Source organism: Aphelocoma coerulescens, chromosome 1A, assembly GCF_041296385.1.
Source record: "Aphelocoma coerulescens isolate FSJ_1873_10779 chromosome 1A, UR_Acoe_1.0, whole genome shotgun sequence".
Classification (NCBI taxonomy): domain Eukaryota; kingdom Metazoa; phylum Chordata; class Aves; order Passeriformes; family Corvidae; genus Aphelocoma; species Aphelocoma coerulescens.
The window spans coordinates 40155780-40732495 of record NC_091014.1 but is presented as its reverse complement, the minus strand read 5'-3'; the positions used below and the strand labels follow the sequence as shown (position 1 = coordinate 40732495).

The 576716-nt window shown below is 38.0% G+C and overlaps 3 protein-coding genes across 19 annotated transcripts; 2 read left to right on the top strand and 1 right to left on the bottom strand.

Moving 5' to 3' along the window:
• The first annotated feature begins 8919 nt into the window (after positions 1-8919).
• Positions 8920-124836, top strand: PPP1R12A (protein phosphatase 1 regulatory subunit 12A). 7 transcript variants are annotated; one of them, XM_068999595.1, is made up of 26 exons: positions 8922-9256; positions 52878-53008; positions 70834-70952; positions 77127-77286; positions 79083-79227; positions 81422-81496; positions 81931-82019; positions 82146-82303; positions 85943-86064; positions 88004-88120; positions 88483-88698; positions 89435-89529; positions 92464-92586; positions 94412-94573; positions 95021-95197; positions 98803-98893; positions 100332-100529; positions 100706-100859; positions 102880-102998; positions 103664-103729; positions 109466-109482; positions 110646-110787; positions 111450-111554; positions 112452-112499; positions 115846-115896; positions 122395-124836. In XM_068999595.1, exons 1-26 carry the CDS (start codon positions 9020-9022, stop codon positions 122479-122481), a joined length of 3204 nt encoding a protein of 1067 aa, XP_068855696.1. In that variant the 5' UTR covers positions 8922-9019; the 3' UTR covers positions 122482-124836. The 7 variants fall into 7 exon arrangements, with proteins under 7 accessions (XP_068855699.1, XP_068855705.1, XP_068855719.1 ...); XM_068999592.1 differs by having other exon boundaries at positions 100706-100868; XM_068999598.1 differs by lacking the exons at positions 115846-115896; positions 122395-124836 and adding an exon at positions 114785-115816 and having other exon boundaries at positions 8920-9256; positions 100706-100868.
• Positions 124837-137625: 12789 nt separating this feature from the next.
• PAWR (pro-apoptotic WT1 regulator) lies at positions 137626-213855 on the top strand. Of its 3 annotated transcripts, XM_068999579.1 has the most exons (7): positions 137626-138010; positions 138699-139350; positions 178117-178245; positions 196756-196790; positions 205206-205353; positions 206732-206836; positions 211274-213855. In XM_068999579.1, exons 2-7 carry the CDS (start codon positions 138877-138879, stop codon positions 211358-211360), a joined length of 978 nt encoding a protein of 325 aa, XP_068855680.1. In that variant the 5' UTR covers positions 137626-138010; positions 138699-138876; the 3' UTR covers positions 211361-213855. The 3 variants fall into 3 exon arrangements, with proteins under 3 accessions (XP_068855680.1, XP_068855685.1, XP_068855672.1); XM_068999571.1 differs by lacking the exon at positions 137626-138010 and having other exon boundaries at positions 138594-139350; XM_068999584.1 differs by lacking the exons at positions 137626-138010; positions 196756-196790; positions 205206-205353; positions 206732-206836; positions 211274-213855 and adding an exon at positions 178908-179939 and having other exon boundaries at positions 138573-139350.
• A 22833-nt stretch (positions 213856-236688) lies between these two features.
• SYT1 (synaptotagmin 1) lies at positions 236689-576415 on the bottom strand. Of its 9 annotated transcripts, none has more exons than XM_068999501.1 (11): positions 576138-576415; positions 494837-494927; positions 453031-453092; positions 361596-361787; positions 326194-326378; positions 313631-313753; positions 310258-310425; positions 306833-307000; positions 288006-288123; positions 244075-244208; positions 236689-239833 (listed from the first exon to the last, which is right to left on the bottom strand). In XM_068999501.1, the coding sequence occupies exons 4-11, from the start codon at positions 361765-361767 to the stop codon at positions 239627-239629; spliced, it is 1275 nt and encodes a 424-aa protein (XP_068855602.1). In that variant the 5' UTR covers positions 361768-361787; positions 453031-453092; positions 494837-494927; positions 576138-576415; the 3' UTR covers positions 236689-239626. The 9 variants fall into 9 exon arrangements, with proteins under 9 accessions (XP_068855602.1, XP_068855647.1, XP_068855632.1 ...); XM_068999546.1 differs by having other exon boundaries at positions 313631-313744; XM_068999531.1 differs by having other exon boundaries at positions 361596-361784.
• Between the last annotated feature and the right edge of the window lie 301 nt (positions 576416-576716).

The following is a 576716-nucleotide window of genomic DNA, read 5'->3' as shown; positions in this document are numbered from 1 at the left end:
GTATAACCCCCTCATAAGTTAACACATAATTAAATTACAGATTTTGGAACTTATACTGGAAATCATTTACTTGCATAAGAAACTCCAGTGGGATTCAGTGGGATATTATTGGGAGGTAATACAAAGTCTCTAAAACAAGTAGGAGTTTCTAAACTGAGTCTTGACTGTTTTAAGTAAAAACAAATTAACACATCTAGACAATCTCTAGACAGAGCAAGCGTCTAATGTGACCTGTATGCATCACCTACACAATTCCTATACTTCTAGAGAAAGTCATAATTAAAACTACTACACATATTTGGGGCATAAAACAATACAAAATATATTTTCCTTTGTGCTTACTGCTGCTGCAGAGAAGTGTGAGTGTCATACAATGGTGACTGTACACAGGATATACTTGCAGGATATTTCTGTGTTTTGTGGGGAACTGCATGGCATCTCTTTGAAAGTAAGACTCTTTGGAAATATACAATGCAGAAAAGCAGTGACATAAATTTTGAATTTTAATTATAGATTAGCTTTTTTTACAAAAAGAAGACATAGTAATTGTACTTTAAGCACTATCTTTTTACACTGTTTCCTTTTCTACAGTAGTTAGACCTCTGTTATAATCTTATCTAAATGCAAGTGAGGAGGGAGTAGCACCAGATCCTTCTCCTTGAGAAGTAATTGTTTGCCATTTATTTTACTGGTACCACACTGATTTTATAAAGATTGTAAGATTTAATATTATGCACAAATTCAAAATTATGCAAACTCTACATTTTTAAAATACTGGACCCCACAGAACTGTAACACAGACACTTACCACAGAAATCACTTTTGTGTTATCTAACGTGCAAGAATGTGTTTTTTCAGAGCACTCTTGGCTCAATCAAAATTCCCACTGCAAAAGAAGATGCAGCATTGGGTGCTGTATCTCTAGTAGACTATTGCATCTTTATTAAGGCTTTAATTCAAATATTTTAGATCTTAAATTTTGAACAGTGGGAGTGGAAAGATTCTAATTTACATGATCAAAATTATTTATTCATCTCCTGAGGTTCAAATACAAACTGAGGTCAGAAATGTAAAGTTAAGAATTTTAAGTTATTTATCCTGTCTAAATCAAGATTCAGGTGCACAGCCAGGAATATTACAAGTTCCTATTATTTATTCTACTAATCAGCCCACAGTCCTAAATAAGTAATCAAAATGTTAATAATAAAAATAATTAAAACAATTTTATTTTAAATTTTTATCTTCCAACTATAATTGTATACACAAGTATAATTTTAATTTAATTTTACTGTTACTAATCTAGTTGAAATAAGGTAATTTCTTATCTATCTATCCACCCATCGATCTTAAAATGAGCATAATGTAGAACTTTCCTAGGACCAGCCTTTAGTTTCTTGAGCCAGTTCCAATAGAGGGAGAAAGCAACAAAATGCACATAACTAGAAATCAAGGAATGCTTAATAAAACCTGGAGCCAAGTGTCTGATCTCAGCAAAATCAGTGTTTTAGATCTCAGTTAGTGCTTGAAGTAAAAGTATACTGTAACTGTTTCAGTCATAAAGTATATAGTACATACACTATACCAGTATTTTAACAGGGAAGTGATCACAACCCAAATACACCTGGAAGGAAGAGACAGGTGGGCATGGGAGACGAAGAACAGCACTGCCTGGCTGTGTCTGGGGGGTGAGTTTCTGCTGGGGTCCTGGCTCACTTCATGCCACTGTTGCTGTACACTCAGGACTGAGTATGTGCTAAGTGTGTCCCCTCAAGATGTCAGTTTTTAAAATTAAGACTGCCAAGAATGGAAAGTTGTTTTTATAAATTAACATGAAAGTTATCTAGCCCTCCACTCACTGCCGTGTTTGCACAGAGTCCAATTTGCTGGCTGCCACGTGGAAGCAAAGAGAAAGTCACTTGAAGACAGATACCTTACCTCCACAGAGAAGACAAAGGCAATGCTCGCTTGCCTTACTCAAGTTAGCAGATTTATTTTCCATATGCCAGAATCCAGGTCCAAAGGACACCAAACCATTAAAGAAACCTTCCCAGACATGAAAAAGTAATGATTTAATGGTCACAGCTCAAACTACAGGTGAGATTTCTTGTGATGGTTGAGCCTACATAATGTATTCCTCCTTTTGAGAAGAGTGATTCTGTCCTTCCTCAGGCCTGCTCACATACTCCCAAGTCTTTGGGAAACCTCCTGTCACCCTTTGATATATTTGTTCTGTCTGCTAGACCAGCAGAAAACTAGCTGAGCCAAGAACTAAATAGTCTGCCAGTGTAGCCAACTCATTCAGATGTCAAATGAACATCAAAGCCTGGGAAAACATTGGGAAGGGCATCTGTGCATCCTGAGGTAGGAATGGGCAGTACAAAAAAAAGATGACTAGACCTTTCCATGGTAGTAACCTGCCTGTATGTTTTCATTATCTAGTGAAACCTTAGCCTAGGTCTCTGAGAAAATGCTGGAAGACATGTCTTCCTCTCAGGCAAAGAGAAGGCTGAGTCATATATCCAAATTGTTTAGGGAAATTAAAAAATATGGCTAAAATCTAGAGGTTACAGCCTTTTCCTCATCTTACACTAAGTGGGTAAATAATTCTTTGGTGAGAAGAAGATGGTTTTGAGTTACAAAAGCATCTACTAAAAGGAAAATTAATTTTACAGGTCCCTTCTCAGGTGTTTGGGCTTTCTGGGACGAATCGGGGAGTTGCAGGCCACCATGTCAATATTGGAATGGTTAGGAAATGTAATTTAATCAGATGAGGGTTGAAAGTCACAAGCCTGTCAAACCAGAAGCCATTTAAGAAGATTCTAAAGCATACATCTCTGCATTTATAATATAGATGTTAAAGTTTCCAGAGTACAAGATTTTAAAGTTTCTGAAGTACCTTAGTGTTACATTAGTGGCTGCCATAATTTTGCCTCAGATTAATTGTCTCAATTAAGTAACTCTTCTTTTGAACTGACAAGATGAAGCAACTCAATTTCTTTATGGCCTTGTGCTAGGGAAAAATAGGAGGCCACCAAAGAAGAAGTCACTTGATGGTTTAGGATGAAGTCTGATCAGTTGAACTGTAGCCTGAGAAGATATCTACAAAAGTAGCTTTCCATAGCAAACAAAGGGCTTGTAACAAATACGGGGAGAGAAAAACAGTAGAAGTGTTTATTAGGACAGTGAACTACTAGAAGAAGTGATTTCTGAGCAAGAAAACTGCTTTCAGTAGCTTGTTTCTATTGTATTCAGAGACACAGGTCTTTATAAAGATTCTTATAAATAAGTATTGCTGTACTCTAACAGACAGTTCTCTTTCTTAAAAAAACCACTCATTTTAGTGGCTGTCTGAATAGGCTAAAGGATGACATTATTTTTGCAGTGATATAGGTGTGTCACTTGTGTTACTACATTGCTAAGACTAATCATGATGTGAGTGTGCAGTTATGTCATATGCTCACAAAAATAGAGCCTGTAGGCACCATAAGCAGCTGGGCATACTCCTAGATGCCCAAAATCCAAGCCAAGCCAATTGTTCAACCACATATAGATTTTAGTATTTTTAGTTTAGAGAAATGACACATTCATATATCAAAACAAATATTTAAAAGGAAATTCATATACCTTCTGGTAGCAGAAAGGCAGAAATGTGTCACGGATGCCAACAACCCTTGAGTGCATATTTGCATTGTAAGTGAGAAGTTAGAATAGGATGTCTTTCATTTCTATTTGTCCAAAACATTCTCCTGCAGCCCTGGAAGTATGTTTCTCAGCTGTGATATGTTCAGAATACAGCTCACAGGGAACAACTTGCATGCATTTCAGAGGGACAGGTCATTCCACTCCCCCATAGTATTTAAATTGTATGTTTCAGCAGTATGCTCCTTGACTCAAGCACACACAAGCGTAGGAAGGAAACACTTTACCTTCAGAAAGCTGAACAGAGGTTTGTAAAAGCTACTATAAGGTTATGTGGCCTTTTGGACCAAGGGGACAAAATGGACAACTGTCATGGCATTGTCTAACACTGTGTCTGCATCCATACCCATGCAGTGCTCCCAGGACTGCGAAGATAGAATAGAATCAGAGCACCTGTATTTCTGTTACACAACATATGGCTCAGTCCTTTTTTTTTATTACATGACTGGACAAAATTTAAATTTAATTGAAAGTAAGAATGATTTTTTAAAGTCAAATTTATAAGTAAGTGTATTTTCCTGTTTCTAAAGGACATAGTGTTACTTTTTACAAGCCAAGACTACTATTTTTAGCTTAACCCATGTACTGTTGAAATTGTCCGTAGAACCAATGCTGCTTTAACAGATGGGTACACATAAAAATATGTGAGAGCATCTCTGTGGGAATCAAGCTTAAATGTTAGCTTGCATTGCCATTCAGGAATACAGACACCATTCTGTGTAAAGCTCATGGAAGATGCTGGGAGAATGCACCACTGCAAATCCAACTCAGAACTGCATAGTTTATAAATCTGTGCTCTGGTTGCTATGGTAGTTTTAGTTTTGGTTTTGGTGACTCAGGATTATGCAGCATCAGAAAGTAACCCACCTTGAAATGTGGGGTTTCTGCATAAGAATCTTACTCAGAAGTGACAAAATCAAAGAGCAAGAAGTCTGCTTTTTATGTAGTTTACTTGAAAATTTTGATAGCAACTTGTGCATAGTCTTCTTACCTCTTTTTGTCTGGATAAGGATTGTACCAGAGATTTCACTGTTACATGTGTGGGTGTATCACACAATCAGAGTAGGGAATACATCAGATTTAAAGATAGAAAAGACTATGATTATCAAGTAAAATAATGAAAGAAATCCCTTATTCTTATGATAAGTCTCTCTGTCCTGGCCTTTTCATGTGAAAAGATACTTTTATATTTTCTTATCCTATCTCTCATTTTACCATCCATGATTCTTCATACAAATCTGTTAAATTTATTAGAAAGTTTTGTGTCAATATATGAATGCAATATTGGTCACTATCCTTCAAATTACCCTTTTCCCCCAGAGATGGAATTGATGACATTAACTGTGATATATTAGTTTTCCTTCAGTGGGGAGAGAAAAATGTTAAGACAAAATTTTTAGAAGCCACACCATGTGTAAGGCTGTTCAAGATGAAAGACAAGACAGCAATTATCCTGATGGAGGTCAGAACAAAAATTCTACATCCCAAAAGATGATGATTTTGGGTAGTGCAAAAGCTTCATCTGTGAACTTCTGTCATCTAGAAGCCTGTGTGAAGTACTTTGAACAATGGTTGTAATGCTTTTAAGAAAAAATGGAAAACCAGAGATCACACTGATAGCAATCTCATTGCTAAATCATTTTATTGAACATTTGTCATTAAATTAACTGGAAATATGTATACACATAGAAGCTATCTCTGCAAATGTTTACATAGTTACCTCTACTGAAAAGTAGTCCTACTGAATTCAGTGCTAATATTTGTATGCGGAAAATTACGTACTTAATCATCTTTAGTGCTGGGTAAATATACATGCAAACAAATGATTTGACAGCACACCTAGTGTGTTGGTTAGTCTGGTAGTGATACATCAAAAAAGCCTGATAAAACTAGGTCTGGTTATTGTGTCCTTAAGCGGCACTCATAACGTAGCTCAAATGGTTGTGTCTCTTGTTAGCATACTATGATTATTGTAAACACACATGCACACTTATGCAGTTATCTAATTCACTGTTGTGATACTCTCTTGCAGTAATGAGTCTTTTAGAATTAATTTGATACTCACTTTTAATATGGTCTTCAAAGACAGCCTTAATATATAAGTTTGCTCCAATCCCATGCACAAATGAATTTAACACTTCATGCTTAGGCAGATAATTGGAAAAGAATTTCATATTTCTACAGAAATTATTATTGGTATTTACATATGTTTATCTCAATTAGTATGGAATTAGAAGCTGTGGACAGTCTCATCTCTCAGCTACACAGATTTTACAATGAAATGGAATGACATCAGACATGGGGTAGAATGGCATTAGGATGGGGTAAAGAATATGGCCCAATATGCCTTTGCTATTGAAATTACAAACATTTATGAGAGGTATGAGATAGGAAAAAAATATAAATTGAAAACTGTTGTTATTATTATTATTATTGTTGTTGTTGTTGTTGTTATTATTCCCTTCTTGAAGAGTAAACACTTGCAGAGATTAACTAGTTTACATGAATGGCAGCTCTACTTTTTGCTTAAGGAAGACGATATGCTTTCCTAGATTTAAAAACCACATATAATTTCTAGCAGAGCACACAGCTATCTCCAGAAGACATTTATATTCAATATAAATGGAATATCTGAGTTTCAGATGACTGTACAAATGAATTATATCTTGCCTGTAGTGTCTGTAAAAACCCTCAAACATAACATAACTCCCAACCATGAGGTGTAATCCAAAAAAAATTGAAAAGTCAAGGAAAATAATGCAAAAATGTAGAACATACAAATAGCTGCAGTGTATGGAAAAATATTTGCTGAAGTTCTCTGAAAAGCTGGAGCTGAATCAATGAAAAATCTTCCCTGGAAAGAAGAATAAAAGGAAAGTATGAGATCTGTTTTTTTAAACCAAATTAACTGTATGATACTTAAGAACAAAATTGAGCTGTAGAACCTCTGCATTTCACTAATAAGCCAAGAAGAGCAAGTTGGACTTAAAAAGAGGATCCATGACCAGAAAGAAAAAGCTGAGCTGGAAAATTGAAATCAAGGAGAGGGGACTGGGGCTCTGATGAAAACTTAGAAACATGCTCCATGACATTGAAATTCCTGAGACAGTGCATTTTGAGCACGTGCTTATCAATCTGCCTAGAATTACTTTGTTGCTAATAAAGCACTCTTTAAATACTGTTTGTTGAAATCAGTGTATTAGATTCTTCAGCTATGAGATTTCTTGAAGAGTCAAATTTTCAAACAGCCAGCTGAGAGAGAAGCAGCATGTTGGGGAGGTGGCTTATAAAATATCTGAGACATCTGGGGCAGGAGAAGGCAGCTTTTATCCTGTGTTACCTTTTTCTGAGTTATAGTTTTCAGGTCCTTAGGAAATGGCACTGGGTTGAGAGTTTCTCCCCAAGGGAGTTTGCCCACAAGGACAAGACCACAGCAGGGGGCTGGAGCCTGTGCAAATTCACTCCTTAGACATGAGTCAGGTGATGCAGCTGAGCTCCTGGCTGGTAACTGTCCATTACATGCTGGTGGTACCAGTGCTATGCCAAAGCACAACTAAATCACTCAGGTGAGTAATAAACACTGCAAAGACTGGCTTTGAAGTGTGTAATCAGCCATATTTTCAAACCCAGGAATATAAACTGTACCCCTGGATAGTCACACAGGCTGCCAATGGGAAGGTATAAATTGGGTGCCAGGTAATCTTTCATCCACCTACTTAGACTGCAAATCTTTCTCTGGCAAATCTGTCATCTTGACTGCCAGATGTTGTCTTTTGTTCTCAATCACATTACGCCTGCAAACTGTCAGTGTATGTATCTCATGTACCGCTGTATGAGTAAATCTGATGGATATTATGCAAATATCTTCAGATGAAAATCTGTTCTGAAAGACATTAAGAACAGCACGTTGCTGCAGGTACCTTGTAACTACTACTCTTGTGAAATGTCACTGATATCTTTATCAATAAAAATGGAAATAGGAGCCTGAGTTGGCTGCAAGACTGCCCACCATGAGAAGGAGACATTATAATTAGAAAACCACAAATCATGCAAAATTTGAAGTGTATGAGGTTTGGTGACCCTCTCAAACTATACTTTGTTTCCTATAATTAGTTGAAAATAAAACTTATTTTCCAGTAAATTCAAAACCACATTTTATCCCCAGAGATTATTCCATTTAAAGCAAAATACATATTCCTTCTAGCATAGAAAAAACTTTATTATCTGTAATAGCTTGGTTCCTAGAAGTTGCAACTCTGAACAAAAACGTTTAAGTCTTTGTATCTTCAAATGCTGCATGGTTTGTAGCTACTTGTTTTCTCCCAAGAGAAAGGATGGCTGTGCTATCCCAGGTTTGGACATCATGGAAGTGAACTGTAAGTGAAATGGACAATAAGCACAATCCATTGCCATGTAGAATGATAGAATCATAGAATGTTAAGGGGTTGGAATGTATCTTAAAAATCATCTAATCGCAATCCCCTCTCATGGGCAGCAACATCTCCCAGTAAAACAGGTCGGTCAAGGCCTTATATGCAAACTGGCTTTGAACACTGCCAGGGCTGGGGTTGCCTCCCTGGGCAACCTGTTCCAGTGTCTCACCACACTCATAGTAAAGAATTTCTCCTAATATCTAGTCTAATTTGTACCCATTACTCCTCGTCCTATCACTACAGTTCCTGACAAAGACGCTCCTTCCCTGACGGCCCCCTAAAGTGTAGAGGCAAATGGTGCTTTTGTCCATCAAGCTGGTCTGACGTGGTCGTTCCCAAAACAAAGGACCCTCAAGCAAGTTGCTCCATTTATTTCCTTTTTTCCCGTCAAGTGGCTGCATGTGCCCCGTTTGCCAATACAGGCAGAAACACCGATGTTGCCGCAGGTGACAGTGGTCGCACGTACGGACGGGCAGTGCCTTTAGCGAATCTGCCCGACGGAGGCGGGGCGGGGCTGGGCGGGGCTGGGCTGGGCTGGGCTGGGCTGGGCTGGGCTGGGCTGGACTGGACTGGACTGGGCTGGGAAGGACTGGGCTGGGCTGGGCTGGGCTGGGCCGGGCTGGGCCGGGCTGGGCCGGGCTGGGCTGCCCTCGCCCGCCCAGTCCCGGCCCCGCTCGCGCCGTTCCTCCCGCCCGCGGCCCCGCCCCCCGGAAATCTCGCGGGGTTATGCTAACGCCAACGCCGCCGCCCCGCCCCTTCGCTCCCTGCCCGCCCCGCGCCCTCCCTGGGCGGGTGAGCGCGCGCGGCCGCGGTGCGCTGTGGGATAGTGGCGGTATAAAGTGTACGCTCGGCGCGGCCGTGGCTGAGGGGGCCGGCGCGAGCGGGGTATGAAGATGGCGGACGCCAAGCAGAAGCGGAACGAGCAGCTGAAGCGCTGGATCGGCTCCGAGACTGATCTGGAGCCGCCTGTGGTCAAGCGCAAGAAGACCAAGGTGAAGTTCGACGACGGCGCCGTCTTCTTGGCCGCCTGCTCCAGCGGGGACACCGAGGAGGTGCTGCGACTGCTGGAGCGGGGTGCCGACATCAACTACGCCAATGTGGACGGGCTCACCGCGCTCCACCAGGTCGGTGCTGGGCCGATCGAGGGGCCCCTGGCCGGGCTGGGGGGGAGGCGAGGCCGGCCGACTGCCCCCCCTCCCCCCCTCCCCCGGAGGAGGAGGTGGAGGTGGAGGAGGAAGGGGCCGGAGGTGGCTGCGCTCCCTCCGCTGGGGGGTGTCGGGGCGGGGAGGCGGCGGTAGGGTCAGCCTGGGACCGGCCGGAGGGGCCGCGGGCCGAGCCCCCGGGCCGGCGGGGCTGCAGGGGCGGGAGGCTGCACCCCCTCCCCGCGGGCAGGGCGTCGGAAGGGGCGGATGGGCCTCTCCTCCGGCGGGAAGGAGGTGCCGTTGACCCTTCTTTCGTTTTCCCCTCTTGGCAGCGCCTCCCTTGAAGGGCCGGGGGGAGCGGGCCCTGATCTGTGTGGGCTGAGGGGGCCGGGGGCAGGTGCTCCCCGGCGTGAGAGGGTGGCCGCAGGTGAGAGAAGCGGGGCCGCCTCGCGGGGCGCTTCCGCCGCTGCCCCTTGCCCGGGATCCCGGTAGCAGTTCCCTGCTTCCCTCGTCTGCCCGGTTCCGCAGTAGTTGAGCCGATTAAAACCCGCTCGTGTGTGCGGGCGGGCGTGTTGAGAGACATCTATTTCTCTTCGGTTTCTAGGGGAAACCAGTGTTTTGTTCATTAGGTAGAAACGCGTATCAGTGAAGGGCTGCTTGTTTTCGTTACCGATGACTCCCACCGCAGCGTGAAAGCTGAATTTCAAGGGAAGCAGGGGTCTTAAATTTTTCTTCCGTTCGTTGGAAAGTAGTAAAAAATCCAATCCGTATCCCTTTGTTCTGGTGTGGGTATGTGGGAGGAGGGTCGGTGCCGAGGGAGGTAACTTTCACTTGGGGCAGGGGGGGAATGGACGGGAAACTGGCTATGAAGTTTCCTCAAAATGGATGCTTTGTGCATGTTGAACTTCATAGCAGTCTGATTGGAATCTCAAAACGTTAGCCAAATAAGGAAAGGCTGTGGCAATCCGGAGATAATGCGGGTTTGCCTGAATAGTTTTTTCCTCTAGAAGGCCAAAAGCTTCCACACAATATTAGATTCACTGAATATCTGGAAAGCAAAAAATTATGTTTGACAGACTACCTTCTCGTTCTTAAGTTTAGGAGTTGTTCAATAGTTAAAAAAAAAAAATTTAATAATTATGTGTTGTAGGTTGATCAAGTAGAAATCTTCCCAAAATGGTTAGGTGAGGTAGTTTCTTACATTAAAAAAAAAAAAGAGATGGTGAACTTGTTTTCCATATCCCGTATAAGTTTTTCAAAGGTGTGAGGCTCTAGAAATACATAAATTGCCTTGCAGAACTGGATAGAATCCCCTCTTGAACATAGGATATACAGTTCTACGACTCTTTGCTCTGTTTCCTGTGTCTGAGTTGTCACTTGCTCCCCTGTAAAGGGTGTTGGTTTACTTTCAGTTGTGAACTGAAGTGGAAGAATTAGTGTGTGTTGTGGTTAAGCCTGTCAGCATGTTACTGCAACACAGTTACCTGACTGCAGGCTAGCGTGTCACTTTATTGCGAGGCTTTCTGTATTTATCCTCCTCTAATCAAGTTATGATTGCTTCGTGCTTCCAGGGAGCTGTGTACTGGAAGTCGTACCTTAGCTGGTTAGATCCTTAGGTCTGCAAGTTGCTGTACTCCAGCCATTTGGGAGGAAAGGATGACGTTTGGTTTAACTCTATTGTGAGAACAAGAGATGGTGTTCTCTCTTTCTGATGTCCAGAAAGATCCAGACATTTTAAAAATGTCTTTGATACTACATACAAAAAAACCTTTAATCAGGATAATTCTGAGCTTATTCTCCCATTTTTTTTTTTTTTAACCTTGTAGTCTGCTTGCAGTTTGGAAGGGCAAAGTCTAAGGGAACAGAGGTAAAGATTTACATCACTGCTAAATTTCTTGGTCACTCCTTCCCCCTTCCCTCCTTTAGTGATACCAAAGGACCTTTCCTGGTTTTGATATTGAAAGCAAATAAGATCAGTTGTGAAGTTATAATCCTCTTGAGGCAGTACAGTAAGTGAATGTTGCCTGTTGTATAAAAAAAGGTGTATAACAAATCCCTGCCTATGACTGAATCTGAATGGTTTAGCTTCATTATTAACACAAAATCTTATTTTCCTCTAATATGCCATATAAAAGGTGCAAATCACACATAATGTAGTCTTTAACTTGAACGAATTAATCTAATTTGGCTGTGGCATGAACAAAGCTGTATCTGTTCTCAAAGGAAACTCTTCAAAAACTTGTCATTCTTCCTGGCAGTTTTGACTGACTGATGGTAGTTGTGTTCAAGTCCATGTTGTTGTTTTTAAGACTGCCATGGTATACTGTTGCTTTATGGTTCTTTGGCTGGTTGGATTTTTTTGGTTTGTGTCATCAGTCAGATCCCATGTAGACATTACTGCTTCAGAGGAATAAATTTATCTCAGCAAAGATAAAATGATTGTACTTTTTTGGGTTGTGTCCTTTTTGTCTTCCATCAGTTTATTTTTTTTCCAGTTAGAGAGCAAATGCATGTGTCTGAAATAATGATAGAATTAAATATTTAATATACTATTTAGCCTTTGCTTTTCCTGCTACATATGGCAGTTACAGGAAGAGACTTAAGCTTTGTTTTCTTTTTCACAGCCCAGGTAGTTCGAAGTGCTGAGGGGAAAGTACCGTTAATCCTGAAATTCTGGTGAACTTCAGGTCTGGTCTTTAATGGAGCATCAAGCTTTGTTACTGAAACCATTTAGCTAGGCTTTTCCTCTGAGTGGGGTTGAATGCTATTACCATCAGAAAGCTGCATGTAGAATTGTTTCTCTTTATGCATATGGGAAATAAAAAAATTACTTGACTTGGTAGCTGAGAGGAGGAAGTGGGGGGGAGGATATATATAGGTACTTGCTTCAGCTCTTGACACTGCCAGTGAGTGATTTTGTTTTATATCTGCATGTGCACAAAAAAATGGACTTGAGTGCATCATATCTGAGGACAGGTCAATTAAGTTCTTTGGGATATTGCAGCAGAGGAAAAGCTGTCATTAGGTGATGGTTATTATTCCTCTATGTAATCTTTGGTTCAAACCTCACTTTAAGAACTTGTTCTGCCCAAGTTTTCAGGCTAGGCCTTCAGCACAAAGGACAAAACTGTTGTGTACTGTTTTTCTATCTGTAAGATAAATATGCAGTGTAGAATATTGCAGCAGAATAGTGTGTATTCTGCTGCATAATCTGCATTATATACATATTGTATGTATGTATCTGTAAGACCAGGAAGCTTTTAAATGAGAACTTAAATTTACAATCAGATGTCAATGCCATTACTCTAGTGGAGATGGAAGTTTTGAATGTTGCACTTCCAGATAGATTTCATCCTGCATAACATCTAACTTGTGCAGCTTTTCTATCTGCCTTAACAATAGAATGTCAGGGGAACTTGAGAGAAGAAAGAAGCTCAAAGGTGGGCTGTGACCTTGCAGATTATTAGTGGGGGGTAGAAGTGGCATATTCTGAAATAATCTTAAAAGAGGCTATATAGCATTTTTAATAAAACTTCATCCCTTCTTAGGCAGACATATTTCTTCAGCATGGGATTCAGTTCTCTCATGCTGAAAGCTTAACACCTATCATTCCTCAGTCTGGACTCTCTGCTGCTTTCCTTGGCTTTCATGAAAGAGGATTTAGTTCATTAGCTCTGTCTGGAATTTATTGCTTAAATGGCTGAAAGTAGTTTGTCTAGAAGTTACATAGAGCTTTGTACAGGAAAGTGGAGCCCACCCTTTCTGGACAGCACCATGGAAAGGCTGTATATAGTGCGGAGGGATCACGATGTGGCCAGTTTCCTGGAAGGCTGGATTTCCTGTGCACACTGCTCCTCTGGGAATATGGGTATGCGGTGTGGAGTACCTGCACACACCTCAGCACTGGCTGAGATTAGGCTGTGGTTAGGTATGACAATTTATGCAGCCTGCTTTTTGAGTGCCCTTTTTCTTTGAGGCTGCTCAGATTTAGGAGATGGTAACCTTGTTTTTGGCCTCATTCTCTCTGGGTGAGGAAGGTGAGTGCTGTAGCCTAATTCCACCACACAGCATGAAAAGAACATGTCCTGCTGTCCTGATCTTGCCTGCTCCTGGGGAGGGTACTGCTTTTGATGTAAGGTAAAGCAAATTGTCTTGGCTGTTTGTGCATGGGGATCATTGCGTACCCACAGGAGGTGTTGTTGGTGAAGGCCCCTACTCCTTGGTGAGGGATTCATGTCATCTTTTTTGTTTGTGACAACTACAGTTTAATTAGGCAAAATTCCTTGAAGGCTATCTCTCTGTATCAAATAGAGTTTTTCTGCAGCTCTTTAGGTACTCAATTGAATGTGAAGATGAGACTGTTACCAACATTATAGTTACATATTAGTTTGCACATAGAGCAGTATGCAGTGTTAAGTAGAAATTTTGATTTGCTCCCTCTGTTGTAGGACTCTGCTGCATTTATCCCTGAATACTAATTAAGATTCTGTGTTTTACAGAATGCTTGCTTATCCTTTCTGAGTAAGGACAGTTATTTCTGTCTTAATATTTCCTTTGGGTTCTATGAGCTTTATTTATTAGATAAGAAGTACCTTCCTTGGCAGGAGTCTTTGCAATTGTTTATGTGAAAAGTTCGGTCAGGGCTTCTGGTGGCATATTCTTAGTACCTGATATGGTAACAAATATGGATACCTTTGGCATCAACTGTGTCCTTGTTACGACACCCTTTCAAACAGCAACCAGTGATGCAAAAGGGACATAAAATCTACCAGCACTGAGAACATAATAGGGGGCATTCTGGCTGCACTGTCTGGATCCCTTCTGATGAATGATAGCAGAGGTCATGTATTTGAGCTGAGGCTACAACATGTGCAGCATGTCAAGTTGTAAGAGCAAAGAACAGGTTGCTAGTCTTAAATCGCTAGGGTGTTTGCATCGTAGCAGCAGCACCCAACAACCAAGGGTAAGGAAGGTGTATGGAAACAGCTCAAAACTATCCTAGTAACCTCCTAGCTATGCCTTCTACCATGACTTTTTCAGAGAAAAAGTGTGTGGTGCATGTGGTAAACTTGTTAATTTTTTGAAACTGTCAAGTAGGAGGACTTCGTTTTGTACAGAAAGGTTTGTACTCAGTTACAAAACTGATGCCTAAGTCTCAGGGTTTGGAAAGGAACCAACCTTCTAATCACTAAACCTCCTAGTGCTCTCATTGTAGATGTTCTACCACTGAGAATTTTGGAGTAATTTGCTCAGCTTGTTTTATTATTCTTTTATTGTGGCTTTTTTTTTTTTTTTTAATCTGTGCAACAAAGCACAGAGAAAACGAGTCCAGAAATAAATGTAATGTTGACTTCACTCAGTGATCAGACTACAGAGGCATATTTGTTTAAATTCCCTTTTGTAATTGGTTCTTGTGTGGGCCACAGCTCTTTCTCTCTGTAGTTACAGTAGCTAGGTTCAGATGATACAATAAGTACTTGTTAACTTCCTACTGATCTTGTCATCTAAGATTGGTTGGTTGTTTTTTTTTACTCTTTGAAATGAAGACAAGAAGAGGGGAAAAAAGGTGTGATTTTTCATCATATACTGTGAGTATAATAGTGGAAATTTAAATGCTGTGTTGAAAAAATTGTGTTCTCCTTGGTGTTTTATAAAGGAAATTGGTAATAATCTCTTCACCCTTTTAGGTTTATTATTTCTGAGTGGTCTGTCAAATTTGAACCTGGGATTTCTGTGTATTTTCATTGCTATGGACATTTCTTGTGCACAAACAGAATAACCCAAGAGAATTCTAGCAAATAGAAATTAGTAAAAGTATTTAAAGCCAGTTTTCATGTTAGTGTAACTGACAGGTTTCTTAAACTTGCTAGTCATGGAGGAAGAGTTTTACATTCCAGTGTAAGGATGAGTTCAGCTGGTTGGGCTTTAGTATTTACTGAAGCTAATGTTCAGGGACAATTTCTGCTGGTCTTTAGATATGAATTTCACTGTAGCATTAATGCTGTTTTTACAATACAGCTTTGTCTGTGGTTTTCTATGTGTTCTGGTGTACTTTTGATATTGTTAGAACACTTTTTTGTGATAGGTCATCAAAAAGCCCCTTGTAAAAGAGATGGGCTTTTGTATGTATGAATAAAATTGATATGAGCACACTTGGTTTAAGACCATTTTGATTTTGACGTTGTAGTAGCAAGAATGCTGTTTTACCAAGTTACTGAATTTCAGTTGTTAGCTAAATCTGAGCCTAGGAGACAGAAGCAGTCAGTATAAATCAGTACTAGACATACCACTCTGGTGGGATCTCTATTCCAGGCATAATATATGCTACGTTTTAGTTGGAACAGATGGTTTGACAGGCTCTTGTCCAGTTCTTTACTTGTTTATCCCTTTGCTCATGCTCTCACTTGCTCCCTTTCTCAAAGTTATTACTTAGGCTAGTAAGACACTTACTGCAATCCTCTCAAAAACTGAGAGCCCAGCAAATTGGTAGTCTCTCTTGGTGTAATTGTGTTTCCTGAGGCTGGGCTCAGTCCATGTGAAATTGAGGAACATGCACGTGTTCTAGCAAATAGTGAAATTTTATCCGAAGGTATATTCAGATGGGTTAGACTTAGACAAACTAATATGCTCTGAAAGCAATGTGGTGGTAGTTCTGAACAACTGTAGCATGAGTACACCTTTCTGGGATTCTTGCAACCAAGAAATTGTAAATTATGTCTTATAACTGCTGTATTGTAGTATAATTGTAGATCACACCAAGTAAGGCATGCAGCATATGAGGACATTTGCCTAACAAATGTTTTGTCAGTGCCCAACAATATATTTTTCTTCATTGATCTTGACAGCCGTAAAATGCAAACTGGAATGCAGCTGTAAGGCAGCGGAGCCATCCATAAGCTGGTCAGCCTCTGATGCTGCTGGATGGGTGGAGGCATTCCAAGCTCCTTTACTTTCCTATATGCATTCCTGAAATGGCAGTCAATGGAAAGCGTGGCATAAGAGTAGCAGCATTCCTCAGCTGTTTCCTTTCTAGTAATTTCAAGTCTGTAAGATAGAACAAGAAGGCAAAAGATGATCATGGTACTTGGGAGGAGGGGGGAGGGCAGAGCACTGTTGATTTTTTTTTTTTTTTTTTTTTTTTTTTTTTTTTTTTTTTTTTTTTTACTGCATTGTTTTGACAAGACCTGGTACCCAGCTCTTGTGTTTCAGTTGTTGAGCACACTGAATCAGCCACTGTGCTTATCCTGGAAACACTGAATCTTTGCGGGCTCATTGACAAAACCAAAATTAGAGCAATGTGATGAAGTTTTTGAACAAGACTGTTTCCCATTTATGCCTGACTGGTGTTAGCACTTACCCATTACCAATATATTTGTTAGGCTAATGGCTTCTAAAGGTCTGCTAAACAGAGTGAAGTGTGGAGTTGGCTTTAAGAAGAGGGTGAAACCCCTGAGGATCTTGACCAGTAAATGTAGCCTCATTTTGGGCCTACAGAAGTAGGTTTATCTTCAAGATGGCAAAGAAATAGTTCCTATACTACTGTAGTTTCTGAATACTTAAATTTGATCGATAACTAGCACATAACCATCGATTTTAGTACTAAATTGCCTGGTAAGATATGGCTGTTAGAAATGGTTCTAGCCTTAAAACATTCGAAAGGGCCAAGTCTCACCGATATATTTTTTTATTCTTATTTCAGTCCGAAATACTCTGATTTTCCCATGTTATGATTGTAGTTCAGGGTCTTGAATTACAACTATGAAAGCTTGCTTTGATGTGATCAGTTAGCCAGCCAGTGGTGATTATTATATGAGTTTTAGTTCTGGGGTGATTATATAGTTTTGGAGTTTGTTTTACCACCCTGATTGTGAAGCTAGAAGAGTAACTGGAGTCTTCTAAATATATACTTCTTGAGTATTTGAGGTTTCTTGTACATCAGGGAATGACTTGCAAGTGTTGGCTTTGTGTTGTGGATTTTTTATATATATATATATATATATATATATATATATATAGATGAAAAATTTTTTTTCAATATCCTAGGGTTTTCTTTTTTTTTGTTCCTTCACAGAAGGACTGAGATGAAAGTTAACATGAAACCTGTTTGTTAGTAGTTCTAACAAATGTCCAAACTTCTAGGATGAACTTACCATACTAGTTTTCTTAAAATTTCACACTTGAAGCAAGTATTTGTCAAAGGCAAAATAACAATATCTTCATCTGGTAACCAGGGTGAGCACAGCTGACAAGCATGTACACTGTATGTGTGTGGTCAGTGCTGCCTTCTGAAACAGTTAACTTTGATGGAGCTTTCACTGAGGAGCTGCATTCCTCTGTCAAATCCGGGATCCTTGTAGGCCCCTTTTGAAACTGGAATACCATTTCAGACTTACGGCTTTGGAACTTTCAGCTTACAAATATCCTGAAATTTGCTTTAGTGTTCTTGACTGAAAACCAATGCTTCTCTTACTGTAGTGGAAAAGTTGTTATTTTAAGGCTGCAGAGGATGTTGTCCGAAGTTTTAACAAAAGTGTTGTTGCTTGCAAAGTGTTTGCAAATAGATGCAGTACTAAATACTTAAATAAGTAGGCTTAATTAAGTGAATAATATTAATGAAATAAATTGGTTTTCCAAAAGTGTGCCTCCCCATCCCAGAGATGAAACAATCTGAAACTACTTGCATTATTTCCTCAATCAGTATGAATTATGACTACTATTCCTGTATTCTATAAAATATAAGTAACCCTGCTTATTGTTTTTGCAGCATCAAGTTGTTATTTTTTTATTTAGTTATGAAAAGTCAGTGCTCTTAAACTTGTTTTGCTAATCTTTTTTTTGGCAATATTTTGAACATGGTGCTTTAGGTGCTGAACCTGCTGAAAATTTGGACAAAGTTAATTACCTTAAGTTTTATCCAAAATGAAGAGTGTAAATTAGGGTGCCAACATTGTGTCTGCAGGCCAAATGTGAACTCCTGATGAATAATCTCATTTCTATCAAATCAGGTAAAACAATGTCTTTAGAAAGCTTGCCAAACTTCACGATTTGCTACCACTTTGATTTTATTCAGCTACTGCAGCAAATTGAATTATTTTAGGTCCTGTTGTTTTTTATGAGGAGCCTGCACTTCTCCTCAGTAGAAAATAAAAGTTTAATGCTTACCTCTGAAGGAAGAATTTTTGTGTAGTGTCAGTTTCTTGGTTTCTGAGGACAGCAGAGCAAAGGGTGTTAGTTGTGCTAGCGCTTGGACTGTCAGTGGGTTTTTGTTTATGAACCTCTCTGGACATGGCTTTCTGGTCACTCATTTTCTACTTTCTTGCAGACAGCCTAGCCAAATGCTTGGCACTTGTCTCTCTATAGCTATGCTTGGATGTGTGTAATAGTGGTAGTGAATGCTAATGCTTGTATGTCAGTGCTTACAGGTATTTGTACACTTAAGAGAAACAGCTTTCCTCCATCTCTGCAGAGGAGTAACTTAACAGGTCTAGTAGCTCTTGTACTTAACACTTCTTATAGACTTATAAAATACTGAAGGTGGACTTTGGCTTGATCTATCAAACATGACTCCAAAGAAAACTCATGAAGTTACTGTAGAAACAAGTTTTACCTATAGCTCTAGGTAAATACAGCAGTGGTGATTTAAAAACTACCATTTTTAAGGAAAATAGAGAACAACTTGGTGTGAATGACAGAAGATACATTATATATTTTGTAAAGTGTTTTATCAGTTACCCATGTGGGATCTGGGGATGGGAGAGCTCTTTCTCAGTTGTTTTCTCAGCAATTGAAGAGATTGCTGTACTCTGTAACAGTAAAAAATGTGTTGATTGTAATTATAGCAAATAGCATTTGCAAGCTCAAGTAGCTGTTAAGACGTGACTGCTGCAGATTAGAATTTTTTGCTACAAGGAGCCTAATCTTGTGAGAATCACTGTACCTGTGAACAAAGTGTCATAGCTCTCTGGAGCCTAAGCATTAGTAGGTTCTGTGGCACAAGGAACATGGAAACAGAAGTTTTTCTGTATGTGTATTCAGCAGTTCCCAAGGGAAGATCAACAGCTTCAGTTTGACTTACAAAAACTTTAGAAAAGCCAGGAAAGGCTACTAAAATAAAATGTGTGATTAATAAGATGGATTTCAAAAGCTGTTCCTGTAATTAATGGTTTGGCATCCTTTTTTAGAATAAGACACCTGCCATGTCAGGTGCATATGCTGGATTAAAACATGAAACCAAGAAAGCTCTGGCATAGAAAAGCTTGCATGACAGTAGTCCTGTTAAAAATACTTTTCATTTTAAGTTTGTTTTTAGGATTTTTTGTTGATTTTCTTGTGTGTTTTTTGTTGGTTTTTTTTTTTTTTTTTCCAAAACATAGCATATAAATAAAAGTATCAGTAAAAGTTGAAGGCATGCTAACTATAGGGATTCAAATAAAAGACCAAATAGCACTTAAAAGTAACTTTCCATTAAGAAACCTTGGCATCAGAGCCATAGCTTCTTCAGTGACATCATTTATCAACTACTGAGATGTAACTAAAGTGTTTGCTTGAAGAGCTGATGTATAATTTCCCTTTTTTGGGAGATCCTCCAAGGGCTTTGCATATCAACAGTTGCTTACCTGCACATATTGTAACAAGTACTTTGTCTTTTCAAGACAAACTCTCATGATGGCATTTGAAAGGCTTTGTTCTTTAATTTCTTCCAGGATTTTGAGCCCTTATAATTTCTTCTCTGTAATTATCTAATTTTATTTATATTGCCAAGCTAAATGACTTAAATATGGGAAAATTTTCTGGGTGTTTTTTTTTCCTGTTAATTTTGCTTTGTCATGTTTCACTGCTGATAATGTATTTGATAACGTGCTTTGCATTCTGTTGATACTTGGAGGGTGCTTATGCAGAATTTAAACAATTAACAGTCTAAGTCAACTGATTTGGACTGCTTCATTGCAGCTTAAACTGTAAATATTACTTGGGTTTTAAAGTTTAGGTCAGAACCTTCAGTTTTTAAAACAAGAATGGTTTAAAATCTGGCTTTGGCTGTTTTGCAGTTGATCTCATGATAGGCTGTAAAGTTGAGGAGTGTCACTTAACTAGGAGTGATATCACTAACTTTTTGAATACACTTCTGTACTTATCTTTTGGTAGCTGTCTGTGATTCATGAGACCTGTATTACAACATACAGTTGCGTAAGTTTCTCTTTTTAAGAAGTCTGTGACCCAGATGAAGGTGGGCATAGGGAAACACAGGGCAAAAAATAATCTGATCCTAGGATAGAACAGTGACAGAGGAAGGAATTTTTTTAATCCAGGTAAATTGCCCCCATTTGTCTTTTTCTGTCCTCCTCTCTCCTTGTTCTGTTTTTGTTACAGAAACTGGATTTTTTACAATCAAATCTATCTGCCTCATAACTTTTAATAAATAAATGGCATTGGTTGGCTATTGGTGCTTTTAGAGTTATAAAAGCAGTCTCCAAATTCAAGTCTTCACCTGTAGAGAGCTTAACAATGTGCTGGTGTTTGTAGAAACCCAGCATGTGCCCTACTTTGATTTCTTTCTCCAAGAAAGGTCTGGTGAGGGTTGGTTCCTTCAGTACTATCAGCAACCATTGAGACACATGATGTTTACATCTCTGTACCTAAGATGACTCTCCATCCCCCCAAACCCATGAGTACACTATAAATTTCTCTCTGGAATGTTTTAACTTTGCTTAATGCAAGGAATTACAGAATATAAGGAATTGTTCATGTAAAGCCAAATATGCAAACCAAAGATTTCCTTATACTTTGGCTTTTGTCAGCTTCAGAGTGTAGATTTTGAAATGCTTCTAGCGCTTCCAGTTACTCTTGAATCACTGAGAATATTATGGCTCTGTTAAAGTGTATACTTTCTTAATCCCAATTGTTTTTCATAGAATGTTAAGGGTTGGAAGGGACTTTAAAGATTGTCTAAGGCTAACCAAACCCCTGCCGTGGGTAGTGACAGCTCCCGCTAGACCAGGTTGGTCAAGGCCATATCCAAACTGGCTTTGGACACTGTTAGGGCTGAGTCATCCACAACCTCCCTGGTCAACCTGTTCCAGTGTGTCTCACCAGCCTCACAGTAAAGAATTGCTTCTGCTATCTAGTCTAAATTTCCATTCTTCCTATTTGTACCCATTGCTCATGGTCCTATCATGACAGTTCCTGACAAAAAGTCCTTCTCCAGCTTCCCGGTTGGCCACCTTCAGGTACTGGAAGATTACTGTGAGGTGTCCATGCAGCCTTCTCTTCTCTGGGTCGAACAGCCCTGATTCTCTCAGCCTGGCTCTGCAGGGGACGTGCTCCAGTCCTCTTCTCAACTTCACGGCTCTCCTCTGGGCTTGCTCCAACAGTTTCATGCCCTTATTTTGGGAGCATCAGACCTGTACACAGCACTCCATGTGGGGTCTCACAAGAGAAGTGTAGAGGGGGAGAATCTCCTCCCTTGGCCTGCTGACCACACTCCTTTTGATGCAGCCCAGGGTATGGTTGGCCTTCTGGCCTGTGATTGTATGCTGACAACTCATGTTGAGTTTTTCATCGGACATCACCCTCAATTCCTTCTCCACAGAACTGCTCTCAATCATCTCTCTGCCCAACCTGTAGGTGTGTCAGGGTGAAGTCCAGTTTTAGTAATGCTCTGGCTTTAGAAGTTGCATATAAGAATCTTTCTTAAAATCTTAGGTTTAGGCACAGTGTGGTGGTGGGGGTTTCTGCAATTTTCTAGCTTTCTGAATGTAGGACTTAAAGTTCTGGACAATGCAGTGGGCTTGAATTTTATCAGTTGGTGGAACCTGACTCCATGATAACAAATGGTTGGAAAGAAGTTATTAACCACTCTAGTCAGTATTGCAAAAAGTTGTCAATTTCTTAGACGATAAGTATGATTCCCTCCTTGTCCAAAACACTGTATTCCTACAACAGCAATACTGTTGCCAGTTTAGCAGAGAATGAGGAATGGAGGGAAGTTCTTCCTAATACGTGATCACAGAATTAACTAGGTTGGAAAAGACCTTTAAGATACAGTCCAACCTATGACCTTAAACCACCTAGTCAACTACACCATGGCACTAAGTGCCACATCCAGGCTTTCCTTAACACCTGCAGGGACAGGGACTTTACCACCTCTCTGGGCAGCCCACTCCACTGCCCTGTGACCCTTTCTGTGAGGAATTTCTTCTTAATGTCCAACCTAAACCTCCCCTGGCACAGCTTAAGTCTGTGTCCTCTTGTCCTCTTGCTGGTTGCCTGGGAGAAGAGACCAACCCTCACCTGGCTACAGCCTCCTTTCAGGTGGTTGTAGAGAGGGATGGGGTCTCCCCTGAGGCTTTTCTCCAGGCTAAACATCCCCAGCTCCTTCAGCTGCTCCTCTTAGGACTTGTGTTCCAGACCCTCCACCAGCCTTGTTGCCCTTTTCTGGACATGCTCCAGCATCTCGATGCTCTTCCTAAACTGAGGAGCCCAGCACTGGGCACAGCACTCAAGGTGTGGCCTCACCAGTGCTGAGGACAGGGGAAGAATCACTTCCCTGGTCCTGCTGGCCACAGAATTTGCCTTCCTGGCCACATGGGCACAGCTGGCTGTCAGCTGCTGTCAGTCAGCACCCCCACGTCCCTTTCTGCCTGGCTGGTGTCCAGCCACTCTGTCCCCAGCCTGTAGTGCTGCATGGGGTTGTTGTGGCCCAAGTGCAGGACCCAGCACTTGGTCTTGTTGAACCTCATATCACTGGATTCAGCCCATGGATCCAGCCTGTCCAAGTCCTCCTGAAGAGCCCTCCTACCTTGCAGCAGATCGACACTCACACACAACTTGGCATCGTCTGTGAATTTCCTAATGGTAGACTCAATTCCCTCATGCAGATCATCAATAAAGACATTAAATAGGACGAGGCCCAACGCTGATCCCTGGGGGAGGCCACCAGGGACTGTCCACCAACTGGATGTGGCACCATTCACCGTTCCTTGGGCCCAGCCATCCAGCCAGTTCTTAACCCAGCAAAGGGTGCACTTGTCCTAGCCACGGGCTTCCAGCTTTTCCAGGAGTATGCTGTGGGGGACAGTATCAAAGGCTGATGAGTAGCAGAGTGATAAGGTCTTCTGGAATAACTAGGGAAAAGTAATGTGTCTGCCCCATTTTCTACAAGGGGGGTGGAGGAAATGAGTATCCTTCAATTTGAAAATTACACCAGGCACAGTGCCTAAACTGAAAAATACAGCAGGGCTATAATGTACTGGCTAGATGGACTGGTCTGTCATGATAGAGAATCCTCTCCTTAGCCAGCAAGGGGTGAGTTTCTGCAATTGAGTCAGTGGTCTGGCTACTTTGCTGTCTTGGATTTAAATGTGTACTCTGAGGCTTGTTTAACCTGAGGCTTTTGACTTGTCATCAGGTGTATCCCTTTGTCACAGGTAATGTCCAGAAAAGCAAGAATCAAAGGGAAGTGCTGCATCTCATTGAAACAGTGCAAAAGGTCAGATTGAACTGGTTATGGTAAAGGTTGTAGGACTTGGAGTATTGAGTAAACCTTACTGAAAACCTTTTTCTGAAGATGCTGTTGTTACAAGCAGCTGTGATCAAGAAAAGTTACATTTTTGCAACAGAAATAGGTATATTTATAGGCAGGTATGAGGAGGTTATAGATTAGAGCAAACTTTTAGGGATTTGATTGTTTACTTAGCTTTAGAAGTATTTGGAGATGTCAGACTTTCTGATCTATTTCACTTAAAGAACTTTTCATTTCTACCCCAAAGAGTGGGAGTGTGTTTTTGAAACAGGCTGCTGTGATGGTTATGGTCTAAGTGTATATACTTTTCTCCTCTCCCACTTCAAGTGTAAGTTATATTTTATGGTTAATAAATCTTAACATTGAGTGGCTTGTCTTTGCAGCTATTAAGAGTTGTTTTCATGTCATATAGTGATACATGTGATATCCCCTGTGTTCAGGGTTGAATAGGCAGGTGTGCTCTAGAACCTTCAGATGTGTAGTAGTCATGTAATTAATCTGTAATATCACCATGTCTTCATACTGTTTTTACTAGAGTTTACAGTTACTACAGTTCCTGTATGGATAGAAGAGGTGCCTAGCTGATTGACAGTGCTCTTCACCCATAAAGCAAAGAGCTAAAATTTTTAATTAAGTTTCTGAATCTGATGCAATAAACTTTTGCAACATTCTTCTTGAGCTTGGGAATTGAAGCCAATGTCAGTAATATTTTTTTTAGAAGAATGTTCAAATTGACAAGCTTTAACTTTCAAGTCTCTAATTTAGGGTTGGGTTTGACCTGTGATTTCAATATACGTGTCACATACAATTAAAGAATTCTGAATTTTCTGCATTGTCATAATTCTTTCCTATATTTTGCCAGTAGTCATAACAACTTGTACTTCCACTAAGCACCATAAATCACTAATTTTTTTTTTTCCCTGAGCTCTTGCAAAGGACTGTAGGGAAGGAAAAGGATGGATGTTCTGCATTTGCTAAGTAGTAAACGTACAAGCTGTACATGCCACTGAATATGGAGATAGAGAAGTCTTTGAATGCATGAAGCCAAAATCCTGGCTCTCCATCACTGTGATATGGGATTATTTACTTTGTAATTTCGTCCAACATTTGAGCTACAACTCCTAGAAGTAGATATTAAATTTTCCGGTAGTAGCTGAATCTCAGGAGTAAAGTTCAGTGCAAGTTTTGCCTCAGTTGATGAAGTCTTAGAACACTTGCTTTGATGAGTTTGGATTTTATTTTGTGCATGTACAGGCACAGGCAGCTCCTTCTGCTTGTAACCAACTATGATGTGTAATCAAGTATAGCCAGATTGCTCTGACCTCCTGCAAGCTAGTCTCCTAAAATGGAAATTATTCATTTTGCAGATGGAAATTGGAGCCAAGCAGCTGTGAATTCTAGGAGACGAATACTGAAGCAAATTAATAACTTTGTTCTTCTGTTCAAAAATCAAATGAGAGTTGAGTCTTGCATTTGCCACTTGCTTTCAATCTGTGATTTTTTCCAAAAAGTCAGCAAGTATTTGTATGAAGACACTGCTTACTATCCAGAGTTTTTTGTTTCTTTTTTCAAATAAGTCTTTTCTTCGTGATTCTTACTTTCCCTAGTTTCCTCACCTAAAACTACAAACTCTTGCTTTTCCCTAACCTTTACTTCTGTGGCTGCTGTTTTATGGAGTTAGTGTTACTTTGCATTGAATTAGCTTTTACTGATTGAATGGCAGGAAACCAGGATAGGTTGACAAATACGTACATTTTCATGCAGCAGTGATGCTGATCACCTGTGGTTGTAGAGGTTGGTATGGAATTGCTAAGAGGCCTATTAAAAGTAGAGGTGACAAATTATATGCTTAAAAGCACACTTCCATGAATCTGTGACTCACTATTAAATGTACTGGAAGATTTACTGTTTCATTCTTAGTTTAGCTTTGGAAATCAAAGACAAAAACTGGGTGAAATTGTATTAGTGCTGTTGCTAGTGTTCTGTGCTGTTCCTAGGGGACTGCTTATTTAAACTTATAAAACTGTCATTAAACTGTTGTAGAAATCTTCAGTCTTGTGTGAAAGCTTGCTGCGTATTTTAGGTTTTCATGGAGGCTTGGAACTAGCACTACTTCAGGTTTAGTTTTTGACAAAAATCTGACTTGCAGGCAGAAGCAGAGCTGGAAATACATGCAGGCAAACCACCAAACAGTTCTGTTGACACGTTCCCAAGGGTCCTATGTACACTGGAAGAAAAATTACGCAGCCTCCTTAATCTGCATTCCTGGTAGCCATACTGAAACTTTGCCTTTAAAGAAAGAAGGCTTTTGTGGTTGTACCCTAAGGCTGCAAAAAAACCCCAAAACCCTAATGCAGTGAGAGATGCAAAATGGTAAGCATCTTTCCCAATATCCCAAATCACACTAAGAATTCTTTTTGGTGGAAAGTGCTTTTTTGGATGATGATTAAGAAGGTGAAAGACAAAATAGAGAGTTGTGGTTTGCTGAAAATGATGTAAAAGAGAGAAAAATCTCAAAACTGTTGTATTTTGGTGCCTTATTTTTTTTTCTTCCCAAGGTTAACAGAAGGAATAAAGTGAGTTTTGCTTTGCACATCTTTTTCCTATGTGCATTTGGCCAGCAGTTTTAGAATATTGTTTGATATTATATTGACCTTGATAGCTTGTAGTGTGGTCTTTCCTGTTTTAGTCCGTCTGAACAAGGAGTTTCTCCCCAGTCTAAATGCAGGCATACAGGCTTCAGTCTGCTGAACAGGGATGTCTTTGCTCAATCTATTCCTGGATCTAAGAGCTTCCTTTTTTTGGCAGGTAGGTAGGCATGTGTTGTAATCTTTCCACCTACTGCAAAGTTAGTCTGGACAGAAGTTGTGTGGTCTTAATTCCTGAAAAGCATGACGTAGGAAACAGATAAATGAGTGGAGAGGAGGAATTGTTGCAGCTTATCAAGCAGAAAGGGTTTGTTACAAAAAGAGAGTAACAAGTTTTGTTATAGCAAAGCATTCTTTGTTCCACAAAGCAGAGATGTAAAATGCAGTTGTTAACTTTAGGGCTGTGTAAGTAAGCAAATATTTATTTAATATGTGGGTTATCTTACATTACTTTCCTAGAGTTCGTAGCAATCTTGCCTTACATTTTCTTTTGATTTTATTTTTTTTTTTAATGACTTGTGAACTGGTGACTAAAACATGCCAGGAGGCACGGGCTTCATAAGAAATGAGTTAGAACAGAAGGTGGGTTTTTTGGTGTGGCTTTTTTTTTTAATAGAAGTATGGTTTAGATTGTCTGCTTTGAATAATGTTTCTCTGAACTGGATACAGAAACTTAGATGCCCAGTATAGTTCTTCGGGAGTATTGTTTGGGGAGATCGGAACTTTTGCTAGTGTACTAACTAATGCTTGTCTGTGTGGTTTTCTTGTTTTGTTTTTAGTTTTTTTTTCCTTTTTGGAGACACTGCTGGGTTTTGCTACACTCCGGTAGCTTTTTTTGGCTACTGAAGCAGAAATTTCTTCCAGAAAACCTGAATTGCTCCACAGATGTGGATATAGATCTTTCTGGAGATCCTGGTCCATGTTTAGAGCTCTTAGGTGTTACAGTAATATGGGGACTTACGTGGTAACTGCTGTATTCAGTGGCTTTTCTCTCATGATGTATCTGACATACAGACACAGCAGAAATCCCTGATGAAACAGTGACTTCACTTGTGCTAGGCTTTGTACAGACCTCTGGAGACATCGTTCCTGCTCTACAGTGCATCATAGTGGAAGATGTGTATGAAGTTTGGGGAGGAAGAACACAATCAAATACATGAAATATGCTTGCTTGCTTGTTAATGTTTGATTCTTTGTGAAGAAAAATTATTGTTTTACTTATTGATACCATTTTGTCAAACATGGGTTGTACTCCATTGGTATCTGTAACTGGTGAATTGAGGGGCACTAAAGTAGTAGGGGGGGGTGGGGTGTGGATTGTCCATGGTTCCTGGGCTGTTTGGTGTTTGCTTTGTGGTGTTTTGTTTGTTTTTTAACTTACATGATTAATCTGAGTAGTTGGGTAGGCATAATTATTCAGAACTTCTTTAGGGTAACTTTACTCCAACTTGTAAATGTTCTGGCATTTTTCTGAAAACAGGAATGCTGTCATGTGAAATTATCTGATCCTGAAAAATACAATTTTTTTTTTGTAATACTGTCTTCACACATTTAATGTAATAGCTATTAAAGAAAAGAAAATCAATCTTGCTGTTCAAAGACTTTATTTCTAATGTGACAGAGAGGGTCTTTCAACAGTGTCTAATTTTATAAAGTTTTCATTTATATAAAGCCAAAATCCTAACGTAATAAATTAAAACTACACAGTTGATTACCTTCTTGCATATGAGATGGTATAAGTTAAGATCTTTGGTGGTAAAAAGTTCTAAAAGTTGGGTTTCTAAAAACCATCCAAGAGGTGATAAAACTGTTGCTTATGTGTTACTTGAGGGCAAAAAAGGAATGGGTTAAATTTTGTATATTGGTATTAAAGTATTCTAAATTTTTAATTTTAAGTAGATGGGCTGTAACTCTTGCTTCAAGCTCATTTTAATTGTTAATTTAAGAAAAAATTATCTTGCTTTAACTATAGTTCTGTAGTTGTGATGTTCTGAACATGCTTAGACTTAAAGCATCCAATAAAAACAAAGTAGCTTGCAGTACTGGAAAAAATGACTCAGTACGAGTTGAGAACAGAAATTAGCTAAAAGGCAAACAGTAATTCTTAAAACAGAAGCTAAGTTTAAGCACTTCATAAATGAGGTTGAAGATCATTCTGTTCTTCTGGTTTGCTAGTTACACAAGTGCTTCAGTGTTCATTTTTAATTTTTACTAAAATTTCCCAGTTTGCTAGGATTGGTCTACACTACCTTAGTTCCAGAACCATATGACAGACAACACAGTACAGTCATCTGAGATTAAGGTACAGTTTAACTGAGGAAACTCATACTGTGCAATTATAAATGACACTGAAGAATAAGGGTGGTGCCAGTTTGCTTGTCTTCTGCCAATACTTTGGAGTTATGAGGAGGTTGCTGGTGGCACAAGGGCCATCACCTGTTCAGTTTCTCTGGTACTAGTCTGCATGCCTGAGTTCAAAGATGTAGATCAATTCTCAAATGAAAGAAATAAGCCATTTCCTTATGAGCAAGACAAATCATATATTGCAGTTCCCCATTTAACCTTCATTTAGACCTCATATCTTGAGTTCAAGACCTTAAGTACAGGATAATTTTGAATATTAAGCATTAATAGGGAAGATTGCTGTAATTAGGGAGTCATTACTTCATAGTTGTTAGTGAGTCTAGCTCATAGGAGTCTCATGTAAAGAATGACGTTCATCAAATCAACAATAAGGTGCTTCTTTCCTTGGATTCTTGTTTAATTCAAGCTGTTCTAACTATACCTTTGCCCAAGTTAAAACTAATAAATAGAATGTTCTACCTAAATTACATGGTCATATTCTGCAGTGTTGTATTCTTGCTAGACCTGTAGTTAGACATGTAGCAGGTACCTACCAAAATAATACCTGGAACTTGTGTTGTAATGCACATTGCAATTGGGTAGACATTTATTTTGTAGATACTTCTTTTGTTACCTCAGTACTCCCTAAATATGCTTATAAATAACATGGCAGGAACTAACTCCTGATTTTATGATACCCAAATGAGCTCCAAATTACAGAGAACTGGCTTTGTCATCAGGCTCCTCAAAGAGGAAGTGAAAATTAAACAGAATCACTTTTCTTCAAGGTGATGATTCTCAGGTTTACACTTCTTTTACCTTCCCACATCCAATCTTTGATGTTGGCTCCTGCATGAATGCTGTCTCCATTATGCAAATGGCTTAAGGCACAAGCATGTATCAACTTCTTCCCTAGATAGCATTAGCTTCCCAAGTAAGAATGGGGAAGTGCTGGAGCAAGGGCTTTGGTGTACCTTTATAGGCACTGGCCACATTTGAGTCCACCAAGAGTTTTCTAATCTCATTGTTTGAGTCCACAGACAGCTGAACACAGCAATTTAAAACATGGGGAAAACGAACCCATTGTGCCCCTTTTTTTGCTGTCCTGTTTGCCATAATATCAATTCAAATTACACTTTTAACTTCTTCACAGCTATTTTTGATCACTTTTAAGAACATTATTAACCAATGCCTGATGCCTTCATCTGAAAGCCTCAATTTTCAATGCTTGTGTAAGAAAGAGTGATTAATTTATTTACAAGTTTTTATAGGGCTCTATTTACTGTAGACAGTAGTGAGCAACAGACTCTAGAACTGGAGCTTGCTTCTACTCCTAGAAACACTTAAACTCCTGTAAATACCACAAGTTCTCTAGAATTATCCACAAGCCTTGCAGACTTGCGGCTAAACTCTAGAGCCCTTGCTATACTTGGAGCATCATTTTTCAGTGCTCAAGTTTAAAATTATATCTTCTAGATTCTCCAGAACTATAGCTATAACTTTGACATGTTTCTAGGTTTTCCCTATCTCTATAACAATAAACAACTCATATCCAAGCACAGAGTTTGCATCTGTTTTAGCCAAAGGAGTTGCTTAGCAAAAGGAACTACCTATGGTAATACCTAAACCTGTTTTACAGCAGTACTTATCAAAGTACTTTTTCTGGTCTGTTAGATAATTATATACTCTGCTTTTGGAATAATGTGGTTAAATGCAAACCCTAGAGCAGCAAGATGATGTATTTTGTGTCACCATTGTTTTTGCTTGCTGTGTTCATGTGGGTCAGCTTTGGGTTTGACACAGCTCCGTTTTATTCAGCTTGGTTAAAGACCTTATGCATTCATAAATGTGTGGGTGTCCTGTTGCTTTTCATTAAGGCGGTGGGAATTGATTCTCATAACCATCTTAAACTTTTGTCTTCTGAAACTCAACATGTACATTGATTTTCATGCAAATGTATACATATTTTATTGATGAGTATATCAATGAAATGGTGTTGTATGAAGATACAAAGAACAGCTGCAAAGTTACTGGAGGTTTCTTGACCAGAAAGTGGCTTGATTTGGATTCAACTAGTCTGGATCTGAAGTTTTCCTTCTTCACTTTGAACTCAGAGAGTGAGTGTTGCATCCTGCTATGTATCTTCTTTCACAACTGTCCTCTGCAATTGAGATGCAATTTTGTGATTAAAATGAGGATGAGCACTGTCCCAACATGTGTTCAAGGTCAGCTGTTTGTAGGTTTTCAAAGAATGCTTGTTTACCTTTGTGATCTTACTAGGCTTAAAACTTTAAAATTGTCACATACTAACACTTTTAATTTTCCCTCACTTGAATTTCCATTCTTTTCCTAAACGATCATTAAAGACTGGTGGGCTGAATTTTGTTGATAATCAATTACCATCTCTTCTCACTATTCCTAGGCAGCAGGAGTGGAATGAGGAAATGTGAACTGATTCTAAAATTTTTGGCTAGTGACTGGATAAGAAGGCCCAGAGTGACTGTGCAGCATCAACTCCTGTTTGTGTAGGGCCCCACTCTGCACAAACTTGTGCACTGCAGCTTAAGATGCTTAATTGCAAAGTATGTGACTGTTTTAGCAACCTGTTCTGTCTCAGACATTAGTGATTTCCCTGGGAAGAAAATAAACTATAGGCCAGACTAACCTGGAAAGGCAAAAACTCACCATCTCATTTGCTCTTCCTTCTTGCTCACTAGCAAACTACGGAGGAATGCTTGTAATATTCATACGTCTGCAGCATGCTACAGTTGTGTCACATCTTTTGCCTAACCTAATTTAGTCTAATGAGTAAGTCTTCAGCAGAGCAGTAGTAGGTATTTTCTGTGCCATTCCTAGAGCCAGGAGTGTTAATGCCATATTGCTTCGGTTTTACTCAGTGCTTTATATTTAGTGCAGGACTGATGGTGAGTGACTTCGATTCTAGAAGTGTATCAATATAGTCCTTTCAAACCAAAGCTCAGCATCCCAGCTGAGGCATCCCACTGAGGCTATCTCTGCCCTTAAAGATTTCTTCTAAGGAAAGCCCATATATGTGGCTTTTTGAGTCTAAGACCACGTAAAATGTGCTTTTAGCAAGTTGATGCCCTGCAGAGCAAAAACACAGTTGTAGCTACTCTAAAGTTATCTGAAGTAGCTTGTTATAAATATACATTTTTCTGAACTAAGAATGCATTTACTTTAGATGAGGTATAGATACTGTGAACTACGGTGCTGTCATTATTACAGACTAAATGCCTACTTAAGCGCAAGTAAGCAGCTCCTGTACATTCCCATGCTCATTCACTCTTGTGTAGGAAAGTTTAATTTGTTCACTTGGCAAGTCATGTGGTAGATGAGCTTGCAGTTGGAGTGCAGTAACTTCTAAAATACTGGGATAAGAACTAATTGAGCAGTCCTTTAAATTGCTACTTAGGTCAACCCAGTGACACGATCTTCAGAACTAGTCTTAGCTCGCCTCTATGGATAAAATTACATAAATTTACAGCTTCTTAAGGAATCTTTGTAATTTGGGGGAATGTTAGCCAAATGAATTCCAAAGTTGAGTAGAGATGGCTCTTGATTCATAGTCTGGAATATAGGTTTCAAATGTGTTTAGCCTCGGGGTCAAATTTAAGATCAGACTAAAGTTTCATCTTTTACACAAATGTAGTTGCAATTTTTTTTTTGTATTTTCACCATGGTCACATATGTGCTCAGTTTCTATAATAAAACTGGTTCTGGGTCCTGTTTGGCTACACACTGCTTAGTTTTTCTACTTTGTTTTTTGTTAGTGTCTTTGTTAGATGGAATATATTCACTGAGGTGCAAAAAAGCAGCTAGGCCTGGCAGCAGCTGATATTTACTGGAAGAAATAGTTCTGTTCAGGCTGTGTTAATCTAGAAACAAATTTTTTGTCCTTAGGAGCCAATAGACTATGTGTTGGTTGAAGAATTATATTCTAGTCCTAGCTAAAGCAGGTGCAAAATGTCCTAGTTAATTCAACAGATCTGGTAGTCTGGTATACAGAATACTGTGAGGTTTGGATATCTGTTTGAAGAGGAAACCCAGTATTGACTAAACTATGCATAGTATTGGCAAAATTGACCTTTCATAAAGCATTGATCCATGTTGTGAAATTCTTATCTAGAAAGATTAATGCAAATATTAAGTAGAGGCAGTATATAAAAAGTATGGCAGAGTTCTCGAAATTTTGATAACTCTTTCAGAAGTGTTGCTTCCCAACATTTAAGTGCCTGATTCTTCTGAAGAATAAACTCTAGAGCTAAGAAGATACTGTTATCATGCTGGCACATACCTCTGACTGCAGCTTTTTATATTCCTGTGTTTATCTGTCTAATCCTGAAGTTCATACCTATTTCTTTCTTGCCCCTTCTTCTAGACTGATGTTTCCTTCCATTGTCCTGAAAGCTCTCTTGCCCTTCTCAAGTGGAAGCCCTGCAGTCCTCTCTATTTTACACCCCCATCTGTTCAAGAATGTTGCTTTCTTCAGTTCTCCCTGTCCTTTCTCTGTAGACTCTGTAGTACCATCTCCTTATAAGCACTTGCTTGTTAGAGTTATTCTTGTTGGAATCTAGGCTACAAATAATCTTTCCATGCAGCAAGTTGCTGCCTCTGATAAATGCAGGCTGCAGCCAGTGGCTGGCAGGGAGCTTCATTTGCTGTCAGACCCCTGAATTAGGCTTTTCTGGTACTTTTCATTTGCACCAAAATCAAGGATGTTGTGTTTATGAGCTGCCTGCAGTTTTGAAATTGATCCAGTCTTAATATTATGTAAAGAAATGCGTTCGGTTGAATGTTAAGCTGTAGATTGTTCTGGAAGGCTACTTACGTGAGCTCAGTTAAGGCAAAAATAATGCTATATGTGTAAGATTTAATTTTGAAGTGTCTTAAAAATGTACTGCAAACGTTCATCTTAACTGTGATATATAAACTAAATAGACTACATGGATAGATTTGTGTAAGCATTTTCTATGGGAATCCCAGTGCCTTATATGGTCAACTTGCTTTGTAGTGTTCCAGTGAAATGAAGGCAGCCATCCAGCAACAGGGAAAAAAAACCAGCCCAGCTGGCTTTAGCTTTGTCTATAATACCCTCTTTCTTGGCCTCCTTCAGTAGCACAGTAGCTAATTATTAAAACTGAAAATGCGGCAAGAGCCTGTGTAGCTAGTTGAAGAAATTTCTTTTGTGGGCAATGAGTTTATACTAAAGATTTAATTAATTTAATAAAGGGTATTAGCATATTGATAATACTGCTTTCTTGCATAATGCACTTTTGCTATCATGTAAGCTGTTGTGCCTCTACCCAAGCTTGTTGTAAAGTGGTCCTAATTCCAGTAGCTGTTACAGAGCAGAATAGAGGGGGAGAATCCCTTCCCTTGGCCTGCTGGCCACGCTCCTATTGCTGCAGCCTGGGACTGGCCTTCTGGGCTGTGAGCACACACTGATAGCTCATGTTGAGTTTTCATCAACCATCACCCCAAGTCCTTCTCTGCAGGACTGCTGTCAATCACTTTTTTGCCCACCCTGTGGGTGTGCCTGGGATTGCCGTGACCCTGGTGTAGGACCTATTACTCCACTTTGTTGAACTTCATGAGGTTTGCATTGGCCCATCTCTCAAACATGTCAAGGTCCCTCTGGATGGCATCGCTTCACACAGCGTGGTGTCGTCAGTGAATGTGCTGAGGGTGCGCTTGGTCCCGCTGCCAGTGTTGCTGACAAAGACATTGAGCAGTATCTGCCCCAACTCCTGAGGGACTCCACTTGTCACTGGTCTCTGTGTGGACAATGAGGCATTTACCACAACTCTTACATGCAACCATTCAGTCGTTTCTTCATCCACCAAGTGACCCATTCATCAAATCAATGTCTTTCCTGTTTATACGGAAGGATATCGTGTGGGACAGTGTCAAACGATTTGCGAAAGTCCAGGTGTCAGTTAGTCTGCCCCATCTACCAATGCTGTAGCCCCATCATATGCTAAGAGTTTAAATAAGCTCCTTTTGAGGCTTGCATATTAAGGGATTGCTTCAGAGAGATCTGGTTCAGGTTCCTCTGGAAGGAGCATCTGAGCGTAGTAGCACCAGTGAGGTAAACTACCCTGTACTTACTCTCAAGTAGTAGGATGCACAGAAACTTTACTGTAATTCTCCTTGTGGTAATTTATATACCTATACTTTAAAAAACCCTCCTGAATGAGAGGCTAGATTGTTAAACTTAGTCATATCTCTTTATTCAGATAACAGAATCCTGTTGAATGCAAGAACATCATTACCTTTACTTGTAGTCCTAATAAAAAAACACAAGATATTTTCTATTGTAGAAAAGAACAGCAAAGCAACATCACTTACCTACTGTGATGAGAGAAGTATCAGTAAAAAAGCTATAGTATTAATTTAACTTGTAGTGAAGAGGGCTTTTTCCTCTATCCAGCTGTCTGAGACCTTTAGCATTCTTTCAGTTAATCATACAGCTCCAGTGCCTGATCTGTGTGAAAAGCTACTGAGACCAGTGATAAGTCATCTTTGCTTCTGCTGATACAGAGCATTCCAATCAGTTTTCAGAAAAGCAGCTTTTGTTTCTTTGTCTTTTGGTTGCAGCTTCTACTAGCTTCATGTAATGACTTCAGCTCATTGTATTAGCAGAAATGGTGAACAGATTTCACTTATTAATAGCTTTTAGTCTTGTGTTACATGGTCATCAGTGTCATTTTGTTCTAGGCTGAAGAATTCTGCCTGTTGAGTTATTTTTCTGGGAGATAGTCCATCCCTTTGACTAAGACTCTGGATCTCTACAAAGTCTGTTCTCTTACTGTTTTCAGCTACGAAGCTATAAAGGAGGATGGAATTTCTTAAATACAGAATCAGATTGGCAGAAGCAAAATCTCCTTGGATGGATCTATGTTTTAATATTCTAGCATTTTAGAGTGTGATAGGATTTTTCAGAAGAAATCCTTTTTTCAAATATTTTCAGATTTACCAGAAGAGTGCTTCAGGGAAAAGCTGATATCCAACAGAATTTACCAAGACCTAAAAAAACTTGGGGTACCATACAGTGATGTATCTAAGTTAATTTTGAGTACGATAATTCAGAGCACAGAAGCTATACAGATGTCAAGGTGCTGTGGATTTCTAAAATTCATTTAGACTTTAGGCTGGTACTATCTGTGCTGTGACCTCTTTGCCTTCACCAGCACAGAGGAAGGAAGCTGTAAGATGCAAAAATAGAGTAGGGACGTAGGAGTGAGTCAGAAGAGTGGAGGCAAAAGCAAGCTGTCAGATGTGGGCTGGCTGTCAGGATGAAACTGAGAGTTAGGAAAATTAAGTGATAGTGTGGAAAAGAAAGACTGATATTGGGAACACTGAAATAATGGAACTTGGTTCTTGGTGTATTAGATACCAGGTAATTAGCATGAAATCTGTACTTGGACTTAACATGCATTAACCTTTTAATACTCTATTATGTCATCATACCTAGATTATAGGGCCTCAGAGGATTTGCTCTTGGGATAGCTCAGGACATCTGATAAAAGATGCTGTTGCTCATGGAACTTTTGCTTTCTCAGTGAGGGGGAAAAGAAGAGAATGGTGTATGGGGTAGGAGACTGCAGGGAAATCTGTAGGAACATTATGCGCTTGTGATTGTAAGGGTAAATGAAAGGAAGCTTTCCTTTAGGCATATGAAATAGTGTATATCCTAAAACCTCAGTTCCATGGTATTTCAAATTGTATGGTTAAGTCGGGATATGGCTTATCCCCTTTTTACCTTTTATCCCCTTATTACCTTTTTGTTTGTTTTGCTATCTGTAAAACGGTAACTTTTAGGGTGGAGGTTTTATGAATCCTGCTGATGTACCTAAATGGTTGTTAAGTGGCAAGTAAGAGCACATTTGGAACAAGATTTAAGTAGTACAGGCTGAACACTGAACTGTAAAGATAAATCCATCATATCTATATGTGAATAGCCACACATAATGGAAGTACTGATCATCTCACAGATTGAACGAAACAAGTTCCTTTAGCCACAGGGAAGTAGAGATCGTGTAAGACTGTACACTGGTCATAGGTTTGTGGGGCCAATTGCTTTGGCTTAGGCAGTGTTAATTAAAGCAGTTCCTAGGCCTGCACTATTGTTTATATATAGGTCTGTGCATAAATTAATATTTAATGTCAAACTAGAGTCCTTAGAGAACCATAAAGCTCTAGGATGTTTTGCCTAATTTAATAGTGAAAATTAAGCTGGCAGGACAGCTTTCCCCTCCAGAAGTTCTTCTGTAGAGGTGTTCACTGTAGAGGAGGAAAAGCAAGCTCAAGGCATCAAAGGTTGTTTCCTGGAATGTCAGGGAGTGGGTTTCTCTTTTCTGTACAACATGGAGTCATTTCTCACCAGGTACTCTGGGGTATTTGGAATATAGCCCCTAGCCTGATGGATAGAGCTTTCATGAAAATAAATTGAGAACCAGTTTTCCAAACATTTTGCATTGCAGGAGCTTCCAGTTTACAGCATGAACAGTGGATGATTGAATAGTAGAGAATGTCATGTGGGCCTTTGTCCATTTGTCTTAAATGAGAAAACTTGGAAGTCTTCTGTGTCAAGCCCTACCCCTGTCCTTGCCAGTGTTCCTCCCCTTCCAGGGTCACTGGGTGGTTACCCACCAAAACTCTGCTTAGTCTTTCCCCATGCTTAGGCAGTGTGTGTGCTTTCTCCATATAGTCAAATCAATTTAATTTTTTGTGGGTTTTTTTTCACTTGTTTAACATTTGTGCATAGGTATTTATGGGGGAAATGCAGTCAGTAGAGCCAGTGTGCATTTGTATGACTGACTTTGAAGCCAATATGCTTTTCAGCCAGATTTTAATTTTTGTGCTTTTTAATAATAATAGTCTTTAAATAGCAGTCTGATGTACAAAAAGCAAACTTTAGAACATTTGTCAGTGATTTCATGATGGGACGCATACTGCTGAGGTCAGGTAAACAGCAGACTTCGGGGCTTTTGTTATTTCTTTCAAGCTGACACAGTCCTGGTAAAAAGGTGTTTTCTGTCCTGATGCAATTCAAAGATGTCAGCAGCCTCTCTGAAGTTAGACGTCAACACAAATGAGTTCCTGTGTAATTAGAAGTTTAGGCTTTTGTCCCTTTCTCTAGAATCCTTTTTAGACTGAAACTCAAAAGTGGCTGCAGCTCCAGGTGCAACTAAGGCAGTACTCTGCTGCCTTGAAAGGGTGTTGCTCTTGCTTCTTCCTCCCACAATGCTGTTTTGTTTCCCTCCTCCTTTTTTGTTTATTTCAATGGGTGGGGAGGAGGAAAAGGTTGTTTCTGCCTTGCTGGTTAGTGAATTGGCTAATGGAGAGTCTGACAAATGCTTTTGGGAGTGTGCAGTTGAGAATGAGGAGGGAGACTGGGACCTCCCTGTTTGTCAACAGTGAGCTCGTGTAGAATCATGCCCTTAGTGATTATGATTAGTGTATGTTAGCTCAAAGGAATTAGGGTTTTCTGGTTTTATAACACTACCTCCTGCCGGGAACAGATTATTGCTTGAAACTCATCTTGAAACATAGAAAGGCAAATTATCCAATAGGGATGGTATTTATAAGTACTTTGAAACACTGTCGTCACCTGAATGTCATAGATTCTAAAGCAGAATATTTGGATGAGGGTCTAATTACTATCAACTAGGATATGGTTTTTGTGTGATTGCCTGAAATCAAGTGTAGCAGGGAGAGAAGATCATAAAAGCTCACATTAAATGCTTTCCTAAAGTGTGTGATTTTATCAGCATTCAACTACAAGAATTTCTACCAAAGGTATATTCTCCTAATCTGTTAAAAGTGGTATTGTGTGCTGCTAAAGACAGTGAAAGAAATACATCGGTGGCAAGTTTCTTTAGTGCATTTTCTCCTTGGAACTAATTTCTGAGCTCCCAAAATTTGGCATGCAGGACTGAGAAGATGGGGGTGAACTGCTGCAGCATGTGTATGAATGTATGAATTCCTTGTTCTCTGGCAAAAGTGCAGAGGACACCATGATTTTGCCACACCGATTTTGGCATGTATGCTGTGGGTTACCGTTGCTTGTCTAGGTACAGTATTTTTCTCTAGCTTGGTTGCTTGGATGAAAATGCTCTTAAGAAGGTTAGCAAGAAGTAGAAAATTCAGAGTTTACTAGATTACAGGTTTGCCTTTGCACACAGAGATAGCTTGATTTGTGAGGATCACAGGCTCTGTAGAGGATGGGGAAAATACAGCTGTATCCTTGCCCTGGCTGTAAGCTCTTCCCTAGAGCATGTAGAGACTTAGGGCATAGCAGGCATGACCTCTTGAGGCAGTGCAAGTTGTGCCACACAGAATAGGTGTGACCAGAGCTGTGACTTGGAGAGTCTTAAAGTTTTGCTGTGTGAAATGCTGCAGATCTGCTCTTATGTGTTTGGTGGCAGTGGTGAAGGTGGTACAGCATGAATCAGAGCATACAGACAGATCTGCCAAAATGAGGCTTGGGATGGTGTTGGTACTGAAGCATACACAGCAGTTTGAAGAAAAAGAAGCTGTTTTTGTAATTTACTGATGAAAAGTATAGCATTTTTAGTATACCAGTGCTTCTAATATAGTGATGAAAAGTCAGCATACATCATTCTTTACCTCTGTATCAGGGTAAATATGGAGTCTGGTTTGCTTTTCTCTTTAATGCCATGAGAACAACAGCAACACTCGTTGCAGATGCAGTCTAGAGAACTGCTTCTCAAAAATACTCAGCTTGTGCTGGGTTTTCATGCATTGTGTGCCAAAACAGCAGAGTTAGTCTGATACTTGATGTGGTGAGGGTATACTATGACCAAAAAAAAGAGAAATCTCTTTTAACTCAGGTTTGGGGAGACTTCAAGGTGGCCTTTCCTGAGGAAGCCTGTTCAGGTTCTGCACTGAAGGTGTCTTTGCTAGTGAGCTTTCATGAACATTTCTGAACAGTTGTTCTGAGTGGGGTAGGTTCTCGTTGGATCCATGTTGCTTCAAAACCGTTTGCTAGTGCCCCAGATCCTAGGAGTGAGTGTCGGCTGCATTCAGTGTTGGTTAGGTCTGGCTCCATGGTGCAGAAAAGCACCATGGAGCTAAGCAAAGCTTTTGGGACAGTGTAACTGTGTTGACATGGTATTGCCTTCTTGCTGATAAGCCTAATGAACCTCAGTTCTCTTAGTATCTTTCACATGAATTTTTTTTAATTTGTTTCTTTGTTAATTTTTTTATTTATTTTATCCAGTATGGCTGACAAGCTAACACTTTTCAAGCATTTCTGTTGCTGCTTTGCAGTGCTGGTACAGTGTTATCAGTCCTTTGCTGTTTTCCAGGTATTTCACAATCTGTTTAGAAAACAAACACTGGCAAACTTGAAGCTGCATTAGTTCTTGAATAATGGCTAGGGAGCTGCCTGAGCACAGTTGTGATTTGTATTACCAAGATCTACTGAGTTAAAATAGTGATCCATGGAGTTTTAATGTTCTTCCTTATTACTAGTAAACTAGAAGGTATATAAGCCTCATTATGCACGACAAAACTTTCTGCATCTTTCAAAACACAAAATAAAAGTATTTGTTGACCAGTTTTCTATACATATATATAGAGCATATCTAAAAAATGCTTTAGTATTCCTGCCCCTGACAGCCATGTTTTTTCATTGATGTGTGTAACTTTTCTTTCCAAATTTTTACTCTGCTACTTTAATTTCTACTATTTACACACATTTTTACTTCAGATTTTATCTTGATTTTCTCAGTTTTATTTGTTAAAAAATGTATTTGATTGCTGCCATTCTTTTGCTTTATTTCTTTACTACTGTAACTTCCTAATAAAATTGTTTTTTAGGATAATGGCTTCTGGTCCATATGATACCCCATTCAGAGGATTAGCAAAAAGACTTGAAAATTGTCTCTTTTAAATTGCCTTTTATTGTGTATATATAGTGATACATACTGTTGTGGATGGGTCTAAATAAACTTAGGTTATTTTACTTGTTGGCTGTTGTCTTTCTGACCATTTTTCAATGTAATTTGGATGCAAGTGGTTTCTTAGGAACTTGTGATTACTTGCAGTTTCTTTGTTAATCTGTCATAATGAGTTTCTAATGGGACAACTGTACCAAAGAATTTCCTGTTTAGATAGACCAGAGGGAATCCGATGTCAAAGATGGTACTTCTGTTGTGCTGTTTTTGGAGAGAGAGGGCTCCAAAGTGGATGTTGTTAATTTTGTGGCTCAAGAGAAATCCTAGACATCTGTCCCTGTTATGAAGTACTCAATAGCTGTTTTCTTGTGCTAGTGAAAAATTAGGATACAGTCAAAAGATAGTTGTTGGAGTTGGGACTGGGGTCACTGCTGGGGCAAAGGAAGCACCCACATGGGAGCACAGGTTTCATCTTCTCTCCAACCAGTGAGGGTTTGCTCAGCAAGTTCACAATGTGGCGAGCCTATTGAAGAGAGTGTTAAATTACACTGTGGCAAAAACGCCTTTTTTAGAAGTTGCAAACTATGTCTGTGCAGATGAACAGCTGCATAGCTGGCCTTTGAGAGAGAGGGAGTTTGGTCTTGAATACTTCTTTTTATTCTTTATAATACTTTACAGAGGCTTGTGGTGTGTTTGATTATTATCTTTTTATTTGTTTGAACAAACAATTTTGTTAACTTCTGAAGTGTGCAGTAGATTTATTTACATTTAATGTAAATTATTTTAGAAGATTATTTAGCAAAGGAACACCATGAATGCACTCTTCCTTAACTTCCAAGGTTTCCTTAAGTGACTTGGCTGACTTGAATTTTGGCTTTAGGTATATCCTGATGTCATCTTACACTTGCAGAGAATTGGAGTCTCAGTGACCTTTGTCTGTTGCAAGTACCTTACTTTTTGGAGACCACAGGACATTTCTTTGTGCAGATTAAATGAAAAAAAAGGCTTTGGATGGTTGTTCCAGATGATGCCCTGTGTGTACCTACAATGTGGAATATGAAAATGTATATGGAAATTACCTGGCACTGAATTTTTTAGCGTTGTCTATACCTTACGCGCTCCCCTGAGTAATTCCTTCAAACTTACAACAAAACGGAAAGCAAACCAGGTCCCAGTTTCTTCTGGTTTTGTTCTGAATACATTTCTGAAAGCAGAAATGAATTGAGCTATTTTAAAATGGAGTTATGGATATATGTGTGTTCCACAGCTAGTCTTTTCTAAACAGGAAAATTGGAAAGCTGCTTCTTGTTTTTTTTGTTGAAAAATGAAGTTAAAATGCATAAACATCACTGTTATGTGCAAAGCACGCTGTGCTACAAGGATTATTCTGGACATTTCTCAACACTTCTGTGTTGCCCTGCCTCAGAGCTAGGCCTGTCCTGAGGAGCATTGAGGTGTTACTGCTGGTACATCTGGCAAAAGTGTTGTCTGACACCTGCAGGGTTGCAGGGACTGGAAGCTGCAGGTTTCTCACCTTATTACCATCTGGATAGACAAAATCTATATTAAAAATACAGTTTTGAGGAAAAGCAGCTGTTTGATATTTACTGTAACCCCTTTGGCTGATTTGCTTTTGGATAATTTCACTTAAACACTATTTAATTTGGGTTAGAAAAACCTTGGTTTTCTGCTAAAATTTTAGTGTGACTCTCAGAATACCTTACTTTCATCCTGAACCTGCTGATTTGCAACCTATGTCAGCTTCAAGACTTAGTAGCATTTTTAAGAGCTGGAAATTATTTCCAATTTATGTAGTCAATTCAGTGAATTATAAGTTTGATCACAAATTGAAAAATTTACTGGGATTTACATTAGAGAAGAATAGCTTTTCTTTTCCCAGTCTAGAAACAGAAAGTAGCCAGGGGCAAGATATTCTTTCCTTAAAAATGGAAAATTGAGAAACAATTAGTTTCCTTGTTAATATGTAGTCCTACCTTTGGCTTTGTGCACAGAATGCACTTTTGGTAAACAAATGTATTTATCACATTTAAGATTATCTGATTAATGTTTAGGCAATTTGAAATGCCAATGTTACTTCTCATTTTATTCTTGGTTCCATCCATGTATGAGGTTTTTCATTCAATTGTATTCACTTCTTACATATAAAATGCATATAAATCTAACTGCTGTATTATTGATACTTCACATGTACTTTTTTATTCTACATTAAATTGAGTTATACAAATTAGTCATTTATTTGCATAGCTTCCCCTGCTTAGGGAGTAAAAGAGCCCTGACTGATACCAGCCTTATCAGCTTATTGTATCTACTTTTACTAGTAATATATTGTATAATGCTAAGGATAAAACTATACATGGCAAGTGCTAATTGAATGTTACTGTCTTTTGGTACCTGTAACCTTGGTTTCTTTTATTAAAGGTGCTTTGTATTGTCAGCAGTAATGTGTAGTAGGAAAGTGAGCACACAGAAAGTCTGTCTTAATTACCCTGGGATGCTCTATCAACATGTAAATTTTTTCTGCTTGATGGGGTGAAGGGTTATCATTGTTTCTCTTAAATTGAATTATATTACTTTTATTCTACTCGGCTCTGCCACTTCACTTAGCTAAAATTAGAAAGCAGTGAAAACTTCCCCTAGATCCTGCTAATGCAGAAGATTAAACATCAGCTGCTGACTAGAATACTAACATAGCCTATGAGTTCACAGAGGAGGGCTGATAGATACTGTCAAGTTTGCTTTCTTCCAAGGTAATGCAGTCTTCCACTCTGAAGAACTCAGAACTGTGTTGAGGTGATAGTCAGAAGCAGAGGGAAAAAAAAACAAACTTGGCACATATGGTTTAAATTTAATACAAAGAACATAGAAGTGAACAAATGTATTTGTTTATGTAAACAGGTTCCCCTACAAAGTAACCGTGATGCCTTTTTGTTTTGCTAGATTATTTTGGTTAAGAAAGTGCATTAGGGGATACCAGGAGGTTAAGTATTTTAAATTGAAAAGCTGCTTTGGCTCAAGAAGTTGATTAGTCACCCATATGCTAAAAGCACATTATGTTTACTCATGAAAAAAATTCCTATTTGAAATGCAATTTCCTACTGTTAAATTTGACTGGGACAAAAATACATTTCCTATATGTGTCTTGGGGTGACTTCATGATGTGTGTCCCATATCACTGCCTATGCCCAGAAATTAATTTCTGTGTCTTTCTATGCCTCTAAACTGAGCCTGAGAGGGGGAAGGAAAAACTGAGCAAATATGGAAACTGGAACAATATGACATTGCTTTCTCCTTCTCAAGTCTAATATCTACACATTGTGTGACCATGAAAACTAATCGCTATCTGCCAAAGTTATAGCAGTAAGTGCTTAATGAAAGCATAACAGCATAATGGCACTATATTTTTACAGTATGACAATTTTGTTTACTCCTGAACCTTGTTTCTTTTCCATATCTGCCAGGAGGTAGATGTGGAGGGTTGTGTGTCTCTGTCCCACTGAGCATGGTGCATCAGCCACAGGACCTGTTCAGCCTTGAGAAGAGATGACTGAGAGGGGACCTTGTCAGTATGTATGAGTATCTGAAGAGATAGTGTTGGAGGATGTTTCCAGGCTCTTCTCACTGGTGCCAAGCAATAGGACGAGAGGCAATGGGCAGAAACTGATCCACAGAAATTTCCACCTGAATATGAAAAAGAGCTTCTTTACTGTGTCCTGGAGCAGATTGTCCAGAGAGGCTGTGGAGTCTCCCTCACTGGAGATACTGAAGAACTGTCTGGACACAATCCTGTGCCATGTGCTCTAGGGTGACCCTGCTTGAGCAGGGAGATTGGACCAGATGACCCACTGTGGTCTGTTCCCACCTGACCCATTCTGTGATTCTCTGATCTGTTGAAATTGCCTCAGAAAGCAAGCTGCAAAGGCACAGGCCAGAACAAAGAGAAAGCCGTTTGTGAAACAAGTGAGCCTGAAATTCAGTTCAGGACATGACTCCCAAATTCAGTGATTTTTGATAGGTTTCAACAACATGTAGCTAAAATGAGAATCTATTATATATAATTTATACATACCTACCTGCCTAAGCCTTGGTGAAAGACAGCTTGTGAATTTACACATTGTACCAGCTATAATACCATGGTGCCAGTCAGATCTTCCTTTCTCAATTTTGCCCAGTAAACTCATATTCTTTCACCTGGTATGTGGTTAAAAAGCTGCCTAAGAAACCTGAAAGTAAATTTAAAGCAGTTCCACAGAAAGTACTAGTGTTCTTTTCAAACTGAAAGAAATCAGAAGGAACAGCAGAAGTTGTTTCTCAGACACTTAATAGCACAAGTGTAAAAAAAAAAGCCTAATTTGTGTGAACTTTAGACAGAGATTGCTTCATAGAATCCAGTCTCTTCACCAGCTTTTTCAGTATATTGAGCCAGGGGAAAAAAAGGCCATTCAGGCAATTAGATCTGCACCAGCATCAGTAACTTAGTCTTTCAATGCTATTTGGTTTGAGCTTTTCCAGAATATTTTTTTTCTGTGACATCTCATTTTCCAAGGATTCTTTGGGGAGTTTAGGCAGATGTTTTTAGCAGGTTGTCTTGAGATTTTTCTTTGAGTTGAAGTAGATGAATACCATTAAAGTTTAATACTACACATTTAGTACAGTGGTTTTAATTAAGAGAGAACTTCTGGTGTGGGAATTTCAAGTGTTCCTGAAAATAGATTTGCACAGAGCTAAAAATGGAAACAAATATTTATTTGAAAGCACATTTGCATGTAATACTACCTAGCTTGGAACAGCTGGGGTTATTTCAGCAAGAACAAGAAAGCAGGCATTACACTGGGTTGTTTTGTCTCTACGTCTGTCAGAATGAGTCTTGATCCATTACTGGGATTGCTAACACTAAGGGTAGCATCTCTGGTTAGAGTAAATAATGTATTGCAGCCAACTCTTGTCTTCCCCTTATTTATCTTGGCAGGGGTTAGAGGGCAAAAATAATTCTATCTCTACTTGAAATGCTATGAAACCACTCAAATATATATATATCCTGTTACAGTCCTGATTAAGAACTATGATTAAGCATTCATTAGGATTTAAATAGTGGGAAATCCCTATGAGATCAGTTCTATAACATGTAGATTATATCAATCTGAATAGCAATAGATTTTAGTATTTTTCATGAATTGTGCCCATAATTAAACTTGCAGATTTAACTGTAGGTTACAAACCAGCAAAGCTTAAGGGCATGTAATTAATGTAGTCATTCATTGTAGCAAAGAAAACAAGACATAATTGTAGGATGGAAATTACATTATGCTCTTACTGCATATTTGAGCTAAACACTACTGATTTTGTGTAGCTCCTGGTTTTATCTTGGAGCTGGAAGAAAATCTTAAGTGAACTTCTCTTGAGATATACTCACATATATCTCGGAAAAGTTAGACAAGTTTTTTACATGAAGTGGAAATAATACCTTGAGAAGTTTGAGTTCTGGAATGATTTGTCTATTTTGTCAATGTTTGACAGTTCTGCAGGATTTGAATTAAGATGGATATGGGTGCTCAGTTTCAATAGCCTCTGCATGCCTTCCCCATGAGACTTGAATGGACATGAAATGTTGCATCATCCTCAAGTAGTGTTTTCTCTTTAGGAGAAAGTGTCTTTCTCACCTGCTTTTGCAGGTGTCTTTTAAAATCATTCTAATTTTCTGCACTTAAAAGTGAAATGTTTCCAAGAAATTTCTCTGGAGAAGAGTTTTCTGAAACTTGCAGAAACCATGAGGTATTCTTGAAATACTTAGGTAGTTTGAGTTATTTGATATGGTAATTATAATTAATTTTTTTTTATGGTCCAATTCTCCAGGATTTTAAATAATAGGCCATTCTTACCAAAAAGTAACACACAAGTGTATCATATGCATAATATTTACAGGCAAGTTAAACAAAATGACACTAGTTTAGCAAAAGGCTAGTATTACTAGTTTAGCAAGGATATTTGCATTGTAAACTATACCATTTTTACTAGGAAGCATGCTTTAATAAAGTAAAACATTCAATCCTAAATCTAGATTTTGTCAGTAGGCAAGGTATCCAGTATTACCCCAGCTCACTGAAAAATAGAAGCTGTGACTTGTGGGTTGGCTAAATGAACACTTAATTTCATAATTGAGCAACACTTGTCATCTGCAATATTCAATTAACGCCTGAAGTTCTTTTACAACACCAAAACTCTCCTGATTCTTAACGTAAACGTGAACAGCAACAGCAGCCTCTCCACCCTATATGTACTGTATTAAACAGAATACTTGGCAAATGTAAAATACCTGCTTTTATAGTGATTACTTGAATAGTAAATAAGTGTAGTAATCACTAATATTTCATAAGCTAATTTGTTGGTCATTCTTCTTATACTTTGTCCTGAAAGTGTTCCAAAATATTCAATGAGTCTTAGGACATAGTCATTACTAATACTAGAACCTTAAGATGTTATACTTTGTATAAAAACATTGAATTATTGGGCTAGTAACAAATTTAGGTGCAAAAAAATTACTCCTCCTTTTTTCTAGTGACTGTAACTCCCAGATTACTTTGGCTCTGTAGCTTGAAAGTTAGGTAAGGCTTATGTTTTCATTTCTTACACCTTACTTCCACTTCACTTGTTGGTGCTGCATTGTTAATTAATGTGCAGCATAAATATTGAAAGTGGAAAGTGTTGCTCAAACTTGGTTTGGTTCTATTGACCAAATTTCATTTTAGACCTTCTCAGTTAGTGGTTTATTGACAGAAAAAAAAATTGCAATATGAAAACTTAATCTTTTTTTTCCCAGAATCAGTGAAGATAGAACAGAACATATGACTAGTGAACTGTAGTGTCCTCTCTCCTGACAAAACCTGTCCTCATGAAGGCAAAAATCATTGCAGAGTGAGACCAGCGTTCAAACTGTGGGGATTATCTTGTGGTGCTGTGCTCACTGGGAGGTCAGCACGAGGACTTGGGTAGAAGCAGTAATTGTCGTGTTCGCACTGTGAACTGCTCTCTGGCACCATTATTTCAGAGGACTCATGGTTAACCACCTTTTCATGACAACTGATGAATGTAATTCTCTTCAGCCTATGTTCCTGTCTCCGTTTCAGTTGAAATTGCTCTGCAAGGGAGGGAGGGAGGACAGTGAAGTAGACAGAGGGAGTAATGTGATTTCCATAGGAAAGCTGTACAAGGCTAGGTTGGATGGGGCTCTCATCAACCTGATGTTCCTGCCCATGGCAGGGGTTTGGATCTAGATGAGTCACTTCCAACTCAAAATATTTTACGATTCTACAAAATACTTACAAACAAGAAACTAGGCTTTAATGTGTTGTAAATTTAAAAGTACAAGTGGTAGAAGTGGTTGCTAATTTAAAAATGTGTTTTTCAAAAAGTGTCAGTTTGAAACAAGAATCTTTAACACAGGGTTTGTAATGGATGAAAATTCAGAGTGAAAGGAAGTTTTGTTTCTCTGATGGTGGAATTAGGACATGAAAATTAATTTCAGAACAATGCTGCTTCTTGGAATATAAAAACCATTTTAATATAATCAAAGAAAATAATTATTTTTTAATCAGATGAGGTATATTTCTTTTTCTTATTTTATTTCATTTTAAATTCTAATTGCCTTTCTGATCCAGTTTAGATTCAGTTTAGCACAATGTGTCAGCATAGCTGTAAGGGAGTGTGGTATGTGATGGCAGAGGGAACAAGCAACCCAAGGTGAAGAGAACAGGAACCACTTTTAACCAGCTCTGCTGCTTTAATATGATTCTCAGGTACCTTAACAAAGATGTTCCTATTCTGCTAAGTCCTGTTGGACCCACTGGAATTACTTCACTCAAATCAAGAGAAGGGATAAACTATTCTCCAGACCCACTGTGAGGTCTTCTGTTTCCGGTATTCATATGGCAATTCAGAATGGTTGTTTGACTTGTTTTATCCCTTTAATATATTTTTCTGTGTTCGTATTTTTGATTCTTTTCTGTACCAAGAGTAAATAAGGAAAAAATAAAACGTGATGGCAGAGGTGAAATACATGTTTGTTTTGCTAATAGATGCGAAATAATTTATGGAATAGATCAGAATACTAATCAAATCAGTAAAAGGGTAGGTTTTAATCTCTCTGTGGAAAATGGAGATAAATTTTACCAAACTTATTAAAAAAATGTAATGTCTAAACCTCATTAGATGGCATTACCTCATTTGATGTTGACATTAATGAAAATCAGTAAAAAGTGTAGCCCCATGTAAAGTTCATGGTGTATAGTTCTGCTTCGTGTGTGTGGGACAGTAGTCTAACAGATTGATTGCTTCTTTCCCTACAAGATTTCTGATTTTTTCAAAATAATTACAGGCTTGTTTTTCCTGTCTTCTGCGGAAGAGTGCTGTCTGCTGAATTCTTTGGGTGGTTACTCACTGAGGAACCAAGAACTTCTGGTGTTTCTTTCAAAACTGTCTATTTTTAAGGCTACTGACTAAGTTATGTCTCCCCATCGCCTATGTTCTTAACACCTGATAGTATCAAGAGCCAGCTGTATCACCTGCCACTTGCGCTGGGATACAAAGTCAGGGTGAATACAGTTAAAAGTCTAGTATGATCAGCAGGTATCTGGTTATCCCCTTTTGAATATTTATGGTAAGGGTTAAAATGTTGTTTCTAGCACAAGCTATACCTCCCTAGGACTGGTCTGTGTGACCAGGCACTGTTGATCTTTGCTAGTCTTTGCAGTGCAAGTTTCAGGTTGTTATGCAAATGGAAAGTGGTTTTCTTTTCTGGACCTCAGTGTACTTCCTTTTTCTTATCAGAAAAGGTAACCAGACTTTGTATTCTCAACTTTGCTTTGTCTTTATGACTGATTAGCCTAGTTTCTAAATTGGTTCTCAAAGGAAACAAGGTTTATATGATTGTCCTCGCAGCTGTCGTTCTGTTTGAGGCCCATTGGCTAACTTAGATCAAATTTGACAGGGTAATGAGCTCTTCATGTCAAAATGCTGCCTTTCTACCAGTTGGTGAGGCTGGGGTCGAGAGAGAGAAACCAGTGCATGGGATGATGGGTGTACTGTGTGTGAGCTCCCATGTTCTGCTTGCCCCAGGAGCTGCCTGGTGTGTGTGCTCTACAGACGTGTTTTGCAAGCACTTGGAAAGAGCTTTAGGATGACCTGTGGTTTCACTAAGTGGTAACTGGTGCTCTCGGTGGGAACTATGGGCCATGAAGGGAGAGACTGGGGATAGGGGGAGATGCAAAGAACTGAGATCAGTCTTGGAAGGGCTGTAAGAGATGCGGAAAGGGAAGACCTACAGTTGTCTGTGTCCTCTGTTCAGATTCTGGGACAGAATTAATCTTGAGAATTTATCTTTCTGAGTTATTGCAGCATCAGTGGCACTCTTGTTATTTACATCTTGCATGTACATTGCTTTTTCCTTTGTAATAACTTTCAGGCTGAGGTCTAGAAGGGCAGTCTGTTTAGAGGCTATTGCTTTAAGTTTATCATGCTGCTCTGACAAGCTTTCCTTTTGTGGTTGAGATGTCAGTCTTTAACAACAGAGGCACTTCTGACACTTGATAAATATTGCTTTTAGGAGTGAGCAGTGCAGTAGAAATGGAAAAACATTTAGATAACATTTCTTTTATAACATTTATTTCTTGGCTTTCTGTCTTAAGGTGCCTGCTGATAGTCAGAAGTGCCTTTCCTGTGGAAAGTGCTGAGAGTGATAGGGTCTATGCAACACCTGCCTGTGGTTCTGTTAAGAAGAAAAAGGGGACATAGGGACAAAGGATACAGTAGATTTGTGTTTGTCAGCAATAGAATCAATTGCAATTGGTTTTATTAAACTTAAGATAGGTATTACCTTTTTGGAGACCACAGTGAGTTTTTAATAAAATATTTTTTGTTGTTATGAATGTACAATCTCTGATAATACCTGGTAAGTGTATTTGAGCTCTCCTGATTCTTGCCATGTATGGCACAATAAACTGCCCAAATTTGGTCAAATATTTTTAGCCACTTAGTCATATGTCTTTTAATGTGCTGTATATGTAAGCTTTTCATTCACTTAGCAACAGCATTTTTATGAGTATGTCTTGCCAGGTTTTCTCATGTATACTTGAAAAATAGGCAAGGATTGTTCTGTGTTGGGTTGTGTCACAACCAGATGGGTGGGCTTTTTTTTTTTAATAGTGCTAATCAATTTTAAGATACCCTTTTTTTCACAGATGACAAATTTTAGGGGATTTTAATATAAACAAGCATGCAGCATATTAAAATTTAATATTAAAATACCTATATTTTTAAAATGCTTCTGATACAAATTTATTTTTCCTTATAATTAGCTGGTGAATATTATTATAGATATAGAACATCAGTGGTTGAAAAAATCTAATATCCAGAAAAACTGGATATATTGCTATATATAGTTGATGTTTCATTTAAGTGTAAACATCTGAGTTTCTTGTTTTCCTCCTACACTGATTAACCATGCCTTGCCTTTGATTCTTTTTTATTAAGTAACAAAATGTCCCACAAAAAGAGGTGATTCTCTTCTTTCAGAGTTTGCTATAAGTGTATAAGCATTGTACACTGATGATACGTGGAAGAAATTGAAGACAAATATGCTTGAGGAACTTGTAGTCTTTATTGTTGGAGTATGTTAAGAAATTATTTTTTTAAAAGACCTGCTGATTTTAGGGATAGATATGAGTAAAATGTTTTCAAGGTGGTTTTCAAGAATACCTGAAAAGGTAGGAGGGTTTTCATTCAAGAATGTGGTTTTGTTTTTAACCAAAAAACAAATAATGCAAGCAGTGTATCACAGTCTAGTTGCAGTCTAGCTGTACCTAACTAAAGCAAATGGAGTTAAAGAAGGATAGTCTGTGGCTGGTTTTGTTTGGCTGGTTACACTGGGCAGCAGCATTCTCCTCATGGTGTAGCTGTTGCCTCATCATTGCAGAATGGAGGAACGCTTCAGGATTCATCTTGGAATGTGCAATTGCTTAAATAGGGATATCCAAGTTGTTTTCTTCCACAGTAAAACATGTAGTTTTGGGGCTTTTCCAGAAGTATTTTGAAAAGTAAAATTTATACCTTAATCACATTTAATTAGAGGCATATTTCTCTAGTAGGATTTAGGAGCCCAAGAATAGAGGTTCACATTTCAGCCTTGTGGCTATGTAGTATTGTTGATTTATTAAGCTAAAAAATTAATACCAGTCTTGTGGGGTCTAGCTGCTTGGAGTTCTTGCTGCCCTGAAATGCAGAGGGACTTTTCTCTCAGTTGCTCTGCCCTTTTAAGGGCAGCAGGATGGAAGTTGGCAAGAAAACTTGCTGAGCACCCTGTGAGAAAAATACTCGAACACAGAGAAGAAAGGCAAAATAGGAGTCAGTCAAGATGGAGGTCTGGAGAATGGCAGTAGTTCTGCATCTGAGCAACACTCTTTGCTTGGTAATTACGAGATGTGGGCAGATGATAATATTTTTGCAATTGCCAAAGTGATACTCAAGTAAGTTTAGAAACAGGAGTGAATAATAGACTGTTAAAAGATTTATGGTGGTATAGAATATGCTGCAGTGGAAAACAGTAGGGGGATGTTGAAATACTATGTACCATCCCCTTCATACTCTGTAGTCTCCTCTACATTACAGGTAAAATCACATTATGGTATCATTTTCAAAGTGCTTTCCTAGCTCTTAGTCACAATTCTACTTCACGGTATAGCTGTTTATTCAATTTTAATATCCACTCAAGTGGCTGAGCTGGGCCTGGGACAAAGTGAGGACCTGAGGAACCACTTCTTACTGGAGAATAAGGTTGCAGTGGGGATTGTAAAGGGTTTCTCAGAAAACCAGAATGCATTTACCTGAGAAAATATTTTTTTTTTGCTTTTTTAAACTGTCTGAACTCATTTCTTTAAAATGTTTTATAAATCTGGAGCACCTGTTGTTTATCTCTCAAATTCTTCCTGTCTTGCTGTCAGACCCCAACAAAGAAACCCTACTTCCTCATTAGAGCTGAAAATACTTACCTTTTCTCCTGAAGATGTTGCTTAAAGATGCAAAGGATTGTAGAACAGCTTTAATATGAACTTACTTCTTAACTCTTTCTTTCTTTGTAGGCTTGTATAGATGATAACGTAGATATGGTGAAATTTCTGGTGGAAAATGGAGCAAATATTAATCAACCAGATAATGAAGGCTGGATACCTCTACATGCAGCTGCTTCCTGTGGATATCTTGATATAGCAGAGTAAGACTTTTTCCTCTATTTTTAAAATCTATGTATTTTGCTAATACATTGCTAGAGAGACAATAGAAGCAGATGGTATTCATAAATTATGTTTTTAGTTGCCTGTGGGATGTGTAGTGAGGAAGAATGCTTTTATGTTGTGTGTGGGTTGTTAAGTGTGCTGCGTCCGTAACATTGTGTGTTGCATTTTCTCTTTCTAGTTTCTTTACATTGCATATTAGGTAGATACAAACATAAATAAAACATAAGACTGCTTATGACTGTCAGATTATTTCTTTATATTATTTTCTTCTGTAGAAAGGTTGTTATGGGGGAAAGCACAGGGACAAAGTTCCAAATTACATTTATTAGTAGTCTGAAACATTATCCTGGGATAAGTCTATGTGTAGGAGATAAGTTTTATAGTTGCATTTGCAGTCTTGAAACATTTGTTCTTCAGCTATGGTATAGAACAGTTGAATAGTTCTTTTGGCTGTGGAGCAAAACCCTACAGTAGAAGCTAGATGCTTGTTTCGGTATTAGTTAAATCTTACTCACTACTGAATTCCAGGAGTGGTTTTGTTATTCTTGAATAATAGTGGCCACTATTGAGGCCCCTGTTGAGGGCCACTGAAGATGCACTAAAATCAATTTTTTTGAGAGGTTGTCTGTTTGAGCCTGAAATGAAAGTTCTTTTGAGAAAATGTGTGGCATATGTTTTCAGCACACTGTTGTTGCAGTTAAGCAGGTAATAAAGTCTTTTTTAAAACTCTTTGGGTAAAAACAAACTTCATTACTTTTACCAGACTCATTGTGACACCTGATTCAGTGTAAGCTTTGGATAAAATATAAGGTAGTATTTTATCATGTAATTATGTACTAATTGCAGTGGTGAAGAATTAAAATTGTGTCTTATTCTGTGAGTTTGAGGGTTTTAGTTGCCACAGTCTAAAAGGAAATGAAAAATTCTGGACACTGTAGTATACCATTTTCCCTGGAATTTTTTTTTTTTTTTGGGTTGTTCACAGAGTGAAGTGATTTGTATATCCTTGGTATAACTGGGCCACTGTATGACGACTAACTTTGTAATCTGCCTTTCTATGCTATGCAGATGTTTGATGCTATAATCCCCCTTGCCATGAGTATTGGAAGTGTTTACTTCTTGGCTATATTATGATGAAAATTTCTCTACAAACTGAGATAATATAAGCCTTTCTTCAGTTTAGTGGAGGTAAAACACCTGCCTATATTCCACAATAGGAAAAAGTTCGCTTATTGATTTGACATTGTAGATAACATAGGCACTTGTTCAGGAAAGAGAGAGCAATGTCCCTTGTCCACAGAAGTTTTTCACTATTGACTTGGATATCCAAGATGTATCTGGTTTTTATTCTCTCAGATTGGAGTAGAACACTCTGCTTATTTTCTATAGATAGCCTTTAGAGAAATGAGGTTATTGGAGTATAGTCCTTTGGGATGTGAGACATCTAAGATGTTGGAAGAGCAGTGTTTCTAAGGTGCATGGAGTTTTGAAGATAAGCTGTTAAAGCAAATTTCCATATACAGCTGAGAAGAGTAACCTGACATAAGTGGAATAATATTTATATCTGGTGAGGCCTACAGAGTTTAGGTCTTCTTCAGACTGCTTCTCCAGGATCTCAGCGTCAAATAATTTACAAAAATGAATTCTACAAACCACAATTTGCAGCTGAAGCAAAACTGGGGGAAGGTGAAAGGATGATACAATAAGCTACCAGAGATTAGAAATTTTATTTTAATTTAGTCCATTGTGTGTGCTGGATCCAGCATCTGCTTTAGTGAGGATGCATTCCTGGGAAGCATGAGAATGTGTGTTTGTGTGTGTCTGTGACTGAATCTGATATATTTTACTTTTAGCATTTCTTTTTGTGCGAGAGAGAAGACAGTCAGGGAATGAGTTCTGGTGTTTCCTAAGTTTGTTAATAAAGGGTTGGGGAGAGTCTGACCTGTGCTTCCCTTTCTCATCCTCCTGTGGAACTGCCTGCTGCTTCTCAAGCTGGAGACTTGGCAGACTTATTTCTGCTTCTTCTGCTGCCATCTTAAGTCTTCATAGGGCTTCCTTCAGATGTAAGTAGTTGGAATTTACTTACTGAAATAGCACAACTCTTCTAAATCATACAAATATGCAAAATTAGTTAATATATAGAATTTGTTTACAATTTGTAATTTTACAATTCATGTTTTTAAATTAATAAGAAATACTATGTGATATCATACTTTGATTATTTCAGGCTTGCATGTCTCAAAATCTAAAAGTATATATAAGAAAGCAACTGAGCTAGGAGATTCTAATTCTAATCTTAGAATTGCAGAGTATTTGAGTTGGCAGGGACCTTTCATAGGTCATCTAGTCCAACCCCTCTGCATTGAGCAGGGAATCTACAACTAGATCACGTTATTCAGAGTCCTATTCAACTTGGCCTTGAACAGTTCCAGGAATGGGGCATCTACAACTTCTCTGGGCAACCTGTTCTGGTGTTTCACTGTAAAATCATTTGTGTTGGAAAACACTTCCAAGATCACAGAGTCCAACCTTTGACCACCATGACAACTAAACCATAGCACTAAGTGCCGTGTCCAGTTGTTTCTTGAACGCTTCTGGTGATGGTGACTCCACAGCCTCTCTGGGCAGCCTGTTCCAATGCTTAACTACCCCTTTCAATGAGGAAATTCTTCCTGATGTCCAACCTGAACCTCCCAGGCTCAGCTTGAGGCCACTTCCTTTTGTCCTGTTGCTGGTTGCCCAGGAGAAGAGGCTGACCCCCAGCTGGCTACAGCCTCCTTTCAGGTAGTTGGAGAGAGGTCTCTCCTGAGCCTCCTTTTCTCCAGGCTGAACAACCCCAGCTCCCTCAGCCACTCCTCGTAGGACTTGTGTTCCAGACCCTTCCCCAGCCTGGTTGCCCTTCTCTGGGCATTCTTCAACACCTCAATGTCCTTCTTGCAGTGAGGGGCCCAGAACCAGACACAGGATTCGAGGTGTGGCCTCACCAGTGACCAGTAGAGGGGAACAATCATTGCCCTGGTCCTGCTGGCCACACTATTGCTGATACTGGCCAGGATACCGCTGGCCTTCTTGGCCACCTGGGCACTCGCTGGCTCGTGTTCAGCCACTGCTGACCAGCACCCTCAGCTACTTTATCCCTTGAGCACTTTACAGCCACTGTTCCCCAAGCTTGAAGTGCTGCATGGGGTTGTTGTCACCCAAGTGCAGGACCCAGAATTTGACCTTGCTGTGCTTTATCCAGTTGGCTTTGGCCCATTGATCCAGCCTCTGTAGATCCCCCTGCAGAGCCTTCCTGCCCTCCAGCAGATCAGCAGTCCTGCCTTTGTGTTACCTGCAAACTGACTGAGGGTGTTGTTGATCCCTGTCCAGATCATTCATAAAGATAATAAACAGGAATGGCCCCAATGCAGAGCCCTGGAGAACACCAGCCATCAGCTGGATGTAACTTCAATCATCACCGCTCTCTGGCTGTGTCCATCTGGGCGGTTTTTTACCCAGCAAACAGTGTACCCTGTCCAGGCTGTGAGCAGCCAGTTTCTCCAGGAGAATGCTGAGAGAGACAGTGTCAAAAGCTTTTCTCAAGTCCAGGTAGACAACATCCCCAGCTTTTCTCATCCAGTTGATGGGTCATCTGGTCATAGAAGGGAGATCAGGTTGGTCAAGCAGGACCTGCCTTTGCTAAACCCATGCTGGGTGGGCCTGATCCCTTGGTTGCCCTGTACGTGGCACTCACAGAATTTCTTCTTAATATCTAACCAAAACCTACCTTCTTTCAGTGTGAAACCATTCCCCCTTTTCCTGTTGCTACATGCCCTTGTTAAAAGTTCCTCTACAGCTCTCTTGTAGGCCCCTTTAGGTACAAGACAGCTGCTATAAGGTATGTATGTGTGCTGTAATGTACACATTACTCTTAAGTGTAGTCCCTGCTGCTACTCTGATGTTGCTGAGTGAGTGCACCCATGTGCTGGAGATCTGTAAGAAGTACAGAATATGTAGGTGGTAGGGAGCTTCTCTGAAAAAAACCTCTGGATATCTCAGGGAGCCACCAGGTCAGCCATGTTTTGGCATTGATCCCATGCTAATTGCTAATGGGCTGAGTGAATTTGTAGCATGGCCCCTGACTTGTTGGGGTTTTATTTTGCTCTGTAACAGTACTGTCTGGTGAGGGGGCTTGTCATTGCAAGTGTATTCCCTGTCCCTCTTATCCTCCACTGTGTTCACCAGTCCTGTGACAGTGTCTCCCAGTAGTATCTCCTGTGCCCATTCAGTTTTCTGCTCCTTCAGAATAGCCATCTTCTCTTGAATATACTTCCTCTTCTAAAAAAATGCATCTTCCACTTTAGGGAATGTTAGCCTTATATAAGGCCACTCCAAGTGAAATACAGTAAGACAACATAGTTGAATGTGTAGCAAAGTGTCAGCTGCTTGCAAAAGGGGAGTTGTGCTGTAAAAGTAAAATCTCTGGCATGGAGGGCAACTGCTCCTGTTGTTTCTGACATCTGTAAATGCTGGGAATGTTTCAGCTTACTGGAAATTCTTTGAATACTTTAATTTTAGAATTGCCTACTTAGATTGCAGCTCATCTAGTTTATGATTATGTAAATTACCTTACAAGTAATTGTAATATGAACGTTTTAAATTAAAATTCTTCAACGTTGCCATAACGTGTGGATTTTGTATAGTATGTTCTCTTTTCTGTTCGTCTCCATTTTTTTCATACACAGAAAGCTTTACCCAAACAAGCCTTTTTTTTTTTTTGCTAATGTGTTAGTATGAATTAAGAAGTCAGCATGAAATGCTTTGTAAAACTGTAGTTTTGTGAAGAGAAACTTTAATGCAGGAGGACTTGAACAGAAATTTTGTGTGCATTCTTTTAGATGATATTTTATGGGTAGGACCCTTAAATTTACCTTTGTAAGACTGTTTTCTTGTGTATAATGAATCATTTTTTTATCTGATAGGTCTCTTCTACGATTGAAAAATTTGTATATTATTTCAGTATCAGGGAATAAACAAATAAGTTTTTTTAATGCAGAAAAAAGTAATGGGAGAGGGGGAAATAGTGCAAAGTGGCATTTAAGAAACAATTTTAAAATGCTTGCTTTTTTATTTCTTGCTACTTTGTTTTGCACCAGATTAAAATAAATCTGAAGTAGTAGAAATTTCTCTTTTGTTTAATAATTAAAGTCTGTGTTCAAAATTATTTTCCTGTGGGCTTTGTAGGATGCCTAGCTATGAGTGTGTAGTTGATGTATTTTGAACCTTGTTTGCGACTGTTCAGAGGCTACTATGCAGTTATACTACTTAAATAGGAATGCTTTTTCATTTTACCTAGAATGGAAGATGCATCTTCCAAGTGTAAGAAAAGTATTTTTCAAAACTAACATAGAAGTCAGTGACAGTTACAGTTTTGTTGCAAAAAAATCCCAAAAACCGAAGCAGGAGAGAGATGTCTGCTGAGGGAAGAATAACATTTTCATACTTTCATGTAGTAGGTATTACAACAGTTTGACAAATGTTGGTGTAGATACTAAAATTCCTCATGGGTTCAAGGGATGAGAAATCCATGGACGGTGGATACATTAAAAAAATAAATTGCAGAATACATACATGCAAGTGGGATCTGATTGAGAAAATCCATTAAGGTAGTTGGAAAGGTATTATATGAAAAGTAGCATGTATTTGCTCTGGTTTTATTCTCCCTGAAGTCTTATGTCTGGAGATGGGCTAGATGTTAACTGGAAACTTGGACTAACTCTGTATGGTAGCTTTTATGTTTAAGAGGCATGTTTGGTACACATAGTTTGATACCCATACAAATGCTAAGACTCAACACAGTTTCAAAATACACTTTATTTAAAAGGTTTTAAAGGCTGGAGCATATGATTCAGAAACAGAAAAAAGTCTCAAGTTCAGAGTCTCCTCAGTTTATTTCGGAAGGGAATAATAGTTTGACCTAGTCTGCTGCTGTAAAACACAGCTAACCCACTTTCCTTTCTGCCCAAAGTTTCCTATGTTGTATATCCCCTCCCTCCCCTAATATTTAAAGCAGGCTTTAAAAGGCTTGTGTGTAACCACAGGCTTGCTGCTGACGCCCATCTTTCTTCCAGACTCCAGACACCTGAAAGTGAACCCAGCCAAACTCGTTTGCTGAAGCCGTAGCAAACCATTGTCCCAGGATCTCCCTATTTTAGTAACAGTCCATTAAGACTAAATGAGTGATCCTTGTCTGATAGACTCTGAGACAATCCTGCAAACCTGTAGTTGGATACCTAGATGTTCAGTGATAGGTGGTTTTCTTACAGCTCTCATTGCCTTGGGGGGACTGCTGCGGGTGCTGCCTGGTAGTGATTCCTGCCTGTGGTACAGGACCAGTACTCATCTGGCAACAGCTAGTCAAGAGAATTCAGTGGAGTTAGACAACATGATTAAAGTGATCTAACTTGAGACTATTGCAGAAACAGGCAGATACTCACTTCTGCCCTTGGTTTGCTCTCCTCCGCCTTCCCTCTTGCATTATCTAATGATCACACAGCAATGTAGGAACTGTACGTCTAAGAATAGCCTTCGAGGGGTTTGAAGGGTTTATTCTCTTTTGGGTCGCTCAGCTGACCTGGCTTGCCAGCAGCACTTGGCATAGATATGCAGGTAAAAAAAAAGTCTAAGCTGCTTTTCAGACATATCTGGTGCTTCTGATCAGAAGCCTGGCTGAGTAGGGTCTGTTCAGTGGTGGAATCCCATGCTTCATCTCCCACCTCATAAGCCTGAACCATTTGGTACTGTTCAGTGTTCTTTCATGATGTCTGAGGGTGTTGGTGCCAGAAAGTATGTTTCAAAGCAGTTGTTTTTAATCTATTTTCTCTCAAAGGTTTAGTAACTTGATCATCTGAAGCTGTTTCTTACTTATCGGAGGGTTCTTAATCAAAACTCTTTTGCTGTAACCCATTTTAATCCTAAAGAGCAAAACATTACTTGGGCAAAGCGCACTAATGAAAATGTCAGGGATGGCTCCTATCTCCTTCAGCTTGGTTCCCAGTCATGGTTTTAATTAAGTGAGTATGTTGTGATATTATTAGTGATACATTCAGAAATGGATCTTTGGAGAATAATCAGAAATTTGGATTTTTGAATGACAAGGTAAAAGCTTGTGGTCTGAGGTAAACCACATGCAAACTGATTATGCAAACTGGTATGGGCTTTGGGTCTTACAGAGATGCTACAAGGTGAAGGGATGTTTTTGTCAGGATCCAAAATATTTATTTAAATACTAGGAAATGTTATCTGGAGGTGTATAATTAAAAGGAAAAGCAATCAAAGATGAAAATTGATACAACCCACTGAGAAAATGAGGACTTCAGAAGGATAAAACAAGCCATGAGACAAAAACAGGGAAAGAAGATGTATTCCCAGCCAAAGAAAAACAGCTCTTCTAGAAGAATGACTGACTCTTACAAGTTGATACTGGTAAAGATGCAGTGTTTGTTTTGAGAGCTGTGAAAAGGTCACTGCAGGCTTTAGAAGATTGTTTCAGTTAATTTCCATTTGCAGCCTTCTTTCTGGAAGAATAGATTGGGAAAAAAAAATGTGTCCCCTAGTGTCCTCTCCCCCTCCCCCCCCCGTCAAAAGTGTGATGCTCTTGTGCAACATAACAGTTCCTCCTTCTTCAAACTTGTGTTCGTTATCTGCAGTGATAAAGCTAAATTCTATTAGATAAAAGAATGGACAGACTGGGAAATCAGTGAGGTAGTATCAGTTGGCATTTTCTTTTATGAAGATGAACTGTGGTAGTGTCCTGTTTCCAGCATGTTTTTGCTGCATATATGTATGTCCTAAGAATAATGAAATGCTAATGAAGTTATTAAGGTTGATGGTAAAGTTCCCTTTTTAAAATCATGTCATTATGTGGTAATCTTTTCTACTGTGTAGCTGTGATCTGATGTGTGGATAAAACCCAGCTGACAGAAATACACAGAAAAATACAGATGATGGGTTAGAGGAAACTGTAGGACTTAACCAATTTTCATACCTGTTCAGCTGAGGGAGTCAAGGAGAGCAGGTCACTTTAGAACGCACAAAGTGTGTGCTCTATAGCTGCCTTCTTTGAGATTGGATTACTGTGTGGATCTCTACTTGTGACCCTAAATATTTTTAGTTAGTGTATTAGTAGTTAGTAAGTGTTCCTGTTCTTCTAAGAGTAAATGTAATAGAAACTAAGTTCAGAGATACCTTCCTCAGGAACGCAATTTAATGGAAAATATCTTTTTTCATTTAATATGATTTAGCAGTTCATTCAATCTAATTAAAAGTCAAAGGGCTGATGCTGATTGTAATGCTCAGAGCACTCTTAATTTTTGGCGGAAAAAGAAATTGAAAGCAGAGCTGGTATCTGAAAAACCCATCCTGCTTTGAGAAGTGAAATAGGAGAGATCTTACTTGTTTCTCACAAAACATTGATTTTATTTGTATCCTGAGAACAATTTAGAGTAGATGCCTTACATCTGAATTCTGAAGTTAAATGTGATACAGATGGAGGAGAACACATACAAAAGAATGATAGATAGGGAAACCTGTGAGCTTGGATAGACTCAAATGAAACAACACTCAGGTCCTTCCTGACTGGTAGCTTGTAGCTGCCCATTGCCACCAGTAAGTTCCTATTTTCTAGGTAGGCCTAGAACGTGGGAGAGCAGCTCTAGATTGATACATGAGCAACCAAGTTCTGAATTGCAGAAATGCTTGGTGAGCATGGCGTACTGTCACATGCGAGGGCCTTATCAACCAGTTCAAAATTGCTGTATAAAAGATTCTTCACAGACTGTGGAATACATGGAATTGTTAGTGCTGTTGACCACTGAATATAATATTTATTCGGTTATCTGATATAAAAATAATTTAATTTGCAGTGAAGTTGGTTTTGAGGATTGTTTTCTAGGAGAAAACAAGGTTGTGGTATAGATTGTCACTTCTGTGCATCTCAGGTTTATTTCTTTAGCTTTTACTTGAGTGGTATTCTCTGTTGTGAGTTTGACCCTATTTTGGCACATACAGCAGACTTTCTAATGACACTAAAGCAGTTTATGACCTACTTACCCTTTCTTAAAGCCATGTCTTTTGTTGGCTATCCTAAACTGCGTCATTTCAGTGCAAATGATCCTAATCTGTGTGTGTTTTTCTAGTCTTATCCCTGACTGAGGCATGATAAAAGATGTTTGAATTCTTCTGAAATGCATGTAGATGTAGCCATGGTATCTCTAGACACTTAGGGCGGCTGCTGTGCATTGATGAAAGTGAGTTATTTGGATACAATTCAGATACTAAGACACAGAAATGTGGGGTTTTTCTATAAACAGCGGATATGACAGGAAAAAAGTATATAAAAGGAATTATTTTAAACCTCTTTATTACAGATGGGGTGCTGCTTATCAAAGTTGAGTAAAGAGTAGGACTTTTCTTTTGGAAGTAATTTCAAGGAAATTCAAAGTGGACTGAACATGTAAACAACTGCTATGAAGTTGCTGGTACCTAAGTAGGGGTCAGAGTAAGCTCAGTACTACTGAGTGATGCTAGAAGCTGCACTGTGATAAGTAACGTTGCTTTACAGAGAGGTCTGCTTACTATATTATTACATAATATAATTACAAACAAGATAAGTTCTGTGATGTAGTAGTTATGTATGTGCTAAGATCTGTTTAACACAGGAAAAGAATTGATCTTGGTTTAAATTTTTCTGATACAAATTCGAGCATGTGGCTGTTGGAGAAAAACAAGCCTGTTAGGTCCATGCTCATAACTTCTGCTGAAATAGAAATCAACAGGTAAAATCATTATTTTTGGTGCTACCATACCCAAATATAGCAATGCTGCTTTTGGCATAAGGCAGTAGGGATGGTAAGCTGCTTGGTGGGATCACTTCTTGTTAGCTGAGGAAAGTGGGCAGCAGCATGGTCTTCCATCTCCCTCCTCCTCTTCTGCCTCCATGCTGCTGTTACCTCTTCTTCTCAACCAGTGTAACTCAATCCCAAGTGTTCACCTTGATGACAATTCTGTAAATCACCACAAATGCTTGGAGACTTGCTACAGGAAAGCATTCCAAGCATAGTGTTGTCAGCTGGAGTTACAGTATGTCCTCTGCAGCTGCAATGAGACGTTTTTCATACTCACCTTCACTTTTGAACAATATGCTGCGAACGTCAAAATGAACACTTGTTCATGGAGTTCATCATGAAAATAACATTTGGTATGCACTTCAAAAATACTTCTTGTTTTTCTTCATTTCATTCCTGCTGAAATTTTTGCCCTGTATTCCTCCTGGCAATGCCAGGCTCCACTTCTATTTTTTTTTTGGGTGCTGGTTTGTTTGGGGATTTTCTGTGGTTTGTTGGTTTTTTGGTTTGGTTCTTTTTAAATAGGCTATATGATTCCATATATGGCTTTCTTCGTGTTTTCTACTTTACTTTCTTCACTCACTGTTTATTTTCACCTAAACTTTGCTCTGCCACCTCTCAAATGCCTTTCCCTCTATATGGATGTGGCAAAATAGGGAGGCTTAGTTGCTTTTCAGATGCTGCAAGTAGGAATTTTTCCTGTTCCATCTTTGCATGATTAAGTTTAGCTGGCCACCTACATACAAATATTTCTAGAGCTGGCTTCTTTCAAAGGTTTCTTGGAACGCATGGGGGCTAAGACTAACCAGATACTGTTATCTACGCTGTTTCTTTTATGCTCCTGCATACTGAGAAGGAAGACAGATGGGATTCTACATAGTGTGCTTCCTTGGGCATGCGAGTTGCAGTGAAGGCTGGGAACGGCCAGCTATGTGCAAACTTCAGGGGTGTGTTGGTATGTTATGGAATGTTGGCTTCATAATCACAAATGTGTTTTTTATAAAGGTACAGTACTTAGAAATGATAGAAAGTGCTGTTTACATAGGAAGATTTTTTGTTTGTTTGTTTTACTACTTTGATAGCTTTGGGAGTATTTGACACTTTTGAAGCAAAGATCTGTGTCAGTCCAAGATGCCTTTCATAAGAGCTTCACAAGGGAGAATCAAGCTGGATTTGATGCTATCTGCAAGAGCTGTTGCATATTGAAGGACGTAAAAAAGGCTTTGCAAACTGGTTAATTATTTAGAAAAAAAGATACGTGCTGAAATCTGGATTATACTGATGAAAATTGAAAATAAATGCCTCCTTCTATTAAAATCTTCTGGCCATTTGTTTCTCAACTATTTTTTGTTCTTTTTTTAAACATCTCTAGCTATCAGAAATTCTTGGGTTTTGTGTTCTGCAAGAGGAAATCATAAGTTGACCTCAGGTCTCTTGTTGATATTGGCTGTCTTAAAATCATCACTTGTGTATTTCAGGATAAATAATTGTCTCATTATGCCAAATAACCCTAACTGGTCTGATTTAACTTGGTGTTTTGCACAGCTACTAGCTGATGATAGTGCTCATAGGGGGAGGTTTCCTTTTTAGAAAGTGCTGCAGCCTTCTTTTTTCAAAAGAGCAAGATGTGAGTGAAAATCTTCTGGATTTTGCAAAGCAGCATAACCTTAAAAGTGCCTGAGTTTTGTCATGATTTCATTTAAATTTAAATGCCATCACAGCGCCTGTCTTTCTTGTGCTGGTCTCTATTCAGTTCTAAATGTTCAGAGGCAGAAGGTTGAGGCACAGCAGTGACTGACCATGTGGGATGGCATTTTGCAGAGTGCCTGAATAAGACATCCCTGTGAGTTTGACTTTATTGTGTTTCAAGTCATTTGATTTGTTGTCCTTTGGTCTTAAAATCATGCAGAAGAAAGGATACTAGGCCTGCTTGAATTTCTACAGTTTTGACTCCAATACTGAATTTGGAACCTTCATTTCCTTTTATAAATCATAGATTCAGAAGAGACAACTGCAGTAGTACCTCAGCTGTGGAGAAAGGAGGCTGAGGAAAGGTACCTGTTGGTTTTCTCTCAAGGGCATGAGCAGCGTCCTGTGTGGTGCAGAGCAGGTGCTGTGTGAGGGGCCCCTGCCCGGGCAGGCAGGGCTCCTCCATGCCTGGCAAGGCCTACCAGCTGCCTGCCTCACGTTACACACATTTTAACACTCTCCACCAAACGCTTAAAGAGATTACAATATAGATTTGCAAAACCATGAAGTTGTGGCTTTTTATTTTTACATTTATCTGGGTTTTGAATTACATGTTTAAAAGTGAGTGTAACAGTGTGAGGGTCCATGAGGGAGTGATTGAGGGGTGGCTGTATACTGGCTGTTCATACCTATTCAGCCAACTGTATGTTTTCCGTGAGACTTGCCCACTGACATAGGGCATATTTATACTGTGTTCCACAACAGAATTTAGCATAATGCTACTATAATGCTCCTGGATTTGCATCGGGTTTGTATTATTTTAAGACATTCAAGAAAAAATAAGAAGACTAGGCCTTTCTTCTGTATCTTATTTTGAGGAGTTCATCCTTGTAATTCAAGATTCATATAGAAGCTGTAATCCTGTCTCTCAATATGTTGTCCATACAGGTAGGTATACCTTTGCTTACCTGGCCTTTAAGTGTTATTTTTGCTGAAAGTTAAAAACCAAAAAAAAACCCAAACCGTTAAAACCAGACCCAAACAAAACTACATTTGGAAACTACAAGTAAGCTTGAGGTAGCATTTCTACCTCTCTCTGAGTTAATAACATAGTTAGGAATTCAGATTAGAAGTGAAACTATTCTACAGTTAGAAAATATTTTAAGAAATATTCCCAGACATTTAAAGCAGTAGAAGGTCTGAAAAGAATCAGGTTTTACAGGTTTAGTGTACTTCAACTTAAAAAAAAATTGGAAATAGCAATGTTAAAATTTTATAATTTTTATTTGTTAAATGTCTCTTCAAGGTCTAATTGTTTGGCCAGAGTTGTTATAGATGTATTTTTATCAGTAATTTGGATGATTTACAAAGATGTACTTTAAAAAGTGTGTTGATGCTTTATATTTAAAAAAAAAAACAAACAGTGAAATAATTCTGAAAGGCATTTTTTTTAAAGAAAGGTGATTAAAATACATGCTCCAAAGATGTTAGAGTTTTTAATTTGTTTTTACATCCTGTGGACTGTGGGGCAAATTTTTTTCATTAACACAGTGACACTTTTTCTGTCTCTGGCTCCCTAGTATCATTCAGTTTAGATACTCATGGAATTAATTTGGACTCCACCATCTATGTTTTGTTTTTTTTTTTTTTTTAAACATGCTGGATTTAGCTGAAATCTTAAATGTTAGCTAATTAGTTAAAAGTTCTTGGCAGACCAGTTGTGCTGTTAGTTGGTGCCCCCACTAGCAATTAGGCCATTTCCCAGGAAGGCCACACCGAGCATGTTTATTTTAAATGTATATGCAATATTTTTTAGGCAGGTCCCTCTTGTCACATTTGAGGAGTTAGGAACTGCTGTCCAGTCTTTTGAGCAGTCTGATAGGATCACTTGTTTGCACTAGTGAGCCTCCAAAGAGCTCAGTAAGCAGTTTGTAATGAACTGAATCAATCAGTGGCCACTTCTCTCCCCTTCCCTGTGCTTGCCGCCCTTCTGGTGACCTTCAGGTTCAGCCAGTACTTCAAGTTAATTATTTCTGTAATGGCTTTGCAAACTTGTTTCTAGATACTGCAAACTGGGCCAAGGTTTGAATGTAAACATATGCCCCTCTTTCTGGTCCTGAGATAAATAATGTGAAAAGGCTATCTGCAGTGTATACTGTTATCCAAGTATGACCATCTTCCAGATTCTTAAATTCTAAATTCACAGATATGACTCAACTTTTTGTATAAAGTGTATGTCTTCGGAGAGAGGTGTTTTCCTCTTTTTACTTTGTGTCTTTATATGCGTTTTGTTTACAGATGTACACACACACACAATTCAGTTGTAAGATGTTTTTATTGGTTTGGTATTTTTTCTAAAATTTAGAATCTAGGCCATGTGGCTAGTTAAAATTTTTTATTTCGAGTTCCTGGGATTGGTTTTTGTGTGGACTATTTGGGTTTTGTACAGTAATCTCAGAGGGTTGTTATTTATTGTCTCAGATATACTGAGATTCCAACCCTTTATTCATGGTATTAAAATGTATTTTTCATGAAAGGTTAGGGAGTATCTGAGTTTTATAATAATTCTAGAAAATAAATGTTTCCCTTTTTTTTTTCAAAATTGTTAATTTCAGTTTTCAGTGGCTATTGAGGAATATACAGCAATGACTCCTAAAAGAAAAAATAGAATTAGAAGTATATTTGCCTTCATAAAACAATGATATTGAAAAACAAACTTGTTCTTCCAGTCTTACCCAGACTGCATAATCCTTGTCATGGAAGTATCAGGAATTATTTTCGTTGCTTTTGCTGCGTTTGTCTCCTAGTATTCCTGGGATAGTTACAGTTCTCTGTACTTAGACCACAAGAGTCTAAAAGCGGTACCTTTAGGTTCAGTGTTAACACTTGAAAGCTTTAGCTCAAAAAAAGAGCACAGTATGAATCAAGCTACTGTTTCCTTGTCATCTATTTAGATTTAGAATGAACACCTTCCAATATATTATATAGATGATCACTGGATTTTCTGAATTATTCTTATGTAGCTGTCTGTTGAACATGACCTTTATTCAACAGGTAAATTTCAAAAGCTAAAATTAAAGTGCTATACCAAAAGGTTTAGTAAGTGATGGTGGAAATCTTACATGTTTTTACTTTTTCACTGCTTCCAAGTTTACATAAAGCACCTTTTTCTAGACATGATATCAAAAGGCATGGTTCTGGACTTTTTATTAGACAGCTCCAATTTCCTTTTCACTGAATACATGTAGCTGTATAAATTAAATACCCACCAAGGAAATGAAGTTATGTTTGCTTGCTTTAGAAAGATGAAATTTCAAGATGAAGGTAACATCTACTTTAAAAAGGTAAAATACAAGCAGTTGTTTGTATAGGTTGTTCAGGTTTTTTTTCCCAAAACATGGAAGCCTTAAAATATGCATGCATATATACCTACACACAATAATACACTGTTGCATGTGAAATTTTTAGTATATGGTACCAGGATAACTGAAATGTCAAATATATCCTATTTGAAGTCAAACATACTTCAAGTTTTAATTAACATTTAGTTTGAAATACAATTCATTAAAAAAATAATTTTCTTACGTAAACATCAAAATCTCATTTTCAGGATTATTCTGGTACTGTCTTTTGCTCAGTTATGCCCTACAAACTCAGGGCATCGTTCACTTGGTCTTGTTTACCCAATCTGTTCTCTTTTTGTATGCAATGCAGAATCAAGTTATCTGCTTATGGGAAATGATTGCTCTCCTTTCCATTGGTAGTGCTAAGTTTCTAATGAAAGCTTTGATTCTGTAGGTTGACTTCATGTACCATGTGAATCCTGTCATTGCTTTGCTGAGACTAGCTGTGCTGTAAATAAACAAATGCATACACTTTTACAGGACAGGGTAATCTGAATCATATGGAAAACAGAACAAGTGTAGATTTTGTTACCAGGTTTAAAAGATGTCTTTAAAATAGTTGGCTTTTGAGTTACTTGATTTTTAGTGAATAATGTTCTTTCACTTAATTTACCTCAGAGGATCACTGTTAATTTTTTGAGAGGGATAGCAGAGGAGAGGCCTAGTTGGAGTGGCTGAAGGCAGGCTGGGAAGAGTGTTCTCACTTCTTTGGCAAGGAATGTGCTGCCTTTCATCTTTGTTCTGTTTCTTCCATCCCTTTAAAGCCTGTGAACTCGGAGCAACTTCACCTGTCCTTCCTTTGCTGACCCAGGAAAACCAAAGCCCTGTAAGCACCTGGAAAAGGAAAATCAGTTAACTACTTCTCCAACCCTACTAATCCCCTAGCATTGCTGATCTGATTTTGATCTGTAAGCAGCTTCATTTTGAGTCTACTTTAAAGGATCAATTGGTGATGAACTTGTCCATCTATAGAAGTAATAACTTTTTAAAATGCTACACTAGCCTTTTATTCATTCCCTGCACTTTATTATGAATTCCATCTTTTATCATGTCTGTAAATTATTGACCCAGTTGATCAAATACAACTGCTTCAATGAGATATGTATTTTCCTCTACAGCAGCAGCTTAATTTTCTGCTAGAGCTATTATGTAGAAATATGTAAAAATTACTTTTTCCTGTCTATATTAGAACATAAACATTGAAAGAACATGAAAATTCACTTGGACTTTTTTAATAAAGACATTTTTGTAAGTGGTTGATTTTGACTTTGTAAAAAAGTTGGTTTCCCCACTGCTGCTTTTGCCTGTTTTAGCAGACCACCTGCATAGCAATTACTTTGATCTGTGACCTGGGGGGCTGTTTCACTGTTAATCCAACTGGTATTGTTGAGAAGCGTTATTACTCCATATTAATTTTTCTTTCCCTCAGAAGTTAAATCTTTTAACTGGAGAGAGGTCAGAGTTAGAGCACTTCTTTCAAGAAGAACAGTATAAAACCAGCATGGTATACCAGCACCAAAGTTGTTGGTGGCAGCTGATGATGCATATGTCAGGAGATAATGGTTGCATTTCTGGGAACTAATTTTCATTTTATGATCTACTAGTTCTTACCCCTTCTTGTTACAGAGATTTAGTAACAGGTACTATTTAAGTAATACATTAAAAAATACAGATATATGAGAGTATTTGATTCTGAGTTATTGATTAAAGATAACAGATTCCAGCTATTTAGGATGGTAATTAATTGGCAGAAGTTAAGCAGCATTTAAGTACTTCAAAGCATTTGTATTAGTGTTGGATTAGTTTTGTGACTGTCTCCTGCATAATTTGGCATTCTGTGATAGTAAAGGTAAAAAAACGCTTTTTATTTTGTACGCCTGTTACCAAATGGCTGACTGATTTTTCAGTATATCCTGATTTTTTTTTCCTCAAATATATGGAAATTACTAATTAAGCTCTGCAAGATGGGAGGTATGTTTGCAGCTTTTTGTTTGTGTTGACTCCTGTCATGGCTCAAAGTATTGAATTTTCTAGTTAAAGTGGAAATATTATGGTCAGAAGGTGCAAGACTGGGCTGTATTGATCAATTTTAATTGGTCCTTAACTGTAGCTTGTCAATAACTTCATAGGCTTATGGTTTAATACAATTAAACAATTTAATGTTTTTGTGACCTATTGTTGGAATTGATCCTTCGATGTAATTGGAAATTCAGAATTTTGGATTCTTGACTCCTGAGACAGTAACACATTAAATAAGAAAACACACAGGGATTGAAATGTGTAAAGTAGTGTTTTCTTTCTTCCCCTTGCCTCCTTCCCCACCAAAAGCTGACCTTATGAATACATAGAAGGACAAGTGGTTTTGTTTTTATTAACTTTAAGGAGCTGCCTAAGAGATCAGGAGTCATCATTCTGGAAGGGTGTAGAAACATTATGTGCCACTGAATTTGTGAGTTATAGGAAAAGTGGTTTAATAAGAGGAAGTCATGGGAATTGACGGTTCCATCCCTGTTTACCTTGTCATCACTTTTGTTCCTTATCTAGCCATTTTCTTCTTTCAGTTCTTCCTGATATGTATTAAACATGTCAGGAGTCTTTGTGGCAAACTGAAGGCCAGAAGGCTATTTGTATTAATGGGTATTAGGATGAAAAGACTTATGGGTGTTCATAAGTTGCAGACCGTCAAAACGGTTTTTACTTGCACCTAATATAAATTTTTCTATTAATTGTGTGCGTGCATATGATATCCTAGTGGCTGCTATTTTTTTTTTTTTTAATCAGCTTTGCTATGTTAATTACAGGCTTTTTTTCTTTGTCTATTGGCAGGTATTTAATTAGTCAAGGAGCACATGTAGGAGCTGTAAATAGTGAAGGAGACACTCCATTAGATATTGCTGAAGAAGAGGCAATGGAAGAGCTGCTTCAGAATGAAGTAAATAGACAAGGTAATTTTGAATACAGAAGGGTGGTTGTATTTATTGGACTCTAAATGTATTTTTGAAAGCTTAGGTTAAATTGGGACTTTTAAAGTCACTCTATGTTCTAGAAAGAGTTGTCAATATAGAATGTACAGTGCTTAAGTGTGTATCTCTTAAGACAGATTTACATAATTAAACAATTACTAGTTTACTGTTACAGGCTTTGCCCAGTTTTAATTTATGTGCTTAAACCCATTTAACGCCCAGAGCAAATGGTAAAAAGAAACTGGAAGACATGATCTGCAGGGAAATAAGAGATACCTACTGATACACAGACCATGCATTTGCAAAGGCTTTGATTCAATAAATTGGTAGTGTTAACAGAAATTTGATTAGCAGTTTTTACAGTTAATACACAACGAACATCAGATGAGACAGTTATGTGCATTTTTTGTCTGTATTACCATTTCTCTCCTTTAATTAGTTGTTCTCTTTTTTAACAGTACTATTAGTCTTCGCTCAAGAGTTGTTTGCGTCAGCCTAGATTTTTTAAGGTTGTTTTTGGAATGTTTGGCTTTACTGATGTGTGATACTAATTCACTGCATTAGCTCTTCGTAAAAAATTGGAATTATTTGGGGAATGAACTCTTCCAAAATCTCTCTCTTATGTTATTGCTTTTTTTAATAGAAATTATTTGTTATATGGGATTTTACATTCATTTTTACAATGCAGATATTCAGCACTACACACTAATTTTTATTTTTGCAAGTTTAATTAAATGATTTTGAACAGCCCAATTATAAAATTAGTATTACCAACCTAAACTAAATGCCACAAATCACAAAAATTTCCATGAGGTTTACATATTTCACAGTTGAAGCTCACTATAAACTGTCTGTGGTACTGTCTTGATCTGAGAAGGTACATGTTCCAACATGTTCCCACATGTATCTGTTAGCTGCTAAAGGAATAATCTAGGTTGTTTTAAAATACTAAATTTCACTTGTTCTGGACAACCTACTTTCCTTCCTCTTGCATTTTTATGTCAGTTGGTTTGCTTGCTTGTTTCACAGAAGCAAGGAAGAAGGCGTGCTTTCTCCCTCCTAAATTTGTGTCTGAAAATGTAAGAACTAAGGGCTTTTACATGCAGAGATGAAATCAAACGAAGTATTTCATGATTGTGGATGAGAATGGAATAGAAAGGATATGAATGTGGATGTGAACTTACAGTGTATATCTTACTAAATCATGAGACAGTTGTCTCAGCAGTAAGATTTTAATTAGGCACTTTTGATGGCATCCTTGGCTTGAATATAGATATTACTTTAAATTGTATGTTAATGTTACATAAAAAATTATTATTTAGTCATTATCAGGATCACCTAGAAAGTGCCTAATTGTGTGTATGTTGTGGTTAGAGAAGTTAATAGTTCTAAAATCGGAACTTAATTGTTTCTCGTGATGCAGAATTAACAGTGAGGAATTGTGAGTGTTTCATCTTTTACTATACATGTAGCTGAATACAATTATCCCTCCAGCAGTGAGATAATTCATATTCCTTCCATATGATACACTACTTCATATCAAATAAAGCAGTGCCAGTGGGGTTTGTGGAATGATCAACCCTGGCTCAGTGTTATGGGTAATGGAAAACCAGCCTGTTTATTTAGAAAATAAAATATATGGGTGACAAAATATCCTATCTCTGTGTAGGTAAAACATGCAGTGTGAAAATTAAGTAGGCGTTTTCCATAACCTTTTTGCCTTGCAACCCTTTCATGTGTTTATTCCTACATTCATTGTAGGTTCATTTTTGAATGTTGCAGTGTTAATGCTGTAAATATGGCTTCCTACATATTGGCAGCCAGAGTTGTTTGGTGGCAAAAGATTGCTTGGAAAGATCAGTCAGGTTCATTGTGATTTCAGATTTAAGTGATGACATTTGTTGTTAGTTTCTGTTAGAAGTCCAAGGAGAATCACTTGTTAGAGCTCCTTTTTTCTGCTTTTGCAAGCCTTATGTCTTTATAGGAAACATCCAAACAGACTACTCAGGTACTCAGCATTCTACTGATCACTTTGTACTTATGCCCAATTTTTTGCAGGTATCAAACTGTATTTTAAGGACATGTCTTATTACAGGACAAAATGTGGGAGCCTCTAGAGACATTAAATTCACAAAAATAAATAATAGAATATAATACAGTTCAGTTCTCTGTGATATTACAGGTTTAATAAAAGGAAGGATCTGCAATGTTTCCTCATCCTATTTTAGCATTCAGGCTCCAAGGTCTGATCTGACTAGAGAGGAGATAGTCAGTGATCCAAAATAATCTTCTTGTTATACAAGTTCTGTTGTAAGGAGTGTTGGCCATTAAAGAAGAGAGATCTTCTAGTATTGTTATCCAGTGTCTTTCTTCAGTCATTCTGATCTCCACATGCTGCACCTCTAAATTGCAGCAAGGGTCAGGTGCCTTTTCATGTGTCCTCCTGTGTCCTGCTGAGCAAATAGTATGACTTGGTATGATGGGCTGTGCAGGAATTGTGAACTAAGGGAATAGCTGTCCTGTAACTGAAGCCATACCACTCTGATAGTTAGGAAAATATTTTTCTACCCTAATCTTCAATGGGAAATTACTGGCTTAATTACTTTTTAAGCTTAAAACCTAGCTTAGTTTTATAATTTGTGAGAAGGTAAATTACATGCTCAAGTATTTTTTGACCTAGTTACAAACACTTCACAGACAGCAAGATCAGGTGTTTTGTGGAAATTATTCCAAAGTAGTGCCGAACAACTGTTTTGTTTGCACTCCGTATGGTTAAACTATTCTGTGTGTTAAAAAAACCCCTTCTTCTAGGACTTGTTTTATTGTTTGTCCTTAGGACTAATATCTTTAGCATTGGTCAATCCCATGTATAAATAGGTGCCACTACAATCCTCAAAATGATTTAGTTTCCTCAAAAATATTATTTACTCAGTGTGATCTGTCTTGTTTCTACCCTGCAGTGTTCAACACAGAGCTGTGGAAGTTGTCTTTTAACAGTAAAGTTTTCATTTGCACTAGTGAATACCAGCAGACTTGAAAGAGATGTGGGCTTTGATCCTGGCTAGCCCTGGCCAGTTTTAAATGTTCTCTTTCCTCAGGGCTCGAGTGGGGTTAAGTATAATGGTTTGAAGTGATTTTTTTTTAGCTGTTGATCATCAGATGTCCTCTTAAAATTATTTTTAACTGCTTAAGCAGTTACTTTGAATTATAGGAAGCATTCTCAGGAGGTGAGTTAGTGGGGAGAGGTGATGTGAGGTGAATCATGATACAGTGTGGTAGCTATTTATTCAGTAACTATCAGAGTGATCACTCCTCCTGTTCCAAGGAGAAACACATGTTCCTCATTCTTAATTATAGGTAATGTAACAAGACTCTCCAAATGTATTGCTTAACTCAGATTTGTTTATGTGGATAAAATGCGAACTATTACATTTGTGTATAAACATTCACTTCATGAAGTAAAAAGTGGGTTGATCTTCCGTGCAGTATCTATAAAACATGCCTTTATATGGCTGAGGCATCCTGAAACAATGATTCAGCAGTTAAATTTATGCTGAATTTTCATTAAATGCTTGCTGAATGGCACACTGTTTTCAAACCTCTTTGAGGCTGTTGAATAACACTTGTTGATCAGAAAAAAAGTGGAAGCATTTAGCAATAAATTATTAATGATTTAAGTTGTTAGGCTTCCAGAGGTTAAGCGCACGGGTGGTGTGAGCGAGTGCTGCGGCTGAGGCTGAGCTGGGAGGCAGCGCATTGCCATCTATGGGCCGTAGGGAGAAAGGGTTGGAAACAGATGATGAGCATTTTCTTTTCCCCTGGTATCTCAGCTGGAAAACAAAAGGAAGGAGAAGGGCCCCATACAAGGTATAATAAAGGTTGTTTACATTCCATTTTCTGTAGTTAATAATGGGAATTTAATTTAGTTCATCTCCGAGCACAGCTTTTTTTCTATGACACAAAGTTTAATTCCCATTTTCATGCCAGTTATTAAATGTGGAATGTTTTATTTAGATTGGCAAGATTCTGGTACTTTATTCTGTTGAAATATGATGAGAAATTTAGTGTCTTGTAAAATAATGTATTGATACAGCCATTACTCCTCTGCAACCATTGTATCTTGTTTGGGCTTCAGAAATGCAGTAATTCGTGATATTGATGGCAGTCTATATTGAGTATTAGTTACTTTTCCTGCAAAAAATGGCAGTCTATATTGAGTATTAGTTACTTTTCCTGCTATTTTGACATACTAACCTGGATCATTTGGCCTATCTGGAAAGTATGCTTAGATGTGACCCATTAGAAGCTCACAAAATCAGGGTTTGGAATGAGTTTTTTCTCTGTTCTTCCTTTATTAAAAGGTGGCTCAAAACAAACAGCCACGTACATCGACAGTTTTACATTGATAGGAATTCTTTTGAATTCTTCAGGTGGAGAAGGTTACTTATGCTGATAAGGATTCACAGTTGGACTTTGGGCATGCAAGAAGAGAATGGACATAACTATGACTAAGAGATGATGAAATAGAAACTATTTATTTGCATAGTAGTGTTTTGCAGGCAACAGTGACATGTAAATTACTGTACTCTAGAGTATTGTCCCAGGATCTGCTGATCACTACTGTGTCATTCTGAAATGTGAACAGATGCTCAGGCCCATGAAGTTACAATTTGCAGTAATTCACATATCAATATGTAGGAGCTTTCCGAGGAATGAGAATATGTGATTATCAATGTGTTACTGATTTAGATTTCCTGGTCTTCACTCTTCATATTCGTCATACTTGTAAAGTTTTTCAGCTTTTTCCTCTGCTGAGTCCTTCAACAGCCTTGTATGTCTTCCTGCGTCTTACAGACTCAACATCCTGATTATGGTTTTACATCAGTTTCTGATAAAATGTAATTCTATTCATTTTTACCTAAATTGTCAAGACTAAATTGGTTTTACTGGTCAATTAATTGGATGAGTCTAGGAGTTTGGTCAAGTCCTCAGAACACGGACTGTTCAACCTTCTTCAGTTGCTTTATGGTACTTAGAGAAGTTGTATCTTTTGATTGTCCTTAGCATAAAGTTTTACAGTATGTATCTCCCAAGTCCCTGCATACCAGTGTGTAAGATTAGAGAAATCATACACATAAAAACATTTAGTTGAAGGTTGGGCCACTGATTTTCTGTTAAGAGGTCAACCCAGATACAATTTGTGCTCTTGATGATCACAGTTTCTAAATTGCTTTTCCTAACGAGTTGTCACCATTCAGCCATCACAGATAAAATTATGTTCATGCATAGTTCTTTTCAAGACCTCTTTCCTGCTATGTTCTTAAGTTTGCTCCATATAGTAGTAATTAAAAAATGCTTGCAAATACATGCTTGCATTGCCCATTCAGGGTCTGGAATTTATTTCCATCTGTTTAACCTGATGCATATACTTGTAGATGTTATGATGGTAGGCTGTGTTTCTCCCTTTTCATCGGCGTATGGTATTTTTTTTGTGAGACATAGTGTAAAAAGTTTTCAGTGTTTTTGGGGATTTTTTAGTAGAGCTATGAAATGCAATAGCCAAAATGTTGTCCATTTGTGTATAAGGTTTGTGATTCACAGTGATAGGAGACAAACCAGAAATGCTTTAGAAATATAGAAGATACAACACCATCAGTGTTGAGAATCGAGACTTTTTCTCTTCCCATAGAGATCTGTTTGTAAAACGACTTTGGCTCTTTTCTACTGTGTACAGATACATCAACTCAGACTTACTTTTTGCTGCTTAGAAAGTAAAAATAGAATTTTTCGCTTTTTTTTTAACAGGTAACTTTAGTGGTTATTACTGTGATGTAGACTTTGTTAAAGAATGAGTTTGAAGAATTTTAGCAGATTGATTTTCATTATTGTTTGTAATTCTTTTTCCACCCAGCCTTCTCCTTTTGTTAAAAAATGCATTAAGCAAGCTGTCTTACAATATTGGATGTTTCCGTAACCTTGGAATTCACCTTGCAAAAGATATTAACATCTAATTCTGAACATTATTCAGATTGTTTAGCTTTTATTTTATTATGTCACATAAATGCATAAAACTTGTTATGTAATTGAACTGAAGTATTTGAAGTAAAAAATTTCGTGTGTTCTCTTCCCCTCTCCCCCCCTCCCTGTCTGAATTAGGGGTTGATATAGAATCAGCTCGAAAAGAAGAAGAACGAATAATGCTAAGAGATGCAAGACAGTGGCTCAACAGCGGTCATATAAATGATGTCAGGCATGCAAAATCTGGTGGTACAGCACTTCATGTAGCTGCTGCTAAGGGCTATACAGAAGTCTTAAAGTAAGTGTGATTTAACTTTTTGATATTTTATTGTTTTGATGTAATGCTAATTGGGCACTTCTAACTTTCAGAGAGTGTATCTTGCAAATCCCATTCTCTAGAATGATTGATTTTCAAAGCTTGATTTTATGTTTTCAAGCATTCATAAATCATGATGTTGTTAGCTTTCTATTTTAAATCATTCAAAATATGAGTACAGTATACATGTTTAGCCTGAATACTTAAGAGAAGAACAGTGATAAAAAATTGCCCTGTTTCTAAAGCCAGCTATGTAAACAAGCTTAAGACCTTTTTATAATGCCAGTTAGCATCCTGGTTGTTGCATATTTTCAAGACACCATATTTATTTCCATACATAAAGCAGGGTTTGTAATCCAGGCTAAAAGTTTTTACAGTTAAAACCCAGGTAATTTAATTTTGTGTTTTGATGATGTTGTTGAAAATCATGACTCTTGAAATCCTTACTGGAAAGCTTTAGGCTTCTGGTGTCCCCTAATTCACAGCTTTTCTTTAATGTAATATCAGTACACATCATAACAGATTTAATTTCTTTTTCATCAAAGCTCTTTTATTGTAGTAAAGCATAATTAGTAATACATTGCTTTAACATGACTTGTAAATTTATTTGACTGCTTTAGCAGTGCTAGAAGCACTTACATACTGTAACGTGAATGAAAATGAGCATACATCCTGACTGTGATTATTGGTTCCTTTAAGGTCTTCAGAGCAATTTATTGAATGGGAGTTCTGTTTCAAAAAACCCTTATGCTTCAACATGATGAAGACAAATCATTCCGTTGGAAAAGAGTAATTTTTGGTTTAGAGTAGCAGGTGTCTGTAAGGGCGTTGTATCTATAACTGAGTGCTTTTTAGCTCTCTCAGTTATTTGTAGTCCAGTCTGTATACTCCCCCTAGGAGAGGCAAAACATATGTGCAGGCAATTCTTGTGATTGCTTCAAATTATCAAAAATGTGTGCTCTGATATGGATGCAAGACTGCAAGACTTTGCGGCTGAGCATGCGTGGAAGTTGACTCGCAGGAGGATATTACTATAAGGATATTGGCTCTTGAGAAACTGAGAGAATTTTTTGAAAAGAATAGTGTGTTGTTATGTGATTTTTAACAATTATGGATAGTGGTTCAGAGAGCTCTTACCCCTTTACATAAAAATATTTGTTAGGATAAGTGTCCTTTGTCACTTGGATGCTCATGTGAGAACCATGCTGAATGTGAGTGCTGAATGCAGGCAGAACAGCCAGTCTTCTCTTTGAGGAGCTCTGCTCCCTCTCAGAGAACAATTGGAGCATATAAACAGTAGATTTTTGCAAAAAGTTAATGACAGGAGATGAAAGTTTCAAGCAGCTAATTTTAGAATGGAAGGCGGTTTTAATAGAACCTTCCTAGAATAGAATAGAAAAACCACCGTATCTAACAATTTTTTACATTTTACAACTCTTTTCCCTAAAAGGGGTTTTGTCTATTACTGCATGAACAGAGAAAAATATCTAACTGTATAGAAACAATGGTCTTTGAAGAGGAAGTGTATAGAGAAGAAAATGGAAAAGGCTATTTTTCTTGAATTTTCCTTAAAATATATATATACACACACCTACTAAACAATGAAAAGGCAGATGTTTCTGTGAGAAGTAAAATTAATCAATTGTCAATAGCCCAGCTAAAATATCCATGAGAAAAAAAAGGAGAAAGATATTATCGTAGAACAGTTCCACAATTTTTACAATAATTTATTTATCCCTGTCGGCAGTGTCAAGATCTGTTTCTTTTAATTTCTTCAGGCTTTTAATACAGGCTCACTACGATGTAAATATTAAAGATTATGATGGCTGGACACCACTTCATGCTGCTGCTCACTGGGGTAAAGAAGAAGCATGTCGCATTTTAGTGGAAAACCTCTGTGATATGGAGGCTGTCAACAAAGTGGTAGGATTTTTATGTAATCCTTGTCAAGATACAAAGTTCTGGTCTCTAAAGTGACTTTAGAAGCCAGGGTAAGAAAAGTGACGATAAACTGCTGTTTACTGTACTGTGGAGCTTTATCTAATGCATGTGTTGTCAAATCAGCATGGTTGTGTTCAGAACTAAATTCTCTGATTGTTTAAATTAATTTCTAGGCCGACTTTATATTAAATGATCCATTCAGTCTTTGACATGGAAATTCACAGTAGAAAGAGTTTGTTGACGTTTCAGAGGTAAAAAATTAGTGACTTGATGGATTGCATTCAGGCTTTAATATGATCTCTGAAGATGGTGATGATGCCTTTGGGTAGTGTTTTAACTCTTCAAATCAGCTTATGCTGGTATACTGGAATTGTCACTATATTATGCTGATTTGGGTGTGGTGGAAGAAACTTGTGGGCATCTCTGGCCCCCCTGGGCATAACTTGAATGCTTCCTAAGCTCTATTTCTTTGACTTTTATGCAATGGCCTGTGTAGCTTGCTGATCTTGCTCCCAATAGGCACAAATATATTAATGAGTTACATAGTCATCGAAAGGATCCAAACCTTTTCATACAACTGTGTGAGTGCTGAGCTCTCATTCTTCTCCCTGTAGTGTATTTTACAGATAGATTCTGTTCTGCTTCCAATTTATGTGTTAGATTTTTTTACTGGGTTTGTGAAAACGTGGATGTAATACACTAGAGAGCACTCTCATAAAAGTATGTTCAAATCCACTGAACAAGAATAAGAAAAAAGGAGGCCTAGAGAGGTGTCAGCTCAGGGTTTGTTGTTTTTTTTTTTATATGGACTTATCTCTGCAAGCTATGAAAGATTTGCCTGTTTTTAAGTAAGCTAGTAAGCATTTTTGCTTTTGGAGATACGAGGATTGAAAACTCTGGGTTTGGTTTCAGTTGTATGTGCGTAGCATCTCAGAGAACTCGGCCGTTATTGTTTAGGCACCTGACTTCAGGTATCAACTGTTGCAGATTGGGGTTTAAGATGTAACCTTCCAACTGCAACAGTTTTTTGCAAAGTAACTTTTTGTGGTCATAGTAGGTCTAACTACCATGTAATAGTTACCTAAAAATAGAAGATCACATTAAAAACTGCAGTCATAATGCAAAAATAGACTTGTGATAGTAGCTCAAATGGCAGAAGACCTCAGGCTGTTTTGGCTAATGCTTGTTGAAAGGTGCACATGCTTCTGCTGTATTATCAGAAGCTTTACGGATGTGAAAATTAGTGGTTTAAAGGTTCATCCTTTCTAACCAGTTAAGATAGTCTTCACAGTGTAATTAGGAATAAGTTTGCCTTTATTTAACATTTTGAAAAACTGAAATAAGCACAGACAAACAGGAACACCTTTCATTATTTTTGTAAGCTGCTGTGGCCACTTTCAAATGACAACTCTGTTTTTATTACTGGTTATTGTACAGAACTACTTACTGGTTTGATCTTGTCATAATCCTCCCAACGTTTCTGTAAGTCCACCCAGAATGTTATTGCAGCTAAATTTTATGCCAGTGAATCTAGGACTTCCCTAGATTCCAGCCTTCAAGTATATGTCCCATGGAAATCATACCCTAAGGAGAAATAAGAACAGCTTTTGTAACAGGTCTTTTATAAAATGGACTGTAAATTGTAAAATACAGTTTTGCTGTAAAATGTGAAAAGCATGACTACTTAAATTTAGTGTAACTTGCCTAAATAATTTAAACTTAAAAAATCAAGCTATTTGTGATAGTCTAAGATGGGCAAGATACTGAAGTGCTCAGGATCCATCCATTCAACTGCCATTGTGAACAGTTGTTTGGAACTAATACTGTGAGAATTATGTTCGTCAATCTACTTTCCATTCATAGTGTTCTTTTTTTCCTTCAGATGACAGTACAATTTTATTGTCATGTCTTTATCACTTAAATACGTGTTTACTCATCAGGTGTAAATGTTTTTGTTTCAATTACACCCCCCCCCCCCAAAAAAGTGATATTGCAGAATTGTTTTCAAATACTGACAGACTAACAGTTTGCAGTAGAGCTTGATTCATATTTTCCAGTTTCTTTCTCTAAATGTTCTCTTTAACCTGCATCATCATGTGATGAGAAGACCTCGTAGTCCAATAACATTTAAGTTCTGTTGTACAGCTATGGTGTTTTACTTCTTCCCCTTATCCAGGGTCAGACAGCATTTGATGTGGCAGATGAAGATATTCTGGGATATTTAGAAGAGTTGCAAAAGAAGCAGAATCTGGTAGGTCTTGTGCATATATATATATATATATAAAATTATACATATGATTATGGTATCCAACTCAGCCAACTCAGGGCAGCATATAGACTAAAACCAAAGTTTTAAATTTGTGCCTTCAATTCAGGTGATGCCACAGTCATCTCAAAAGGTCTTTTATGCCCTTACTTGGTCAGCTATAGTGACCAAAAAAGCCTTGGAAGTAAAAAGGCCATCTACTACTTGCCCTGTCCAGTGGGCATTTTATGATCTGAAGTATCAACAATGAGCATCTTACTTGGAATAACAGTTTCTAAGATTTTTAGAGCTTTGAACATTCATACTTGGAAAGTTTATACACATTCTAGTGTTTGTAGTATTTAGAGATTTCCTTCCATTTGTAATTTTGTCACACTGATACCATTCTAACAATTAAACTGTATCATTCTGTTTTGAAGCTGCATAGTGAAAAACGTGAAAAGAAATCTCCCCTAATTGAATCCACAGCCAACATGGATAATAATCAGACACAGAAAACATTCAAAAAGTAAGTAAAATAGGAAAAATTATGAGCTCTTTAAAAAGATGACTTTATAAGCTGTCACAAAGTTCTAGTTAACAGGCTTTAGTAAATTTTTCAGTACTTAGTAAATGCTTCTCTTTTCAAACTCAGTAAGGAGACACTGATTATGGAGCAAGAAAAGAATGCATCTAGTATAGAGTCTCTGGAGCAAGAGAAAGCGGATGAAGAGGAAGAAGGAAAGAAGGATGAATCCAGTTGTTCTAGTGAAGAGGAAGAGGATGATGACTCAGAATCTGAAGCAGAGACAGGTATGTTAATTGGAGCATTGCCTTTCATTAAATATTTACTTTATAAATTTACTTATTTAATATCACATGATGCAGAGTTAAATATGTTGCATTTCACTTATTCTTCTGTATTTCATTAAGTTTCCAGTCTACTTAAAGCACGTTTATATATGTCTAAAGTCAAGTCATAAAAAATGTATCAAATTGATGTCTTCATTGGTGGCTACTTAGATTAAAGCTGGTAACCAATTTACTTGATTGGCTGTTTAACAATTGATGTTTTTCATTAAATAGATAGACTAATATAAGCCTAAAGTTGCGTGTCAGAAACATTGAAAAAATTAGAAGATCGAATTAGAGAGGGAGACTTGGTACAGTATTTGCTTGTGGAACTGGTATAGAGATTGGATCAGCAGAAGTGCAAGCATTCTCATTTGTTCTTATCATCCTGAAGTAATTACCAATTAATCTGGCTCATGTATTCATAAAGTAATAGTGCATATATTTTCAGTGTGTACTGAGATAAACTTTTAAAGGCGTTATTTTAATGTTAACTGGTATTTCATATATAACTTCAGTTCAAGAGGAATCTCCTTTGAAAAGTTTTGCATTGTATACAAAGTTGTATGCACATTACTCTCTATTTCTCTCTTGAGAAATGGAATTAGTGGGTTGTGTTTTTCTTAAACAATTATCAGAGTAGCAAGTACTGATACAAGAACAGCATGGTATCTTTTCCTTTCAAACCAGAAAACAAGTTTAAGGCAGTAAGTGTTTAAAGATATATGCTCAATCCTAATAAATAATATTGGAATTACAATGCAGCAATACAATACATAGACATGGATGTTATTAGAAATAGCTTGTTAATATTTTATGCTTAAACTTCTAAAAATAAGTACCTGTTTTTGGTGAGCTGTCAGTTTTCATTTTAATACATTCTAATTTTTTCACCTGAAAAGATAAGAAGGTATTTTAGAGCCAGCCAATCTATCATAAGCATTTAATGTAGGTAGAAGTAAAAATAACTTATGAAACCAAACTTTCTATTATGATTTAATTAATTTTTGTATTTTGAATTCATCCAGCATTTCAGTATGAAGCTGAAAAAAAGTGTCTGTCAAGCTTTGTAATTACTGTTTTACCTTAGTGTACTTGCATCCGTTATTTACGAAGCTTTGCTAAACTCAAACTACTTATAATATATAACATGTAGTAATTTCTCTGTCACTGAGCTGACTGTAATGTCTGCTGAACTTTATGACTCTGGTAACTTGTTCTCTTCATTGCCAGTAGTTTGTGCCAGGAAAATTTGACTGTGACACAAGAATTAATTTATGTAAACTTCGGGGGTTTTAATATCAACAAGGCTTTATCATACTTTATTTGGCAAGATACACTTTAAGCTTTTCCCTGTAGAGCTACATCTCTTAAGTTTCAAGACTGTACTTTCCCCTTTTTTACTATTATTCGGCTTAAGGTAGTAGAAGATCTTTCTAGTGAAAAATCTTATTATTATAAGGAGCATTCTGGTTGTGGAATATTTTAACAGTGTTCAATGTTGTGAAGTACTGGAAATAATAATTTTTAATCTTTTGGGATGCTTAAAATGTTTTCCTTAAGCTTTATTTCATTTCTTTGGTTACATGAGAATATAGTTTAAAAATAATTACACTTCTATCCGTAAGTCCAAGAAGGGAAGTATGAATATGAAAGTAGCATATTGCAAAGGATAGGGAAACAAGATAAAAAATAAAATTTTCATCAATTCAGGTTTTGTAACTTACTTTTTTTGACATACTTTAATTTTTTTAAAATTAGTCAATATCAGCTCAGCCATGCATACAACTATATTCTTGCTGTTCTAGAGATAATTTCAGAATACAGTTGTGAAAAATCCATTTTTCTCCTTCCATGCTTTCACTCAGATAACTTCTGTGTATTTTAAAGATGCATTACTTACAAATTTCTATCCAATTTGCCTGTGCATCATCTCAAATCATACTGTCAGCCCACATTGCCTTGTTCAGCTTTTTATCACCTAGAATTTTATCACCTTTTTTTTCACTTGTGTTTAAAAAGAACTTTCCATTATGTGCCATTGGTCATGTAAGCTGTTTGTTTATATTTGTATTTGTTTACTGCATAACTAACATTCAAGACATCTATTCAACTATGTCTATAACTAAAGCAAGTATGTAACAGCAATACCATTGATTATACAATTTCTAATTGTAGGTAAATACTTTGTTGAATTTAAATGTTAGTTGTGAGAACACTGCATGAAAACCTTGCATACTTTCTAAATTAATTACTCCTATGCTGTATGGGTCATGTAGATGTAAAGATGTGTTTATAGTAGGGCCAAAACCAGTGGGGATTGAACCCCTGTTTCATACTGCACAGATAGGAGGCAACATCCCATCCCAAAAAGTATGCAGTTTGAATAGGTAAAACAGAAGCCAGGTGTAACGTGAAGCTCCAGCAAAGGCAGTGACAGCTGTTGTTGTATCACAATCATGACATTTTCCGTATGTTTGTGTAAGAAGGGTTAAGGTTCATAAACCACAGACAGAGGAAGAAATTTGGACAAAGCAGAAGAGAGTAGGTAGGTAGAGAGTGAAACGTAGGTAAGAAAAACAAGGGACAAAGATGGAATGAAGCAAATGGAAAATCAGTGTTCTGAAAGGCAAGTCCCTGCCTCAGCTCATTCTGGTGGCCAGAATTCCAGATGGGGTTCTCTGTGCAGTTAATTATTTCTTTGAACTCAACATGCATAGTTATCAGAGAATGAGTATTTCACTTTGAATTGGCACCTACCTTCTGTAGTTCCAATTAACTATTACAGAATCAAAGAACAGTCACAGTCGGAAGGGAGTTCTGGAAATCACTGAGTCCAACTTCCCCTGCCAAGGCAGGGTCACCTAGAGCAGGTTACACAGGAAAGCATCCAGGTGGGTTTTGAATGTCTCCAGAGAGGGAGATTCCACAGCCTCCCTGGGCAGCCTCTTCCAGTGCTCTGCCACCCTCAGTGTTCTTCCTCATGTTGAGGTGGAACTTCTTGTGGTTTCATTTATGGCTGTTGCTTCTTGTCCTGTCACTGGACACCACCAAAAAGAGTGTGGCACCATCCTCAACACCTGCCTTTGAGATATTTGTATGCATTAATGCGATCAGATTAGATGCTAACATACCTCCTACTGTTACAGCTGTTATGATCATTAGCCAGCTAGTAAAATAGAGGGTTCTGGGGAGACTGAAATCTCTGTCTGCAGAGGTTTCCAAGATGTGACTCATCAAAGCCTTGAGCAACCTGGTCCATAGGCAGTGTTGACCCCACTTTGAGCAGAAAGTTGGATTAGGGGATCTCCTGAGTCACTTTGAACCTGAATGATTCTGTGGTTCTGTCTCTGCATCTCTGAGTGGTAACACTTGATGAATACCAAAAAAAATTGTTGCATGCACAACCTTTTGGCAGAAAAGGTGGACCTAGCTAAGATACAAATTGGGAATGAGGGAGAAAATACTGAGGAGTAAATAATAAAATGCTGTTCAAAAAGTTAACTGTCAAATTTGTTGGATAAAAATTCAGCTCGGTGTTGTAAAGATGATGAAACTGTGAGTGAAAAATGAAGATTAAATCTTGTAAATATTTTGCAGATAAGACCAAAACCTTGGCAGCTAATAATGCAAATACCACAAGTACACAATCAGCGTCAGTAGCTGTGACAGCGCCTTCAGTAGCTGGTGGCCAAGGGGCACCTACATCACCTGTTAAGAAGGTAAAAGAAAATACCCTTCTCTTGATTTTCTATTTCTTTTTTCTGTGTCGGTGTATCTTTTTTGATTCTAGTGTAAGTAGTAGATTTGGTTAACCAGTGAACAGATGAAAATATGTACAGATTCTTAAAATACTTTCTGTTCTTCCCCAGAAACTGTTCATTTTTTTAAAATTTTGAATGGTTTTAATTCTGAACAGGGATTTAAAATGCAGAACTATGAAATAGCTGAATGTAAAATCCTTCTAAAAAGAAAAAACTGTTGCACAGTGAGTGGAGTTCTTGTGTTTTCTGAAGCTAAACTTCATCTTTTGAAAGTCTTTTCTATGTCAGACTCCTCCAGAATTTCTAGAAACGACTGTTCTAGTGTCTCTCTGTGCCTATATTTCTGATGCACTTAATTCAAGGGAGGCAGGCATGACTAAGTGACTTTTAGAAGTCCCTTGAAGCATTCAGTTAGTGCTTTGGCACAAAAGTTGAAAATGATAACTGAAATAATAAGAAGAAAATGCTGTAGGTCTCATCCCTGTTTCAATATGGGTAGGACCTTATGGAATAGCTAGATAATAGGGACACATAATGTATTCAATGCACAGCTCAAAACCACACCTAGCAAAGCCATATTGCATGCTGGAAAGTATTTACAGCTTCTAACTTTACAGGAAAAGTTAATTTGAATGAACTTTAGTTTTACTTGGTAAATTAGAATATCAGAGCAAACTGGATAGTAAGCTGGTAAGTCTTCATTTTTCATTCATTACAACTTTTCTACACATATCATAGTCAAAGTGTAACCCTCTGCTGATGCTTCTGAAAAGTGTGTTCAGGAGAAATGGTAGCCATGACGTACTGAAGCCACAGCAGAGAGAAAAGACATACTACTAGGACAATAGTATGTAGTGTATTTTGCTCCTGGGAGCTTACCGGGGTTATGCTTTCATATTCACAGTAGAATCTAATAGTGATTCATCTTACAAAGTATACTTTAATGTAACAGGTGCAGGTATGTGATTTAATGGTATGGGGGGATATTTTTATAAGAGAGGAAATAAGCTGATTTTAATCTAAATTATAACCTACAAATCATCAATACATTTTTAATTTTATTATACAGTAATTAATGGTTTATATTTTGGTCTTCTAGGTCAAAAGTGTAGACTAAAAGTAAGCTGTAGTTATCTTCCTATTACTATGTGAAAAGCTCAGGGCCTTTTGTAGCTACAATATAAATGCACATTATATCAAAATTATTATCTTGTAGCAGGTACATGTGATCTAAAGCAGCAGTTACAGCTCCTGTCGATGAATAAAAAGGCTTTAAACTGTTTTTATCAATGAAGGTAAAGCAGTACTGTGTGTGTGATATTGCACCTACAATTGCACCTGCCTTTTTGGGTCTGCACCATCTGTTCTGCTGTAGATGCACTTCTGCTTTTACATCATAGATGGCCAAACCAAGGGGTGCAGATGCAGTGTACTAAGCTAGAAGTCAGGTTTTCTTCTCCATGGCTTTCAGTAATGCTGCTCTCTGCAGGTACTGAAGGTAAGGCAAGTTTGGGAGGATAGCTACGCTAGTGTGGGATGTGGTTAAGGGATATGAATGATACATGGTAAGAAGATAAGGAGTATGTTACTGTGAATCTTCCAGTATTCTCAACAGTGTGAGAATTTAGATCATGGATCTCGTAAGGTCACAGGTTTTGTTGTTCTCTTCTATGCAAGCTGTAATTCTGTCTCTGAATAAGCTAAACATGCTGTGTTACATTTGGTTACAATCTGTTACTAAGGTTTTAAGTATCTTAATGCTTTTTGGTATTTTGTGTTGTACTGAAGAGCTACATAATATAAACCTAGGAACAAACTATATGGTGTTAAAAAACCCTTTTGTTTCTGTTTTCCTTTCTTTCAATCTTCATCTTTGTCTTGTCTTAATTGGCTTTAGTATGATTTCATTCCTCCTATCATGCCTGTCGTGGAGTCAGTAGATCCTGCATCATGGAGGCAGGGCTTGCGCAAAACTGGCATTGTTCTTGTGCCCAATAAGGGTGAAAAATCTATGGTGAGGTTCTTGTGTGCACAGGTTTATGTACAGGTTGCAAAATAACATATTTAATAAAAATGTTAATCCCAGATTTGCATGTTTCTAAATTTATATCTCAAGTTCACAGCGTGTATTACAAAGTGTGGCTTTTTGGAAGCTAACTTTTATAGGAGTTGTATTCCTTGGCCAGTCTTACGTTTCTTATCTCATTGACTAATTTAAGAGGAAAGTGCATAGGTTGCCTCTCACTACAACTTCCCTACAAATTCAGTACTTAACGATTATTAAAAACAGTTGTGTTCTCAAATCTTTGCAAGGAGCATGAATTACCACGGGTAATGTAAATGAATAATGTAAATTCATTTTCATGTGTTTTGTAGTTTCCAACATCTACAACCAAGATTTCTCCCAAAGATGAAGAGAGGAAAGATGAATCTCCTGCTTCATGGAGGTTGGGTCTTAGAAAAACTGGTAGTTATGGTGCACTTGCAGAGATTACTGCTTCCAAAGAAGCTCAGAAAGAAAAGGACTCTGCAGGTGTTATGCGTTCTGCATCAAGTCCTAGACTTTCCTCTTCACTGGACAACAAAGAAAAGGTAATAATTTTCACGGTAAAACAAGATTTTGATGAATTTATATACCTTTCTTAGTATAAATGTTAATGGTGTATTATAGAAGCAAGACTGTAGTACACATCTGTTCTTTACTAAAATTCCAAAAAGTTACATTACAGACCTTATCTCTCAAAGTGTAATATGCTCCTTCAGTGTTTGGTGACCTGCTACGTAGATCTGGCATTTAACCTCTTTCTAGGACTTGAAAAGCTAGTAGTAGTTTTTACAATCTGGGGACATCAGAGGTTTGATAGCTTTTGCATCACTTGAGGAATGATGCTAAAAGAATCTTGTAAATGAAAGAAGTCTCTTTTGTATTCATTTTCCTTTTGTAGTGATTTTTTATTTACAAAAATTGGTTCTGTGACTAAACATGAATACACTGAACCAAGTGAACCAAGTATTGTTCAGGTAGCTGAACAAAATAGAACCACAAGTCCTGTACTATACAAAAATACTGAACCAGTTGCTTTCAGGAATCACTGTTGAAATTGTTCTGCAGCAAAGCAGAAAAAAGAGAAATCAAGTCATTAGCATCAATAGAATGGAAACGTTAACAGTTTCCTTTTCCTTTTGTAGTCTTTTATATTTAACTAAAGCTTAAAACTCATTTGTATAATCGGATCATAATAAATACAACTGGAGTGTCATAATGATGATTTTCCAGACAAGATAATCAATAATAGTAACATTTAATAAAAAAACTAATGTCTTTTAGGAGAAAGACGGAAAAGGAACTCGACTTGCATATGTTGCACCTACAATACCAAGACGGCTGGCCAGTACCTCTGACATTGATGAAAAAGAAAACAGGTGACTGTGAAGTTTGGGGTTTTTTTTAAATATAAAATTTAAATAAGATTTTAGAGTGGCTGACAAACTTATATGTTTTAAAACAGTGCTAATTTATAGCATTATTTGGCTGTATAGATTATGCTAATCCATATGGCAATCTTAATCCTGAAGGTTTTTGATCTTGTAAATTATAATGACCTTTTCTAGAGTCCAGATTATTCTGTGAGAAGAGCAGAACTGGGCAATGTGTGTTGTCTTCTTGGGAAAGAAGATAAATAAAATCCAAAATATGAAGTCCTAATCGTTTAAGCCTTTGAAGGATGCTAAAAGTATTTTACTACTTTGTCTTGAGTCACAAAGTGCTGCTACTGGGCTACATTATTACTTTTGATTATGATAAAATAATGGGTTTTTTATGGGCTTCACTTAAAACGATATTGTGCAGCAGCAATACAGAAATCATAGGTTAGATAAGCAGTTCTTCTATTTTTCTTGTTTACATGTTGACCTTTCATTATCTTTTGGCGATTTTTACTTTCTTTGCTGCTATTGCTTCTGTAGCTTTCAGAAAAAAAGAAACTTAGGTGCATAGGCTTGCTACCTGTTAGGATTTGGGGTACTTTTATGGCATATTACACAGTCAGAACCTTCCTATTTTTCACTTCTCCTTTACTGAGGTTCTTCCCTCTCTTTATTGAGGGATATTTTCTGCTGATGTTTACTGTAGAATGCATAGAACAAAACTTGGAGGTCTCCATAATGCCTTGGTTTTGGTTGGATCATATCTAGATAGCTGAATGTTGAATGACCTGAACTGAAAATCCTTTCATTGCTCAAAATGTGCTATTATAGTCCTTGTCTGTAAGGTTGATAATTTCTTTATGCCTGAAGAGGAATGTCTTTGTTGCTGTTCTTGAGAACTATTTGTTTCAATGCAGACACAAGATAAATACTATCCTTTCTTATGCTTGCGGGAGGTTGCTTAAGTTTAGTCTCTGGGTGACAAATTCTGTTTTGAAACAGGGATATTTCAGATCTCACACTCCCCTAAAGTTCAGTGTAATTTGTGAGCATTTCTCATTTTACTTGGCCAGATGTTTTTTAATCTGTATTTCTCTAAGGGGAAAATTTGGAGCTTCTGTTTGTGCTGTCATTCTCTGGACTACTATGTTCTTTGAGGCTAAAGTTTTCAGGTTTGGTTTGTTTATAGAGAGATTATTATTGTTTCAGTTTTTGTTCTTTTGAGATCTAAAAAGCTCTTGTTCTTCAGAAGTGTCTTAGCTAGATGTTACCTTAGAATTGGAATAAATATTTAATTCTGTTTTATTTCTTAGAAGCTGTTATTGGTTGTGACAGAGGGATTAAGTTTTTCTTCAGTGTTGAGGTTTATTTGTGTCCCTGATGTGCAAGTCTTGACTTATTCAGAGACGCAGTTCCAAAAGTGGTTGTCAGCAATAGTATGCTTTTTCTCATATGCATTGGGTTAACTGCAGTCAGCAGGTTTGTGAATCCTAGTGCTCATCAGTGCAACTGATCTTTCTGAGAACTTACTGTATGCCTTGCTGTACCAGAGATGAAGCCTGCTTTTAGGCATCATTACTTGGCCTACCATATGATGTGGCAGACAGCCCAGCCTACCTAAATCCGTAAGAGATTTTTGACATCTACTCTGACCATTTACATGAGGAATTTAACCATCCGCTCTACGTGTACCTTAAATAAATTATTAGGGTCTCTGCCTTTGCCAAAGTCTTTGCCCTGGCTGCTTAGCTTAATGGCGGGTTCTTGCTCTGCGTAACACCTATTTGTCTTGTGAATTGGTGATGCAGTGTAATCCTAGCTAACATCCTAGTGTTAGTGATGGAAATGACTTCAAGATGAATCCCAGCTGGGCTTTTAGATTAACAAATCTCAGACACCCAGCCTCAGTTGAGTAGCCAGTGCTACAGGAAAAATGCTATAGTGTCTTGGCAAAGTGGAACCTTGAGTAATTATGAAAGATTTGTTATGCAGCAGGACCTTTCTGTGGTAGATAATATCTCAGAATTTGTGTTTCTCTTTGCTGGTAAAAAACAACACTAAATTGGTCTATATTTCATCATTTTCCGAAGTTGTTTCCAGCTGTAGAAGTGCGAACATAAATTTTCATGCAAAAAGAGGTACATTATGATGGCCAAAGGTATTTGAATATAAAATACATATTTTCAAAGTTTTATTTTGCTTTGTTCACCTGGTTGCCTTATATATTTTTGTAAAAGACATGTTTTACTCTTCCTTCTGTCTGAACTTCAAATCTTGAGCTGACATTTTTATTAGCAATTCAGTTTTCACGTGTTGGTTTTCAGGATAGTTTTCTGAGTAGATTTTTGCAAGGTTATTCCTTGCTGCTATAAACTGCAACAACAGTCTGGAAATTCCTTATGTCTGAAGTCATGTCAGCTAGTGATACAGGTCAGGCCCCTCAGGAATGGCTACTGCAAGCCTATTTACACTGGTCTACTATGTAATGAGTTCTAAAGGCTTGTCAGCTTTTGAACTTCTTATAACATCAAAGAATGAAAAATTCCATCAAATCAGCTATTAAAACATCCAAGTAGATTTCCCTTATTGCACTGGATAATATCAGGAGCAAACAGAAAACCATCTTGCTCCTTTTTTGAGAAAAACAAAGCCAGCAATGACCACAGATATAAGATGACAATTGATTTCATGTTGATTAAATCTTCTTTAACAGTTTTGATGCTGCTTTCTTCTTCTATTTCTAATGGTGTTAGTAGGAATGTAGTATCTTTCCAGAGAGGCTTGAAAATGATTGTCCATAAAAGAAATTTTATTCCTGTTCAGTTGTGTTTAAGTGTGTTAACCAGAATTTTAATTTGAAACTCCTGTTCAGCTTACATCAGGAACAGCCTTCTTTAATGTGAGTTTGCTAAACTAAAATCTCTTTTATAGGGATTCGTCTGCTAGTTCAATACGTGGTGGCAGTTCCTACACCAGAAGAAAATGGGAGGAAGATGTCAAGAAAAACAGTTTGAATGAAGGTCCTACATCAGTAAACACAACTTATCAAAGAAGGTGTGGGATTTTCTCTCTGTTTTTAAATCAAAATAGACTTAAAAGTTAACAAGTACTGAATTATTTTGTAAGGACAGTTTAAAATTGAACGGTGACATATTGACTTGTTCATAATAATTGCAGTGTATCTATTGCCATGGTTGTGCTGGTTTAAATGTGCAATTGTATGCTGATGCAGTGGTTGTGCTGATTTTAAACTATGTAATTAAAGTTAGATGCTTCCTTTTTCCTATTGTTTATTCCAGTTTGGGGTTCATTTGACTCTTTCCAGGTGAGTTCAGTAGTCAAAGATAGTTATTTTTAACGTTGAAATAGAAGTAATTCTGCTTGGTATCTGGAAAGGGAGAAAACACTGTCTCTGTTGAGTTCTGGTTATTGCATGACAGTCTTGGAGGTATTGGACTGCTGTCCTTAATTGTAAACTATAGTCATACCTATGTTGACCCTATGATGAGTATCAGCATCATAGAATACATAAAATTCACTTGAATGCAAAGTAAATTATGAAATATGACAGTAGTTCTCAGGTGTGCTGGTTCCTAACTTGCAGAATTTTCTCAGGAGGAATCATATGTTGCACGTATATACATGATTAACTTTGCTGCATTGTGTATTTTCAATGTAACTATTTGAGTCAAATTCTTCATTGTAATTAGTGGGGCAATAAATAGGTAAAATGAATAGATCAAAGGAAGGAGTCAAATAACTAAGCTGCATATTGGTACATGCTGCTGATGTATGTGATACATACTTAGCATTTTTTTGAGTCTTGATGTTGATATCAGTAACCAGGCTGTCTCATACAGCATAATACGTATTTATTTCGTGTTAACCTCCTGCCTTAAAAAAAACGCTTCCTCATTTTTCCTAACTTTAAGTTTAGGAAAGATGTTGCACAAATTTCTTTTTCTGGGTGGAAAATATCAACAGCTGATATATGCGAACAATCTTTGCATGTTAGCTTTTTTCAGTATTTACACTCCCGTCTTCAAATGTACTCATCGCTTAAATGTACTCACTGCTTTTAAATTGCATGTGGTGCTTTAATAGTGTATTTCCTTGTTCAGTTATTTTTTGTCATTCTAAAGTTGATAGTAATACAAAAAATTATCAGTTGCAGAATGACAAAGAAGAATCTTTCCTTAAGTCATTTGCAGTTAGTAGTATGGTGCTTTGTCTGTCCTAACTGTGGATTCTGAGGTTTAGTCATGGGCAAACAACCTGAACTGGTAATGCAAGATTTATCACACAGAACCAGTGGAAAAAAATGTGGAAACTACTGGGTCTGCTTTATAGCTTGAAGAGCAAGGGAAGAACCTGAGTGGGAGGTTATTCTTCCTGGGAATGATTAAAGATTTTTTTTTAAATGAAGCAGTAAATTTAATTGGCTTCAAATTATAAGAGGAGTGATATTGATGACATTTTCTTTCCTGACAAGCTGTGCAGTAAGGTTCTGCATTTTCTGAGGTATTCAGTGTGGGTGAAACAGCAGTTTAAAAATGGGACATTGGGGGCCCTATATGAATACTTTAGTAGATGTGATCAAGACATTCTTACATAAATGAGTGAGATTCCATTCTTTATCCTCTTTGGTGAAGAAATGGTCGGGACTAAGGGACACTTCTGCTGCCCTTGAAGTCATAAATTAAAAGCCCTAGCCAAGGAAACAATGAAGAAAATGCTTCTTTTGAACCAGAAGTTTCCAAGTCTCAACTGAGGCACAGAATACATGGGCAGAATTTTAATGGATCATTCACAGCTTGGTGATATTTTAATGAGTAAATATAAGTAATAAATGCAGCCATTGTACATGTCTCTCCTTCAGTGGCTCCTTTGGTAGAAGACAAGATGATTTGATAAGTTCTAATGTTCCAAGTACTGCATCAACAGTTACCTCTTCTGCTGGTCTTCAGAAAACGCTGCCTGCCAGCACAAACACTACTACGAAGAGTACAACGGGTTCTACTTCAGCAGGTGTACAAAGCAGGTAATGGCACCAGGACAGTTTTCTTCCCTTTTTTTTTTGTCAGGTCTACTGTGTGCTTATGTATGTGCATGCGTTCTTGTTTAGTAGATCCTGGGGCTCTGGATTTTTTCACTTTCCTGTTAAATTTATTTTGATTTTATACAATTTGGCTCAAAAATTGTGAATGGCTTTCTACTGTAATGTGACAGCCATGTTGGTATAAAAGAATAAATCAAATGTTAGAAGGGTCTGAACAATAAAAGTTCAATTATTGTGAACTGCTAATTCTTAATTTATTCAATTTAATGGCTCAAGCTGAGCTTTTGTAGTAGAGACATTTCTCAGTTTGCTTCTTAAAAAAAAAAATCCATCCCTCAATTTACGTGTTATTAGTTGTTTAGTAAAGTGCTTTCATTGTTTAGCTGTTTCCTTTTCTCTTTTTTTGTGTTGCTGCTTGTTATGCTGTAGTACCTCAAATCGTTTGTGGGCTGAGGATAGTACTGAGAAAGAAAAGGACAGTGTTCCTACAGCAGTGACCGTTCCTGTTGCACCATCTGTTGTAAATGCTACAGCCACTACCACAGCCATGACTACAGCTACTTCTGGCACTGTGTCCTCAACATCAGAGGTCAGGGAGAGACGGAGGTGTGTAAAGGTCCTAAGAGTAATGTTGCTCTTACACAAAAGTTGTATTTTTTTTCCTATCTAAAGGAATGTGTTGGTTACCACAGATTCGAACAGTACAGTGTATAAAGCAGTGTTGTTTTCTTACTGTGTATTGAAACAACTGGTACCTCAGTTTATCTAAGAGCTTAGTACTAGTAGAGACCATTCATGAAATTTAAACTTTGATATTGTGTGTTTTTTGACTGGCCTTGGGTTCTCATATGGTATATGGTATTTTCAGATTTATATTTCTCTTATTAGATTAAATGAGTCCTCTTAAAAATACCCGTAATGGAACTTTGTAAAAACACTGAATTAAAAATAATAAAGTGAGTAATTAATTACTACTACTACATTGCTGCTGAGGTATTGTGCCACTGGCAATATGCTGGGAAGTTACAGCATAGCATTTTTTCAATCATTTTGTATGCCTGGCATTATTGAGAAGAGAGTATTGAATCCAACACATTCTGTTTAATTCATTGCATGATTTAGGATCTCTTCTACTTGAAACATAGTCATACAATTTTAAATGCAATGCTTTAACAGATATTCAGTATGAAGAATGAGTAAGATGCTAATGTAAATCTTATTTTAAGAATACGGTGGTTTTTTCTGTTTACAGCTATATGAAGGATGAGTTGAGATTGATGCATATTTGCTTCCATAAAGAGTTATTTCCTGCTATTTATGGAAGCAAAAATAAGATTTAAAAAGATTGTTAATTCCTGTTAGCTTTTCCTTGTTCTTCTTTTTCTGGGTATTTATAAATGTTTAACCATTTTGCTGAAATGCAAGTTCAGTTTTCTATGTTGCTCCTGTAGCAGTTTTAAAATGTACCTTCTGTATCACTGTATGTTCACATACAGGAGGTAATGAAGTGTTCCTTATTACAGAAGAAAACTCCATTCTTTTGGTTCACTTAAGGCAGAAGCATTTAAAGATTCCTTATAGCATGAGGCCTAATTAAGGTAGTCTGTTTTCCATAGTCTTCCTTCCTACCAAAAACTGAGAGGAAATGAGTTCTATGATATGTGGATTATGCTTTTATTACTCCCCACCATGATTCAGGAAGGGTCCACATGTGCTACCAATCCATTTCAGTAACAACTGTAGCTGGAACCTGTGTTTTCCATAGTGAATTTTGAACCAGCAAATTTGAAGCGAAACCAACAAAATGGGTTTTTTTCCAAAATAATTCAAAATAGTTCAAATTTTAAAATTCAAATGCTCTTTCTGTCTTATATCAGCTAGAAAGGCAAGGAAAATTAGAATTAGGCTTTTGCTGTCTCGTTTGCTCTCACTAGTGTGTGTATACTAATGTGCATATACTCCATACGTTTTAGATACCTGCAGTTGGCCTGAAATTCCTTGGTTTTCTCTGACTGGGCTCATTGCATAATATACTGTTGCAGATGCATTCTTGATGGCATATTAGGATATCTGTGAATCTTAGAAATGGAAATTGGAATAATTGCTGCATGCATTTGAGAATGTCGTGCTCTAAGTATGAGCACAAGCATATCTATTTGTAGATATACAGATAGATACATATATGTGTGTGTATCTACATATGTGTCTATGCACATGAAAAAATAGATGTATATGAAATATTACATGCTATGTATTTTCTTAAGTAATGAAGCTGGTTAATCTATGTTTATAGACTGAAACTGTATGTTTAGAAAGTATGTTTGGAAGAGTATTTTAAAGATATTTGAAAAGTAAAGATATTACTAAGTACTTCATTGATGAAGCATGTCATGGTGCATCCTTTTGGAATAGCTGAAGAAGCTTTATTCTTTATTTGATTTTTAGGATTGATTTAGAGAAACAGGGAAGGAAATGACAAACTTGAGTCTCTAAGTCTTTGTGTCATGAATAATACACCATAGGTAGCCGTGTGTGGCGCACTCAAGGGATACTAGGGAAGAGCACTGTCTAGTCTTGGCCTGTAGCTGCAGTGTACACCTGAAAAGTTGAGAGTTTTCATTTTCTCTGTGTGATTTAAAGTATTTCAGATTTGTTGGAAGATAGGTGTAGGTACAACAGTTACTAAAAATCAAGTTATATGAAACAGTTTGTAGCAATTTTCAAGCCCTAAAGATGACACCTGCTCTGCAGTCAAACCCTCCTAGGTAGGTGGGGTTTCAGGACCAGTTAACTAAAGCACCCTAACAGGCACCCTTTTCCTCATGTGGATAGAGCCTAGAATTCTTGGGATGTGGAAAGTCAATGAAAAATGGTGTTTGCAAGAGCACCAGATAAGGAAATCAAATTAACGTAGTGTGGGTTTTTTACAATGTGCCGTAAGATGGGAGTTGTTTCAACATTTTTAAGTATAGCAGCTAATTGTAAGTATTTTAATAGGGGTAGAACATAGGCTGTAATCCATAGGTCTATGTAAATGAAGTTTTTTAATTCTTAAGATTGTTTCAGAACACTTTTTAGTATGTGCTAAGGCTAACAAATATATTATTAGGTGAGCAAACTACTCTTTCCATACATAAATTATTTAGGTGTAAATAGATGATGGCATAATCACTAGTCAATTATTGAATCGTTAGCCAGTGATTCTTAACTATTCTTAGTTAATGATATATAAAAAGAGACAATCGGAATATATTATAGAACCTGATCTAAAGAAGCTTAGAAGTTTTGTTTTAAGCAGCCTTTTAGTAACCTTTTGATTTTGCTTTTTTCGAATTTTTTTTCACATTTTTTCTAATTTTTAGCTAATCCAAGGATTTTAAAAGTGTGAACTTATAGCAGCATTCCCAGAATATTGTCATAGAAAATCAACAAATGCATTAAAAACTTTTAAGTTCTTTAATTATGGTTTTGCATGCATACAAATATATGCATTTATGCGTGTATATATTTCCTGTTGGTTTTTTTACCCATTGTCTGGATTAGAGAATTTCTTAAGAGTCCAGACCTTGTATGTCTACTCTAGTAGCCTTTTGTCTTTGATTACAATTACCTGCTTATTCTGCAGGATTCATGTGGGTTTCATGAAGATTTATTTTTAAGCATGTTTTTTTCAAAGGGACTTGGATTATTCAAAGCATGGATGATTCATGTGAAAATATGGTAACCACCTCCTCAGGGATTTTTAATTTCTGGGGAAATTGATGATATAATTAGATTTTCTGCATTAACAGTGCATTTAGCTTTTTCTAAAAGTTTAGAAGTTATGTTAAAAGTTAAGACACACACATATTTGATGTATAAATGTCTAACTGGCTGAATCTCTGAGGTCTTCTCCCCTGTGTTAGTAGACCGGTGAAATACCAAAAAAGCTGAAGTTATATTTATAGAAAATGGTAAAAAGAAATCTAAATTAAGTAAGAAAACTCAGTGTATTTTAATTGAGTTCTAAGGCTGCTGTCTTGATGAACAAGTAGATCAGTTTGATATGAAGGAAATGTGTAAAATGTAATCTCTTATATAGTTAAATATTTTCTTCTGACTGCTTTAGTTTTCAGTCTGTCATGTTTGGGGAGGAGGGGAATTTTGACTGTTTAATACATTTGTGCAAAAATATTATCACATGCCAGTTTTGTTTGTAATTAACTCTTTAGATCATACCTCACTCCAGTACGGGATGAAGAGTCAGAGTCCCAAAGAAAAGCTAGATCCAGGCAAGCAAGGCAGTCTAGGAGATCTACACAGGTATAGTATTACTAAAGCTTCTACATTTTTGAAGACATACCCATAACATCATTCTTGAGGAACAGGCATAGCGTACTGCATTTGCATCCATTTCTAATTTTTTTTTCTGTGCATGAACTATTGTAGGTAATATGATTGAGCTGATCAACATATGGATAGCTAATAAGATTCATGACATAGAAAAAAATACTTTCAGTCTAGTTTCTGTAGAGAAGGAAAAATACTAAAAGAGGTTTTTATTACATGTTAATGATCTAGTATGTAACGGCATGTCTCCTTGCAGCATTTCTCTCTCTTAGTTTACATACTGATATAGTTGGAGGTTCTTCCCAGTTTTTATCAGTATCTATAAGCAGCTAGCACAATCCTAGCACAGGGAATGATGTGGCAGTAGCAAAATAGAGTATCTCTGATGGTACTCAAACACTCTTTGGGCAGTGGAGCAACTGCCAACCAACTATGTGCAGGCAAACTGAGAATAATCAGCAGATAGTCCCTGAATTAAACAGCACAAAGCAATACTCCAGCCATTGTCCTTAGCTGTTTTTAGGCTGAGTCCATAGCTACGTTGTTTACTGATGTTACTTTCAAATCTTTGCAGTTTTAAACCCCTCAAATACTTCTGGTTAGTTTTCCTAATGAGAGATCTGTACTACTTGATATGACTTCATATACAGGAGTTATTTTTGTTTCTTAATACTAATTCAGAGCCCTGAATGATGGTCAGACTACAGAGTAACTATTGTTGAATCTTTACAGTGAAGAGGCTACCAGGAACTGCTGGATTAAACTTTATCAATACTAAAAGCAATTAAATAACTGATAAGATGCAAAATTTGCTTTGAAGAATATATTACAAAGGGTTTTAAGCAATATCTCAGTAAGATACATCAGCTGAAAACAGCATAGTAGAGAAAAGCTGTCTTCATAGAATTGTTTGCTTTCCGAGCTTATTTCAAAACTAGTTTTTAGCCTAAAAATAACAAGAGACTTTTTAGTGTTGCTGACCTAAAAATCCAGTTGCAAGGAATTAATTGTAAAGTATCAACATTTCTGAAAATATGAGTATTATATTTTTAGGGTTCTTTCAGAAATGTTTTGTATGCTTATGATCATATTAGAAGCATCTAGTGGATTCTTAAATTATTTCTATAGCATCTTCTATGCAATCTGTATCTACTAGTTCACCTAAAAATTGTCTTGCTGGAGAGTCTGTGGTAGATCGCATTACAGCAAATACTTGCCACGTATCAGAGGGCTGTTTGGTTCCAAGATCCAAGAGGAAACCTTATAGGTAGAATATATGGGTAAAATTTGTTTCGTAATAGATTTAATTTTTTTAAGTTTAATTTCTTTTCAAAATATTGATGTAATGTGATCATCTACATTAGTGTTGATGTTATATTACAATGGTGTTTGCTGACTGCTGCTTTCACAGGGCGTAACACTGACAGATCTTCAAGAAGCTGAAAAAACTATAGGAAGAAGTCGTCCCACACGAACCAGAGAACAGGAAAATGAAGAAAAAGATAAGGAGGAGAAAGAAAAGCAAGACAAAGAAAAACAAGAAGAAAAGAAAGAATCTGAAACTAAAGATGATGATTATAGACAAAGATATTCCCGAACTGTTGAAGAGGTATTTTCATGATGAGTCTCTTTAGGTAGAGAAATTATGTGAATCTTTACTCCAACTATATTATTTTAATTTTGGTACTACTATAAGGAGTATTTATACTGTTAAATGTTTTCATATCCTGTGGTTTATATTTGTTAATCCTGGTGAATTAATTGTGACATTTTTCTGTTGAATAGCCATATCATCGCTATAGACCAACTTCAACTTCTTCATCATCCACCTCTTCGCTCTCCACCTCCACTAGCTCTCTATCAACTTCAAGTCAGCTAAACAGACCAAACAGCCTTATAGGTATAACTTCTGCCTATTCTCGGAGTGGAACAAAGGAAGGTGAGAGAGGTAGGAGTACTGTTTATGATGGGGTTTTTTGTTGTTTAGTTGACAGCTTACATTTCTAGAGGTATTTCAAAATTGAGTGAGGTACGTAAGACCACTGAGGATGTACCTTGCTCCCATCTTCTGCAAGAAATTTCAAAACTTGTGTATAGAGAGGAAAATTATTTTCTGTATTTGGTGGTGTTTTGCAGTCATTTGGTTTTTTCTATTGTTGGGTCACAGAAATTTCAAATATAGTGCCATTAATACCCACATAATGCTTTAACTTCTGCTTTAACACAGCAGCTATAATAAAATACTGTATTTCAGGGTCTAAATACTTGTAGGTATTAAGAAGGAATTTTGCTTGATTAAATAATTGCTAAATAATTAGGGGTTTGTTTCAGTCCTTCCACATTGAAGGACTGGAATGGTGCTTTATTTCTTTAAGGACCTCTCAGGGTTATGTGAGCAGCTGGAACAGGAAAGGCGATGTTTCCCACTGTAGTTCAGATGTAACCATACTTCTGCATACTTTAACTGGTTTATGTAATCTTAAACTGAGGGTTAGATGCATTATTGGGATCACAAAATAGCTCTTCTCCGATGTCACAAGAGATTTTGCCCTCATTTCAAATGTGAATCACCTGCTATAATTCTTAGAGATGTTGGGCCTGATTCTTTGCCTTTCAAAGGAGGAGCTTGTTAACATACATTGTGACCTCTTGTTCTTGGACTTGCCACAGTTGATTTTAGACAAATACTTTATTCCAAATTACTGATCATAACTTCAGTAGGGGTACTGATTGAAATGGATAGTTTTATTCTACGGAGGGTCAGATAAAATGGTCCACTGATGAAATCTCCATGAACTATATAGCAGAATTGCCGTGTTCCCTAGAATGGTGTTTTCTGAGGAAGTTACTGGGGCTAGGCTTCAGAGATATGCTTTCTGATTTTTTCCCTTAGTCCTAAAAAGAACTGAAATTTGGATTAAGATTCTTTCATAATGCATGCTTACTCTAGGAAACTCACTCTGGATTGTTCTATGGAAAAGCTTTTCACTGGTACATATTAGCTAGCACAGGTTCTTTTTTTTTTCTACATTATGACTTTTGGAGGAGAAATACGCTACCATCTGAAATCCCAGAGGTAAAATCCTAGTTTATTTAATTAGGAAAGGTGTATGTTCACCACGAATGTATTTCCCTTCTTTCCTATTTAATTCTTCCTTCACTCTAAAATGTTTATTTACCTCTGAAGATTAGTGATGGTAGTTACTAATGATTATTGATTCTTCTATCTGAACTCAGTTCTGTTGGTTCTTTAATAAAAGAACATCAGGCTGAATAGACTACATGATAATAAGTAAAGAACTTTGGCTTGGGCAGGTTCGTTTAAATTTTTTTTTCCACAAATTGCTTGTAAACAAAGAGGGCACCAAACACAATCCTGAGTTGTTACATCTATTTTGAATTGCAATTGCATTTGTTTTAAAGAAAAAGGACATCTGTAATACAGTAATAATCTAATCTAGGAGGTCCCATTTTATTCTTCCTTAGAGCAAAGATGGAGAGGACTGTGATGAAAAGGAGGACTCTAAGGAGGACTTCTAAAGTTGGGGGGGTTTTAATACTGCATCCTTGATGTATGCAAAAAAAGCTTGTTTGATGAAGAATGGTGAAGAATTATCTTCTCTTTTTTTGTACTTTTACACATCTGCTGACACAGATTACGTGACAGTTTTGAAAACTGAATTGTAAGTCCAAGTTGTATTGTATTACTGTTACATTAAGACACTTTGTTTAGGTGACTGAGGTGAAATTAGTATTTACAGTATTTTAGAGTTATGCTTTAGAGCTATGTGTTCTGGGGAGTGTATATTACAGCAAACCCTGTATGTGGTAAGAAGCTCTTCAGCGAATTTATTTCAGGTAAAAAGTATTTATTGTGAGCATTTTAAAGACTGAGAAGAAGTATTTCAGAAAATTAGACTGTGTCATAATTCAGTGAATGAGAAAGTTGTTATTAACAGAAGGGGGCAAAAAAGAAGAAGAAAAGGAAGAAGATAAGTCACAGCCTAAGTCTATAAGGGAAAGACGAAGACCAAGAGAAAAACGACGATCTACAGGAGTTTCTTTTTGGACTCAGGATGTAAGTAAACTTCATTTGTAGCAAAATGGAATGTGTATAGTGTACTCTTAAAATAGAGAATTGTTTAGAGTAATACAATATATAACTAAGTGTTTTAGAAAAAAATGTGCCTTTCAAGTTAAATAGTCTTTGTTTTTGTTTTGGTGCTTTCAGGAGCAAAATCAAAATTAAGTTTTTTCAGTTGATAGTGCTATCAAGAATTCTAGAACACTGTAGTAACCATAACTTAATAGGAATTAATCATAATCTGAGGGGAAAAAATTAATTCTTGAACAAATGTTCTCTATTGCATGCATACCAAAGCTGTAAAAATGAGACTCATTATTTGGCACTTTGCAAGTAGCTATGTATTTTGCAACTTAAAGAACTGCTGTCAGATTAGAAAGGTTATAGTTGATGTTTTAGACAATTCCTTTTCCCTTTTCTTTGTCACAGGATCCTTATATAATGTAAAAGCCAGATTTTCATGTGTCAAATGCAAAGTTGTTTCATCTCCTGGTACTGAAAACATGTACCTGTTTGAGAATTTTCTTCATAGATCCTGTATATTCTCAGTGAAGTATTCTTCTGCCCTTACATTTTTGTATTAAAAGTGTAGAATGTATTAAAATCTTACTAAGCTTTCAACAGTTTAATTATTTTTCCTCTCCCACCTCTTTCACCAGAGTGATGAAAACGAACAGGATCACCAGTCCGATTCAGAAGAAGGAACAAATAGGAAAGAAACTCAGGTAATTTAAGAAAGATAATTTGTTCATTAACTTTTAAGAGATGCATTTTGATTGTAAAATTTTTGTTGCAATTGAATTTACATATCAACAGTGGCCATAACTGACTGTTTTGTCTTCCACTCTGATTATGTAGAATTAGCATCCAGAAAATGTGGATGAGATTTTTGACACACAGGTCAGGGACATGATGCAGCAGGTTACTGGAGCAAGCATTCAGTTTCTACCCAGCAAAACCTTTATTTCATTACACTGTTATTTTCAGATAAATTATGTCCAATTACTTACGCATACTAATTAAAACCTTTGAAAATTAAACCCAGTGCTGTAATTATTACAATTAACAAATAATATGGGAAGTTAATTTAAGGAAGCACTGAAAGTTGAAGAGCGCAATGTATGTCATTTCTCCGTTGAACAAAATGGTTTTCTGGACATCCTAAATGAGTTTTACTGGTCGTGATAAAAAGTCAGTGTAATAGGTTTGATTTGATGGGAAAAGTCCTTAAAAACAGAATGGTGTGTGACAGTGGGATGAAAAAAGTGTTAAAAGGGAATTTGTAACATAACCTGTGCTATAAGAAGAATGTATTTCCTTTGACCTAAACCCTGGAGTAACACACTACAGAATCAGGTTCATTACTGAGGAATAAAACTCAAGGGATATTTCCTTCTTTTTTGTAAAGCTTCCATTACACATTTGTTAAATATTTTAGTTAAGAGATTCATTCTGTGCCATTTTGATTTGCTGTATTTTTTATTTCTGTGCCACATTAACATAAATGCATAGTCCTGTTTCCTTTCCTCCCAGTAGTACATATCATTATCCTTAGATCTGTAATTACTTCATATTCTGTTCTGTAGAAATTAATTTTGGTAGAACATGCTGTGTGGTGCTTCTGATAAAGTTAATAACATTACAGTGTAATAGTGCTAAATCACTCCCAAAATTATGAATATTATTAAAAGGGTGAGTGTGGAATGGTGGAGAAGTGTAGAACTGACTGACCAAGAGTGCTTGGACAGGTGCAGTGTTTGCTATATGCCCAGGCTCAGAGGGTGGTGGCAAATGAAGTTCCATGCAGCTGGCACCTGGTCATGAGTGGAATTCTCCAGGGTTCATTGTTGGGGCCAGTCCTGTTTAATACTTTCATCCATGACCTGGCTGAGGGGGTGTAGGACACCCTCAGTCAGTTTGCAGATAACACCAAGCTGGATGAGAGTGTTGATCTGCTGGAGGGCAGGAAGGCTCTGCAGAGGGATCTGGACAGGCTGGATCAATGGGCCAAAGCCAGCTGGATGAGGTTCAACAAGGTCAAATGCTGGGTTTTACACTTGGGTCACAACAACCCCATGCAGCACTACAGGCTGGGGAAAGAGTGATTAGAAAGTGCTCAGGGGATAAAGTAGCTGAGGGTTCTGGTCAGCAGTGACTGAACATGAGCCAGCATGTGCCCAGGTGGCCGAGAAGGCCAGTGCCATCCTGGCCAGTGTCAGCAGTAGTGTGGCCAGCAGGACCAGGTGTCGTGGTTTGACACTGGCCAAAAAAGCCAGGCACTCACAAAAACCATTCACTCATTTTCCTCTGCTATAGCTGAGCAGAGGAGGGGAAAAAATGAAGGGCTCATGAGTTAAGGATTAGAAGAAAACACTCTAAGGGCAAAACAGGCTTAAAATTAAACGGCATAAAGAATATCTATTATTAACAGAATCAGAAGAGGATGATGAGAACTAACATAAACCTTTTAGAACACTTTTTTCCTTCCCAGCTCCTCCCTCTTTTCCCACCGACAGCACAGGGAGACAAAACATGGGGTTTTTTAGTCAGTTTGTCACTTCTAATTTTCTTCTGTTTGTTCAGAGAAAGAAGGGTCTTCTGTTGTACTGTGGGGTCCGATCGTTCCCCTCCCCGGGAGACAGTTCTTTGTGAACTTCTCTAACTTGGTTCTCTTTTCACAAGCAGGAGCCCCACCCAATTTGCTGCAAACATGAGTCCTTCTTATGGGCGAAACAGGCTTCCCACAGCAGCCCCCTGAGTCTCTCATCCATGTGAATGCAGGTTTTTATAGCTCCTTTTGGCATCCACTCGCTCTGTCATGTGAGTGAACCTCTGCATCTCTCATGGACCCAATGAGCTGGGGGGGGACAGCTTACATAACTATAGTCTTTTACCACAGTTTGCGGAAGAAAATTTTGGCTCTGGTGTTTGGAGCACTTCCTCTCCCTCTTTCTTTACTGACCTTGGTGCCACCATGTTGGTTTTCTTCCTGTGTCCTCACGTTTTCTTTTTTCTCTGACTCGGAAGAAGATTCTTGCCCATAGGGAGCATTGTTTTCAAGTTCTATCAATTGAAAACTTCTCATAGGGCTTCTCAGCACCAAGAGGTTTATCTTGTCTGGGCTCTGCACTGAGGAGTCGCTTGCCATGCTTCTGTCCCTGGTCACACGGCCCCACTGCATGGGCAGTGCCGACCGCCACAGCGCCGTTGCCATCTTAGGCCTTTCCCTATGCGAGGTGCTGAGAAAGGGGAGCCGCTGCCGCCGCTCCTGCCCTCTGCCTGCAGTGCGGCTGGCTAGGAGTGGCTAGGCAGGCACAGTTCCCTGCAGACCATGCCGGGCATGGCAGTGGCCATGGCGCTGTATCCCTGCAGCCACACCAAGATGGCCCCTGGCAGCTGCCTCACCACCCCTAGCAAGAAGAAATGCACGTGGTTTTTTTCTTCTTAAATACGTCATCACAGACGTGTTACCAACTCCTCTAATTGGGCCAGCAACGTGTCCATCGTCAGAGCCCTCAGGGATTGGCTCTGCCGGTCATAGTAGGAGCTTCGAGCAGCTTCTCTCTCAGAGGCTGCCTCTGTGGCTTCCCTCGCCCCCACCAAAAAACCAAGCTGTGTTAAACTAACACGCCAGGGCAGTGATTGTCCTGCTGTACTCGGTGGTGGTGAGGCCACACCTCGAATCCTGTGTCTGGTTCTGGGCCCCTCACTACAAGAAAGATATGCTGGAGAAGGTCCAGAGAAGGACAAGAAAGCTGGGGAAGGGTCTGGAACACAAGTCCTACGAGGAGTGGCTGAGGGAGCTGGGGTTGTTCAGCCTGGAGAAAAGGAGGCTCAGGAGAGACCTCTCTCCAACTACCTGAAAGGAGGCTGTAGCCAGCTGGGGGTCAGCCTCTTCTCCTGGGCAACCAGCAACAGGACAAAAGGAAGTGGCCTCAAGCTGAGCCTGGGAGGTTCAGGTTGGACATCAGGAAGAATTTCCTCATTGAAAGGGGTAGTTAAGCATTGGAACAGGCTGCCCAGAGAGGCTGTGGAGTCACCATCACCAGAAGTGTTCAAGAAACAACTGGACACGGCACTTAGTGCTATGGTTTAGTTGTCATGGTGGTCAAAGGTTGGACTCTGTGATTTTGGAAGTGTTTTCCAACACAAATGACTTTATGGTGAAACACCAGAACAGATTGCCCAGAAAAGTTGTAGATGTGGTTTGGGTGCATGCTACAGAAAAAATTAGAGGAACTTAGACAAAGAATGATTTCTAGCTGGAAAACATTAAGGAATCAGAAAAATCATTATCTGATGTTGCGGTGAACCATGGCCAATGCCAGGGACAGCTGAATCAAGTGGACCAAAAGGTCCATTGGTTTGATGCCTCCACAGCCCAAAAGCCTTGGAAGACACAGGCAGCCCCCCAAAGGCTGTGAAAAATATATAGATCCGTGCCTTACCATTGGCCGCTGCCCTCCCCTCCCCTTATTTCTCATATTTGGTTGTCTTTCCAGAGAGTTTTACGTTCCTTGGTAGTTGATTGGCCCTTGCTACTCCTCCCTGCCTACTCCTTCTCCCATTTACCACAATTCCTTCTCCCTGCCTTTGTAACACCCCCTTAACTGATGTATTATTGGTTACCATGTGTTTTCCACGCCCGTTCTGTAGGGGTATAAAACCCCATGTCAGTCCCATTTTCTTGGCTTCTCCGTGGTTTTCCTGTGTTCTTTAATAAACCCTCTCCACCATGAAGAAGTTTGTCCGCTTCTTTCCTGCCTCCTTCGTGCACCTTCGCCATTGGTGGGCAAGGTAAACCCAGCCAGGAGCTTTGACTGCCCTCCTGCGCTGTGATCAGCCCCCGTCCTCCCCTTCGGGGCAGGCAGAAGATTGCCCGGTGCTCAGGGCAGCGTTCTAGCCGGCAATGGCACTGCGGCAGCCTTATTCATATCAGAGATTTTTGAAAGAACTGTCTCGTCAGATTTCAGTTTGTGCTTTCTTTTTCTTCAGAACTGTCTTTTGACTCCTTAGATGATCATTTGTCCATAAAGGAAAGCCATTAAAGAGAAGTCAGACTTTGCTAAGCACTTTTGACAGTTTGAAGTTGTTCTCTAAATTTGTTTAGGCTTTTTAGTATTAAGATCAGAGAATTTCTTGAATTAGCAATGCTGTGTTGTTACTTAAAAGAAGTTGGTGTTCCTGCTAGAAGAATAGTCTTAGATCTAAGTTGTAGGATAGCCGCTTAAAATAAGGAAGTTGGAAGATCTCTTTGGTAGATGAAGTGTTTCTGTGAAGCCAATTTTTAAGTATGATGCATTGCAGAAAACCCCTATTAATTTGAAAAGTTTCTGCAACTGTGGTTAGCTTATAATTAATGGACTAACTGTGGAATAGTCTACAAAATCTCTTAATTCACAGCATCATTTGTGCTTTTGACAGAAAATAGCAGTGTTTTATTTGGAGTGGTTAGGCTATAGTATGTCCCTTTAACATCCTCTGTGCAGTAAGTGCACTTCAAGGTGTCAAAGGGGAAATTGAGTGTATTGTGGAGAATGTGGCTGTTTTCCTCTGTACATTGAAAAAATAGTTTCCTTCTATAAAAGGAAACCAAGCAAGCCACATCAGCCCTCCCAGAAAACCACCTATGGGGAAGGCTTCAGCCACTGATAGGTGAGTAACATTGGAGGATGTCCAGGTGATGATACAGCAGTAGAGTTTCTTGCCTGAAATGTCTTCACTCAAGATTCAAATAATAATTGGAAGAAATTATGAATCTGTATTGACCACCCAGAGGGGAAAAAGGTTTGTATGACTGATGTAATGCTTAGAGGGCACTCCCTCACTCTTAAGTCATCCTTTTAATTAAGTTTTGCTTGTCAAATAAAGAGAGTTTCATTTTTTATATTACTTTCATTCCTTCATTCATTCCAGGTGAATCCACAGGAACAAAATTTGCTATGTCATTTAAATTAAGTCTAATAAGTACTTCCTTATGTTGTTGTTGTAGTAACTTGTTTCCAGTCATGCTGTGTTGAAACAGTGATCCTGTATCTTAATTTATTGTTTTGAGCTGAAGTCATTATGTTCAAAACATTATAGCTAATGTTAAAGAAGAGGAAGAAGGAAGAGTGAATTTGAGAAATGCCGTTCTGATGCCTTTGATAACAGTGAAGCAAATCCAGAATGCACCAACTGCTGAAATTACTCCACTGTTTAGGGCACTCCAGACTTCTGGAGTGTTATGTTAACGTCCTGTGTAAATCATATTTTGGCAAGTGCATTCTAGCACATATTTCTCTTATTTTCTGGACATAAAAAAATTGAAGCTTGACAAGGTTTAGATAATGCATACTGATGGATAGCGTGTGCATTTGACATAACTGTTTAGTTGTATTTGTTCACAGATGGTTGTATAATTTAATTAAATTATTGACTGATCCATTCTCTTTCTCTCTTTTTATCTCTCCCCACCTCAGAGTGAGAGCCTTTCAAGGTATGTGCAATTTAAACAAATTATTTTAGAATTGTTGTGCTTTCTGTCTGCATGTTGTCATTTTAAGTTCTTTATGTACAAATTCAGCTTAACTCCAGCTCCTAAGTTGGGTTGAGCTTTAAAAGGCTGTGATGATATTTAGGTTTTGTATGAAGTGTGATTGTAAAGCTACAGTCCTACCATGTGTGGGTAGAATATGCCATTCTGGGGAATATGTTGAACTCTGTATTTGTAATGCACTGAAGGCAGGCTGGGCATTTCATAGAACATAGTGGACACAGTATTATGCCCTACAGATTTTTCAGCATGGACCCAGCTTTTACAAAGAAGACAAGAAGTTCTTGTTGCTCCCCTTTTAGAAAGCCTACTAAAAATTTTCTGCGTAACCTCAAGAAAAATACTACAGCCTCTGAAAGCTGTATTTCCTTGAGATTTGTTAAAAAGTAAATGCTGAAATATTGATAATTTTTTTTAAAACTGATCTAATTTCTTTTTGGACCTTTAGCTTTAATTATCAAATTTTATTATGTTCTTACTCTGGTGAAAATTTGTTAAATAAAACTGCTGTAACACATGATTAGTGAAGAGGGAACAGTGTGAAATTACTCTTAACTTTATTAATACTTGTTATTTAGTTATTAGGATAAAGACTACTGAAGATTTGTTTCAACAACTGCTTCTGTTGAAATACTAGAAGTCACATCAAATGGTTCTGAAATCTTGATTTCTGTAATGAAACTTGGGGAATTCATCTAGGCCATTCATCTAGTGCTTTTTAAAACACTTCAATTAAACTAGTAATTTTTTTAAAAAATATATGTTCTTTATAAATAAAAAAAGATTAAGCTACCTAAGCTACTATAAAGTATTTTAAGACATGTAATTTGCTTGCATTAAATAATTTAATTACATTTAAAAGAATTCTCTGTATGCATTGCTCTGCAGACTGAACAATTTGAAAACATTTTCACCCCGAATATTGAAGTACTGGAGAATGTAAAAGTGAAATTTGCATCAAATTAGAAGACAGTGGTCTAACTAAAACACGTAATTGCATTTGGTTATTTTCAGCTGGGTAGCAGCAAACTCAAAATGTTTGATACGGGTCAGTGGTCTCAGTTTGGCTGCAAAGGCGAAGAAAAATCAGAAGTTATCTTTTACAGATATGATACGGGATCGCTCAGCGTGTCTGCAGGTGATCGTTACGATTCAGCGCAGGGGCGATCGGGGTCACAGAGTTATCTTGAAGATCGAAAACCATACTGCAGTAGGCTAGAAAAAGAAGATAGCCCTGATTTTAAGAAGGTATCTGATCCAATAAGTTTGGGGCAAAAGTAGAACTTTATTACTGCTTTTCTTAAATTGTGTGAAAATAGTTTCACATTGCATCAGAAATCCTGCTTAAAGTAACTCAGCTGAATGGAGAAGCACAGCAAGTGCTACAATGGGGGAAAATGCACATTATGAAACAGCTTCTGGCTTTCGTACATTTCAAGGCAAGGGAGAAATCCAGAGGAGCCAAGATACAATCAAATAAAGAAATGATATGATAGTATTTATCATACGAAAAGTATTGTTAAAACTGGTGTACTCATATGTGAAGCCTTTTGTTACATGTTTGCCAACTTAACATACATATAAGGTAAAAGTATGTTTAGATCTTGCTTTAAAATAGAGGAGGAGTTTGTTGAAAAGTTTACTGTGGTGGTGTAATCTGTGAAGTCTGAAGAAAAAAAGGCGGCTTAATTATGTGTAAGGTAAGCTGTGTGCTCCCTATGCAAAGCTGCTTTTTTCTAGAAATATTTAGTAACAGTTCCTTACAGTGCTTGCTAATTCTAAACATCTTTATTTTACTTCTTAGACTGTTAATATATTCGTTAACTTTACATGTGGTTCAGTCATACTTTCAAAGTTTTTCAGCTGATCTCACTATTATCTGGTATTTTTTAATGAATATTTTCTCTTAGCTTTATGAACAGATTCTAGCTGAAAATGAAAAACTGAAAGCACAGTTACATGACACCAACATGGAACTTACAGATCTTAAGCTACAGTTGGAGAAGACCACTCAGGTTTGTATGAAACAAAAAGTCATGTACTTAGCCAACAATGTAGATAGTAAACCAGATGCACCCTGGGCTATGGGCCTGTCTTTACTAGGCATCAGCTTTCATTTTATCCAAAGATGGGAATGGAGGAGAGTACTTCTCTGTCTCTAAAGAGAAGAGAGTGCAGGATTCTGGTCTTCAGCTGTGAACAAAATGTGTGAGTGCTTCTTGCCTGCTTAAGTAGTAGCAGTTCTTGCCATCATGTATCTGCATGCAAACTTCTTTGCAGGGTAGGGGTAAACACTGTCTGCACTGTTAATCTTGTATTCAAACTGACAATTGGGATTGACTGATTAATTCATAAACCTGCTGGCAGATTGGCATAACCTGCCAGTTGTTCCTGGCTGGTTAGATAACTTTATCTTGGAAATGAAGAGACTAGTGCATTCCTATAAATAGGATAACTGCTGTCACGTAACAGTGCTGTATACACTAATACAAGACACACACACACTGAAGTTAGATTTGTCTAAATTTGTCTGCTCTTGCTGTAGAGTGTATCATACTCTTGGATCATATTTACCACAGTTTACCTGTACTTAATTGTCTTTCATGTGTACCCTGGAAATGTTAGTGAAGAACATTTAAAAGATGCCTGTTTTGTAATGCTTTTAGATAGAAACACTGTATTACTCCTGTTAGCCAAAGGCTGTGTAGTGATTAAATAACATGGATGGTCACAGAAGAAGTGCATGATAAATCAAATTTGTTCTTTATTTCAGTGTTACTTCTCTGAACACACTTCAAAATGTTTTTGATTACATACTTCAGACAGAATACTAAAATGTCTAATATTTTTTTTCCTCAGTTATGTGTTGTTTCAAAGCACATGTCAATGTCTTCATAAATTTTGTGTTTCAGAGACAAGAAAGATTTGCTGACAGATCACTCTTGGAAATGGAGAAAAGGGTGAGTTTCTGCCAAAGAACTTCTAAATACTCCAAGCTTTGTTTTAGTTTGTTTTGCAACCCCTGGTTTCGATATATTTTAGTAGGAACAGAAGCCTTCTTATAACTTGCATTTTTTAGAGGATTTGGGGATTTTAGGTTTCAAAGTGGCAATGAATGTGAGATGGAATTACTCTTAAGAATTGCCTTTAGTTTGCCTGTTCGTTTGTGATAAGCAGTTTCTAAACTCTGCTGCCCTCCAGGGATCTGCCACTTGTTCCATCTCATCTAAAACAATGTTGGCATTCCAGAGGGTTAAGTAGATTAATTGTGTGTCATCTTTTAACACATTTCCAAGATTCAGAGAAGTTAATTTCCTCAGAGCTTTCCAGAGACACCAATTATTATTGGTAATGAGATAGCTGTTTCTGCCTCACAGACATGAGACCTTAAACCTGCTAATGATATAAAATAATCTTTATGTGCCTCTTTCCTTCTACTGTAACTTTTTTACAGAGGGACTCTGGAACTGGGGCAGGGGGAGAAAGTGGAAGAATGAGCAAGCAGTGTGGGAAGAGGGGCATCAGAGTCAGAGACAAAATTGAATGGGAAAGAAGTCATGTAATAAATTCATATGTGAGGTGGACTGCAGGAGTTATTTCAGAAGTTGGACACATGATAAATTTAGGCTGTAGTTTCATGCTAATTTAAAATCCAACCCTGTAAAAGTTTAGTTTCACAGCAATGTAAAGCAAACTACATTGATTTTGTGGTGATCTTGGCTTTCTTCATGACTCTGAACACTACGTGTTCTTTTCTTCTCCCTTGATCCTGGAGTGACACATTAGAGACAAACAGGGAAAAAAAAATTAGACGCTGACAGTACAAAGTGATATAAACATTTATTTATCCCTGGTAAATTTCATATTCATTAGCCTTTTATATTTACTTTCCAATATTTTAGGTTTAGAAAACAAGTTTTAGTTCTACTAAACTGTCTGGTATATAAACAAACACTTGGTAGATTTTATAGGAGCAAATGAAGATGTAGAAATACTTTCAGGCACTTCCTGAAGTTTCATTATCTTTGCCTTAATAGTCTCACCAGTTAATTGCTGCTGTTTAGCACCTATTTCTCTCCTTAATTTTTTGGCATCCTAATGTGGGCAGTGATTTCATCAATAGAAGGGTTTCAGCAGCAGATTTAATTGGTTTCTTACTTGCTAGCATGACAACACAAGTGGACTTTTAATTATTTAATAGATGTAGCTGCATCCATTACTGTGTGGGTTCGTAGGTAATGCACGGAGTACTGCATAGATAGACATTATTTCGGTTTTAAATTACTGCTTTGCTTTCTCCCAGAGCAGGCCATTGCATTAAAACAATTAGCTTTATTAGAAATTCTTGCACCTTTTTTTTTAAGACATTCAGTCCAACAGCAAAATGTCTTTCAGAAATGTTATTTTCCCTAATGTATTAGTATTAGAGCTAGTGAGTAAAATAATTAACTAAATGATGTACGTATGCAACTTAGGTGCTGTATGGCTGAAACAGGATTTACACAAAATTTATATATCTGAATCTTGTTCATAATTTTACACTTCAGACAGGAATTTAAATGAGGAATATTTTTATGATTGTATTTTCTGTGTTGTTTAAATCAGAAGTTTCACTTTGAAAGTGACTGAAGCAGGATTCTCAGCTGTTAGTCATCAATAGCTGATCTCTAGAAATAAGCTTATCAAATTCAGCATTTAAAAATAATTTTAAAGACACCTTTTTAATGTGTAATGTAACAATAAAAATGCAAAAAAATAAAAGAAATTATAGAGATTTTCTAAGAATACTTTTCCAAGTATATGACTTCACTAAAATAAAATATAGAACTAAAGACGTTTATATAAATTACACAAAGGAGAGGGCAAAAATAAAGTAGTGAGCAAAAATTGTAAGAAATAAAAGGCTGACAGAGAAAAACCTGAAGGCATCTTCAGGCTGTGACATTTTCAAGCTGAAACCTACCTTTTCAGTGAAGAAAATGAGAGTATATATTAAGCTTAGATTTGCACAGTAGTAAAAGTGGGATTTTTGTTAGTTACTTACATCAGTTAGCTCACTGGTACTTATGCCGATTACTGTGACTATAAGAAAAGTTTTAACTAAAAGGAGTTAATTACATTAAGTAGTAACAACTGCCGTAATATATTACTTTGATAAAAATTAAAGTTGTTTACTGTAATGGGAAAATGTTGGGGTATAACTGCACTGTGATTAAACTAAATTCAAATGATTTATATCTGAAAGGTGTCCGGCAAGAGTCAGTATCTACTGGGCGGTATGATCTAACCAAAGTTTTACACACCTCAGTCAATGCTGCTTGCTGTTTGCATAACACCATTGTATGCAGATGCATATGTCCACTTGGCAATGATCTGTTGCTTTTGCCTCTCACACTCTGGAAAAATCTGAATGTAGAGTACTGATAACTGCAGCTGCTTTTAAATGAGAAACACTGCATTGTCTGACACAGGAAAGCAAGCAATCAAGCTATAAACCCCAAAGTCTTTTGCATTAGCTGCTCATCTTATATGTGTTGAAAAATAGGTTTAAACAAAATAATGTGGTTGTGTATCTGCACTGCAGACTGCAGTGTAGTATAGAAAATCCTAAGCTAACTTTCCATAAACTAGCTTGGTTATATAATCAGTGCAATCAAGTTCTATATAAAGGATAATTTCTCCTGCTTCTCAGGTAAAAAGGGAAATAAAAGGAAAACTAAACTATATGAGAAATGCAGAAAATATTCAGGAAACATTTTTTCAAGAAGCAGCTGATCTCACATAGCTAGATTTCTTTGGTACTCAGCTAGGTCCTGTAATGTCAGTTGTATCAACACTAGGTTGCAGTTTGGATTGTGGGCAGATCCCACTGAGCTGAGACAGATGTTTCAGCTACCTTTGTTTGTCTGTGAAAGCTTATGCTTTTATGCTTGTATCTTTTAATATTCTTGTTTGATTCTGATAATTTTCTGCATTTCTTGGATATTAAGGTCTTACAAAAGCCTAGCTCATGAAAAATAAATCCAAATAAGTGGTACTTAAAGTCTTCCTAAATTAGTGAAAAGGAAGGGGTATGTTTTGTAGGGCTTGATATGAATTTCTATATCTCTTCCTCCTTGGATATTAAAATTTCATTTTGGCCAAATTTCTGTATATCACTGCCATCACACAAGTTTCCTGTCCACACTATGCTTTTGGTTGTATGATCTATGAAACTTGAAGTTTTTCACTGTTACCACAGTATTTATAAGATGTAATTTTTAAAACATTGTATTGTTCAGCATTAACACACATCTTCTGATTTAGGAAAGAAGAGCGCTAGAAAGAAGGATATCTGAAATGGAGGAGGAACTGAAAGTAAGTAAATTAGTCCACTATTAATAACAACGTATATTATTATGTCAGTGAGACATGTAGTCTGGCAGTATTACTGGTCTCTATAATTTCACTAGAAAATAACCAAGTTACAGCTGCACATCAAAGTCACTCCTGTCACACAGCTTGTAGCGAAGCTGCTGTGCTGGCATAAGCAGTTGTATGTGTAAGATTGAGAAGAAGGAGCTGAGTTGTAGGCTTCTATAGTATGGCTAACAAGAAACATTCAGAGATGGTTGGAGTGAAACATATCTTGATCTAATCAAGATGGAATTGCAATCTACAATTTTTATATGATACTCATAAGTTTTATTAACTTACTAATTATTAAAATCCATTCTCATTAAATAATGGTAGCATATAATTCTATAGCTATTTAAGCATTAAATGTTGTTTCAATTTTTATCTCATGTTCTTTATTAATTAGGTGGCATGTTACAATATTAAAATATAAACTTCTGTTTGCATAGTGTGAATAATAATCAGGTTTTAGTTAACAAAGTGCAGTAGATAGATTTCAGTTGTTGACAAATAAGTAACACTTAACATACTGATTTCTGCTTTTTTCAACTATGTATAAAGTGAATCCCAGAAGCAAAATAATTTGAAATAAATTTCATTTCTGTTTTGTTTGGGGTTTTTTTAACCAGTCACCCTTATCAATGTTAAACCCTCCAATATGATTAAGAAGGGTGAGAATTTGGGTGGGTTTATTTTCTATTATGTCCTAAATATTGGACATGGCCAACCAAATTCATAGAATTTAAGTGGAATGTGAAAGTACCATTATTTTGACATTCGATATTTGTCATGGATTAATAAAGTTTCCTTTTAAGCTCATTTTTGAGCTCCCTCTGGTGCTTGGAAATGGCATTAACTTCCAAATACTTTTCATTAAAAGACATGCACCAAGTTCTGTTGAAGTAATTGAAGCTGACAAGCAGATATAGGCAGAAGGCAACTGTGATGCCTCTGGCTCCCTTGGATTCAGACCAAGATAGTTTGCTGTAAGGGAGGGCACAAGATCTGTGATTCCTTGAGGGGTCTTCAGAAGTGAAATACAGAAAAAACTAACTATGGTAGAGGAAAATAATTGTCTGCCTTAGAGTAGAAGACAGGATGTGAGGTTCTAGGGAAAGTTGGGCTTCTGATAAAAATAGAGAATGCAAATATATTGCTTTTTTCAAAGGTTTGCTTTTGATAAGCAATAAGCAAAAGTTTTGAATTAAAGATTAAATACTCTTCCCATAGTTTGTTGCATCATCATTAAAAAGTATATGTTAAATGTGTCGTTATGTACAGAGTTTTGAACAGGAGATTAAGTATGTGCAATTAGGATGTTAAGTGAAGAATTCCAGGAATAGCTCTCATTGTTAATGCATCCTGAACTGTTTTGGAAAGCTGTGACTAATCACTACTGGTACTTAGATTGCTTTTCAAGAATGTGCCACTTGTTTGATACTTTCCTTTCACAGCGGCTTATTTACTTTAAACAGGACTGTCTCTTCTAAGTTTTCTTTCAATTCTGCTCGTCTAATATACATGTGGGGTTTTTTTCTTGTTTTCACTCCTATTTCTTTGATTCCTGCAGAACCTGCAACAAATAAAGCAGATTCAATCTTTGAAACATATAAATGAACGACTGGTGACTGAGAATAGGGCCTTGACCCGAGTGCTTGCCAAGTTGTCAGGGTCCTGTAGGCAACTGCGCTCTGTGGACTTGTAATTTCTTCCTTCTCCTTTGTTTAGCCAGGCAGGTGTTGACATTCAGTTTGTGCTTGGGCAGAATTTTACTATTAACACTTGCGTGTCAGAAACTGACTCAGTGCTGCTCGGTTCTGGAGGTGTGGCTAAAGCTAAAGCATGGTGCCCAGTGTACAAGCTAGAGGTGTTGCAGATGTGTTGGTATGGTGTGGTATTGCCCCTGCTAGCACTGAAGCTTGTCTTTGAAGATAAATTGGCAAGGATCCAGGAGAGCTTTGACATGTTAAACCTTGGCAACAACTGAAAGGATTTGAGTTTGCATGAGGATACACTAAAGTCAGTCTCTTGTTTTGATGTTTGTGTAAATGCTCAAGTAGATTGGCCTCTAGTTTTCTAACAAACTGAAATTAAGATTTGAGCTTTCTTACTGCAGTTTGGTTTAAGTGCATAGAGTTGATAAAAATTTAGTCTTAACAAAAGAGTGTTTGAGAACTGGTTTCAGTACTGTGTATTCCTGAACAGTTGCATTAGCAACCATTTTTCTTACATTTGTGTGTTTTAGAGGGGACCAAAGTATTGTTTTTTCAGAAGTGTATTGGAGTTTCAAATTGATTACTGTTTTCATGTAATGACTTCCCATCTGGGCCTTGCCAATCCTTATTTTAACCTAGAGAATTTAAAACATCCAGTTCTAGCACAGGGTTAAGATTATTGATTTATATTGCTGTATATATATATATACAGGCATTCCAGTGTGGATGAGTCCTACAATGCATGGGCTGTAAAATCACAGACACAAAAAACCTGCTTAGTGTGTCAGATTGGTTCAGACCCCTTCTGATAAAGGTATGAACTGCTTTGAGTTCCATCTTGGAAAAAAAACCTAGTCTGTTGTTCTTAGTGTTATCGCAGGGCTGTTTCGGAAACCTGTGGAAGGTTCAAAACTTACATGAGGATCAAAATGTGGTTTCATTCTACACCAAATCTATATGCCTTTCTTCCTCTTAAATATATCAAGTGTCTAGGCTGGAGGTTACAGTGAGTTTTTGAGATATGTAGTTGAAAAAAAGAAATCAACCTTCTGCACAGTGACTCTTGCTAAACTGCTTCCTCTCATTTACCCCCCTTCCCACTTAGAAAGGAAGGCGATGAATGTACATTCTGCTCAGAATCTGATCTCAGGTTTTCCCCACTAAGAGGCCTGAAATAAAGAGGAGGTTTATCCTTTTGCTTGTTGTCTTCCTGGAATTGGACTAATATTAAGATGTGGTGTTCCTGATCCAGGCCCTGCATTCCTCAATGCTCCCTTGTGTTAACCCTTAGTGAAAAGTGAAGTCCGCTGAGTGACCTGGCTGAAAACAAGTCCCTTTATTCATTATAGTACTTGATCCATCTCACCCCAGTATTGCTGGATCACTAAATTAGCTGTGCAGAAAGCAGCAGGAGCACACTGCTGCATGAGGAGGGAGAGCTGTCCCTTTAGGGCAGTCCGTCTTACATCAGCCTCAGCTAACAATGTGGTTTTTCAACACAGCTGAGCTAATCTAATGACTGCTGTCCACAGCTGTCATCCATACTGTCTTTTTTTTGCTAGCACTGGCATTCCTTTAACCATGGTAAGCCATTTGGGGTATTAACCACAGAAAACCATTCAGTATTCCTCTCCATAGCAGGAGTTTTCAATGGCAGGTCGTTGTGGAGCTTGAGTAGCCTGACCAGCAAAAGAGAAGCAATGGAAACACAGCAGGGAGCCTTGACAGTATGATGGTAGGTTAACAACAGCAGTGTGCCTGAGTAATCTGAACAGGTACTTCAACAGTTCATGAGCTTTTTGTAATCCTTATTCATCAAGTTCTTTGTGTGTACAAACTGTTAAATCCTCCAAGAAACACAGACATGATTATTACTGTACAGATCTGAGATGGCTCCACATAGGTCAGATGATTACTGAATCTTTATTTGCTCAATGATAGCACTGCAAAGTTACTAGCTAGTCATGATACAGATAGACAAAATAGTGCATTTTTAATCTTATGCTAGAGTCTCATCTCAGGAAGCTGCTTCGCTATTTTAGTGAGAACTAAATAGGAATTCAAAGTGCAGTATGTAACCAATTTTATTGAATTTACTGCAAAGGGGTTTTTTTCCTCCCTCTTAACATTAAAGGTGTATGGTGTCACCTCACCAGAAGTTAGAGTACCCATAGAAATGCACTGCTCCAAGAGAATTGTTTAAAGTATGTGGGGAGTAGTATAGATGAGAAGTGTAAGTATTTTAGGTTACTTATGCTTATCCTTCCTGTTCAATCTCCTGGTATTCACAGAATCATAGAACCATTTAGGTTGGAAAAGACCTCCAAGATCATCAAGTCCAACCAGTACCCCAGCACAACCACCCCTAAACCGTGTCCCTGCATGCCTCATCTTCTCATCTTTTAAATACTTTCAGGGATAGTGGCTCCACCACTTCCCTGGGAAGTCTTACTTGACAACTGTCTTGGTGAAGAAATTTTTCCTACTATCCAGTATAAAACTCTCCTAGTGCAACTTGATGCCATTTTATCTTGTCATATAACCCTTTTGTCTCCTACCAGTCTTCCCCTATGCTCTAGCAGACTCGCAACAAAAGACAAAGTATTTCCTTAAGACCTATTCTACCTATTAATTGAATCAGGATTAAAATACATTTACAGAAATTTGCAGATATATAATGGTACTGGATTATGTTAAAGCTCTAATTTTGAACAGTAGATTTTATTAAGGGAGTTCACCAGAAAATACACCTCTCTGTGGGTCTGTCTCTATGTAATTAACCATTATGGGCTGCAGCTCCCTCCCTACTCAGTAAGCTGAAAGAGGACTGTGACATTCCTGGACTGACTTTGAGGTTTCATTGGAATGCACACACAACACTACTTCTTGAGGTACCTATTTAACCAGTACAAAACCAGACTCCCTTGATTCCCTGTGCATGGCTAGATGAAGGCTGTTGTGATTTCACCCAGTACCTTTGGTATGAAATCTGTAGCAGAATGGAAAGGAGGAAGGAAAGGTTTTGGTTGGTTTGCCTGAACAAATGGCTGTTCCATTGTTTGCAGACACATGCATATTATCTGGATATGACCCCTGTCTTGGACAACAGTAGTTACTTTTTACAGCTTAGAAAACTTTTAAACAATAATGCTTGAAAATTGCGAAAAGATCACTTGTGTTGCCCAGTTTCAAACATAATGACATGATTTTTGAAAGTAATCAGAATTTTACAGCTCTTTTTTTTCAGAGCACAGCTCTCACTTGACTATAATGGAAGCCTCCCTGTGACTCTCTAAGAGCTCAGCTTAGGTGGCTTCCCTAGGCTCCACCATAGAGCAGAGCTGGAATCAAGGATAGCAGAATGATTTTTTTTTCCTAACCAAATTGTAGAGACCACCTTTTTTCTTCTTATGATCTCCTGTCAACTTCCTTTCACATACTTCGGTATTTGCAAAATATTATTGGGAAATAAACTAGAAATCTACAACCTCAGTCATTTTCAGTTCACCATTGTGTTTCACTGTGAAAGGGTCTGCAGTTCAGTGAAGTATGGACAGAAGGAGGTGTATAAATGAAGTCTCTAGTGCACAGTTAATTAACCCTGCATTTTTAAACTATTCAGTTCTTTCTATTCCACTATAATGTTCTGAATATAATGGGATTGAAAGTATAATTTTCATATAAGTATAGTATAAAGTATAATTGAATAAAATGAAAACAAACTAGTGCCAAGAAAATAATGAAGACTAGAGTAACAGGTGTTACCTAGGTTGGGAGCTGAACTTAGACTTCCTGCTTACACTTGCACTTGAGGTTACTGAGTAACCACTGCAGGAATAGGCTGTTACCTCCTGTGGAAAACCCCTGCTAGAATCCATAGTGTAATTTAGCCATGAGTGTGACAGGTGGTTTGTTATCAGTATGTGAATGTAGATACGGAGAACTGCTGAGATTATTTCTGGTTTCTCTGGCAAGCTGAATTTTCCCAGTACCAACCTCTGTGCCCTGACTTGTCCTCCTTTCCTATCTGATCCTGTCCAACTCTCACCTCATTTGGCTTCTGCCTTGCAGCTTTTGTGCTTGTGTGTTACCCGTCTCCTGTGGCAGCCGTAACTTGCCATCCCCTAACCTCTCTGCCTGAGTATGCAGCCTGGTGTTGTTGTGATCTCTTTCAGTGATCTGATCTTGTGTGAACTATGGTATTCAGGGACATAATCTCAAATTACAGGATGTGTGCTTCAACATGAGTTTGGAAGTGGTTGGAGGATTAATGCTATGAGCTAACAAGCTGAATCACACTGTATCTGATCAGGATGAAATCATCCAAGAGCACAGTGGTAGAGATGCTTAGCCACAGCATGTTTTTTTTGAAATTCTGCAAGTGCAGTATAGACAAGCCTCTTTAAATTGTTGGTAATTTCCCTCTGCCCCCTTTCCTCCCCCTGGAATTTGAAGTATTTCATTACTTTCCTCATGCTACTATAAATGCTTTTGTCAGAGGCTGGTCATCTGCACCACTGAGTTTTAGTGCATCTAGTCCAACCAAGCAAATGAAAACTTCTCATCTCTAACCTTTAAATATATCATGCTAAAAGGGGAGATTTTTCTGAACTGCTGATATGAAGTGTGAGAACTGCCAAGATATTTAAGCTGAATAAAGATTTTTACTCCCAATCCTTGTCTAGTCTTGCTGCTTTTACTTGGGGTGTAACAGCAAATAACCATCATGTTTCATTTTTCATAGATGCTACCAGACTTGAAGGCAGACAACCAGAGGCTAAAAGATGAAAATGGGGCCTTGATCAGAGTTATAAGCAAACTTTCCAAATAAAGGGTTTACTACAGCAGCAAGTAACGGTATTGCACATCACTAGTAACTCCAGTGGACCATGGTATGGCAGTCACTGGAAGTGTGGGAAGATCCTTCGGAGACTGTCATTTTCAGATATCCTGCCAAACACCCTCTTACCTGTGTGTTTTTTTGTACCAAGATCATTGTTTCTGTTAAAATGCAGCTGCTGAGAAGATAAAATGACTGAAAAATCTTGTTTACAGCCACAGCATAATAAGGAAAGTATTCAAGGCCAGATACGCCTCAGATATTTAACCAGTAAGCCTTAGTTGTACATAAACACTTTTACATCAACAAAAGCTTTCAGCTCTCACAGACGACAGTTACTCAATAATGTTTTTGTTGTGCCACAATTCCCATTTTTTTCCTATACTCAGTTTTTCTTTAAGATTTAAGTTTGGATTTTTTTTCCCTTCTAATTTTTCATGTACCAGATTTTCTTGTACAGTGTTTTCACAGCTTTACCATTTGCAGAGACCACACACCCTTTTAAATTACATAATTTGTGTAGCTAACTAGAGTTGTATTGTCCAACCACCTGGAACAGAGATGTTTGGTGGAACATTTGCTTTCACTGTTTGTGCAATATGCATTTATTTCCTATACAAAATGCTTTAAAAGTCAGTTGAAACTAGAAATATTTTAAAAGTCCTGTTTTCTGCCTTTATTGGTCACTTTAAAAAAAAAAAAGGAAAAAAAAAGAAGTTTGTAGTGAAAGATGTTAGATCCTGTAATTGTCACATTCATTTGAGCAGGTACTGAGTGATGCTGTATATATAAATGTGTACTGGTTTGATTTTTCAGACCACCACGTGGCATGCTTGAATATATTTCCCTATTGCAAATGTCTGTTAATGCAAATTAGGCTATCCAGAATAGTGTGTTTAACAAAGTTCGTTAATTTTTATGGTATAAAGAATTTAGACATTGTACATTGTATGGAGCCCTATCTTTACAAAAGGTCTAAACTATATAAAAACTTTATTACCTTTTTGTCCCATTTTTTTTTCATTTGATAGTGTTCACCATAATAAAAAAATGCATAAATATAACTGCTTCACTACATTTCACATACCTGTATTTATCTGAGTGCTGTCCAAAACTGTTGTGCTAGCCAAAGTAATGTACTAAATCATTTGAAAAGCATAACCCATTACACTCACAATAATGTTTATATGCACTGTTGTTGCCATGTGAGAAGGCATCCAATTTGATAACACCATCATGTCAGACCATTTTATACATTTCAGTGGCCTTTAAAAACAAAAAAGTACTTAAGTGAAGATCGTTTTTGTTAGAAACAGCTTTTATATTTTCACTAAACCATTCAAAATATGACATCCTATTGGCACATAGTTTATTGCCTAAAACCACTGAACAGATCAGCCATTAAAACAAATTGTACATTGTAAAGCTTGTAGTAGCTATTGTATTCTTGATTATATTGTATACTATATTAAATGTGAATTTGTACCCCTTCATTTAAAAAGGTCATTGTGTTCTACTGCCTACCTGGGTGGGGGGGGAGGGTTAGCTTTACAGGGGTGGGATATGTTTTGGTAAGGAAGACATGATGTCCTCTCTCTGTTGATTGGTTTTTTGAAGATGTAAGGTTATGCTCTTACTACCAAGCTCAGGATTTTTGATTTTAAAGGTACACGGATAGTTTGAGATATCTTATTGTAATTGATCTGTATGAGAGGTGGGTCTGAACAATAGGGACTTCCATTGTCTTATGCTAACATAAAATAAAGAATTGAATGGCTGCAACGTATTGAGTTCTGTTACAAGACAGTTAGGCATATTCTGGATTATATTTGGTAAAGTTTGGGTGCCTGTGAATGATTAAATACGTGTTTCTAATATTTTAGTGTTTTATATTTAGGTTATTTATTCTTTATATCTAAAAAATGAATGGCTACTGTGCTATATTGATTTTATTGGTAGTACTGAGCAGACCTTGTATCTGCATGAAACTAGTTGCAAAACCCACTATTTTGGAAAAAAAAATGTATTTTGACATATACAAATAAAATGAATACAAAATATTTTAAATGTGTGAAAGTTTTACTGATAAGACATTGAAATTTGTTATGAATTTAAACCATGTTATAAGTTTGCTATTTAAATTCTTTGGTGGGCATTTTTCATTCATTGCGTTACTTGGATGCAAGGTTCAAGTACCTTTCAAAGATTGTAATCAGATTGTGATTATTTGCACATCATTGTACATGCACATCTGTAAATGCAACAGTAAAAATGCCATATTTATGCAATCTGTAACAACTTGGACAAATGTTTATATATTTTACATAAACCTGTCTGTGTGCAGAATCTGAGAACCATTTTTTACGTGATATTAACCTAATCTCACAAAGCAACTGCTAAACTTGTGTCACTGTCTTATTGTTCGTGATTGTGTTGAAGATCCAATACATCCCCAGAAAATTCAGCTACAACAGAGAGAAAAATGGGTCATGGAAGACTATTTTATTATTTAGGAGACTGTTTGCATGCAAGAAGTATATTACTGCTGGCTGGTGAACAAGCTTCCTTAAATGACTAATGCCTTAAGTGGTAATTCAAAACAGCATCTTAGATTTTCAGGGGACTTGTCACAGTGTGGAAAGGGATCTCTGTGTCCAGAATTAACATCAAATATGGAGGCATGGAAGTAGCTGGTGTGGAGAGTGAAGAGGCAAAGTGCCTGCCCAGAACCAGGTCCAGCCACGGAGGGAGCTATAACCTGAGGAGGAGGAGTGAGTGCGGGTGGGATAGCAGCACGAGCACCCAAGGGGGAGGAGAGAGCAGGAAGCATGGCTGCATAAGGACTGCTTGCCCTTAATGGCTCCCAACTATAGCAGTTACCTAGAAGAAAAAACTCAGGAGCTGGAATTTCATTTTTTGCCCACCTTGTCTCCCTTATAAACAATTTCCTCCGAGCCTTCCTAATTCCTACAACATACGGCTTTCAGACTTCTACTGTGTCCCCAAAAGAGAGTTACAATTCATAGTGTGCAGGTCAGTGCATTTGTTTACTCAGCACCAAATACAAAATGTGAATCTCAAGATACCCTCATTTAGAAATACTGTCCATGCTACACTTGGGTTGTGCTCGCGTGAACATTAAACTGGTGGGTGTTAATCTTACCTGTCCAGTATCCCTGGCCACCGTTCATCTGCTGCCGTAAGAGCAGATGGGTTGCCACACAAGGGTCCTGTCATTTCTATTTTAGGAATGGTTACTTACATGTTTTAGACAAGGAAAAAGGCATGCTTTTGGATTTCTGAAGATACCTGCCTTAGGAGACGTGCACTGAGGGAGAAATTTTAATTACTTCACCTCTATCATACACAAACAGACTCCATCTGAGAAGGCTCCTACCCCTGCTAGTTGGCATAACCACGAGGTTTATAGTCAAGTGTGCTGCCATAATGCCAAAATACGAAATTTACACCAAAAAAGAGCAGGGGGTGAGGAAGAAGTATGCCATGATGTCAGACTGGAAAAGGCAAGACCATGTTAGAAAATGAATGGTTTGCATGTTGGCATCAGAACAAAATTGGCCCGAAGTCAAGAGCTGAAGGGCACATCTCATCCAAACTCCTGAAGAGAGAAATGTCCAGTGCAGCCAACAGTATGAGTTATGGCTTGCTGCTGGCTCTTAACACTGCTCAGAGGAGGTACTAGTTATTAAATGACTGTGAAATAATCGTTGCATTGACTTATACTTCATCTGGTGATCCTGGAAGTGTCTTGATTCCCACAGCTAGCACTTTACCATTCTGCTATGACCATCTTGAGGTATTACTCATCTCAGTAGCACTTCAGCTCCTCAAGAAAGGACCCTTTTGTCTCTGCCCTGTTGTTTGTGGTCTTGTGGCAGAAGAATAAATGGAGGTGGCCAAATCTGCCACGCCAGAATGTGGTGCAGCTATGGGTCCTGGGAAACTCCATCTGGACCTCCCTAGAAAGAAGAATGGGCAAGGCTCTTGGCAGCTGAGGCCTCAAGCCTGTGCAGTATGGGATGTGTAAGCAGCCTCATTTTTAGTTACACTAAAAGTCACTTTTCCCCTCTTAGTAGTAGCTTCAGTTTTTCTAACTTGACATGGTACCGTGTGGCCAGTAGATAATGATGCTTTAATTGTGCAGCTGAGAGATTAATAATGTTTTATAGATGAAATTTAATGGCCAGTTACAATCCAGAGGACTGTCACAGCAAAGCATGACACAAATTCACTATATAAGATACATTTTAAAAAACCCAACGAAACAGCGAACTCCACAGCCATACAAACATTACACAGGTTTTTTTTTGGGGGGGGGGGAAGCTACTTTGAGAGACAGTTGTGAAGAAGCAATTGTCACTGCATTGTGGAGGGTTGCTTTCCCACTTGCTTTAAATCTGAGCAGTTCTGTTGCAGCTCTGCCGGTCACCTCTGTGAAATTACAGGGGGTTTTTCCCACATAGGGATAGCCAGTCTGTCTGCTGGGTAACAGAAAAAATGCTCTTAAGTTTTTCAGAAGAAGCTCTTGTTATTCATGGTTATGTACACACTGTTACATTTAGCTATGGTGATTCAGCTTCCTCAAGTTCTTAAAGCCACTAATAACATGAGTGAAAAAATGCTGGCAACTGGAGTTGCTTGCTTTACCTTTGATTGCAGGAGCAGCAGTGGAGCTGGTTAGAGAATATAGCAAATAATACTGTGCTCAGCCTCAAGTACAGATGTAAAGTAAGACTTGAACAGTCCTCAAGGTGACTGCAGGTTCCTGCACCAAAGAGAGAATTAAAAAGCAAAACAAAACCTCCCAAACTCACAATTAATTGCTCACTTTAAAGGGAGAGCTGCTGCCATACTGATGAGGTAATCGGCTATTCCTGCTTGTGTCAGCACCTCCCCGTTTTGTATCACTGATTAGATAGGAAAAGTATGTAGCCTTTAGAGAAAGGAGGAACTGTTCAGTTCTTTCATCTGAAAACATCACCTGCTGGATGTCTAATGTTTCTCATCTGGCCCAGGGACAATTACAGCAGGGACAAAAGCCCACATTCCAACTCTAATTATTTCGCCCTTCTTGCCTGGTTCTACACGTCTGTTTTGCAAACCTATCCAAGCTTAGCAGAAATAGTTAGCCAAGACAGTGCAATTCATCTTCTGGTGTGGTCTTTTCCCTTTGCTTTATTTACTGGAGAAGAAAGAAAAAAATGCAATCAAGTATGGTGGATGGTGGGAAAGAACCTATTTATTTTGGTACCATCTGCCTGTGCTCCCCCATTCCTCTACAGAGTCCTTGGAACAGAGACTCACGGGGATGAATTGCTCGTTGAGCAAACCAGGACCTGCCGCACTGCCTCGGGTGGGACACCAGCACGGCTGGCTGCTGCGCCTCCCCCTGCCCCTCATCTCTCCCCAGACAGAAAATAGCCCTGTTGCCCTTGTTTGTGGCTGCTTATATACCCGTTTTAATGACATCTCTAATTCCAGAAAAGACAGGCCTGATCTAAGGGAATTGCTACATTGCAGCTAAAATGAAGCTACTGCTCTCTGTGTGGGGTTACGTGGGCCTATACCCCAAGTCTGCCAAATAGATGAGCATGATTTTTTACATCAGCTGGTACAAAATACACATTTACACAAAATTTACACAATATACACATCTTGCCACACAGTCTACTCTCTACCCAGAAAGAAGATTTAATGAAAAACTTTGTTTAAAAATAAAAATCCACATTTCTATCAACTGCAGAAACCGTGGTTGATTCTTCGGCTGTTAGCTCACCTCTCTATTTTCAGCTGTATGAAAAGCAGCAAATTAGACTTAGTTCTTTCCTCCCACTTAACCCGTGGCTATTGGCGATGCATTATGTTAAGTAATTGCCCAGTAATGCAGCCTCAGCCACTCTTTGTGCTTTATGAAAATAAGAGAGCTTTCCCTACAGGCTTTTATGACGCTTCTTTAGTCCCGTGCGTAAAAAAGGCACAACTAGAAAGTATGAGGGGGAAGGAGCGGAAGCGATACTACTGAAGCGCTATTATTACTTTACCAGTGTCTGCCTCGAAATAATGACACCGAGATAGGTTTCCAGCCCGTGGAGGAGCCCCGGGTGCCGAAGGGGCCGCTGGCGGGCGGCGTAGCCGGGAGGTGGCACCAGACGGCTTCGCTTCTCCCGGGCTGCTCTGGGGCTCCTCCGCGGCTCCCTCTGGGCTCCCCTGGGGCTCCTCCGGGGCTCCCGCAGCTTCCCCGCAAGGCAGCGGCCGCCTTGCCGGCCAGCTCTGGCCAGGCAGCGAGGCACGGCGCCTCAGCCCGCTCCCTGTCGGTCTGAGAGGGCAGCACGGCTTCTTCACCTGTCCCCCCGCTTTGCCCTCAACACCCGTACGTAGGAACGGCTCAAGCCGCACACAGTGCCTGGAGGAAACTCTGCCTCTGATGTAAACTGAGCCAGGTCTAGTACGACCGATGAAGCGTAGCAGAGAACAGCAATCTCAAAATTCATCGACACAAGGAACGCACTGGGTTAGCCTGAAGGAGGCAAGGACTGCTTTTAAATATCTTAAACTGAAAGCCTGCGAAAGGAGCTTGACACCCTGGGAATGGCAGAGTGCGCTTGGCTCGGCTGGTGAGCTGAAATCCATCCCATCAGGAGGCAGAAACTGTAACCCAAGGAGGGCTGGCTAGTGAGTCTGGCGGGACGGATCCGTCTGGGTGCGGGCAGGGACCCACTGCACAGTGAGCACTCCCGTACTGAGTGAAGAGACAGACTGGAAGAGGCACCGCGCACCGCAGGACAACCCTGCTGCAGCTAAGAGGGACAGCAAAAAAGTAATCCTTCATATCAAAAGTTGTCAAGTCAGCGGTTCATAGCAGCACTGCACGTGGCTGAAATGCCGGAACACTGGTTAACTCCTTCTTGCTCAGCCCCCTTTCAGTATCATCCGAGTGTTGCTTCGCTGTATGACCAGAGCGTTCTGTATGCTGTGTGTATGAGGTCCTTCTAGTTCTCCCTTCAGTCTCTTCTCTGGTGCAGCACACTCTGCACACTCGGATCCTTCTCATCTCTTCAGCCTTTTCTCCTCATTTTTGCATGGATGGGGTTCTGCCCTGTTTCCAGGCCACCATATATAATTATTTTCTGTGCAAGAGAGGGCTTTGAAGTCTAATTACGTTCCCTGTTATCCCTGGTGATAGCCATAAAATACCCCAGAAGTCACTTGCCCCCCAGAAGTCACTTCCCCTGGGACCTAGAGCACTAAATTTCCCTTTGTATGGGGAGTGGCACTCAGGATTGCTACATGCAGGCACTGAGTGCAAGAACTCCTTCATATTTTACTAACAAGTCACTACAAGCTTACCGACATGCCACAGCTGCTGGAGGGAGCAGCCTCTCCTCCATCTCCTCCTCACCTCATCTGTCGGTTTTCTCAGTTGCCACCCCTACCATTGAAACTCCCCTTTGGACATTCAGATCCCAGCACTCTCATTCAGTCCTTCTCATACTTGCTGCCTGTTTCTGGCTCCTCAGACCACCTCCCATCCTTCAGTTTGCTTCTTGCACTTTCTACTAATTTGCCACTTCTCTCTCCTGTTTCACTCCCCCTGCAGACCTCATCACTGGTTACTTCTTCCAGAGCTCCTTACTCCACAGTCCTGTCTTCCATTGAATTCTCTGCTGTCCACAATTCCTTGCTCCACAAGTCCAGCAGCCTCAACGCTGCATGCTCTCCCACTCCCCTTTCCTTGCACTGCCTTATCCTGAGCTTCTTAGATCCCTTACGGTTTCAAAGACCCCATTAATCTTTTCCTAGATCTTTTTTTTTTCACTGATATTCTAATCTTTGCCCAGCAGGAATGTCTCTGCCCAGTCACTGAGTTCCCACCTACCCTTGGTAATCTCTAATGCAAGGGGGTGGTTTTACTGTAAACTAAGCCCACTCCTAAAAGTCACCTGTTCCTACTCATTCCAGTTATTCCCCTCCTCAGGAATCAGCACTAATTTTCATATGCTCCTTTCCTGTTTTATTCCTCCATATGTCAAAACAGTTTCCAGAGTGAAAGGTCTTACACTTCTTTCTTGTTTTCAACTCATCAAGGTGTTTGCAGGCAAACCATAATTCACTACTTTTTAGTTTTCTTTCATCTCTTTTTGAGCATCTTACAATAAAGCAAACCCATAAGGGGATGCTTGTTGGGTCCTAATGCTAGGGAATTAATAAATTCAGCATTGGCTATGGGTTTGCTAAAGTAGGCAGCTTGTCCTCTTTCAGGTAACTTTTTAACTTAAAACTTCTTTTTAATATGTATGTAAAGCTTGTCATTTTGAAACAGCAAATCCTGTACTGTAAGCAAATCACAACATTTGTTTTTAAGCATGTCCACATTTCTTTATATAAAGTCATTACAATGGCACATAGATTTTGTTCCAATTTTCACAGTCGCAAACTTTCACCCTAAATGTTTATAGCATGGCCATGTATCATTGAAATAAATTTTGTAATATAAAATATCAACAACATTTTAACAATAGGAACTATATTTTACTTATGTTTTTTAAACAATTTACTTCCTTTGTAGTCTATTTGGTTTCATACACACTCACTCTGAACTCTTCCAAGTGCTTCCCCCTCCTCTGCTTACACTCACTGACACATCACTGCCATTGATTGATTGTTGTTTGTGTTTGCTTTGGACACTTCCAGATGATTGCTACTAATAACCAGTACTAAATTCCTGAAATATCTGCCTGATTCCCTTTCCAAGGCAACTTCATTATGGCGTGTCATATGAAGCACAGTAGGCCCTAGAAATATTGAGCTGCAGGAGAAAAATAATCTCCAAATGAAGGGATAGCTCAAACAAAGCATTGTAAAAAGCCATCACACTCAATTCTGTATGCATCATCTACTGCATTTCAGCAAAGGCCAAGCTTCTTAGTCAGCTCTCTGAGGAGATCCCTCAGCCTTAACTATGATTCTTTTGGGGCATAGTTTTGTGCTCACTGGACTTTCCTACTCTGTGCAACTCATCATCTGAACGAGGTTAGATCAAAAGGATGAGGTATAACAGTTTAAGCAAGAAGTACACAGTGACAGTCAAGAGGCCTAACTAATTTTTACTGATTTTGTATTGGTTCATCAAAAAATCAAAATAATTCTTACGAGTTAGAGTGCTGTTAATTAAAAAAAAAAACAAACCAAAACCAAACCACAACACAACAGCCCTGAAGGATTAGGAACTGTAACCAATACCAACAAGACAAGACTGACAATGAGCCAGTAACCACTGGATTTGGTTTCTAATTATTCGTTTGCCTGCTTACATTTGGAGATACAGAAAGACAGGAACAGAATTGTCTTTGGTGTAGACCAAAAATCTGCTTAACAATGTTCTAAACTTATGAGCTAGCTGCATAGAGGTCACAGAAGTATCTTGAGTTGGAAGGGACCCATAGATCTTTGAGTCCCACTCCCTGTCTCTCGCAGGGAACTAAAGCAGGCGTATGGTCAGAGGGTGCTGTCTTTAAGAAGAATGAATAGGCTCCATAGGTGCTGGAAAGAGGAACAAAGGTGGTGTTACTCAGATAACTTAAAGTTATCTTATAAGGGTACTTTACACCTATGATATTATTTCTGTCATGGGGACAGGTATAGTCAGCTCTTTTTCACCAAGGTGATAGACAGTATCTTAGATGAAACAGCAGTTGGATAATCTGGCAGCCTCTCCACTAATGAAGTTGATGGCAGGCCAGCTCCCCAGTCAGGGTATTCCTAAGAACTCAGGACTCTAGAGGACAACATGGCACAAAGACAGGCCCTAGAAAACACCTAAGGCTGCCTTACGTTCTGTAAGACTAAAGAGCTCTCCTTGTGAAGGAATACAGAGAGAGCAGAGCATCTCTATTTGTTCCCAAAAGGGCATGTCTGGAGCTGGACTAATAAACCAGCATATGGCCAAATCCAATGCCTCTGTGTCATGCTCCCTGGTATTCCTACAGCAAGGAAGCACAGGCATTCTGAAGGAGAATTTTAGTTCAACAGACTCTGTGCTGCTCAACTATCTCTAGGTGGTATCGTATCTTAGAAAATTTGTCCCAACACAAGTGACTTTACATTTACCTACACTGAATTCCATCTGCTACTTTATCACTGCCATTCACTTTGGCAATTAGCCATTTTTCACTTTCTCAATTTGTGGTGTTTCTTTCCAATACTTTAATTTTGATGGATCTGTCATAGTGAAGAGCTCTGCTGCAAGATGCTCCCTAGGCTCCTTCACAGTAGGGAAAACAATTTTAAAAAGTGCTTATTTTGTATGGTGATCATATCCTGGCCCTGCTGATCTGCCATGAGGGGAATTGCTTCTATGCCTTTTGCAAACTGGTCCTCAAGCATACTTACAGCCTGCCTTACAGCATCCACCTTTTCCTTCCTTCTTTCCCAAGCACTGTGAGGATCGTCAGCATCAGCTTTTTTTTCTACCTCCTTATATCTCGCTGTTTAACATTTTGACTCCGTGTCTGTTTTTCCCTATTTCTCAACAAGTTGCTCTAGGGCATACCTTCCCGGTTCACTGTTCAAATCTGACCCTCCAGAGTACCTGTTTGGATGAAAAAGCGGTACCATGGTTGCTCAATAAACTTTCTCAAAACTATGCTGGCTGAACGTCACCACAAATAGCAAGGAGTAGTAAGACAAGACAAGTCATTGCTCTATACCCTCATGGTGCAGGACAGGAGCAGCAGCAACAGACCATCTGACAGACTGTGAACTGTGGCAGAAAACATTCTCATCAGACTTTTGAAGTCATCTGCACAGATACTGAATCCATTCCCATCCCCACTGTCATTCTTATCCAACAACTGCCAGCTGGAGACAGATGGCAATCTCTGCATTAATTTTTCATACTGTAAGATGAAGTACTTAAAAAAAAATCGAGCAAACTTCTGTCAGTTTGGTTTTTGCCTTTTGACACAGCATTCTTCCATCAGCCAGATGAATAAACTTTGCAAGAAACAATACTGGTTTGTCTGTAAAACCGAACTAGTTCAAAGAAACTACGTAGTTTTTTGGTCAAATGATAACAGACTTCAAGAATGGTAACACACATACAGAAACCAGATTAGAAGATGCACTTTAGGACTGATCTTGAATGCTAATGCTTCCTGATAAATCCAGCTATTTCACAAAGTTCTGTTTTATTTACACTCAAGATTTCAAACTGGACGCTAGCACTTAAAAAAAAAGGGGTTAAGCATCCAATTCAGTAGCACAGCAAATAGGATAAAATTGGCATGTCATTAAAAGCAAGATTGTCAGATTGTACAAGTTTGCAGACACAAACCATAAGAAAGCAATCCAGTTAAACCACTGACTACAGTGACTAGAACATAATGAGTTGTTTGAACCTTACAGAGGAAAACCTTGCCAGAAGGTTAGCACTATGGCACCAATCTGTAGTGAGGGGGAAAAAGAGAATAATTTAATTAATTTCTGGAAGAAAAGTTGAGGAAATGAAAAATACGTCATGATAGGCTAAGCCTCTCAGAACAGTGTGCATAGCTCAGAAGTAGCAGAAAGTGGTATTAAATTGAAAGGGATAGCAGTTCACCTGCCTTTAGACAAAAACACAAAACCACCCAAGACCATTAGCAATAACAGGTTAAAAAAGAGGAGTCTATGCTTGAGGATTATTTTACTTTCAGGGGAGATTTGACATTAGTAATGTCATGGAGCATAGGTAGGGAATTTACAGGAAGATTAGATAGAAGTTACAGCCAGAGATTTAACATGAAAGGTTTAAAGAAAGGTTTTTGAAATTTTATGGACAAAAGGAACAGATGTTCCTACAAAAAGATGGCTGTAAGATTTCACTGAGTCACAGGAATTTTAAGCAACAGCATTTCTGGATGGATAGTGCAGAAATAATTAGGTAGATGGGTTAGTTAGGGTACAGTGATGTGGGTGAGGATTATCCAGCAGGTAAAATTTAAAGCAGCAGAGAGGGAAAGTTTAATGAGACAGCACCAGAGCAAGCTAAACAAACCTAGTTTAATAAAGCATGAGCAATAAAGCAGGTAGAACCAGTATGTGACTGAAAAAGTTTGGATTGGGAGAAAAAAGATGACGAATGCTGAGTGAATGAACTTCAAAGGGGATCAGATATGGGAAGCAGTAGACAGGTGCACTAAGTGGAAGCGTTTCATGGAAATTCAGGTAATAGGCAGAGGGAAGGTAAAGTCTGGAGCAGAAGGAAGAGCACGTGTGTTTGAGAATCAGGCAGGTGAACATAGTAAACTCAACAGAGACTTTGGGGAGAGATGCTGAGGAGGGTGAGATGGAGGGAACGTTTCAGTGCAGAACATACAGGTATGAGCGTGTATGACAAATGTGTGCTAGGCTCAGAGCACAATGGTAACAAGTAAACAGATATTGGGCAGGAATTTGGATGTTGTCCGTAATTTCCTCAGCCATTAATATGTTATATGTTCTCTATTTTATTTTCCAGCCCTTGAAAATTGCCACTTCAGAAAAGATTATGGCTCAGATAAACTTTCAGAACCTTAATACAGTTGGATAATTTGGTTGAATCTCTAGAAGAAATTACAAAGATCTCAAGCAGCTTGCAACCCTTTACAAAGGAGGCAGCTTTGAAGTGCCCAACCCCAAAAGGCACTTCATTTCCTTGAGATTTTAAGAATGAATTATGGGTTTTACTCTAAATTGAAAAATAAAGTATTTTTTTCCATGGCAAAGGAGATCAAGATCATCCTACCCAATCCTGGTGGTAATTTTACCTCTAGGGAAGAATCTCATTCCAGAATATATAAAAACCAATATCTTAAGGCTTAAAGACCCTTATCATTATGCCAGTTTAAAACATAGCTAATAAAATGAATTATATTTCTAGGACTTAAGAATATCCTGAAGATTTTTTTTCTTTGTAAGAAAAAAGTGTTGTTCTAAAAATGTTTGCAAGCTATTAGGCTTTTCTCCCTTGTGGCAGAGGAAAACATGCAGCGTGATACTTAAACTATTTGGGACTTTATCCCTGAAAGCTCTCCAGCACAGACAACCTTATTGAGATGCAAACATCTGACAGTCAGCATTTTTGTATTGGGCACTTAAGCCCAACCTCACTCACCACAACATAACTTCTGTTAATTTATAACAGACTAAGGCAAACAAAGCCTTTTTGGCACAAAAAACCCCAAAAAACAAATCCAACCAAAAAAACAAACCTCACAATGTTTTTTACAGTAAAGGAAAGAAAAAGTCCAACAGATTAGATGCAGCTAAAGCCTGGATATGTCAGCTCCTACAAATAAGAAAGGTGGGCATACGGGATGTGAAGCGGGGCAGGCACATCTAAGCCTTGCTAGCTGCTACAGATTGCCACAGAGAGAGGGGCTCAAGGGGCAGCTGGCATGACCTGGGGTAACTGAGAACCATGGGTGCCCTAAGAACTAAAATACGTTGTTATGTTTCTCAATATACACAACATGCTGTAAGTAACAACTTTTTAACCTGACTTTTTTTGCTACTATTTGGCCAGCTGTGCTGCTCATGGTGTGTAATAGTGAGGGTGAAATACTATTATTGTTAGTTACACGATTCTCTCAAGAAAAGCTCTTCGCTGTATAAATGAAAAAAAATTACAGGACAGGAAAGACAGGAACTCATATCAGAAATCCTTTATGTTTTCCAGAAATCCAATTGAGTAGTTGTCTAATTTAAAAACTCCACAGGTAAGAGTGCAGGTACGAATTTTTTCTTTAGGAGAGTGCTTTTTGTTAGGACCAACTTTACTAATTTTGCACTGCTGAGCAGTAAAGAGCGCTAGTGCAGAACTATGTTCTCACCATCTATTTTTCTGCCTATTTACAGCTTTCCAACACAACACTGAACAACTAGCTGGTTTTGTTTGGGGATTTTCCCTTGGCCTGAAAGATAAGAGGTTTTGTCTGCAGTAATGCAACTGCACCTTAACTTCCACATATACAAACATTTAAACACCCCTTCAAAACAAACCACGACACCAAAAACACCCCTAAATCCAAACCAGAGCAGAAATCAGATATGAGTTCAGTGAAAAGTCCAAGTAAATGAATGATCACTGGAAGGGCAGAGAAAGTTGGCAGGGTGAGACTGTGCCCACTGCTGTGAAAGAGAACGAAGTAGAGCCTCATCTAAGGCACAGTCTAATGGCTACATGGACTAAGCCTGTTATTTACACTGTGCAGAGAGCCTAGCAGCAGATACTTGAAGCTCCATTTTGCTAGATTTTTTTTATCCCTATCACCTATATGCTTTTTCTGTAAAAAAGAAACCAAAAATCCTTGCAAAGTTTATATTCTGAAATACTACTGCATTTTATTAACTAGGTGGACGAATTCAGGACTGAATCTGAAAAGGAGAGAAAAAGTGATGAAAAGGTGATCATGTGCTCTCAGCTAGGTCAGCCCAGGCTAAATGGATTTCCTCTGACTGATGTAAGCTTGTATCTTGTCCTGAGCCAGCTAGAAAGGTGGCACCGATACACTCCTTTCCCTCAGCACACCACTTATAAAGCAGGATTAAGCAAACCACAAGTCTATTGAAAGCCGTGATTTTCAAAAGTAGCACGATCAATTTCCAGGGTGCTACTAAGAAACAGTGAGTTCGGGCAAACCAAAAATAACGTGAGTTTTCCGTGCAAGTTTACCCATCTTATCACCTACACAAGCTGTTCAACAGATACCACGGATTCCCATCACGGTCCTTGCATGTTCGTTTTTCCTAACATTTAACCCAGTCAGGTTTCTCCACTGAGGGCTGTTATTATTTACAAACGAGACATCTTTCAAGTCTTTGCAGCGTGACTGGCGGAAACCCCTTGAATCCTGGCTTCAGGAAAACACAGGATCTTTCCCAACCTTCCGCCCGCGGGAGTGAACTTCCACCAGCTAGCAGCGGTCTGCCCAGCACCGGCGCGGCCCAGAGGAAGTCATTCTGCTGCGGGAGCCACTGACCTCGGGCTCTTTCCCACCGTGCCCCGACCCCGCCGCACAGCGGAGCACCACGCTTTGAGGCCAAGCCGGCGCTCCCGTCCCGGCGCGGCGTGTCTCCGATGACAGCGAAGCCGCGGGCTGACCGAGCCGCCTCCGCGTGCGGCTCCTCGGCTCGCCGCCGGTCACAGCGGCCGGCGGTACCGGGGAGCCGCCCCGCCCCGGGGCCGAGCTCCGCACCTGCCCCGCGGGAGGCGGCCGCACGTCGGGGCCCTTCAGCCGAGGCTTTCCGGCAGGTGCGGGGCGGGTTTGGCGAAGCCCCCGCGGAGGGGTGTGACACCAGACCGCCTTCTCCGGCCCCTCCTGGCGGGGCTCCGACAGCCCCCGCCCGCGTCCGTTAAAGCCGCCCGGGAAGCGGAGCGCGGCCCGGGGCTAGCGCCGTCCCGGCCCGCTCATCCATCCCCACTCCGCTCCTGCCGCGGCGCCCCTCGCCCTCTCCAGCCCCCGTCGTCGGAAGCGCCGAGGTCCGTGTCCGCTCCCGCGCCAGCGCTGCCCGGGGCAGGTGCCGGGGCACCGCTCCGGGCCGGCAGCCGGAGCGGTCGGGTCGCGGCGCACACCGGGCCGGGCGGGGCCTCCCCGCCCTCACCCCATTGTCGAGGCCATCTCGGCAGTTTCCGCCCTGGCTTCGGCTGTGTCCGCGCCGCGACGGGGAAAGGGGGAGGGAGCTCGGGAAGGCTCGGGGCCGCGCCGCTCCTTCCGGGACGGCGGGAGGCGGTGCCGCTCACCTGGTGCCGCCGGCGCTGTGCGGCACCCGAGCCGCGGCCCCGCTGGGCGGGAGGTGAGCGCCGACCGTGCTCGCCCCGCCCTGCTGCGCGCGGGAACGCGGCAGCCCGGGCAGGCAAGCGGGTGGCGGGGGGATGGCACCCGATGGCCCGGGGGCGAGGGACGGCGTTGCGTGGCCGTCGTGGCCGCAGCGGGCGGGCGGGCGGAGGAGGCGGGTACCGCCGGGCGGCCCCGCGCCGAGGGGTGAGGGGAGCCCCGGGGAGTGACGGACGCCGCGGTCCGAGCCGTGGGAGCCGAGCGTGCGAGGGCGGGCGGTGATGGAGACCCGTTCCCCGGGGCCGGGGGCTTCCCGGGGAGTTGGCGAGGTGGCGGGACGGGAATGGGCAGTACGGTGGGACGGCTCACGTCCCCCCTTTTGTTTCTCTCCAGGGTGTTTGTGCTTCTCCGAGCCTCTCTCCCCGCCCCCGTCTCTCCCGCCCCCGTCTCTCCCGCCCGACCCGCTGGGACCTCTCCTCTCCGGGCGGCAGCAGAGCCGCCTCGGGGCGGGCGGCGGCGGCGGTGCTGGTGGTGCTGGTGGGGCGCTCTCGCCGTCCAGCCCGCTGGGAACATGGCGACCGGCGGCTACCGCAGCGCCGGGGGCAGCACCACGGACTTTCTGGAGGAATGGAAAGCCAAGCGGGAGAAGATGCGGGCGAAGCAGGCACCGCCGGCTCCGGGAGCTCCGGGCGGGGGGGAGCCTCGTCCCGCGGGGGGCGGCCCCTCCGCCGAGCTGAACAACAACAACAACAACCTGCCCCCCGACCGCGCGGCGCCCCCCGCCGGTGGGGCCCTGAACTGCGTCAGCCTCGCCAGCGCCGCCCTGGGCCGCGGCGCCCCCGCCAAGGAGCCGCCGCCGGCTCTCGCCGGGAGCCGCGGGGCCGAGCCCGCCGCCGCACCGGGCTCCCCCGAGGGCGAGGAGAAGCTGGCCGCCAAGGGAAAGAGCTCGGGCCCCAGCGCCAGGAAGGGGAAAGGGCAGATCGAGAAGAGGAAGCTGAGGGAGAAGAGGAGATCGACAGGTGTGGTGAACATCCCGGCCGCCGAGGTGAGCGGGGACGGGGGGGCGCGGCCGCTGCTGAGTCGCCGCTTGGGGCGTCGGGCGCAGCCCCGGTGCTGCTGCCGAGCGCTCGCCGGTCGTGCCCGGGCTCCCCGCGGGGCGAGGCGTTCTCCCCACATGCGGGCAGCAGAGCGATGGGCCGCGGCTGGCGGACGGATCGCGCCGGGGTCGGGGCAGGGCGGCATCCCAAGCGACGGACAGATGAGGTGTCATTTATCCTCAATAAATTCGACCTGTCATAACTTGCGGCTTCTTTTTTTTTTTTTTTTTTTTTTTTCCTTCCCCTCTTAGTAGCTTCTTGTCGACAGAGAGTAAGTTCCAAGCTTTTGGAGGATCAAACTGAGACACGTGCCTGTTAAAGTATGGTCAAAACAATAGTAATGAGAGAAAATTGATTTATCAGGTTGGACTAGATGTTCAGGTGTAAATATTATTCAGTTTGGAACCCAGAAGAATTTCCAGCACTGGAAAAAATGTAGTGGTTTAAAGAGCATTTTTTTTAAGGCAGAGGAAGATATTTTTATCATCCAACACCACTGTCCTCTGCGGTTTGCTACTAGTATAAAAAATCTGGCATTGATTTGTAATACTCCTAGAGGAATTCAGAAGAATGATAACTAAGCTTTTAGCTTGTTTTGCAGTTAATAAGAAAGGCCACAGGAAACTTTGAACAGAGTTGGATTTCTGTCTACAGTTTTGCACTAGTAATGTGACCACCATATTTTTGCAGAAAAAAACGTGTAGATCTTTTAGTTAATATTATAGATTATGAAAGTAATTCCAGAAAATTAAAGATCTTTGTTTCTGAAGCAGCAGGAGAAGATGAAATCATGTTCTTTACACCTGAAGTGATTAACATCACTTTGTGACCTTCTAGGCACTTTCACAGCATACACTTTCATGCGTGGTGGTCTTGGAAGGTTGAGGAATGAGTTTTAGGAACAGTAGAAATCTTTGTAAGTCTGGTTTTTGAGAATGATTACTTGCATACCCTTTAGTTTGAAGTGAAGAGTTTTGGCATAGGACTTCAGTATCATTGTTTTGTACAGTGGTGAATACAAGTGAGTTCTTCAGCTTTTTTCAGAGTGTGCAAGCCTTATAGACTGTATCTTGATGGTTTTATATAGACCCCCCATAAATACCTGCCCCCCTGTGCCTTTTATAGGAACCTTAAAATGCTGCATCTTTGCTTCTCTAAGTAAAGTAGTCCTAGCCCAGTCAGTAATGGTTTTGCACATTGCAGCAGGGGTTGTATGACGTGATATTTTAGAGGTCTCTGTTGTGTACCTTGTCCCTAGTTGTACTCTCTTTGGTTGGTTGGTTTTGGGCAGTGGGTTTCTTTTTGCTCTTTGAGACTAATGTCCTAGTTCTTTGAACTAGTTTCTGAACTACTGTTCTTCTGGTAGTTTTTGGGTGATGTGGTTTGGGGTTTGCTAGTTTTGTGGGTTTGGTGATGGTTGGGGCTTTTGTTTGTTTGTTTTGTTAAAGTATTACTCAAATTATGTCTTGCTTTCCAGGAAAACACATTCCTTGTTCAGCGGCCAGTAGAATTCTGTGTTTGAATTTGCTGCACTTTAAAGGGTATCTTTATTTCTTAGAGGTAACATATGTAGGCATTGAGAAACAAGTTCTCACCCACTCCCATGTTTTTGAGGGCCTAAACTTTGCTGCATGTCACCATGTGCTGGCACTTCTCGGAAACTTCTTGTACCTTTATACTAATTGCTTCTGTAACTAGCAATTAAGCATTTCATCACGTTTTTGGGGTCAAATTTTAACGAACATAGATAACTGTTGTACAAGGTCTTATTGGGGAAATTTGTTCCTAGTAAGTGTTGCATTTTTCACTGGCATATACTTATGCAAAGCACTCTCTTTTCAGTATTTCAGCTTTATTAAATGCATTCCTAAGAATTGTTTAGCTAGGGATCACTAGATCATTCCTGGTGGTGAACAGCTTCAAAAACAGTCTCCAGTGTCAAATGTGAGTACCTACTTACCAGTTAATGCTTTGCAGGCTATATTCTTGTCATGTCTTTCATATAGCTGTGTAGTCATGAGAAGATGTTTTAAAGTATTGATTCAACCTGGTTAGCTGAAGTTCTCAGACAAAAGAAGGCTGTGATGTAGATGATGGCTTGTTGGAGTAATCTGCAACACTCCAGTTTCTTGCTGTCTTTCTCACTAGATGCTAGGCATAGCTTTCCTGTGCAGTACATAGTGACTTGGTAGTAGTACACACTGAATTTAACCACTTAACACTTGTAGCTCTTCATGGTGTATGTTTTAAAATGACTTCTCAGGGGATGTTATTTTAGAGCTTTGCTGGGTGTTTCATTGTCTTATTTTTCAAGGAAATAATTTTTGTAAGGATGAAGTAGACATTTTATGCTAAATATGTCCCTTTTATGATCATCATGCCGCTGTGGTGGAGACCGATAATAAGATCCTCTGAAATGAAAATGGGTACCTGCTGAAAAAATGCACTCCTAGAAGATACAAAGTGCCTAGAAGCTTTTCCACCCAAAACTGAATACAAAAATAGGTTTTGCCCTGAAGACGTAGGATTTAATTTCAGTTGCAATGAAGCTGGAGAATTTAATGATAGGAATGGTGGCAGAATAAGAACAGTTTGTGTTGTCTCAGCTATCTTGAAATAGGCATGAAAAATGTTAGCAGATTATTACTCATTAATGATTAATTTCTCTCCCCTTCAGTGGGAAGGCAATAGAGCCAGTTCTTAAAGAGTTCTGTGTTTTAAGTGTATTTTGTATTGGAATTGGTGGAGAACAGAAGCCATTGTGGAAGCTGTGAAAACACATGGTGATAGGTTGGGAGTTGACAATGCTTTGTATTTAGAGACCACCATGATAAAAATAAAGGCTGGTTTTTACCTTCTCAGCACTACTGCTTATCTAAAAAATGGTGACTTTTGAAAATGGCTTCGGAAACACTTACAATGTTTTCCCTTTCAGCGATCCTAAAGTAGGTTCTTGAAAGTTGGATTTGTTCTAAATATTAAGTGCTGTGGGATTTGGGTTTTGTTGACTCATAGCAATTCTTCAGATTTGGTAATTGAAGTATGTGCAATTATCGTTACTATGTATGTTTCCTTCCTTAAATATTAAAATTTATAACCATTTAAAATTATGTTTGGAATGTGTTTCTCGGTTTGTTGGTACTCGCTGCAGGTGTTGAGTTTACTTGCAGTGTTTTTCTCATTTACAGTTGTGTTAGTGCCTATTCAAGAAACACAGAGCTCCCATTATTTACTGACAGTGCTATGTGAGGACCCACATATAGGGTGAGAGTTATGTTTTGTATTGTAATTCTGTCCTGCTCCAAGCAAAACAAGCTGTACTGATGAAACTGCAGCTTTACTTCTGTAACTTTATATTTGAGGGTTACGCTGGTAGAGCTGTATGAGTAATGATTTTTGGGTTTTTTTTCTGAACTCCAGAAAGGAGAATAACAAGTATTTTTATGGTTACTTTTTAAAAAAGGTGTATATATAATCAAAATCTTAATTCATTTAGGAAGGACAGTTATATAGCTGGGTTTTATGTAATGTGTGCAGTATAGATAAAGTTTACATTTTTACTTAACCAGATGGAAGTCATCTTAAGTTTGGAAGTGTTCTTTTGTTAATAACAGGGTGATGAATGATTTAAAAAGGTGTAAGGAACGCTGATCTGTGTATTTTGTACCTGAGGCTGCCAGACCCGAGATGCAACAGTCTCCTGACCTGTTTGTGGGAAATACTGGAGTGAAAAGGTAGAAGTGATTCAAGTATGGACTCTGCAAAGAATATTCAAGCAGTCTGTGTTCATCTTTTGTCTTATGAACAGCAATAAGGATATAACTTCTTGCACCCCTGCTGATGGCTCCCTGTCAGGAGTCTACCTGTCTGTTTAGAAGGCACTGTGTATTTGGGGCTTGGTAGGTGTCACACTGAACAACAGCCTTGGAAGTAAGTGGAGCAGTGAGTGCTTTCTGTGGGGAAGGAAAGTTCCTGCTACTAGAGAAGTCCAGTGTGCTCAGCTGAGGAGACTAACAGAAAACTGCTGTGTTCCAGTTGGAAAAACTTGAAGAAAATTTAGGTACTGCATGTGTCAGGCATAGCAATTACTGGGTGCGTTGTAAAGGAATTGAAATCCTTCTCTGAATGGCTGGAAACTAGAGAGGAGTGGAATCCTGTACTAGCTGTTGAGCTCTTTTGATTAGAAGTTTGTCTTCAGCATTATCTTTTTTAGTGATTTCCTACCTGACGATTGATGTCTCTTCCTATTATATCTTGAGATTAATGAGGTAGTGTCTTTCCATTGTCTAACATCTGTTGTATTGTAAAACAACTTGCTTCTTTTTGCATGTGTTGGGGAAAAAAAAAAGTCTCAGTAAGTGGTTGTTCAAAGTACTAGAAAAAAATCCCTGCATCTGACCACTGATACCCTTACCATTCATGCAGATGTAGTAGTGTTATAATGGAAGTCTGAAATAGATTTATTTGACCTGGACAACTATTCATGATAGGTTAAGCCATTCTGCTGACTTTGTCTAGTGAACACATCTTACTAGGATTCCATTTATGGTTCTTCCTTCAGATGTGGCAGGGTGAATACAAGCATTTTCAGGTTCTGGTAAAAGAATTGTATTGAGATTGTTTATATCCAGTTTGTTTTGCTGTTAATACCTTTGTGAATTCTGATTTTGACCAAGTCTCCTGACAATACCTGTTCAAGGGCATGTTTTCTTCTTTCCATCATTTTTTTTGTTTTGTTTGTTTGGTTTTTTTTTTAATTTTTGTTTTGTTTGAGAGTATGCTTTAATATCCTGACATAGCTAGGTACTGGAATTTATTTGGTCAAAAAAACAATCACAACTAAATTTTTAACAAACTTAAAAGTCTGGAATACTTTCAATTCCAGAATCCATGTAGCAGCTTCTAAGTTGCTGTGTGTATACCTTCCAAGCCTGGTGTGCCCACCCCATTGCTTATCACTGGCAAGCCTGGGAGAAACCAGGTTTAACTGTGATAAGCAATGGAACTGCACGGCTAAGTTTGATGGACTGTGTGCTCATGAGGTCCTTCAGTCCTCCCCACGAGGTGTTCGCTACAATGAACTGCACTTGAAACATTCCTACACCAGTGCACACAGCAAGAGGAGCGAGCAAGACGGCTTCCTTAGTCCCAGAGATGTGACATCTTTGGCATAAGTGAAACCTGGTGGGATGAGTCCTGTGACTGCTGTGTTATACAATGGACAATTACAGGCTCTTCAGGAGAGATAAGGCGGGGAAGGTGAGGTGAGGAGGTGATGTAGGTAATAGAGGGGCCGGAATGTGTGGAGCTTGGAGTAGGCAATGGCACAGTTGGGAGCTACTGGGTAAGGATTAAGGGACAAACATCATTGTAGAAGTCTGCTATGGGCAGCCCAGCCAGGATGACAGCACTGATGAATTATCCTTTAAGGAGCTAAGCGATATCTATAAATCAGCCACCTTTGTTCTTATGGGGGACCTCAACTTGCCAGATATTAACTAAGAGCACCATACAGCTGGTGGCTGTGTGAAGACGTGACAGGTCCATAAGATTTCTAGAACACCTGGATGGTAACTTCTTTGTATAGATGCTAAGGGAGTTGACTAGGAAAGGTGCCCTTCTTGATTTGTTGCTTGTTAGCAGAGAGGGTCTTGTGAGTGGAGTGGAGTGATTGGTGGCTGTCTTGGCAACAGTGACCATGAAGCAATCAAGTTTAAAATCTCTGTTTACAGGAGGAAAAGTGCCAGCCTGAAGTGCCAGTGGCATCAGCCCTGGACATGAGGAAAGCAGACTTCAGGCTGCTCAGGGAACTGATGAGTAAGGTCCGTTGGGAAGATGCTTTTGAAGGTGCTGTGGTCTATCAGTGCTGGTCACTTAAGTACCATGTTCTAAGAGTACAGGAGCAGGTAATTTGAAAATGCTGGAAGTCAAGCATGTGAGACAAAAGGCTAACTTGTCTGAGCAGGGATCTTCTGGAGCTAAGGCAAAAAAAAAAAGTGTCTGTCCAGTGGAAGTAATGTTTGTGGACACGGGAGAATTACAGAGATGCTGTTTCACCTCTGTGGGGAGGGAATTTGTGTAGCTAAAGCTCAGTCAGAGTTGAAGCTGGCCAGAACTGTGGGAGACAGTAAAAGGGGCTTTTTGAAATACGTTAATAGCAAAAGTCAGTACAGAAATAATATCAGCTCATTATGTGATGGTCACCTTACAAACTGGAATGTAGACAGAGCAGAGACATTTAATGGTTTCTTCAATTTAGTCTTCAACACTGGTGGTGGCCTCTTGGAGTCCCAGTGCCCTGAGCTGGAGAACCATGACTGTGAGAATGATATTTCCCAGTGAACCAGCTGAATCCCTCGAAGTCTGTGAGACCTGATGAGGTTCATCCAAGGGTACTCAAAGAGCTGGCTGATGTCATCACAACCCCTCTCTCAATGATTCTTTAGTGGTCTCAGGAATCTGAAAAGGTCCCAATCGACTGGAACTTGATAAATGTCCCAATTTTCCAGAAGGGCCAGAAGGATGTCCCTGGTAACCACAGGTCTCTCACTTCAGTTTCTGGTAAAATTATGGAGAGGATTATGTTGGGAGTTACTGAGAAACACCTGATGGACCATGCAGTCATGGGTCACAGGCAGCACAGGTTCATGAGGGGCAAGTCCTGCTGGTCAAACTTAATTTCCTTTTATGACAAGGTGAGTCCCCAGTTGATCTGTGGATGCCATTTGTGATCTTTTTGGATTTCAGTAAAGTTTTTGATAATGTCTGCTGTCACAGTATCCTTCTGGACAAAATGTTCAGCACACAGCTGGATAAACATGTCACGTGGTGGGTGAGCAACTGTGAGCAAAGGGTTATGGTGAATGGGGTTACATTAGACTGGTGACCTGTCACTAGTGGGGTTCCACAGGGCTCTATCCTTGGCCCTGTGCTCTTAAACATCTTCGTAAATGACTTGGACACAGGACTGGAAGGAATGCTAAGTAAGTTTGCTGATGACACTAAGTTGGGAGGAGCTGTTGACTGCCATGAGGGCAGAGAGAGACCTTGGCAAATAAAAGGGCTGGGCAGTCACCAACCCTGTGAAGTTTAAAAATGACAAGTGCTGGATTCTGCACCTGGGACAGAGCAACCCTGGATGTACAGACGGACTGGGGAATGTAACTGGAGAGCAGCCCTGTGGAAAACGACCTGAGGGTCCTGGTTGGTGGCTAGTTGAACATGAGTCAGCAGTGCCCTGGCAGCCAGGAGGGCCAACCCTGTCCTGGGTGCATCAGGCACAGCATCACCAGCCAGGCAAGGGAGGGGATTGTCCCTCTCCACTCTGCACTGGGGGCAGTTTTGGGTACCATGATATAGAATAGACATTAAGCTATTGGAGAGTGTCCAAAGGAGAGCCACGGAGATGGTGAAGGGTCTGGAGGGGAGGCTGTATAAGGAGCAGCTGAAGTCACTTGGTTTGTTCAGTCTGGAGGAGACTGACAGGAGACCTCATTTGGGTGTCCAGCTTCTTCACAAGGGGAAGCAGAGGGTCAGGGGTTGATCTCTTCTTTCTGGTGACCAGCGATAGGACTGGTCATGTAAACTGTTGGGAGACTTAGGCTGGATATTGGGAAAAGGTTTTTGACCCACAGGTTGGTTGGGCACTGGAACAGGCTCCCCAGGGCAGTGGTCACAGCACCAAGCCTGATAGAGTTCAAGAAGCACCTGGAAAAAGCTGTTAGGCATATGGTGTGATTTTTGGGGATGTCCTGGGCGGAGTCAGCAGTTGGAGCGTGATTGTTGTGGATCCCTTCCAACTCAGGATATTTTATTCTATGCTCTAGGATAACGCTGTTATGGAATAAGGCTGGGCAGTGCAGTAGTTTTTAATGGAAAAGATATGTGGAAATGATTTTGTTTCTCTTAAAGAGGCAATATGTATCACTTACTGAATTCAACAAGCTGTTTTAGTAGATTATAGGGCAGTACCTCCATGTGGAATCCAGAGGACTCTACCAGAAAATACCAATTTATTTACATACTTAATTCTTTTCAATTCCAGCCCTTGTTTCTATTGGAGTGGGAAGGATGGTGATGGAGAAGTAGCAGAAGTTGTTAATTTTCTCTCTAATTCTTTTGACTCTGCATTTATCTCTAAGTGCAATTTTGGGAAGGTGAATTTTTAAAATGAAACTTCCAATATTTCTGGGATTGCTTGTACAGAAAACCCTAGTATGAGAGTTGTGAACAGTACTTGTTGAAGCTGAATTGTAAAATTGTCTATTGAGAGAAAATGTTTAGGGTTTTTTAGTTGCTTCTTGGCAGTGGAAGTGGTGGAAAACTTTTGCTCTTTCCAAGTCAGCAGAAAAAAATATCGATTGTTTGAAAGATGGCAGGAGCAGGGAGGTTGGACCAGATGACCCCCTGTGTTGCCTTCCAACCTTACCCATTCTGTAATTCTGTGAAGTGGTCAGTCCATCTTGTTGCTTTGTTGTATTGTCTCAGGTACCAATAGTAAAATAGATTGGAGCTTTGGAAGAGCAATACTAAAACAGATTTTCTGTGGAAAACTTGAGATACTTTAAAATGGAAGTATTTAATATTATGGATGCCTAAAACTATAGTATTTTACTGAGACTGTGATGAATAATGAGTTGGTGCTTTGGGCTCATTCTGCAGTTGAACCCACCTTTGCTAAGTCATTTCTTATAACACTTATTTAGAACTGTCTACTGAAGGTTATGGGATTAAATAGAAATCTCAGGTGTTTGTAATAATGTTTGCAGAAGTAAGTGCTAATATTCATAGCTGTGGAGGAAATAATAACCTCATGAGTAAACACTGGAAGCTGAAAAAATGAAAGGATAAATGGAGAAGCATTCCAAAGTTCCTGCATCTGAAATCTCAGTGTTTGGAATTGTCACGTCTTCAAAATGCTTTTGTAACTTTGGGGAACCTGATTCATCTCCTGAATTATTGACCTGAATATTCAGAACTAATTACTGAAAGATTCATTTACTGAATTTATCAGGAAAGGGGCAATTGGAATAAAAAAGGGTATTTTATGATAAAATGAGACTTTTGGTTTGTTTCTGTACTAGAAGGAAAAAATTGTAGACTGTATGCATTTTAGATTTTCTCATTTTGACTTTGCTTTGACTATTTCTAGTGAAAATGTATTTTATTTTTTAAGTTCAAAAGCTAAAAGTAAATTAGTCTGTAATTAACTTTTTATTTTTCTACTGTAGGCTGAAGATAATTCCCTCAGAAAAAGGGAAAGGGAGAGCATTTGTAGTAAAAAGAGTGACAATTCTGTCTAGACTGGGATGTGGGATTTATTTGTGATTTATGTCTTCAAATCAGTATTTTTCTATTTGTAAGAGCTACTTGTATCAATTATTAATTAAAAAACCTGGAAAAAAAGTAAAAAATAGAACTTTTCTCTATTGAATTCCACAGATGTAACTTTCTCTGAGGCTACAGGAGAGTAAAAACCATGAGTGGAATAATTTCCAGAATCATTCATAAACCATGACAAACCTTTTGAATTATTTTGTAATGTCTCCTGAATTATTTTATAATGTCTTCATACTTGCATGCTAACTTTCCAGAAGTCTGTTTGTGCTTTGAATCTACTATATCCTAGATGGTGTTGCTTTCAAAAGAACCAAGCTAAAAAAGAACAGAAAACCTCCCAAAACAAATATCTTTCTACTTCCTCTGTGAGAGAAGCAAAAACCTTAGCCTATTTCAGTGTTCTGTTGTGCAGCTTAAATATTCATGCACGTCTAATGGCAGGTGAGTTTGAGCAGATCTTTCTTTGGTACTTAACAAAAAAAAAAAAAAATCCAGTGTCAGAAATGTAGTTTCTGTATATCCTAGTAAAAGTGTGTGGTAAATAGATTCCTTTTGCACAAGAAAAGTTAAAAAATAAATCCCACCCCAACTGTAAATTAAATACAATAATATTAATTGAATATTTATTGGCATGAACTTCTCATGCATAGTTCATTGCATCTCTGGAGCATAGTTGTTTTGTAAGTTCATTAGCTTGATGTGTACAGGGGGCTGTTGGAAGGGCCGCTGTTGATTAGTTTCATACAAGTTGGTACTGAGTTCTTAAAACTTATCTACTTTACATTCATTACTTATGTGTAAACTCGTGTATGGTTTTTCTCTGCAACGTTTTTTTCCCCAAAGCTGGAGTTGTGTATTTAAAGAATTTCAATTGGAAGACTAAGTGGATGACTTATTTTCTGTGCTACACAAGGTCATGGGAAATTAAAATAAAAACCACAACTCTGATGTTTTATTTCAGGATTTTACTGTGTTTCATCTGCTTGCATGTTGCTATGAAGAACTGAATGGAACATTTAAATCTCTCTTACTATCCAGGCCTGCAAATCTTATCTTCAACTCTGTTGTGTAGTCTTACCATGTAATAATCACACCATCTTAGATGTAGCCTTGTTTGGTACAAAATACAAAAACATCATCCTGGGTGAAGGTAAGCTTAAACAAATAAATGACCTAACTGAAAAAAATCCATCAGATAAACAAAAATAATGCCCTGCCATCTGCCATTTTTACTTAACTCTCAACTGTTACTCACCTTCAAACAAAATATGTAAAAAAATAATGTGCTGGGTATGGGCTTTGCACAGTGTTTTATGCAGTATTTCATTAATTTTCTTGATCTGCAACCTAAGTAAGAAACTGATGTCTTGAATCTCTTAAGTCAGAAGCTTTTTAGTAGGTGAGAGACTTGTAGAAGCATAGTCTGGGGCAGGGGTGGGTGCTTTCTTTGTGTAGGCATTGAATCTAAGTGTAATTAAGGTTGAAAGGAACCTCAGGAGGTCTTGAATTCAATCTGTTGCACCCGGACAGATCTTGGAAACCTCCAAGGACGAAGTCTGCACAGCTTCTTTGGGCAATGCTACCAGGACATGACTGTCCTTGAGATGAAAGTGTTTTCCTTTCTTTTGGACTGTCCTTTAAATTTACATCAATTTTCTCCAGCCATGCCCTACTGCAAAGAGCCTAGGTCTATACTTGGTGTCTGCCTGGGACAGTTGGAAAAAAGATGGGTTTGGATTTTGGAAGAGCAGCGATCTAGACAGGCCTGTATAGTTGGCAGAAATAGGTGATATAACAAGATGTGAGCTACAAAGGTAGGATAACTGGGCAAAATACATATAGCACTCAGATGTGGAAAAAGTGTTGTGATGTAACAGCTGAGTGTATCTATGGTGTCTAAGCCACATACATCTGTGAGATGTATGAGAGACCATAGCGGTAGGCAGAAGCCAAGGAAGCACTGGGATTTCCCCTCTTTCACTGTTCCTCTTCTCAGCTCTTTCTGACCCTGCTACTTATTTTTGTGAATTATAGGAACTTGTGCATGTCCTACTTGTCCACTGTAGTTACTGGTACATACTTTGTGAACTGTTTTCCATGCAATGTGCAGTTTAGTGTTTGTAGGAACATGGAATTTCCACTGTATGCACTTAAGGTGTATTTAATTACTTTGTGAAGTTTTTTTACTTCATTTTTCCTCTCTGTACACCAATAAAATAAGACTAATTGTAGTATGTCTGACTAAAGAGCCACCTAGCTCAGTGTCCCGCTCCTACCATGGCCATAATCAGGAAAAGGTCTGCAAAAATGCTGTCTGGTGTTTCCTATGAAATGGTTTTCTAGCCACTTCAGTTTTCATCTCAAAGACTTGCAACACTGTATGAAGATTGCTAAATAGATACACATTAAAAAGAATTTATTTGCAAAATATTTGTTCAGTCTCCTCTTCAACTTCTGTAAACTGTTAGCATACAAACATATTTCTAAGAACCCTCATATATGATGAGATAACTCTCTATGATTATTTCCTTCTCTTCCCTGCAGAAACTCAATGGGGTATCTGTTAGCCTCATGCCACGATCCCTGTTCTCTAGTTACTCTATATATTCCTCAAGATTGTTGAGCTTCTGAAAGATGACCTTTATTGGAAAGTTTAGGAGCTAAATAATATTCTGGTACTCTGACTCAGATTATTAAACAAAGTGAACATCAAAAAAGTCTTAAACCAACAATATATGGCGAGCAGCCATTTCAAAAGAGCCCTAGGAACTGAGTCTGCTCTTAGAACAAATTTAATCTGGATAATTCTTCCACAGTACAGTGAACAGAGCAATCAGTGATACGAAGTATAATTCCAATTTCTTTTATAAACATACTTTTTTGTCTTTGCAGGTTGAACTGGGAATTATTATTAATATAGATCAATTAAATGGTGCTTTGCCCAGCCAGAACTATGCCAATGCCTTATTAGCCTTAGTTTTTTGAAGTTTGGCAGCGGTTGTGTTTGTAGTCTGTGTCCCAGGCTGTTACTCACAGATTGAGATGCAGTGTGTGTATTTTTTATTCGTGGTGATGAAGCTTATTAAATTTTATAGACTAAATCCAATCTGAAATAGGACCATGACTTCATGTTTTCAACAAGTCTCATCTCAAAAGTCATACTGATCTCTGGTCAGACAACAGTACTTAGCAGTACCTTACTCTTACATCTGTTTACTGATCAACTCTCATTTTGTGTTGTGTGACATGCAGAATGTAGGAAAACAGCCTGGAACCCAGCAAAGGTTCCATGCATGACTGCTCTGTTCTTTATACTGCTTTAGTAACTATTATCTTTTCACAGGTACTACTTAATGATTTGTAATTTTTCCTGAAGCTGGTAGCTGCTACAGGTTCCCCTGAAACACAGTCAAAAGCTTATCTTTATTAGTTTATAGTTTGTTTTCCTTTGAGGAGTAGTTTTGAGTAAGGTCTGTTTTGAGTAAAGATCTAGATATTTTGGAATGTGGAAATTGGAGTGGAGCATGGAAGTGCTTCGTCCTGTAGAAAATTGTGGTTTAGATCTGTGCTGAGTTGTTTAATTTCTATCTATTACACAGCCATATTTAGGGTTACCATTTTCTCCTTCCTATAAAGGCTTTCAGATCCTTACACAAAAAGTTCTCTTTAAATTAATGTACTGACTCCAAGATGAAAGGTTCTGTGTGTGTGTGTGTGTGTCTGTAATAAGGTACTTCAAAGGATGATTGTATGACACTGTCATTTCAATTAGACAAAAGCTACAAGCATCTGTAAAATGCTGAGAAATGCTGAAAGATTTAAAACTGTATATAGAGACATTTGACAGAGCAGTCCTTTGGGTTTATTATTTTAGTAAAATAGGTGAAGGTATGATGAATTGAGATTGTCCACATTATTTTTTTCATATTTTAAATTACATTCCTTTCTACTATGTTACGCTGAGAAAAGGTAAAGGATATGTTTGGAGCTTAAATTATTAGCTTACAGATTTGTCATTGTTTTTCACGATGTTTGAAAATTTGTTTGTTTGATGTTGAAAACAAATTGTTCGTTTGATGTAAAAAATTGTCACATTTCTTTCACAAAGGTAGTAAATACTATAGTATTCTCAGAAATGTGGTAGTTTTTCAGACTTGGAATTCTGAAGCTGAATGTTTAAGTAGCATATTTAAGTAGCATATGTTAATACTCTTGATAAAGCATTCCAATGAAGTATATTGGAATTGGGCACTTTGAGCATTCTTAATTAAATTAGGGGCCTGCACTTGACAACCAAATATTTAGGTACCTGCATTCAGATACTTCTGAATGGCATAGGTAGAATTTAGTTGGTCCTAACACATCTGTGAAAGAATTTCCTGTTCAGCCCATTTCTCTTCTCTTTTGATCCATTACTAATAGAAAGAATTGAAAAACGACAAAGTCTGTAGTACTTCTTAATGGCTAGAAAGACATAGAAACCCTAAAGGTAATTTTGTGAAAACAGAAATAAGCTAAACATTAACAAAACTTGTACAATGAGTGCACATAAAGATACCTTGTATCCTCTTGAAGATGATGTGCATTGTAATTACCTTGTGTGAAATACTGCCCTTCAGGCAGTTGACTTCTAGGGCAAAATTTAGGAGTTATTTTTAGCCTGAGGTAGAAACTGAGGAGCATCTCCTTATCTGACAATCTTCTTGAGTCTAAAACATAAATGGGTGTTTTAATATATCCCATTTGTGGGCTTGCTTCTTCCTTTCATTTAAGAAAATGGGGTTCATCAGATGTCAGATCAGTTTTTGTCAAACTTACCCAGAGGCTATTTGAATGCAGGTGTTGCTAAGCAGCTCAATGCAAAAAAACACTTCTCATAGCATATTACGTTTTTTATGAGATGCAAGAATGTTTCAGAATCAAACCAAGGATTTGGAAATGGGGATATTGATGTATTTTTGCATGCATGATGTATTCCTACCTACCATTCTGCTTCCCTTTTTTATTTTTCATAATGTTTTTTGTGGTCTGTTTATTTAGAATGATCTGGAAGTTGTTTGTGCATTTATGTTCTAAAGCTTTCATCACTTACTGCTGGCCTGAGCAGAGAGACTGGAAAAAAGAGATCTGAAGCCAGAATTACCTGCACTGTACAAGCTATCAGTTAATATCTATTCTGTTATGATGAATGTAAACATCCCTAAAGCTTTGTATATAGGTGCTACAGCTTATTACTTTAGGTTGAGGATAGCTACTCTTCTGTTTGGAGATCCTCCTTGGATCAATGTGGAAGGACCAGGATGATGTTTGTGCACTGCTGAACTTGTGGTTAATGAATCATGCTGACCTGACTTGGCTCCATCTGGAAACACTGGGATGTGTGGACATTCAAATGTGATACAGTGATGTTCGAGCTGACTTCTCAGACCTTTGGATGTCAGTGTTGCTTCCCACTTTGAGTGTTTGGTGAGCTTGCCACTACATTGCCTAAGTACAGTTGTTTTTAAATCGGTGCAGATTGTGTGCTTATGCACGGGCCTGAGGTCAGTTTGGAAGCAGCAGTATTAAAAAGAATAGCTTTTGTACCACTTGGGCAGAATGGAATGGTTTCTGTCCCTTTAAAATACACATGTAAAAATCTTTCTTTAAATATGCTTGGATTTTAGCCTGAGGCAGAAACTCAGGAGCAGTTTAGTAGATTTACTGAAGTCATAGTAAATAACAAAAAAAGGCTAAACTGAAGGATAAATTCAAAATGTGTCTATCCTGTAATATGTTGCAGAACTTCTACAAAGATGACAAATGTCCTAATATTTAAAAAAGCAGATAAGGAAATATAGCTAACTATAGACATAGTTTAGAAGAAACAATTCTGTTGGTGTGTCTGGAGAGAGTTCATGAACATGATAAATAAAAAGCAGCTCTCTAAACAGAGGTGATGTTCTTTAGTGCTATTGATTGGTTTATTTTTATCTTAACTTTAATTTTTTGGTCTGTTGAATGCATATTGTATCCTGTGCTCATACTTGCACATGAGATGGTGTTTGTAGAGCCTTTTGCTTTTCTTCATAATATGAAGACTGAGATAAACTTTTTTGAAGAATCCTGGGAAAAACCAGGCAGGGTTGCATAAGTGTTAACTGTTTTAAATCTGCAGTGACTGTATGGCTGGATTCTCCCTTAATTTTCCACAAGACCTCCAGAATGAGTATGGGATAGACAAAATTTGTATTGGTAAAAAGAGGTGAGCACATGACAAAGAGAAAGTAGAGCAGCAGGATTTGAGTGTTAGAGGGGAGAAAGAAAAGTATGTTCCTGTCAAGTTATGTATTTGTTTTTTAATTATAGGTTCTGAAATGAAAGGTATGTTACAACCATTCTTAAAACACAGGTGACCAAAATTCTTGTTCATATAAATGTGTATGAGTTTAAGCTTAAATGTGAAAATTAGTTTGGTTACATTTGTATGAGCCAGTGTTTAAAATTTCAGTTTTCAATAAACCTCTTTATTTTCCCGTGAAATTGAATTGGTAGCATTTATGCAGCCAGTATTTCAGGGTATTGATCTAAATCTAAAACAAAAGTGAAAGAGCCTTTTTTTTTTCCTGTTTGGTTGTTTGCTGCAGTCATTGGTTCTGCATAGCAGGACTCCAGTGGAAGCTTGGTGGGACTGTATGAACTAGGATCTGTGGCTGGACTAGTATTTGGTCAGTATCAAAAGTTGATTAGCAAAAAGGAAGTAGGGCCTGTAAAATATTTTTCCATAGTTTTAAATTGAATTTTTTTCCATTATCGTCTACTTTTATTCAATTTACAGGATTCAGATTTTTCTGTCTTTTGTGCAGGGATGGTTCTTGTACTTGGACACTGTTTATTAGGAAGCTGCACTAACTAATCATGAATGAATCCCCTAAAATATCACCGGATAATTGGGGAGAGGGACTCTATGTTTTTACCATTAGGATTCATGTTTAAAGAAAAGCTTAAAAAATAAATGAAAACATTTTTGTTTGGTTTTAAGTGCATCTTAGATGTTGCTAATATTAGTATTAAAATATTAAATTTAGAGCATTAACATTACAAATATATTCTTAAAAAGCAGACTAATTTTTAGTCATCAACAGAAAAGTAGTCAGAGACTAGGGAAGTATGGGAGGAGTATCTGACAGGGGAATTATAAAATATATTTTCTGTTAGCCATGCATTTGTAGCAGAGACTGCCTTTTCTCCTCTTTGGATTAAAATCGGTACTCAAATGTCATATTGGATCTTCTAGCTGATGAAGGCTCCAAATACCTGTTTGTTATTTGATTCCGTCTGGATGCTTTGGAGATCTAATTTTGCATGTGGACACAGCTATACAAATTGCATAGAAGTGGGAGCCTGTGTACTGCCGTAAAGGGGTTGCTCTCAGGGATTACAGACGCTGCCTTATATCAGGAATTTAGCCCAGACCATACTTCTCTAGCTGTCTGTGTGTGTATGAACTATTTGTAGGCCAGCACTCTGTGAACTTCATAGATGATAGGGTGTAAGAAGGGAGGTCAGAGGGAATGGTGCTGGCTTGGGGTACCAAGTACACTGAATGAGATGTGCAAGAATGTGCTGGGTGAGATGGGAAGCTGCCTGTCCAGACAAAGAAGCTTAGGGAATCCAGTGATAGGTCACAGATGTTTGTGCTTAGGGATAGCCACCAAACTCCAAATTCAGCTCTGCATCTAGGCTTGAACCAAACTAAGTGCAGTTGGTTTCATCTGAAAGGCCTTGGCTTCGAATAAACTTCAGGTCCAAGGAAGGACATGTTTTCTCTGTGAAAGGCAGCCCTTCCAAAGAGGACTACAAATATCTTCTGTCTGCTCCTTTTTTATATTACATATAGAGAAGGCTTGTTTGAAAACTAAGGTTTTGCAGTTTACTTGGCTTGTTATGTAATATGTGCCTTGGAATATTTTACTCTTGTGAAAATTTTGAGTTTTCTAGTCAGTGTTTTTATGAGTTAGCTGCTGGTAGAAGTTGTTTTGAAAGATGCAATTGTGCCTGAAAAGGAAACTTTCTTGAGAACAAAAAAAAAATCACTTTGTTTTCTCACTTTCTAACTTCTAAGAACTTGACTAAAATTTTAGGTGGCATACATCATGTATCTAAGAGGACATTCCCTTTATCAGTTTTAGCCACAGGTTTTATTTAACAAGAACAGTCTCAGAATGGCATGTTCGGTCATGCCTTAACTGTATGACAAACAAAATGCCCGAAGCAGATAGAGATAACAGCAAATGGGGACTGTAGTCTAGCAAAGAGACGCTGGCTCATTAAACAATCATGTTCATCCCTGGTATTCCAACCCTTTCTTTTCTGGCACTGCGAGATACTGGTGGTAGTATACTCCAGTAATTAAGAGGAGAAAGGATGTGAACCTATATGTTTGAGAAGTTCATTTAAGGTAAAAGCGTGTGATACCAATGCAACATTGATCACTGCAAGTATTTAATTTGTAGCAAATCTGTTTCCCAAAGTAGAACAATGAAAACCCCACTTAAAGTGCACCCATTTAAAGTGTAGCTAGCAATCTTCAACAGTCCTTTTGTGTGTGTGTATAATAAAGGAAAGTACGAGGGTGGATAAAAGCTAGAATAATCTTTAAGGTTCCGTTTTAAAACTTCATCTTAAACAGGAAAAAAAAGGGCAGAGGTACTGGTATTTGAGCCATTGTTTGGCTTCATTTAGAGCAAGCAGGTATATTTTCTATTTTGCAAAGTACCTGGCTGCTTTATTTCTGATTTGTTTTGTAGCCTGATCCTCCATTTATCTTAGTAATTTGTTTCTGGCTAATTTTTTAAATAGCCTGTTAGGTACCATGTCCACTTCTGTAATCAACTTAAGATTTATTGTTGTTCATTCTCTAGCATAGTATCCAATTTAATTAAATAAGACAGACTGTTTTCATTAGTTGTGGTAGCTATTTAATTCTTAATTTCACCATAACTCCTGGGTGTACACTTCTAGGGATTTATTTCTTATTTATTTCTTCATGTCTTCATTCTTAGTACAAGTTTGTGGTGTTTATGCAAAGCTATGCTTGTAGGGGAATTTTTATTAAATTACCTTTTGAAGTTTTAATGGATTGGTGTTTATAAAGATTGTGTGCTGGGAACTTTAAAACATCCTTTCAGCTTGTGAATGCATATTGCGTGCCTTGGACTTTCTTTTGTGTCTCCAGGTATGTCTGAGGTAGAGCAAAGGTCAAATGTTAACCATCTCCTCAAGTTACGTTTCAGATTAAGAAGACATGAATGTCAGGAATTTGCAGGATTGAGTTTAGTGAGGCCAGTAATGTCAAAGTATTAGCTGAAAAAGTGAGGAGGGGAAGAAGGGAATGTGGCGAGAGGGAGGGGGGTATTTTGCAGATACTTAAATATGCTTTACCCGGGGCAGACAATGTGTTACAAGGAATCACAGAACTGGTGGTGTTGAGATGAAAAAGTGTGTTGTGTGTATTTTGGTTTTAAATTAAAAACCAGTTTTATTAGTTGTGGAATGGTTTTGTTTTGAACAAAATTAGCATTTGCTGCTGCTTGGATTTTTTTTGTTTGTCCTTACTTTTGGTCAAATTCTAACACCTTTGAAAATCTGTGGAAGTGTAATCATGGATGTTTAGTTTTTTGTATTTTTTTTTTTTAATTGGGAAGCTTTGCAAGAATGTGCTTATTTTCTGCTTAAATACATTTGCTGCTTATAATTTAAACGAGTTTATAGTTGGGTGCTTTTTACTTCCAAGACCAATCCTCCTCACAAGATGGAGCGGTCCTTAAAAGGTGGATTTGTAAAAAGCCATTTATCTCCAGAAGGCTCATTTTATTGTTCAGAACATAATGTTGTCTTCTAAATATTTAATCTAGTAGTCAGAGTATTTTATATGCAGTTGAATTGAATTCCTTGATTTTTAGGGAATGTTGAATTTGAAGACAATGGTTGAGTCAGTTCTTGTTGAAATACAAGTAGATACCTGCTGTTGCAATCAACTGACCTTGGACTTGAAGAACTTGCCAGGAATTCTGTCCATACAGTCATGTTATGTTTAAACTTGCTACTCTCTTGGAGCAGTTTACTTGTTGTGGGCATGTCATGATGCGACAGCACCAAAACCTGGACAAAAGGGAACAAGAAGGAGCAACTTCCACTCAACTGTTTTAAAGTATTTGGAAAGAGAACCTCAGAGCTAAGTGAAGACTTGTGAATTTTTGTTTTAAGCTTTCGTACCTTTTGCTACAAGATACTTAAATGGGCCTGTAATGAGGCAGAAGGAATTGTTATTGGCTGCTTACCCATTTCAGACATTTGGCAGATACCTGTTTACTCCTCATAAAAAGTCCTTTGATTGTTGTTTCTTGACAGTAAATAGCAAGAGCAAAAGGTGTGACGCTCAGGCACTGCAAATCTCTGTGCTGTATCTGCTGGTAGAGTACTGTACCAGAAATGGGCACATCACTTGCAGATGTTAATGTCTGGTAGGAGGACTAAGTGTAGTTTGTTTTGAGAACTGAATAAAATTAAAATACAAAATTAAAGTACACTGAAGGGTGTGATTTTTTTACTTGAGCTTAATTTGAAGGCAGCTTTCATTTCCGAGTCAAACTCAGTAGAGTTTATTTTATGCTGCTATGAATTGGTCAGAAAATTTTTGTCTTTGGTTCCTAATTTTGCTAAAATACCAATTTCCAGCATGGCCTTTGTCAGTATGACCCCTGCTTACTATAGTTATTGACTGGAAGTTTACTTGTTTTCGTCAAATAGCCCTTTTCGTATTGAAGTGGGAAGGTTGGGGAATCCTCTTGAGAAGGTACTTTATAATGCAGTTAAAAGCTACACCTGTGTATCCCTTAGCTTCTCACTAAGATCATGCAGGAACAGGATTTGCAGGGTATCTATGTGACAAACATGCATATTGTCTCTTATCTTACAGAAGATGAAAAGGGTTTTTTGCTTTTCCTCTGCAGCTTTTAATCCATGAGTCCCATTTGTTCTTTTCCTTAAATGTGAGAAAGTTTCTGCTCCCAATAAAGCTACAAGGTCCATAATGAAAGGCCAAAAAAAGAAGTGATCCATCTAACACGGAGCAGAGGGAAATCCAGTGTAAGTGAATGCACAGAGAGAAAGGAGTAGAAAATAATCCATGCAAGGGACAGATTTCTGATCTTGTCAGTTTTGATTTGATTTCAGTGAACTATCAGGTCACAAATCCATTGGAAGCTGACTTTTATTGGATTTGGTGCATTTGGAACACCTTTGCTCAATATACGGTTTTTATCATATAGTGTGTGATATGAGCTGTGACTTTACTGTATATCTATTTATGTAGCCAGTAGAGTGGGAGTTGGAACAGTGAAGCAGTAAAGGTACATTTGGATCAGGCAGCTCACTTTTTGGGGATGGGTAACTTTAGCAAATATTACAGGAAGAAAGAAGTGTGCTTCTGTCCAGAAAAATGTGTGCATTTTAAACAGTCCATATTCCTTCATTCCCCTGATGAATAATAGGGAATCAATTGGCTGTTTCAAAACCATAAGCTTTGGCTTTTAGAAGATTTTTCCTTTGCATATTTTAGGTGAACTTTTCAAATGCATCTGATTGTTTGTACTTTTTTTTTTTTTTCCAAATTGTTTGCTGCTGCATGTATTTTTAGATGCATCTTTGGACTTGTGCCTGAATACTTCTTTGCACAGAGCTTTGAATTACAGGACATTTTTGCCTGAATCATCTCAGAAAGGCCCTATTGATACCAATTGTTGCTTAAATGTGAGAAAAATAAAAGCCAAGTGGACCCTGAGATTTCCAGTTTGGGGGGAAGTGGGTGACAGGGCATGAAAGAGAAATCAAGCAGCCCCACTGGCTCTGTAAATGCATAGAAATGTTGATTGAAGGAGGCCTTTGGAAGTCTCAGAGCAGTACTTTGAGCAGTCCTGGATCAGGTCAGTCTTGGTTTTGTCTTACTAAGGCTTGAAAACCTTTAAGGATGTCTCTCCAGCTGTCTCTCTGTGTAGCCTGACCAAGTGCTGTGCTGCTGCTCTCTTACTGAAATACTGTTCCTAGTATCCAGCTGATGCATTTTGTACCCTTTGCTTTATCATGTGCTGCTTCTGAGAACAGCCTGGCTCCATCATCTTTGTAACTAACTTTCAGATAGTTTGAGGTTGCTGTTAAATTGCTCCTTGACTTCCTCTTCAGCAGGCTGAACAAGCCCTTCTTCTTCATATGCTCTTGCTTTATAAACCGTCTCTAGTTTCTTTGCCTACTGTTTACTTCATTTCCTATTTTCAGAAATTACTCTGATTTTGTACTTCAATCATGTTCAAATAAGAGTAAAGCATTCTTTATTATTTTTGTTGATTTTCTTACTGCTTTTGTCAGTGAGCTGAAACATACCTGAGAGAAGGGTCTTTTTTGTTGGTTCTCCTTGCTGGATAACTGTGACGTCCATAATCTAAAATTTACAGACGCAATAAAGCTCAAGAGTGTTTACAACTACTACTACTACTAATAATTAGAGTAGTCATAAAGTCCATTTGATTTTGTTGTTGTCTCCTCAAATAAGGCTAAATAGCATGTTCTTCTCCCCCAACTCTTTTTCTTTCTTCATGACTTATATGTAAGATATGTAGTTTAATTTCTTAAATATTTTGCTATTAAACTAAAGGTCGTGTGAGAATCCCTGGGAATCTGCTGTTTCCCAAGAATGTGACTCCTGAAAGATGGTCTGTTGTAACGTACTGCTTCTGCAGCCATGATGTGCTGCATGTCAGAGTAAATTAGAGCACAGCTTATTCATTCTCCTGCTACATCACAGGGGTTGGGATTTTGAATACCCATTACTCCTTATTCATCAGACTTCATTAATAGTTTTGGACCATAAGTAAAGTTCTAGGTCACTGGCCCTTTCCCCGTTAGTGTTAATGGAGCCCTTTTTAAGTCTACTGGAATGTGAAGAATGAAGTTTTACTTCCCTTTTTGGGAACTCCTAATTTTTGCCAGTTGTACGATTACTTCAAGCTTCTGCATTACTTTAAGGAATAAAAGAGTATCACTAATTTATTTACTATGAATAATTAGAATTTACAACACAAAGAAATGACATTTAAGCCTTAGCCTTTGAGGAAGCTAATTATCATGTATATGAAGATTCCCTTGAAGATGGGAACTGAATGCTGAGAAGACTTGTTTTAATGAGACTGGTTTAAATTTCTTTTTTTATGTTAAAGCCTGTCTTTACTCTGATGCCCTACTCATAAGCTGAACAGAAAAGTGAGGTTTGAGTGAACAACTAAGAAATTATTTTAAGCAAGCATGTCTCAAAGCATATTAAAAAAAAATCAGGAGTTGAATTTGAAATGAGATGTACAATTCTAGTCTTTAATGTAAAATTGTCTTTTCAAGTGTCAGTTTAAAAGTAGCAGCTTCAAATATTGTAGGATTTTGCCTAGTTACATTCCATAGTAGTTTTGAGAAATACAGGCAGGTTTAACTTGGTGTAGAAACTATATTGCAATCAGTACTTGCTTCCCCAAAACCCCCTCACATTATCTTATTAAAATGGACTTTGCATGTTGATGGTTGTGGTTTTTCAAGGAAAAAGATCAGGAGGAGTGAGAATGTTCTCTTTTGTGTGTGTGTGTGTGTGACTGTATCCAAGTTACTATCCGTATCCCAGGTTTTGTTCTGCGGCAAACTAATTTAAATCCTCCTAGGAATGCACAATATCCTTGCCAAAGGGTTTCACCAAGCAATTGAATGCTGTGTTTCAAAATAGGCATTCTTTACAAATACTTCTATTAAAATTTTTGTCTTTAAGAATAGACTGTAGCAGCGCATGTGCTTTGTGGCAAATAGAGGTAAATGTTTAGTGTGTGCTGTTGAATAATTAAAAGCTCAGCATGGGTAGCTTTGCCAGGAGTGTTGCTCACTGGAGGGTGAGCATGTGAAGAAAACCACAAATTAAGGCACTGTAGGAGTGTATTAAATAAAACAAACCATTGGATTGATTAAAAGGAAAAACAAAAAATTACAATTCTTGTCTCTTTTTTTAAGAGTTTATAAATAAGTTATGTATCAAAGCCAGTGGAGTCAGATAAATCCTCAGTGTTTCCAGCACTTGGCTCCACACACAGATAATCTGAAAACCACTAGTTTTCAGATCTTTCCTCTGGAAGTGTACAGCAGCATCTCTTACTGTGAACTGTGACCACTTGCAGATTGGCCTGGACCTGTCCTGCTTTCAGTAGAACCTGCCTTTATCTGCCGGGGAAGATCCTCAAGGGACCAACTGCTTTAGACTTGGGGTTGTGGTCAGTCATCAGCTGTGTTGGTGTTAGCACGGGGTTTTGTGCCTCTTGCTTGCCTATCTCATTTAAGGCAGAGTTACTAATAGTGGGTGTACTGTTAACTCATTCCAATGCAAAATAAGAGAGTTGTTTCAAACAGTAGGTTTAGACACTTCAAATGAATCTTTTCAGTTCCAATGTCTGGTAGCTCCATTGCCATGGCCAAGTGCTACATTTCATTTGGAGGACCCATCTGACTTAAATGTGCAATTTTTTTCCTCAAACAATTATTCAGTCCTAATGTAAGTCATGTTGTTGTGTCTTTCTGGTTAGATTGGCATTACTGTGCTACATTGATGAGCACTTGCTGTTAGGAGTACATGTTGAAGAAATATTTCCGTTTTCTGCCCAGTAGAAAAAAGTGTAAGTATTCATGTCAAAGAGGTTTTTTAGGGAGTTTGGTTCATCTCCAGTAAGAATAAACATTTGAAAATGATCATGTCCAGATAACTTCCTCTCAAAGCAGTTGTTCAGAGTAGTCTCTGGTCTGGTAATACTGATTTCTAAGAAACCTTGGAAAACTGGAGAAGTTTTCACGGAATTTGAGTATAAGATGATTATTGTAATTACAAAAGGAATTCCAGGTGCATAAATCTAAATCAGCAGATGTTAGCTAGATGGGAGTCAGTTCCAAGTAAATCAGTGGAAGATGTATTTTATTTAATTTTCTTGACTAATGAACATGCAGTGTAATTTAGCAGATCCTTTTTTCTAGTATTTTAACTGAGACCATCACAGAAGTCTGTTGTAGTTATCTTGTAAATAAATTGTGTTAGCAAGAAGGCAGAAGTTGCAAGAAAGGTAGTAATTTTGACTAACAGGGAAAGTAGATGTGAACTACAGTTTCTGCAGAAGGTGTGATAGACTAATAGTAATTGAAGTAATACTGTGATGTGGTCAGTTGGATAAGGTCAAGAAGGGACAAGTGTAATTTAGGAACTGATACTCTTTGCTTTAAAACAAAGAGCCTGTAATCAAAGTGACAGAAGAGCAGTTGTCCTCATTCAGGAGAAGCACTCCAAAAACATCCCAACATCCTTTCTTGGCAGGGATGCATGGCAATGTGTTTGAAAGCAAAGCAGGCGTGGAACAACTTTTTTTATTCCTTTTTTTTTAGACTATTAACCTTTTCAGATTTGAACTATATTCTGCTTAGGAGAGTTCTTGATGTGTACCTGTGTCTTCTGATGAAGAGCTGGAGTGCAGCAATCCCATATGTGTGAGAGCAGAATTGCCCTGCTGCTTATGCTCATTTCTCCCGGTTTGCTGTGCAACTGCAGATGGTTTCTGTGGGATGTAGGCATGAAGGTTGGTGGGGATAAGTATGTTCTTGGTGCGGTTTGTTATCCTTATTTGTTGTTTCTGTTGCCACTGCAGCTCTTCCTGCAAAGAGTTTACTGTTAAAAACTCCCTAGAAAATAGGGCTGCAGGGAACCTTGAAGAACCATCTAGCTTGTCGTCTTGTCCCAAAAGCATTCTTGCACCTGTGTTATTCCTGACATTTATCTTCCATTGATGTGTACTTTAAAATCTCCAGTGATGGAGATTGCTTTTCTAGGCAAACTGCTCTATGCCCCTTTTTTGGATGTGGCTTTTTATATGTTTTTTATGTGTTTTTTTCTGTAATGTATTTCTTGTTTTTGCAACAAAATCTTAGGTTGAGTGAGATGAATAAGTGAATCAGTCTGCATCCTATTTGCAAGGTGTGTTTTCGTTGTCACTACCCAGTTGGTTGTTTAAAATGTGAACTGAGATTTTGGGAGAAATCCTTTTTTAGAGTTTTGTTTTAGTAGTGAATGTGAAAGCCTTTGTGGCTGTTTGATATGAGAATGCATAGATGTACCTGTGTCTTGCTTCCCTCTCCACAGTTTAGAAACAGTCTTCAAACACAAACCATAAATTGAAAAGGAGCTACAGAAGAGAGTCAGAGCCTTTCATTATCCTAACTCCATTTAATAAGATTCTACATTTTATAGAAATAAAGATAGCCAGAAAAATCCTAGGCCACGCTTATATTCCAGAAATAAACTACTACAGCTAAATTATCAATACTTTCTTTTTATCTTTACAATCTATGTCATAAGTACAGTTAAAAAAAAGGCATAGAAGTGTGTATGTGTACAAAGCTCTACTTACAAAAAAGGAGTTCCCTGTTAAAAAATGTGGAAAATTTTGCTTAAAGCAGAAATAAGAGAATAATAAAACCCTAGTAGCATAGGAGATAGTGCAGTACCTATGTTATGATCCTTTGTGGTCTTCTTTTTAATGCGTATTTTTTCCTAAAATGACTTTTATGTGTTAGCAGGAGAAATCACTAATACAAGGAAGGCTATATATACAAGGTATACATATTTTATTGTGTTTTTGTACATCTGTGTCAAGAGGAGGGGTAATTCATTACAAATTTCACATTGAGTTAGGCCAGGTCCTTGTGCTGTCACTTGTGTTTGTGCACCTGTTGTAATAGTAGGGCCAGTGGCAGGTCTGAAGATTAACTTTTTTGGGATTTACTGAATTTAATTTAGGGTGGGATCAGTGTACATACAAATATTGTGCCAAGACAGAAGGGTGGGCAGTGCAGGCCTCAGGATGAACAGAAGATGAGGCTGGGCTGTTTGGCCGGTCTGACTTGGTGCTGTTTATGGTGGACAAGGCAGGTTAAGTCCAGCTTGTTCTTGTCTCTCCATTCTGCTCATTTGTATTTGTGTTGCAGTTTTCTTTCAGTTGCAGTGGCCCTGCTGCATGTGGAGCAAAGCTGCCAGAAGGAGCATGTTAATCCAGTCTTTGACTCCTGATGGGCTTTTTACCTACACAGTGATCACAGGGTTGTGCCGTGACGTGGCGTGTTGGTGAAACTTCCGGTGGTTGGATGGATGAGCTCTGCAGCTCTGTACTAGTCCTCCTATTTCAACTTAGAGCAATAGCAGCTGGGCAGGTTACAAGGGGAAAACTGTTCAGTAGCACATACAGCCTGCAGATTCAAGCAGTCACCTTGGCCTTGTGTCAGAGCTCTGAAGTCTGAATCTAAGTAGTTTGTTTCCCTCCAAAAATAGATGGTTTAGTATTATCAGGGACGCTATTTATATCCCAAAGTAGTTAATAATGTTAAATGCTAGTATGTACTTTTAGATGAATTTCTTTTGAACCCCTATTTCTCTATTGGTTTGAATTGCTGAGGTTTTAATTTTGTGAGACTTTATCCTTTTCCATGTCCCTACTGCTTTAGATTCTCGCTTTTACCAGACTTGCCTGTGCTGGTCCTGGCACCCATTTGATCCTGTAGTTAGCTAGACCAAGGTGTACAAAATACTGTTCACTTTCTGTAAAGGTACATTTCTGCTAGGAGATTACCCTGACATGATTTGCCAGTGTCAGCGGAGGGCATGCAGAGGACTGGTAGATGCCCTTGGGCGGGAGCAGGAAAGAGGGAGAGTTGGAGTATGGCTAAATGGACACTTGCTGATTTAAGCTGCTGTGGAACCTCAGCCCTTGTCCATTATGTTGTTAAATTTCTTAGGAATCTTGGGGGAGGGAGAAGTCTTGTTTTCTTGGCTGGAAAAAGCAATTGCAGGAGGACATGAAAATAAAAAATAGGAAGCAGAAATAAAATCAAAGCAATGCAGAGTTATTTCAGTGTTGAAATAAAGTTTGACTTAGCTTTAGGGTGAAGGTTCAGTTCTGATTGTATCTAGAGTAGTTTCCTTTCTTTAAATTGTCTAGTGCCCTCACACAGTCATAGATATGCAAAGAAACTTTGTGTTTCCACGTTATTTTAATATTGTTTATGAGACTTTAGGATTCCTTGCTCTTCCAGATCTACAGCCAAGAATCATGTGGCAGGGAAGGGGAAGAGTTTTAAATATTTACTGAACAGAAAGCTATATATATAGAGCCTTCTGCTAATTTTTGTTTCATTTAGTGCAGGTGCTAAAAGGTTAATAGCTACCCTATCACATCTATTGTATCAGGAGATTCTTTTCTAACCTAAAGCAATGTTAATTTCCATTTAAGGAAGAATGTCTGCAGGGGCCAGTGGTATTTACTAACTGCGCCTGTAAAAACATTCCTTTTCACCCTCAGATGCTCACTCAGCCTTCTGTTTTCCAAGCGACGTTATTACAGGCTTTAGCTTGTAGTCTGAGAAATTAAAAGCATGTTTTAATAACGTGAACAGCAGAATCCTCATTCCTGACTCCTCCTCGGATACTTCTTTACTTTGCTTTCCTCTGGTTTGGATTGGACTATAAGTGTAGCAATGGCTGTGGGATTTATTTTGTTGTTTTTGTGTGTGTGTGTCCTCCTGCTAACAACATAAAGATCCCTACTGGATGAATCAATTTATATTTGAAAGGTTTTTTTAATCATTAAGATTCTTTAAATCAAGAGAAAAAAGTCTGATTTTAACTATCATTTGGCTGTGATAGGTAATTATATGAGACAAATTGAATGGAATCCCATTTCCAGTGTTGTCAACTCATATGAATTCCTCTCCTTGTCCCCTTTGGTCAGAATGACAGGCTGTCAGGCTGGGCACAGCAATGGCTCAGGGCTGCTCCATGGTAACAGAGTGAATGCTTCTACCCTGTGGTACCTACAGGATGCATGTAATTGTTTACCTTTCTTTCACTGAGGAATGGTAAAGCTTGAATTACCTTGTGTTTACCACAGTTTGGTCTCCAGAAAACAATGCATGTGAACAGTTGCCATGGTGAACACGATGCATGTTAATTTTGCATCAGTCTTAACCTTAACCTCATGCTTTCATTACACTCAATAGAAGGGGGGGAAGGGGTGTAGCCCTTCTATTCTGTGCCTCAGCAAGAGAGACCCTTGCCAGTGCCTTGGGTCTCGAGCATAGAGCAAATCCATGTCACCTTGTAGCAAAGTTTCCCAGTCACCAGTAGTGGGCAGATTTCTGAGTATTTCAGAAGAGAGGACTTTACCCAATATTCCTCTTTTGGAGTTGAGAAATGCATGTTACAGCTGGTGTTACAAATCAAGATAATAAATGCTTTATAAGCTGAAATCTTCATGATTTGCTTGAGCTGTCTGGTCTAAAAAGGTAGATGGGGTGGCATACAGATAATTGATTGCTGAAGACTTAACCAAGGCTTATACTACGCAAGTAACTCTGTAGCTAAAACAACCCCAAAACTTTACCAGTCACTGAACAATTAAAAAACCAGTAATGGAAAATTGCCTTTTTTGTATAAACTCTGCGCTTGTGAATATAAGCTTTTATTTATCCATCATTTTCCCTGCTTTATTTATTCATGCTTAGTTCTGGTTTGATTTCCTGTAGAAATAGCATTGCTCTCTTACGCAATGAGTTACAGTACTGTATGGTTCCAGTGAGTGCAGTTGTTTTGAACCAACTGCATGACGTGACTCATTCCTCCCATTATGATCCTATACTAGGATTTCCTCACACCTGGATGGATTTGGTTTTGTGTCTATGCATGTTCTCTGTTCTGAGGTCATCATATTCAAATGCGACTTTTGTACTAAGGTACTTGAACTTCCTGGTACTGTTTTGTGAACTTAGTGTGCACATGAAATACTCTTAGTGGCAAAGTCTTGTCTATTTGCATGTTCCCACCCTGAAGTCCTAGTTTTTCTTACCTACTGGAAGTGGAGTATGCCCAGCTCTGTCTTAGGCCTGGTAATCAAAATACAAAATTTTTGGATGTATGTTGCAGGGGAAATTAGGCAGCCCACTCTGACAGTGACAGAAAGACCACAAAAAATAAGTACCTTGTGTAGTTTTGCTTCTCAGACCAATTGAAACAGATGTGTCCTTTGTTTGCTTGCTTACTTTTGCTGCTGTAATATGTTTACTTGAGTAGCTCCCTCTCACCAGGCATCAGCTACATGTTCTTTCTGTGAGCCTTTCCCACAGCTCTTTCTGTCTCCCACGCTTTCTCCTCCTCGCTCCCAAGTCAATACAGTAGTTCCCTTAGTTCCTCACAGAGCTTCTGAATGGGAAGAGTCAAACACCTGCTGAGCTGGCTCAGGGCTGTATACAGTGCTGACTGCTTAGGTGGAAGGGTAACTGCCTATTTTGTCTAGTCCTTGAATTACTGTGGCAACTAATCTGCATATTTCACTTGTAGCAAACTTGAATTAACCCCCTCACACTTGTGCAACTTTCATATCTTAAAGAATCTATTACTAAATATTAATTACTGTCTGGAACACAACATGCACGCACCCCGCAGCACTAGCGCCTTCAAAAAGATACTGGTACAAAAGAGCTGTGACTTCTGAGCAGTTTCCATAAGAAGCAAGGGTACAAGTGGAGGTAGCAGGAGACTCTTATGCTGTTAGCATGCAAGATTGCACTGTGAGAACCTGGACTGGATTTCCATCAAGATCCTTGGACATCGATATATTTATAAAAAAAGTGTTGGCAAGGCCCCTGAGGAAGAGGACTTCCCTCCAAATACAGAGCTAAAGAGTGATTTTGGAAGTCTGGGTTTGGAAACAGCTTCACAGAATTGTCACTAGGTTTAATTGTCACTAGGTATAAGGTGTTTTTCCAAGAAATAGTTACAATATTGACTGCAGCAACAACTTCAAATTTTTTTGATCTTACCTGGTTATATCTGTCCTAGGGAGGCTTCAGTACCACAGATGTGTTTTGTCTGCCTGCACAGTTTCGATCGGTGCTGTCTATTCCTGACAACAGTGCTGGGTCCATCAAAAGTGCTTGTTTATTGCCTTAAAAATCAAATTTAAACATTTCTTTCATCCTGATGAGTGCTTATCCTCTTTGAAGTGCTTTTTCAGTACTACTTCTCCCTTTCTGCTCCACGACTGAATGTAGAGTTCATCTCTGTCTGGTTAGTACACTTTACTTGTATTAGGAGTCAAAAGAAGCATCTGGGAAAGCAGAAAATCTGATTGATATTTTTATCAGTTTTTCTGTAGATTGAGAAGATCTCACTCCTGAATGAGAAGTGTAGTACAATTCTCAAAAAGACATTGTGCCAAAGTTTTCTTTTTCCCTTTGGGATTGGTTCTGAGTCTGTAGTCCTGGCTTGCCCGTGCTCAGTTGGTTTTCATCAGCCTTTTTGCCTTTGTTTATTTTGACCAATCCCACACCCACTGTATGTAAACATTCGATGAGATTCAGTGAGTAGAATAAGAAAAATGACAACTAGCCCATTAGGCAAGAGAGCAGAATCCTATGAAGGCACTGCATTAAAAAATAATAATTAAATGCAACTTGATATTCAGACAGTATAAATAGCTACAAACTGCATGCTTTAGGGGATAGGGTAGTCAGAAATACAGTTCCACTGATTAACCTGTTTGCTCTCCTTTTGGAACATTCTTCAAGTACTGATCTCATCTTTATTTCTTCTCATAAGCACCACAGATGTACTAGGGAAGAGAACATTCTTTTGTGTTATAGGCTCACATTAAAAGGAATAATTCTGTTTTGAAAACAGTGTGCTAATCTTCTCCAAGATTTTTTTCTCTCCCTGTTTCTATGGCTTTAAAGAGAAGGGTGCTCAATCTGTATGGTCTTTTTCTACCTGACAATACATCTTTCTCTCTTTTGGAGCAGTGTTTGTTTGCTAAGTTTTGTCAGAAATACATGGCAGTGAAAGTCAGAATGATGGTGGTTACAGACATCTTTACTCCATTGTCTGTTGTTTAAGTGGCTTTTGTTCAGCCATTCTTTACATGCCCTCTAATACCAACATCTCCTAAAATCTTACCTAATACAGGAGCAAGTTTAATAGAAAAAACAGTGTAGACAGGCATCAAGTGTGTAAATTGTCACTTGTTTTCTATACATCCAGGATGAATTCTTGTCTGCTCTTGCAGTCTGCGACTGTTGTTTCCTGACATCTGTGGCATGATGCAAACTGATAAATATTTCTTCTGTGAACAGTGCAAATATTTTTAACCAATTTTTTTTTTTCCCCTGGCTGAACCAGATGAACTTTTACCAAATTTCTTCTGCTCAGCCACTGGTTTGCCATCTTTGTTTCAGATAGGATGCAGCATTTAAGAATCTTAATTAGAGGGTTATATGAGACTGGTTTGGTGACTTGACTCCACTTCTGTGTGTGTATGATTTTGGGAAACATTTCTGTAACTTTTAGATTCATATGTTCAACACTGTTAGTGATTTCTGTGTACAGAATGTAGTTTTTATTAACTCTATACCAGAAGTCAGCCGTCAGCAGAGGAGGGAAAAGACATGTTGGTACTAGCAAAACAGAAGGAAGGAGCAGTGTGCAAAATTTGAATGAGGAGTAGGATGTTTAATTTCACTCGTTCAGCACACAGAGATATGCTATATAAGGACCCTATAATTTTGGAAGTCGAGTATCCTGGAATTGCCTGTAGATCATATGAACAGCATTAGGAGGATTTGGCTGCTTTTTTCTTAGACCCTTTATTTGATGGTGATTTACATTTTCTTTTTAAGAGCATGGGATTGTGACTTCTTCTGGATGAATCATTATTCTATTCATATAATAATTTCCCTATGGAACAGGTGTAAGCAGTTTGATGTCATTGCATAAGGATCCTCAGTCATTGCTGCTGCTCGATACTTCTGTTCCTAGGTGTTGATCCATCAGAAGGGCTCTAAAATGCGAACCGTGAGTTCAGGATTAAGTAGTTTGGTGCTTAATTCTGATAGTTTGCCAATCCATAATTTTTATTATGTCTCTCTCTTGTCTAGGAAGATTTTAATAATGCCAGATAGCTAGCTTGTCTTTTGCAAGACACGTTTTCTTGTATCCCTGGAATTTTACTCTGTGACTTTAATGTCATGTACTAAGGAGTTAAATTAAGCATATCCACCAATCATTCTTGACAAGCCTTGTGATAAAGGATTTTTCAGTGATTAGTTTAAGTTAAACATTGGACTTTTGAACTCATTCTTGTGGTATGTTTGAAAACACTTGTGACCAAACAGTGTATTTTGATGAATAATAAACTGCAAACATTGCTGCTTTTTGTTATTATAATGAGGGATAATTGACATTCTAGTGTTGATGCAGTTGATGTTTTACATAAAGCTTTAAAAGTATTCAAAATACTTTGTTATTTTGCTCTTAATACAGACAAATATGTTGGGTTCTTTTCCAGAAACATTTCTAAGAGGATTTTGAGACTTTAAATTGTATTTGCTCTGGAATATAATTGAGTATACAAAATAGGCACTTATAAATTCTTATTATGGGTGAGAAAAGGGTAGAGTTAAAAAAAAAAGGAAATGTGACTTATAATCAGGAATGCTGTGAATTTTGTAGACCAAGATGTGCATTTTTCACTGATCTCTAAGTGATGCTTGTGTTTTTGGATTGCTTTGTGGGCAGCATGGTCAAGGATGAGAAAATCCTATGGCTGCGGTCAGCTGTGCTCTGGCCCACCTGCTGGGCACTGACCCATTGTTGTCGGGTCTCTTTTGATCGCAGATTCCAAAGATTCCTGGCTTTATTCCTCTTCTATGTTAAAAATCCATGCTTGTGATTATACTAATTGTTGATATTGGACTACACCAGGTAGAGACGTAGACTTCTGGAAGTGCACAAAAGCCATGAGGATGAGGTGTTGGAGTTCAGTATCCTTTTCTGGACTCTCTTAATGTGACAATTGAATTCTTATAAAAATAAAATCTTTTACTGGGTAATCCATAAAACTGTTTGTAGGTTTTAGATCCTAGGAATAACATTAGCTCTTTTCACCTCTATTGGAATGGTTTTCAACTTGTGAAGAAAAGTACTCGAGCAAGTGAAATGTGATGAAAGGCTTGCAAAATGAGAAAGATGCAATTTTTCCAATTATACTGTCATACTAGTAAAAGATTTTATTACTCTAAACCTGTTTACTTAAATTTTTGGGTGCTGTCTGGACATTGTAATAAAAGTGTGTTACAGATAGGATTAAAATTAGTGTTTCAGAGGGGAAAAGTTATATAATCTTAAATCATAGAGGTTTGGGATTTTTGCTTGGTTTTGATGGGAGGTGATGACAAGAATTTGATACTATGCAAAGAGGTAGGGAAGATGGTATTTAGCTGATATCAAAGTTGTGCATGGTAAAGCGAGGAAGCATTTGGTTCTCAGTGTTGCAGTAAGAAGAGTGATTTAGGGAAATGATGTGTAAAATAGTTGTCTTTTATTTGCAGTTAATTTTCCAGGTTTTCTGAACAGTCAGCCAAAGGAAAGATAATGTTGAATCCTAAAATGTATGTTGCAGTAGTTAATTGGCTGGATAAGTTTTTTTCAGAGTTAAAAGCAATTCTTACATTTTGTCTTATATTTCTACTGTGGAAGCTTTTAGAAAATATTTACATTTAATAGAAACCTTTGCAGCTTTACAACGTCTTGAGATGAAGTTGTGATAGTGCATTTTGAACTTTTTCTCAGCATGGGAAGTATCCATGTGGTAAAATTGATTTTTTAAAATTGCGTTTTTTAATTGTTTGTAGTTGTTTCTGGGAAATGGGAAGACGTCTCAATTTGTTTCCTCTTCTAGATTACTACCATGGTTAAGCTAAGAAAAACCATCAGGATAACTGATGGTGATGTAGAGTTTCTGTTTATTGCCCAATATGAAGCGGAACATGGGGTTTTACTGAGAGTACATATCTGCTTGCACATCTTGCTGTACTGGTTAAATGTGGTATTATCTCAAGTGCTCATCATTTTCAAAAAGCTGATGTAGCACAACCATTCCTGGAGTTCTGCGAAATAAATCGTTTGAATGGGCTTGTATCTGGTCCAGGCAAAGTCAATTGAGCTAATTAAAACTGCTGAAACTAACCTGACTGACTTTCATGAAATGAACTGGGAAGCCCTCAGTTATGTGCTCGGCTAGCAGAACTCCAAGGCAGGAGCAGGTTGGTGCAGGAAGGGGGATGGGAATAGGGGCATTTTGACTCAGCACCATTTCTTGTGGCAAGAGCAGCTTGTGCGTGCTCGTAAATTGATCTGACGTAGGAATATTGCTTCTTTCCAGGGAAGAAACAGTCCCTCCCCAACTTTGCTTGTTCTTAGCAATGCACAAATATTTATAGGAAGCAAACCAGTGGATCATTAGAAATGTTCTTCGTACAATGTCTCCTTAAGCTGCAGGTGGTGGTGTGCTGGAAAGTGGGGATATCTTTGTGGCTGTTTCTTTCCTCAGTCTGATTCTTTTGAAAGCATCTTATTCTGCTTGTATTTTCCATACTAGAGGTTTAAAGAAAAATGTTTATACTGCAGCTTCAAACATTTACTGAAATGCTAGAAAACCTAAAGAATTTCTGTGGATTCCTTATATTAAGATCAGATGTGGGAATGTCACATTGAATATCTGCTGTACAAGACTCAAATGATTTTAATGGAAAATAAGAATCTGAAATGGTATGTGCCTAGTAGCAAAATAAAAAAACAGAGGAAAGGGAACGGACAGAGAGAATTATATAATGGGTCACAATTACACCTTGGTGGTTACAAGTCCATTTCTCTGCTGTGCTGACAGAGAAAGTAATTGCTGCATTTATGTCTTTTTCAATGATGTGAACCTAGTTTCACAGCAAAATGCAGTATTTGAGAGAGCCTGCAATGTGAGCAACAGAGTAATCCAGCTGATTGAATTGTCTTGTGGGTAAGGCAGTTTCAGCTGCTGGGCAGTTTGAAAAGACCCAGTTTTTAAAGTGTGTAACAAGACTTTAAACATTTATATTTTTTTCAATAATAATGTATCAACTGAAATGTGGTTTTATTGATTTTTACTATTCTAAAAGTTAGAACATAAATGTCAATAATACTAGCAATCAATAACTGAAGATGAAGTGCATAAGCAGGATGTTTTCAATAAGAAAGCTTACTTCGTCATGAGTCAAAACAAGTGGAGTTCCTTATTAAGGCTAATGGTTATTGAAGCAAAACTTAATAATAAAAGGTTTAAATTATGTAGTTGTTACCATGTTGACTTGTGCTCAGCCTGCATTTTGTAAACATTGTGTCAATTGGTGCGTCTACATGTTTGGAAGGAGAACGTAACCTTTGTGTTTGGGAAGCCACAGGCTCTGCCAGTGGCTAGGCATCTGCTTTAGGGCAGGAAGGCCTTGGCAGCCCTGGCCAAATACGCCATGTCAGCCACAGATGGTGACTCTCCTGTGCTTGTGACTCTACTACCTCATCTCTTACAAGTAATAAAAGCCTGGTGCTCCTCTGGTTCTAACCACTCAAACTTGTGCTGGTTCAGCTGGCATGGCACCTACTCCAGTGAAGGGAGCTGGAGTGGGGAGCAAGCCCCAGTAGCCTTTAAAACTGGAGTTATATGTTCTGAATTAGATTTACATAAGCTGTTTAATCAACTGTCCCATGCTTGGGAAGAAGGCCTTTAACTTTGGAAGTATGGATTGTTTGGGGTGATTGAACACCTTTCAATGGTACTGATATGCAGACTTTGGTGATCTTGGACCTTCCTGAGAAGAAAGGAAAGGGTGGGAATGGACATTGCTGGCAAATCCTAACTGAAAATGTTTAGTTTAAAATTATGTGGCTAGAACTTTCATACCAGATTTTGTTCCTGTCCAAAATTGCTAAAAGAATAGTTAGTAACAGGTGATCTTATATTAAAAGAGAGAAGAACATTCTTTATTACAGATGTAATTGTATTCAGAGAAAAATATTTTTGTGGAATGCTCATGGTCTCTGGAAAGCTTATGAGAAGCATGTATCTGAAGGAGAGAATTTGTGGAGAAAGGTACACTTGTATACTTAGTCACTACTAAGACTTTTTCCCCTACAATATTGATATTTGAGCTTCATTTTTCTCCTTAAAGAATGTTGTTCCTTGAAAATGCAAAGTTATTTTGAGGTGTGTGAAGATTACTAGTCTCTCCTGTCTCAAGTCGGATTTCTCCTACGCATTCTAGAGGCTGTTTTCCAAGCTAGTTTCAAACATTCTCTTTCCTTTGTGTTTATCTGGGATTTCCATTCACTATTATGGCAACTTGGAGACTGGAAGAACAATCTGAAAGTGTTCTTGTTTCTTGAACACAGTATCATTCTTCAAGCATTCTTCGTGAGCATGACATTAGTTATAATTTATATGATATCTTCTGTGTGCCTCGTAGTTCTTTCTGAACAAGGCTGGCTTTGTAAGAGGTGAAGATCACTCCAGTTCTCATTGCCGTAGGGCCTGATTATTTCTTAATTGTGTCACTTCATAATGGATTAATACGATAATGGGATAAATTAGGACCTAAGTTTATGTTATCAAATTTTTTAAGTTTTACAGTTTATAAAAGGTAGAGGATGTTGATTTAAAGATAATTTCCTAGAATGTGCCATGACAGTGTTTTTTAAACGCCTTGTTATAAATGGACCCAAAAGAATTAAATATTTGTAATTATTTTATTATAAAAACTCATTGAAAGTGTTTTTGAATGTGTAATGATTCAGCCATAATAATCTTCTAAGTATGCCTTTTTTAGTGATAGGAGAACGTCTGCATCAGTTACATTGAAAGGTTGGTTAGAAGTAGACTGGTGAAATTGCATTAGTGTTGCTGTCATGAGTGCTGCTGTGGAGAGTTTAAATGGCTTTTATTTGAGTTCACTTGTGGAAACATATCCCTTTCTGGTTTGTCAGTTTTCTAGCACCAGGTTTTGTATCACCATAGTGTTTGCTTTGGAGGAGCTGGAGTTTGTTTTTGATATACTAGTGCTATTTTCAGCTAGCAAATAACACTGGTTTTCTGTTTAAAGATACTGTATTCCAGCATTCTCATTATATGCTTTTGACTAGTTTTGTGTCCTCTGTATAAGATGATGACAGAGATTGTCAGTATCTGGGCCTCAGAATAGCGACTTTGTTTTTTCGTGCATTAGAAATTTCAATGGAAATAATTTGACATTCATCTTTGTTCTCTGCTAGTCCTGTTTTCTGTTTCTCAAGGTACTGTACATTAATCTAGAAGCTTTTTCTGATGTCTTAAACTGATCAGTTCCCTGTGCTTCTGTAACAAGGTTTCACACATCTCTTGTTCTAATGTATGGTGCTGGCAAACAGCTTGTGATGTCATGGTCAGGGTTTTGGGGTTTTTTTGAGCTTTGTCTGCTTCAAGTTGGTCTTCTAACCATAAGATTGTGGTTTGTTTTTTTTTTTTTCTTTCTGTAAATTTGTGTACATTAAATTAATAGACTGATCTAGGCATAGGTGATTTAGCCCAAAGCTGGTTGAGTATTCACATTTCTACCCTGGCATTAACATAGCTTTGAGCTAGAACATAGGCAGTAATACTGATTATTTATTTTTTTGTTTACTTGCCTACTTACTTTTCCTGTCTCTTGCCTGACAGCAGTCAGTGTTTTAGAAACTTAAACCTTTCAAAGCAAGTATTTCAGCAAATCTAGTATGAAACATTAGTGTCGAAGAGTCAAAACATTATATATGTTAACTGTTAGTGATTAATGACTGTGCAATTAATTTAAAAATTACTGATTTTCAGTGGTCAATTTTTAAAGACAAAATGAAAACCAAGGAGAGCAAAATTAAGATGGGTGATTGAGACTGATACTTCAGCCTCAATAGATGCCACTATGTCAAAAATATCAGCTGTTGAGTGAAGAGTACAATTAACTCTTTTTTTTCTTTTTCTGTTCTGGATTTCCTCAAAATCTCTAATGGGTAGAGGTAATACAATTGCATATGGCAAACAGGGTTGTAGAATCATTCAATTGGAAGGAACTTCAGGTACAGTCTGAGCTCCTGCTCACAGCAGTATTAGCACTGAACTTGCACAGCATTGTCTAAACCTTTGTCAAATTGGATCTTGTTTTGATTATTTCTTTCTTTTGTGATGAAGAAAAAGCTGTTAGTTGGAAAGAAAAGCATTTTAAACATTTAATTAAACTTTCCTGAAATGTGAAATTAATATTTGAAAATATTCACTGATGCATTAATGTTGTGAAATGTGGAAAGCATGTGAAGCAACATACAAAGACTATATGCGATAACTAAATATTTTTCATTTTAGAGCCTTGATGAGTATGAAGATGATGAAGCAGGGCAGAAGGAACGAAAGAAAGAGGATGCTATTACTCAACAGAATACGATACAAAATGAGAGTTCCAGTGCAGATACCTCTGGCTCATACTTACTCCAGGTGAGATCTTAACATTGTTCATTTTGGTATTTTACTCAGATTTAAAACTCATACTGCCTTCTTCTTTGTATTTCATAATAGTAGATTATACCCTACATGAAAAAACCCTGAAGTTCAGGAGTTGACACATTACTGAAAGCAGAGTATGAGGTTGCATTCCTCAAATGTAACACTACTGAGGTGAAGATTCTGGCAATAGAATCTTTCTGTAGAGGCATTGAAGGTAATAGTTTTGATGTTCATCATAGACCTTACTATTCAGTGAGGGGAAGAGAAACTGGGATAAAAATTATTCAAGTGAAAAATACTGACAGGTTTAGAATATTCAATTAACTGGAGGTAGGCTTTTAAATCAGGACACACTATCCTAATTTATTTTGTCAATTAACTTCTAATTACTGATTCTGGGATTGAAACCAACACACAAACACCCAGGGAAAACACCCCTTGCCTCTGTGAAACCTTTTCTCTCTTTTTACTGCTCTCCAGTCCCCTGACCACACTCATTCCTGCAGTCCTTTCCCCCTGACATCAAAACATTGCCAATTACGCCCAGTACACCCCTCCTTCACACTATACCACCTGTGGCAAATGTTCTGTCTCCTTCCTGAGTGCCCTAAGTCTCTTTAAGCAGTCTTGTTTCTCCTTCTGTTACCTAACAGCATGTACAAACCCAGCTGTACAAACTGAGGCCATCCAGCCCAACAGAGGCAACAGGACATGTACAGGGAGAAAAGCATGCAAACAAACCAACCACGTGGTGATCATGGGTAGTTTTCTAACCACCCATAACCACAGGGGGCATGGCTGGATTGGTGGATCTTGATGCACTTTCCTCCTAAAATTTTGCCCAGTCTTTTACATGCTCATGATTGCTTTTAACATTGAGAAGAGCCTGGGGCAGAGAAGTCTACAGCTTAATTACCTGGAATGTCAAGATCAGTCTCCTTTTGCTGAAGCTGAATCTGTCATTTTCCATCTGTTTCCATATGATTACAACAAGATGTCCCAGTGGAGGACATGGGGAACTGCTTCCTCTTTATGTAACTGAGTGCTGCAGAGAGAGGATGGCTCCTCTCAACTGCCTGTTCCCTAGGCTGAAGAATTCTATTTTACTTGGTTGTTCCTCATATAGGAGTTACTCAGTAATGTTCTATACTTTCCAGTTTCTCTGTTTTGTTTGGTACCCAAAACCAGAACCAATAAAACATTCAGTACAGCATGCAGTCCTAGAGTGGTTTAGTGGTGGGGTTTGTTTTGTTCTCAGTTTCTTTCCTAATAACTTCTGATACCTGTCTATTTGTCTCCTGAGCACTGAATTTACTGTTTATGTTGTGTATGCCTAATCAAACGTAACATTTTGGAGTTATCTGTGAGTGAGAATAACAAGGTCAGAGGTCGATGCCTGTGTAAATTTAGAAACATGTTCACCTTTTGTTTCACTTATGTACACTATGCTTATGTACATTAAATTTAATCTCCTGTTTTACCTTCCAGTCACTCCCAGTAAAGGAGTCCTGTGTGTTTTTACAGTTGATCTGTATCTTTTCTGTTCTCAATAGCATCTGTGGACATCTCCTCCCCAAATACATTGAAAAGCACAGGTTCCAGCACAGGTTCCTGTGACACTCCTTGGTTGGTTATTCCATCCACTGTGAAAGCTGACCATCAGGGTTCACCATTATTTCCTGCCTTTTCACCAGTGATTTATTCACAAAAGGACATTTGCTTTTATTCTAAGAGGAGATTACTTTCTTTAAGAGTCCTTAGGTGGTGTCTTTGAAATGCACTATGCTGTCAATCAAATTTCTGTCCTGGACATGTTTCTGTAACTTAAAAGAGTTGTATTAAATTTGTGAAGTGCAACTATTCCGCAAATGCCCTGGTGACTCTTCCACATGGTATCATGTTTGCTCAGTTATTCCCTAATTGCTCTAGATTTACTAGCAACACTTTATCCAATATAAATATCAAGTTTACTCTTCTGTAGTTCTCTGTTTGTTTCAGAATCTTCTTGAGGATGATGTTTAGGTTACCCTGTGGTACTAGGGCAGTTTCATATTTTAGAGAAGGAATATTTTAAATTTTAAATTTGTTAAAGAAGTTATATTTGATGAAGAAGTAGTTTAGCTATTACATTTTTCAGTAGCATCCATAGTTTCTTTAAAGCTCAGGGAGTACATAACTATCATTCTGGCAGGTAACATTTTAAAATTTATTTTATTAATTTGTTTTCACATTCTAACAGTGCTTCTGCTGTAAATAGGCCCTTCTCCAGAGGGAGTGCTCTGATGTGACACTCTTACCATTCTTTTGCCTGGTGAACATCAACAAAAATATTTCTGCAAAGCAACTGTCTCCTCTGAGTATGCCTCATATAACCGGATCTGTTGTCTTTGCAGATTCATCAGGAGTCATCATTCTGAAAAGTTTTTATGCTTTTTTCCAAGTTGTTTGTTAGACTGTTTCTTACAGTGTTCACTCTGTTTTCACTTCTTCAGCTGATATTCCGAAAGTTGTCATTTTTAGTTTCCCCTAGTGGTATTACTGTATAATATTTTGGCTATATTCCCATGCCCTCTTTTTTCCATCCATATTTTCTATTCTTCTTGACCAGCAATCTCAGTTTTTATTTACCAAACTGTCTGTATTAATTGTATCCTACATGTTTCCAAGTTTGTCACCTCTGTATTCCAACAGGCACTACTTATTTGTTGACAGAGCACAGCAGGAGTGTCCTGTTATTGACAATACAGAAGAGAGTTCTGGGTTTTGGATCCGGCAAAGGGCCAGGGGGGCACATGTACAGAACAGGTGGAACCTTAGAAAGTTGTAGCCACTAAGACTTAATAGGTTTATTACTGGCTCTGTCAACTCACTTTTTATTAGAAGACTTAGAACTTGCCCATTTTGAACAGAATTTGACAGCAGTGTTATTTTGGCTTTGATTACTTAATTTCCTTCTGATTCTACTATGTGCAAGACTAATAATCTTTTTAGAAGTAGAGCTTATGCTGTAGTTGTAAGAACTCATTTTAAGGTGCCATTGACTAATACATATTTTACTTCTGTATACTAAGCAGAATAAATACTTTTCTGTAGTTACAGCTATTTTCCCCCACTTGTCCATTCTTATTATCATTTAATGAAATTTGTACATACGTAATTATTGTGAATATGATACTGACTTAATATTTGATGAGGAAATATGTTGCTGAATAAGGTATTCTTTCCAGTCCTTAATCTGATTTTTCAGTTCTATTTTAATATTATCAGAGATTGCAGTTCTCATTTTCTTAGGCAATATGTACATTTTTTGAAAACTCTGGCTGAATTTTAAGTTCTTGATCCAAAGCACAGACTTACCAGGTTTGTTTAAGAATAGATCTAAGAATATAGCAGACTTGAGTATTTTCTCTGAAGCAGAGCTATTTGACTGAAATCATCTTCTGAATTATTTTATATTGGCAATGTGGAAAATGGTAGGTCTGGCAATGTTACAAGCACTGAAAAACTATTAAAATCAAAGAATTTGTTATTTCACTTTAGCAAAAGATAGTGTGGAAAGCCATACCTCACCAGGTGAATCAACATTAAATCCACTTCCAGACACAAGTGTTATGTCTGGCTCTGACCTTCTTTCTTGATTTTCCCCCTATTCTTAGCTGCACTTCAGTTGTTCTAATCTTGTGAGTTGCAGAGCTGTGGGCTACTCTGGCGATGTGTATGGGGAGGCAGACTGAGGGTGATAAGTCATATATCAGTAAGCTTAGAACTCTTACAAATGAGCTACAAATCTGCAATGCTAAGGGCAAGCATAGTTAAAACTACTACTTAAAAGTTTCTTAAGTTTCTACTTTAACTGGAAATCTTCGGAGTCTGGTAATTGTAGAAATCTAACTCTTGTTTAGCAGAAATGGCAAAATTGAAAGTAGTGCAAAACTATTTGATAGCAAGTCTTTCTTGCAGGTGGATAGAAATGATACGTTCAAAGTAGCGAACATCTCTTAATTGAAAATGGAGTTAGTATTTATGTGCTATAAGGAAAGCTTGCATCAAAAAAACTTACAAGATGTGGCAGGAAAAAACAATTTGTTTAATGATGATTTATTTTTAAGTCTTTTAGAGGACTTGCTGAGTTCCAGAATGTGGAAAAGACATTACTATTAGCTAATACTCAAAAAATCCCTGCCAAAAACCAGCATATGCTAGGCTTTTGTATCAAAGCATTCAGGTTTACTGATACCATGGTTATGTGCCTCTTGGAATTCAGTTGTTTGTGGATCTGGCCTCCTAAAATATTCCCCAAATACGTGCCCTTCTTCATGTAATCTTGTGGCAGTAGGGTTAACATTGCCTGACAAAAGTGGTATCTGAGCATGATAGCGTGTTGTGATGTGTATGTCACCTTACGGTGTTCTTGGGAAATTGGAGAGCCAATTGGGAAGGCTGAGAAGATTAATTCAAATTTAATATAAAGCCTTGCAGTGGGAGACACATGGATAGGTCCTCCATCCATTAAAACCTTCAAATTACAACTAGCTGCTTTTTGGCAGTTATGCTATATTAATACAGAAGTATCATTCTCAATACCTTGGGAGGAGTTTGAAATCGTTTGCTTTGTTATCTTTGATTCCTTTCTGCTTGCATTTTATTTCAAATGTTGTAGTGTCTGTAAATGCTAGTTGTGCACAGCACAGTGTACTGAATGAGTACACTGCAAAAAATTTATCAGCTGTGAATAACTGACATTTGAGATATGGGAGTTGAGTAAATGTGTATTATCAAAAGCATCAAGAGACCAAAGGTGCTTGAGATCTTCAAAATTACTTTTGTCTTTGGCATGAGGGTGGGGTTTATATGCGTTTATTGTGTTATTTGTGTGTTTTTCTCCTCACTGAGGACAAAAAGGGTCTTGCTAGATGAGCTGAATCCTTTCCTTTCCCTGGAAAACTTGAACCAAACATGTCAGGATGATTTTTGCTACTAACATAACATGGAAACAGGAATCAGTAGAGTGAGAGATACTGATTTCTGTGCCTGTGAGCGTGGAAAGAGGAAATTCTGAGCGACTTAGATAAGGAACTTCAACCTTTGTGAAATTAATACTCCAAATCCTTCAAGTGAAAGGTAATGATTTATAAATACTAGAATGATTTAGAGTATCTTACTGTAGAAGGGGAATGCTGATCTTTATTATTGTCATACAGAAGCAAAATTTGTCCAGTGTATTTCTTAATTCCATATTAAGAAATTGAAGATCATAACTATCGCAGTTGCTATTATGTTTTGTGTCTGTACTGATTGCCAAAGATCTCTGTGCAGTCATCTGCTAGAAACCTGCCTTGGTATTTGTAGTTCTGGTATGAAACTGGTGAGGGAATTTTCTTCTCAAGCATTATGAAGCCTGGGACCCCAGTGTGAGACATGACTCACTCTTATTTTAAAGCCATGACAACTGTTTTGCTGTACCTAATTGCATATTATATATTGCTGCAAAGCACAGGGCGTCATTCAAGACCCTTGCACTTCAGTTGGAAATAACAATCATTTTGTTCCAACCATTAACTTGCTTTGTGTATGCAATTGTAATGCACATTTCTTGGTCTCCCTGTAATGCTCTTAGAATCTATATGATCAAGAAATTAAGATGTTAAATCTTACAAAATTATTTTATACAAGATACAGCTTTGTGAGATACATTTTAGACAGTTAAACATCCACACTGAATTGCAGTCACCAACACAGAATGGATTTGCTAGACAAAAAAATGTCACTTCATTTGTAGCACTTAGCCTTGTTAGACTGTAAGTTGTATTATATTCTTGCAGTAAGTACAAATTATGTGCATTAGCAGACAGGCTAAAGCTTGATCCTAGTACTGAATTCCTGTGGAGCTGTTAATCCAAGACAACGAAAGGCAACGCTGCCCTAGTTTTCAGCTCGGAGCACTGACTTACATACACAATAGTATTGCCATGTCTTGGATTGCTCTCACTCCTCTCTGTAACAGCAATGCAGGTTTTTGTTCTCTCTAAGAGATTGTGATAGATGCTTGAATAATCATTCCGTTTGGTGTAGAAATTACCAGGACCTTTGAAAGAATCCTTGTTGATTGGAAGTGAGGATGAGATGAAATGTCTACATAATCAGCATTAATGATACAATTATGAAATTGTGTCACAGTAGGTTGGGTTCATTGTATTAACTTCAGTAGTGAATAGGTTAGGTAGCTGGTGAAATCATCTAAGCTTGATTTATTAACATGACCATTTAGTTATGCCTTGTGCATTTAGTTTTAAGTAATTCAAAAGCCTTTGAAAATTGGAGGAAAACCACATCGGATCTTTTAACCTTTTATTATAAAAAGTCTTAACGTTTCACGAAAACATTGCAGGCACTTTCTAAAAGGAACATGGTCCAAACATATTTCTACAGAAGTGTAGTTTGTAGTTCTGTTTGCTTAAATACTATTCTTTTCTTTAAATGTGACCTAACACATTGAAATTTTTGGAAGCAATGATATATATCAGTGTTACAAAACTATAAATGTTTAATAGAGGCACCTTATAAGCTTTGTTGAAAGCAGTTAATAAAAGTAAGGAAAAAAATTCCTTCTTAGCTTTGTGGCAGACTGTGAGAAATGCAGGGATCTGAATTTGTTACATGCATCTCCTTTCAGAATGACAACTGAAAACATGCTTGACACAAGCTTCCCCAGAGTTTTGTACTTGAATCTTGTGCCAAGAACATACTGCCAAATAAGCCAGTCAACTCAAGTTGCACTTTTTTCCTATTTTGCCTCTTCTGGCTTTTCATTTTGCACAGCAGTGTAATGTCATACAACATCATTTTACAATTACTCTCATTATCCAAAGTATGTGGTAGTAATACTCATGCCCATTCATACATGACCACAGCTTTTCAAAGGTGTCTGGCATCTAGGTTTCATGTAGTTCTTGCAAAGAACTGTGCATGCATTCCAGAGTAATAATTCATCTTTTGTAAGTGTATTGCCGTGATGTTGCTTGATGTTAATTTCCATCCATAGAGAAAATGTGGTCATGCTACACTATGCATGCCCAAATGTATTAAACATGTTTTCTTCTCAGCACTACATTTCTTTAGTTGTTAGGCCAGGAATTATTTTGCATAATAACATGATTATAATATTTGTATTATTTTAAAAAGTAAGAAAGTAAATGGGATTAAAATACATAAATTAGGGTGACGTATGTTTGAGTTTGTGAAGTCATAAGTAATTCTGCCAAATCAGGTTGTATGATTCTAATATTTGAGAATTAACTACGAGGTAATACTCATCTTGGGTCTTCTATTTGTAAGTGGAGTGTGATGCACTTCACAGAGATGATATGAAAGTAGTCATTAGTATTCACAAAGCACTTAAGCAATAATAGTGACTGCAGCAGAAGGACTCAAGAGGAAATCTGACTATATGTCTAAAAGTGTTTGCATAAAAGTTAGTTGAAAAGTATTCAAATTCAATGTTGTTTAAGTATTAAAAGATCACTAATTTTTACAATATATTTCCTTAAGTCAGTTTTGTGTGTGTGCAGTGTTTTTAAAGTGACAGTAGTTGGAGGGAATTTGTTGCTCTGCACAGGTCATGACATGGACCAGGTTTTTCAGTTACCATGGCTCCTGCAGCTTGGGAGACCCAGATGAGTTCTGTGATCTGTGTAAGGAAAACAGGAACACAGGAATTTTGTGTTTTCATGGTCACACATGATCAGGCAAAACACTCAAGTAATTTCTAGCAATATGGGCCTATATTCAGAGCAGTTTGAGTATGTTAATAACAGTAATTAAGGCACATGTCCATGTGGTGAAGAGCTAGCAAATGGAAAATACTGAACATTACTCACTGAGTACTGTTCCTTGTGTTTCACTTAGGAGATGTTGTGGAAAAATACGTCAGGAAGGGCAGTATCATGAGTTTGAATGAAAGTTGCATAAGTCTAGGACGTTCTGACCTGTTCTGAATTGGTTGACTTTGCAGTCTTGATTTGCTTTAAATGCTTTTTACTGTGTGTATTATTGGAGGCTGGAAACCCCCCCCACTCTATATGGTAACTGTTTAATTAATCATCAAGGTAACTTCTGACTTTAGGAGTAAAAATGTTGTATTGTGTTCTTGTCTGGTATAACTGGAGGCTTTGACTACACTCAAGGATTTGTTTTGAAAAAATTAGATTGCTAGTTTTTAGTTACATTGTATGGATTTGTGTTTTTAGTAGATTTCTCATGGGAATGAGCTATGTCAGAAGACACTGTTGTAGCAGCATGGGTTTTCTGCCAAAATCTTCCTCCTCTCCTGTCATGTGAGCAAATTTAGTATATGTGTGTCTATTGGTGTAGTGCTGCTGATCCATGCATGTTCAGTGGGTTTTACTGTGCCAGAGGATCTGCACATGCTCAGCAAATCTGATTCGGCTGTATTGCACATGCACTATCCAATACTGCTGCTTTGGAAAGCGCTTTCAAGTGAAACTGTGGTCCTTTTTGCCCCTGAGAAATGAGGAAGCTGAGAGCTAGCAGTTACTAATGTGAGACCAAAGGGAAAGAGGGTGGCTGTAAATTGCCTATGAGCCAGCTAAAGTTGCTTGGCTAGCAACCTGTAGCCTTGAGGATGCAGCTTGGGCATCCCTACTTTGAGTTGCCTGACTTCGACTCTTGGAGGGAAATGCTGATAATGACTATCAAGATCTGTCTTCCTGACAACTGACCAAGAAGAGAAATCTTTTCAGTTGTTTGTGGAAGGCATCATTTGTGTTCAGTGCTTGATCACTGTCATAAATTTTATTACCTTTGATGGCAAACTTTGCTTTTCTTAGAAAGAAGTAAAAAATTATTAAGGTTTTAACATTTGTGCTCAGTAAAGTTTAATTTAGTGGGTAAGTGGCTTAAGCTTAAAATTTTGTTTGATGAATGCATTCACTCCAAGTAAATAAAGCTAAATGTACCCATGAAGTCTCTTAAAATTGAATATTTGATTTTGTGTGCCTGTGTCTGTGTGCACAGCTATTTGTCACAGGACGTGCATGAAAACGAAAGCTGAATCAAGCCTGTATCTGTGAAGACTTTTTGTTCTTACTTTAGATTCACAGTTGTGCCTAGGAACCTGCAGGGTTTTCAGCACTGCCTGCTCTTCAGGTAGTTTTTAGATCCTTATGCAGAGCAAATGTGAAACAAAGTGTGTAACTTATGATTAGTTACTTATTATTAGATTACTCTTCCTTGTAGTTTCTCTTAACTTTGATTGTGATCCTTCTGCTAGGATTTCATTTTCTGGGACCTTTGTTTACTTTTATTCCATTTTTTTATTGTCTACAGATCTTGCTGCTATTTACTCAGCCTGTATGAACAGATACTTGTTTTGTTGGTGCCCTGTTTATTTCTTTCACTGTGGAGTTCATGAAGCTGTGCTCCAGAATTACACCAGCATTAGCTGTTGTCACACAGGTCTGGAGTCTTTTTTGTAACCTCTATACAGATGTAAGGAATAGGAAGCAGTTTCTCAAATGCCCAGCTAATGTTTTGAGCAGTCTAAAGGGGCCTCATGTAAAGGAATTTATTTTTTCTCCCCACATGTTTCGTGTTTTGGACTGGCATGGCTTGAAGTCAGCTGGGTTACAGTGGGTATCTCCTCCCAGTCTTAATTTTTTTTTGTGGGGAAAAAAGAAAAGTGATCCTGGAAATATGATGATACACTGTAGCTGAGGTTTCTTTGGCAAGAAGAGTCTTTGAGCATGTACAAATGTATTGAAAAGGAGGATCTTCCTGACATATCTACTTATACAAATAGATTTTACAACCTGCCTAATACCAAAAACTTCTGTAAGGTATGGTAATTCTCCTGATTCCTGCACTTTTCTGTGCTTCTACTCTAGAGAGAGAATTTTAATTAATACTGCTTTCATGCCAGACACAAGTCTGAAACCTAGGTAACAGTTATGAGTACCTGCTGGGTGTGTACAGAGAGGGAGGAGGTTCTTTTCTGCAAGAACCAACATGGACCGAGAGGATCCCTGCTGCTGAGTGTCCTTGTGCCAGGTGGAGAGGGGAGACAACTTGCTTAGTATTGCAGAAGGATGAGCAGAAATGTATACTCTGCACAAATACACATAGGAATAGTTGTCAGACATTTTGTAACATGTATCATACATTCATGTTATTACTACCAAGTTAGAGAATATCATAGCGGTAGTTACTCAGATGTTCTGGTGCGTTTGGAAGCTGCATATTCCAGTTCCATGGTGGTGGGAGGATGGCAGGGGTGGGAGAGCCTGCTTCTCCATCTCTACATCCTTGCAGTCTGGTGTAATTCATGTGGTGGCTCAGGAGGGAGGAGGAATCTGTAATTCAGAGCTGTTTGGTGGAGACAGTCTGGCTGTGTTTATACTGTTAAAAGGTGCAAGAGCTGGGTGTGAGCTCAACTGCTGCACTGCTGATAGTGCCTGTGGCTTAATTATTAGCAACATTTTCTGGCATGGTTTTGGTTCATGCTACCTAATGCTCTCTTACGTCATACTCAGGGACTGTTTGAGGAATAATGTACCAGGAGCCAGTCCTTTTATTCAGTATGAACATCACAGCACCAGTTTTGGCTGCCTGTGTAGTGCTACAAGGACATTACTAGCCTTTGGTAGCTCAGAAACAACTGCATACCTTTAATCAACACATTGGGGTATGCAACACAGACCTAGGTTTCTGGCTCTGAAAACACTGCTTTGAGCTGTAGTTCAGCCCTTGGATGATTTCAGATTTGTCTGAGGGGAGCCTACAGATTCCTATTTCTGAGGGATACCACATTGTTTTTCTGGTCATTTTTCCAGCTCTGCTTTTTCTGTGAGTCACTTGAGATCTAGTCAGGTTTTTTCAGCCTGATCTAATCAGCTCCTTCACAGCTTTTGTTCTGAGTGCCTAACTGCTTGTCCTGAACTCTTTTTCTGACTTAAGTGTTGAATATTGCTTGGGTATAGAAATAGAGAATAATGAGTAAAAGAAAAGCTCTGTTCATGTGTTTAAATGTGTGGTTTTGGTTTTCTTATTTCTGGGAGCTGTTTTCTTCTGACAGATGCTTGACTTACCTGGGAGTTACTTGTGTTACCTCAGGTATTTCTTTAATTATTTTCTCTCACCTAGTGTCCTTAATAGATTTCTTCATAGGTATGAATTGAGGGTACTTACCTTTCTGTTAGAACTCTGATTGATTCCCTAGGTATCCTTGCAGTGTTTCTGCGTGGCTGCCTGGCTCTGTGTGAACAGGTGGATGAGTCATAGCTGCCTTGGCTTGGCAAGAATAATATCTATCACTTGAACCCAGGCATTTTAGCACATCTCTTATATTTTTATGTAAGCATTTAATATTTGTAATATAATGTCCCTTCCAGTCTTATAACCATTTATGCTTTCTTAAGAGTTTTAGAAATAAAAGCTCATTTTTAGAATGTCTGCTTATAAAAGAGATTTATTGAGTGAGTAAAGAGTGTTTAAGGTCATCCCTAGGAAATCCACACAAGTCAAAAATACAGTGACTCTTGGAAATAGATGTAAAATCTTGGTAGGTGGGAGGATAAGGGAAGGGGAAGGAGCCTAAGGTGGTTTTGTATGTACAAATATTCTATTCAAGAAGAGATCTAGAAAATGCACGGTTATAAGAGGTGCAAGTAGTTGAATTAGCATTTCTGCTTGAACCTTATTGAAAGCATTTTCAGGGCTTCTGGAAAGAGTGATTCCCTTGGAAATAATGACTGGAGGTTTTTTTCCCCTCCTTGGATGTTAAAACATTTTTGTTCAAAGTTGAATTTGTGTTGCATTTCCATGAAAAACATCTCTAGACGTTTTCAAAGGGATGATACAATTGAGAGGAACTGTCAACTCCCTCAAGGGCAGAGAGGCCCTGTAGAATAGACCGTGACAAATCAGAGAATTGGGCAACCACCAACTGTATGAAGTTTAACAAGGGCAGGTGCCAAATCCTGCATGTGGGAAGGGGCAGTTCTGGTTGTGTGTGTAGACGGGGAAGAGGCAGTGCAGAAAGAGACCTGGGGGTCCTGGTTGATGGCAAGTTGAACACAAGTCATCAATCAGTGCCCTGGCAGCCAGGAGGGCCAACCCTGTCTGGGGGGGCATCAGGCACAGCATCACCAGCCAGGTGAGGGCAGGGATTGTCCCACTCTGCTCTGCACTGGGGCGGCCTCACCTCAAGTCTTGTGCACAGGTTTGGGTGCTACAATGTATAAAAGATGTGAATCTGTTAGACAGCATCCAAATAAGGCCACGGGCATGATGAAGGGTCTGGAGGGGGAGCTGTATGAGGAGCGGCTGAGGTTGCTTGGTCTGTTTGGCCTGGAGAAGAGGAGACTGATGGGAGATCTCATTGCGGTCTTCAACATCCTCACAAGGGGAGGTGGAAGGGCAGCTGTTGGTCTCTTTACTCTTCTGACCAGTGACAGGACCCAAGGGAATGGCATAAAGCTGAGTCAGGAGAGGTTTAGGTTGGATATCAATAAAAAACTCTTCACCCAGAGCGTAGTTGGGTACTGGAACGGGCTCCTCAGGGAAGTGGTCACAGCACCAAGCCTGACAGAGTTCAAGAAGTGCTTGGATAACGCTCTCAGTCACATGGTGTGATGCTTGGGGTGTCCTTAGGGCCAGGAATTGGACTTGATGATCCTGGTGGGTCCTTTCCAACTCAGCATATTCTATGATTCTGTGATTCGAGTAAATGGTATCTCTTGACTGCTGAGGGAAAATTGCTTTTGGGGAATTTTGATGGGAGGGGAAGAAAGGTATTTCATCTGTCTATTAGCTGTTTTTCACGTCTGCAGTTATTCCTGGTTTGTATTAGGATCCCATTGCCTTTCAGTTATTAAGCATTCAGATGTTATCTCACTTTAAGAACTGAATGAAACCTTGTCTGCATTGCAGAAGATGTGTAACTGCCATTTCCAAACAAATCTCAGTGCAGAGTTGTACTGAATGTGAAAAGTAGCTGTAGTTAATCAAGATGTGATTTAAGGTGTGAATTAACTTGATTTGCTGGATGGAGATAGAACCTATCTTGATACGTAAAAAGGCAAGAAACCCCAGCAGTAGACCTCCTTCTTGCATGTAGTGAAGTTGTATTTGCTGACATCTTGAAGAATGTACAGGAAACTTTGTAGGAAGCCCGTATTTGAATTACATATGAAAACAAAGTTATTTTGATGGCCTAATTTCAGTCAAAATTTTACCTTGAATGTTGCAGGAATATCATTATGTAGTGATAATTCGCACTACTGTATAGATAAATTTCAAACAATTGCACATATTCTTCATGTCAGTATATATACCAGTGAGCCCTAACAGCCTAATTAGATCCAGGGCATTTGCTTTAATTGTTTGCAAAACTTTTAAGTAGTGTTTCGAGGGATTCCAGTGAACCGTTTTCATAGTCCAGCTGACTCCAGGGTCTGTACTTGTTTAAAAACAATGTTTGTTAGTGCATTTTAACCGGCAAATTTGTAATACTAGGGTTGGTTTAATATCTGGAAAACTTTGTCAGACACTTGTAAACACAGACAATTCTATTTATTTAAAGCCCGATGACCAGCTTGTTTATGTAATCTCTCTGTTGGCCAGATGAAATACCAATGTGAGCCAGGACCAAAGAGGAGAGTTAACCAAGTTCCTTGCATCCTAGTTTGACAGAGATTTAATTGGCAGTAAATGGTTTCATGAATTGAAATGGTCTCAGCTGCCTTTTCTGTCCTTGTATATTCTCTTGTCAGCAGGTGCATGTCTGTGTGTTAGTCTGTGCAGTGAATCAGATGAAGGAGCTCATATGGAATGGGAGAAATCTTCGCTTTCTCCTTGGTTTTTTTCACGTAGATCACACCCTGTCCTGCATTACTACCATCCACACAATCACTTTTTGTAGACACAACAAAAAGGGAACATGACTAGTTTTCTGGAGCAATGCTGATGTATGTCACTCTGCAGTGGTTTGCAGAGTGTTCATTAATAATTTGATTTATTAGTGAAGTATATACTGTTAAAAGGTAATGCAAGCTTCCTGAGATCATGTGCAAGAAGTAAATTTTAAAGCTGTGTTTGAAATACTGCATTGAAATGAGTGTTTGATTTCAACCTTGGACGATGGTAGATGTAGATGGCAGCAGTATTTTTTCACCAGTATGAAAGAAACCATTGGCATTGTTATGGATTACTTCTTTACTTACTGTTTTTCCATCCTGGATTTCCAGAGACTATAAAAAGAATTCCTCTTTTAGAGGGAGGCATTCAAATGAACTGATCTCTTCATTGCTAATGACAAATCATTCACTTTTATAGTAATGATTAGGTATTTTAAATGTGGGTTAAAACTCAAAGTTAAAAAATATTAAGGAATATAAACCAGATTTGTAAATAGGAATTTATGTTAAAAAATATTCATCTGCTTTTAGGTCAACTCTTGGTCAGAACAGGGATGTCCTTCCTTTTCTCCTTCCCTTTCTTCATTTCCTACCAACCTTCAGTTCTCCAAAAGTGGAGGAGACAAGATCTTAGATTATAGATGCTCGCCTCATTTTAAGATCTTAGAATAGTTAGAAATCTTAGATTAAATCTTGATTAATAGGCACATAATGTGATTTGCAGTGTGACTACTTATATTCATGTTGCCAGTGACATTTGGACAAAGAATGCACACAAAATAAATTTCACAAGATGAGAATAGAGATGAATAATACATTTTCCTAGTGTTTTCATCATCACTTTAAAGCATGATTGGTTTGCATTTACATTAGAGATTTCAAAGTAATAAAAGTCATAATTTACCAAATCTACAATATTAATTTGGAGTTCCGAGGAATTTTTTTATGCATCAGATGTACATTTTTAACTTTCTGTTCATAGTAAAACTACATAAATAAGAACCACTAATGCTTACTGTAGAAACATCTGTTACAAAGGACTTGTTAATTGGCTCAAGGTTTTTTTGTTTGTTTGTTTTAACAGCCGTCATTTGTAGCAAATGAGAGAATTTGCCATGCACTTTGTCTCTGAGCATTTGTTTGCTTTCCCAACTTTTTCTGAAGAACTGACTTTTCTGAATAGTACTGCCAAACTTTTTAAAGTGTCCTGTTGAGTTAAATGTACGAGTCTAAGTGTATGTAATTGCTTTACAGCTTACATTTGCATTTAGTGTATGAAAATGTCTTAGCAAATATGAGGGTATATGGTGAATTCATTGCATCCTTTTAGTGTCTAGAGTACAAAACAAGCATCTGATACCTTAAGCTTTCTTAGTACCAGTGTATGTGTGCTTCATTAGACTGCAATCTCAGATGCAATTTCTCCCTTTATCGTGAATTCTGCCTTTCACTGCAAACAGAGGCTTATGTTCACTAGGAAGCATTTTCCTGAGAAAAAGAAGCTGTTAAAAAAATAAGAACTGAGAGAGATTAGAGCCCAGAGTTCCTACTTTATTGTATCTGCAGGCAGTTAGGCAAAATTTAGACCCAATGTAGCTCTCCATCCAAACCTAAAAAGGCAATTGAACCACTTGTCCATAGCTAATGGGGCAACTGGGATGTTTCTGAGACCATCACCACCAGGAGATGTGTCTGCTATTACTGATGTGGCATTTCAGTTTTCAGATACAGTGAACATGTATCTTAATGTATTAGATGAAACAATTTGAATCCCTTTAGGTATGGGAAGTGTCCAGTCCAAGCTTTCCAGACAAAGCAGGATCACCTGTAACAAATTGCTCAGGACTGTAGCCAGTTGGGGGTTTTTTATTACCATGGATAGAAATATGTCTCCATCATCTTTACCACATAAGGAATTTGTACACATTGGCAAGATACCTCCTGAGCCTTCTTATTCTCCTGGCTGAGCATTTCCAGCACTTTCAGCTTCTCCTCATGTGTCAGATGCTCCAGACCTTTAATCATAGGTCCAGCTTTGCTGGAGTCTCTCCAGTATATTGTTCTCATGCTGAAAAGTCCAGAACTGGACCCAGCATGCCAGCTGTGGTCTCACCAGGGCTGAATTAGAGCAGAGGGGGATTAGAGAACAAACTGAGTTGGAAGGGACCCACAAGTCCAACTCCTGTCCCTGAGCAGGACACCCCCAGTGGTCACCATGTACCTGGGAGTATTGTCCAAATGCTTCTTGATGTATATCTGGTTTGGTGTTGTGACCGCTTTCCTGCAGAGCCTGTTCCAGTGCCTAACCACCCTGAAGTGTGAAGAACCTTTTCCTAATATCCAGCCTAAACCTCCCCTGACACAATTTCAGACCGTTCCCTCGGGTCCTATCCTGTCACCAGAGAGAAGAGATCAGTGTCTGACCCTCCTCTTCCCCTCACAAGGAAGTTGTAGACTGTAATGAGGTGTCCCCTCAGTCTCCTCTTCTCACAGACCAAGTGACCTCAACAACTCCTTATATGAATTCCCCCCATGTCCCTTCACTGTCTTTGTAGCTTTCCTCAGGATGCTGTCCCTCAACCTGCTGACAGTGCATCCTAAGGATGCCATGGGCCTTCTTTGCTGCAAAGACACAGTGATGGCTCATGTTCAACTTGATGTCCACCAGGACACCCAGATTCTTTTCTGCCCAGCAACTTTCCAACCAGTCCACAGCATGTACTCATACTTGGGATTATTCATCCCCAGACTCAGGTGCAGGACTTTGCATTTTCCTTTTTTTTTGAACTTCATGAGATCTCTGTAAGTGATCTCTGGATGACAGCACAGCCACCTGATGTATTGTTAATCTCTCACCCGAGTTGTTTGTAGTGTGGAAAGTTGCTGAGGCTGTACTTTGTCTCATCATTCAGGTCATTAATAAAGTCATTAAACAGTACTGGCCCCTGTATCAGTTCCTGCAAAGTGACTGGTGTCCAGCTGGACTTAATGCTGCTGTTCATACCTGTTGGACCCAATAGTCACTGCATTTCATGGTCTACTTACCTGGTCCATATTTCTGTATACATATGTTGTGTGGGAAGGTGTTGGAAGCTTTGCTAACACTGAGATAAATATCATCTGCTATGCCTTCATTCACCAAGCCAGTCCTCTCATCATAGAAGGCTGTCAGGTTAGGCGTGGTTTCCCCTTCATAGATCCATGCTGATTTCACCATCTTGTCCCTTGAGGATTTGTTCCATTTCCTACTCAGGGGCTGAGTTAAGGACTGTCCTGTAGTTCTCTGGATGATCCTTCTTGAAGAAAGGAATGACATTTACTTCATTTTAGTCCTCAGAAACCTCCCCCTGCTTCCATGACCTTTCAAAGATAACCTACCCCTAAGTAAACTTTAAAAATAGTGGTGGTGCCATTTAAAATTGTTTCTCTGCCCTTTAGAGGTAAAATTAGATTTCTGTTTCGCAGCTGTGAATCACTAATTTTCAGATGCTGTCATCAATGATAAAAATAGTTATCAGTGTTAAACTGGCAATTTTGCCAAGTTTGTGGGTTTCTTTAAATAGTTCCCATGACTTTGTTGAATTTTGTTCTTCTACTTGTCTTAGAGATAAAATGTAGAACATATGGCAGAACTTAAAAATGCTTCATAAAATAAAATGTACTTTCAGATCAAATTTTTTCTATAATACAAATAATTTTTCAATTCTATTTTCTATAGTAAAATAATATTCTTTGGATCCTAATTTTTAGCTTGTTTACTTACAAAGTCACTAATGTGCTGATTAGTGAAGGCAGTGTAATGTTTTGTAGAATTTTCAGAGTGGATGGAATTTCTCTTGCATCTTGTTTTGAGAACTCATTTACTTCTTTGCCTGCAGTAAGTGTTCTAAGTGGACAGAATTTCATACTTCGCCATTATTTTTTTTTCTTGTAAAGGCAATTGTCAACTCCTTAAATATTCTTTTCTGACTTTTTTTACCTGTTATTTGCCAGGGGGTGTTTTGCCTGTGACTAAGAAAATAATTGGTTCATGTTCTTACAACATCCTAAAAAATATTTATGGACTTACTCTGTCAAATCTGAGCCATTGTTTACTAGTTGAAACATGTCTTAATTTTCGTACTCGACAGTGTCAGTTTTTGTTCCCATCCAGAAGGACAGCAGTGGTGCTGAGGAATTGGAACAGTTTTGCTCTGCTGCTCTTAAAGTTAATGAACAGCTATCAAAGTGCATGTGTTTCCATACTAGTTAGTGGTAGTGGAGGTGTGCTGGTGGCAGGTTGTGAGCTGTTTCACATCTTGTGCATGCAGGGGGATGGAATAAGTGCATCCAGTTTTATGATGTAATCAGAGGTAATTTAAGGCTTCTTAGGTGGTGTTCAGAAGCAGTAACTTGTTGAGAATAATTCTGGTATTGTCTATACCTGACAACAAAAGAGTGCAAAACTGAGTTTTACAGTGGCATGGGACTGCTCTTACTGCCGACTTAGTTTTCTGTGGAGGAATAAAGTATTTTGGCAGTATAGATACAAGAAAAATATTAATTAGTCTTTCCTTTTTGTTTCTTTTAGGACTCCTCCAGGATGGTTTCAAGCAGGTATAAAAGGTATGCGATCTTTGTGCACAACAAATTTTTTTTACATTTCTGCTCGAAATAATGCTGATTAAATGTTTGTTTGTAGTAGAGGCCATCATACTGCTATGGTAGATATGTAGCCTGATATTGGGCAAAGGACCTGAAAGATGCAGCAAACTTATCCAAACTCCTCTCTTACGTTACTATTTTAAAATAAATTCAGCTAGTGTTTTGCTGGGTCTTACTAGGACGGAATAGTTTCCCAATCAAATGTCAAACTTGACTACTCATTGCCTAGGAGCCAGTATTTTTACAGTTTAATTTATGAACCACCATATTCCAAAGTTTAATAAAGGAAGATAATTTCATTGCTCTCCACAGGAACACTGAAAGATGGTTTTGTCCTACTACTGTCTCAGTTGTAGCAGATGTTTCTCATATATAGCATATCCTGTTTGTTACTTGTTTGTCTTTGAGTCAAGTATTACCCTGGTAATTACTCCAGCATTTTAATCAGAAAAATACTTCAGAAGCTCTTGATGCACCTGACCAGGGTGTGAAATTTTTGCCCATGTGGAATTAAGAGTGACAAAACTATCACAACTATTAGGAAATGTTATGGTAACATGGGGTTTAAAATATGTCAAGTGAAGCGAGACAATCATGTAAGAATGTTTTTATTTGGTACATGGATACATTCTGTCTTAGGTATCCTTTACTTGGGTAAAATGTGTAGATGGTTAATTCATCAGTGTGTATATATCATGACTGTACAAGAAAGTGCAAAGAGCACCTACAATTATCTAGTCTTCACTGCTGTATTTTCTACCCCTCAGACTTGTTCATCTGTAGAATCATAGAACAGTTTGGGTTGGAAGAGACCTTGAAGATCATTTAGTCCAGTCTCCCTGGCCATTGCTTAGAGCCCCATCCAACCTGGCCTTGAACACTTAGAGGGAGGGAACACCCATAGCTTCTCTGGGCAACCTGTTCCAGAGTCTCACCTCCCACACTGTAAAAAATAATAACTTATCCTGTTATGCTTTAGCTTTTCTATAGCATGGTGTCTTTTATATTTATATTCCCAGGTTCTCATAAACCCAGCTGAGTGATGCTTTTTATTGCTGTAGGGTTTTTTTTTTTAAATCACTTTGTCATTGCAGAATGGGTGGGCTCATGGTCATAACCTTAATAACTATATAATTTCGTGATTCATTTCTTGTTAATCAAGCACATTTTAGTTCAGTCTTTACTTCCTCTTCAGTCCTGGTGCAGAATTTTATTGCTGTTTGTGTCTGCCAAATACTTAGTGGTGTGTGTCATACTTCTGTGGCTTTTCGTCAGCCTTATCTCTGCTTGCATGCTGTATATACTCACTTGCAAAAACTTGGTTGTGCGTGGGGTAGTAATAAATAGAAGTTTGCACAACCACATTCATAACTTATTTGAAAATAACCTAATTCTTCTGATTAGCATTGCAAAAGTAGGAAACACCAAATGTAGAAAATGCTAAATAAGACTTGGTTGTGCAGTCTTCCCTCAGTCACCTTTAGTTATATGTGGGATGTAGGGTCTTTGTCAACTTCCCCTGTCAGGACAGGCATCACATTCAGGAGGAATCTGACTTGCTGTTAGGTGCAGCTCAGTATTTTATGGCTGTTGCCATCTGCCTTACTCATTGCATACTCCTGAAACTTCATGTTGAAAAGGAAGGATTACTTTCCACTGTCAGCACAGTGCCCAGTACTCACAAATAGTGGGTTTTATTCTAATTGTACCTCCCTGGAGTATACAATGCCCACTGTGATTAGAGTTAGTAGTATCTATTAATTTTCCACAATGTTTGGGAATTTCTACGTCCCTGAAGTAATTTTTCCTGTGAGGGTACTTAAGGTATGACTCCCAGTGGTTTAACTTTCTGGTATGAATGGTAAAGGAGTCAGAACCAGAATTGTTCTGGGCTTGTTTGCTTCTTCCAACATCTGCAGTAAGGGTAGGTCTTAGAGAAAGCAGTCTCCTCTACAGTAATTCTTATTCAGATTACTCAGCTCTCGCTGAAGTCCCAAATACAGTAGGAGTCCCTTGGAAAGTCAGTTGGTTGGAGCATGGTGCTGGTAACACTAAGGCTGCGGATTCAATCCCTGTACGGGCCATTCACTTAAGAGTTGGACTCCATGACCCTTGTGGGTCCCTTCCAACTCAGAATATTTTGTGAATCTGTGAAATGCCATTCTGTGCTTGCACCTAGAACTGGAATGTGGATGCCTAAAGGCTGAATTGAGATCATAAGCTGCTTCAAGGCTCAAATACATTCAGCTTAATGTGCTTTTAACAGTCTTGGGTGTACTCCCTTAGGTTGTCAAAACAAACTGACAGTGAAGCATATTCTTACATAGGGACAACCACTTTGAGATCCTATTTGAAACTTACTTGCAACAGTAAGTTACCAGTACTTTGTGGGAGAGAGATTGTTGGTAGACTTTATAGACATATGATAGCAAAAGGAAAGCATGTTTTCCTAAAATGTTGGATTCTGTAATAGATCCTCTTTCCCTTTGAAAGATTGCATTATTTGCCAGAAATATTCAGGTTGCTTTCTTCCATCTTTACTACTTCTGCTTCTTCTGTTTTGTCTTCTCTCTCTTCCCCAGTTATTCCTCATCAAACATGGCATCTTCTTCATCTCAGCATTTTTCTTCACTTCAGTGGTTTCCATTTCCTAGCCCAGTTAGGCACCCTTTCCTTTCTCTCCCCCTTTCTCTTACATCCTTATCTTAATCATTGAGGTCCTAGTCTTCTCTTTGTTATTGTTCTGATTTCTTGTGGCGTTTTTTTTCTGTTTGGTTGGTTGGTTTTGGGTTTTTTTTCCCTTCCTGTTTTGTCTCCATTATCTGTCCTTTTCTGACATTTTGTCCTGGATTACTGATACCATTCTGGACTTCCAGTACCTTTCCTTTCCCTTTCCATGTAACTGTTTTCATATTTTTGTTTGGACTTGATGATCTTAGAGATTCTTTTACAACTTCAGCAATTCTGTGATTCCGCCTCTACACTGAGATACCCAGCCTCCTGTTCCTGACAAGAGAAGGGAGACTTCAGAGCAGAGAAGGTCTGTTCTTACAGAATCACTGTTCTCTTGGTGTGTTCCAGGACTCAAACAATTCTACAGATTTTTACACTATGAATTACACTGGCTACTTTCCCTTATATGGATGCAACAATCTGTGACTAAACATTTATATGACATTGCTGGGAAACCTGTTTCACTGAGTGTCCATTGACTGGAAAACATGTTTACAAATGAACTCTGCTGGCTGCTGTGTGTTGCTGTGTGCTTAGTGACTTGGACAAACTGAGCCTGTCTCTTCGTGCTGTAGAGTAAATAAAAGTTTGTGATGAGTATCTTAGTCTATAAGTGTAGTCTGTCTTCTGAATTTACTTCAGAAATTTTCACACCCCCCAAAGTTTGTGAAGGGGTTCCTTTGTAGTTGCATGGTTAAGTGCATAAAATATTTTCAAAAGAAAGTGATGGCTTTGTTGTGATCTGGAGTGGTACTGTGAGATCTGTTAAAAGCATGACCAGAATCTGCAAGGTCATGCTGACATGAAGGCCACAGGACAGGCAGGAGAGTATCTGGGAGTTGGGGTCAATCATGTGTCCTAACTGTGAGCTTCATGTGTTTTAAATGTGTAGGTGTACTTAAGTTGTAATAGCCCATATCAACTTCCTATTCTTCCATTTTCTTCTCAGGTTTTCCTAATGGAATATGGCTCATCTTGGCCATTTCAAACTACTGTTATGAAACTGGGTCTGCCATTTTTTGGCATTTTTCACTGCTTTGTGAGTAGTTATTTTTAAGTACCAAGCACACTGCCATTAGTAAGAATGGTTTTCCAATTTAGGTTTGATGGTATCAGCATAGTTGGTGTTACCAATGATTTCTTAAACATGAGAAGAACAAAGTGCATTCCTTTATTGAAATATTTGAGTCTAATCTACAGGTAAACGTGAATTATGTTTTTCTTGTGTTCTGTGAACTAAAAGGCTTGTTTGCAAGTAACTGTAAAGCAAGGTGTGTATGCTGACATAGGAATATTTTTATAAACACAGAAAGTTTATTTTATCAGCTTACTTTAAAGACTGTCTACTAGTTTTTGAACCAATTTAGTTTCTTTTAAAAAATTTGTAAAGCAAACCTTGTAGATTGGGATTTAAAGATTTTTGCATGGTTCTTGAATCAGAGAGATCAACTGGATCAGTTTACAGTAGGAGCTAGATTAAAATCTCTTCATGGTTCAGAAGTGGAAGTGTGTTCCCCTTAAAAGTTTGTTTACTAGTGGAAATTAATACAATATGGTATGGTTTTGTGGCTTCCAGTCAAAATGTCAGAGAGGATTTTTGCCCCGTCTTTCAGGATAGTACAGCACATTAGCATGGAACCGTAGAGATAGAGACCATTTAGCACGAATTGTAAAAGACTACATACTCCAGTTTATCATTCATGTAAGAACTGAAAAATAAATGGGGAAGTAGAGACCATAAAAAAAGAGGAAGAAGGTGCTTCAGAGCACTCACTGGAGGGGCTGTGAGGGAAATGTTTGAACCCTGCTGAAATTACCTTGCTCAGGGTTTTTAGATAATTATAAAACTTAAACTATAACAGTTTACTTTCCATCATACTAACCTTGATCTCACTAATTAAAGAAAAACAGAGCCACAAAATACTTTTTCATAATGCTATGCCCAAACGTGCCTGCTTGCCTGCATTTAGGAGTTTTGCAGTGAGGGCTCGCTTTGGAAGCATTGTCTCATCTAGCTTGTTATCTTAGGACCACTACTTTGCAGATAAGAGCATTTTATTTTAGCCAGGGGTCACTCAAGTTGTTTTTCTTGACTTTTGTAGCCCTTTTTGAGCCACCGCTGGCGTTATGAGAAGGCATAAACACCTAGGGTTTATTTCTGCAGAAGGTTTTCATGGTCTAGTTGACCATGTTGTTGGTAGACTCTGACTCTGGCTGGAGTTCCTCACTGCCCCTTGGGCCAGTGCTCATGCAGCCAGGCAGGGCACTGCTTCAGGGAGTGACTGGAAGTTGATGGCTGTGACTGGAAGTTGATGGCTTGCTTTTGCTTGGCTGCTCGATTGCTGCATCAGCTCCTTGAGTAGTTTCCCATTCACCTGAAGGCCAGAGGCAGGAAAAGTGGAGGGGGCTAGGGAAGTGCACTGTAGAGAAGACAAGACTGCCTTTCCTTAGTTCAACTCTGAAAGCCACAAATTTGGCTTAAGCAGTCTGAAGTAACAGAAGGCCAAGGTGACCTATTTAGAAATAATTGTCCTTTGCTTCTTCTAAAGAAGCTAATAGCAACTGACTGGATTGCAGTGACATAAGTAACTAGGAGTTTCCAAATCAGGTATGGTTATAAGATTCTGGCATAAAAAGAAACCTGTTGTAGTTGAAATAGTTTTGACAGGGTGATTTTCATTGGGTGAAATGGCAATTTGGACAGTGCTTTAGAAAGACATTGAAAGAATCAAAGAAGCACTAGAAGGAGCAAGAGGTATTCTACCTTGCTGTAATAATGCTTTTAAACCATCCCTGTATGAATAACTGATTTTATTGTAAAGGAAATAACTAGGAACATCGTTCCAAACCAAAATTTCTGTTTCTCTGTAAGAGTAGTGAAACTGATTTTGCTATATGTTTTTTGTTTAAGTACAGCCAGAAAAAAAACCCTTTTAAAATATAAATATATTTGTCTATTTTTTATATAAAAATAATCTAGAGGTATACTTCCATAGACAGTATCTTCTTTGAGGGTGGTTCATAGATATTTCCTCTTAGTAGACACCAAGTTCAGTGATACTGTTTTTCTGGTCATCATTGCGCCCTGGCAGCCAGGAAGGGTCCTGGGGGGCATCAGGCACAGCATCGCCAGCTGGGCAAGGGAGGGGATTGTCCCGCTCTGCTCTGCACTGGGGCAGCCTCACCTCGAGTGCTGGGGGCAGTTTTGGGTGCCACAATATAAAAAAGACATGAAGCTATTAGAGACCATCCAGAAGAGAGCAACAAGGATGGTGAAGGGTCTGGAGGGGAAGCCATATGAGGAATGGCTGAGGGCACTTGGTCTGTTCAGCCTGGAGGAGACTGAGGGGAGACCTCATTGCAGTTATAACTTCCTTGTGAGGGGAAGAGGAGGGGCAGGTACAGATATCTTGACACTTGTGACCCATGACAGGACTCAATGGAAGGGCCTGAACCTGAGTCAGGAGAGGTTTAGGTTGGATATCAAGGAGAGGTTTTCCAGCCAGAGGGTGGTTGGGTATGGGAATAGGTTTCCCAGGGCAGTGGTCACAGCACCAAGCCTGACAGAGTTCAAGAAGTGTTTGAACAATGCTCTCAGGCACATGGTGTGATCCTTGGGGTGTCCAGGGCCAGCAGTTAGACTCAATGACCAGATAGTCCCTTCCAACTCAGCATATTCTATGATTCTCTGATTCTTTCTCATTTAATCCTCATAAAATGACATTACATCTGAAGACTTAAGTTCCATTCTTTGTGAAAGATGTGTCTGTTGTGTCTTGGATAGTACATTTTTTGCCATTGCTGTGTACTAGCCATTGGTTATAACAACCAAAATAATGAACTTTTTATCTGCCACATTCCTGTTAATGAAACCCTTCCTGTCTAGGTATTCTTCTGTCTGATCTTTATGTAGGAGCTTCTGCCAATATCACTCACTGGAGCTGAGTTGAAATACTCCAGTATGTTGGCAAAAGTGTTCATTTTTGAGTGATGAAAATTGAGACTATTTTTTGTGTGGTTTCTCCTTGAGACATTAGCAGCATGAAACTACATGTCTTTCAGAAAGCTAAATAATCTAGAATTTATAGAGTTAAGTTAAAATATTTCTCTTATGTTGTGTTGCAACACGCATATCCGGTCCTAGAAATGTTTTTTAAAAAATCTTCTGGATGAAGAATAAACAGTGCTAAATATGGTAATAACATTAAGCTACAAAATTCCTTACAATTGTGTCAGTGTGTCTTGGAAACTTCACACATACTGGAGCAAAAGAATATTTATATCCACGAAAAGATACCCCTTTGCCAGATAACTCCTGCTTTTGATTTGCAGTGTATCCATCTAAATCTGCACATTGTCAGCAGGGGTTTTCTAGAGTTATGAAATGCAAAATTGTTAAATGAATGCATTAATCATACACTCTTCTGTGTTTTAAAGGAAATGTTGTAGGGATGCTCATAGTGCTTTTCGTTCTTTTCCTAAGTGGTCTAGAAAACCAGTGTATACATACTTGAGCTGTGTAATTTTGCAGAATCACAGGCTGGTTGACGTTGGAAGGGACCTCTGGGGAAAATCTTGTCCAGTCTCCTCCTTAAGCAGGGCCACCTAGAGCTGGTTGTTGAGAGCCATCTCCAGGTGGCTTTTGACTATCTCTGTTCTTTTTTTTTTTTTTTTTTTGGTCTTGGCAGTTTGTCTGTATATTTTCTGTCTAAGAAGTGTAATTTTGTTGAACTGGAGAGGGAAAATCAGTGTCTCTTTGCCTGCTCCCAGGGCACTCTGTTCTGTTGTTCTTAGTTATTCATTGGAATCATCACTGAAGGTAAGTAACATTACTGTTAGGAAGAAAATGGCTGTGGGAAGGACACTGTTAGAAAATGGTTGACTTGTCATACATATTTTTACATACATACTTGTCATACATATTTTTACATTAGCACTGTTTTTGTACACAGCAGTAGTAATGGAGAACCCACATGCTTTTTTAATAACTAACTTATGTGCACTTGCAGTGCTTATCTCTTGATTCCATGACAGGGATTTTTAATAGAGACATAATCTAAACCAAAAAACCCCATAGACACTTAAGGAGTGTCTACCAAAAGAGCTGTGACAAACTCCTCTGTATCAAAGTTTTGAGGTAAAATATCTGGAGATGGCATAAAATTAGTTTGCTGGGTCACATCACTTTCTCACTTCGGTTTGCTTTCCAGTCCCTTACAGGCCAAATCCATAGATCCTGAAAAGTCAGTCAGTATTCTTCTTAAGTTTTGGACATGTACTTGTTTTTCATTCTTTATGTTTTCATCTACTTAAAAAGGTGCTTGGTTTAAACTTTGTAGTGGCACTTCAGTTCTTGAATTACAGTTATTTAGCTTGGTTTTTAATGTTCATGAAACTTGAAAAATAGGGTAAGTTTGTGTTTCTAGTATATTACCTGTGTGATGAAAGCTGCATTATTCAAGTATTTAATCCCTGAGGCAGTGACTTTAGTGAGTTCTCAGCCACACAAGAGCTGTGAAATATGTTCTCTTCAGTTTATTAGACTGACTATTGACTGCTTTGGAGAGCACTTCTGTGACTGCTCTCATTTCCATGTTTTTAAATGTGTAAATAGGTGTCTGCTTTGCTCTTTGCCTTTCACAGTACAGCTAATGCACCAGAAGACGATGCTCCAAACAGATATTCCCGAACAGAGAGGACAACTTACAGCAGATACAGCAGGGATGCAAATTCTTCTGGCAGTTCTCTACCAAGTAACACTTTGGAAAAGAGGATTGAGGAACTTGAAAGGGTAAGTACTAACTAACCTTTCCATGACATATATCTGAAATAAAGTACTTTTCAAACTCCATGGGGAAATTTACAAGTAAAATACATAGAAATGATGCTAAATGTTTGAAGTACAGATAGTTATGTCTACAAAATGTATAAAGAATCAGACTGAATGAGAAGAATGTGAACTTTCAAATCACAGATGTTTAGTTTTCATTTGGTATGTAAGTGAGAAATAGTTAAGGTAAAGATAATACACTTAGAGAGCCAGCAGTGCTCTGCATGCTTCTGTTATGTACCTTGTGACACACCAACATAGAACAAATATCTTTTGTTTTATGAAGAGGCTCACTGGCTGTTCAGAAGGTTAGGCTGTTCAGAAGATGTTTTCTGATCTACTTGTTGGTGTGGATTTTTTTAGTATACTGAAATATAAAATTTAATTGCTATCCAGTTGTTTGTTAAAGTTGTAAACATTTAAAATACATATTTAAAACAAGTTTTCATTGTTTCGCATTGACTTCATACAAACCATTTTGGGAAAATGCAATAATGTTAAGCTGAGCTTTTCACCTAAGCCAACATATTGCTAAATAATGTCATCTGTGTAATCTATTACTGGTTTCTCTGTCTTCCTCTGAAGTGGATTTTTTGTGGGTAACTTGCCAAATATTCTTGAATTGTATAGGTGAAAGTTACTAAGTAAACACAATTTGAATGGGTCTTCTTTTGGAAAGGGTGAAAATAACATCTATTTTGTAGAAATTACTTTTTTTTTTTTTTAAAGACTTGAGGAACCTTCATTTGAGTAAAATACACCATAATACTCTCTTCTAAATCAGCTTCTTTCTGAAATACTTAATTGCCAGTAACAAAAAACAGTAGAAGATTTAAGGTCCTTTTTTCAATATCCTGAATCTTGACTTACTGAATTCCTAATGAACAGTTCCATTTTTTCTCACGTTTGGGCCCACAGATTTAAAACTGAGTCTTCATTTCTTGTTAATGGTATTATAAAAAAACCAAAACAACAAAGGAAAACCCAACCAGCAACAAAGACTAACCCTTCCAATATAAGAAATTTGAAAGCTGATACTTTACATTCACTTCTTCTGGTTTGGGCCCCTGTCCAATTCTGTATTCATGCTTAAATTAAATATTAATTAAAACACGTGAGTCAGATATCAAAAATATTTGCTGTTGGTAAAATATTATCTTAGATATGATTCTTTAGCTCCTTGAAATGTAAAAGGACTTGAAGATGTGGGTTTGACTTGCTGTAGAAAAAGAATTATAGGTGTGTGTTCTTCTTTCTTTGTTTTAGATGGTATTAACTTAAAACTATCTCTCAAAACAAAAATTTACATTTCCAACTTCATTCTGTATTCTGGTTATAGGAACTTGCAAAAGAAAGACAGGAAAATGCAAGATTAATGAAGATGGCGCAGGACAAAGAGGAACTAATTGGAAAGCTGAAAGAAGAAATTGATTTATTAAACAGAGTAAGGAAATACTTTCTTACATGGCTCTGTAAAGAGGGGATAAAAGTCTCTGCATTCTCTGTTGTATTCTTCAGGCACCCACATCCATTGGGCAAGGTCAGAAGAGAATTAATTGAGGGCTTTTTTGTATTTGTGTAGCTTTTCAAGAGGTATGTCAGTAAGTTATATTTTCTTTCTAAGGTGAATTTTTACAATGATAATATTTGTCATAGTTGACTTCCCTAAGTCCAGTGTTATTAGAGTACCTCAGTTCCTTGTTGCTCTAAGTGTTCATAGAGCAAAATAAAAGCAAAAGCTCTTTATGTTCTGACAGATATTCTCATACTCTTTATTGTTGATCCCAAGTAAATGCAGAACAGGACAGAGGTCAGGAGACATGAGGTAACATCACCAGGCAAGGTGTGAAAGCAGGAGAAGAGGGGTAGGAGAGTGAGACATGCTTGGAAATGGGACAGGATGAGAAGTTTTAAAGTTGATAGAAAAAAGTTCTACCAGTTTTAACGGCAATCAGGAATTCTTTCATAGAGTGGATTATTGACCTCATCCTGCACTTCCTGGCTGAGGTGTGGAGTCTGGATGTACTAGAGATACATGGGTCTCTTCTAGTCCAGTGCAGATATGGCTTTGGTCAGTCCATCAGTGAAGGGAGGCAATAACTTAGATATTGCAGCTCCTCATCTATAGCAAAGGAGGACAGCATTCACAAATTTGCAAACTGACCTAGAAAATTAAAGGACATGAGATTATTCTGAAATACGTATTTTGTTTTTTATATGAAGAAAGTTGTAAGTTAATCTGTAGGATAAATGAAGCATTGTCTGTTTTAGAGAGATTTCTATTTTAACTGAGGCATTGGTCTTCATGCAGTTCTTTCATTCTGCAAAGAATCTGTCACATCTAAGCTGATGACCTTATTACAGTTGAGGCAGGTGTTCGTTCCTTCTGTGTAGTGGATGGCAAAGTTATTTAATACTGTTGGTCACATCTGACTTCCTGATTCAAAGGTTGGAAAGAACAAATCAAAAGAACCTAAACCACTGAAATCTTGTGGTTTAGGACCATGACTTTTTGAGAGGTTTGCTGTTCCAGAAGCAATGTTATTTTTTGGCTATATTTGAAGTATGATATGCTAAATGAAATCCGTCAAGTGTCTAACTAGAAACTGTCTTTGAAAATCTATTGTAAAGTTAGGCACTCTCTGTGCCTTGCCTGTGTTAACTACAAGGGCAGTTTCTGCTTGTTGGAAGAAAACATTAAACTGTCCTTTCAAAAACAACTTTGTTACACAGTGACTAAACCTGTAACTTTCCATGAGATCTACAAATCCATCTTATAGGTGGATGCTTTTAAAAGCAGAAGAGAATGGATTTTTTTTCTCCATCAGGTCAGCGTTCTTCATAGCTTTAATGTTGTCTGTTTGCTCAACAGAGTGCAAGTTATGTCTGTGTCTCTTGGGCTTTTCTTAATGATGAAATAGCTGCCTTTTGATTTTATGAGCGGCATAATTGTCTCCCTGAAATCATGTCTCAAGTGATGCTTCCATTAAAATAGAGTTTTACTTTCCTGTTTATTAACTCTTGGATTTATGATTGTTTCTATATTGGCTATCCATGTGGATTTAGAAAGAGAAAATGTTTAAAAAATTAAGAGAAGCTGCAGAAATACCACATCATTCTCATGCTTGAAGGTTAGGGAAATTATTAGGGCAGTTATATTTGCTTCAGGTTTATTATCATAACTGAGAACATGAGAGCCAGCACTTGGACATCCATCTGTTCTTCATGGAGTGTCCCTCTGTAGGCCTAGCACCAGGATTGGATGCTTTTCATGGAAGAACAGTTGTGATCTTCAGCCTTCTGTTCAGATAAAAGGATGTCCTGAGGACTAAACTTCATTTAGTGAGTCTACGCAGAGGTTTTCCTAAAAAATTTTGCTGGTAGGCAGCCTAAATAGGGGTTTCTAAATTTGAGCATCTACACATTCATTCATTCTCCAGCTTTTCTGTTCATCAAAATACACAGTTATTGGATGTTAAGATGCACAGGTATGGAAAGAATGTCACATCAAAGACCCTAGATAACGTCTTAAAAAGCAATTTTTTTTCATATCTTTGACTGCCCCATCCATATTTAAAGAAATGCTCTTTCTAGAAGTTTCAGTCAGTTCGTAACCATGGATGCATCCCTGATTGGCAAAGACCTTGTGTTGCATTTGAAAAACTTTTTCCAAGAATCATGAAAATTTCTTGGTAGAATTTTTCTGATTTTAGGTAAGTATATTTATTTAATGTGACAGTCAGTACGTCACAGAGATGCTTAAAGAATATGAGCTGCATTTATATTGAGGAACAGAAAAGGCTTTCTGCAAAAAATGGCATTCTCTCATTCCAGGATATTAGACACTAAAAGTATGCCTGCCATGTTGTTTGTAAGAAAGGAGCAATTGCTTTATAAAAATCTTAAATATCTGAAAGGAAAGGCATCTCAAAATATTTAAATACTTTGTAGGCAAAGTTCAACTGTTGACTAGTTTACACTTTGTCATCTCTGACCTCACTAAGATGTTGTTGTAGTTAAAAGTGTGTTTGGAGAGAGTCTGTCAGTGAGGATTTACAGTCCAATTAGTGTCAATTGTGTAGTTATCAGTTCCTTTGGTATGTGAAGTTCAAGCTTTCCTGCTATTGCATGTTTTTTTGCTAATGAGCATAAATTAGTGTTGTAATTTTGAATAAGAAACGCTAGATTTCAGAATAGCAAAATCCCCTCCATCTCTCAGCCCATTGTTTCTGTAGATATTTAAACTGCAGCAGTTATTTTTCCTGGCTTATATTGAAGAAACTCTTACATGTAGTAATTTTTGGAATGTTATTTTTGCAGCATAAACATTTCACAAACTTTTAATATTTGATTTTGAGTCAATTATACTAGAATTTCAAACAGGAGGTTTTTAGGTAAGCTTTAATTGAGGCATCTGATGGCTAGGTCAACAAGTTTGGAGGTTATTTAAAGTTTTATGTATACCAAACTAAAAAAAAACCCCTATTTTCTTGAAAATATGTTGTCCTTTCCATCTGATTATTGATCTGAATTGCACAAAAGAGAATATAAAGTGTCTTTGTTTATAGTAAATTGTATTTATAGTATCTATCCATCAAAACTTTCTCTGTTTAGCTGTTTAAGTCAGCTATTTTATCCATTATGTTGGAGTGGTCAAATGCTTTTCCTGGAAGTGATTCATACTGTGACACACCATTACTTCCGTGAGGTAAAGAGGAATTTCTGCTAGTGATTTCTTGATTCCACACTAGAAAATAATAAAGTAATTGCAAAGGTATTGTGGTATGAATTTTAGCTTGGCAAACTGAAGAGGCTTTTAAAAATCATTATAGCAATTGAATATGTGATCTCTATTGTGCACTTCTGGAATGACCTCACTAAAAAAGAAATAAGAAACTGGGCTTTGTATGTCAAACGCTGCTTAACAACTGAAAGGGCCAAGAGAGAGAAAAATCTTCTCTTTACTACTTAAGGCAGCAGGACGGTTTTGCAGACTTGATTCAAAAGACACATAGGCTTTCTGGTGAGAATTCTGGTTCTTTTTCCTTTGCCCACCTTTCAATTTTCTCCTTAAAATCCTGTCCTTGACATCGTCCTTCTGTTTCTTCATTCTTTTTTATGTCACATTGTTTCTTGCATGTGATTTTTGTACAGTAAAATAATTTTTAATGAATAATGTTTGTATTAAGCAGCCATTATCACTGGTTTTCACTTTAAAGGCTTGAAAAAACTTGGTAGGAGTGAAGAAGTGAAATGGGAACTGGACAAAAATGGTAATTGGTGGAAAAGACAAAAACATTTGGGGTGAAAGCAATCTATTTTGAGCACCCATTACTACAGTGTGTGTGCTGTCTGTTCTTTCAGTAGCAGTTTAGACAGAAGGTACAAAATCCAAATATATTTTTTTTCCACAGAAAACAGAAAAAAGTGGACAGGCATATATTTTTCTGAAAATTTTGATGCATAATGCACAAAGGAGGTCTTCTTGCAGTTATAACCAGTGGTCTGTATGTGTGAGTGCCATAGTTGCAGACAAGCAATCAGGGGAGCAGGAGCAGTAGCTGATTAATACACTCTTTGTATATGCCAGAAAAATAATCACCACCATTCTATTTTGGTTTCTTTATGCATTAATTCCTGATGTAGCTTTGATTTGAACATGCTTCTATTTAAAGGTGCTTGAGAATATAATATTAATGTTTTGTAATTACAAGAACACTTGGAAACAGGCTGGTTTAACAGTTTTAAGGGTATCTACTGTGACACTAATTCTTCCCTACCCCAACTTCCTCATTTCAGAGCTAGGATGCTAAATTCCTGCTGCTACTAATTGAGAGTTTGTATTTCCGTCCTGAGAAGTGTTTTCTTTTTTCTTGTATAGGATCTAGATGATATAGAAGATGAAAATGAACAATTGAAGCAAGAAAATAAAACCCTCTTAAAAGTTGTTGGACAGCTGACAAGGTAGAAGATCCAGGTGTCAACGAGGAAAGATTTTAAAAACTACTGATTGAACATTAAGGTCAATATAGTAATATTTCCTGTGTTGCAGTATGTTATAATAACTGTCTTTGTATTTATTGTTAGGAAACCAGATGAATGTTTATTTTCATAGTACTTTCTCCTTCATTCAATGAAATGGCATAAAATTTGGGGTATATTTTTAGCTTGCTTTTCACATAAGCATAATTAAAATTTTTGACATGTTTCAGAATATTAAGTTCAAAAATATTTGGATTTTGTATCTTCAGATTACAACTGCATAAATTACAGTAATCTAAAATGATTAGCACCAAGATCACTTTCAGTCCATGTGGGTGTATATTTTTGAAATGTATGGAAGCAATACATATAAGCTTTGTTTACACAGATTCAAAATATGTATTTTGGGAAGTGCTTCCTTTTTTGTTCAAACAGCTGTAAAATGGATGCCTTATTACTGATGTATAACATTTTGCAGATTGATTACTTGCTCTAGAACTCTTATATGTTGTGTTTTTTTACTATGTCTGAAAGATTGAGAATAGTAGAGAGTAGCAATTTTTTTTCTGTGTTTAACAGTATTCTGTCAGAAGGGGAAGGTTTTACTAAAAAACAACAAAACAAACAAATGCAAAACACCACAAAGCCAAATAAATCACCTCTGGTATCAGCATTAATAAGTTCTTAGAATCATATTGAAGTTGTGCACTGCAGTTTATTTTATAGCCTTTGCTTTAGCAATGAAATTCAAGTTTGCAATCAGACAGTTAGTTTGCTGTGTTGAGAATTCAAAGCCTGGAGCTTTCATTTTAGTAGAGACACTTTCTGTTGTCATGCTAAAATTTGTAGCGATCATAACCCATACGAGTTTTTTGGCTTTTTTAAGCTGAGTGAAAATTTTTTGTACATAATGAAGTAGAGGGGCATACTAGTGATTTATGCCTTTTTGAAACATCAAATAGATAAAAACCCCCTTTTTATTCTTGATTTTAAACTAACAAGTTGTTTAAAAAGTGCCTGGTTAGATGTTATGATCCGGTTATGATTGTGTACCGATTCTCCTATAACATGATAGCTGACAAAATTTTCCTTAGATTTTAACCACAGACCTCAGTTAACATTTAGACTGAAAATCATTTGTACTTTATTTCATCTTAATACAGCCCATTTTTCATTCTTGATCAGATTAAATGTACATGTCCTTTGAGGAAAGACACTAGAAATTAAAACATTTCGAAGAGTCCAGGCTCTTTCTTGACAATTTTGAAGTTTGGTGTCAGAAAGTTACATACATACACTTCTTGTTACCTTAAAACTTAAAAGCAACTTTAATATAACAATATAACAGTTGTTATAATAATATATATTTATATGAAGTATATAGAATAATTACCTTTTCAGATTTGCCAATTGTTTTCATAGTGTGTATTTAATGACAGTGTTTGTTAAGTTTAAAATCCAGCTATTATTGTTACACTTGGGATTGTGTTGGATATAGAATAGGTTATTTGGCATTTGTGCATTCTGATGAGGAAGAACTTTTCAAAGCTTTAAAGTGTTTTTCAAGACACTTATAGTCCAGGATGCCTCATTGTTTTCCTTCACAGTGGATGAGATCCCATGGAACACCGTTTAAAACCTTTACTCAGGGGGTTAAATGGTACAGGGGGTTTGTATAAGCCCTTTGAACTACAATACACACCAATGAGTATTGCTTGTAATATTGAAACAGTAAGAGGTCCCTTAATTATGAGTTTCATGAAATTAAACATTCAAAGTAATAATAAAGTCAGTTGAGATGTGTGCCTTTGAATAAATATGAAACTTTCTCTGGAAGAAATCTGATTTCCTTCTCTGTGTACGAAGTAGGAAATAAACATACCCATGTACTGCGTGGGATGTCAAACATATTGAAGCATTGTTAAGGACTTACTGCAGTACACACAGATATCAATATGAAGTTACAAGTGAGATGTTTCATAAAATGTGTTTCATGTACATTTTAAGCCAAAGAAAAATAGCAACAAAGAACATAAACAGGAGTTACTTGTCTTCATATTACCTCTTCTTGGCAGCAGTAATGCCAGAATTAGAATTTTTTTTTTTAACTTGTACATAAAACTGACAGAAGTATTTGGCAGAATTTCTGGATTTCTAATGTAACTGTTCTTGTTTGGGGCTAGTTGTGGTTTTTCTGCTCTGGAAAACTTGTGGTAGTTGAGTTTTCCTCTGAAAACAGTCTCATAATCATAATGCAGAGTAATTTGCAAAAAACATCTGTTTTATGTATTGAAATAATTTAAATATTGTTAACCTATGAGTAACTGAATATCCATTTTAGTTTTGAGCATTGACTAGTTGTGGTGATACTTGTTATCGGATTAAAAAAATGATTTGAGATTCTTCTACTGCAGGTAAATGATACATGTTTAATAATAAAGATTGTTTGCCTTTGTTCAAATAAAACAAAATGCTTTTTAATCCAGGTTGAGTACTTACTGCCTTTTAAAGGAGAATTAATACTGTCTGTCTAAAATTCTAACTGGATTTGTCCCCAATACTGTGAAGTTCCCAACCTGAATGCTAAAATTAGTGTTGCATTCACATTGGAATTTTCAAGTGTGTATGTATATGCAGACACACAAGAGAGAAGTCTGCAAATGTACACTATACTTATTTTTTGCTTCAGGTATGTAGTGAATATCCTTCCATCAGTTAGATAGAAATGATCCTTGCTCCTACTTCAAGGTAGAAGTATAACCCTTCCCAGGAAAAGGAAGGATGTTACAGTGCTGTTTCTACAGAAAGTGAATTTATTTAACGTCATTTATCTTCTGCAAGTTCTGTATAAGTACATGTTCTCTTCTCCCACACAAGCAGATTCGTTAAAGGCAATCTCCTTTTCACTCGTAGCTGCAGACTACACATAAAGAGAACAAGTGGATAATCAGTTAATACCAGGGAGATAATAACTATATCACAGTTTATCATAAAGTTTGTAATGTTGTTGTTTTAAAAGAATGTAAACATAAATACCACAAGCAACCATGCATTCAACACCATGGTTACTTTATGGATAAGACACTATCCATTAAGAGCATTTTGCACTTAGTAAATTTAAAATGTTAGGTGAATTTGGTTAAGGATGACTTCCTTTATGAAATAGTGGTGGCTTTTAGATTTGTTTTAAAATACAAAATTATGTCTTTCCTCAGGTTTTGCCTTTGGCATTTTAGGTTCCTCAGTCTTGGTGGGAAATTTTAACTCCAAGTACAGAAGTGCCTGTTCTGTGCTCCTCCTTTAGTCACTGGATTGCCATACAGTAGTTACCTGATCTTAGCACTTGGTATGCTTTCATGTGGATATTCTCATTTTTGTCTCATAACTTGATTCTTCTTATCTTTTGGTATAGAAATTTAAGTGGTATCTGTGAAGTGTAACAATGTCCATAAACCTGTTTGCTGGATTTTCTCCGTTCTTTAAACAGACCTCAAATATTTATATGAAAAATTTTTCTCATACAACTCTGGGTTCCTACACTGAGGAATGTACTGCTGCTGAAAGTTGGTTTGGGACACTAAGAGCTTGCCAAGATTTTGAGAGGAATTGAATATTGATAAGGATATTAAGCCAATCTAATGCTCTAGTTGTACTGTAAAAAGTTCTGCTAGTCTTCAACTACTAAAAGTGAAACCTTGTGGGAATATGAATATTCCATGTAAGAATAATGGTGGTGTATGGAAACAATTTGGACAGGAGCCAAGAACAGGATACACATCTGTCTAATGTGTCCCAAAATAGCCCAATTCTCTGTGGAGGTCTAGTGGATTTCCACCTAAATGTACAGGTTTGCAGTTGAGTGCTTCCTTTTTAGCAGCTGACAGCCCTTCAGGTATGGAAATTGACACATATGTTTCACTTTGCATTCCTTGAGCAGGAAGGCCTTATTCACACCCAATAGCCCTAGTCTCTCCTGCTGGTATCTCAGGAAGGATTTATGTTTAAACAAAATTGACCTTCAATTTTTGGATTCACTGAAGACATTTGATGCAATATTAAGCAATTGGCATGTTTTAGTAATTGTTTAGGAAATTGTTGACATCTTTTATACCACATAAAAAGAGAATGTTTCATTTTCTTATGCAGCATCAAGGCCGTGAGGCCTTTTCTCGAAGTGAAAGTTGCTGCCTCTGGAAAACTCTTCTAATACCTTTAGGCTGGGCTCATTTTATAGCCTCATGAAGGTCCTCACCTCAATAAATGCAAACACACCAGGCCTTCTTTTAACAACACTAGAAGTTAAAATGTCTTTGGTAGAATTCTATGAGCAGATTTGAGGGTAATGTCTTGAGACTGAGAGTCCCTGTTTTGAAAAGCATTCTTTTGCATGGTAAGGGAGGGGGGAACTAGATCATTTTTGAGGTCCCTTCTATACCCAAACCATTCTGATTCTTCATTGAATAAAATCTGGCTAAAAAGACAACATCCAGCAGTGTTTCTGAGTGACTACCTTTGGCCATCTTTGGTATCTTTTAATTTATGCCTTTGTTTTGTATAAAAGCTCTTTAAAAGCCTTATCTGTATGGCAGAGATAATCCAAGTCTACCTTGATTTTTAATTAATGTGTTGTAAATGTTAAAAAATATTAAATAACATAGGAATCAAACTTGGTTTTCAGATCTCGAATTCCTTTAATAAGGGAGGTAATGAAAATGTACACACATTTGATGTTAAAGCTCTGCCTCATTTTCTGGTAAACAGAACCACTCTTGAAAATGAACAGGTTTTATAATTGATTCTCTCATTGTTGACCTAACTTTAGGTGTTACAGCTAATAAAATGCTTTCTGAAATAGCAAAAACATATGCTTAAAAAGTGTCAGCAGCAAAAATGAGAACTTAATCTCCTCTTAGTCTTTTAGGGTGGGAACTCAAACAATTTTTATTGGTTTTCCTTGATTAAGAGACCTGAAGATATTTAGGTATTACAGGCTCATTCAGCGAGCTGTTGTGTAATCTGCAACAAAGTAGCATTAACTGTTGTCCTTTCTTTGTATCAGCATTTTCTAAGAACACTAAGCATAACTTAAAGATAGTATTTTTCTGTTACACAAGTTTATATTTTAGAAATCTGGAGCTTGATAATTGGCATCTTGACATATTCTCCATTAATATTTCTCTCTGGAAATCAGATTTTGTGGACAAGTAGCCTTTGGAATGAAATCTTTGTTTTTCTCTCTCAGAAATGTTAATCTCTGCTTTTGCCTGAAGGCTCATTATAACAATGATGCATTTTAGACAGTTTAAAATTTTGATTGCAACAGTGTATGTGTGTTTACAGCCAGCTACCAAATATATTTAATGGGTGGGGACAATAAAACCGCTGAAGCTTTGCAAGTTGAAACTCTCTAGAAATAACTCTCATATTTCTCTGTGAAGCAATTATGGAGAAAATGCTAATTGTTCCCAGCTGAATCACTCTTTCTTCTCATTTAATTGCTTCGACTCACTATGGTTTGTAATAAAATATCACTAAAACCCTCCTGTAATTCTTTTTCTTGGCTTTGTATGAGAAGTGACATTTAAAAAAGAGTGGTCACTTTCAGTTTTCATTATCCAGATCCTAGGATTTATAAAGGATGCTTTAAAGCAGGGAGAAAACAGGAAAAATGTGTGGGTTTAGATTATGCAGGATTGAATATTAGGAAGAGGAAATCTGTATGTAAGGATGAAGAAAATTAGGTTTTCTTCAGCATTTTTTTCACCTATTTTTCTACAAGGAAAGGATGACAAACTGGATATTTTACAGAGATCTAGAAGTAGTTCCGGATATCACTGCAGTACAGTTAAGTGTTTTCTGTGAAAAATGTCATCACCAGCTTTTCATTTGCTCACCTTTGCACAAACACTTAAAAAGGAGAAGAATATGACTTTCTACCCTTGAAGAATTGCAAATAACTATCTTTACCCAGACCTTTGATCATATCTTTCCTAGACTATGCTGGGCTGTAGATGAGTGGGCAGAAATGTCAGACAATGAGTTTCAAGTATTGCATAATTTGTATTATGCTATGGTAATAATGATTAGTATGGTTAATGTTTTGGGGAATGGCTAGCTCTAAACATTGAGATCTCTAGCAGAAACAGAGCTGGTTCTCAGGATAAGATGGGAGCCATTTGCTCAATGCCAGAACTGTACGGAGGACTTCTGATTTCCCTGTATCCGAGAGCCCTCCTGCTGCATTTTGCAGATTTAAATATAGAGAAGTCTTCCTTAACAACTGCTGAGAGATGTATGAAAAAGAAACACTCCCCAAAACAAAATACTCCCTGCTTTTGTAGTATGCCAGGTAGGAGTATGCAAGTGTTGTGGAACAAAATAATTCAAAAAGTCTTTTAAAAAGGATACTGAAGATAATGTTACTGAGTGAAGTACTGTAGTATATTTTAATATAATTCACTGTGTCTGTGTAATGGTGGTGCTTGCATGAATTTTTTAAAAAGGCTTAGAATCAGAGGCAGGATACTCTTCTGGGTGCACTGGATTGTAAAAGCCCAGAACTGGATATGGATCTCAAGAAAGGTGCTTCTTATTTTGATATGAGTGGCTGGTGCAGCTCTGTAAGCATGCTCTTCATTAAGCTCCCTTTTATGCAGCTGTCAGCAGTCTCCACTGAGAAACAGCCTTTTTATTTGGCATCCTATCCATTGAGTTTACATGGCTTTTTGAATGTCGCTAATACTGTAGCTGAGGCAGTTGAGAGCAGAAAAAATTGCACTGGCTTCCTTCTGTGGGAGTGTATTCCAATATTTGGAAGCTACTCCTGGCACTAGCCATGTAACTTACTCCACTGGAAGAAGAAAGTAGTTTGCTCTTTGGGGTTTGTAGTAGTAAGTGATAATGTTCACTGATTCAAAGGCAGCAGTGACCAGCAGGTGTTCATGGGGCTGCCTCTGGAACTCAGAGCAGTACCACCCTTCTCAATTTTTTTAAGAGGCCTACCCTACAGAGTAGTAGATTGACCTTAGATGACAGATCAAAGTATTCAAAGTAGAAACTAAGTCCTGTATTCAAAAGTGTGTTACTGAAATGGATGAATAAAGCTGATGTCTTTGGTCTGTCTGTTCTGTGGGTAAGCAAAGATATAGACCTTTCAAGGTCTTTTGCTTTGGTAGTTTTGTCTAATTGAAACTTTTCAAGTCTGTCACTTCACGACCTTCTTTCTGTTTTGAGCCTGTTTTGAACAGGATTGAAATATATTTTATGATACTTTAAACAAAGACAAGTAGGTCTCATTTGGCTACTTGAGGATTCTACAGTAGATGATTGCAATTGTCCTTTTTCTTGGTTTCATTTTCTGCAGTTATCTTTTGCCTTACGGATACGTCTTGAGATTTTTAATGCTTAACCTAAAATGCAGTTCAGTTTACATTCTAAATCTAAAGAAGGTTATCCCAGCAGATGATTATTTATCTCTGCAATTGGAGTGTTCTGTGTATTTTACTCATTTTTTAATACCGTGGAGTCAAAAACACTTAACTGAAGGGTTCAGGAAATGCCTGTATTGATGCTGCCAAATACTTACTATTTGAATCTATTAACAATCTTTTCTGGCCCTGTGCTGCAGTCAGAGCTGTGTGATTATGGAAAGTAAACAACTGAAGTACCTATGCAGGGAGCAAGAGTTAGAGGCAAGCACTTTCTGTTTGGTTTTTTCCTCTCTCAGGCCCTGCACTAGATATACTGTGCTGTCCACTAAGCTGCTGCAGCTAGACAGCTGAACCAACATATTTCAGGGTAGTATCATTAACTGAGTGCTGATACGAAAACCCACTGGACAGGATGAATCAGCTTCCATGTATTTGCAGATTGGCAAAGCATTGTGTTCTTCCTCTGCTCTTCCTCTATGAAAATTTTATCCATCTTTCCCACTGCTCTTATGCAAATAACAGTGTGTCCTGATATTCAGAAACAGGAAAGTTTTAAAGCAAGATACTGACTGATTTGTCAGCTGCCTTGTTCGGCACTGAGGCAGTGAGACACAGGATGCAGTTCACTAGGCGTTTGCACCAAGGAGAATTTTCCTCCTTGTAATCTGGCAAAATGCCATATCTCCTCACCAAAGAGATTGAAACAAAACATATTTTTCCTCATCATTATGCAAGAATTAAAATAATAAACTGTTTGAGATCTTGGCAAGCATCACTTTGAATTTTAATAGACTTTAATAATCTCTTAAGTGAAGTAATAATTAAATCACTTTTAATTAAATCACTTCTTACTAACATGGCTCTAGGATCCCAGGCCCAGGATGGAAAGCTGTAAGGCCAAGGAAGGCAAGCCTCTGCTTTGAATTTGGTGTCATCTAGGCAAACAGCTGGCTGTTTTAGACAGTCTTTTCTCCTTCCTCTAAACTACACTTTTATGAAGCTTGACTTCATTGTAGGTCTGCTACAGTATTTTTTGTTTGTGTGTCACAGCGAGAATTTTGGGTGTGTCAGTGAGAGAGGGGAACATGAGCAAAGGTCAGGCTGGATGGCAGGTAGGGATCGTGGCTGGTGAGTACACCTGCAGGGAGGGTATTTGTAAGAGATGATATTTGGCTTGGGAGGGGAAGTGGTAGTGTTCTTTGGCTGAAGTGTTGACACGGCAATACTTACCACACTATCTAGGCTCTGTTGAACCTGTGGAAAGTGGTATTTAAAAATAAGTCCTCATTCATACTGATTCTGTTTTTCCTTTTATTTCTTTAGTGCAATAAAGAGTGATAGCTTTGGGGTGCAGAGGAATTAGAAAGGGACAGAAGAAAAGAGTGTAAAAGAACAGGACATTGCCAACAGGCTATAAAGCAAAATGGTTACAGTAAGTCAAATGTGAGAGGAGGGTGGCTGGAGCCCTCTTGCTAGCAGACAGCCTGTCCCAGCACTCAGCAAAATAATAGCAGTCAACCAGAAAGGCATCCAGTCAAGTTGGAAAGGCATCCAGACTGTGGGCTGTGGAAGGTGAGAGCTGGGGGGATTCTTCCTTTTCAGGCAGAGAAGTTTTAAAAGCTACTGCTTTTGTCAGTTTTCAGCTGATAAAAAAATCTAAATGCTGTTATTAAGCCTATATGATCCTTGGGAAACATGACAAAAAAGGCTTAAAACTTACTATTTATTTTCAGATATATTTTGAAAGTGTATTTGGTACATGTAGTTTTTACATCTTGTCTCAGTGATATGCAGAAAAAAAATAAAGTATCCACAGGCATTGGAGGTGGCTCAGCAGAAGCAGTAGCAAATTCTGTGGAAGATCTCTGTGTACTCTGCTGGGCCTGTCCTTGAGTTGCTGTGTGGGTGAGTATCTGATGCTGGCTGACAGCAAGGTTGGTTCAGTGAAGCTGCAAAAATATGGCAGTTTGCAAGCTCTGCAAGAACCAGGAAGAATTTAAAAGTTCTTTAAGAGATACGAGAGTGGCTGTGGTGGGACTTTGTTCACTGAGGAAAGGAGTAATTCAACAATGAGTGGTAAGGACAGAGCAGTGTGAACTCTACAAACTACTGTTCTAGCAGTAATAACCCATTCCTTTGAATAATACCAAACTAAGAAACTAAAGAGTAGCACAGAATGAGCTTAGCAGTCAGTGATTTCTGTGCTCAGTGTAAAAAAACCCTGAACACCTGGGCAGCATCTACTCCTTTGAAAAGATCCTTTAAAAGGAAGGAGAAATGCCATTGTGTTACTCATAGTGCCAGGTGTGTTGAAGGAAATGGAGCTTACCTTTTCATTTCTGGTCTGATGAAGAAGGATTTTGACTTTATTTCGGAGGGATTTTTTTTTTTTTTTCTCTAAAGGGGATAGATCTGCTAGTGTGTTTCCACAAGAAATCAACTTGGGAATTTTCTGTTTTTTCTAACTCATGTTCAAGAGAAGTAACGTTTTAGCTATCTAGATACAGTAAACACTTCTCATTCCTCCCCCTTTCAATTAGGATAAAATGGAGGGAAAGGATTTAAAGTAATTATTTCTTAGAAGGGGAGAGGTGGTCATGCCAGAACTGTGGTTTAATGGGTTTTGATGTCATTGGAGAGCTGGATATTTTGAAAAACGTGCATGTACTTTGGATGGCTATTGTAGAATCTTTTTTTTAATATGTTCCTAAATTATTAATTAAAACCAGATGCAGCATAAGATTAATTAGTCTCCCTGTAAAAGCCAAGTTTCCCTTGTCACCCTGCAGTCCTCCTATGAGAGCTGTATGCCAGAAAGCCAGGAAGAGGGCAGTCTCACTACAAGCAATTCCATTTTACAGGGAAAGAACCTAATTACCAAGTTTCTTCACAAATATGACCATGTTAAATAGAAGATCTGTTCAGGATTGCATAACTACTTCTGTAGCAGTTAGAGAAAACTACATGGAAAAACTATAATAGTAAAGCACTTGTGTTTCTAGCTCATGTCTCTATGAGGTTTTCTTTCCTTTTCTGTTAATTTTATACAGATATAACTGTGCAATCCATTTTTCTCTTCAGCACATTTTTTCTCATTTTCTCATTTGTTGTTTCTCTTCCTAAGTGAAATGAGTGGAGTTAGCCTGACAGAGCTAGCCAGCTTTCTATAGACCAGGGACATGTGATTTGTGGCCTGTAGTTGGGAAACCACTGGTATTAAGTTGTTCATGAAATCTGTTTCAGCATCATGATGACTAGAGAAGGATGTCAGCCCTCAGGAGGGACCAAACTGGATGCTATGCTCAGGAGTGGGAGAGAGAAATCCTGTAATTCGCTTGACCACAGGCTGCTTAAATCACTCAAAACTCGGGTTGAAACACTGATCTCCCTGGACAATTAATCATAGAATCTGATAACTCTTTGCCCTGCTCTCTGATTTGATGCTGAGAAAACAGGATCTCTCTCCAGTTTATTGCTAAGTATATATGTACTGGTAGATTATGTGAACAAGTGATGCAAACTTTATTTTGAACCAGCATTTCTGTTTTCAGCAGCCTGGTTACTTGTTAGAGATATTTAGATTTCTCAGTCAAAATGTTCCAGTCAGCTGTTTCCTAGAGGCAGTGGCTCCTCACAGACCTTGCCTGTCCACTCTTCAAGGTGCAGGATGGGGATGGGGCTGCTGGGACTCTGAGCCCTGCTGAAGACAGAAATAATGCTGGGCAGCACATACTGATAAATTCGTAGGAAGACTATGATCAAAGAATTGTAGTGTGGGAAGCAGCCAGCTGAGGAATGAAATCAGAAGCCAGTTCAGCAATCCACTTTTTCAAAAGAGAGAAAATGGGCCAGCTGAGAGCTTTCTGAGGGAGCCAAAGCAGAGGCCAAGGCAAAGGAGGGATAACTTGGTGCCAAACTGCTGCCTGCCTATGAGATCCCAGGCTTGCTTCCTCTCCCGCTGAGGCTGAAGGGGACACACCTAAACGGAGTTGGTGGTGTGAAAAATCCTGTCCCTAAGTGAGGGAGAAAGGACCTAATGAAAGACCCTTGTGACTGCTTGTGGTACAAGGTGAGGTGACTGGGGAGCTGTGTACTGAGTGTACCTTGATACGGTAAGACACCAAGGCACATGGTGAGGTCCAGGTGTCTGTGTCCAGCTCTGTTTGCAGGGAAGGTTTCCATTTGTGTTTTCGTTCTGAAATGGGAAAGAAAGACATCTTTGGCTGGAGGCCAGGTCACTTCACAAGGCCAGAAGAGACCAAAACATCTTAGATGAAATATCATATGTGGCAGCACTAGGTGTTGGAAAGTTACTTTCATACATGTTACATGTATTGCAGTGTCTCTTGGAATTGCTGTTCAAGATAATTTGTTGTACATATCATCTGTATTTTTGCAGTCATAAGAACTACTTTTACATGAGATATACAGAACTATTAGAGCTATGTAAAAAAAGGAAAAAATAGCAAGACAAAAACAACCACCAAAAACACCCCAAACCTAAAGGGGCCTTCATTTAAAGGTAGCAGACTGCTTTTTAATTGAGGGACTTGCAGGTTTTCCTCAGAAGGAAGAGGTGGGACTTGCCTTGTTTTGCCCAGATGATGACTCACATGCCAGTTTAATTCAAAGGGGAATAAAAATTAATTGTCTGTCTTTCCTCCTATACAGAATATTTTAATGCACCTTGATTTCTCAGAGTTTATTTCATAAAATAAAAGTTGAACAGTTCTACCTAGTCTTTAGAGGCAGAATCCTGAAGTTGTGCAAGGACACAAATTGCTGCTCTCCCAGCTTCCAAATTCATCAGGAGCCAGAATTTGGTTGAAGTCATGTCTCTTGACCAGTCTGTTTATTGTCTCCCATTTTCAACATTCTTCTCTTGACCTGCAGTATTAGTTTATGAACTCCATTACAAATTCCAGTACTGCAGGTCAAAGTAGGTGGTGTAGAGATTTTAAGTAATTCGAGGCTGGTTTGGTGTGGGGGTAGATAGGGGTGTGTGATTGAATCAGGCTCAAGTTAGGTGTGGTTTATCTTGATTTTACTCAATTGAAGTAAACCAAATGATGGGGAATATATCCTAATATAATTGTAATCAACTTCTGTGAGATACGGAAGTGCTGTATGGTACAGGAAACTAAAACATTAATAAAATTGCAGTTTTGGAACTGAATCTGTTCTTGAACTTTAAGTGAACAATAATTTCAAGGATAACTTAATTAGTATGTATTTGTAAGTAATTTTCATAACTCATTGCTAAACAGTATCTGTGGCTTATTTTGAACACTGTGAACACTTTAAACACAGTCCTTTTTTACTGCAAATTACTGCTGCAGGTAGAGGTCTTCAGATCTATAGTCACAAAGAATAGGTGAACCAAAAATCTACTACCCCACAGCCTGCTTTTTGCTGAAGGCTGGGACAGCAAATTTTTTTTTGTGCTGGGGAACTTAAAAAGGACACTGGCTCTTCATTTGAAATCCAAACTGTTCTATTCCTTGGTTTTATGTAAACTTGAACCATTTGTGGATTGCCAGCTAGAAAGAAAGAAAGTCCATCTCATCACATGATCATATAATCTATAGGGGGCTAAACCTGGTGTTTCTGCAGGTTTATAATTATAATGTAAAATTTTGAAAAAAAGCGACTTGCCATCTGGTACTTGAAAGTTGACACCAGAGTGTTGTTACTGCTCCACTTGTCATCCCAGTACTCAGTAAAGATTATGGATGGGTATAAGGAAATAGAAAACAAGTCATAAAAATCTATTGGAGTTACATTCTTAAAGGGCAAAAGCCAAGGACTAGATAAGCACTGTAATCATAAATTATAGGTCTACAATGTACTGAACTCGGTTGTCTTCTTATTAATCAAAATCTTCTCTTGAGCACCTTGATGGAAATCTGACATAAAAACTGCAACACTCAAACACACTTTGCTCCATGCTTCTAATATATTGCATTAAAACCTTTTCAGTCATTATGGAGCTTTTACTATCTAGTACACAAACTTTAGCTTCAGGACACTGTTGTGGCAGATACCATGCTTGATCCCAGAGGCGTGTATGGCTTTGTGTGTGTGTGCATAGGTATACACAGGCATGTGTGCAGGTGTGTTGCTTTGAACAAACAGTGGAATGGCTCCTTTGAAATATTAAAAGATCTAGTATGAGTAGTTGAGAAACTTATTCTTACTTTTAATTTTGAGATGTAACAACATCAGAAACCCTGCTTTTTCTTTCTCCCAAATTTGCATTTTCCTTAAGTATGAGGTAATAGCAGGGTACTGGCAATGACACTTCTGCCTGTGCAGTGCTTTTCAGATGGGTGTTAATTTCTGTGGATTTGGCCTCCTCGGGCATTTTCCCTGCGGCCCCATCCCGGTAACCCCTCCGAACCCCTCCGGCTCCTCGCTCACGGTCCATGACTGACATCTTCTGGTGGCATTTCCGTACTGCACAGTTGCCTGGACGGCAACTAATGAGGAACATCATAGGGCCTTAGGGCGTAAAAAAAGCCCGTAACTGCTTTTGTGAAATGTACTAAGGCTTATTTGATAACCCTCAGAATCACTGCCATCGTGTTCTGCTTCATCACCTTATTTACATATGTGAAGTCTTGCTCAAATTCTGTATTTGCAGTTATTCCTCTGTGTTTCCTTTGCAGAGTTCTTGAGTTTGATGACATTAAAAAAAAAAGGGAGGGGGAGGGGAGTATTTAAATAAATAAGTATCAAATAGACAAGATGTATTTTAACTGTATTGTGAAGTCAATGATTTTTTGAAATGCATTTGGCCTCTTACGTGCAGCTTTGGGACTACTGTCATGTAACAGCAAAGCCTCATAACAACACAGACTTTAGATTCTCATAAATATAATTTCCTTAAGTAAAGCTTGAAGCAATGTTTTTTGGATGATAGACCACTGCCTCTAATATTTTTCTGGAATTTGCTGAGCTTCTATGCATATATGCACAGAGCAGTGGGAAGATAGGTATGTGTTTAATTTAAAAGAAGCTGATGGTTTTGTTTACAGGAATTACATTCTAGTCCTTCATCTCCATTCCTTCTGCATTCTTTTCATTCAGGAACTCAGACTGTTTACATGGTCTGCTTCTCTGGCATTATGCTAAACCCTGGATAGAAAGGTGGTTTCTCCATAGAGGTCTGCATGGGAAACCCCCCCCCAGATGAATGGTCTGTGGAGAGAGCTGGTGGGAATTTAAAGATTGAGACTGCCAGCATTAGCATGGGGTGTTTGGCAGCAGTCCTGAAACAAGGGCGGTTGCTCATGCTCCAGATGTCTGCTTGCTTCTTAATGTGGTTGAGGATATGGTGTCCTTGGGCCTGGGACACACCATAGCCACTTACTAGCTGTGTTTATTCCTTTAATTTCTTCAAAGTAAACAAAACCTTCTAGGAAAGTTTCTCCTCCCAGCTCTGACTTCTTGAGCAGGCAGTCCCAGCCAGAGCTTTGTGTAGTTCCCTGTTGCCAGCAGTGCCAGTGCTGTCCTGCAGTATGAGAAAGCTTCAGGACTGCTGGCACTGTCCTGCAAGAGCTTTCCCATAATTTTAAGTAAGTGAGGTATCCAGCATCATTCTTCCTTTGGGCCACTATTAATTTTTGAGTGTTCTCCCTGCATGTGCTAGCCTGAGTGGATAGAATTACCTGTGGTGCTGCTGCACAGTGTCCATCCCTTGATGTTACATGTGGTCTTCAGCGCTCCATATACAGTACAAGTACCCTTCCAGGCACTTTCCATGTCATATGAAAAAACTTTTCTCTTTTTTCCCTTACTATTTGCCTCCCTGAAAGTTTTCAAATGCCTTGTGAAAATTGTTCAAAAAACACCTATCTTCTGCTTCTCACAGAAACCTGAGGTTTTCTCTTAAGACAAGGTCTTCCCTGAAATGAAACTAATTGAGACAACAGAGTTGTGGGTGAGCATTTCAAATAACCTTGTCTGTTTTCCCTTTTTTGTGCTGGTCTGGTTTGAGTGCAACCTACAAAGCATTAAAAACATTGGCTCTAAAATCCAAAGCTGAGATAATGCCCTCACCTACTAAAAGGATAATCCATGTCCTCTCTCTTTGTGTTACTATGATGTGGTTTTGATCAGATTGATGTGACCAGCACTTAGCGAGGCTTTACAGCTCTTGCCACAGTCTGACATTACATGAACTTCAAATTAAGAGAGCATGCTGTGCTGAAGTGTACAATGGGGCAGCACTGAGAGGGGTCCATAAACCCCTGCACAGTCACTTTAGACCTAAGTGCCAGAGCAGTGCTTTGTCCTGTGCAGGGCCAGCTTGTCAGAGGGCAGCTCTGAATGGTTTGGCAGAGATTTATTTTGCAACTGGCATTAAACTGAGGTGCCCACTTAGAGGTGTCTGGTGGTGCCTGAATTCCAGTGTAGTCACTGGAGCTCATTTAGAGAATGATGCTGCTCCCTAATGCACAAACCCACTGCCTTGTGCATGAAATTGTTTCACTGATCAAATTTCTGCTCTGTATACTTGGAATTAAGCAGCAGCTACACTTACAGATAACTGTATGTGGATACCAATAGTGAGATGTCTTAAGCCAAATCTACACCCTCACTAGAAAGTGATCCTCTTTTTTCAACATCCAGAAGTATCAGTATTTTCTAAAGAAAGTCTATTCCAAATTGCCTTCCTGGACAAGTCATTTTAGTTCTGTGCAGTCAGTAGGTAGCCCTGTCAGGAATCCAGTCCTTTTCCTTTGTATGAAAAACAGATTTTAAAAACAATTTGTAAATATAATTGAAGTATTCTTATTAATGATTTAATACCTTTAAAAAGACTTGTAACTGTAGCCCCTGGACACTCAAAACCACGTCAGTTCAGCTCCAGCATGAACTCTAGAACCGGAGAATTTCCTGAGAATCGTAGTACACTAATTTCTCTCCAACTGTTCAACAGCATCCTGAGCAGATTGAAAAATCTTCCACCTTCTTTATGAAAGATGAATCTGTGGTCAGGCAGTTTCCATGACTGCATATGTAGATATACAGTAAATAAATTTCTCTTCAGTTTTTTACATGCTGTATTTTACAGTTTTTTGTATATTTACAGCTGGGTAGGAGGAAGAAATACAGCAAGGTGTTGATTTGAGTGACTTCTGAGATGAGTGAGAAATGGTCTTAGTCCTCACTAATTGTTACTGGCTGATTCTGAAGACTACATGTTTTATACACCTGCCAGGTTCAGAAACTCCACACACCCCTGCAGTTAACACACCTGGGTTGCTCTCTGCTTTCCTCATCTTCCACAAAGTGGAGCTACAGCTGCACTATGAGAAGGGAATGTGGAAAAACAATTTAAGCATAAGGAAATAATACTCTTTAGTGAAAAAAAGTTGAAGCTTGACAGCTGAAAGTGAAGGAGAGAAAATTCATCAGTCTAGTTTTGCAATGCTCTAGATCCAGAAATCATAGAGGCTTCTCACCTTAATCCATCTTGAGTGAGCAATGAAGGGCGTGTATGGCTTGTACATGGCATAGCTTTTCTTTACCATGGCACAAACTGGGGATGTGTTTCTTGTGGGAGACAGTGGTTGGTTTTCAAAACTGTGGTTTCATTTACAGGTAGAAATGTGTGGTGGCATGTATTGCAACACTGAGTAATGGTGACTAGTTTCTACTGTAATTACCCACAAGACAATGTGCAAGCAGGTTGGTGAATCTCTAAAAAATCCTCACTGATGCTTTACAGCTGAGTGAGAGTATCCAGATATTCTTGAGGTTTGAGCTGTGTCAGGATCAAAACTCGAATCACTGCTGCAGCCCTGTGTGGCCCTGTGTGACCTGAGGTCAGGTAAGTGGCATTCAGTTGCTGCCAACAGAAGAAGTGTAACAATGCTTACAACCTCATTACCAAAATAATTCTTTAGATATGATGGGCAATGTTTATACAACACATTAAAAATAAGTTATATAAGTTCCTAATTAGGGAATTACTGGCCTTTTTAATGTGTGACTCTGCTACATATTACCTACAAAACTGTTTTCCTCAAATTCTCAAAGAGCCAAAGATTTTAGTTTCCTACTGACATGGAACAGAGGGAGCAGACACATGAGTTATGTAGGATTCCCCGAAAAAAGGCCAGTGAGAAGTAAAACCTGATCATCACAATGTAGCATTCTGCCAGACAGGCCATTAATTACTTAATTAGCTTCTAAGCATGCAAGGAGTTCAATTAACTAAGATAGTAAACCTGACCAAAAACCAGCTGCAGCTGTGGTTGGACTCAGAGAAGATTTCAAAAATGCACCTGTGGACTGTAAAGCTGAATAGACAATACATCCAACTGTGGGATATAGAAAAAGGCAGTGTTTCCTCCAATTTTTATTGGCAAAAACAGCGCAGAAGATGGATTTGCCATCTTTGTATGAACTGATGCTGACTGATAAAGGTGAGAAGCTTGAGGGGTGAGAGATAGTGGCTGATGGAATCATGGGACTGTTGAGACTAATCAAAGAATAGATTGGGTTGGAAGGTCATCTAATCTGCCCTGCAATGAGGGCATGGGGTCCAAGATGACCTTGAATGGTCTTGGGGATCCGGTATCTACCATCTCCCTGGACAAACTGTTCCAGTGTTTCGAGACCCTCATTGTAGAGAATTTTCTTCCTTGCATCTAGTCTGAATCCACCCTCTTTCAGTTTAAAACCACTACCCTGTCCAATTGCAACAGGCCCTGCTAGTAAGTCTGTCCTCATCTTTCTTATAAGTCCCTCAAATATTAAAAAGTCACAATTAGGTCACCCCATAGCATTCTCTTATCCAGGCTGAACAATCCCAAACCTCTCAGCCTTTCCTCATAGGAGAGGTGCTTCATCCTTCTAATCATCTTGGTGCTCTCCTCTGGACTCACTCCGGCAGATCCATGTCCTTCCTATGCTGGGGACCCCAGAGCTGGATGCAGCACTGCAGGTGGGGGTCTCACCACAGCTGGCAGAATCCCCTCCCTCACCCTGCTGGCCACACTACTTTGGCTGCAGCCAAGGACACAGTTGGCTTTCTGGGCTGTGAGTGCACATTGCCAGCTCATGTCCAGCTTCTTATCCATCACTATCCCCAATTCCTTCTTAGCAGGGCTGCTCTCAATTCCTCCATCCCTCAGCTTGTATTGTGGCTGGAGATTGCCCAGCCCAGGTGCAGCACCTTGCACTTGGCCTTGTTGAACCTCATGAGGTGCCCATGGGCTCATTCCTCCAGCTTGTCCAGTCCCTGTGGACAGCATCCCATCCCTCAGTTGTGTCCACTGCACCACTCAGCTTGGTGTTCTCTGCAAACTTGCTGAGGGTGCACTCAATCCCTCTGTCTATGTCATTGATGAAGATATTAACCTGTACTGGTCCCAGTACAGACCCCAGAGGGTCACTCCTTGTCACTGATCTCCATTTGGATATTGAGCCGCTAACCACTACCCTCTGGATGTGGTCATCCAACCAATTCCTCATCCACCTAACAGTCTATCCATCAAATCTGTATCTCTTCAACTTAGAGAGAAGGATGCTGGACATCCTTACAGTACAGATACTCTGGCTCCTTGCTGTTGTGCTTACCAGTAAACTTCTGACCTCCCTCTCTTGAATGCCTTTTAGGCCAAATGGGGAGGAAGGAGATGCAAAAAGGGCTGATGCAAAATCCAGTTCTGTACAAGCTGAAGTCAGCTGCTCTTGTCAGGACCTTCTTTTTTTTCATCCTGCCAAGTCTGGTGAAGGGGAAGACCTGACTTTATTGTCTTTGCTACACACACTGTACTTTTTAAACATGGGAAAACTGCCTGCCTGTATCTGTAAACTAAGGAAATAGGTTACTGCTCCTTAAAAATTCTTTGATTTCTGTTATTACACCTTGGGCCAAGTCTGGACAGTATTCTCCAGGCAATCTCTGGGAGCCAGGTGTTATGAATCAGTTATTTTGTGGTATTATCCAGATCAGTAATTTCCAATGCAGCATTTTTTCCCCCCCTTGATAAGTACCCTGTGTTACCAGACATGTTGAATCATGTTGCATGACAAGGAAGAGACCATGTTGCTGCTAATAAGACCAAATTCACTCCATGGGTAACTGTTTTAGATAATTAACAGGATCAAATGTTTTCATTATGTTCCAAGTACTTCAGATGAAAAGGATACAATTCTTGCAGGATTTTGAAAATTACCTAGCTCTGCAAACCATGTCACAGTAAGTGGCTGTTCTACTACATGGGAAACATATTGTTAATGAGATGATCAGGAAATGACAATCTTCTCTCTCTCTCTTTTTTTTTTTTTAATTTAAGGAAGAGTATAGCAATCTTTAAGGAAATTAAGATCCAGATGCTTTTGAGTAAGATTATTTGGCTGATCATAATATATTTGTTTATCAAATTATGTCAATGATAATTTCAGATTTGCAGTATTAAAAGCTATTGATCTTTAAGCCCTTTGCTGTGGCTTCACAATTTAAATAGCTGGCATTTTCAGTGTAGTAATTCTCAGATGCTCAGATTGTGGACCAGAAGTGTGTGTGCAACAAACCCTAGAAAAAGTGAACAAGGCAACAGTGTGGGTGTAAACGAAAGAGGAATGTGGTATATGCCATGTAATGCACTCATCAAGGAATGGTGTGTTACTGCTTACACATGGAGGAGACCTAACCTGAGGTACTGGGGAATACAGAGTACCAGTGCATACCTGTGTTTAGCAGCTGCTAATGCTCTGTAATTGTGTGGGGATGTGAAATATTTTGTCATGAAGGAGCTCCTCATCTATCCTTGAACATATCAAGAGTGCAAGAGCATTTATGGAGCTGTCACCCAGGAGATAATGAATGCACACACATACAAAAGAGTGAAGACATTATAAAACCGTTATCCAGGCTGGCAGGAGAATGAAGGAGTTGCTTGATAATGCTTTTAAGTTGCTAATTCATTCAATGCATTTTAAAGTTTAGATTGCCATGGACTTCTGTGTCACTTGTATTGACATTCTGCTTAATGTTTGCTGTCTATTCTGTATCATGTAAATTTTTCTTTAATACAACTAAGAGTGGGTATGGGATAGTGGTCTGAACAAAAGTTTGCTCCTCATGAGATGCCTTAAAAGAGAATGTGAGTAAACCAGCCTAAGTGAGGTCATGAGCAGGGACAGTCCTCTTAGCATGTAATCAGATTTAGTGCTGCCAACTTCAAAAAAGGCTGGGAGGAGACTGGTGAGGCTCCTGTGAAGTCCATACTGATTGTTCAGCTGCCTGAGTTATAATGCAGTGGGTTTCTGTTATGGTGCTAGGCAGGGAGCATGTCCTCACTCTCTTAGGGAAAAGGTTACAGTGTGAAGGCACTTGAGATGATGAAAGTTGTGGTGGAAGCTGATGATGAAAGTCATGGTTGGAAGTGATTTATAATTTCTGGTGCAGGAAAAAAAAAGCCCTTGGCTTCACCCAGTCCATCATATTTCTTCTCCATTAAAAGTGCTGCTGCACTTTGGAGTGCTGGTGTGACTCACCATTGCTAATAAGTTATAGAATATGATCAAGAAAAAATATACTCGGCATAGGTACAGAACATAGGTTTTGTGCTGTGGGAAGTGAATGAAACTCTGTAGCATCTTTGTAGTTTATATTCTGAAATAAGTATTAACAAGTATTGAAGAGGCTTTCGGAACCCAGCATTTTTCCCGGAACCCATGTTCTAGGAGATTGTTAGGCACCAATTGTTGCAGAGTAGTTGAATAAACTTTAGAAGTTGGCTAGGCAGAAGTGCAGCAAGGGAAGCATGAGAGCAATCAACAAGGGAACAGCTTGTACTCAGCTGGATTAGGGAACACAGTAAATACTACATAGTAGCTAACATGGGACCAAAAGTTTAGTTAGAAGAGATCTTGGGGCTGTATTGACAGAACAGTGACATGGGGGAAGACAAAAACATGTAAGACCTTGTGGATTGGGGCTCTATGGCAAGAGGGACAGATTTGGTCCCCTGATTTGCAAAGCAATTTCTTTTTCTTCCTGTATTTTTGCCAGTTTATTCCTCTGTGTTATCTGTACTTCAAAAAATGTCAATTGGAGAAGCGTGCCTGCTTTCTTGCTTGCTGTCATTGCATTACTAAATACTGCAGATTTAATTATGGTCATGGTGCTCAAACCTTTCAGGCAGCTATTTGTTTGTGTTAAATCCAAGGAGCGAGAGCATTAACCAATTCTCCTCATGACTGGGCTGGAGTAGGAGAGCTAATTCTTTGTGTTAGGAAAAATGCTCTTTTTGGAAGCATGGAGCAAATCTCAGGTTTTTATTTCGGAGACTTGGAAGGCTCCAACACAAAGCAGTATGTGACTTAGGCAGGACTCATTTTGCTCTGGTACAAATCTATGTACTTTTTCTGTAGTATAGTAGAACTCTGGATAGCTAGGATACATTTTTACTCATTAGCCCTACAGGGTTTTTTTGCTGTTCATTTATATTGTCTCCATAAATGTCTTGGTTTCCCTCAAGACTGGGTCTTTTTAGATGTACTTTTCAGAATTTCTTTCTGCCAAGGACTCCCTCAAATCTTTTTATACCCTGTGTTTTAACTACAAAGAATTCCCTGATTCGGCTGCCCCAGAAAAATCTTTACACTGCACCAGACCATATGACAGCTCTTAATGGGATAGTATTTTCTGGTTTTCCAATAGGTATTTTCCAAGGTTTAGTCTGATCTTTGAAAAGCACTTTGAGACATTTGCATGGAGGGTGTGATGTCTCAGTGGCAGCAGTCCCACACTGAAGTCAGGAAGCATCCAGGCATCTGTAGAAGTGCTGAGCTGGGACACAGAGCATGTTCTGTCCATGTGTGAAGTTTTGTTTACAAATAAACATATTCCAAATAACATATATGAAGGCTAAATATGTATATGAAGATTGTAATTTGAACATGCTTTGTGTACTCCCAGTTAATCATGAGCTTTCATTACCTTCTTAGAGACTACTGAGAAGACAAATCTATTTTTCTGGAAATAATTCTTGCACAAAAAAAAAGAGGTTCTGCCTTCATTTGTCTTAGTGGCTTGACTAGCTCTCTTCTCATTTGAGGTCATCTTTAGAGACATTCTTTGTACTACTGCTCAGAAATTTCTCAAAAATATTGGGTGATCAGTAACATTTGAGTTGAAGTGCCTGTTTGGGTACTTGATTCTCAAGATATGAAATTAGAGATGGCCTCATAATTTAGATTTGTTCCAGCTGAAACAATTTTACGCCACAGGCAAATTTTGTCAACTCATTCATCTGTTTTCTAGATCACTAATAAATGTTCATCTGCAGCACTGAACCTCTTTAGCACCTCACCCTTAATCATATACTATGTTGAAATTTGACCATTTAATCTTCATTTAATCCTTGAAAAGGACTCTGTGAGTCACTCTGATTACTTAATTTCCTTGATAGCCTTCCATCAGAGCTTTTATCTATTAATCAGTGTCAGATCACGGTGTATGGCTGGAGAGGAGTAAGTGAAACTAAGAAGTTTGACGAAGCAGGGAGTTAAAGCCAATTAACAATTTAGCCACTTATTATTTATTTTAGAGAACTGGTTTTAGAATTCTTAAAACTGAGTTAAACAATAGAGGCAACCTTGTATTTGAAAGAAGAAAATGTATAAAAGATGCTTTGAGTCTGACTGTTACAGGAAAAAACAAAAAGGGTGCCATGAAGAAAAAAAAACATCCTGGGCAGTTTTGTGAACATTTCGAGCCATTTTGAGCAGGATGCAAGTTACTGAGGCTCAGTCTGTCTTTCACCACAACAAGTGGATGAGAATGTTTCTGACTAAGTGTGAAATAATTGACTTCAGTGTTGCATTCTGGGTTCCAACCTGTCAGGCTTTCCATCAGGATTAACAGCCAGGAATCCTCCTCCATGTAATGAATGGTCCAAGGGAGAAGACAAATATAGATTGAGCTCAATCTGGAACTCTTCAATGACAGATCCATGTCGTGGTTTTGGAACAAATTCTTGGTGCCAGTGGGCACTGCTCCTTCTTAGGAGAGCTATTAAACCTTCTAGGCTAAGGTACATGTTTGTGAACACAACTGTCCCTGGGGTCAGGGGAAATTGCAAGCAAGTTTAGGTCTGTGCAGGACTTCGGCATAGTCTTCATTAGGGGAGCAGAGACTATTTTGCCACTTTTGTGCATTGGTCTTTTGTTTATGAGGAAAACTATGTCAGCTCCATTTGGTGCTATAGCATCAGTGCATCACCACCTACTGTGTGCTTGCTCTCTTTGTTGTAAGTAATAAGACAGTATACAAAGATCTGAAATTAAATGTAAGCTGTCAAACTGATGAGATTGGTTCTGTCAGAAGATGAAACTCTTCATTTGGTAAGGTAGGTGTATTTTTTTTTTGGCTAAATGGCTGTTCAAAATCTCAGCGTGTTATCACACAGTGCATGCATAGAACAAAAAGACTGTACTAGCTGTACCCTCCACCTTCACCCCAGAAGCATGGAAGAGCTATCTTCACTTCCTCAATTTATTTGGCCTCTTTATAAGCTCCATGAAGGACATCCAGATCATCCCCTAGTTTGTAGAACTTTTTTTTTTTTATCTTGAACACAGCATAATCTTGACATACATCTCTTTGTATGGCTTTTGTGTCTGCAAGTGCTGCTGCACGTGTCGGTCACAAAGTAGTACACAGAGTCAGTGTCCTTTGTACCAGTTTGTCATATGCTTTTGGAACTAATTTTTGATGCAGTATTAAAAGTATTCTCTGTATTGAAGATAAAGATTTAATGCTTATACAGCAAAGGTTATGGAGACTGCTTAAAAATGTTGGTGGTATGTCAAGAAAACCCCTTTTTCATACTTTCTTTAATGCCTGGATTAACAACAGTGCTTGAACTGATACTGAAAATTGGGGCTGAACATGTATTGGTAAGTTCATGTTCTGAAAGGCAGGTCAGAATGTGTGAAACTGAACTGGCAGCCTGGAGTAGAAATGTTAAAGCATAAATAAATAAAAAAAAGTCTATTAGAGTAATCAAAATTAAAATGTTTTAATTCTCACTTTGCATAACCAACAGGCAATTAACTTTCATTGACTCAAGATGTGAAAAGTGATGGAGAGACAGATACTTTGCTTTGGTAACAGTCTGACAGTGGGGAAGAATGTTTTTCTTGACAGTTGATTAGAGGTTAAATGAGCTGAATAAAATTGGTAATTTTTGCTGCTTTCCCCACTTAATATAACAGCTATTATAGGAAGCATTTTTCCTTACATTAGTTGTAATGACTGACTTTAACTGATTACCCTGTTGAAAGAACTGGTTTTGATTGACAAAGATGTCTTCTTGGTATTCTTGAGAGCTGTAAAAACAGCTGGTGCATATAGAACCTGCAATACCTTCTCCTTGCTGCCCCTTTTCCCTCTTATTTTAAGCACTTATTTAATGATCTTTAGTCTACAAGAGGTTTAATTTTATGGTCAGCTTAGTGCTTGTATGTAAGTTAAAATATCCCATCTCTCTCTAAAGTGAAAACTTCAACCACAGCTTTAGCACAATTGTGTGCAAGAGTACTGATGTGTAGGCAAGTACTTGGGAATTTTTGTCATGGTCATGTTTTGATAAAGGATGATGGTTTTCAAGGCAAATAATCAGGCTCCTGGGTAAACAAGGTAATAGTGCTTCATCTGCAATAGAGGTGCAGAATTCATCTACTGGAGCGCTGCTGGCTGTGACTTCTTACTGATGAAAGCAGCTTTTCACAGCCCCTCGAAACGTGCTGTGCTATGTCACTTGTGACACTTCAAAGTATGTGATTGTGTGAAAGTCCTGGAGTGAAATGTCTTTTCAAAATTTTAGATCAAAAGAGAAATGCCAGAACATCAACAGGAAATAAAACATTTTTATTGAATATCTGTGTAATATGTATGTTATTTTAACGACAATTGGAAAACTCTACTGTGGGAAGTCACTACACAAAGTGAAACAAAATATAAACCACCTCATCAAAAATGAAGGTAAAATACGGCTAAAGTTGTCAGCTCGCGGGCCACGAGCGATATGGCAGGATAAAACACCCCAAACATTTCTACAAGATACAGAGAAAACCCACACAGAGAAACACTCAAGCAGGCAGTAAATATACACAAAGGCAACTAGGATCTTTCTACAGCATCAGATTCTAATACTTCACACAGCTTTGTCAGAAAGGTACATGTGGCTTCTTTGAGGATGAGAAATGTCATCTTGGTCACATGGCAGGTTCAGTCTTTGAGAATCATTGTACCTTACAAACCAGTTCTAGGGTGACGTTCAGTCTGGCAGTGTAGGAAGAGAAAGCATTAAGAATACCTTAACACAATGAGTCAAGTCCTGGCACTTCGAACCTGCAGCTATCCTGAATGAATAACTGAAAGCTGGAGACCTTGAAGCTCTTAGGCTGGAAAGCTGACTGTCTACTTCTTCTCTTTGGTGGGGTTTGGTCCTTGAGGATAAGATTTTAAAATATTCCAGCTTGATGCTTTGCATGTATGTGCCTGTTTCTATCAGAAAATGTCTCGCTTGTGTTTTTTCTATGTTTCATGTAAAAACGAAAGAAAATGGATCTTGCTATTCTCACTTTTGGAGGTGGGGAGAGATACCGGCTTTTATTCTCCTCCCAGTACTTTGCTGCTGCTTTTACCCTCAAAGTACTGTAAAACAGGGGTGCTTGGCCATCCCTGCACTGACCACTGACTATTGTCACACCTCTCCCAGAAGCAGAGCCTTGAGGGAGGCTGTGGAATTTAGTTTTCAGTGCACAGTTCCCTGAATACATTCATCTTTGTTGTTTCAGCAGTTTCTCTTAGATACAGAAGATTGATAAGAACATTAATGGTTAATTCTCATGCTTCCCTCCAAAAGCAATAGCATTTCCATATTTCTAGGGTAGTTTGCATTGCTGAAAATAATGAACTCTTCAAAGCATTATAAATATATTCACAGCTTGGAAAGATAAGCGAGGGGCCTCCAAGGATGGTACATGAGCTATAAGTGATGCCCTGAATGACTTGATGAGATGGTACAGCGGAGGTGCCATGCTGGGGAGCTGTAAGATGACTCTAGGGGAAAGCAGCAGCGGGGAGGGCGGCTGGAAATGTAGAGTATTGCACAGGGCTTGACAAAATGCTGCGTGGTCAACCCATTCACTAGAGCATCCTTGTCCCCTGCATAGCTCTCCAGTTCTACATTGGTCCGTAACAACTGGAACTGCTTGTGCTATGCGTTCCTTCGGCAGTGCAGTAGAAGGGAATGGCAGTATTGTTACAATATCACTACGGAATAAATTGATTGCTATCCACTGAGAAAACTACATTTCTAAGCACACACGGCAGTCACAGTGATACACAGAGCAGTCTTTCAAGACTCTTATGGAATGACTAATAGCTTCATAATAGTGCCATTTACTACATAGTAACATTTAAAACATTTAAAAACTCCTCCTGAAACGAGCATCTAGTATACAGAAGAGGTTGCTTCAGTTTTCTAGAACTTGTTCTTTGTTTTCACTTTTTTTTAAAGGACAAATTAAAACTTAAGTATAAATAGTATATAAAAGGTCACTAGCTGTTCTCTTTTGGCTTACTTTGAAGTGCATTTAGAACTATGGCTAAATTTTGTCATCTTCTGATGGGATTACAATACTGTCTGTTTACCATGAAACTATTTTGTATAATAAACTCACACGGCTGTGTCTAAAAAATATTCTGCATTCCTTCTAATCTGAGTTAGTATCATAAAATATTTTGTTACAAAGTCTAATGTGCAAACTCATTATAATGTGAAATCATGGATGGAATTCACAGTATGCAAATTTTGTATAAAGGTGATAATGGAGAGCTACTCTTGTTTTCATGGCAGCATTTTACTACTGCTGCATCTCCCTCTTCCCCCTCCCTGCACAACTTCTGCAGTGGTCTGTCTTTGTATGTTAGATGAAAGTGCTGCCTCCTATGAAACTGTTTCCTCAACTTTCAATCTAAAGCCATTTCAGTCTGTTATGTGTTTGCTTTGGAATATATACAAAAAAATTATATCCTGGCTTCTGACTACATCTCCATGAGGTCAGCCATGGAACTGCTCAAATCATGCTAAGTTGCCTGTGAAAGAAGTCTACCCAGTTGGATTTGCCCCTCCAAGATTCACTGTGAACATGAAGTGTGTTATTAGTATGGTCCAGTTGAAAGCTCAGATTTAAGTTGTCCTTTAAGATGTCAGTGTAACACTACTAGTGCCTTACAAGTTGGATATTTTTTTTTTCTGGAATGCAGACGATACAATAGTTACCCTATAATATAGTATCAGCTCTCCTATATCTCAGTCAATTTACATAATTTAAAATAGAACATCTTATTAAAAACATCTAGATATACACAGATTAGGAAACGCTTACAACATACAAATACACAAACTAGAAATAAATTCTCAGCATACTGGTGTATATATACAACTGTGTGATACAATAAATAATTTCTGTCATGCTCTATCTACACATCATATTGCTTAAAAGAAGAGTAGTTCTGGGGCGGGCAGTGGTGAAATGAAGCGCCTTTAAAAGGCTCTCTACATTTAAATTTGTGCAAATTAAAATGGGAATTTAAAAGTACAACTGATCTGTGTCAGGAACACATGGCTGGAAATGAAAGGACCCATATTACTGAGGTATTTACAGATACTGGCTAAAGAGCACTATGTGGGCAAATGCAGAAAGGCTTCTTCTTCATCTTCTTCTTTTTCTTCTTCATAACTTAATTTAATTTATTTTAATTTAATTTAATTTAATTTAATTTACTTCTTGACTGCCAGCATGGCATCTACCTCCTCCTCGGGCTGTAGGGTGTGCCACTGTGCAATGGGCCGCCGGGGGTTGGCCAGCATGTCTGACCAGTGCCGCAGCTCCGCGCCGGTGCTGTTGTAGCCCACAAAGACTTTCCCGATGGCATCGTTCTTGCCAATCTTGTCATAGTCCAAAACAGTCACAACAATTTGCACTTTCTGTAATGAGACAGAGAAAGAGCAGTGAGCATGACAGTAAGGGGAAGGTTGGCAGGGATGAATGTGAGGACAGCCAGCCATGGAGAAGTCATGAAGGGGGAAGTGTGTGACAGCTGGAGTAGATTTCCCTAATGAGAAGCAAATTCAAACTTTTGTCTTTGCTTCTTGTGAGCCTTCCAAATAAAATTACGTTTACAACCTCTCTGTTAGCTTGAAACTTGCCCCCTTGCACTGAATAGCTGCATATGGAAATCGAGGTTGTTTTTCCTTTAACAGATTAACAACTTACAAGTAAGTTAATTCAAAACTTGTGTTATTTTACACCCTTATTTTTTAAGTAAATAAGTTAGAGCCATTTCTGAATTTAGCTGTTATGTTTGCAATGCTGTACTCTATATTCTGTTAGTTGTTTTTCTACTTCTGAACATCTCTTACCCAGCCATCCAGCATGCTAGTCAGGTATTTTCAGACACATTCAGAAGATAGCCTTTATGGTTATTATATACATACACACAAACACATGTGTTCTCATCTCCATGCGTGTGTGTGCACTTGTGCAGACATACAAGCATGTGTGTATACTGTGTATATTCTGTGTATTTATAGGGAGGTCTAGAAAACAGGCTGGCTGCTTAAGGGAGTTGGAACGGATGTATAAACCCCCACTGTCTCAGGGCTCTGACACACTGGCACTGCCTATGACTGAGCTGATGCTGGAGTGCCACTTCTGTAGGAATGGTGACCTCTGGCAAACAGGGTTAAACAAGTCCCACATAGTCTGTGCAAGCCCATCTGTCACAGCTCATAGACAATTTTCCATCCATTTAGGCTGGGGCACACTGGGAGGTGTTTGAGCCAGGCATTTATGTTTGTAGTTGTGTGCACATACACACAATTCCTCTCCTTCAGGTCTTTAATAGTTGTCAAAGAGCATAAACAGCTATTCCTTCAGTTGAGTGGTGTTCTTTCCCAACAGCACCTAAGACTTTCACAATCTTGGGCTGATTTTACTAAATTGTAAACACTTCTCCTTAGAGAGCTTTATTGTTAAAGATGAACATACAGTTCTTTTCCTGATTCCAGTGTGAGCTTCCTGAATAGAAGAAAGGCCCTGAAACACATTTTCAGAAAAATCTTCTGTTCTCTAGAATTAGGTTTTTAAATTTAAAGCTTTAAATATATCTACAATCTGGACCTCTTACTAGAATGATTAATTTCAGGGCTTGTAATAGGATTATCTTTTAAAAGTAGCAAGACCAGGGTCATGAGGTTTATTTTATAAAGTCCATTTCTTTACAGGATTGTACAATTCAGTGAGCCACAGAAAGAGATGATTCCAACAGGCACTAAAGTATTTATATAATTGTTAATGACAAAAGAATGCATCAAACTCAAGGTTTTCCCTCCCCAGAGCACTCATGATAAAAGGCAATAACCCAAAGCAAGTATTTTTAGGTGCCAGAATTACGTTTCAGTGTTGCTGTTTGCAATACACTCACTTTTAATGGTACCTCCCCAAATGAACACTTATGTTTTAGATGCATGGTACAATCACAGATATAAAAAGTAAGCATGAGACTATTTTTTTGCGCTACAAAAAAAAGCTTGCCTGCTGTACCTAGAAGCTTGGGGGTTAGTTATTACTGGATTTTTAAAAAAATGTTAATCATAAGACAAAAATGAGCACTGTAAATGAAAGACCCTTTTCCTTGCTCTATAAAGATGTAAGAACAGCCAGCTCAGATGATTAACTTGGAGATGATTTATCCCTTGTGAACTTGGACTAAACCTACAGAGAAATGTGAGTATCTCTTTGCCTTTGTACTGCATATTAAAGGAGTAACTGCATGGCAAAACCCAAGAGGTGCTAGTAGAAAGCACTGCCTCTCCTAATAAACACTTGGATTAGCAGTTTCCACGGTGTGATTAAGCCCTTTGGACTGAAAGGGCCTGAAGGCACCGCTGCCTACACAGGCAGTCTGTTTTGCATGTGGCAAAACACGTGCCTGATCTGCCCGTAGCAACAGGATTTGACTTCTCAGAGGTGTTCTCCCATTACCCTCGAAGACATCACTTTCTTTCCCTTAAGAGCCAAAACCCAATCACTCTAAAATTATTGAAAATGTTAATGTTTGGCTCCTTTAAAATTACATAGATGTACTGCCATTGACCTGCTTTCCTTCCATGACCTCTCTTCATTCTCCAACAATCAAAAAACTTGTATAACCATTATTTTTTGACTGTGAAAGTTTGTTTAATGACTTTTATAGGAATTGCACAAAAGTCACAGTGATTCCTACCATATTAAGTCTAAATACCATTTAAAATGTGTTTTTCTAATGATGAAATCACTTCAGTATCCATGATGAAGTAACTTCTAAACATAGTCTTTTATAACTAACTCAGAATACTTTGGCAAATGACCAAAGTCCGTAATTGCAGATTTAAAATCAGGGCAATATAGTCAAGTAGATAGCTAAAATGTCATTCTAACAAACTTACTAAAAAAAAAGGCAAAATTTAAACACCTAAACCACAATACTTTTTAAATAAAGTATATCCACCCCAAAATGCCTTGGGATTAGAAGGCAAAATGATCAAGTTACAAGAATGCCCCTAACCATGCCAAAGCTTTGATAGGGTAATTTGGAGGTAGCCATTCCAGCTCTTCAATCCTGTCCCTATTTGGAAATCAAGACATTCATTCCCTAAACTGCCACTTGATTTGATTCATCTTTTTTTGCCTCTGGGTCCTTGATCCTTGTTATGAGATCTTTCACAAGCACACACCACTTTCATTAAAATCAAGGGAAATTAGCCCCCAACTAGATTTCCCACTTTTTGATTCCTAGAGTCCACAGGCACCTGTACATGCAGTAGAAATTCCAAATTGAGTAGTCATGCATCCAAGTCACTGTTCCCATGCTTCATCTTGTCTAGTTTTATTATCTTTGTTAGTACCAAGTCAATAAAATGCAAGCACACAGTTTTACTTGAAAGATAGGCCTTGGCTCCTGGGCTTCTCTCCAGCCCAACTGCTATCCAAATCCAAGATACAGAATGTGAAAACCATGTGTACCATGCTCTCACCTAATCAAGAGGGGGCTCCAAGCAAAGAGTTTTGTCCAAGCAATTAAAACCCATTAAAACTTTTCAACTACAAGTTTAAAAGCATGGCACCTAATTTATGCCATGACCTCTCTTACAATTCACAAAAGGATGTATTCCCAGGCATTTTAAATTATGGTCATTTATATTGGGAGGCCTCTCCAAGGACACTTTCCCCACTCAGCTCCACCCCGAAAAGTTGTTGTATTGCTTAACATCTCCACAGTCCAGGGGCTCCATGGCCAGGTGAGAAGCCAACATGCAGTTCTTTTCCCACATGGCTCCTGAGATGTTTAAAAAAAGCTTCTCTCTTGAGATAAAAGACTAGTTAACATCAAAAGAAGTTAATTCTCTCTCATGAGAGATGGTTTGCCTCCCAGTAGCTCAAAGATAGGCAACTGAGTCCCTGAAAAAAATTACACGATGCTTTGTCCTGATATTTCCCACTGCTAATGTGGGTGATTTTCATCTCATGGTGCTGATTTCTAAAATCCTTAATTTTAGGTACTGAACTCTGGGAGTACCATCTGGACAACTACTGGGGCTCTTCTGACGTGCTAAGAGAACAGGTACTGCAGTACTGACTGCCAAGATTCTCAAATGTCTTTTTCCAAGGGATGTAGGAATCACTGAAGAAATTTTCACAGTGTAGTGAATAATGGAAAAAAAGCTGTGTATGGATTAGGTGTTTTACTTAAGAGGGGTGCTGCAGTGCTTTCATAAACAGGGCAAATAAATGCATAAGGAACACAAATTTAACTGATAATACCAATTTATTATTTCAAATAATTTAGGGAAAAATGCTACATATGGCTTTTCTTTTATCCCTATACCTTTTTGCTGGCACATTCCTTTGCTATCTCCCTGTGGATTTTTTTTTCTCCCCCAAATCCATTTCTGTTAACAGAAAATGTCAGTTATCCATTTCTCACTGATGAATCAAAGCTTCATAAGTACTTCACATTTTATCATTTCCCTCTTGAAGCAGTAACACTCATCTAATGTAGCACAGGGCTGGCACCTAGGTGCTAATGAAGGCATGCACATGTGATAATTAACAAGATTCCTGTTAAATATTTATAAGGGCTGAGAAATGGAATGCAGAGGGAAGACAAAACACTGTTTGACATTACCTGAATTTGCTCAAACGGTACTTCAAAGCTGAAAGACTCATTGTAGTAGGGATTCAGAGTGTTCTTTTTAATTGTAGTCTTTTTCTTCTTCAGCCTCTTGCCATTCTGCATCAGATGGATCTTCACATAGGGATCTAAGCATTCAAGAGAAGAGGTAGAGCTAAGAAGGAGAGTTCAGTGTATTTTCTATGAATTTTTAATCCCATACATGTAAGAGTAGATTTAAAAAAAAAAAAAAAGACAACATCTACAGCTTGTATTTAAAAAAAATCTTAATTTCTACTACAGAAAAACTCCTCTACAATTGTGAAGTATTCCTGATGGAAAAAGGTACAAAGTATTTATTGCATCATCTCCTTAACATCATGAAGGCAGAGTAAATTCCACCTAACTTTGTTCCACAGCTCATTAACCATCGTGCAAGCCTTAGCAATGGTTAGTGGGGTGGTTTTCCCAAGACCAGTGAGTGCTGCCAAATGCACACAGCAGGTACAGGGCTAGCGTGGCTGGATGCTCTGCAACCACCTGGCAATACACCCATCACTTCAGGGGCAGGTGCTGCACCATGGTTTTCCTGTCCTCTGACCTCCCTAGTGAGCTGTGACTGACAGGGTCCAGAGCTGTCTGGCAGGAAAGGACTCTGCCCCTTCAACACCAGCCCTCTCTGCCTTAGTGCTGCAGGCAGCCAGAGTCCAGTGGGGGCCACAGTGCTGGTATAAATTACAGATTGGCTTTGCCTCTCTCTGTTGAATTCTCATTGTCATTTCACACAACTCCTGGTTTGAGGTAACAGAACTCATTTGGTACCTAATCAGGCATTCCTTGCACAAGCAAAACTTTCCTGGACATTACAGTGCTGATGAGCTGTCTTGGTGATGACACTTTCAATGGAAGTTTTGCCTGCTTACAAGAAGAGCACTGTGAGTCCTCAATCCATTACAAGAGCCATGATGCTGTTTGGAGAGTGAACTAGCATTCTTCCATGGAGGTGGTAATTAGCAGCACCCTCACTGAGCTCAGCTATTTTTCTGTTTAGGCTTACCATGAAGCAACATTTGAGGCATCTCCAGCTCATACTTTTCAACAACTTGTACGGTACTGTCACCAAAATTTGGGTAGGTACCTCTTTGGCTTTAGGCAGCTGAACTATGATGTAGATCAAGGCAAGCTTCCCTTGAGTAAGCTGGTAGGAGCTATATAAAATGCCTGCCAGACATAAGTCACCTGCAGCATAAATAACAGAGCCTGAATAATGCAAACTATCAAAGGAGAGGGCTTCCTTCTCTCCTGAGAAAAGGCTGGGGCTACAGAAGGACACATGAACACTGCACTTACTATGAGCAAACCATGCTTTACGATTCTGCAACGAAATTAATTATTAGAAGAGTAATTGCATTCTTCTACAGTCAAAATAAGTCTTCCTGTGGAAGACCTGGTTGTTCAGGACAGTTAAAGCTACTGGAGTCACTTGATCACAGTCTACAGTTCCTCTGAAGGGAGCGTAATTTTGGTAGTAGATTCTTCGAGCCAGCAGACAAGGGTATAAAAAGATCTAATGGCTGTGAGAAGGAAATAGAGAAATTCTAACTTAGAAATAGGCACATATTTTAGCAGTAAGACTGAAACAGCTGGAGTAGCTTCTCCAGTGGTGAACTCTCTGTTACAGAGGGTTAAGACTCCTTCTCCCTCAAAAGACTCAAAGTTCAAACAGAAATTAGATCTGGGTAGGTTTACGCTTCAGGCAAGATGGGATTGTAAGGGTTCTTTGTGGCTGCACTATGTATGAATTAAGGAGTATCAAGTGAAGAGCAAAATGCTAGCAAAAAGCCAACAGAGGTCTATTTCTCTTTTAATACTGAGTTCAACATCACTGCACACAGGGTTATGAAGATGGAAAGGAGGCGAATCAGGACTTCTTCAACATTAGTTGGTACTTGAGAAAAGCTTATCACTTTTCCTGAGGTTCCATGCAGAATGCAAAATTGTGCTACCTTCAAAATGATGGTTGAGGTATACCTAATATATACTAAGAAAGTTTAGTAGTCAATGAGTCAGTGGTAGAGTGTTAAGAAATGAGAATGAGATAAGATGCTGTAAAAATATAATTTGAGTTACTAGACTGGAAGGCTAAACAGGACAATAATACATTATTATTAAGGGTATTAGAACGAAATAATTTATTAAAATAAATGCAGGTGATATAAGCCAATTCTTTGCTGATCTGTGCCTTTGCACAGACAATACACACAGGTTTGATGATTATTCATATGTCCTTAAGGAACTGTACAGTAGGATTTATTAAGTGATGTAGAAATATTCCTATATTTATAACAAAATCCGTATTTTGGAGAAGAATATTTTCAAACTAGAAATCAATGTATGTGAATGCTTGTACATCTACGAGTACGTTTGTTTTAAATTATTTGTTTCTACTGGCTCTCTATAGTTTCTATCTCCATGCTTGTATTAGAGCAAAACCTGACCCAGACAACTCACAGCCATGGGACAACACCTACGAGATACGTTTCTGTGGTTTCTTTTTCACGTCCTGATCGGTTTCTTCTGTTTTTCAGTCTGGGGAGTTGAGTTAGGCTCAGTCAAATGCCAGCTGTTCAGTAGGAAAGACCCAGTGGTGCCACTGTAGTGCAGAACTGAGTGGCAGAGGTACCAAATGGAGCACAGAATGAGGCATCACATGATAATCCAATTTTCTTTCATCTGAGCGTGAAACTGTCATGCTAATCCAAATACAAATCTATCACTTAACTGAAGCCATGTTCCTTCTTTTTTTTGTTTCACAGGAAAGTATTAAATAAGTTTACTCCTCACAAACATTTAAAATCAGAACAGGGTGTCCAGCTCAAGTAAGTGGATGGGCCATTAGAGATTTTGGCTGAGTTTATCCTCATTAGATGGTATATCCACTTCCTATTTTTTGAAGTATCCTGATCCTAACTAATTTGCCCCTCTCCTCATTCTTCTGTGCCCCATACATGAGCCCCTCCACCACTGCACTATCTTGAGTAACATTCTCCCATGTTCCACAACATTAACTCCCTCAACTCCCCAGTAATCTGTATGCTTGCACTCTACACAGAAAACCTGATACCTAAGCAGAGACTTTCTTGTGACTTCAGGAATAAATGTCTGAAAAGGACAGATTCTCTTCCACTAAATAACAGAACCTGAACTGCTTGGAATCAATTACTGGAAGAAGGGATGATAATCAAAGAAAGCAGAGCCTCTGGGAAGTGCCAGTCTCCAGTGATTTTTGTGAGATAAAGTTTAGTGCTAATGGAAATGTTTCTCCTCTCTACTTGCAACATAACCTCAGTGCTGGCCCCATTATTCATGCTGAGTAATACTTTAACATGTAAATAGTCTTGCTGAAGAACTGAGACTACTAAGGATGACAGAACTGATATTACAGCCCTGCAATGATAAATTGCCTGTTAAGTGCCTAGCCTGGTCATAAAGGGCAATGCCAATGAAAATAAATAAGCATTTCTCTTTATGTACCCTGGATAGTTATCTCATTCCAGAGTAAATATCTATCTTTAGTCAAATAGATTGCACCCCAAAATATTAATTTCTCTTAATGGGTAAACATCACTGTTTTTTTAACCAGTTTGATTCCTTTCAAGTAAACAGGAATCTAGAACCACATTATATCCATAGATATCTCTGGATGGACCACATCCATCTATCTGGAAGAAAAGATGTTGCACCCAGATGTCCCTCTGCTGAAGGAGACAGAATAGCTTTGTGTCCCTTGCTTAATAATTCATTTTAACAACTGTGTGGGATTAAATAAAATTGTGCTATTTATTCCCTCATTAATGGTCTACCTAGGAATGCTAAAAAGATGTACAATTCACAACTAATTGTGCATTGTGGGTTTTACAGTAATGTCTCAACGGAGGCTGGATGAACTGCTCTTAAAGTGTGGGGGGACCAGCTGACACATTCTGTTTTCCTGAAGTTTGCAGTCAGATGCCAATATGTTATGTAAGAAGTAATCGACATGGTATGTAATATCAAGGCTTCTACAGTAATCTGGACCATGAGGCATATATATATATACACATAACTGGAACCCTCTAAAAATAATGACTAGTTACAGACATACTATAGACAAGATGCACTTAGTTGTCAAAGAGATTTTACAAAAGCAAACTTTAAAAAGAAAAAATACTACAACTAAAAGAAGAAAATGTGGCAAAAAGACTGTATCAGGAAAAGGTAGAACTTGAGAATAACTGTTTTTCAAGATGAAAAATATTAGAGGGCTAAGTAGCTAATGAAAAATCATTTTCCACATAGGTAGGAGAGAATTCAGCACACAAATTTCCAGTTGTATGGATCTTCAGAAAAAAAGCATCAACAACATATTCAGCTTGGGATGGTTTTATTACAATGGTTTATTCTGAATGCAAACAGAAGGACAGTGCCCATCCTTTTAAAAATAAAACTAAGGCTTCTGTAATCTAATCAAAATATGAAAAGGAAAGCACCTAGAAGTTGATAAATTTGAAAAATGCCACAGGGATAACACTGGAATTGATTGGGTGTGCAGTACAGTCCCAAAACTGTGGGCAGAGGAAGCTTAATGGTTTAAAGAAAAAAAATCCCATGCAGGTCTGTGCAGTAGGATCGCAGAAAACCCTCTACAAGCCTTGAGAAAGCATAACATGATTAACAGGAAAAAACTGAACCAGAACAAACTAGTCATAGATACAGCTGAATAGTTTCATATGACAAAACATTGTATAAGATGTTCTCAACTAAAATGTAGAAATGGAGAAGAAATACAGTGCCAGAACTGCCTCCAGCTGTATTTTTGTCTTCAAAATGTTCAGGACAACTGGGTGCTCATTAGCACGTGTTTTTTCCCATCAGAAGAAAATTTATGCGCAACCATGCCAAAGCTCAACATCACTGATATTTAGAGCAGAAGTGTCAGCAGACAGTGGAGTTTCCATTCCAGGAAGCAGAATGAATTCCTGAAGAGCTTGGAAATTGATTCAAGAGGTAAAGAAAATGAGGTTTGGAAATGCAGCTTTACAAAGAGCTGTGCAAATGCAGTTAGGACAGGGGTGACTTGCAGGGTGCATTGGTAGTTCCAGGCTAAAGAGCCACTCTCATCCTGCAACACAGCGGGGTGGAAAGCCAAGGAAAGACCAAGCCAGGGGCTTAGACTAGAGCTGGAGCAGGGCTGGATTCAATACTGCACCCTTAGCCTGTCCCCCTTCTGTGCCAACAGGCATCAGGTGAAGTTCTCTCAGCAGGCAGTGGGGAGAACAGCCATTTAATACAGCAAACAACTTCATTTTCTATAGAGACTGTACCTGAGATGGAGGCTGGCAGCAATACCTACGTGCCTTTGGAGAGAAACAGCAGCACAGGCCAGAGTTGGGCTATGGAAAGCAGCAGGGCTCCAAGAGCAAAGCAAAACAGGAACAACTTTGCTGTGAGTTCTCACAGATTTGCTGATTTTTCCCAAGAATCATGGGACATGCTCCCTCTGCGGGCATATAAACCCTTCCTCCCAAGGGAGAGGGACAATTCCCACGATGCCTGTGGCATCCAGGCCATGGGTAATTTTCCCTGATTTTTTTCTTCTGTATATTCGTGTTTGGATGAGAGAGGATAAAAAAAGTCTCTGAAGTAGTGAGTTTAGAGTGGTACTGTGCCTGGATTTTCTGAGCTAGTGTTTTTTCAGATGAATGGAAAGCTTTGAATGGGAAGGAAAGCCAGAGGGGGGGGGGGGAACAATATATGGTACAATGACTAAGAAGAAGCACAAGTACCTCCTAAACGGCATAAAAATTATAGTTTATATTCACTGACACAAGCTTGTTGGGCCTTCTACCTTCCTCCACAAATGAGCAAATTAAAGTTAAAACATTATTTTTAAGGAGCAGCTGATGTCCCAAGAGAAATACTGGAAAACACTCTCAAATTGGAAACAATCCTCTTGGCATAAACTATATGGTTTGCAAGGTTTTTTTAAATCAGATTTCCTTAAAAACAGGACTTACTTTTTTTTAAAGTTGATTTGCTACATAACAGCCAATCCTCACCTAATGCTGATATTTTGGTACTCTCATCACACTTTCCATAACCCCATGAGGCTGGCGGCAGATTACTTGATTTTATGGGCCAAGTCTATGTAGCCAGTACTTGAGAGAGAGGTGAGTAACAAAAAGTATTTGCTTTAGGTTCCTGTGCAGAGTCTATGCCAGTCCTGACCCCAGCAAATCACATTTTAAAATTCCTTTTACTAAGGAGGCTGAGGATTGAGGGGTGGAGACGCTCCCAGCACCACCCAGTAGGCCATGAATGGACTTGGGAAGTTGCAAGCAGTCCAGATGGGCCATGACAGCTGTGAACAGTTTAACCCTAAAAAACTTGTATCACACTTGCCAAGTGTCTGTCTATGCCATGGAGGGATGCTCCAGAGCCAGTGCACACACAAATCATATTCTATATCGCAGTGCAACAAGTTAGATGACTTTGGATTACATACTTCCACCAGCATCTTTAAAAGAAGATGCTGTAAGACTGGGTAATTTATAAATGAAAACATTTGCAATTTTATACTCAATAATATTAGACAGATTCTTGTAGGAATAATGGAGTCCAGGAATCCATTTATAGTGGGGAAGAAGGGGTTGGTACTTAAAGAAGTAACAACAGCCTGCCTAGAATGAAAAGAGTTAAATGGAGAGTGTAGCAAGGCAGTCTCAAAATACCAACTCTTCACTGGCGTGCAGTTATACGAACATCAAGTTACTACTGAAATGCTGAATTCAGAGAACCAGACAGCTTTGGGAAGAAGGACGTGCTGTAAACCCAACAATTCCCTCACCCAAGAATCCCAAACTGAGGTTGCTGAACATGTAGAGCTGACAGTGGAAACATAAATGTTCTCAGTGGCCTAAGGGCTATTCAGCCAGCTCTTGAGTCTGCAGTTCCACCCACAGTGCTTCCAACTGGAACATAACAACAAATGTTACAGTGCCAGATGGGGAAAGTAGCAAAAAAATTAAAAAAAAAAAAAAAAAAGGCCAAAACTCTTATTTAAAACCAGCACAAATTAGTGCTTATGAGCTTATGATTAAATTTACTGCCAGAGCAAGGACAGCTGATCTGTCTGTTGTATCCAAGGGGTTCATTTCAGCAGAGTTACACACAGGCAAAACAAATAGTTTTCTAAAGTGCAAGTGTGGGTTGAACCAACAGGAAAATGCACCTTGAGTTCTGTCTATGGGTAAACACAGAATACTTTTGTGGAAAAGCAAAGCTACTCAGCCAAGCACCTTGTAAATGTGATTACATGGAAACTACATGCATCAAAGCGGTAAACCTTGTTCCCCTGTATTTGCACCAAAAGGGGACTGACTGCTCATGAAGCTTGAATGTACCAAGGTGGGGAGAGACAGCATGGCATTGTAAACTTTTAACATACTGGAGAAGGGCACCTGCAATCTCCGACAGTAATAAATAAAGAAATAAAAGTGCATATTGCAATACCATGCTTGTATACAAACAGAAAGAATACAATAGCAACTACGATGGAGGATTTATATCAAATAGTGAGAAGGTATTAATTTGAGCTGCTGATATAGGCAGACTCTCCAGGACAGGAATCCAGATTGAAACCAGAGCAAACTGGCAATACCTCAGGCAGCAAATTCCAGCAGACTGCTGAGTTGGAATTTAGGTAATGCCTTTTGATGATGCAGAGAAAAAGAAATGAAATTTTTGTTTATTAAATTGATGGCAGTGAAAATACCAGAAGATAATACATAGAGGCTTAGAGAGATTCAAAAGCCTGTCCTCAAGTGAACTGGGGAGGAGGGAAAGGGGAATACACATGGCCTGAGGAATAACAACAGCCAGAAGAGTGAAGAGAGAATCAGAAGCATAGATTACAGAACACCTCAAACAAAACCAAGTTAAAAAGCAGTTCTTGTGGGATGTTGTAGCTGAAAACAATAGGCGCTTGGGTACATAATGATGTTCTGCACTGGACTGTCAGTGAGTGCCTTGAAACCCTCCAGAGCTGGGCTGGTTTGGGGACAGAGTTGCCCCATGTCACTGAGGCACATACTCCTGAGTGGAGGCCACAATCCAAACACCAGGTGGAAAAAGTGAGCACACTGGGAGCACTGGGTGGCAAAGGCTGGGGCTTGGAAGGGCAGACACTGGGGTGGAGAGCTGCCTCAATACATCTGCATAAAGTGTGATGGACAGGAACTACACTTCAAGTCTCCACTGTTTTCCTAGAGCTGTGCCAGCTTAGGGGTTGTTTTCATTTATTTATTTTCTTTTAGAAAATTAAGCAAACAGGCTTTTGCTCTCTACCTGCCTTTTTCTGATAGCCAAGAGGTTAAACTGCTTATTGCTGATTTAGGATATGTTCTTCAAAGCTCTCCGCGTGCTGATGGAATCCGAATCTACATTTTCCACCTCTGGAGAGAGCAAAGTAAGGCTGTAAGATAGACAAAACAGGCTCTCAGTCTGCTCTGCTGAGTGCTCCTTTCAATTACTCAGTGAAGGTTTTAGAAGTTTTAGTGAACGGTTAGAAGGCTGGTGCCAGGTCCAAGTTCACTGAGTGCCCTTATTCACCTTGCCTGTGTGATCATCACCTTTGACCCTCTGCTCTTGTGGATATTTACTGCATAAAGCTATTTGACTAAATCCTGGGATGATGGTGGAGAAGCATCAGCTTTAGGAATCCCAGCAGGTGATGCTGCTGAATGGTGGTGTGAACATCAAGATTTTAGAGGACTTGAATGAAAGAACCTGGGGGACTGAAAAAAGCTTTGGCTAGTCAAGAATTTCTATTGACATGATGATATTTCTCTGTGCTTCCAGGCTTAAATAGCTAGGAAGGAAAATCAGTATGCCATATAGAGACAGGGGTGACGACAGACACCCAAAAAAGCCTGGAAGAAAGCAAAAAAGTCAAACCATCCATGTAGTGAAAGGCTGGACCAATAGAAAGAACTGACTGAAAGGAAGTAATGCCAGTCAGAAAGAACTAGAGATGACACCCATTAAAAAAAGAAAATTATCATGGCAGAGCGATGAGACACCTTTACTTAGGACAAATGTTATGGAGACTTAGCATGGTAGGGAGCAACCTTCCTTGTCCATTTTTCTGCTCTGAAAATGTTTTAGGTTTTGTTTCTTTCATAAAGTTCTGATTGATAATAACTAAAACTCCTGGTTTTAGTTATTTTCCCGCTCGCAAAACCTCACCCATCACAAAGACCCCAAACCCAAGAGCTGTGAGGTAAAATAAATCCTAATCTCAAACTGCACTGAGAACAGACAGGCATTCCAGTATTACTGGGTAGTAAAGAAAACCACATCTGAGGGAGTGTCAGTATTCCCTCCAAGGAATTCTTCAACCCTGAAACACAGAGAAAGTCTATTAAAAACAAAAATTGGCCTAACTAGCACATTAGCAATTTACTGTAGCAAGAATATACGTTTTGTAGTCCCAACTCTCCGCATCAACAGTGCCACAGAAAGGTTTTATAGCTTCACTGCATGCCAGCATGGCACTACTGTGTTTGATTGTCTTTACATGGAGAAAAGCGAATATACCCTGCTTAGGGGTAATCTGTGTACTCCTCCACAGAGGGTTAGAATCAACACACTCAAAACCAGGCAAAGTCAGTTATAAAGGCTGTCTCAGATCAAAACCACTGAACTATCATTTTATTTACACATGAAAATTTTCTTCAAATGCAGCAAACCCAGTTACGTCCCTGTATTCTATCCATACCCTCACACTCCAAAATAACATTAGGTGAGTTGGGAGGAGAAGCAGAGGACAGAAAAAATAGAGAAGCAAAGCAGCAGGGAGTTTTATCAAGGTATGATCGAAAGGGTAGGAAACACCCAATTACCTTAGCTTGTACAAATGAGTCACCAGAAAAATGCAAGCCAATAAACCACAAAATAATTCTGATGCTTTTAACAAAAACCTAGCACTGCCACTTTACAAACTGTTTCTCTCATCCATGTAAGCTTTCAGTCCCAGAAAATGTGAAGGAGAAGAGATTTTTTTTATTCTGATGATTAAACTAGAAATAGCACAGAGCTAATACTGCAGGAATGCTGCAGTAAAGAAGGCACAGAAAAAATAGTATTAAAACATCAGTGTCTACCAGGTAAAGCAGCCTGATCTGAACTCTTCACAGCTGAGAAACCAACCCTAATTGTGCTTTATCAAGATTGATATTTATTTAAGAGCATATCAAGACTTTCAAACTACATTTCATTTATCAGTGGCTGCATGTATAAAAGGATTCTATCAGCATCCAGTTCTCCGTCTCAATTTAAAATAATACTCAGTACTTTTTCTACCTGCGAAGTTTATATTTATATAAATCTTAGTTCTCATTTTGTTTTCATTATTTTTCTGTTGGAGTTGAGCTTCAAGGAAAAAACCATAAATGGAAGGAAGAAGATACAGAATTGTAGTCTTGCTTTTAGCCTACAAAACATGCATTCAGAATTACTTGCAGAAAATACTCAACAGCTCTCTTTCCCCTCCTACCCTCCCTCCCAACATATCCAGTGTCTGTTAAGTAGGATTTTCAGAATTCATATAGGCTATTTGTGGCACCTAATTTTAGCATGACTTAGAGGATCAAACTCTTTAGTTTGCCTCAACACACAGACCACCCATCCCATATATAAAACCTAAGGCAGCCCACGATACAGTTAGTTTTTTGAACTTCTTTAAACACAGAGGCCACAAGAAACCTTTCCCTATTCCCTGCTCAGAGCCACAGCTAAGGACAAGCTTAGTTGAGGGCTTCCTGAGCAGTGAGAAGACTCCTGGAACACTGCAAGGCAAGAACTGCACCTGCTCTGAGAGTGGAAAGGGCTCTTCTCGATGACGTTTCCCAATATTGTTGGGAAAAATGGTTTTGTTTGGGATTAAATTTAACCACAGTAAGGAAAAAGAGATCAAAATCAGATTTTATTGGGATGGACAATATCTTCATCTCAATCCCACCATGAGAAATTACAAGGGTAGGTTAAATTTATCAGCAATTTCAACTGAGTTCAGCTAAATTATATCTGTTTTTCAAAAATGACAGCTGAGTGAAAACCTGTTTTTTAGAATCCCCAAACCCCCCAGGTTTTAAAAGCCTGAAGGTCAGATTTTTAACTTGAGTACTTGCAGAGGAAGGGCTGGGAGGCTGCACGCCTGCTCACATTGCTGTCGATTACACATAATGAGAAGCAGTGACCTGAAACTTAAGGCAAATTTTTACTTAGACAAGAGTAACACTGAGATTATGTTTACTAAAGAGTCAGGGAAGTGCTGAAGTCCTTGGGAGAACAAACTGTTTACTTTGTTTTTTAACTCCAGACAAGTTACAAGAAAGAACAAGATGAGGAGTTATTTAAGAGCTAAGATTCAAGGAAAAGAACAAGCATTCAAGGCCAACAGCATCTGCATTAAGAACACTCTGCTGCTGAGAACATTAGTCCTGCTATAAGACAAGAGGACAGATAACTTGGAAAATGGTGCCATTAGGTGAGAGATGGAAGTATTTATAACACGACCAATAGCTCACGCCCCAAATTCTTCGCCAAATTGTCCCAGTCAGTTAATGGCGCAAATGGATATTTGACTGACATGTTTGCCACTGACTGTAACCACTTTAGTTTAAAAGGCAGTCAAACATGACACAATCTTTGAGAAATCCAAGGGTACATGATAGTTTTCAGCTCAGATAACTGCTACAAATTTATATAGCAGATAGCCAATTTGGTACAGAAGTGGTGGAGTGTGCTTCACTGCCAAACCAGATTGAATTTGGGCAGCTCAGCATATTTCTGCCTGCTACTCCATTGAACAAGATCTTGATGCAGTCTAGTCAATGGATCAGGATCTGTCATAAAACCAAATAACCCAGGAATCCAAAAGGCACACAAGAATTTCTGAAACCCTTTGGTTCTTCAGAATTGAAAGGAGTATTTGAAAAGATAAGCCTGAGTGTTAGTAGTTACTAGATGAGGAGGAGGAGGAGGAGGAGGAGGAAGAGGAGGAGGAGGAGGAAGAGGAGGAGGAGGAGGAAGAGAAGGAGGAGGAGGAAGAGGAGGAGGAGGAGGAAGAGGAGGAGGAGGAAGAAGGGGATGACAGAGGAGTGAAACTGGTGTTTTTATTTGGAGTCAATAGTTAGAAACCATAGTAAAGGAAAAGTGGATGACACTGCTTCCAAGCCAAGGTAGTACGCATGTTTAACAGAAAAGAAATAATTATAGGGAAACTAACTTCACAAACTAGTACTCTTTTCAAGCAGCGTTCACCAAATTTAGAACAGATTTTCAAAGGTATCAAGTATTTGTAGATGGGTCCATTTTCAAAGGCACCTAGCTCCTGTTAACAATCACTGGTATGAACATGAAGCAATCAATTCCCCCGGAGTTGCAGGCTTCAGCTTCCCTCTGGAGATTCCTATTGAACATTTCTCTGCATTAGTCAGTACCTAGGTGACAATAGCCCTCTTTTTTTTTGCTTGTGAACAGTGACAGTCAAGACAGTCACTCAGCAGCAATAAGAAATAATTTAAATTCTTTCTGTTTACTGCACATCCCACAAACGGCAATCAGCAAGCAGTGATATTTAACTTGTGGGTTTCAGAAATACAAAACACTCTCCTGTTAAAAATGAAGACTACAAACGTTGAAAAGAATATACTAAGGAGAACTGAGATTTTAAGTTTAAAAAAAAAAGCCAGATTTAGCAAGCAATAAACCTGTTTTTCTGATACTTTTAGGAGAGAGGGAGAGAAAGAGAAAGGGGGAGAATGAGGGAATGCCTCTGGTTAGCTTGCCATTAACACAAAGGAAAACAATTGGAGGGCTTAGGGAGGATTTAGCTTTAAATGCTTATCACAAAGTCATGTCACTGCACACTGTTCTGTATTTGGAATGAAATTAATTTCCAACTTCACATTAACCTTTTAGAGATCCTGCTTGGTAGGGGAATTTAATCCCTTGGATTTTGGTATGTCACCAGCAAAGGCCATTTCTAAATTTGCTGAGTTTGATAAGACTATTACATGAAGAACTTTTATTAAAAGGAAGTTTACTAGCAGTGGCTATTTCACATCACTGAAAAGCTGAGTGTTGAATCAAATAGGCAAGAAAAACAAAATCTAGGAAATCCTAAGGTTTTTTCAGTTCTCACAACATATTATTCCTCTGTGCTATAATGAATCCACTGATACTGTGACAGCATGCTCTCAAGTCATACACTAACATAAAAAACTTCATTGTGATGAACTAGATCTTTTCTAGACTTCATGAAAAACAGGCCTTCTGATGTGACCAAGAAAGACCATTCAGCTGGGTAATGGGAAACAATTTGTAGCCTTACCATAAAGCAAGGGAAAAGTGGTGATTTAGATAGTAGTAAAACCAGGAATTTCAGCACATGTGGGGAAGCCCATTTTCTGGTCCTTATTAGTATTAATGCAACAACTGTCTTTGTTGGCCTCTGCAGGACTCTTTCCCTGCTGCATTCCAGGAGCTGAGAGGAGCCCTCTGGAAGTCAGACAAAATCTGCTGTCGCTACCATATTAGGAATCAAACCGAGTAGCAAAAGCCTCCGGCTGAGCGGAGATAAATCAGCAGGGAACGCGCTTGCCTCCCAGCCAAATGAGTAAAGCAAAGTGATTGAGGAAACAAAGTAAATAATAATTAAAAAACAAATCCCTGGCAGTAGGAGTGACTGCCTCCTTTTTACTTTTATCATGCTTCTTACTGAAGTATAGGTCCAAACAGGATTTACGGATATGAGCACACCCTGTTCCTTACATTTCTTTATTGCTGCAGAGTGAAATAATCCCAAGACACATATCAATGATCAGCTTCAGATGTTTTTAACACATTCTTTTTGGCTGGAAAGACAGCATTTGACTGCAGTAGAGTTTAAATTGCTCTTGACATAAATTTTGGTTTACAGCCAGTCTGATCCTTCCACCAAGATTTCCCCTAATCACAGATATAGTCACTCTTCCACTTCTTGTGATCAGCCTTGTAGTCCATAGAAAATCTCACCTGAAATACAATGTTTGCTAATGATTCAGCTCTTTGTAGAGGCAGAACAGAGGACTTGCAATTACACTTCTGCATATGTGCATGATCTATTCTGAGCATTCCTTATTAGAGAGAATCTATAAGGTAACTAATCTATTATGGCATTGGCAAAAGGATGCAATTCCATGTAGACATGATTGAAATCCATAGATTTTGTATCTGCTGTGTGTGAATGAGGGCCAGATCTGCAAGGCATGCCAGTTCATAGCCTGTAAAAGGTGGGAAAGTCTTACTTCCATTGCATGGCATTTGGAGTCCAAACTCAGCCTGATGAACTGCCCTATGAAAAGATGTCTCTATTCTCTGCGTGGCAGACGCTGTGAGATGGTGGATGCCCACAAGATGCAGGCACTGCAGATGCCGTCCCAAAAAAGAGGAAGGACTGCTGTGCCTGTACCCACGTGCCAGCCCCACAAAAAGACTGATGCACCATATCCCCTCCTGCTCCTCAGCAGCCCACAGCACAGCCATCCCACCTGCTCTCGTGCTGCCAAAGTGCGCAACAACTGCAGGTTAGGAGGCTTAGCAAAATCACGGTATAGGTAAGTTTGGGTTTCTATTTTGAAATCCAGAGAAGATTTGTTCTTAGTAGGTGATTCAACAGAAAGAAAACAGTCTTAAGAGAAAGAAAACCTAATGAGATGGATACATTGTTAAGCCACTGTTAACTGGCATTAAGCAACACCAGCATTTCAGCCTTAGTAACCTTGCACGTCACATGTGATTGCTGTCTTTGGTTGGAATGGGTCGGAAACTGACACATACACACATTTTTCTAATCCTCAGCCATTAGGCTCCCATGGCAACCCTTCTCTCATTCAACCAAAATGAATGGGGTGGTCTCCCCACAGAACTTAATGCAAAGTGTTAAACAAATAGTGGCAGAAATAATATTTTGCCCATGGAAGTACTACCACCTCTTTGGAGAGGAAAGGTGGTTTCTGAAAGGTGGTAGACTAACAATAAAAAAGAAGATTGCATGTATGTCTTCTATTCATTCACGGGAAGAAAATCAGTAGGATTCTGTCAACCAGCAGGTTGTCTCAGTAAAAATAAGCAGCAGCTGAGGGAATGCAGAAATAGAACAGTACTCACGGCTTTCTACAGCTTTTGAGGCAAGAATAAAGCTGCAGCTTCCTAATTATATAGTGCTCACCCTCTAGCCTATTGATTTCATTGTTATATTTTCTCCTTTCTTGGTAAGATGCTGTAGTTGAATGCTGTTGTCAGCTCCCAGTGTGCTGTTTTTCTGAAAGCCTGTCTTAACTATTCAAATACCCATAAACTGTATCAACATTAGCAAATAAAAACTGTTTATAATACAGCTGAAGATGTATCATGATACCCAGTTTCACCCCCAAAATCAAAGGAAGGTAAAGCAGAAGCTCACAGGTCATGACATCAGCCAGTGGTGTAAGAACATAAATATTCACAGGGCATCACACCAGTAAGCATTTATCACCAGTGGGAATCTGGAAATTGGACTCTGGGGCCTGGGAGAGCCCTCTGGCTGAAGCTAAATTCAGACTGATTCACTCTGAAAGGCAATGTGGTGGCACCCAGAGGATGGAATTGGGCAACTTAGCCTACAACCACCTTGCTGCTAATTTGAATATTTGAGTTCATTTTTCTATTATTTTTAGCTTGGAGTCAACAAGGAGGTTACATCCCATTTTCTCAGTTATGTTTGTGTCTGATAAGAAATGCTGGTGTGCTGGACAGAAATTTAAGGGGAATAGGGAATGGTAGGGTTTGAAGCCCTGTTCGCTTCCATTTCAGGTTATGGCATTTGTATCTGTGCTACTGATTGAAAGGAGACAAGCAGGGCAGAGTATTTAACTGAGATCTAACTTTGAATTAAGTTCACTAGATTTTCCTTTGCAAGACAGTTACCACATATTTTGTCATAGATATTGCTCATCTATAGCGTAGTATTGTTCAATTAAGAGATGGTGCCTAAGGAGTAACACCACATTTACAGCAAAAGTTGCAGATTGCACAGAAAAACAGTGAAAAGGTGTGAAAAACAGAGCTTTCATACTGCAAGAAATTTCTGTCAATCAACTTTTCCTCAAATCCAATAGAAGATAAGCTCTGAGTCTTACTGTCACACATTTGGATCTCAATTAGGTTTCCACAAAAGAATGGCTTAAAGTGCCTTTCAAGCTTTAAAATGAGCTCTCTTATATAAATTTGCCTACAACACGCTATGCAGTGCACTGCAGCATTTCAGATTTATTTTTCTTAGAATCCCTGTCATTCTAACCATAGCAAATTCCAGGCAGGGCTCTAAGCAAAACCCACAGAAGCTTTTCAAAGGCTCTTTATTTTCCTGCTTCTCCTTGAATTATCAACACCTTTGTTTCATAAACTTTTGAACTTGCCATAAACATGTCTCATTATGTTAAAGTACTGTCCTTCACCCAGCCCCTGACTGTGAAAATACAGTAGATTACAAAAAGAATTGACATGTACTTAAAAAACCCCAAAACCCCTATAGCCCAACTTCATGTGTTTTACTTTTTATAGGTAAAGAGGTGACTTTGCTAACCATTTCTAAAGGATTAAAAAGCCTGCTGTGTCATCTCATATATCTTCGTTTAGTTTCTAATGCAGCCAAAGAACACAAAGGCTGAGAGAAAACCTTTTATCACTTGCAGTTATCGACTAGGCCAGAATACAGTATTAGGAACCTTAGAAACTTTTAGCTAAAACTTCTTTGCTTTGAAGAATGGCTGATCTCCTGAGTGAAGGAAAGCAGTCTACCCTCAAAAAGGTTGTTATTATTATCCAGAAACCTGACATATTTTAGGGAAAAATTGTTGGGGCCACTTTGAATGACAACCTATTTTCTACTGCATTGCCATAACAGTCCAAAAGTTTTTGGATGTTCTTAATCACCTTATACACCAGCTTTCGGAGAGTTTTAGCTGCCTTCAAAGATAAGGTCTTTTATTTTGAAAAAAGTGTATCTATCAGAAGGCAAAGGCAGTTTAAAAGAATTGTTGCTTCAATGAAAGTTAGTGTTTTGTCCTGAGGCTCTTCATCCAAGATGCAGCTGATCTTAATGTTAGGGTTTCCAGCAAAATGCAGGCAGAATCGTTTTGTTCTGACAGCCTCTTGCTTGTGCACCATGGCATGAGCAAACTGTAAAGTCAGATATTAAACACCAGAGTACTGCCCCAAACTAGGTGCCAAGATCTCTGCAAAGCAATCATATAAAATTCTATGCTTTTAAGTTTGGAACTTTTATATATATAAACATAAAAATTTATTTTTAAAACCTTTCTACTTGCTTATGATTCTTGGGGTTAGGTTTGCTTTTGCATCCATCTTTCAGTATGGATCTTATTCTTGACCTTATTCAAAGGCATCAGTCTATTTACTGACCAGAGCTAACCCACTGAAGAATTCGGGCATTGATTGATAGTCAAGCCAGCAATCAGCTCCTGGAGGTACTATATCAGTTGAGAAGTGAGACTGCAAAATCACTATGCAAATTGTAAGAATATCCACCACTGCCAACTCCTGTGATTTTATCACAGTCCCTGAGATACTGAGTTTATTTCTTGAAGCCTCAGTTTCCCAGCATTATGTTACCATCAGAGATTTGCAGCTTGCATTTAAAAAAACCAAACAACTTCTCTGACCCTCATGGCTAGAAATAAAAGTCTGAAAGCACTGAATCCAAAGCTTCAAGTCAAAAGTAATTTATTTAATTAATATACTTAAAGTATATTTATTTTTAAGTCAAGAGCGAAAATCTGGGAACCTAGGCTTGGCAATATCACAACTATCTCCTCTTTACCAACAGCATGCTCTAAAACTGAGCTGCTTGTGACCTTTTCCTTATGTATTATTTCCCATTGCAACCACTGTCAGCTTGCAGTGATAAAAGCTTGAAAAGCATAATTGAGAAGGGCTTTTACTTGTTGTTTTGCTTGACATTTTCCCCAGGAAATTTTCAGAACTGAGTGAAATCGAAATCAATCAAAATGAAGTCTTCAGAAAATTCATGGTGTCCTCCTCGGATAGCAGCATCGCTAACATACTGAACTGAAGAAAACATCAAAACAGACGTGGAAACCCAACCAGAACTGTACTGGTTGACTCTCTATCATGTCAGCATGAACTCACTCAGGTTGCCACCATTTTGGTAAATATTTTTCTAGCTACTGCAATCTGTGTTACACTGTTTTTACTGTTCGGAGAGTTATCACTAAATTTTCTATAGTCCTCTTCCAGCTTTAAGTGCAATAGAAAGCTCTTTTCTCCATTATTATTTAGGTTTCCTCCTGGGGAGAAAATAAAGCAATTTAGAAGACTAATCAGACAAAGGTAGGATTTTGAAGTGCTGGACACAAAAAACTCTCCCTGCAGTTTCCACAGCAAAATAGCTGCGACACAATTCTCAGATGCTGCTTGTCTATTTTGCTTTAGTTCTGTTGAAAATCAACCTCTGAGCTCAGGCAAGTGTGAAAGAAGGGTGGCAAGCAAAAGGAATGGACACAAGACAGCACTGACTCAGTGCATGACTGGTGGCTCCTCAAGCAGGTGGTCTCACGGAGTCATGAGGTAAGCAGCACCTGGGTTATGCTCTTCCCCTGGATCACTCAGAAAGAATCTGTCCTTCTCTGCTGTTTAGAAAGGGACATGGGGAAGAAGTAGGGGAAAAGCTCTGCCTGCAGTTTAACTATTAACCCAAAGATTCCTGACTAATCTAGTATCCCTCACACAGATGTGCAGCACCTGTGAGACCTCTGCATTTTTTCATGCTCAGCTACAAACACCAGGTTTCTTTCCCCATTTTGTTAACATGGAATAAAAACTTGGATCATGGTTTCTCCTGCTTGCTCTTTATGTTCTAACTGTAGAAGGTAACTATCTCATACCTGTTTATATTGTGCTCTATAAAATTGAATCAATCTCTTTAAGAGAGACTTTCAGGGAGCAGTAAATATCCAGATCATCATTTCATTGAATTGATTCATAGTACAGGACATTTGAATTCGACGGATTGTTGCCATGGCTGCAACCCGAATGAAGACATTTCCTTCCAGAATTCAGTAGACAAGCTCCCTTGTTTATTTTTCACTGATTTTTATTTGTACATGTAAAAGAAAAGGGACAACAGTGACCCATCAGTTTGTTCTTTAGCATTCATGTACCCTATTTCACCACATTATTACTTCACCAAGAAAGCATCTTCTGGCCCAGCTAAGGAGGGTCTTTTAGAAAGACAACAAACCAAATTAATGGACTTTAAACAGCTTTATTGCCTCATACACTCTAAGCTGGTTTCACATTAGATCTTGTAAAATGACTCTCTTATTACTTATAATATCAACTGTCTTCATTGCTCTTGAGGGGCTTTGACAGAATTTAAAGAAATCCAGAAAACTCCAAAAACCTACTAAAAGCTATGTCTGAAAGTGATACAGTCTTTCTTCATGTAAGGATTCTGGCAGTCTCTGCTTATGTGGTAGCATTCCCACATGACTTAATTTTCACTATTTCATGCTAAGAACTGAAAATAGCACAGTAACACAGCTATTGCAGAATACAAAACTTGATTCACTAATTGAGAAAAATTTTATAGTTGACCAACATTACATGAAGTAAAATTTTATAGAAGTATTCAAAGCTATTACAAGCTACTCACATCACCATAGATTCAGCTTGGTACAATGATGATACAGAATATACTGAGCTTCCTTTAAAGAATGTAACTTTTCTTACCTGTTGACTGCAGTAACTTTTTCAAAATCATATTTAGAAGAAGCACTGCAATCTCTATCTTTGTGGTACTCTGTATGTTTTCCAAAGTACTAGATGAAAACATGATTTAAGTCCTAGCAGAATTAATCAAATAAGCTTGAAGAACAGCAACCCATATCCAGGCCTAGGGTCAATAAAACCAGTTGTTTCAAATGTGATGTTTCTTGAAAAATTCAGGAAGCCAAATAGCTAGTCTTTGCATCATATTTTTTTCATCCTTTAAAGGGATCAAGGAGTCAGCCTGTTTGGCCTTTTCTTACAAAGCAAACAAACATTCCCCAACAAGCAAACAACCAGAGTGAGACAACAGTGAGGAAGGAGCACTGAACCTAATAGCTAACAAGTTTACCTGAAAGGAGGGTGAAAGTGGTTGAAGTGCCTTCTCCAATAAATATTTAGTTACTTACAAGAGCGGAATAATTTGGGCATGGTTATGCTCTAGTAGCTGCTAACCTAGTGTAGGAAAGGACTCCTCTGGGAATGAGATGCTCCACCCTGCTCCAAATGGAGCTTACCCTCTCCACACACAGAACTTGAAAATCCTTCTGTGTTCATTCCCAGGAGTAAAAACCTTAGTAGTAATCGAGTTTTGAGGAACTCAGGGGAGCCTAAAGATGCCCTTTTTCTAAACCGTTGTCTTGATTTCTTAAACGCTTCTGTAAACACTGTTATTCTCACAGAATCACAGTGAGTTGAGCTGGAAGAGACCCACAAGGATCATGGAGTCCAACTCCTGCCCCTGCACAGCACTATTCCCAAGAGTCACACCATGTGCCTGAGAGAATTTCATGCCATTCTCTCCTGTAATAGAAATAAAAATTTCTTTTCCACAATCAGTGTTTGCCCATCCTCCTCTGGCATTTTTGCACAAACAAGGCACCCCAGATTGGATTTACTGCCAGTTAAAAATGCCGCATACAAAATAAGGTAGATAACCTGAGAAACAGGAATTGCCTACATTTGTTGCAGGCTGAGTTATGGCAGAACAAGCACATGGGCAGTGCACACGAGGTGAGTCAGTGGGACTTTTGTTTGAGTAACAGCTCTGCATGACACATATAAAGTAAAGGCAGGCACAATTACAGCGTTTATGGTCGTGGAAACACAATTCCTCAGCTAGTGCTCAAGAGACAAAGACCGCTGATCAGTGAAAATTAAGTGGCACTCTCCTACAAAGGAAGAATAAGGCCCATGCTGTGTTACATATTTAGATGCTAGCCAGCACCCTGCTACGTCCCGATCCCAGGCTCAGCCCCCAGGCCACAAAAACCAATTGTGCTGCCCAAAGCTGCCTTTGAAGCAACCCCGGTGAGAAACTGATTCTAACAAGGCAAAGACAAGGAGGCACTTCAGACAACATCAGATAATTTAAAACTGTGCACAGCTCCCTGCTAGAATAAATGGGCACATCATCGTCATCGTTGGTGAAATTTTATCTGTTCAGATAAGCAGAGAATTAGGCCAATAATGCCCTACCAGACTAAATTATGTAACTACTTATCTGTAAAGGTTACTTTTGTTATCTCTATAATGGAATTATCTCCACAAAATAGTTATTTAGCCACTTAGTTATAAAACCATGTAGGAACACCAGAATTTCTATCATCAGTTTATGATTGTCTTTTGTTATTAATTTCAATCGTTCTATATAGTGATAATGAATCACAACAGGGGCACTGCTTCAGATATTGCAGCACAGTATATCCACCAGACCAGAACAACTACCTGCTGCATTAGGGTAATTCTGACACACTTTTCTCTTTTTTCCTCTTTTTTTTTTTTTTGCTGTTTTGTTCTCTGTTTATCTGCTCTCAGCTTCCTAATCTAAGCAAAACCAATGATAATATCTTCCTCTTTGATAAAAGCCCTAGTGACATCTCAATTTATTTTTGAATCAGTCTGCCTGTCAATCATCAGGTCCACTAGACACACCAAGACCAGCAGGTGAAAAGGCATAGTTGATGAAATTTGAAAAGCCAACCCTAAACATACCACGCAACATCTAAAATACCGGGATCACTCCTTGAACAAATGACGTGACGTACTCGGTTGTTCAAAAATAAAAGCATTACCTTTGTTTTAGAACTGGTCACAGCATTTGGCTGAATCGTTTACATCTGTGCTGAATTTGTATAGAGCCATGCCTTGATAGTCCAGTAGCACTCTACATCATCTTTCACACACACTGACATGATTGAACAAGTCTTTTGCTGAACTAGAAAATCAGGTTCATGTTCATCCCTAGACCAATTCCCTAATAATGATTTTTCCATCTTGCAATCTGAAGTTCAATTTAAGGACCAAGGAGAAATGAAAAGTGTTTCTTCCCTCACGAGAATTTGTCTTGTTCAGATCTAAACATCAATATAAATACACGTTAGGAATGTACTGTTTTCATTATGTGAGTAACTTTTTACTTGCTCTTTCTTTCTCACTTGAGCAGGATAGTCCACGTCCCCCTCCAGCATCTAAACCCCCCACCTTGTACCAGGGAAGTAATTTACTGTTGAGACTTTAACCTCTTTTTTTGCAATCTGCTGCTCATGCATATTAAGCATGACAGACACTGCACACACTTTTCAGGCCCTTACAGCAACAAGTCCATAAGAGGGCTGCTTAAGTCTGAAGTCAGCAGTGTTTACCAGTATGACAGAACCCATGGATCTGTATTTCCTGCAATGTACAAGATATACTGCAAATGCACGCTGTGCACAGAGAAAGACACTCTGCCTCTTTACTGTTGGAAAAAAAAAATTTTAAAATGGTTTTAAAAATTTTATGGCACCATTTTTATAAAGGAATCTGCTAATATATTGACTGGATTTTATACTGATGTAATTTTCTTGGCATGTCATTTTTCAGAACGAATGCTCATACAACTGTGATCATAAAATGCTAAATTAATATGTTCTACAAAATAGTTTATCTTTGAGACTTAAGTAAGTACTTAAGGATGCTGAAATTGAACTTAATCAAAATATTCAAAAGAGCCCTCGTCCTTAGCAGAAACAAACAAACAAACAAAAATATTAGTCATTGTTTTCTATAATTCCACAATAGGCTGATTACAGAAAAATGAGCATTTTTGTAACCATTTAAAATGCTTACGTGGAACAGAATATGACAATTATTTTCAGAATGGTTAAAATGCTCCTTAGTTCATGAACATTATCAGTGGCAGAACACATTAGTCCAAGGACTGTTGTTATCTCAGTTTCTGGTGCTCTGTGACCCTGCTCCTACCTTCAGCTATCTGCCATACCAAGGGCTCAAGTTGTTGCCTTGCATTTACTAACATATTTTGCCCTCCCAAGTGGGCAGTCAAGGATCTGCTTGGCACAACAAGCAGAGCAGCCTGAACAAAAAGAATTTTCAGCTATTTCCTAATCTCCTTTCTCTTGGTCACATAGTAATATGAAATTCTTATTCTCTATACATGGAGGTTAAGTAAATATTGCAATACTTAAAGAGAATGTCTTTCTCTTCTGTTGGAAATCTTACCCATGTATCAAAAATAATGAGAAGAGTCCATTGTAGCTGCTGGCCATGTTCTTGATCCATGTTAGACCTGATGATCTGTGGCTTTTTCCTTTTTCTGTTATGCTGTTGTCTGTTTCTTTTTATTTTTTTTTTTTTTAATTACTGGCATCAAGCTCTCAAGTTTTTCTTATATAGGATTGGAAAAGGTGTTTTTCCCTAACTTCAAGATTCTTCTTTTGCAATGTATGATTAGCTGGAACAATGCTCTGTTTAAACCGATGTTCAAAAGTTTCCTTGCAAACTCATTTTGAGACTGATACAATTCCAGAGAGGGATTGCATGTATTTTAATACTGAACAAAAACAAACACAAAAATCCATGCTGCCTTTTTCTCACCTGATTGATACTCATTCTAGCACAGCAATATTTACATGACATAGAAGTCAGAATTTACTCACAGCTGGAGGCTAGTACTCACAACACTGCTAGTTTCCCATCATGAAGTCTCTCTTTACACAGTGTGAGTTGGACCCTGATCCATGACCAATACTACTGTGCACAAATAACAATAACAGGATCACTGCACTGAAGAATAATAGGCTAAACTGTCAGACTAATGTCCACTACTATCACACCACAGGTTTTGGGTTTTTATATAAAGAAGATAAAATGTTTTTATTTTGCACTTGAACAGAAGCATTTAGTAGCAGCTCTGAATTATGCTTAGCTTAACCCAAGTTAGGCATGCAATATCTGTATTTCAGACTGACCATAAATAACTTTTCAAGGATAAGAATCAGTTGGAGAAGGAGAACAGCCAAACACTATTTCAGAATTTTGATATTAAACACCCTTTATACAAACAAAATTATAAAAATATTGTCTGTGTAAGCCATGCAAGTGTATTAGATAAAGTGATGCACTTCTTTCACACATGCCATGAAAGCAGAATAAACACGACAGAGGTGTTTGTTACTGTTCCAATTCTGTGGTGGTACCGTACACTGGGGTATGTGAAACTAACATAAAAGGTGGACATAGAGTTCTTCAAAATAGAAGTATTTTTATGCAAAAATTTTGTTTTCTTTCATCCACAAGGCAATTAATAAAGTGATAAAAAAGTATTCAGCCAAAATAATTGAAATGTGTATAAACTTGCATCATTATTGGGGAAGCCATAAAAAGGAGAAAAAGAGCAAAACATGCAAAAAGCATTACAAAAGCAGTTGCACAAGTTTCCATAAAACACGTGACTAGACAAAATAGGTGGGAAAACGTTTGCTGTTCCAGGCAGTAGGTAACAGTATGCCAATAAATACCTGGAATCAGCCACAGTGGCAAGCTTCTACCAGATACTGTTGCTCAGAGAAGTAAGCAGGTTCCCACCACAGCCTTAATAATATACTGAGTCATGAAGCAGTTTGATGTTTCCTACCTCTGCCCTAACCCTGCTGCTGACCCACAAGAGACAACCATGTGGAACTACTTTTTAAATGCTGGATAACAGTACTGAACGATACCAAGTGCACGGGTACAGATGTGATTTTTGGTACTGTTTGCTTCCCACTCATAAGCCCCAAGTATCCATGAACATGTAACAAAATTTGGATTTCTGAATGTTACTATAAAGCACAATATATAAATCTCACAGAAATTTTATTTTGTTCTGGAAATATGGTCACAGGCTTGATTTTTTAAATACTACTAGATCAGAAATTTCCATCTGTTCAGTTTAAATACCATCAATACTTGACAAACTAAAACATTGTCACTTAACAAAAAACTCTGCATCCATGCTTAGTAATTTGACGTATATGTATACTGATCCCATACAGATGCAAATGTCTTCTGGGATTGGCCACAGATGATGCAGAACGCTAATTTAATATTGTACAGGGGGAATGTTTGTTAATTTATTCCAGGATGTCTTGGTTATAAGAACGACAAATTATTCTGATTTGGGAGCAGTGTGGGAATGAAAGAGGATGACACCTGTTCAGTAGCACTCCTGCAGGAGATTACTCCCACACAAGGGATTTGCAAGATAATAGAAAAGCAGTATTTTCAGGGTTTTATTTACTACAGAAATATCTGTACACTATAGATTACTGACCAAAGCACCAAGCTTAACAAACTGGGACTCACATCTCTGCTCACATTTTCATCTGTTATAGCTATCACTCTTTTAAGTTCCCTTCCATTATTGCTACAACAATAGCTATGCTGCTATATTTATTTTTTTTTCTGAAAAGTCATACATATTGCATGATTAATCCTTTAAATAATGAAACATCAGCTTCACAATATTGTTCCTATTACTTGTGTGATGTATGTATTCTCAGGTACCTGTGACAAGACCAAAACACCACCCTGGCAGTGAAAGTTTCCTTAGATATATCTAGTATGACTCAGTGGCATTTTAGGCAATTGAAAAGTTTGGAAAGTATTTTCTAGTCATTTCACAAAGTGTATGTGTGGCTGATGCCCCTCATCACTGCTGGATGATTCACAGCTGCCTACCTCTGACAAGCAGTTCAGCAGAAATTACTGTTGTGTTTCTACAGCAAACAAAAGCACTGAAGGCGATTTCTCCTGGAAAATGCAAACCGAATGTACACAATTTCAAAAAGTAGTGATGCTACCTACTCTTAAAGTTATATAGTTATTTTAAACCTACACTAATGCTAAGGCAAAAGATCCCTCCCCAAAAGAAATGGCCATCTTGCATACCCAGATCAATAGCAACTCCAACACTTCCAGCTCAAACCAGCCATTGTCTTCAGTCAGGACTGTGGCTTTGCAGAATAAAAATGAACCAGAAAGCTAGAAAGCCATTCTGCAGTTTGGGGAGTGTGTGGATTGAACCCTCCAGGAAATCCACAGCTCAGCAACCTGGACTGCAAGGTCTTCTCTGCATGTCCTCTGGGAGGGAAAGGAGGCAAGGGCCACAGGAACGTTATGCTATCCTTCTTGTTGCTCATTTTCCTATGGGCTTACAGAGCTCCCCTTACCACCAGACTACAAACACATTCACTCTATGACTGCAACACTTTCTGTCCACAGCATGTGAACAGGCAGGCAGGGGACACCAGCTCTTTAGTTGTGTGGTGAGTATATTTTCTGTTCCATGATGGGAGAAAGATTGGAGAATTTAAGCCCTGGCATGCTTGCATATCAGGTGAATAGTTCCTCATTGCTGCTTCAAATTATAGACTTCAAGCTCATTGGAGGAGCTGTGAACATGTGAAAGCTGCAATGCAGTTATTTTTCAGTTTTCCAGCTATTTTTGTATTTCACTTTTTAAATTATCTTGTTACATAAAATGAGCTTATCCCCACCCACTGCTCAGCATCCTTAATTTCATATCGGTTCCCCCCCACTTATTACTAAATCTTCTCCCAACGTAATTTTGCCTTTTTTGTACCTTTGGGCTATTTTATTTAAGGCACCCTCGAATATATCATTAATCTCATGACCGATTCCAGTTCTCTCTAAAGATTTCCTGTATCATTCATTTTTCTCAGCTTAAATATTTTGCCTGATTTCAAAGAGTTAGCGGCTAACAACTCAGAATGACATACAAAGATTCTCTTCCACACATGCACATCAGGTGACTCCATGTTCTGCATAACTAATAATACATGTCTAAAAATATACGGATTTGAGATTAATCTGATCAATCTATTTATTATGTAATCCAATCAATCTGTTTGCCTTTAAATATGTTTTTATGTTGTTATTGGCATTTAGGTACCTCCTAAGACTAAAATCTAGTGATAAATTAATGATACCCACGGAGACTTTTCAAGCCCCAATTACTTCTGTGCTGCAGCTGCCACTAAACTGAGTAAAAAGTCTTTGTTGCAGTACAGAGGATGGAGACAATGTATTGTGATGTGGACCCCAGTCCTGTGCATTAGCTTAGCAGCTGAGAGTATGAAGTGTTTATACTGTGCTAACTTAAAAGAACCAGCTTCGTTCCCATGTAATACACAACTAATAATTACACTGAAAAGGCTGCAATTAAAGCCCTATCTGAAAGCTTTTCAGACCTACAGAATCCCAAAGAAGGAATGGCCAATGTCAAATAAAACTTAAAGTAAAAAGAATTTGATAAAAACCTTAATTAAAAGTGTGTCAGAACAAATACATCTCACTTTATGTCCGGAAGCCTATTAAATTTTAATATGACAAAGTGCCACTGGGCATGAATGTTAGAGCTTCAGTGCTGCTAGAGACTCAGAGCTGGTTTCCTCAAAGCCCTCCTTGGACCCATAAGCTTCCCCTTTTGCATCCTGTCTCTGCAGGTGGCAGGGAAAGTGACATCTTAGGAAGTGTACCTCCAAAGCACCCAAACCCACAGGTAGCTAGTGGGAGGTGGCAGCGAAGAGACTGGTGTTACTGGTGTTACATACAGAATGTGCTACCAGCACCATCTGCATCAACTGAGAGCTGCTGTGCAGCTGGCAAAGACTAACAGAAGAGCAATCCTGGCATTTGGTTTTCTGTGCATTGAGACTCCATGTGCACGAGTGGCCGACCAGGGCTGCCTAACCACCCTTGTTCTGCTCCAGTTTGGCAGGAGAGCAACATTAAAGTGAACCAGCAACAACCAGGGCAAGTCCAAACTGTCTTGAGAAGAGTGGACACAACACTCTCTCCTTCCAAAATTGAAACGAAGTCCCTGCAAAATTCTCTACAAGTTTCCCCTATCAAAAGCTTCTTATCTCACCCTGAGCTCATATAGGACACACTTTTTCAGACTTACACCTTTGCCACTGAGGAGGAAGATAAGAGGACCATAGAACCTAATTGCAAAATATCTGCTGCAAAAAACTCCAGCTGTGTTAGCAAGAAAATACCAAAAAATCCACACCAACCAAGCTGTCAAAGAAAAAGCAAACAGGTTTTATTCAGTTGTTGTTTAAAATTAGTAGACTAACACAATGGAAAACCATTGCCATTTCTATACCTTGGTATTTTTTACAAACATAAGGGATATCTTGAAAATTTTCTGATAACAGAATGCTGAATAATTCAGTTCCCTATTATAAAAATCTACCAGAAAGAGAATCTACAAATCAGTGGCAAAACCCACAGAGAAGAAACCCAGAAAGTCATTACAGCACTATATAATTACTTGATGATCTTATCACTGTGTGTGTCAGCAGGAGCAAGAAAGAGACTGCTCTTCAGAGACAATTCTATCACAACAAGGCTTACAAAGATATTAATGTAAAAGCTTCTCATTGTCTGAAAATCCTTTGCCATGGCAACTTAAAATCAGCTGCTTCCAAGTAATTTTAAAGCTTAACCATCCAACCTAACCCTTGTGTTTCAGACCTGGTATTTCAACCACAACTATTACATCTTCCAGACAGGTGTATGCATTACCTCTACAAAAACCTGCATGGAGAGCAGGTCCATTTACTCTATGGGGACAAGTAATCAATTTGGGTCTCATCTGTAGCAGAAATTACTGTATCAGGAATCCTGTATTCAAATCACTCAAACTCTTGCACATGCACTACAGGAATGACCAGGGTGCTGGTTTTGCATTACAATGAAGCTGCTTTTCATCAAACTGTATTTTCATGCTGCTTTGAACTTGCTGACAGCATTGATCCTCTTATCATCCTCAAGGATATCTGATAAGAGTTATCTGATTCAATGGAAATTTGAGACAGTTTCAGCTACAGATGTACCAAAATTTGCTTTGAAATCTACAGATGCTCCTCCATTCAGTCAGTGAGACTGAATATGAAGGATAAACTGAAAAAAAAATTCTGTTTCAAATTCGAACAGTGGAATTATGTACCTCAATTTCTGCAAATATAAAAACATGAACAGCAGATTTTCAGCTGTGAGATTTTAAACTGCATTGGCTACTGCTTCTCAGGCTTGCATGCTGCTAGCAGTAAATGTAAACAACCTAACCTCCCTGAGACAATACTTGCCTCTATGCATTTGATAAGGAGTACTTAACATTTCCTGTTTCCCCACTATATTCCTGATTCATGCTAAGGTGATGGCATGAAGAAAGAATGCTTAAAACTCTGCTATGTGGCTTTTATTATTAAATTTTCCAGGGCATGAGCATGATCCAACTGACTGGAGATCTTAAGTAGAGCCATGATACGAATAATGCACAACAGTCCCAGGAAAGAAAGGGCTCTGAGCACAGATGAAAGAAGGAGGTAAAAATAAGGAAATTCAAGACTTACTGTCATTATTACTGCTACAGGAGTACATGAGAAGTCCCTCTTAGTTGGACATTGGCTCTATACAATAGGGGGCCTGTCCCACACTTGAAATAAGAGCGCAAATAAAGGCAGAAAGAAATGCTCTCCAAGGTCAAACTTAGCCCAAGACCTTTATTTATGGCCAAACAAGGTACTAGTAAATCTGTGAAGAGTCAGCTTTAAGGCTCAAAGCAGCATTCAGGTGCATACAGAACAATGTTGGCAAACTCTGGACCCCAAAAAGATGGCGAATTGGAAAAAGACCTTACATATGCATGTGAGAGGACACAGCTGTTAGTGTTTTCTGGAAAATATTTTCTGAAGTGTCCAATAACACACCACTGCATCTCCCATAGAATATGTTTGCTCAGTCACTCAATGGTGAGGAAGTGCCCCCACTCTCCTAAACATTTAGAGATATGGAAAAGTGCACACTTTAGATTCCTCTAGGATGTACACTGGTTGGCTCAGCCCATCCACAGAGAGACAAACTGAGAGGTGGTGACTGAGCTCTGCACAGAGAACAGCCTTTGCATGCTTGGTGAAAAAATGCAGCTGTCCCTGCAAACAGAGAAGGTTGTTCTGAAGACCAGGTTTCCATGAGGAGAACATGCACCAGGTTAGCAGTAATCCCAGCCCTATTTCTACTCAATATGAGGTAATTTATTCCTCCACCTTCTCTAAGCATTTTCTATCTTACCAGGGTATATCTTGGCTGGAGACCAGGAAATTAAAACCTCTTCTAAAATCTACACACAAAGAAACAAGAAGGCGCCTGGGACAAGGGCATCTGGCAGGATATGCCCTGACTTTGCAAGCCCTGGTTAGGACACTTAGGTGGATGAGGACAGATAAAGGTATTGAATCTACTAGATTTCACTCCTCTGGGATCATACAAGCATCTTAGGTTAAGAAGTTGTGAGTTAAAGCCCACCCACAAAGCATACTCCAAAGTGGGAACCAGAAAGTAAGAACTCTTCAAAGGTTCAGAGCAGAAGCTACTACTAAATTAGTCACATTTTCATGCCACCCATATCTCCATTGCCTCATGCCACTGCATTTGCAGAGCCATTTGGAATACTAAACTAATGTTTAGAGACTCCCTGAGAAATGCTAGAGGTACTTCTCAGACAAAAGGAGTGTCTCCTTTTGTTATTGTTTGTGATACCTTAGAAACCAAAGTGTACTAAACTCTCCTTACAATATTTTTATCATATGGTTCATTGACACCCCAGAACCAGCTTTTGGATGAAGGAGCTCAAGGGAACGAGCAATATGCACATTTTTCTTCTGAGTGCTCCTTTTCAAATTTGGTTATTCAAGTCACCGGACAGAGGGTTAAATTTCCATGCCCTCTCTCATCTTCCTATTAACTGCATATCCAAGAGACTCAGGTAAGCATTAACTTAAGCCCCAAAATACCTATTAAGCCTTGAGTATTAGAAAGTATTTTTTGAATTGAAATCCTCTAATTCACTGAAAAAAACATTAACAGCTTTTCTGTTCTGTCAGAACTGTGTAAAAGAGTTTAGACGTAACTGAGACACCAACCTCCTGCTTTTCAGTTTATCAAAACCTGGCCCTGAGCTGCTGATTCAGTTAAAATTTGGTCTTTCTGCCTGGACCAGGAGAAGTTGATAAAAGTATAGTTAAAAATGTATTTAAAAGCCTAAGTATGGATGGGATTTTCAGAAGTACACAGCTAAGCACTGAAGTCCTGTCACCCACCAGAGTTTAAATTCATGAATTGTCCTTACTTGAAATAAAAATACTAGCAGAAATTCCTGCTTGTTTTGATAAGTCCTGTCTTGCCTTTCATTGCCTTTAATTGATTAATATGTTATCTATTAAGCTTCATAGCTACACCACTAGAACTGGAGGTCTGATACCAGCATATGCTGTCTAATCTGTTGATGTAAAGTTTGAAAATATGCAGTTGAACCAACTTTAATGCTTCAGTTTACTGAAGGAGGACTTTGGAGCTGGAAAGGCCAACTGTATGTGGATTTAGTGTGGCTATTGAAAATTGTGCTTTTCTACAGTGGTTTGTGTTTTATGTGACATTGTCGAAACCGTGATGTGGCTGCGCCCAGTCTTTGGTGATGCATAGATGGCAACTCTCTGCATCTTTTATGAACCCCAAATTTTTGTCTTCCTGGCAGTTGGCACGCAATTTCTCTAAATTATGTTGCACTGTCATTATTTAGGGATTTTTCCCATCTTGCCCAGTATCTTTATCATGGAAACATGATCAAGTCATTAAGTAGTATAATGTATCTCCTATGCCTTATTTCTTCCGATTCATTTGTGAGGCACTAATTGCTGCATTTTTTCTCTTTACTGTGGCTTGCAGATCACTTAGGAATATGTGCTATTCAAACTAGTCTATTACAGCCCATATAAAATTCACATAGAAACTGTTGACAAGAAATAAAACCCACAGACAGTGATAGGTAATGTGTCTTGTTTCCTAGGAGGAAAAAGGTGGCATTCATTTATGCACAAGCAGACCAAACATTTAGTCAACACAGAGCACTCCAGAAACAACCGAAGCCTTTTCTAATATGTGGCCATGAAATGCTTAAAAAAAAGCAGCATCAGAACATCCAAAATCTGAGTTCTATCACCCTTCATATAATGAAACAGAAACTTCACCTAATGGAAATCCATTTGACAATTTGAAAATTTGCCTCATTGGAATGTTGTGAAATGGCAGAATCTAACTCCATGTGTTCCAGCCAGTTTTCACTTCTTCAGATATATGTGCAATTTGAGAGACAAGGAGGAAAATAAACACTCAGTGTATGTGGAAAGATAAAACTGGCAGATGGAGAAGCTGGCCTTTGTGCTTCTGAGAATAAATAAAAATCAATAGAGAAAAACAAGGGTAAAAATACAAAATTGGGCATGAACATTTTGCATCTGACCAGAATGTTATCTTTCAATGAAACAACACAAGAATTAATACAGAACACTATTGTACCATATGGATTCTTGGATCTCTGCCAGAAAAACTGCACCACCTTCCCTTTATAAAAAAAAATGGACTGAAATGAGTTACCAGTCTTTTCAATATGCCAGACACAATCTTGATTAGCAAAATATACTTCTCAGTCCAGTAAGACCAGCAGTGATGCTGAGCACTTGTAACCAAGTCTGACCCAAAGATACTGAAGGATTATTTAATTACTGTGTCATACTTCACAAGCCCTGGTGAGTAACATAAAATTTGGTCACTATTAATGAGGAACTGTCATTAATCATATTCAGAAGCAGCTCAGAGTTCTTCTTTTTGGCTGTAGTATAAATTTGTTAACAGTATTTTAGATAAGAAGTCCAAGCTTCTCCACTTTCCTTATCAAGCTTAGCACAAGAACTTTATTTTATCTATAGACGGCAGTGCTATCAATTTACTTATTTCACTCTGTTACCAAATGCAACATAAACAGCCATATACAACACACAGAACATGCATTTATATAATGCATCTCATTTAGTATGCCTGATTGCTATAATATAAGTCAAACAAACAAAAACCCCACATCATTTCCATTGGGTCCTTCAATTTTGAAGCCTATTTCATGGAGTTTTAACTCAATTTCAGGAATATAATTGAACTAACAATCTGTTGTCTCAGACAGGATGTTCTCTGCTTGATATTATGCAGGGCTGGACAGATGCCAAGGCAGATTTGAATGCACCTCAAAGTACCAGTGAAAAATGACTGGGCTGTTCTGAAAGCAAGAGGCGTGTGCTGGATGGGTCAGGCACCAACTGTCTGATGCCTGTCTTCCCTTCCATTTAACCTATCAGGATTCAAGTGTGCTGGAATTGTAAACAAAGAGAAAATACAGCAAGCAGAATGTAAACAAGAAAAGCCAAAGTGCTTATCCTGCAAATGCTCTGCATAAAGCAAACCTTGCACAACAAGAGAATGCTTGGGGACCATGCTCTTTGCTGAAGAAAGATGCTGGCAGCCAACACAGACAACAACTGGTTTCTAAAATCAGGGTATAGCTCAAGGTATTCAGATTCAGAAGAGGGAGTAATGGAGTGATTTGGAGCATTGGAATGATTGGAGCAGCTATCTAGATTTAAAAAAAAAAAAAAAATTCCTTTATACAGAGATCAAAAAGGAAAAAAAAAAACCCACCACATGGAATTGAAATGAGAATAGATTTAAATATGAACAAAAGCATGTTTGTCATTGGATTTGCAATAAAACAAAATACACTTTTTTTTTCCTTAATTCCCAAGGAAACACCATGTAGGTTAATTTTGTCGTCTTTGTGTGCAATTACCAGCCTGGTGACTGACTGCCCCCTTTCCATACCTTTTTAGCATATTGACCAGGATCACAGGCCTCTTAAAGACATTAAATTCCTGCAAATTTTCTGAAAGCAGGCAGCCATATAGAATACAGAAAGCCTGCTAAGTATCCCTGTATGAGGTGAAAGTTCCAAGACAGTATCACCTCTTATTACACACCAGAAAATACACATGTAAAAGAGATACTATGGATGTTCAAACTGTGGAAAAAAGTTTCAGTTGAAGCATGTATTTTATTAGACATCAGAACACCCAGTCACACTCTGAAATTTAAGGAAATCATACCTTATAATTCCATTGCTCACAAAACTGTATTTGAAATTACCAGAGGACTACTGCTGGCCTTGAGCCTTTGCCAACTCTTAATATAATAGAACATTCCACCAGTGCAACACTTCCCTCAAGGCTGAAAAGCAATCAAGTCATATCCTCTGCTACCTTGTGGAACCTGAAGATGAGGACCATAATACCTAGGCTCTACAGCAATGGGTATTTCATAATATCGCAGATGTATTAGTTACACAAAGGAAAATGTGCATTAGTATATGTGAAAGATGTGCTTGTCTGAATAATTTCATTTATAAATAAATGGCTGTCAATGCTTTGATGTGGATTCTCTTATATTACTTCATTTTGTTGTGTATAGAACTCAAACCTTGATCAAAGAAATGCAATCAATCCCCAGATTAGACAAAAGCAACATCTATCTCATACTTGAGTCTATTTCTTGACTAATTCATGTCAAAGAACTCAATCAGTGTAGGAAATCACTCACTTGCTGTGCCACAGGGACTACCAGATGCAAAAACTGGGCAGAGCAGCAGATGAAAAGATTATTCTTATCAATTGCTGGTTTCCTGACCAGAATCCAGACAGTGACTTCCTGAAGTAGATGTTCCTCGGCAGTGGGGCAATACAAACAGTCTCCAGGAACATCTGAGCCAGTCCCTGATTCCCACCACCATCCAAGAAGCAGGCTTGGCCCAATACCCTTTGAGCTTGCTTAGCCCCAATGAAAGCAGCTTTGAATAACAACAGCAGAAACCTCTCTCAGAAACACCTTTGCTCACACAGCTTTCCAGATCCAGATCCCAAACACCTTATTTCTAAAGTAATTTGCACTTGTTTTAAATTAAATATTTCACCCCTCTAATTTTTTATCCACAAGGGAGCAGCCTGAATTAACTTAGCTTCCAACCAGCTGAAACAATTTGCAGCACAAGACTTGCTGATGCTGTCACATCCTTACATAAGCATTTCTTCACATCCCACATAGTCAGGGCTTCTGAACTTAAAAAACCCATTTTGTTGCAAGCTCTCATAATCGCTACTTTTAGCATCCCTCAGCTGATGGGAAGCAACTGATCCAGCTGAGTAGTTCAACTCGGCTTCCTGGAACTTACTGCAGGAATGCATCGCCTCACAACAGCGCTGGAATGAGACTGGCCCTGGAGCCAGCTGTCCTGCAAAGATTTCTGAACAGGCTCAAAAAGAATTTAAGATGCTTTTTTCTCACTAGGGCTCAGTCAGGATATTATCATATTCACTTCACTGGAAAGGTAGATTTAACCTGCAGACCTGTATATGTAAAGTGTTCTGTGATACCACTGGGAATCTGGAGAAAGACATTCCATGAATTTGGCTTGATAGCTGAGATTAAATAGAACCCTTTACTTCTCTGACCTGAAGCCACTCCTGCAAAGATGCTGCTGAGCTTCAGAGATTACATTTGGATCCCCAAATGTTCATACCTACAGGACAGGAGTTAAAATTTGGATCTGCCTACTGTAAGATCATGCATAGCTTTTATTAGATCACACATAGCTTTATAATGTATATCGCTATTTGATTTTTGACAAACTCAAACATGAGAGATTATATTGTGACAAAGTTCACAAAATCAGATCTTATAAATCCTGTGTTAGGCTTTCCCAAAACAGGTAGAAATCAGAGGAGCTTTGCAGTGGATGGGATTCTTTATGACAGATTTCTTCTTAGGCATATTTGCTAAGAAAATGTGTATATGTTATCCATTCCACATTGGTCAATTGTGTTACATGACATTTGAAGTCTGCAGTTGAATAAAGAAGTTTTTGTCTGTCAGTACATATGCTGGACAGATGTTATGTTATCTCAGCTTTATTTTTGTCTTTCCTTAGCTAGAGTTATATATTTTATTATTCAGTAATTATTTCATTAATATCTAATGTGATGGGATGCAGCAAGAAGCCCCTGCACAGAAATTACTTTGATTTAAACACAGTAAAAAATGTTGCTATTTGTAAATGCGAAGACAGCTCACCAGAATTGAAAGGCATTCATGTGGGGAATAAGCAATTGCATATTCATCAAGAAGACAGAAAAAAGAAATAAACATGAGAGGACTAGAGTCACTGCACTAATAACCACAAAATGTCAGGAGTTGTTCCCTCTATAGTGCCAGTTTTACTATTTTATTATGTTGGTCGTAGGTGCATCAGTTGCGAGAAACACAGACAGCTCCATCTTATCAACAACGCCGGTATAACAGAGGAAAAAACCCCACAGTTTTGGCTTCAAAACTAGTCATATTAGATAGACCAGATTCTTCTCTTCAGCTTTGTAAAATAATTGTTTAGCTCCTTAGCTGTCTTAAATCAATACCTAAATAAAGGGGTTACTTGTGTAGATCCTTCACTCATACCCAGCCTTATCTTCCCCCTCAACACACCTTCAAATCTTACAGAAGTGACACACACATGTTAATGATACTAAAGATTACCCTCATGAAGAAGGGACTGTGTTGACTTTCACAGCTAATAAACAAAAGGACAAAAACGGTAGCCAGGAACAAAACCCAGGTAATTCTTACCTTCACCCACCTGATTCCTTCTTTACTGGGGAAAAGGCATTTCTGGGCTTTGCTTTTTCACCTTTCACCTTACCTACCTGGCAGGTAATCTCCAGCTAATCAAACTTCCCCCCCCCCCACCCCATGACTGTCTCAAATAGAACAAGGTGGCTCTAAAGCAGCATGACCTGTGCTGGAAGGGAAAAGACAGGGCTCAAATGCCAGCTTTTCTACTTAGCATCATGGAAGTGGGAGTGAAGAATAAAATATCTGGAAAGAGAACCCTATTGAGATTCACATCACTTTACTGAGACAGACAAAAGGCACAACAAGAAAAACTGAATGTGGGTATCCCAGTCTCAGCAACAAGATTTTTCTTCTGTTACCTCAAGAAGGGCAATGGGACCTTTTTGGGGAACTGCATCAATCGTAGAGAGGGCAGGACTTGACTTTCACCTCTAGTTAGAAAGGTTTTGGAAAATAAACTTTGGAACTGGAAAGGGAAAATTCCTTTTCATTTTTGCCAAATAGCATCCTGCAGCTGCCATTGGAGAGCTTCACTTGCCAAATGTGTGAACAGATTTGAACAGCTATGACCCATAAAGGATTTATGTAAAGTAAGGATACTGACCAAGAACTATAAACATCAGTTTTCTTATCTCTCTTCTTAGGCTGAAGTACTTGCTTTCTCTATTGTCACAGACATTTTCAGCACAATGTACTAGAGGAAATGTGCAGTTCCCTTCTTAGCATACAACCCCTGCTCCTTCCAGGAGTAATCCAGGATCAAGGTTCTAATTCATGAAATGTTTCTTTCCACTGACATGTGCACATAAAGGAGTTACACACTGGAAACAGAGTCAGGAGGTCTATAACAAGCAATCACAAAACAAATCATTTTTCTACCCACATGAGATAAAACAAACAAAAGATGCATGTGGGATTTAAACTAATGTAAAAACTCTAAAACAGTTTCTATTTCTTCAGACACTGCCACAAACTTCATCAAATCTCAACTGTATCAACAGTGCTAACAAAAGGCTCATCGTGCTGCCTTAAAAATCTGTATGACTTTTCTCTGTTGTGAAAAGGAAATAGCTTCATTTATACTTTCCTTGCTTTCTCTGCATGTTTAAGCACATTCCTAAACTGTATTTATAAAGATGAAAAAGATATTTTCTTTTTTAGTTTGTATTTTTTTTCTTAAGACCCATTAAAAAAGAAAATATGTAGGCTGCAATTTTCAGATAGTAAAAAGAAATTAAACTTACTTGTAACAGAACTGACTAATTTCCCTGAGGAGTCTAGAATCTATCTACAGTATTCCTACATCCATTTTACAGCCACTCACATTGCTATGAAATTCTTGAGGAACCTGAAAACCTAAAGCATTAATTACTTATATGAAAATGAGACGATTAACACACACATCTTTACACTTGCTTTGGGACTGCAGAACCGAATAGAAACTTACTATAATTTAACCAGGAAGAAACCTGCATACAAACACAAAATGGATTGTTTAGATGTGGCAATTCAAATGAAAGAACAAAAAGTCTTCATATTCTTTGTTTTGGGGAAGGGAAGGAGGAGGAAATCAACAGAAATGCCAGAAAGTGATGACTATTGGCTGGCAGAGTCCAGCCAGCTGGGTGCTGACCACCTGTACCTTTGGTCAGTGTCTACATGAAATAACCTTTCCTGTCTCAAATCAAGAAGCTATTCATACAGCTATTGAGCCAAGGCACTTTTTCAGCACAGTGATTGCCCTAAGGTTTCTCACAGCAATGCCCACAGGTTTTGTACAACTTCTCTGACAATCAGCAAGCATGGTCTTGTTTTCCTCATTTTAAGGAAAAAAAGAGCAGAACAATTTGACTCTGCTTCTTTGTAAGAATCAACAAATTAGACTGTTCATCTACTACAACATATTGTAGTGTGCAATAGCTGTAGCCTATGATGCAGTGGAAATTGTGTACTCACTACAAAATGGACAAGTACCTGACAATCTCCTCTTAAATGAGAGTTTGTGTATCCTTTAACATAGCTTCTATGATGAATACATTGTACTTTGGAACATATGTTGATTTTGGAATTTCCTTCTTCAGCTTTTAAATTGAGGAAGATGATGGCTTGATGTCAAAGGCTTGAGTAGAGATTAGAAGAAACAATGCCCTAATACCTTAACTAGCTGTTGAGAAAGGATCACTTCAGGCAACCCCCCACCTACTGCCCAATTTTACAGAAGAGGTCACCAACAAGAATGTTCTTTCAGGCAGGAGAGAAAGGTTTTAATGTGATGGAGATTTGCTGACTGATGTCATCACCACTGCAGGAGCCCACAGAGAACTTAGTGCAATGCTGTGCAACTGCTTTGCGAGCGTTAGAGATGCACTGCTGCAGCCATCTGCTGTTGGAAGTTCTGCTGGTGTAGTAGAGAGACTGAGATATTAGACGATGCAGAAATCCTTTACACTAAGTAGAGATCCTAAAATATTTGTTGGTACTGATCTCTGTTGGATTCCTTAGGATTAGGCTAGTTGAAAATACAGCTGTGGTGGTGGTGTTTGTTGTTTATTTTTACTTTCATCTTCTAATAAGGCTGTTTTCTTTTCCCTTAATACTTGCTGAGTTATGTTTACAATAGGGCTTATAGCAAGACCATGGCATTAATGGTGTATTTCTCTTCCCATAATATTGCACTCATGTTAGCCAGCTTTTAAGGTTTCTTATGCTTTAATGAAGTTATTAAAGTGAATGCTCTGACTGCATAATTTATGTGCATTCACTTGGTCTTCAGAGAGCTGGTCTCTAAATAATTTTTAATTTCTCAATTCTTTTCTAAGACATTGAACCAAGCCTTTTGAATTTGAATGCAATCTTTCAAATTGTAGAAAACTAGCTGTATTTTCTGCTATAGGACCATTTGGTCCCCAGAGATGGTTCAGACTGAGTATTTACTTGGCAGATACAAAGGGGTGCTGTGCATTTTCTATTCATAACTCATAAATATTGAGATTGGCTTCCACACATAATGGGCCGATTATGGGCTGCTTTCTTTTCTCAACTATATCTGCAGCTTTCTGCAGAAGGAAGAGAACACAGATCCAATGACAATCCTCTTCTCCTTGCAGTTCTTTCTAAGCGTTAATTTGCACAAAATAGTACAATTTAGGGTCTGCTATAGTATCTGTTACTTGGAAACAGTTCCTAAGGCAATACCTGAGCCCATGTCAGCTAGGGCATCTACTCCCCACTGAAACTGGGGAGTGGTGAAAGGCAGCAGTGCTGAGGATGTAAGGGGAGGGTGTACTGCTTGCTTCTAAGGATGCATTCCTGGTAAACAGATTCACTAAAAGCAAAGTGTACTAAAATAATACAAAGAGAACAAAAGCACATCAGCTCTCATTCAATAGTAAATCTAATGAAGTACCATAACCAACAGGCAACCATTGTGAACTGAATGGCATTGGTGAGCTGCATTGTGCCCTTATCAAGGAATTAGCTGGGTTATGTCTCTAAGGGCTGTTTGGAGAGATTAAACCATAAGCTGGTTTTGAAGTCTTCCAATTCTTCAAATCACCTAAATGAAATTAAAACAAAACAAAACCAACAAGAGTAACTTGGGAGTCTAAGTTCCTTGTAAGACCTAATCTTCTAAGTCTCATAGACATTTTGGGTGAAGAATGCTTATAAAGCCACCCAAGACCACCAAGTTCAGACAAACAAAAATAATTGCTTTACATCCTAAATTCCTACACATCACCTTCCAGATGTCAGATTCATTAACAATGCATTTGAATATAATTTAAATAATTACAATTCCATTTTAGAATATGCATAAATGCTTGCCAGAGGCCCTTGCTCGCCAGAAGCAATAATTTCCACTTGTTGCAGTGACTTGATAAGCTCAGGCTAAATAGTTTCAGTGTTTGAGCCAAGGTTTGCTCTAGTCACAGCCTCATGTTGAAATTGAAAATGAAAAGTTTAAGACCTGGGAGTTTATTGCTCAGATGGGTGATATGATTTTGTTACAAGAAGTCTAATGAATTTGATGATTAGTTTGTTGTCTCTTATTGTCTGTTTCCAAAGTAATTTACGTTCAGCTTTTGACTGCTAATGAAATTTATGAAAAATGCTGGTGATAAATGCTTTTATAAAGGTTTTTTTGTTTTTTAAACAGCTGTAGTAACCATTAAGTATGATACAAATGCTGACTAGGAGGATTAAGGTTTACCAGCTGAGACCCTGTAAAAATGCTACAAAAGTGCTCTCAATCTACTTTGATCTCTCTTGCTTTGGGTACTTTTGTAACAGGGCTCTATCTGCATAACATAAATATACATGTTTAAAGAAAATCAAGCATGTATTGAAGCCTGATTGACCGCAATTATGGATTTAATAAATTTCTACAGAATAGCAGAAGTTCAGATGACTACTGAGCCACAGTGACGGGTTCTTTGTATTGGGACTAAAGATAACATAAATGCTGAAACCTCCCACATTGTTGAGATGCAAAGCTACAGCAGATATTTACCAGCAGCAGTAACAGTCAAGATGTGGAGAGAAGCAGCCAGAAAGAAGTCACAAGGTTGCCCACCACTGTGCTGTAAGTGCTTGTCAGTGCTCCCTGCAAGAGCCAGAGCCTTGCTCCTTCTCTCTCTGTGAGGCAGGTAAACTTCACAGAGGCATAAAGGATGGGTGCAAGAGAAAAGCAGAACCCTTTCCAAACATCTGCATTCTGCTTTTCCAGCATCTCCTCAAAACAGGAAAGAATAACTAAAAGGTACATCCCAAACTCCAAACAACAACAAAAAAAGGTATTTTTTGCCTGTTTTTTGACAAACTGGTAAGAATTTTTTCCTCCATCTGTGTCAACTACAGGGTTTTCACCTCTTGTAATGGTGCTGTTGAACATACAGGTAACATTCAGTTTGAGTTCACATTTGATTGTTAACTTTTTCCCACCTCCACTGTCATGCAAAATTTCCAGTTTTACAGTAGGAAAAGCCATTTTAACATCTAGAGAAAGTAACAAAACTAGGGGGAAATATTTGTTAATCAAGATAAAATCCTGTCACCTTCGTTAGCACTTGGAGAGTAGGTATTATTTAGTGTGAATAATGACAACAGAATCTCAGCTTGATTTCTGAAGTTGTTTCTGCATAATTTATTCAAAAGATAAATTCCCTAATGAAAGATACTGGATCTACTTTAAACCAACATTATTTCATCTATAATTACTGCCTCAGGAATACTGTACTAACTGCCACTTATCACTGTCAGTGACTTTTCAATTTCTGCTACAACCACGGTATCCCATTGGGTTTGTTTGTCTCCAAGAGAACATGATGTTTCAGGTTTGGCATGGCCCTAAAAAAGGAGAACAAAACCTCTCTTTCCCTAGAAATTTAAATGTCCTCTGTGTGCCTCAGAACACAGAGAAGAGTAAGCCCATTCATCTCCTCACAGTTATTTCCAACACAATGTACTATACTTTCGTAGAAGCTCTTCAGTTCATTAGTGCTTCCCCTGCTCCTCTCTGTCATTTCTTATAAGCTGAGTACCCATTATCCATCACATGTCTTGCAAAGTTTGGAAAAGAATTCAGATGCTCTGGCTGTCCCTGACTGAGGATATGTCTGAGCATACCCTCAGTCAAAAATCCCCACACTTCGTCATTATGAGACTCTAATCTTTCATTAGGAAATCATTAGGAGTAAATGTGCTTAAGAACATTAATTTGCAATTCGTTCATTATGAGCATTAGGGAAACTATTAGTGGTGTGTCCTAATCAAGCATCCACTGTGGACAAGAAAAGGCTAGACTTTATTGAGTAATAACTACAACAACACTTGTATGTCCTTCACTTTTATGTCTGTTGCTGTGCATTGGATACTTTGGATGCAAGTAAAACAAAAAACAAAAAATAACTGGTTATTGATAGAAGACTTTGTTTCCTTCATTATGTGAAGATCCTTCAGTGGAAAGAGTGGTAAATAAAACCTTCATGGCTGCTTTTAGTAAGTTGCCATTTCTGTTTACTTTGCATATAACCATTAACTTGTGCCAAGATTATAAAAAAATAAAAGCAAAATACTTTTTCTTGTCACTTGGTAAATCAAAATGAGCAATTACATCATCTTTGTGTTAGTTGCAGCTGTAAAAATTTTCAGTCCTAGAACTGTTCTGGAAATACCCTCATTCTCAACGATGGGCAGTAACTGTTTTCTTCTAAACAGAAGGCATACAAAAAATTCTCCTGGAAAGACCTCACCTTATAAAGCATCTTGTTATTTAATTTAGTCTCAACTAATTGGCAATTTAGACAGTAATTTGTGTCCAAATTCCAGATGCAGCAGAGAACAGAAACCTACAGGGAGCTGCACCAGGTCGCTGGGGCCCAGCTCAGATGCCATCCGTGCTGACTGCAGCGTCCCCCCGAGGTGGCACACACCCTGTCACGCATGGTGTGTGCGGCCTCACCCCACAGAAAGGCTGCCAGCACTGTTTGCAGGTACTGAGCATGTTGGATGTACCAGCCTCACTGCCTACCACGTGTGCAACACTGTCATTTGATTTCTGGTGTGCATGCAAATGCAGAGCACCTCTAACTCTGCACGTGTAGGCAATCACACCTGAGCCCTTCAAACGCAGAAACAATCTTCCTAGCACCTCAAACAGCAGTCAGCATGGCAACCTGTGGCGAGTTCCTCTATTACCTATTATCTGCAACACTGCAGTGAAACGCTTACATTTTGTGAGATTAAACAGACAATAGGAATTGTAGTCAGATTTTTTTCTCTTGCCTGAAAAGTCTGTATTTATCTCTAGGCAACAGGAGAGAAGGGAAGTACAAAGAGCTTGCACTGTCATCTGATTGTGCAACACTTCAGACCTTGTATTGGAGTGGAACGTTACGTATTGTGATTTTTTTTTTTTTTTTTAAGCTAGAATTAGTCCTGCTATACTCACTCATGCCGTAACTTCCAAGAAAACACAAACCACATGTTTCAGACAGGGAGCAAGAGCCCTTACCTTCTCAGCCAAGAGACCTCCAACAGAAAACCAGTTAATTTTCTGCCTTTACAAACCCGCAATATCTTCAAGCGGATTTTAACACACATACCTGATAGGCCACCGACATCCATCTTCTTCAGGTTCTTTGCCTCCAGAATGACGACTGTCAGTTTGCCAGCAGTAGGCACATAACGGAGGGAGAAGCAGATATCACCCAGCTTTTCTTGCTGTGAAAGCAAACAAGATGTGATGTTTTACTTTAATAATTTTTCTTACCCTTTTAAAAATTCAATTTTGAAAGCCCCGCAGAAAATTAGCAGGATTACATCTCTGCCTGTTACTGCTAAAGAAAACATTCAAATGAACAATATTGAGAAAACTACCACAAATTCTCCAGATTAAATCCTTGATAACCTCAAGTCTGTTGCAGCAACTATCCTGTATGGAACCAAATGACAAGATGTGTGCTGGCCACAAAGTAAGTTATACGATTTCACCCCTGAAAATAGGGGTCCCACAAATAGTGTTTGCTCTTTAAACCAAGCCAAGATTTTTTTGTTTTCTCCAGGCTGTGTTTGAGTGGAAATCAACTAACAAACATGCATACACAGCTAGGCTGTTTCCTGTGACACAGTAGCATGGATCTTTCTCATCACACTTGTCACAAAAGCAAAAAGTATAAAAAACTCACAGAGTACAAAATATTCAGTATAAAAAAAAGACTTGTCTCCTATCTGTCAGGAGAGAAAAAAAAAAGGCAAATACAGGCCATGAAAGGACACAGTACATCCCTCCTCACATAAGGAATAGCTGGAAGGATTTGGTTTTGCTTTCCAGCCCATCATCTGAGATCCTGCCAAATGCAGCCTTTTGCTATTCATCGCTTAATATTTTCCTAACAGCCCTGGCAAACAGGGATAGGCTGCATGATGTTCAGAATTACAGGAACTTTGTTTTAAAAGGATGAATAAGAGATAGGAACTTGCAGATGAGAGAGAGAGGATATTGCTCAGAAATGATGAGTAGGATGATCCAAGCTGCTTCCCTCCTTTCCTTCAAGGCCCACGGTTATCTCTAGGGGGGCTAACAAAGATGCTTTTGAGACAAGAAGGATGAGCTTACACTGAACAGACCAATAAAGAATTTCAGACAGCCATGTTTCTCTTTCAAAGGCATTAGTTTCTATTGCATATGTCTACTTCCACAATTTATTCTGACAGTAGAGTATGAAGTACATTTCTGTGATCGTATCTCTTTGGTTCCAGTGTTTTCTTAGACACTACTGAGAGCAACTCGCTCACATGCTCATGGATGTAGTGGTATTTCCTACAGAACAGACAGTCCATGTGAAAAGGACTTTACCTATAAAGTAACAGATTCTAAACTGATTATGTCAAGTTGGGACTGAAATCCAGAGATTGTAATAGATAGTTCCCTGCCAGACATCATCTCAGCAACCACCAGTGGTCAGGAAACATACAGAACAAAAACAGTTACATGTAGCTAAGAAATGCTCAGACAGAACAAACAAAATATAAAATAAACAAACAACAATAAACAAACAAAAAATAAAATATAATGTTAAATGAGTATATTGTATAAAAATGCTGTCAGAATGCACTTGTGCCAGAATCTTGAAAACTCATGGTGTCCTCCTCACCTCAAAAAGGGTATGGTAGAATTGAATAGGGACAATTTCCAAGAAAAGCAGCAGGAATAGGCAAGGATATGACATAGTTTCTGCAGAAGGAACATGTAAGCAGATTAGGACTCTTCAGGTTGTAAAATGAGTAGCTGGGGAAGAGACCTCTATCTGACCCAGAAGGGCTAGAATGATGTTCCTACCTTGTTCAAAAGGACTGACACAAATATAAAAAAAATTTACATTTTTAACTCATATCTAGAAAAACCCAAGATGTCTTTCATAACATGGACAGCACTGCCATGAAAAAATTTGCTATTCCTCCCTGACTGCATATACTGTCATAAATCCCAGCAGAGATTCAGATCATGAAAATACAGATTTCAGCCATGCAATCTGCATAGCTCATGCCTGGCTTTAGCTCAGCTTCAAATGGCACAGTGACAGTGAAACATGCTCCTGGTTCACCTGACATTTAGTTTTGGAAGTCCATATTGGATAGGGTAACAGTGAAGTTGATTTATCACTTGCAGGTTATTCAGAATGAAAGAAATCAATTGCTTATTGATTTGCGTTATCATGATCACAGCTCACCCAACCACCCGGTGTTCTCCACAGCCACTGCTCTATTACATTGTAAAGTTGGCTTAAATTCGCCTGTGGATTCATGGGGCTCTGAGAAGACTGAGACAAGGTATGTATGAAAGCTTATTTTAGTCCATTCACCTTAGAGATCTTTGTACCCACTTACTACACAATATTCAAGGGCTCTGCCTCACCCCCACATTCATTAGGCAGAGCTCTAGTTGTAGCAGCATAGGAATTTTTATCCCCTTTTAAATCAATACCATACTTCTAATTGTTCCTTTCAGTGGGTATTTTAAAGGTTTTTGTTAGCTTTTGTTTGTTTCCATTTTTGATTTTTTTAAAAATTTGTTTGGTGGCTTTTTTTCTTTTGTAATCTTGTGTTGAGACAAGAGTGTGTTTAGTAAGCATAAAATAGTGTTAGGATTGTTGTTTCTGATCTGAGTGCTTCAGCAGTAGCTGAAGGAAGTACTTTACACTCACAGTTATTGCCACAGAGACCATCACCTCTCACCAGCATTTCTCCATTTGTAATCATGTTACGCTTCTGTGCAAATACTAAAATTACTCCTGTATAGACAATTGCAAGAGGGCATTTAATGCCTTTTTAGCCTCTTCTAATGTAATTTGAGCTGCAGGAAACCCAAAGAAGGCCACATCATGCAAACAGCTAGTTTTCCATAGATCACCAGGAAGCCATGGGAAATGGCAGCAGATGATGGGCTCATTCCAGTGAATAACCTGAAGAAAAAGCATAGGCACAACATTAAATGCCTCCAGAACCAAGTTTAGTACCTTTTTTGTTGGCATGAAAATCTATATCAACTGCATTTCTACAATACTTCTTGTACTTGTAACCTTTTCTCTGCATGACTGCTGCTGCATTTTTTTTTTTTTTTTTAAATTCAAAAAGTATTTGTCAGGCAAAATACTGGAAGTGGCAACACTGCAATGAAGCACAAAAAAGCAATCACTAGAGGTGTGGTTTGCAGGAGATAATTACAGACCCCTGCAGGGCTACACGGTACAGATGAGTGCTGCTGGTATGGTGATTATCCCATGGAGATGCCTTACTGTTATTATTAATTTCTTTCAGCCCCGTGTATAAATAATTTATGTTAGTAAATTACTTTGATCTCTGATGGAAACTGTAAGTTAGTGTTAGAAACTTCCAGCTGGGAGGTTCACAGTCATTAACCTATTCATGTATAGTGCCTGAACACCAATCAAAAAGATTCTCTCCATCTAAGTAACTTCATAACTTCATTACATTTAAAGAGGATGCAATGGAGCAGAACATAAATGACAGAGACAGTGCTGCTAACACTTCTTCAATTTAGGAAAGGCTATTTGAAGTCCTGTTGAGAATCTGGACTTTTTAGAGATGACTCTCAAGTGGCTCCTGCCTGTTTTGTGCTTCTTCTCCTATTTGTCAGTAATCATGTTTGCCTTGACAGTACACTCTCCTAATTAGCTACAGAGAAAAATGCTATTTATGCAGATTACTCTCATTTGTACTGCAGAATCTCTAACAGACACATCTATGTTATTAATATAAATATTCTCTACATTTTTTGGTGGAAGATATTATAAGAAAGTTGATGCTTGCAGTTCTCTTAGTAAAACAATACCAAAGTAACAAGCCACAGCACCATATGCTTCTCCCTAACTGGATATAAGACTTAAAAAACAATCAGTATAGAAAGAATAAAAACACAGTGAGGTGGGTTTCCAGCTTTGGTAACTGGTTTTGATTGTGAATATTTGCATAAGCCTGAGAGAAACACAACATGGTGCAATTTATGGGCAAAGACCCAAAATAATACCATCTTACCCTAATCAATAATTACAATGAAAGCTTGTAATGTTCACTGTAGTTTTCACAGCAACCAAAATGCTTTAAAACTCTGTGGAGAAAATGGGGACAGCATAAAGGTGGGTTATAAGCTAAATTAGTGTCTTTCAAATTCAGGAAGCCCAGGCAAACTGTAATGACAGAATCTCTAATCCCAATTGCCACACTGATGGGCTTCAGACAGTTTTAAGGCCATCACATGCTGTCTGCACATGAAGATCTCAAATCAAACAAAGTCCTTTTCTTGGCATGTAAGGCATGAATACACTAAGCCTCAAAAAGTGCCACAATAACACTAGTGACAGAATCACATGGATGCAGAAATTGATGACATAGACTGGTCCCAACTTCAATTAAGCCACGGTAGCAAGTGGGTAGAATTAGCAACCCATATACATAGCTGGGATCTAGAATTATGAAAGCATTGCTCCTTCACACCCCATAGAGCAAACAGGGATCACACCGGGGAAGGGCAGTACTAGTTTGTTGAGCACCCTTTTGTTTTCCTTTAAACATGAAATTTTATTGCTACCACAGCTAACATTACCAGCTGCAAAGGCATTGCATTTTTGATAAATACATGGTTAAAGAACAAAGCAGAAAACTTCAAACCTGTAATAGGTATAATCACAAAAGAATCTTTTTCTCTTATATTTGCAAATCAGGGTCCAGATGACCCCACAGTATGAAGATGATTCAGTCACAATTAGGTAAAGGAGTGGGAAGTGAGCAAGAAGCTCTTAGAACTCAGTTTGCAGAAGTAGGCCAGAAATAGATGGTGCAGCAGGGAAAGATAAGGAAGAGGAAGAAAAGCCGGAGCTAGCATGTCAGCCCTTATGGCACTTTTGGAGACTGTTACATGAATATGTATACACACCAAGTACCACTGTATCCCAAAGTCTGTGCATTACTTTTGGGATAAAACACCAAGAGCAAATAGGAGAGGCAGAGCTCTCCCAACCCTTTCAGTCAAAAGGCTCATTGCAGACTTGCAATTCAGACATTGCAGACCTGTTTCAGACTTGCAAAATATTATCTATACATCCAGTCAATATAAACCTAAGGGCTTTAACAACTATACCATTAATCTGACAAGCAGAGTAATTCCTTTGCTGTCTAAAAGAATTTCATGCCCATGAACATAGCAGCCAAGCAGGAAGTAAATAGGTGCTAAAAAGCCCCTGGAGAGAAGGCAAAACCATCTTCATCATGGTACCTACTGCAACTTAATAGAAAATATTTTAAGACAATAAAATATGAACAGACAAGTGCCCTAGTGCATGGCTCCTTACTCAAGGATCAGTCTGTATTTTGTCTTACAAAATGGAAGTACAGAATGTCCAATCAAAATTTCTCCTGTTTGCTTTTACTAACTTTTTTTTTCTAGAAGAGTCTTCATAGTAACACCCGGGTTACACCCTCTTCAAATGTGCACACTTGGCCATAAAAGGAAGCCCCTGATAATGTATGTGCAGTTACAAGCCATGTAACAAGTGAATGAAGCAGCAAAGTGAAACAGGTTATAGCATGGGACCTTGGAAGAAACATAATTCTCCAGGCAAAGATACCGAGGGCTCACTTTGGACCCTGTAGAAAAGGGACTAGCAGTGACAACAGGCTAAAGAAGAGATGGAAAAGAGACTGGTATTAGGTGAAGAGAAAAGAGAAATAAAAGCAAAGGTCCATGAGGCAAGTTTTAAAAGGGAGAAGTTATAAGGCAGACAGGGAATAATCTTTCAAATGAAGTGAATTTATTTAAGTGGGAGGTGGTATCTGTAGGCATACAGTCATGCTATAAAGTGTAAGTGAGGAAGAACCAAAAGAAAGGGTTTAATTGCACATTCCTTTGACTGATTTCCTTACCACAGTCCTACAACTTTTTTATGCCAGCACTACTTTTTACCTTTGCTTAAAGGGAACAGACCTATCAGGATCTTTCTTTGGAAAGAAAAAAAAAAATTTACTTCTTTTTCCTTCCTTCCTGCCAGCCCCCTCTGAACAGCACTAATAGAAATTCATGATACATCTCTGTCCTCTTATTGCAATATATATACAAAAGAAGGGGATTGCATTTCTTTTGACCGCCATAGCTATGAAATATTCCCCAACACAATGGTAAATTGGACTTGAAAGCAATTTGGGCCATAAATTTGAAGCAGCCAATGTTATTAAAAAATTAACAAACTAGGTTTTGTCAGCTTCCTCCTTTGAGTCCTTACTACATTTTTAACTATTTCGAGAGAGTACTTCAATTACTGCTTTCTAAAAAGCAGAGAAAATGGAAAGAGAAAACACTGAAGAATTTCTTAAATAAATGAGAAAGGGAGGAATGAATGAAAAGAATCATATATGGCTGAACATCATGGCCTGGTTTTCTATAACTCTTTGCCTACTCACAAATGCTTGCAGCTGGCTGCTCTGCTTTAATGATTCCATGTCCCTCTGTTTTGCCACTTGGCTTCTCCTCAGCTCCTGCCTGATCATATTTCTAAATGTCACTCACGTCTATGCAGGCCAGCGCACAAAACAAAATTAATTTAACTGAATGGCACACTAATATTATTACTTTTGACAGCATGGAAAACTTATTAACTACAGTATATCACAAGGCTAGTCTTCTAGTGAGTAGTTTAAGTACAACATTGAAAGGAAATGTAGTACATTTGAAAGGTTTTTTTCTTGGCTTATCAGACACTGTGAGAAGTCAAATCACAAAGCTTTTCTCTAATTATTAGAATATTATATATGCACTGCAGTCACTCTACAAAAAGTCATTATCCTCCTGTGATAGGGTAATAGGAAACCACACTACAGTACCCTTGCTTGATTTGAAAATTCCTGTAGTAAGTATGAGCATCTTAATGCTCAGTTAATGTAGTGTCTACTACCAAGAACGTCTTTAGTTTCCAAAGGAGATTGAATTAAAAGCTGTAGACTATGAACTGGAATTACAGCACACATCCAAAAATATACAGGATCAGTGGACAGTAGAGAACTGCAATTAAGAATCAAAATAATTAGCAGTTTCTTACTTTTAAGATGTACAACTGCTTGTAGTACTGTACTAAAAACCTGGCACAAAGAGAGTCCTTGCTACAACAGGCATACATTATTGATTACCTCAAGACAGAACAAACAGATTTGAACAAACCAGTAAAAGTGGGAATGATTGGTATGATGGAATGAGTAATCATCTATGGCTGCTGGTAACTACTGCTGAAATTGATCAGATAGAGAAAGACTATCAGGCAAAACCAGTGCCTCCATTACTGAAGCCACACAGTATATTTCTATCTGTTTTGCAAAAAACCATAAAGAGAAATTCAGCGGAATTAATGGATTACCTTCACAGGCAGCCATCTTCTTCCCTTTCCTGAAACACTTAACAAACTACTAAGACATAAAGACCTTGCCACTCATACCAGTTTCAGCTACATCATAAATAAAAGTTGACTAATGTCCTCCTTCCTCTCCTCATTTGCTGCAGAGCAAGGAACGGCACACCAAGATGAAAAGGAACTGGATTTGCTAATGGGAAAACCACAGACAGCTGATCTAAGTTGAGAGCTGACAGGTGAAGACTTAAAACAAGACAGTTCTCCACCTGTAATTTATCAAGGTGAATAAGCTTTCATGTAAAATTTCACACAAGCCAATGTCATCTTTTTTTTCCATTCACTGCTTCTGTGCTACAAGCACAGATAGGATTAGAAGTCCCTTTCTGTATCATTACTTTTCATTTGGAAGGTTTTTCTCACATTGTCCTCTTTTACTGATTTTTATACTGGAGATTTTTCAAGAGCATCAGAACTGCCTAAAGATGAGGTGGGGTAAAGGATATGCAGCTGGAAAAGAGGCAAGCTGAAAACCCTCAGAAAAGTTCTTGTTTTAGTGCTCCCTAGTTTGAGGGAAGTCAGAAATATGTAAAATACTCTCTCAAAAAATTTCAGTATTTTTGTCTTTGGTTCTACTTGAAATGAAGAAACTAATGCATGTCTCCTACTACAAGGCCTTGCATTACATATCTTAAGTTCAGCACGTTAAATATTTGTGTTCAGTTCAAGAATGAGGTCCTTCAAACTAGTCCTACATATTCAAATCTACTGATTTGCCCTTACCAGCCTTATATCCACTTCTAAACTAAGCATTCAAACATTTATTTTTATTAAATTACTGAAAGATATTAACGTTGTTGAATAAATATAGAGTGGCAAACTCCTCTTGTTACTCTACTTCTCCTGACTATTTCACTTTAAAAAAGTCTCTTAACACATTCTTTAGGAAGACAAGGCAGCTCATCAAAAGTCATCATAGCAATCAGTACCACACACTCAATTTTATTAATCTCTTCAGTAAAAAGAAAGAGTTCATTGCAGTTATCTAAAAATCTAGGAAAGAAGACTGCACTTATCATAAGAACTCTGGCTCAATGATGTCCATTTTTAATAAATCTTAGACCACAAGGGAAATAAGGCTGAAACAGTGCTAATGTTATGCCCATCTTACTCAAAAAAGGCCAAATAGAATGAAGGTGTTATCTATCAGTCATTTGTCTTCTATCAAACCCAGATGAAACAAAAGAAGAATTCATAAAAGTTTGTATTAATGTTGATTTAAAGGATATAAAATATAATGAATGTGAAGTCACATTGCTTTATGGAAAAAAACATCTTTTCAACTAAAACCAGATTCCCTCTCTGGTAAGATTGGAAATTTGCTTGATGAAAGAAGCATGCAAATTTTTTTCTTTTTTCTGTTCAAGGTCTACTTCTGTTTTTATAGATGGGGAAGACATTTCACTGACAAAGGAGGCAGGTGATATAAAAACTATCATAACAATAAATAATAATGCAACAGGTTGGTCAGAAAGAAAGTGCTTAATCAATTACCTGTAACCAGTCACAAAGAGGACATTTTCATACTGCCAAAAGCAAATTGTCTACATTCTAAGGCACAGAACTCAAGATGTTTTGTAAGTATCTTCTGAATCAGGAAATGTATCTTACAAGGCAGTACCTCCTGCTGAGGATTCAGGGTCATAAGCTACAGACCATGAACTGCTAGTGTAATGCTGTGCAAAACAATCAACAGTAGACACGATCAGAAGAGGTTGGTGACTTTGTCTGCCTGGAAAAGAAATAAAGTATACTGCACACAGTTCTTGTGTACACATTACTTTTCTTTTTAGAGGCTGAAAACTACAAAGAAGGTAAAAAGTCACGACTCTTACTGGAAAAACGAAAACCTGATTGTGAAAAACATAAAAGATTCATTTCTGCAGCTTTCTGAAAAGAGGATTGGATGTGACTTGATTACAGTAGAGGAAGCATCATGTATTAAATGGCTTGAAACTACTGAAGAAGGGCATAACAAGAATCAGCAACAGAGTAGTATCCAGTAACATCCAAGTAACAAATGAAGTACCTATTTTTAACAGAGATAGAGTATTGCTGAAGCTATTAGGGATGTGTTATTTTCTTCATCTACTTAAAATCAGAAACTTTCCAACTCTTTGGTTTTAAAGACCCTCTAAGAGTTTTCCAGTGGAGGTGCAAAGCTGCCTATAACAAACACTGGTCTACTCTCAGCAACCTCCTCTTTGTATCCTTTGCCAGTAAGGTCTCAAACAGATTTCTTTTTTTTTGAAAGTCAGGATGCCATGAGGAAATCTGAACTTTTGGAGCTTGCATTATCCCATGCAGCCAGGACAAAATGCCAAGGGCTGAGAATCAGCCAGCTTCTAGCTCCTTGCTCCAAAACCAAGCAAGGTCTAACTTTCAAGCTTGTAAGGGGCTTCCCTTGTGCCACCTTCCTCCCAGCTTGGTACTGGGAGAACACTTCTAGCTCCAGGATGCTGCCTGTTTCCTAGACTGAGTTTGATTACAGGAGTTTTTTTGAAATGTTCCTTGAAGATCTAGGAGCCCTCCAGATTTAGGGCAAACAACACCACCTAATTTAGAGAAATGCCCAAATGAACTGATAGGAAATAGCACTATTTCTAAACAAACAAAGTTTTTTTGAAATGTGAGACTTTTTTTAGAAAGAAAATTTTACTGTTAGCTAACACAAATGACCCACATGTCATAGAAAACTTGTCTGCTCTAAAACATCACAGAAAATTAATATTTGTCCTGATAATTAATGTGAAAATCTGAGTCAGTAAAACCACTTTCAGCATAATACACTTTAAATCTGGGCCGGGCATTAACTGACAGGGGATGTTAGCTGCAGACACTCCCACAGGGCACTCCCACAAAAATGAGCTGCTGCCAGTTTTGAAGCCCAGGCTCCACTCATCAACAAGAAATCCTCCTGTTAATTTTCACAGTTACTGAAGGAGATACAGAAAAACAGAGATAAAATAACTGGATTCCAGACAAACAGAAATAATTTAAGTAGCATATAATATTAAGGATGAAATGGGAAGCTCAGGCACTGTCTGCCCATTGGCAGCCACAGCACTGAGAAGCTGCAGTGCCATGTTCTATACCAGTGGCATCAAAAGCAAGTTATAAACCCCACATAATGGTAATTGTACAGGGAATGCCTTGAGTCAGAATTTTATGACAAGCTCTTTGGCTAAGAAGAAATTTGAACTCAAGGTCAACCACAAGTGGAGAAAGGCACAGAGAAGGGTTCCCAAATTTAGTTGCCTTTATCAGTGTTAGTGGAAGTTGCAGTTATCTCCTAATTCCATTCTGTTGTAGGCAAATGCATGCAGCTGATCAAGCAGCAGTAATACCACTTTCAACTCTCTCACTACTAGTTAGGAAACTTCTACCTCTGACATTATTTCTGTAACTGTGATTGCAGACATAATTGTAAAGAAAAACATCTTGACCTCCATGTCACTGGATTCAGTTTCAGGTACAACTTTTGCTACCTTTAGGCCAGCAGGAAGCACATACAGAACACATCTGGGTCCAAAAAGAGACCGGAAAAGGATTTCATCTGCTCACTGATGATTGTAGCTCAAAGGGAGTTGTGTTCTGCTCTAATGATACAGCAGTAGTAATTCTGTTGCAGTGATCATACTACAGCCTTCTACAGAAAAAAATCATACTCTGAAAAGTCTGCTAATGGAAGGGACAAAACAACTACAGTACCTCTCCATCCCTTTAGTGAGTGAGCCAGCCAGGCAGCCCCTGAGTGTTTCCCTAGTTATGATGGTAACAATCACAAAGTAAGCTGCAGAAGGCCACAGAAAAGGAAGAGAAGTACAGGTGCACTAAACTCGCCCTGCTGCATTACCTGTAACACACTAACAACACATCAGCCACTGTGAGGGATTTCTTCGGCCTTTGGTAGAAGGGTGACTTATATGATACAACTGAACAGGAAACTGTACGACTGAGTTATTGCAGTCTGTCATACATTTAGCCTAGAAATAAGATCTGGTAATACTACCTAAATTCATGTACTCTACCTCTGGAAACATTAGCATAAACTAAATAAAGTCTAATACCATTGAATTGAAAAGACAGTCTTATGTTCTGGATTCTAACCGTGATTAGGGTATTTGGTGCTAATTCCTGTCACAGGTACAATGCAAAGTGCTTCAGATTCCAGTTAAGCTCATTGTTGAACTAAAAGGAAACACAACAGGCTCTGAAAAGAGGTTAAATGGTTACTATGGTAATCTCTGACATGGTCTAAATCAGAGTTTAAAAGGTGATAGAGGAAAAAAAATAAAGTGGCTAATCCCTTTCTTTCTTGGACCACTGTTCCTAAACCTTCGTCTCCCCTTTTCAAAAATATATCTTTCTCTGATGCTTCTGGAAGCCAAAGTCTCCTAGTTCTACATGGAGTGGGCACAACAAGAGAGAGTGGAGTGGCATGCAACTCCTCCTCAAGCTTCTCGTGAAAATGCTGTTGTCTTTGTGAGACCTGCTCTTTCCTTGTGACTGTAAAAATGCTGCTCTCTGTTCTGAAGGTCCTTCTGATGACACTGTATTTTGATACAGCTGTTTTACAGCTTCCCTCAGCTCCTGATCCTGACTTATAACAGCAATCAGATAACGATTTTTGTCACTGTTGGTTTGCAGAAGGAGGGAAGAAAGGGAAATAAGGTATTAGCCTGGACTACTGCAAAGCTGCTGCCTAGAATCCCAGTGAGGCCATTTCTGCCTCTGGATTATGCGTTCACGGATGCCGGTAGTGAGAAAAATAAGTAAGTATGTGTCGGGGCCCTCGCCGGGTCACCCCCCGTCCGTTTCTCGCGCTTCACGTGTCGGAGGAAAATAACTTTTCAGGGATGGGACTGTGCAACTACACGAATTTATTGTTTAAAATAACAAACGCATCAGTCGAGGCGTGAGCTTTTACAACACCTCCGAGTAATGGCGACTAGTCACAAGATTTAGGGTTACATCGTAATTTATAACTTCCTAATCCAATAGATACTTAAAACGACACTTTGTTTTAGATTAATGACCTATCACCTGTGGCACTTCTCACTGCAATGCAGCTTATGTTTTGACCAATAACTTCTCATGTCACGTACACACAGATGTCTCTCTTATACCATCTAAATTCTTAACTTAAACTATATAAAATCACACTATTATATTTTAAAACCCTTCACCAAAACACCCAGTGTACAATTTTACTTATAATGATAGGAACACAAGTTTGTAATCCTTTTGCTTAAAGTCCACAAATCTTTGTCAATTAAGCCAGACCTAGTCTCTTCCAAGGTTGTAAATCAAAGCCTCCTTTAATTGCAGGAGTTTCTACTCCTCTGTCTCCCACAAGTATGTAAAAGTCCAGTTGGAGCACAACGCTGAACAATTCCAGATCCAGCACCTTCTGTGGCCCTTTCACACTCGTCAGCTGATCCTACAGATCCATTTGCAATCTCTCCCAGAGTACAGAGCTTTATACTTAGGAGTAATCCACAATTGTATCTGTATTTCCTGGAATTCCTTCTGCAGTTTCCATCCAAAATACCTCTTAATACTCTAGCTTCAGATGAGTTTGATCCCTCTCAGTAACTTTCTCAAAACTCTACAAAAACACTATTCAGAACACTGCTTTCCAATTGCCATTTGGCTGTGTCTTTGAACTTTAAAATATCCTATGCTTGAGCAATAAAACCCCACACAATATCATTAAGATGTGGAGGCTGGGAATTGCCCACTGTTCCCTCCTTTGGCCTTGTAATTTTCTACACGGTTCTTAGCAACACACTTTGTCTGAAACAAATATTATTATTATTTTGTGTATTATGGGTCATTAGAGGCTTAGCACCAAGTGTAGGATCTACTATTTCAGCACAGTTTAAACTCAAGATGCCCTTCTGCACTTGGAAGGAAAATGGTAATAAGAACGTTTTTGACAAATAAGCAATACATGTTTTTCTGATCTCAGAATGAATACTGTCCAGGAACAGAAAGGCCCAGAAGAGCCTGAATTTATCACTGAGCTTCTCCTTCTTTTATACTGTCCTCTGTATTTGAATTTAATATCTGTAAAGACAGACAGTCTGAGATGAATCAAGACAAGTTCCCTTTTGATTTCAAGTAAGTCAATTACATTCTTTTTATTATAACACAAGAATGTCTCTGACCTCCTCAGGTGTCTCTTCCAGAGAGGGAGCTAAGAAATGAATACTCTGCAAAGGTATATAGTGGGATTGTCAGCACTTTGAGTATAAAAGGAGAGAAAAGAAATGCATAATTCTAATGAATTGAAACAGCACCCTAACAGCTCCACTTGAATCATATTGTTGTACCTTTAAAATTATTTTAGCATCTTCAATTTCAAGATGAGAAACAACTAATTAACTGCTGAAGAATTTTAAAGCAGCTTTCTTATTCTCCAACTTGAGAACCTCTGTTTTGCTCCCTGTCTCAGTAAGAAATTCAGTTCCTTGGCAGGACAGATGCTGCACTTACAATGCTGAACAGGTATTCATCATCCTCTTCTTACTGTGTAAACTCTTCACAAAACATGAAAATTAAAATGTCCTTAGATTCAACATTTCAAAATTTTAATGGGGTGTAAGAAGAAGTGAACTTAAGAAAATGTAAACACCATGAAGAAAACATAGTGTTCCAATATAACATGCAGCTAAATAAAGGAGACTTTACATTTTAAAATTTGTCTGACACTCTGACAGCATCTCCATAGGGATAATGATACTTTCTTTTGCAAAGCACTGTGCTATCTGCAGAGCTGTAAAAGATCTAAGTGTTATTACCAGAGCTGGGAAAGGCCTGTTAGATCATCTGTCCATCTCTCATATAACTACAACAGAAAATAACAGTGATTTGCTGCTGTAATTTGACAGTGACTTTTGTAAAAATGTCCTTTCCTCCTAGAACTCTTAAGTTTCAGTTCTAAAGAGTCAATAAGCTGGGTGGCTCACTAACTTTGTCAGTCTCCAACTTCTATGAAGTACACCAAGGTATTAAATAAACCCATTTCAGGCCTACTTTCCACTTCCTTCCTTCACCTTTTATTTTTTGATAAGAAAGGAAAGAACAATCCTCATGAACAGCAGCCAAGCTTCACAGAACTGCTCTTTCACTCTCCAGCTGCAGAACGCTTGCCTCTCATCCCTTTCCAAGGCAGTACCGAAGCATCTCTCCCACTGGGGGTTGTGCATCATGTAGGAGTGACACTGGGGTTTTCCAGCAAACTTCCCACTCAGAAGCCCTGTATAAAACATACCCATGGTTACCCACAGTGGTATGAGCACGCATCCATCACGTAACCTAACCATGGTGGATGCCTCATCAGATAATGCGTAGAGTCTCATGTGATGGCAGCTGTGAAAGACCTGCAGAACTCTTGGTGGGTAGATACTATCAGGTCAACAAAGATCCTTCTCCTTATCATATAACACTCTGCTTCTCCACTGCTTTCAAGGGAAAGAATTGTTTCTGCTCTTCCTTATATTCCCTAAAATTTCTTGGCATGTTTGCTACAACAGGTTTTCAATTTAAGTGCCAATATAACAAAATGTCTGGAGGGAAATCAGCTGAAGTATTCAGAAGATGACTCTCAGTATGATTCACACTGCTGTGAGCAAAGAAGAGGTCTGTCTGGCCTTCTGTACTGGAGTGATAACAGATATTGGATGCAGTGTGTACTCAGATAAAGCTAATGGCAATGACATCTGGTAGATGACAGAGAGGAGCAAACTCCTGTGATCTGCTTTTTAACACTCTGTGCCCAAACCATTATATGTCAGACTTGGTAAAAGTGAATAACCTTTCAATATCTACCACTCCTCCCTCCCACACTCTCAGTCAAATGAGACTGAAGGACTACTAGACACAAGGACAGCAGAGCTAAAAGAAGCCAAGGAAAAAGGATTCAAGGTACGCAGCTCATTAGTAGTGGCCTCCTCAATATTTAGCAGTCATTGCACATTCCCAAAGCCCTCTCACAGTCATAACAAATGCTCACATAAAGGCTTGTACCTTCAAAGTACTTCCAACATAAATACATTAATAAGACCTTTCCCAGAAGAGAATGCAGTGTCAGAGAGATGCCATTCAAATGGCTAGGCTGTGAGAGGTAGAGCTTAACATTATTTCATTAAACCTTCATCATCTGTCTTCAATTCCAAACCCGTTTAGAAAAAAGGACAGAATGTACAGTGGAGCTTTATGAGCAAAAAAGAAGAATAACTGCTTGTAAAATTATTTTGCCCCCTAAGATTGAAGTGTTAATTAAACTGTAATTCTGTGATATGCATCAACTGAATTTGACATAAACTAAAAATGAGATTTTTATATTCACTTGGATGCCACCTAGATAGTTCTCTTGAAGTGACTGGTAACAACTGCTGCTGATTCATTTTGGTATACATCTTGTCTAGGGGTCATAATTAAAAAATTAAGGATATTTTGGCAACTTACAATTAATTTCAAACATATTTAGAATTACAATTAGCACTAGGTTGCTGAGAACTGACAAACTTGCCTAAGTGTTGTAAGGGCAAGAAAGGAAATAAAGCCTGTCATTCTTCAAATATTGCAAATCTCATGCAGATGTGCTTTTTAAGGGCAAATTCATTACACAATTATAATGTGTAATGTCTACAAAAGATTTTTTGTTAGCAATAGAATTACACCTGTCATAAATTTTTGGATGAAATCCAGTCGCTTAGATTTTAATTTGTTATTTTAGTAAGGTAGACCACCATATCATGTTCATGATCACTACCAAGAGACAAACATACATCTGCTGCTAGACATCTGGTATAGGTAAATCATGTTAGCCTTCATATGCACAGTGCTGTATTTGCTAATTCTGAAACCAGGGTACTTCTTGATTGCAGCTATATCTGCCATGAATTCTGCAACATCTGCTGTGTCAGATGATAATCCCTTAATGCAGATAGGCCCTCTCCCATCCCTACTTATTATCACTTAAAATATACTAGAGTTCGCTTGGAATCTTTGCTGTGGACCAGGGACTGGAACATCAAAGACAGTAAGGTACTTGAATATGGAATATGGAATGACATTTCATGTGAAACACAACTCCCAAACTGCTGACAGGTGCACCTCTCTTGCTTCTTGGTAGAGATTTCTCCTCCAAATTGGGCTAAGCAATTATTTGAATCTGCCTCAACATATATATTACAGAAGCAGAGATTCCATAATGGAGCAGAAGTAAGTGAAGACTGTTTGGATTAAATACACTTGGCTAGAGAGTAAAAGGCTTTTGTAGGATCACTTTTTATTTGTACAGTGAGCTAACGAGCTGTTATAGACCAGCTACACATAGTATATAGAAAACTAAGATTAAAAAGTCTCCATATAACACAAGTTATTCTATTTCTCCATATTGACTGGATACCTTGCACACTTGAGCATCAAAATGCAAAAATAAAACAGGAGATCTCCTGTAGCATGAAAAAATATTTAAGAAGTTAGTGTAATCAGAGTTTTTCATGATGTTTTCACAGCATCATATTGCCTAGCTCCTTATAAATAAAATAGCCATGCTTTGGTAGCAACTTCAAAAAGGTTCCATCAAAAAAGTATAAAAATAACAGTGGTTTTCCTGCATATACACTACCTGAAATTTGAAGAAAAGTGACAGCAACCTAGATTTTGTCTCTACAGCAAACTATTCAAAGCTCCTGCAATACTCTTTTGATATCCAAACACTTCCAGAATTATTTATTTTAATTACCTCTTTCTGTTTTAGTAAATGCTATTTTCCAAGTCAGAATGCATTTCAGGAAGTAGCTCACACTCTCAATAGCTGTCTCAAGCAATGTTTTTATCATGTTGTATTAGCAGGGTATGAACTTTATGAAAGCAACCAAGCGAATGAGTCAGGTCTTACTGTGGATGTTCCCTAGAACACTTAAGAAGCGACTTTCTGTTCAGTAAGGCAGATGAAACCCCACACTTACAGATAATGTGTTATCTGTAAGCTGCATATAGGGGTATCATTGTTTATGTTCTAAAAGCTTAAAGTTATACTACAAAGTGTCAATTCCTTTTTGCATAGTGTTTGTCTTATTTTATGTATTTTGAAACAGAAAAGCATGAAACACTTTGAAATCACACAGTACTTTTTTTACACAATAGTGTAATAAAAGACCAATTTGTTAATTAATAAATTTTGGAAGGATTAATACACTCCAATTTCACATTTCCAGCTTTCTGATATGCTGAGCACTTAAAAGAACAGGGTAGTTTGAACTACAAACTTCCTTTTTCTCTTTTTTTCATTTTCATATTTAGCTCTAAGAGTGGAAGAAAAATGCCCCATATAGCAAGGGTACTGATGTCACCTGCAGAAAGAGAGCCCTGCAAATATTGCCACTATGAAACAATGCCATGCAGAACAGTCTCAATAATCAATAAGCAGTTGAAAAAAGCCATCTGAAAAGGTAGTCTTTAAAAACAAACACTCAAAAATGCAAGACTGAAATCCACCATTTTTGAAAATCTGAGAAGGCTGCATGGCTCTGCATCTGCTGCTGTTTTCGCCACTTTTAGTCTAAATCAATACTCAGGTTTTCATCATTTGTGAGAAGGAAAGATTTCATTCAGAGATTGTCCCTTTAATTACAGAAACCAAGGTTTGAATCCAAAGCAGTTTATTAGTCGAATTAAACAATGAGAAACTCAGACTCACGATTACTTCTCCTCCCACCAGAGAATTAAAGCATGTTATGCACTGAGTGGGCAAGTACTGTCTATCAATCAAAAGGAAAAAGAATGTAAAAATGAGTACAAAGTAGTCTTATAATAAGCAAAAAGTTGGATGTATCAGTATGAACAATCTCACAGGATACACAATCTGGTGATGAAATATTTCCAAGAAGTGTCTTGTGTACATGTAAGCACTATACCTAATAAATAATGAATCCAAGGGATGTTGACAATGAGAGGAAAATAAAAAAAGTGATAAATACTTGAGTAAGATGCTATTCCAAGGTTTTTGTAAAATTCATAATTCTAATCAAAGGATATTATTGAATAGCAGTTCAATAGAACCATTATCATCATGCACAGTAAGATGTCTTGAGATGCAAACCCCGAGAATCACCAAGAAACCTAAATGCACACCACTTACAATGCAAATGAAAATCTATGTACCCAAAATGCACCAATTCAAGAAAAAGTCACACTCATGAAAACATTTTTAGTATGTTGCATAAAGTATCAAAAAGATTGATTGAATTAGCAGAGAAGAATGTCACATTCAATGAGTATTGGAAAAGATGGTTATCAAAAATTTATCAGGCAAAGTAAGTCTGAGAAATGCTGATAACAGACGAGAGCTGTCTCGGCAAAAAAAAATGTTGCTGGTTTGTCTGTTTCTCTAGGTGAGGATAAAAGTGTTCTGGGAGGAAAAAAAGTCTGATTTTTCTTACCTCTTCTTTTTCTGCACTTTGCAAGTCCCTCCACTCCTCAGTGACATGACCGAAGTCCACTGTGTTCATTGCAACTTTATATTCCCCAATGATATCATGTTTGGAGAAACGATCAAAGTCATAAACTGCCATCACTAAAGTTTTTCCACCCAGCTCAGAGTACGGCACCTGCAATGACAAGAAAATTATAAACTCTGCATCTGAGACAATAAAGATTGGCCCACTACAATGCAAATCTATTTCTTTGGGTTATCAGCTGTCATCTCAGGTAAATTGAACTGCAGAGAAAATTATGAGGTGTATTTGTTTCAGAGTCACCAGATGCAGTATTTCTTGAGACAAGGCTCTGGCACTCGATAGAACAATGTGGCAGCTCACTCATCACTCCTGGGTTTTTCTCATTCTATTTCAAATCATTTTGTGGGCGATGAAACTGAAACAAGAAGCCCAATTACTTGCACTGAAGACACATGAACTTTTCACACAATGGTGTCTTTTCCTCAATAAATCACCTGTCATCACTCAGAGATGGCTAGCTCCCAGATTGATGAAAAACCAGAACTGGCTTACTATATATGACATGAAGTAATTAGACACTGGATAGTTCTCTTACAGTACCAATACCTATTACTTACCAAGGCATATTTTTCAGTACTACACCTTTCACATGCTGGACACTAAGGTGCTTTCTAAGTCACAGTGCATAACTAGAAATTGTGGTGGCAGAAGGCCAAGTTCTGACTAATCCTCCAGCTGCTCTCATGTGGTTCAGACAGATACTGTGGGTTAGGATGTTTATGAGTCATGTTTTTAATATTCAGATGGAGACATGCAGTTCAGGTAAGCTACACCTGAGTGGCTGTCTGAAATGGTCTGATATAGGAATTGTTTGGATTCATGTGAAAACTTGGTCAATCTGAATATATTCTGCAAGTAGAAATGGTTTCCATGGAATTTAGTAAATATTTCTTTATTAACTATCTATATAAAAAGAGAAGTGAAAGCATTACCATTGGCCTTGTTAACCTCTATGTTCTGGTCTGTTTAAACCCTATGACTCTTGTTACTGTTTTGCTTCCACTTTCTTATTAAAATACTTACTAATAAGTAGTAATTTTCCCTTTACAGAACATCTTATATAACATTTAAAATAGGCTTATCAAGTTGAGAGCCAGATCTAGCTTCCATTATTGAGTAGAATAGTGTCAGCGGTACATGGTTGTGTATTTTAGTGAATACTACAGAAAAATCTATTTTCATTCTGTACATTATCTAAAATAAAATTTCTAAAAAGCTAGAAAGGGCAAATGTACATGAAAGGAAAAACTCTAAATAATGTTAGTTTTATTTTTACACAGCCTCAAAAACAGAAGCAGAGAAATGTTCTAAAGTTTATTTGTCTGTGAGTTTACAATACCACTTAATGGATACTGGTCATTTGGAATGCATACAAAGACTACATTCATCATTATTTACTTTTTTGTACTTGACCTCAGTAAAGCTCATTTTAGCTACCTTCCTTTCTAAATGTTTCCTTCATTTATTACTTCTAAAGTATGCTCAGTCTCCAGCTTTGTTCTGGACTATCCAGGATGGCCTCAGCTCTTGTGAAGGGCTGCTCCCTCTCCCTGCTTTCTGCTCAGACATAATCAGTCTCTTGACCTAATGCAAGTGAGCCCTTGGTAGAAGGACATGTTTACAGGAGTGTTTTTCTGGCACAGAGATGTCATTCCTCTAGACAGGAACCCTGTTCCCACTTTGGATCTGCGGAGGAACACCTCCCTCTGCCAGGCTGGTGTAGTCCAGCTAGGATTTCTTGGTTTCCTTTTGGCAGTGCAGTGTGGGTATGTAACTGCACTTGCACCCTGGGACAATACCATGGATGTCTGGGAAAAAGAAATAAAAAAGGGTAAGAATAAGGTTCAAGGCTCAAGATGCAATCCAGCAGAAACACAAGTCAACTCATTCCCATTAGCTGTACTTTGGGAGGAAGGCAGACAGCTCACAGCTGTGCCCTTTGAGAAGGCAACAGCATAGGCCTGGGCTGCCTGGTGGGCAGCACTGCCAGAGAGATGGGAAGGATGCCAACAGAAGCTGTGCACTACCTGAAGTGGGTCACAGGAGTAAAGCTCTGCACAAGTAAATGAGATACTGTCAATAGGTCCCACAGAAGTTGTTATTACAGTTGCAGTTCCAGTTAAATGGTCACCGTAGTCCTCAGAACAATGACAGTACTTGGCATGCTCTGCTGGTTTTCTCAAGTACAGACCACAGGCCACGGGGGATGATCAGCACCATATAGAGATGCACCTAAACACTCTGTCAGGTCTAGCATGGAAAACAAACTATTTCCTGAAGCATAACATTTAAATATTAAAGATGCGACTTACAAGTGGACATTATAGTCCAGAAGTGGCTGATCTGATTTATAACTTGTGTCTTCATCTTAGATGACAGCATTATTGGTTCGTTCTTTGTTTTTGTGAGCTGCACAGGAATATGTAATTTAGAACCCTGTTTTCTTTTAAATACTCTCTTAGGAAAGCTCGAGAAAGAAATAACTCCCCACAAAAGATTACTTTTATGAACATCTTCAAGGAAAAAATAAGTTTATATATGCAGTAGTAGTTCTGGCCTACAGGGATATCTTTCTCATTGAATGATTTCATAGCCTCAGTCTTTCACTGTTCCTGTTTCCAGTCTGTAGCTGTCATTATAAGATTGGGCACAGAAGAGAAAGGCCTAAAGTAACAGCAGAGGAATGTATATTAGAAGAAGCCCTGTGAAACATGCTGTACAGTGTTCCTTTATTTAACTGGGGTTTGAATACAGCCACAGTTTTAGAAAAACACTATTAATAGATACTATTGGAACGATGTAAATACTGCAATGTAAGGCTTACCTACATTTATTTAATTCACATTTTATTAAACTTGAGACAGGACTTCTTTTCATACATAAAGTAGCATGGCAAAGAACCACTATGACAAAGTCTAGCAAGATTAATCTGCCATATTGTCCTTCACCCATTTACTTCCCTTGAGTTTTAATTTATATTTGAGGAAATGTTATCCTGAATTTTGTAAATCAGACTACAAAGGTAATTAAAGAAAACATTGGTCTAATAAAATTTACATGACATTTGTCAACGTGTCACTGTTTTCTACATTTCTTGTACGTTTTATCCAGCCATAAGATATGGATCAGATTGTCATCTGTCAGGATAACCAAAGTGCCTAAAATCAAACTGTGCCTTTTAAAACTATCTAACCCTATATTATAGCAAGATTGAGTATCACGGCTTTCTACAACATGAGAAATCATTTTGCTGTAGGTATCAATTAACTAAGACATCTAAGTTCATAGCCAAGGATGAGATATGTAGTGGTTAAATTAAAAAGTATCAATATTGATCAAAAAACTACCTTGAATGTAAATTGCTCATTGAAAACAGGGTTAAGGGTCTTTCTGTGGACTTTTGTCTCATATTTCTTCTTCTTATCAGGCAGCAGGAAGACTTTCACATAGGGATCAGATGTACCACCCATATCTAATGCAGGCAGCTCAGCTGCTTGAATAATCCCAACCAGAAGCTGAAAAGAGAGAAAAACAGCAGAATGAAATTTCAAATAGATATTTATAAAAATACTGTAACAGAGGAATGAATATGCAGACTCTATTTCTGGTCTAGGAGAAACTATACCTCCCCCACTTCCCCCGCCTTAAGGAAGGCAAATGAAGCAACACTACTGACTTTAGAAAACCAATTATGGCAGATGCAGACTGTACAAAGGCTGTTTTAAAGCAGAAAAGAGGTTTTCAAAGGGCAGCTGATTACAGCTAAATCCAGACTTCATCCTTTTAAAGACTGCAATCAAATAACTTTCAATTGCTCTCTCTTCTTGTGCATTATTTTTCTATGCTGAGCATCATGAATAGAAATCACATTATTAAACAATCAAGAATGTCTAATTTTGACTACAAAATTTGTATTCTAAACTCCCAACACATAACCTTCCCCCAACCAAACACAAAAGGTGATAAAATCAAATGCAAATAATCAGGCAGAGCTTTATTGAAAACAAATGAATCTTGATATTCATGTTCTCTTGCTATGTATATGAATGGGTCTAGGCAGTAAACTAAGGACAGCATTTTAAAAAAAATACCCCATGAAGATGAACCTTTGGTAACTAAATCCTAATAACAATTTGTAATCTCATTGAAAAACAGAAAAATTAGATTTTTAAATCTCTTACACACTTTAAAAATAAGACTGAAGAACAGATGAAACTTGTAAATGTCTTGGCTGTTTTTTATGTGTTATAAATGAAGGCTTATGATGTGTTATGTCATGTTACATCATGTAATGTCATGTAATCTAGACACCCCAGACTTATTAGGCCTCATCAGCATAATGAAGCCGACAGAAAGGAAATACTTTTAATCTTGTTTCCTAGATACAAAACCAAAGTAAACATTGAAGTGATTCTTCAAGGTAATTCTGAAGATATTAAGAACTGAGACTGAAATCTGAGATTACTTTCTTCTAAATCAGTCCTTCAATCACAATATATTTGCTTCTCTTATGGATGAATTGTTTAAAATTGGAAACAGAAACTCTAATAATTGGAATATAGAACACTACAGTCAATCTGTGAAAGAAACTTCTGGCTTCTGAGAGATTCCTCTAAGTTGGACTTACTTTTACCAGTTCTAAATTCCCAGTATGGGCCTGCATGCTTTCCCACTGATAGGACTCTTAAGTTCTGTCAAACGTTTTCCTTTTTCTGTATGAAACACTTCTCCTTTTGTGTCTCATTTTTATTCTAGATACATAACAGCTAATAAATACATGAATAGGCTCAGGATCTACATCAAGTTTTTCACATCAAAGAGTGAAGTCTGTGATTTTTAGTTAACAGTGTGGAAAAGCAATTCAATTTCCCTTTACAATTTCTTTCTCTAAAACTAAGGCACAGTGCTCTGGAGAGTTCACTGGCCATCTTGTAATCTTAACCTTATGCAATATATTAGCCAAATTTTGGCACTGTAGTTTCATGCCACTGCACTATACTAACCTATCTGAATCCCCTCTCCTACTCTTTTAGATCATCTATCCTCTGACAAATTTTAAGCACAAGAACACAGTCTAGAGCAGCAAAATAAAATAGAAATCCACAACTCAAATAATTTATTATCTTAATTAAATACAACACAAACTTACAGATTTGTGGCTCTTCATTCCAATTTTCCTTTGTAAAATATGTGTCATAAAATCAACATTACCTTTAATAAAATTCACACAGAAAATTTGTTTTCATAGTCTAAGAAAACTGAAATCCATTTGTCAGAACACATTTGCAGCTTTTCCTTTCTCCCTCTTTAAATCTTCTGCTTCTGAAGGGTCTACACTTCATACTGATTTCATACTGATTTTGGGGGGTCAGTGTGACTCATCACAAGGCCAGGAAATTTGCTCCGGGAGTTGAGGAAAAGCTCCTTTAACCACAGTTTCTTGAAAGGGTTCAGAACTGGTTTTAGCTCTTGCATTGTAGAACAAGTACTGGTATACAGAAGATTGTTGAAAATACAGGCAAATAGTATTTATTATGCCAGGTCATAGCTGTGTATAAATACCTTCCTGCTAACAGAGAAATTTTTCCTAATTTCTCTTATTTTCTTTGTCTTGCAACAAGAGTACCACATTCCATGAACAGCATCAAATAAAGAATAGGAATGTGGAATTAATCGTAAGTGCACGCGGAAGGCAGTTCAGGTGATGAACAGGAATTAACTGGGATTTACCTTCAGTAGTAATTTCTTTCCCTAAACAGGAAAGAATGATGTGATTTTGACTAAAATTGTCAAAAAATTAAATGCAGGATACGTGTTCTCAAGTTTACTGAAAGATACAGAGTAGAAGTGAAGAACTCCGATGTGTTGGTATACTTCGGGCCAAAACTAGCGCAGTGAAGTTTAATGCGAGGCTGTGAATTGGTTTTATAGACAAAACTGATTCCTGGCAAAGAGGCCAGGGAGGGGAATTAAATATGAGCTAGTTCAGCATGTGACCAGACCTGTTAAGTTGGTTGATTCTAGGTCTACACCACATTATAGTGTCTATTAATTCTGAAAAGTTGGTAAGTATGGCAAAGTTTAGTCTTACCAGCTTCAGAGTGGAGTACTGAAGGAGTATCAGTCCTCAAAATCTTGTCCAACTTTCCTGGTTTTTTGGAGTACAGACCTTTTTATCTGAACTATTATTCCAGACTAGAATTTTACGAAGTGTACTTTCACAGAGAGCAACAGAACCCGATGCAGCTAGTTATTACAGCGAAGTACACCCACGTGATTAAGTGAGGAAAAGTCACTCCTGGCAATCTTACCAACCTTCTAAAAGACCTAGTGAATCCACTTACCTTTATATCCCTCTATTTTTCCTCCCATTTGTGTTTGCTTACATTTTAAATACTTGAAGGCTGAAGCTACATTTTAGTATCTCCATGCAAACTCCATAATATTAGGTGGGTTGACATTGGTTGGTGACAGTTTAAGTTATTAATAACCATCAGATAAAACTGCATCTTCAGTTTTTGATTAAAGGTGTAATATAAAGTCCAAGTGCATTCAATACCAATTTAGTAGTACCTCTGTAATGAATTTTCTGTCTTGTTTTCTCCTTTTACTCCATGCAAGTAGTTAGGATTTAAGAAATATCTACTTTAACTAAATGTATTACTTCATTCTCCACATGCACACACAGAAACGAAATGTTACAGGTTGATTGTTTCAAACCTGATTGTTCTGGAAGTCATAATCCAAAGAATATTGGATTTTCCCTAGCTTCTCAACTTCTTTGGCTTCTTCTTTCTCTTCCCCATCAGTCAGCCCAGTCTCAGCATCATCATCCTTAAGAGCCTAGAAAGAAGGAATGTAATATTCATAAATGAGGCAAACCGTTAAGTAGCAGTTTAAAATAGACATGATCCTCAAATCTATTTTAGAGCCATTAAAAGCAAGCATAACAGCAGAAATTCAAATATGCAGTTTTCATATATATCTCTACTTTCTGAGTTGCTCAGTAAGATGTCATAAATCAGCAAGCAAGCAATGGAAGTGGGAAGAAAGCTCCTTGGACTATAACAAGCAAGGATTGTTATAAAACCTGAAAGTAGAAACAGAATATCATCTTGATGTAAAATATAGTTCTTCTGGACTCAGACTGGCTCTCAAAGAGGCACAAGGAGGCAAACATGCTATTAAATAAGCAAAGTCACGCATTCATTCAACTTAAGAATCTTGGCAATGTCAAACCTGGTTGTACATGCTGTGCATTGTCTGCATTTGGCAACACGTTTCTGTAGGACTACCGTGATAAAGAGCATGTGCTGTGGATGAGCTCTTTCTACAATCATATGCCAAACATTTTTCATGTTTTTTAGAATGAATATGGAAGCAAAGTTTCCACCATGCCATTAGCAAATGCATGTTCCTCCTTTTCCCTCCCTCCCGAGACCAATTTCCTTTTTATTCATTCTCGCAACAAAGCTTGGCTGAACCAAATTGATTGCAAGTTGATTTTAGTTTGCTTAGAAAGAAACACAAAGAAATACAGAACTGCTTGCAGCTTTGTCTATTGCATAAAACCTGTTTTTTAAAGGACACAGCAGTTATCTTAGATTTTATACATAATTAAAATACTAAATGATTTTTTTTTGCTGTACCAGAAAGCAGAAGTATTTTCACTGTGGGAAAGGTAATTCATAAAATTATTAAACCATATGAACCATAATTAACTATGACTATGTAGATCTTATTCCAGCAGATTCTTACCTGGGTAAGAAGTGAAAAATAGACAAAAGTTATGAGAAAAATAGCGAAAAATTGTGGAAAATGTGAAAGTAAAGTGGAGAGTGTGAAAATAAAGAATCAATACTGAGCCTTCATCGAGATTTGTTATTTGCATGATATAGTAAACAGTACACTTGTCTGCAAGAGCCCCATGTGGATGAAGGTTCTTTGTATATGGAGCTTCTGCTTGCAAAGACAAAGTACCAGAATAAGATTTATTCTTTTTTGCAATGTGATTTTTTTCAATTGTGATTTTTTGGGCTGTAGGAAACCTACAGCATTTCTTAACAATAGGTTGTGGCTGGAGCTTTCTTTCTGAAGAAGTAGCAAGGCTGGAAAGCAGCTATATACACAGCTGGTAGTGGTTGAGGAAAGAAGAAACATGAAAGCATTAACATTCTCACTCAGCCTTGAACACAGTGAGGGCCACACAACAGTTGTGTGGGTTTGGAAAGAAGGAAGATTCATCTCTGAAGTAGAAAATGTTCTTCTCCAGAAGCCAGATCTAAATTCAAAAGGTCATACTCCAAACTGTATGATACTAAGCAATTATTTCTCTACTTTTTGAAGTAAGCTAGAAATTCTGCTGACATAGCTCACCTGAAACCAATCCAACAACTTTGATTTATGTGAGCTGAGGAGCTGGGTCTCATGTAAATATCTGAATGTATTGAATGATGGACTCTCTACTAGAAACATAAATTACAGTGTACCTGGATGAGATTGGTAGGAAAGGTCGGTACTGGACCTGTGAGACTGGAAGAGTAGTACTTTTTGAACTAAGTAATTTCTATTCAGAAGGGCTGAACTGCTTGAAATGGAACTTGATTTGAGACATTTTACCACTGAGCTCTTAGTAAGTTCCCTGACTGTAGCACAACATTTTTGTTAGTACAACAAGAAGTGTGTGACACTTTAAAACTGATAGGCTCTCTGGCAGAAAATACATGGGATTTTCAGGATATGGAGTGATGTGATTATGACAAACACTCTTGTTTTTAGTAATAAAAATAAGCTTAAAGTTTTGTGATCATAAAAAAAGAAGACATGTTTCAATCCATCTGAAGCATCTGAAGGTTTATCCAAGCCTGGAGACAGCAGGAAACAGTAAGTCAAAGTGGGATGTTAACTCCAAGATCCACTGCTCTGAATCATCCCAGTATGGTCCTAAAAGAGGACTCCATAATAAAAGAGTAATATACAGCTTCAGTATATTACTGTTTGTGGGACAAGTACTGGACTTTCTGCTTTTCCATCTACTTTTGACCTGGATTTTCCTTGAGAGGAAATATCCTATGGCCATTCCCCAGGGATAAAATGCAAGAGAGAGAATGCAAAAAGAACCTTATATGCTAATTTCCAAGTAAGAAGAATTTGTAAAGTCCACCAAGGCAATAGTTATATATCCATACTTTCTCTGGGAAAACTACATACTCTTCTGCAAAGCTGATCAGTCCAAATGACAGAACTGTGGGCAACTGAATGTGAAAAAAGTTCTTACTGTGACTACAGAAAATATAATGGAAAGCTAACATCCCTCTTGCAAGGGATTTTTGAAGTGCAGGCAGAAAACACTGTGTGGTTAAGAAACTTGTCTCCACAGGTTATGAGACGTTTTCACCTTCTGGAAGGTGAAAACTATTTCCACGAGAGATGGAAAACATTGTACATTACTGACATCAACTAAGGAGCTACATGATTCTTCTTGACCTTGACTCAGAAACATTGAACCACTAAGAAAAAACACTAAAAAAGAAATAGTGTTTGGACATGGACAAGTTTGTGGCATTGGGGAGAAGGAAAAAAATGACAAATTATTATCTCTACAGCAGTCTGTAAATAATAGTTTTTACTGTTAAGAGAAGAATTTGCTTTCAAACTAGAGGCTAATGCTTCAGGAAGAAGCTGAGTCAAAAGAAGCACCGAAGTTTCTCATGTTTGATTTAGCTGCTGAGTTCCAAAGAGGAAGAGGAATTGGATTGCTTCAAAGTACTTGAAAAACCCCACAGGGATTTTAATTTTGCATTGAGATTCTCTGAAAGATCAATATTTAATGGAATACTACTACAACCTTCAATTTATAGCACACTGTATCACACTGTATTGAATCTTACTGTTGCATTGCTACAATCAATTCAAACAAGCAGCTATATTTTATTTGTTTTAGAAACAATAAAGTATTTTTAATCATAAGAGAGCTTTTTCCTCAAGCCTCATAACTGATAAACCATAACAAAAAAGACTGGATTTAGATACACAGGAATGTAAGCCTTGCCTTCTCTAACATTTTCTTTAACTCCATGACATTTTAAATGCTTTTTCTGTGAAACAAGCAACACAGAAATGCATGATTGCATTGTGCTGGAGACTGGATTTCTCTCTTCTAATTTGAGATGACCGTGAATTTTACTCAAGCAGTTTCCTCATTTCTGCATAACATATGCAGAAACACACAACAGTGAAACATCCATGTCCTCTCAAATGTGTTTAAGTATGTGAAAAATGTAGACTTATATGTAAGGAGGTGTAGGAATGTACCAAGAAAGTGTTAATCCAGTACAAACATTACAAGGTGATGCATCTGTGTCTACTGAAATTAGAACCAGTACTCTGCAGTGCTTCTTACAACAAAAAGGGCTAAATTACAGCAATCTGGGATCCACTGTTCAATCTGCTGGTTGCATCTTCACTTGTATAACATTATCACAAGCTGTTTTGCAGCCTCCTCTTTTCTTTTGAGTTGTTAAAGAAAATGCTTAATTTTCAATTCTTTTGAAACTCCACACCTTGGAGTGGGTTTTTACACTTCCTGGGCTTTTTTCTCCCTCTCATTCCCCTAGCTGACAAAAGCCTCTCTCTGGTGACACTGAGTCCTGACACTGCAAACATCCCTTGCTTTCAGCTCAGTTCCACCAAAACCCTTGCACCTTGCCACCAGGTTTATCCCACTACTATAACCACAAACCACAAAAGAGATTCTGGGGCTTAAAACAACTTTACTGTAATCCCTCCCCAAACTGTGTGTAGAAAATGAGAGGGTCTGCAAGGGCAGTTGCCTCCAGATTCCACATGTGCAGAAGCTTCAGGAAAGAAAAGTGGCAGGAGACTCATACAACAAAGCTGCTGGGGGAGCAAGTGTACTTGCTTGCCTCCTTTACAGAGAGGCAGAGGCCACAATCATGTCTGAGTCACGTCTTGTGAATGACTAAATTATGTCACAAAACATTTAAAATGCAAAGTGTCTTTCACTGTTGTATGCAAAGAAATGCTTTCCTTAACAGAGTTTTTAAGGTTCCTTCTGTTCATGGGCTGGCCTACAGCCTCATTTTTAAGGAAACAAGCTACCAGTAACCAAGAAGGCGAGATATTGGGAAGCAAAACAGAACACTGACTGCAGCCTGTTAAGTTTGTTTGCTGCATGGTGCATGCTGCTGTCCTGATTTCCATCTCCACCTGCCTCTCCATCATTCCTTTTGGAATTGTGAAGAAATATTATTTTAATGTTTGAATGATGCCCAGTCCTCAGGCTTGTGCAAAGCCTGCTGAGCTGAAAGAAGAAAACAACGAGATTTTGTAGGAAGAATGTTCTGTGCCATGTCCAACAATGAATTTATTGGAAAGGCAATTTTTCCTCCACAACTAGAAATGACTGCTTTTCCACTAATGGTTGTGTACCTCTTATCAATTTCTTTCACATTCGAGAACACCATAATTCCGATCTGGCCAATTTTTATCCCAAGGGAAAACAAAAGCCTTTAAAAATTCCTGTCTGGTTCTCTATCACAAAGCAGACAAGCCTGCAATTGTTACATGTTCTCTATCAGAGTCCCACAGAAGGAAAGGCAACATTTCATTCATTCAGCATCTGCTTTCTCTCCATGAATTAATTTAAAGAGCATGTTGTGCCTGGGTTTCCAGTGGCTGCGCCAGGCTTTGCTCATTGTGAAATCTACTTTGCCATTACTACTGTAAGAATGCTGGCCTCACACACCAGCAGTGGGCCATCGTGATGCACACAATGAGAAAAAACCTGCTGGGTTCAGCACGTGATGCCTTGACATTACTTCCTTGCTTGTTATCCAGCTTTTAAATAGTCTTGGTTGGGTTATTCAAAAGGTTTTCTTTCCTTAGGAGCTCTATGACATGAGGTCATCATGTTCAGCTTAAGAGCTTGCTGAATTGTTTGGGTACTAAAATACCAACTTAATCTGGTGCCATAGAAGAATACAGAAAATGCTGCAGGTGTTCAGAGTAAAATATGAACACATTAATTTAAGTTGGAGCTATTAAGCTCACAAATCAACCTGTTTTCAATGTTTTATCAACACCTGTAGCCAGTGTTTATAGGCTGAAAAAAGACGAAGCTGATCTCAACCTGGGAGCCTATTTTGGAAGCTCACCCTGTGGGTCAGGGCTCTGCACTGAATGCAGGGCCCATGTGTGTGAACTAAAAGTAGCAGGCAGTCCTGCAAGTGCGCTGCCGTGCTCTGCCCCCACCTGCCATATGGCAGGCAGAGCTCGCTTGCACTGAGCAGCAGCAGGCTGTGAGTAGGAGGCAGCTTTAGGCTGCTTGGCCAGTGCATGCTGCTCCATCAACTGTTCTTCATTGTCCCCAAATTAATGGCAGTGGGCCAGATGGAAGCATGCTTTGGGACAGAGCTGGCTCCTTGACCTGGGAGGACCACTCAGAGTACTACATTTATTTCTGTTTGAAAAATCTGTCATACTATATAATTAGTACTACATGTATTTGATAGTGAAAATTAACCTAAATATAGCCAGACATGATTTACTGAGTGCCACTTTGATCTGTGGAGAAAAAATTGGCACAGACCTGTTCTACTGGCTTAGTTCCTCAAAAAGAGATAAGATAATCCTCTGACCATCCTCTAAATAGGACTTTATGAAGTACCTGATATTCTCATGTTTGAAGGCTGTTAACCATTCATATTTATTATTTATCAATTTGTAAAGAGTAAATACCCTTGCTTAAAAGGTAAACAATTAAATATTCCCAAATAATTAGTTTTTATGTGTAAATATACATTTGAAATGTATACCTCATTAATATGAAGTGCTGTTACTGTTTTGGTTATGCATACCCACTAACTTCAGACATAGTGTAGGAGTTTAGCTCTCCATACAGTCTGTGGATATAGGTAGATGTCTTGAGAGTCTGATTCAAGTCACTTAATTTAGGGACTAACTGCACAATTCCTATATGCCACTCATCTGGAACTTGAACACTGATCTTGAATAAAGAACTCAAAATTTGGTCTTTTAACCAAAAAAATGCAAAATCTTTGAAAAATGGAAGCTTCCAGTGGTAAGACCTTCAATATAGAAAACAAGATAAGTAAAAAAATGAGTAGGATTTGCATCTTCACATCATCCTAACACTACAGAAGGTTACAACAGAAGTAACAAATTAATTACTTTACAGAAAAAAAATAGTTTAACAAAGGAAGAAAACAAACTCAGGAAGCATGCAAAGCAAGCTCCTATGTTTTCTTGGGAGTGATGGAAAGGAAGAGACAGGAATGCAAATAAGCCCACTCTTGTGTCTCACAGCTACTGCTCCCATATTTTCAGGCTTCTGAAGTCTAATATAAATCTAAATTTCAAAAGAGTTTTACAGAAAACCTATTTGCAGAACACAAACACTCATCTATAACATTTTATCTTCATAAACATGTTATTCCCATTTTTCAGGAAGTTTTATGCACACTGCACAGTTGTCTTTGAGGCAGGTGAAAAAGCAGGACAGTTGGTCAAGGCTGAGATTGAATTAGTGTACAAACAGGACTCAGCCAATCCATTTTGACTGCCACAGTAAACTTACTGGGCTTGTTTTCTAAGAAAACTCGTCCCCATTGTTTCTGACTAACCTTCTCCACATCATCTTTCTGAGTGTGAATTAGGATGTCTCACTGCATTGTGGATAAGCCACAGTGAGCATTAATGCCACCATGGGCTGAAGATGACAACAAATGGGAAGTGACATACTGACACCAAGATAGGAAGCACTGTGGAATAAATACACTCACTGTACTCTAGGAATTCAACTGGGAAAACAAACCAGCACGTGACCAAACATTGCAGAAGAAAAGACCACTCCCAGCAACACAGCTCCTGTCCCTCAGAAAGATTCTCTTCGATTTTTTTCTGGTAATAAAGGCTTGAGTTGCTTCAAATGAAATCCAGGCTCTCTAGATGTTGGGGTGGATTATCCTGACTTCATTTGGGCTATTGTCTTCATGCTGCCAGGTCAATGCACCCTACTTTGAAATATTTCAGGACACCTACCACTAAACATCTTGTTTCTTCAGTATTTTGTCTGCATGAGGGCAAGGGTGTTTGCTGATCAACAGCTAGAATCATAAGGTGAATTAGTCTAAGAAAACCACTATATCTTGAAGTTCAGCTGGGTGCAATTGCAGCTCTCACTGTGATGTCACTTTATAACACTCACTATTCAGAGAGGAACATCAATCAGAATATTCTGATTAAGTTAGTACATAACCCCAATGTAAAAGGGAGGCCTGTGTAAAGGAAAAAACAAACATACAGAGAAGTCAAGTGGCTGACTGAAGGCCACAATAAGTCAGTAGCAGAGCCAAGAATATACTGCTCATACTCCAGGCTGTAGTACATATACCTAATACCAAATCTCCTGTTTCACCTAACACATTCATTGTAAGCCAAAAATTCTTCACTAGTAACAGTGTTTTTGCCTGATGCAATGAGAAAGGGCTGAACTATTAAATCTCCCTTTCTACAAATGCTCTGTGATCTAATAAAATGTTCAGACCACAACAATTATTCTCCAAGCAATAGGGCTAAATTTTAGTAAGTTCTCAGTGCCGCTGTTCATGACTGAAATGATTATGTCTATTCCTTTTCTTAGCCCACAGGCTGAGCTTAATCAAGAATTTTGCTGTACCAATGCATTAAACTCAGATGTAATAAATCTGAAGCTATGACAGCATCTCTGAAACTGAGTCCTCAGGGCCTTTTTTCCCCTCCTTAAAGAAAAAAAGTCGTGGGACCCACCAGGGGCATTAGTAGAGACTGAAAGTTATAAAGACGAAAACCATCATGGGAAGATCTCACAAAAACACTCGTGCCAGTTGCCACTAGGTCACATCAACAGAAATCTGTACTAAGACCACTTTAAATTCTTAAGTGTTCCATACCAAAGTCTTTTATGCCTGAGCACTGTACTGAGATGACATGAGAGCCCACAGCAAGTTTCATGAGGTATCAGTCATTTTAGCAACACTTAGAAACTAAGACATTAAAAATACACATTGCTTCTGTCTACTTTTGATATGGTGACATTTATACAAAAAGGAAATAAAATTAGTAAGTTATTTTCATGTGCCAATCAATTTCAAACTTGAGCTTTCTGGTACAGTTTCACTTAATATTTTAACTATAGAAAGAACGACAAACCTCTTTTCTTCCACCCTCCTCCAGCCTCCCCTCAAATATATATCAAACCAAAAAAATACCCAATCAATTTAGTTCATCCTCTTGATGTGTGTATCAAAGCTACTACATGTCCATCTCTGCTAAGGAGACAGAGCTGTCAGGAGACTATGCATGAGAGCTTAAGTCTAGGTGCGTCCAAATAGCAAAATAAACCTACCGCAAGTGACAATCCAGAACAGTCATGAGACAAAACATAGACAAGGAGGACATAGGAGGAAGAAATAAAAATTAAAACATCCACACACAAACATTAGTAAAAAACATGGAGAAATGACCTTTTTTACAGTTGTACATTCATTAATAATTTTGCCTTTCCTAGAAGGAATCTAATCCTCCCAGTAGCCCTTGCTGGAGCTGTATACTTGACTCGAAAAAGTAAGCCTTGCCTGCAATGGAAATGGGTCTCAAGACTGAAAATCTAACCTTTTTTTCAACTCATTTCCCATTCTACCTCAGCTACATTTTTTGATAATCTACATATAAAGACAGTTTCTCATTTGACATTGTGTTCAGGGAAGTGGACATTTTGAAGCACAAATATTCTAACAAACAAAAATTGTATTCCCCTTTCTGTAATATCTATCATGTATAACTTTTGAGCTCACTGTGTCTCTATATCTAAAGGATCTTCAACTATGCCAAGTTACATGGCTCTATAATGATTTGGCATGGATGGGCAGGTCAGCATGAATAAAAGTAGGCCAGAAGTTCTCTTCAACAAAAAACCCCAGACTAAGATAAAAATCATATTTCCAGGAGATGATGTTTTCAATTTACCAAATGGCACTCCATTTCAACTGCATGTGCCTAGAGAACTAGGATCCTGCGAGATGCCATGTGACTAGCAACTGCTGTTCCGCACTCTTAGCTGAAGGCAGAAGTAATTAGCACTTGCAGGTTCAGGCCTAACAATGACTGAAGTAGGTTTTTCAGTTTTTGACAACATTAGTACTAGATGTTGCCCTTTATAATGGTATTAGATTTACATCTTACTCTTCAATTACTTTTTTAACAATTTGCTTCTTTGAAGAGCTAAAAGGCATTCTTATTATTCCCCTTTCTATTTTTTGCCAGAGCCTCTAAAGTGCTTCAATTCTCTTAACTGAAATACTCTACATTTAGCATTGCCCTGAGTTCAGCTAGGTATATTAAAACCTGCACTGCTAAGTCACGATCAACTGTTAGAATAAAAAACATGTCATACAGAAAAAAAAGACAGCCAAAAAGTTGCATTAGGAATCAAGTTGGCAAAAGTTCCTGAATGCCAAGGACTTAAAATCTGTACACTGTCAGACTGCTAGGAATGAATTTACAGTGCTAATTTAAGAACCTTTTAGCCTGGGTTTGAAATCCCAGAAAGTGAGGAGAGGTGGCTGGAGAGTTGGTGATTTACTTATTAAAGGTCTGACATTTACATCAACTGTGAATCTACCCTCCTTAGGTTTAACTGTGCAAAACAAAACATGCTAGTTAAATCCCAAAATATCTGGGCAAAAGTAGGTTTAAATAACTATACAAAGTATTTTGAATGGAATCATCTTAAAATACCTATCTGTGCAACATTTCAAAGTCTGAGCTCTTTTTGTAGACAAAAGTTGCAGGATTTAGCTTTTTATCAAATTTTCCCATTAAAAAGATACAAATGGAACTCAATAATAATAAAATAATGTAATTTTTCATTTAAAATACTTATTTTTCAAGAAGCCATGGTCATTTATCCAGGTCCTAATGAATATAATTAAAAACACTTAATAATTCATTGTAAATACAACAAAGGCCTTACACGATATGGAACAAATTCCACATAAATATCGATCAACAAATTGCACATTATTTATCCTATGAGAAAGTATTAGGTTTGTTATCATTAGCAGAACATAACAAAGTTCTCAAGGAATTTTTCCATCAGCATAATCGAAGCAGTTCTTCCAAATTATTCCTGGTTCGATGGGAGGAGTTAGCTAACAGTAGCCTAGGATAACCCAACAACTGATGATTTGATTTTCCATACATTGAGGGGGAAATATCTCACAATTTCTTAATATTAATACCTCAGAACAAAGTCTATAAATCAAATACAGGGATGAATGGTAAATCAAAGTGCATTAAGAGAAGGAGTTCGTTTCACATTTATGATATGGAGATGCCCCCCTCCCCCTCCCCGCACAATATCTTCTTCAATTCTTCAAAGAATTCAAAATTTCTGCTCTGATTTTTTTGAGCTCAGTCTCACTAATCTTTCTAACCTTGGAACACCTCCATCTACATTAGTGATTTTGTGTACTGAGGATGTTTTTTTCAGGTGTGAATTTGTGGGTGTCATACATTCCAGTACACCAGGGTGGCACATGAAGCATCTTATCTCCAGAGGGAACCAAGGCTGAAACTGCACACCAGTGCAGTATCTGAAGTACTCCACTTGCAATGGGGATATAAAGGTCTCCAGCATTTGCTCTTTGTCGTCTCTGAAACTGAAACTGGAAATAGCTCGGATTGCTCTACACCTTTGAAACTTATCCATTATTTTCCTTCCTTTATGTGAGGTCCTTTCTGACTCCACTCATGTGATCTATTGCAGCTGGTCATCACACTTGTAAGGATTCCTCACCCACTCTCCTGATTTTGCTCTTCCCCTACTACATCCTACATGTCTGGAGAAGCATGCTAACCTGTTCTAGGACTCTTTAGGACTAGCTGATGAGCCACACTGGTGGCTGCTCCATCACTGAGCAGTGGCATTTCACCACTTGTTCTGGACTGGTCCATGGGCCTCTCTAGCTACCGTGCTCTAAGATTCTCCTTTTGGATCTTGTCCCTGACCAGCTGCCCCAGTCCTCAGGTTCCCAGCTTTGACTTGTATTTCTAATCAACTTGCCTTCAGCTCAGCTTTCTTCTATGCTAGATCCCAATTTGTGGAATCATCTCCTTATTCCTGACCATGCTTTTATTCTCTCTTTTTGGCTGGTTGATTGTTCCTGTACTGCTCATCTCAACTTCCCCAGGAGTCTTGGGAACACAGACTTGACTACGCAATATCTTTACAGTTATTTGTGCCTACTTACAAGGGGTTTGAAAGCAATTCTCTAAATTTCTTCAGCCCTTCCTGCTTGAAAAATATAGCCCTTTGTCTTCTTAGCTTAGGAAATCTCTGAGCTGTGAGGACAAAGGGATACTTCATGTTTATTTCCTCATTCTACTGCTTATTCCAGTTTGCTCCAGGAAGAGCAATACTAAAACCCTGTCAATAAAAAGCTTTATTTTCTCTCAGGAATGTATTAGTCAAGTCTGTGGCCCTTAGTATTATGTCCTGCAACCTCTGCTTCTCTTCCACCAAGCAGGTCTGAAGAACAAGTTTTTCTGCCCTTATGAAAATCATGCTGCTCTCAAAGGGCATTATATTAATCTTCTCCTCCAAGTTACTCAGTTGACTTACAGCTCCAAGTATGGCCTGTTATCTTTAATCATCTCGCGTCTAATACAAAATGAATTCTCCAAACATCACTGTGTTGAATGTCCCTGTGGTTTTCCTTTTTCATTATTTTCTCATTTCCAACTCATTTTTGCCTCTACACTATTCTTTCCTTCTCAGCTGAACTTCTGTGTGAAAAGAAATGTAGAGCTCGAAACTACTTTTTTTTATAATGTAATCTCAGAAATACTGTTAGTGAGATATACAAACACTGTGTGAGGTCTTGAAGAAAATATGGTGAAAATTGCACACATTTGCTCCATTTTTGAAGCAAGCAGGATACCCTTGATAAACTGGCCCCTTAAGGATGAGTCATTATATGCCTGCTCATTTCTTTTTTAGCAGAGCAGGGAAATCAGCCGACTGCTTCATCAGTGATGCCACACCCAGGTTCATCCCTTGTGATACCACTGAGAAGATGCTGTCAGTCAGTTCACTCTTCACAGAGCCACTACTGAGACAACAAGCACAACTTTTTCTAGACACATCAAACAGAAACCTTCAAATGCAACCCAAAAGTTCAAGAAAAGGAGAAGTATTTTACCTGATCTTTCATACTTTTCCCTAAATCTTTAACATCTTTCATGTTAATAGCATTCTTCCCTCCCTTCTCCTTTCCCTTCTTCTTGTTCTTCTTTTTGAACAAGCATTTCTTGCAGAGACAAAAGCAGCAGGTGAGGATTAATAGGACTGCAACTATGGCTATGGCTATTAAGGCCCAAGGTGGCACTGGAAGAGAAAAAGACACACACACACACACAAAGAAGGTGGTAAACTGTTAGTAGGGTTAAATTTAGAAACAAGCACATTTCTCTCACAGATAAGCCTTTTCAAATGAAAATGCTTTGCAGAAATACCTGAGATCCTTTCTAAAATATCCTGTCATCATTTATATATTTCTCCCAACTGAGCATTTGCCCATACAATGCCAATTTAACACATCTATCTATATACAAGCCTGGTGATACATATCAAACTCACTTGCAGCTATTTTGATTCATCAACCATCTGAAAACAGTATATCCAAAATATTTATGCTGTGCAATCTGTAAAATGCTCGGCACATTTAAGCAATTACTAGTTTCTTTCTTTAATCATCTCCCCAACCCACCTGGCATTGTGGCTGAATCGGGTGGAACTGACTGGAAATTTCCCTTTTCTGGAATGGTATCTGATCCAAGCAGTCAGTTCTAATGAACAGCCCTTTCCTCTGCCCACTGCTGCACTTGGCAGATTCGCAGATTCCTCGCAATAGCTGCAGGTCAAGGTCACCAGTGAAGACTGACAAAGGACAAAGAGCTGTCCAACCCATGGGCATTTGCCCTATTTGGCATCATGCCCTTAATACTAGCAAAGTTTCAGCACACAGCTGTATTCTCACCTATACTTTCCTATAAACAAAAGACCGTGTCACATTTTTTCATTCAGTTCAGGATGCAGGATATGGCTGAAGCATGAATAAATAAGAGAGGACACTTAATAGGATAAAACGTTCTTGTTAAAGACCAGAATTTTTGGAAAAAAAGCAATTAAGATGACACTTAAACACTCCAGAAGACAATTATCTTCACACAAATCAGTTTTAATGACCACTGATGCCCACATTTAAGCAGAACACCTGACAAAATTTTAAATCTTGTAAACTGTCATTTTCTAGAAATCTTGAAATGCATTCAGTCGGTCTGCAAGATAGTCAGTGCATTACCTAAAGGTCTCTAATATGATACAGAGCTACAGAGCAAGGCCAAAAAGCGAATCAAATTTGACATGTTGACGTCAGTGAATCACAAAAGGGAATGGACAATATAAATAGAGAAAATTAATTGCCTAAAGGAGCTAAGCGGAGTGCAAAGCATAGTCACTGGAACTTTCACTACAAATTACCCGTTCAGGAAGGTGACAGAGCACCTACACCTTCCCTACTCTATATTTAATGAACTTCTTTTCTAACTTTTATTCAAATGACCCTAATGACAGATAAAAAGGCAGGAGAATAGTTAAACAATAATTTCTGTAATGTTTTTGTGCCTCCAATTGTTCATTAAAAGCAGCTGCTATAAAAGGGAAGCTGTACCATATGTAGAACAAATGAGAGCTGATTACTAAACAAATGAATGGTAAGAGACAAACAGTGAACAGATCAACAGCTGTTTATGGGATGTATTTTATGAAGCCATCAGCAGCAATTCTGCAGTTAAAGTTGCATTAGATTTGCACTTATCACAACTTAAAATCTGTATTTCATGCATTAATATTTAACTTTGTCTTCAAATCTGGTGTAGTAACATTTTGTATGTAGTACAACTGACTTTTCTACATTTTTTTTCACCTAGCACTCACAAATATAAAACCATCATCTTTCACAAGAACGATGTGTTCTACTCAAATTCTAAACTTCACGTGTACTTAGTCTGTTAGACACTTAGCACCTGAAACAGCATTTACATAACACTGTATCTAAAATAATCCACAGGAGTTATGCCAAAAGGAAATGAACGATGTGCCCAAATTTATCAGCTTTTTGTTTCACTGATTTGTCAGCAGTGCCTGAAACATGAATATGGGGAGCAGCAAGAATATGGGATGGGGTTCTGCCAGCAGGATGCCTCTGTGTGAGGTAAGAGAAGAGGAACACATCAAGGGCAGGTAAACTATGAGAACCAATGGGTTGAGGGGATAGGAAATGTAGGCATTATTAGGATAAACACATATGCATCCTGCAGATGAAAAAGCTTGTGTATGTAGTGAATTCAGGTGCCTTTTTGCTGAAAGTGTTGTATTGAGTGGTATTCCGGCACTGTGACCTTGGTTCTCTGGAGCATGAACAATGTAGGATACCTTGGGGAGCATTTGAAACACTTGCAGATACCTCAGCTTCTTTTTTATCATGTGTTGTCTGCTCTCATCTGTTTGTAATTTAATTTCACCCAACAGCTCTTGTGATGCAATTAAATGATCATCAAATTAATATCTGGGACACCAAGAGTTATGCAGAATTCCTTATTTATCTTTTCAGAGAAAGTATGCTTCCTTTTTTTTGAATAAAGCGTAAGCACTAAAGTAAAGAAACTGGGGTGGCATAAAATCTGGATATTTACAAACCCACTTAAAAATTCAAATCTGAAAAAACAAAGAGGAATGGATTATTTTTCCCAATAAAAGTGTACTATCTCTGTCAAGGAAATGGCTCATTTGAACATTGCCATTGACAGAGATTGACCAATCCATGCATGTAAAAAATAGATTTAAGACAAATGAAACATACAGTTATCCTCAGCTTCAAGGGATGTTTGTTTCCTTTCAAAAGCATGATATAAATATTTAAAAAATATTTTAAATAATATCAACAAGATTTTCCAGAATTTCTAAAGACTTGGAGCGATTTTCTACCTGTGCTCCCCAATTTATGATACTGCCAGAGGAGCTTTAACTTTGGAAAAAGATAAGGTTTTAAAAGCTACTTTTCTATAAAGTCACCCTCCAGGTGGACAGACCAGAAATCAAGTGATTGAAGTCACTAGCCAATTCGGAAGATTCAATTCTGCAGCCTTTAATTTTTAAGGCTGCTGTTTACCAACTGTGACTAGTATCTATAAAAGTCTTATCAACAGTGTAAGAAATTTCTGTTTATGCAGTGGCTCATTTTGAAGATCCATACTGATTAATTTCAGTTGGACTTTATCCATGCTTATACCAAATTTTCAAAAAATTATAATTTACCAGTGGACAAGCGTGGGAACATACAGTTTGAAGACCACCTCCATCCATATTATACCAGTTTTATCAGGTTCAGCAGTTTGAAACCTCAGGAGGACTTTGGACATGAACCATTGAACAGAAGACCTCTGTGGCAGATGAAGCAGAGAGGGTCACTTGGAAAATGCAGATCTTGACCCAGGGATCAAGGTGCCAGGGAGCCAGAAGCTTCCTGCACAACTTGTCTTACCGACTGCCTGCACAAGGGGGTGCTTTGAAACAAGCAATACTTACCCACCCAACGAAGCAAAAGCTATTGGTTTAAGGATAATTAATATGTGTGTAAACTTTCTGGCGTTTCAGTGCTATTTTCTTTGTTCTGCTCCTCTGAGAAAATATGAAATACTTATTTTGAAGAAGCTGTCATGAATGTCTACGTGATTTGGTGATTCTACAAAGCTCTTAAAGACAAATCTATAAGAGGGGATTTGCTGAGTAGCAGTTAGTAAATAAGGTCTTGAATTAGTGTTATTGATCCAGTCGAGAGTATACTCTAGGACTTTACCCAGAAATGCAGGACTGAAGCCTATTTGTAGAAGGAGAGTGTAGAGAAAAACACACGGCTTACTCCTGGGCAATAGCAGGACACTGAAAGGAGTAAGCTCTAGCAATGTGTCGAATCAAGGCATTTTGGGTACCAATTTTGCATACTTCACTCATGCTGAACATGTCAGACATGGATGCAGCTAAATATGAGCTCTCCTATCCCTCTCTGTTGCTTCCTTCCACTAATGCCAGCCAGAGTTGTGTGCATATTGTGGGTCATTTGATGCATTTGATACATTTCACAAATAAAGCAGCTATGATGCTCCCAGATTATCGTTTCAGTTTGGAGGAGTGTGTTTAAAAGGCTTATCTCCAGACCATATCCATAGATCATGCCTGTACTCGTGTTCTGCAGCAATCTGCGAGGGCACAATGGACTGAGTGGGAATACACATTCCCAGAGGTCACCAAGTGGTGCCAACTGCAAAAGGCAATTGGCCCATGGGAGCGAACCTAATCCAAAGCACTGCCCCCACAAACCTTGTATCCTCAGGACTGACTGCTTCATTTCACTGACTTGCTTCTACTGAGTTGCACCAGGTACAGCTTGTGTCTCAGCCTGTCATTAAATCTTGGTCCTCTGAGCATGCTAGATTCAAAGGAAAGGATGTATTACTGAGTTATTAAATTTAAAAGCTACAAATTTTGTCCTTTATATAAAGACATCCTTACTTGGCCTTACAAAAACACTTGAAAAGGTACAGGCCTTGGGTCTAAAACTGACATTTCCGTTAGAAGACCTAAAATTATCAAATGCCTTGGAGGACATTTGACTGCAGAGGAAAGACTTCAAGGAGGAAGTCATAAAACGTGTAACAGCACCCAAGTGCTACAGTCTGTGAAAGAGAAAAAAATCCTTAACCCTAATGATTTTCTTCCCTTTCTGTGTGCAAGGTCAGAGGAAACTCTGCTAACTTAGAACCCAAATATTGGGAAGGTCAACAAAGATCTGAAGAGAAGAGCTGAATTAAAAAGTGAAGACTTCCATACCAAGAACACTGTTCACCAAAAATTCCCAATTAATCAATTAAGCAGCCCCATTTAAACTGTGACTTTGTGATAGTTCTTTGTGATAGCAAAGGACTATCAGATGATGGCAGCTTCCATATTATTCTGCAAAAGAGGGCCATAGCATGTTGGAATTGATAAATACTAATAATCTACGTTTCAGAGGGGGCATGATGCTTAACAGGAGGCTGTGACTGCTGAACAGCTGTATGTGAAGCACACTGCTATAATCTAAAGCTCTGGTCGCCTGACATGGGAGCATGTGCAGTTTTAATTTATTAGACCATAGTTTTATCTTAGCTTTTTGCACTTGGAGCTTCTAATCAGTGAGAAAATTCCATATATAGCCATATTCAGACTTTCTGCATAGAAATTCCCCAGAGATCATGTTCTGGAAATCAATCTGACATTCATTAGAAGTTACTTACAGAAAATGTCCTGAAAGCAAGGACCCAGGTAAAAGATATCACTACCACGGCAGAAGGAATACAAAGGTGATCAATGCAAAAAATGAAAACGCTGATACATGGTAAAATGACTCATGAAAGACAAAAACTGACAATACATACTTGCATATACTGATGATTTCAATACTAGCATTCAGGCTTATACAGCTATATTTCCACCCCAGAAACTCTTAGTTGTGACCTCTTGTTTTAATAGCATGTTTGCAAAATATTATTTTTACTTTCCTATATTTGCTGCAACTTTTTATTTTGTGGTTAAAGTTCATGATGCTACCTTTGACCCATCACTAGAAAGAACCACTACTAAATAACTTAATGAATGTGCTCATGCTTGTATTTCTCCCCTTTATTTTTTGAGCATGTGCAGTTACATAAGATTCTCCCTGTGAATAGTTTATGGAAGTTACTGAAGCCTTAACTCCACTAAAAGAGGTATGTTCTAACAGTGAAAGCTCCCCATATGCAAAACAGTCCGTGTAAGTACACTGATCAGATGGGTTCACTGAATATACCCCAGCCTATAGCTTTTTAGACATTACCATGCAAAATTATGCAAAACTTCTATGACTGAACATTCCATTTTTGCAAATAAACCCACACAGAATTTAGCAGGAATCCTTGATATGGCTACAAATGTAGCCAAAATGCTTGGGCTGTTTGAGAATACGATGTGCCTACTGTATGCTCACAAATCTGGAAGTCAAAATGCATAAAGAACTAAGATATTTACTTGAGGGCAAAACCACACCCACTATTGTAATTTGCAGGTCATTTATGTTTATTACTGCTGGTATTAATTCTTTTACAGCATGTGATATGTTGTCTGTCAAGGTAAAACACAATTACCTGACACCGTATCTTCTTTCTGCAGAGCACAACTATTTGTCCATGTTCCTACCTCCCTATTCCCAATGTGTTTTGCTCCCTCTCTCCTCCAGTTCCTCACTACTTAGTCTTATCAGCTCCTCTGCTCCTTGTCTCTTGAGACACATGGGGGAGAAAGCAAGAGAAAGCAAGACGGGAGTTTCCAAAAGAGACAGGATGGTGAAGCAGCCAGAGAGAGGAAGTGAAGCTACTGCGATGTCTCCTTCTTGAAGGAAGTACCTCAGAGAGATTGCAAAGGCCTTCAAGCTTAAATGTCAGGTTTCATCTGTATAAATACTACAATGAAAACAGTTCCTCTGTTAACCTCCACATTGCCCTCCAGCCCCAACCAAAATGAGACAGAATAAGAGCAGAAGAGTTTTAGCACAGCCCTGTGCTCTGCTGGCTCTGTCACTGTCGCTTGGGGCTGCTCTCTTGGGCTCATTTTCAGCTCAACCAAGGCACCACCTCTTTGGTGGCCACATGGCTCCTCAGGACAGTCCCTCCTGTGGTCTCTGGCATCTGGCTGCCCTTCCCAGCAGTGCCATGCTTCTGTGGGGATGTCAGCTCTCCTCTTACCCTTTCACAGCTCTCAGCCCTCCTGCCTGCTCCTGCTTACCACTTCCTCCAGCAAATACAGCCACTTCTTCCACTGCCCTCTATGAAAGATGATACACCCCACCCAGCACAAAATGGAGGAGGAGGAACCAGCAACCCAGCTTCCTGCTGCACAGCATGTCCCTTGGGAATGATGGCGATGCTGGCCAGTGTGACATAAAATAGCCCCTCCTTTCCAGCAAAACCTCTAGGTCACTTAATACAGAAAACAGGGTAGGGAAAGGAATGACTTAGGTGAAAGATGTTTTCTAATCCAGTACGGTAGTTGCAGCCAGGCAAGGGTTGGTCTCTTCTCCCAGGTGACCAGTGACAGGACGAGAGGACACAGCCTCAAGCTGTGCCAGGGGAAGTTTAGGCTAGATATCAGAAAAAAATTCTTCACAGAAAGAGTGGTTTGGCATTGGAATGGGCTGCCCAGGGAGGTGGTTGAGTCACCAACCCTGGAGGTGTTCCAAAAAGCCTTGATGAGGCACTCAGTGCCATGGTTTAGCTGATAAGGTAATGTTAGGTCACAGGTTGGACTCGATGATCTCAAATGTCTTCTCCAACCTAGTTCATTCTGTGATTCTGTGAGATAATATTTTTAGAATCATGATTCTTATCGGTTCATGTATCTGTTACCATAAAACTTTCAAAATTAAAAAATGAGTTCAGGATCTCGAAAATTGACAGAGACAGTGCTAGGGTACACTGAGCAGCTGGGAAAGATGAAGAAGGCTGGAGCCTCCAACCAGACCTGGAAGCCAGAGAGGTTTGCTGAAGACTTTCCAAAACCTCTATGTACTTACACCAGTTGAGGCCAAATACTTCCTTGAGAAGGGACAAATAGTCCATAAGGCTAATATTCAACTATGACAAACAAATATGTAGAAGTCTGAGATGACTGCTTTCCATTATGTGGACAATTCTATTCTGTGGTTAAAACACCTTTCACTTTTCTTGTGACATCCACAATATATTGCACTTCTAACTTCAATGGATAGACAGTAAGAAAAAAAGAACAGTAAAAAAAAAAATCTGACTTGGAACTGAAAGTTTCAAAGGGACAAAATACTCCAGTCATATCAATCCCAGGACTCAAAAACCAAGAGAATAAGCCTCAAAACTGATGGGAAAAATGAATTATGCCTATGTATGTTTGATTTTCTTGTTTATTCTTTCTTGCTTATACATCTTTGATTTCACTGTACACAATGAACACTGGTCTTACACTCCATTTCAGTTTTTGAACATTTGGACATATTTGTATCACATTTTCCAGGTTTTCCCTGTGAATGTGAGAGTCAGTCTTGTATTTCAATGTTTGAAAGTGGAATCACATTTCTTGCATTCTAGAATTAGTCATGCATACTACATATGAATATTATAAATTCCCACATCAGGTATGAACTCCATTGCCTAGGAAGAAAAAGCTAATTTGCACACCTTTTTTATAAAATACTATGCAGGGGTAAAGTCCTTTAAAAGATGAACAGATTTGCAATTTCTGACAAGATGAACTTCTAGAAACTCTGTGTTTGCCAATGTTCGGTTAACATACACAATCTTAACACAGGATGCTATTACACGATGGCTTAGGATTTAAAGGAGAACAGCTACTATTAAAAGATAACAATCACTAGAATAGTACATTAATTTCCCAGTGAAAGTAAGAACCAGTTATTTATTTCTGGTATTTAATATTAACGTAGAAGTTCTCAAATAGAAATGGCTCATATATAGCAATTTTTCCTAGTAGATCACAAAGTGTCTTATAAAGGAGGTAGGTAATAATATCTGAACTTCACAGGTGGAGACACTCATACATACAAAATAAAATTACTTTGGTTAGAACACAGAAAACACTGTGGGAGCATTGGAGCAGCAAAGTTCATGTCATCTGCAGGTCCTAGGCACGCACCCACAAGTACAGGGAGCTAAGGGCTGGAGGATGTCGTGCACATGGTGCAAGCAAGGCCCTGGGGTGCAGTGGCAACCTTGGATCCCACCACAGGAGGCACCTGCAGTGCCACCCTGGGGTGCATGCACACTGTGTGGGCCCCTGGCAGCAGAGAGGCAACACAAACTCACAACCAGAACAAACCCCTTCAGCACACCAAATCATCAGTGTCGTGTGTCCTGTAAGACAGCAGAAGCACACGTACATCGGAGTGTGGATGCCCTGCATCCTAGCATCAGGCCCCTCAAGGTTGTGATCTTTCCAACACATCTCACTGGCACCTCAGCTACTGCAGTGCCAGTAGCCCTGCTCAGGCCTTAGGGCATCTGCTTCTCTCTGCTTCTTCCCAAGCAGCAAGGCAGAGGACCACTTTCAGGTTTTCTGCATGGATGTTTCATACAGAAGAGTGATGCCCCTGAGAAGGACTGAAACGTGACACATCCTACCCTGGTGTGAAACAGTATCTGTTACTACTACTACTCTACTGTGCCACAGAGAATGTAATGACATGCCATGCTCTGAAAATGTTCCATCATTGCAGAAGCCTTTGGGACCTTAAAACTGAATTTTACTATTATAGATCTGTAGCAGAAACAAAGAGACTTGAGTTTCATTTGTCATGCTCTGCTACTGTGGTGCATTAACCCTGGATAGATTCTAGGTGCCCACCAAAGCTACTCTATCCCTCCTCTTCTCAGCTGAGCAGGGGAAAGTGAGTAACACCAAAGGTCCTGGGTCAACATAAGGACATGGAAAGATCACTCACCCATTACCAATGTAAAACAGACTCAGCTTGGGGAAATTAGCTTAATTTATGACCAATAGAGTAAGGTAATGAGAAATAAAACCAAATACTAAAACACCTTCCCTCCACCCCTCCCTTCTTCCTGGGATCAACATCTCTCCTAACATTCTCTACCTCCTCCTCCTCTGTGGTGCCGGGGGACAGACAACAGGTTTGTGGTCAGTTCATCACACATCTCTACCACTCCTTCCCACTCCTGGAGGGGATGGACTCACCACACTTTTCCCTTGCTTCAGTGTGGGGTCTCTGCCATGGGACACAGTCCCACAAACTTCTACAATATGAGTTATTCCCACTGGCTGCAGTTCAGTTCTTCACAAACTGCTCCAGCGTGGGTCCCTCTCTCAGGGTGCAGTCCTTCAGGAACATGCTCCTCTGGTGAGGGTACTCCATGGGTCACCAGTCCTGCCAGCAAACCTGCCTCCAGTATGGGCTTCGTTCCTCATGGGGCCACAGCTCCTGCCAGGACCTTGCTGAAGCCCAGGTTTCCCATCGGGTTACAACCTTGTTCAGGCCTCCACCTGCTCCAGTTTGGGGTCAGTCATGAGCTGCAGGTGGATCTCTGAATTCCTGTGGACCTACAGGGGCTGCAGGGTCACATCCTGCCTCACCATGGGCTGCACCACCAGCTGCAAGGGAATCTCCGCTCCAGTGCCTGGAACACTCCTCCCCTTCCCTTCTGCCCTGACCTCAGGATCTGCTTCTTACTTAAAGCTTTAGAAAAAATCTTTTTTCTTCCCTGATTCCTGATTGCCATTTTATTATCCAGACAGCAATACTACAACCAGAATCCATACGCTCAGATGAAACACTGAATTATGGGATACCACAGAGTAAACAGAATTCCCTTCTCATGCATACCAAACTGATGAACCTGCCCACTGAAACAGGTCTGATGTTCCTTAGGTTTGTTGCCAGTTCAGATTTTAATTTCCCACCTCCTGAAAACATTTGGTGAAATTCTCAGTGAAATTTACTGCCTCTCCATGTGAAATCAGGTCAAATGTAAAAATGTAACGTACTTCTATTTTGTAAACAATCAAATTATCTTCATAAAGGTATGACATCCTTTTCCTTAGGACTTGATCTTTTGCCTCTATCCATTACACAGCCCAAGAGAGCTACAGTATTGCCTTTGAACAGATACTAAGCAGGTTCTTATGTCTGTTTTTATCCAGCCCTTGAAAAGGCCTGCGATGAACCTGTTTTTTTTCTCCCTCTGAAAGGTACGATGAAGACAGATTAAAAAGACTCTTCTACAACCTAGAATGTAATATATATACGCATTGTATGTGCCCTCCACTCATAAAAGAAACATGTATTCTGCAGTTAAGGATTTTGGGAACAGTTACTTTCAAAAATTTATTAATACTTTCAGACATAAAAGCCTTTGTTGGTGTTTTTCATTTTTTCAAATTGGTTCAACAGGAAGCATTCACATACTTAAGTATAGTCAACAGTAGGAAAGGCCAATTTTTAATAGGCTGGGGACCTTTTTCATACCTTCAATGTTCAGAATGATTTAAAAAAAATTAATTGCTTAGCTATAGTACTGATAAATGAATTATAAAAACAATCAAGGAGCAAAGCAAAACCAATCTCCTCCTTCCAGACAGAATTATGTTAGTACAATTGCAGTACGTAGGCAGCAACTGACCATGTAAGAAACCATATTTCTTTCTGTAACAGGAATGTATCTGTAAGAGCATATTTCTTCTGCTGGACTAGTGTGTGCTCAGTGAAATCAACCAAATATCTGCATTTCTTGATCTGTTACTTTAAATGTGCAGCTAAAACTTTGAACATGATTCTTTCATTAAATATTATCATTATTAATAGACATTCATTTGTGTGTGGGTAGTGCCTACAGGCACTGACTCAGAAGAAATGCCTCACCAGATCAGATGCTGCACACAGATGAAATAAAAGGACAGTCTTGCCTGAGAGGCTTTTCAGTTAAAGGGCCCAAGCCTGTGCGGTGGGCACGTGCCCTTCTTGGTCTGACTGGTCTCAAGAGCTGTGCCCTTGCCCAACCATTAGCCTACAAGAATGCACCAGACAAGCCCACTGCCAGATCGAGTGTGTCCAAGATCACAGTGTTCCCCTGTGCACGGCCCTTGCTAAATAGCCCTTCTGTCTTCTCAACAAGATCCTCCTAGGATCCTGTCCACCTACGACATGAATGCCCTCTTTCTGGAGGGAATCCACACAGACAACCTGGCAGCCCCATATCTCACCGGTGGCCAAGCTTATGGCTACAACTGGGCCCTGAAACAAAGGCAACAGAAAACAAAGCAGCTCTCTTTGCCAGAACCCCCCAAAAGAAGTATCTAAGCTGACTGTGCTATTGAGGCACTTGCAGTTTGCCCCAGGTAAGACTATATAGTCTTGTGTAATTTTTTGCATAAATGATTGTATGGCAAGCACTTTCATACTGAACCTTCAGTGTGAGATTAAATTCCCTGTCCTTAGTCACCATGACTGAAACATCACATGTGGTTCATCATTTTTGTTTATAGGGTGTCTGTAACACCAACATTGGTCCTATAATATTTAGGTGCCACTGTTGCAGGTACAATTAGCATGAGCCACACACATGTTCATGGGGATCATCACTAAGATGGACTTTTTTGGTTCAGTGGCCTCTCAAATCTGAACGCCAAGCGGGTGCTAAGGTTGCCAGGTAATCGTGGTGTTGGTGCATGGCCAGCAATGCCTGAGGTGCACCACACACAGGCAAGAGCTCAGACTGTGTATCAGGCATGGGAAGAGGCAGAGCAGGGTGCTGGAGCTGCGACTGAGCTATTCCACCTCAGGCTGGCTCTGCTCACCGCAGTAGAACTAAGCGAAGCTGGTCGTGGTTGTATATATGCATCTTTCCAAGGGACCTCAGACTGTGTATCAATAGTATCAATCATGTAGGGGGTATGCAGGAGTGAATTCTGGGCAGGCACTCTGCTCAGCTCAGGAAAGGGCATGACACTGCTTCATGAGATGCTGTGGGCTCTCCTGCACTGGTTCATTGTGTGTGCCTGGCTGGTCAGGGCAGCTGGGTCATCTCTTCTGCAGTGTGGTCTGCCAGACTGCCTGGGAGTGTGTGCTGAAGGACTCAATAGCCCCAGGCTGGCCCCAGGCATTCAAACTAAAATCTTTTCATGACCTCTTATCTATTAAGCAGGGAGCTGCTTGGGATATTTTACCAGTTTTGCAAATTTCGAGAAAACAGCCCAGCTAGTCTAAGCCTCATCCCAGTGGTGGGATGGTCAGACAAACCCATTCCAATGTCACACCTCACCTCTGCCTCAAAAAAGCACCACAAAAGACAAATCCCTTTGCTCCTTCCCTGCCAAGACAAACTTGCCAAGAAAGCGCCACTGGTATGAACGTGCACAACAGCTTTTGCAGCTGTCTGCTCTGCTCCACCAGCACACAGCTATCACCATCATGTGTATAAAAACACATATTATAAAAATACAGTTTCATGGAATCTACATGTTATTTGACACTTATGCTGCTAATACAGAAAAATGAAATTTAATCTGGTTATTCATAGACTGTACACAACTCAAGTCCCTCAGACAAAATGTTTTCACCTGCTATTTAATAGAAGAGCAGTCTTTGACCTTTCTTTCTCCTTTTAAGTGCTCAGTTTCATTTTAAAAGACCAAAGCAAAGAATCTAAACATGGGTTGGGCCCTTGCCTACTATTTTGACCTCCTTTATTTTGCAAGAAGCTATCAAGGTTGCAAGCTTAAATCAGAAGTGGCCTTTGTCAGAAAAAAATCTATTTTCAAGGTATGGTTAAGGTTAATAGCCATGTTCCTTTTCTTTTTTAGAAGCTCATTTAGCAGCACAATTATGAGGAGGATGATGATGATTGATTACTAACTTCAGTCTTTTTGCACAAAAAGCACCATTCCTGACTGGATAACCATAAATGCCATTAACATCATTGGAAGGAACCACTGCCAAAGTGATAAATAGATTTGGTTTACATTAGCTACCAGTCTAAAAGCATCATTCAACCTCATTAATCGATCTAATAAAATCTGGGGTCATGCTCCCTAAGAAGGAAAACTGTCCTTTTTAGAACAAGAACTTCATGGCTTTTTTCTGATCTCCATAAATATAAAAGCTGAAATTTTGTACCACCGTAAGGTCACAATTCTCTCCAAAACACTTTGTACAATCGCTAGGCATTCAAGTCTGTCTTACTTTTTGTTCAGTCTGGAAGAAATTTAAACTGTTCCTGGGAGGCATTAAAAGATACCTGTACATGACCAGCGGAGCTGCGGTTCTTGGAGAAGTGGTCAGTTTGCTGAAGGAACCAAGGACACATTTATGCATGCAGGTCTGTAATTTCAAGTTAGTACATTGAAATTACCTCAAAATTATATGGTTGATGTATAGATACAGCACTTTAAATCTGTGAAAAGACAAAGCCACAGACTGCATTTGATGCCTTAATCCACATTGCCTACTGTTTCTCGTTTCATTCACCTTTACTTCTGTAAGGTACATGTATAACACACTCCTCACTGCTGCTGTGCTTCTCACTTTGCCTATCTAGCAATGTTAGAAGTTCATAATTCAGCATGCCTGGAATATGTTTTCTCTCATACTGTGCTTTAGCCTTCTTCTAATTAGCCTAAATAATTTGTTTACTTGAGCTCTAGTCAGGCCTTATTTTCAGCTAGGCCATGAGAGTGTGTTACAGCTGTAACAATAAAGTGACAGTTTTAGTTTCACATTCAGATGATGTGGAACTGAAAGAAGCCTAGAAAAGACTGTTTTATAGCTCACATCATTCTGAAGGACAGCTCAACATGTTCTTGTATGGTATGGATTAACAGAGCTAGTTTATACCAATGCCTTTTTGGTGGACTTGTCAAGCAAAAGCAACTACTGTCAGCATGTCTCTTAAGAGAGCAACTCTCCCTAAAAATCTCACCTACTATTTTCATCACCCTTTTGTAAAAAATGACATAAAGTAGAGGGTGAAGTATGACTAAGCAAGAGACAATGGAGGAACCATGAAAAATAAGACTTTTCATCAACTTTGCATTTTATTTGGTGATTGCTGCTGATTCTAAAATTCAGCAATGTTGATAATGGGAACCAGAAATCTGTTCTCCCCTCTCATTTTGGCCTATAGTTTGAATTATTATGCCATGACTTATAGCATGAGTTAGAAGTGCTGTCATAAATTAAAGCTTCTGGTTGGATGAAGAAATTTAATCTAAGTCTCTCCATTTTGTGGAGGAACACTCCAACTGTAAGATTAATATATAAAGTTTATATATATTAAGAGTGGTGAGCTGTGCTTCCAGTTTAGTATCAGAAGACCCAGCCTGGGTCTTCTGGATAGGAGAGGCCCCTATCACCTAGACCCAGCCTGGGTCTTCTGGGTAAAACCAGATAGGTTTTACTCCTATCCTCATTCATCCAAAACAAGGACTATAGGCATCTGTCCTTCAAAGGGAAATTTTCATTCCCCAGTGTTAGGTGGACAGGTGAACTGGTCTGCTGCTCTGAGACGTGTTAGTGGTTTAAGATGAAAAACCTCCATTTTAAATCCCTGTATCTGGCTTGCTGCTAGACAGCCAGCCTGGGAGGCTTTTCATTGTCCTGAGACCCCATGACTCCCACCTGTGCTGACTCTGAAGGCCAGCCATGTAACACTAAATGCAGGCTGCAAGGTTTTCTCAAATTATGTCAGTCATTCTTCCTGGATATGACAGAAATAAATAAATCAATCCCCTCTCTCAGTACCAGACTCCACCTTTGATTATCTGCAGTAGGTGTCAGTTTTGCCTTATGCTGCCCAAATGAAAAGCAGACACATTCTGGGCACTTATACCCCTTATGGGATCTAGTTGTACAAGCTCAGTTCACAGAAAGAACATCCTTTCCTCCATCCTATTGACACCAACTGTGCTCAGCACAGATTGATCCTACAGGTATGTCCAGACCAGACTTCTTGCACTACCTGAAGCATTCCTGTGAGGGCACATTGAAAACTCAATGCTGAAATGTCACGGCTGCTTCTTCTAATTGGGAAGAGAATAGGAAATGGAACCATATACCAGGTCTGAAAATCAATTATTAGAGATTCTTGTTTGACTTTGCTGCAGTAAACAGTCATCAGGATTTGACTCTAAAGTTCTATACTAGACTTGAATCTACAGTCCTCTGGCTGACACCACTCCATGTTCACTGCTTCTTATCTTTGAATTGCTTTCTGAATGATTTGTTAGTTGCATAATTAGGGAATAGTGTTATGTTCCTTTTAAAGATAGTAAGCCAGCAGACTTAAGGATCACAAAGAATGCCACTAAACCTCGAGAGTTATGAATTTAACACCACACCCTGTGTACACTCCTCTCCTGAGGCTGGCATACATTTTATTGCAAAATAAATTTTTCACTCTAGCAATATTTTGCTCCAGTATTTATGGCCAACCTTAGCAGCTGCTCTTGATGAACACATTTTCTTATTGCTATTTGAAAGCCACTGCATCCCCTCATTGTCAAGAGTTCATCCCACTTACTAAAATCATTTAATTAAACCCTATTCTTCTTACTGGATTAATTTCATTGCTGCTAATCAAAGAGGCTGAAAAAATCATCAAATCTTAACATTAGAAGCACACAGCAGAGTTCTTACTTCTGTCTCTATATAAATACATTTTTAATGGATTTGAAGTGATTAACCTCCAGTTTGGCCAGAATGAGAAATAAAAATTAGAAGGGAATTCCATAACCAAGCCTAGGAAAAATAATCACTCCTGGAATTTAAAGTCAGTCTGCTGAAATCAAGGGTCGTATTTCTGATTACTTCTGTCCAGTAAGTTGTCTGTCCCAGGTTTCCAACTCTTCTTGCAAGTACTCTGCCATTAACTAAAGAAGCTCTTTTTAATAAGAACTTTGCAATAGCTGATCAACCATTCTTTCAAACCTAAAGCATCATGAGTAATGAACAATTAATCCTCTGCCTTCTCAGAACCGAGTTAAGCTTGGAACAGAAAGGGAGAAGCAGTAAAAGAAAATGGGCTCTGTGAAGCATGAAAAAATTAAAATTAAAAGATTATAAAGAAAATAAACATTAATGGTAGATGAGCAATCAATAAAGTCCAAAGCTTGCAAAGATTGCCTTGGAAACTAAGTGCTCTAAAGGAATTTAAATAAGTATAAATGGAATCTCAGAAAGATTTATTTAACAGTGAATTAATTCTTCAGCGCATTTTCCTTTTTTTCTTTCCCTGCATGATTGTCCCTTTGGCTACTTCATTTTCTGCATATGGTGCCACAGGACAATAACACATTAATCTCTAAGCTATGTATGTTCTTCCATAGTGATTATTCCAGCAAGCAAAATGTTAACACATTTAAATTAATGCAAATGAGATGGTGGTTTGTTACTGGCTGAAAGTGTTTCAAAAAAGACTAATAGTGATACACAGATGCAACTTTGCATCTGCAGTCTAATTAAAACTAATCTAATTAAATATGGTGCATCTACAAAGCTGCTTGAGCACTGCAGAGAACACACAGAACTCCTTTTATAGTTGGACAGAGCTTCCAAGAGCCAGTTTGTCTGCCATTTCACTTCATCTGGAACCACTATAATCGCAGGTGAGTCATCAGCAAATAAATTCTCCATGTCTGCTTTGGAATTGTTCATTCAGAGAAGCAGTGATAATGTATCCATCAATACAACACAACAGCAATGGAGGTCACATGGAGGCAATGTCCCTTCATTATGCAAAATGATACAGCTGGAAAAAAGAAAAAAGCCTGAAGCTGTAAGTCCTCCTTTAGCCTCACTTATTAAGGAAGAATTCTACAAAAGTATGCTTTTGCAAATGTGTTAAATTACTGATGTGAGCTGTTCACAGCAAAATCAGGCATCATCAAAACTTTGTCTTGTCTAGTGATTCCTTTTAAAGTATTTTTTTTTCCCCCTGGCAAATAAACATCCCACAGACACTGTATTCAGTAAGGAAACTTACTGCTTTTAACTGAAATTCTGCCATAAGCTATTCTAGCACTGAGAACTAAAATCGCAACAAGGTAATAAAATAATGTCTTCCCCTCTCAAAAAATTCAGGTAAGAAATCTCATGTTGGAAAACTGTGTTAAAATGTGTAAACCAGCTATAGTCACATGCAAGAAGGTCAAAGGAGGACAAATCTTGATGAAAAGAAATTGTCTTCACAACAGACTTCCATAAGGTATTCCAGTAGAAAAAAATACTCTGTGCATTCCCACCTTAGAGAAATAGTCTGAACTGTCTTGGCCTATTACAATCTAAAGTAACTATGTTTGTTGAAAGCCAAAGAGATAAATGTATGGTGCTTGGCAGGAGTCTGAATCCACGCAGAGTAAAGAGGCTCTCCAGATCTCAGATTTGTTCCTCTTTAATCCTTTATCAAGCCTCATCAGACTACCAAAATGTTTAATATCCATATTAATATCCATAAAATGTTGAATTCCAATATATCCTTGACTCTGTGGGACAGGTATGGCTCTATATTCCTGGGCAATTCTCCATATCAGGCCACACTTTGTGTTAGAACAGATTAATGTAGTGAGAGCATGCAAGAACTATACTGTAGATAGGACACTCTCCTAGAGAGCCAGCAAATGGAGTCTTCCAACCATTTTAGATGAAATATTCGCTGTGTGAAAAATAAAAATAGGCTCGAGAGTAGATCTCTGAAGACTTCTCCTTCCTCAGTTGGAACCCTAACCAGTGAGATGTTTACCCCATATAAGCCAGAGGCTGAGCCATGTCTCCCACAGAACAATATTCTGAGTCCCTGGCTCTCCCACAGAGGATTTCTGTGCCACCCTCAGTGAGACAGATGAGTAATGCATTCCCCATGCAGTCTAACCTTTAGGCTATAGGCTCTCTCTTCTCTGTGGGGTGAGATACATTGGTTTAAACTTGTTTAAGCTGACTAAGATGCAAGCCATGTTCTTTCTCATCTTCTGGCAGTGCCTTAGCAACTATTTCCATTATAAAATAAAATTGGTGACAACACTATTGGCATTTCCCTTCCCTTCTTCACCCCCCTTTAGTCCCACTAGCTCCAAGGATGAAAATACAACCTTCAAGTAAAAGAGCAACAGATATGACAAGGAAATCCCACAGTGAAAATTGAGTTTGCTGTTTGAAAAAACATACATAGAGGGCTCTGTTATGAAAAAGAAATAATAAATGATGAAAAAACTCCAAAATGGCCCATTAAAGTAATTTTCTTTGCTACCTGATAAGCAGAACTCCAATTTGAGTTCTTTCAGTTATAAACAGTTACACTAATTTCAGTGAAACTATGCTGAACAATGTTTGTAGGATTATGTCTTGAGGTGAACTTACTAATGCACAGGGGAAAAACCACTGCATGTTTGTGACAGCATACCTTTAACTTAGGAAAGGTAAGTCTGGTGATTTACAGAAAAGGGACACTTTGCTAAGTCATAACTAATTTTCAGACTGAAATTGCTAATCAAAGAGTGATTTTCATGGTGTTTTTCTATATCCCAGTGTGAAATTGACTCCATTTTAGAAGCTTGCAAAAGGCATTTTTCACAATACAAAACCTGCATTAAGGTGAGGTTTGTGTTGCACAGGCTGTCACAGAGAACCATGCAACAGAATGAATATTCCTCTCTGTGAATATGTGCACTGATGGTTAACAGCACCATTCACTACACTGAAAAGCCTCAGGGTAACAGAGACTTCTAAAATAAAGAGTTTTTATTCTCCTACATATGTAACATGAAGAAAAGTTGAAAAAAAAAGGAGGTTAACTTTATGCGAGGGAAATTTCATTCAGATCTAGATTTTCTTGATGTATTTCATGGTAGATATTGATGTATTGCACCAGTGAGGCCACACCTAGAGAACTGTGCTCTTTTTTGAGTCCCTGGCTTCAAGTAAGACATTGAGATGCTGGAGAGAAGGGCGACAAGGCTGGTGAAGGGTCTGGAGCACAAGTCCTATGAGGAGCAGCTGAAGGAGCTGGGTGAGGGTGTTTAGCCTGGAGGAAAAGAGGCTCAGAGGAGATCCCATCACTCTCTACAACTGCCTTAAAGGACGCTGTAGCCAGGTGGGGGTCGGCCTCTTCTCCCAGGCAACCAGCAACAGGACAAGAGGAAATGGCCTCAAGATGTGCCAGGGGAGGTTCAAGACATCAGGAAGAATTTCTTCACTGAAAGTGTTTTCAAGCATTGGAAGGGGCTGCCCAGGGAGGTGGTGGAGTCACCATCCCTGCAAGTCCTCAAGAAACGACCTGGCATTTAGTGCTATGATTTAGTTGACAAGATGGAGGTTGGTCAAAGGCTGGACTTGATGATCTTGGAGGTCTTTTCCAAGTGAAACGATTCTGTGATTTGGTGATTTTATCATGGTATCATACATTTCCTAAGGAATGGAAAGTGAACTGTCAAATACATTATTATTTTAAAATACGTTATTATATATATTTTTTAATATTATTTTTATATAGACTTTTATATATTTTGATTTCAATACAATTTGGAGCTTTTAGAGTGTGGTACATACATGTGGCTGTACATACATCACACTAAGGACATTTTATTTACTTTTTTTACTCTTTTTATGGATTATTTAGTTTACCAGTTATTATTTGCTATTTTTATTTATTATCTTTAACTCTTGTATTACTTTGATGTCACATTTCTCCTGTGTTCACTCAACGTACAGTATGCATAAGACAACCTGCTTTTACAATATATGAAGGCTTTATCATGGCTCAGCCACCTGTGAATTGTCTTTAAATCAGAACAGAGTTTTGGGCCACCACAAATGTAGAAAGGTAATTTATATATGGTAAAAAACAGGTAAGACACAAGATACAGCAAGATGGAAATTATTTTTAAAAACAACATAGCACATCTGATGTAAAGTTTCTAACTTCTTCTTGAGTTCCAAGTCAACTATATAGGTGAGCACAACGCTTAATAAAATTTGAATCTTGAACTAGTGCTGCCTTTTCAGTGATTTCAATAACTAAGGAATGAAGCAAACTAATATTGTCTTGCCAAAATTATCTCAGAAAGAAATCTGCCAAAATTTGCCTGACATTAGCATATTACTCTGCAGTACAGCAAAATTAGGGTTTGTTGGTTGCAATCTCAAAAAGGTTTTCCAGAAACCAGAAAACAACTTCCACTTATTTTGAAATGATTGTTCCTAATCTGATTTGTCACAAACTCCTGGATCAGCTAGGTGATGAGGCACCTGTCCTTGAGCTAAGGAAAAGGAAGTCCTCATCAGTATTCCTTTTCAATGGAGCTTCAGAGCCAAAGTTGTGGCTACATACAGGAACACTGTACTATATGAGAAGTGTGGTCGACAGAGGTAAAAAAAGGCCAACAGGTTTTATTCTTATGGTGAACTAGTCCTTTAATAAAGATGAAATTTTTGTCTCTGTCACCTGCAATATGCAGTGAGCTTGGAAGGTAGTATTTTTTTGTGCTATGACTAGTATTAAACCCATCTTAAATCATAAATAATTTATGTTGGCAGTGTTGTCCCAGGAGAGACCACTAATATAAGTGAAGCTAGTTATTTACTCAGGCACATAACGGTAGAGGTGACACTTGATGAAAGAATAAATCCTTCCCTGGAGCAAAACTAAATGCCATTTACCTCACAGCCAATGGCTTAGAGATCTAGTACCTCTGCAGTGGCTTCCAAAAATTCAACCACTGAAGAGATCAAAATACCACCCCAAAATAAACATGATTAAGTAACTCTCTAGTCATAGTATTTTAACTTTGGCAAACATGAAGACTGTATTTTTTGATCAACAGCCCTTTTATCCCTTCATGAAAGCAGGTTCTGACAGGTGCACCCCTTGCAAGTGGCTAGGAGTTACTTAATTGGCCTCGCGTGCCTTCAAGTTGAGCCAGCTCCTGCCCGGGAACAACCTCCTATAAGCCAGCTCTGCAACCAATTTTCCTTTGGCTTCTCTCTGAACTCAGCAATGCTGCGATTTATCCTGGCTTGTCTCAGTTGCTGATCCTTATCTGAGGTCACACACAATTTTGCTGACTGCTACTGACATCGCAGGGCCATACACAACACACTTCCTGTCTCTCCTTCCGAAAATGCTTCTTGTCCAACTAGTAGCACAACTAGCAGCAGTTAGAAAACACTTGATCAGGGATATGAGATTTCTAGATCATGGTTCAGTGCAGGAATATTCAGCATATTCAAGGAATAAAGAACTACCCCTTACAGGAGCCCTGTTAGTCTTAAACAACAACAAAAAAAATAGCTAGTCCTTTCCTTATAACTTCTGCCACTGTGACAAGAAAAAAAGAAGTATATTTTACAGTACATTAGTCCCGAAGCTACTAAAAAATACACATCACTACTCAGTTTGCTTTGATAAAATGTTAGCTGAAAGCTTTCCAGTCCTTCTTCACAAGCTTTGTGTGAAGTAGAGGGAAAAGTAGACAAATACTGGTTTACATTTATTCCTTCTCATCAGAAGTATCCTGTGGCAGACAGCCTGGAAAACAGAGAAGAGACTAGCATTGTCAGGTAGCCTTAAGCCTCTCAGCCATATGTCAAAAAATATTTCAGAGGCTTTAACTTTCCTTCTTCCTTCTGTAACAGTATTCTCCATGGAAGTCAGCATGGCAAAACTGTATTTTTTTCTGGAGAGGCAGGAGGTGTAAATAAGAAGAGAAGATGCTGTGTGATGAGGGAAAGGAAAAAAGAAGGAAAGAGGCAGCAGATGAGAGTGAGAAGAACTGGAGATGTAAGTCACAAATTGGTTATAATTTACTTTCAGACCACATGTGACCTCTAATATTTACAAGTCATACATCCTGTCAACATGCTCTGAAATACTGATTCTCAGAGTATTAGACCTATTGGTGTGGTTTGTGAAAATATGTACTGACTGTCATTAATGGCCACCTGTCTGGTGGAAGGAAATGCTGCACCTTCTTGGAGAAAGAATCACTGATTATAAATTTATTTTTCAAAAAGGCAATTTTATGTTCACCTAGCAAAACCAGAGATATTTTATAGCTCACAGTCCTCTACTCCCAGAATGTCGGTACAAGCCCTTTATTTTCTTTGTCTCATAAAATATTTTGGGAAAGCAGGGAATATCAGCACTGCTTTCGTACATCAGGAATTCTCACTGACACTTCAGTCTGCTACTGGCTCCCAACTCTCATGATGACAATGCTGTATGAGTAACAAACTTCCGTAATAGAACATCCTCACAATTTGGGTCTAGTAAGTTCAGTTTGGGAACTGGTGTGGTAAGGCCACACACCAACAGTATTTATTTATTTTAGCCCTATGTTGATGTAAGTATATTACAGCTTGTCTCTACCTCTTACGAAAACCAAACCGAAATAAAATCAACTTTGAAACAGGCATCAAAGTGTCTGCCAATATATGAAAAGTGATCCATCTTAGGAAACAGGACTGATACAAAATATACTCCTAACACTTTGACTCCCCTGATACTGGGGGAAGATAACAGAGGTCTGCCCAAAGGTACTATCAGTAGCATTGGAGGCAATTCTGTAATGTTATCTGCATGGATTAACGCACTGCTGGGGTCCAGTCAGTGAAAAAATCTTGAACCCTGTGACAGTCTGATGCTGACTTTGAAATGCTTCTCAATGCCACTCAGTGCTGAAAGGAGCAACGAATTAGTGAAACATCACATTTACTCCCTGATCATTGCTACAGCACTCCAGTACATCCACCAAAGAACTGAACAACTCACTAAACCTCATGGATGACGTAAACCCAGAAGGAAGCTAAACAACATCATCTGCCAGTATCCTGGATCCCTCTCAGGCACAGAAAGTGGCACCATGGTGGCCTGCTTCCCCCTGAGCCAGTAATGCTGCGGAACAGCAGTGGTGACATGCTGATGCAAGGGCTGCTGTACTTTGGGGGAAACATAAAACCAACATCCTCAGCTTTTCTGGTGATGAGAGATGCCCCGGGATTTTCCCTAAAGAATTGTAATGCCTTACAGCCCCATCCAACTCTCATTAAACTAAATGGAAACAACCTCAATCACATCTGTGGAAATCACATGTTTGCTGAGTTGGCTCAAGTCCCAAGTGAAGTAATTACATTCTTCCAACGGCTTCCATTGGAAAATTTCAGTGTGTGTGTCCCCTTCCCAAATGATCTCAAAGTAGCACTCTACTGATCATTTAAACTAAACAACTGCCCTAAATGCTCTTTTTTGACAACAATGATGAAAATGTGTGCAGTGATAATAAGCCATGTGACAAAAGCGGGTACAACTCTCAGCAAGCAGCCCACTAAAATCAAATGGAAGGTATTACACTGGTATTTATGAAGGTCTGAAAAGAAATTTGTTGCTACCACTATATGTGTGTGTGACACGTCTCTAAAATACATTACTTGTAGAGTTACAAACTTTTAATAAAATAAATATTTTATATCAAAATAACCATAGCAAAAGTAAAATTAATTTACATTAAAATAAGAACCAATGTAGCAGTTCATCTGGTAAATTACAGGATGCATTAGAAATGTTATTTACAATTTTGATCCTCCAAACCATTTGTGTGTAACAAATTTAATTCAATGCACTATTCAGGAGCTTAAAGGTTAGTACACATTTAAATACTTTACCAGACTAAACCTTTGGAGATTCTAAAATCTGCTGTGCAGCATTTCAATACCTGGACTCAGCCTGCATACCCATGCTACACTTAACATGGCTCTATCAAATAAGAATGCAAATCTATTGTCTTTTAAGTTATTTACAGGAGTGGTGCAGGTCAGTAAAGAAAAAAGACTTCAGAACAAAAAAAACCTTGTTCACTAATTTGCAGTCATGCTGCACTGCAGGGTTCAGCTAGCTTTGCTATGCCTTTAGGGATTTGATATCACAAATTATTTTATGTAATGGGGACGTACTTTAGGAGTTTAGTTGGCTGTTTTAAAGAGGATATATTTTCTGTTCCTTTTCTAATAGGAATTATCAGGATAAATATTTGGTTCAACAGAGTAAAATGATTCTTGCCATTGCCATTATGAAATCACAGACAGTTTTCTGAGAAGTAGCAGTGATGTTGGATAGATCTGCTCATTCTGCAGAATCAAAACCCAGCTGTCAATAGGTTCCTAACAAAAATGGGCTGTTGAAATTCAAGGATGTTGCACAATTTAAAGACTTCAGTTCATGTATTAACTGAATAGAGATTGTTGTAATTAGTTTCCCTTTTCCATTTTGCCTGTTCCTGCATACCTATATTGATATCAAGAAGAGCATTGTGCAGGAGTATTTTTGTACTACACAATCACTGTTAAATGAATGCATGGCTGTTTCAGACTAGTCAAGTCAATGTTGACATTTCTTCATGCTATGTTATCACTGTTAACACTATGCCCTGAGTTCAGGGAGTATTTTTTTTGCCCATTGGTCCTCTCCACCCATCATCCTATTTCCCATTGTCCTGGCCACCTCACTGTCCTAAGACTTGAAACTCAACAATAAATATTTCATGAGGCAAGCAAATTTAGGAACTGGTATTCTGGAACAGTTTCCTATAAAGTGATTACTATCACTGACTTGTAATCTAAAAGGCTATATGCTAGGCTGAAATTTATGAATAGCAAGCTTGCCCTATCTTTGTCTGTCCTCCTTCCCTTGCCCATGCTGCAAGTAAATCTGTACCCATGGCATATAACAAACAAACAAACAAACAAACAAACAAACAACTGACTCCAGGGTTGAGACCAGAAATGCCATATTCCAGCCTACAGCATGTGCTTGATGGAAATTGAGTCCTGAGGTCTCAGGAAACATGATAAAATAGCTGTTTTGGGAGGAAATGTGAGTTTGATACCTAAAGAATAAACCAAACTGAATGCCGGATTAGCAAATATTTTTCTTGTGCTGATTTTTTCATGTGAGTTTTGGCTAGGAGAAAAGTATTAATAAATACATACGAAACAGCACAGAAGGAAAATAGAAAATCCACTGAAATCTGGAAGGAAGAAAGGACGATAAAAGTATCTATAAGAAAGGTGTACAAGTTATTGAACATTGTTAACTATGTGAAGAATATATTTCCTCTCTAAAAACCATCTCCAGCTTGAAAAAAAACAAAGAAAAAAGAAAAAAATCTGATATCTGTCCTAGTACTGGAGGTTTCCTCCCCACTGGGCTTTACGGGTGATGGTCCTGACACAGGTCTAGGGGAAAAAACTTCTTGTATGTAAATGACTTTCAAACCAAGCAGCTCACTGGTTTTCACATACTCCTTCTCCTTCAAGGAGCTGACACTCCTACTCCACTGTGTCAAATAGATGGTTTATGTGGCTGCTTCACACTGACAATATAGGAGCTGCCAGCAAAGACTCAGGAGTATTGTTCAGCCTGCAACCTAAAATACCTGAGCCTCAGGTCTACCTGAGACTAAAGGAAACCAAGGGATGAAGCTGGAAAACTTGGATGTGCCTTTCCTACAGGAACAGCTACAAAAGAAACAAGGGATTCATGTTGTCATATTCTGTAACCTTGGTGAAGACATTTGTTTAAGCTCAAGGAGCTTTAAATACCCAGTGCTATTTGCTCATTTTGTCCAAAGGCACTTCACAAAAAAATGCATAGCCTGTCCTTCAGCCAGGCCTCTGGTCCAGTGAGCTCCCCTTACTCTTCATCATATTGTGCATTGAGAGAAGAAACTGAAATAATCGCTCTCCAAGTGAAAGAAATCACGTCTTTAAGCCCAGAGAAACTGTTTTCAGGCTGTGAAGCCCTCTGTTAAAAGGGCTTAGCCTAGAGGCCTTCCTGGTTATCAAAGTATATGGGATTAGTACCAGTGCAGACACCAGTTCTTCCTTCTGGATAAACCTGGGCCTCCTATTTCTGTGTCATTCTGAAGAGGACCAATGCACTTAACCCAGATTTGTATAACGCAGCTTACGGAGTCTGATTCTGTAAGCTAAGTCTAGAAACCCTAATAATTTCTGGAGCTCCTTTTTAAGATGTGGGTTGAAATGCCTTTCCCATCTGAAATGATAAACTTCATCTTCCATTTTGGTGCCTCTCACTGTAATAGGAAAACAGTGCCAGCTATAGTACTGAAACATGCCCCCAGATGATATAGGGTCTGTGAGCAAATTAGGGAGCTCTTGCTGAAGTTGGTAATTAAGAGTAGATTCAGACTCTGAAATCTGCACAGGAGTAGGCAGATGGCTTGCTCAGCTGCCAGCTGGAACTCAGCCTTCATGAGGCAGTCATTCAAGTTCAGCACCACAGCTTCTTTCTATGGAGTCAGAGCAAAGTCTTCCCATACCAAAATTCTTCTGAATATTTGAGGCCACTTCCAGAGCTCTTGCAAAGTGGCTTCATGTTCTGGAAGCAGTAGCGATGTTCAGATCTAGAACCATTCAAGAGCTTGCTTGACATAAAAGCCCAGACTAAAAAAGATAAAATGAATGCATGAAAGGATGCTATGTACCTACAGCATTCCTGAGAGCTCCTCTTGGTGGTCAGTGTCTTAGTTTTTCACCCACCTTGGCAATATGGCATTGACGACCAGGTATTTTAACTCATATATCAGTAAAGGCATTCTTGTCTCTTAAAATTTTTTAAACACTTTAAAAAACATATTAGCCAATGTAAGGAGGGTATTATATATTTACAAACCCTCAGGGAAGGCTTTAGTTTGGACAATTCTTAGCAGCAAACTCACTCAGTTCTAAGCAGAATAGTTAACAATAACAACAATGAATGACATTCTGTTCTTCAGCCGTGCCAGATTACAACAATTTCTCAGAATAACAGTGGCATTATCTACTCTTGGTTCTCATAAAACTATGAGAGAAGATCTTCTAGCTTGCCATAGTGCCTAGACACAAGTAGCTGAGGTAAGGATGGAATATAAATCTTAACAGTAATTCCTATATTTTCACTGTGCATTTAAACCATGCTTTTTAAAAGCAAATCTACTAACCACAGTCACAGGTGCCTTTTATCTTTTATGCAGCACATTGCTGAGAATGAAATCTTTAAATGTATTCTTAGTTCTAAATTCAGAACAATTGTTCCATGAACTCTTATTTTTAAAGCAAGATTACAAACAATTTTAACAGATATGCGTAATTCTGTAGGCACTTTATATGCAGGGAAGTTTGAAAAAGGCTAACAAAGACTGTGTTTCTTTTATGCATGTAAACACAATTTTAGTGCACTTTCTCTCACACAAAGTAATGAAATTTTAAGATACATTGCCAGAACTGAAAGTAAGCCAGCAACAATGTTCAGTTTTCTGCTTGTAAATTGAATTCTCTACTCAATTTATAAGGTACTGGCACAACTTGACATATCTATAGTGCAATAAAATACCTACCAGAGTAATTGTAACATACAAAATAATAATCACAGTGATATGCTAGAGGAGACTCCTGGGGGTAGCCTGACACCCCTTGTTAAAATGCCATCACCAAGCCAAAGATAGGTGCTCATCCCTGTTTCTGCTATAGACGAATTTCATCCCCTTGGCTTTAAAAGTTAATCTGAATGTGGCTTTTTGTTTTCTTATATTTTGTTAAAATGTCTTCAGCATCATGTGTTTTACAGAAGAACTTCTCCTTCCCTTTATTTCAGATTATACAACTCAAAACCAACTGCTGTTTCTGAAAAGGGTGTTCCAGACACATGCAATCAATAATGTATAATTCTGTTTGACACTGAGGTTACCTTCCCAGTGTGCTACTGGCTTAGAGACAGCATTTCCCTTCTGACAGGACAGTGCATCCTCAAGGTGATGCAGAGGAGGACATGGGTTTAGCCTGCGACAGGCTTCCCCTGTGCTGAGGATGGACAGTGATGCAGCTGCTGCTCTGGTTCAAGGTCTAGGAGTCTGCTCTTCTGATTTCTCCTTTCCTCCTTGGCTTGTCCAAGGAGCCAAGATGATGGCCAGGGTAGGAATAGGGGACTCTCTTGGACCTGAGTGTGTCAGATGCACCGGTTCAGTCTGCTTTGATTGGAAGCGATTATTTCCCTGCCCATGGCTGGGGCATTGGAACTACATGATCTTTAAGGTCCTCTCCAAGCAAAACCATTCAACAATTTTATGTTACCTCCTGGCAAGCATGGGTGCTTGCCAGTGCTTGATCCAGCTACAGTCTGCAGCAGCAGAAGCACTTCTAGGTCATGCTAGAGCAGCTTGTACTTCTAACAGCCTGAGGTTCCTCGCTTAGTCCTGTATGAGGATCAAACTGGCAGCTGTCATGAACGCAAAAGTTTTAGAGGACATGTTAAGGGGAGCCTATCAGAAGGCATATGAAAATAACTCACGGATTGTAAAATGTAATAATGTAAAAAATTAAACAAATTCTGCATGACAGAATCAATCATTAAAATGCTGATGGAGTATAATTTGGTTGGATCTCAGACTACATGCTATTCCTTTCAGACAAGGATTTTCATCTGTTTCATGAGGTTTTACTTCCATTCTTCCACCCCTCAGTATCTATTCAGACATTTGGGATTTGAAAGCTTTTTCAGGATTCCTCCTTTAAAGCAATCAAAATATGCTGGACCCCTAGAAATAATCACAGCATTTTTATGTTATGAGTTTATAAAATAACAGAGTTGAACTGTTTTTGTCTTATGATATTTGTGTCTTCTGGATGTGTGTGGGCAGTATTTTCAAGCTTTTCCCTATCAGCAGGAGATCTAGAAATTTTATTTAACATAAAAAATAGAGGATGAAGTTCTCATCTACAATCTGGGACTGGGGGTTCAGGGAGAAAACAAAGTAACCTGAGATTTGCATTAAATTGCTATATTTAGAAATAATGAGGCTTTTTCCTCATCTAATACTGTACTGTAATAGCTCTGTCTTGTACGTCTTCTTTGTTCCAAAATAAATCCTTATTTCTGATTTTCCTCACTTCTTCTCCAGTGTAAAGCTGCATGTATTTGCTTGGCATGAGTAGTTGCCAATGATTTGATGACAGGAAGGGAGACAAGAAGACTTGAATTCATGCCTTCCCACTTCCTCCAGAACTGTTCTTTAGACTTCCCTGAACATCAAGAAACTTCTTTATCTTCTCAAAATCTCTCCATACAAATATTCTTTGCCAAGATACATAAATAGAGTTTGCCAATGTCAGACTGCTCCTAAGCTGAGAACTCTGCTTACTGTTTTGATAAATCTGTGTGTATATATATAAATGTATGTATACATAGTCCTCATTTCTACAGGCAGTCAGCTACTACTCAAGATGATCTCTGAAGCAGAAACTCAGTTTTTTTTCGAGATAACCTAAGATATTAGCATGTGCTGTGAAAATATAAATCATAGCTATTGCTGCAAACTTTATTCTGATTTTGTGGTAGGCCTACTCTATAAATCCAGTTTCTAAATCTGAAAGCATTCTATTATCAGCATTTTGCTTCTTTTTTATGAACTTAGAAAAGAATGTGCCCTCTCCTCCCTGTGCCAGTAACACCTGTGCTCCAGGAACCATTAGGAGAAGCCTAATGAATTCATTTTCTGCAAACGATCAAGCTGTCAGGTTATAAAAATTAAGTTTCAGAAAGACCCCAGGAACAAAATTCTCCATTTTCTAATAGCACACATAATCTGGTAATAACTCCTTGATAATCTTGATGCCACATAAGAATGAAAAATTAAGAAATTAACTTTACTGCCATTTATAGAGGGCAATAAGCACTCTTAATACACCTCAGCTGATCAATCAAGAAAGGCGGGAGGGCAAAATAGCAGAGACCAGCAGGGAGAAAGAAATGATGAGATGTGTCTAGGATGACTACTGAATGCTGAAATTTTTACTTAAATGGCTAAATACATAAATCCAAAATTATTTTATTTGCTAAATTACCCAAATATATCTATAACTTGGTACTCAGCTTACTAAGATATTATTTAGAATTAAATTAGACCTAAGTCTTACAGTTACTTTTACATTTTTACTACAGTTCTCTCTACAGCCTCCAGTCCCATTTTATTTTGACAGTTATTCACTAGGCCAAGGAGAGGGAAATAAAACTTTCTCTGCAAACAGAATGTGAGACAAGTCTGCACAGAACATCAGGTTTTAGCCTGAATTATCACAGAGATTTGAGCTTCTGGTTTGGGGGATTATCAGTCAGTTGTACAAGATGAATCAAATTTAGGGCTTTTGAGCACCAGCTACTGAGGCCAAATTGAGTGGCAAGCCAGCCAAAGATTTCAGAATACAGTTTGTACAGAAACATAACTTTGCTATCTTACATTGTAATTGTATAAAAAGAGCATTGGAAATATGTGCTATCTTCCTATTAAAGAGACAATAACAGTATCCTGGACTCAATGCAATCAGCTATTGCAGCTTTTCCAGATTTTACCCCAAGCATTAACAGCATATCATTATTCAATCAGATGTATGCTGGAATTTTATTGGATTTTTGCTGTCTTATTTACTGGCAGAATGAGGTCTCCTGTCCATACAGGAATGTGTCATTAGAAAACACATCGCCATCACTTTGATTTCACAATTATTAAGTAAAATAGTGGTAATTTATGTCAATTTTTATTTGTGTATGGTTAGTATCAGTATCTTGACATTTTAAGTCTCCCCCCAAAAGCTGTTGCTGCCATTACCACAGTCTTGCTACAACACACTTACTGTAAATGTATGGCAGATATTTTCCTGGCCTGTAGACAAAGACCCAGATATAAGAACAATGAGAAGGAAGAAGGAAAGAACTGATATATCTTATAAAATCTTTTAATGCATTTTGTTTTCAGAAGAATAAGTGCTGTTTTATCTGCTCTGTTTCCCCCCTTTTTTTAGGTGTTGCATTTACTATATTTAAAATGTAAAATGTTAAAGCAGAGATAGTACTTTTTTTCACTTTCTGGTAAAGAGATTAAAAAGTCTGCAGACTAAAGATAAATAAGGATGGAAAATAAAGAACCAATTAAGTTAGAGTGACATTTATACACAGTTCAGTTACGGAAAAACAACCGTACTGTGATTATGCAAATCAGCCACTCACAACCAAAATGCAGGGATTTACATAACGGAGAAAAAAATTCCTCACAGTTATGCTTCAGTAACTTACCAGATTCCTGCACTTTAATTGTATGACTCATTGTAATAAAATTATCCCACTTGCTTTATCCAGAGTGAAATGTATGTTAGGACATTGCCATTCTGAACGGTTTGTGTGCTTTTGGAAGCCTGCGTTCTCCTGTCACAAAATGTGGTGGATGTTCTATTTTAGAGAGATACAAATCAAGAAAAAAACTCTGTATTTTCTGCTTGTACCTATGAAAATTTTAACCTGGTTTATGCACTGCATCACTGTTCTTGAAATAATGTGTACTGATACAAACAGGTCTTTTCTTTTTCTTGGAACTTTTATTTCCTCCTTCTACTAAATTCATCCTTTTTTTTGGACAAAACAAGACTTCTCTTGTGCATACATCACAGAAGAAAACACCAGTCTAATTTAAATTGTGCAGACCCTATCTTGTAGTTTTGCAAAGTGAACTTTTAATGAGAATCCTAATATTTTTAGTTAGCTGGTATGTCTAAACTATTTCACTTCTGACATAAGTGTGTTCCACAAAACAGAGTATTTTTAAAAATTGAATCTTCTATTATAATCCACATGAAAGGAACAGTATTTATTCAGCTGGATATAGTTTGCTGTACCTTTATCTTTGTTATCATTAATTCCCTGATTAGAATGTTGTCATTTCTTTTTTTTTAATATAAACATGACCTGATACTATATAATTCCTAAGATAAAACAGAAAGAGAAGACTACATAAATTAGTCCCTACTGTGGCTTGGCCTTTTTAGCACTCAAGCCAAGTTGACTGCAGGTGAGCTTTTTCACAACACTCTATCCTATTATACATCCACTACATCATGACGGCTTATATTTCATCTGCAGACATCTTAGGCAGAGGCAACTAAAACATTTAATTTTTTATCTCACACATAAGCAAAAGGGCACTGAAAACAAAATCCTCTCGTATTAAGTACTGAGATTTCAAAGCCTTTCCTGTCATGTGGGGATGAACATGAGACCTCTGGAAGTAAAAATGATAAAGCACATGAACTAGAAAACAGGCTTGTCCCTCATCTGCAAAGATTAGAGAACTTGCTGACAATGGCATTCCACTGCAATGTGTAAGACTCAAATCAAGTCTTCAGTTTGAATCTACCAGAGGAAAAACCTGGTCCATGGTCTTGGAAGTGTTCTTAAACACAAGCATCTGTGCTATCCCAGTAGGGCCCATGCACCATATTTCTTCTCTCTCACAGAGCAAGGAATTCCCAGAAAGGCACTATACAAACAATTTGGTTTGTACTAATTTACATTCTGCTCTAAGAGAGATTCTCAAAAAATTTGCAGCCAGCTGTAAGAGGTAAGTCCTGAGAACTTTTCTACCACAATTAAATTTTTTTTGGCAGTAGACTGAAAACACCACACTGACAACTCCCCAATGACATAAACTGAACAATCGTGAGAAAAATGCTATAATCTTCCAACATGGAAATGAGGTCTCCTCTGCCTTCCTGCCCCCAGTATTCTGTAGACAGCCTAACTAAACTTACTTGTTTTATGTTTATGTTAGTTTATAAATGAAAAATACATACAGACCTCTGTGTAACGCAGCCCATTCTTGCAGGATTTATTACTGAGGAAAATGGGCAAAAGAGAAGTTATTTGGAATATAAAATGCTCAAAACACGTCAATGGAACTAATTTCATATTTAGTATTTCAGAAAAACCCCCACACAAGTCCCTTGCCCCTCTGTAGTACAATGAACATTCAACTTTCTTCTTGAAATGGCAAACCCCCCCAGTACAGCAAAACATTATGTTACATAATTATAGTCACAGCATTTGATAGAGATCCTGGGAAGATCCAATCACATCTGCAGCCTCTATAATAAGAGCAGACAATTGGCATGGGATTTGTGACTACCTTAGTTTCATTTCTCCTCAATAACAGTACTGCATGATCTTGGATAAGAGACCAGATTTCTAAGATGGAGGCAATATGTTCTGGTCTCACTGTCAGCATAAGGTACCACATTTTATAAACACTATAATGTATTTCACAGTAAGTAAGACTTGCTTTATGGCCTAATATTCTTTTCTAAGTAAGCATTTTCATTATGTAACAGTAGGGTTTTTTTTCGTTCATGAAGAGAAAATAAAAGTTTTAGTCAAGATTCTCCAGATTGGACTTTCCACTTGTTTTTGCTGTGGTTTTAAAAAAGCATGCAGCAGGGCATTCCAAGTTTCTCTCTATCTACAGACCTTTTCCTACACCTACCAACTACCGAGTTCCTCACACTGGAAGCCATTCATGCCTTTGTCAAGTTAAAATGAAAGTTTAAAAATAAGAGAATATCTACATAAAAATCTCACCTACGTTATTTACATAGCACGGTGAAATAAAAGTTACAAGACTAATGTTTCAAATTCTGACTGTTTCTCCCTCAATGTCTTCTCATTTCCCCTCCTTTTTTTTTTTTACACTTGTATTTTTGTATTATTATTCTTTAGTTTTGTTTTCCCTTGATATCATCAGACAATTTCATTTCAGTATGGTTTGCACGGGACTGCACAAATCACCAAAATAATGGCATGCAAATTTCTTACCTCTGTAACACCTTAATTCTTGCAAGTGAGAATTTGGAGTGACAGAGCAAAGCTGTTTGCTATCAATTTTGCAAAAACCTCATCTCGTCACATTGCCAAGATCCATTTAGAGATAAAAAAATAGATTAATATTCTAATTTGTTATCTGCCTTTATCAGTCACAGAGCATTTCTTTACACAAAGGATAGCCTTTTAAACTGAAAATTCTTACATATGTTAAAATACTTCCCTGAAAATATTTTACATTTACTTATTCTTATGAAGAAAAAATTATTAAAGATTGAATGACTCTCTAATGCCTGCTGTTAAAACACATACACAAACAGCCTTCACCTTCATATTTACAAAAAATGACAAAATGATCTGCTGGTAGCATTAGGTAATTTTTCTCTCATTAACAAAAAGAATTTTTTCTGTATTATATGAAGTGCCACTGACAATACTGAATTAGTTCTACATGTGGTACCAGCATATGTGTAGTAAAACACACCAGACAGGTTCAAGAACCCCAGTAAAATCATAAATAACAGCACAAAACTAATGCTTGTATTTTTTTTTATGTGAACAGATTGAGGCCTCAAATTTGAGTCAATACTTTTTAGTACAAACCAAAAGAACCCTGCTGACTTTAGTTCTACTGACTTCACAAAAATATATTTATACTTCTAAGTTTTCTGCACAGGTATGTGAACTTGTGCAAACAGCATCAGTGGCTGATCTACTAGAATAACTGAGTGGGGAAAGCATAGTTACATTCATACATTACTGATATAATAGCTATTTTTTTGTGAAAACCTCATTTTTCCATTTCTCTCTGCATCTTCTAATCTCCAAAGATACAAGCCTCCTTTTTTTCTCCATATTTATGAGTTCTTGGCAAATACTACTTCAAGGTAATATGCCCACACACATATGTCATAAACATGAAACCTTAAGTGTTACTTATAGGAAACATTTCACTGACTGGTTCCACAGCCACAGTGATGTTCTCTAGATTCAGTTTTAATGATTCAGCAGTAATTCATCAGTAAAAACAGACGTAAATTACATATGAGTTGGACTCTCTTTTTCCTACTTCAGTTAATTTTGAGGAACTTACAAAACCAGTTTAATCTTGTGATTTTACCAGCTTTGACTAGAAAACATTCAGTATGCTGTCTAAATAAATGTCAAGGAAGAAAATGTCAAATTAAATCTAGTCTGTCAACAGAAGCTTTTTCATCAATCAAGTTTTACTTACGTGGAATTTTGTTCAGTTCATTCATGAACTTCTCTTTTAGCTTAGAAAATGCATCTTCTTTTCCTCCCCCTCCTCCCGGACTGGCTGGCTCGGTGACATTACTTGGAGGGGCTGCTGCTACTGTGGTCGCTGGCGGTGCTGCCAGGGCCTCATGATGACTTTCACTCACCATTTTCACTCCTGGGTAAGCTGCTGGAATAAAAAGAAAAACACAACAAAAAACCAAAAGGTAGTATAATTGAAATGTATCTCTCATCAATAAATGAATAAATAGGCAGAATATCACTTCGTTCTCATACTTACTGCGTAAATATGACTGCATTTTCATATAGTTTCAAGTTCTTCATAAAATATTTATTAGACAAGAGAGAAAAGTCTTTTGCAGGGTTAATTTCAGCCAGAAAAACTTTATTGTTTAGAGCACTTTTCCAACGGTTTGCATTTTGGAACTGCTAAATTTGAAACCTCAAAATTCCTGTAAAAATCTCATACAGATTTATGTTTTGCTCTTCAATTTGAAAGTATAAGCAAATTGCGTAATAAATGCTCCCTATGTGCAAATTTCAATGTATTTACATGTTAATTTTTCTGTGAGAATTACAAAGGTGTGGATCATGGACAAAGTTTCTATATAGGAAATAAATGAGGTGATAAGGACATAGTACACACTTTGCGATTTCCTGTCGAAGTAGTAACTTATTGTTTCCTATTTAAAGCTGTGTATCAAATAGAAATTGATTTGCATGCATTTTTATCTTTACTAAGTGAAGACAATGTTCCTTCCAGTTATTTAGTGTGACACTTGCTACTGACAATATTCTCTTAAATTATTCAGGTATCTTACTGTATTCATGAAAATACAACATCTGTAGGGAGTCTAAATGCAGCCATTTTGAAATATCTATGAGGCTGTCACAAGCATAATCCCGTATCAGTTTATTTTTAATTTCATGTTGTTTAATGGGCATTTTGGAAAACCTTTATTTGAGTGTATATTACTGTATTAGGTTTGCATGGCCAAGTGTTGGTAGTGGGGTGGCCACTAGCTGGTGTCTGTGAGAAGCTGCCAGACACTTCCCCCATGTTCTGCAGAGCCAATTCCAGACGGCTCCAGGATGGACTTGCTGCTGACCAAGGCCAAGCCATCAGCAATGGTGGTAGCACCTTTGGGATAACAGATTTAAGAGGGGAAAATACTGCTGCAGCTACCAGGAGAGAGAAGTGAGAACATGTGAGAAGAACAGCTGAGGTCAGGCCAAAAGGAGGGACAGGAAGTGCTTCAGGTGCCGGAGCAGAGATTCCCCTGCCGCCTGTGGAGGACCCCACACTGGAGCAGATGAGCGCCTGAAGGAGGCTGTGACCCCACAGGAGTCTGTGCTGGAGCAGGGTCCTGGCAGGACCTGTGGCCCCATGGAGAGAGGAGCTCACACTGAGCTGGTTTGCTGGCAGGACCTGGGACCTCATGGAGGACCCACTCTGGAGCAGTGTGTTCCTGAAGGACTGCATCCTGTGGAAGGGACCATGCTGGGGCAGTTCATGGAGAACTATACCCCACGAGAAGGACGCAGAGAAGGTTGTGAAAGACTGTCTCTTGTGGGAGGGACCCCACACTGAAGGCAGAGAAAGGGTGTGAGGAGTCCTCCCTCTGAGGGAGAGGGAGGGCAGACATAATGTGTGATAGACTGACTACAACCACCACTCCCCATCCCCCTGCACTGTTGAGAAAATCCACAGTGAAGCTAAGCGCTGGAAGAAGGGAGAGGCAAGGGAAGGTGTTTAAAGATTTGGTTTCATTTCTCAATACTCTACTCTGCTTTGATTGGTAATAAATTAAGCCAGTTTCCCTAATTCAAGTCTGTTTTGACTGATGGTAATGGGTGAGTGATGTCTTCATGTCCTTATTTTGATCCAGGAGCCTTTGGTCGTATATTCCCTCCACTGTCCAGCTGAGGAGGGGAGGGGTAGAGCAGCTTTGGTGGGCACCTGGCACCCAGCCAGGGTCAACCTACCACAGTCACATAGCAAAGAAATTTGGGCCAGTGGGATGAAGGTGAGAAGATATGCACAAAGAAATTTCAGCAATACAGGAAGGCTAGCTGAAATGTTTATCCAGGTTTTGAAAACATTGTTCTGATTTTCTGCTGCATCATAAATATCACTGATCTGAATAATTTCAGAAAACCAGAGGGAGAAAAGGCTTGAGAAAAAGCAAACATTCATTATTGCTCTGAGTGTACAATTGCTCGCAGCCCCAAAAGACTTATGGCCTTTAACCTTTACCTGAGAAATTTAAACATCAACATAGGAACAAAAGGCAACACATCAAAATCAAAGGGGCTATAAGAGCACCTGACTGCATAAAATATGATGAATCATGACCTTTCTTGTCTTACGCAATTGTTTTCATGGATGTTGCTAAGAGTGCCCAAGTCACTAAATCAAGATAAGAATTGGCTTTTTGTCCTTCAACTTCAGTTCTACAAGTCCACAGTCATGAAGACCTGCAGGTGGCAGACCTCACTGCAGCAGAACGAACCTTTTGAAATCATCCTCACCATTCCTATCATTCAACAGGGGTTTGCACACTAGTACAGTCTGGAATACAAAAGCCATTCCCCAATACTGTCGTATGATAAAAAAGATTTTAACAAAATAGGGGGTTGGTCTTGTTCTGAAGAAGCAATTTGGTGGATATTTTGTAGCAATTTTATTGATGCAGCAGCAAATAAAGCAGTATTCCCTGCCTGCCCACCACTTTTGTCCTTGCCCTTAAGTCTCTAGCCTAATATAAAATCACGATGTTGACACAGAATATGTATACAATACAGATCCATAAATATTTCATAAGCATGTGGTCTTAACTATTTCCCTGTAACAACATGGGAGCAGTTCACTATCAAAAGCAGACGAAAACTGATGGAAAGATTCCAGTTAATATCCATGAACTTTGGCTCAAGCCTGAGATACCTGTGAGTATTTCCCCAACTGCCTCAAAAAACAACAATTGGAAAAAACAAGTAGTACATAATTTGGGTAGCATGAAATAACATGCCAGCTACTCCAGACTAAGAGACTTTTTCCATGTGCTCTGATGAATGCCAAATACTATGAAGCAAAACATGCAGAGTCATAAGCTGTAAACACTAGTGCTGTTTTGTGTTATGGCATTTTGTCAGTGACTGTCAGTTAAACCAGAAGGAAAGTTGTATGTCATAATTAAATCAAAGTTAAATTGCTTAATTATAATATATTGCTTAATTATTTCAGGCCTGGCAGTTGACTATTTTATTTTGTAATGGAAGACAAAATTTTCAGTGATGACTTTCAGCTAATTAAAAATTAAGGCAAATGTAATTTATTTGCTTCTAGTTTTGGAACTATATTTTGAAAATACGTTTAAAGAACAAATTTAAAGCATTAAACTTTGATTTACTTAAAAGGAGGAAACCCAACAAAACAGACTATTCCTGTGATCTCCAGGAACAACCCTCAGTAGAGTCCTAGTGCAGTTAGAGGTCACTTCGTGTAGTGAGGCATGCACAAATGGTTTGAGACTTGCTACAGAACCTTTGGCCTTTACATGCCAATGACACAGTCCTGGTATTTCAAAAAGGTGTCGAGGGGCTGAAGAGGAATCTTGACTCAGGAAAAAGCTTTCTGCAAAGAGCACATGCCCACTTGCTTGTAACATCTGATGGCTTTTGTAACTCTAATGCTGCAGCTTTCCACAGTAACAGTATAAACACCATGGTATTAGAGACTGCCGAATACAGAATAATTAGATTTAAATTGGCCTTTTTAAAAAAAGGGGGTTACTTGAATGCCGCAGTGCATCACTGAAGGTAAAGATCTACAAATCACTAGCAGATTATCTGCCATGTATGAAATGGTAGTTGCAAGAAAAAATTTCTTCTAAGTTAGAAAATGAAATGTCATACAACTCAACTACAATTTCTAGTTCAATGTTCACTACAATGTTTATCATGCTATGTATGAAACATCACGTTTCATGTGCAACATCCAGTCATAAATGAGTACATCTGGATTGATAAATAAAAGTATAATTTAATTTACATGCTTCTATAAAATGTAGCATAGACTACATTTCCTGAGCATATAAATTCTTTGGCATACCACTGCCCATTCACTGCCCAGTAGTGCCGTATAATCATTGTAAGACATATGAAACAATGAACAATGAACAAACACATGGAATATTTCAAAGTAATGCTTGTTTCTATTCAGAAGCAGGTATGTGCTGACTGAAAATCCAGTTGAACCCTTGAGGAGACCTGGCATTTATAGCTTTACTGCTTCCTATGCCAGAATAACTCTGACAAACATGAATTATCAGCTCAAACTTCTACATAATTTCTACATAATTTCCTCTGAAAATAAAGCAATTGAGTAATACACATATACACTCTGGAGGTTTTTAAGAAGCAAGGGATTTTTTTATGGAAGTACAAAGTATTGGCTGACTGCCTTAGTATGCGCCGGTATGAATCCTGATGGTGAGAGTCCCATTGGAAAGCACCTCTTAAGAAAGCAGTAAAGTAGCAACGACTCTTGGGAGAGGAGTAAAGATGTGCAAAACTTCACACATGGATGAATACAAAGCACTGACTGGATCCTGGAAATCAGAGTTGAAAGACTGTGTTCAAAGGGCAAGAGCCTGCAAACATTCTGGCATATGCAAAGTATGATGTGGACAACTTGAGAAGACTAAACTCATGGGAAATTTTAGGTTTTTTAAAAAATAAACTGAATAGTCAGAAAGTTAATGAGAACCCTGTGGCATTTCCACAGTGATTTACCCAAAAGGGGGATTTTTTGGAATGAGCAAAACTCAAGAACAGGGTATCACCTTCTGGAAAATCATGGGGAGATTTATGATAGCCTTACAAAAAATATGAAAATAAAATCACAAAGGGCAGCAAAGCTAATTGCTGTGTTTCTAGGTGGTTAGATTACAGTAGGTGTACCATAGCAGCTGCTAAATGCATAACCTCATAGATATAAAATAGGTGACATTCCCTCTACATGGTGGATTTCAGACAATTTATATTTGCTCATTTCTCCCCTTATCTGCTGAACACAAAACTGCAGGCAGTGAGACAGCAAACAAGTCACACATCCCATGCTGACCAAATAATTTCCTCCCAATGAGAAATTTTCTGGAAAGTGTCATTTTACTTTACTGCCTCTCTTCCTTTTTTGCCATACTAAAAATTAAAATTAATGAAATTATTAAAAACATACAAATATAGTGTTGCTATGAGTAGTTGTTTTAAGTTTTTAGAAGTAATTGTCATCGTTCATTCAATGTTTGATGCTGCAACTGTAGTAGAGCTAGTGACTCCTCAAGATGTAAATTGGGATCTATACTGTTTAATGGTATTTCCTGAAAGCTTATCTTTTCAGCATACAAAACAGCAGTTACATCCAATGTAATGGATGAAATGTAATAACAAAACTTATCCAAGAAAGAAGAAAAATCACACAGTTGTGTCCCTTGGTCATTTTTGTTCACAGCTTCTGAGCACTGAAAGAGAAAGCAACTACTAGCTTTCACTGCTGGTATATCCAGGATAAGTATGCAGTATTACCAGAGAAAGGTCTGCACCACATTGAAAATATACCTTATTCCATTAGAGTGCTTTTGATGAAATTAATTCATCAGAAGATGGGATCATTAGTGGAATGTTTAAAGGTATCTACAGTAAATGATCTCTTCCTAGATTTAACCATTCTGGAATGCTAATAATACATTTTTTACTCATTCATCTTCCTACTAAGGAAATATGTTATCTTTCTAGCTTCAGTAAAGGACAGTTATTTTAAAAGACAAGCTCAGAAAAGAGACTTTCTTGACCTTTCATAAAGATGGGTCTGTAAGTACATTTTCAGAAGAATGGAAAGTCATGGTAAAGATGTCATATCAAAACAGCCTTTTCATGCCTACCACAAAGGCCTACAATGCAATCCAGATTTAGTACTGCTTTAGAGAAGGTACATGAAAAGCCAACAGTTCATGGGGAAAAAACTTCTGATGAAGAACCTTGGTGTGGGAATTCAGGTGTCCTCTCTGTGCTTCTACCACGGCACAAGAAATGTTCCAGCAACACCCCCACCCCTGCCTGCCCCAGAGTGATCCCTACACATCTTTCAGGGGAAAAGAGACACTTCTCCTGCTGCCATTTGTGAAACACGAACCGACACTTTCCAGACACCACCTGTACATCAGCTCTTTAACACTGCTTTCCAATGCTTGCTACCAACACCACAGCAATACTTTCACTGGCTGAATGAACAAGATAAAGCACCTACACCTTTCCCCCAAAGCCCACAGCTAACTTTATTGCTCAGTTTTAGAAACATCTATGCCTGCATGTCCTGGCAAACGAGTATCACTTGTCCTGGAGCAGGATGGAGGAGTACAGTGCTGCAGATGGAAAAAGAACCATGAGCTGTTGAGCCAGGAGTGATGAGGACCCCAGTACACAGAGGGGAAAATGTCTGAGCCCAAGTTTAAGCAAGCGTGGGGGAAGAACAGCAGTCACATACCAAGTCAGGCAGAAGTGCTGCAACCCCAAAGCAGCAAAGAGGAGAGCTTGGCAGAAATATTTTTTGACACTTAGCACAAACTTCTAGTTTTGAGGGCCAACAGCAAGGATGACAGTTACCTACAGCACAGTTTTGGACCACTCAACAAATCATCTCATTATTAGACATGAGCTCTGTATCAGTCTCCAGAATTTACTTAAAATAAGAACAAATATTTTTAGAAAAACATCTGAAAGACAGTAACTTGATGGCCAAATATATATTAATTCTCATGAGAAAGTAAAATATTGTCAGATTTCCAGTCTAACATTCACATTGAAAACCTGTTGAGTATGAGTTATATCAAAATAATAGCCATCTCTTCTTAGCCTAATTCACTTTTTATTATATCTGATAAACCTAGAAAATATGAAGAATAAGCATAGAATAGTTCACAGTTCACTCTCATGATAAAAACATTTTATTTAATTGAAATCATTATAATGGACCATTTCACGTCTAAGCGTGTTTCAAAGCTAACCATATATAATCTCACAGAAAAAAATCTGTCCATTGTTGGGGACAGCAAACCATCTGCAAATTAATTAGCAAGAATATGGACACCGTGAACACCAGAGAAAGAAAAATGCTTCAGTCCACGGCACAAAGTGCATGCTTCCCTTCAGTTGCCTGCTCACCCACCTATTAAATATGGCAGAACTCTTCAAAGTACAAGGCTCTGAAATATCTTACACTACAGTCTGTGGAAAAGAAACTTTGTCTCGAATTTTCAGGAAGCACCAGAGTCTGATATGTAACCTACAAACAGCTAATCACTATATTTTGCAGCACCAAGCTATGCAAGATGATATTTTCAGATTCACTCCTTAGGCTGTTGATAAGAACACAATTAATTTAAATGAGAACAGTGAAGTTGACACTATTTTCTTTCCAGCTTAAAAGCCAGAATTTGTTGACTGCACCTCAAACTTCTGCTCCTGCAATGCAGAAGAGCACATGGAAGCCAGAGAATTCACAGCAGTTACAGAGAAACAGCTCTGTTTAGGTCACATTGCAAAGTAAGTCAAGAGTGGTGAGTCCCTTAGAGATTCACTACATAAATGCTGGACCATGTTCTGAAACCTTTATTTTCCCCTAAGTATATGATATTTCTTAGTCATGTGTTTCTTTTGATATTTAGAGGTAATGGGGAAAGAGACAGCCCTGTGTCTCTAAGTGTTGATGTTACTGTCATGTTTCAGCAGCAGTGAGGTTACCTGTCAAAGCTGCACAATACATATAATTTAAACCCTGTCTTTGTCTACTACAGAAATTGCTGCTTTAAAATGTCTGAGGTCCTTGATAATACCTAGTTATTAATAGAAATAAAGGAAAGAACGAAACTACAGTAATTTCCTCCCACATGATCATTCTGTCATCTTTCACACTTGCATCTCATTTCCTGAAGCTGCAATCTGCATTTCTACTCCCCTGGTATTTACTTCCAAACTTCCTTTATACAGCAGTGTAAGACAAGAGAATTCATATAAAAACTAGTGTTCAACTGAATTTAAGCATGAAATTCTAATGCAGTCCACAGAGAGTTCTTGCTGTTCCAAAATCATTTTAGAATAATACCACAAATAATGAAGCCCTTTATATCAATAAATTTTTTGTAGAGTACATTGCATAAAATCAATTTATGTTCCCATATGTGGTTCTTGTCCAATCAATGGCTCTAATAAAGCCTATAAACTAGTGAAATGACATAGTTTAACTATGACATAGTAAAATTCATAAGGAACAACATAACAGAAATTGTAAAATAATACACAGAAATGTTATTAATATTCTTGCTTTGGCACAGCCTTAAATTCACTATTTCCCATTTGAATTTCCTTTTTATTAGTATTTCTTATATGTCCCAATTTCTGCAGTCAGTAACCATGGGGTTAGCAAAATTAATTAGGTACATGCACTAAGGAACCAAACATGGGGGGGCGAGCTGAGATGTGCAGTTCAGGGCTACCTCTCAGATTAGTTCAGTCTTGGACTTAGGCTGTGAAATAATTGGCACCTTTGAATGTCATTCTACTCTGACAAGTGACTACATAAAAATGGCACCTTCTTTCTGAAAAGGATCTGCTCTCCACTTATATTCAGTCATATATGCTGAATTTAATGAGCACCACATTTAACTTCATCATGAAGTGTTTTTTCACCATTGCATATGCAGTATCATAAAGCTAGAAGAAAACAGGGAGAATGCAGTGAGGTTGTATTCCTTACTTGCATCATGGATACAATTACAAACTGAACTTCAGAAACCAATTGGTTGTACCTTTGAGAACTTACTACAAATCACACAAGTAAGCTCATGACATTTGGGCTACATTACTTGGTGGTAGGTGGGAAAAGGCAACAGCTCACTTACTTTTTCAGATCCTATGATAAAATTATGTTTATGGCATTTAGAAAAATCTAAATAGTTGGTATTTGGCATTAAAGCTTTAAGATGCATCACCCAAGTGTACTAATGGGAAAATCATCACATGACTGAATTTTATAGACCAAACTTTGCTAATTCTGTATGATCAAGATTCAGACTTTTCAGATACATTCACTTCTAGTTTTAAAAAAATCTCAGTAGGTCATCACACAGATCTCAATCAGACATGTGTAAAGTACCCATGTGGGCACAAATATATCTTTCTCTAAATATATATCATATATATATTCCTCCCAGGTGTGCATTAATTATATGCTACTATTATTGCAAGAAAGCAAACAATGGCAGTTTGAGTCCAAGACTCTTCTTGTAAACAGATGGGGGGGGCTGTGGGGAAATACACAATTTTCATAGATTGTGATACTGTGAAAAAGATTTTTCACCATTTTCTTCAGCAACATCATATGAGTACTGAAATCAGGAACAATACTGCAAAACCATGAACAAAAGCTGAGTGATTGTGAAAGGTTCCGTTAATTACAGCTACATGAAAATTACTGTGTCTTGAAAGTTAACAATGCAGGAAAGAACATGGGGACACAAGAAGCATCTGCACTTAGATTTGGGGTTTAGGTTAAAGATTTTTTTTAAAAAAAATTTATTTGATATTTATGGTTTATTACTATACATTGTTTTTTAAGACAATCTTATCAGCACATAGAAGTAAAATGGTGAAAATTGAAACTAATTGTACCCATAATGACTGATACTTTTTCCTCCTGTTGAGAATGATGTGCCATCATCCAATAGCCTTCTGCACACAGCAGGAGGGAAAATTAACAATCAATTACATGACATTTAATTTCCAACTTGAAACATTGAGAGAAAGAAAGCAAAAAATCCTAATTTAAGATTAATAACCATGCATTCCTGACAGTGTTTTGGAAAGACGTCTTTTAAAAAGATGCCCTTATGCATATCTGAAATTTTTAAATAACTGATAACCTTAAAATGAGGAAGTTTATAAAGTATTAGTGTAAGCACTGATTTCTGGTGTTAGTACAACTACTGCTTGTTCTGCAATTATTTCTTTAGATGATCAGTTTAGTAAGGATCCCAACTACAAGAATGTTGTATCCAGCTCACACACGAGCAATATGAGAGAACACAACTCCAGAATAAAGATGAGGAAGTAACAAAATAAAAAAGAAAATTACTTGGTTTTGTCATTGCTGTTGAAATACAGGTAAGGATAAATGGTAATTTAGGGATTTTCATAGGTTTAAAACTTCTAGGGTTGTTTTGCACATGGAAATGCTTGGTGTGGTCATACTCCCATCTCTTCTGTAGACCAAAGAAAGCTTGTATGATAAAGCTTTGAATTCCTTTGGACAGATGACAGACTAAGCCTAAGGTTATCTTCACTGAGTGAGCTCCCATCACTTGAGTTTTGCATACCCAGTGTTGCTATCCAAGGGAAGTCATCACTGTCCAGCTTCTGCAAAAAAGGACTTGTATGCCTGTCTTCAGGCATCACCTCTAAGATGGTGCTGGAGACAGTTGAGAGGAGAAGCAAGATTTATGAGTCACTTCTGTTTTTAGCATACCCTGCTGACTAGACAGCTTCTCACTCAGCATGCTGGCTGCTGAGCAACCCATTTTGAGGTACTCAAAGCTTCTGGATATTGTACAGGAAGCTTTCTCTGAAGCAGTGATAAAGTCCAAAGATGGAAGGAGCGTGGGCATATATAAACACAGCATCAGGAATTCTCTAATCAAACCCACAACCTCAATTTGCTCTGCTTTCATAAACAGGATGACAAAAGCAGTCTGATGTCTCTGCCTGATGGTATGGCCCTTCTGCGTCATGAATATTCCCCACTTCCATCTGGAAGCTCAGCACAGGTTTGAAAGAAACTTGGTGGACTGAGGCCAACTGAGATGCCTGGGCTGAATTCTGAAAGCAGTCCTCCTGAGTGCCTCTTCCAGGATGGCAGATAAATTCCCAGAGCATCATGCCCTTTTAGACAGAAGGATGGATCTACCCTAGATCTGGACAACAGTCTGCAGCAGCATTCTGACTGAGGCAGTGATTGATATATCATTCTGCCTCATTAGCCACTTACTGCTGCAGGAGGGCAACTAAGGTTAGTGCTATTGCCAAAACAACCTGAGGGAGCTAGAAATCCTACTTAACAGGCAAGGCTGATTTATTGCTATTGCTGGCTTTCCCATTTTTGTTCTGGGCTCTTCTTTCTTCTGACCCAGTACAGTGCTCTTTATTTTAATCCACTGATTCAGATTCAGGGGAAAGCGTTGTTCATCAAAAGCCTTTAAGTAGGATAATTCAGTTTTTCAAGTTTGTGGATGGAAACTTGAGCAAATTTTACTTAACACACTGGTAATTACACTTGGACTGCTCTGAACAGCTCACTGGTTACAGGACAGTTACAGGAACATTGTTTTTAACCCAGCCCAGTTGATACTGCTACTGCAGTCTAATAGCTAAATACCTTGAAGCATGTTGTCACGTATCTTAAATTTTCCTGTAGATTTAGCTGATTGAGTTAATTGTCCAACTGAGACATCAGAAGAAGGGATGAGCGTACAACTAAGTGCTGTACAGTTAACATTCATGCAGAAAGAAACAAGTTTTGAATAAGCAAATGAACATGAGTGAACCTAAGAGTTCTACTTTGTATAGACATCTTATTGATATTATTTTAAAAAAAAATCTATTCCGTTTCAGTTCTTATTTTCTTGATGGTCATGTTTTTTAACTGAGTGCTTCAACTCCTGTGATAACGCTTTGTATGTTTGTTTGCTGTTTCCTTTTTTCTCCCTATTTTGTTTACTGTAAACCTCTATATTCAGATATGAAATTATAACCATTTATTGGTCAATACCCCTAATCTATAACCCTGATCCACTTAAAAAACCCTGATCATATTTGCACAGGAAAGTAGGATTATCTGTTGTCACAGAACAAAGACAATTATGTGTTCAGTTCCCACTTTTTTTTTTAGGTCACCATAGCTAGTGTGAAACTATGCATCTTTATCCAACTTTTAGCTGAAAACTGTAACTTTTGCTATTATGTGGCCTGTGGCCTTCTGGGTGTGACAGACTTGAAGCTGGGGAGAGTTCCAGCACTAAGGATACACATCTTCTGAGGTCATGTGTTACCCACTGTTTGGCTGGTAAACTTGGCCAACAAGAAGGATGATATACAGCAAGATGTTCAGGCCTTCTACTGCTCAAAAAGTGTGGCTAGCATAGACAAGCGATAACTTTAACTTCATTTAGAGCTTCTGGTAGCTGGTTTTTTTGCCCTCTGCAATCTCTAAATCAAAGTGAATTGCTCTGGAAAAGGATGAGGGTACTGAGCCAAACAGAAGCAGGATGTAGGGAGGCTAGCATGACCTTTAAACTCCTTTCAGTACATGTGTTTCTGCTTTGTGACATGGGCATTTTATCTTCATGAAAGCATGTAAACACAGGACTGGAATCAAATGATAATGCCAGCACTACTTGCAAGATCCTGGTCCTCTATAATGAATGCAGAACTAATTATTAAAGAAAACCTTGGCTTTCTCTAAAAAACTTGCAGCTAAGAGCATTCCAGAGATTATACCTACATTATAAAAAATGAGAACAAAAGAATTCAACATGATTGATGAAATTGTTTGCTTTATCTTTAGAAGAAAGTAATAAATAAGTCAGCATTTCAAAGTTCTGTGAAGAGAAAAGCTATTTGAGAGAAAGCACACGGATGCATTGTTCTGTAGCATGGGCATTTGATGAGCTCCAAAAGTCTCTTTGGAAGAGAAAAGATGTATTATAGTGTGTGAAAAGAAGCATCTTCAGTAACAGGCTGTTATCTAGTTGCTAAGGGCTGGTTCTCAATGAAAACAGAGCAGAATAGAATGGATAGTTTAAGCACTGTGAGGTAAAAGCAGAAAATTGGACTTAGAGCACAAGGGACATTCACAATGGAATGAAAGTGGATGCGGTAAAGTGTTAAGAATGTGACAAGAAGAAGATTACCATAAATATGAAGAGACGAAAGTCAAAGTTTTGCCTTCACTTCAACAAAGCCCTTGGAGAAAAGAAAGGGAATTAGCCCTGCTGGAATGTACATTACCAGAAAGAATAGAAAGATGAACAGCAGAATACCACTTCAAGGTCATTTTAAACTAAGCAGCAACTACTAAACCTCTAATTACAAGCCTGCAATTCTTGTTTATTTATTAGCAATTGCTAGCAAAAAAAGAGATAAAAGCTTAGTTCAATGTAGTTTTGAAGCACATTCTGTTCATATTTTTGCTGCCAAAACCCCAAATAATTTAAAGTAATTTAAAATTATTTAACCTAGAAAACAAAGACAAGTTTTCAAACAGAAAACTCTATTATCTAAGTCTTTTAACACACACTAAACAGCACATTTTTCTTGTCTTCTGCCCTTTACAAAACCAACAGCTTTAACTTAACAAAACATCTAAATAAATGAAAGCCAAGGCGTCTCCTCAGAACTTAGGAACAAGTACAGCTTCCATGCTGTACACACATGCAGTCCACTTTTCCTTGAAGAGTTTAACAAGCCTGGAGGCAAGTTGAGAAGTCCCCACCAAAAGCCCCTTCCAACTGAGATCCCTGCTAATCCAGCAACTGTGTTTTGGCCATTATATTAGCTGTCACAATAGAAGAGAAAAGCAGCATTTATGGCAAGGAGTGATAATTTGTTTTTAATCCACAGGCAAAAGCCATATCTCGAATTTTCATCACCTTTCCAACCACATGAAAACAATAATTGTTCTCTCTGTTAAATACCTTCTCTTTCTAAACCAGTGTTCTCCAAATGCTAACTGTAGTCACAGCTGCAAAGGAAATCTACTGCCAAAATACACCACTGGGAGAGAAGAAAATATAGTGGCAGGTGGCTCTCTCCCAAGTGGAGAGTGTCATCTCCCCAAAATATTGCTGGGTCTTGTAGAAGAAATGCTAAAGAGCACAGAACTGCAATATCAGCCACGCATTGTCTGACAGTGGCTGCTATTAATGGGAACAAATTGAAGGCTGTACCTTTAGTAGAAAAAGAAGGAAAGGCTCAGGAGGGCTGAAGCACTGGGATGCCTTTGCCTGCACACAAGGGGAAAGTAGTCAAAATTTTGTGAAGACACGTTTTTAGTTAGGTTGGAACTCATCAGTATTCATTACTTCTCTCACTCAAATATTTCTTATTCTTTGTGTTTGCAGATTCCTGACTAAAGCCCAGTGATTGCTTCACTAGCTATTTGTCCATCCCACATTCCAGTCCCCTCAGTTTATCATCAGCAGGGGGACAGTTTAAGGAATAAAGCTCAAGGAGGTGATGTCACCCCTTATTACAGCTCTACCAAGCAAACTGTGATGGCACAACACTTTGAGAAATACATGTTGCCTATGACATGGAAACAGCTCAACACAGCAGCTTTTTCTGCTGATAGAGTGGACTCAATTAAGAATGGGGATCTACAAGGTGAGACAGTGCAGCTCAGAACTGCCCTGGGCAGAGCTCACTTCAGAGGGAACTTACCTACAACTGTGCCAAAAGAACACTGAAGTTATCATCTGAAACTCTCAAAAGACACTCCTGAAGCCTTTATATTTCTGCCTTTATATTTCTACCTTTTTATCTAGCATAACAAGAACCTATAGTTATATGCTCATTATATATTTTACCGGGTCCTTTGCAATGCTCAAATGAAGAACTTTTAGATTTACAGTACAGCTACTTTCCAGCTCGTTTTAATACTAGCAGCAGTGACTTCTGAATCTAGTCTTTGTCTTGCTACAAAACCACTTGCAAGGAAATAAATGGATACTGGGGTCTTGGGTATCTATATTCTGCTCACCAACGGCAACTACTGCCTAGCATTTACAACAGTGGTTACAAACATGACAGTTAGGTACATTTATTTCTTCTCTATTTAATTATTTCTAATAGGCAAAGGTAAACTTTGCTTCCTTTTGTTGAAGCCTACTCACACTCCTTATGAGTGTTTGTTTCAGCCATCCTGAAACAGAATAGGCAAGTGACACCTGCTGTGAAATGAGAATCTGATCAATCATAAAGGTGAATTATGTTGAAATATACTGACTAGCCTAAATGGCTTTTAGGGCTGCCTTTATACCTGACATCTAAATGTGCAGCCTCGGTGACATGTTGTAACAGGCCTTCAGCCTGGATATCAGAACTAGCACCCTGTGGTGCATGGCAGGAGCATCTACATGCAGGAGAGGTTAGACACGTACACTCTCTTGTTATCACCTGATATCCCAGCACAACCTCATCATCCCAGCATTAACATCTGTTTTGTAAGACTAAGTTTCCTCTACTTATTTGGTGGTTTTAGCCTCTTCCCCTTGCTCATGGCAGTTTTTTCACTCTCTTCATCATCCTGGTGTGTGACTCATACTATCCTAGGAATCACATTTCTCTGCTTCATTAACCAATTTTATTCTATCTCTTTAGATCCCTTCTCCAGAAATTTTTCTGTTCTCTATTCTTCCCCTCCATCTGTATCTCTATCCTTGCAGTCACTGTGCAATCTTAATAGTTTTCAGAAGCAGAAGGTAGAATTTAGATATTTAGGTATTCATGCCTTTGAAAAATCTCCTCCTACACCTTCATAATTCTCCTGCTGTGCAGCAAAACTCTTTCTTGCCTTTAACTCCCCTTCCTCTCATCACCTCTCCCTTCCTGCCTCTGTTCTATTTATTCAGTTTTGCTTATCTAACTGAGGCCATAGTTATGTCAGCAGATCTCTGCAGAGCAGACATGCCATCAGAAATTCTAAGCCACGTGGTTATTCTGATAGAAGCAGTTTTTGTCAGTCTGTGCTACCCCATTTCAGAGGACGGTGTAACTGCACCAGCAAACGCGCCCCCCTCTTCACCACTTGCTCTTCCTACACATGTGGTGTTGATGGGTCAACAGTTACAGAACAGTCAGGCTGCTCAGCCACACTTGTCAGACAGTCCCTGATGCAGAGACTTTGCTTTTAGAACAACAACAACGAAAAAAGCAACAAAGAATGGTATTTATGGTGCAGGAAGAATACTTGCTTGAATGCATGCATATATACTGATATATACTATGTGTCTATATAAATGGGCTAAGGAAGGGGCTCAGTTTGCAGAGTGTAACATCAGCTGCTCAGCACTTCAGCAGAAGCAAATAAATACACTCATTTAACATAGCTGGAGTGAATAATAACCAATTGTTCACAGGTCTCTTTTCATAATTTGCAACTGCTTAGGAGTGATGGAAATTTTAATTTCGAATCGCTCTCATTAGAACACAGGACTGTAAAAAGATTTGTGTAAGAGAAGACATTACAATAGCATAGAAAACAAAGGACTGTTTTTAGCAAGCCTAAATTGTGTTTTGCAGCCTAATGATGCTGCACAAAACTTAATTGGCTATACTTCGAGCCCACCACTTCTAATGGAAACTAGTACTGAAAAGGTAAAAAGAAACTGTATCTTGAGAAACTATCAGGGATGACTACTAACTTCTGTTAATACAGATCCCTGTAAACTCTTTAAGGTTTATATTCCAAAAATTTTCTTAGATTATGTTCTATGCATACATAAGAACCTCTCTATCCTGACATAAGAGAGAGCGAAGAAAAGTACTTTGTGTAAACAGAAGTACACTGGATGTACGCTTTGGGAAGAGAACTGTAATGTGACCTAAACAGTCTTCTCCCACCCTCTTTGAAGCCACCTTCACAATGCTCATTCTCATTCTCAAAGTCTCATTCCTTTGTCCACTTATAAAACTGTCAGCAGTAAAGGGCTGGAAGCAACTTCCCATGACAGATTACTACACAACAAGCTGGTTAAGGATTTCTTGCATGTCTGTTTGAAGCATTTGATTCTAAATACTGCCAGCCAATATATACTACATTGGATGGGTACTAACCTGTATTAAACTAGATGGAATATAGATTTAATCTAGTGTAGTAAATCTCTATAATTCTGTATAAACAGCACTTGGCCATATTCCAAGATCTACTACATTTCTATGGCATTCTTTACACACAAACCATGAATCATGGTTAGGCCCTGTAAACATGGGAAAGTAATAGTCATCCAACTCATCTTCATTTAATTATACTAAAATGGCTATAATGTTCAAGAAGCTGAGAAGTTAAACAACCCAATTCACTTCTGATGTCAGAATAACTGCTTGTTCCACCCTATAGTAATGCATGGCATGCTGCTTTGAAGTAATTTTAAATGTCACCATCTAGGGCCTGGTATATTCAAGGCTAACCACAGTTTCTTGTCTATTTCTTTCTATTAGCCCTTCCTTTAAATGAAATCTTAAAATTTTATTGCCTAGTGTGGATTTTTTTTGTTTGTTTGGTTGGTTTGCTGTATTTTTATTGAGTAAGACAGGGATATGAATCAAAGGAAGAAGGAAGAGCTAATGTTTGAAAGTAATCTCTTCACACATTAGCCACTCAATAATAATCACAAGTCCTTGTTTTCATTGCATGAAGACAGTATTTTCTGAGTACATCTTAAACTGCAGATTGTAGCAAATTTGTCATGCTTTCAGTAGACCTGACTGAAATGCTCTGCTGTGTAAAGAGAATATAAGTAATTAAAAATGGGATTTTTATTGTATGAAGTAATCACCTTCCTTGTCTATGAGAACCCTAAGGATCAAATAGATACTATCGCTAAAATTCAGATTTTGTAACTGAGCCGAGTTCTGGGCAGGCAAACATTATCTGTCCAATGCAGAGAAGAACAGTTTTTAACCAAGAAAACTCATTTGTGGTGAAATAAAAAGGAAGCAGAATCTATCCTGACATCTTTGTTCTGCTGTATAGCTTGTAAACTGCACAGCAGTGTTTTTTTGGTGGGTTCAGCTTCCTAGCACAGAAGAGACACTTTCTATGACATACTACATAATCATTGAAAGAGCAAACTGGTGAAAATTAATTCCACAAGCTGTAAGCATTGGACACAGTTCAAAGACCTTACAGCCCTCACAAATGTAATAACCTTGAATTTTTCTCTTGAAAACAGGAAAATAAAATGTAAGACTTAAAGGTACCAGGAGAGTAAGACTAAAACTGCTTGCATACTCTACCTTTGAGTATGCAATTCTGACATTTCCATTTGTTCGTATCAAGATGCTTGTGTTTCAAAATTAAGAATAATTTCTACTCAGTAATTTTTTGGTTTTACACTAATAGCTCTAAGTAGGCCATTATTTCAGTCACAAATATATAAACATAATAGGTTTCACAATAGAAACTGCAGTTAGTTTGGGGTTTTTTGAGAAGTCAGACAATATATTTGTAATATAAAATACTGCAAATTGAGTAAGAATAGATTAGCAATGGGCTGTGGTATTTAATTTACATTTTAAATTCCTAATTTAAGTTATTAATTTGCAAAGACTTTAGATTTGTACATCTGTGAGAGTTGAGAGTTAATAAAAAATTTAAAACTTTACAAAAACTCCTAGTGGATTTTCACCTGCTAACAGAACAAGTACTTCCAGCAAAGGGCATAATATTGTCACACTTATTATATATGTATCAATAAAGAACTTCAATGCTAAAATTTATTTATGTAAACACATAAATAGAATTTTAAATCATGACAGCACATCAGATTTTCTTTTTGTTTGTGTTTCAGTGAATTCTGATATATAGAACACAGATTATTTTAGGATACTTCATATCTTTAGTGATTTAGCACAAAAAAACCAATATGCAATCATATTAAAACTACCACAAGATAGAAACTGTAGGCATCAAAATTGTCATTTAAGCTGATGTTTTGTATTTTCTATCTCCCAAACATGAATAAGACTGCTTAGGATTTATGCAAGATAGTTTCTCTCTCTAAAGACACATTAATAGTAGCATTTTTATTGTCTACATTCTAGCAGTCTCCTATGATTTGATTCCCAAAATATCTTATCAGAAATCTTGATTTGTAATTCATCTTTGAAGTTTGGATGCATTTTTCATAAGTTCTAAAAATAAGGAGTTCTGCCTTTTGCAGAGGCATGTCATGCATATGTATGAAGGCACTGTGACAAAATTCCAAGGCATTTTAAGAAATGTAAATTGAAGGGAAAACATAGTAGCAAATTATGATGCAGCATTTTAGTCTTTTACATACAGAGAATCTTCAAGTATATCGATATAATTATGGGCAGCCCAGCGACAATGGCAGAAAAAACAGGGTCATGCACTGGTGTTACAGACAGGAGACTGTTAGAGATACAGTCCAAAAGTAAAGTACTCATTTTCTGGAGCATAGTGTCTTATTGGAATGTGTGGATAAGCTTAAACATGCTATCCAAACTACATTGAAGAATAAGCACAGAGGAAAAGAACAAAGCTACTGAAAACCGCTATTATTGAGAATGACTGATCCACAGAGTTGTGCAAGCTTAGTTCACTGCTACCACGTTAAAAGAACTCAGTCTATTTGTGTCAGATGGGCAAGATCCTATGAATGAGCAAATATATATACATAGTTTTTAGAAAAAAAGTCTGGGCTGTTTTCAGACGCAGGTGTCCTTCTCCTCTTTACAGGTGATGCAACCTCAGGACAGAACTAGCACCTGCCCACTTCCATTCCTCCTACTGCAGAGGGAATTCAGTACTACTGATGATGGGAAGCAGACCAATCTGCAGGGAAAATGCTAATCTAGAACCACCTATGATGGGAAGGAGGAGGAAATCCTGAAAGGGGCAAGTATCAAGGGATAAAACCATAGGATAAAAAACTTAAAAAGTGCTAAAGGCAGTAAATAGTCATGGAAGAAAGTGACAGACAGAGAGGTGTGATCATTGAGTACAATTCAGGAGAGAGAAGAGAAAAGCAAAAGGAGAACAAAGTGAGAGAACATTCTAAGAGAGAAGTTAAAATATGGAAGACAGGAAAATGCAACAAAAGAGTGAGTCACAAGTCCTATGAAAAGTCACAAGAAATAAAGTAAAAATTGCAAGGGATGAATAAATAAAATTTTCACAATACTGAGGTTCTTTCATGTGGTCTAGGTATTTTAATCACCATGCTTTGAACTCATTCTACAGATCTTTCAGTTTAAACAGTGAGAAGTCTTGTTTTGATCCCTCCTATTGCACAATGTTATTGAATATGCTGGCTTGCATACTTAAATAGTGAAAGGAGAAAGAGAAATAATTATTTTTACTTTTTGCCAGAAAGCACCACCCAGGTGCCATCTTGCAAGCAGGAGAAGCAGAGTGAGCAGGACAGCTGTGAGGGATGGGTAACTTTTCCATCCCCATTCAAGGCTTCTGCTCTGTCACAGTCACTGGGGATTTTTTGCTGGATTTTGCCCATTAGCTGGTATGATCCCTGGTGACCCACTTCTGGTCTGTGCCTCCTAGCCACTAAATAATCCTGCTCTAATCCATGCCTCTAGAAACCAAGAAGATCAGCTTGTTTGGCACAAAACTTCATTTAAAGTCATCAAATTTTATGAGGGAATTTTAAATGGGCTTTCATGTTCTATTTATAAATACAACTTCTTTATGAATTCTCTTTACATAATTTTTATTCATCCTTCACAGCTGGCCATTATCACATAATGTTAAGCATTTTTCCTGAAACCAGCACTCCAGTTTATAACACCTAATGAAGTACCCATGGTTGTACATGCTGCACAGTTTGTCATGGAGCTGTCTGAAAATTCCTAGATACAGCAAACAACAGCAAGCTGTCTACCACGTACAACACTGCAACAACCTTCTGTATTTTCTCCTATATGTCCTCTGAAAGGACCAGAAAATGTTCTGAATATAAATAATTTAACCAGAGAATTCGAACTGTTGTCCAGAACAAAGACAACAGCAATACAACCAGTTCAACACATAAAACTCTACCCTTATCTCCACTCTATTGTTTTTAACTACTAAACCAATGTGGAAAATTCTCATCAGTGCCAGAAACTCAAACCTTCATGTTAACCATAGAAAACAATAGACAATACTTTACCTTCACACAACAGCAATAAGAATATTGTGCATTTGTATCAAAAAATGCTTTTGCTTAGGAAAACTTCAGTATAATAGAGTATCCTCATAAGAATATATATTATTTATATACGTAGAGAGATATATTTCTCTGTCAAATCTCAAAATAAATGCATCCTCAATCTCTAAAAGAAAAGGTCCAAACATAAAAGGAAGGGAATGAGCAGTAAAATCTACAGAAATTTTCTTTGCATCCATGGAATGGAACTGAAAACAAGAAATCTCATCCTAAAGACTCCATATAGAGTATATGCCATATATACTGCTATATATGCCAGTATACTGCCATTAATTACATAAGCATTTGAATAATTACACAGAAAAAATGTATTTCTAGTTTACTAGTACATTCTAGGCAAATTGCAATCACATTGTAATTGTAGCCAGCCTTATGCAAACCTTACTTATCCATTCACAGGCGTTGGAGATCTTAATCCAAGATCAACAAAAGAGGTCAACTGCTCACAGAAAGTGAAACCCAAGACTACCTGAGTTGCTATTTTGGAAACACCTCCAAAACAGTGCAATCCATGAGATTTTGAAAACAAAACAAAGCCGATTGAAAGCTGTGAAAAAAAGCTTTATGATTGCTGTTGTTCCACTAATCAACATGCTTATGCTGAGATGTACTGTCCAGAACATATATTTTAAATTTTAAAAGTAATTAGATCTCAAGGGATGAAAAAATCTTAACAATGAGTACAAAATGTTTTAATAAAAATTTACATGTCTTTTGGATTTGTTCTCATCTATAGTGACCATGCAATAAAAACAAACCAGACAAAAGAATCTGTAGTAAAATTGAGAATTGTGAGCAGATTATATGAATCTTTAAATATTTACTATCTAACAGATTAAGGGAAAAAAATCACACAGAACTAGTGGAAGACATCTTCTAAAATGTTAACTATTATATAAGGACTTCATACCTATATTTTTTATGACAGTTATTAGAATAAATTTAATAGAGTAAGTAATTAGACCATGGAGGGACTTTGGTCAAACTAAGAATTATTCTGGTCTGATATAGCGGGTGGTCTGGCAAATGCTACTTCAAGTCAGGAATGAAGACTACTTGGTAGAATGTTGTGCAGATTTCACACAGTGGAATGAAAACAAATCTGGCCCAGAAAGGTAAAATTATGTGAAAGCAGAACTTGTGAATGAATTCTATTAATTGAGCTTATTATTTGAATTAAAGTCGCTATAGAAGATGACATGAGCAACATCAACTATAAATATTGAATATAATAGTCCATATGCTACTACATTATGACACCTCCTTCACAGTATTCCTTTTCCTTGTTCCCTCAAAATGACTAAAAGTCCTTTTCATTTGATGAGGTGATAGAAGTGGATAAATTGAGGCAAGTTCCTTAAAATTTTAACCTGTCTCTGTATTGAAGCTACAGAGTGAAGCAGTGGTTCAGAGGCCATGAATAAAGAATGCAAGTCCATTTTGGAGTATAAGGGAATGTACAGATTTGCTGCAAAGTTGTTGCTCTTCCAGAGGTGAACTTTGGATATCTGATGTACAGAAAAAGGACAGAGAATAAAGACAGTAAATACTGATTCAGTGCTTTAATCCAGTCAGGATTTTTTTGGGTGAAAGGCACCATCTCTTTCTATGAAGCTGTCAAGTTCCACACCATCAGTAGGATTTTGCCTCAGAAATAGTAATATTTTAGCACACACAGAAGTGACATCAGTGAAAATGACACCACCCCACTTAAGAACATACTGAAGTACATTGTCTGCTTTAACGACACTTTGATTTATAATTTGTCTCAAAAGAGCTGAGCACCCTGATTTGCCTTACTGTGCAAGTAGCTATTCATTATTAGAGAGAATGTTCTCTGTTATTAACCTGGAGAATGCTGATATCTTATATGTAATCCACTTTGCTCAGTGAGTAATTTTTAGCAGGAAATGTGGCACTTATTTCAAATGCAAATTTCTCTGCATATTGCATTGAAGCAATATATTTGTTACTATAAACGCAGGGAAAGATATTTTAAGTTGTGGATATTTGCAGGCATCATAAAGCAGCGACATACCTAACACTGATCACATCTTCGTATTGAGGTAACAAAAATAAAAAGCTGAGTCTCACCTCTGAGATGAAAACAATCAGCTTTATAATTCACTTGGGTGTAACTCATTGTAACAATGAATGGAGATGAGAAAGGGCAAGTCCTTTTCTGCTTTAAATGACATTCAGCATATAAAGCATCTTTAGCAAACCAGCATCACCATGGATTTTCAGAGATTCTGAGAAGATATGAACCTCTCTGAAGACAACAGAAGAGAAGATACTCAGCAATTTTGAAAATCAGGTTGTTGAAAGGCTTTCCTAACATCAGATTATTTTAGCTTTCTTGCTGCAGAACAAGCTTAAGACAAATGAATCCTGATTTCTGGAGAACATGGTTTAACTTCTCAAGCTCAGCTTGTATTTAATCAAAGAGGTGTACATAATGTTCTGATCATTTTTAATGCTACCAGCTCTGCAAGCTTCTTTAGAGGCTGACTATCTCCGTGGTTGTGTTATTTTAGTCAGTAGATGGCATCAGCTGCCTCAGTGTTAGTTATGCTGTGTGATTTACCAAGAAGTGGGTCAGCTACAGCCTGTGGCTGTGTGCATGTTCCCAGTAGGCTGAGAGAAAAAAATAAAAACGAGGATTTTGTTTTCTTTTGTTAATTACTCTTGCCATATTTTAGTTGTTTCACTGGACAATATAATTAGACAATAAGGAGCAGATTCAATAGCAGGTACGCATCTTCAGACAACAGTATAAGAAATAGGTAGGATAGCACAGGCATTTGTGTTCAGACAGCAAATCCTTCTCCTGTAGGTATTGCTCAGGATTACAGGGGGTTGGCTCTGAGGACAGAAAACTGTTCAAAGCCATGAGGGGAAAGACAGCTGACACAGCTCTAATGCTCCTTCAACCCCTCTGCTCTACCAGACTCCTCCCAGATCCTTCTACTAATGAAGAGAGGAACGTGTTACGTGTCATGTAAATTCATCAGCATGATTTATATTTTGCAGATATTTTTACATCTAGCACTTCTTAAAAAGGATGTATTTCAGTAATTTTTATGATAAAACTTGGGCTTTTTTGAAAAAAATACACACATGTACATATGCTACAGACAAAATCTTAATCCCGTATTATTCAAATATCCAATGGGAATGTTCAAATATTCCTCTGAAGTGATTCCAACCCAAACCCTGCAGTTAAACACAATAAAAGTGTGTTTGTACATGTTTGAGACCACAATCTGAAAGTGCCTAGTGCTGAGCAGGAAGCAATTCTCCTTATGTAAAAATAATTCAAGCTGATATTTTTTTCCCTTCTGTAACAGGATGAATTTGACAAGCTTCAAAGTCCTTTTTTGCAAAATTTGAAATATTTCCACTCCCTGCTTCCAAAGCCTGTGATTATAACATGCACTGGGAATGTGCAAGAAGCCAAAAGACCTGTCAGTGCATTTGCCACAGCCCTGTATAATGTCCTGGCCACTCTACTGGGGCTGGGGCTGGGGCTATTTTGCAGTCTGGAAATCTCTTACTGCTTCCTCATCCCTCACAAACCAGTGAATACATTCCCACTGACTGTTTTCAATCTGCAGATACTAGCTGCAGAACTGAAAAAATATTTGCATTTTGTGGGAAGGGGCTGGGTTTTCGGAGGGCATGAGAAAGGATAAAAGGGCAGATGACATAACTGGCTTTCTCTCTGTTGTAGCACACCCTGAAAATATTCTCAAGCACAATTCTTGCCTTTTTTTTTTTTTCAATATTTGATTTTCTTACATGGATTTCATGTTTTTTCATGCTTGTATTTTAAAGGCAACAACTTACAGCATTTCTCATTTGCAGTTAGTGTTTCCTCTTTAAATTTCAGGTGTTTATTTTGGTTGTGTACCAAAACTAAAGCAAACTTCCAATAGAAAATGTAACTATTTTTTTGAGGAATACGTTTTTAATTCCCAGTGAATTTGCATATTATATTTTTTATTTTATGGCAAGATCAGTTTTATCTCAGAAGAAAAACTCCATTCCTTTATCTTACTTGCCAACTCTGATTATTGATATATATGGCAGGTGAACTCATAGAGTCAAATGTTTATATGCTCCAGCAAATCCAGAAGTGACTGCACCAGTACCTTTAGTCCATCTACACTCAGTCAGAGGCTCAGCTAAATTTGGCCTCATTATTCCGTATTCTGATATGTTGACCCAAAAGCCAAGCCAAACCAAGCTAGACTTTTTCTCAAACTGGCATTGCATCTAAGTGCAATGAGTAAGTTATAAACAAGTATCAAATGTTGCCTTTCCTTAAAACTCTACAGTAGCAGAATTACCATCTTCCAACCCTCTAACTGTAAATGGTTGGAGTTCCCTCACCTAACTATTCAAAGTATTCTCTTGCTGTAGGGGGAGTGCAAGAACAGGGTGTCTGGCAGCAGGGAAATACTAACTCAGGTTTGCATGTGGGCAACTGAGAGACATAAAAATTAAAGGACTTCCTCAGGCTTGTACACGGTATTATGGAAAAGCTTATTCCCAAATTTCCCATTGCAGTAGCTTTGCAAAAAAGAATATTGAAGATATGCTGCCATCTGTAGCTCTCTAAATGCCAGTATAAAACAAAAATGTTATACTGATAATAAAGTCAGAAGATTAAAAAAATAAGCAGAATCAGCAACACCATCAAACAGACAAATCTTAAAATGCTGCCTGATGCATTTTCCTTGCAAGCGTATTTCCTCTCCCTCACATTTCAGCATCTCTGATAGTTCAGTTTTTTGTAATGCCCAGCAGCATAGCACAGCATCTTCAAAACTTGGGAGGTAAACATGGGTTCAGGGTTTAAATGAGACATTAATATACAGTTAGCTAGCTAGAACTCAGGCGTGTGATACTTTTTTCCATAGTCAGTGCTCCAGACAATAATGTGAAATGGAGAAAAATGAGTATAAGAAGTTCTTATATATACAGAAATGCAGGACACCATTTCATCAAGGATAAAATATTTTGCTTCCTGCCATTAAAAGAGCCAACACTGGAAGCATGAACCCTGTTGCCAGTCTATGTATGGCATCAGACTAGAGAGCTCATAACACACAAAGCTTCCCACATGGAATTCTCAGCTAAAGACCAGGAAAAATTATTGCTGAAATAAACCAAGAAAAGAGAACCAGGATTCTTTAGGGCTGTAACCCATCTTGCTCTGTTCTCACAAAATTTATGTCATATGTGAAAACAGCAAACGATGTCAGGATAATTATTTATTCTATTAAAAAAAAAGCTGTGGCTTCAAATTTTGAACATAACATTTTTTTCAACAACAGAGAAAAACAACAACAATTTCAGTCCCAAAACACTGACTTGGCAGGAGACCTGAGTTGCTGTCTGCAAATTCAATGACATTGAAAGCTCAATAAAGTAGCTTTGCCTTGGAACTCACAAGACAGAAAGAACAAACTAACAGACTCAGTTCTAAAGGGAAAAGAAGAATTAAAAAAGATTCACAACAGTGATTGTTCTAAAAATACTTTTCAGGGTTGAAACTGGTATTTTCTATTTTAGGTAGAAAATTGGAAGAAATGAAATTTCAAGACAAGCGGGAAAATATCAGATAAGAATGCATGTCTAGATAAAGATAGATAATCATCCATATAAACTTAGCTCCCTGAACAATGCAATGACAATAAAACCTCTGCACACATTAGGACAAGAATTATTAGCTAAAACAAGTATCCCGAGTTTTTTCCAAACAGAAAAAAGCCCTCCAGCAACTCTTCAAACATGAAATGACAGTCAGTATAAAAGATTAATTTATTTTTTTAATTGACAGTCATTTCCAAATTTGCAATTTATAATGACTTAAACATCTGCTGAAAATTTAGTGCCATATCTGAACAGCCTATTTCACAAAAAGTGCATGTTAACATTAGTAGAATTTGTAGACCTATTTTAACACACATAAGCAGTTCATAAAGCACAGGCCCTTTCCTATAGAGAAGGAGGGCAATAACGTCAATTATCTGTGTGAAATTATTTATTTTTCTAGGTTTCCTTGTCACACATCCAGCTTCATCTTTCCAGCAAAGTCAGGCCTAAGTGATTCAGAGCAATACAACCTTTTTACACCAGCTGAATTTCAATCTTTTTTCAGAAGTATTTGCCATTCTGGAAGACTTGGCTCGAGTTGTACAGATAAACACCACAAATATTGACTCATATCTGGCATTTCCAGAGCTTCATAATGTGATTCACACAGAGTTTGTAGTCCTGGAGCAATCTTGAACAACAAATAATATGTAGGAGGCCCAGCTGAATGTAAATATCGTAATAAATAAATAACTGGACTACATCTTCAAAATATAACCCAAATGTAAGAGCAGCCCAATATTATTCTGAAATGTAATTATTTAGTATAGAGGGCATTTTTCCAACAAGTTGTAAAGCAGTTTTTCCCTTTTATCACTCAGCTGAGCACTGTCCTGACCAGTCCACTACAAAAATACTGAAATACTGTTAAGCAAAACAGCACTTAGAAAGTATATGATTGAACTCACAGGTATTTTCTAACGCTATCTTTTACAAATGAAGTTGCATAAATGCAATGAGGAAACAAATTATCCAGCAGGGAAAATGCCAGTCTTGCATTTCTGATTCATATCTGTTACAGAGAACTCATATGAACTTGATGGGTCAGTACTTCCTAAACATGTTTTAGTAGATGCTGAATATCTTGGTGCATCACAGTGTGAACACACCTGTTCTTTGTTGCAAGCTACTAAAATGCCATTAAGATACTACTTAAAGACACATACCTGAATAAAGTTTAATGTAGCGTTAATGAAATTTGGTACAAAACTAAGATTAAAAAATTGCCAAAGCTGGAATAATATAATTTCTTATATGGCATACTCAGGAACATAGAAAACACAGCACAGGGATTCAAATACTACTTGAAAGTTATGTTTTCCACTTGAGAATTAATGGAATTATTTTCCAGCCTGTATTGACTCTTGGCTATTGGGACAACTGTGATTATTCCTTGGTCATTTTAATAAGCCTTCTCTTTGTCTGCTTTAATATGGATCTATCTCCATGAAAAAAGTGATGGCAAGAACTTTATCTAGCATTCCGACTTTAATTTCACCTGTCTCTTTCTAAATTAACACATCTCCCCATTTCTTGCGTATCTTGTCCTCTTTCAGTTTTCTATGACATTATCTCTACTCACCCACAAGCTGATTTTTGTTTTCCTTTTTTGCTGTTTTCAAGGGATGAGAACCCAAATGGGGTAGAAATTTTTTATGACTGGTTACCTTTCATTTTATACTTACACACTTGATCTATTTCTAATGATCCTCTCCTCAGCCTCTAGACATATCATTCCTTCTCCAAGCTGCCAAAACCCTCCAGTATGTGTCAGAAACAGATGTTTTAAGTTTTCTGACTGTTGGGGGCCAGTTGTTAAATAAATAATATTGACTCAAGACCAGTGTTCCTTTAAGAATCTCACTAATAACCTCCTTCCTATCCAGTAACTTTAAATACAGATCATCATGTTTGCTCCTTCTTACAGTTTTTTAATCACCTTACAGATTTTGTACACATTTCCAACAAAACTAAGACCTATTTTTAAATACGTTTCCACAACAAATGCTAGAAAGTCCATATAGATAAAATTTATGGAGGTTCCTTTCTTACCAAAGAACATGAGCAATTTAGTCTGGCATGCAATTCCATGTGGGCTTCAATTACTTCCATGCTCCTACTTACTGTTTTGTTAAAATATTTTTCTAAATCTCTGTATTTTACTGAGGTCGATGGTCTACCATTGTCTGAATAATATTTTAACGTGAAAAGAAGAAAACAATTTTTGTGCATAACAAAGTGCCTTTTCCAGGCACACTTTATATCATAGATTTTTAGAACATAATTTTCTAAATCTAGGACATCTCTAAATTATTTAGTTTTTGAAAAACCACATGCAATAGGAAATGAAAATAGGCATGATAAATCAAAAAGAAAACAAATAATAAACAAGTATGGTACAATTTTTAAAAACTTATGGCAATTTTCAACGCTGATTATTGAGTGAATATTAAAAAAATATGTATTTTAATTAATTTATTTTGCTTATTAAAATGGTTTTTAAAATATCAAACAATTAGCAAAAACAAAATAGTTTAACTTTAATCTTCCTTTTCTGGTAAATTAATATCTCTTTTAATATAACCCTTGTCTTAAGTAAAACATGGGGATGATTCTCAGATAGAGAATATTTAGACTATCGTGTTTCACATTTCAGCTCAACTTAGGCATCAGTTTGTCATTTCCCGATGTTTACCAGGTAGACTCGGTTATGATACACAAGGGTAACTGGTATATTAAAATGGTAATCTGGTAGACTGATACCTTAAACTAGTATCTTAAAACTGGTAAACTGGTACCTTAAAAATAATTGGATTTTCAAATTGAATTCCAAACAACAAGGACTTAAGTGAACAACATAATATTCAGAGTTGCTGCACACGCAGAGTTCTCTTTGAGATGAACAGATGCTTTGGGTTCTCACCATTATTTCAATGAAGGGCTCCCACTTGGGTAGCTTCTGTGTCCTCAGCCTTAATAACTCAGGAAAGTCATCTTTAAGTAGCACGTGATAAGCATAGAGAGCACAAATAAGCAGTTCTTACGACAGACGTAATTTCCATAAAGTAAACAGCAACATGCTACTTGCAAAGTGGTCCAGATGTGGTTTGAAGTGAAAATTGTATATACATAATACAAATAGACACATTTTCTATTAGTTTTAATATAACCATGTCCACTCATAAAACAGTTTATATAAATCACTGATACTTTAGTGACAATCAATGCTGTTTTACACTTCTGTAGGAAGGCTTGAAAGATGTTAATTAAGAATTATCTGAAAGGGTGTTAATATCCTATTAAAAATTCCCATGGCTTTGTTTTCAGCAGATCTTCGTGGGAGAAGAAGAAAGTTAGTTATCTCTGTAAGATCAAGTATCAGTTTATGGGTTATTTAAATGGAAATCACAATAGATATTCAAGTTTCTGTTTTTAATGACAAATGGAAAAATAGAGTATTATTGACCCTCCCTATCACAGACACTGAAACAAGCTCACTCATGCCTCTGAAGAGAGGAAATCTGCACCCCAAAGATAGCTGGCGTGGAACTGCACAATATTTATTTAGAGTCAGTGTGAAGGACTCAGATGCAATCTCTTGTGTTCGTAACAGTACAAACAAATCATCTGCAAAAAAGAGGAGCTATAGGATGACGATGGTACGGGGTGAGGAAAGAGCAAAGTTCTTCAGTTCTTTAAAGCTAAATGCCTTCTTCTGAGGCTGTCTTTTATCATAAACTTCCATATATTTTCATTATACAAATTGTTTTACATATCACTATTAGCACTTTTATGTCCAGCTCGACAACCTTTCTTCTGAAATACAATTTATATGCAAAAATAATGTGACTGATTTAATATGCTTATCAGTTCTTGTACTAATTAATGCATACATATTTTCCACCAACAGTTGAGCTTAGTAACAGTAATTTAAAAAAATATACAAACTCTATTTCAAAGTAATCACTAAGTCATCATGAACTCTTTCTTTATGCATGCCAACATTCGTACCCTTGTAAGTGCGCTTAGGATAGAATTCAGTAGTTTTTAGCACAGTAATTTAAATCACAAGGCTTTTGAGAGGGGAAACAGAAATCTAATTACTACATGTATTGGTCACCTCTGGAATCGCTTTTGCCAAAGCACAACAGATACATACTTATATAGAATCCTTCACCACAATAAACACAACAGAACAGACATTTACAGAGGAAGCCTGCATCAGCTGTGATTAACAGAATCTATAATGCCAAGGATTTTAATTACTGCCTTTGTCTGTCAGCAGGTTGCTGTACACAGAGACAGATGTCAAGAGTTGTAAGGACCCCCAGTTAAATTGACCAATTTTGTGCAAACTCTTCATGTTATTTTATCTGTTTCTCTCCAGCAGAACCTATTGACTTGAAGATAGCAGCTACAGCACTACCAAGACACAGCTCCCACTTGCCTATACAAATAAAGTATTTTGAAGTTAATCGGGGAAGAATAATTTCTTTGAATGCCATTCAGCTATGAAATCCCAGCACAAGCAGTATTTATTTTCATCTTTGGTCTTAGTGGCATGCAGGTTAAAAGCTGTACTTCTAAGATAAGGTGTACTCCCAGTCCCCTAAGCTGTGCTCAAGAATTGGTATTTAAAATGTTGCTCAAGCACCTTACAATATTATTCCAAAATGAATTTCGTTTCACTTGGAAATATTTTACTTAAACTTTTATGGACCCCATAAAATACTATGAACATTTGCAACACATTTCATACACATGATAGTGACATTATTACTAATTACTACTGTGTGTTGCCTCTTTTTCATATAGCTTCATGTAGTCCTTAGATAGATTAATATTTTAAGACCTCTTAGGGCACTGAGGGCTTAAAGACTGGTATTTATCTCACCTGATTTTAGACACTAAGTCTGAGCTAACAGCAGACTCGGAAGAAAAAGCAGACTGAAAAAAAGACACATGTAGAGGAAAATTTACAAAATTTTATCTGGTTTTTTTAATGTATTTATATGATCTCTGACTTCTACAGATCTTAAATTGGGTAAGATGAATTCAACTATGGCAAGTTTATGAGATGCCATGCATTGAAGTAATGATTGCCCAAAAAGAAGGGGATGGGTGAGTTTTATGAAAATACTAAGTGAGGAAAGACTCTGTAAGAAACCTGAAGCTATTTCACAAGCATATAAACAGAAAAGTTAGATTTCCTTTGTCTTAAATTATTTTATGTATAACTTTAGTATCAACCATGAGGAAGAAAAATGGAAAAATATAAAGCAGTTTAGTATTTTTTATTTTATATATTGTTGCATTTAGACTATAGTGCATATCTATCTATCTATCTATCTCAATACACATAAAAGTTTTAAAGATTCTATTTATTTGATTAGAAAGAGAATGAAAAGGAAGGTTTTTTCCATGCATTTGGTGTTTGGAGGCATTCGCTGTAATTGAATCCATGTGAAAAACCAGGCTGCTATTTACCAGTTTCATTTATATGAAAATGACCACCTGCTACGGTAATGAAAAAGTCAGTATGTTAAAACTTTAGAAATATCTTTTTATGAGCTATTCCTTCACTATCCTTACAAATACCACAGAATGGTAATAAAAGCCATTTTTCATGTTTTCTTCTTGAAGTGTGAAAAGAAGGTAAGAACCCTTAACATAAAACAATACTCTAGTAAGAAAACGAAAGAACGATTTGACTCCAGTATCCCATCACCTCCTCAAAACAAAACAAATAAAATACAATGAGTTTTTGGCTAGCACTAAAGCAATTCCCTACTTTGTATTCAAGAGCTGTAATGCTTTCATATAGCCCCAGACATCAGAATCTGAGGAATGGTCAAGAAATCTACCTCATTCCCTACTGCCACATAATCCTAAGGAAGTATATGAAATCCTTGGTTGAACACTATTGCCTTAGTTATCAATCTGTCATCTGTGAATCCTCTTCTGCTTACCTATTACTTGCTAACATAAGATAGCTATGCTAATACCTATTACAGCTAATATAGTTCTGTTCTGGAAGAAAGTCTTTTACACTGGAGATACTGTGGATATCTGTACTTACAGGATTGCAATTATGTTTCAGTAGAAATAGTGTAACAGTCTTGATTCAAAGGAAAGGAAGCCAAGGGAATATTGCCAAGCATTTTACTTGTTCCTAGCCTTTGGAATTCATTCTTCTCCTCTCTCTAGTTTACTGGGGACCTTACATGCCACTTGTTCAGACACATTCCACAAACACCTAAGTATACTAGAGCATATGGCATTTGAAAACTTAGAATTTTGAAAATATTACTTTTATATATATATATATATATATATATACACACACACACACACACACACACACATATATATATAGAATATGCTTTTCCAGTTTGGAAACCAAAGATTATGCAGAGGTTGGTGAATTCTATGAATTAAAAAGACAAGGTATTTTTCACAGCATTTCTAAAAAGACCAAACACAGACATGCTGTATTTTAAGTTATTAATTTGCTACCTGGAGATGGCCACACCACTAATACTTCTTGAAGAGGAGATTTCAATAGGAAATCCAAACACATTTTGGAGATTTAGGGTTGAAGAAACTTACAGTGGCAGCTAAATAACTGGCATGTATTGTACACATTAGCACTGTATCTCAAGTTAGTTAAAAAAAGTAACAGAAAAGATGTAGGGAAATGCTTGAAAAATAGAAACAAATAATTCCCTGGAAGTCAGGATAAAAGGTGGCCCTACCAGAATTTAGGGCTCACAGACAAAATATGTGATGTTCTTCTCATACAATAAATCTACTCAGATCTCATGTTACCCTTATTAGGAGGGTATTTAACTTTCTAAACAGTTCAGTGGCTTAGGATAAAAATGTGCATAATTTAAGCAGTTAATCAAAGTCTGGCTTTCATTTTCCCTATGAGGATATATGCATTTGGTCCTGTCTTCATATTGTAGAGCTCTTCTATGTTCTGAAGAGACATTGCAATACTCTCATTCTTTGGAGCATCTGTGTAATCTACTTCAGCTGCCACCAGGTAGAGGATTATTCCACTAAAAGAACCACCCTTGCAAATAGGAACATCTTTCTGAAGCAGCAATTGTTTGACTCAGTCACTCCTCCAAGTATATCCCACTGAGGTACCAAAGCAATCATCAGCCACCAATCCAAGAAAGCAGGTTCAAAGCCACAGAGGCACTTGTTACAGCTGAACTTTAGGAAATCTGAAGTCTAGACAGGATGTATCTCATTTTTAACAACCTGCCACTTCTACAACCTGTTCCCTAACAAGAATTTACTGAAATAAACATAAAAGATTCCTATTGCCTTCAATTAACTTTTTATCAAGCTTTAGCTACTTCCTCTTATCCTCACCCTCCCACTCACCTTCCCAATATATGTATCTCATACTTCTGCTCTATTTTGCTGCTTCCAATTAGTTGTGCTTTCTACCCCACTGACTCTCCTCTCTTGACTCTTCAGACTGTTTTTTTTCATTCTCTTTTCTTTCTTGCAAACTCTACTTCTCTTACCCATATGAGTCATGTGTTAATCATAATCTCCTTAGCACATCCATTACTTAAACACCTTGCTATGACCATCTGAAAAAAAAAAAGCACTGGTGAGATGATATCCGGAGTGATGTGTCCAGTTCTGTGCTCCCCAGTTCAGGAGAGACACGGACATACTGCAGTGTTCCCAGAGAACAGACACAAAGATCATAAAAGGACTGGAGCATCTGTCCTCTGAGGAGAGCCTCAGTGAGAGCTGGGACTGTGCTCTGCAGGAGCTACAGCTGCTCCATCCCAGTGAGCAGGAAGCCAGAAAAAAATACCAGGAGGCTTGCATGGATGAAAAAGGAGCTTCCAGCAAAACACAAAAAATAAAGCATGCAGAAATGGAAACACAGAGGGGAGACCTGGGAGAAATACAGAGATACTGGCTGAACATGCAGAGATGCAGTTAGGAAAGTGAAAGCCTACCTGAAACTGGGCCTTGAAAGGGATATGAAGAACAACAAGAAAATCTTCCTTAAGTATGCAGGTGAAAAAAGGAAGACTAGGGAAAATGTGAGCCTACTGCTAAGTGTGTCGAGACCTAGTGACACAGGACATAGTAAAGGCTGAGGTACTCTATACCTTCTTCACCTCAGTCTCTACTAGCAAGACTGGCCTTTAGCAATTCCAGGCTGTGGACATCAATGGGAAAGTCTGGAACAAGAAACTCTTGCTGGAAGATGATGAGGCCAGGAAATACCACAGCCCCTGATGGTATGCACCCACAAGTGCTGAGGGAGCTGCCTGAAGACTGAGGTGGACTGGAGACTGCCCAAAGAGCCAGGCACAGACGGCAGTGATCAGGGGTACACAGTCTGCTAACTCGGGTTGTACCCCAGGCGTGAAAACTGGGTCAGGCCTGTTTAGCACCTCCATTAATGGTCTGGATGATGGGGCACAGTGTACCCTCAGCACACCCACAGTCTGCTGAGAGCAAGCATCTCAAACAGAAAGTGGTGAAAGGACAGCAGGTAAACAATAACATTTTCTTCTGAAACTCCCACTCCTAGAGCTGGCTGCTATCATCTGCTGCCTCTTTTGTCTAATTTTAGATTGCAAACACTTCAGGGCATGGATGACATTTTTTATTTCCCTAAGATGTGAATAACAGCTACACATTAACTATATAAATAATTAATAATGATAACAGCAGCACCCCAACAGTAAAATACAGCTCTGTCTCCACCTCCCATTTAATAATCAAATAATCTGAAATGAAAATCAAATAGGCTATAAAGGAGTAAACATTTTAATTAAATTTCTGTTACTGTTCCCTATAATCTTTATCTGGATATAATGGAGAGTATTTTCCACCTTAATAAGGATACAGAAAGTTTAAAAAAAATGAAGAGATCCTAAATTTCGAAAAGAACTTGACTTGTTCTGCTGAATAAAATGTTCCCTAATTCAAAAGTTCAGATAGAAAATGTTAATGAAAACAGAACCCAGTCAAGTCAAATAAAATAAGAAAATAAATCGGGATTTTGCTTCAGGCAGCTTGAATCTGATTTAAGCAGCACTCTTGGAAGAATCCAGCTGTTGTTTACTGAAATGTAAAATAGTGTACTTATTCTTTTATGTGATAGCATTCACGATCCTTCAAATCATGAAGTAACATATTTCTTCTCATCAACAATAATCATTTTATGTACAGCTACTAATCTGACCAATTACCTGAAAGCTAATTACTCAGGCTTTACAGAATGAGATAGCTAACCCAATGTATTTTGATTTTAATTACTGGTATTTAATAAGGAGTACTGCCAAATACATCCATAACATTAATGTTTTACAACAGCATTACAGATATTTTGTTAGTGACTGAACCAGTCTATGATCATCTTTGTTTTATAGCCTCAGAGAACAATCTAATTTTAGCTAGTGCAGAGCCGGACTACGGCAATTACAGTGTATTATTCATGTTAAAAATTTACCTCTTTTCTTGTACGTACACTGAATTTTCAGGTTGAGACATTGCAATTCTCTCGAAACAGCAGGATAACCCAGAAGGTTCAAAATGATGCATTAACAAGAAAAAAGACACAGCCTTCCCCAGGAACATAACTGGTGGCAAGTTTAGACAGGGACTTACTCAGCCCAGACCAAGTGAGCCCTCAGAATTACAAGGTGCAAACCCCATCTGTGCTTCTGCCCAACAAATCTTTAAAAATGTGTAGTCTATCCCTACTTACAGTTCCTAATTTTCATAGGGGATTAATAAAAGCCTAGAGCTACTACAAAAACCAGTTTCTTTTCTATATCACTGTGCTAAATGATGTTCTATATAATTGCCTATATTATATATTCGGTATTATCACACTAAATATTCAGTGCAATTCTGTGCTGCCTATAAAAGCTAAAAAAGGTCAACAGAGAGGGATACATTCCCACAATCCATGCTAAAACATTTATTTCAGTCTCATGGTCTCCAAGCTTTCACAAGTACTTTAAGAGGAGATTGGAAAGAATTTGCTGCCCACTCACGATGATGTCTCATAAAAGGTTCTTCAAAAACGGATCAAAGGCTGTAATTTCCATGCCATTTCTGTCCAATTTCCTTTCTCTTATGTTTTCATTTTTGAAATGGCTATGATTGCAATCCACTTTTGCCCACACAGCACTGCAGGTCTAAATGAACCATTTAGCACAAACTTTTTGTCTTTTGGCTGCTCGTGATTTTATTTCCTTTGCAATTTTTTATTTCATTTTTTGATACTACTTATGCTGCATTGCAATTACCTTCATAATTATACCTGCAGTGATTTATGTTTTCCTGCACCCAAATGCATCGAGACTTCTGATCCAACCCAACTGCACTTTAATATTTATGTTAATTTTAACTCCTCCTGCCCTTCCTCCTCCATCACCGAAAAGAATTTCATATGAATCTTTCCACAGGAAGAACTTTTCTTTTTGCCCTTCCCACAGCACACAGAGAATTCTTATATATTGTATTGCTTTTGCTGAATGCTACTTCCCTACATCTGGAAACTCACTTTTTAAAAAAATTTCATTTATTAAAAAAAAAAAAAATCTGAGATGATGAAGTTTAGCATATATTCATCAATTGATTCTCATTATCTCACTAGACAGAATGTTATATTTTGAATAATAATTGTGTTGCTCTCCTTGAACATAAAATAGTACCAGTCATAAGCTGACAGGTTCTCCATCATTTATCTAAAAGTGCTTGATTTGCCTCTGATTTACAAAAAAAAAAAAAAAAAAAAGATAAATATAAGCTCTTATGACTCAGTTTAACCAACAAATGATCTTTCAAAAGAGATTTTAAAGCCCTCTCATCTTTTGTTTTTTTGAAGTTAGGAAAGAAATTTCAGAATTCATAGTCATCAAGCCATTTATAAAATACACCAAAGACAGATACATTTTACTTTAGTATTTACTGTTTTCCTCCAATTTCCCTTTCTGTTCCAAAAATTAACCTTTAATAATAACATTATTTATTACAGCTTATCCACACAAAAAGATTAAATAATATTTCAAGGATAAATTTTATTGCTACACTTTTCTTCAAATTTATCTTTCAGTATAAAACAATATGGTGTATTACAAAATGCAAAGTAAATTTATTTCAGATTTAATGGTCTTGAAGTGAGAAAAATATACTATATGTAATCATTAGGGAGATGATTAAATAGTTAAATGAGACAGAAAATAAAGTAATAAATACAGCAATACTAAGAAGTTCCTGCAGACTAGTGATACATGGCTGGAGTACCTGAATTTTTTGTTGCTAGAGTATTCACATCACCAAGCTTAGAACCTCATAATATTTATGTATGGATGCCTGAGAAGGCTAAATGAAATTGTGGTTGTAATTCTCAGATTTGAAGGCAAAGGAATAACTAACTATATAGATAACAACCAAATAAAAACATATATATGTACCTATTTACATCAACATATGCTTGTTTATTTTACACAGAATATACCTAATAAAAACTCAGAATACATCTAAAAAAATCTGTGTTTACTACTGAAGTCATAAACAAGGAGCAAAAGTTCCCCCTGAACTTTCACGGATGGATCTGTTTTACACTTGGCCAGACTGACACAGCGCAAACCTTGATAACCCATTTGGTGAGATGGTGGAAATCACTGGATGCTTTGTTGAACTTTTACACAGATACACCCACTTCACACACAACTTGTGACCAAAGTTACAAGCAAACAACAGTATATGACCAAAGTAAACTACAATTCATGAAAGTGAATGGGCAAGAACAGATATCTGATAAAATAAATTTTATTGTTGCTTTAATATAGACTTTTCCTATAAGCAAGGATTCTTGTTGTTTCATAACAGAATGAACAAAGTGATAGAAATTATTTGAGCTACTTTGATTTGGAGGTAGGAGATGTGCTCCACGCAAGAAATTAGGTGAAAGACTTCTCTGAAATATTCAGCCTGGGGAAAAGGAGGCTCATGGGGGGAGCTCATTGATTTCTACAACTACCTAAAAGGAGGTTGTAGCCAGGAGGGTCTATCTGTTCTCCCAGGTAACAGGACAAGAGGAAATTGCCCTAAGCTGTGCCAGGGGAAGTTTAGATTGGAGAGTAGGAAAAAGTTTCTTCACTGACAGGACGGCCAGGCATTGGAACAGGCTGCTCAGGGAACAGGTGGAATCACCATCCCTGGAATTGTTCAAGAAAGTCTGGATGTGGCAGCTGAGGACACAATTTACTGGTGAACATGGTGATGCCAGGTTAACAGTGGGACTTTTCCAACCTTAACAAATCCATAATTCAGCAACAATGAACAGGAAAACAGAATTATAAGAGAAATAAAAAAAAAACCTTTCAAATGAGAGAAACATTCTGTAGGAAAAAAAAGAAAGACCTGTAGAATTCTGTGCAATACAGAAAGAAGTAAACAAGCACTGGGTCTCAGTGCTTGAGAAATCAACAGCCATGCAAGTAGATACTTAAAGGAAACAAACCCTTCACCGTTTCTTTACTTAATTTAACCAAGGGAGATTATGAAGGCATAAATATTAGATGTTGTTTCTAGAGTATTCTTTTTCATTTTCTATCTAAAAACATTCAGGCCACATTCTATCATCAGAAATACCACTAGAACACAGAAAGTGAAATATGACATTGATTTCAATAGACCAAATCCAGATTTACACTTACATAACTCAGATAAAAATCTATCACAGTATATTGCATATTGTTCGGTGGAGAATGAGAAATTCATCCATACATGAATGACTTTCTGTAATATTGCATTCTTTTCAAAGAGTAATTAAATAAGCAATCAATGCAATAACACTTACTAGAGCAACATGAGAAGCCATCCCTTTTCACCTTAAGAAAAAAAATCCCAGTAAACAACAGTTAATTCAAGATGGTAATTCTGGATTCTTCTGGTGTCGTGGAGACCAGCATTTGTTCCACAGCAATTGTCAAAATGCCTATCATTAGAAATGTGACTTTTCCTCTTAGATTACTATGACCCATATTGACATAGGCATTTAGGAATTAGCAAAATCTACTGAATCTAGATTTAAAAATGCATCATGAGCCTGAGCCTTAATGTGTTTTCTCTCATCAGATTAATTTCAGTTTTCCCAGCTTTTATGATTCTTGTTCTTACCTTTTTGTGGAGAAACATAAAGCTAAGTGATGTTTTGTCCTCTTGACATTCAAGATAAAAAGGCCAAAATGATGGCTACAGTTTCAACAATGACACTTGTTCTGATTTCTGTCTAAGCCTATTAGTCACAAGGACATTATAAGGGTATGGATGTTTTCTTCACTAGGAAAAATTATAATCAGTAAGTAGTTACTGTATTGCAGTAAGAAGAAAATTATTAGTAAAATAAAAATATTATTATTTGTTTGCAAGTTTTACCTAATAACAGCTCTTCTTTCCCTGCCAGGTGTGATGCAGACTTTTAAACAGGAAAAAATACTGAAAATGCAGCAGACAGGACAGTGTAATAGGCAACAAAAGTAACAAAAAATGGCCATTCAGTTTAACACACACAAAAGCATAGGTGCACACACAGCTGCTGTTTCTTACACGGGAAATAAAAAGCAGTATTACTTAGCAGAAAATTCATGGAGCAAACCTTGTTTAGGATGCCATATATATGTGTAGGAACAGTAAAATATATTTCAAATAGCTTATTAATACAACAGTGAAGGATCTCATCAACTGAGAAGTAAGTATATAATCAAGCTGTATGATTAGCTTTTTGTTTTGTGTCCTGTACCCAAATCTGCTGTCACAGGCTGCATTTGCCTTAGGTGTAATATGGCATATGTTGATATGGACCAGTGGTCCTTGCAACTTTGCCGCCATGTCATCTTTTATTACCGCGGTCAAAGAAAAATTTTATACTTCCTTCTATGTCTAATGTGACTACTATAGGTAAATATATTAAAAAATGCTACATTGTATGCAGATGCAGACATTCTCAAATTTAATTGACAGAAAAAAAATACTGAAAAAAAACCCCCTCAAGAAACAGTTCATGGACATTTCAATGGAATTCTAATTCTCACAATAGTCTTGATTAAAAGCGTGATGAGAATGAAACGAACCTCACAATGGGATTGCACATGAGCTGAATGATCAGTAATGGGAAATTGTTACACAGTTATGTTCCTAGGTTTCTGTGGGATTTTTCACCCAAGTTTCACTACTGCTGCTGTATTTGATTGATTGCAATTTTCTCCATTTCTAAGCTTTGTTACAGAAAGCAACATTCTGTTCCACTCAGCAAGTGGCACAATGTTCCTTGGCATATGATATTAATAAAAAGTCATGGTGCCTATCTTTCTTGGTTGGTCACACCAAGGCTGATTTTTGGTAGCATTTAATATTCAATTACGTTGGCAATCACATCTGTATTTAAATTTGAAATAATCTTCTGAAAACAAATACAAGTATGGGGAAGAAAAGGCCAAAATTACATAATTTACATTGAGATAATTTACATTTCACGTCTTCCCTCAGCATCACACTCTTCCCTCAACTTCTGTACAGAAGTATTAGAAAGGCCTTTGGTTCACTTTTCATTCCCTGGTGGTACCCTCAGCCACAGCCTGAGCTTAGATTCTGACCTGGCCTCCCATATGGACCCTGTCTGAAGTTCTACCAAAATGCTTTGTAAAGTGACCTAGCACTGACTTCCCAGGTGACAAACCTGCCCATCACTGCAGCTTGCTACTCATTGAAAAATGATCCTGACGGTCTGAAGAGCTTTCCTGGGGTTTTAAAATAAGCACAGCAACCCAGGATTACTGCATACTGTTTCAAACAGATTTTCACCCCTTCTGCAAGCAATGCTGTTCACGTCTCACCCAAGGCAGCTACTCAAGCACATTCAAGGGCATTCCTCAAGAAACAATATGTTAATTCCCTGTCTCCAGCTAAGCTGGGTCCTGGTGCACATCCAAATAGAACTTAAAATTGGTGACACAGACTGTGTAACATAATGAACTATACTGTCAAGGTAATATATTATTACCATACAATAATACAACATGTACTGGACATACATAAGCAAAATGATATTCATTGAATGAATAACCAAAATTGTGTTGGAGTACAAAGCTATACTAGAGATTTAATACAGTACCAGTCCAGATCTGATTTTAGTCCACATATTTCTTATGTGCAACTTCGTTTAACTAATAAAACTTGGAGATGTTACCATTTTAATATCAAAAAGACACAAAGCCCCCACATTACCAATTTTATTATAGACTTCGCAGCAAATTCATAATTCCACATTATTTATACTGGGGTAAAGCACTGGCCTATTTTTGGCTGGTTTTCTTATCTTCTGAAGCTTGTCTCTATGTGTCATATTTAAGCTCACCTGTATGTTATATGAACACTTTTTGAACACTCTTGAATAGATACAAATATGCACAAACACAAAAACCAGTAAACACAAGGTACTTTATTATGGAAAAAAGTAAATTATTTTCTTCAGGAAAGTAAATTCCTATGTGTAGGGATAAAAATAATGTAAGCTGCAGGACTAGCAAAGCATGCAAAACAAGGGTAGAAAAGTACAGTGCAATGTAAGGACTCAGCAGAACTTCTGGAAACTGAGCGTGTTCCTTCAGTGATGAGGCACAGGTCATTTGCACGCAAAGCACTCACCCTGTGGTCAAACCTAAAAAACATACTAACCAGCAATCCTACAGCTGACACCAGAACAAGGAACAATTATTTTTCTCTAGTAAAAACTACAGCTGTGTCTTAATGATTTTATAATTTTCAAGGCATCCAGTTACGAGTGCAAAAAAAGTTAATTACTGCTAGAAGGAAATACATTAACTGCTGGGGTGCCTGTCTAGATGGCTAGTGTTGAAGGGGGTAGTACCAAAGCTGTGGCTCTATGGTTTAAGAAAATGGATGGAGAGGCAAATACTGCATTGAGAGAATACATATTTCATGAGGTAAGCCGAGGTATCAGAGAAAAGGGCATGGTTTTGGATACACAAGGTCAAAAGGAACAGGGGGGAGGGCTGTAAGAAACTGACCTGAATTAAGGGCTTATTGGTATCGAAAGAGTGTTTTGCCTTTATTCCTCCTTATACCTTTCTCTATTACTGCCTATGCCATTTCACAAACTTTCTCCAGTCTCCTCATTATTCAGGGGCTCCTGCTATGAAATAATTCTACTTAGTACAGCTTTCATCTGTCCATCTTCTTCTGTTACCTTATCTATTTCCTAGATTAGTAAAATGTATTGGCTCACAGGAAGTCCCAGAGTTTTGAGAACTGCTGAGCACACAGATAGAGAAACTAGATTCTCCTGACCTTGGTGGCAGGGAACTGTTAGGCTACAGACAGAAACAACAAAGGACAACTAAACAGGCAAATAACATTAAGTATCAACTAACATTAATAATTTCTGTATCTACTGGCAAACATTCAACAGAGGCAAGGATGGGGAGATAGTCCTTTTTCGTTCCAGAAACATTACATAATCATGTAAAAAAGGTTTTAGGATTTTGTATACTCTTGGTTCCTGCCCTGTAAACACCCACACTCATTACACCATGGTCACCTGTGCAGAGTTAACCTGAGCCCTCCAGATGTACTTAACAATTCCACACCACTTTTTAGGAAAACTGATAAATGGCTTGGACCACCCTGTCAGACTACAAATGTGAGATACACACTCAATGAGGACTCTTTTCTCCCTTTTAATTCAGAGAGGAAGGAGAGTGAAATGCTATGAGAAGCCAGATACCAAGTGGAACAGGGCCACGCATTCCCAGGGCTGTGCTGACACTTGGGTTACAGTGAGCTGAGATGTCATGACACTGCACTGGGATTTGCCATGGGGTGAGGAAGTGCAGAAGGCAAACATGGCCACTTCAGATGAGAGAGCAGGCTGCTGGTTGCTGTCTGCCACTCTGTGTGAAAGGAAAGCTGTGTGTTCCCTCTCATCCCTGGGATGCACTCACTTTTACTTTCACGCCACAGCTGAAACTTTGTTTCCATCTACACAGGTGCATTACTTTCCTTATCACTCAAGCAAAACATCTACCGCTGTGATTCAAAAATGTAACAAAGATCATAGTTTCCAGTGTTCAACATTTTCTATTATCTTTTTTTCCTCTAGTGCTCCCTCCATTTTATTATTTTCAGTCAGCCTTTTCTTGCAAATGTTCTCATTTTTAATAACACTTAAAGTTAAAGCAGCTACTTACTACAGTAATTACTTTTTAAAATTAATTAATACAATGAAGCCACATGATTAAGAACTTCCTAATTATTTGCACAGAACAGGTATCACAAAAATTGGGGACTCTTTTGTGAAGTATACTGTAGTTCAAGTAAGCAAAGCAGTCTCGGTACCACATATTTATAGATACATATTGTGTGGAGTCAGGAAGTCATTCAGTGTCTCCTACAGACGGAAAAAGTAGAGAAGACTGGAGATGAGGTCACTTGACCACATTTGCCCCACAACAATAACTGACACAATTGAACTTGGCCCTCCACAGCTTTATGACTCAGAGAGCCTCAGAGGAGGGCATTTTGTACAGTGCTGATACAGGCTAAGTCTGTTGTTAACCAAAACACTGTTTTGGTTTCGTATTTCCTGTACCTTAGATGTCTGAACCATTCCAGCAGCTTCAAATAGTAGTCTGTGGCAAAGACTGCAGAATTTTATCAAGAGCTATCATAAGACATTGAAGACACACTGTTTTCTTCCACAGGTTTTATACATCTAAGATAGCTGCTTATATCCCCTTAAATGCTTGGTCATAGAGTACATGGACAGAGCTTTTGTGAGTATCAATGAAAAATGCCAAGAACCTGAAGAGAAAATGAAGGACCCCACAGCACATCCTACAGCTCCATGCATTCTATAACAATTCAAGTGAGGCAAGTCATCATGGGTTTTGTGGTTTGTGTGCCAGACCTGCAGCTGTGACTGGTGATGCGAACAGTAAACTACTATGCTTTTCTCTCTCAACTAACACCACCAGGAAATGGAATCAAGACAAAAACATTAGAAATACTGTTACTTTGCACTTTTTCTGTATCTATCTCCTTCATAAAAGAAGCACGAACAAGAGCTAAAGAACCTGGAGAAAGTCTTGCATATTGAGGCAACAAATATCCAATTCTGATACCATCCTATTTTGGACCACAGAGAATCTGTTAGCTACTCAGAGACTAGGTTAGGTGAATGAGTGAATTTTTTTATTATGCTACAGTTATTTTTATATTTAGATTTCTACTCTGCTTTTCTGTTTTGTTTTAACCAGTCAGAGATCACTATTTGAAAAGTGCAGTTATACATATGTCTTCTGCAGAACCTGAAATCAAGGAGGGAATATTCAGTAATAATAGTGACAGTAAAAAAACTCAGAGTTTGCAGAACTGTTTCTTCTTAAGCATTATCTTTTTGCTTTCCATTCTTTTTTAGGTTCTCCTTCTTTCTTTCAGTGCTCTTTCTTTATTAAGCTCTAGTTTGGTAAACCGAGCACACAAAGTAGATAAAGATGCCAGTGTTCCCACACATCTACATAAGCAATTTTTATAATTGATGCAGAAATTGCCCAAGCATAAGGTCCACCTGCTGCAGAAGTATAAAAGAGCTGAAAAACAACCAGATGTGGACAAGTGTAAATTCTCTTCACATTCCTCATTCTCATATAGCTCCCACCTGTTGGTATGAGCAGAACAGCCAGAGCAAACCTCACACCAGCTTGCACATATGTGATGGCATTATGGCCAGGTGGCATGAATTCATACAGTTCCCCTGACATTTTGACCTACTCTTAGCTTCAGCAGAGCCAGATCTGCCACCAGAGCCAGAATGCTGTCATTACACCAGTGACATCAGTAGAGCAAAGTCCTAATTGTGGCAGGTTTTTACACAAAAAAAATTAACTCTGATAATAAAAAGTAAAATTCTATTAATGATAATTAAGTGTGTTCACCTGATGGATTTTCTTGCCTCAAGGCCAACAGTAATATGAAGACTGCTCAAATACCTTTTAATTAGTATGACAGATTAATATGATCAGTCATTTAACTACGCTTTCTTAGAGTCAAGAAAGTGAGTGGAGAAGTAAAGTCCATACAAATTTGAAACATTCTTGAATATTTTATTACTTTAGCACTCACCACAGCCTTTACAAGATCATGCCCACTTAACCACCTGAAGAATTCCTACAAAGATCTAAAACAGGGCAGGGCAAAAGAAAATTCCTACAAAATACTAACTCATAGCTTGTAATATATTCTGGTTCATTTAGAAGGTACTGCAATATAAACACATATGCACAATCAAATATTACATTGCACATATCTATTTTTCTCACAGGGTAAATTAAACAAAATAAACATTACAGTGAAAGAGTATTTTTTAAAATGAGGAGATAGATACACTCTGTAGTTGAAGTCTCGTGTTTAAAGACAATGGTTGCAAATCTCTGTACCATGAACAATAAAATGTAATTTGTTCTTAAGGGTGCTATGAGTTCTTTATATTTTTGTGATTATATATGCATTTTTAGAGATTTATGCAGATACTTGCAATCATACTATTTAAAATTCATTTGTAAAGAAAAAGCATATTTAGAGGCTAAAAAGGAAAGAAAATAAAGTATTTAATTTCAACTGAAATATGCTTATTCTGGCAATCTAAAATATTTCTGTGAGAGAAGTGAAATGTGTTAAGTTTTGCTCTTTGTAACTCTTTCAACTTTATTTTTATATTGTGATCAGTAAGAAGTCCTAGTAACTTTTAACAGTAACTACTGGAAGTAATGTAAATAGTAATCACTGAAAATGTCCTGTACTAAAGCCATAGGCTAATAACTGCACAGAGAAGCTAGTATCAAATGGGTCTTACAAAATGACCACATACCCCCTACACAGTACATGGAAAGGTTTGATGGGGGTCATCTGCAAAGCTGTAGAGATATTCACCCACTGTAAACTGCACTAAAGTAAATGGAACAAGTGTTGTACAAGGTGACGCTGATACTTGCAAAACCTTCTTCATGAGTGAGCAGACCTTCTTCGTTTTAAATTACTTATTTGTCTTATTCTTGGCTCTGAAAGTAAATTGCTAAATTAAAATTCTGTGTTTATGTCAGTGCTGAAGCAGCATGATTTTTCAGTAGCATTGCTGTGACCAGGAGTCAAGTTGGAAGTATCACCCTGTGGGCCCGTGAGTGTCTATAGAGGCCTATTCTAGCTCAACTACATGTTCTGAGACCCTCCTGTCAGCACAACTCGAAGCCAACCTGCTTTGCTGACACCCCTAGGCAGATTAGAAAGCCAGAAGGGACGATTGTTACCATGCAGTCTGACCCACGTTATTACAAAGGGCTTGGGAATTCCCAGAAGAAATTCCTATTTGTAGCAGAGATTCTGTCTTAGAAAATCATGACTTTGATTTATAAACTACCTTCCTTAAAGAATTCACCATTGCTGTGTTCAGATCCCACCATGGTTCTTTATTTATGGCATGAGTCACCTACTTTCAATTGCTGATCTGTTAACATGTTTGTCTGCTAGGTTTTAAGCCTTCTGTTTTCAGTTTTCTGTTCTCCACATATACAATTATAAACTAGTATCAAGTCTTCCTGTATGATTTTGTGTTCTAAGTGAATTGAGTAAAACTCACCAAGATAATATATCACCATACGAAACATTTTCTAACAAGTCTTGTGGCTCTTAAGGACATCAGGTTTTCAACATCCTTGCTGAATAGCAGGAAATAAGATTAGGCTTTGTATTCTCTAGCTGCACAGAGCTGAGAGATGAAGTGATTTCCTTAGTTTTATTCTATACTGCCCGGTTTATACCTTCAGTGATTATGTTAACTCTTGTTGGCTACTGTTCTGGATGAAATCCTTCAGTTATATCCATTATTATTACCCATTAGGGCACCTAAATGCTTTTACTGTGTAGCACCTCTCATTCTGTAACTTGAGCTGCGCTTTTAAAACATATTGTTTGCTTCAGCAGAGTGCAATCCTTTATTATTCAAGTCCCACACCTGCATTTCCATTATTTTGCCTGAGATTGATGTCAGACTGACAGGCTTATAATTACCTAGGTTATCTCAGCCATTTAAAAAAAAAATGTTAGTATGACCTTTACTCCCACAAGTTTCTGGAACATCCCCAGTGCTGCAAGTTATAATGAAAATCTATATGAAAAATCCAAAGAGCTCTTCTGCCAATCCTTTGAAAATATTTAGTTATTTATTACCCCAATGTACTGACTTAAGATTTCCAGCATCAGTAGCTTTAGTGACTGTTGGAGTAGGGTTTCATAATCACAATACACTACGAGTATGGCAACCTGCTTATCCTCACATATAGAACAGAAGTATTTACATATACTCCTGGCTTCAGCTCCAATTTAACTGCCACAGACTCATTCAATCAATCAATCAATCAATCAATGCCATCAACTCTATAAAGCTCGCTGAACCATTATTGCTTAGTACCCTTCACAATGGAGCCAAAGTAAACCAAACTTAGAAAACTCTAAACATGTATGTGAACATGTACCTCTTAGTGGTAACATGCAAGTGGCACGAGCTAGCCACAGAAAACCATAATTAAAGATATTTTTAAGGGAGAGGAAAGACTGTAATAAGAAGACTCATCATGACAAAAATCAGTATCCATGAAGCTTTTCCTCAAAAACTCTGAAGTTCAGGCAGTTCTGTGTTCATTCTTTAGATTTGCAAAATGTTTCACTCTTCTTTCCCAAGAACGAAACTCCTGCCTAATTATCTATAAAAGCAAAAAGTGCAAATACGTTGAGATTCTACCTAGCAGAATGTCAGTAAATTTATTACACAGTTACAGCCAAGTAAGTGAATTTCATAGAATGTTCAAAGTATCTCATGCTGGGCCTTTAACACTGAGAAATGCAAAGTAACGGGGTTGCAGAGGCACACAGAGGAGTTCTAAACTCAACAAACTGCTGGCAATACACAGCTGGAATGAATTTCTTAAAAAAGATAACTCTTTACATAACAATCCATTCATCTTTCCTGTTGGTAAATTCAAAATGCATGAACAGTCACGATAAAACTTTATATTAGAGACAGATGTAGTACCATTAACTATCTCTTTATGGAACTGGTGACATTCACAAGTGGTAGGGATATTTAATAGGCAGAACTATAGACAAATACCAGGCCTAGGATGCACAGCAAGAATGGCAAGGTTGTCATCCACGCATGTAATTTTTTTTTAATAAAGTGGTAAATAATTTATTAAAAATGTGGAAAAATAAACAATAATTCCACAGAAAAAGTAGTTTTAATAGGCTGATTCTGAGGTGTTCAAAAATATTTTTAATGGAGCCTGAGATCCCTCAGTTTTCACTGAAATTGCCAGCAAAAGGTACTCCTATCCTGGTTGCAACAGTAGACCCATGCATGCAGGTGCAAAGCTGTGTCTTTAAGAACAGAGCATTTTTATGCTACAGGTATTTTTAAGCACACCATCTCAGAATTCCCTGGAAATCAAACAAAGAGCATGTGCAAACTCTACATATCAACACAGTCATATTTTCTAACCTTTTGCTTGATACTATTCCATCCAAATAGGAAAATATTTAAACTGCTTGAATTAACTATTTCTTTGCTACTTGTAGTTCTGGCAATATCAAGACATGATACTGCCTGCCTGCCTTTAAATTTTCCCCCCTCAGTTATTATGTAGTGACAGACCACTAACAACAGCAAGCTTGAAAATATAATCATCAGCAACAATACAAAAATAAAGATTGAGAGAACTATTCCAGTTCCCCGTCTATTCATCTGATGACATGCTCTTTTTGAACTTTAAGCTGCTAACCTTTTGATCTGACAATGAGATTGAGTGTCAATTGTGAGTGATGAGGCAAACACATAGGTAAACACTTTTTTCTCAGTGCACCTGCATGCACCTGGCCTTGACTGACACATCGTTCCTTTGAAGGGATGTTCTACAGAAACATGTCCCCAAACACTCTCAAAAGCTGCCACAGCCCACAGCAGTTGAAACCAACCCAGGACAGATTGGGGGGAATATTTTACATTGACTATTATTTGAAAAAATCAAAGTAAAAAAGAAGTATTACCACCAGGAGATTAACACTCAAAGAGGTGTCAGCTCGCTCCTTTCATATTTTAGCTAGATTTAATCTTATATAAATTAATTGACTTAAAATATTTGAAACTTGTTTTTCTTTTCACATAAGAAGAAACAGGAATTTATGAAAAATTAACTACGTTACAAAGTCTTCAAAGCAGTTATGTCCTTACATTCTTTTGCAATATATTCTTTGAAAGAAAAAAGTAGAGAAATCCCAAATATTTTTTTAATGAAAGAATTTAAACCTTGAAATAGATTCCATCAAATTTTCTTAAACCCAAATACTCTTATGTGAATTTTTATCTAATTGAAAGCCATTTATCTAACATACCCATAGAAATACACTGAGAATGGGCAAATCTGAGTTCTGCAGTAAAAAACTAGGGCAGAGACTTAAGTTTGCAACTGGAAAATCACTAATAATCTACATAGAACATATGCACCCTGCATCTGTTTCTTAATCAGGTGAAATTAGTTTTCATTCTGCATTAGACCAGCAGGCTAGATATTTTCTAGTCACAATGGCTTCTTGATAGGGTTATTTTTGTACGTAGATTAAATCTTAAAACATATCCTTTGTAGTATTTGAGCTGTTTCACTGCTACGTACTGGAAACATAAGTAAGCACATAAAAATAAAATAGTAAGTGAAGGAGAACCAGATATGGATAGGAAAATCAAATCTATTTCTTCAATTTTGCTGCATATACCACACAGAAGAAATCTATGTATATTCTGTACACCAAATGTCCTGATAAATTTAAGGGCATAATATGCAATATGTATGAATTTATGAAGAATTAATATTTAATAGTATCTGCAATACTATTCTTTAGAAGATAGCGCTTCCTGTGACAGCCTCATGACAGAGGACTGAACACAGGTCAGACTCCCTGTTTACCATCTCATACTTTAAAAAGTATTCTCTAATCATTAATATCTTCAAATCCAAATACTGCTTAAAAGAGGAGTGTATTTCCTCTAATGATCTGGAAAGAAAAGAAATTGCTTGCTATTAGATGTGTAGCTAGAGACAAGGGAAGCAACAGCAGTTAATGAAAGGTTTTTCACATTGAAAGAGTCACCTAAAAATGATGAGTAAACGTATAAAACAACAATAGGACAGACATGAAAAGATTTAATTACTGAATACTTCAGCTTGTCCACTATCTTTGTAAATTCTCTGTCTTTTTAAGTGACAGGAATTCTTAGAATCAAAAATATTTAAATAACTTTTTTACACAAAAAAGTCTTGCTTACCCACCACTTCAGAATTTCCACTCAAACACAGAAGAAAAGGTTTTCTGCAAAGATTCTGGTTGTGCATGCCGTAGTTATTTATATACACACACATCTACCCAGGGAAGAACATAAATGTATTTCATAAGTTACAACGTGATAAATAGTAGATTTATAGGAACTGGTGCATTGCAAACTGGCTGAGTACTCTGAACATAAAGTGAGAGACATCATTATTGGTGCTATAAATACTCTGCACTGTAAAATCATACTGTACTTTATGTGGCAATACAGAAAAAATAATACAAAAATTGTCTCTGTTTCTGGCTCAACTTAAAATGTAATAACCTCTGAATGATCCCAACAGAAGCTGAACTGAATAGGCACAGGCATTGCTTCCAGTTTTTATAGCACCCAAAATCCATTGCATCATCACAGCTGCAATAGACATAACAGCATTATCTGATTTCCTAATTGAATCACCTAGATCTCTTTCTTGAAAAGTGAAATGTTTAAGGCTCAGTTATAAGCCATATTCTTTCTTTCATCCATCAAACTCTACAAGATCCTTTGTACATTATGCCTTTAAAGTAAAGTAGGGATTGGTGCCTGAGTTCTTTGGGACCTGAGGAAAACTACTTTGGTGAAGACTTTTAAAAGGGAAGTGTCCAAAACATCATTCTAATGTCATAGTTAAGAATGTGAAGGTAGCAGCACCATGAAAAGTTGGCTAGTAAGACAAATGTATACATCAGGGAGATGAAGACTTCCTGTGTATTGAGTTCATCTGCTCATTCCATAAATGTGTGACTGTTCTCTACTCATCCTTTCCATTTTTTTAGGCATACTGAGTTCCCACAGCTCTCAGCAGGTTCAGAGGGAACTTTGGGCCAGTTACCTTGGTAAAGCTCAACCTAAAATTTGAGTGACTAAGGAGCTCAGAACCCTACTTCAAAAGCGACCATTTTTCAAAGAGCATGCCTAAATTTATCTGTTCCACTTTTTCTATTATTTGGTGAACAATAATAATACTGACTCACATTTACAAAGGACTTTGGGATCTCCAGCTGAAAGATGCTATTCAATTACTCTCATGAAATCATTGTTAAAAATAAGATTCCCTATTATGCCCATTTTCTAATCAGCTGAAGAACACTAAGTTCAAAAGTTCACCTTGATACATAATCTGTTTAGGAAATTTAAAAGAGAAGGCAGAAAAAGGGCAGGAGAAAAATGTCCAGGAAAAAAATCTAGTGATAATTAAACAAAGGGAGAAGAGCAACCAAAATTAAAGAGATTGTAAACTGACTCTGAGAAGGCATAAGAAAAAAAAAATCAAATTCTAAATTTGATTGATTTAAGTAAGATTGATTTCACAGAGTGCTAGCAATACTGCCTTTGTCTTTATTCCTACTATCACACATCATACACAATTCCTAATAGGGTTTTTTATTATTATTTAATTAACTTCCCTTATCAAAATTCCACACAGAAGAAAAGGTTGAGAAACCAAATGATTTGGGAACTCCAGCCACCCACAACATACTTTGAAAGGTTAATTTAAGATGTCATATTGTAGGAGGTTTTTTCTCTAATTATGATATTGATCTCATATAGACATAAAGCCATCCCCTCAGGCTCACAGCTTTGCAGTAACCAGTGCAGTCACTTCCCATGAAAAACAAGAAAAAGGTCATATTGCACCTTCCATGGAGCCAGAATTCTTATACTGAAATCTGTACAGTAATGTTTTAAAGGTAATTTTAATAGTATTTATTTAAAATCTCCACTGCAAACACTTTAAATGGATATTATATAAAGGAATTATTGGGCGCCAGTTTTTACAAACTTGATCACTGTGACCTAAGTACTGATCTTCATTAAACATCCAATCAAACTTTTAGTAATTTTTGCTTCTAAGATTTATTTTCTTAAAGTAACACCTCTGCTTGGTTTGGCAAAAGACCCAACGAGTTAATGTTTACACTAGATGGGAGTTTCATATATCACAATCAAGCAAAATAATTTTATACTTTTCAGGTAATTTCCCTTTTTTTTCTTCCAAAATAACATACATCCATGCAGCAAAAGCATGTCTGACCCATTCACTGAATCATGTGCTTAGCTGAAGACAAGTATCTTTCCTTCCTCCTGATAAAAAAACCCTAACATACAAAGTTTATTGGGGAAAACCAGATAACTATAAAAATCAAATCTGTAACTATAAACATTAAGCAGTTTCGATTCACTACCAATGCACATACACTCCACCAAATGATTTCCTGTTTCCACTTCTGTGAACTACTTGTGCATATCCCTTAAGCACTTTTGAGTTTCAGATATGGCTTTTATTTCCAAGAGAAGTACACAGCAAGCTGCACGGTAGGTTCATCTGCCCTGATTTAATTGACAGACACTATGTTCTTTCACAGCCAACAGCAAGAAACAGCTCCCTCAGAAGATGAGTCATCCTATCCTATAATAGAAGTTGAATTAAAATAAGATTAATTGCCTATCTACGGGCTGTAAAACCAGCTCACATGTGTACTGTAAGCTTACACACCTGACTAATAGGTATCTACAACTGGAAAAAATGAATCCCAGTCCTTATTTCTCCAATTATTAAAATTAAGAGGAAAGAGTTCAATCATTCAAAAGAATATACTGCAAATGATCAGTTTACCCTGCCCTATTAATTTTTTTTCCAGTTTCAGCAACAGCATTAATCCATTTGACTGGCACTGCTGACTGCAGTTTTCACCTTCACGCTTCACATATCAAAATATGTCAAGCCAGCCCTGATGTCTGATCTCTTCCATGCTCCAGAACTGTGGTGTGGTGCAACAACCTAATCTACAGAAACAAAATGGCTAAAAACACATTTCACAGCATTGCAAAGGTGCATAAATGTTTTAGAAAGTGAAGCTGTTGGAGAAGGGGCAGAACATTCTTGTAACACTGCACTGACAAGGTAAGTATCAGATCTCTCAGAAATACACAGCAGTAATTAATACCACCTGTAAAAGAACTTATTTATATTGGGTTAGAATTTTTGAGGTGAGTTGACATTGCATTCAGGCAAGGTAAATCAAGAACACATAACACAGAGTCACACATCAAAACAGTATACTCACATTATTTACACATAACACAATGTTAGGCACTGACAACCACATGCAAACATACAGATTTGGCAGTTATCTGTTCTAATAATTTTGTTCTGCATGCGCTTTAAATCAGGAAGTTCAAAGTGGAAACTGCAGTAAAAGATGCAGGAATTTTGTCTAAGGAAAGTGAAGGAACAACTTTAGAATTTGACCTTTACATGCTAGACTGTAGCTTTCAAGCCTTTGCAAGTATTTTTAATTGTGCAATATCATTTCAGTGCCATTCAACAGGAAAGGAATCGTGGTTCTTTTCCAAAAAAAATGGGCAAAAATATTTTTTATATATAAACAGCCACTCTAACACTATACTGCAAGTATCTGGCAGGAAAAAAAGCAACTTACATTAGTGCAAGTTTAAAAGTTCTTCAGCAAAACCTCTGAAATTGCCAATTCTTTTAATTTCATTTTTCTTAGGAAGCAGTAGCTGCTTAGCAGTGTGATATTACTTAATTTTATCAGGCTGTTTTACATTTGCACTGAAGAAACAACATAAGAATGCAAGGAGTATAATTTGATGATACAAATACAGAATTAAAGTGATTGATTAAATAATTTTTAAAAGAAGCTGTATTAATAGAAAAAGTTAGAACAAGACTTAACCATCATGTTGATTCCAAGCTGTAGGTCTTCACAGAAACTTTGCCTAATTATTCTTTGAGGCTGTACTATCTTTTGAGCTTCTGAGATATAACTTTAAGGAATTTGTCCAGTAAATTTAGTTGCTGAGACCTCTTCCACTGTCATTAGGCTCTGAAGTGGCAAAAAACCACTTTTGAACCATTTCATCCCTGTTTTCAACTTCTGATTTTTCTGGCAAAAAGCCGTAATCTGTACATGCAATAAATACATTCCTTACTTTACTCTCAATGCCCTACCTGCAGAACCGCCCCCAGCCTGTGTGCTGGGTCCAGGAGTGCCCCCGGCAGGGAGAGTGGTGGCCAGCAGACTGGGGCTCCCTGGGACACTGTGGAGGGCAGGTTACCTGAGGCCAGGCCTCGTGCTTCTCACCCTACTGCTTTATTGTGAAACTTTCAGGTTCACTTGGACTAGTTTATATCCTGTCTCTTATCAGGAGCAGTTACAATCCAAACTACGATTTTTAAGTTCAACCATGACAGGAAACAAAGGTAGTTCCCCGTTGGTTTGGAAAAATACTTGCACTTGAGAAAAGGAGGAAAGAACAACACTGCAGAAAGCAAGGAAATGGCTTCAACTTGTGACAAAACATCTCCTTTTTCACACTTGCAGTGGGGGAACTTTCCTACTTTCTTGGACACAATTTCTTTGTTGTCTAGGTCTGATACACCGGAAAGTAAAACCTTTCCAGGAATGAGCAGTGGTCTAACTAGCAAGCTGAGGGAAATTTCCTCCATATATGCTAAGAATAAGGTAAACCTCCCTCCCTTTATATGACAGGGTTATAACCTCTTGCAAGACATAGAAGTGTCAGGACAGAAGGGTCTTTGACAATGTGACTACTGTACCAGTACGCTACATAATGATTGTGTCCCTGATCTAATACAAAGTTAACATTAAGGGGAGGAAACATCCTCTTCTTCATTTTCAATGAAGAAAAATAATGAAAAAGCCATTGACTAACTTTGTACAAACCTATTTGTGCTCTAATGACACATTTATATCACAAGGTGTTTGTACTACAGAAGCCTTATTTCAGTTACAATTAGGTAGTTTAAAGAAAGTGAGGGTACATATATTCACCATTGCCCAGTTTTGGTGGGACTCCTCTACTGTGGCAGTCAAACATCCCTAAAGGTATCAAGTGAATCTACCATGCAATAGCAAAAAGCAGTAGTTCTTAGCACCCAACAACTTCTAATCTAGTATTACTGAAACTTAAGGTGACAGGAAATTCACAGCTTTTTAGAATATCCCTGGAACAGAAAGATCCAGTCCACCATGAAAAATGTTTTCCTTGAAATGGTTGTTAGTAATTTAATTCTTTTCAAAATGAAAAATGACTGTAATATGCACATGATATTAGGAACTACAAGTTTGTACAGATTTTCCATGAACGTCATATTTGGTTTTTGAATTACTGCAGAACAAAGGTGCAAGAAGACTTTTCTCTCCAGTATGTTTTGGGGTTTTTTTGGCATTGAAAGATAGCTAGATAAAGATGATGAAGATGTTCATTCACACATCCCACTGCAGTTCATTCTTCTTCTTACTTCTGTTGATGCTTTTGAAAAAGTCTGAATAAATTCTTTTTTTCTAATTTATATGCCCTTCCTATGCCTGCATACTGCCAGTTTAGATACGTCACCTGTAATAACAATGAAAAATTGCTGTGTGCAATGCTCTGTTTTCTTTATCTGCTTTAGAAGCTCGCTCCAGCTACCACAAGGGAGTTCAGTTTTGAGTAGTAACAAATCTAATTTAACCTTAACAAGTCACAGTTTTTTCATCTTAATAGCTATTCTGCACAGCCCAGAAAACTCATTAATGGAAAGACTCTCAAGTCTAGTAGTTCATGTCTTTTATGGGAATGAACTAGCTTACCAAAGAGAACACATTTCATAAAAAGATAGATAGCTTAAACACACCCTCAACTAAAATTGTCAGTACTCTACAGTTATTGACACAAGCAGTACCTTCATGCTGCTTCTTGTAGTATCCTGAAGAATCAAGTGTGCTTAACAATGACATACAGAGAAATTTAAACCAAAGACAAGCTGTAATGTTAAGTTTGGAGGTCACCGCAGGTACTCAAATTACTCAGGAGGCAGCAGCATATTCTTTTACTTATCATTCTGACAAGTGATACTAGCTAGACTGACATTCAGAAGGCATGAGCAACTAACATGTCATCATTTAAATTTAAAGTTAACTAAGGAAGCAGAAGCTCCTGTTTCTTTCCATCCGGAGATAAAAATAGTCTTTCACTAATGTGAACCTTAGCACAACTAACAGGAAAAGCTGTATAGCTAGGTCTAGCCTGTAAGGTCAAATTTACTTGTGTATGTCAAAAACAACAATTGAATATCTGAAGCCCTTTAGTTGTAGAATTCTTCTGGGAAAGGAAAATGAAAAAATGAGAAGAGTGGAGCAAGATGTGGAAGAAAGGAGGTGATCACCAGTAGGAACATGTTTTCTGGGGGTGACTAAGGAGAATCAATGTTTTAGAGGAGAGAGAGGAAAGAGAGGGAGAAAGAGGGAGCGAGAGAGGGAGAGGAAGAGAGAGAGAGAGAGGGGGAGAGAAAGAGAGAGACAGAAAGAGAGAGAGAGAAAGAGAGAGAAAGAGAGAGAGAAAGAGAGAGAAAGAGAGAGAAAGAGAGAGAGAGAAAGAGAAAGAGAAAGAGAGAAAGAGAGAAAGAGAAAAAGAGAGAAAGAGAGAGAAAGAGAGAGAAAGAGAGAGAAAGAGAGAAAGAGAGAAAGAGAGAAAGAGAGAAAGAGAGAAAGAGAGAGAAAGAGAGAGAAAGAGAAAGAGAAAGAGAAAGAGAAAGAGAAAGAGAAAGAGAAAGAGAAAGAGAAAGAGAAAGAGAAAGAGAAAGAGAAAGAGAGAGAAAGAGAAAGAGAAAGAGAAAGAGAAAGAGAAAGAGAAAAAGAGAAAGAGAAAGAGAAAGAGAAAGAGAGAGAAAGAGAAAGAGAAAAAGAGAGAGAGAGAGAGAGAAAGAGAGAGAAAGAGAGAGAAAGAGAGAGAAAGAGAAAGAGAGAGAAAGAGAGAGAAAGAGAGAGAAAGAGAGAGAAAGAGAGAAAGAGAGAGAAAGAGAGAGAAAGAGAGAGAAAGAGAAAGAGAGAGAGAGAGAAATTCACTTTTTCTCATCTTTGCTGAAGATGAAAAGTAGAAATATGATCTGAATATGCTAAGGAATTAGGAATGCTAAGGAATTTATTTCATTATAATCTTCCTGATACTTGCCCATTTCTAAACTATATCCACTCCTGGACAGAAGCAAAACTTTAAAAGCAAATCAATGCTGGACACAGTATGCTTAGGCTACTGAAGCAGCGCCAAGACAAGTAAGCTTGGCTAGAAGTGAGTTAGGTCTATGGATATACAGCAAAATACATGAACACAAGAACTATATCCCACATTCTGAACTGTCAGTGGCTGCAATAGCCACAGAATTTTGTAATGGATGAGGGCAAGTAAGCTAAATCCTATTCTTACAAAGCCTTACCATGAATAAATTACTATTTTCAAAGAAGTCAAAAGGACTTAAATATACAACAGAAGAGTCAACAATTCACCTTTCTTAATTTTGAATGTGAGTCAATGGACTACAGAGTTGGTATTGACTGTACTGGATGAAACTGCTGAGTTTCAGAGCACAGCCTTCTCTTCTTAAAGTAGGTTTCAAAAGCAGACATACTATTGAAGTGCCTACTTCACCGACCATGAAAGAAACTATGGATGAGTAAGTCATGTATGTATACCATGTACTGAAAAACATCTGCCTTTGTTAAAGTCCACAATTGTGAACTCTCATGAAGTCCTACCCTGTTGCTTCTGTACAATGAGTTTTAGTATGGAGCAAACTACTGTTTTCTACTCAACCCAAATGGAACAAAGATAGGCATGAACTTTTTAAAGACTTTTGATCCCGTAAGTTTTCATTTTCGTATATTCCTGCATTCTGGCCAAAGGAACAAAAAGGAAAAGTAATAAGAGAATAATAATTCTGACTGTTCCAGGATTTTAATGAAATATTTTTTTTTCTAGTTAGAAATTGAGACTCTACCTAAGGAAAAAAGTTTATAATTAGAGTTTGTAACAGGAAAATTAAAGAGATCCTTGTAGCTGTAAAACGTGAGGTATCATAGGTCAACCGTAGCATAGTGTGAAGAAGCTTCCTACTAAGAGCTTTACATTCTATCATCTCGCAGTAACCAAGGTCTGGCTATTTTCATCCCAGCACTGATAATAATTCATTAAGTTAACAACCAAGTGAACAAAAAAAATGGTTCAGGTGCTGAATCCTTCCTTATAGATATGTATAATCCTCCACAAGTAGAAATGGCTTACTCACTGTGATAAAAGTATTGTATCTGATTGCTATTCCATGGACAGAAGCGCTACTATGATGAATACACATCATGGTTGTATTTGCTTTGAGCAGCTGGTTTAACTATTAAAATACACAACACACAATAGAAACACTTTGACTGCAGAAGCCTCTTAAGCGAGGACATGCTTTAACACAAGTAGTTGGAGTGCTCTCCTTACTTCTGCTTAAATTGAGAATGATGAAATACTTGTTAAGGAAAGCTACCCTGTGCTGTTATCACCACGTATTTGGAAGCTACAGATCTCAAATCATGACACTGATCGTGTCATACTGATTTGTTTTTTATAAGGATAACTATGTGATAATGTTCTCGATACTAGTATTATGACAGACTAAAATTTTTGCTTCTTTTTTTCCCCCGCAAAAAACTAGAACATTACATTCAAGGCAGAATTGACTATGATGTAAGCAATTTAATTCCATAAGGTGAGGCTTTAAAAACCTTCTCAACCCAAATATTGAGAGGTTTATAACAAGTCAAACAGTAGAAGTAAGATTCAAGTGTATTACATCACTTGTGGAGAGAGAGGCAAAAAAATGTGGGCCACAGTGTGTCATTGGATAGCAAGAATATTCATAATGGAAAGAGGAGGTTTTTCATCCTCAGCAAAATCCATGAGATAACTCTCATATTTCATTTTCATTACTAGAAATAATTTAGGCAGTATATTTCTGTTCTGAATGTAAAGCTATTTCCTTATGTTCTAAATGATTGAGAAACTGAACAAAACCTAGTGAAAAACATAACCTAAAAAGCCTTAAAAAGAACCATCAGAAAAAGAAAGGTGTAAAAAGGAAAATATTTTCAAAAATTATCAGAGCAATATATGCTGTAGAATTTCATATCACAGCTCTGTCTCAAGTTATACTGGTGCCTACTTTGCTTTAAAGAATGCACTCAATATGCAAGGCTGCAGGCTTGTGTGTTCAGTTTTAATTGAAGGAAATTTCACTAATTACTTACTAATCCAGTGCAGTGATTTTTCATATGCTTTGCTCATACAGAATAAAATCATTGCCTTTAAAATTTTAATAAATGGAAGTTAGAATGAGGAGATTGGTGGATATAAACAGATTCTTTCACACTCATATCAGCAGTTCAAATCCACATTAGCTTTCTGGGGACCAAGAGAAACCATCTGTTTAGAAGCCTACATGAAATGAGTTGATGATCTTAAATATAACCCCTAACAGGCACATGTTCATCACCTGCTTGATTGACATACATGCTGATAGATAGCAGGGAACAAAAAAAAAAGAACTATTTTCACATTGAGAGCTGAACCTGAAGTGCAAAAATGAAGTATATTGCTACGACAACCAGAAGTATTAATGCTGTTTATAGTGAAATTGCCCTAGAGATAATAATTTCAGTTGTCATCAGCTGTGTTATGTACTAAATTACATAACAGATTTGGAATAAGGGACAGTCTGTTATTCTAAGTCTCTCTGTACTGCTTTTCACAAATGTTTTGTCAATTCATGTAACCAAAAATGTTTCTCTAGTTCAAAATAGTCAACTTCGAAATTTCACTACAGTGGCTGAAAGCTGGCTGAATTTTGACACAAGGTTTAAGTTAAAATAGGCTGACCTAAATGCAAAGCATTCTTTTTTCACAGTATCTTTCTTGTAGTCCAAGTTTTTTGTCTCCCATTTACATTTTTCCCAATTCTATTTCCCTTCTTTATATGGTAATTTACTTATTAAGCAAACCAGATTTTACTATTACCACAAAGGTAATTTAAAGTTTGTGCTTACATTTAATTTTTATTAAACCAAGCAGAGAAAATGACAGTATGCAAATAGTCCTGAAACTAATACAGAAGCCAGAGAAAAACAGCTAGATGGAAAAAAATTTTTGGAATCCACTGGAATCCACACATATTCTTCCTTTTTCACATTCTAACAGTGTAGAGTGCAGTGTAGAGTTCATGCACTCAAAAATGGTTTGCTACCACCACTGCCCCTTAATGAGAAGTCACACTATCACAGAGAATACTTTATAAAGTTTTCCACATAATCTATATTCGCACCAAGGAAAGAAACTGTCTTCAGCAGCAAAGAGGCACTGGAATAGTGACAAGGTCTAAGACATTCCACTTCACACCTTCACGTTTAGGCTGCCATAATCTGCAAATACATCCATTAAGTCTCTGGGCAATTTTTCGGCTGGACAGTTCAAACAAATAATTGCTGAAGGCAATGGGAGCTTTCTTGTACTTGCTCCTTTTTTAATACAAAAGGTAGATTTCAGTAATCATATGTAACTTTTCTGCACTGCAGCAATCCTGTAGAAAAAACTGTAACTAAGCTTTGATTGATTATCTGTGGTGTAAAGCAACAATAAAATAATGAAGACATTGGCAAAAAAAGCACCCAAATTCTGCTATTTGGTATTTATTTGTGCCTAGATCATGACATTACAAATCCACACTAGCAGCAGAGTGTGGGCTGCCAAAATTGCCAGCAAGCCAGGACTGATCCATAATGATGTCTGATTTTTCTGCCCATGCTTTTACAAAGTGCTGCAGCAACACTGGGGCAGAAGTGAACACATCCTCCCTTTCACGATGTTACCTGTGATCTGGGAACCATCATGGAGGGGTCACTTCACTGTCTCCCTACACCTTCCTGAAAGACTTAATACAGCGTTTGTCTGGAACATGCACTTCACCATGAAATTATTTCAGATAGGGATAGCATTTTTTGTTTCACATTTCTATAGTGCTTGAACAAGTTGCCACTTGATCCTTTATGAGTGCTTTGTTTCCTATACAATTGTAATCAAATTTCATTAAGCAGTAACTGAACTAAAATTCAGCCCAACTGCTGAATTTCTGATGAAAGCAGAATGCTGGTTTTATGGCAGGCTCAGAACAAAAAGAAAGTACAGTATCATCATCAGAAACCTAATTCACTTTTACTTTAAATTTCAGTAAAGAACAAAGATCACAGAGAAATAATTTTCATTCAGAAGAAAACTTACCTGTTCACAGGTTAGAAAGAAAAGAATTCTGTATTCCTGTGACCTTGGAGGAATAAATGTGAAGCCTCCAGTCTGGAGCCTTGGTTGGAGCTCCAAAATGCAAATATTCTCCACTCAAAGGTGACCTACCTTTTTTTCAATGCTTATTGAAGAAAACTGCCAGCAGTGACTTCCTTCTACATTCATTCTGTCCATGACCTTTTTGCTTTGCTTACAATGAAGACAAGATGTTTACTTCCTTTTTCTGATCATTCTTTAAAGTATCACCATTATTTTATTGGCAGACATGATTTAAAAATGCATTTTTTACCCTGCCATCAACTGACTAAGACCAAGAATAAGATGAAGTCCACTTTTATCCTTTGAGTAAGGCAGTCCCAGAATGGTAGAAGAGTCATAGCAAAAGCACTCTCTCCACACCTGCTAAGAAATACAGTACCCTGCATGGAGGCTCTTTTCATCTCAGAGGGTCTTTGTGATTACTTGACCATATCTACAGTAGGAATACTTTGCTGGAATAACTGTTTTCTCTGCCAGTGACTCCTGATTGGCCTTGACAGGCAATCAAAGTCTCCCAACAGGTGATCTGTTATTTAGTTATCAACACACCAAAGTGCAAACTTCAAAAAGTAGCTTGCTGCGTGTGACTTCAACCTTTTAGTAGTGGGGGTTCGAAGTAAATAAAGGAGCATCATGTTTAATGAGAGCTGAGCATCACACTCACCTGTTCCTCACTTCAAAAGGAAAGCACAAGGACAAACAGAGAAAGATCTCCGCTCCAAATGGATTTTACAGTGTGAAAGATACACACAGAGCACCCTCAATATCAGTTACAGAAGACTGCTGAAGTACTGGGGGTAACAGCAATTTAGTAGAAAGCACCTTCTCCCCCATATGTAGTATTTTGTTCAAATCTAACAGCAGAAAGTGATGAACAGTCCAACTTTTGCCCTTGAACAAGGAGCAAAAGAGAAGAAGCCTTATGTGACTTTCACAGACTCAGTTCTCTTCAGAATTGTAATTTTGGTATAGCACAATTTCATCTGAACTTCCTGAAAAAATACAGGGCAGACCAACTTTTGGACTCGAACTAACATAATCTTCTTTTAACTACTAAAAGTTGCAGCCTTAAATCTTCCCCTACCTCTTACTGTGAAACAGAATATGATTTACATAAATAATAAAGGTGAATGTCATCACATGCTTAAAATGGCCATGGATTCTTTCAGACAATTTTCTGCCAACTTTGTATTTGCTTCATGTTAAATGCTAGATTGTTTTCTTCCATCAGAAATGTTTCAAACTACTTTAGTCACTATCTTACTGTTTAATTACAGTTTATTTTAAGTGGTATTTTATGGTACACAATACATGAGAAAATACAAGTAAAAGAAAATTTAAATAAAAGCAATTTCCTATAGTTCAACTCAACTGAAGAGTGTCTCACTCTTTAATATGAGTCGCCGAAATCCTTTATTAGTGACTATCTATTGTTTCTATAGTAACTTTATGGACAGTTCCATTAGTATTTGATTTTTAAGTCTGGAAAACAAAAATCATTTTAAATTCGAATGGGATGCCTGAGCAATATGGCTATAAATATATGTGCTGAAATATTAAATCAGTTCATCAAAACCAGGCTTAACCTAAGCAAAGTTGCTAAATTAATGATTTGGGTAAGATGCTGCAATTTAGCACTTATACATGTTTCAGGATTTAAATAGCTTTAAATGATTAATTGATAGAGGATTTTATGAGTCAACTTGCTCTTAGTCTCTTTACAAATCCACCTACTGTCCATACAGTAAAATTTCAATATTCTGTGGGGCTATTTTCTCTTTAGGCTTTTAGTTTTTTCCCCAAGAAACTTCTAAGTCTAATCCTCACACAAGAAGTACAAGGTACAGTAAGAAATATTTCCAAATTAAAAAGATTTAGCGCTATAATATCTGATTGTCTTTAATCCTTTCTCTTGCCACCTCTTCTTACGGTTGTTTATCCTGGTTCCCCTTTTTAGTCCATTACTGGATGCAGCATTGATTGTGAGGCAGGTAACAAACTAGATTTACTTCCAGAACAAGTGGATTCTGAATCCACTTAGTCCAGAACAACTTCTGGTAACAGTAGACACCTTGGTACTAGTAGACACCCAACACAATTCCAAAACTCATGAAGAGGATTAGGAACTCAAAAATATGAGTGATGGAATCATCTGTTAATCATTAGAGAAGACAAATGTAAAAGTTAATTCCTCTTTAATTTGTTTCTACACTTCTGGTGTATGTCTGTAAGATATTTCATAAAGGGTATTCTAGAATCATAGCAAATTTGATGAATGAAATTAATTTAGAAAAAAATGAGTCATTCCAAACCTTTTGTTCAGACACAAAAAATTGCTTACTATATTAATTATAACATCTATATTCCAAAAAATTAAGTATTGGGTGAGTGATTAATTAAGATTTCCATGGATTTACAAGGGCAAGACTACAAGTATTTTCCAGATTTGAAAATCACACATTTACTCTTTTTTTCCTAGAGAATTAAAAAAATCATTACCTCCATAGATTTTCTTTAAGTCTCAAAATAGCACATTTGCAATGATGTTAAGGGTTTTTGGCAAACTCAATTTTCAGTTAATGCACAAGGATTTGGATGGGAGGCAACATTTGAAAGAGGTTGCAGAAAATTTTCCATTACATGTCATCTAAGGTGAACTGTTTTCATGAAATTAAAGAAAAAATGTTTATACTGTTAAAGCAAGCAATTTTCAATACTCTGGTCATATCTGATAGCCTGAAATAAATGACTTTTGCTGAAGACTGTGCTTTGTGCTGGACTGAATGCTTATCCTCATTTAATTTACTGCTGTCTGGATATCAAACAAGTGCTAAACATAAGCAGACCACTGCTAAGTAGTGCACTTACACTGACAGTGGCTTCTGGTTTGTGCTTCGTGCAGTTACTTCCACATTTATTCAGGGAAGCTTGAAAGGACAAAAAAATCAATACTAATATAGTAGACCAATTCAAATTTGTTCTCCAGAATACCTTGTTTAGTGTGCTGCTCACACACTCTGAAATTGTATGAGGAAAGTCATCAGTTCTGAGCTCATGAAATGTCTTATTTTTCTTAAATCAGATCCATCTATGGAAAATGCGTATTAGCTTAGGAAAGAACAGAAGAACTTAACAGAATTACAAAATCTTTAAGAAGCCACCACTGACAAGGTATATTTCTCCACCTGGATGACAACACTTGTGCTACATCCATGGCATCAACTGAGGACTGTTACCACCACTTAGCCCATGTAAAAGAATTGCTATTTATCATAGAACAATATTCAGTGTGCACTGACAGTCAAGCTCCTTTAAACCCTCAGAAATAATATATGACACATCACAGCATTTTCTGAACATCTCACTAAGAATGCCTGACCCTGAAGTAATTAGGAAAAAAAGGAAATGAAATCATATCTTAAAGACACAGCCATAATGGTTTGAAGGCAGGCAGATTAAAGGAGAAATGAAGTAGGGAGAAAAATTTACAATGAATAAAATAATGCCACACTTTCTTGAAAACACAGTTTCATAGGAATTATGGACACAGTGGTAACTTATAAAAACTGTGTCAATTCTCATGTGTAAGAGGACACTTCCAAAAACAGTAACAGAATATGTCCAGTGGAAACACATTTTTTATTTTCAAGGCCCAAATAAAAAAAGTACAATTTTGAAGCTTGAATTTAATGTGAGCCAGTCAGTTTTAGAAGTTAGAAAGTTTAAATTATGAAAATAAAACATGTATCCCCTGGAAAGGAAGAGTAACTTTGTTTAAGAGGATATATTTAGAAAGCCTGATTTTCTGTTAAAATAAGAGTTGAAAACAGCCATATTCCTTAAAATAAAGATCACCCGGAAACCCTGGTATCTTCTGGAATGGATAATGCATTTCCTCTTCTTTAGACACACACTGTATATAAAACTTGAGTAGTGGCAGGTTTTGTATGTGCTCCCTCCCTTTGAACAATATTGAACCACAGTAAGCTCAAACTAGAGAATAATTATTTCTATTTCAATACTTACCAGGATATAAAATGCTTTCAAAAGTAAACTAAGTTTGTGTCTGAAATATTTTTAACTAATGCTAGGACTAATGTTCCAATACTGTTGTAACTGGAAAAGATTGCAGGTTTCTTCTCTTGCTTCTAATCCCGTTGGTTTATTTGGTACATTTGACAACAGCTCATGACGAGTTTGTCTGCCATACACTTTCCCCCTCTCCCCTAGTCTTCTCTCCTCTCTCCCTCTTTTACACTTCAAGAGAAGATAAGGAACACTGAAACAACAAATTATTTTGACTAAATTAAGAAGAAAACTCAAGGAGCAGTGGTGTTCTTGAAACTACTTGAAAATAGAAATTATTAAATTTGCAACATATTACACAGTAATGGCACACTTATGATTACCAACTTGTAATTCAGTTGAGCTAACAGGTGACAAGGTGATTAATCTGAAATAGTCTGACAAGATGTCCTCACTAAACTTAATTTCTAGCTTGTAAAAAAATTGATTACGATATATCCTTCCTTGGAATTTGATTTGGGAAGAATTAACACAAAATAGTTTGGGTTATTATCTGATATAGAAGTTTTTAAAGAGGTTTTTATAAAGAGGTTTTTCTTACCAAGTTAACAACATAATGCAGAGGATTTAATAAAACTGTAATTTCATAAGCCAGGGCTAAAAACCCCCATGTTTGCTAAGAGCAAGCAGGAGGTATGGTGAACAAAATCTTACTGAAAAGACAATTCTAGGGCAAAGTAGCAGCGAGGCTTTGACCACTTTGTCCTTCTCTGTAGGGAGTTATCCCCCACAAGACTAGACAGAGATATCATTTTCACCCCCAAGTTGTTACACAGTCATTACTGGGATAGTTCCTGCAGGCAGCAATCAATGAAACACAAACATTTCAGTATGGATTGGCAGGTGTTTTTTGTCTCCATCTAAAGTGAACACAAAAATAAAACCTGCATGCAGAAAAGATGCCACTATTAGTCCAGGCTAGTTGAAATTCAACTACAATAGAAATACATAGTGATTCTGTCTTATATACCAGATGTTTGCTCTCAGTGCTGACATCTAGTCTTTACATCATTCATTGGTTTAGGAGACTTGTGCAGTAAGTAAAATATGAGAAGCAAACATTTATTTCATTTTAAATTTGCATATCTAAGGCATCTAAGTTGCTAATCCCCTGAAATCCTGGTTTTTTGAATTCCAAAAGGAATATTCAAAAGAAGAATCCTGACAAGGAAGGAAAGCAATAAAAATATGAAAAAATGCTGTTAAAGTATCAACTTGTTCAAAAATAATGCTGCTTAGCTACACTGTGGCATTTCCTCATGATTTCTGTGTATAACATGTTACGTAACGGAGCTGGATTTGCATTGAGGGCAGGAACAGCAAATGCTGTTTATATTTCCTCATAATTATACCTAACAGAAAGAGTTCGGTGCTTCATCAAAAACCCAAAAACCCCCATAAAAAACAAACCAATTGAAAAACTTAGAGGTCTGAAAGCTTTCATCCAACAAATAATTGAAAAAAAAAAAAGAATTCCACACTTGTATAATTTAACAGCTGCTAAATCACTAGTTTTAGGCCTTTTTTACTACTTCAGAAAACATATTTGTGACTGCTGTATATCATAGTTAGATGCATTGAGACTTATTTAACTCAAGAATACTATTTTGTGAATGATTTTTTCCAAGTGGCTTATTGATATAAAATGAAAAAATTAAGTAGGGTAGGTGGAGGAATATTTTACAAATTCATGCAAATCACCATGATAGATTACAAACGCATGTATGTGTGTGTATAAAAACAAAATATAAAAACTACTTAACAGAGAGTCTGCTGCATGCGGCAAGTTATGGCCTTGGGAAAGAACCCCGTCAAATGCCATTTGATGATGCTCAGCCAGGCACATATAAAGGCACATTGCACCAATAATATTTGACAACACTGGCTGTGCTTTTCCTGCTTCAGTGGCTAGCTTGTTCAAATTCTGGGCAAAGCAACACACAAATAGTTTATAAGAAGCTACACTTTCAGCATCATCCTTTCAAAGCAATGACTGCACTGGTTTCCTAACAAACATACTTCACATTTCAGGTTTGAAATGATAAAATGGCAAGAAGGGGGAGAAGAGAAATTTATTAGCCCCAGGTCACCAAAAAGATACCATTTGAAAACAAAATTAGCAGCCGTTAGCTTGAAATTCAACTTTAATGCCCAGTAAGCACTTCTTTTTCTTTGATGGTGCTTCCAATGCATTTTTTTGTTGCCCCAGCAGCTACTGAGCACATTTCCCTTATCTGGACAGCAAGTTGAATTAAAATGTCTTACACTGGACAATCAAAACTATATATTTTTCAAAGCACTGAGTTTGGTAGCTGTATTTTCCCAGCTATTTGTAGGAATGAGTATACATTATGACAACGATGTATATGAAGTCAAGAAGGGCCAGGCATCTTCCACAACTTCAATAGCCACAAATCTATCCAGCTTAACAGATCTATCCAACATAACCATGACCAGAAGCCGTCCAAAAGAATTACCTTTAGAATTTTGCTGACTACCTTGGTTAATGACGGAGACCAAAGGCCTACAGTACTTGTGAAGACAGACCTCTGCTAAAATTCATCCATCTACAGTGATGCACAGATTGACTACATGTTTCCTCCACAGTTGTTTAAATTCATGGCAGGGTAAGATTATTTCTTTTGTGCAGCTTCCCCTATTGAAATGGCATAGAAGGCTGTGTGGGAGAAGTCAGTCCAAGCATGAGAGAAGGAGAGGGATGAGACCACAAAGTGTGCCCAGAAACTGAAATCGTGTATTATTTCTAGGGGAAGAAGGAAAAGGCATCTGACCTGTGCCCGATTGATTTTTGTTCTCCATGTTGTCCAAAATGATCCTTTCTCGACCTTAAACTGTGTCCTGACTGACAGCCCAGCCTCATCTGTCTGCTGGCTGGGGACTGGCCATACTTTGAGACACTCATTATAAGGATGCTCTCACACAGTTCTCCCTCCCAGCTTCATTATCACACATGGCACACACGATGTAGGGTTTAAAAGAAAATATGAGGTGAAAGTGAAAGCACTGCACTGATTAACTGTTTGGATCATTTTGGAGCTGTTCATTTTCCTTGGTTTCAGAGCCCATAATCAATGATAACCTAAGATCACCACAGCAAATTGCTAAATCAGAGTTGTAGGTTTTCATTTATGATTCTTTTGACAAGTCAAACAGCTCACAACATTTCATTTCTTTTTCCCCAGGAATCTGAGTACAGAAGAGAGCAGGAGTGCCCAATAAACGGAGCAAAAGGTTGTCAGCTTTATTCAAAGTCTGATATTAAGTCTCTTAACTTCTAACGTTGCACTGCTTGTAATACATGGATCAGCAGTTTTTTCACTTCTCACCATCCTACATCCAGCCTTTGCACTGCTAGGATTTAAGTCAGTACATAGCAAAAATAATTTTTGCTAAATCAATCCCAAGCTAATTTCTGTTTACATTTACTCACATAACTCCTTTGACATTATACTGTCCAAGTCTTCAATGCAGTTACCACTGCAGGATAACATATTGCAAGTAACCTTCTAACCAATATTGTGGGTTTATGTTTAAAAATTAACAAAGGAAAATGCCTTGGTATTGCCACAGATTCATAATTTACAATTTTTATACAAACAGACACCATAATAGGATTTTCTTGAGACACCAAATAATTAACTATATCTTTTACTTAACTTGTATCTTCAAATATGGAAAGGAGAAAAAAGCCATAGACTGTCTTGGGGTGACCTTATGATGTGTATCCCATATCGCTGCCTATGCCCAGAAATTAATTTTAATTTTTTCCCGAACCTGGGGGGAGAGGGTGGTTGTGCCTTCTCTCAGAGGATATATTTCTAGATTTGGCCAAACTGGAACAAAGACACGGACCCAAACACACTTCAATAGAATACATATTTTTAACCAAATGTGGAGTGGGGGGTGGGGTGGGGAAGGGTTTGGGGATGGGCAGGGGGCAAAGAGAGAGAAAGCCTTCTACAACATTATTCTACAGAATGGTAAATTTTCAAAAGGAGATTTAGAGACCAAAGAGGAAAAAACCAGCTTTTTTCTTAGAGAAAGATGTTAGACCTGGTATCTAACCTTAAAAAATTTTTTTTCTAACTTCAGCCTTATTTAAATCAGCCAGTGTGTTAAACTACTCTTCACTTGGTCTCTTCATTTCCTTCAATACTCCCATGATGTTCACTGAATGGAACTGTCTCTTGAGCCGGGCGTGAAGTCCAGCTAGGCTGGAAGTGTTAAATATTAGCTTGGTTGGTATTTCTTTTTCCCAGTTCTGGACTGAACCATATTGGCAGAGCTCTGTGAACAAGCCCGCATATCACCCAAGTAAAGTGTTCCAACTCTAGCTAGTAACACTAAGCGATCATTTCCAGCTCATTAAATTCACTCCTCTCTTTTACAATTAAAAAATTGTAAGTGTAAAAATAGGAACATTTGAGTAGATCATCTATCAGTATATTAAATACATTTTTGCATTAATTTGCAATTCTATGTTTGACCTTGATATTTTCCAAGGTTCCGACAATCAAAAAAGCAAAACAGCTTGCTGTAAACACATACTAACTAGATTTGTTGAGAAAGGAAGACAGCACAATGTTAAGTGAGTTTATTAAAAAAGGCTTAAGTTTTTCAATAGAAGTAAACAGTGACTTATTGACAGTCTAAAAAATACTTCATTATCCTTTCACGGCAGTCAAACCTCAACACAATCCTCTATTAGACGCTATAATTGAATTTTTTTCTTGCTTTGTCCTCCAGCTGAATAAGTATGATTTATATACCAATTTTAAGAAGTAAATTCAGCAGTTTACTGTAATAGATATCTATTTTCAATCTACAGCTTATGAATTTTGTCATATAGAGCAATATACATGACACAATTTTAAGCACTATTTGATAGGCAAAAACCTCAGAACTATTCTTATGAGCTGTCAGTAGTTCTGATTATTTTCTTAGTCTGTTTAATGTGCGAAAACCGATGACCATTGAAATTCACACACTGGGTATCTTCTTCAAATTGATTAAAAATATAATGCTAGAGGAAAAGGAAATATTGAGGAAAAAAAGAAATCTCATTAATCTTTCAAGAAGTTTTACTCCTCCCCCTGTTTCCAGTCTGGCAGAAGGTTCAGCCTGGCTCCAGAAATGTGTTGATTCTGTGAAGTGTCTAAATCTGTCTAATCAACACGCCTTTAGAAAAAAAGTCCTTGGTTTGTCTATTTGCAGTACAGACAAAGTATCAGCAGCTACATCCCTATCAACCAGATTTCCATCTGCAATCAACTTGTTCCAGTTAAGAACTGAAGAACCAAAGATTTATAATGTAGAGCAGGAAGAAACATAGGAATAGTGCTACACACAGAAATTCAGAATAAAAGAAGCACCTTTTCTTATGAAGCCTTAGAGGCAACCAGACAGCACGAAAAAGCATGAAAGACACAGACTTGACTGGCTTTCAATCACACAGGAAGGAATAGATAAAGATAGGAATCATCTATGGGGATGGCTGGTCAGCATGTATAGGTCTGTATGCCCTGGGACCAACACTGGGCACGGAGACTTGGATAGACAAGAATAAGGGATGGAAACTAGAGGCCAGCCCAACAGCCAAAGGATGAATGTGAGCCAGAAGAGGGAGTGAAGAGACAGAGGGCAGGAAGTGATTTGGGACAGAAGCATGAAGGAGCAGACAGACACAGTATAGAAGAGAGCACACAAGCATGTGGCAAGCTAGCATGAAGAATTCAGAGAAGACACTGTGTGTCAAGACACAAACCATTATAGGTGGAAGAAATCCAGAGAAAAGCAGTTGTGGAAATAGAAGCAAGGAGCAGTCCTATAGAGAAGCGCTCCTGCACCAGTACCTGGCTTTGAACTTTTCTCAGCACTTTTCTGCTCTCCATAAATAACTATGAAATATGCTAACAGTGTGTCTTGCCTCCTTTCAATTTTAATCCCCTCCAAGGGAGGCTCTTAAAGCATTATATGCTACAAAAAAGTAACATTCTGAAATAATCAGGATGTTAAAGGTCTTGTGCTAATTGGACACACAAAATGAATGGACACGTCTTGTGCATTATGTGCCTTATTGACCCCTTTGTAAAACATAAGTAAAACCCTTTCCTGTTTTCACACGGGTGCTGCAAGTTTCTTAGTATCCAAGTACCCTCACTAGATAATAATGTTGTGTCACAGAAAAGCCCAGATAAAAACTGTAATAAACCCATCTCAGTTAAAGATGTGATTAGAACATGTGAATATCCCACTAAATAATGAAGAGGAAACAAAAGTATGAGTATCTGCTGTTTCCCTGAGCATTCTGCATTTTGCTTTTATTCTGGAACCTTCTGCCTCAGTTATTTTATGACATGATCATGCAAGTAAAATTGCAGATTCTGAGGCCAATGGAAAGGCTTATTTATTACTAGCAATTTATATTTTCCAATGTTTGATTTAAAACCTGTAGTTTTCAGTCTGCCAATGTGTGGGGCTATCTACAATGCATTTATAATTATACTACTGTTGTGGTTTAGGAATGATATTCTCCAATTTAGTAGTCCTGAAAAAACCACGCTGCCACTCACTCCCCCTTTCCCCTCCAACTGGAAGCACAAAAGGCATAGAACACAGGCTGAGACAACAACAATTTACTGGAAACAGCAATGAGATAAACAAACTAGTAACAGCAACAATATTAATTATAAAAGGTATAACACAAGGAAACTATTTACACAGAAAGCCCTCCATAATACAACCAGCTCTTCCCCACCACATTTTCTCCCACTGGAAAGAACACCCTTCTCCTCAGAAGCAAGAGCCCCGTATTCCCACCCCGGCAATGAGGTAAGGTGCTACAGAAAAACCTCCAAGTTGCACTCCTTCAGTCACACTCCCTCCCAGGTACTGCCAAAAATTTAACTCTGTCCTGGACAACTATATTATGATGAGATTTAATTAATTGTATGAAAATTACATGAAAACTTTTTCAGACCCTTTTTCATGTTAAATTATTTGCATTTCAGATTCTGATTTGTGGCAATTAAACATGCAGAACTACTTCTTTCAGTATTGTCACCATTGCCTAACTGTAGCTTATTAATTTAGAATTTTAACATCAAAACTAGAGGAAGCTTTCATTTTCATGGACAGAAACTTGCATGTATCAATATACACAGATCTAAAAATACAGATGTACAATTTAATATACACATACATATTTTCATAAAAGGAAAATAAATGTGCAGTAACTCCTCTGTCTCTCCTTCCTGCCCCAACACTTCAGCCATAATTTTATACAAACATATCTCAGTGGGAGAAGGACTATATATGTGGTTCACAACCACAATCAACAATCCAAATTTAATCTTTTTCCAAGGGTAGGTATATGAAAACTTTTTTTTGTTTTTTGCACAGGACTGAAAATGTGTTTTGCTTCCTATGTTAAAAGCACAGTTGTCCTTGCATTACTTGTTGGATACAAAATGAATAATGAAACAGTATAATATGATGAAATTGTAAAACTTCGAATCATCTGTAGACCATTACTTGATAATGCAATCTACTACGACATGTTAGGCCCAGAGTCTCCTGTTTCTAATGTAATTGCAAAATTCTGGATTGATATTTAAAAAACCAACAACACTGATTTTGAAAAAAAATTAGCTTCTTGTCTGTACGGGTGACCTTTTCATACTCATTATATATTCACTAACCTTCCATTCTACTTTGCTGCTACTCATACATGAAGAACAACACTAATTCATGATGAAATAAGTTATGACAGCACAGATTTCACTTGCCCTATTTTTAGACAATACTGAACTCATGTCTTCAGATTATTTTGGAGACTGCTCCATGCGTTTTCTCACCTGAAGTAGTCATTGCAATCAGATTATTATTTCATTTATTCAGACACATGGATAATAAGCTGAAGGCTAGGTTTTCCAATCCATTAAAAATGTATTTATTTGTAGGCCATTAGCTCACTGTAAACATTTAATTTGTCCATGTATAATTTCAATCTAAACAGCTCCATAACAAATCACAGGCACTGAATCAAAGAATACTGTGTTTCTTCAGGAATCTTTTGAACCTGAAATGGTTCTAGTCTGCAAACTTGAAAAATAGTTGCCACCTTGCTTGGGCCTTCCTGATATGTGGAAAATAGGAATTACGTTCCATTGAAAAACCTAGGGGGAACCAACCACAGTGAAATACTCTTGTTTCCAAGGTAAAACCAGCAACAAATTACATACAGAATGAACATTAAGCATTTACAATGGGCCAACTGGTTAGCTGAACAAAGTCTGTGCTTTAAACATGCAGTAGCTTTTACAAGGGAACTGAGGTGACAGCTCATTTTCATTTTAGCCTCAGTTTGAAACAAGTTGTCAATCAACACACGGAGGATTCTGGAGTATGGTTCTGTTGTCTACTGTAGTGTAATTTTCATATAGCCAAACTGGGTTTGGCAGTTTTAGCCTTCCATACCCCAGTATTTTTCTGAGTGAGCTCTGTGCAATTCTGCAAGTTAATTTTTACACTCAGGAAAAATTAAGCTCGTAAGATCTTTAGGGGCAAAATGGGTAATGTGCTGTCTCATGTTGTAGCTGAAATCTGACTGGAGAGGTGAAGTGGCAATAAGAAATTGGAACCAAGATAGGATGGAAGAAGAAAACACTGAGCATAGAAGTAAGATAGAACTCCAAAAAAGGAAAAATTGGTAAGCCCATTAAGTAAACACTTAAAAGAGAATAGATTCCTTAGTGAAAATTTGGTGTGAAGAGGAGTAGACTGATGTCTATAGAAAAATAAAGACAGAATAGGGAAAGTGAATATTTTTTTAGGAAAGTACCTTATTCGGCTTTTTGAATTTAAGACTTAGTAAGGAACTAGCTACTTCTAGTAACAAAAACACATGACAAATGATGACTTTTGGTGAAGAAAGTATGGCATATCCCCCCCACACTCATGCTAAGTAGCTGTGTGGTCACTCCTATTATTCCCTACTTGAAGAATTGACAGGGTAACAATGCCTATAACCCCCTTTCGAGTTCATTAAAATGACTAAAATCCAGATAAGCTTTACAACTGTTTCTCCAGTGTTTCAGACTGGAAGCTTTCCAGACTGATAAAGGATAAAAGATCTATCTATTGGTGATAAAGAAGTTTAATTTTGCTTGCATAGAAAATCCAGATACATTTTTCTTATACAGCCCAGATGTTATGATCTCATAAAGCAGCAGCTCTGAAAAGCCATTAGAGAAGCATCATTCTGAGAATCTGTTTGTGCACATTTAGCCAGAGAACTCTTCCACTGGAGATAGAAAAAGCATGTATTTGTGAAATTATACTGATCTTGATAAAACTGGCCTAAAACAAGAGATTTGAAAATTAAGTATGGAAAATTTAACATTAAAATACTATCCTTGAAAGTTTTATAATGAGAAAATTCCTGGATTTTGCCTTAAAAGCTGGTTTTAATTTTATATATTATACACTTCAATTTATACTTTTTGTATATGAATTCAGGTGAAAACATGACATGACAAACTGTTTTGTTATTCCAATTGCATGCAATACTAACTTAAGTAAATTGTATTTATGAATCACAATGATTTTTATTTCTAAATAGAGAGTTCTGTGGGAGAACAAGAGAAAATGATGAATTGAAACTTGGAGGTTCAAACTGAACGTGAAAAAAAAAACATTTCCACAACAGGATAATTAAGCAGTTTGCCCAAAGGGGTTGCAGAAACTCCATCCTTGGAGGCTTTCAGGACTTGCCTGGAGAAAGTGCCAAGCAATCTGGTCTAAACTCAAATGTTGATCCTGCTTTGAGCAGGTAGCCAGGCTGGAAGACCTCTCAAGGCTCCTTCCAAAATGAATGATTAGGTGATTCTAAGGCTTCGGAGGCAATCAAAATGTTTCTCTTGCTTCCTCTGCCCTACACCTGCTGATACGATACCAGCCTCCCTCTCAGTGTGCAAAATGAGGAGCAAGTATTGTGATCAAGTAGTGTTTTCTCATCCTCATTGTTTTATGGTTTATCATCATCCTGAAAACATCATCACAACTATGACGCTAAGACTTCAGATCAAAAGATAAAATAATCAAAGTGCTATGCAATCAATTACCGTATTCCAGATCTCTGTGTTAAGCTGAATGAGAAAAGAGCAGTTAATCTAATTAGAAATTTGAGTGCTTATCATACTTTAGAAATACAACTACATGAAAAAGTTAAATAGAATATGTTATCACATATTAATTACAAAAATTGTGATTTATTGTTCCAACACCAAAAAACTTTGTTGAAAAATGACAAGAAAGACAAAACAGAAAACCAGTGTAGCTGATGTGAGATGACATCTCTTGTTATGCCTATTTCTGACAAATCATAAAAATAATGCTGCAAATATAGAAAGATTTCACACATATCTAAACAGCAAGAATCATCTGAAAATTCTTCATACACAAGTGTCAAAATCTTTTCACTACAGAAGTTCAGGACTGTGATCAGTGCAAGTTCTAAGCTATCTCCTGTGCTTTCCTAATTCTGCAATGACACGAACTGTGCAGTTCCAAGACAGGTAATGTGGGGAATCTACACAGGCAAAACTGGAAGCATGCTTTTTAATTTAGAAAAACCTGGGTAGTTCAGCCTAATCTGTTTATTTCTCACATAATGCTAATGTGATATTAAAAATATAATATTCATATTACTACTATTATTAATAAGATAAAATTTTATTTGCTATGAATGAAGTGCAAAAGAACAGTGGTGTCTTATGACCAAGCTTCACAGAAAGATGCATTTTCATCATTGTGGTTTCCCTGACTGGAATGGTTTTAACAAAATTAGGTACACAATAAAAAAAAAGCCCTAAGAGAAAAGACCAGAACTCTTACATGTAGAATAAATTCTGTTTTAGAAAAGAGTAACTTGTCTTTAAAGACTTACATAGCCTACTGTAAAAGTTGTGGAGGTATTAACAAACTATGATAGTGACCTGAGAAGATTATTCAAGCGAGACAGAACTGCCTAACCCAGAAATCAAAACTTAGTGAAGCCAATACAAATGCAGCGTGTAGAGGTGCAAAATATGTAAGCTAAGATGAATTTCAAAGATCAAGGCTAACAATTGACTTCTTATATAGCTAATTGTAACTAACTGCTGGACACTTATCTGCCTGGAAGTAAGACTGCAAAGAGAGTTTTGTGTTTTTAAAACTGCATAATTATTTGCAAGTAACCATGGGAACCAGCATTAACCAAAATGTCTTTTTTAGTGCAGCTTTCCATTATACATATAAACTTCACCATTTCCCCCCCAAAGCCCTTTCTTTGTTCCTCAAGCTTTGACATAAAATATTAATTTAGGTCTTAAGAGTGAATTTAACTTTTACTGTGGGATGGAAAATAACAGTGCAGACAATAAGAATTGCTCATTTTCACAGCAGCCTGTTATCCCCACTGAAACTGGGATAATCACATACAATTCAGAATACAACTGATTTACATAGTGACTTTTGATATAGGGCTGTTACATATTATTCCCACTCAGTTAAAGGCCATCATTCACTCCCTCTTATGTACTGCAATTTCAAGAGATTCTGAACATGCCCTACAAAAATAGACTTTTAAAAACATACTTGTAAATTTAAAAAATAAAGCCACAACTTTGTCACTTGCAGAAGATCACAGAATCACAGAATTTAACTCCTTTTTAGGGGAAAAAATGGTAGTTTTTTTGATTCTCATAGCAGAGAAAATATCACATTGGGAGAAAATTCAGTTTCACATACCCATGTATTTGTTTAAGCTGTACTATGACCTGAAAAGTCCAAACAGATATCCTTGAAGACATGGAAATTAATTGATCTTTTCTTCCATAAGTAAATATGAATATATTTATGTATATCCATATTTATGGCTATATATCCATATATATCCATATATATATATTTATGGATATATAGATATATAAATATCTAAATAATTCACATAGAGATACAAAGCTTAAAGGAACCAAATATTTACTAATTGTCAGCAACTGACAGAATGGTGAACTACAGGGAGTTAATTAGGCAAATGCCTTTTGCTAGGTTACCTCAGATACGCGTCTTTAATTAAAAAGCTAAAAAATTTACCTGTGTATCTTCCAGCTCTACTGGAATAAATGGGTGGCATTTGAGCAATTACATTTCAAAGGCATCACACTGTGCTTTGAATTGGATAGGCTCAGTCTCTGGGGAAGGGCCATCTATTGGGCTTTCCTTAGGTAACACAGCTGATAGTTTGAAAAGTAGCATTATTGTAACCTGGGGGTGGACTGGCTCCTTGTCCTGATGGCACTCGCACATCCAGGCAAGAGCACAAATCGCCTAAGGGGGGTAAGAACGCACAGCTAAGCACAAATAGACTGCACCACGTTACCCAACTTCCAGCTCTCTGCACGACAGCTTTGGCAACTGACCATCTTACAGTGGTGACTGACAAATGCAAAAACAACTTTCTTGAAGAACAGGGTCTCCTTTTTCTGTAGCTGTCTTCAAGATGTCAAGTTTCAAGGTTCATAAACTTAGACCATACTTAGCATTACTTACTTACCAACAAACACTTGGTAGTCACCTGCATTTCCAAATGCAATGAACAAACACTAAATGTAAAGACATAATGCATAACACCAAGAAAGAGCAAAAAGGGAAAAGAAAAAAAGAAAGCCAAAACAACAGAGGAAAAATTCCACATATCATATAACAGAAGAGAGTAAAATCCTTTAGAACTGACTCATCTTTCCTAGGAAGTTTTACCTAGCTAGAAATCACATCCTACTGCACACCAAAAATTAACTACAGTAGAGATGTGCTCTATTTTCTACTGAAGGATAGGAACAACTTCTCTTGGAAAATTAAATGGGAGTTTTGTGAAAAGTGAGTAGAATTTTAATGTTTCCCACAAAACTTTTCCCCACCAGACAGGATATTTTCCAGTGCACTGTAAACTGTGCCAGCAGGTATGTCCTACATTGGATCACTCCCTTGTCTCAGATCCCAATGTTTTAACAGCACAGCATCTGCTAGACACTTCTCCACACATGAGAAGTATAGCTGAGAACCACTCAAAGCATTTGCCACTTCTGTATGTGAGTGTAAATTATTAACTTTTAGAACTGCTAATGTGAAGACTCCCTTATTTATATGCCTTAATAAGGCAGTAGGGATACATGACCATGGAAAGTGAGTGAGTCAGAGCAGAGGATGTGTTAAGTTTCCAGTAAATATGCAAACTCTTGTGAATTTTATAAGGACTGTATAGTATTTTATTGGTGATCCTATCATAAGGTGATAAAACAATTAGCAGTATTGATATATGAAACTCCATCCAAAACCAAAGCAACATAATTCACTTCCGATTTCTTCCGAGGAAAATCTTGTATTGTAACTCATTGTTTCAGGGGAAAAAAAGAGCAAGTGTCCGTAAATTTCATTCAGCAGAGAAGCACCATTTCCCCAACAGCATCAGTAAATGACAAGGCAACCAAGCCATGGATAAGCTCTTATCAAAAAGTCGCAAGAGGGATAAAAGATTGTGCTTACCAAGGAAAAGATATTTCTCTAAAATAAATAGAAAGTCAAGTCTTAACCTACAGAAATATATACACTCTCTTACATAGTCAAGCTGCTTCAGTATGCTCTTCAGAAAGGTACTTAAATTGAGTGATGTACATGTACCATCATTAGTTTCCCTAAAACCCAATTGAATTAGAATTGTTTGTTAGCAGTGTACAAAATCCACACATCCAAAACACACTTGACACCATTTAGTCTGTGAGCAAGCATCAATATAAACCACAGACGCCTAACTGTGAAAACATCTGGGGCAGCATTCAACATCATTTCAGACCACAATAACTGTTGCCTACAGAGCAGATGACATTTGTCACTGCCAAATATTTCCACTTTTTTTTACCCAGGCAGAGTCTAGAAGAAAAATGTAAAGCTTTCTGAATGGCTAGTCATATTTTGGATGAAAATGACAGAAGCTCAGCAGAAAATATACTAAGGTCAAGGCAACGACAAGAGAACCAACTAGTGGCAATTTTTCATCAGGGTATCTAGAGAGCTCACTAATATTTTGACAAAACCTGTACCTTCATTCTTCTAGCTCTGAGTTGTCATTTCTCTTCTTTACCAATATAGCTAGCACACCAGTAACAAATAACTTTTTCATTACACCTTTTTTACATCTTCCAGATGTAAATAAACAAATAAACAGCCTTAATGTAATTCTTGGCCCTCTTCTTTTCTTACATATACTATTACCTCTTAACTTACCAAAGAACATCACCATGCTCCCCCTTATTTCTTTAATTTCAGTCTCTTGCACTTTCTGAGATAAATCAATGGTACAGTCACATCAAATTCTAGGTGACCAAATAAGTTTCACTCAATCAGAGAAGTAAGAGGTAGTAATATGTGTATTAAATATCTTAAATTAATGCAGTTCCTATAGAGATTCCTTTTAAATCTAAATTACGGTGAAATTTCATCCTTCCTCATTTGTATTATCACTGCAAGTACCTAATTAATTCTTATTCAGAACAGCCTATTGTATTTTTAACTATTTCTACATGTGGCCTAAAAAATATTCTGATCACTTGAAAATAAACGAGCAAATCCTTTTTACTGGCACCACACCAAATCCAAACATGATAACTGAACTTAAAAAGTCAGCAACGTGACAGCTGATGAATGCTTCTATTTAGAAGGATTCTGACTGCTTCTCCTCTCTATTTTTGCTGTTTTTTTCTTGGATCAGTTGAGTATTTGATTGTTTGTGACATCAAAAATTGTGACTGAAACCCAGGGTTCTTCTCCTTCTCCAGCTTGTTCCCATAAGAAGTACTAATTATACTTCAATTACTTCAGGAATACTTACATATAAACATTATCTCCTTAAAAGCATTTCTAAATCCCCATATTGAGATAACTTTCATAAGGCAGGTTGCACCACAGTATAAAATCAACTGACACAGCTCCGGTCATTCTAAACCGATGAGTTCTAAGTTGTTACATGAATTGTCTAACTACCCTGTCATAACTTCCTGATAAAGAAGTTGTGACAGCACATATATTGCACTTCTAAGCTAAGAAACTAATGAAGCAATATTTTGGTAAGCAGGATATACATCTAGTAACAGGCAAAGCTAAAGTCATGTATGGCCAATGATGATTCACCTCCTGAAAGCCACACATTAAGTGTGGCAACACAGTGGTGTCAAGTGTCATGGAAATGCCTTTACTCATACCTCAATCAACTTTTTAGAGAATGCATTTTCATAGCCATGATGTTTTTAAGTAGCAATGATTCACAGCTGTAATACAGTTCTAGTGTTAACTGCTTTCCTTCTATCATGCTATTCATAACAATCTGTAACTCATAATCTGCCTCTTTCTCATTTACTGACCAATAGATTAACTCACAAAAACAGTTTATTAGTCAGTAAATAGATTGTTCAACAGTTTATTGAACCCTGTACATAATTTTAAACTCTCCTCTTGACGCTACACAGAAGTGGATATGCTGTTTCTGAAAAACAATACCTTGCTTAATCATCCATATTTGTTTTCAGGTTGTATTTGTAGCATTCAGCTGGCTGATAGTTGCACTTTAGTGATGTTGTTCCTGGGAAGCTAATGCTGAAGAGATGCTGTAAACCTAATATAATATATTGCAACAAATAAAAGGACAATTAGGATTAATAAAACAGAGCTTTATTTTTTCTCTAGAAACAAGTTGATGATTCAAGTAACCCCTCAAGGTTTCATAATCTTATCATATCTCTTTTTTTATATGCCAAGTATTAGAGATTCCTTTTCACAAGCCTAATACTGTACTTTTTAAATAATACATGTTTTTTTCATTTAAGACTTGCAAAATTCAGTTTCACTGTAGAAATTAATCATCTGCCAGAGTTTCTGGGTTGATTTCTTTCAATTTAGCTTTGGAATTTTATCTGAGAGAAAGCAATTTGACAACTGAGGACATAATGTTCCAGCAAAACAGAGGAAAAAATGTGAGAAACAGCAAAAGCAAGAGAGCACGCACATGTGCATCCAAGAAGAAAAGTCACACAAACATGGGTTTCCTTGGTGCTCTGAGTACAACATCTAATCAGCAGAAATCAGAAGCTCTTCAAACAGATCAGACATTGCGTGCTATAGGGAGATAATTTGGAGAAAGCTGTATATGCTAAAGCAAAGGGTTTAACAACCAAAAATAAGGCATAAAGGTAATGTATTCATATATCATTTATAAGCAAATTTACTGTGTTCTATCTGAAGTAATGTAACATTATAGTCTCATACCCACAGCAGGTAGGAAATGAAGAAAAAGTAGGAGCAAAGCTACAAAGACAGTTTGTTGACTGGGATAAAGAGATGCCCAAAGCCCTCTGAGCTTATGCTAAAGAAACAAATGTTTACAGAGGGAAAAGGTACAAACCTCAGGTTCATTCGCTGTTCTATAACATGACTTTAAGATAGCTGAGCATGAGGAGGAAGGAATGTACACATAAAAACCATTGCTTTATGTCTACACACATTTCTGATCACATAAATGGGCACCATCCCAGCTTGAGCCCCTCTTTGCAAACTCAGTCACAACCTAGTTACAGCACTCCAGCAGATGCAAGATGTGTTTTATCCCTACTGTTATCATTTTGAAATCCCTATTATGAAGAAGATCAAGAACTATGGGAACTACAAGAAAACAAATTAGGTGACACAGGGTAATGAGGGATTGTTTTCAGAAGAGTATAATCAAAGTAACTCTAGAAGGAAAACTAAAATTTAATACGCAAATCCAGGGGAGGGCCACAAAGATTCTTTATTGTGAGGATGGTGAGGCATTGGAACAAATTGCCCAGAGAGGCTGTGGATGCCTCATCACTGAAAGCGTTCAAGATCAGGTTGGATGGGGCTTTAGAGCAACCTGATCTAGGGGACGGTGTCTCTGTCCATGACAGGGAGGTTGAAACTAGATGATTTCAAGGTCACTTCCAACCCAAGCCATCCTATGATAATATGGCTTAGGTAGAGTGGCAAATAACAAAATAATAAAGGGAAAAACATGAGAATATGAACAAAAGATGAAAGGAGAATCAGAAACAATATGGGGCTATATGTTACAGCAGTATGTACCAGATTAGTGTAATTACATCAGAGCTTTCCTTTTCCTAGCCCCATCTCATTATTCAGGCTTATAAAAGCTGCTGTTTTTTCCCAGGAGAATGAATAATGGAGGCAGGGAGTTTTTATTGGTAAAAAGGGCAGCAAGAAAAACTGTTTGATGTTTGTAGGACTTACTCAGCCATACACAGGTATTTTCAAGATTAGGAACCACCAAGTAAGACATTTTTTTAAGACAGTTATTTAACAACAGATATGATCTCAATTTCTTTTAACATGCATCAAAAAAAATTAGGTACTAATGAACACATTTCTGAAACACAGTGGCACCTTCTAAGAAGCTTGAACTGCTGGACAAATCAATATTCAGAACAATCTCAGAATCTGAAAGAGTAAGGTAAGTAACAGCAGTACATAGTTCTGTAGTTCTTCAAGGTCTTTGTAACACTGAGAAGGTATGAGCTTACTCTTTTCACATCAGTAACAGCACTATCCATTTCACCACCAGAGTGAATTCTAACCCCTCTGTAAAGTTATTATGTGCCACCATATCATTTTTGAAAAGGAAAGCTACTCAGGAGGGTTTAAGCAAGTCATTTATGTCTACTAACAAATCTTTTGAAAATTTCAATATCAAAGATACTGATTCTATTCTCCTTAAGAAATCTCTGAGGACAGAATTATAAAGTTTAGATGTAATGCACATTTAAAAACCTATCTATATATTGGGCACATTTGCCCAATAGCCGTAACTCTCCAAAAGGAATCACTGTTATCTACAGGATAAACAATTAACAGTTTTATTGCTAGTGGTTTATTAACCAATTGTTTAATGAATTTTAAAGTTTTAAAAATTATTATCCCTGAAGTAAAATTATATCTTTAAATAAACCTTGTCCATGTCAATAATTTCATTTAAACAAAAGATTCAACCACTGAGACATGCTTCTAAGAGCAAAATACCATCAAAAATAGTTAAAGCTGCACAGTCTGAATGACATCTTACTCTTTTTTTTCCTCACCCTTCTTCCTAAAACCAATGTTCTTACTTGGCATCACAACCTATAAGGATGACTGAAATAGGCTTATGGTATAAGAGCAGCCTGGGCACTATTTAGAAATGAAAAGGTATTGGGAGACCTATTACGTGAAAGATCAAAGTGTACCTCTGTTCAGCACCAGCAGAGACCTCCAGGCTATCATGCATTTACACAGTATCACCAGACTTTGCAATAAATGTTTGGGAGTTATCTTCCGAAGCTTCAGCCGCTGGATCCATGCGACTGAATGAAAATCTCACCTTTCAATAAAAAATACACTTCTAAACCCTGAGATTTTGGAGGGACTGAAGCAGTCATAGAAATTGAGCAGTAACAAGAAAAACTCCCAAGTACGTGGCCCACAGAGAAAAAGAATCTCAGCATTTTTAGTAGCCTAACTGAAGCTTTGTAATTGGTAAGACTGGGAAGATGGCCTAATGTTATGTGCTTCATGAATAGCATGCTCAAAAACTTGTGCCCTCAGCTCAAAGTACTGTTGTTCCATTTATTAGCACGGCTACAGGAGTCACTAGTATGAAAACCATCAATCAATATTGCTCTCAGAGCCGTTGTGCAGAGGGTCCTCTCACAGCAAAACCACATCTTTGCCTCTTTAGCTTGCAGAGCAAAACTGAAGGTATAGCAGCAGGACACTGCAGACACACTGCCAATAGATTTGATGTGTTCCACAGCACTCTTAATCACTCCTACCTTCTAGTTGTTCTAATTTATATCCCCCTACCCAAAAATCCTAATCCAAGGAATCATGCCTTTCCAAATATACTTACCCATTTTGTATTTTCAAAATTGCTTACTCAAAGAAAAATTCTACTGTGCCCATTTTCATGTACTTCAGATATTAATATAAACACAGAACACTGACATCAGAAAACATATTTTTATGTGCTAATGCCTTTGCAAAACATTTTTATTTATGTGGGAAAGTAACTGAATTTCCTATTTTCTTCCCATTTTCACAGATAAATGTTGTCATTATAGTTGAAACTTATAGATATGATTGTAAACAGGTCTAAGATGCATCTTCTCATTTCTGAATAAGTTTCATTTACATAGGGAAAGCTGTCAAAATGTAATGTTTATGATGGCTATATGTCTTCAAACTAAAATTTATAGTATGAAACGTTAAAAGAGGAAAACAAAAAAGTCATCACTGAAGAGCAAAGTCACTCTTGGAGATGATCCAAAACTGCCAAATAATGTCTTTTAGTGATCACCAACTCCATACTGAGGAGTCATCTTAACCTGTATGTTTCATAATCACTTGTATCATACTAGCTTTTTCTTGAGTTAAGCTTCATGTACCATAAATGCAGAACAGCAGAGTTGACAAGAAAGCCTATCCTCTTATTTCCTAATCAAAGCGTAAGTCATGACAAGAGCAGTGACAGAACAGGCTATCTCCAAGACTTGAAGGAAATTTGGGCTGGAAGTGACCTACCACGAATTACTAAGGTACATATCCAAAGCTCACCTGGTAGTCTTTAAAAGCGGATTGCACAACAAGATTAAGAATCGGAAACAAAAGGGGAACAGTGATTAAAGCTTGCTCTCACAAAAAAAAGGAACACCAATTTACCCTAAAAAGCATCCAACACTACAGATGTCTACTAATTTTATTTGATTGTATTTAGAGACAGGACTACAATAGCAGTTACCAACGTCAGCAAAGCTGCATTATGATGACACAGTGTAATTCTTCTTATTGAGAGATTTTAATCACAAATATTAGACAGTAACTAAAAGTAAAAAAAAAATCCTAAACAAATTATTAACATCCCCATTAAAAAATACACAGAGCCATAATAAAAACTGCAGTAGCTGGGAAAATGTAACATTAAAACTTCTTTGATATGTGGATCATAGAATCAATTCATTGTAGTAGCTTCTTGAAAGTTGCCTCAGTAATTGTGTAGAACTGCTGCAATGTTTACACACTGTATCACTTCACGCCAAAAACCAACTCTTTCTTAAATGGAAATGACATTACTCTGAAACAGTCTGATTTAAAATCATAGCCAAGTTGACGTTCAATGTGCTGTTTAAAAACAGTAAAGTACAGGAACAGAGTATACAACAGAAGAGAATAAGCACGTTAACCCTTCTGATTGAAGCTGGCTTATGAAATTCCAACAAGCAAAACACACTAATTAATATTTTGCCTTCAAAACCTAATGTGCAAAGGTGGTTAAAATCTACTGCCACAGCAGCAGCCCAGGCATTTGGCTCCTACACATAAGAAAGGTGCTGATTTCTTCTAATGTTTTTTGGTGGATGAAGAAGCAGCTGGTAAATACGCTTGTATTTCAGAATAAATATATATACAATAACATTGAAAAATGGAAAATATAACACAGATGTCCAGTTCGAAATTTCCAAGTAATAGACAAAAGATCAGCCAATATTTATTGAAACCCATTAAATGGCTCAAACAGTTAAATTCCTAGCTGAGAAAAATATGATTGCATGACTTCTGGGGCACTTGGAAAACACATCATTTGAAAATGTGTCTAGAAAGTAGGTGTTTACCAATTAAAGAAAAAGCTTAGAAGTTGCAGCAGATAAATTAAATAGCAGAGAGTAATCAATCACAGTGCTAAAATGATAGATGACAACTAAACTGAAGCCCCAGGGAACTAAACTACAGAGCCATTTTGCAAAATTAGGCTGCATTAACTAACATACCTCAAAGCAGTACAGAATCTAAAAATCCATGTCAGAGATGTCACATCAAAAAACACAAAGCTGTGTCTGTAATACAGGACTGATAAAAAAAAGAAAAATGAAGTTTTGAGGCACAAAATTTTGTAAGCATATGAGCCATACAGAATAGACTCCTCTGAATAGTCTTGACATGATAACCAAAAGAGAGGCAATGTAAACAACCTTTACATTATGCAAATGCTACTATATAATTTACCAGAAATTCATACTTTCCCTATGTGAGGGGGAAAAAACAGAGTGAAACTAATTTAGGGGAAGACCTCATTAAAGACTTAAGGTAGTAGAAACACTCCAATGAACAATTTTATCCAAGCCTGCAGTATATGCACATGAATTTTAATTTTAAAACCTGTGACAAAATAGCAAAAACAAGGAATGAAGGTACTTCCATGCTCTTTCTAGATTACTTCATGAAAGATTGAAATCATAATGCAAGGGAAGGTTATTGTGATTAGTACAGAAGATGCAGGAACCACAGGCTCATTTCTTTTTGAATACTCCTAAATTCAACTTTTACACAACTGACCCTTCCAAAACAAAAAAACCCTCATTTAACTACTTCATCTCTGGTACATTACCTACCTCTAGATATAATATGGTAAATGGTAAAATATAAAACACAGTAGCTTTTGAAATAGATATTAGGGCAAACAAGGGGAATGTTGCATGCTCATGGGCTAATGGTAAGTCTAACATGAATTTAGTTCTTCTACACATAATGGAGTCAAACTGCCCATACAGTAATTTTCAGCAGGCCAAGCCTCCTCTCATCTGCTCACAGCAGTCTGGATTTTGGCTATCCCTCTTCTGTACTAGCACTTTGCTTGTGCAATCTCCTAATTTATGTCACGTTACCTGAACTTGCCTTTATCAAACAACAGTAACAAAAAATCCTGTTATTAACCAGTCACCAATTATTAGCCGCTTCCTTGATAAACCAAAATTTGTGGCAGATGAAATCTGATTTCTGCTGACTATGTGAGGACAATGGACCTTTTTTAGAACACGCGTTGCAAGATTTTTTCCCTGTTCCACAAAGGATATCTGTAATCCTTTACAATATCAAAGACAAATTACAAAGGCCCTTGCACTTAAAGTTGAGAACACATAAAACCCACAAAACATACTATACATTGTGAATTTTATTTTATCCTTTTTAAAATAAGAACAATATTAACTGTAGTTTTATTTTCTCCTTATTGGGGAATCCAATTTTTTTGCCTCTCAGCACTGGATATTTTAAACTTTAGATTTTAATTTAGGTTGAAGGAAAAAAATCTATTCTGAAACAACTTCACAACCCAATTTATTAATCCCAGTGTCAGAAGAATGACTGGTTACTTAGTTTATGAATATTATGAATAACACAGTTCTCAAGGGTGTTGTTAGAAGTCCAACAGATACCATACCTGAACTTCCCTCCATGGGTCAATGTATAGCCTGATCAAGCTGGTAGCATTGATTCTCACTGACGATGGATGAGAGGTAAGAGTAATTTTATTTCTGTTTCATTATTCTAATTTCCCATGTATATTCCAAAGAGAGCGTTAAATAAATTTCACATTACAAATGTTAAATAAAAACCACAGTTTCATTTTTGCAATTATATATTCATTATATGTTAGATCATTTGTAGTTTATAATCATAATACCACAACTAATAAAACTAACTGATGGATACTATGAAAAGGTTCTGTCAACCTACTCCGCCAGCAGAAGAGAGAACTTGTGTGTGAAGGAGTACCAGTAATAGTTGATCATTTTTTCTCACTATACACAAATAAATCCATGCTATTTTAAAACCACAGCCTGTGAGTTCTGGCCACTTGACACAGAAACACAACTGGGGAGAAGACCTTCCAGAGTCTGCAGCAGTGAAATTTATTTTCTACAAGCAGGTCTATAACAACTTGTGGATTTTTTGTATACAAGTATCAGTTGAATTTTACAAACTGCTTGGAATTGCTAATATTTATTCATGTAACTATCAGTCATCTGCTGCCAAAACTTCAGATCCAGAGGGAGTAAAGCATAATTGATTAGGTTGAAGGTATTCCATGCATTAAATAACAACTCCCAAAGTTCCACCCTATCTTTCCACACATCAAATAAAATTACAAGAGCTGACCCATATTACACCATGCTGCAACCTTTGGTGAATTCCTTACATATAGGCATATGGCATTATTCTGTGCATTATGACCCGACAACAGCAATAATGCTCTTACTCTACAGAGTATCTATTTGATACTAGAAATAGCAAGCTCAAAATCTGCCCAAGATCAGAAACATTCTGCAGTGCAGCTCTGCCAAGAGTAAGAGGAGATGGCCCTGTGTGGGAGATGTGAGCAGAAAATATGAAGTTCGAGCAGATTGACTGTGTGGCAAAAAATGGAAAGATAAAGGGTAAAAAGAGGTGTGATAGCATATAGGGAATATAAACCACAGGAATCACACAGGAAAGAAGAGAAAATGAAAGGCAACTATGACTGACAGAAGGAGAAATGGAAAAATCAAAGGACTAGATAAACAGGAGTTTTGAAAAGTTTTTTCAGAACATTTTTTTCTAATGGTTCTCTAGTACATGTGTATCATTTGCTATATTATGTAGAAGATGCCTACTGGTAACATAGTTTAGTACAAATAACCACACAAGATTCACAAACAAGCATTGTGCTGTTCTTGGATTCAGTGAAATGCCACACACTTCCTTTCATGTTAAAACCCATCATCAAACTTGGATGCCCAGAGATATAATGGGTATTTTTTTGCTGTTGAGGTTTACACACATTCTTTTCCAATAAAGAGTGTTATTTTTATTACTTATCAGGAAGTAGTCAAGATTTATTTCTATTCAAAACTAGCCTGTTCCATATGCCAGTTTGGCTAAGTGAATAGGGATTTCATATACAACAATAAAATTCTTTACCTTGTACAGCCAAATGTATATTCCAAAACCAGAACTGTGCTAAAGAACACCTATTCTCTGCACATTACTTACATCCACAATCATCTACCACAAAAAAGGCAGGCTTTGTTGGCACGTAGCACAGAGGAACTGTTTTGCTGGAACTGTTAATAGAAATGTGTTCACACATGTTCACCTGCTTTGGTTCTCAGAAGACACTGCCACCTGTTGATACCCAAGCAATGTGGTACCCCTGTATAATCAGCTACAGTTCCCAGGGCGTATTGCTTTGGACTGGCAGTGAAAGCAGTGTCTGTGCTCTACTTTGTCATGACTAGTACTTCACCAGCAGCCTAAGCCTAAGACTTTTTTCTAGGGACAATGTCAATAATATCACCCACAACACACACACGGTTCATTTTCTTGTCTCAGCAAGTGCTCTTAACTTCTTGATGTTTTACAATGCTGTAATTGTCAAAGGCCAGTGCAGCCATGCACTGTAATTGGTTGCACTGTGCAGTGAACAGCACAGCTATGACCAGGGCGGGTCAGAAAGTAGTCAGTGATTAGGTGGCTAACACAAGCCCATAAAAGTCTTTTGCTCCTATACCGACCCAGCAGGATCTGACTACAGTGATAAATCTGTTTTTCTGCAAAATTTCGTGTGTGAGCAAATGTTGGTGTAATACTGTTTTTATCTTGGTACTGTCTATTATAATTTCTATTGCAATGTATTTCTACTGAGACGAAAAAGGCAATATTCTCAGTATGGGCAGCAATGAAGACACTTTGTGTGGAATATCTGGGCCTCTTACCTGAGATGGTTATAGGATTCTAGGTTATAGGTTATAGAAGTCTACCCTTGTGAAATGAAACTAAGTTGGATAAAAGGCAGAAATGTTCACTGCACTAATTTCTTACACTTGTGAGAAGAACTGCACATATGAATTAATAAAAAAATTTTAAAAAGGAAGTGCAAGTAGTGTTTTATCTTCAGAGTACATAATTTGGTCACTTACTGTTCAGAATAGAGAATGTGTGCTTAACTCTCTTCTCTTTGTTTATTCAGGACTCCACGCTTCTGTAAGAAAAACAAATACATGCATTTATCATCTATTTAAAATTAACTATCTAGTTTCCTTTGTGCCATAGAAGGTTACCATTTTCAGATTTAGTTTTGGCTTACTCCAATATTTAAAACCCTGCACTTTTGTGAAAGCACCCAGCAGAGAAAATTCACATCACTCCTTTTCCTTAAAAAACAGTTTCCAGTCTTAGGTACTACAATAGCAGCAGAGATGAGAAATCCACAGGTTCAGGGAACAAATCTCTTGAAACCTCAGCCTAATGCAGGGTATCCTAATTTCATCTGGGCACCTGCAGCTCTCCCCAGTTCCAGGAAGGTGACAGGCTTTCAAATCTCTGAGGCGGGCAATCCTCTGGTCAAAATCAAATTCTCCTAGCGTATTAGATCTTGGCTGAATTACCCCATTAGACTGAGGAGTCAAGGAAGAAAGAACATATGCCTCCAATGACAGCCACAGCCTCCCTCACCACTTTTGGAGGAGAGTGGAACATGCTGCAGAGGGATGTTTGATGCCTCACTCCTGTTTCATGCAGAAAATTTGTATGGTAAAAACTGAACACAGTTACCAGCTGCTTTAGCCTTTCTTGGCCAGTTTACAGGCATCACAACAGAGGTAAGTTTTAAGGCAGGATTTGAAGGAACACAGCATACTGTGCCTTTGCAGATTTTACTATTAACAATTTTCATTAATAAAGGCTGCTTGAGAGAAGGGAGAAAATTGGGACTGCTGGGCAATAAGGGTTACAATAAGGGCAACATTGATGTGAAAGAGCAAGCACAATCAAGCTGTGAAGGCATTAATTATGAAGATGACCAATTTGGAAGCAGTTACAGAATAGAGCCAAATACATAGTTACCAAGATAGACAAACGTATTTTTAATTTTACTTCAACAAGAAAATGAAATTCTTGTTATCTAAAACTGTCATACAACAGCACACCAACACTTACTCTGGTCTTTAAAAAAAGGCAAATCATGATTCCATCCACCATCTCACTCTAAGATACCATCTTTTATGACTCAAATAATAGAGGACTCAAACCATAACTAATTATAAAAAATAATTTTCCCTTCTTTTTTAGTAAGAAATTAGTATTTCTTTCTGTATCATTCTGTCAATATTTCTGATATACCAGAAATCACTCATTTGTATGGGAGTCTACTGAAGAAACCTGTTAAGCAACAATTAACAACTGTTTGGAGCTGAGTGCTATATAATCCATGAGTCAGAAGCATACACTATTATGATGTTATTAAGTTTAAAACTTTTTTGAACCTTAGGGATCAGCTCTTCAATCTAACAGCCCATTTTGTTATGTCCAAGACATCAGTGAGGAGCTGAACACTTGAATGATGCAAGGTTAGCGGGACAACGATTTGAAATCTTATTCCAGAGGGTTTAGAGTAATTCAGATGCTGGTGTAAAACACAGCTGATTTCATTCCCACAGTTTGTAACTCATATCAAATGTCAACTCATGTCAATAGCCTTAGCACGCCTTACCTCACTTGGTGCTCTGTATTAGTTGTATAAAATGTTCTGGTACAGACCATGATAGACCTAATCTGAACTACTGTACTCAAATATCTCTTGAACAGGTACAACTGAAACTTTGCCTCTTGCTGTCAAGTCAAGTCTTCCCAAACTGAGGGATTTGAAATTCAGACACACTCAAAAAGAGGGTTCAATAAAAAAAATCCTCTAATCTCCACCTTCTCCTGGGGTTCAGAGCCAGGGTTTTGATTCAGGTCCCTGTGTATATCTGGCATTTGAGCAGAGGTAGCTGCAAGTGCCTTAGAGAAATTAACACCCAGAGTCACACCTGCTCTGTGGTACACTGTCTCAATCTTCCCCTGTTTCTCTAAGCTGTCTGTGTCAAGCTGAGTCATATTATTACTGAGCCTTTCAGGAGACTCACTATTCCTTCTGCTGCAAAGACAGAAAATGGAAAAGAAAGACAAATGTCTACTCTAGTACTAATTGTAAATAACTGGAAAAAAATACAGGTTATGCACTAGAGAAGCAAATTTAAGTGAAACTATGAGTAAGTGCGGTGTTGCATTAAGTGCAAACAGAGACAGCCTGCTTGCTCCTTTGAGGCTGATAGTCTGAGTTTCCAAAAGATATGAAAAATGGAATGCACATCTAAAATAAGTAAGTAAAAAACTAATCAATAAAATTCAACAGTTTTCCAGGAGACTAAATACCATCACTCTTTGCAAAGATTTTCACAGCTAAAATATAAGGAGACAAATAAACTAGAAAGATTTGCATTTGTAGAGAAAGATTAAAATTTTTAATAAGAAATTCAACTGTATTTCTATCACTTACTATTAAATACAGGCTATTTTTTATTAGATGTGTTGGAAGATTAATTCATTCACCCTTGGTTATGGACTCCTGTGGGTCTTCAGTGCAGGACATCCCCTGCAGTGACAACTATATTTCCAGAGCTACAAATAGCATCTGTCATACCACTAGTATCTTCCAAGGCTCCATTTTCATTTCAATACTATTTGCAAGGGAAGACATTTCCTAATGAAACCATTGGAAATATCAACAGAAGCAGATTTTGATATGTGTGAATACATCTTGTAATATCCCTTTGAAGTGTAATCTATATTTAACAAATATAATCTACAGAAGATACTTTAAGGCATTTAGTTTAAGGGTAAGTACTCATTTAAATGATCTGAAACTTTTACTTCAGTTAGCATACAGATATGGAAAAGTAAGCAAACAAAGCCTTTTTTCACTAATTCTAAACTCTCTGATCCCAGTCACCTTTATGGTAACCAATTATGGAAATAATCCCATCAAACTGGGTCAGGATTGGAGCTCTAAAATAAAACCAGTTCAGTCAACATCACTGAATTTAAGATTACACATGCATATATGCTCACAAAATGAAACCCTACTCTGCTGTAAGGAAGGCATCTTTGCAATTTTTCTCAGGAAGCTCTTGTTTAACTCATACAGAAATAGAGTGGATTTACATTTATTACAGGTGACAAAGAACATTTTTAGCATCACAGAATCATGGAAAAAATAAGCCCCTTTTATTAGATGCTTCACTATTCATTGTGAACTGTGATACAAAAGATGAAAGGGAAGTTGCATGGTAAATAAAAGATTTCTCAAGATAACTTAGGCCATCTGCAGTTTCTTTATTCCATTACTATTTTTAAAGCCAGGAACAACTATGTGATCTTTTACAAACTCCATGAAGAAACACTTTTTGTCTGTTTAGGATTATGGGCTAAACACTCATTAGTAGAGTTATTTGAGTATTATTCTTCTCTCGCTTCTTTCAAAGACTGAGGAATAAGTTTGCAAACTGAATCTCTATACTCTGGAGTAATAAAGAGCTGCTAATATATCATCATTATGGCCCAGTGACAGTTCCAGAGCACAAGTGGACAACATTTTTGTCATGAAGGAATAAAAGCTCCAGAAATCAGTTTCAGGAGGGTTTTGGTTTTGACAGAGCTGAAACTTAGCCCAGATTTGCTCACTTTATTGATTGTCTTTCAAACCTGAGGACACCCACTTATGTGGCATATCTAGGAGGTTGTGAATAAACTATTTTGAAATTTTGTGTGGCAAAATGAAAAAAATATAAACTAAAACTCAAATAAAAAGCAGATAGTGTTTAGCCTACTGAATTTAGCAGCACATCCTCAAAACACAAGCCCAGTAGTCTTAGAAGTGAAAATGGGAATTTCAAATTTTATTCTCTGCTTTAGAATTATTTATGAGAGAAAATCAGATTAATTGAAAATGGAAGTTATACAGTATTATGAATAGACTGACATCCTGTAAAACATAGAACTGACATCTGGAAAAATGAGGCTAGCATTTGATTATGAAGTTTAAATTAGCTAATAACCAGTACAGAGTCTGGATAATTTCTAGTTGAATAATGTGCAACAAATTAAATGTATTTTGAAAAAAATGCAGTTGTGGGCATTTATTAATCATTTCACATATCGAAACAGAAATTGTCATACATTATGAACTTTACAGTCCTTAATCATATGTATATTCCACTATTTTATGGACTTAATTTGCTAAGCATCAACTTTTGCTGTGAGTAACACTGATTTTGTTGAAACCTCAAATAAGTCACAGAACAGATCTGAGGATTACTTTAGAAGGGATTTAAAGCACACACTGTGAATCTCTATACAAGCACCACTTAAAACACTATCCGTTCAGGCCCAGATGGATTGCTATGGCAACAGAATCCCAAATACCAGGTTTGTAAGTAACAAAAATGTAAATTATTGATGAACTCAGAGTTGTCTCTCTTGGACACCCTCCTATTCAAATACCAAGCCGTATGGTTAGAATACAAAGAAATGGTTGATATGCAATTTCCCCAGCCCAGTGAGCACTAATCCCAAAGGATTTCATTAAATCTTTTGGCTTAAAATTTTCATTCTTGGAACAGCAGTCAGCAAGCAGGGATTACATTAAAACAGGCACTATTGAGGTCATTACTGACCGAATTCAGGCCTGTAATATAACAAAACAGGAACTAATTTTAAATATACCTCCACCCTCCCCCCGCCAAAAAACAGCACTGCTCAAAGTTACTATATATTTGATGACAGCACTTTTTCCACTCACATCACAACCCTTCCTCCTTGCCTACAGGCAATTACGGAGAACAGTACTAAAGAGGAAAAAACAATAAACATTATTTGTTAAAGAGGTACACATCTCATGGTAGAGGTGACTGTGCGTAAGCAACTGAGTTGCAGAACAGTGATTGTAAGGAGGCTCCACAGCCTTTGATATTCTGTAAATCAAAACCCAGAATAAAAACTTCTCTAGCAAATGAGCAAACCAGAAGAGAAAAAGTAATTATTGGCATTTTTATTGCAAATTTCATGAACAGTCTGATAAGGGAACAAACAGTGGTAGGAAAGCCAAGCACTACTGGAAAGCCTCTCAGACTTTATACATAATGTGATTAACACAGTGAGTGTCACACAAAAATAGACCCATCAGTTCTCAAATTCTGGACTGCAACAGTCCAGCTGTTTTAAAAGAAACAGTGGTTTTTAAAAAAACCCCAACAGCTCTCAGGTGTGTGCCTGTCATTAGGTGTCACCATACAGAGAAGAGAAATGGCAAACTCCTGACTGTAAGAGTTTGTTACCAGCTCCAGTGTCCACTCAAAACTAGAAGGAAAAACCAGGACAGGGGTAAGTTTGTGGAGATGGGTAAATATGGAGGGATGCTTTTGCTAATAGAAAGGAAAAAACTATTAAAACAGGAAATAAAAGAGATAACCCAAGGCACAGAATCATTTTCTAAAACAAGGGAGAAATTTAGAGCAATAGAATGAAAAGAAGATAGTGGCTGTACCACACACTTCCTGGTGGGGCAGGAGAAATTCTCCCATCCTCATTCATACAGATGAGCATTTATTCAACACAGTACATAGAGCACCTATTTAGGAGAGTTGACATTTGAACAGCCATTTAAGTTTACAGATATTAACTAGATTGCAAGCCTTTTTTAGGTCTCGACATACAATACTTAAGTACTTCAGAATAGTTTACCAGAATGCACATGCAGCATTGCTGTGGCTAGTAGAGACAAAAACAGTATTCAGAGCCTGCATTCTCTGCCCATTCAGTCTGTGGCTTGGCCACTCCCACCCCATGACCCATATATTTTAAAGATGAACAGTTTTCAGCTCTACAGGTTTCTCTACTTAGCAAAGGACCCTACTCATTGCGGAATTTGTCTCTGGGAGCCCCTTTTTTCAACACTAGCAAATGAAGCTGCTTTTTCAGCCTCTGTTCATTCGTATTGAGGTACCTGCTGCCTAATGTTCATACTGTAACTGTGAGCTCCTCAGAATTTCAGTTCTCAGCAGAACCAGGTATTTCAACTCCCGACTAGCTTTTTCTTGCTATTACCACACACCTCCACAAGATATACTGTGTTTCTGTTACACACAACTCATACACAGGCAAGAGCAGCTCCTAACTCTCAATAAGTGCCAGCTGTTTTTCAAATGTCCCTGCACTGCTCTCCCAGTTTCATGATGCTTCTCACATTCTCAGATTCTCTTTCTCCTACCAGCACTGCCCGGAACATGCCTTGTTACCCTCTTTGGTTCTCAGTCCTGGTGGATTTAGATCTCTTGTTGCCCATCAAAGGCCTTTTTCAGCTTCAGCTTTATCCTTACACTTGGCTTGATGTTAGAAGAGCCACCCACTCTGATAATTCCATCTACCACACCTAGGTCAGCATCATAACTTCACGATCAATAAACAATCATATGAATCAGTAGGCACTAAAAGATTCTCTTTTCAAGAAAGAAAATACATTAATGGTGATGACACGGTCAGTGACAATACAGTCACAAATGGGTATGTGAATCATCTTGAAATGTCATAAGAATCTCGTGTGGCCAAAGGAGTATCAGAATTGGGGGCAGCAATAGAATTTCCCCCCTCCAGTAGCTATCCAGGACAAACTATATGTCTCTTCTTCTACTAACACTTATTTCACTGTGAAGCTACTGTAGTCCTGCTGTACAAATGGGATGGTGGAAATACAGAGGCATACCAAATGTGGCACAGACTTCCAGGAAATCTTTGCATATTACACACCATTAAAGTAGGTAAGTTGGACGTGTAGACGTGTTCACACTGGTTAGGGACACTTCAACCACTTTGCTGTATCTGCCATGTAGTAACTGTGGAGCTGCTCCAGGATGAATCTTCCCAGTGCATATTCCCCATTCCCACTTTGTTATTGCTCGGTATGTCAGCCATTTTCTTAAAAAGAGTAGAATTTTCAAACTTTACATGCAACTTACATTTTTCCAATTTCAAATATGGACATGTGAGAATACTACTAACATTTAGTAGCAATAAAAAGCCCTAAAAACTTCATACATCAGAGTGAAACTTCATTTTCCTAAGTGAAAGTTTTCAAGACTTCAGCTGAAAGAAACAGCATTCCATCAAATTTAATAGGAATTGCGATTGACATGTCATTCCATCAAATTTAATTCCAAATATTTTTAGGCTTTTCTAGACAATAAGATATAGAACTAAAATTATTTTCTGAGACATTTTAGAAAAGAAGAAATACAGTTCTCCATGAGTTGCTTCATAACACTGTTTAGACTAGGATCACATGAAATCATAAGAAAATAGTTCCTAGCAAAAATCAGTTTCAGATGTGGTATTTAGGTTGCTTGCTACAGTTATAGACCAAGACTTATTTGGAAGCACAATGGAGGTTTTTAATCAGTCTTCTAAATCCTACCTAGAAAGATAACATATCTTTACATTAGTAGATACACACTCAGCTGCATTCCAGTGTTTGGTGATTCAAAATCTAATAGCTTTTATGACAGGACGAAAGAACCTGCTGCAATATCCACTGCAGGAAGTGATTATATGTTACATAACCCTGCTGATCTTTGTGTTCTGGTGTGAGGCGTTTTATTTATTTATTTATTTATCAATTCTGCTTTACAAAAATGTACTATTGTGGGTAAGCAATTCACCCATAAAATCTGACAGAGAGTGTCAACACCTCAGCAAATTAAGCAACATAATCTATGGGTGAGTTGTTCCAATAGCCTTTCTATATTACCCTAAAGAGACCTACAGTGGCAACAACTTCAATACTACTTGTCCATTTAAATGCATCCTTTCAAAGATAACTTTTTAGATAAAGAGAAAATTTTAAGCTGACTTATTCTGTGGTTCATCTGGATATGTACACAAAATGTACAGAGATGATAATTCACCACTGGTATAATGTCAGCCCACATTTTCTATCCCATACAGTAAGTTTTATTCATGGCACAGTTTTCATTCTCCTAATGGAAATTATAAAAAAAATTTTTGAATGTCTACAAAGTCTAAATACAGACAAAATCAAGTTACTGCCTACCCCCTCCTGTAGTAATTCAAGAAGTAATAGCCTACATGTTGCTCAGATTTCTGGTAAGCAGCAAAACAAATCCTATAAAGACAGGCATATCACTTTCTGAATCTGGTACCCTTGATTTCTCACATTAAATTTAATGTTACTTGTTCTGCACCCACCATGCAACAAGCCCTTTTGCTCCACAACAACTGCTCTCTGCTCCTTTCACCTTTTTATAACTATCTCAGGGCTTCATATCAAAAGACTACTATTTTTAACCTTCATGTGTAATTTCACTACTCTCATGGTCACAGTCGGCTTTTCCTTCTCGTTGAACTACATTTTGAACTAATAAGAGAATGAAAAGACACCAATTTAAACAAAGATTTTTTTTGCTTGTTTACAAGAGAAGATGATATTTTGTACCTTTCTGTGCTCAACAGAAGCAAAGAATGAAACACTAAAATTAATAATGAAACTGGACAGCACTTACCCTTTGCACTGGTACTAGGCTTTATTAATAATAGGATCATTAAATAAAGGAAACATACATGAAGATTTTAAATGCTTATTTTTAGTTGCCACAAGCAATATTTCATTACCAAAAAATGTTTCTAATCACTCTTCTATGTTTAGCATTAAAATAACTTCATTGTAACACCGAAAGAGCAAGCAAACAGTTACACCAACATTGGTGGAAATACTTTACAACCTTATGGATAGGTGATGAGGATGACAAAATCATGAGCGATGAGTTAAAAATAAAAAAATGGTTTTAGCCTTCTAATTATTTATGTTAAAAAAATAACTGTGGTATTTCTGTCTTCGATATATTTATGACAAGAATGGATTAGTATTTTGAGACTTTTATAAACATCACAAAGTCTGTTGGAAAAACAAATTCATCTTATACCATGTTCTCTGCCTTCCTCAGCATATAAGAATATTAAACCTCCTTACAGTCAGTAAAAAAAACCCAAACTTGATCAGTTGTTAAAAATTGTGTCATTCTTATTTAGTACTGTCCAGAACATTATTCTCTCAAGTGACTGTCACTGTGGCAGACAGGGGTGTCTCCTGGAAGGGGCTGTATGTTGCACCCCTGCAAGATGCACTGACCAGTATTTACCAGTCCTCAGGTACAAGTAATAGGTTGACCAGTCAGCAGATCTTTCTGGTTCTTCAGCATTTTAACTTTTGCCTATACACAGAGGCCAACAAATGACCAAACAAAAGAATAGCAGACAGATGCACTGCATGGGTATAAAACAGGTGAATGCCAAGAACACTGCAAACTGGAGTTTCTTGTCAGGCTATAACTTGCTGAAGAAATATAAAACCGACATGACAAGAGTGAACACTGAGTCCCATAAAACAACAGCCTGTGAAAAGTACTAGGTGGGCATGTAAGTGGCTGCAGCTGCAAGTGCTACCTTGATTCTCAGAAGCTGCACAGCCAACTCAGCAGCAATTGCACAGCTCAGGAGGAATGTCTCATATTCCTGAGATAAATGGTTGTCAGCCTGGCTAGCTGTACAAGGGAGAGAATTTGGTCATCAGAGCTCTTAATCGAGTGCAGGTGTCTCAGTGTAGTGTGTCTAAGCCATGCTACTTACCACAGTTAGTGGCAAATAATAACATCCTACCTGGCCACCTTGGTTTCCTTCCCTGCTCAACTAATTGGCTAGGGCTGGTATCTACAGTAAAGTTCATCTCCACACTTACAGAAGCACAGTGAAAGTTTTAACTAGCCTATAGATGCTGGTATTTGGGTCTAAAATAGTAATTATATAACATCATCTAGAGACAATTTCTGTATCGTAAAGCATTTCTTTACACAGTATGTGCACATGTCTGACAAATGCATCTAATTTTGCAATACTAGAGATGAACTGAAGTATCATGACTTTTTTCCATCTTGAAACTACAAGCAGAAACCGAGAGACTGGGCCATTCAGGCAGCCCTTTTAATCACAGGTGTCACTCTGGGCTGCGACAGAAGAGCTTAACTGCCAATCCTTGCAGATTACATGCAAAGATGTTATTAAAAAAAGCAGGATAAAAGACAAGTGGTGGTTTTTCAAGTCTACATAACAGGTATAAAAGGAAGCATCAAGTCCACATTCAGCAAATCTGACAGCCTAATCAAAAAGTAGCACATCAGACATTGCAGTGTTGATGTACAGATGGCTAGGAACATTAAAAGAGGTAGTTATCATTATTGTTCCTTACGTATTTGAGTAAAGAAAAGACATCATGATATTGTATTTGCCTATAAAATCAACTTCCTCAGCCAGACATTGCCAGAAGGAATCTAATGGAAACATCTATTTAGTGAAAATCAAATAATTACCTTGCAATTACCATCTCATGTGTCACATTTAATGTTAGCATCTCTGAATCAAGAAAAATTAAAAAAAAGGTCTATTTGAAATCCTTAAAAAAACCATATGGCAAATATCTTAATTGGGCTACTTTTGCTAATGAAGCTCAGTATTCCACATAGCAATATTTCTCCTTCTTTGTAGAGCCAAATGTTAACATAAACCACCCTTTAATTTAATTTTCCTATCCATCTTGAGGAAACCTGTTTAATTTTTGATTATTAGATTCTCTTAAATACAGCTTATTTGGACCAAACTTCAGCCACTTCATAAAAACTACTGATTTGCACTCAAATAGCACACTGGAGCAGTCTGAAGGGAAAAACCATTTGTTCTGTCTCAACTGATGTATAGCCTAATTTTCTGAGATTCTTTCATTGCAATTTGCAAACACATTAGCTAAGACTATAAAACAAAAGCAATCTGTACTACCCATGGCCCAGAAGAAGCAGAAGCAGAAAGTTAGAAAACATAACAAATGTCTGAATCATCTTGAGGCAGGGACATACTCTACCTCAACACAAAACATCATTATCCAAAATGTGCCTCATCTATTTTTCTGGCAAAGCAAGCCTGGCCATGGAACACCTAATACTGAGTACAGTCCTAAAACAAGCTGTATTAGACTTTTAAGACAGGGCCTAGAGAAAGCAAACACCCTGGACTAATTCAGGGAAGCAAAACTGCAGTTAGGTTTTGAGACTTCTAGTCCCTTTGTCCAGTTCCTGCAATTCCACCCTCAATTCTGTAGTCACTCTAGCCACTCCACAGTCACTCTTCCCAAAAGAGGGAAGCTACTTTTTACACTGACACGCTGAAGTTCTCTGCAGAATAATCCAATGCAGAATCTAGCAGGTGCTACTGAACACATTTCATTATTACTACTTTTTAAACGCAGCAGATACAAGGGAATACACTGTGGGCAGGAAGGGGAATGTAAGTGTAGCTTTGATAAAGAGCCAGATGAGAGCATAACTGCATTCACGGATAGGAAGCGACAGCATAACAGACACTGCTACACAGAATGATTCTTACAGCATCTCTCAGCATGGATTTTAAACAAATCAAGAAAACACCACATGATGTATCTAAAACTTCACTTCAGCATCTGGCAAAAAGGAAATACCTGTTAAAGATCATCTCATTCAAGAAAGCCCTTAATATGAGTTTCTGTAAAAAGAGAACTTGAAATTGCCTGTCAACAAATCAGCAGATGCCCTTTCTAAAGCTGACAGGTGCTTTTTGGCATTATTGTAATGACAATAAATACTTCATTGCACAGGGTAGAATCAATTGCTTTAATCAATTTCTACTATCACTTATGAAGTATGCAGACAATTTTCTAATCTATGCTTTGCAGAGACATTAAATATGCAAGTTCAGCATACTCAGGCAAAGCTGACTGTTAGTATAATTTCCTTTTGACAAATATCAGCATTTTTCCTATAAGGCTATACAGTCCTGTCTCAAAAATAACTGAAGCATGGGCCCTCAAGCAAAATTAATTCTCCTTAAATACAGTAACACAATCCACAGCAGTGTCAGTCTTCAGCAGAGCTCTATGATACATGAAGATTTTAGGATGCAATGTGAAATGCTGCTTTATGAACAGAACAACCTGACAGCTTAAAACAGGAACATCATGGATTCATTCAGGTACATCAATAAATCCAACGTCTCTGTCAACTATTTTCTTTCTTAAAGCTCTGTGTTCATATATCAGAAAATTCAGGAGATTACAGAATAGTAAGAGTAGGAGAGAGGAGAAAGTAACAAAGAAATCAAATATCTCCTCCTCTGGCCCTGCTTTCATTTGTTCCTTCCTGATATGTTTTCTCCTCTCCTTCTCCACCTTCTTAAACTAAAATGGGCATCTAACAGAACTGATAGCTGCCATTCTTTGCATCTAAATCGTTCCTTTGAGCACACAGTAAAAAACTGTCTTGAAGTACTTTTATTCTGAATCTAGCTACACTCCTAAGAATAGGTAAAAAAAAAGAAGCCAAGAGATTAAATTACCCTAACTGCAAAGCAATTCTTGCTGACAAAAAATCCAGATCTACTGTCTTGTAATTTGTCCAGTGCTCTCTCAATAATGTGAGTTTGCTATGAGATATAACAACAGAAACAGACCAATGTGATTTTTGGTCTTGCAGCTGTCATCCTTGATGCCTATTAAAGATAGTACCCTTATCTTAGCCTGTTGAAAAATAAACCTGATTTCATTTTCAGCTTTGCAAATATGAACAGTAAATCATAGGAAAAGATCACTGAACATGTTAAGAAAAGGAAAGAGGATCCTTAAAAGGTAGATTTTGAAGAAATGTGGCAGGAACACAGATACTGTTAAAAAAAAACCCAACAGTTGAAGAGAATGGGAAGTATCTGAAAGATTGAAGACTGGACAGTATTTGGCACATGACCAGCACTGTAAGCAAACATAACAGGACAGAACAGGGAAAGAAAGCACTGGCTAATACCAAAAAACCCTTGTATTTTAAGGGAAATAGTAAAGTTCAGCTACATTTGAAACTCAAACCTGGACCAGGAAAAGCACAATAAAGTAGGTAGCTGAAATCATCTTACATTAGTTGAGCTGAGGACTATTTGAACTAAATACTTATCTTTTTGTTTCCAGCTTTCCCCTCAGTGAACATCATGCTATTATTGTGGAGGTGAGTGGAATCAGTGGAGCTAATAAAGGGTTAGAAGTCAAGAACTCTAGAGCTGTAATTCTGGATTGGTCTCTGACTCGCTCTGGGTACAATGTTTACACCACTGTTCACTTTCTCTACTAATAAGGCAGAGACAATAATATACAACTCATGAAGGATCTTGCAGGATTAAAGTGTGCAGTATTTTGCATGAAAGCTGCCAGTTTTGGGTTTCCTGCAGTACTCAAACAGCCTATAGGGACTGGGCCTTATCTTACGTCTATAAAAATGTTAACCACAGTAGGAGAGAATCAAGACAACCCTGAGTGTTTTTAAAATTTTTACCTTTGCATTACTAAACTGTTTGCCATGGCAACTGAATGTTTGCACTTGTGGGACTTTGCTTGATTTCCAGATTTATACTGCACGTAAGTTTTATACTACAGCTGAAGTCTTCCTTCAGCCATAACAACATAAGATTGTTTTTCTAAGACATTATAAACAGAAAAAAAGCACCACTCTCTTAATTTCCTTCACCATTTTGTTTAAAATAATTCTTTGAAGCTACAAGTGCCTCTTACTATTCATCTGTAGAGGGCTCATCACATTTGACTCCCTGGGCAAGGTGGTATTACAGAGAAACAACATGTCTCATAATACATTTAATGTGGTTCAGTAGCCACTGCTAATAACACTACATTTATCCTACTAAATCCCAAAGTATGATCTTTTCACCAGCATAGGAATTACTCAGCCAAAACTGAAATATGCTCTTAAATGGAGCAGTTTAAACAAAGATGAAGGGCCACAGGACTGCAAGACCATTAACAGTATTTTCTGGATTGTTTAAATGTAACAAAGTAAATTCAGCAACAAGTCTAAATTCTTCACCGTTCCATGTTTTCCCCTCACAATGAATTTCTTGCTGGTTTTTTTCTTGTTGCACTCACTGTGTTACATAATTAAAATACTAAGATAAGGAATTTTTATATTTTGTAGCCCTAAATGAAATCACACTACCTTATATGTAAGTACCCATCTGTAGGCATGTATGCCTTTGTCAAGCTGTATCCACTCACACATATATTCCCTCTTTATCTACCCAGCTTCCCCAAAAATCAAGCTCCAACTCTACTGCATATAGCTGTTCTGCACTTATTTGAGAATTTTTGGTTACAAACTACAGCAAACCAAACAATAACTAACTGGATTAAGTTCATACCCATGCTGATGTCAGACATGAATTATATTATTTATATGATTAAAAGACTGAGACAGAAATATTTACTTTAGATAACAAGGTACAGTCAGACCAGTAGGAGCATAAAACAAACACATTATAAATGTAATTATTTTAGTTCCTGAATATATACAAACATATAGCATTTAAAATGTCATGTGACATTACATCAAAAAAAAAAAATTCAAAGGATCACCTATAACAGATCACTCATATCTAGATATCAGGCTAGAGAGTCTTGAATTACTCAAGGGAAGATGTGAGATGATCCCAATTTAGATACCTCCCTGGTAGCAGTAAAGAGATTTATAACACTCTGTGCAAAAGCAGGGAGGTCTCTGACACCCAGGCTGTGTAAAAACCTTCTGTTAGATCAGCGTACCATTCTGAAATAGCAACAAACACTACAGAATTTACAGCACAAGAATGACAAAGGAAGATGGTGTGCTCCAGCCTGGATACAGCACACAGAGACTGAGTTAGAGAGATACTTTAACAGGGTTCTATGTTTTTTTCTGCCCAGACGCCTCCTGAAGTCTTAAAAAAGTAACTAAAATAGATATTGAAAGCTACTGTAGTTGATAGTGATAATTACTTTGGTAGGAGGCAAAAGGCTGCAGCAGTACATGAACATCTCTTTTGCAAGTCTGGTAAGTATATTGATTTGGCATATTCTGTACCATAAGCCTGTTTATTAAATAGAACACTTTACTTACACTAGTCTTTCAAACATCAGTAGAAAACTTGGTGTCTGAGTCTTCTGATTTTACATAGTTAATATAAATAACATCTTCTTGTTCTTTTCCACTCAGAATGAAATGCCTAACTCATTTCATATAACAAAGGAGCCAGAAGCCAATTAAATTATCATCTGTCATTTATTGACTAGGCATAAAAAGTACATTTGGAGGCAATACTATGCAGAGAAACATGAGTCAGAACTACTCAGCCTTGGATACCACTTAACACAGTTTTCTGCCTGAAGATAGCAGAAAGCCCTGCACTGGAGATGGCAGTCCCACTAAACCTATCATGGATATTGGGATTTCCCCTTGAAGCAAGGTGGCTAAGGGCATGTACCACCCAAAGATAAAAAAGGCAAGACAAAACGGAGTCAGGTTTGGCTGGGCCAAGAGCCTCGCAGGAAGGTTTTTAACCTCTGTGGGCTCCAGGGATAATGCTGAGCTGGCCAGATTGCTGGCTTTAGCTGGTCCTCAACACTGACTGAAGACTGACCTGGCCTGAAATTTTTAGTAGAGTATGGAAAAAAACTTCTCCCTGAGAATTAAAGTAGTAGGATTACTACAAAAAGTAGAGGATCTGACTTTTTTTTTTTTTTTGGATAGGACAATATAATTCATCTGCCTGCTTAGTTCAGCCAACCTTCTTTAAAACAAAGCCAAAATTCTCTGTAATGTTACAATTTCCTTCATAACCAAGCCTAAGACATCAATACTGCTTTGAAATGATAAAGAATGAAATGAGAAAGTCCCAGGGTGTCCAATACTTATCAAGGAACTGTATCACAACAAGGAAATTAATTTCCCCAGAACATGGAAGATATCACCCTAGGCACCAACTTCGGTGCTCTGCAATCACAGACAACCCTGGAAAAACCCTTAGGCTGGAACGGCCTTGAATAGCACACTGCCAAGACAGTAAGCTGTAGAACACACCACCCTACCCTGAAACATCCTGATGTTTTTCATGCAAGGAGTCTAAATCTCTAAGTCACTGGAAGGACACAGGAGAGCTCAAGAATACCCAAATGTCTTTAGGCTTTGCAACAACAAAAGAATCTGTTAGTTGAAAATACCCAGAACCTAGCATGGAGGGCCAGGACTTTCCTACTTTTTTTACTTTGTGTGGGATGGAAGGGAAAATGGAGCTGTTTACATTAGCTTTGCCCTTCTACAGTGATCATGTAACTTTTGTGAGTTTTTATACAGCTAACTGGAAAACAGAGGGATCAGGTCACTTCACCATTTTCTACCATGGGTCAGTAAAGCCAGTCCGTGCAGTTTTCATTTGGCATAACACTGCATCCCAAAACCTCCTTCATGCCTCACACTGGCTCTTTCTCTACATAATAGTCCTCCTCATTTATAAGGAGCCAATACATGAAATGTTTGGTTTGTTAGATTTGTTTCAGAAATTAACTTCAATCACTACTCAGCTCTAAATATTTATGCCTCTCCCCAGATCAACAAATACCTATTTACTTCGTATTTAGCCTGTTTAACATGATCGGAAGGCATTTTCCTGTGAGATGCTGAATTTCCTAAATAATATCTATAGCTTGTGAAGAGGTAAAGATACTCAGCAAGATGCTTAAGCACATAGACAGCCACTTTCAGTAATTTGGAAACCTTTGAGACTACTGCTGTACTTAAATATATGTTTGTGGAACTGAATCAATGAACAGTACTCAAAGTCAGGCTAGAAGGGAGACATAATGGTAAAACTTGGTGGAAAAGGCCCAGATGGTTTCTGACAATAAATCAACCACAAAAATACAGGATTTTAATGCAGCTTTATTGTTCTACTCAGGGGTGCTTACAGTTTGGAGTTTTGATGGCTGCACATTAGTTTGACTCTGTTCATGGACGAAGCAAACCCTGAGACAGGTAATCTATCTCAAGCATTATTTTCTTAAACTATCCAACATAGCTTTAACACAAGAAAAATGCATTAATTTTGGCATGTTTTTGAAATTAATTCCACTCTCAGTATGGCAGTAAAAGGTAAACAAATGCTAAAATCCCTACAATTCTAGCGTGCAAGAGAGGCTGGATCACCTCCTGGGTCTTCCATACAGACCTGAACAACATGTTTTTCACCTAGTCTGTATTGGTTGTGGTACCTCTTACGCTTACCACGTAGTTTCATTGTTAACTTTTGGCTACACGCCTTGGTATCTCAAATTGAACAAAATGCCTCATCCATTTGATGCTAATGATTATATGAAGAAGTGATTTTAGATTATTTTAGAGATCTGTTTTCTCTCTCTTCAAAATGTTAAAACTGTAAGAAAACACTCATCTCCACTAGCATCTAACTCCAAAACTAAAAACGATCCCATGTTGCCAAAATTAAAAATGTTCTGGAACAACTAATCTTGCTATTTCAAAGAAAAAGAATATTATCTTTTGAAATTAAAAAAAAAATTGGGCTTTTCTTGAAAAGTCTTTGTCCTTTACTTTCTCAAGCCAATTATAACTAAATTCAGGTACACTTTTAAAATAAATATTACAGAAAAGATTCCAATATCCTCATCTGCTCTGTGTGGTCTTTCACCTCTAAATTATCTCTATCCATGAGATATTACTTTATTTGAGAAGTATACATAGATCTTTGTCATTGAAATTCACATCAGTACAAAAAAAGTATCTGATGTATTAATAGGAAAGCACCTGAGTTGTAAAAGGCAAATAAATAATACTGGTATATACACTTACATTTGAGTCTTCTGATCTATGCTAAATATTCTTAAAGGATATGTATCTTATCACTTCTTACACTTAAATTTGAATCTTCAAGAAAATGAGAGCACCTATCAATCCTTTCTTCATGTATAGATAAACTCCAGTACCCAAATTAAAACTTCATTACCATTAAATACCTTTTATCTCTCAAACACTACCACTTTATGTTTGTCTTGGTGACTTGTGAAAGAGATGAAAAGAAGTTAAAATGATTCCTTTATTGTAGTATTGAAGACAGAAGCAGAGATTCCAAATGTGAAAGAAACTCACCCTATACAAAGGAAGCCAGTGAGAGTATCAAAATTCATTAAAACTCATTTTAACCTTAGCAGGATCAGATTTGGAAAATTAGTTATTTTAGGGAAAAAGGCTAGGCTGGTTCTGCTACCCAGCAATTTCTCATTCCCTTCTAAGTAAAAAGGACATTCTGTAGTAAAAACTGTAAATATTCAAACACCTGAAAACACTTCAAGTAACTGATTTTGATATTCAGTGGGGCCTTTTGGTGAGCTGTGCAAAATGATACTGGAAAAAATAGCAATCATTATTGATTTAAAAATTACTGCATTGCAGGAACTCATGCCTTCTGATCAAAGAACCAGTATGATTTCATAGAAGCTTCTTATTGTTTAAAATACCCTCCACTCACACATCTCACAACTTTTACATGATACTCATACATTTTACAACTTATCCATAATACAGTACATATACATTTTGCAACTGCTGTGCATGAGATCTCACACTGCTTGATTGATTTCTCTATTCTGTCCATGAGCTCTGCACGTACTTTTCTGATAATACAATTGGTTTTAATCAAGTGCAGCACAGTCCTTTTCATCTATTCCTTGCTGTCTTGGTATTTAGTTTTTCAGCTTCTTCTTTCTCAATTCTTTTCCAATTTAGCACAATTTACCTTTCCGTCCTTGATTAATTCCTGAGGGCTCTAACAGGTGGGGCTCCTGATCCAGGCAAGCAGCGTTGAGATGCTGATAGCAACAAAACCCATCCAGTGATCAGCAGCCAAGTTAGTCCAGGAAATTCAAACAGCAAGACAGCAAAGGACAGGGAACAGCTATAAGTCTGCCCCTCCTCTCCCTTCCAGCCTTCACACTGGAGCTTAAAAACCCTCTTGGGGTTGATGTGCTGCAGCTGAAGGTGGAAAGGCCAGGTGAAGCCAGTGAGGGTAATTCCAGTCTGTTTCCACTCTGAGGGCTCTGATAAGAATAGCTAAAGATGGTTTGGCTGGGGCACACTATCGAGGTTCAAATACCTTACAACACTGCATTGACAACTAGACTATTTATCAAGAAAATAATGTATTTAATATAAAAAGGCTCCTTCATGCCATCTGTTCAGCATGTCTTTTCCTACACCATAGAAGTATATTTGCAATACTGACAGACACCATGAGAATGTTTTTAAATGGAAATTTTATAAAACTTACTATGACTTGAAAACAGGCATCATTTTAGACAAGCTAGCATGCTTTCATTGTCTACAGCTGCCTACTGTATTAGGTGCACCATAACTCCTAAAAGCCTGAGGACTGCCTTACACTTAATCTTTTACCTGAAAAGTTATTGAAAGTAAGGACTGTCTTTCTGGTTTGGGTTTTTATGTTCCCCTTGTACGAGCAAGGCTGATTCACAATGCTGTCTCAATCACTGCCATAGCAAGAACACATTCTATGAGATAATAACCATTCTCCTCATTGCTATCAACTGCCCAAACTTCCATTTACCTTGGATCCTTAGCCTTGCACATTATACAGCTTCATGACAAAAAAAAAAAAAAAGAAAAAAAAAAAAAGGAGATGTATGCTCTCTTCAGCTATCAATTTCCTTGATTTTCAAGAAACAGAACTTTGTACACATTGCCATAGAAAAAATGACTATTTTGGTTTTATTTAGTTAATTTGGCTGATTTTTTTGAAAGTTATTTCTATTTTGATTTTATTATTTGAAAATAAAAACTTTTTAAATAGATGTGTTAATAGCACTGACAACACTGCTCAGGGACTGAAAAGACATCTTGTACTCTGCAAAAAGCAAATCGCCTGCTAGTTCTCTGCTAGGTAAGTTTTTACAGGAGATTTATGTTTTAAGATCAGGATGAAGCTGATGAATTTCAGGAAATATGAGATTCGTTTTAAAACAATATAGAGCTATGTTCAGTTCAATGAACATATATTTTGCAATTCCACCTCCTCCTCCATTCTTCTTCTGACCTATAACCTCCAAATTCATTTCCTATTTCTGTTCAGTCTGAATGCCCTTGGGTGAAAAGTTGGGACCTAATCAGTTTCTTTCACTACAAATCTGTTCTGTCCTCTTTCAGCTCAGTTCCTGTCCTGGCTAAGAAGCAATTATTTTCTAGGCCTAATGAATATCACACCTTCTATTTGTATATGCTGTTCACTCCACCTCTCCTCCTGTCATGTGATATATCAACTTCTTCAAACACATCAATAGGTTTAATCCTTCCCTTTGGGTCTTTTCTATCTCCTTCCTAACTTCACTTTTCTTCTTCTATTTGCCTTCCTTCTCCTGGTCCTAAGCTAGTTCTTAAACTCTATTCCTTTATCTGTTCCATAACACTTTGTATCTAACTTTCATCCTCTGACATTGTTAAAATTGCAGTTCTTTTTGACTCTTCTGTCCAGTTTCCAACTCCTCCCCCAATTATTTCCTTCAGCTTAATTCTCCTTGCTCTTTGACCCCCTGTTCTCTTCTGGTCTTCTGACTCACTGTTTTCAAATACTAAGTAAGAATGATGCAATTTCTATACTCCCAGTACCTTTTTCCTATTACTGTATGTGGATGCTAAAAAGCAGGAGCAGAGGAATTTTCCAGCTGCCTTTGCATTTTATGAAGTTTCTTTCTCATACAGCCAGCTGAGAAAAACAGCTGCTGAAGCACTTTGTGAAGTTCTTCTTTCTCATGCTTTAGCTGAGAAACAGTTAAAGACGGTTTTGTAAACCAATTCTATGTCTTGCACCTGGGTTTGTTTTTCAGCCTTGTTTTGGTACTTTGGAAAAAATATTTTGAATGGGTGTTAGAGAACCTCAGCCAATCCCTCTAGGGGGTGGCTGCTCAAGCAACCAATCATATCATGCTCTCTCACGTACAAAGATATATAACCTAGCGTGTAAATAACAAAATAATTCCTTTTCTCCTTGGATTTGGATTGTGTTGTTTCTCGCCGCTTCTTGGTAAAACAGCGACAACTGTACTACTGAATATACATCTTGGCTACTGCACTGTACAAGTGTGGATGCTTCTCACTTCATACATGAGAGACTTCTTGTCAGTGGCATCAACCTGCAAAGCCAGAAGTGTTTGCAATTCATACTTATTGTTATCCCTGCAAGTGGTTTAGTTCTTCAGGCAGTAAGCACAAGTGATGACAAGTGATTTTGAATTTCTCAGAGTTTGATAGAAATACTTTCAAAACAGCTGACTTCAGAATATTAAGCACCCTTCTGCAACAGAAAATAAAATGCTGGTTTATATTTGGACATGGAAAAGAACATCATTCTGAACCACTAGACCTTTTGAAAATCACAGTGGGTATATATTAATACATGGTTGTTTTTTGGTTTTTGCTTGGTTTCTTGTGGTTTCTCTTGATTTTTTAATCAAACAGTTGATTTTAGTATGGATAACAAGTTTTTATCACCCTATTGACACAACTACCTGAAAGCATGAAATTCCTTCAGCAGACATGGCACTTTGAGACAGAAGTTGGTAGCTTCATGTAACTACTATCTATCTTGGAAATAAAGATTATGAACAACCTGCAATTTTGCATGATCAGAGCAGGCCAACAGGCTGTAGAGAATACTACAAGGGGATGTGAGAGGCAGAACTAACAGGACGGTGCATTTTTCAATCTGCAAACATAATTCTCTAGAGGTCATGTTCTGATTATTCTGATACTGTGTAACAGTGACAATACAAACACTTCTTTTCCATGATACATACATAGTATGTGGTAGGAAACTGAGTCACACCCACCAATATATATACCTGTTTTTTTCTGGACCTTCAAAATGAAAAGGGAACAACCCATAGAAGGCTGAACATTATTAACGTTTCATTGAGTGTCATGGTGGGATCATAGTATCTCATGTCTTAAAATCAGGTACAGTTCATATTCATTAGTCTCAAGCCATCCTGAAGTATCCTTTCAGACACGAACATATTGATTTCCATTTCCAAGGCTGTAAAAAATGATGCAGGTTTTTTATTGAAAGATTACTGGATTCATGAAGAAACTATTTACTTGAACACGCAGGTAAGAATGCGGACCTTGTAATACATAACCTCCAATTTTGTTAATGCTGGGTTACAAAAAATTAAAAGTAAACTTTTGCTAGGCATTTCTGCACCTTTTAGTGAAGTTACACTCCATCCCTGGATAATATTTTGCTGTTACCTATACATTTAGTGTACAAAAGGAAAGCTTGACTTACAATGCCAAACACAGAAATTTTAGTGGTTTTTTTCAGGCCAGGATTCCAGCTCACTAGAAAAATGGAACAGATAAGGTAAAGACAAGAATAGTGTTCCTAACTGAAGTGTAAAAGCTCTTCTCAAAAAGTGCTGACTGCATTCCATCTCAGTATTACTTAATCCCTTTCAGCTTGCTCTCTGTAGAGCCTAGCAGTGAGAAGAGATATCATAGTCTGATTCTGTACTGACTTCATGTAATTGTTTCTTACTCTGCTGGCAATCAAAGAACAGGTCTTTATCTTCCCACCTTTTATTTCTACAACTACCTACACTTCCTAATTTGGGTTACTCTTGTTGTTACAAAGTAGCACTACAGCAGAAATAAAGAATCTCTTGGGATTAAAGGAAGAATTATTGCAAGGAACTGTCCCAGCAGTTTTAAGTATGAAAATAGTCTACATCTCCCAAAAATGAGATCTTTTTTCACACACTGGATCCCACGCTTGGACATTAGCTGCTGTGGAAATTCTGTCAACTGGAAACACCAAGAAGGTTCTCCAGCACACAAATCTATCAGAATGTCTTCCTTCAGCAGTGCAATGCTACCCACTGCCATAAAGCAAGTGAGTCACATCCTAGCCTTGTCCCTGGTTAAACTGATTTGGGTAGATTAAAATTACATTTTGAAAATACCCAGAGTTCATAAATAGGTAAATTAAAAAGCTGGTAATTTATTTTGATGGAGAAGGACCTTGGAAACGTGTTTCATTTACATTCCAGAGTACAAACATTAATAATATCAAGGTCAATGAAGAAGAGAGTTGACCTTCAAACTAATTTGTTTTAGTTTTCAACTGTCAGATTCCATATGAGCTATGAATGTAGTATTCACTCTCTTGCCATGTAAACTGACATGGGATTTCTTTCACAAAATGACATTTTGCAGCAGCTCAGAGTGCAAGTGTCACTACAAAGTGAAGTGTGGAATTCTAAACCAATTTTAAGGTTATTGGTAGAAATTATTATTTTATTTATGCCAATGTAGAAGAGCTGTGAGTAAAACGAGCCATAGAAAAAGGAAAATATTTATACAAATAGAGTCAATTCTGTGTCTGCTGCAATGTAAGCAGAAAGTTGCTTAAGGAAAGGTATTTTGTTTGAGGTAGGCATGGACACAGCACTACAGCATTCTGTAAGCATTCATCAAGTGGTTTATGCAGATACAGGGCTTCTGTGAGACACTGGTAACATGCTTTGATTTACAATATTTATGCTGATAAACTGTTACTGCAGGCTCCAGTAAGTCTTTTACCTATCCATCTAAAGAACAACTGGACTTAAATTAGCTACTCATTCAACTTAAGTAATTTATCAGTTACCTTAAGGAGATTATATTTTGTAGATCAGTAAGAACAATAGGAAGCCCTTAGTCTAACATGTAGGTTACTCAATCAACATGTAGAATTGTTTACAGATTCACACGTACAGGTTAAACAAATATTCAGCAATGGCTTTGTCAATGCTGCAAAGTCAAGCAGCTGAAAGTTTAGAAATGTTTTACCCCTAGTGAATCCCCTAGAAAAGTTTTGCCCTCTAGTTAATCCATCTGTCACACTAAATCACTAATATGGCATCAGAATTTCACACCCACAACCAAGAACATGAATGTTTCGGAGAATGAGTTTGCATGGTAAAAGCAGTTCATTAAAAGTCATTCTCGTTATTTTTACAGCTGGCTGATATATATTTATCACAAGCAGAGTTTGAAGTTTGAGCTGTTCAAAAGCTGCAGTGGATTTTTTCCCATACGTATCAACTGTTACTGTGAGCTGTAGTTACACAGCTGAGAGATAAAAGCTGGTATTCCAGCTGTGATGAACTTGGGCAGAATTCTGTGTCCACCTGGAAGAAGAGAGGAAAAGAAAAACATGCAGAAGTCATGCAGTGGACACTAAGCAGAAAGAAACCATGAAGAATCCACTGGACTAGACTGTTTCCGCAGCTCCTGAGCAGTCTCAATGTATCCCTATGGAGCTCTTCTGTTGGATGTTTCACATCACAAAACCCTACCACAAAAGCACTTAGAAAGGAATCTAACACCATGCAAATCTCTGGCAAAATTGAAAGAAAAAGAAATCAAAATTGAAGGAATGGAAATTCAATTTAGTTTGAGCTACAAAAGACCCCATTTTTAATATGGATATCCAAAATTGTTTTTTAAAAAATTTGAATATGTATTGTGAAACTCTAAGCAAACAGAAAATTCAAAATTTTGTTTCCAAGATATCTACAAATTCTACATCAAATCTTATTTTTAGAGTAAACTTGAAGGTATTATTCTAAAAAATTCCAAAAATGGGATGAATATTAAAATATTTGAATGAAACTGAATGATGTTCAATGAAAACGACAATGAAAACTACTAATGTAAAATACTTGGAATTTCACTTCAACCACAGCATTCTGCCTGTGCCAGGTCTTTTTTTGAGTTTAGAGCAAAATAGCACTATTCAAAAAATAGAATGCTGGTAAAAATTGTGTCTTTGACACTAAATCTGATTCTCTATAGAACTGACATTCACTGGAGTCTTGAAACTGCTTGTATGTATTCGGGCACTTGACTGCAACCACAGGGCAGTCAGACTTTGGCTGGGAATAGTGAGTGGGTTTGGTGAATTTCCACTTCTTTCACCAGAAGAAGCAGCAAAAGGGTAGTTTTAATAGACTGTATTTCAATCAAACTTGAGGAACATTTCAAAAGGCAAATGAAAAAGTTCTCTAGGGCCTTGATATTAGCTTATGAAAAAAATACTAAAAGTGAAAATGCAAGAGAACGAGTGAAAGCTACTTGGGGAGCAGGAATAAACAACTCAGCTCAAGAATTTAGTAGTTAGTGGAAACATGACAATAAATTGTAGAGGAAAGAAGAGAAAAGTAAAAAGGTAGACATGCATTACAAAGGGGAAGGAAACTTTCTGAAAACAGTAAGGGAAAGGCTGCATAGGAACTTTTTTACATTTTATATTTCTGAGAAAGGAGTTCAGTTAGAAAAAAAAAACATTCAGTGGTTTTCCTTTTCCTCAATGGAATTAGTAAAAAATAAAAGAAATCTCTTAGGGAACAAGTTCGGCATCTTCTCAAATACTCATTCATTTTAGAAATGCATTTTTTTACTATTAATGTATGAGCAGTCATAGGCCCATGGTTCTGTCACTGCTGTTGTTGGTTGACATTTGAATTGATTCTGATTTTGAAAAATGTACTTTACTGTAAGAGTGAGCCTAATATATCACAAATTACAGTAATGGAATTGCCACTTTGCACAGCATTCTGATTATAGACAGCACAAGAAATAGCTGAAGAACACCTGTTTAAATACGGACAGTGCTGTTTAAAGGTCAAATGGATGTTTTGTGGAAAAACACAGGAAGACGAACAAATCTAAAACCCAAATCAAAGCCTAATACCACACTTTCAGTCCAAGGCAAAAGTCTACCTTAGTATCAGCAATGTACAGGTTACCAGCACAGATACCAGCACAGAGGTGCTTGATGATGCACTACGTGTTTGACACCGCTGTCAGTGAAACTTGTGCAGTAACAACAATACTTACAGAGTAGCTACGGCTAGCATGTTGAAGAAAGAAGTTCACATTTCCTGACTTTATTTATGTGTTTTAAATAAAATATTCTAAGTATTAAAAGATGAGAAAATAAGATACCAAAAATGCTGCTATTCCTCCGGTTCAAATTAGTTTCCCATGAACCACACCATTATTAGCTAATAGAACCCCTTCCTTAGCATAGCCTTGGGCTTAGAACACTCTAATGCAATGGAACATTTCTATGTATCATTCATAGTAATATATTAAAAATTGGCTAAAATGGATTAAATAAAATTTGTGAATATAGTCTGTAAAACAAAATAATTTAAAGAAAATACTGCCAGAATGAAGAAGACTAAGCAGAACAGGAAAATGCTGAGATGATAGTAGCATGTTTAAGATAGAAAGTGTTCACATTTTGTGAAAATAAACCAAGGCCAACACAGACCTGTGTATCACTTTAAGGTGACTCAGCAAACGCAGTAGTGGTGATCTGTACAGATTCATGTGCAACAGCTATCTGAAAAGGCTGCTATGGTCTAAGGGTGCATAAACAAGGAGATTATTTTTAAATCAAGAAAAATAATGGTTGCACTAAACAAAATCCATGTGTCAGAGGCTTTATGTAACTTCTCCAGGTTTTAATCTTTGCAATACCTGTATATATGATTTTAAAGGCTTAATCTCTGAGCTTCAGCTTTCCTTAATGCAAAGCAGATAAAAATGACTTAGCTATTTACCTTTCCAATGGGTAAAAATGTGACAAAGGCCACCTTCTAAAGACAAGACTCAAGAAAAGATCAAATTTAATGGATGGAACTTGCTTATTCTACAAGTGGAAATAATGGTAAAAGAGAAATGTATAGCATCATTCACTCAACAAATTGATCAACTCATAATCAAAATTTCTGTAAGTTACAGGCCAGTGTTTTTTCAAAAACTAAATATGCCTATTGCAAGAAAATGTCTTTTGACATATTGAACTGTTCAACATTAGACATACAGACCACTTTTCTTCATGCTCAAAACTTTTCTTTCTCTGAAGACAAACTTTTCCAAAAGGCATATTCATTTAACAGTTATAATGAATTCAGGTGTTAAAACTTTCAATAACTGATGCTTACTCTCATGCTGTAAACTACATCTAGTTAGGTGGTTTTAGTTAACTTTAGCTAGTTTTTGTCCAGTCAGCTGTCAGAATGTAGTACCATATGCAGAAATGGATGACTTTGACTAGCAGTTGGTTTTGGCACTTGATTTAGTCAGAAAACACTGCTGCTAGAACAAAAGAAATAGAAATCTGGTTAACAAAATTAAAAATAAAATGGTTGACTTTGTGTTTCTAAAAAAAAGACTAAACAATTCAAAATGCAAACTATAGACACATCTTAGATACCAGTCTTAAAATGTCACCTGCAGTTCAGGACACTAGAGTCAAGGATATTTAAATTCCTTAGCAGGGAGACCTGGAAAGCTTATCTGGAGATTAAAAGGTTATTTTATGATGAAAGGCTTCAAGACTTCTGAATCTATTCAGTATTTGAAAAAAGAATAAAATGATCATAGGAGGTATGAGAGAACTTGAAATAGTACTGTACAGATTATAAACGCAGCAGAATTAAAACAGGAAGATGGACAAGGAAGTAATATACCAGAGGAAAAAAGATGACACTCCTCTGTGTTGCATAAGAAGCAATGGAACACATGAAGGCAGTGAAAAGACTGTTAAGGGGATTCACAGCTGCTTAAATACTTAGTGTCACTATTTGACAGCTGTTAAGTCCCTGCATCTGTCCAAAGGCACCTCGATGGAGTTGGTGAATCCGCAGTTTCTCGACTTCCACATTACCACACCATGTCTACTTGCAACATGTTCGGTACCTCAGGCTTTTAACTGAAAGAAAATCAATAGGTTTACTTCCTCTCTCCTTTTGCCTTTTCTTTCATTTCTTTTTGTATTTACTTACTAAAGCATCTTCCTCTTGCTCTACTACTTCTTGATAATCACACTACCATACTTACACTACCTGACTCCATCCATTCCTCCTATTTCTTTCAGTTCATCAATAACCTGTGATTCTCCCAATCTGAGATTACTGGTCCATACACATTCTAAAGGATCTTCAACTCCATCTGCCATCCTACTGAAACATAGATTTAAAAGAAATATAAAGATTTTAGTTATAGGTTAGCTGTGTTGAAATTAGTTAGAATAGGAAGGAATTTGGGCCCAGCTAGAGTTAGTTAAAATAGTTAAGAGAGCTGGACCTGAAACGGTTTCCAAGACGTTAGTAACTGATCACTGAATAATTGATGATCTGTCATCTGTATGTTTGCTTAGCTGTGCTTAGAACGAGGAACAGAAACATTGATAAGTTGGTCTAAGGAACAAGGACAATTACCAATTTCCTCCCTTGGTAGGAACCTATTCAAAACTCATGCAAGAGGAAACTTAGAGGTCACTAAAGTAATTAGGATTGTTAAAGTTCAGAGAGGTGAAAAGGTCAAAATGAGGAAGATGAGCATACTTATCTTTTTGGGACCACTGACCCAATTCAAGACCACTGACTCAATTCAGGACACATACTACGCATGCTTAATGACATTTAAGCTCATTTCCATATGAAGCAGAGAATGGGAGGTGTTAATGTTATGAATATGCACTTGCATTTTGGATATTCATAATTTTTGTAATAAAAACCTTGTGTTCGCTCGTATCAGGGCCCTGCATCTTAGGGAGCTGTCCCACGCAGTGCCTGGTGCCAAAATAAACATTCACTTTCTAACTCTAAACTGTTAGAGAGTTTTTGTCCATCTCAGTTGGATATCGATATTAGATCGATATTCATATTTTGGTAAATCACTACTGTTCATCTCACAGTGCTATCTTCAACCCTTAACTTTCAGAAGCATTTTTAAACAGAATTTTATGGACTCTTTATAAAATACATGTCCTGTTCTTTCCTTACCAGTGCTTTCTACTACACTGATCAATTCTTATCCAAGTCTTAAATCTTGCCATCCTAACACCTCTACAGCCTTTCACATTACTCCCTTTCTTAACACCTATTTCAGATTCTGTGGGCCTGTAGTTTAGTTTTCACTCATCCAACTTTTTTCTTAAGTTTCTTTTCTCTATTATACCAGACTCTCCTACCTTTTAATATTATCTCTAGCTAATATTATGTGGATTCAGCTGCAATTTGTGAGACAATAGCTCACCTCTTTTGCACAACCAGGCAGTTCCCTTTTAGGTATGTTTAACTTCCTTTCCCAATTTCATTACTCTAAGTGGCCTGATAGCAGCTCAAACTCAGTATAGCTAGCCCAGAAAAACTTTGACTTCTCTAAATCCTTACCCATATCTGTTCTTCAGTGCTTAGCCTTATTAAAAGAAAAATTTCCGCAGTAGCTCAGGATATGTATTAACTCTTGCCCTTCACTTGAATTCTTCCTTCTTCACAAAAATCAAACAAAGAGAACTTTATCCCTTCAAAGTGAAAAATACTATCCAGTCCTAACTTCTTTCTTTCTTGGTTATCATAATCTTCTTGCCTTCTCCTCAACTCTTGCTCACTTCTTGTCTCTCCTGATTTACTCCTTAGATCATTTTTCTTCATCATACATTCAACAAGTCTTTCATTATACATTCAATAAGTCTTATCAAAATCATAATTTCTGTTTCTGTGCTTCATTTGTAACTTCTTTCAAGCTACTCCCAAACATCTTTATTAGTCCCAACATAACCATGTTAATACAATTTTCTTTAAAAGAACCACATTTCACGGAATCAGAGACACTAATTCACATTAGCCAAATTCACCTTTCCACCTCAACATCATATAGTAATGAAACAAATCAGGTAATTTTGTAATAAAAGCATTACACATAGACTTCTAAGCTGTTTGGCTGCAAAACTCTAAACCAGAGACTGGTGTAAATTGTATCCCCTGTGAATCTAAGTACATGGTATCTGGAAAGCTGATGTAATTGAAGCCCAGTCTACAGGCAATCTGAATATGAAATTCCACATGTAATTTAATGATACTCCAACATAAGCAACCTTCTAACACTAGCCTGAAGTAATTAATGGATGTTTTTGCATCTGCTTGTTCAGGGGTGTATTTGGTACTGCACAAATACTCAAGAGGTAAGGAAGGCTGAGTAAGACTTTACCATACAAAGACAAAAGTTTTGTCTCTACAGGGAAAAAAGAATAAAAGTCTCCCTCCTCAGAAAAAAAAGAAAGAAAAAAAGAAAAAAGAAAAAAACCAAGGCAACTATACTATGGCTGAAAAACAAAACAAAAAACCAAAACATAAAAAAATAAAAATTTTTATAAGGTAAATTTCAATTAATGAGAGGAAAAAATTATATTGTTATCTTAAGGTTATTTTTATTTCCTTTTTAATATTAAAATATATTCTTACAGCAATTCACAATTATATATTTTTCATTAGTACCTACAAGTGAAGCAGACTAGAAACTGGTTGCCAGAAAGCAGTGCTAACATGCAGAGGCACTGTCTAGACCCATCTATATCTATCCTATATAGAGATATAAAAAGCCTCAGGTAAGAATAATGATCTATTATTTATCTATTATAAGAATCTACTTTTTCTCACCCCTCATTCGTCTCTCATTATATCAAACACTTTTGGCTGTTTTTCTTGAAATTACTGTGTTGGGTAGGGAAAGATACTATCAAATCAAGACAGGAATGTTCACAGACATAAGCAACCATTTGTGTTTAAAAATTCAGGAAGTCTTATGCAGTTCCACACTCCTGAGATGGCTAGATAGAAAAACTGAAGGGCAGAAAGTATAATCACCTCCAGCACTCCACCCTGCTCTTCAGATAGTTTTTCCTACCCTCAAGGCAAGGACAACTGATATGCCAATCAACCAACTCCTGGAATGTCAAACAGTTTTTAACACCAATGTACTGTGGTAAATCAAAAACAGGCTAAGTCAAATGAACAGGTTGGACATAACGTACTCAAGGAAGATACCATCTATCAGGAGGTTCAAGAAAGAAACCCATTCCTCCTCAAGTCACCTCCCTGCAATCCACTGCAATATTACAGATTAGCAGAAGTATAACCAGGAACTGCTAAATTATGCTTAAAATACGTAACAAGCAAAAATACAGCATGGAAACTTGAAACAACTAAGCTGAAAATGTTGGAAAAACAACTCTCAACTTTGACATTTCTGCTTTAAATCGAAAAATAGGCCATGATATGGCTAAATGAAAAGCAAACATAATGGATTTTTTTCTCAAGTTATGTAGAAGATTTTATACAACAGGTAATTAAAAAGGCCAAGTAATGTCTCCATATCTACATCCTTACCCATTACACCTTATTCGCAGAAAACCCCATGTAAGCAGACATAAATATATGAAGTAGTCAATCTTCTGTAGACTTAATACTATATGTAAGGGTGCTATTTTGCAAGAGTAGAGTTTTGCTGTAATACTGAGAAACATTCATCATACAAAGAAGTTAGTGGCAAACTTCAGTGCAAACTTCCGTATGCAGCAGCCAGCACAGTGAAGCGTTGAGGTATTCCAGAATATAAAAGATCACTCTTCAAAACGTCTGTAAGGTTTTATGCCTCTTCATCTTTCTAGAGCACAAACACTTGATCAGGAGATTTCTTACAACTATAAGCCAGTATAAGAAATTTGGTACATGACCCTTTTTGGGAATGTGAGTAATTTCCTACTGAGAAATTACCTAGTGTTTAATGGAAAGTTGTTGATCTCTGCCCACCATCTGCTTAGTCCAAGTGCTTATTTAACATGTTGGGTGATAGCAACACTTTATCTCAGAAATTACCCTTGCTGAAGCTAATGAACATCATGTTGTAATTTTAACTAGATTCAGATTTATCTCTACTCCTAGCCAAGCACTGAGTCCATTAGTTGCTGACAGTGACTAGTGTGTTTGGCTAGCATATTAACTCACAAATTGTTCCACTAAAATAAACATAACCAAACATGCAAAAGTTACCTCAACAACTCTCAGGTGGGCTACAGTCTTTATTTCAAGGCGGCATCCTTTCACAACATCTGTACACAACACTTGAATTTGATTAAGAAAACTTCTTTTGGATGGTTTTATGGTACAAACTTGTAGACATATATCCCTCTCGGTAAACCTCAGGACAGATCAGAAGGGCTGACTGTGATGCTTATGTGAAACACAATCAACCACTGCTAACCTGTATTCAAAAAGAGAAAGGAATTCCTGTATTTCACTGGAAATTGCTCACATACAAGTAAAACACCCTTCCCCCTGCCCCCGTAAAGAGTTTGCAATCCAAAAAATACACCATCAGGTAATTTATAATTAAAAAGAATATCCTTGGACACAGGTCATGTAGAAGATCCCCCACCAGACATCTGCACACTCAAAATGTGGTATGAAAGGCCAGGAAGGGCTGCTGAGTTCTGCTACCACAACGCAGCTGGGAGGAGGTGATCCCCTAAGTGGCTGAATGTGGCCTTAACACTTACACAGCTCTAGGCTCAAACAGTTTACTTCTTCAGATTTTCCATGGACAAAGTGTTTGAACTGGCTTTCATTTTACTAAAACCAGTTTATTCACTGTACCACTGCTACTGTGCCACTGCTAACTTCTGATCTCAAGAACATATTTTTTACAAAAGCTGGATTAATAGCATATCCTATGTCATTGCTGACAAAACAGCATTTAAAGAGGTTTTCAAATGGTATCAAATTGCACTCTGCTATACGCAATAGGAAGTGAAGTCTTATACAAACATGGAATAGAGCAGGATGAAGAAGTTAATGTAAAAATTACCGAACTCAAAATGATGTTTTTTATGTCCTTCCTATTTCAAACAATGTATCAGAAGCAGCTGACTCACAGACACCAAACTGACTGAATAACTTATGGGTTGGCATAATCTATGTGCTGCTCAAGAACAAACACACCTGAAGAGCCATAAGAATGAGGCTGCATTAGAAACCTACAGCATGAATATATGTTTCTCACATTTATTAGATAACATTCTTCACATAAAGACAGGGGACAGAGACTTGCAAGGTTGGTTGCTTTCATGTCATTTACAAACAACAACAAAATAGGAATTTTAAAACACTGTTTGCTACAGTATGGTCCAAATCTATCCATCTTTCAGCAGCAAATATGGGGAATGTATTAATCTAGAAATAACTATGTGGTTGCTAGTGAAAAAAGAAGCAGCAGCACACACAATAGGGAGAGATATTGAAAAGATTTTTTAAAAAATCTGTACATTACTGTTCTGTAAACCATTTATTTACAAAATTAGTTTGAGCTTACAAGTATGTCCAGCCTATCCTTGTATATGCATTATATATAGTTTTGCAGCAGTGGAATGAAATTTTGCAGCCAATACTCACATATAACTAGTTTGTGCTGAAACAATTTGCCAATCTTATTTAACTGTTGTTATTTGCTGCAGTACAAGGAAATTCTAACTGATACAGGTTAGACTTCTGATGTCAAACAAAAATAGCAACAGCTGTCTTTTATGAAATTCACTAAAGCTAGCTCGCATCTTCCCTGCCAAAATTAATCACATACTCTAAGGATGTCCAAGTGCTGTCATCCGTTTCTTCCTCTGTCCCTGAAAAGTAGAGCTGCATTCTCTACCTTTATGCATGTCATTTCTCCACAATAGCAACATTTTTTTAAAAGGCATTCAGGGTTACAAAATGGAAAGGGATCCCATTTCACGGCAGCCATTTGTTCCTAACAGAGAGGTAACAGTGTGACAGGATGGAAGCTCTCTCCTATCTCCACCTGCTCCCTTCTCTAACTTTTTTAGTACTATTCCAGCAGCCTTTAAACTTTATTTACAAAAGCCAATATACCAGATGTCCTTGATTGTTCCACCTGGTGGCTGTGTTGACACTCTCCACAACTGATCCACCTATCCATCCTCATGCATGCATACATGAAAGAAGCACAGGGCAGTGTGCATGACGTGTTCTCTCTTGGACCTGTACAGGGTATGTGAAGAGTGATAGCTGTTTGTTTTAAAGCTTTTTACTGTAGTTCTAGCTGCACAGCCTCATGTGCTTTGCTCAGGAGGTTCCAAGTTGACAATCCTGTAACAGCTGACTTGGAATTCACCACACTAGCAGGATCTGGTCTGGGAACTGAAATACAACAGCCTTAGCTACTCAATATGAGCTTCCTCTGCCTAGAGAAAATATACAATCCCTCATCAGTCAGTACACATCTTCCTCAACTGTGATTTGATTATCAGGGATATTATTTTCACACAGCTGCTCCCACCTTGCTTTAATACAAGCTCTTAAAGAATTATATGATGAGCTCAGGAAATCTTGGCTTCTATCTGGGCTTCTCCTAAGAAGCAGGCCACACTGTGCACACTCTTCTGTGTCACATAGCATAGCTGAAACTTGTTTACTGCTATCAAAGCTTATTTAAAGCCTATAATAAAGCTAAAAATACTTTTAATTTTCCTACAATATAAAGCAGACTGCCACTGTACTTCTCATCAAATCAGATACCCTGCCAACAAAACATGCAGGGTTCTGCATTCAGTCTTCAGTCAGCACTGAACCTGGCTGCTCAGACCAAGGGTTACAAAGTCAAAGCCTCATTACAGAATCATTGTGCACATATAACAATGTACAATCAAGAAATACATGTCAAAAAAATTAGTGTCTTGCAAATATTGTACAAATAGACCTCTGCATATACTGAAAAATACCATCACATTTTCCTGTTTTTCTACAATATATCCCAAATACCCCCAATATGTACATCTGTCCATTTCATTATTCACAAGTACAGATCAAAGTCATGTATATAAATATGTTTACATATATAAATATTCACTATTTTCAGTCATTTAAACTGGAAACTACAAATCAAGAGTTATCCCTGCAGTTGCATGTATTTATATTACTAGTTCTTTAATGATGGGATTTCTTATACTAATGAGATGAAGTTCTATGTGTTTGTAATTCTATGCTTTTTTCTAAACGACTACTCTTATCTGTATACAATATGTTATTAAGACTATTTTCCCACTTTTCAGTGACTTCCTACCCCACTCACATTCCTCAGAATTTGGGCATTGGACCCAAGATACATGCATGTTGAAGAGTCCAATTACCGTAGCTATGAAGAGACTAATTATGCTCAATTATTGCCATTACTAATGCTAATTACTAAGTAACAATTTGTTCAGAAAACTAACTCGAAAAGGGAACAAAGAAACTCATCAATGAACAAGAAAGGTCTGTCTTGGCTCATTCCCTGTTTGGCCAATGATTTATTTGGTTTTGTGGGCACGTTTGCCATACTACAGCTGCTTTTATAGTCTGTTTCTTGAGGTATGTGAAAAGCTAAGCCTGATACAAAGATTTGATAGATGTCTGCCTAACTAATGTATTTAGCTATTACTTTGTATTTTTCTTCTTTATTACATTTTCAGAATCAAAAAGAGATAAGCATTACCACAAGTCACCGTTATCAACATCAAGAAGACACACACAAAAGATGTTTGAACAAAATGCAATTCTACATGTCAGTAGTAGACAAGCTGTTGTTGGAAAGTGCCAGATAATTAAATTTTACAGAGAATCAGAAATTTTGGACCTCTCAAGGTGATGAGATCTGTCAGACACAGATAAGAATTTTTATTTTTAAAATACGCGAGGTTTCATATTGCATCTTCTTTTAATGTGAGAACAAAACAAACCAGTTGTTTGTGCCAACAGTTCTAAGCAGTTTGTCACATCGTGAAGGACAAAGTATCGCTCTGACTGGGCCACCACCATTCTGATACCAACAGACAGAATTTATAGATACTAAAGCAGGAATCTGTATAAAGAAATAGTGGGGGGAAAGCAGAGGATGTTAGTGTCCTAACCAAGGGTGCAGGGAACAGGAAGCCCCAAAAGCAGAGGCAGGCACTGGAAGGGACGCAGCAGGTCTGCCTGACTCCAACTGAAGACCTGGACACCCACTGGGAGCCTGCCCCAGTATGGGCTGGGTCTGTTCTCTAACACGTTCTGCACAAGCAGGACATAAAAATTTTGTATTCACAGTGATACAGAAGGCAAATATTTTTTAACATTTTAAGGGAAGGAATGTAATTTTTTTTTTTTTTTCAATGCCACCCACAAAGGATTATGCAAAACTTGCTCACTTACTGTGAGGTGAGGTTAGGAAAAACCCTCAAGTTTTCCAGACTATCCCAAGAAAACGACCTTTACTTTCCTTGGCTGCTCAAACTGTTTCAGAGGCACTGTGGTGTCTGGGGCACTGCTGTCCTGGCACTGGCAGCAGAGGCTGAAGGGCACTGTGAGGAGAGGCTGGGTCTGCCCCAGGCTGGTCACAGCAGGTTCCAGATGGCTCACTGCACCCACCACAGGGCACAGCTGAGCCCACAGCTGAGGTGGAGACAAAACCCCCTGGGAATACCTCTGGGAAATGTATTTAAGATGGTGCAAAACCACTGCCCAGCAGTGAGAAGTGAAGGGGGAAAGTGAGAAACAGCCCTGTGTACACCAAAGTGGGAGAAGTAGGAGGGGGAGGAGGAGCCCCAGGGGCTGAAGCAGAGATTCCCCTGCAGCCCATGGTGGGGACCATGATCACGCAGACTCCCCTGCAGCCTCTGGAGGTCCCCATGTTAGACAAAGGGAAAAGGGTGAGGCGTAAGGAGTGACAGGGACCAGCTGTTATAAACTGGACACAAACCTTACTTCCCACATCCCGGCACTGCTCAGTGAGGGCAAGCAAAGAGTTGGGAATGAAGGAATGAAATTGAGCCTAGGAACAAGGGGAGAAAGTGTTTTAGGTTTTGTCCTTGTTTCTCATCATACAAATCCTTTTTAATCAGCAATAAATTAATCTTCCTCAAGTCGAGTCTGTTTTGTCCCTTAAGCAAGTGATACCCCTGCCCTTATCTTGAGACACATGGAGTGAGACAGCGGCTGGGTGGGAGCGTGGCAGCCAGCTGAGGTCAGCCCGCCCCACTTGGGAATCAAATTTGGGAACTGAATTTTACAAATTTAGGTAGTCCAATTATATAAAAGTGACCAAAGTTCGTTATTCATTACAATGCTAAGCACACTTGCTAATACTGAGGTGAGCAACACTTGCTGCACAGAAAGTATATGCTGGTTCCACCACCTGCTGCCCCCAGCCACCTTTCTGTGAAGGCTCAAAGTTCTGGAGTGGTTTCAAAAGCTGCTTAAACTGATTTAAGGCTTTGCTACTGCCAAAAGAGAAGAGATCCTGCCCTACTTTTCACATGCACATCACTGCACTATTTTCTTGTGAGGCTTATCTGGCTGAAAAGTACTGTTCATTTTTAGTGCTGGAACAAAAAGGGAGCATAAGATCATCACTTCCAGCAAAAATGCTACCATGAAACTACACCCTTGGAGTGCTTCAGGTTCATGATTTCAATGTACCTCAGAAAATAACTATGCTTATGAGGCTTGGATCATAGCCGTTCCCCTAGCTTCACACTGGGGTTTCTTAAAATGTCCATCCTGATTTATTCAGATGTAAAGATAGCCAGAAATAATCCCACTGGGTTTTTTTGAGCCAATTTGTCACAAAATTTTTTGACGTTGCTTGACCAAACCTGTGACAGGACCAGAGGACTTTCTGAACCAATCTAAATTTATGGTCTACTAATCTGGTATCCTCTTTGTGACAAATGAGAAGGGTCAATCATTTAACAAATGTGTGTGACCTCCTGTAGTTGTCATCCATAACATAATTCATTCAATGAAAGAACACCCTACCCACTTATCCATTTATTTTGCCTTACACATGGGGTTTTTTTCTTCCTCCTAAAATCTTGCAATAATTTACTCACAGAATCATAGAATATGCTGAGTTGGAAGGCACCCAACTTGAATTGGAAGGGTCCAACTCCTGACCCCAAGAATCACACCATGTGCCTAAAAAGCATTGTCCAAATGTTTCTTGAACTCTGTCAGGCTTGGTGCTGTGACCACTCCCCTAGGGAATCTGTTCCAGTGCTCAATGCCACTCTGGGTAAAAAGCTTTTTCCTGATATCCAACCTAAACCTCTCCTGACACAACTTCAGGCCATTCCCTTGGGTCCTGTCACTGGTCATGAGCATGACGAGATCCGTACCTAGCCCTCTGTCTTCCCTCGTGAAGATGTTGAAAACCATGATGAGGTCTCCCCTTGGTCTCCTCTACTCCAGGCTGAACAAAGTGACCTCAGCTGCTCCTCATACAGCTTCCCCTCTGGACCCTTTACCATCCTTGTTGCCCTCCTCTGGATGCTTTCTAATAGCTTCATGTCTTTTTTATATTGTGGCACCCAAAACTGCCCCCAGCACTCAAGGTGAGGCTGCCCCAGTGCAGAGCAGAGAAGGACAATCCCCTCCCTTGCCTGGCTGGTGATGCTGTGCCTGATGCACCTCAGGGCAGGGCTGGTCCCCTCCTGGCTGCCAGGGCATTGCTGCCTCATGAACTTTCCAGGTCCTTTTCCATGGCACTACTTTCCAGCATCTCATTCCCCAGTCTGTCTGTAAACCCAGGGTTGCCCCATCCCAGCTACTGGATCCTGCACTTGCTCTTGTTTAACTTCATTATGGTTGGTGATTGGTCAAGGTCTCTCTGTAGGGCCTCTACTCTCAAGGGAGTTGACAGCTCCTCCCAATTCAGTGTTGTCAGCAAACTTATTTAGTATTCCTCTGTGTCCAAGTCATTAATGAAGATGTTGAAGAAAACTGGGCCCAGGATGGAGCCCTGCAGAACCCCACTGTTACAACTCTCACTGCCCTGTAAATTCAAAACTGTTTTGAATTTTCCCAGCTTCTTGGCCTCATCCTATAGTCATCTACTGGGGCTTTTACCAGCCGGTTAAAAAACACAATTTTCTTCCCAGATATATTATGCACTTGTAGGTGCATACTTTCCCCATAAATCTATTATTTTCCTAAGTAGTTTTAGTTTCTTTTTTGCCTGCCAAAAAGGAAAGAAAAGTCATGCTCCCCCCGCCACATAAACATATGCAGGAGAATGAGCGTTTGGTTTCTGACCATTACTGATGCTGAGATTGACTGGGATAAACAGCAAGGGCTCCAAGTACCACCTCTGGCTCAGTGAGCCAACTGTTTGATTGTTCTCATGTTGTTTAACAGCTTATGTATAATTGCTGCTGGTTTAGACTGTAACACAGTAAGTGCAGCGCTGTGGGAAGAAAGAGGCCTTTTTTTGCACCAGCAGTTTTATTCTCTTTCTTTCAGGAAGAGTAAAATCTGAACGTGACTGTACTACTTTGTGAAATTTTATTTTCTCCAAAGAAGTCTTCGGTGTAGCTGATTCATCCTGAATTGTCCAAGCCCATAAATCTCATTGCAGCCTACGTTGCCAGTATAAAATAGTTAAATTTACTTTCAGCTAAGGAGGTTATACAGGGTTACATAAAATTCAACACATTGATTAAAGTAATTTTTGCATGTATTGTTCTCCCTGGTTTTAATGGATGCATGCACCTTACAACTATGCAACATTACACTTTCACTGTTGCTTAACGGTTTACCTTTAAGATGGCAATGGTCAAAGGAGGCAAGATGTATCAATCTACAGCCTAGGGATTTCAATTTATCAGTGGAAAGCTGGATCCCAAAAGAGAAATTAAGTGAAGTGTTAGTTTAGAAAAAAAGGAGGTAAAAACACAGTACTAGGAAATTTTTGAAATAATTCTATTTTTAGAGGCAGGTTTATAGTCTATCAACCTTTGTTTGCCTATAATTTTAGTGTTCATCGCAACAGTACCTTAGTCCTAATTTCTTGAACAGTCCCAGGATTCCAGGGCTCCTTGTTTTTCAGAAATGGGCTAAAAACTAAAATCTTCTAGGGCAAGAAAATGGGAAGAAACTCATGAGAGTTTTACCATACCACCAATTGGCATGGTATCTTGAATTTAAAAGGGTCGGACCATTGGTTGGTATGGGGCCTCCTGATACTGTATCTGTACTATTTACTGCCTTCCCCTGTGCTCTGTGGAGATTCCCTTAGCTGGCCTGAGCATCATTCTGCCTTTTTAGAATGTTCAAAGCAACTACACTGGAAGTAATAGTTCCTGTGAGAGGAGAACTGCTTTCATCCCTGTTACTATCAAGCAAAAAGTACCTCCAAAGAGAAAAATACCACCAAAATCAACACACCACAAGGATTTCTAAATGGAAAGTAGTATTAAAGGGAAATTGCATCTAAAACACATAAAGGAATATTTTTGCCAGTATAATGGTGTTTTTAAGTAGGAAGACTCCTTGTAACACTTCACAATTTCCAATTTTTATTGTGTTTCAGTAAAAACTTCCTCATACTCAGGAAGTTGCAGAAGGCATTTCCTACTGACTCTTCTTATTACAGTAACCCCTTTAACCTCTGCTTATGACAGTAACCTCTTTAACCCAATTTGTAGTATATTATATAGACATCAGCACAATAGGAGACCTAACAAACAAATTTTGTAACTCAGGTGACAAATTAAGAAGCATTTCTAATTCAGATTTGTGCACGACACCCTCAGGTTTTGTTGCATCCTTAGGTTACTGATATAGATTTTTAAAAATTCTCCCAGTTTCATTCATATTCTGTTTTTGCTTTAATTTGCTTTTCCACTTCATATTTACCTTACAGACAACTTTATTCTATTTCACATTCCTGTGAACCTTATTGTAGCTCACTGGTCTATGTGGATAATCTCTTTAGTAGCAATACTCTTCAGGGCACAAGACAGTCAAACGTGCATGCAAGCCCTTGAAGCTATTGTTCAAATGCAAATTCAACTTTCAAATCCCAAAACATTTGCTTTCATTTAAATTAGTTTGAGTTATAACATTGGTGACATACTCCCAGACACATTCATAAGACAGTATTTCATATTCTCAGAAGAAACTGCCTGTAACTGCGATACTCATGCTGGTGAACAGAGATGGAAATTAATTTTATCACTGTGATGAACACACTACTACTTCAATGAAAATTTATTTGCAAGTTTTGGTGGAACAGGAACAGATTCAGGGGAATTAGAAGATTAAATATTTTTGATAGAATCACAGAATATGCTGAACTGGAAGGGACCCATCAGGATCATCAAGTCTAACTCCTGTCTTTCAAAAATGAAGAGTCTCTTCACCAGTGTAAGTACATTGCAGGAAATAAAGACTTCCTTATTAAATATATTTATACCTGGATGTTATTACTCTGTTAATACAATTGTGACATAAATTTCATTTTTGGCTCCTAAAATCAGAAAAGGGTCTAGAACGCAAGCCTGATACTGTAATCACAGCTCCTAATTTCCCTGTGCTGTCTACATCAGTGGTACTAAATTTTATGAAATGACTACAGAAGCAATGGGACTGCCTGGTGGAGATTGAGGTGTACAAGCATTAACTCAAATGGAACTCGTTAGCTAAAAAGGCACAGCAAACATTCTACCTGCAACCTGAAAAATCACAGTACCTTACTATATGCAGCTACATTGCATAAGATACTCAGGCAAAAATATAAGGACACACACTACTGAATGTACTAATCAAAGACAAACCTTACTCAGAAGTGATCTGTTTAGTGTTGCACAATGGCAGATGCCACAGCATATTTTTTTGTGATGCAAGGCTGCTCAAGATCATCTACGGATAATGAACCATGACAGCTTGGGATTTGATAAAACACAAATTGATGGTGACAGAAGGCAAAGAATGCAACTACTAGCTGAACAACAAATGCAAATCAACTGGATTTTTTTAATCTTAAATGTCAGAATGAAATATCATGAATTACCACAAAATTACATGTTCATTAACCTAACAGACTTTGCATCAGAAAAAGTTATTTCTTTAATTTCTTTACTATCTCTATTTTAATTATTGGAAAGAGCCATGGATTAAAGCATTTAATAAGTTATAGAAAGTAACAGAATCTTGTTTATTTAAAATACCTTATATGATTGGCATCAATGCAGTGTTCACAGGGGAATCTTGAATGAAGGCTCTTCTTCTTCACGGTTCAGAAAAATATCCCTTTTCTCCCTTTAAAAGAAAGACATTCCATTTAAACACTTGCCAGTACCTAGAGCACAGTATTTTCCATATTTCCCCATGAACAACTGCTGCTTATAAACTCCCTGAATTATACTTGGTTTGTTCACTGCCTTTCAGCTGATTGCCCATAGCTGATTATCATAAGATTTAATCAGACTATTAAGACACAGAAAAAAAAAATATGCGGACAAGATTTCTTCATCACAGACTGATTTGGACTGTTTTCTTAGTGTGCTCCAGTATTATATATTTCTGTATATTTCATCAGTGAGCCAAGTAAAGTGAATTGTAGTGATCTCATATCATATTTTTCTACTGCTGTAACCCACAAGATTCCTTAACTTGGCATGCTCAGTGAATTCATATGATATTGGAAAGACATGGATTTATACTTGAACATTTTTTAACTTCTATACACAAACAGACAATTTCAGAACAGTTTGGATTAAGGGGCAAAAGCGACATCTGTCAATTCATTCTTAGACTCAAAACAATGTCCTAGAGCTGTTCAGATTATACTAGATATTTTTTCTTTCTCTGCTCTTCTATTTTCCTTCTATAGAGTCTCCTATTCTGGTAAATCAAAGGAATTCACATGACTTTTTCCCCGCAGCTACAACTAGAAGCTCCAGTTAAGACTAAATGCTCACTGTGCTGGAAGTTGTTTGAACAAGACTGTTAGAGATTTTTAGGATTTTTATAAATCAAATCCCTGAGACAGTAAAGGATAGGAGTAAAGCTTTATCAACATATTTGTTCTACAGATGAAAGCTAAGGTACACAAATATTAAACAATATGCTGAAAGTCACACAAGTCTGGTTTAAGGATCCTTCTCAGTCTTAAATGCTTTGAATCCTTGCCCAGTACCTGAATTGCACCCCATAAAGCCTGTCCTCAGTCCCTATATCTTATATGTAGCACTTTTGATTATTTTCCTTAGGAGGAAGTAGTATCAGTATTTGATTTGGTTAGACTTGACAATATTTAAAAATGTAGAATTACAAATAAAGACTTTTTTTAAACAACAAAAGCGCTGCATGAAATCAAAAATTCATTAAAATTATTTTAAATACGTTGGAAGCTTTCATTTTTCACCAGTTTAAGTATTAAGAAATCAATACCATAAAAGTGATGGAATTTTCTAAAAAAAAAAATATATATATATACCTATTATTTGCCATCTAATTTTTAGGGAATAAAGTCCGTATCAGCAAGGTGCATTGCATTGAATTTACAGTCACCAAAGTCAGGGGGCACAAGAATTTACACCTCCACATAATCTGTCTTTTCCATCAGAAAAGGAAAGAAAGACTAAATCCTTTAAATTACTCCAGGACCTAGGGTTTTAATGAAATAACTATCAGGAAAAGCTGGTTAAAAATGTTCTGGCTTCCACAGTCAACAATTATTTTGTAGCTTGTGGCTGCCTGGATAGAATATATTTATTTATCAAAACAACAAAGTGAAATTAAACTCATTAGATGCAGACCACAACATTAATAAAAGAACATCACTGCAATGTCAAGCACTCAAAGTTTAATTCAGTCTGTTTCTGAGGCTTTGTGACAGTCTCTGAGACACAAATTTTTTGTAGGGAGCTATGGTCATTCAGTGCCTAGGTTGTTTTTTTAAGGAATTTAAAGGGTTTACCCCTCCTATTCTGTGAATGCTCTAGAATTCATATACCCTATAGAGCAGATTCCTAAAATAAAATTATTATTTTCATGATGAAATTTTTTTCAAGATAATAAAATCCACTCATTTTATACACCAAAGAATGGATCCTCATTTCCTCTCTACCTGCCTTTTTTTTTTTTTTTTTCCATTCTTCAGAGCATGCAGAATATATTGTAAGTTCTTATATATCCAAGACAACTCCCACTGAATTCCATTTTCCTGCCTTCCTGGCTCATTTCTCAACCATTCCCAGTTCTCTCGAGCTAGGATCACTGGCTGATACTACTGGCAGCTATGTTGGCAGCTCTACATCTGCTGTCCAGATATTCAATTCCTTATTAAATCTGTCTTCTCTATAGCTCCCTGCCAATTCCAACTCTCTTTGTCTAGTCAGTCCCAGTTTCCCATTCCATGTCCAATTTTTATGCCCTTTCTCATTATCCAGGTTGACTATTAATCCACTGCCTTTGCTCATCCTGCCTCGGCCACTCCCTCCTCAGCTCAGCGCTGACCAATTTTCTGGTACTCTTCTGTCCACTGGGGTCCCGGCAGAGTTCTAGCTGCGATAACACACAGAGGGAGTACCAGAAGCCCTCATGGGAAATTCTTTTTATATCTTTTTCATCTTGCAACAAAAAAATCTATTGGGTAATAGGAATGCCATGAGTTTATCACAGTCAGCCTCTGGAGTTTTGAGAAGCCAGAGCACACTCAGCAATGACTGCAAATGGAGATTTTTCATCTTTGTTTCATTAACAGATCCCTCTTCCCTCTGAATTCTTTTCCTTTCCAAAAGGCTTATGATTTCGCTAATTCTAGTGAATATTCACAGGCATGGCCACATTCTGTCAGAACTGGCAATCTCACTGCTAGGCAGAAAACCTAAATCTGCCAAAAAATGAAACTTTCAAATACGACATGTCGTTTTGGGTTGAGATCTTAACTGTGCTGAAATATCCTAGTTAGATGCCAACATTTCTAGGGAGACAGGAGTTAACATTTGGGAGTCAGGAAAAGATAAACCTATAAAGTAAGTTTCAGTATGTTTTAATACAGGTAACAATGAAACATTTCAACAAGAATTTTTAGGTTTTCTTAGAGATTTAAAATTTCTTTTTACAAGTCCCTTAGGGAGCAGGATGAACCTCTCTCACTTATTGGATGAACAGTGTATAATACTTTGCATAATGAAATTAAGCAGCCTGAAGTACATGTGAACATGACTAATGAGACCAAATGCAGCAGGAAAACCAAGCAGTTGGCTTGAGCGAGCTGTAACAGAGTAGCAAGGAGAGTTCTGAATGTTTCGGGTTTTTGCAGGATACATACAGAAATACAAATATAATTTTTGCATTTCTGTATAATAGTGCATCTGTCAGCACTGTGATGGTCTACAGACCACAAGTGAGAGCTTGCCAGAATACTGGTACTGTCTGTGGAACACCTGTATGTGTCATCTATGGAGATACAAAATGCAAACAAAATGGAGGTTGGGGGGTAGGGGTTGCTTGTTTTGCCATATCTTTCCTTTTTAATTGCATAAAAACATACTTAAGCTGGTGATATATTTTTAATGAACTCGTTCTTCTCCATCAAAAGCCTGGTTCTCAGACACTTCCCCAGTAGTATGAACATTTGGGGGGAATGCAGTAAGAGAGAGAAAGAAGGCAGCAGGTATTAAAAGATGATGGGAAAAGGCTTTCTTATTAAGAAAGGTCAATGACCAAGTTATGAAGGATGCCACCAGAAACACTGCAAGATGAAGATAAATTCAGTTTGCTCTCACTGCTTTCTGGAAAAAAAAGCCAAATCTGTCCATAGAAAAGATTAATTGCTCATTTCTATAGCATGAGCTAAAATGAGGCCTCTCAAGCCTCACCTTGAGAGGTATTCAGCTGAACGTATAGCTCTGCTCTGCCTGAAACACATACTGACACTGGCTATTTACATCTGCAAGCTTAAGGGCTTGCCTGCAGTTACGTTATAAAGAACAAGTAGATTCAGAGAGAAAAAGTATAAAACTGAGCAAATTTACAATGTCATCTTGCTGCCATCTCTACCACAAATGACTGGGATAAATGCCTTTGGATGTGTATTTTCTGACTGAGGTTTTTTTTTTCAATAGAAAACGTTACGTGATGTTTTGAAAGAAAGCACAGACATTACCTGGGATTGCAATATAAGAGTATCTTGTCAACAAATTAATTTTAACCAACGTTCAGAAGAAAACTATTTAATTGATTTTTCTGCTCCTGTCTGTAAGTATAGTAGTCTCTTCCACTGCTAATGATAATTCTACACCTGTAGCCCACCTACCACATATTTGACTATTACATGCTCCTAACATTCAGTGCTCATAATGTAATTTAGTAGTGCAGAATATTTTTATTACCAACACAAACTGCTGAGGTACAAGATTCACAAATTCTTTAATCCCTTCAATCAGTTTTCAAAATGTATCTCTCCATTGTGTGCACTGGGCTCTCTTTTTTGAAAGTTCAGATTATTTAGAAACAGAGAAAGAGACTGAAAAATTCCAGAGCATCATTATTTGGGTAAGGAAAAAAAAAAGGACCAAAACTGACAAAACCGTGAACCTCTTTTAATTCTGGAAGACAGTAGTAATAGTTTCTTATTCTTTTTTTTCAGGGAATTCTGACTGTGTCTTTTATCTCCTATACTAAACAAAAAACATTCCTTTCAGTCTGAAGCATATTGAAGTGATCTCCACTCTGAAACAACCACAGAAGTCTTTTACCAATCTAGACCAGCAAGATCTTTCAGTCAGCCTTGACCTAAATTTATGAGGGAACATATGTAGAGATTTGGATGATCTCTTTAGTTTACTGCAAATGATTGTTAATTACACCAAAGCACAAATTTTAAGCTTCAACCCAAGCAATGTTATGAAGTCTTTGTTACATGATAAATGACTTATATAAGAACTGAATACAGACATCATTCCAGCCTGTATTACTTTTATCAGATCTCCCTCTCATCTTCTAAATATTGGCTGTTATTCAAACTGTCAGCAAAATCAAGCTGATATCACTATCCTTGTAGCTTTCTAGCATAACCTGTTTGAGTACCGAACACACAACTAAAAACACAGGCTAATTGATCTCAGTGCCTTTTATCATCCATACAGACCAGGTATGCAATAGTTTTGTGAGGAAAAGTATCAACTGAAAATTTCTATCTTCTCAGTGTTTAAAAAATTATATTCTCCTTCTGTAAAGTTGTTTGTAAATAAATTCAATTGCAAAGCTGCATTTCTGTCACCTTCTGCAATAATTTTCATCAAGACAGAGGACTCAGAACTCTACCTTTGTACCATTTTAGGTTTGGCATAACGTTGTATATAGGAAAACTAGCAACTTTAAAGGAAGCTGGTAGGAGCAAAGTGAAAAATAAACAGAAGAAAGTGGTTCTTTGCACAACAGGTGAAAGATCTATCTCAGAAACATATTAGGGAGTACAAGAAAATTTTAAAAAGCTGTATGGGGAAACTTAACAGGAATTTAGAAAAGAATTCATTGAGAGCTGGAGATATCACACGAGGTTCAGGAAATCCCTTGAGCTGAAAACAGTTGGAAGCTGGGAATTTTCTAGAGATGTGTTATGTATTCTCACTCTCCTCTTCTCTGGAAATCTGCTAAGGCTTATTGGTGATAGGATGCTTAACACTGTAGATCCAAGGCTATGGGAATCCCTGGTCTGAATTACTGGAACCATTCTTCCATTTCAATGAGATGCTCTGAATTTGTCTATACTTCTGCCTAAGCAAAGGCAAGGAAATGGATGCCTTCATATTCCAGTAATTAGTCAAAACCACCACCTGACACATCTGCATCACCCACTGGTTCTTAGTACTATAAGTGACTCCACTTGCACTGAAGAAATTTGTATGGCTTAAACTGGGTATGTCCATGATCATAATTTCATTAGTAGTAGTGTAACTGCACCTAGACTACAATTACTTAATGACCTAGAAAGATACATAAATCAAAGCACATGTATGAGAAAGTTTCACACTTTACTACAAGTGAAATGTATTTGAACCATCAAAACTGTTATTCTGTTAGTACTTTGAGATCAAAATTTGCAAGATTATTCCAGCATGTCCACCTTTCCTGTTATTTAGAATGTGGAAGGAGAAAAAGTAACAATGATAATAACAATAATAAATGTTAGATCAATTTTCTTTCCTTACATAGCATAGACAAGTATAAGGCAGACAAGTGTAAACACAGATTCCAACAGGATGGTCTAAAACCTAGGAGGAACTACACTTCATTTTATCTGGTAAAGCAAGAGCAGAACACAAAGTGACAGAGTCAGAGTCATATGAACACACAGAACTGTCTGATCTGGTAATTGCAGCTTGCAAATTCGTTCCTTCCCTGTGTGTTGTTTTAGGTATCCATATGGGTAGCACACAGCTAGACATTTATAAAAAAATTACCTTGGTGACAACGTGGCCAACATCTTTGAGTTGTCACCTTACAAAAAAATGCACCTGTCTCACATGTCAGTGTTCAAGCTTATATGTGTTCTGGTCTCTCTTGTTTCAGTAGGATATTTTTTCCCAGAATTTGGACTGAAATTCTTGTTTATCTGTTAAAATTATACAAAATTAGTGAAGGAAATTCCAGTCCATTTCTCTACTTTCTAATAAAAACCAGTACACAATACATACAGGCAAACTTTGATCTGAACTTAAATGACAGGAAGACAAGAAGAGTATTTCTACTACCACCCTACTTTATTGGTTCTCATTTGAAATTCTTTGTAAATATCACACTCCTGCTTCACATCACTAACATATAGATGTTATTTACTAACATTCTTTTTGCTTTTGCTTCACTGATCATGAACATTAATTTTTTCACTACAGCAAAAGCAGATAGTGAAAGATATCTTGCTTTGCTGTAAACATTTTTCTTCCACATGAATGCTGAAGCATGCAATTAAAAGTAAGAATCAATAGTTCACCACAGAGCAAAAACATTGTATTTCCTTATACTGTGCCAACTCCTACCCTCGAACTCTCATTCTGACCTCTCATACCACACTAATTTCATGATCTCTCATTCCACACTGATCAATTAATTTACTTGCTACTAAAGAACAATTTCCAGCTTAAAGTACAAGCATAACCTTTAATTTATCAAAGATATCAAGCAAAGTATCTCATATAGAACTCTCTGCAGAAGGAACAATTGGGTTCCTTAATGCCGCAAGTGAAAATAACTTAAAGACTTACAATTAACACATTGACAAAGAAAGGGCAAGTTTTTGATGTTCTGTCTTCCACATCTGTGGACTTGCTCAACTAGCAATTATTAAAGTCAACTAACGTGACCAGCTGACAGCTTGTAATGCCAGATTAAGAGTTTTATGTTCCTTGCCAGAATCAAGCTGATGTACAGTATGCCCCTCTGTATCTAGAAAACTCAGCATGTCCTTTTTAAGATGACAAAACAATCTTCACAAAGCTCTGGTAATAGAAGCTCACCGTTTATCAAAACCCTGTACATTACCTTAGGTTCGACTCTCTTCAAAACAATCATGTATTAACCATTTAGGTTGGAAAGAAGCATTTTCCTCTACAAACAGCTTTGATGAGCTGAGTTGCCATTTTTCTCACATACATAAAGGAAAAAGAAAATTAAAATCTACTTGCCAAGCATTGTTTCCCAACTGCAACATTTAAAGGGAAGATTGCCATTTCCTCTGGCAGACTTAAGAACATTAAAAAAAAAAAAAAAAAAGCTGTGCTCATAAAATCAGGAAAAAAACAAACCCCAATCAAATTAGAAATCTCTAACAGCATGAACTTATCACATACACCCAGGCAGAGCTCTCTTGCAACTAGGGATCAGATAAAGATTTTAATTAGCTCCCTTGAAAACTGGTGTTTGCATTTACAATGAATGACAAGTTCATCATCACTTCTTTATCATCCACTTTCCAGGAAGCTTTGTCAGAATCTACACCCAAACCATGAATAGGTGCACACATAAAGCAGTCAAATTATGGTAAATTACAACAAAGTGTATTTAAGAGTGGGATGCTTTCCATTTTGCCCAATCGGGCAATGCAGCTTAGATACCAAGTTTTCAGAGTTGCACTTATTTGGAAACAGGAAAACATTGGAACATTGCATCCAACTCACAACAGTGAAACCAGGTTTTCATCAAGAATTATATAAATTACAACACACATGAGATTTTATAATTAGTTCAGACAAACAAATACATAGCACAGTAAATTCTGCCTTGGTAGAGGAAAGAGTGCAAGGCCCACATATTTTTCAATTTGCATCTTTTATTCTTAACTTTCACATATACTATATGCATATAGATCTATAAACATAGATGTAGTAATAACCAATCCATCATTCCAGACGAACCAGGCTGTGGTAAAGATAGCATTTTAAATAATTCTCATTTGTCTTTGAGGTACTACTTTCTTAAACATAAGGAAATGCCTGTCACTTAATTAGGAGAGGAAACTAGTCTGTAGTACCTTGATGAAGGTATGTGGATCACAGTTTCATAGTCTTTTAGCCTGCACCTTAACAAGACATTCTGAAAAACACGAAGTTATGATAGATGCTATTACTTCTCTCAAGACTCAAAATAGAACGTAAATAACCAGATACAAATTTAGTATTGGTTGATTACTTGAGTACCAAAAGCAAGTTTGTACTCATTGGGATAGTCCCCATGTGATGAGGAAAATGTCATGATCATTGGCTCAATCAGTCTTTAAGCCATTAGTTCAAAAATACTACTGAAAAAACCCAAAAAATTGTTACAGGCAGATGAAAAGTCTACTTAGTTTTCTATGGATTTCCTGAGGTTTGTCAATATTAGATGATCAGGTTTAAAAGGTGTGAAGTCATGTATCATAAAAACAAGTGCTTACTGAGAAGCTCCAACAGAATATTAAGTGATAGAGATAATTTTACTTACCAGAAAAGTAATAACACAATGCCATAAAAATGTCCAAAGCCCCCAAAAGCCATTGACATAATCAGTTTCTGTAAAACATTTGTATTAATATTACTTTTTTCTTTTGTTTTCAATTTTTCAATCATTTTTTTTCTTTTTTAACTAGAGATAAACTGACATTACTGCTTCATTTCCAGTTGGCAGCTTTCCGGCTATCTCTGAACAGTAGGATTCAGAAGGATGCTGAAGTTTCAGATACTGTGGTGAGTTGACCCCGGCCATAAACTAAGTGCCCACCAGCCACCCATTCATTACTACCTCCAAGCACAGAGGGGAGAATTTGAATCACAGAAGCAAGCTTTGTGGATTGACACAAAGCCAATTTAAGAAGTGAAGGAAAAAATTAGGGCAAAAATACACAAGTGAAGCAAAGGCAATCCCTCCCTCCCACCAGCATCCCAGAGTTCAAACAGCCTCCAAGCAACTACTTCAAAAAGACCAGCCTGCAGTTTTTGACACTCTAAGGCACAGAATACCCCTTTGGTCAATTTGGGTCATTTGTCCTGGCTGTGTTCCCTCCCAAGCCCTTGCACACCCCCAGCCTACTTGCCACAGGCAGAGTTAGAAAAGGCTTTTTTGTTGTGCAGGTGCTGCTCTGCAATAGGTAAAACCCTGATGTGTTACCAGCACCGTTCTAGTCACTAACCTAAATCAGCAGCATATGAGCAGCGATGCAGGAAGTTAGTTCCACCTGACCCAGACTCAAGACAGATATTTATCACAGCTCATGTCTCAAGTTTGCCAGAATGGTATCTCACTGCACACAGTGACCTTCCCTCATTTTCCTTCTCCTATCATTTCCACCCTCGTTTCCAGACACACTGATGAGCAAGCAACCAGGACACCCCAAAGCACTATTCATGCAGTCTAAATGCAACTATTGAGGTCATAGCCCTCAAACTAGATGTCACCTCTGCTGCCACCAGCCTCATTTCCATCCCCTTGTTGTTCCACTTTCCAAACTGCAGCACAAGAAAAATTACTCAACTGTCTTTGCTCCAGGTAGTATATTATAAACTTCATATAAACACATCATGTCCATAACTGCATTACCCCCCTTTTCCCCCTATTTTTTTGCCTCTAATTTCTGTAATTCCTTTTCCTTAATTTACAGCCTATCAAAGCTTGCCCAGTTTTTGACAGTATCATTCCTGATGTATTTGACATCTCTCAGCTTCCTTCTACTCCATACATTTCTTTGATTTCTCTAAAAAGTTCAAGTAGCATCCAGTCCACTACGGAACTTCTCCATCATAATGTCTGTATTTCCAAGTGGTGCTTTGTGCTTGAATGGGAGTCATGCAGGTAAGAACTGAGAAGTGACCCTTACTGAGAGAAATGCAACTCCTAAAGTTTGTGATAATACATATGTAAAAAGAAGTAGAAATATGATTAAATAAGTAATTCTGTTTGTCACACCATTTCATAGTTTACTTCAGGAATATTTTAACGCGGAAAAAACAATACTTGAGGCAGAACTTAATTTCCAGTAGAAATGGTATATTGTATTGCATTCAAGAAAACAGCAGGTTGACTCACTGTCATGTTGTCAGTCCATATTGAACTGAAACAAATTGAAGAAGTAATTCATAATACAATATTATTCTCAGCAGTTCCACATGCTGTCCAGGCTATTTAAATATTCTATAAATAATTGCTCAGAAAGACACAACTGACAATGTGCATAGACTGGTTGATGAATTGAAAGGTAGTTTAAGTAAAATTTTGCTTGATTAACTGTTTTGTTTTTAAACCACCTGCACCGTATTGTTTGATCAGGACAGATCAAATTGTTCTCAGTCTTTTTCTGAAAACCAGACAAGCTTACAAATGAGAAGTTTTATTGTATTATGGAACTGATGCCAACCAGAAGAGCTGTGTATTGTGTGATTCTAATTTTCTATTTTGTGGCCAGTATTTAGTATCAGCCATTGTTATATATGAAACTAACCCAGATATGTCACACACTTTTTGTCATATGGAAGTAATTTTAGATTTTGTCTCCTCATCTTCAAAATACATTTATTTGTCCTCCTGAAGTATAATTTCTCACTTGAATTTTTTTTTTTGGTCAGCTGGCGACCAAACTGATTACAGCTAGAGTATCTTCAGACGGAGGCGTAAACAAACAAAGCCCACTGACTTGAGCCAAAGGACACCTGACTTCCGTCTGTATAAATGTTGCCAGTGCATGCGCCTCTTTGTTTGGACCAGCAGATGAGGTATTCACATGTCTAAAGATGCACAAAAGCACCTAATGGAGGTTATAAAAGCATCTATATGAGTAAGCACCTTATTTCCAGCAGCGTTCATGGAGTCAGGCCTCTATTATAATTAGTCATTTTAGTAAAACCTACCATGTTTAACTTCAGCCACCTCCAATACCTCCAATACTTCTTAACAATGTCCTTAATAACATCAATCAGAAATCTCTTTTTCTGAAAGGTAAACATCAAAATTTAACACTCAAAGCAATAAAGCAGAATTTAAACTAGGGTATGAAAAATTTATTAGCTCTATCTTTTGAAAAAAACCAGCATCTTAGGTAACAGAATCAGCTTCATCTCCAGATTTTGCAATTGCAAAGTTGTTCCTCCTGGCATCCACACAGTATTAGATTATTACCTTTATACAGTATAATACAATATAATGTTTATGGTATACCAAAGTTTTCCCTCACCTTCATGTGATTTCAGTTTTTATGCTCTCCTAAGGAAGAGTTACAAATTAATTGCATAGAGCACTTTTTGTAGACGCAGTGTTGTGTCAGTGCTGACATAAAACAACACTAATGAATTTGCTAACTACTTGGTACCCCATGTGCATTTGTAGAATTAAGGACCTAAATTAATTTTTTAACTGTTCTTCTAGTTGTTGGTGGGTTGATTTTTGGGTGGACAAGAGTGAGGAAGGAATTGCTGACTTCATTTTATATGCATTTATTGGATTCCAGATCCTTGCCTTCCACATTTTTCCCAGATAATAAATACCCATTCCTTTTCAGCTCAATCCTGAGATTTAATTAAGATCGGAGCCCTAGTGTGCCAGGTACTGTGCAAATATGCAGTCAAAAGAAAGAAAAACATTATAGCAATAAACCAAAGAGTTTAAACATATACTGACACTGGCATTAGAGAATCACAAGACAGTACCCAGTCACTTTCAGTAAATTGCCACTTTTAAGTCCTATTTCTGTTGGAAAATCTATTGTAATTCCTATCAAGCAGAAACAGTAGTAAGAATGTTCAAACAAAGAATGTAAGCTATAAACTGCCATCCTAATGAAGGTATAAAGACAAAACATAAACGGATGAGAAAAAAATGTCCTTCTTCTTAATACTAGAAGAAGCTTAAGACTGTGTTTTACACAGGAAGCAAACCACCAGTCTTTCAATAAGCACATAAAGCATTCTCTTCATTAACTCCTCAGAACAGTATTTCAATAAATAATATTAATTGACATATTGAAGTGCTGCTTCTGTAAGATTTGCAGAAAAGAGTAATATTTCATATTTTGCTGTATGCTATTTAGAATTTCTTTTGGTATTCTATTGTTTTATGTGCTAAAAAAGTATGCAAAGCTATATTCAGTTGAAATGACATATCCAAACAACTCACCTCAGAGACTACTTAGGGCAAGCACGCCAGCATATCAAACAGGACAAGACTGCAACAGAAAGATGCAAGGGCAAGCTCTGCTACTATTTAAGGCTGTCTCTTGTGGAGAATTTAGGTGCCAGTTATGAAAATCACATAAATATTTTATGTTTAGCACAATCACTATTGATTAATTATGACCTACATTAGCATTCAAAAAGCCTCAGCAGTAAGACCCTGTAAGACTGCAGACAGTCATTTCAGGTGAATTACTGGTGTGATCCTACAGAATGTCAGTAAATAAGGAGATCATCTCACCACATAATTATTGAGGCAGTAGAAAAACAAACAAACAAAAAAAATGCACAGCAGTGCATCCAATCACAATGTCGTGTTTCTGTACAGCTTACTTTGAAATGTATCCATTTGAAAATACTGAACCCTTCTGATATGGCTATTCTAACATGCATCATTAAATTCGTGAAAATAAGGATTTATAATGTAAGCTACATCTGCAGGTTTGGATATACTAATAACCATCACTTTTTTGGCATGGTTTTGTGTATTCTTTGAATACCATGCTCAGAAAAAAACTGGTATTACAAGAATGTAACATCTTGGGGCATGATGTTCCATCTTCATTTAAATAGAAGAGAACATGGATGTCCAACGAGCTGTGCTGGAGAGGAGGGCAGTGTGCTGCCACAAAAGCTATTTGCAGCAGTTAATACTGGAAGCTTTCACGAATCCGTGACAAACTAGAGTAAGCTTTACTGTCACTAACAAATTGCTGAGAGCAATTAAAAACGACCCAATTATTTCTGGAAAAAATAGCTCTTTAAAACTTAAAGGTGAAATAGACAGATGGGAGGAGAAAAAGAGCAAAATGATCATGTATGAAAATTCAATAGCATTTTAGTTGAAAACAGAAAAATTGAATAACGTTCTTTATTGTCTTTCAATGAGAGAACAGAATAAAACAAGCTACTGTAATTGGTTTTTAACAACAGGTTTTTCCATAAATAGCATTTGTGTTTTAATTACAGTGTTAAAGTTCAATGAAGAGAATTTACTTTGTTACATACTGTTTCTTTACAACCATTCTTAATATTACTCATTAAACTGGTATGCCATTGAGATAAAAGTGCATTTTTATTCTATTTCTTTAAATCACTGAAACATCTGTATAATTCCTTAGCAGTGACTTAACTACTGATGTAGCTGAAAATGTAGTCAGCTGAGCATCTTCATCCCTTTCAGCATAATATAATATCTCTGTGATTTATGAGAGTTCAGGCTTGCATAAGACTCCCATATAGACCCATAAAGCTATAAACCTTTCTATTACCATAACAGGGTTTCTCAGTTGCTGTTACTGTTCCTCTGGGAACTTATTTGTTAGTGAGAGGTTTTCCCCCCATATAACTTAACTAACCCTTAAAAGGAATCCTTTATAAATACTTAAAATTATGAGAACAACAAATCACTTATAGAGCATATATTCTCCTGATAAAAATAAGTTTTTCTAATAAGAGATGCTGTGAATCAGCCTTCATTAGTTATTTTTTGTTATAAATCATACTTCTGAGGAAGAAATAGAAACCAAAGTTTACATTTCCTATGTCCTCTCAATGATGCAGAGGCCACTAAAATTCAAAAATCCCCAATAGTGGTTCCTGACTCTATTTACTGCCTCAAAACATAGTGTCTGCACAGAACAGTATGTATTAAAGCACCCAGTAGTACTACTAGCCTGGTGAAACCCTATTCAGCACAAAGGCTGAAGAAATGAGCTGTGTAATTCTGGCTATGATCAAAACTGACCTTATTCTTTGAAATCTATTTTCTGGGACTTGTACCCCCTTTCACTGTTATATTCATCTGCTGCCTCTTGTCTTAAACTGGACTTCTATGCCACTGACATCTTTGGTCATTATACATATACTAAGCACTGCACATGATGGATCAACATTTCTCGACTAGGTGTTAGAGCAGCACCATAGCAGGAACTGCTGTGAGCTCCATGAGATTCTCCAACAAGTACAAGAGTTAATCTTCTGTTTTGAAGTTTTCATCCACTTACTTTGGATGTTTGGCAATGTCTAAAAGATTACACAATCAGTTTCATTTCATTAAAACTTACTGAACTCTTTTCTACCACTCAAGAAGACACTGAAGTGTCTCACCTCGGTTAACTGCCTAGTTGCTATATGCCTAGCACAGCTCCAACACTTTTTCTTGGAGGAATGAGCTGGTACTTCAACAAGGATGAAGAAACACCAGGATGGATTCCTTACAGTATGCACTCCCGAACAAGTTAAGGACTCTTCTAAGTTACACAAGGTAATCCAACAAGGAGCCAGAGAAGCTTTGTCAAAACTTGGCAACCTCTGTTCTAAAACTATCCTGCTCTCCCATAGTAGGCGCAATTCAACAGAAATTTGGCAAATGGAGGCACACACACACTCATGCACAGCTCTCAGCAACCCAAATGACCCATGACACTTTTATGATCCCTTTCCTGGCCATGCAAATGTAATTACACAACATTGTTCCTCAAAATGATAGAAAATAATTACAATTTAAAAAAAAAAAAAAAAAGGCAGGAAACTTCTAAAGAAACCCTATGATCTCTCAAGGCAAGCAGTTCTCGATTTTGCTCTGTATTATTAAATTAATATACTGAAGACTTTTACACTATGATTACAGCATCTATTATCAAAATCCATACAAAAGGAGCTGGAATTTTTCTTAGTACTGAATTATCAAAATTAAAATAATTTCTCTTGAAACACCAAGTTGAATTAGATTAGTGGCCCAGTATCTGGCAAGCAATGAAACACATTGTGGGGTACCTGAATTATTCTTAAGCTTGAAAGATACTGTATTCCTTCCAAAAGGCAAAAAACACCCCACTATGAATTATCTCATACAGACAAAGTTGGTCAACAAAGTTAGCAAAAGTTACTCTAATGTTTGTAAACATATGTTGGGTAAACATAAAAATAGTAAATAATTAAACTTTCATCTCTCATTTTTTTTCCCCTTTTACCTTTTTCACTTAACCCAAACATGGCTAGAACCATTCACTGTCACTATGTGCTCTCAGGTGAATAAACTATTATAGTGCATTAGTGTGCTGGTTTGGCCAAATTTAGAAATATATCCTCTGAGAGAAGGCCGGTCACCCCCCTCCCCCACCAGGTTTGGGGAAAAATAAATTTTCCTCAAAGGGAAGTGAAAGAGATAAAAACTATTTATTTAACAAACACAAGGGAAAAGGATAATAATGCTAAATAATAAAATTTTGCTGTGAAGGAAAAAACCTGGGAAGGTGTTGGAGTCCTCCCTTTGGTCTCCTCGGAGCTGGGGCTTGGCCCAGGGCCAGGCCCTCTGTGCCTGGTGGAAAGCCCTCCCGATGTGTTCTGATATTGAAGCAGTCCAGTAGAAAAGGGAGAAAATCTGAAATTCCAGGGAAGGAAAAAAAGCTCAACTCTCAGTCTCCCTCCGGAGAAAAAGAAACTGAAACACTGGCCAGAAACTGACCCGGGAGCAGCAAGCCGGGTGCTTCCTCGCTCCCCTGCTGCAGCTGGAAAAAAAATGCTATCTCTGTGTGACCTTGAACAAGCTGCAAACTGCTTTGAAAAAGTTTTGCTCAGTTTTTCCTTCCCCCTCTCAGGCTCAGTTTAGAGGCATAGAAAGGCACAAGAATTAATTTCTGGGCATGGGCAGTGATATGGGATACACATCATAAAGCCACCCCAAGACAATTAGTATACACTGTCTTACTTTATATTAGACTTCCATCTCACTGTGCCACTGAAGCTGTGGTTGCCTCCAATGAACATCTTTCTCCTAAAGGCTCAAAATCTTTTTCCTCTTCCTTTTCTCCCCTTATCTTTCACATAGCTTTGGGTGGGAAATTTCTGTCACCCTTCTTCTCACAGCAGGAAGCTCAGTTCTACCCCAGTAAAAAGACCTAAATCCCATGACCTGCCTGGCTCTTGCTTCCCCTGTACAGTCTGTGCCTGCTTAGTGATGGCCTTCCTTATTGCTTTCTTTTCCTCTTTTCTCCTTTTGCATTAACTTCTGCTCTCTGTGTCCAACTTCAAAGTTTTCACTCTAGAGTGCTTAATTTCATTCTTATTAATCTCATACATTCAACTTGTCTGGGGAACACTCTCCCAACTACCACTGGACTGATATTTTCCATTTCCTCCTTTCAGTCTTCCAAAACCATACTTTATCTGAACACTAGGTTGACTTAACACGTAAAAGAGGAGTTAACTTGTTCTTTTAACACAGATTGTAATAGGAAGTCTGAAAACTATTCTTTCATTTTATTTGCACAGGATAGCCTAGACTAAAGCCTGAGCAAATAAATTATGCTGCTCCTTCAAATAGCTGCCTAACCCTATGTATAAGGAGTGTATTCTAAGCAAAATTTATTTCAAAGGTTTGTGTACGAAATTAAGGATTAAGACCTAGAGGGTTCTGCTGTTTAATTCAAAGATATTTTACTATTCAAATATATTTGCTCTTTGTAAACAACCTTATGCACATACATGTGGTGGGATCAGCAATAAATACACCAGTCTGTACATAAGAACAAAGAGTAAAATATTTTTCACCCATATGAATAAAATACAAAGAAGAAGAATGAGAAAAGTATCACAATGTAGTGAAGATAGTACAGAATTTAGGATGATGGTGAAAATATTGAATACAGGGATGAGGATGTGTAACAGGAGTAAAAAATGTAAATTATCAGTTAATTATAAAACTAGAAGAAAGGCTCAAGTAGATAAGCTGAGGGTGACAGAAGAGTTTCCAGCCCAAAGTCTGAAAGAACAGGAAGAGGCTATTTCAGGTAGCAAGATCATTATCTTGTCCTATAAGTATAAAAGAGAGTAGAACAGAGTAGGGCAGCAAAGCAGGAGAGAGGAGAAAGCAATCAGAGCAACAGATAGTTGGAAAACGTTTCAAAAATGTGTATTTTTTCAGAGAAAGTTTTAAAAGTAAATCTATTTAATTTAAAGACACGAAGGTTAAGGGAGGATGAGTAGGCAGATCACACTGTATCAATTCAGTAGCTATCTTCAAGGTTTTGAGGATTATTAGACAATGGAAATGTGAGAGACCTCACATACCTGAAGTTCAGATAAGCATTTTTCATATCATGCCACATGGGAAATCATTACTCAGTTGACATAAAATTAGGATTAATATCAGAAATATTAGGTCCATAAGTAACTAAAGGGGAAATGAAAGTGGTTACTGTTAGAAAGTTTCAGGCTAGAGGGAAGCTATTAAGAGAGTTCCTCAATGATCAGTCTTGGGAGAAATCTTGTTATTTTCATAACTGCTTTAGCCAAAGTGTCAGTACTAATATTAGTGACCTATCCTGGTAATTCATTTTTGGGGAGATAATCAATATCGAGGAGCATTGGGATATCCTTATGCAAAGAACTGGATGACCTTGAGAACATGAATAACACCAATGAAATAAAAATCTAGCATATAAATGGCAAGGCCATTCCCCTAAGGACTAATAAAAACATTTTTCCATAAGCCAGAATTTCATCAGTTGAAAATGACCAAGGTGGAAAAGGATAAGTCATAGGATTTAAGTATGAGCTGTTAGTGTTATACGGACAATGCAACTCTAAGCTGCATCAAACAAGATTTTTCAGGAGAGAAGGAAATAGCAATATAGGCAAAATCTAATCATTGCTATCTCTAAATTGCCATAGAACCCTGCTCACTCATGTTAAAGAATGATAAGCTTAAATTGGAAGAGGTGCAGAAAAGAGGTGCCAACATGATCAGAGAAATGGAAAATCTATCTGACAAAAAGAGACTGAAAATGCTTAAGCATATCTGGTCTGGTGAAATGAAAGTCAAGAGAAAATATGCCAGGGAACTGAATAGTGAAAGGAAGGAAAAATTATTCAGTCTAGGAGCCACAGCTGGCATAAGAACAAATAAATAAATGTAAGGTGGCCATGAATAAAGTTAGGCTGTGAATCAAAAAAATAGAAAAAAAAATCTAAACATTAAAGCAGTAAGAATCTGTAACAGCCTTGGACTAGAAAAAAATGGATGCAGCGCCCATCTCCTTCCCAGAACTACACATACCTGTACTGTGCTTTACAAGCACATAAGGTGGATCAATATGAAGTGCTACTTGAAACAGTAAGGAGCTGGAGTTGGCAGCCAAGGAGATTCCTACCTATCTTACGTTTTCAAAATTCCTTAAACAGCATCTAGTATTTTTCAGGAGAAGCTATGTATGATAAAGAATAAACAGAAGATAACAGAATATAAGTCTTCAGTTTACAGAATCATACACTGTTTTCCCATAGACTAGATGGGCTAATTAAAACAATCTATCTAACTTTTTTGTGGATCTCACTATTTCATGCCCTGAGGTATTTGTGATCTTTCTACTTCAACTACATTTTATTACTGAACTGTTAAGTGACGTTTTCATATATAGAGTTGGTATTCAAGTATAAGTCAAAATACACAGGAAAAAGACTATCCAGCACCAGCCGTGAAGAATTCCAGTTCTGAGATCACAAATCTGTAACTTATCCTCATCTCAATCTATCTACATTCCTAATAGATTAAAGACAGAATAATTTTGCAGGCATAGTAATTTTTCTTTTGCTTTTTTCACATAAGTGTTCAGATGTGGTATAAGAGATGCTGTTAGTTGATAAAATCTGAATGGAGGGGACAAAAGAACCTTGTAACACCACTGCACATCTGCACCTCTCTTTCATTAACAGCCACTTTCCAAAACAGGCTCACACATATGATTTCTTCCTGAGGAGGTAAGAGCTGACAAAAGTCAAGTATTTATTTTTTGTAAAGAAAGAGGCTTACCTAACCAGATACATGAATTTAGATGGTTCATTTATCACAGACCCTTGTGAAGCGATATTTAAAGAGCAGTAACCTTTTCATTTTTCTGAACAGAAATGACTGAGGAGCAAGGAAGAGTAAGTATCAGTGAGACCTTGGCAGTGCTTTTATGACAAGGTCAGGACTTTTTATTGGACCAAAAGAAGAGCCAAGAACTGACCGGGAAAGCCAGTATAGGAAAATCTTGAGAAGAAATTTTCAAAGCTAAATTAGTAATCCAGATGTTGACTGAACAGCACTCTGGCCACGGGGGCATCTGGGGCCACGATCACAGTATATTTTCCCATTTTGTATACAATTTCGTATTGCCATATTGATGGAGCATTTACCATCCTGCACTGCTCACACCTCCAGGCACCTGACTGAAAGGGCTGTAAATTGCTCCAAAAACTAGTAAGTAAATTCGTACACTATTACTAACCACCCTTCTTTTAAGTCAATTGTGCATTTCCAGAAAAGGCACATGCCTTATATTCAGTTGCCTATTGCAACAGTTGCTTGCTTATTTTATTTGTAAGTTATTTAAGCTTTATTTTAAAGAAATTCATAAAAACCCACCTACATAAAAAACAAATAGATGATGAAAAAAGGGTACCATTAGCCATAGGGATAGTTAGAGCCCATTTCAACCCTAGCAAAATTTACGTAAGGAAAGGCAACATTAATAGCAACATCAGAGATCCACTATTGCTACCCAAATACAAAAGAAAGAGTAAACAACTATGCACAAACAACTTCATTCAGAAAACCATTATCTGTGACAGTGTACACAAGTATACTGTCTCCAACACTGCCCTACAACAAACAGGTATTTACACTTGTGCCACCTCTTTTAGTATTACACTTATCACAGTTATTTCCCAGTACTTCCTGACTGCAGTGTTACACAGAACTTACACATGTTAAGGGATGAAAGAATATAGCTCAGTGCCTTCAACTCAACCTGCTCTGAACAAAATATTGCTCGCCCTCCTTTACCACAGAACTTGCAGGAACTATTTGGACTTTGCTTACAGAGACATCCATCCTAAAGCGAGCCTCATTTGACTCCAGGATAGGTGCACTGAGTTTAATGAACGATGTTCTGCTCTAGCAGGGCTCAAGGATATGTATCAGCAGCGATGCTGAGGTCACCACGGTGCCTGTGACGGGAGAGCTATAAATTCTTCTGTTTACACTCGGCTGCCTTCATGTCTCCTACCCAAGATACGATCTGTCCTGCACCCACGGATATAAATGGTGTCATGGGATGTGATGCTGTGCTTCTGTAGACCCTACGCGCAAAGCCTACCATCATTCCCAATTTATTTGCTGCCCTTGGGCTCTTCTGCACCAGCCTAGACAGAAGTTGATAGTTTTCATGAGCTTATCTGAGAAGTACAGCTCGTATATTTAAAACACAGAGCCCTCCAGAATCTACTTTCTGTTTATTTATTTTTTTAGTATTTGCTCTGAATGCTACCTTCCAGGTAATTCACATCACCAGACATCCTGCTTGCAAGTGCAATACACAACTCTGATCCTATATCCCTAGAAATGTAGAATGGTTAAAAAAATCACTTTGATAACTGAACCCCAAATTTACATTTAAATAAGATACTACTTAAAAAAAACCAACCTATCTTGCTATCGCAAACCTATCAAAACGTTCAGTTTTAATGTAGCTACTTTTATTTAGCTCTTGAGTATTGACTTAGATCCATGCTCAGCTGTTTCATTTATTAAAATCTGCCATTTCATCTGCACAACTTGAACTTACTAGCATTGCAACTTCATCAGGATCTCTTAAATTTAAAAAAAAAAGGTGTTGGATAAATATAATCTCAGGCACAATATACTGCTCAGTGTTTTCCATATAAATCCTTAGATCAGTATTGCCGAGCAAAATGACTGGAGAACTGCATTTACTTCTGCTGTCACTTAAATGTTCTATCTTATTTCTGGCACTTTCTAATCAGCTAATTGGTTTCGACCTTGTTGGGCTCTGCAAATGTAGTCCCTGCAGCAAATTATACAAAGAGAGCAGCTGGTCCCATAATGTTATTGTACATTGCTTCATCTCCCGAATGAGATTTATCTCCCTGATCCAGTCTGTCACATGATCTGAGGAAAAAAATAATTTGGGGGCTTTTTTTTTTTCTTTTTACTAAGAAAAATGTGTAAATCACAAACACAGAACAATTTCCACCGAGTGTGGAAACACTGTGAATGTGTTTAGTACTCACATTTTTCTTAGGACAGTAGGAAACTAATTTGTCTCTTTCCTGAGCCTTTTAAATAGATGATGTTGTTATCTCAGGTGACATGTCAGCAGAAAGCTAACATGCAGTAGAAGCAGTACACAATACTAATGAAACACTCCAGAGGCAAATCTGGTACACACTGTCACTAATTCAAAGTTTATGGTAGGTTTTCTTATCAGTGAGGCCACCTTTTCCATTTTCTCTTTCTTTACTGGCTTTATCCATATTAAGCTCAAAGGAACAAGAAAGCTCTCACACATGGCTTGCTGAATATTGGCATGATTAATACCTGCTCCCTGACAGCTGTTTGAATTGAGGTGTTCTCTCATTGTAAACAGTCTGGACCGTGTTCGTACCGAGGTCTGGCTTTTGAGGAAGGTCTCTCATATGCACAAGAGGGTGGCAGAAGAGAGAGGGTGCAAACCCATTCTCCACGCTTGCCCTGCTTTCTACAATAGCTGGTGTGCCACAAAATAAGCCTGAGCAGTCAGGATCACAGCACCAGGGCTTTTAAAATAATGTTAATTCTGAACCAGCATCAGGTGCCAACAATTTATTTCGTATTTAAAAAGTGCTGTTAACTCAGCATCAGGAGGCAGTTGTAGCTGAAACCCAAATGGGCCCCCAATGATTATGTATGACAGTACAAGGGCCAATAATTTAAAAAAAAGAACTCTTCAACTAATTACAGGCCTGTGGCCTGAAGGTCACTGGAGACTTCCAAACAAATCTAAATTGTCTTTTTAATGCAGTCATCACAGTATCTCCATGATAAAGGTAAGTATTGTTGCAATTTCCAGGAGAAATGGACACATAAAAGATGATGGCATGAGGTGACCCAATAATGTGTGATAGAAATCCCTACTTTTTATAAGTAAGGGTGCTTTTCTTCACACCTCTCTGTTCAGTCAGGATTTATCTTCTGCTCTTTCTCTTGCCTAAAGGCAGACCAGTTACCCAGGTGGATTAATAGGGAGGAGCCCGCACCAAAAGCAGCTGTTTCATCAACCACGTCCTCGCCTATTTCCCTGTTAATTCAAATGGGTTGCCATTCATCACCAAATGGAGGCATCTACCACCATGGTTTCCTTGGAATTTAGCTGGAACTGATGAGTACTTAGAACAAGGCTTGGGAAAAAAACCGTAAGATCACAGTTAGCTCTGTAGCAATTAATTTGATGTGCACTGCTTACACCAGAACTTGCAACGAACCTCCAAGATGTACTACCAGTGTTCACTTCAGAGTATCTTCACATCACAGAAGGAATTAGACAATTTTAAAGGACATTTGTATCAATTACAGCAATTCACAGCAGACAGCCCCAAAATACTCCCTCATCCACACAGTTACACATCTTGATCTGACTTTTTTTCTTTCCTCTGCCACGTTCCCAAAAAAAGCTGCTGATGGGTTGCAGCACCTGACTTTTCATGATACAAAACAAGACTCATTTTCCATGGTGCTGAAAAGCCAAACCTCTCTAGGGAGACAATGTTTCCTCCTATTGCATCTCCTTTTCCTCTCACCACGTCACGTGCACTCTTCAGAAGCACAAGACACCTTCCTGTTTTGTGCTGAGTATCATTTTTTGCTCAATTTCTAATCAGCCATTTATTAAGGGAGCTGCAAAAGCACACAAAGGCAGCAGCTGTTCCCTCGCTGCTGTGAACGTGCAGCTCCGTAAGCAACTGCTGTTTGAGGCACTGCCCAGAGGTGGCTGCTGATGCTCACTGAGGCCTCCCCAACACCCCAAATTGAATGCTTCTCCTCTGGAATGACTCTCACCCTATGACATGAACAATTAAATTGCTATCAGCACTTTTCTTTAAATACAGGCATTAACCTCATTAAAACACAAAAAATCTTCCAAATGTATTACTTTATGAGGAGTATAATCCAAAGATACAAAGGGTGCTTTAAAAAAATGTAATGCATTTGTTTTTTAAAATACTCTGTTTTGCAGAAGAGGTTATTCTACTATTTGGTAGTTTTCATACTATTATAAGCACAAATCAAATATAATTAACAAAGTTACATGTAATATCTAATCCAGATATATCCACCAAGGAAGCAAAAATAGAGAGCATTCTACACCTCAAGTTAAGCGTACAGAAACATACTAAGGAATGGAGAAAAACCCCAGGATGATGCAAAACTGAAATGAAACATCTAGGCTGATACTCCATCTCATTACATCTTGCAACACTTCAACAGTTTTTAAATAAACAATACCTATTTTATCTGATTTTCCCAGTATTTGGAATTCAGTTTAAAAAAGGGAAGGGGAAAATCAAGTTTAGATGAAAGTGCTCAAACATACACAGATACAAACAAAGGTTCTAAATGGAAGTTGTTGATGTGATGCCCCTTTAAAGAAGCACCAGTTGAACATGCTAAATTACAAGATCCCACAAGATTTCAACAGAACTTTCCATACTTAAAGTAGCAATACTAGGGGTTTTCAAATAAAGCAGTTAGTTCCTTTCCAAGAAAGAAACCTGAATTTTTGTGCTTTGCTCCTGTGAAGACCCCTAGTGTCCGCAGAGCCCTCCAACAGACCAAGACATGTGACCATACAGATTAATTTGAGGTAACCTGGTCCAAATCTCTACTACTCAGAAAATGAAACACTGATACAGCTTTTCAGCTCCCAAGGAAGAAATAAGATCCTCCATTTTAAAAAAAACTAATGTGGCAGATGAGATCAGTGTTCATGTGAACAGCATTTTTTACTTGAGAGATACTATTTAAATGCATACCCTCTTGTTCCGTGGCTTAGTACTTCAGCTGGGCTTAAAATTAATACTACTGGATTTGTTAATTAAAAACCCTCTTTTTTATAGCATATGTTTTACAGTGAAGTATCTCTAGATAATAGATAACTATGTTACCACCGTGAAAACTGCCCAAGAAATTACCTAATAATGGGCTTTAGTTTGTATTACTGTGCAAAACACTGAGTAAAACAGACAGATTTTAATGAGAATTTAAGCATTTCCACTGTATCTTCTATAGGCTTTAAAGTATTCATCAAGCAAAATTATTTGAACACTGTGTTGCCTTTTCCTAATTCAGCTTATTTGATAGCAGTAGATCAAAATTATACATATTAAATATACATATGCAGAAAGCAAGATATTGAATAGGGAAATGCCTGAAATGCTAAATTAAATCAGAAAAATTTGCTGTAGGACATGAATAGACACCCATTTTGAATTTAATGAAGTAAACTTACATAAAAATGCATGAGATTGCTTCATAATCTAAGTGACCTTCAAAAAAATGCACGTTACCTACATAATTGCTGCCATTGATAATTGCAGGGAAATATAAATTAAAATAACTTATTTTGTAAGAGGAATATTTTGTATCTAGAAAAACATCAGTCACCTATACAATTCTGTATCCCCACACACCACAAATAGGAAGCAGTTATGCTAATTGTTAGTATTTAGCATTGCATTATGGATAGCAAACCTGTACTTAAATATCTATTTCTAGAGTAATTACACATGAGAAGGCTGTAAGTGCACATGTCTAGCAGTGGTCAATGTCTCAGATGACAATCCTCTCTGGCATCTTTAGGAAGTGCCAGGATGGCAGAGAGAGGTGTGCAGCCCAGTGCCTTGAACTGGTAGGGCCCCCTTTACAAGAACCCACAGCAGTGCACTGAGATGCCCTGAGCAACACAACCAGAGCTGACCTCAGTCAGAAAATGCCTCCTCTGCCTGGGAAGCTGTCCTGCTTCCCTGGGAGGCCTCAGGTGATAAACTGGGAAGGAGTGTGGAGCAGCTGGAGCAGCTGGAAGGACACCCTCTTCTCCCACTTCCCTGGCAAAGGGGACTCCCATGAGCTGTTTCAACTCTACTCTTTCCTCCACACCCTCCTGATCAGCACAAGGGCACAGGCCCTTCATCTTTAGGCAGGAAATATCATTTTTACCTAAGTACTGGAAAGCCTTGAGTGGCTCTGTACGAGACTAAAATCACAATTTTTGCCATTTACGCTAGCTGATATAATGAAGGAGAGAATCAGCCTCCTAATGCAAATGATACTCTGCCACCTTCAGTGTGAGGGATATACATAATATCTAAAATGTATTCTATTTGAATGAGAATATAAATAAAATTATGCAAAGAATGTGCTTGTGACACGAAGTAATTTTTTGGTGGTAATTTCTGAGTGGGACTGTTGCCTAGGCAATAGCCTATAGGGTGAGGTCACAGCTAGAACAAAAAAGCCTCCCTTTAAAAGGCAAACCAGTATGATAAATTACAGAGTTACATGAAGTTTACTGAGTTTCTGGAATTGTTCCAGCAGAGCTATAATCCACTCTGGCTGCCATTTTTGTTCTAATACCCATTTTTGTAGAGAAACAGAAAAAAAAGCAGCACATTCTCTCATGTAACATGTATGCATAAATCTCACCCAGATATCCCTGAAATCCAGAGTTTTTTGCAAAGCAAAACTCACACCTGCTGTCTGGAGTCTATTAATAGAAAATGCAACAATATCCAAACATTAGCTGAAATATTCTCCCCAGCCCCCATATACAACTCCCATCCCAAAATCTGATTACCTTGAATCTGAGAAGAGACACACATCCATTTGGAAACAGCCCGTCTGCCACAGGATGAGCCAGGAGCATTCACACACACTAACAAGATTAAATGTCTTAAACAAACATTACTCACTTATTAGAGAAAATGCACACCAGGTCAAGTGATTCATCTTTTAAAGAAGTTGCAAAAGAGTTACTCCACTTCAACACCTCCCTCTGTAATGCCACTGAACTAACTACTCATGCTTAATAAAATATTTACACTGTTTAAAATGTTTTGGACATTTCATTGTTTTTGAAGATGGAAAATTATGGTTAAGAGAGCATCTTTAAATCTGAGGAATTATACTAGGTCAAGCTCAATAATAGATGAAATTGTACACACTGTAACCAAATTTTAGTTATGAGTCTTAACAGAGATATAATGAATTAAAATACTAATTTGTACTTGCATTGTATTTCAACAAAGTATACTATATATGAATACTAAATTCCTGACAGTCCAGTGACTCATGTTGAAAAGGCTGGCTTTTGCTGCTTCTGCTCTTCACATAAATTGAAAAAGCAATGTAAAATATTACTCATTTACTGAAACTGTTAAAAAAAACAACCAAAAAAAGCTAAAATACTCCTTGGGAGTCTTGCAAACAGGACTGAAGAGTGTTAAAGAGCAGGAATTAAAAAGTGAACAGTATGGACATCTGCACTTCGGGTTCTCTTTACAGTCAGACAGGAATAAATATAGAGGATGGTTCATTTGGCTTAGTTCATGTATCTGCTTTAGGTTAACTGACTTTAGAAGTGGATGCTTCTCTTCTCTAAAAACAGATGCTAAATCACAATCTGATGGCTGCAATTGTAGATACTCAAAGTTAAGATGAATTCTACTCACTCTTTCCAGACAATAGAAAAAATCCCACCCCAAAATGCAACACTCCCTCTCTCCCAAAGAAATTGAAGAAAAATATTATGGATAAGGAGGATTTATTTAAGGAGGTAATGGTAAGATTACACCATCACCTACAAAAAGGAGAGAGATAAAAGGTCTTCTCCCTTCACCCAGGATGGCAGATCCAGCAATGGATTTAAATTGCAGCAATGCAGATTTAGACCTCCAGTTAGGATTAACTTTCTAATAGCCAGCTAATTGCTGTCTAAGCCTAAACAGACTTCCTAAGAAGGCTGTGAGTGTCCAATGCTCTGAATTTTGCTAAAAGAGCAGATACTTCTTGGAAAATATTTATGTTTAAAAGGTAGGGGACAGACAAGAAAATGTCCTTACAATTCCTCTGTTGTAAGACCAGTTCTTGGCTGATGGATTCAGTGTCCATCTTACACACCTGTCTATTGCCAGTCACTTTCCAAAGCCCCTCAGAAAGCACTGCTACTCCACCTTGGCAGCACCATTCCAGCTTTCACATCTGGTAGAGAACTTGAGGGCCCAGAAACGCACAACCCATACTTTTTTTTTAATGCTGCTCAGTGTCAGAAACAAAGGCAGCATGCCTAATTTCATTACAGTGTTGCAAATTAGCCTCCTTTAACCCAGCAACAGTCATTTGGCACAGTGGCTTCGTTTTCCATTAACTTTCCCTAATCATATTCCAAGTCCCAGTAATGATTTAATACCTTGTGTTCATTGCCAGTTTTGCTGCTGCCAGTGTTTTACCTGTCTTTTCCCCCCTCTCCCAAACCCATCACGACACAGGCTTGGCAAGGCACAGTTAGGAGAGTGCTTATCCACCATTAACACTCGCTTCATGTCTCCAAGTCTCAAGGAAGCCATCAAGTCTCCTTGAGTCAGTGAGCTTACACTCAATTAATTCCAAGAACATTGAAAGTCCTTACTTATGGCGACAAGAGGAACTATTTTGTCTTTATTTCCTCCATGCCAATGAATTTTCATGAACCAAACACATTCGCTTTTTTTGTCCTCTACCAAAATGTCACGTTTAACTGGAAAAATCCAAGTAGAAAACTTACATAAGCTAAAACATGCTTCTATTTCATCTGAGAAGTTTTAAAAAAAGAGGTATTCTCACTCAAAAAAACCAACGACAAACAAAATAAAAGAACCAAGCAAAAAAACCACACACACACACACTTTTTGGGTAATTTGATTAAACACAACAGTATGATGATACCCTATAGACTATACACAAATCACATGCTCTTTGTGACTGAGTCTCAACACCTAAACCACATGTTTTTTACTGAATTACTAACCTATACTGGTGCCTTGCAAGGGAGAGGGATACTGCTGAGATAATCCTTGGGTTTTTGCACCTTATACTTTTGCAATTCGACCTGCCTCCTCAAACTCTTCACTTTCCATAACCGATTGAGTGCCCTTGCAACAGAAGCAGGAAATGAATGTATTAGCTCTCTCAGATTTCCTTCTAACACTTCTACAATAGAATTTTGTAGCTGTTGTGTGTCTTGACTGTATCTTTTTATTCAGCATTTTCATATGATGTGTATGACTACAGGAATGAATCATTCATTTCCCCCGACCCCCTTAACATTAGCTGTGGTTGGTTTCCTGTGTCCCTTATGGTGGTGGAAACAACTCTTAATGGTCCTTCTACTGGCATTTGCACTGTTACATCCAAAATGCAATCAGCGTGCAACCACTGACAACGGAAATTTTCCTGTATCACGTTCAGAATTAGTCCCAGATGAAACTGAGCAACTTAAAATAAACCCTAACAACTCATCTGGACCCATTTGAAGCAAACACTGGTAGTTATAACACTTATTTAAAGGAATTAAGTATTACTTGTCACTCCATTAGTAGACAAACAAGCATGAAAAGAAATTTTAGTAGAAACCTGCATCTGCAGAGAATAGCAGAAACTCAAAATGTGGCAGAGTAATTCTGAACACTGTACATTTTATTAAATCTTGATAGGTCAGATCTCAAAGGGGAGCACAGTGAAATCTGAAAGACTTTGTACTAACACTTAATAATACTTAATACTTATAAATAAGTATTTCCATCTTTCATTTAAGTTCTTAATCAAATCTCTACAGGAAAGCAAAAAAAACCACATTTTATTGTGGAGAAAAATACAACAGAGTAAAACATGCTATAAGTATAACTTTTGTACAGGTACACTGCAGGGCAACCAAACAGAATGGGAATAGTTCTCTATTGTTACTGTGAGGAAGAGAATATGGCTGCATCTTATCAACCATACTCAAATACCTAACCTGGATATAGCAGACCTCAAACCTGTTCTCAGAAAGGTGAACATTAACAGTTCAACCCAGCTCATGCCCAGCTATGTCAGATGCATAGGAAAGAGGAAGCATATGAATGAATGCATATGTAAAGACTAGAGTGTATCTGTGTTACAAAATAAGAGTCTCACCCTAGCAGACTAGCCTGTTATGTAAAAAACAATACAAAAAAATTAACATATACTTGTCCTGGGTAACCCAAAACATTACTGTATTCAACATTCATCTGTGCCCCAAAATGGTCACTGTTTGTAGGAACCTAGAGTGCTGAGAATATTTCTCTGCCTGTTTTTAAGGGTTCTTACCCCCCTGAACAACACTCTTTTAGCTTCAAAATTACCAACAGTCAGACAAGAACTAGAAAATACAGTGGCGTGAATTAGGTGATAGACTACTATGTAAGATTGTCACAGGGTGAAAAATTTAGAGGTTTTGGGCTTCTCTTTGTAGTACATAGATAAGAGTAAAAAATATCAAAATGGAGGATTGTTGTTGTTCTCTTAAACCTTCTTCTCCTTCTTCTACTACTCCATATTCTGCAGTTAAAGTAGTTTGGAATGATTGGATAGAAAATTACGCAGTTCCTAGTCGTGTTACTGAATAATTGGTAGGAAAGTGAAAATAATGTACGTTTTTAGTAACTATTGGTTAAAGTATCTTTAAAAGGCTGTGTAAATCTTGATAATTGAGCTCACTCCTGCTTTTCTGTCTTCTATGCTGTACCTGGGTCACACTAGTGGCTCTGTTCCTCTGATAAGACTTAATAAACAACTATATGGAAGCATTGAAACTCACGGAAAAGTCTCGGTTTACCTTTTGAAACTCCTTGCAAGGACTTTTAGAAAATTCTCTCCCATCAGGAGGGACTTAATTTACGGCACGGTTCAGTGTCAAGTGTCTCTTTAAGACCCGGTATTGCCAGAACTGGAATTGCATGGCAGTCGGAAGTGCCGGTCACTAGAAAAGGTTGGAGCACCCAAGCCGACCTGCTCTTCCACCTGGCAGTGCTATGCTTGTCGCAGGCGGAGGCTCCGCTTTACCCAGGTTTCTCAGGTTGCAACTGTAGCCACTTGGAAAAGCTGCATTTCACAACTAGAAACTGCTTTCAGAATGAACTTTGCAAATCCCATCAGCAGCAAAGCTTGAGCTGGTCCCAGGAGCTGGGCCAACCCACACAAGTGCCAACAAACCCATTCCCCCCACCATAAGACCTGCATCAAGGAACACATCAGCACCAACACCAGTGGCATCCCACAGGAGAAAGCGGCGGGCAGCGCTGACGCCACATGCACCGGAGGCAGGTCTTCATCTACAACAAGAACTGCTCTGTAAGCTCTTGCCTTCCTGTGAGGGTACTTTTTGTCTGCCATCTTTTTTCCCTTTGTCTCCCAGACCACATGGTCAACTGGGGACCACAATTTTAGGGAAGAGACCTGACACCATTTTCCCTTTGTCTTTAAAGCCATGTGGTCACCTGAGGGCATCATTTTGTGGGTAGGGTTAGCCGCCATTTTCCCTTTGTCTCCTAACTCCTGGGGCAGGTGCCGTGTTGGAAGGGTGGGGTACCCTGACATTTTAGGCGTCTCTTTGTTCCCAGGGGGTTGTGAAATTTAGCTATTTTATATCTTGTGATTACTTCTCTTTTTTTTTTTCCTGTTGCTGTTTCACTTCTGAGTTAACAGTCATTTTTCCACTTGTATCTCCTCATATCCAATCCTTATTCCTGGAAAGAGGCTAGTTGAAACTAAGGGGATGTAAATCATTTTAGAGTGTCCACCTCTTTAAACTGTCTTAAACAAAGACAATTATTTTGGTACATTTCTCCTAAAAAACAGGGAGGCTTTTATATTCAATACTTCTTACTACACATAACTGGCTGAGCATTCAAGATTCAACTAGCTCTGAGAAAAAGTGATTCAAATTTCCTGAGGTAATTTTCTGAGGTATCTAACTTCAAGACTTGAAGAAGTTTTGCATCATTACACATGTGTCTCCTTGAAAACTACTCAAAAGACCAAAGAAGTTACATCTGTTTTGCTCAGCTCTCAGTTGGGTGAATTTGTTTTCCCGGTCCCTTCAAACTGGAGACATGACATCTTTACAGAGGACTGTGAAAAAACAGTGGAAATCAACCAGTCACGTTGTTTGAGTTCTCATTTCCCTGTGGCGCCCTTTGTGTTGACTCCAAGGCTGGAATAATAGGAAGCTATGCTCACAGTCTTACACCATCAGATAAATTCCAGAGCTTTTCCTTCTTAGTGACACTGGTAAGGACTATAATGTTTACAAGCAAGTCATTAGCTTCCGAAGTAGAAAGGAGGGTTGCTCCATAAGGGAATATTCCCCTGGAGGACAGAAAGAAAAACATGAGATAGCTTTTCCAGCAGCATATGCTAGATGAGGGACCTTCAATAAACAGTTGATACCAAAAGGGTCACTGGAGTCTCAAAGGTGGTTTTACAGTGCATACTTCTGTAAGTTTTGTCAAGAAAATAGGAGAACCTGGCGCTATTAAAAAATATTGACTTATATATACAAGTCATAGCAACGTCACACTTCAGAAATTTATATAAAAGCACAAAGAGACTGGTAAGTGGAGAGATTCATTCAACTGATACTTCTAGAAAAATGAGAAGCAATTAAAGCCTCAGATTGAAAGAGTATTATCAAACAAACATAGTCATGGAAGTAATTAAAAGTATTTGATTGCTTCATAATGGGCAGAGCTAATCAAGCTTGTTCCTAATCAAAGTGTTCCACTCATTTTAAAGGTAACAGTAAAAAATAGTGAAATTAATAAAGAACAGGTTACACTGCACTGTAGTAGCTACAGCCTAGGTAACACTGGCCTGGGTACATCATCTACCATGCAAGGAACCAATGTGGATATTCTATTCACTGCATCAAAAGGATGAAAAAGCATCTGCTCATTAACAACCCAGTCACTTACATTCCAGTGGGGTTGCTTCAAGTAGGTCAGGGATGTGGAGGAATGTGTGAATCCAGATTTCTGAACTACTTATACATCCACCTGTGGCAGCTGGCATTCCTGCCCACAGGCAGTATAACAGACTTTGTCCATCAAGGTAGGGTGGGGAAACTTCTCTGTGTTTCCTTATCTAACTGGCTAGCAATCATTTTGGTTTTAAACGAAAAAATATTTTTATTAATGTGAATGAAAGCTGAGTCTTTTTGCTCTCTCCCTCCTACTAATGCAAAATAAAAACTCATTTAATGATGGTGGGCAAGAAACGAAACCGTCCAGGTGACGCATAACAGAACGATGCATCACTCTGATCACAATTTAGATGAACGCAGGCTTAACCTACCAGACTTAGCCTATCTAAATGCCAGTGCTATATCACTGACTCTGCAATGTTTTACCTTAATGAAGTTAGAGTCAAAACAGAAAAAAAACCAAACAGGTGCATTTTTGAGGTATGCCATTTGCTACACTAACTACTAATCTTAAGAGGTAGGAACACATGAATTGACTCATTACCAGCAGCAACTCACCCTCCAGTGACACAGTTCAGTCAATCCCAAAGCATTTTACCAGGGAGAGCAGCACCACTTTCTCAACAGCTCAGAGGGAGATGGTACATAATTTGCCCAGGGTCAGCTTGGTAGAGCTTGGACTGTAACTCAATTCAGCATCAGCCTGGTAAACTAACGGATCATAAAACTTTATTAAAAAAAAGCATCAAGTGTTTTCTTTTATCGTGTAACATGTGAAAGTTATATACACATTGATTATACATGATGAATCATGTTACAATACCTAAGGATGTAACAGAACAACAATCATTTATCATTGACTTGATACTGTTGTTATAATCTGGATTTGAAATAACTAAATATGTATGCTTACTTGAAACACAACTCACAGAAGAGTCTCTAAGAAGAAGAATTCTAGTTTATTGCAATTTCTGGGTGTAAGTTCTCAGATCAGTTAAGACAGCTCAGTTTCTCTTAAACTAAAACTACTGGACTGCCACCACCCTTCAAAAACACCCCCTCCAACAGACTTTGGAAAATAAACCAAAGCTGGATCAATCTCTATTTTCAGCTACAACAGTATGAATTTGAAGAAAATGCTAGTGTTTTAATGTTCAGTGTTTATGCTCACAAGTTGCTTTGCTGACATGAAACATGTCAGTGCTCTTCTTGTAAAACTTATCAACCATCCTTTTTCCCTAGTCCCCTTCTTACAACACAGTTCCAGTATAGCACAGAAAGTGGGCAGCCTCCTACGACAAATACAGACCAGATTAAATATTACACATAAATACCATATTGCCACCCATATTCTGGGAAGCTTCAAGTATACCTAAACCATTTTATGAAGGTGAATGAAAATATAGCCATGTTTACTAAATTAAATAACCACATTTACTTGAAACAAAATTCTTATCTTATGAACAGACTTAACTGCAATGTTTATTACTGCCTTTCTTTCATTTACTGCATATCTGCATATCTGGGATTGTTATGAAACTTAAGAGTACATCAGCCATGGGCAAAAAGCCACTTTTCACTGATAGACAAGTAGGTATTTATTCCACTCTAGACTTTTAAGCAAGTTCTGGACCTGCTTAGCAAAGAATATTACAGCTAACATAAGGAAGAATACAATATATTTTACTTGCTCCTTTCTTTGCCTTTATCCCAGTGCCATGGTATCCTGTGAATGAAGATCTAGCGTGTCAACCATTGTAAATGCAGTGTTAGCCCAAAGCAGTGAATTACTGTCACACCGTCTCTCAACAAGAAACTATATACATTTATTACTGCACTAAGTAAACTTACTAACCAAGTGGGCTGAACCAGTTCTTGGTCAGTTCCATTCCCATCTCAATCTAAGCACTGGGAACAGAAAAGAAAGATCATGAAGAGACGATGAATAAGTAGAAACATTTCCTATTGCTTGCAGGGAATTGTCTGAAATCCTGCCCTAAGTCTCCAAGAGGAGATAGGGGGAGACTATTATCTCTCATCGAGTTGATGAATTGTTAACTGTTTAATCAATACAGAAAGCAACATGTGTCTAACAAACAATCATTTATGTCTGTGAAGGAAGGGAAGGATCTTTATTGTAGTTAAGAAATACACTGATTAAAGAAAAGGACAAGTTTTAGGAGAAAATACCAATCTGTATTGATCTCCTGAAGGATTTCAAGAAGGAAATTAATCAGGAAGATGGATGTAATCAAGAATTACAGAAATGCAGAATTCCTGGGCAGCTCAGAATCTCAAATACACAGCAAGTCTGCTGGATGAAGGGAGAATGGAGAGAAGGTGGGGAGAGATGGACAAGAAGCCTTCCAATGAAATTTTAGTAACAGAGAGACCTAGCATAATCTACCTATCATTTCTCCTTTCCTATCTTTTATAACTATTTTATAGACATCTTGAAAGTATTTCACACCCACAGATTCAGCTCATGTTCTCCAATCAGCCAAAGAATAAAGGAGCATGTCCATGTACATACTGCAAAGGACTTGTGAAGAACTGGTATCCAACTGGTCCAGAACTGTTGTGCAGTAACAGTGATAGACTGCAAGGCTCCCTGGCATGCAGAATACCAAACCTGTGAAGATGTCAAGGGACATTTCCATACACTGTCTAGTTTCACTATGTTCTACAGGGTTCTATCAAGTATCTTTTGTGGCTTTGAAACTAATTGGGTAGTACAGTAAAGGGAAGCAGCTTGCATTGTCTCAGAGCCTACACAGGATCAGCAGTAGAAGCACAGACCAAGACTTGGCAAACTGTGACATCTGCAACGATGTCAGTTTTAAAAGCTTTCTGCATCACTCCTCTGACTGCATAAAAAGTTACTCACCAGCTGCATTGTTAGGAGATGAAAGAGCAAAGTAAATAATAGCATAATATGGGCAGAAGAATTAAATGCTATAGCATGAGAATATAACTGTTATGTGTATTTGCTTCCTATTTGTAAGTTATGCTTGATATTGGTTGAGTATAACACACACAAAAAAAAGGTAACTGGATGATGTTAATGCAGCATAAACTGTCCTCTGGACCTTAAATACAGTAAACTGCCATTTAAAAAAGAATAAAGGCAGTAAGGCAGTCACATTAACTAAACATTGTGGAATCCACCTTACTACAGTTTGTCTTTGCACAGGAAAACTGTAAGCAGTATTATAGCACAAATTAATACTGGTTTCTACTGTAATCTCACAAGTGTGAAAAAGAGAAAAACTAAAAATGCATTTATCAACAGCACCACAATATTTATTTTACATCAATAACCTCAAAAGCTTTATTAGAAATTTTAGTTTCACCTGGACTTTGAAAAAATCTAAATAATTGGACTTCTGAAAACCATTAGTAACTGAAGAGACAAACTGCTTATGTTATACTGTGCTCAGTCTGAATTCCAGATAGACTCAACAGCCTCCTACATAATGTAACTGTCCCGGAATGAAAGGAGGTTTTTTTTCTTTCTTTCAAGCATAAAATACAGGAACACTAGAAGCAGGCAACATGTCTCTAGTGCAGCATTTGGGCTCTATTAGTCAAAGTGTTGTATTCCTTAAGTATACATCAGAGGATAGATGTGCACATAAAATACCATATGTCAGTTTCAAAGCTATAATTTACATAGTTATTTAAACTTATGCAAATGAGGACATTAAAGCTGAGACACACACCAATAAAAGGAAATTATAAGTTAGAGCTGCCACATTGTCCTTAACTTCCTGTGAGTGACTAGGTATAGTAGAACATATGGCACCCACGTTCTCCCACTGTTCCCACTGCTCCTGAGAGAAGGCCATATGGGCTGCAGTACCTAGACACAACAGGGCGCGTGAGGAACACACGGTAGCCTTACCTCGCCGTTTAACTCTTACAGAGCTCGTGCCAACTACCTGGAAACAATCCTTAAGCTGTGGCCCTTTTTGTCCTGGTTACTGCTCCTGGTTCTTTTCACAGAGCAATATGAACTAGAAGGAGGAACTCATATCCATTCCCTGACTCAACCTGGAGAATACCAGATTTTCAAGCAAGGTTCATAGGATTTTCTACCCTGCAACATACTCATGAAGTAGCTTGGTGTAAGTCACCAAGATGTCTCATCTGCGAATTGCAAGGCCTTCGCCTGTTCCAGCCTGGAAGTAATGGTTACGGAAGAGTTGATCTCCTTAAGCCTGGACTCAATCTCCTACCGTTTTCGCTTGCACAAAATACTGGATATAAAGTCTGAACAAGAGCTTTGTGGGTCATCTTTGGTGAAGTTTTAAAATCATAATACAGATGACGCTGACAACCAAAGACAATATATTAGCAATAAGAAGGTTTGTTTTGCAAAAATGGCAGAGGCTCAATTTTACCCAGTTTGACAAAAAAACATGTTCTAATTGGGAAATTATTATGGTTATATTTCTAGCCCATAGTAAAAAAAAAGTGGTTTGTTTTGCTTGGGGCTTTTTTCACAGAAAGCTCCTACCATTCCAGCGGGTTTTTTGCTAACTGAAAAAAAAAAAGACATTAATAAATTTAGCATTTATAAAATAGCCTTCCTCTAGTTTATACTTAAGAACTTTAAAGTGCTTTTAAATTAAAAAAAAAAACAAAAAACCCCAACTATTCATGTATGTCTCTAAATCAAAGGAGACAGATAATATATAATAAAATCAGGGAGATTAGCAAAAAAAAGGCCTAGGGATCTAATACAGATACCATACTATTAGGGTTCACCTGTTTATTCCACATTTTCAAACAGTAAAAAAACCCCAAAAGTTCATGGTTTCTTCCAGATGAAAGAACATGGTAGAAGACCAAAAATATAGATCTCACCCATGCACCTTCCCATGTTGTTACTCAAAATTTAGCATCATTTTACTAAATAGCTTTAGTTAATCCATCAATAAGAACAGCATAGCTTCTATTTTCTGAAAATCCCTCAAGTTTTCCAAGACTGTCTACTACCTCTCAGCACTAAACTGTCAAAACCCTAAAGCTTTACAAGACATCTTCATTCAGACCAAGAAATTTTACTTGAACATATTTGAAAATGAATAGGTTGACAACTACTATTTGCTACTGTGGCTGCCTGCTAGGAAGTCAAAGAATTGTAAGACAATCAAAATACTTGAGTCAGAAGTAGCATATTTAAACAAAAAAAGACAATACAGGCTTTATTGCACTAACTCTAGCTAGCCATTTTCCCCAGAAATTGCTCCTGGAGAAACACGTACATCCTTTCAGGAACCTTCCCCTTTCCTACACGATGATGTGAGACTCCACCAAAAGGCTCACCTGTCTCAGGGGAGGAAGCGGTCTGAGCGTATGTAGGATGCCTGCATCATGTGATGTCTCCTACTGACACACGCCAGAAGCCACAGCTTACAGATGCTCATGCTGTAAAATGCTCTTCTGGGTTTAGAAAACGCTCTGCCAGTCAGCTGGGAATGCACAAAACTGTAGCTCTGCTGCAGCAAGGGGAGGAAGGTCTGGATGAATTGAATCTCTTCCTGACAGATTGATATTGGTCCCTTTATTATTCCATGGTGGAAGAATCCACAGGACACATGTGTAACAAAATAAATGTAGAATAAAAAGAACCCTAAACAGTTACTTACTCTGCATATTTGAATACACAGTTGTTGACAGTTCTCCCCAAGTGTAGCCTTAGTGTAAATTATGTCAGGATCACTGACAACTCAGTGACCTGAGGTAATCTGACCTGAGACTACCATTATTTCAGCTAAATGAGGCCTTAGCCATATCAGTTTCTTTTATTACTGATCATATGAAGTTTAACAAGGGCAAGTGCTGGATTCTGCTCCTGGGGTGGGGCAATTCTGGTGTGCATAGACTGGGGAGAAGCAGTGCAGAAAGAGACATGGAGGTGCTGGTTGATGGCAAGTTGAACATGAGCCAGCAGTGCCCTGGCAGCCAGGAGGGCCAACCCTGTCCTGGGTGCATCAGGCACAGCATCACCAGCCAGGCAAGGGAGGGGATTGTCCTTCTCTGCTCTGTACTGAGGCAGCCTCACATCAAGTTCTGGGGGCAATTTTGGGCACCACAGTATGGAACAGACATTAAGCTATTGGAGAGTGTCCAAAGGAGAGCCACAGAGATGGTGAAGGGTCTAGAGGGAAAGCTGTATGAGGAGCAGCTGAGGTCACTTGGTCTGTTCAGCCTGGAGGAGACTGAGGGAAGACCTCATCATGGCCTTTAACATCCTTACAAGGGTGGGAGGAGGGAGAGGTGGGTCTTCTCTCTCACGACCAGTGGGAGGACTCAAGGGAGTGACATGAAGCCAACTAAGGGGAGGTTTAGGTTGGATATCAGGAAAATGTTTTTCACCCAGAGGGTGGTGGAGCACTGGAACAAGCTCCTCAGCGAAGTGGTCCCAGTTCCAAGCCTGTAAGAGTGCAAGAAGCGTTTGAACAAGCTTTTAGAAGCTTGTTCACACATGGTGTGATTCTTGGGGCGTCCTGTGGAGGGCCAGGAGGTATTTGATGATCCTGATGGGTCCATTCCAACTGAGCTATTCTATGATTCTATTTGCTTATGTGAAGCTTTAGAAGGAGACAAACTTTTTGGCCACAAGACAAGAGAGACGAAAACATATTCCTTATCTTTCTTGTTTGAAACAGGCTTGAAAAATATCCTCTCTGTTTAAAAATAAATAAAAGGATGTAATTTTATTAGTAATTCCCACAGACACTGACTTGGGGATGTTCCCATAACACTATGAACTGCTGGCTTGGGGAAAAAACAGTTTGAGTTCCATGTACATAACAAACCAATGCTACAGGTTAATCTCTAAAGACCTCCTATGACTGCACTGAGGAAATCAAGTGAAGTTGCAGACGTCATTGTGAGTTGTTCACTTTAAAAAGGGCTTATAAATGCAGTAATTCACAGTAATGATCAGTACATGTAACTCATTCTGAGATGCAAGAGAAATAACATGAAGTCATTTTCCTACTGTTTCTTTCTTGAGGAGTAGTTCAGAGAGGCAGCATCTTTCCACTGTATACAGTGTACTGATCATATCTGATGTCAACCTAAAGTGTCCCAGCTAGTAAGTGACGTTAGGTAATGATGCATTCATTCTCTGAGTTAACTATATTATGTCTGGGCTAAAAATCTCTTTATCGGAGGACATAAAAGCACTGTACTCCATTGGATAGGTTGAGGAAATCAGATCTTGGCAAACACTAACAATATGGAGTCAAAATTCTGTGGCAAATATTGAGCATAACCAAAGAGACAGGGACCAAAGAAATCTAATGTATTTTCTTAGTGAGTATTTCTGAATGAAGTACTTGTGTGAGGTCACATGAGAGCAGAAATGTCATGAGCCACTCTCTGGGCCTTCCAAAACACCTTGTGGAGCCCAGAGACATGCTGGAGTGCTGTGCCAGATGGAGATGGCCAGCAGCACTGTGGTGGGCAAATTTACTAGGGTCTTACACTCTCTTCTCTCCTTGCCTGGAGTTACAGCTTCTCTTAGGAATGGCAGCCAGTATACGGATAAAGTGCTCCAACTGCTGGTGCCAGTCTTTCAAATGACAATGAAGGATGGTGGGAAGTGTTATCACTGAGAGGGATCCTGGAGGGGCAACAGGGGCCAATTAGTAAGAAAATAAGAACAGAGCAGCCGCAGAATTCAAACAAAAAACGGCACACAAGGGGGAAGGCTATTCTGAAATGGTCATCCTTCAGTGACCCTTCTGATGCTGCTGCTCAGACCTTTCCCCTTTCCTACTGCTAAAGTTAGCCACTCAGAAAAAAAGAATCATGATGTGATGAGGAAGAGAAAGTTTTCTTCTCCTTCAAGCTGTGAAACATCTTTGCTGAGCAATACATAAATGTCAACACCAATGTGTTGTGGTCCACAAAAAAAAGCATTATAGTTAGAAATAACAGATGCTCTTGCATTTCCTAGTCAGGTGGATTATGGTGTCTAGAAATATTTTTTGAGAACAGCTCTTTGAAGCCCCAGCTATATACCATAACCAATTTAATCTGCTCTATACATAACTGAAATGTACTAAGGTCTGAATTTCTTACCTGGAGACCAACTTTTTCCAAAGTTCAGAGGTTATGGCCTGAGATCCATTAATTTATCTTAACTTTGCCTAGCTGGCCAAAGTTAAGGCTAGCCCAGGCTCCTTGGACTGCAGGGGCTTGTCACAACAGTAGGACTGTTTGCATTGCTTCTCCAAACAGTGTTTTTTGAGTGGATTCAGTTTGTTGTTTTGTGTTTGTTTTTTTCATGTACACTTAATAGTTTTGGACTCATGTTTTAGTAGGAAATTTCACAGCTTTCCAAATTCAGAAATAATCTAAGCAAAGTGAGCTATGTGTTCCCACCACTGTAAGAGCAAGCCAAAGATTCAGCTAGCCTCTTTTCAAGAGCATGGCTTTCAGATCATCACCAACAGCATTCCTCTGGAGAAAAAAAAATATTTATGAACAGAAGAAAATCTGTAGAGAAGATTTTTTTTTCTTTTAGAACAGTGTATTTCTGTATTTTCATAAAACTGTGTGATCTCCATCCCACTAAGATGCCTGAATAAGGCCTGGTTTTTTTCTCTCTTTTTGGTTTCTTTTTCTTTCTGTGCTTTTTATACCTGGCAGGATTGCTCTGGACCTTGGAGCTTTGTGGTTCATGCATTTCTTTGTCAGGTTAGATTTGCAGATTGGCCAGAAACAAGACAAGACTTGTCAGTGTTAATGTTCCTGGCACTGTCTCTTCACAAATCTTTGGTATTTGCTGGTTTGCTTATCTCATGCAATAAAGTTCAACCACATTTTGCATCTGATTAAGAACCAGCCATCTAAAACCATTTTCCCCCTTGCACCTGAAAAATGAAAAATCTACATACTGGAGTTAAACTAACCTATTCCTTTAAGAAATAACTCTGGAAAGGCTACACCCAAATTAAGTACTCCTCAAGTATTACAGATGGCTCCATATGAGCTACTGAAAAGTTTCCACTTTAGTGCACCATGAATCAGACCCTAAACATGGTGTGTTGAAACTAAATTACTACTGTTGGATCAATAAACACATTTACTGTTCTCTAGTCTCGCTGATTATTAAATGGCTTGTAAGGTCACATAAACAATTTTCCATGACTTCCAAAATAATCACACCTGGCATTTAATTTCCTTTTTCTCCTTAAGCCATATTATTTTAGGATAGGCTCAAATGGGCCCATGGTGTTCTTCCTCCTTTTACCATTCATTCCTAGAAGTAACAGGTTCTTCAACTGGTATCCAGGTTTGCTGGTATCTAGCTGATTATTCATATTAAAATATGGTTCATATTAATTTATCACAGAGCTCATAACACCCACATTACACTTAACTAACTTTTTTTAAGTACACCGTCATTATTTAGTTGCTTACAGTTATGGCAGACTGAACAACAGGGCTAAAATAATCTATGTTTCATCTCCTACTTTGTCAGTCTTCAGAGGAGGGGGTGGGAGAGACACGACTAGCTTGTAGATTGAAATACTGATTTTCAAAAACTGAACTGAGGCATAAATATGTAATTTTCTTTGTGCTGGTATTCTCTCACTTCCATTCTCCACCTTCTCCACACTCTTTCCAGTCCACTTGTTTTGTTTAAAATATGAGAGGATATAGGAAAGGAGCCAAAAGCGCTGACCCATGAAAATACATGCAAATTTGGTTGGGCTGAAGCTATTAAAAGTTGCTAGATGTAGCTGATCCTAAATCTGACCTGTTATTCTTGCTAGAGAAAGCTAAATAATAAAGCACAAAACTAATAACACCATGAATTCCACATCCACTTCCTCCAACATGCATATCAATAATGATTTGCATTTTACTGGTATCATGTAGAGCAAGATACGACCTTAATTTAGCTTTCTTGTGGGTCTTTAATTTTATATTAAGCTTTCAGTCCTCCATGTCAGCTGGACAACAAAATGGGCAGTAGACAAGACTGAGGATGCAAGAAGACTGAGAATAATCTCTAGAGACTAGAGACACTGATCAAGAAACAAATGCTTCTTCCATTCCTGTATGATCATAGAGAAAAACCCTGTCCTAATACATAGAGACAATGGAAATAAAGTTGCCTGGGCAACATAATAGCACTGCCTAGGTTTTAGTGCTTGACTTCACAGCTTTTACATTAATCTTCTCTGTAATTTTATCCTGCATATGTGTGCTTAATTGTGAGAAGAACAACTGAGTTCAACGCAGGCTTATATCCCGGTTCCACAAAATGGTCTCTAGCTTACCCACCACAATAAAAGCTGAACTGTACTTTAAGACTGGAAGAATGTATTTTCACTTATATCCAAATACAGTGGTATGGTACTCCATGTTCTCTCTTTCTGTTAAAAACCCTCACATTTACTTGCAAAGAAAAAATAATACTTATTTTAATAAGAAATTTAGCTTACAGATATAACTAGATTTGCAAAACAGCTTGCCACTATTTAGCTACTTGAATTAAGCTTAATTCAAATTTCTGTATTTCACTTTAAAAAAAAAAAAATCACTGTCCTCTAAAAATTGTAATGCTGAAGCAAAAGGCTATAGAACAAGGCACTGCAAAAGCTGTCTCTCCCTTTCCCTATGCAACTAAAACCCTAATTTAGCACACGTTACAAGTTGTAGTTTTACCAGGCAGGGCTGTATCAAATGATAAACTCTTTAAAGTCATCAGTAGTGTAATTATCATTCAACAGAATCACAGATTATCATTCCTGCAGCCGGTATAACTTCATAGATAATTCACAACAAATTAAGTTTTTATAAAAGAAAATTGAAGAGTATTACTTTTAAGAGTACTTATTTTCTAGCTCCAACTTGAAACCTCATTTCCCTATCCTATCAGAAAAAGGGGGAAGGAAGATTCATGCTTATTTATTAGAGCTGTTCAAGTAATTGGACTTTTCCTGGCAACAGCAATTTCCTTGTCAAAGCTAGTAATCATAGCACCCACTTTTGTTGCTACATGATTCATTTTTGTAAGTTTAGTATGTATTACATAATATCTGACTATTTTTCAGTTGTTTTGTTGTCCTTTCAGAAGGATTATTTTGAAGTTTGATCAATCTCTCATTAAAAGCCAGGGAAAGATTCAGACCATCTATACGAGTATTTGCATTGGTCCTTAAGGTCTAAAAAGTGACTGCCTGGTCCAGAATTCCTGTATGTGCAAATAAATAAGAGGTTTGGGATATTTTTTGCTCTGAAGTAAGATGATAGAAGAAGTGTATATTTCTGCACCTAATGTGAGCTGAACAGTTAATAATCACACTAAACAGAAGCATCCCTGAGAAAAAGGAAGATGATTCTAGTAACTGCAGCCAGGTTAGCTTGCCATTTATTCATGTATTACAATCCAAGTAAACATTACCTGGAAGGATGCAATCTACCCTGCCAAGAGTATCTGGATGCTATAGACTGATTAAAATTACTCTTTATGCAACTTACATTTTATTAAAGTTTAAAGATAATTGCTATTACTCAGATTAGCATAACAAAGCAGCACCACAGATTTCAGGAAGAGAAAGGACTTCTTGAGAACTGTTTAAACTTCAGCATTGAACATGACAGAACATTAATTCTTTGGTGAGAAGTGAATATAGTATTGAAAATGGCAACATAATTGTTCAATACTTTGTGCTGTTACTCTCCCTGTATATTCATCCTAAGATACTGTTTTCTCTAGAAAGAATGACATTTGAAAACGTTTGTTTCCAAGCATTTGTTCAGAATTTTGCACAGCAGCCCAAAAAGTGGGGATTGCATGGAAATTGTTGTCTTCTCCAATCCTGCAATACTTCCTTCTGACATCATCACTTTTAGAGACCCTATCACACATGGACAATAATGAATCATTTTCTGGGGGCAAATCAGCTGTCATAGTTGTGATGTCTTCTGCAAGAAGAGAACCTACCCCAAGGAGTCAGCAGGCAGCCACAGGGAAGACCCCTGAGCAGCAGGAGGAGTTTACTGCCTTATTCATTCCTTTCATTCCAGTGTTTGCTCCTGACTTCTGATCTTAGCTTATCCTTTGCTCTAATTTAACCTATGGATCCATTACCAAGGACTCCTGATCTTGATATAATCAGTGTTGGGTTTTTTTTTCTCTGGCTCCTCTTTCTGCTCCTGATGGTAAATTTGGAAGAGCAATGTTTGCTTTCCTTATCAACAGGCCTTGCTACCCACCTGCAAGATGCCCAAAGGAAGCAGACAACAGGAATACACAGCTTCTTTTCTAAATTCTCTTTTCTGTTTAAAAAAGAACATAGCCTATATTTGATTAGAGGTCTCCAAAAAGTTACTTTCAACATTTATCTAAACAATCTTTGCCTTTATTATATCCATATTTTACCTTCTCCTTTGTCTTTTCAGTAGCCCTGTCCTTCTGTTGCATACTGTTATAAACACATAGGAGTAACACAGGTGGCCAGATATAAAGTTTCAAAATTCAAACAGAATCAGCTTCGTAGAATTTGAGTAGTTGAGATATCATGACTGCAGGAGGTATGAGGCTTACACTGCTGATTCTGCTGGCAGCAATGACATGGAGCCAGAAAAGAAAGAGCGTCGTAAGTCAGAGCCCATGAAATCACACCTACCTCTTCATCACCAACACACAAATCTTCATGCTTTTTTTGTGAGGCACATTCATCATCTAAATTATGCCAAAGAGCTTTCAAAACAAATAAAAAAAGTAAATCAAAATCTTGAACTGCGTGCAGTGATCTCACACAGCAAGCTATGATAGCCACTATGGCAAAGCAAAAGAGAAGGACACCCTTAGTTAATAATAACAGAGAATAATTATATATCAATAAAGTTTTACTAACAAGATTTCTAGATGATGTTTCAAAAGCAACCAAACCTCAGTGACTTCAGTATAGGGAGATGGAGAAATTTAAATAATTATTATGCATAGTTAATTCCTTTAATTGGTAAAATCCAATGACAGAGAGAGTATTTACTTTTGAGTTACACAAATACTTGAAGATAATTCAGTATTCATACTGTGAAAAAACAAAAAGGACCATTTTCAGCATAGCTAACAGAATAAAACCCTTGCAAACCATATCTAAATAAATGCATAGGTTTTAAAACCAAAGAGTAGGACACTCAAAGGAAGATTATTTTGATAATACATACTACAAACAGTTATATGTGATTTGATTTTTTCTGAAGAGATTTTGGTTTAATTTACAGACAAAATAATCCATAATTCAATATAAAAGGGATTATGTGTGTCTAGAAGGAAGGTTGGGTAGCATGCTAGCAAATGGCAATTTAATTTTTCAAGTTTTACATCCTGACTTTCTGTGAAGTCTCCAGTTAGTTTAATCATTAGCATGAAAAACTACCTAACACTTCCACTGATGACTAATTTTGCCACCCCAGTGGTAGCTGATCAAATGTCTCTTGCTGCACATATGCTGAGCACACAGCTCCCAGAATGTCTGGCAAAATACTCAGTATTTTTTCCTTCACTTGGATTCATAAAGCGTGTTACGTCACTCTTGCTTGGGCTCCTTCCACCTTTTCATCTTTCCATTCTGGTATAAATGTCTGTGTGAGGCAACTGAGAAAGAGGTTTATAACTTGTTAAGTGTTTTACAGGACTCAGAATATGACATCAGAGAAGCCCCAATGAGGCATGTGGTGCTATCAAACATACCCTTGAGTACACCAAGCATCTCCCAGAAGTAGGATGTGGATCTCTCACGGCTCTTGTGTAGCACCCAGCAGCCCCACAGAGAAATCTCTATGAAATACCAAAAAAAAACCCAACCAGGTGCCTCTGTCTTTGTGGGTAAATCAATCAAGTTCCACATCTGTCCCTATGAAACTACAAAATGATACAAAAACCTCACAATAATTCAAGTTAGCAAAGGAAAAGTCTGACTGAACAAGAAGGCATGAACTACATCCAAAGTTTGAGTTCTCATCTTAATCATTACAACTACTGCTTGGATAAGTTTCCTTTAAAACTTCCCCTCTCCCATTTGTCCTCCATCACTTCTTGTGTGACTGGAAACCTGTACACATTCACTCATTTCCACATTTATTGGTAACTTGACCCTCACAGCTTCCTGCACTGTACCACTGTGTTAATGTTAGCACAGTCTAACAGCGAGTGGATCTAAAAGAAACTAGTTGTATTAACATTACATTCATTATATGTACCAGCTACATTTCCATTTTTCATGGTATAGCTGTTAAAAGACACGCAGTATATTTCTAAAATATCCATATTCCTTCCCATTGTTTTCCATTGATCATCCTTTTAAAATACAATATTGAGAAGTCTTCTAAATTCTTTGAATTCTTTGCATTGTGACTAACCTTTCCTCAAAGCTCAAGACACAGAAAATCCAAACAGCAAACTCAATTCCTTAAATATCCTCTAGCTGGGGACCAAGAGACAAGAATTTTTTTTGTTCAGACATTCAATACAATAGCAAAACATGCAAAATAGCAAAATATGCAAAACATAACAAAAGGCATGTGGTATTTTGAATTAACTAAATAATAACCCACAGATCCCTGCTTCTGTATGTTCTTTATGTAAGAACAAAAGAGTTCTCTACAGAAGCACACACAGTATCTGTATTTTTCTGAGGTCCAACATTTGCAGCTTGGAAAAATCTCCACAGGTTGCACATTCTGCATCTCCAACAAAGCAGAGCTGCAGGCATAACATGACCTGAACTGACAAAGTCTCTGTGGACTAGGCAGTATCACGTGGAAGACTGTAATGGGCACTGTCTACTACCTTTTCTGCTTAATTATAGGCATAGCAGGAAAGTAACCTGGCATTGCTGTTGAAGAAGGCTGTACTACTACACTATAAATCTAACTACTGAAAATCCAATTTCTTCCTTGCTTAAATTATTGCTAAGACACGGGGAGTAAAATCACAGGACAAGCTTCTGTAACGCAGAAGTAACCATTAACAACTTGAGTTGTTATCTAGCAAATGAAGTAAAGGACTAAGGTAACAGCTCTTGAGTTTTCAGGACTAGCTATGACAATATTCCCCCTTGTGGCCTTGGGCAAGTTACTTAACCTCTCCACATGAGAGTCCCCATCTGTAAAAATGAGGATAATGATATTTACTTACCTCTCTCAGAGGAGATGTGAGAACTAATTACAATAATTTGTGTAAAGGGTTTTGAACCTGAAGAGCACTACGTAAAGCGCTAAGGAAATAGTGTTTATATAAAAGACTGAGGGGAAGAGAAGATTCAACTTACACAGTAACACATCAGTTTAAGAAAGAAACGTAACTTTGTTTTTATGCCCAATCAAACTATACATCTGACACAACTCTCCTACTACAAAGCAAGTTTAGTTATAAAGCACACAGGTATCAAGGCTTTTTCACAGTACTGACCATTCGTATTCTCCTTCTGTCTAAACTTTGTGAAGGGGATCATCCAAGGTAGTTGCCAAAATTGCCCTACAGTATTCCAGAATATGCCACCCAGATAGATTGTGATACATTTATTAGGCATATTGACATTTGTTTACCCCAAGCACTCTTGACACTTGTTTTGGTCAAGATCTGGACATTGTTTACCTACTGACTTTGGTGGATGTCACTGTTTTCATAAGGGCCTTACTATGTTATTTTACAACTGTATTTTAATGTGACAACATTATCAAGTGAAAAAAACAAAGAAGAGTAGTTATTTTAACCAGAAGTAAGTACAATTATTCTCTGTATATACTTTCTGGCAAGTCTACCAACATATCAAAAAAGACTTGTTTCCCTTGCCCCAGGTCAGAGAAGGCAGACTTACTACAAAGGGGGAGAAACCAGCTGCAGGAGACCAAGGTGACCCCAACTGGGTGTGTAAACCAGAAGAGACAAGGTTTGGGGTTTGGTTTGATTTGTGGGGTTTTTTTCAAGTGCCTTTAGCTTTTACTGGAAAAAACAATAAATGCACAAAAGCAAGAAACCTGCTTATACACATTCAGGAGATTATTTTGGTGCGGACCATACAACAGGGAAGACTGGACAGTAATGAAACAGCATGGACAGGGGGCTGATTGAGAGACACCCTTATATACCTGGGGAAAACAATGTTCTCTTACACCTCTGATCAACTAGCCTGGGCCATACCAACTGCCTCTTGGCACACATTTGAGCACAAGCCAGAGTATGGAGTTCACTTACTTTTATTAACAATACAACTGGGCTTTCTTCTTTGCTTATGATTAAAAATTACTAATCAGACAGATCAGAACCGTTGATTAATGTTCTTCATAATTACAACCAATTCTGTAGATGGCATAATTGCTTTAAAATCTATTTCTTCGTTAGTATAAATTCATGAAAAAAAACCTTTTTGTCTAATAAGGAAAAAAAACAAAGATGACCGCACATGCAAGCAGCTGAACAGCCACATCAGCATCACTATATCTGCTCTGGCATCCTATTACAAACCAAAGCATTAGCATTCTGAACCCTACTGAAAAACAGTAACCAGAATTATCTTTAGTTCAATGTCTCTCTTACTGGATAATTCCAACATGATTTTCAGAGGGTATACTTCATCTTTAGAACCGTTATTTCGGGTTATTGACGTTGAAATTGGAACAACCGGAACTAATCTAGAATTCTGCATTGCTTCATCTTTTGTACTGTAAGTTTTAATTATTCTGCTACTTTATTATGCTTTCCAAATGAAAATTAGCCTTGGGCAGAAAGATTAGAAAAAATGTTTAGATCTTGTTACATATTTTGGGTAGCATTGTGGGGTGTGCATATCAAGTGTTTTGTTGCAGGGTTTCCTTCCTTGCCATAAAGAAGCTCTCTCGTGCATTTGTTACTTCTCCAAGTTGATTGCTAATCATCCACAGATATTAATAGCCTGCTGATCTCTGTGCTTTTGAAATGTTTTCTTTGGTGGTTTTTTGTTTTTATTTTTCTTATTGTTGTTTGCTTTTTTGTTTGTTCAGTTTTTGGTTTTGTGGGGGATTTTTCTGTTTAAACAAGTTGATTGCCATTTTCAAACACTCACCTAGAAATAAAAGCCAGATGAACCAATATTGTCAAAAGGCTATTTTCAGCAGTAACTTTCTTAAAAATGCAACATTTCAAATAGAAAGGTAAAATTATACAAGAAGATGAATCCCAAAACATGCCAGCCGTCCTAGGAAAAGTGAAAACTCTGTGAAGATGCTGACAAATAAAGTAACATGCCATGTGTTACTTTTCATAAAGAATCAAGTACAGACTTTTGATCATTTTACACATGGCATAAAGTAATTTCTATTCTGATCATTTTAATTACTTCAGCAAAACATAGCAGTAGTAACATAAAAGTTTGCACCAAAACTCACACTTGTGCTTCTTAAATGTTGATATAATTATTATACAAAATTATTTTAACTGACACTGTAAGAGAACTCAAGCTTAAGAAAAAAAGCTAATTTAAGTTACCACAAAAACATTCATTTTCCTCAAATCAGTTTTGCTTAATAAAAAAAGTAATTGCAAAGTATTTTATTTATAATTTTTGTTAAAGTTTGAGTGATCATCAACACAACCTTATTGATAAACAATTTTCATTAAACAGTACTTGATCATAAAGTTTCACTAGGTCGCTCTCTCCTTACCATTCACATTACAATCTCAGAGATTACCTGAGAAGAGACTGTGTCATGATGTATCTTACTCGTTCCTTTCATGGGAAGGACAGTCAAGGGGCTCCAAGCATAGCCCAGAACTGCTGTGATTCATATGACTTCAAGACGGAGTTAAACTCTAGCTCTGTCTGAGGATTTAATGAACTAAGAGACCATAACCATCCTTTTGTTCTTCAAGGCTGCTCTGAAAACCTGAGAGAATTAAACTGCAGTCTTGTAAGCAGATACAGTATTGGCTATCTATTTGCAAACCATGCTATATTTCAAACAGCAGCCATCCTATTCTAAGGACTTCCACGCTGAAGGGGGCAGCACTGTTGGAAAGAACAGCAGCCACACTAAACCTGGTAACCGCTGTCTGAAGTAGGGTCATTCTCCCACTTTCCCTCAGTTAGAGCACTGGTTTCAGAGTTTTTGGTACCTACTCTCGGGCTCAGGCATTCATTCTTTGAACAGAAATGACTAAGAAATTCTGTAAGATTTTCTTCAGAGAAGTCGGCTTTTGAGGAAAGGTGTTTCTCTTTTAACTTGAACAATACAGACTCCGCTTCAATTTGATCCAAAGGTGAGCAATTTCGCATTTATAAAAAGCCCAGAAGTTTCCAGTGGAGCTACAGTCCTCAGCAGCTACCCTGCTGATTCTTTGTAATTCAAATCACACACACACACACACACTTCAACAACACTTAGCACCAGATGTTATAGTCACCATGAGCAAATGCCACCAACAGGCCAAATGAACAGAACCATTGGTCTATTAAAATTTTAACCATTACTCTTTGAGCTAAAATCCACTCTCTGAGCCCAACTATCAGCGTGCATAAATTAGCTTTCAGTCAAGTTTAACATGTTGTAAGAGCTAATAACTGACACCAGGTATAACACTACCCATTTCTTCAGAGGAACTTTGTAACCAGACCTCCTAGGACTTCAAAGGAAGAAAAGACAGCATTGTGTTTTCACTTGATCTCCATGTTCCTTGTGACAGAAGGCAAAAGTATGGATGGTGATTAGATGTTTCTAGTTAGTATCTCTTCCTACAGTCTGTTTTGGCCCAGTGTCAGCAGAACAAAATGTTTAAACAAGCAGCATTAATAACACCATTATTAACAACACTTTAACAACCCCATTTTACCAATGAACAAGATAGAAATGACATAATGAAATGTAAAAAAGGAATTTGAGGATATAAAATAATTAGGCTGTTTGAAAATCCCATGTATACTTCCAAATTTTAAAGTCTAGTCTCTCAGCCTGCAAACATGAATAAAAGGAATAATAGGTTATAGACAGGGAAGGAGGGTTTAGTTTTAGTGATTTCTGAATACTAAAGTATTCTTAGAAACATATCATAAATTTTAAAACGTTAATGAAATAATTTTTTTAAAAAAAAATCACTAAGTACAAGGTGTAAGTTCCTGGAATAGCATTCATGCAGTACTTGGACACCAAATCTTCTGCTGGCTCTGCATACTTCCCTCGCATGGTTAAGATGAATCAGCTTCCCGTGGAGGCACTCACTGACAGGTAACTTGGTATGATGAGGAAGTGAGGTGTCTGTCCCAATCCACAAGTCACCATCATTTCATCACTGAGTGAAAAACTGAGTTCCTGCACAAGCACCACTCAACTTCACCCAACTTGATTTCCACTGCCTGTTCCCTCCCATGTCTAAAGGGGGAAAACTTTGATAATGTCAACACTTTTTGTTTACCAAAGTATGAAATAAAGAAGGATCCTAAGTCTTAAACTGATCACTGCCACCAGTTCTCACCAGTTTTCTGAGATTTGCTGTCCAAACAGTGCAAGATAAACATTGAACCACTCTCAATGCGGGCACTCAGTCAAATGCTCTATGAGATAAAGGCACTATAATAGCAGCAAAACACCACAGACAAAGCAAAACCACAATGAGTTTTCAGTTGTCTCCCATGCCTTGGCCTATGTGACATCACATAGTAGCTTTTTAGCTTTGCGAAGACCAATTACCTTTCTTTTAACCCCTCCAGGTTTTTACATTTCCTCCATGATGGGGAAGAAACATTCAGCATCAAAATGCTTTCAGGTGTAAGCTTAACACACAGAAGAAAAACAAACCCCAAAAAATTACCCCACACCACACATGCTCAAGGCACATTCCTGCTTTCCCCTCTTTCAGACTCTAAACATAAAGCAGTACCTATAGCTTTAGGAAAGCAGGAAAACAAGCTACATAAAAAATAAGCAGGACTGTGGAATATCTCAAATGGATCTCCCTCAAAAGGTGCTCCTATTCCTATTTTCCTGTTAAATGATTTAGAAACATTTTATTCAATGCAGTTCTTTCACTGCCAGGCATCCAGTAACTCTGTCACAGCTTCTGACAGGCAACATTATCAAAGTTTATTTTAGGGAGGTACTTCCTACATGAAAATAGCCATTTAGTTTATTAAATTACTGGGAGACAATTTTTTAAGTCAGAGAGATCTTCTTTGGATCTGTCAGGTTTTAAAAGTCTCAAGAAGATCTAAAAAACAATAATCATAAATCACTGCAGAAAAACTGTAACAGTTTTTATTCAGTAATTCAAGGGTTTTTTTAAAATATTGAATAGTGAAGCATCTCACTTTAGTATGCATGATAGAGAAGGGAAAAGTTCAACAGTTAAACTTTGGCTTCAGATGAACAGCTGCTGAAGATGGGCAAGCCATCCCCAGTTTCAGCAGACAGGACTTACTCAACACTAGCAAAGCTGTCTGTAGTGCTAGTAAAGATGAAACAAGCACATATTCTAAGATTAGCCATCTGTTAAACCATGGATAATAGCACTTGCTCGCTCTGATCAGTATTTTCAAGGCTTATGTCACTGTATTTGTTAAATCCTTTAACATCTCAGATAAGTCTAAGTGGAAAAATTTTTGAAAAATGAAGTCTGCTCACAGCCCAGCAAAGACTTCAGCAGATGACTTTCAAAAACCCACTTAAACAAGGATTAAAAAAGCAGCAATAGATCTTGAGTGCCTCACTCAAGCACAAAACCACATTTACCAGTGGATCTGATCCTCACAGGAGTTGGCATCTCGTGACATGGATGGAGAGAAGAGATCGCACCTTGAAGTTGGGGTGTTAAGACTCCAGTGTTTATCAGGTTCTCAGAGGTCATATAAAATTTACAAATAAAACTGTAAGCACAAAGCATTATTATAAAGAATGCCCAGTTATTTTGAGATATCTGTGATCAGATCTATAAATTACAGTCTTCCCAAGTGAAGCAACAGCAAGTATGATGATCCAGTTCAGTAGTTTAAAGGCAATGACTTTTAGTGCCTTCACTGTAAAAAAAAAAAAAAAATCTGTATTTCCCCCGTCCAAAGGAAAAAAAAGAAAGCACTATCTTATGAGTAATTTTGAATTACTCATTCCCCTGTAACCTTACTCAGGTCCATCTTCTGTGCCCTCTCAGTGCACAGAAGCACCTTCTCAGTTACCTTGTTCCTTCTCTGTAATGGCAATCCCAAAAAGATGGGGTCAATCACTAACACAATTCAGGAGCGCAACTTTTCCAACATGCTGATTAATAAAAAATGACCTAAACACAGAGGGTGAAGTGCAAAGGAAGTCCTGATCACACAGGTAAGGCACACATGCAATGTAAATGCAATGATGAGAAAGTGTTAACTGCTAAACTTTAAGGCTCTGATGCAAAAGTCCTCTAGAAATCCAACTTCCATTGATTTTAAGCCTGTCTACTTACAATTACTCATGAACTGTATTTCAAGACCAACTAAAACATGGACACAGTAGAGCTTCTGCTAAGAAGGTCACTAAATGTTGTCAATATGCCTAGCAGAACAAACATTTAATATTTGCAGAACAAGGTAAAAATAAATGAATGTCCTATACAAGGCTTTTTTTTCTGAGAACAAAGACTAGACACCGAACATTTGTTGATAAAAAGCTATTTATCCATCCTGTGTCTTCTGTTGTGCATTGGACCAAAGCCAAGAGTCACAGTTCTCAGCTGCTAACTACTGAAGCAAATGAATGACCAGCAGACAGAAGTGATTTTGGCCATTTATGCTCTGTGAGCACACTCATTATCGGTCACCTGAAATCAGAAATGTTATGAAGTGACATTTGAGAGCGTACAGGCAAGAACTTCCCCTTCTCCTCCCTCTTACTGATTATGCAGTTTGGTTTACAAGGAAGTGTATCAAGGCATAACAGCTGGAGCTTCCTTAGAAATTTGCGTTTTGCACCATCAAGTGCTGAGTTGCTTTGTGCCCTACACTAATGGTCAGGATACACTACAGAGGGGAATATTAGACTACCTGTACTTCTACACATGCATGCACTGATGTGGGAATTTATTAGTCTATGTATTGTACTGGAAAGAATCCTTCCCCCCCCCCCCCCAAAAAAAAAAACCCAAAACCCTAAACAATAAAAACCAACCAGATAAACACCACCACCAAAACAACAGTCAAGACTCTTACAGATGCAGTAATGCAGTGGAAAATATTTGGGAATGTCAAACTGGGAAAGCGTGATACCCAAATGTAATGTGAAGTACTTCCTTCAAGCCAAGTACCAAATCAACCCATTTGACAGACAGGATTTAGCAATGAAAGAATAAGCACACTCTGTTCTATGAGAAACAGTTAAATATAGACTGGCAACACGATGAAAATCTCCCTTCCCTCCCCAACCACCTAACACAGAAAATCAATCCTGACTGCTATTAGCCCTTCAACTTATCTAGAAAGTTACTACTTACTATACAGCTCCCTAGAAGCATCTAAATGAAGGCTCCCAGCCTCTTGCTCCTCTCCATGCCCTTGTCCAGGCAGTCAGGCTTCTTCTTTTGAACTGGCACCCACACTTAAATGAGTAGGTTATGAGCAAGCCCAGTGATCTGAGCCAGCTAAAATAATTACTATTTTTCTTCTCCTAGATCTACTTTCTGTTGGCTCAGTTCCTCGAACGGACCTACCATCTGGTCATACAAGAGCAAGAAATGGCATAAGTGGGGGCAGAACCATTATCAGTGGAGAAAGGGAGGAGGGAATGTTTGACAGCAGTCCAAGCTGAGATACTGTAGGTTGACACTCCCTCTACTTTGGTGGAGGACGTGTCCTTCTAGACGCATCACAGAAAAACCATAGTATGCTATACAGTTCATTACCTTTAGTGAGACAAATTCTGCTATTGGACAAATACATATCAATCCTGCTACAGCTGGGGGAAGTCACTTCTAAAATATACATTTCATATATTTGGTGTGATGTCTATTATCAATCAAACCATATTACATCTGCCTGTTAGAATTATTTACAGTTGACTAAATGCACACCAGAAGAAGACCACTCATTATTAGTATCTGGATTTCCAGTGAACAAGAAAATGAGTTCCTATAGATTTGTACTATTGTGTAAAGTATTTCCAATGACACCAAGTCAGAATTAAGCTATGAAAACCTATTTTAAAATATAGGTCTGATTTTTTAGGTATAGCTAGTTATTCTGAATAGTCATCCATGAAACTAAAGCACATTCCTCTTCTGTATTACACATCCTTTTTAATTCATCTAGAAAACAGGAAATATCTACTACTACTATTTTAAACCTCTGTACATTAGAGTAAGAATTATCTATATAACAGCAATCCATGTTGCTCAGTTGTCAGTAGTTTGACAGAATAAATTTCCTTCTTACTGCTGTTCTCACCTTCACTGCTGTCTTGTTTGCTCTCACCTTTCTTAAGGAAAGAGTTAACCCAGCTTCTAATTGTGAGCTTTCTTTAGCTAAAGAAAGATAAAGCAGGATTTAAACACCATTTTCAACTAGCTTCACTATATACTGAAAGGTCACTTGCTTGTTCAACTAATTCTGACTTTAAATTTGATGGTTATTTTAAAGATGCTGATCTTCAGACTACTCTTATTTATAGAACAAAGAAAGTAAGCACAGGTTTTAAAACAAATTCCAGCAAATGCCCTATAAATTTCTAGTTTTATGTTCTTCAATTAATGGTAGTAGTTCTGGTTACCTAAAAATATATCAAGATATTTTAGTTTTACAGTTACAAAAATTAGACTATCCTAATCAACATATAGAGGGGATTTTAGTTTTACAATCACAAAAATTAGGCTAATCTAATCAACACATGGGGGGGGTCACTCACATGATGAGAAAATAAGGGAACCAAAAATAAACAGCTACAGTTGATCTGAACATCATTTCTTTTTCAGTCCAGTACTTCTTTTATTATCATTAGAGAAAGAGAGGAGCCAATTGTAGTATTTAATATTTCCAGGAAAACTGGATAACAACTTCAAACTGTAAGCTGTGCTTGCTGTGTCTTTAAATTAGCAAATTAATTTGACATTTTCTCAGTATAAAAAATGCACAATAAAATTTGAGAGTTAAGAGTTACATTACATTACTGTTTAGGAAGCTCTCCCTACTTTGTGTTATTAATCTGGGAATACAATTAAAGTTTGTTTCTGGGGAAATTCATTATTGAAATAATTAACTTCATTTTCCTTTTGGTTGCACTCTAGGTATTTTAAGATTAATAAATTTATTTTCTCAATTTATATAAATTACCTACTGATTTTTTATTGTCAGAGTTGTAAAGAGAAAAAAGAAACAATATGAAGTCTGCATCAATGCACAAACCTGAGAGCCTTGCTTATGTAGTTTCACGTTCTAGAAAAGAGTCAGATTGCAGTGTCTCACTTCAATGACATACACTTTTGGGAGTTAATACTAGATAAATATACACAGATATCAAATTCTTACATAATACTGTTACGGCTACGCAGAGACTCAACATTCAAAACAGTATGCAAATGTGTCTAGTCAATATTTCTGACCTATTTTGTTGAGTGTATTTTTTACATATATAATTGGGTCATGTTCCACTAATATCATGCTTTCCTCTTCAACTCATTTTTATTCATTTATTTTATCACATTTGAACAGCTTCTGCTAATCCTATTCTCTGTCAAATTTGGATTAGAGCTGTGCAGAACTTTAACATCATTTCAGCTGACAGACAGGATTTCTGGCAACCCTAAAGATGTGGGTGGAAAAGGCTGCAGAGTGAAATGTTTTTCTTCATGCACATCTATTAGTTACAGTCCCAGGCTGCATTAAGAGACCTGCAAACAAAGCTTCAGATTCAAAAAGTGTTCTAAGGAAATGCTTCAGTCCTCATTATGATTAATATGTGTAATCCAACTATTAAATAATTCACAAAGAGCCCTCATTTTCAGTCTGCTAGGTGGGTCAGCACACGTGGAAGCAATAGCTATTTACATAACACATAAGAGACTACTGAAGAGATGTGCTAAGATTTATAAATAATTTTTCTGGCAGCTCTAAGAGCTATTTTGCAGGTATCTCCCGTCTGTGATTCTTTCTCTACGAAACCCCCTTCCTAGATTTCTGTCTGTAAGTCTTCTCTTTTTGTAGTATTTTGAAAATAAAAATGATTAAGTGGTAGGCAAATTGTCTCCTCAAATCAATGACACAATGAGGTCAGGAAGAGTTGTACTTCCATGGGAATACATCCAGTTGAATGTTTCCTGCATGCAGTACAGTTGTGCATGTAATTTGTCTGTATCTACCACTACCCCCTCGGCCCCCACTCCCCAGCTCCTCCCCCCCGCCATCCATCAAACTTAGATTAAAATAATTCTATGGTTGCTAAGACAAGTACTCTGAAGTTAAGAGAGGCCAGGTGAGACTGCTGGTACAAAGTTAACTTGACCCCTCCTGAGCAACACAGTCTTTAAGGCTTCACTATTTTGCTCCACAGGATCCTGCTTCATTTAGTGCACAGAATGCTCTGGGGATTAATTTAGGTTATGTAGTGAAGAAGACTATCAGTAGAATTCCAGCTTCATTTACTGCAGTAATAGGAAGCTGTGTAGTAAATGAAGCAGAGGAGTGCCTCAATCCCTCCCTTTCCACCGCCTGCTCCCAGATCACTCTTCCTTCCTATTTCCCTGACTCACATTCGCTCTCTCCAAGTTGTAACGTCTTTGACGAGGCATTTCACCTCTTCCTTACAACTTCTCATCTCCAATAATGGCATCTGCCTCCAGATTGGTACCACCACCTGAAGAAGAACAAGGACATGCTCCCTATACACACTGTCTGGGCAGCTGCAGGGAGGAGATATGGGATGTGCAGTTTCCATACCCAGAGCTTGCTGCTGTGCCAAGTTGCCATCAGATCCTGAGATAATCAATATATGAAAAGCAAGACAGAGTGGCTGTTACCTATTTTGATAGCTCCCACACTCTGGGCCTGGTCTTGTTGCTTTGCCACTGAGTTCATGGAGAGAAGTAAGTAAATTCAGTCTCGCTGGACACATTTATCAGAAATATTTCCAAATTATTACTAACACTATACTAATTAATGAGTTTATTCATATTAAAATAGCTTTCCTACTAAAATAGCTACTTCAACTTTTATTCATTGACAATTCACATCAAAGACTTCTGAATCCAAAATGCTGAGTTGCTAGAGCCCAATCTCAGTTTTATACACACAACCCCACCAGAACAACTGGATATAGCTTTCACTTAAACAAGCAATTACTATATAAGTCAATATAAAGTTTCTAGGAGTTGCTATTCAATTAGAACCTACCACTTCAAGAAAAACAGATCAGGTAGCACCCTTTCTTATGTGCCCAGATGCAACACTGAGTTTGCTAGAGTGTAGGTGGCAGTGACAAAAACATGAAGTCATTACTGAGCATTAGAATCACAAACAGATTGATATGCAGTTGTAGGAGCAAGCACTATGCCCAGTAACACCTATTAACTGAACTCACTTCAGCTGAAACTCTCATGTGAGTCATACAGCCTGGAGTCGTATGCCACTGGAGGTGTGGGGAGAAACAGCACCTGGCTAGTCTGAAAAACTCAATTTGGTTTTATTCCTTACGCTTACATTTTGGGTTAGCAAAAGGATTAATTATAACTCTATTCCTGCACTTATACATATGTTTCACATTCAAATTACAGTTGTAATAGCAGTTGTAATACTTAGTTGGGGTCTTCTTCCCCCGAAAGACTTAAAACTCCATGAACCATGACTATGTACATGACTTTTCACTATGTAATTGAGTTTCTGGTTCCCAAATTAAAAAAACCCACATAAACATTAAAAGTAATCTGTAAAATAAAACTTTCTGCTGGTTTCATATTTTAGGTCTAATTTATTTTGAATACTATGATAAATATTCTTAAAGTAGATAAGGAATTCACGAAGAATCAGTTGGATCTTCTCCATGATGCTCAACATGTGATCCTACACACAAACTTCTAGAAACAATGAGGAATACATCAATAATGACCAATAAATGAATAATTAAAATTTAAGAATAGTGTGATGAATGTAGGCATATTTCTACACTTGTTACACAAGAATACATTTAAAAAAATTGTTTAAACTATCCATCAAAGTCCCAGCAAAACAATAAATGCTATTTGGGTTAGTCAGTTGGAGCTGTTCTTTCCAAAGACAAAACCAGAAAATGTAATTAAATCACCTTACAAATCTGTCAGATCACAAAGCCCATAATTTAAGGCTATATTGGGATTTTTTAAATGGATATAGGTATTCATGCTGAATAAAAACCCTGTTTCAGTACTAACTTCATCACTTCGCCTACATTTCTGCATAATAAGGCTTACAGCATTGCAGCTTTTACACCCCTGCTGAGTGGTATCCTCAGGCAATGATGTGCTCCTAGTTGCCACATCATGTGCAGACTTCCTCACTCACCATGCACATGATACACCCCTTGTATCCTGTTCTCCAGACCCGCACGTTCCCATAGCTGTGAGAAGCACAAGAAGTGCTGGTTCAGGTGCCACTCCAGAATACCTACACTCTAAACTTGAGTTCCTCAGGTTTGTGGGTCCTTTATTTACCTCTTTATGTGCAATACTGCTTTTTACTCAGCTCAAAAACGACAACATCCTTTTAAGCAATGCCATAAACTAACAGTATACTTATTTAACAACTTCATTCCTCCCCCTTGCAGGTATCAGGTTTCTCTCCAATAACCATTTTCAGTTTTCTTTTGCACTACAGTATTTAAGTTACACTTTTTTGTTACAATGAAGCAATGCACAGAATACAAGGTGGGAAACTACATTTGCCTTGTTAGATGTTGTTATAGAAGGATCATTATCTGATATGTATTACTTCAAATCTTCTCAACTAGTTCTTAGAGAGGTGTGGATTGCTTGTATGACTCACTTAAGCAGTTCACAAAACCAAATGAAAGCACAATTCTTTTGATCAAATGCATACCACTGACATTAATTTCTGAATTCCTGAAATATTCACACTAACTCTATTCCCTATATTCACCTGGTTTTGTGAAGTTTTCTTGGGAAGAAACTGCACAGAACAAATTCTTAACATCAAGAAACTGAGGTGGGAAGTTGAAGTCATGTATTAGTTATATGGAACCTTTTAGAAACTGATAGTCATACAGCAGTGATATATTCTGCTTTTAAGAAGTTAAATTTGTGAACTTGCATTATAATAAGTGTTCGAAACACTTTTTTTACTTCTTTCATGTCATGCAAGTTCTTGGACACATTAGAAAGGCTTCTTTCTAATGCATGGTCTAGAGAGATTCATTAAATCTGTAGCATTTGAGTAGCTCATAAAAACTAGACAGCAAAGCTAGATATCAAGCATCTCAAATTATGAGCAGCATGACAAGAAACAACATGTCACCAAAACTACTGACTGCTAAATTACGATACTCCACAGTTTTACCACTTTTTTTTCATACTATTTGATAGACTTACATTGGCTAAAGCATCCAAGGCTTATTAAAATAAATGTAGACCTATAATGCATTTTTTCTGAAGAGAAAACAGAAAATAAGATTTAACCCAACCATTTCTCATTCACATTGCAATTCCAGAAGTTCATCTTAAATCCCACTTCAATTTACTTCGGCATTCTTCAATAATTCTGACAGTTTTCTCCTTGAGTCTCCATGCTGAAACTGCCAAGTCTTAGAGATGCTTCTACCGAGATTTATTCTTTACAGGAACACACATGCAAAACAGATCTTTTTTTGCTTGCTCACTCTTCTAGACTAATGTCTTTTGTTTCTTCATTAAAACTGCTTCAATTTGCACTTTTGGAACATCTACGCTAAGATTCATTTACCTATCCCCTGAGGGTATGCCAGGGATAGGTTCTGAGCATCTGCAGTGGTCACCTGTAGGCAATATATTTACTGCATAAACATGGTCCGATGAAGAAGCAAAAATCACTTCCATTTTAATTGATAACCAAGGAAATAGTGGCCATTTATGTATTTTATTCAGTGTCTTAAAACCAGAAAAAAATAAAGGAACGATCCTAAGAACAAGACTGAAAAGCCAAGTATCTTCATTCTGAACTCCTTCTGAGAGATGATGGATTTGAAGGAACTGTATGAGGAATCACTGTATGAGGAATATTTACCAATGTATTTTCCCTCCTTAAGGGAAGGAAAGCAGACAGAGGTATCTTTATGGAAATGATACAAGCATACTTATTTTCAGAAGAAGGCTTGGGGTTGCTGAAACCCAAGTCCTTGAGAATGCTTGCAGGCTGCCTAAACATAGCAGCTAGGTAATAGCACCAAGAAAAAAATATCTTTAGAGCATCTTGCAATTTTGAGAGCTACCATTTCAGCTTTTGGAAAACCTGAGATGCCCAACTCGTACACGGAATTAAGGTTCCTGTGCTAAGTTTCTAAAGCATTATAAATTATCCTAATGGCAAGATAACTGTGATTTTTCAGCATCACAGTGTTTAAGATTCTTTGAGGATACTGGACTAAGTAACCTGAGCACAAGGTTAAAACAAAAACCCTTCAGGCATTAACTGTCCCAATATTTTACTATTTGATTGCTGAAAATCAATGTCCTTTAGTAGCCACTGCTATGTCCTTAGGGACTAGTATACTGTTAGGGGGAGGCAAAAAAAAAACCAAAAAATCAGAAAATGTTGGCACTCTGTTTGATTGGGTTTTTTTTTTGTTTGTTTGTTTTCTTCAACTATTATGAGCTATTAATTTAAAGTCTTTCATTATTACTGGAAGTTTTCACTTAACTCTTTGGAGCTGTTTTATGAAATGCCCTTGCTACCACTAGGAACAAAAGCCTACGGACCTACCTTTGTTTCAGGAACATGTGGAGAATTAGAGTTTGTTACACAGTTATTCCCCAGATTTTCCAGTATTCTCGCCATTGAAATCTTACCCTCCGCCCCCAAGGCTCCACCCACAGAACTGTCAAAAAAAGACTTCAGCACATGCCAACGTGAAGATCTTGGACATTTGTGTTTGAGAAAAAATAGCAGGCGATGGGATAACTCTTTATAGGCTTATTTATTTTATTAGTGCTAGACACTGGCATTACAATGATCAATTTGTAGGTTTTGTGGTTTCTTCCTTACATGTCATTTTATTGTATTTTATTAAAAGAACAACTTGTTTGCACACATGAAATTAATTTACCAGCTCTAAAGCATTTTTATTCTTCATTCAAGCCTTTTTATTCTAATGTAACTGATGGACAGCTAATATAGCCAGCTTGAAAAAAACCTGCATACGTTCACACTATCCTTAAGGATATAAAATATCCAGTATTTGCACACATAGTTGCATGCAGATATTTTTATACTTACCCTCAAGACTGTACATCCACAGAAAGTTTACAATCAAAGGCTTCACTCTGAAGAACTGGAGAGGCTGTTTGCATGCATAATGCTTATATGCTCAGTGTAGCTACCCAAGACAATACTTCAAGGTCACTCCCAAAGTATCCTACCTAAGTGACATTTATTTAGCATCCCCAAACTTTTTCCCACAAATACAGTATGGCAGAATATGAGGCAACGTACAAGCTCCTAAGAATAGCAAAGACATGCCCAAGGCCAGGAGAACACAACCATGCCAGGCAAGAAACATCCTGATTGGCAGAGGTGTGCAAGTTACACAATACCAGTGTATACTGCACGTAGACCTACACAGTCACGTGTGCACATTCAACTCACCTGAAGAAGCAACACCATTACTTATGAACATGGGACTCACAGTATCATATATGCAGTTAGAATAAGAAATGAAGCATCAGCAAGAGATTTCTGCTGAGATTTTATATAGTTTTCAGAAATCTGTCCGGATGTACCAGCAGGTATCCTGCTTCCAAGACCTTAAGAAAAAATGCTTAATGACTGGTCTCTCTGGATCCCATTAAGTGATCATGTAAACAGCAGGGCACTGAAAGGTACTCAACAGAAACCTCTTAGTAACACTTTATGCCACCATGCAGTTTGCATTTTATTTGTTCCTGAGCAGACTTAGAAATTCATTCAGGTTTGCAGAATCAAAGTATCATATATGAGACTCTGTACTAAATAATAACTGGAGAACAAATCAACTGTAAGTATGAAAGAAGACAAAATTACACAGACAGAAGACATAGGCATCCTGATTACAAAGTATGTATTATGAACATGTTTTTCACCATTATTCAGTTGTTTTTCACCTGCATTCAATAGTGATCGTGATTAAGTAGAAACCTACTACTCAGAAAAAAATGCTAAAAGCCACTGGACTGGTCTAGCAAAGTGTGTTTTACCTAGTAATCACGTTACACAGTACAGCCATGCTCATCTCAAAGATCTCACATGGAATGCATCTGACCAATACCCAGAATATCCTGGCTGGGGAAGACAGGCCTACAACACAGGATCAGGCTTTCGTTCAGGCAGCGTTCTCTACAGTGATATCAGTCACATGGTCAAAGTGCCTCTATCTCATAGTTTCTCCAACAGATAAATAAAATTTGCCTTTGGGCCAAGCATGAATAAAGCCTGATTTTAGCAGCATGTATGCCCAGCACCTGCTGAAAACAAGACACTTCCAAATGTGCTTCAAGCTGGGCACTGCTGGTAGAACTGGTCATTTGCAAATCCTGACCTGCTTAAACAGTAATAATTTTGCCCTTCATCCCAAAAACTAGGAGAGATCTGTCAAGTATTGTCTCTCATATATGCTTAAGATGGACAGGATTGTGTCCTTGTTTTGGCTGTGATTTTCTTTAGAGTAGCTGGTATAGTGCTGTGTTTTGAATTTAGGAAAATAATGTTGCGAACACACTGATGTTTTAGCTATGGCTGAGCAGGGTTTACACCAAGTCAAGGACCTTTTCTGCTTCTCACACCACCCCAACAGCAAGGAGGCTGGGAGAAGACACAGCCAGGACAGATGACTCCAGCCGACCACTGAGATATTCCATACCATAGGATGGTAAGCTCAGTATATAAACTGAAGGGAAAGCTGGCCCCACTGCTTGGATACTTGGAATGAGCATCAGTCAGTAGGTGATCAGCAACTGCCTTGTGCATCATTTGCTTTGTATATTCAAATTCTTACAACATTACTACTGATTTTCCTTTCGTTTCTGTACTACTAAACTGCCTTCTTCTCAACCCCTGATCTTTACTTCCTGTGCCCTTCCCTCCAGTTCTCTCTCCATCCTACAGAGAAAACAGTGTGAGCAGGCATGTGAATGGTGTTTCATTACCTGCCAGTTAAGCCAGGACAATTGTTAAGTATGCATAATACTGACACTGTTACATTCTTGCCATATTAATTTTTTCAGTATCTATTGTAGTGAGTTTCAAGCTGCTTGTCACAGTAGCATCTGTCTTAGATTTCTTTTTCTGGCAAAGAAAGCTCTTCAACGATGAAGAAATGAATAACTGTGGTAGCACATTGACTACATCTTGAGTTTGGGCATACGTCCCAAGCAGATCTATTTCAAAAGCAATAAAGCACAACCTAAAATTGAATAGAATAATATGTCACTATCTTCTACCATGGAAGGGAACTCCTGGGCAGCTTTTTTTCTCTTCTTGGCGCAAAAGTAACCTTTGAACTCCTTACATATCGTGTGACTATTTCTATTGTCAGCATAATTGACTTTTTTCCTTACAAAAAATACAATCTACTGAGAAGTAAAACAGTACTGAAAACTTTCCATGTAAAAATATTTTTGTGTCAGGTTTCTGTATCGCTCCAAAATTCTCTTGCAGCTTGACACCTTCTCTCACCTCAACCCTAATAATTGCTCATTTCTATGGATGTTATAATGAAATCAGGTCATAAAAGCAAATTATAAAAAAAAGGGGGGAAAAAAAAAGCAAAAAACCCCTATCTTGACATTCTTAGAATATGAACTACTTATACTTTAGTACACTCAGTTTTTGTTAAGATGTCAACAGAAAGCATTAAGACATTCTGTTCCACAATAAGGATAATCTTAAGGCCCTATTACTTGCATAATTGGAATTTGGAAGTTTTAATGAACTCTAGTTTGTACAATGCTGTTCATCACAAGTATGGACAAGAACAATTCACAGGGCTATATTCTTTTTATAATATGCAGAATTAAAAATAACTACTCATTTTGACAAAGACTGATATGTCTAAAGTGTTCAGTGTCAAAAATTACTTAAGTAATGACTGGTTTTCTGCTGTTGAACAAAAACTAAAGCTACTTATAAAACAGAAATTTATTTCTAAAGGCTTTATTTTATTAGCATTCAGAATTAAGGGGTCTGAAAAAAACCTGCCTTCTCTGGAGTGCTTAGATCATGCGCTCATGTTTTCCATGTGGGATTTATACTTCCTTTTGCAGACACTGATGTGATAGCCATCTGAACTTACACACTTAGAGCTATTTTTAAACACTGCTGTAATACAGCAGAGGTAAGAACAACTTTGATTTCCAAGTGATAGTTTGAAAAGAAACTACAGCAAATTTAAACCACAGAAAAGTCTCAAGACAAAATCTTGCTGCAATAACAACCAGGTGACTAAGGTTTCAGAAGCCCTCACATTTTCTGATAAACCATAGTAAGAAGTCCTAGGGTTCAATAGCATTGCTTTGACTAAAGCAGGGACTGCAACTGTAATTGTTTAAATGTTCAGAAGAGTTGGGGGGAAGGCAAGGAACCAACTGAACAACCAAAGAAGTCACAAACACACAAAAACAAACCAAACAATCCCCCCACACACACACACACAAACAACAAACCCAATATAAACAAACCTAACAACACAAACAAGCCTAACCAGAAAATTATGCTCTTTTCATAAGCTATTTAAAATATCTCATAATATTCACCTTATCTGCCTGGTACACCTTCACAACCTTTAATGGTTGGACTCAATGATTTTAGATGCTTTTTCCAACCTAAATGATTCTATTCCCAGACAACATATTAATAATTTGTTGTCTGAAGAGATTCTCAGCCTAGATACGCTATGTTTCTCTTATGTAAATAACCTGGTATGGTGAAAGGTTTCTACAAAATCTTCCAGAAAAATTAAATCTACACTTTTTCAGTGGTATCTCACACCTCCATTTCAGAAGTTTGTATTTTAGCTAGGAGTGCACTTTCACTTGTAAAGATCACTTTAATGTCCAAGGGATTTCCAGATGCTCAGCAATTCACATGCACATAGCACTGCACAGAATGAGCACCTTACCATGGGGACTTCAGGGCTTACCCAACCACCACCACGGTTTCTGGGAAAACACAACAAAAACACTCAGAAATCCAGGCTCTAACAACTGCAGACAGTTGATTAATTCATTAAATCAGTGATAAACATAGTCTCTATAGGGTGATACCTCATCACCTTATCTACTGCATTAATGACAGTTACTTTTTCATTATATATAGGTTGCCTCTTTAGCCTTTAACTGTAAAGGCTAAAAACATTAAATGTTATTTGCCTCCTAACCAGAGCTTATTGTAGTACCTGTTTTTAATTACATTTCCCATCCTTCTCCCCTCACAGTTTCAAAAAGCACAGAAGAGGGGCACATGTAAGGGAAGAAAAATACATAGAAATCTGTTTGGTCAATTCAAATCCTAACGGAGCCATAGGCAAAGAACTGTATTTGGGTGTTCCAAAACAGAAAAAGCAAGTATTGCTTAGATCTCTGCAAGATTGACATTGTACCTGCAAACACATGGTGCTAACTTTGTATTTTCACACACCATCTCTGTTCTCTGGTGAATACTTTTGTCAAATGTGGAAAAAAACATAACTGTTTACATACCTCACCTGACATACCTGATATTACACTAAGAACTCTGCTATAGCAGAATGGATAAGAGAAATAGCTACCGAAACCAACACCTTGAATAAAAAAGTTCAAAGTGCTTTGGTACAGCAGACACATTTAGAAACACTGATAAATTCAATTTCATTAGAAAGGTGATAGGAGGCTGCAGTTTTACATATCAGTTTCTGAACCTTGAAATCTCCCCTGCCCACAGAAGGATGCTACTTCAAACCCTGCCTATCTGGAAATTAAAGCACCAGAGTAACTGCTACAGGAGGGGCTGCCCAACTGCTCCAAATGAGTCAGCATGCCCAGCACCTTGGGCTGTTTGATGCAAGGCCGGCAGCTGAACAGATTGGGCCGTGTGTATCCCTGTCCCTGCATACATAGGAGCCATCTGGAAACAAACAGCTCAATCACAGAAGAGTAAAGCTAACGAGGAAAATTGCAGCTTCCTCAACAAAAAAAAAAAAAAACAAAAACAAAACAACTCCAACCCCCCCAAAAAACCCAAATTTAAAAAAAAAAAAAAAAAAGGAGATACTTGATTACCTCCTTACTACTCCTGTTTTAAGACTCACAAAAGACAAAAGATACGGGCTTTTCTTTATCTCCTGCTGTAAAGTATCCTTTAAAAAGTATCCTTATCCTGTAAAAGTATCCTTTCTAACTACATTAAAATCATCATTGTGGGAAATGAGGAGTCAGATAGGAGAGGCAAGGGCTAGCACATCGTTCATCTGGTGCTGATGCCTCAGTCTGAGGCACCACAGAACCAACAGCCCCACAGCCCAGCAAGTTTCGCTGAAGGCTCCTGTCAGGTCGCTGACGCCTTCCGAGTGGATGCTTAAACACAACTAAATTTAAGGCCACAGCAGCCTCTGTAATACTCAAGAGAAACAGCAGCTGCAGGAAGGGGACAAGAAGTTAAACAAATTCTGTACATCATCAGGGATTACACTTTGACCACCGTCCAGAAGCGCAGGCCAGTGACAAGCCACACTAACAATGTGCTATTTAGCTTGGCCAACTTCACGGCAGCTCCAAGCCAGCCTGTGCCCCAGCACCTGCCCATGCTCTGGCTCTACCAGCAGAAGCTACTGAGAATCAAGCCCAGCTGCTCTGAAGTTTGTGGCTTCACCTTTAATGAGCCTAATTAATTTACTTTCAAGGTGGCCTGACTCCAGATTGCACTATGTTTTCCAAATGTTTTCTGCATTTGAAGAAATGCATTCCCCTCTGCGGGGGAAGAGATGCCCACTCTCTATGAGCCTTGACATGGTCCTGGGGTATCCCTCCAGTTCAAGAGCTGTTTAGCGCCAGTCCCTGCCAAGGGGAAAGACCCATTGCCTGCTTCCAGGAGAGCCTGGGGGAAAACACCAAAGGGGAAAATATTCTGACTGAAAATTGAACCAGGATTTTATTTTTAAAAACAGTCCTCAGATTAAGGATTATAACTCCTAAAACTAGGGGGATGGGAGGGGGGGGGTGTTAAATACCTTTTCTAACATGAAGTAATACAGAAACAGAGATCACTACTCTCATTAGAAGGTGCTTTTATTTCCTTATTCAAACCTTCAGTCTTCTAGCATAAATTTTTCTCTGCCACTGACAACTTCTGCATTATTTATACAACGGCCAATCTATAATTGGCCTCTTTCACATGGGTGAATATCAACATATGGGGGGGAAATAGGGCAAGGAGAGAATGCAGATAAGTGACAATTTCCATATTTGTAGAGAAAACAGTTGTACTCTGAAGTGTGACAGGTTTTAGATGTACTGTTCTGCATTTATACATAGTTGATGTCTAGCTTATAAAGGTTCATTTAGCTATAAAATCATCATGTTTAGCTGCTGAAAGGAGGCTGGAAGAGAATGAGAAATTCTCATGATCCATGTGAACAAGACAACCATTTTGCTGTAATACATTTTTTCAGAGTACTAGACTTTTCTTTCTAGACCATTCTGATTTAACTTTAGATCTAACAATTTCTACTGTGCACAGTACTATGAAACCAGTGGCCAATTCCCAAGTTTTAGCAGCAGAAATTACATAAGCTTAAAATACACATCCTATTTTACTCTTCACATTGCCAGCTTCTCTTTTGGCTTAATATAGCACATTTTATTTCCTTCTTTTTACCACAGCAATCAACTGAAAAAAAACCCCAAACATTTACACCCTGAAGCTTTAATATCACAGTACATTCCCACGTAAAGAAATGTGATGCCATGAATTAAAGAGGGTCACATATTACTAGGATGTTCTGGTTCACAGCTGGGACAGGATCATCTGAGCAGATTTCTACATATAAACTACACAAAGCTACTTAAACAGATCATGCACTACAGCTCAGAAAATATGACTTCATTGCACTCACAAGCTACACTAAAACTACAGCCTTGAATTAGGTTAAGGAGGAAGGGATGGGTTGGGTATGTGCAGGGAGGCAAGCAAGGAAGAACCAAGGTAAAGCCTAAAAGCACTGTGCTCATTCAGGTCCAAAACTTACTGCAGGTTCAGAGAGGGAAAATACACCTAGCAACACCTGAGCTGCTGCTTTTCTTCTCTCCACCGAGAGCTTTGCTGACCAAATTACCAGAGAAGAAGTAATTCTCACACTTTGCCAAGTGTGCCACCACTTGTGCAGACCTGACTGGTTCCCTGCATGCTTCAGGCAAGATCCAAAACCTGCTGGAGCCAGTATCACTCCCCACATCAGCTTTCATACTCAGGTTTCAGAAAACATCGAGTCTCTTACTTGATGTGATTCACAGTAATATAAGGTGCTTCCTCTCATGGAAGCCCACTTTCATCAGCACAGACTGGACAAGTCTGACTTCAAACTGCCCATAACTACAAGTAAAATATTGTCACTCCCAATACAAAGGACCTTTATTTACAATTTTACTGACAAGATATCCATCCTTCTGTGGAGCTGACAGTAAACTTTTCATTACTATTAAGATCTCTAAGATATAAAGGTTATTCTTAGGGCTTTTTTTGCACTGTAAGATTCTGCAGAAAGACACACTCTGATTAGCATTAACTTGGAACCACAAAACCTGTGTTCAATTCTCAGCATTGCCATGGGTTTCCCATAAGGCCTTAGACACATCACTTGGGATTCAAGTGTCCCGTGTCAGGTGCCTAGAAACTGGCTGGTTAAATCTCATCCAGTAATCCCAGACTTCTTACAGTCACTGGAAAGGAACAGATAGCTCCAGAGAGCAGTCCATCTCACACCAAGACAGATGCCTCAGGTAGGTCAAATGAATCACCTTCTGAAGGTATTTAAACTTAAATGAGATGAATCCTATCCTTAATCTCCCTCTGCCATTGATTCCCATCTGTCATACGGGATTTATATTTCATCACATCAATATGACACTACTTTGATTGGCGCCTATGTAATATAAATGACTGACTGATGCGTACAGACTTGCACACTTCACAAAAAGCTATTTCTAAGATCTTTACCTGAAATCTTCATGTCTGCCTCCAAGACAGGCTATCTGGGCAGCTATGGTTTTGGCTTTGTATTTGTTTTGTCCATTTATGCTATCATATATCAGAGTAGTATTAGGTGTTCTCCTGTATCACCCTCTCATTGAGAGGGGGAGCAGAAATCTCCAATAATTACATCAACCTCTGGAGAGATAAACTGGCTCCTGTACTGGGGAAGCTGCTGTAGCAGAATTTTGCTGATTCCTTTATCATAGAAGCTACTTTTTGGTATGAAGTAGCTAGTCTTTTAAGTATTACTGGAGCTGAAACTAGTTTATCTCCTTTATGTCAGGTAAATTCCCTCCTGGCAGCAGAAGGCTAAAATCCAGATCGTTTGTACCATCCCACCTGTAAATAATTCAAATCCCAGTTGTGAGCATGGCATTATACATAAAATAGCCTTCTTCAGTAGCAAGTCTAACAGCTTACCCAGTTTTTAACTGGAAGATGGAAAATCATGATTACTGGGAAACAGGAAACTTTTTTCTATTTAAAACTGAAAACTTTATAATTTATGCCAGGGTGAAGGTAAAGAGGTTTTAAAGAGTAACCGATCATAGTTTCTAAACAGAGCTCCAAACTGGATGTGCAGTATTGTGTGTGTCCCCTAGTATTAACAGTACTTAGCAACCAGCAAAATATATTTATATCTGGCAGAATGCCAAACAGACAAGTGCTCACATTTGCAAGTATGAAGTTTCCATGATACAATTAAAATCCCTTTGAAGGATAGGGTTGATATGGTTACAGCAACGAGTTGTTTATTGATCTCTGGGGGCCTTAAATGATGGCACTTTTTCCAACACTTGGACTAATTTTTTTTTTTTTTTTTTTGCACAACAGTCCATGTCCCCAGTCAAAGATCTGGATCCTATTATGTTAGGCACAGTACAAACACATTACAAGATATGTCAGGCCCTGTTCTAAAGAGACTGCAGAGCAAACACTGTTCCTCACAAACATGAAGCAGCTCTTGATGAAACAACTGCTGCCAGTTACAACCCACATCTGGAATTCACTGTGTTAACAGAGCACCCATACATAAAAAGAAAAGGGGAAAAAAAAAAAGAAGCATGGCCACCACACATTATGATGTTTGCTTTTGATTTTTCCCATGTGTCCAGGCAAGCAAGCAGCCTACAAAAACAAAACAGGTAAACAGGTTTAAAAGCCTAACTTGCTATTTGAAGTGATGGTGACAATAAATGGTTTTTTAATGCAGTCTTCCAACTCAACTATAAAAGTGCTTTGAAGGGAAAAAATTAGAACTGTATTTCTGAAACATAATTCAGCTCATCTAAAAAAAAATGTTATTCACTAAAAACACATTAACAAGAATTCTGGTCTAAGTGAGCCAGAATTGGAAGAACAATATTAGACCATATCCAACAGAAAAAGCAACATGGCCTGAAGCAGTTATTTTGTAACAGGGAAGATTTTAGCACATGTTCATTTAAGGCTCGCTTTCTGTGCCTTATCTAGGGAAAAACCCACATATTTACTAGTGTTAAAACTCGCAGCACTTGTACATGCTGTAACTGTATCCACATCTACAAGGGTGCTGTCCCATATGGTGACTATGAGGATTACATGTTGTCTCAGACTCTAACTTGCTGAAACCAGCCAGCTAAGATTTAGTTCTACCTCTGCTAGGCAGAGTTTGTGTAGGTCACCATCTTTATCTCTGCACCAATAGGTACGGAATGTTTGGCTGTCATGGAACAACATGGAGCCCCTCCACTTGCACACCTCACTGCTCAGCCTGTCACCTTTAGTTCCTCCAGAAAACTCATACAGCCAATAATAATGAGACAACAGCTTCAAACTAGAACTTGACTAACCACAATCAATAAACTTGCTGATGGTCTTTAGGAGTGGAAAAGTTTCAGTACATCACCCTACTCTTTTTTTTCCAAGTACCACAGCTTTAGATAAACACTAAGCACAGTTCTACACTATTTACTATACTCCACCTAAAATTTGTACCTAGAATTTATTCAATACAATTATCCCTAAGTTTGATCGAAGCAACTACCTGTAAGTATCTTAACAGCACTATAGCTGCAAGCAGGACAAGCTGAGCTAGTATTTTTCACAGTTTGAGGATAACTTCTTGTATTATCTCATCAGCATAACCCCTAAGGTATTCAGAATGATCAATACACTTGTCCCAAAAGGACCCATGAAGAAGCCAACATTTGGCCTCTGGAAGACAAAACCTTTAACAATTTGTTAACTATAACAATCTGAACAGGTCTTCAACTAGTCTCAGTACTAACTGCATCCACCTATGACCTTTGGACTACCCTTGAGTTCATCCTTTCAGACTTACACATTCTCCTACTTTAAACATCTAACGCCAACACTGCAAACTATGCCAAGAGGTTGGATTTTTACCTCCTCAGTAAAGATTACTTTTCTTCATCACAGAAAGAATCATAGAACTGAGTGGAAGAAGGCACAGTGAAACCACAGACTAGGGAATGCCAGGTCTTGATCCCTTCCAGCAATTAATTTAGCTTTATTCTGTGAAATCAGTAAACACCACTGAATTCCTACGTTGTTTTAAAAGTAGCTGAAGTGCATAGACATTTTAAGAGCCAAATTTCAATACAAAGCAAATAAAATGTTTCAAGTTTAATTTTACTACTGAAAGGAAATTCAAAAAAGCTGTAACTAGAGTAATATTGACATGTTCCATTAAAATTATGGCAATTGTTGTTCCTTTCAACTACATGTAATACATACATTTTGGAATTCCATTGATGGGTACAGATATCTGGAAAGGCAGAAAAAAGTTTGGGCTTTTGGGATTCATTTGAATCCTTAAGTAACAATGTAGACAGTCCCTACTATGCCTGCAAAAGACTGGTTCATCACCTTTAATGGACATTTAGCTGGTTTTTGCTTTAGAAACTAATTGACACTACATGAATAAGCAGCGCTCAGTTCAAAAATCTGAGCTCTAGCTGCTTGATATAGAGATAAAATATTCATTACTATTATTCTTCCTCTAAAATGCTGATTTCCATGGTGAGTTTCATGCCTTGCTCACCTGCAACAAAACTTTCATCAATATTTACAAAGAATAATTGATTCTGAGTAAACAGCTCACAATTATTAGCCAGTGTACGATTTATAAAGCCAGTATTTTCATATCAAATATTAAAGTAAGCCCAAGTCATTATAAAAAATGGACATATATTTTGAAATTGATAAACGCAAGAAAAAACTATAGCATGTGACTTCAGGTGGTTTTGTCCCAGATGATTTTACTTCCATTTTTCACTATCAGCATTTTCTCAGTAAGCTAGCAAAAAAAAAAGGCAGTAAATACATATTAACAAAAAACCCCCAAAATATCAATCCTATTATGCAAGATTTACAAAAATAAAGCAAACATACAAGATAAGAGCAGCAAAGGCCTTACACAGCTGCAGCACATCATGAAGAAGCAAGTGACCTCTGTCAAGGTCGCATGGATACTGCCTGGTGTTTCTCTGCTCCAACTAGCAGCTGAGTAAGCTAACAAAGCATGAAGTAAGAAAGCTGAAGATGATGAGCAAGTGCAAGGTAACTGCTTGTTATTAGCATATGAAAAACAACTATGAAGAAATTAAAACTGTTGAAAAGAAAGGCATCCAGTGTCAGACATTTCATAAGGAAATATTAGTATGTCCCAGATACAGTTATCAAATGCAACAGTGTAACAGACACATTTTAATTAAATATTTGGGCTGTTAGAAAATACATAAACTTTAATTTCAGGATCTAGAAATCCTGCAATTCAACCAATATTCAACTTGCAGCCAAAAATGTGCTTGCCTTCTGCCCTCAGCTGGATTACTAAAGGACATCTTTGGCAATTCAGTGGGAAGACACTCTCAAAGGTAGCCCTCTCATCAGAGATACCTGTTTTCTTACCAATGCCACCAATTAACTACCCATAGCCTGACACATGGAAAGAGGACATGGAAGATGCTAACCAAGACAAGTTTACCCTGGTGCAAAGCAGAATGGTGATGGGATTCCCTGCCTCAGATGTCAGCCACAAGGTTTGCCACCTGCACAGCCAGTTCCAGAATGAGTTTAACAGAAGACTGTCCTTCTGGTATTATCTCACTGATGGGCATCTGGAAACTAAGGCCTATTTACACAAATCCAGGTCATAACAATGAGGCACAGGGCATTGGAACTCCCACATCTTGAACGGTAACAGGCATTCTCTTTTTAAGTGAAGTACCTACTAATAATCACAATTTATAGTTTTAAGACACATCAGAGGAACAAAATAAATGGAAAGAAGAGTCATCAACTTCAAGGGGCTTTAAATCAGGTCTCAAAGATGAACACTAGTTAGATAAATAAACAAAAATTTCTTGTCAGTAACAATAGACAAAATAGGATTATAACATACAAGGGCAGCTTAAGGGAAGTTTGGACAGAACCTCTTCACACTATGCAACATGTCACATCTTTTACAACAAAAGCTGTTTAATGCAAGAGACACAATAGGAGTTAATAGCAGCAAGTTCAACAGGTTAGTGATTTTTAGGTCAAAAGGACAGGCGTAATGATTACCTCCTCCATTCCCAAGGATTAACACAAATCACAAATCCAGCAATTTCAACATCAAATCTAGAACTTGTACCTGGGCGAAATAAAAGGAAAGAAAATACTGATCTACAGACTACAAGTAGAAAGGTGTCATCTGCTCAGTAAGGTGGTTCATACACCTGCTAATCTGATGGACAAAACACTGATACCTCATTTCTAGTCTGGGCTCCTGTAGATTGTGTGCCCAGCCAGGTTGCTGTGTGAGCTTCTACGTATCAGGGCACAATTTAATATTATTAAGTAATATTATTAGTATTTTCACTGTGTGGGCAACAAGGAGCCTTTCAGCATATCTAGCTTTGCAAAGAGAATGGTAAGCTTTTAGGAGTCCCATTAAGAAACAGATTGGACACATCTCAAATGAGACAACTCAAGCCCCTCCTCTAAACTAATTCTAGTCATCCAACATCTTTTTTGAGATCGGCACCTTTCCTACTCTTAACACTCCAGTGTTTACAGCTGCATTCAGCTTTTTTCTCTTTAAAACAAGAGCAGATCATGTTCCCTGGATGTAATCCCCAATTATTCCCAGAATTAGTATTTAGAGGGGACTCACTTTTTTTTTTTTTAAACTGGAAGCAGGCAAAAGTATTACACTGCACTTTGTTAAAAAATATATTCATATGTTGTAGAATGAGAAGCCAAATTAAATCAGTATATAATAGCACTTTTTCCAACTTTATTTAAACTGGCACAAAAAAACCAGAAGTATTCTCATGAATATGGATTTTGTATTTTATTCCAGATCATTGTCAAAGGTAATGAAAAGAGTTGGAATAATGGAGATGGCAATTCCCCATACACTATCTGTTCTGCAATTTATTACATGGAAAAAAAACCAAAACTGTTCACATGGACAATAGTGCTGTTCTACAGTATTATTTTTACAATTAGAACATGACCCTGAACTAAATAAAATGACTTTCTGAATTCAAAACACAAAGCTTACAATTTCAACAAGAAACACAGAGTCCTTTTTTAATTTAAAAAATGTTTCAAAACTGTTTTGACTGGGATGTATTACTCTACCTTTCTTTAAACGTCAACTGTTCGCCAATGTATTGTGTCTTCTATCAACACATCATACCACTAAGTTCTCCTTACTACTTCATTCTCTAAAAAAATTAAAAAATATAACCCACCTCCCACTCTATCTGTATCATCACACATTTTAAGAATTCGTGCCAACTCTAATACTTTATTACAGAAATAAATGTTTATAAAGAAATACTGTCCATAGCTTTGGAAAGAAGTAGAAACAAAACCAACCACAAAAAAACCCAAACCAAACAACCAAACAAAAAAAACAACACCAAAGAAAACAAACAAACAAAAAAAAAACCCACCCTACAAGCTACTAGTGGTCATTAAGCTTTCCAAATAAGAGATCTAGTGGTCATCTGTACACAGACATATTTTCTGTACGCAACAGAATATTTTCATGTTTCAGATTGTTACCCTGAACCAGATAAACCATTTGTCAAGGAATCTTTATTTCCACAGTGCTTTGCACAAAAGCACTCCAATTCTTTTTAACTGCACTATCTACAGTTATTCAAACACATGGACAGTTCATGGGTAAACTCATGTCTCTGAACCAAGCTGGGGAACGGTTACCAGCTTTCCCATTTTGCAACTGCTACACTGATTTTTCAACCACAGGATTATAGAAAAACAATACCCTTAAGATAAAGGTACAAAACAGAACTTGTAAGTGGGTTTTTAATCAATTCATTAACAATCACTGAGCAGCTTTGAGGCACTGTACTACCTACAGCCATGGCTACACGATTAAAGCTGCTACAATACATTTGGCCATTAATCCTGAATAGTGTCCAGGAAACTTATAGATAGCATCATTAAAAGAACCAAATTGGTTTTAGTCACTCCTAAATAAAATTTTATTTTCCTGAAATTTTATATAACTGTAATAATTCAGAGCTGATTAATTATTTGGATAATTTCTTGTGATTTTTTTTAAATCTGTAAAATCTTCTCAATTTAAAAAATCTTGTAAATATTAGAAGCTTATCAGATAACTACACTGCACAGGAGACAGTCCAGATTTGTTTCATGTTCTGATAGATTTCTCTAAGCCTATTTAGGGATGGCTAGAAAAGAGAAGTGGCATACTGAGTTTGCAATTCTCTGAGAATTTAAAAGATGGCAACACCACTCCCTCTAGTATGGAGAGGGAGAAGTGTTCAGTGCCTGCTGTTTCAGGGAAATACCTCCAGACAGGCAGTGATAAGAAAACAGGTTAAGAAATATGGTCAGGTCTCTCATAACCCATTCGTGTGCTCCTCCTTTAGCCACTTGGGGAAAACAACAGAAGAGAAAAGCCAGCCTCTAAAACATACTGATTAGACATTTGTCAAAAGTAGTACATAAGGAGATGTTCTTATTACAGTGCCTATCCAGCTTTCAGTTGTTACAGGACTCAGGAAAAAAAATAGTATCAGTAAATATTTTTACTTCTTTTTTTTATTTAAACAAGCAAAATTTTTCCACGCTGCCTGTACAAACTGCTCAGCTAGTCCACATAGTCCCTGAAAGAGATTGCCTGTAGCCTGCTCTTAGCCTCTCACCAAAAGAAATCATGAAAAGCCCTTGTCAGTTGTCCTCCTTCTAATGCATTCTGCTTTGGTGTCCGGTATTTCTATAAAAGATGTAACAGTATAACCACCATTTCCTAATTCCCTCTTTTAATGGGGTGTATGAGGGAGGAGTAAAGCCTACTCTAGCAAAGATGACATTTGTACATAACGATCCTGAAAATATTTGTTAACCTAATGCTTTGTTTATTTAGTTTGGCAAATGCTTTTATTTTAACCTCGAGTATCTTTAGTAAATGTCAGCAGTAAACACAAACTGATAGTTTACTCCCTTATCTGTATTTCTAATTAAGTTTTTTCCTAGATACAGAGTTATGTTTAAAACAAATATTCCATAGAGAATCCAAGTAAAATCAAACAAAGTATTTCCCTTTGTGAAACTGCGTATTTATAAGGGCATCACCAGCAGAGGGAAGGAGATCATGGTAACCATGCACAATAATTCCTCCACGCTTTTCTTCCAGATATGCAAAAATATTTTCTTGTCCTTTTCATTTGTATCACAAACTTTAATGTCTCTTCCACAACATGCAATACAAGGTTGCGTGCACGCTTTATTCAGAAAGCAGTTCCCAGTAAAGAGTTTATCTGTGTGTTTAAACATGCATACAAATATAAAACTACATACAAATATTTTTAGAATTGTAATCCAGCTGCTGAATGGACAAGAAAAAACAACGATATGCTAAATAAGAGCTTCATTTTCATGTGAGGAAACATCAATTAACTGAGTTGTGTACAGCTGAGTAGCTTAAAAACTTCTGCCAAGACACTAAGCTGCTCCTTCTTTTTACTTATTACAGCCAACCCTGCCAAAAGACCATAAAAATTGATTTTATGTTTCCGGTGTCTCTATGCTAGCTGGAAAAATATAGATTTTTTTTTTTTTATTCCTAGGTTTTTGACAAACAGAACCTTCTCCTATCTCACGCCTTCACTACGCTAACCAACACTGAGCATCTCCTCGGTTGTCTCATATCTGATTTAAGTTATTATTAAGGTAGGAGAACATTTTAGATTGTTAAATGAAACACTGTTCTATAGCTATGGTTTTAAAGGGTTTCTTGCCCATCAGTGTTACACAAGAGGCTATATCCCACTTGTATTGCTATGGCATACATGGCAACGGATTTTTTTCACATTTGCTTTAAGGAAGTATTAGAACTGCTCTGTTAGTCTGTGAGCTACCTCTTTAAATTCCAGTATCAACCCTTAAAATGGATTTAGCATCTTTTGCATCAAACATTAATAAGGCTCACTTAGGCGCTCTTAATGTGAAGGAAAATTTGGCTTGTATGAAATGGCTACACTGGAACATTTCATGCTTTTGCAAGTGCAGGAGTATGATTATTTCCTACAGTATGTCATTATCTTTTGCCCTGTGGTTCTTCTTGAAATTATCTCTTCTCACTCAAGCTGCCTACACTATGTTTTTAAGCTATATAGTTTCAATTTATGAATTGTATGAATGCAAATTTTGAGCAACTATACCACAAGCCAAGTAATAGACCACATTAAAGTATATTTCCCTCAGACATTACTAATAGAACTAAAAACTCAAAAAGCTTGGAAGAAAAAAAGATATACATTTGACTCAAGACATAAAATCAGGTCATTTGTTTCCAAGACAGACAAGAAAATACTATCCTAGACACATGTGCAATCCCCTTACACTTTCCCTGAGCAGGTTTACTTAAGCATGGCAGGAGATGTCATTTCATATCCTCAGCAAGCAAATTAGTTCACTGCCTACTTGTCCTTGTACCCAAAAGCTCCCCCCTCCCTTTCTCAGGGACACTCCTAAAACAACTGCCCATCTGTAACTCTAGATGTCAACTCACCAGGGAAAGGAAACTCCCCTTGGGTCTACAAGTACCATCTCCCCTTTCTTAGGGTGAAGTAACTCTCTTGGACAATAAAGCAATTTAAACAGCGCATAACAGATTAACATGCAACATGGATGGCACACTGCACAGCAGCTCTGAGGATCAATATCACCACTGCAGATTAGTAGTCTAGTTGTCGTCTGCAACATGCATGCGTATCTAAAATCATTCTACTGACCTTTGTACAGAAAATATTATTTCAGAGACAGCGAAGTATTATTGCACTACAACATTCTGCATTGAGTTTACAAGGTAATAAAGACAGAGCTACTTCTTCACATGCAAATAGCTATTAAACAAGGAAAATAAAACTTGACATCCCCCAGACAATCAAAAGAAATGATTTATTTGGATGCCAACATCTGTCTTGAGATTGTGGCCAAGTGCTTTTCTGTGCTCATTTAGGACTCTACTTGGAAAGCTTTTCAGTTACATCTACCCAGAGATTTCTCTCTACCGCTTCCCATCTGACAGAAATCACTCAGCTGGGTCTGATGAATAATAGCAAAAGGCAGCTTGTATCAGAGATGATTGAATTATAGATTGTTGAAAGTGCCATAAAGGCTCATTCCAATAACTACATTTATTTACTATACTGACTACCAGAAGCTAGTAGTCGTTTGATATCTTTATTTCAGAAGACGGGAAACAAAAGAAATATTAACATTCTTTGCCACTTCCTTACTACTCTACCTAGTAGAGTTTGATAGGCAAAATTAACTTTTAAACAGAGCGCTGAACCCCTACCCATACCGTGTGCGCCTAGGAACCAGAATAGAACGCACCCCAAATCAAAGCAGGGCAAGGGGTATTCGGTATGAAGGAAACAGTGTCAGAGAAGATGAAATTGCACGGAAAGAAAAAGCATTAGCCTGACAGCCTAAGTAATGGGCGAAAGGCTTTCGTGAATTGATACATAAATGATTAGCTGTTGTCCTGCGGTCCGGAGGGGAGAGCAGCGCCGGGGCGGGGCACACCGCCGCACCCCACCGCCCTCCGCCGGGGCGACCGTCGGGACCGACCACCCTGCCGAGGGCGGGGACACGGCGGCGGCCGCCAGGTGACACCCGGAGAAACAAGTTGGCCCGGTGGCCGCCTCGGTGCCGGCTCCGGGCAGCGGCGGGGAGGGACGGAGAGATGCGGAGCGGACGTCTTCCCTCTCCTGCAGCCGGGGCGGGGGGCGACGGCGGAGCTCCGCGGGGGCGGGGAGCAAGGAGGGGAGACGCGGGCGTCCCCTTTGTCTGAGTCGCCCCTCCCGTAAACGCCCCCACCCCCGCCGGGAGCGCCCCGGGGGCGGGCCCCCGCCCCCCGGCAGTGCGGGCAGAGCCGGCGGGCAGGCGGCGTTACAGCCGCCCCCGGAGCATGTGCTCTCCCCCCGCCCGCGCAGCGGGCAGCCCCCCCGTCCGAGGCGACGCCGCCCGGGCGCGGCTGCGGGCGGCCCCGGAGCGCTGCCTTACCTGGCAACCGGGGCGGGCGCAGCCGGCTCCGTCCTTCAGCCTCTCCCCACGGCGGCAGCTCCCGGGGCGAGGCTGCGGTGCGCGGCGGGGCGCGGGAAGACTGCCCCCGGCACGGCAGGCAGGCTGCCCCAGCCCCCTGCGCTCGGCGGGCTGGCGGCGCGCCGGGCGCTAAGTTTCAGCGGCGGTGGCGGCCGCCGGCGGGCAGGGCAAGGCGAGGCAGGCGGGGCAGCGGAGGCGGCACGGGGGCTGCGCGGCGCCGGGAGCGCCGCCACACTGCAGCGTCTCCAGGAATCCCTCCCGCGAGAGGCAGCCCATCACCCCCGGCCCGCCGCCCTCATTGGCTGCGGGGCGGGGAGAAGCGCTCCCGCGGCCAATCGCCCGGCGCCCACCATGGGTGGAGCCGCCGCGCCGGCCTCGCCCATCCCGCGGCCGCGGGTCCCTGTCCGCCCCGTCGGGCGGGGCCGGGTGGCGGCGGGCGGGGGAGAAGGATGAGGATGGGGAGGATGAGGAGGGTATCCCCGCGCGCGGCGGGCAAGGCTGGCATCCCCGGGCCGCGGCGGGGCTGTCGCTGGGCGACAC

What these genes read in the sequence shown, in the direction of transcription:
- SYT1 (XM_068999501.1), bottom strand. Translation starts at nt 361,767, where the DNA reads ATGGTGAGTGAAAGTCATCATGAGGCCCTGGCAGCACCGCCAGCGACC. An exon ending in ATGACTTCCAGAACAATCAG is followed by an intron (nt 310,426 to 313,630) that starts GTTTGAAACAAT and finishes CTCTCTTTTCAG; the next exon opens with CTTCTGGTTGGGATTATTCA. An exon ending in ATGAGCAATTTACATTCAAG is followed by an intron (nt 307,001 to 310,257) that starts GTAGTTTTTTGA and finishes TTGTCATTGCAG; the next exon opens with GTGCCGTACTCTGAGCTGGG.
- PPP1R12A (XM_068999592.1), top strand. Translation starts at nt 9,020, where the DNA reads ATGAAGATGGCGGACGCCAAGCAGAAGCGGAACGAGCAGCTGAAGCGC. An exon ending in GGCTATACAGAAGTCTTAAA is followed by an intron (nt 77,287 to 79,082) that starts GTAAGTGTGATT and finishes TAATTTCTTCAG; the next exon opens with GCTTTTAATACAGGCTCACT. An exon ending in ATTGATGAAAAAGAAAACAG is followed by an intron (nt 89,530 to 92,463) that starts GTGACTGTGAAG and finishes TCTCTTTTATAG; the next exon opens with GGATTCGTCTGCTAGTTCAA.
- PAWR (XM_068999571.1), top strand. Translation starts at nt 138,649, where the DNA reads ATGGGCAGTACGGTGGGACGGCTCACGTCCCCCCTTTTGTTTCTCTCC. An exon ending in TGAACATCCCGGCCGCCGAG is followed by an intron (nt 139,351 to 178,116) that starts GTGAGCGGGGAC and finishes TTTTCATTTTAG; the next exon opens with AGCCTTGATGAGTATGAAGA. An exon ending in GGATTGAGGAACTTGAAAGG is followed by an intron (nt 205,354 to 206,731) that starts GTAAGTACTAAC and finishes TTCTGGTTATAG; the next exon opens with GAACTTGCAAAAGAAAGACA.